At 48.9% G+C, this 571,955-nt stretch overlaps 8 protein-coding genes and 6 long non-coding RNA genes across 60 annotated transcripts; 8 read left to right on the top strand and 6 right to left on the bottom strand.

The window, feature by feature from the left end:
* Positions 1-133,587: 133,587 nt before the first annotated feature.
* Positions 133,588-150,363, bottom strand: LOC140619534 (uncharacterized). 8 transcript variants are annotated; one of them, XR_012019414.1, is made up of 7 exons: positions 150,205-150,363; positions 145,271-145,446; positions 144,366-144,445; positions 142,837-143,629; positions 142,337-142,491; positions 141,992-142,139; positions 133,588-141,628 (listed from the first exon to the last, which is right to left on the bottom strand). It is a non-coding gene; the product is annotated as an uncharacterized lncRNA (long non-coding RNA). The 8 variants fall into 8 exon arrangements; XR_012019416.1 differs by having other exon boundaries at positions 142,919-143,629; XR_012019410.1 differs by adding an exon at positions 149,443-149,567 and having other exon boundaries at positions 142,337-143,629; positions 150,205-150,362.
* Positions 150,364-168,612: 18,249 nt separating this feature from the next.
* On the bottom strand, positions 168,613-196,703 carry CRYBA4 (crystallin beta A4). 2 transcript variants are annotated; one of them, XM_072803059.1, is made up of 8 exons: positions 196,364-196,703; positions 175,468-175,588; positions 175,217-175,333; positions 174,554-174,604; positions 173,790-173,908; positions 171,909-172,050; positions 170,543-170,685; positions 168,613-168,958 (listed from the first exon to the last, which is right to left on the bottom strand). In XM_072803059.1, exons 4-8 carry the CDS (start codon positions 174,590-174,592, stop codon positions 168,811-168,813), a joined length of 591 nt encoding a protein of 196 aa, XP_072659160.1. In that variant the 5' UTR covers positions 174,593-174,604; positions 175,217-175,333; positions 175,468-175,588; positions 196,364-196,703; the 3' UTR covers positions 168,613-168,810. The 2 variants fall into 2 exon arrangements, with proteins under 2 accessions (XP_072659160.1, XP_072659159.1); XM_072803058.1 differs by lacking the exon at positions 175,217-175,333.
* Positions 179,301-190,138, top strand: CRYBB1 (crystallin beta B1). 2 transcript variants are annotated; one of them, XM_072803056.1, is made up of 6 exons: positions 179,301-179,507; positions 180,811-180,997; positions 182,611-182,729; positions 186,839-186,971; positions 187,768-187,910; positions 189,860-190,138. In XM_072803056.1, exons 2-6 carry the CDS (start codon positions 180,830-180,832, stop codon positions 190,041-190,043), a joined length of 747 nt encoding a protein of 248 aa, XP_072659157.1. In that variant the 5' UTR covers positions 179,301-179,507; positions 180,811-180,829; the 3' UTR covers positions 190,044-190,138. The 2 variants fall into 2 exon arrangements, with proteins under 2 accessions (XP_072659157.1, XP_072659158.1); XM_072803057.1 differs by having other exon boundaries at positions 180,799-180,997.
* Positions 196,704-196,788: 85 nt separating the features above from the next.
* TPST2 (tyrosylprotein sulfotransferase 2) lies at positions 196,789-248,815 on the top strand. Of its 7 annotated transcripts, XM_072803050.1 has the most exons (8): positions 196,801-196,866; positions 219,831-219,930; positions 231,288-231,359; positions 235,639-236,544; positions 239,304-239,520; positions 243,544-243,594; positions 246,624-246,672; positions 248,326-248,815. In XM_072803050.1, exons 4-7 carry the CDS (start codon positions 235,703-235,705, stop codon positions 246,663-246,665), a joined length of 1,152 nt encoding a protein of 383 aa, XP_072659151.1. In that variant the 5' UTR covers positions 196,801-196,866; positions 219,831-219,930; positions 231,288-231,359; positions 235,639-235,702; the 3' UTR covers positions 246,666-246,672; positions 248,326-248,815. The 7 variants fall into 7 exon arrangements, with proteins under 7 accessions (XP_072659150.1, XP_072659151.1, XP_072659152.1 ...); XM_072803049.1 differs by lacking the exon at positions 219,831-219,930 and having other exon boundaries at positions 196,789-196,866; XM_072803051.1 differs by lacking the exons at positions 196,801-196,866; positions 219,831-219,930 and adding an exon at positions 197,545-197,823.
* Positions 248,816-254,425: 5,610 nt separating this feature from the next.
* LOC140619530 (uncharacterized) lies at positions 254,426-256,102 on the bottom strand. The gene is made up of 2 exons (XR_012019408.1): positions 255,852-256,102; positions 254,426-255,373 (listed from the first exon to the last, which is right to left on the bottom strand). It is a non-coding gene; the product is annotated as an uncharacterized lncRNA (long non-coding RNA).
* Positions 256,103-256,136: 34 nt separating this feature from the next.
* TFIP11 (tuftelin interacting protein 11) lies at positions 256,137-270,651 on the top strand. Its single transcript, XM_072803025.1, has 13 exons — positions 256,137-256,220; positions 257,907-258,124; positions 259,890-260,043; positions 260,346-260,502; positions 262,237-262,364; positions 263,926-264,078; positions 265,844-266,371; positions 266,475-266,581; positions 267,099-267,267; positions 267,604-267,847; positions 268,292-268,434; positions 268,909-269,074; positions 270,218-270,651. Exons 2-13 carry the CDS (start codon positions 257,916-257,918, stop codon positions 270,571-270,573), a joined length of 2,514 nt encoding a protein of 837 aa, XP_072659126.1. The 5' UTR covers positions 256,137-256,220; positions 257,907-257,915; the 3' UTR covers positions 270,574-270,651.
* SRRD (SRR1 domain containing) lies at positions 256,985-288,845 on the bottom strand. 4 transcript variants are annotated; one of them, XR_012019406.1, is made up of 8 exons: positions 288,652-288,845; positions 276,206-276,246; positions 274,392-274,651; positions 274,194-274,292; positions 272,197-272,351; positions 271,500-271,545; positions 258,697-258,986; positions 256,985-257,341 (listed from the first exon to the last, which is right to left on the bottom strand). XR_012019406.1 is itself a non-coding variant. In XM_072803047.1 (7 exons), the coding sequence occupies exons 1-7, from the start codon at positions 288,828-288,830 to the stop codon at positions 263,168-263,170; spliced, it is 798 nt and encodes a 265-aa protein (XP_072659148.1). In that variant the 5' UTR covers positions 288,831-288,845; the 3' UTR covers positions 260,368-263,167. The 4 variants fall into 4 exon arrangements, 2 of the variants coding, with proteins under 2 accessions (XP_072659148.1, XP_072659147.1); XR_012019407.1 differs by having other exon boundaries at positions 258,697-258,936; XM_072803047.1 differs by lacking the exons at positions 256,985-257,341; positions 258,697-258,986 and adding an exon at positions 260,368-263,185.
* Positions 288,843-316,511, top strand: HPS4 (HPS4 biogenesis of lysosomal organelles complex 3 subunit 2). Of its 18 annotated transcripts, none has more exons than XM_072803031.1 (16): positions 288,843-288,958; positions 290,464-290,993; positions 293,425-293,515; positions 295,709-295,852; positions 297,275-297,313; positions 300,072-300,179; positions 300,606-300,722; positions 302,273-302,367; positions 303,756-303,828; positions 304,976-305,012; positions 305,944-306,040; positions 306,665-307,586; positions 308,519-308,620; positions 312,175-312,307; positions 312,782-312,890; positions 315,306-316,511. In XM_072803031.1, the coding sequence occupies exons 2-16, from the start codon at positions 290,953-290,955 to the stop codon at positions 315,409-315,411; spliced, it is 2,214 nt and encodes a 737-aa protein (XP_072659132.1). In that variant the 5' UTR covers positions 288,843-288,958; positions 290,464-290,952; the 3' UTR covers positions 315,412-316,511. The 18 variants fall into 18 exon arrangements, with proteins under 18 accessions (XP_072659132.1, XP_072659136.1, XP_072659144.1 ...); XM_072803035.1 differs by lacking the exon at positions 315,306-316,511 and adding an exon at positions 313,463-315,256; XM_072803038.1 differs by having other exon boundaries at positions 288,844-288,958; positions 306,908-307,586; positions 315,263-316,511.
* Positions 316,512-324,251: 7,740 nt separating this feature from the next.
* On the bottom strand, positions 324,252-337,781 carry ASPHD2 (aspartate beta-hydroxylase domain containing 2). Of its 5 annotated transcripts, none has more exons than XM_072803020.1 (5): positions 337,710-337,757; positions 335,293-335,375; positions 331,839-332,926; positions 326,716-326,829; positions 324,252-326,119 (listed from the first exon to the last, which is right to left on the bottom strand). In XM_072803020.1, exons 3-5 carry the CDS (start codon positions 332,722-332,724, stop codon positions 326,010-326,012), a joined length of 1,110 nt encoding a protein of 369 aa, XP_072659121.1. In that variant the 5' UTR covers positions 332,725-332,926; positions 335,293-335,375; positions 337,710-337,757; the 3' UTR covers positions 324,252-326,009. The 5 variants fall into 5 exon arrangements, with proteins under 5 accessions (XP_072659121.1, XP_072659120.1, XP_072659122.1 ...); XM_072803019.1 differs by lacking the exon at positions 337,710-337,757 and adding an exon at positions 336,627-336,681; XM_072803021.1 differs by lacking the exon at positions 337,710-337,757 and adding an exon at positions 334,438-334,473.
* On the top strand, positions 324,755-326,530 carry LOC140619526 (uncharacterized). The gene is made up of 2 exons (XR_012019405.1): positions 324,755-325,237; positions 325,668-326,530. It is a non-coding gene; the product is annotated as an uncharacterized lncRNA (long non-coding RNA).
* Positions 337,782-368,847: 31,066 nt separating the features above from the next.
* Positions 368,848-557,701, bottom strand: SEZ6L (seizure related 6 homolog like). Of its 8 annotated transcripts, none has more exons than XM_072803010.1 (17): positions 557,576-557,701; positions 440,644-441,357; positions 439,260-439,405; positions 436,633-436,825; positions 434,494-434,679; positions 429,910-430,075; positions 427,775-427,941; positions 427,175-427,369; positions 425,557-425,695; positions 400,466-400,662; positions 394,222-394,416; positions 390,910-391,101; positions 383,924-384,118; positions 378,626-378,658; positions 376,650-376,764; positions 374,097-374,199; positions 368,848-372,162 (listed from the first exon to the last, which is right to left on the bottom strand). In XM_072803010.1, exons 1-17 carry the CDS (start codon positions 557,667-557,669, stop codon positions 372,133-372,135), a joined length of 3,060 nt encoding a protein of 1,019 aa, XP_072659111.1. In that variant the 5' UTR covers positions 557,670-557,701; the 3' UTR covers positions 368,848-372,132. The 8 variants fall into 8 exon arrangements, with proteins under 8 accessions (XP_072659111.1, XP_072659112.1, XP_072659113.1 ...); XM_072803011.1 differs by having other exon boundaries at positions 376,650-376,761; XM_072803012.1 differs by having other exon boundaries at positions 376,650-376,758.
* On the top strand, positions 457,450-459,209 carry LOC140618996 (uncharacterized). The gene is made up of 2 exons (XR_012018969.1): positions 457,450-457,642; positions 458,816-459,209. It is a non-coding gene; the product is annotated as an uncharacterized lncRNA (long non-coding RNA).
* Positions 490,480-497,429, top strand: LOC140618995 (uncharacterized). The gene is made up of 3 exons (XR_012018968.1): positions 490,480-490,881; positions 493,972-494,390; positions 497,152-497,429. It is a non-coding gene; the product is annotated as an uncharacterized lncRNA (long non-coding RNA).
* Positions 511,164-516,948, top strand: LOC140618994 (uncharacterized). Its single transcript, XR_012018967.1, has 4 exons — positions 511,164-511,252; positions 515,934-516,014; positions 516,214-516,360; positions 516,757-516,948. It is a non-coding gene; the product is annotated as an uncharacterized lncRNA (long non-coding RNA).
* Positions 557,702-571,955: the final 14,254 nt, after the last annotated feature.

Here is a 571,955-nt window from a genome sequence, read left to right as displayed (position 1 = left end):
GCTAGGCCATCCCCTCCCCTTACTCCACCCCCCCCCAAATTAGATCATGACCCCCCCATTGCAGGCCCAGGCCCCCCCAGCCCGCATCACAGCACTTTTTACCAATTTGCCGTCTCATGTGGACTTGTCTGTTGCCTCCACTGGACCATCAGTTAGTTCCCAAAGGACAGGACTGTGTTGGGTCACGGCTGCATCCCTGCTGCCCTGAACCAGGCCTGGCAACACAGGACGTACAGATAAAGAATGAACCCCAACATAACTGGAGCAGTATTGGGAATCCCAAAAGTTTGGAGGAGATTAGGCCTCACAAGGCCCCTCTGAGCACCGAACAGCAGGGTGCCTCTGCTCCCCACTTTTCCAGAACTTCTGTCCCCCAACTACATGTATCATCAGTAGTGATCATCGCAGCATCCAGCACAGGGATTGTATTTCTAGCTGGGCGTCTCTGGACATGAGACCTGTCACCTTGCTCCTGAACCTCTGCGAAAACCTCCTCCTGGCCTCCCAGAGTCTGCCCTGGTCCTCCCTCCCTGCACGGCAGCCAGAGCCATCCTTGAGAAGGCAGACGAGACCACATCTCTCCTCTGGCCAGCAGCCCTTCAGAGACAGCTTCCCATCCCATTCAAAGGGGAGGGGAGAGAGGGGAGGGGAGGGGAGGGAGGGGAGATGTCTTGGGCAGAGTGAGAAGCCAGGCAGAGACCCAGGCCGCCAGGGGCCCCGGGAGTTGGCCACATCAGGTGGAAATGGCCAGATCCCTGCCATCATCAGTCAATGGACGTGGACAGTGAGGATGGGCAGGGCGGCTCTCTGCAGCTGAGCCATCCAAGACAGGGATGACCACTGGGAGCCGCAGCCAATGACAGCATCTTCAGTCACTGTGGCCACAAGACCATCCCCTGAAGAAAGTACTCACAAAGTCCCCACCCAACCTGCCCCTCATCACCTCTCTGAGCTCTGTTCTCCTCCCCCAGGCTGGCCACCCAGACCTCTGCACATTCCTACCTCAGGGCCTTTGCTCTTGCTGGTGCCTCCAAGCCAGAGTGCGATTCCCCTGGCCGTTTCCATAATTTGTTCCCTCACCTTTGAGGACTCTGTTCAAATGTCCTCAAATCAGAGCATCCTCCCTTGACCCCCCTCGACTACATAGCAGCTCCCCACCTCTCCTGGACCCCCTTCCCCTTCTCCACCGCTGCCATCCACATATTGTATAATCTTCATTTGTTATTCTCTGTGTCCCTTCATAACCCGTCCGATGCAGTGCACCTACCCAGCACCAAGCCCAGATCTCCTGAGTTGTAGGAACTCCGCAAACATCCACGGACTGAATCAATAAGCCTGCAGTGCTTCACTCACAGTGGAAGAGCTCCTGGCTTTGACGGCTGCCCCGTTTCTCAGCCCTGGGCAGGGCACCAGGCTTAAGCACCCTAGCGTGCTCATGATGTCTCTCTGCAGCTATTGTTTTTTTTTTTTTTAAGATTTTATTTATTTATCCATGAAAGACACAGAGAGAGAGAGAGAGAGAGAGAGAGAGAGAGGCAGAAACACAACAGAGGAAGAAGCAAGCCCCCTGCAGGGAGCCCAATGCAGGACTCGATCCCAGGACCCCAGGATCACACCCTGAGGCAAAGGCAGATGCTCAACCGCTGAGCCACCTGAGCACCCCTCTCTGCAGCCATTATTTGAATTCTTGTTAGCCCCATTTTACAGAGGAGGCCACAGAGGCTGAGAAAAATAGTGAAGTGTCTCGTTCAAGGTCACACACCAGGGACCAGCCAAGCCAGTGCAAACAGTGGGGATGTCAGACTGCACAGCTTCTTTTGACATGGGGCAGGTGTGGGGGTGTTTGCAGCTGCTCCTCAGCTCAGGGGTCCAGCCGCCCCTTGGCTATTCCTCTTATTCCACGGTCAAGTCTGCAATTACTCTCTGACGATAATGGTGTTTATTAACTTCCCACTGAGCTCATTACTGAGCAGCCACCTCATCACCTGCCACCTGCACTCGGGGCTGGGGGTGATCGTTCCCAGGCCACAAAGAGCCCCAGTATCCGCCCCAAAGGCAGTCACAGAATCAGCCGCCAGCTTTGCCCAGAAGTTCAAGTGCAAGGGCAAGAAGCTGGCCCTTCCTCTGCCCCCACTCCTCGCCACTGCTTTGGAGCCGTAAGTCAAGCAAGAATCCATCTCAGTCACTCAAATCTCTCTGTCCCATCAGCCATCACTGCTCCACTCCCACATATATCTTGACACTGTGACAAACTCACTGCCACGTGGAACTCATCCTCAGCACAGCCGAAGAGCGCCCTTTGGGGACTTTCTGTGAAGATGCGTCAGACAGACCTGCGCCCTGCCATCGACTCGCTCCGTGCCCTTGGGGAAGCAGGCCAGCCTCTCTGAGCCTCAGTTTTCCCCATCTCTGTAATGGGCATAACTATTCCCTCTACGAATGTTCGCCGCGGGATTTAAACGAAATAACAGACGTGTTGTGCCCAGGACAGCGTCTGGGAAGAGCTCAACCATTCAGGGCTGACTTCTCCCTTCCACACTCCAGGCAGAGTGTCCAGGGACCGCGATCCTTTCAGGGGCTCTTGTAAATGTTTTCATTTCTTCCGAAATTAAAAGCAAAGTTTAAATATAATCCAGGCTGAATTATATTCCTCTTTATACCAACACAGTTGTCAAATACCATTTTTTTTATTTTTATTTTTTTTATCAAATACCATTTTTAAATTATTTTTTAAAGGAGGAAGGTGCCCACAGAGGAATAAGTGCCCCGGGCCCGGGAATGTCGTAATACAGCCCTGCTTGTTCCTTTCTGTTGGGGAGCCCAGGGCAAGGCCCCGAAATGGGCTGGAACCTGGAGGGCCGCTCTCGTCGGCTTGGCCTGCAGCTCTGATCGTCTGCTGCATCTCAAGCCTTGGGAGGCACACAGTCAGTCTACAACCGAGCCCCCTTCTCGTAGAACCCATTGGTCTATTCTTGCCATGAGTCTCCGAATGCCTATTCTGAACCCGGGACGGTCTGGGTTCAAATACCAGCGTGGGCACCTGCCAGTTCCGAGAACTTGGGAACGTTACCCTACCTCTGCGTGCCATCGATAAAATGGGAGACACGAGGTCATCCCAGTTCAGACAATTAATCCAGATAAAGTTTTTATAAGACGGCACAGCACATAATAAGGACTCCATCGTGTTCACCCGAGTCAGCGCCACGGACACGATCCCTGCCCCGAGAGAGCCCGCGATACACAATTCATTAACAAGCGCGTTAATGAATGCACTGGCCTTGGTGGTCATTAGTGTCGTGAAGGGAATGAAAAGAGGCGAGCTGGGCAAGAACTGGGAGAGTCGTCTCAGTCGGAGCAGCCCAGGAAGACTCCGCCTAAGGAGGTGCCGTTTTAGCAGAGACCTGCAGGAGCCCTGGGAGGGAAGGAGGCAGCTCATCCTAAGGCCTCGGGAGGGGGCTCCAGGGACCCCGGCGCGGTGGAGCTGGCCAGAGACCCGGCCCTGCCCTAGCCTGCACAGAGGCCAAGTCATCCTATGGCCTATGGCACTTAAAACTCGGGGCGCCTCCTGGAGGCAGGTGTGGGAATGCCCCCCATTTTACAGATGAGGCCCCTGAGCCCCAGAGACCGTGGAAAACATCCAGGGTAGGGAGGACTTGTATCCCGGCTCCCACACCGGCTCCAGCGCGCTGTGTGGGCTCAGTGAAGTCACCAGCCTCTCGGACTGACCTGGTTCTGAGAATGAGGATGATGATCTTTCCCTCCAAACAGACATCGGGGGGAGGAAGAAACAAAGGTTATTTTCCACCGTTGGGTATTATCCACCCAAAAGTAGTCCCCCCACCCTCACCCCAGTGTTGGGAATTTCCCCTTGAAAACCTGCTGCCAATCTAACAACCAGGAAATTTCTGTTTTCTTATAGGTGGAAGCATCCTCCCCCAGGCCATCTCCAAAAGCCAATAGTATTCTCTAGATACTCCAGAACTGGCCATGCAATTGGGACCATCTGTGATTCAAGCCTAAGGCAACCTCTTTTGGCTCCATGGGAGAAGCTGGAACCAGCTGGAAAGGCCTCCTCTCCCTCCCCATCTGCCACTGGCTGCCCACTGCCCTCTGGCCTTCCAACCCCCAGCCGCCCATCCAAGCCACTCCTGCCAGCCATCCTCTCCAAAGGGAATGCCCACGTTCTCTCTCTTTCCCATTCCCTTTGCCCACCAGGGGGGATCTTGTCAAAACCACCCTCATGTCACATCATGCTTGAGACTCTATCGTGCTTCCCACCACTTCTGAGACATAGACCAATTCCTGGCCATGGCTTCAAAGTCGTGCATGATCTGGGATCTGCCAAGCTCTCTTCCTCCCAACCTCCCTTCTGTCCTGCTCTTGGACTCCCTGTGACCCTGCTGCCACAGTGCCTTTGCACTGGTTCCTTCTGCCTGGAATATTCTTGTCACTCATTGGGTCCCTAATGAAATGTCACCTCCTCAGAGAGGTCTTCCTTGACTTCCCCAATTACAGAGAACCTTTGTCTTTCTCTAGCCCACTTCTTACTTTGTTTTTCTTCATAACTCTCATCACTACATAACACTATGGTCTTCTTGCTTACTGTCTGCCCCCTCAGTAGCCAGCGGGCACAGGGAGATGGGCTCCAGTGCATTAAGACTTGCTCTGGTCTCCAAGCCAGGGATGTAGCTTCAGGGGGTGGGGGTGGCGTCTATCTTTTTCTATCCAAATGGATTGCTATGGATAATGATTCTCTGAGACCATAGATTATACTCCTATGGAATTTGCTTAAGAAGTTGAGCTCAGATTTACCAGGGCAAGTCTCTTATTTTATTGGTGGGAAAACTGAGACTCAGAGAGGTTGAGTGATTTGCACAAGGTCACTCAGGGATTCTAGAACCAGGACAAGTCCCTTGTGACCATAGCCACATATGCTCATTTCCAGAGCTGAATGGGAGGGCACATCTACTTATGATATTGGCACAGCTTGATTGCTGAGTCCAAACCTCCCCACTGTAGTGGGCTAAATACTACCCCGCCAAGAAGCTCATATCCTGATCCCCAGAACCTATGAATATATCATCTTTGGTGGCAAAAGGGACTCTGTGGATGTGATTAAATTGGAGATCTTGGGGTGCCTGGGTGGCTCAGTGGGTTGAGCATCTGCCTTTGGCTCAAGGCCTGATCCCAGGGTCCTGGGATCGAGTCCTGCATCAGGATCCTCACCGGGAGCCGGCTTCTCCCTCTGCCTATGTCTCTGCCTCTCTCTGCGTGTCTCTCATAAATAAATTAATAAAATCTCTAAAAAAATAAATAAATAAATAAATTGGAGCTTTTGCATTGGGAAGATTATCCTGGATTATCCAAGTGGAACCAATATAATCATAAGGGTCCTTGTAACAGGGATGCAGAAGGGCCAAGTGGAGGGCCAGATAGGAGGGAGGATATGTGGTCAGGGAGACAGAAAGAGAGAGATAGAGAGATAAAGACTGAATGATGTTATGTTATTGGCTTTGAAAATGAGGAAGGGATCATGAGCCCAGGGATACAGGTGGCCTCTGGAAGCTGAAAAAAAACAAGGAAACTCGTTGTTCCCTGGAGCCACTGGAAAGAATGCAACCCTGCTGACCCCTGGATTTTAGGACTTTTGATTTGCATGTGAAATGGCCCAAAGAAGCTGGGTCAGTCAGGGTCCCAGCTTGGAAGAGGTGGTACCATCCAGGTGAGTTCATTCGAGGAGAGTTTAGGTATAAAGGGACTCACTCAAAAGGGGAGTGGGAAGTCCCAGGGCTTCTGCTAGTCCTGGGACTGAATGGGAGGAGAGAGAGGTTGCTACGACGACGTGGGAGAAGAGAAGGTGGTGTTCAAGCATCCCCTGCCCCCATGAGCTTCCATTGAAGGCCATGGCCAGGTCAGCAAAGCCAGGTGATGGACCTTCAAACCTCCCTCTCCTCTTCCCCTCCGACCTCCCACCAGGATCTTCACTGGCTGAACCCAGCCAAGCACACAGGGCAGAGGAACCTGCTGACACGTCTGTGCAGGTCAGGGCAGGATGGTGAAGGATGAAGACCCATACAGAGGTTCAAACGAGATATATTCTTGCATAGACCTTTCCCCCTCCACCTCTAGGCTGATACCAGCCTCTGGCTCCCCTTTGCCCACAAGTGAAGGTCCAAACTCCCAGGATGCCCCAGCCACTCTCTCCCTACACCTGTACCCAAGCTCTGCTCCAGTACTCACCCCTTCTTACCCTCAAGCCCTAAGCCGCTTCTCAGGTTCCCCAAAAGCATCAGGCCACTTCACATCTCTGCCTTTGCCAGGGCTGTTCCTGCCACCTGGAATGCCCTCTCCACACCCACAACCTGGGCAAAAGCCACAGGATGAGGGGACAGTGCAAAGCCTAGAAACCTGGAGTCTGGTTCTGCGTCTGCCACTTCCTAGCTGACAGGACCTGGGGAAAGCCAGTTCATCCGGCTGAGTCTCATTGTTCCACCTGTAAAATGGGAAGAATGAAAAAAGTCTACATCGTGAAGTGGCAATGAGGTCCAAGCAAAATACTGCTTGTAAACGGGCTCACTCGAATCATGCCATAGGCAATTTTTAAGAGGCAAATGGTTCAGTGCCATTCCTGACCACCTGTTCTTCTCACCACCGGGACCCGACATTTCTTTGGGGCTCACAGAGCCTTGTGGGGACAGCTCTAGGAGCCCCTGGACTGCTTCACTGTTCATCTCCTTTGAGGCATTGTGAGCTCCAAGAGAGAAGGGCCTGAGAGCGTTCATACCCGTGTCTTCAGCATCCTGGGCATGGTATACCCTCGGCAAATACGGGATGAATGAATGAATGAATGGATGGATGAATTAATTAATTAATTAACCCACCAACTGAAGTCAAAACCATCCAAAATAGACAAGTCTGCCTGCCTCGCTGCCAGAATAAAGGTTGAACCATCTTCACTACCATCTGAACGACTAACTAGGGCCCAGGTGACCTCTCCAGGAAGCTCCGGCCAAGGTCACGGCCAGGCAGAGGGGCCAGGAAGGGAGGCAGGGGGGCTGGGAGAGGGGAGACAGGCTCGAGCTCATTGGAAATGCAGAGAGAATCCCAGCAGGGCCGCCTTCTCTGGCAGGGAGCGCGCAGGAAAAGACAAGAAAAATGAAGCCGCCACAACCTCATTTTCTGAGGCCTGCAAGTCAGCCAGGAAATAGCTATTACTCCGTCCCACTGTCGGTATTAAGTTATTTCCTTCACTAAATACGGGAATGTTCATGAATATCTATTGAGTCCCAGGTACAGACACCTCCTGGCTCTGAGGCTCAGTCACTGTGCCTTTACATTCCTGCAACAACACCCCTCAATCTTGCTCTGAAGTGAAAGACAATAGTATTTTAAATTGGTTAATAAATCTCGGGATTGATGCTCCTCGAAGGCCCGGGAACTTCGTCTCTATTACTCGAATAAAAGGGATCACATTTTAACCACTGCCGGGCTAGGAATTTGGGAGAGTGACCCAAGCCAGCTGCTCCTGGGGAGAGGGGGAGACGGAGGTTTCAGGACCCAGGGTCAGATGGAGCCCCTTTTGACAGCCATGAAATACTCATTTTCTGGCCAATTTGGGCCAGTTGGACATCTTGAGCCACTTTGGTTTTGATGGCTTTGTGTTCAGCCAGTTCCCCTGGACTCAAATAAAAGGGATGCACGAGCAAAGCTCCAGGGAGAAGGTGGGTGTCTGGCATCCTTTTAAAAAGCACCCAAGTGAAGATAAGGATGGGGAAGAAGAGGCCGCGTCAATCATGCTGTTTGGAAAATAATTCCAAGTGCTGATTTTTTTCACACCACCTTCCTCGTGAGTGGGGGTGACCTTGGGTATCCCCCTTGGGGTGAAAAAAAGCTTTTAAAAGCCCAGCTTATGGGGAATGGGAAAAGGGATGAAAATGCCTCCCATTTGTAGAGGTTCTTGCCACTGCTTTGTGTCCTTTCCCTAATCCATCCCCGAATCCACCCTGCGAGGTGGAGTGTCCAGATGTTGTCTGTTTGTCTGGCAAGCAAATCCACAGGTCAGAATCATCCCTGTCTACCCAGCTCCAGAGAAACCGCGGAAGGCTGGCTGTCATCCAACTTCCCCAATCTACAGATGTAAAAACTGAGGCTCCCGGAGCAGACAACTGGCTTGCTCAACATCTCACAGCGAGCTGGCCGGTCAATGACTCGGCCACCACAATGCGTGCCCCTCTACGTCCAGGCACTGAGCCAGGTGCTAGGGACATGGGTGGAGACAAAAAGCAGGGGACGGCCACTCTGCCAAAGCTCACCATGTCTGAGTGGAGGAGGCAGAGAGCACCCAAATGGCTAAAGAGACAAGCAGGACAACCTCAGTGATGCTCCATCCCTGAGAAGATGAAGCAGGGCAATGGGGTCAGCGAGGCTGGCAGAGGTGGGCTCTGGGGTGAGGCTGCCGTCCTCAGAGGAAAGCAAGGGAGTTGAAGCCTATCTCAGAACCAGTGAGGTCTTGGGGAACAGGAATTACACCTGACTTGAGAGCCCAGCGGCCAGCGTGAGCCCTGGCTCGCAGGTGATGCTCAATGTTTCAAGATAGATGAGTGGAGCGTTGTTGTCATCACTAATAATGTTCTCATCATGCCCTGCGCTTCTTTATCAGAGCTTCCCTGGAGCCCCATCGGGGCTTGCTGATTATCTCGAGTCAATAACCTACTCATTCCAGTTAATGTGAAGCCCAGGCTGGGGGACGTGATGCCCTAACCAGGTCACATAGATCCCAGGCCTGTGTCCTGGTTCCCTGTGGCCTGGTCCCTCTGTAGAACTTGCACCCGTGCCACAGCCCTCTGAGAGCCAGGTGGGAGGTCTGGCCTATGGGGTCACAACCCTTCACCAGCCTTGCCTTGCATCACTTCTGCCCTCACCTGCCACCAGCCACCATGACGGAGGCCACCCCTGCAGGTCATCCCTGGCATTCATGCCTTTGCACACATTGTTTCCTCCTCCCAGAGTGACTTCTCATCATGCTGGCGACCTGTTCAGCACCTCCTTCCCCCCGTGAGCTACCACTCAAATGTCAAAACTCAGATACAAGAGTGACCTCCTCCAGGAAGCCTTCCCTGATCTCCAGGGAGTGTTCAGTGCCTCCTCATTGCAGCACTTACACGAGTCATAACCGGCTGTTTCTATGTCCATTTCTTGCCCTCAGAATGGAACAAGGGGAACGTCTCCTATTCGCTTCTTACCGCAGCACCCAGCGGCGGACCCAACATAGAGGCACCAGAAATAATTGTAAGTAAAACTATTTCTGTTCATCTATCCTGACAGACTGCAAAAAGGCCCCAATTCTCTGCTCTCCCTGAATCCATAGCCCTTGCGATGTGACTTGGAAGTTCTTCTCATCCAAGGATGGAGGCCTCTCCTCACCTCTAGCACCTGGACCAGCCATGTGATTTGCTTTGGCCAATAGAATATGGCAGAAGTGACATTATGCCAGTTCTGAGCTTGGGTCCCAAGAAGCCCTGTAGCTGCACTTTCTCCTTAGGACCCTGCCAGCCAGCAGGCAAGCAAGTCAAGGTGAGCCTGATGGAAGGCACTAGACATGTGGCCCGGTGGCCTCCACCACCCCAGGCAGCTGCCAATCGACCTCAGAACACGAGTGTGAGGTCATCTTCTAGCAACAAGCCTCCAACCAACTCACCAGTTTGCAGGAGCGAGCCTGGCGGGGATCAGCCAAGCCCAGATCAACAGACCTATCCAGGTAACCTGTGAGAAAAAAGACAAACACTAAAAAACTTAATTGGTATATGCTTCTGAGACTATGTTGCTGTTTATCACACAGCATAAATGTGGCAGTAGATAACAGATTTTCCTCCCATCCTGGCAGGAGGGCAGCAAAACCACCAATTTCCTCTGGAAATTGGCTCCCAACCACAGGATTCAGGATATCAGGGGCTCTTCAAGATGGGTCAAAGGGCAAATCCTACAGCTGTCTCCAATGGAGCAGGTGGAAAGTGACCGCCAGCTGACCGTGTGACCTGTCGTCACAGGTGGAATGGAAGAGCCAAGCCCCAAGGCACTTCCAGAAAAATCTGAGTCTGGCAAAGGCCTTGGCCAGAATGCTGAACTCCGTCTGGGGAATAAAGGCAGACACATCACTCTTTTGGACAAGCAATTTTTTTTTTGCATAATTGACAATTCTTGGCATATTCTCCCCTTCTCCGCACACGGCTTTCCTTTCATGTCACTCAGGCACGTACCAGACACTCCGAGGTGACTTCCCTTGAAACGAGAATGCCAAAAAGACCTCTGGCTCCCTACCCTTAAATATTCCACTCGTTATAAATTCCCTGAGGAGGCTTCTCAGCTCCAAATATCAGGGGAACAGAAAGGGAGAGAAAGGAAAAAAAAAAAAAAAACACTTCTCAGAACAGTTCTTTGTACTTGAGATTCTTTGGTTTGTATTAAAATATTCTCATCTCCCCGTAATTTATGAGCACTCCTGGCACTAAGAGGGTTCGCTTTGTCCCTGATCCTCCATTCTAGAAATAAAACTAACAGTGTCAGAGCGGACGTCTCTGGGAGGGAGGAAGTACCGGGCCAGAAACTTCCAGAGTGTTTGATTCGAGCAATCTGAGAAAGGCTCAGCAAACGCATTCTCTGAGCCCTCTTGTCAGGGAGGAGACCCAGCAGCAGGCACCTCCCCATCCATGATCTCACTTGATTTTCAGAAGAGTCCTTACCAAGTTATCATGCCCCTTTCTCAGAGGAAGAAAGTGAGACTTCTGAGGCTGAAGTGGTTTCTCAAGAGCCAGAGCTGGTCAAATAAGGAACTAAAATTTAAACTGAGATGTGGCTGACACCCTACTGCTCTTACCAGCCAACCATACCAACTGGAGAAGAAGTAATCAGGGAAGCCTGCGTGGAAGAGGCAGGATTTAAACTAAGTCTCGGAGCTGCTGGCATCCCAGCTATCTGTGCTTACCAGGCGCACAGTAGTGATGTTTCCTACCTCATACACTCAGTTCTCTATAAGAAAGGGGCACGATCTCTAATTCAGCCAGCATCAATTTTTTTTTTTTGAAATACGTGGGTCTGATATCTCCTCCCTTACATAAAAATCTCTGCTGCCCCCATCCCATGCTAAGTATGCAAAATTGAGTCATGTGAGCATGGTCCTTTTTTTTTTTTAAGATGTATTTATTTTTTTTAGAGAGAGAGAGCAGAGGAGAGGGGCAGAGGGAAAAAGAGAGAGAGAGAGAGAATCTCAAGCAGATTCCCCACTGAGTGCAGAGCTCGATGTGGAGCCTGATGTGGGACTTGATCCCACGACCCTGAGTTCATGACCTGAGCCAAAATCAAGAGTCAGACGCTTTACTGACTGAGCCACTCAGGCACCCCCTGAGCATGGTTCTTGATAATTTGCCCCAAATTGCCTTTTCAGCAGCCCACCTCATTCCCACCAGCACCACAACCACCCCCTAAGCACAGAGAGATACCTCCAAAGATACCCCATGTGCCAGTCAAACACTTCACCTCTGGATACCTACTTCCTCCTCTACGTCTCTCATGGTATTCCCACTTCTTACAATGCCCTACTCACCCCTCAGAGCCCAAGTCAAATGCCCACTTGTCTGGGAAGCTTTTGCTTTACCCTTTCACTGCTGCAGCTCTTTGTACATGTCTCTTGTAAGAACCAGCACAGTACTAAGTGGCCCATGGTGTGACGTCGGTCCCCCATACAGACAGTGAGTTTGCAGATTTCCCTGAACCCCACAGCTTTAGCATGAGGCCTGGCCTTTCCTCCAGTGGTCAGTAAATCCAGATGCTGTAAGTGAAGGAGTGGACGAACATAGGCCTTCAGGAGATGCCTGTTGGGTGAAGTCAAGCCCCCGTCTCTCTCTCTCTCTCTCTCTCCGCCTCTCTCTCTCTCTCTCACACACACACACACACACACACACACACACACACACACACACTAAAGAAGTCTGGCCCAGGACCTTACATGTAGTCCGTGCTCAGCACATTTGATGGGTGCACAGGACATCACTCTTCTCATGTACAACTGATTATTTGGAGATTAAAACAAACAGACAACAAAAATGAGGCCTGGCACATGGTCAGACCCCTCCGCAGCTTCACTGGAAGAAAAAAGACTCGTGGCTTCTTTGAGTGCCTGGCTCTGCCTCTTCCTCACTCCGAGACCCAGATAAATCTTTTTCTGCCAGGGGCCCTATCTCACCTAATATCCTCCCTGAGAACCGGAATCAGGGCTTTCCAGATCCCAAGCCTGAGCTGACACTGGGGAGAGAAAGATGGCAAGGTAGTAAAACGGCAGCCTGGAAATCAAGCCCCAGAATGCATGTCTTTCCTCCCAAATGTCCAGGTCTGGGGAGTCCTGTAGAAATAAGGTGCGTGGACTTGGGAGGCCTCAGTTCTGCCCTCACACTGTCGTTCCTTCCCTGGGGACTACAGCTGAGCTTCTTGGCCTGTGTGGGCCTCCACTTTCTCATCCACAAAATGGGAAGGAGGAGAAACCCGCTGCTCCCCGGCAGCCTTCCTGCACTCTCTGCCCCATGTCTGGTTTGGTCCCTTGACAAGAACAGGGCAGACTCCAGGAGACTGAGCGAGGCCCGCAGAGGGGAAGTAACTTGCTCAACGCCATATAGCCAAGAAGGGCAAAAGCAGGTGTATGTGCCCGGTCATGTGACTTCAGGACACATGGATTTCTAAAGTGCTTCCAGAACACTGAGTGGACTCTTGACTCTGCCTTTACAAGGCCACTGGCCCTGGGGGACCCCAGAGAAGCCGGTGCAAGGAGCCAGTGCAGGCCCACAGGCTTCTGACAGGCCCAGCTGGGAAACCCGGCCGCTCTTCTATGACCTGGAGCTGCCCGGGAGGGAGAGCATAAAGGCTAACCAGGGTCAGGAGAGGAAGCGAGTCCCTGCCCAGGCTCTGTGGTCAAGATTCCAGGCATGGAGTCAGGCCCTGGGTTTATATCTAGCTGTGACTTGTACAAGCTGTGTGACTTAGGGCAATGACCTCCCCTCTCTGAGCTCGGTTTCCTATCTGCACAAGGGAGGCAAGCAGCCCAGGGCCTGGCCCATAAGAAGCAATAGTGCTATTCTAATATTCCATCTTAGCTAAAGGCACAGGTTTAATGTACGCTATGGGGGTGGGGAGGAAGGGGAAGTGAGTGACAGAGAATATGAAAATTGCTCATCTGCTCCAATGTCCAACCCTCTGTCCCTCTCCCTGTGGCTGTGCCATCCCAGACAGTAGCCACGAGTTACATGTGGCCCGTAAGCACTGGAAACATGATTTGTCTGAATTAAGCTGCGCTGTTAAGTGTGAGTGTAAAATGCCCTCAGAATAAAAACAAAGGTTAAAAATCTAGTAGAAATCATTCATATTGATTACCTATTGCAGTGATAATTTTGATAGGTTAAATAAAATACGTTATTAAAAATAACTTCAAGGGGGGCCTGGGTGGCTCAGTCAGTTAAGCGTCTGCCTTCTGCTCAGGTCACGATCCCAGGGTCCTGGCATCGGGCTCCCTGCTCAGCCGGGAGCTGGCTTTTCCCTCTCCCCACTGCTTGTGCTCTCTCTCTCTCTCTCTCTCAAACAAAGAAATAAAATCTAAATAAATAAATAAAATTCATTCACCCGTTCCTTTTTACTTTCTTTAGTGAGGCTGCGAGGAAATCTAAAATCACGTCCGTGGCTCATACTTGCAGCTCACATTTCGTCTCTACTGGGCAGCACGGCTCTGGATAACAACAACAAACTGTCTACCTTTTGAAACTCAATTCTGAGATAAAGCTCCGTCCTGGCTGTGTGAACGTGGGCAAGCTGCTGGCCATCTCTGAGCCTCAGTGTTCCCGTCTGGAAAATGAGGCCCATCCTTTGAGGAGATCTGGTGAGCGCCAAGTCATTATATTTGCAGCGTCCCTTGCGTACTTAAGACATATGAGCCTCCTTTCTCTTCTCGTGACCGGGCTTGCTGGCAGATCCCAGGGATGGTGCTTGCCCCTGCAGGGAGCAGGTGAAGGATTTCCTTGACCAAGCCTCAAAGGATCAGATCTCTATCTCAGGCAAGATCTCAGACCCATCCCCAAAAATGGTGACCACTTCACTGGCTGGCTCCTCGAGTGGGTTAAGACTTTCCCAATGTGGTCAATGGCAAAATAGGACCAAAGATTCTTTCCACCGCTGTACACACACCTCACCTGGACCCACAGTATCCAAGGATCCCCTGGTCCCTTGTCCGGCATCCACCCCTTGTTCACAAAGCAGGGGAAATAAAGAGGCAGACAAGGGAGGCAAGACCTGGCCCGGCCCTCCCTGGCTGTGAGCTGCAGGTTGGCAAGCCCTGCTGGGATAACGGCCCCTTCCCTGCCCTGGTCCAGGCTGGAGGGGCCAGCGAGCAGCCAGGTGTGGACTCCAGGCAGAATGGGAAGGCATCTGCTTGCTTTGTATCCCTGAGAGCTGAGGACACCTGCTGTCCACCCTGCCAGGGAGGGGAGGCGGCTGAGCCTTCTCAGGCAGGGTGGAAATTTGCTTCCTTGATTAAGAAGCACAAGGGTCTTGATACCCCAAGGATATACCTGCCACGGAGTGGGGAAGCTGGGACGGACACCTGGTCGCTCTTTATCTCAGGTTCTCACCTAAAACAGCCCCACCTGCTGCCCGCTCATTCACACCGAGCTGCGGGCTGGGAGCCCGGACACTGGGTTCTGGGCCTAGCCCGCCCTCCGCCCTCCTCGATGGGTGCCCTGTGTGATCTTAAAAACCACTCCACTCCACGTCAGGCAGCATGCAGGATTTTGAACGAGGCAGGCACTAACACTTTCGGGCATAACTTTCTGCAAGTGGCCGCCTATCCCTCTCCAAGACTCGGTGTCCCGATTTGAGAGACGGGGATGTTAATATTATCTGCCTTAACAATGTGGTTGAAATTTAAACAGTGTATTTTTTTATAAAGTGCTTAGCACAGTGTCTGGCGCTCAGCAAATATTCATGAAATGGTTATTATCAGTGGTGTGCTGGTAAACCAGCTCTGGGGGTGGCAGGGAGGAGGGGCGCTGATTTATCGCGCTGGCCAATTTCCATGGTGCAAATGTTTCCATCGTGACTGATTTCAAGCCAGTGGTTTAACAACTGGCTTACAAAACTCCTGAATATTTAACAATCAGCGCTAGTGAACCGGTGTGTGCCGGCTTCAGCTCCGCGGGGCCATCTCTTATTGTTCTTAGGATTATTTTTACTATTCAACCAAGCAGCTTTGTTTGTGGGTTTTCCTTTAATAAATCTACATAAGGCTTCACTTTCAACACCGGGTTCTGCAAGGCTAAAAATAGTTTGCAAGCCATCGAAGCAGATGATCTAGTAAAGTCCCCTCCGGCTTGAAATAACATCCCAGGGATTCTGTGTGGGAGTCCCCCCGACCTCAGGTGCAGAGCCCTGCCCCACACCTTTTTCCCTCATAGCCCCGCCCAGGGCAAGTCAAAATGCTCACCAAAAGAGCAGCACAAAAGGACCTAGAAACAAGGCCATGCCCTGCTATTCTAGCTGTGTCTCCTCAGACAAGTGGCTCGACCTCTCTGAGCCTCATCTGGCGCACAGAGCCACTGCGAGAGGTTATTAATGGGATAATGTGTGTGGATCATATGTGAAGTGCGCATCAATAAAATCTAACTATTATTAAGAAGAGGACTAATAATTTAACCACCAGGTCTGGGCCCCTGCCCCCTATGGAGGGTCTCCTGCAATTGTGTGCCTCAGGGCTGAACCATTGGATCTGAGCATCCCCACCTGCCCTCTTTCCCATCGCCTCACTTCCACCCCCACCCTGGGACCCATTTATTTATTTCCTTCTGAATCCTCAAAGTCCATCAAACTGTGGAGTGGTTGGATGGATTTTTTAATTAATTAATGCAGAATCAATGGCGAAGTGATTGTTTTGGCCCTGGCTGGATGGGGAGCCATCCGGACTAGAGGAAATGAATGGATGACTCTGGGCATTGGATGGGGAGGTGGGGAGGGTACTTCACTGAGTGGTGATTACCCTGGAGGCTCAGCACCTGCCCTTCTGCCCAGAGAGATAAGACAGAGAAGTGAAAGGTATTTAACATGCCCACTCCAGAGCCCAGGAGATCCAGGCTCGTGCACGGACACCCCCACGAAGCAGCCGTGTGACCTTGGACAAGTCACCACACCTCCCTGAGCTTCCACGGCCTCTCAGGGTTGCTGCGAAGATTCAGTTCTCACACATGACCTGGAGGGACCTTACAAGAGTCGTGCTGAGTGACATAAGCCAGACACACCAGAGAAGAAATAGCGTTTGATTCCATTTATATGAAGCACCTGCAATGCGCAAATTCACGCACATAGGAAGTAGTCTAGAGATTCCAGGAACTGGGGAGGAGGGAATGGGGAGATACTCCTTGGTGATTACAGAGTCTGTCTCGAATGACGGAGAAGTTTGGGAAATAGAAAGTGGTGACTGTTGTGCAACACGATGAATGTACTTCATGTCCTGTGCTGCACACCTGCATGTGCTTGAAATGGCATATTTTATGCAACATCTATTTTAGCACAGTTTAAAAAAAAAAAAGAAGAAGAAGAAAGGGGCGCCTGGGTGGCTTACTAGGTTAAGCTTCCAACTCTTGATTTCGGCTCAGGTCATGATCTCAGGGTCATGGGATCAAGCCCTGTGTGCAGCTCCATGCTCCACACCAAGACTGCTTGTCCTTGTCCCTCCCACCCCCCGCACCCCCTCAAAATAAATAAATAAATAAATAAATAAATAAATAAATAAATAAATAAATAAAATCTTTTTAAAAAGAAGAAGAAAAATAAGGTATGCTGTGCGCTTGACATTCCCTGGCTTCCAAAAAGTGCTCACTACATAAGCATTTTCATTGTGACTACTATTATATTTATTATATTATTAATTGTATATTATATTCATATTACTATTATTAAGTCACTGGGGTGAAGTGATATATTCACATAGACTACAAAATATGACCAATAATTCTTTCCATCCCTATACATATGCACACCTTTCCAAAGGGACTTGGCAGCTTCCTCAAGAGATGGGGTCTGCTTCCCCTCCCTTGACTCTGGGCTTAGCCATGTAACTTGCTTTGGCCCAAGCATTACCTTCCCATGGCTGCTCCAAGCTTCTAAATTACTACACACTTAGAGGCTTAAAACCACACATTTTAGGGGTGCCTGGGTGGCTCAGTCAGTTTAGCATCTGCCTTCAGCTCAGGTCATGATCCTAGGGTCCTGGGATGAAGCCCCACATCAAGCTCCCTGCTCAGCGGGGAGTCTGCTTGTCCCTCTCCCTTTGCTCCTACCCCCACTCATGCACTCTCTTTCTCTCTCTCCCTCTCTCTCTCTCTCAAGTAAATAAATAAAATCTTTTAAAAATTTTTGGAAAACCACATTTTATTCCCTTACATTTCTTAGAGGTCAAAAGTCCGAGGGAAGTCTTAAGGGCAGACATCAAGGGGTTGGCAAGGCTAGTTCCCACTGGAGGTCCTAAAAGAGAGAAACCATGTCTTGGCCTTTTTCGGATTCCAGTGGCTGCCTGGATTTCTTGGCATGTGGCCTCTCCTTCCATCTTCAAAGGCTATTATTATTCTATCCTTGCTTCCAATATCAGACAACCTTTTTTTCTGTAGTACTCCTCTGCTTCCTTCTTATAAAGACCCTTGTGATGATGTCACGCCCACCCTGGGATGTAGGATGATCTCTGCATCTCAAGATCTTTAACTTAATCACATCTGCAAAGTCCCTTTTGCCATAGAAGGCAACATGTTCATAAAATCCAGGAATTAGGACCTGGGCATCTGAGGAGGGAATGGGGGAGTAATTCAATCTACAACCACCAATGAGACGTTACCAAATGTGACCTTGGGAGAAGCTGGTGAAGAGCTTGTGCCATAGGGCAACTGTGCTTGAAGCCCTTCCACCACCAAACATGCAAGCTCTCACCAGCCTCTGGAAAATGATAGACTCGGGGTTCCAACACCCCTGTCACCACAGCCAGCAGCCAGACAACCCATAATGGTGGAGCCTCCCTGCTGCCCCACAGCCAACAGCCAACTCTTGAGTGAGCCCAGCCAGGACCAGTGGAAGAACCTCCCAGTTGCATCCAGTTCAAATTGCCAACTCACAGGATCCTGAGTTAAATAAGCCATTCTTGGTGTAAGCCACTGAGTTTCATACAGTTTGTTACACAGCAAAAATCTCTCTGAACCACCATTCAACCACTGAGAAAGTGAGAGGAGAGAACATTTATTGAACATGTATTGTGTGAGGGCACATTTCTCATGGGATCTCACGAATTCTTCGAGTTAGGCATTCATCGTACCTACCTTACAGACGAGGAAACTGAAGCTCAGACAGGGGAAGCAATTGGCTTGAGACCTCTTGGCTCAAAGTTTGGGCAATCAGGTGTCAGCCTCAGGCCTGCCTGAGCCCAAAGCCATCAGTCTTCCAACAGCCCACCCCTGCCAATGATGCCAAGTCAACACGTTCATCGGTACGGTTGGCTTGTTCTTCCCCACTCACCCTTCCAACAACCACTACCAGCCACCCCGCTTTTCGGTGGTTATTTACGGAGGCAGGAAAGCAAAGCAGGCAAGCATTCATACACGGGTACATCAGAGTCAAATTCCAGCTCTGCTTCTTCCTCGATGTGTGACCTGGAACAAATCAACTCACCTCTCTGAGCCTCAGCGTCCTTGTCAGTAACTTGGAGAACCCAATAGTGTCTACCGCTATTTGCCAGTGAAACGAGGAGAGTCAAGGAAAGCACTCAGCACAGAGACTAGCATACAGTACTTGCCCGGTAAATGCTAGCTACAATAATTCTTTTTTTTTTTTTCAGATTTTATTTATTTATTCATGAAAGACACAGAGAGAGAGACGCAGAAACACAGAGGGATAAGCAGGCTCCATGCAGGGAGCCCGATGTGGAACTCGATCCCAGGACCCCAGGATCACGACCTAAGCCAAAGGCAGATGCCCAACCACTGAGCAACCCGGGCATTCCTACAACAATTCTTGAGAGCCGGCACTGAAGGGGTCCCTGGGTGGACCGAGAAGATGCCAGGCTCCACCCAGCAGGGGCAGGATCTCCTACCATCTGAATTCCATAGCGCTAACCATTTCAGGACCTGCTTCCTTCACCTTCCCAACCAAGAGGAGAGACATCACTAAGCAAAAAGAAGAGCCAATCCTTCCCCCAGGACACCAGGGCCTCCCGCTCTGCCCCAAACCCACTCTCTGACCCCTCTTCCCTCATGGGACCCTCAATCTCCCCATCTCTATCGTGAGGGGATGAACATCCGGACTGTTTCTTCCCCTCCTGTCATGCTCCAGCTTAGGATGCTCAGCGCTTTACCCTCCTCCCAGCTTCCCGCTGCTCTGACATCAGAACGGGCTTCTCAGCACACGCATTGGGTGCCAAGGTGGTTTTGATAATCCGAGGAATCCTGTGATTTCTTGATGATGTCCACCTACCCCCTTCCTCAGCCGGTGTTAAATTTGCATTGGGGGCTGGATTCAAAAAGAGAAGGAAAAAAAAAAGAAAAAGAAAAAGAAAGAGGGCTGTCTTTGAAGTGAATGACATGAATTATTTCGACCTAACTTACTAATTAAGACCTCATTAGCAGCCCAAATTTGTGATAGATCAGCAGAGGACTTGGCACAATGGTTTAATTTAATGATTTCTTGCATTACTTTGTTAATCATCTTTAGTCTGATTTAATTTATGCCAATGTGACTGTCCTAATTTCTAATTAAGGCATTGATGGCGGGGACGGCCGCCATAGCATAAGAATTTCAATCAAGGCTGATACAAAAGCAGATATTCGTTTTTAAGGCCTGTGAGGTGGCAATTTGCTAAGCCGGCTGCTTATTGTTTTATTCTCCCCGAAAGGTTGGGGAGGGTCTGGTCTTTGCCTGGGGCAGATGGTTTCTCACTAATCACAGACCTTTACAATCATCGATTTTTTTAAAGGCTGTGAAAAAGACCTTGGAGATTAACTAGACCAGCCTGCTCATTTCACACATGAGGCAACAGGGGCCAGAGAGGGTGAGGGGCTCACTCAAGGTCACACAGCACCGGAGGAGACCCCAGCCTCTCCTCCGTGGCCACCCACCAGGAGGCCCCAGGCGGCAGGTGGCAGTTTCTGCAGGAGCTGCGATTGCCTGGGATTTGGGTCAGTGAAGTGAAATTGGCATAATAATTCCCATAACTCCCAGTCCTTGCGCAATAGGCTCTGAGTCAGAAATTCCGCGTACCTTGTTCTCAAATCCACAAACCAACCCTACACGTGGGTATTAGAACTCCTGACCTCCCGTTTTATAGCAGAGGAAACAGACTCGGAGAGGTAGAAAGCCTGTCCGTGCCTGTCCAGGTTCCCAGAGCAAAGAACTGGGACTCGAACCCAGGTTTGTCTGTCTCCTGAGCCTGTGCACTTGCCTATCGCTGCTCTGGCTGCCTCTCCAGGTCACCACTGGGGATTCACAGAATTTGTATTTTGATTATAGCTAATGTGTTTTTAGGGCTTACTAGGTGCCGGGTGCTCTGCTGAGCCCTTCGTGTGAGAATCCCATTTGGTTCTCCTGACATCCTGTGAGGTAGCATCACTCTTACGTCCAAGTCTCTGCAGAGAAGCCAAGGAAGAGTCCGTGTGAACTACCCAAAGTTGCGCAGCAAGAACTAAAAAACCATTCCCGGGCAGCCCGGGTGGCTCAGCGGTTTAGTGCCGCCGCCTTCGGTCCAGGGCATGATCCTGGAGACCCGGGATCAAGTCCCATGTCGGGCTCCCTGCATGGAGCCTGCTTCTCCCTCTGCCTGTGTCTCTGCCTCTCTCTCTCTCTATGTCTCTCATGAATAAATACATCTTTAAAAAAATAAAAAATCATTCCCTCCTGCCTCTTCCTAACACCAAAACTTCTTACGCCTCACCTCTCTCCTGAATATTGAGCCCAGTTGAGCTGGAATGTCTGGACGTTGCTACCCAGGGCACTTGAATACACCTTGCGGCTTCCTTCACAGTGACAAAAGCAACCTCATCAGAAGAGCCCAGTGCCAAGAACCAGGATCCCCATGTTTGCAACCTAATTCTGCGTTGCAAATCCTGTCTCCTCGCTCAGCCTCAGTTTCCCCATCTACAACATGAGGGGACAGGAAAAGTGGTCCTCCAACATAGCTGCACATTGGAATCACCAAGGGTTAGCGAAATAAAACCCTCAAGGCTGTGTCCCATCCAGACCTGAAGAATCTGAATCTCCAGGTCCAGGCTCCAGGACACTTGACGGTGACCAACACCCTTGGTGGTGAAGATCCAGCCTTCTTTGGGGAAACCACAGGACTCGATGATTCACATTGCCCACCCCCCAACCCCTGAGGTGACGAAAAATACACTCTTGACGTTGCTGTTCAAACTATTCCTTCCCATGTTCCTCCCTCGCACTACCCGGCGCTCAGATCAGACACTGGAAGTGTCCTTGGTTCCTCTCCCTGTCTCGGTATCTAATCCATCAGGGTATCCTGTCAGCTCGACCTCCACAGACATCCTAAAGCTTCGACTTCTCTCCTCCCTGCTCTCATGACCCTAAGGACTGCGCCCGCCTCCAGCCAGAGTCCCCAGGGCCAGCCGGGCCCCCTCCAGTCCATTTGCCGCAGCCACCACTCCCAGCACCCCAGCTTCCTGGGCAAAATACAAATCTGGCCATCCGAGTCTAACCAACCCAGGGTATTCCTCACTCCTAGAATTGGACCCCACACTCCTCTTCTTGGACTGTGAGGCTCTTTGTGAGCTGGGGCTCCCCACCTCTCTGCCACCTGCCTCCTAGCGCGCCCAGCTCCTGCCTCACCAACCTGCACTCTGCCCTTAGAACAAGCCAAGTTCACTCTAACCTCCAGCCTTGGCACCTGCTGTTTCCTTCTGCCAGGAAGTCGGTGCCCCCAGCTATTTAACCTGCTTAGCTCCTTCCTGTCCGGGTCCCCGACTTTCCAATCTAAAGGAGCCCTGCCCTGGGCACTCCCCCACCCCTGACAGCCTGCATTATTCCCTTCCGTAGCCTGGATCAGCACCTGGAAATTATCTCATTTTTCTTTCGTCCGCTGTCTCCTCCTGTGATGTGATATAACAAGAAATATATATTTGGTCTTTGTTCCCAGCTCCTGGCACATTGCTCCTAAAACCTTTGGAATTTCATGAGTGACCAGGTGATGGGAGCGTCTTTTGTTATTCATAAGTCCCTTTCAACCCTACCTGAGTTTATATTAATGACGTGAGTTTTGGAAAGCCCCAGAGTAGAGGGGCTGGTTGCCAGGGGAACCAATCAGGTATTAGAGGGCTGGAACTTTCAATCCCACCCCCCAACCTCTGGGGAGGGGAGAGGGGCTGGAGACTGAGTTCAATCACCAATGGTCAATGATTTAATCAATCAAGTTGGTGTCATGAAGCCTTCCATGAAAACCCTCAACAGTGGGGTTGGGAGAGCTTCCAAGTTGCTGAACACACCGCCAGCTAGGTGCTAGGAGGGTGGCTCACCCAGACAAAGCATGGAAGTTCTGTACTCCTCCACGTGGCTGTTCCTGATGTGGCCTTTATTAACCAACAGATAATAGTAAGTAAAGTGCTTTCCTGAGTTCTGTGAGCTGTTCTATCAAACTATCAAACATGGGGTGGGGGGGCGGTTCACAGGAATCCTGATTAATAGCCTGTCCGTCAGAAGAGCAGTTGGCTTGTGATGGGTGTCTGACGTGGGGCAGAGTCTTGTAGGACTGGGCCCTTCACCAGTGGGGTCTGTATTAACTCTCCGTAGTTTGTGTCAGAGCTGAATGATAGGACTCCTGGTTGTTGTCCAGAAAAAGAACTGGTTGGTGTGGGGAAAAACCCAGACATGCGGTATCAGAGGTGTTTTGAGTGATAGGAAAAAAACAAAAACACTGTTTTTTCCTTTTATCAGTATGTGCAGTACGGCAGAGAAAGAGGATTGTTTTGTTTTATTATGTTTTTTTCATTTTACCCCCACCAGAATGTCGCCTCCATGGAAGCAGGGTCCCTATATTTCTGGGGCATCCCAGCATCCCCATGGTGCAGTGCAGGACACACAGCGTGCACCCCAGAAGGACTCATTGCATGAACAAATGAAGGAAAGATGACATCATGCTCCTGGAAATGCACTGATCCAAACTCCAGTCCTTGGGGATGTCCTAGAAGCGAAACCCTGAAGGAAGGACATCCTGGGGACCTTGGGTGCACAGGACAGCCTCATCCAGGATGAGAACTGACCCCAGCCTTCAAGTGACTCCTTTTCCCAGAGATCCAGACACCCCTATGCCCTTGAGCACAATCCTGGAGAATTAAAAAGTTTGAAAGAAAGTGCATCTGCTAATGTGCAACATTTATGTTAGTCAATATAGATTTATTTAATGCAGTAAATGACATAATTGGACTTTTATTTCCATAATATATTTTTCCAAGATAACTAATATTTTGAGTACCCATGGCCTACTGATGTCTCCTGAACGAACATATTTCCTGTATTATTACTCTTGTATAAAACTGACATTTAAACAGTTTAATAAATGAGCAGTTGTTTGACTTGTATCAGTTTCAATACATTCCGGGATATTAATAAAATATATTTCATAAGCCAGCTCAATAGACCATGCCGTAAAAATTCAATGATTTATTAGCGATACACTTGCTATTAGTTGGGACAGATACTCAAAATGCCATTAGGGTTAAAATAATAATCAATCAAACTAATTAGACCCTATTTTTCATATGCAAATATAATTAAGCATACATTTCTCCATAACTTTAAAGAGAATTATTGAAGCTCAGTCTTGTATGAAGAGCCCCTCACTTGAGTTAATGAAATGACAGTGTCTCAAGTTGGATATGCAAACAAAATTGATGAACCGTTCTGAGCTTTGAGGATCAGAAGGAGGTGGGACAAGAGGGAAAGGGCTAGGAAAGAACCACCCTGTACACCCCAGTCTATTCTTCCCATCAATGCGGATCCGGGGAAAGTTTCAAGATGAGGATGACAGAGGTATATGGCGCCATGGGCAAGAACATGAACTCTGAACTCACACTGCTGTGTTCAAATCTTAGCTTCATTAACAGAGTAGACCTTGGGCAAGTTAAGCCTCAGTTTAACCTGAGGCTTAGTTTTTCCTCAGTGCCTCAGTTTTTCCATCTGTAAAATGGACATGGTGATGGTAAGAGTAGTAATATATACCTTGAGGTTTGCTGGAAGGAATGAGTATGCACCTAGCCTATAACAGTGCTCAGTAAACACTAGCTGTTTTTATCTGAGAAGCTGTTCATTTGCCCTGCAGCTCTGACTGCAAGACCTCTCAGCCACTTGCTGGCTGGGTGACCCTGGGAAAGTCTACTCTCCCCTCTCTGAATATTCAGGGAGTTGGTTGATTCAGAAGGTCAGAGTTAACAGCTCAGAAGATTGAAGAATGGTCACTCTTCCCCATTCTTTCTGTCTCTGGGTCCAATTCACAAAACCTAGTTGCTCCCAAGGAATGGGGTCAGAATGGTGGAGGAAACCAGAACCAAGTCAGAGCAGAAAGACAGGGCATCCAGGGAAGGTCTCTTCAAAGAAACCCATACTGGAAAGCAAGAGAAGACTCTAGACTGCTTCTGGCTCTAGCCAGATGCTTAGGGTATTCATTAAGGCCAGGATCAACACACACTTTCCATAAAGGGCCAGAGAGTAATTATTTTAGATTTTGTAAGCCATACAGTCTCTGTTCCAACTACTCAGCTCTGCTGCTATAGTGTGAGAGCAGCCAGAGACAGTGTTCCAACAAAACTTACCTTGTAGACACAGGCAATAGGAAGGTTTGTGCTCATGGGTTAAGACAACGTCAGCTGATGTAACAAACAAGCCCAAACATGTGCCATGGTGGGCGTCTATTTCTAGCTCTTGCAAAGTTCAGTGAAGATATTTGCAATCAGGCAACTCTCCAAGGTGACTTCCTTCTGAGACATAGTAAAGACCCATGTTCTTGCCATATCATGGCTCCCTGCACCCTCAATGAGGAACCTCTGCTCACGTGGTCTGAGATCCATCAGCAGAAGGGAAAGAGCATGAAGGGTCAAACCTGGAAAGGTTGGGGGATTGGGTCTGGGTGTGAAGTACATCACTTCACTCACATTTGACTGGAACTTGGTCTCATGGTCACGCCAACTGCAAGGGAGCCTGGGAGCTGGGTGGCTGGAAAGAAAAGTGCAAACAGATTTGGGGATGAGCCAGCAATGTCCACCACAGGGGAGAAGAATCTTGACTTGTCAGGATATACCAAGATGCATTCACCTTCCCCGTTCTGTTTTTTCTTTTTTTAAGATTTTATTTGTTTATTCATGAGAGAGAAAGATTGGCAGAAACATAGGCAGAGGGAGAAGCAGGCTCTCCATAGGAGCCCAATGTGGGACTCGTCCCGGACCCCAGGATCAGGCCCTGAGCCAAAGGCAGACGCTCAACTGCTGAGCCACCCAGGCGTTCCCTATTCTGTCTTTTCACGTAAGATGAGCTATTCTGATAAAATGCATAAGTATTCTCTTGGAGGCACTTCCTACAAAACCTCCAGGATTATCGCCCATCCCCTTTCCCCCACATTCCCTCCCCATCTTTACCCCTAAGACTTCCCCCCCTTCATCTGTCTCTCCTCCTAGGCAGGCTCTCTCCTTCTTGAGGACAGGGTCAAGTCTGTGGCTCACTACTGTGTCTGTCTTCACATTGGCCACGTGGGAGATGCTTGATAAAAATTAATTAATGCAGGAATAGATGAATCTAAGATGAGTGATAATGATCGAGTGCATGTAAAGTTGGGCTTAAGAAAATAATTAAAAGGAGCAAAGAAATGGATGTGGCATAGCCTTGGGACAGAGTCCAAGAAAAATCCAGGCAAAAAAAGAAAATCTGGAAAGTTTAAGAGAGCCCAGAGCTAAACGTAGCCCCCAGCTGTGGCCACTCAGCCCTAAAGAATATGAAAAAGTATCCGTGTGCGTGCGTGTGTGTGCACGTGCAGGTGTGTCGGGCTATGCCAATCTCTTTGTCTGAGACAAGAGCTCATGAGTCAGTCTCTGACTAGGTCTGGTTTTCCAGCCTTCTCTTTCCTCCTCAGGTTAGAGCACGCAGGGGGCTCTAGAGAGGAGAAAGGTAATTATGCCCAATGGGTGGAGAGCAAACTCAGCATTTTTCGCAAAACGGCTGTGGGCCCGCCAAGGGACATCTGTGGCCAGAAGCCTGGCTTCAGCCACAAAATGTGTTTTCAGCCTTAGTAAGAAAGAGGGGTGAGGTGGTTGGGGCTTCTGCAGCAACAGCCTTTTTTAAAAAATCATTTCAAAATTAAATTAAATGCTATTAAATTAGCAAAAGTGCCAGGGGAGCCTGGGAAGTGAGTCGCTCAGATAAATGGCCCAGGCTGGGCATCTTAAAATCATAGAGATGTCAGATGCCGGGGCTGGAAGGGGCTCCAGAGCCTCCCCCCCTCCCCCTGTTCCTGGCTCTTAACTGTCCCTGAATCCAGATGACCCAGGGAGTCTTCCCAAAAGCACAGAACATGGCACAGCTCTCACAGAGGATAGGGCTCTGCAGGCATGGAGTAGGACTCTATCTCTTAGCAAAGCTCCAGGAGGTGATTCACACACACACACACACACACACACACACACCCCTCCAGTTACAAAGCACGGATTACCATAGCACCTTCATTTTACAGCAGTGACTTGCCAGGTTCTCCCAGCAAGTTATGGAACAGCACAGGTGGGGATCAGAGGCTTCTCAGTCCCAGCACGGTGTCCCTTCCCAAGGAAGGAATTCGAGAGGATTCCACAGACAGAGAGGGGATGTCTCCGGCAGAAGGGGCTTTCCCATCCTCTGACCTCCGCTGATGCATTCAGAGGGTGTCCACTCTGCAGTCCCTCTGGTCTGGGAGCTACACGGGGCACTGAGGACCCAGTGGTGGCTGAGTCCCAGCCGGTAATAAGCTTGATGATCTCAGCTACTGATAAATGCTGATGGGAATGAAGCAGGTAGATGAGACAGTGACAAGAGGGAGGTCACTTTAGCGAAGGCATTGGTGATGGCCGCTTTGAGGCGGTGACATTTGACTGAAGATGAGAACAATGAATAAGTAAATCCAAGGATGAGGAACAAGGAGCATCACGGGAATGTCTAAGGCAGAGGGGGCGGGTCAGTCACCTTGGACTAGGGGGTCCCCGGGGAGACCTCCCTGAGAAAGCAGAGAAACCTCTCTGAGCTAAGAACGAAAGGATAGGCCAGAGTCTGTCAGGGAAAGAAGGGACAGGGAGAGGTTCCATTCACGCATTCAGCGTCTCAGCAAATCCCTAAACTGAACAAGGAATTACACACAGTTGGGTTTCTCAATCTCACTGCTATGGACATCTGGGGCCAGGCCATTCTTTGTGGTGGGGGCCATCCTGTGCCCTCGTAGGTGAGGGGCACCCCGGGTCTCGTCCACCAGATGCCCGTAGCACCTCCCGATTTCATCAACCAAAAATGCCTCCAGACATTGCCACATGTTCACTGCCCCCAGCAGGGGTTAGAGCCACCGTGCTAAAGGGTAATGAGAAAAAGAACAGTAATATAATATAATATATTATAATATAATGCAATATAATAATACAATATATATTCTTAAGGGGTGGTAGGGCTTTAAGATGGACCTACCGAATCCAAACCCTAAAATACCACCATCTCAGGAGCCTGAGTGGCACATTTCTGCAAGCCCAGTAGATACATCCAAGCCCCTCCCTTTCACAGACTCATCTGTGGATACTTAACACCTAGATGGAGAGACCAGCTGAGGTCTGGGAGGCAGGGCGGTGGGGGAAGCTGAGGAGCACGTGGAAGGTCACCCTCTTTCCTCCCACTGGAGTTTAAAATCTCCTCTCCCAGGGCACTTGGGTGGCTCAATCCGTTAAGTGTCTGCCTTACGCTCAGATCATGACCCCGGGGTCCTGAGATCGAGTCCTGCAACCGACTCTCTGCTCAGTGGGGAGTCTGCTTCTCCCTCTGCTCATGCTCTCTCTCTCCCCTAAATAAATAAAAACATGAATAAATAAAAAATGAACTCTCCTCTCCCGGCTGGGTCTGCCCACACGGTTCAGGAAAGGGTTAACCAGAGATGTTTATTTATGAACTTGGCCTATTACTGTAGCATAATTTGAATACAGTGCCTATGAGGTTTTTTATTGCCTGCTATAATTTCATTTTTAAAGCTTTCCCTATGCCATACTTTAAAAATGATATCTCAAACAAGAAATAAATTCTGTTTTGCAGCTGTGTTAACTATATTTACCCATGGGACACACTATTTTGTCCTTGACACAAACCCCCAGGGATTTCGCTGAGAATTGCTTTGGCAGCCTTCTCTCGCTCTCTCCCCACGCAGGGAGAGCGCGGCTGCTATTCCCTGTGACACCCCACAGAGCCCCAACTGCAGCCCAGAGAGGCCTGAGTCTCGGGGTGCAGAGAAGGAGCTGAGAAGCCTCGGCCCCTTCTCAGCCGTCCATGGGGACATAGCAGCACCCTGGGGCCCTTCCAAGCCTCCGGACTATAAAATTAGGGCATTAAACAGAACACTGTCACCCCCGCATGCCCGCTCCCTCCTCACCCCTCCTTGGCAACAGCTGGAACCCTGCAGAATCTCTCCCCCTTCCTCTCCTTCTCTCCTGGAGTCTGTGATAGAGTTTACATAATTTCTCCGTCTGCAGAATGATGGCTCAGGATCCTAAGTCGGCTGGCTTCCATAATTTTCAGCTTTTTTTTTCCCTCAGAGTGAAAAAAATATTGCAAGGCCCAACTGACAGTAACAATAGCTTACATTTATTGAGCGCTTATTCTTTGCCAGATACAGCACTGAGACCGGATATAAGTGCATTTGATACACATAGCATCCCTCAGAGCAAATGTGACTCCCCCATTTCGCAGATCAGCAAACTGAGGCTCAGAGAGTCAGAGGGAGTGTCCACCTAGGTTAGCCCAGAGGGGTCAGGAGTAGAGGCCATGAGAGAGCCCAGCCTCCGTGCAAGGTGTCCCCTGCTAGCTCATGACATGAGCTCCTGTCCCCAGCACGTCTAGAAGCAATGTCATAATTGAAGAGGGAAAGGTGTGAGCCAGGGCAGGCAGCTGGCTGCAGACACCCCAGTGCAGAAAGGCATCTGTTCACCAGATGAGGAGTTGGGGGTGCCGGGAGGAGGACAAGAAGAGAGAGAGGCCAGAGGTTGTCAATCCTTACACAACACACAGCAACAATACTTCTCAGCACCTCGGCATTGCAAAAACATAAGAACTGCAGTTTGGGTGGCAGGCAGCCCAGAGTTCAAATACCGGTTCTTGGTTCTGCAAAACCTCTTCTGGCTCGGTGACCCAGGCTAGAGACATCACTTCTCCACCCACCCCCTGCATCCCCCTCCTTAAAATGGGGATGGCGCCACCTTAGTTCATAGCATCTATTATTCATTACAATTTACTGAACACCTATGATTTTGGCAGACATAGAGTCTGGTTCCAGAAAGACCAAGAGAGGAAGAGAGAGAAAGGAAGCAGACAAAGCAGAGGAAAGGTCAGGTCCAAGGCATGTTGACATGGAGGTAAAAAGCCCAATCCTGAGTTCGCCATTCATTGAGCGCTTGTTAGTTTTGAGAGGCTGGACAACTTACCTATACTCTGAGTCTCGGCTTCCTCATCTGTAAGTGGGGATGTGAATGCTGACAACCAAAGATCGTCTTGGATTAGAGTGAACTGGTGCAAAGCACTCGGCACATAGCAGGTGTTTAATACATGGTACCTGCTAGTGTGATTGAAGGTGGCTTGGAGCATCGGGTGCTTGAGAACACGGTCTTTGAAACATTTCAAGGTTAGCTCCACCATTAGTGACTTCCTGTCTCTGAATCTCAGTTTCCCCATCAGGGAAAGGGAAATAATAGTTCCCATTTCACAGGAAGGTGAGGCAAAAGCGTGCACCTTGATCTCGCATGCCTCTGCCACTGCCAGGAGAATGACATGCATGGGCCAGTGCTGGTGCCCAGGGGAGGTGAGAGCTGTGCAGACAGAGACCCCATAACAGCCATCCCCAGGGAGCTGTGGGAGTAAATGACTGTTGCTTCAAGCCACCAGGTTTGGGGCCGGTTTGTTACGTTGCATCACTGTGTCCATAGCTAACTAATACAGTAGACGTCAACCCCTCCAAGTCATGCCTATAAATTCACAGATATGGCTACTATTTTTTGAGCACAACTGTGTGCCAGGCACTGTATTATGCGCCTGGCATGTTTTCCTTAGTGGATCTCTGCAACAAGCAAAGGAGGGAGGCTTATTATTACCACCATTTTACAGATGGAAGAACTGAAGCTCAGAGAGGGGTAGTCACTGGCCCAAGAGCACACAGCCAGGAAAAACGTCAACTTTGAATAAGAAACCCAGGCCCAGCAACTCTGGAGCCGTCCCCTTGAACTGCTGGGCCGTGGGGACCTCCAGGCTGTCAGGGTTCAAGCCCAGTGCCCAGCACTTGTAAGACATAAAGGGCTGGTCTCTGTGCTTCAGGAAGGCACAAGGGGCAGACAGCCCAGCGGGGTCTGACCAGCCAGGACCCTGAATGCAGGCAGACGCTTGCCGGCTCCGTGCCCCCTACCAGAACCTCCCCCCAACAGCAGCCGTTCCAGCTGAACACCTCCCTTGCAGCCCTCTGGCACCAACCCTATAAATATTAAACTGGCGGTAATTAGGGGAAATCAGTCCATCACCGCACTCCGGAGCCCTGCCACATCTCCCCACCAGGCCCGGGCTGCCTTTGACTAGGAAGCTTTGTTTCTTTTAATTTGGGGACCTCATACAAGGCATGTGTCAGGCACCCAGACATCAGGCTCATCCCCGCATGAGCAGAGGCCCCGCTGGTGGAGCCCCACCCCCTGGGGGCTCCACGGGGGGGCGGGGGGGGGCACCGCAGGGCTCCTGTCAAGACCCGAGACCCCCGGGGGACCCACATCGTTTTTGTGGATCGTGTGGCATCAGGCACTGGTGTCACGGCGTTGCAGGGCTGATGACACGTAATGCACGGTGACAATGTGTCACATCAGAAAACACTGCTCCACGTGCACTCAGGTGGGACCACAAGCCCCAGGGGTTCTGAAAAAACCAAAGATAGGGAATCTCCCGCAAAGAGGGCTGGGAGGACAAGAGGGTACTAAGCTCGCTCATCCCCCTCTCTTGGGCAGCCAAAGTTCCCACCAAGCCTCATGAAGTCAGGGCGAGTGGGGGGATATGACAATGGCCAAGAGTCTTCCAACCCACAGACATTCATGAAGCATCCTGGCTTCTGTGGGCCGTGTGGCTCTCCAGGTGCCTTTCCATGGGCTTCACCTCTCCCAGAACTGATCTTGTCCAATCCTGGCAGCATTTTTGCTGGAAGACGTTAACAGTGGCCCCTTATGCAGATTGGGAAACTGAGGCAGGAAGGTGTAGCAGCTGCAGGCGTCAGCTTTGAAGTCACAGAGAACAGATCTAAATCCTGGCTCTGACAACACCTGGCTGTGTGACCTCAGGAAACTTACTTGATCTCTCTGCACCTCAGATTCCTCATCTGTAAAATGGGTCTTTTTTTTTTAATTTTATTTATTTGTTCATGAGAGACACAGAGAGAGGCAGAGACACAAGCAGAGGGAGAAGCAGGTTCCCCCTGGGGAACCCGATATGGGACTCAATCCCAGGACCCCGGGATCACGCCCTGAGCTGAAGGCCAACACTCAACCACCGAGCCACCTAGGCGTCCCTAAAATAGGTCTTAAAAAAAAATTACCTGCCCCTTGGAGGGTTTAACGGGATCAGGCACGAGGAGTGCATCACACAGAAATGGACAGGTCGCAAGCACGGAGCAATCATTGCTGTTGTGATTAAATTTACAGAAAACCACACAACTCAGGAGGGCTGGAAGTGAACTCGAAGCCAGGTCGGTTTCATTTGCCACCTGTGACACTGCCCCTGCCTTTCTCCCCACCCCAGCACCCCACCCACACCCACACCCAGCCAATCCCCAGTACAGTTCTCTCTCCCCACATCCAACTCATCACCCGTCCCATTGGCCCCACGGGACAGTCATGGGCTCCGTATCCCCAGGCCAGGGTACTGTTGGCACATAGGCAGCCAACAGGGAAGATGGACTCAGTCCCATTTTGCAGCCCGGGAAGCTGAGGCCCAGGGAGGTGAAGGCACTGTCCTACAGCCCGCGGCACAGCAAGAGGCAGACCCACAACTAGAACCCAGGTCTCGTAATTTCAGCAGAAACTCCTTTGGCCTAATGCCTTACGAACCCACACAGCCATTGAGCTTATTAATTTGATCCCCTGAGTCCTCGCTGTAACACTAAGACAAGGGTAAAGTCCACCTTCTGCATGGGGAAACTGAGGCTTGGGCTGGAGACCTGCCCGGTCTGAGATCTCAGAGCTGGACAAGGATTGGAAGCTGGAAGGAGAGAGGTGGGGGGAGGCAGCCCCTGCCAGGGTGCAGTCTGACAGGGCACCTGGGTGTCCCCCATTCAAGCTGCCCCACCGAAAGGTGACAGTGTCCTGAAAGCCACGAGCCTGCTGCACCCAGCCTGCGGCCTGGAGGTGTGCACCCATGGCGGCTGCACAGACCCAGCTCGTCCTTGTACCCGCGGAGGCAGGAAACCAAACCTCAGACCCAACAGAGCCCACACGAGTGGCAGGTATTAATTGGTGCAATTAAGGCAGGCCTCTCCCAAGGCCATAGAAACTGCAGCATCAATAATTAGACTCAGATTGGAATTCCTTTGGCTCTGCGTGTAAACAGGACACTCTTTCTGCAGCTGCGGTAAATGATTTGTTCAAGGGGGGGAAACATTTACTGTAATTTGAAAGGAGCAATTGACTGTATTATTAGTGGATGTGAGTGCCCAACTGGTGACAGACTCCACACTGTTCTGTCTTCTGCCCAGACTCCAGGACGGAAACCTCTGGAGATGGGGTCCCTCCAGTCACTGGGGTGGCCTGGCTTTGGAGTCAGAAGAGCCCAGACCTGGGCTCCGGTTCTAACTCCTCTACTTCTGTGCTGTGTGACCTCAGACAAGAAACACAACATCTCTGAGGCTGCCTTTCCTGGTCTGTAAAGTAGGGACGATACCAGTACATGACCCATAGGGCTGCAGGGAAGATCAGATGTGCCAGGCACACAGAAAGTGCTCGATAAAATGAGCTGCTGTCATTGTCACTAGGAATAATCATAATCATTGTCACTGTTGAAGCATCCCTGGGGCCCCAGAGGAGCTCACAGTTCACCACCCATCTGCAGAAGGAATACACCAGAACAAAACAAACAGAAAACGATAATCCACCTAACAGATCGTGCCTTTGATTGAGCACCAACTGTTTACAGGGTCTTGAGTCAGAAAAAAGGATCCTGCTGTCAGGGTGCTGAGTCTTTGGTGAGGGCAGACACAGAAGCAGATCATGGCCAACCCCACCTCACCTCAAAGGCACTTCACAGTTTACAAAGCACGCCTACTCTTTAGTCCCCAGATCTCCGACAATGCTAGAAAGGTAAAACAATGGTGCCCACTTTATTGATGTGAAATCTGAGATGTGAGGTCACTTGCCCAGAATCACACAGCTAGAAAGAGGCAGAACCAGGGTTTGAACTCAGATCCACCTGCCCTGTTGGCCATTACAACCTCCTGGCAAATTCCCTCCATGGGGGGAGGGTGTGGAGACGGATCAGGATAATCCACCTTCTGGAAAGGAGCCTGCTGCGGGGCCTCACAAGCAGGTGCAAGGTTGGCTGACCCCATGTCTGAGGCCCCTCCAAATACAGAGATGACCCTGCCATCCATCGTCCTCCTTCCGGCCCGGCCCCCCAGCAGCTCCCCCGGGACTGTCATATGCCTCATGGGCATCCACTCTGCATGCTCTTGCTAGGGGGCCTCACCCCTCCTGGGGCCCCCACATCAGGTCCTGCAGGCAGCCCTCTGAGACAGAGAGCTGACCTCGGAGGTCAGACAGCTGGATCTCAATCCTTCATCCACCTCGGACCAGCTGCGCAGCTTGGCCTGAGTCATGGAATGAAGCCTCAGTTGCCCTGTCTGTTAAATGGGGATAAGGGGAGCTCCAGGAGGGCGGGGAGCATGCTCATATCCGTCACTGCATTCCTGGCACATAGGAGATGCTCGCTCAAGTACATATGTGAGGAAGGGAAAATGGGAGGAGGGACGGAGGAGCAGAGGGAGGAGGGCCACAGGGAGTGGGGAGTGAATCTTTCCCATCCTTCAACACCCGACTCCACAGCCAGCCTCTGTGCGAAGCCTCCAGTGTCTTTCCCGAGTAGGATGGGCCATGAAACAGATGTTTCAACTGAGCCTGTGGTCTCCTTATCAAGAGCACCCACTCACCCAGTGGAGAAGCCACGGCTCTCCGGGCCCGTCCTCCACATATGTGGGTGGGGCTGGGGGCCACAGTCCCTCCCTCACCGTGGTCCCCGTGAAATGACGCTGGCTGGCCTCTAACCCTTGAGTATGTGCTCTGGTTTACGTTATCACCATGCCCACCGGCTTGTTCACCTCCTGAAACTCAGTATGGATTTAAAATCGTGCCCTCTGGGGGCACCTGGGTAGCTCAGCGGTTAAGCATCTGCCTTTGGCTCAGGGCATGATCCTGGGGTCCCAGGATCAAGTCCCGCATGGGGCTCCTCACAGGGAGCCTGCTTCTCCCTCTGCCTGTGTCTCTGCCTCTCTCTGTGTGTCTCTAATGAATAAATACAATCTTTAAAAATAATCGTGGGCTCTGAACCCCTGCTCCTCCCATTCTAGCTGGACCTCAGTGTATGCATCTGTAAAATGGGTGTGATGACAGTTCCAACCTCACAGGGTGGTTGTATGGTGAATGTTGATACTCAGCACAGGGTGATGCAGAGCCTGGATTTTCTTTCCTGCTCCTCTCCACCACACACACTCCAGGTGGCCCTACTAGGCACTGGGCCCCCTGTTAAGCTCTGGGGATACAGCAATGGGTAGAACTGGACAGGCCTTGCTTTCCTGGAACTGACACCCCATCACCTTTTCCCAGACATTTCTCTCCCCCAGCGAGCACAAGGGAGGTGGAAGAGGAAGATTTCCCCTAAGAGTTTAAAATCCAGAAACTGGGGCCCTCCTTAGGGAAAGCTGGTCAAAGGGTCAACTTTCACCTCAAGGGAAACAGGCAGGAGGTGATCCACTTCCTGTCACAGACACGTATGGTCCCTGCTGTCCCACCAGGATTCCAACATTGGGAGACAAGGGGCTGGATGGCTATGGGGTCCCCTCTAGTCAGAGGTAGTGTGCAGAGGGGACAGGATGCTGTGAGCAGTCCCTCTGCCCTCCTGCCCCAGCTGGGTGCTCAGGAGACACCGTGCAGCATCCGACCTTGCTCCCCGCAAGCACACAAGCTCTGTTCACCTGCGGGTCTGCAGGCTGGGGTGGGATTCAGTCCAGGGCCCAGAACCCAGGCCTAGGCCACCTCCCAGGGAGACAGCACAGGAACCGAGTGCTCCCTGAGTGCTGGGAAAGCCAGCCATGGACTTCAGAGGAGGGAGGAGGGAGAGATAGAGGAAAAAATGGGGAGGAGGGAAGGGAGGAAGAGGTAGGAAGGATAGGGGGGAGGAATGGGGAAGGAGGGAGAAGGATGAGGATGGAGGAGGAGGGAGGGGATGAGGAGAGGATGTGGGATGAGGAGAGAGGGGAGGGGGAAGATGGAGAAAAAGGAGGAGGGAGGGGATGAGGGGAGGATAGGGGAGGAGGAGGGAGAGGAAGGCAGGAAGAAGGAGGAGATGGGGAGGGAGGAGGGAGGCGGGAGGGGGACGAGCAGCAGCAGGGAGGATATTTTAGTGCCCCATGAAAACCTGAATAAATAGTGTCTAACCTTTCCTGCTCCCACCGCCTTATCTCAATATCCCATTTAATAGCGCTTTGAGGCCTCACTAAAAGAATACGAGGGCTGTTATATCCGCTCTAAGTCACTGTTACAACAGGCCTGGCTGTCGGCTGCGGCAACACCGGGCTCGGGGATCCTGGCTTCCCCGTTCCCCACGGGCAGGTGCCGGTCCTGTTCCCCTGGAGATGCCCCGTGCCCCTCACCTGAGACCCACCAGGGCATGGGGGCGATGCCAGGCAGTGCCCCCCCCCACCAAGAAACCTGCATTATTGTCCCAGGGCTGTCCTAGCCACGTCCCACCACTGGGCAGCTTAACCCATAGAAATGTATCACCCGAGAAATTCTGGAGGACACAAGTCCAGGGCCGAGGGGTCGGGAGGTTGGTTCCTTCCAAGGGCTGTGTGTGAAGGATCTGTCCCAGGCCTCCTTCCCTGGCTTGTAGTTGGCTGCCTTCCCTCTGTGTCATCACATCCCCTCCCCTCCGTGCGTGTAAAGGTAGGATGATCACAGAGAGGTGACATGCGCTAACCGCCCACAGGTTCCCCACTCCACACCTGTTGCCTGCCCCGCCCCCCGCATCCCTTCTCCCGGGCGCCTCCACGCAGCATCCTGAAGCACCTGCTGCCCTTTCCCCACCGTGACGAGCCAGGACCAAGGCTCCAAGAGGCGAGGAGACCCACCCAAGATCACACAGCCGGCAAGCAGGGATTCACAAGCAGGCCTGCACGCCCTTCCCGTGTCAAGATGTGCTCAGGATGTCTGGGCATGACTGCCCGCCTGCTCAGTCACTTTCCAGCCAGCTGACCTCGGGCGAGTCCCTGGTGCCATCTGAACCTCAGTTTCCTCAAGCTAGATGAAGCCTGGCACATGAGAAGAACCTGCGACACATGAGGTTTTGCTCCAGGACAAAATGCCTTCAGATGGTGGAACTTAGCACCCGACTAGGAGTATTGGAGACAGACAGACAAATACATAGACTGCACGTGTGCACCAGTGTACGGAGACATGTGTGTGTCCCTCGGACACCAGGGTGGGCATGGCTGCAAATAGCTGTGCGCACATAGGGGCACACGTGTGTGTTCAGCCTGTGTGCATTCCTCGACCCAGGAGCATCTGCATTGGAAGAACTACCCATCCCATGTGTGTGTGTGTGTGTGTGTGTGTGTGTGTGTGTGTGTTTCTTTACTCACATGCTTCCCAGCCTGGCTGTGTCTGGGTGAACAGACAGGAGCGCACGTCTATGTTAGCGCCTCTGTACAGCTGCGTTCCTGTATGCGTGGGCACCTGTCGTGTGCCTGTGTGTGCAGAGAAGTGGAAACAGGTCTGGATGTGCGTGTGTGTGTGTGCGTGTGCACGTGTGTGGTGTCTGCCCACCTGCATGTGTGCGTCTGTGCATGTGAGTGTGGCCCTGTGTTTTTGCGTCCCCGTGTATACCTCGGCCTGGCTGTGCACACTCTGTACCCATGACCGTGTCTACCTGGGGCCTGAGGTATGCGTGTGGCTGCAAACATGTGCCTCTGCGAGCCCCACACAGAGTGCGTGTGGCCACTGCGCACCGGGGCCGGCACTGGGGTAAATGAGGCCTTTTCCGCCCCCGGCTGCACCCAGGGCCTGCAGGCGGCTGCACTAATAAGGCTGCTTTCCCTGAGGCAGTGGCTGCCGGGAGCAGGGCGGGGAGTCGGAGCCTTGGGGCCGGGCTCCGAGGCCCCTCACCAAGGCTGCTTCGTCAGCAGGACGGTGGCCCACCGTGACCCGGTGCCCTCCGGCAGCTCCGGGCTGGCAGAGCCCCAGAGTGACCCCTGGGGAGCCCTGCCTCCCTGCAGGCTCCGTCTCCCCATCGTCACTGCCTCCACAGTCCTGAAGGGCCCTGAGAGTGACTGGGGCCCAACAGCCTACACCAGCCCCCTGTCATCCGGGCTCTCTGTGGCCTTGCACACGGCCTGTCCAAGGCTCAGGCTCCCTATCTGTAAAATGGGGCAAAAAGTCCACCTGAAGGCCCAGGCTCAGGCTCTTCTAGATGGACCCCCTCCCTCAAAGCTCCTGATAAGGCAGCTAGGTGTGGACGGGGCAGGGAGGAGAGGATCTCATCTCTCGGGGACATCTTAATGGTGACCCAAAAGTGCTCCATAAATGCTAATCACAGCCCTGAGCGCGACTAACGATCATTCTCATAATAGCAATGCTAATGGCAGCGTGGGTTTACAGCTGACAAGGGCTAGCCAGGAGCCGTGGTGGCCGCTGCTAGTAGCGCTGTTGACTCTCTGCCACCTTGCTCGGGACCCACAGCTGCCCTGCCACCCCTCCCCACTCCAAGGAGCTGCAGGCCAGGAGCCTTGCGCCCCACCTCCTCACCAGGGCTTAATTAGGTCTCTTAAAAGGCAGTGTCGGCTCACAGCCCGCGGGGAGCTTGGGGCAGAGGAAGCTGTAAAGGAGGGGAGGACACGGCTGCAGACAGAGACCTGGGCCCGGCTGGGGGTCTCCCCTGCCTTTGGGACACCCCATCCTATCCCCTGCCAGGGCCTCTCTACAGCAGAGCCAGGGTCAGAGCGAGCCTCACACACATGCAGGTACATGCTTTGCTCTTCAAGCTCATTCCTTAGCCCTGAGCAAAAGCGCCACCAAGCTTCATCAATCCGGATAGTGCTGGGATTAATTCCTTGGAGTCAGGCACACCTGCGTTCCATCCTGGCTCTGCCCCTTCCCCGTTGCGCGACCTTGAGCTACTGACTTTCTCTGTCTGAGGGTCTGGTGGCTCATCTTGAAAACAGGGTTGCTGGGATCCCTGGGTGGCACAGTGGTTTGGCGCCTGCCTTTGGCCCAGGGCGTGATCCTGGAGACCCGGGATCGAGTCCCACGTCGGGCTCCCGGTGCATGGAGCCTGCTTCTCCTTCTGCCTGTGTCTCTGCCTCTCTCTCTCTCTGTGACTATCATTAAAAAAAAAAAAAAGAAAGAAAGAAAACAGGGTTGCTAGTCGTGCCCATCCCATCACGGGCGGCCGTGAGGGGTGAGTAGTAAGAGGGAAGCAAAGGGCTTAACACGGTGCCTGGCCCACAGTCAATTCGCCTTTTGTGTCGCCCACATCATCATCAGATCAGTCAAGATGGGGCAGGTTATGCTACATAACAAGTAACCCCCAAATCTTCACAGGTGCATCTCACACAGGTGCCACCTGTGTCTCACGCCGACACGAGGAGGGTGGCTCTCATGAGTCACTCAGGGACTCGGGTGGATGGGGCCCAGTCTTCATCTTAAATGTTACCTGTGGCCGTACTAGAGAGAAAGAGAAATCCTGAGAGTCTCCAACCAGCCATTAACTGCCCCAGCCCAGAAAGGAACGTGCTCTCGACTCTCGGGCCAGAACTCATCATCACATGGCTCCTGCCACCCACAAGGGAACCAGGAAGACAAAAATGTAAGACAATGTGTAATAACAAGGACCCCACTTAGAATCCTAAAACCTTACAGAGGGAACGACCCTTGGGATCATCTAGTGTTTCAGATTGAGAGCTTCGGACCTGGAGAAGGAAAGAGACTTATCCAAGGTCACACAGCAAATCGACTTCAGCACGGGGGACTCCAACTCAGGTTCCCCTGGCCTCCTAGCCAGGCTGTTCTTGTTCACCTCACAGCATCCCCTCAATCCCAACAAATCAACCCAATTCTGACCAACGAGAAATCTCCTGGGAGGTAAGGGGAAGAAGGGTCTGTCTCTCTTTTAAAGGGGTCTCAGGAGTGGAAGTTTCTCTGCTGGTTTAGGACGCTGTTGCATGAGGAAGAACCACAGCAGCCATTTTGTGACCATGAGGAAGTACAACAGAAGCCCGCACTCAGGAAAGCAGAGTGAACGTATGGAAACATGGAACAGGGATCCCTGGGTGGCTCAGCGGTTTGGCACCACCTTCAGCCCAGGGTGTGATCCTGGATTCCCGGGATCGAGTCCCACGTCGGGCTCCCTGCATGGAGCCTGCTTCTCCCTCTGCCTGTGTCTCTGCCTCTCTCTCTCTCTCTCTCTCTCTCTCTGTCTCTCAGGAATAAATAAATAAAATCTTTTTTTTTTTAATTTTTAAAAAGAAAACATGGAACATATGGAAAGAATTTGGGTCTTTGGTGATGTCACTGAGCCCATGAATTAACCTGCCTTTGGGCTTCTTGTTACACAAGATGACACATTGCCCCATTTTTAAAATCATTTTGCTTTGGGGTCCTCAGATGCTGGCTGCCTAGGGCAGCCTCACAGACGGAGCCTCACATTTCTACCCCATCCCACTCCACTCTCTCCTCCTACCTGAAGTAAACCCCGCTATTTCAGGCTTCAGCTTAAGCATCCTTCACTCTCCCCATCCTTCCTAGGGCAAGACCCCCTCACGCCCTTTCAAAAAACACCTCTCTTTCCCTCAAAGCATTTTATCCTCGTTTGTAATGAGTCACTCATTGATGTGATTCCTCTACTAGAATACAAGCCCCATGAAGGCAAAGGATACACTGTTCAGACCCATTTTAATGATGGGTGCTTAGCACGGCGCTGTCCATAGCTGGCATTCAGTGTTCACTGAATGAATGAAGTGATTCCTGTGTGCCTACTCATTCAGCCTTTCTTTTATTCCAAAACATTCACCAAGTAAGCTTCAGGAAGCCAACAATCTTTATTTTGTTCACTGCTTGGCCCCAAAAGCCAGGGATGGTGTCTACCACTGGGATAAACACTCAAATATTTGTTGAGTGAATTTGCTAAGTGAGTTAAGCCCCTCTATGGGCAAGGAATCAGGCTGAGGCTTACATGTGCATCTGAAGAAAGAAAGCCAGTGGATGCTACGGCGTTTTATTTTAGTTTACTCTTTTATTTGAGAAAGAGAGAGAGCATGAGATGGTGGAGGGGCAGAGGGAGAGGAAGAAGCAGATTCCTCCCTGAGCAGGGAGCCTGATGTGGGGCTCGACCCCGGGACTCCAGGATCATGACCTGAACCGAAGGCAGATGCTTAACTAACTGGGCCACCCAGGTGCCCCCAACATTTAGATTGGTAAAATGTGGCATCAAATCAACACTGTTTTTCCACATCCTAGCCTGGTGATAACATGGCCAGCGCTCTGCTGGAAGAAGACAAACTGAAAGCAATAGTCAGCGTCACCCCTGGACTCCTGGGCTGTGAGCCCCTTGAGGGCAGGGCCATTTCTACTGAAGTGTCTTGCCTGAGTAGCTGAGCCCCGAGCCCTGCGGGGACCTGAGCTCTCAGCACACCTCACACCAGATGGCTCTCCTGGGCCCTGCATCTATCATGGCAGTTGATCTTGGGGAACACAGAAGCGACGCTTGAGAGATGGATGTCGTTGGCAAATGGGCTGTGATGATCATGCGTCTCCATTTTCCCCTTAATATACATGATGAATAAACTTAATTACACGGAAAATTGCTGCCATTGAAGAATGTGGCGCGTGTGGCTTTCTTGTGTTGCTAGCGTTTCCTCGCTCAGCTGACGGTCCAAGGTTTCTAAGGTGGGGAGGCAGAGTCCCTATCACTGACCCCAGGATCATTCTGCATGAGGAGAAAGTCATGCTCGAGCTGGGGGCAGCGTGTCAGCTCTGAGAAGGCTTGGGGTATAAATTTCATCCAACCACCCATTTCACAGATGGGGATAATAGAGTCCCAGAGGGATGGATGCCATGACTTCAGTAAGGGCCAGGGAATAAGCATGGTCTCTTCTTTCCCCAACTTCTGTATGTCCCCAAGTTCCATATGTCGCTCTGATCCGAAAGAGGCACAAGTCAAATCCCTGTTGGTTTCGGTTTCATCAAAAGCAGGTGTTTGGGAAACCACCTCATGCCAAGAGCCTGTTCCATAATGGTCAAAATTCCAAGCACTGTGCCAGACGAGAACCAGTGCTCAGCAAAACCTAGCAGTCACTTGGGTTGTTTTTGTTGGTAGTGACAAATTTAAGGCATTTAATAAAATCAGTTTTAAGCTTCTAATGACAAATTTTAAGCATTTAATAAAAGCCACTCACCCAGAATGGAAGAAAAGAGGAATAATCAGGACTCGAGAGGCAGGAAATCGAAGTGCTGGTACAGCCTGCTACTAACTAGCTCTGTGCCATTTAGCAAAGCCACACCCACCAGGGCCTCAGTTTCCCGTCCTGTAAAATGAACATATGAATCTCTTTGGTTAACCATCGGTGGGTAGTTGGGGGCTCAGGTAAGCTAATGAATGTCCGGGCTGCACACACGTGGAAGAGATAGTATGACGGTTTTAACGGGAGACTGTCGCACGGTATCACTGCACAGCCGGTCATCGACAGAGCATAAGCTTGGGCCAGTGTCCTGTGGTCCTCCAGCCCCTGCTGAGATGAAGTCAAGCCTTCCTGAAGCCAGGGAGCTGGGGTGGGACAGGGCGCAGGGAATCAGCTGAGGTCTGTGGACAGCATTCATCATTATTCAGGAGACACTGACGCTGGGGCTGGTGTCAGATGCCCAGGGAGGGGTACAAAGAAAAGGAAGACACGGGCTCCGCCCTCAAGGAGTACACAGCCTAGTAGGACAGACACACGTCTTTCCATGACTATGACAACTAAAAAGTAGCCAAAAGTAGCTGCAGAACAGGAGACGTAATCAAGGTGGATGCGTGGTTTTGGGAGGCGCGTGGTTTTGAATGAATGAGTCACGTGCACACACGCCGTGAGTCTAACAGGCTGGAAAGAGGCAAATAGAAGAGATGAGGTCTCTGCTTTCACTGACCCTAAAATCAATGAAATGAGTCTTGTCCAGGCCAACAGAAAGGGCAACAGAAAGGGCACTTGGAGCAGAGGCAACAGCACAGGCAAAGGTACGGGCGCATGAAGCAATTTGGCATCACTGGAGCACAAACCACTAGACAGCAGAGGAGGCGGGATGGGAAACCTCTCTTATTTTGCAGTTTGCAGAGAAGCAGAAATGTCTGATTTCCCACCCGGCACCACCTAACACACCTTCCCTCAAACGTGCAACGAGCAACAGGTGAATGGATAAATCAATGCGATCTGGCATCCTACGGGTTGCCACTCAGCCATCAAAAAGGGAGGAGGTAGGGCAGCCCGGGTGGCTCAGCAGTTTAGCGCCACCTGCAGCCCAGGTGTGATCCTGGAGTCCCGGGATCGAGTCCCACGTCGGGCTCCTTGCATGGAGCCTGCTTCTCCCTCTCCCTGTGTCTCTGCCTCTCTCTCTCTCTCTCTCTCTCTCTCTCATGAATAAATAAATAAAATCTTTTTTTAAAAAAGGGGAGGAGGTACTGACACATATCACAATGGGGAAGAACCTTGAGGACTTGATGCCGAGTGACATAAGCCAAGCTCAGAAGGACAAACAGCATAGGCTCTGCTTGGAGGGGGTGCCTAGTGTAGGCAAATTCCTACAGATGGAAAGTAGAACAGAAGGTACCAGGGGCAGTGTGGGGAGTTAGCGTGTGATGGGGACAGAGTTTCTGTCTGGGAGGAAGAGGACAAAGTTCTGGAGACGGATGGCGGTGACGGTTGCACAACACGGTTGAACGTACTTAATTGCCACCCGACTGGACACTTAGAAATGGTGAAGATGGCAATTGCTGTGGCAGGCGTATTTCACCACAATAAGGAAATCTTGGGAAGAAGTGCACCGTGCCACTCGGAGCCACGTGTGTATCTTTTAAATACTGAGGAGCTCATCCGCTCATCCCTTCGAACCACATACGAGACAGAGTTCCAAGCACTGGGGATATGGAGGCAAAAAAGACAAAGACCCCTGCTGGCCCAGAGGTGACAGGAATGCAGGAACCAGACAGTAAATAAGCCAATGCATTAATAAAACAAGATAATTATAGATGATGATGAGCTAGGAAGGATATCAACCGGGCGATGTGCTGGGGAGACAGGCGGGGGGAAGCTTCTTACTTTAGAGAGCTCGGTCTAGACTGGGCTCCCTGCGGAGTTAGCAGGTCCCCTGAGGCCTGCAGGCATCCGCCAAGCAACGGGCTGGGAGGACCGCAAGTCCTTATATGTAATAGACACGGCTGTGTGTAATCTACTTGTAGCCTTGACTCCCCCTCTCCTGCCTACCCGGACCTTTCTGATCCCAGCCCCGCTCCAGGAGGGTGCAGGGTCCTGGCAATGGATACCGACATTGCTACGACTTCAGGGGCCTTACATAAGCATTTTCAGAGCCTCCCCCATCAGAAAGTGCTTCTACGTGTCTAACCTTCCTCTCTCCTGCTGCATGCACCTCTATCGGGCCTTTCGGGAGACAGAGACTCTTCTTAGGAAATGGCCCTCACGCTGACCCTCCCAGAGCACCACGTCCATCCCCTACAATCTCCAGCAGTGTCACCTGAGACCCGCAGTGGGAGAAAAGAGCCCAGTTGCCAAGCAGTTGGTGGTGGAGAGATGCGCCGGCAAGCTCAGAGCTATACAAGCTCGTTAGCAGTCATATAATTAAGTCCCAAGCTGGGGCTGGTCCATTAGCGCCTTTAGATCATCCAAAGGCAGTGGTTTCCTTAATGAAAGGTTCTCTATTACAAAATTGGGTTCCATCCATCTCCATTATGGGGGGCAGTTTACCTGCTAATATACACACCACGCACACTCCCCGGCAGGGGGTGGCGGCCGCAAGAAGGTGTAGAATGGCTTTCCAGGCACCGGGATGCTGATGAACTGCCCGTCCCCGCTGCTGAGGCAGACAGAGCATCCAATCCTCCTGGGGCCAGCTGTCTGCCCGTGTCTAGGGGATAAGAGAGAACTCAGACTTCATGGGATGGAGCAAATTCAGGCCATAACAGGGGGCAGGTTCCCCCCGGGGCAGCTTGCAGAATGACTTCCAGTGGAGCTACCAAGAGAGGGGATTTCTATCCCTGCCTGCTCAGAAGTGCTGGGTGGGCCTGGGCCCCAGCTTTTCCAATCAAGCAAGGAGTCGTCTGTAGTTTCCTGTCATTCACCTGACACCTTCAGCAGCTCCTGTTGGTTCCACCTTTGAGACACTCCCAGGATCTGGTCACCCTTCTAGTCACCTCCACTCTGCAGACTGCATAGACTGGGAGGGCCTAGGGGGTGTAAACAGACTCACCCCAGGAAAAACCTGGCCAGCGCATGGTTTCCCCATCATTTTTACAACAAAACCGCCAGTCCTGGGAGGTGCTCCGAGATGGGCAGAGAAAATGGTCTCATTCTCATAGGTCTGGGAAACTTGGACCAATTCCTTTTGCCTGCAGCAAAGTCACCTGTTGGAATCCTCACTTTTGTGATACATTTGATCGTGGACCTCAGCTAAGGCAATTTTAGCAAGAAGTTCTTCTTCTTTTCAGCCCTAAGTCAAGAAAGTCCCTTGTTTGTCTGCTCATGCCCCCCGGGCAAGCTAGGGGAGAGTGGTAGGGAGACCAGCATCCCCTGGGAAATTGCCACGGGCGTGACACAAGGCTATGTATGATTTGTCTCAGTGGGTCCTCACAATGATCCTATGAAGTATGTACTAGGATGACCCCATTGTGCTGATGAGAAAAGTCAGGTTAAAAAGATTCACTGATGTCCATGTGACTAGGAAAGCCACCTTCCCTGGCTCCAAGTTTGAGTCCTCGGGCTCCATCCCTACCACCTGGGGACCTGAGTGTGCTTCACAGACCCTTCTCCCTCCCAGCACCTCCCTTTTGCCCAAATAGTCTCTCTGCATCCCCCCACCACAGCCTAACTCTGGGAACCAAGGGGTTAACCCCTCCCTCCTGTTTGCCCAGATTCAAGTTCATTACGCTGACTAATTGCTTCAAAGTCAGTGATTCCACCATGGCTAATGGAAAACGTATCTGCAAGTAATAGATTAATTGGCCACTTGTGATCAGCCCTCAACTAGAGGATCACCCGGCTGCAGGACCCACCCAGCCAGTCCTGGGGCCACGAAGGGAACCAGAGGCTAGTCTCTAAAGGGCTCGAGGGGGGGGTATTGGGAGTTTTACTGACCATCACCCTGAGAAAAGCCAGCCAGCCAGCCAGTTCTGTCCCTAAGGAGACACATTCTGCATCCTTTTCGAATCATTAAAATGCAAGTGTGCTAACTTGAAAAGAATGGAAATCTTATCAGCATAATGAGCCACCAAATATCAGAACAGCAGCACACGAGCTTCCCCCTACCCCAGAATGAGAAGGGGGGGGGGGGGCTTTTCTCAGAAGGTTTAAAGTCATTAATTATACAGTAACAGCTACCAGTTTGCGCACTAGCTATGAGCCGCCCGCTGCATTTACCATTACTCATTTCATTCCAGTAAAGGCCCAGGAGGCAGGTACTATCATTATCCTAGTTTACAGAAGGGAAACAGAGCTCAGAGAGTGGCAGCAGCCTACCGCAGGTCACACAGCAAGACAGTAGAAGTGGCCTTGAGACCTCGGGTCTGTGTGACTCCAAAACCAGATCTTTTACTCTCTGCTGCAGGGATCAGCAAAACGATTGGCCATGCATGGGCTGGATCCGGCCCATGACTTGTGTTTGTAAATAAAGTTTTATTGGAACACAGCCAATGCCTATTCATTTACATATCATCTTTATATTGCAACAGCTGAGTCAGTAGTTAAGATCCCATAGCCCACAGCCCGGGTGGCTCAGTGGTTGAGGTCTGCCTTTGTCTCAGGGTGTGACCCTGGAGTCCCAGGATCAAGTCCTGCATCAGGCTCCCTGCATGGAGCCTGCTTCTCCCTCTGCCTGTGTCTCTGCCGTGCTCTCTCTCTCTGTCTCTCTGTCTCTCTGTCTCTCTCTGTCTCTCTGTCTCTCATTAATAAATAAAATCTTTAAAAAAAAAAAAAAAAAGATCACATAGACCACCAAACCTGAAATGTCTATCATCTGCCTCTTTGCAGGAAAAGTCTGCAGACCACTGCCAGACCAAGACCCACCCCAGCACAAAACTTGTACCCCTAATGAAAGGAGGGAGAGGTGACAATGGGAAAAAAGGCTATTGGTGATTCCAAGGGTGAACCCGTCTCCCAGATACACTGTTTCCCCAGACTGTAAGGAAGATGCCTGTGAGCCCAGGAACAGAGAGGGGAGTGCTGTGGAGAGGTGCTTAGCAGGCACATAGTAGGTACTCAACAGATGCACTGTAGTTGAATAAAGAACACCCTGGAGGTCTCAGAGGTGGAGCTCTGCAGAGTGCCCGCCTTTGCCTGGCTGCCCCGCAGGTGCAGGTTGGGGTTGGCAGTCTCCAGAGTTTTACTGGCTGAATGAGTCGCGGGAGGCTGTAAAAACACGAGGGCTCTTTCCTTTAAGCCTCCCCTGTAAGTCACCCCGAAGCATTTCCCTGATCGATTGGCTCTTCTCTTCCTTGTAGGAGCCCTCCCCAGGGAACTGTTTGCAGAAAGGAATAGGCCAGTTTGCATTTAGTCACCTTTATCTGACCCAGGAGATAAATCTCTCTTCGTTTTGGTTTTTCCGCAGGGGTGGGGGTGGGGGCTCCTGGGAGGCCCGTGCAGCAGCGCAGCATCTCACAGATGCTGGAGACCTCGCTGATGCAGATGCTGATTATTCCAAATGGAAGCTGATCTGAGGGCGGGAGCGAGCTGACATTCCCTGGGAAAAGCAGGTTTCTCTGAGAAAAGAGGGTCAGTAAAAGCAGGACTGCAAAGGTGCATTTGAGTGGCTTCAAAGCCTCAGACCTCTGTCTTGGGACTCCAGGACACCCGAGCAGCCCCACGAGCAGGCCACTCATGGAAGGACCGTGGGCAGGGGAAAAGGAGGTCAGCTCTGGGGAGAGGGGCCTCAAGCTGGAGAGAGGAGGGGTACATGCACAGCGTACCCTAGAGGCCACATGTTTGTGCACAAGCCCTGAGTTCAAACCCTAGCTCCTTTCCAACCAGGCAGCTGCTTCATTTCCAAGCCTGGGTTTCTTTCTTTGCAAAATGGACATGATACTGGTCTCCTGGATGCTGACCTCATAAAATGGCCTTGAGGATTAAATGAACCTCTGCATTTAAAGGACTTGACACGTGGCAAACTCTCATAAAGATCACTCCTCCTGGGGATCCCTGGTGGCTCAGCACTTTAGCGCCCGCCTTTGGCCCAGGGTGTGATCCTGGAGTCCCAGGATCGAGTCCCACGTCGGGCTCCCGGCATGGAGCCTGCTTCTCCCTCTCCCTGTGTCTCTGTCTCTGTCTCTCTCTCTCTCATTCTGTGTCTCTCATGAATAAATAAATAAAATCTTTAAAGATAAAAAAATTAAAAAAAGAAAAGATCACTCCTCCTACCTACCCCTAATGGTGGTAGTATTGTTATTGTCACTGTTGTTACCTGGCTGAGGCAGAAAAGCAGAGGCTGTTACTCATGCACCCACCACAGTGGACCGTCTCCCACCAACACACATGGGTGGTGTAGCCCACCAGTCCCCAGCTTCTGCATCCTCTAGAGAAAAGTGTCCTGCTGACAGTCAGGTGTGCACAGAATAAACCATTGGCTTCCCAAAGACCTAGATTTGGTGCGTAGAGATCCTAAACCCCTTTATTAATAGATTTCCTCCCCTCCTCACAAGGTTTGTCTGGGCTCAGGGCAGACCCTTTCAGGTGCTGTCAAGTAGGTCGTTTTGAGAAGGGTTAAACCCTCTCTCTGCCCTTCCCCATGGGGGACATCAGGCAGGTGGCAATGCCTGACCTACAGAAGCCATCACTAGGAGATGGGAAGGGTACCACACACAGCCTTGGTGAGGAGGCACGTTTTGGGGCGGGCTGGAATCCTGGTACCCCTTACGCCGCACCAAAGTGTAGCAGTTAAGAACCGACCCAGCCGGGATCCCTGGGTGGCGCAGCAGTTTGGCGCCTGCCTTTGGCCCAGGGCGCGATCCTGGAGACCCGAGATCGAATCCCACGTCGGGCTCCCGGTGCATGGAGCCTGCTTCTCCCTCTGCCTGTGTCTCTGCCTCTCTCTCCCTCTCTCTCTGTGACTATCATAAATAAATAAAAAATTAAAAAAAAAAAAAAAGAACCGACCCAGCCTCACACAGACCACCTTCCCAGTCCCAGATGTGTCACTTCCTAGCCTGCCTGGTGGTTGAATCTCAGGAGGACGGGGGTACTAGTCACACCAGCCTCGTGAGATTGTCACAAGGTTAACAGAGATAATACACGACAAAGCCCTTACATCCAGCCCAGAATGCTGTCCTCACTCCATAAAGGGTCATCGCTGCTATCATCAACAAAGAGCCCCTGACTGCAAGTTGGATTCCAGGACTTTTCTTCTTGACTAACCAATGACCCTGGGCAAGTCCCTGCCCCCTCTGGGCCTCAGTTTACCCCTCCTGTTCTGCAAAGTCTCCCTCCCTGCTGGGAGCCCGCCGTGCCGTGGCATGCGCCCTCTTCAGCCCGTGTCAACACCGAGTCTGAGCACCTTTGCTCCAGAATCTCTGCAAATTCTCTGAATAGCTTACCTGCTCATTCATTATGTCTTTTTTTGCCCCAGGAGCAGAAACTAGGGTTTGTCACATTGGGGTTCACCCTATGTCCTCCACTTCTTTGAAATACACACACACACACACACACACACACACACACACACACACCACCCCTCAGCAGAATAGTCCTCTCCTGCCACCTTCATCCTCCCGCCCCCATCCCATGTTCATCCCGAAGTCCTTGTTAGAATATCCCCCCCGGGACCAGCAGGTGGGAAATGTCATTTTGGAACTATTACTAGAGCTTTAAGGTGCTTAGAGACCATCAACACCAATTGCGACTCCCGTCCAGCAAGGGGGGCGGCCTGGGGCTGATGCTCGTGTCTCGGGCAAGGGGACCGGTGTCAGCCACCCCACGCTGGGGGACACGGCCCACCCCGGGGTCAGGCACGGGGGGCTGTCTGGGGGCCAGGGACCCCCACCACTCCGTTGTCCTCAGATTTCCCTGCCACGGCTGATTTGAATAATTCAGCAATGCCGGGTCTCCTGGGCACTATTGTCTTCAGTGAAGGCAAATCAGTCGCCCGCTCGGCCTGTTAAGAGGGCCCCTGCCTGCTGCCTTTTTCTGTAAATCAGGATTAATGAGATGGTGAGGGGAAGCGCCGAGCCCTGGGCAGAGACGCTGGCAGCCAGCTCTGCGGGAGCAGCGGGCCTCAGAAGCGGCTCCCGCCTCCATGTCCTCGGGCAGTCTTCTGTGGCAGTCATCAACCTGTCGATAACTAGCTATCACCCAGCCTGCCAGACCCCTCCTCCGCCTGGCCCCTCGCCGGCCCCCATGGCTCCAGGGGAAAGAGACAGCAAGAGAGAGAAGCTGTCTGCAAGCCACGTGGCCCCCACCCCTTGCCGCCCGGCAGGCCAGGGCGGTGCCAGGGGCTGGGCAGGCTCCCCGCGGGCTGCACCCAAAAACGCGGTGCGAGGGAGATTCTCCTGGCCCCGGGCTGGCAGGCAGCTCATCGGGCTCTGAAGCAGCAAGTGCCCGCTGCCTGGCTCTTTGACAGCTGTCACTCACACAGGGCACGGGGGACAAAGTCCTTGTGCCTCTCACTGGTGGTGCCTTCCTCTCCCTCCTCCTGCCTTGTAGTGGCTAAACAGGTGGGCTCTGCTTACCCCACTTACGTGCTGTGTGACCTTGAGCAAGTCAGGTAGCCTCTCTGAGCCTCAACTGCCTCGTGTGGGAAGCAAAGATAAAACCATGCACCCGCCCCACAGGTTGCCAAGAGGACTCCAAGGTGCATAGGCTTGTAAGTCCTTAACCCCAGCCAACGTCCAGCCCACAATTGTGTGATCATATTGTATCCGTATCTTTATGATTGTTGACTCCAGAATCGCACTACTCAGAGAGTGGTCCGCAGCCCACGCCAGGTAGTAAACTGCTGGTCACCTGTGCACAGTCAGGTACACATAGAGAGAGTATTTAGAAACCTTTGTAGTAGTTGACAGATAGCAATTTTATATCTGTTGAATGTAATGATAAAAACACAGGGGCTTGGATTTTGTACGCAGCTTAGTTTCTCTTTTTTTTTAAGATTTTATTTGTTTATTCATGAGAGACACAGAGAGAGAGGCAGAGACATGGGCAGAGGGAGAAGCAGGCTCCCTGAGGGCAGCCTGATATGGGACTCGATCCCAGGACCCTGGGATCATGACAAGCCAAAGGCAGACGCTCAACCACTGAGCTACCCAGATTATCCTGAATTTTAATTTCTTATTTAATTTTTCAAAAATTCATTTTTAAAAGTTTTTTGCAAAATGTCATTCTGCAATGAAATGGGATTTAAGAAAAACATATCAGTCGTTCAGTGCATGTAGGTTGGAAAGCAATGTTCCAAATGAATGCTAACGTCACCTTAAACTTTAAATCCCCTGGAGATCTTGTTAAAATGTGGATGCTGAATCTGGAGGCCCGGATGGGACCTGAGAGTCTGCATTTTCAGCAAGGGCTCAGTGGATGCCAGTGATGCTGGTCCAGGCACCACACTGGTGAGGGGAGAGTATGGAGCACCCCAGGGGGTGCCTCACCCCTTCCTTGACCCAATTTCATTCCCTGTAGCACCCCCGTACCCAGAGACACTGCCTCCTACTCTTCCCATGGTTCAGTACTCACCGAGGCCTCCAGACACAGTCATACAGAGGCTAACGCCGACATGCCACCACTGAACCAGAGGCCTTAGCAGTCCCAACCTCAGCAGCATCCAACAGTTAGCACGTGTTGAGCAGGTACTGTGTGCCAGGCTGTGTTTGAGGTGATATGATGCCCTGTTGCTCTTCTGTCCACAAGTCTTGGAGATAATGCATGTCAATCCTGAACATGGTCCCAGGCAGTCAGCACTCAGGCAGTGGTTGCTATTTTAGTGATTGTCTTTCTTCCCTATAGCAACTTCTTAAGATAGGGGTGTATCTGCAAGCCGTAGCTGCCTAACAAACCATCCCAAACCCTAGTGGCTTAAACCAATATGAGTGAGTCCGTTATTGCCCACAAGTTTATGAGTCCACTGGCTCTTCTGCTTTTCCAGGTCTGTCCTGGCAGATAGGGGCTGGCTCCCTTAGGCATCTCTGGTTACCTGGGTACCAGGTGTTGTAGAATGGCCTCCGTGGGGACAGCCCACATCTGCTCCATGTGGCATCTCATTCACCAACCGGCGCCTGGACCAGCATCATCAGCATCCACTGAGCCCATGTTGAAAATGCAGGCTCTCAGGTCCCATTGGGGCCTCCCCGCCCTTCTCCTTGTGGGGATCAGAGAACAGAGTGAACAAAGCCTCTTGAGACCTAGGCTTAGGACTGGCGTACCATCACTCCCCACACACATTCTGTTGACCAGACTGAGCCAAATGGACAGCCCAGAATGAAGAGTTGTGGGGAAAACTCTACCTTGAGATGGGTGGAGATGTGACATCACACTGCAAAGGACACAAATAAAAACTCAGGGGAATATTGCAGGCCATTTATAGGCTTATCATTATCCCTCTTTCTAGATGAGGAAACTGAGGGTCAGAGAGGTTCTGAGACTTGCCCAAGGTCAGACAGCAGCTATAAAGGGACAGAGCTGTCCTCTACTTGACTCTGGAAACTGTGCTCTTAACCTCTCTTCCAGATTCTGCTCTGTGTGCAAAAAGGGGAAGAAATACATTTTGGTAACTCAATTCACCAAAGAAAGAGGATTTTCAAATATTTTGACATCTCCAGTGGAAGTTTTTGCCTGCCCTGGCTCCTGGGCCACCCCCTGCCCTGCAATCACAGGCCTGTTTTCCATCACCTGCTCTCCCCTTTCCTCCTGGGCCTTGAGGCTTCAGGCAATTTATCTTTCCCTCTTTTTTTAATGGCCTCTTTAACACAAGGGTTTTCTAACGAGACAAATTGAAGGGCTTGGGTGTCAAGCAGAACTCACGCATGCTCACAGGAAGGGAGGCAGTGAGGAGCAAAAGGGGGCCCCCAAGGAGGCACACACACACACACACAGGCTGAGTGGTCTCCAAGTCTCAGAAGTGGAGAAATTCTATCTCTTCATCACCTTATCTGCCTATTTAGGGAAAAAGGCATCCCTGTCCCAAAAATTAAGTGTCATTTGTCCTGGTTTCCCCAGACTCCCAGAGTCCTGAAAGACCCATGGAAGTCCTTTAGAATGGGTTGCTGGAATACAGGTAAATTTGGAAACTCAGGTAGTCTAGAAATAGAAGTGTACTTTTGTGCAATTGAGTATAATTTTTTATTCAAGCCTGTGTTGCGCCAGGTGGCAGGAATGCAAGCACAGGGACACCTGGGTGGCTCAGTGGTTGAACGTCTGCCTTCAGCTCAGGGGGTGATCCTGGAGTCCTGGGATCGAGTCCCACATTGAGCTTCCTGTATGGAGCCTGCTTCTCCCTCTGCCTGTGTCTCTGCCTCTCTCTCTCTCTCTCTGTCTGTCTCTCATTAACAAATAAATAAAATCTTAAAAAGAAAAAAATACAAGCATAGTCCATTTAGGGTCCTCTGCCTCCTTTCTCTGCAATTGTGTCTAAATTCCAGAGAAATTTTGGTATGCCAACTTGAATGCATCAGTTATGAACTGCAGCATAACAGATTATCTCCCCAAATGCAGTGGCTTAAAATGATAATAGACATTTATTATGGTATGTGGCTTCTGTAGGTTGTTGGCGACTTGTGAGCTAGGTGGTCAGGCTCTCATGAGGGTACAGTCAGATATAAGTTGAGGCTGCAGGCTCATCTGAAGGCTTGACTGGGCTGGAACCTCCATTTCCAAGAAGCCTTGCTCATGTGGCTTACGTGTTAGCACTGGCTTTTAAGAGGGGGCCTCCCATCTTTCTATATGGGCTGCTCCACAGCACTGCTCAGGTTCCTCCCAATATGGCTTTCCTCAAAGCCAGAGATCCAAGAGAATGGGGCGGAAGCTACAAAGTCCTTCATGACCTCACCTGAGAAGTCACCTCTCCTGCACAATATTGATCACACAGACAGTCCTAACTTAATGAGGAAGGAGACTGCATGAGGTCATACTCACTGGGGACCACCTTGGAGATCGGTCACCTCTGGGGTGTCAGGAATGGGGATCATCTGGTTATTGGCATTTAGTTACTGCACCAGCTTCTGCAGAGATGTCTTTGCTCATGTGTGGCCCCGTAGTATCTTACGACACCGTAGTTCACTCCTGATCTCAAGCCCTCTCTGTCCTTTCTCAGGATATGTGTATGTTCCCTTTACTGCTCACCTAACTCTGTTCTATAGCCCAGAGAGTCATTCCCAGTTTTAGATACAGGATGGCTTCCCTTTTACATCCTTCCAAATCCTTTGTCATATGCCCAGTCCTTGGCTGGCTTTTAAAATTCAAAAGCCAAGAATTCAGCTCCTTCCTTATCTGTGTTCTGCTGTGTCATCCTTTCCCAGAGGCAATGAATGTTGCATGGCCTGGCTGCTGCCCGAATGACAAGACTGGCCACAGTACATAAATAAATGCACAGAATTTTAAAAAGAAGAGAGAGAGAGAAAGAGATTGAGAGAGAAACTTCAGTTAATATTTCAAAATATTTTCCTGCCATGCTGTAAAGCATGGTGTTAATGGAAGTTGTCTGTGGCATCTCTGTCAATTCTCACTGATGACCCTGGAAGAAATATCTGATACTTCCCCATTTTGTAGATGAAGAAACAAAGGGTCAGAGAGGTTGGATGCCTTGCTGACCCGTATCTAAGGTCTGGTGGCATATGTGAGACTCCCCAAATCAACGTTCTTGAGACAGCCGCACCACTTTCCCATACCCTCTGTTCCCTGTGTCCTCTGTGTCCCTGTGTTCCTTCTTTCTCCTCTGAAATCTGCTTAATTCAAGATTTTTCCCCAGCCACTGAAAACATTTCGTACTAGGGCACAGTTTCCTTTCCCAGGCATCTTGATAAGAGAAAAGGGTCCTCTTAAGCTAAAACGCAGGTCTTTGAATGATGGGATCTTAGGCACAAGTGAGAGAACTGAAGGGTCGCTGGACCAATCAAATGCTCCTTCTGAAACTATACACCAGGTGGTCTTATGCTTCACCCACAAGTGAGTTTGACCTTTTGGATGAAGAGGATCAAATCAGGAGGGTGAGAAAAGCAGATGAACTTACAGACAGAGCAGCAGGAGAAAAAAAATCCAAGTGATCCAATCCATCCTCTTGCAACAAAGAACCTCTCCAAGGAGTGTCAGCTTCTGAATTGGATACCAACTCTAGAAGGTTATTAAGTTTGAACTCCTAATGAAGAACAGATGGGAAATGGAAGAAAATCAAAGATCAAAATATGCTTTCCATATTTCATGCCTAAATGAAAAAATTGTCAGGAGCCATTGAATGTCTTTTGCAAGGTGTCACATCTACGGTGTGGGGTTTCCGAGTCAGCAAAGGGTGTTTCTTCTTCATGGATCCAGGTGTGGCTGTCATGGACAGACCAGGCCGTGGTGTATATGCTGTCACTTGAGGGTAAAGGTAGTCACCTCACCAATTCCCCTTAGAGTCTGAAGGTCTGCCACATGAACAATAAAGAGTACAGATGTCAGATAAATGCAAACCTAGGTTTAAATCCTGAATTTGCTATTATTTGTGTGATTTTAGGCAAATTATTCAACCTCTGTGGGCCTCAGTTTCCTTATCTATAAGAATCTCTAATTATTTCAATAAATTAATGTAGGGTAGGGGATCCCTGGGTGGCTCAGAGGTTTAGCACCTGCCTTCAGCCCAGGGCATGATCCTGGAGTCCCAGGATCGAGTCCCACGTCGGGCTCCCTGCATGGGGTCTGCTTCTCCCTCTGCCTGTGTTTCTGCTTCTCTCTCCCTCTCTCTGTGTCTCTCATGAATAAATAAATAAATAAATAAATAAATAAATAAATAAATAAATAAATAAAATCTTTTTAAAAATTAATGTAGGGTAATGGCCTTATGGTTGTTAACTAAAAACAAAGCAAAACAAAAAACACCAAGGTAGTTGTTGCAGAAATGATACTATGCGTTCACCCAAGCTGTTCCATATTCATCCTTCTAGGACACAAAGGAAACTACCCTTCCCAGCCCCCCTTCCATGTAGGTGGGATCATGTGACTGGTTCTGCGCATGGAGGTGATGACCATCCCTCCAGAGCTGAGACAGTTCAGGAAGGGACCTCACATTGAAATGCAGAAGCAGAGATGTAAGGAGCCTGGATCTTTGAGTCACCACATGGAACACAGTTGCCCAGACCCACAATAAACTTTACAGGGGTGAACAATAAACTTTATTAGGTCTGGGTTTTTCATTACATCAGACCAGCTTCTCCTGACTAACTCATCAGTCATTATTATTGTGTTCTGTCTGGAAGGCCCCCATCCAAATTTAAATAAAGTTGTTAACCGACTAAATGACCCACATGGAATATGTGGATTGCTTTGTCTAAATCCCAGGTAGGGATCAGGGGATGCTGCAGCAGGTTGATTTAGATGGGAAAGAGGACAGAAATGGTTTATCACAGAGAGCCACAGCATCTGTCCAAACCCAGTGGTGTCAGAGCATCCTTTTCCTCTCCTATCAAACAGGTTGATGGTTGTTTCATTTCCATCATTGCCTCCCTCCCTTTCCATCCTTCATGCACCCAGCTCTTAATCACCTGACATCATCTCACTTCCCTGGCCACACACTGGTCCCTCAGACCTGATGGCAGGTGTGGATGCCTGGATTTTGACCTGGGACATGAGACAGCATCTTGGTCAGCATCTCCCATATCATACACCTGCCCTGAATGCCCCACCTCAGGATGGACCAGCGTCTCACAAGAGGGGTTTGGACACTGACTCAAAAAGCTCCATTCTTGGAATAATTGAGCCAGAAAGTCCACATCCCAGGATCATCATGTCTAAAACCTAAGAAATGCAAAGTCAAATCACTATAGAAGTTGAAGATGAGTGCTAAAGAATCAAAGAATATTAAAACCATTGAATTAAAAAAAAGAAAAAAAACCCACTACAGAACTATAGATCCCAGCAGAGCCTAAGCAGAAATTTGGTATGTTGGGTCTGCTCTACCCTCAGGCAGCGATTTGCATGAGTGGTATGGCCTGGAGGAGGAGCAAGGTCTGTGCTTGGGATCCAGAAAGATGGAAGACAGGCAAGGTCTGCCTCTTCTGGTTCCTATCACCCCAGCAGAGGGTCTCTGCAGTCCTCTTCATGAAGACACATTTACTGTTTGACAAAGAGTCTCTACTTAACAAAGCTCTAGTTGGGCTTCTCTGAGCCCACTTCTCAACTAGACTTTGACTTTCATCCTCATTCTTACTAGGCCCAGTTAGAATCCTGCTAAGTCAATTTAGAGAGGCTCCTCCATCCTTGATATCAGATCACCCTAGCCTGCCTCCAGCAAGAATTCTGTTAGTCGAGGCACCTGGTTGGATCAGTCAGTTAGGCATCCGACTTTTGATTTTGGCTCAGGTCATGATCTTGGGGTTGTGAGATCGAGCCCATGTCAGGCTCCATACTAAGCATGGAGTCTGCTTGAGATTCTTTCTCTCCTCTCTTGGTCCCTCCCATCCCCCCTGCTTGCTCTCATTCTCTCTCTCTCTCTCTCTCTCTCTCAAAAAATAAATAAAAGGAATCCTGTTAGGTCAATAGCAAGAATCCCCCCCCCCTACTCTTTTTGTCTTCTTTTTAATAATTGTTCTCCTCCCATCACGAACCCTTACCTGCTCCTTGGCTGAGAAATCCCAATGTTGTATTCCTGTTGTATTCAGAGGTCGCCTCTCTCCCCTATCCTCATAGTCCTGAATAAAGTCTTCCTTATGGTTTTAACAAGTGTCAGAATTTTTTTTCTTTAGCTGTGATCCCTGTGATACAGTGAGTCAAACTTTGTACATGCAACAGGTTTTCTCAAATAAAACCCAAAAAGTAAAATGGGCAGAGTGGCTCAGCTTGAAAGTGGGAAGTGAGCTTGAAGTCCTTCTGTACACCTCATATTGAGCTCCATCCTTGGTAGACCTCACATTCCTTGGAGTCCCAGCATAGCTGGGAAAACATTGGGGAGCTGGAATGACCACTGGACAGTGAGCCAGGAGCTGGCGTCCCAGCTCCCACATTGCTCCCTTCCATGTGCTCCCCTGAGTCACAGGGACTGGAAGCCTGGAGACTGGCTTCCTTGCCAACAGAGTTCCAGTTCAGGATCCCCCCACCCCCCATGAGAAGTGTTCACATGAGATTGGGAAGCAGGAGAGGAGAAAGTATGCTTGCTCCACCAACAGTGAGCAAATGCATGGACTTTGGCAGAAGGGATACATGCGGTATTTTTTCCAGCATCTTCTGGGCATCCTCTGAAAAATCACCCACTTTGGTGCTGCAGGCAGCTGAGACCATCAGTAATGCCCTGTGATGGCCGTACACTCTGCTTTGCCAAACACCGCAGCAGCTCCCTGACCTCCTAACCAGCTCCTAAGAATCAAGTACCCTGTATTAAAACTCTTTCTGCTTGAAATACCTAGAAGGGCTTCTGATTTCCTGATTCGCTAAAACAGAGCGGGAGAGGGAAGGAGAGAGGAAGGGAAGGAAGAAGGAAGGAGATGGAGGGGTGGGAGGCAGGAAGGAGGGAGGGAGGGAAGAAGGGGGAGGGGAGGAGGAGAGGGGGAGGGAAGAAGGAAGAATTATCCCCCACTTAATTTTTAATAAAATACTAGATAGACATGAAGAGAGAGAGACTATGAGAATGGGGTCATCTTTCCTTCCCCCTTTTAAAAAAACTCCCACTTTCCGCAGAGAGGCAAACCTTTCAGCCCATGGCCTCCCATTTCCAATCTTTAAAATGGGTGCATAGCAACTGCCCTCCTTACTCTGCTAAAGACCCTTGACTGTGACCTTCAACCATGACCTTGCCACTTTCAAGCTATGGAGCTGTGGACAAGGCAGTTCACTTCACTGGGCCTCTGTCTTTTCACCTGTTAGATGGACATCATGCGCCTTCCCCCTTGAGGACACAAAGTAGGCACGGGGGAGGCGAGAGGTGTCTGCAGCCTACAGCAGGCCATGCAGTTGTGAGCAAAGCCCCTCCCAGGATTCTGGATGCTTTTCCTCTGAGGAGTCACACTAATTCCTAAGGACCCCCAAGCTCGGTTCTCCCCCTACCCTCCTAATACCCCTTCAAAGGTAGCCATCATCTCCTACATGCTGGAAATTCAAACGGGGCTCCAGATTCAGCATCGTCACCCCTTAGTAGACAACTGGCTCTCCACTCTGAGCCTCAGTTGTCCTCATCTGTAAAATGGGGCTCAATCATCTCTCTTCTGCCGAACTGCCACAGTGTGGTTGCCGGCACATAGTAGATGCTCACATAATTTCTTCTTATCTCCCTGGGGCAGCATGGGAAGCAGGGCCCCTCAGATCTTGCCCAAGGGTACATAAAACTTAGTGAGGCACCTCAGGGTTGACGCCAGAGCTTACACGGCCTGGGCCCAGGCTCTCTGACCACTGAAGGTACTGCCCTGTGTTCTTACTGGGTGTCGCTGGGAGACACCTGCCCTGTAATTCCTTGGGCTAGAAGCAAATATTAAAATTGCTGAAAGCTTGCTTGCCACAGTGCCGATTTGTAATATTGATGAATCAGGAGCCAGGCCCGGTGCTGGCTGTGGGTACAAGTGCCCAGAATATTCATGAGCTCTGTGTCCATTCCCTGATGGCATAACTTCCCCTCTACAGTGAGAAAATTCTATCACATGGCACTTGTTTCACTATGATTTGGGGATGCTGCCCACACATCACAGCCCAGAGAGGCGCTCCTCCTCCCTAGACCTAGACTCTGGGCCCCAGGTGAGCTGTCGTCAGTGCACAGGGACACCATCAGACAATTAAAGAACCCGCACTGCCTCCCAGCATCTTCACTCTCCACCTGGAGCTCCAGTCAGTCGAGCAGCTCCTCACTGAAGCCAATTGAACAAAGCAACATTTTGCTAACCCCCACCCCCGAGACTTGACCTGGACATTTGGGGAACCAGGGACATTTTTCTTGATAAATATCTTCTCCCCAGAGCAAGACAGTGCGTCTGTCCTGCGCCCCTGGAAAAGCTCATCTATCGGATGATCTGAGTTGCCGTGTGCTCTTCTGGTTAAACATTTATACGGCAGCTTTTGTGGATAAATAGATCCATACATGTGTCTGCATGATTAGGATTAAATATTAAGAAGATGCAAGGCAAGGATCTGGTCGGCCTGGATGAAATGAAACCCAGAGTACAAATGTCGAATCTGAGTGGGGCTGAAGGACCAGTAATTAAGAGCATTAAGGTTGACCCATGGCCAGTGGGGCCCCGGGCTGCCCCTGCAGAAAGCAGCCCTAATGACACTGCCCAGACTTGATCATCTTTTCTCTTATGCCACCCTTTTTGTTTCTTTCCGCCTTCTTTCTCCCTTCTTTCTCCCCTTTCGCAGGCAAAGCTGACTCGGACAGCCTTCTCTTCCAGTCTCCGCAGCACCACTCCAGATCCGACTGCATTTTAAAATTTTATTTGATGAGGTTTTACAAGCCGACGTGCTCGACATGGGTGCAAGTTGTGGAATATGTCAGGGGCCTGGCAGAGACTTGAAATGAAATGATTCTAATTACGCGTGATAATTTTGGCATTCCAACATAAAACAATGTTACACCCCCCCCCAAATCCCATTACAATGGTTAAAAGACAAATCATGTATCAAGTCCCTTTCTTTATTACTTTATTAGACAATTTACAAGGCAACATTTTGAACGCTGGGATCGGGCGATGGCCCAAGGCTATCCAACTGTAAGCTGCAGTAAGAAAAGGGAGTTCATCTCTTGTCATTAGTCAGAAAGTCAAATGCAATCATGAGGACTCCAATTGGTTTGTCAAATTAGCCACTGTTTCCAATCATTAGTGTGGTGGAGCCTTACCCATGTGGAAGGGGGCCCCAGCTCTGGAAAGGAGCATTGAGCTGCCACCCAAGACGTCCCAGACTGCCTCCTCTGAGCAGCATCCAGATATCCCAGATCTCTCTCCCAGAGGAGGGATTCCATCTTTCAGTTCCATGCCCATTGGCCTTGGTCACAAGACTTGTTCTGGCCAATGACATGAGAGCAGAAGTGATCCTGCCACTTGGCACTTCTCTGAACCTTTTTTTTCCCTCTGTCCCCAGACCTGCCATGTGCAGCAGAGAGGTGGCTCCAGTGACCTGAGTCACAGGCAAAAACCATTTGAAGCAGAAGCCACAGCCAATGTGGGAAGCGATGCACATGATGATAATGTAAATGACAGACACATAACATGAGTGAAAAACTAACCTTTCTCTTTTTTTTAAGATTTTATTTATTTATTTGAGAGAGAGAGAGAGAGAGAGAGAATGAATGGGGGGAGGGGCAAAGGGAGAAGCAGGCTCTCCGCTGAGTGGAGAGCCTTACACAGGGCTGGATGCCAGGACCCCGAGATTATGACATTTAAGCCACTGAGCCACCCAGGCACCCCTAACTTTTCTTTTCTTAAAGGGTGACCAAATGTCCTGGTTCCCCAAAGCTTGAGGGTGTTCTGGTTTTAAAATGGGGAGAGTCCCAAGTGAACGACCTCAATTTATCTGGGACTGAGGGATTTCCCGGGATGTGGACTTTGAGTGCTGAAATCAAGAAACACCCAGGTGTGTGAGCACATGGCCAGCGGGCAGCCACCCAAGACCTAAGGGGAGAGCCTGGGGACACACCACGTTGGCACTTTGATCTGGGGCTCCCAGAGTCTGTTATTTATTTTTTTTTAATTTTTTTATTTATTTATGATAGGCACACAGTGAGAGAGAGAGAGGCAGAGACACAGGCAGAGGGAGAAGCAGGCTCCATGCACCGGGAGCCCGACGTGGGATTCGATCCCGGGTCTCCAGGATCGCGCCCTGGGCCAAAGGCAGGCGCCAAACCGCTGCGTCACCCAGGGATCCCCGAGTCTGTTATTTAAACCCCTCGGTCTAAGACACTAATCAGAAGACCCTGTCTTTACAAATGAGGAGACCAAAGTTCAGATCGCCCATGAGCCCGATCGAGGCAGCCTGGTGTGAGGGCAGAACAGAAGCTTTGAAGCCAAATGAGCCAGGGTTTGCATCCTGGCTGTGATGGGCAATTTCACGTGCCAGCACGACCGGGCGAAGGGATGCCCAGAGAGCTGCTCACTAATACGCTGGCCCTGCTGATTACTGGCAGTGCTCCCTTGGGCAAGGATCACAGGTCCATCCTCAGCAAGCGACTCCGAGACAGAATTGAATGTGCAGGATGTTCAGTAGGAAGGGCTCTTGGGACCAAAACCCATGCAAGAGAGAAAAAAACAGCAATGGAAACAGGTAGAGGCGGAGCCGTGATGAAGCGTCAACCAAGTTCTCAGCAGACCCCACAGGGGGCTCTGGAGCTCGGGTGGCCCTTCAGAGCCGTCCCAAGTCGGGACAACGTCCTTATCCTCCTGCATCTATCAAGCATCGGATGCCTGATGTTCCCAGAAGGGGGTGACCTTGGTTGTGGCAACCCCCAAAGAAGGCAGCACCCCTGGTAGTAAAGAAATAAATCCTCCCTTTGTGAAAGCGGATCTGGGCCGTGCATCACGGCATCCCATAGGGCAAGTTATGTAAGCAGTCGGAACCTCAGTGCTCAACGGCAAAATGGGGCATGAGTACACACAGATCGCGGATACGTGTAAATAATCTGTTGATACTTAATGATGGGCCCGGCCCTGAGGTTAAGAGCTTTCTTGATACGCCCTTCAGCTCACAGGGCTGCTTGAGGACTGGCTGAGTTAAAACACGGAGACGCTTAGAATAGCGCCTGGTACACAATATGCCATATATTGTCATGATTACTATCCATATTAAATAGCCCACACTTGCACGCTGCGGCATCTCTTTATTGGCCTCCGTGCTTACTTTCCCACCTATTTCCCTCATGACAACCAGAAGGATCTCTCCAGAAAGGCCAGGACTGCCAGGTTACACATCTGCTCTAAACCCTTCCATAGATCCCTATGGCCTCCTCCATAAAACCCAAGCTCCCTCCCATGACTTCCAAGGCTTTTTGCTAACCTCTCCCTGTCTGCTCCCCATACTTCCCCAGCCCCATGGCCATGCATTGAAGGGCTTTCTATAAAAACCCTTTTACTTCTGAGCCTTGGCACAGGCCCCTCCTCCCGCCTAGACTACCCACTTGCTCCTCTCTCCTATTTGGTAAATTCCAACTTCTTCCTCAAGACTCAGCTCCCATATCACCTCCTTCAGGAAACCCTCCCTGCCCCCCTCAGGCAGGTCAGACACTCCCCGCTAAGCCCCCACTCCCCCCTAGACTTGTTCCAGTCATGCTACCACAATTCTGATTATCCATGCATGAGACTGGCCACCCGTTAACACTGAGTCCCGTTAAAATAATTAATTAATTAATTTAAAAAAAAAACACACTGAGTCCCGTGAGCCTGAGGCAACAGGAGTGTATTTGGATTCTGAAATAACTTTTCTTTTTTTCAATCTCTGAGTTCCCACCTGGTTCTGGGGAGAGGAGGGGGCTGGCACATAGTAGGTGGTCAGTAAACACTCTCTAGATGAATAAATATTCAGCTCAGCCCTTTATAGGATAAGCGTGGGAACGAAGCATCGCTTTTCTGTGTCTCAATGGAACCTACCTAGAAATTCAATTTGAAACCCCAGAAAATTGGCTGCAAATTTACTAACCCCTAGAGATGTAGATGAGCGAAACCAGGCAAATGGCTTCTATTGTCATCGGTAACGGCTGTTGTATTTTGAATAAGCATTTTCATAACTGCACACCAGGCCGTGTGCTCCACAGACTTGGAAGCAAGAAGATCTACCTTCCAGGGCGCCTGGGTGGTTCATTCGATGAAGCATTTGCTTTCGGCTCAGGTCATAATCTCGGGGTCCTGGGATCAAGTCCCACATCGGGCTGCTGGCTCAGCAGGGAGTCTGCTTCTCTCTTTCTCTCTCCTCCCCATCACTCATTCTCTCTCTCTCTCTCTCTCTCTCTCTCTCTCTCAAACAAAATCTTTTAGAAGACAGAGGAGGAGGAGGAGATCTGCCTCCCAGTGCCACTCCTGTGTGACCCTGGCAGTCACTACCCTGTTCTGGACTCAGATCCTTTCCCTGTGCACACAGAGGTGAGCTGAGCTCCAGAACCCAGACTTTCCCGCTCCAGACAAAACAAACAAGCATCGTTTCTACAGCGCTGGGGTTCGCCCATCAGAGACTCCCGTTTGCTCCTGAGAATGTCTTAGTGGCTCAATTCACAACCCTGGCACCTGACACTCCGCACTATTACCATCAGCCCCAAACACTAGGCTCAGCCCCCGTGTTTCCCGGCAGGCCCAGAGACATATCTCACCTCCTCCCAGGCTCCATCCTTCTAGATATTATTTCTCTTTCCATCCCCACCTACCCCTCTCTCCCTCACTGGCTGGGCACCTCATGCCACGTATACCGTTGGTGCTCAAAAACCACTGCACAATGTATATTTTATATTTCATTACTGGCCAGTTACAGACTGAACTGTGTGCCTCCCCCCTCAAGAAATATGTGGAAATCCCAACCCTTGGTACCTATAAATGGGATCCTATTTGAAAACAGGGCCTGTGTGGATGATCAAGTTAAAATGAGGTCACTAGGGTGGCCCTAATGCAGTATGACCGTGTCCTTATCGACGGGGAAGCCATCTACAAGCCAAGGAACACCCAAGGCTGCCAGAAGGCCAGAGAGAGCAATGGGTCCGGCCTCACTGTGCAGAGGACACCAACCCACCCGGCCATCACAGAGGGGACGAAGGAGCACTGGATCAGGCCTGGGCCTGGCTCTGCACGAACCAGCTGTATGTCCTTAGATAAGTCCCCCGCTCTCTGAGCTTCAGTGTCCCTGCTATGGATCCAACGTTTGCATGTTTATGTCCTCCAAGAACATACATGCTGAAGCCCTAATCCCCAACGTGATGGTATCTGGAGATGGGGCCTCTGGGAGGTGATGAGGTCAGGAGGGGGGAGCCCCCACGAATGGGATGGGCATCCTTCCAAGAAGAGGTCATTAGAGAGACGTGCCTTCTCTCCACCATGTGAGAACACAGCAAGAAGACGGCCGACCGTACGCCACGGAGGGAGCCCTCACGTAACCATGTCCACAGGCAGCTTGATCTCGGACTTCCCAGACCCTGGGACCATGAGAAACAATCGTGTGCGGGGTCAGCTGACTGGCTAAGACCATCGGCCTCTGCAAGATGGGCCGGTGCGCTCCGGAAGGCAGCCCTCCCTGCTGGCTCTGGACGGAGCAGCTGTGCTGCACACAAGACCCTGGGTGGGACTGCAGAGGAGAAAGGAAGACAAGCACTCGTCTGCTCCTCAGTGGCCCCCCGGACCCACTTTGTACCAGGCACTGCGCCCGGGCCGGGGGGAGGATGCCCGCCCGCCAAGACAGATGACGTCCCTGTGGGGGGCACTCGCAGAGGGGCATCCTGCCTTGCCGGAGGGGTGGCAGGGGCGAGCTCACGTCCCTGGGAGAGGCTGGCTCTGTGACTAACCAAAGGGAGGCACCCCGGTGTGTAGTGACGGTTCTAGGGTCGGAAGTCCGAGGCCAAGTAGAATGTAGGCCATTTCCTGGTAGTATGGCCTCAGTTTCCTTAGCTGGAGAATGGGTTCACCGCTCCTCCTCCTTCATGGAGTCGGTGAGCATCACACGGGGTTAACACACGAGTGGGTCCTCGGATCGGGGCCCAGCACACAGGAGGTGGTGGTAAGGCTGCCCAGCCTGCCGGGTCCTCCATGCCCAAGGAAACAGACCAAGGCCCCCGGCCATGGGCGAGCGACTGCTGGGCTGCCTCCTGTCCCCTTGCCAACTTTTGTGCCGCTCCTTCATTGACCGATATGGAAACTGAGGCAGGAGGACAGAACAACTTGCCCAAGCTTATTGAGTTGGGAGCAGAAATGGAGCAGGATTCTGTGACTCCTCCCCCCCTCCCCCACCTCCCCCTGCCCCGGACTGCTCCATTCCTCTCCCCCTCCTTTCTCTCCCCTCTCCACCTCCCCCCAACCTTCCCTCTTCCCCTGCCTCCTCCCCCTCTCCACTTCCTCTCCCCTCCACCTCCTCCCTCCCCACTTCCTGTGCCCCCTCCACCCCCTCTCCCCCTCCACTTCCTGTGCCCCCTCCACCCCCCTCCCTCCCCACTTCCTGTGCCCCCTCCCCCTCCTCTCCCCCTCCACTTCCTGTGCCCCCTCCACCTCCTCTCCCTCCCCACTTCCTGTGCCCCCTCCACCCCCTCTCCCTCCCCACTTCCTGTGCCCCCTCCCCCTCCTCTCCCCCTCCACTTCCTGTGCCCCCTCCACCTCCTCTCCCTCCCCACTTCCTGTGCCCCCTCCACCCCCTCTCCCCCTCCACTTCCTGTGCCCCCTCCACCCCCCTCCCTCCCCACTTCCTGTGCCCCCTCCCCCTCCTCTCCCCCTCCACTTCCTGTGCCCCCTCCACCTCCTCTCCCTCCCCACTTCCTGTGCCCCCTCCACCCCCTCTCCCCCTCCACTTCCTGTGCCCCCTCCACCCCCCTCCCTCCCCACTTCCTGTGCCCCCTCCCCCTCCTCTCCCCCTCCACTTCCTGTGCCCCCCCACCTCCTCTCCCTCCCCACTTCCTGTGCCCCCTCCACCCCCTCTCCCCCTCCACTTCCTGTGCCCCCTCCACCCCCCTCCCTCCCCACTTCCTGTGCCCCCTCCCCCTCCTCTCCCCCTCCACTTCCTGTGCCCCCTCCACCCCCTCTCCCTCCCCACTTCCTGTGCCCCCTCCACCTCCTCTCCCCCTCCACTTCCTGTGCCCCCTCCACCCCCTCTCCCCCTCCACTTCCTGTGTCCCCTCCACCCCCTCTCCCCCTCCACTTCCTCTCCCCTCCACCCCCTCTCCCTCCCCACTTCCTGTGCCCCCTCCACTTCCTCTTCACCTCCTCTTCCTCTCCCTCAAGAGCAGTGGTTTACTGACCTCTGGGCCTGGCACCTGCTCATCCTGGACATTCCCACCCCCAACTCCCCACCACAGCCCCACCAGGGAGATACCGGGACAGGCCCCCTTTACAGAGGAAGAGGCTGCGGCTCTGGGAGGTGGCCCACCTGCAGCCACACCGCTGGGCACGGGCAGTCCTTAACCCCTGGGCTGCTCCCCGAGAGGGCTGGGTCTCACAGACATCCGCACACCTTCGGCCAGAACGGCAGAGCCTCGGCATCCCCAGGCTCTTACCAGGGGCAAGGCACTGCTCCCCTTGTTGTGTGAACCATGTGAACCTTGTGAAAACACCACAAAGCAGGAATTTATTACCTCATTTGACAGAGAGGGGAACTGAGGCTCCACGGGGCCAAGGCCGTCCACCTGGCAAGGAAGGTGTGGAGTCCCATCTGACCTCAGCCCGACACGCTGGCCCCACCGTGGCCCCGTGGCCAGCATCTCCGCAGGAAGCCACAGGTGCCACAACATGCAACACAGTCCTGAGCGCTGGTGTCCTCACACCCGGGGCAGCTACAGCCTAGGGAGGTGGCCGGTGGGCCGAGCTTAACAATTCCCCTCTCATCTCTGAGTAGACAGCACTGACTCATCCTGCCAGCAGGTGCTCACTGCGTGCCTGCTGGGAGCCCAGCCCTGGAGATCACAGGGAGAAGCAAGAGCCTGAAAAGGAAATTTCCAGAAGGAAGCAGGGGTACCAAGGAGAAATGGATGATGCTCTGGCAGTGGGCTGTACCCGGGTCTGCCTGTCTGTCCGTCTGGAGGGGTGGACGTGGCCCAGCTCCCCCAGGACCCAGGCCCCGCAGCCCGGCTTTGGGACGAGGCCCAGCAGGCCAACCAGCCAGAGAGATTGTTCCGGCCACTGTGTGGGGCCAGCAGAGCCATGACCCCGGGTCTTCTCATCTCCGGCGGCTCTGCTTTCTATAATTGCCCTGCCACCTGCGGCCTCTGGGCTGGAATCCATTCTCTCCCCATCCATCCGCCTGCCACAGACAGCACCCAGGGCTTCCCACAGCCTTGGAAACACCAACTCCGGCCCATACACAGGAGGGTCCAGGAGGCAGGGACCCGGCCAGACCAACCCCCACCCCCCCCACCCCCGCCGTCCTCCCAGTGTGAAACTCCAGCCTGTTTCTGTTGCAAAATTCTCATCTGAATTCTTGCTAATCACAGTGATCATCTCAATTACCAAGCCCTCGCTGAGGGCCGTGTCCATACAGGCACCTCCATGGTTGGCTCTCATCTCACCTGAGCTCTCTTTTTATCCTCAAGCAACCATCCAGGCAGGAAGAAGTATCCCCATTGCACAGATAAAGAGACTGAGGTTCAGTCTGGGCTGGATCCAGGTAATCTCTGGATCCAGCCCAGAGGCCGCAGGTGGCAGGTCTGTGTGGCTCCCAAACCTCTCATTCTAATGGGGAACAGGGGCAGTGGCCTGTGGGCAGGGGCCCTCCAGAGATCCTCATCCCATGAAGAGAAAGGCCACTGTCAGGTGCATATTCCAGGGTGATGCCTGAAAATTCTCAGGCCCAGAGACTAGGAGCCCCTCTTCACATTGCTTTTCCAGACAGAGCTGGGAGGCCTCCAAAAAGTGGCTTCACTTCTCTGAGCCTCAGCTGCCTCATTGGTAATATGGGGGTGATGACACCTCTCTTTCAGATGCCTCTCCCCACCTGGGGTCTTCCCTCCCCTCTGAACTCCCTCACCCAACCCATGGCAGACAGAATGGCCAAGGGATCCAGGGCAGGCCCAGAGGGCACAATGTCAAATCAGAGCCACCACCTTCCTCTGCCTGACCATCTAATGGCTTCTGATCTGCTACCTTCATCGTTTTCAGCAGGACAAAGGGAAACCATGCTTTATGTTCAGACTCCAGAAAAAAAGTTCATTTAAACCAAGGCTCAGGGACTCCCAGGCATGTGTCCTGATCCTTGGCATCCAGGTGCTGTGTGTCTGGGTGGCAACAGCCCTGTGTTATGCTGGGGGCATGGGAAGCTGGAGAGTCTTCTTGGAGAAGCCACAGGCCACTGTCATCACAGCTATGCTTATCAAACATTTTCCTTCATTTTATATCACAACAACTTCGTGGGCAGGTGTGATCATCTCCCTTTTTTTTTTTTTTTGTAAAGATTGTATTTATTTATTCATGAGAGACACAGAGAGAGAGAGAGGCAGAGACACAGGCAGAGGGAGGAGAAGGCTCCACGCAGGGGGCCCAATGTGGGACTCGATCTCGGGTCTCCAGGATCACGCCCAGGGCTGAAGGGGGCGCTAAACCGCTGAGCCACCCCAGCTGCCCTGTGATCATCTCCCTTGATCCGATGAGTAACTTGACCCTCAGAGGCATTGAATGACCCACCCAAGTCACTAAGGAAAGAAAGCAAGAGCCTGGCCAGGAACCCAAATTATTTTGATTCCAGGATTGTTGTTCTCCTGCCACAGCTCCATACCTCCCCCTGCGGAGATGACCACCAAACGCCGCCTTGCTTCTCCCACAATTCCCAGAGGAGGTCCAGTGCTCCTCCGATCAGTGCAGCCCACGGAGCTCCAACTTCAGACTCACATGGAGCGGGGTTTGAGTCTTCCTTTTTTTAAGATTTTATTTATTCATTGTAGGGAGAGAGAGCGAGCACACGTGCACAAGAGCAGGGAGGCACAGAGGAAGAAGGAGAAAGAATCTGAAGCGGACTCCTTGCTGAGCACTGACCCCGATGCGGGGCTCAATCCCACAACCCTGAGATCACGACCAGAGCCGAAATCAACAGTTGGTCACTTAACCAAATGAGCCACCCAGGTGCCGCCCCTGAGTTATGAGTTTTAACTCTGAAAACACAAGCAACAAAAGGAAAAATGACATTGTACCGCCACCGAAATTAAAAACTTTTGTGCAGCAAACAGCACCACAAAAGAAGTGAAAAGATCACTCACAATATGTGAGAAAATACCTGCAAATCATATATCAGAAAAGGCATTTGTAGGCAGAATTTATAAGAACTCAGTAATAGACAACCAGTGTTTTGATAAATGGGCAAAGGATCTGAATAGACACACTCCCCCCCACACACACAGCCCCCCCTGCCAGAAAAGCTATACAAAGGGCCAAGAAACACATGGAAAGATGCTTGACATCATTAGCCTTCAGGGAAATGCAAATCAAACCACAGTGAGATACCACTTGACTCAAATCAAAAAGTGAGGTAGTAGCAAGTGTTGGCTAGAACGGGGAAAATCAAAATTCTCATCCCTGCTGACAGGGATTGTACAAAGGTGCAGCTGCTTTGCAAAGGATTTAGCAGTTCCTAGAGGACTGGACATTATGCTACCGTATGTCTCAGCAATTTCACTCCTAGGTGGGTACCCAAGGGACTTGAGAACACGCTGCCACGCACAAACTCCACCACTGTTCACAGCGGCGTTATTCGCAGCAGTCAAACCGTGGAAACCACCCGAATGGCCATCAGCAGGTGAGCAGATGAACAAAATGTGGTACATCCATACGAGGGAACGCTACTCAGCCACAAAAAGGAATGAAGTACTGATCCGTGCTGCGGTAGAGACAAACCTTGAAGACATGTGCTCAATGAAATAAGCAGGTCCCAGAGGTCACAGCTGCATGGGTCCATTCACGTGAAATGCCGGGCATCGGCAAATCTGTAGAAAGTAGATGCATGATTCCCACGGGCTTGGGGGGGTGGGGGGGAGAGGAACTGAGGGTGCCTGCTGACAGGGGTATCTTCAGGGTGATTGGAATGTTCTAAAATCGGACTCTGGTGATGGCTACACAAGGTTGTGACTATACTAAAAAACACTGAAATGTGCATTTCAAATGCACGTGGATGTGATGGCATTACATCTCCATAAAGCTGTAGGGAAGGAAAAACCATCTCTGGCAAACCCCAGAGCCTGGGACCTTGGAACAAGGACTTTCCCTCTCCTGGTCTCAGATTGGTCTCCTGCAAAATGGGCTAATACACCGCACCGCACCGGCTCCAGCCGCTCCCGCAGCGGGTGCGCCTCCCCGCACCAGGCTCGTCCGCGCAGCTCGCAGCTCGGGCCCCCCGGGTCGCCGGGGGCAGGTGCGGGCCCACCAGGCCCAGGCCGGCCTGGACAGGGGAGGATGCTCATCGCCCGTGACATAATTTAGATGGATGGCGCGGGCCATCCGTCAGGCTGGGGGCGGGCGGCCCGGGAAGAGGCCGTGGGGGAGCCCATTACGGTACACGTGTTAACAGCGCTTCCTTTGTACGGCGGCGGCGCGGGCGCGGGAAGGGCCGCTCCCCGCATTGTCTGCGCGCCGCGGCCGCGCCGTGATGAATGGGCCGCCCCCGCCGCCGCCCGGGTACCGCGGGCCGACGGCGACACCGCGTGGCCAGGCGCGGAACTGCGGGCCCCGAGCTCGAGCTCCCGGAGCCTGGCACTCGCTAGGCCCTCGGGAAATCCAGATGTGATTGCCCGACCCTTAGCCTGGGGGGACAGTGAGCACAACCAAGTTCAAACACTCACCGGGCAAGGTCGCCAAATTAAATGCGGGCTCTTCCGTCAAATCTGGATTTCAGAGAAACTTTTTTAAAGATGAGTATATGGAGAATAGCTCATGAGATACACTTTTTTTTAAAACAATCATTCATTGCTTATCTGAAATGCACATGTTTTGTTTTGGGATTTTGTAAACCATCGAACTGGGTGACTTTGAAAACAGCGCTTCATCTCTCTGTGCTGAAAATATGCAAAGCAACGGTCTATCCCTACACCTGTATAACAAGAGCAGCAGGATCCTTGTGCAGATTAAATGAGATGATAGGTGTAAAAGAATTTAAAGAGAATCAAGGTCACAGCCAATGGGACTTAAAGTCCTCATGTTCATACTCTATCTGCAGAGTTGAGAGAAGAAACGGTCAAATGTAATAGAGGAGCTCAACAGCCTCTAGGCTGGATGCCAGTCAGCGAGGCGACTGCTCCCCCGTGCCTTTGCATGCACTGTGCCCCCCCCCACCCCCGCCTAGAGCACCCGACCTTCCCTGGCTAACTCCTGTCTGTCCTCTGGGGCTGAGCCTGCAGAAAGCTCTCCGCGGCTCCCTCCTCCCCCATTCATAATCCCCCTGACCAGCTTCCCTGGAGCTCTCATTGTCCACTCCCTCTCAGCCTCCTGCCTCTAGCCTGTCCTCCACCTAAGGGGAGAAGCAGCATCTTATTCCTAGCACATAGTAGGTTCTCAAAGCATATTTGTTGAATGGGTGACCACACACACAGTAGCTCAAGGCTCGGAGATTACTATCTGACACCTTGTGACATGGCAAGAACCAAAATGTAAGTGCTTGAGGGTGGGATGAGGTCTGCTCCCTTGCTGTATCCCCAGCATCCAGTAGGCACCTAACAAGGTTTGTCGAATTAAACCGAATTGCTAACATTATTGAGCACTGTGTGTGTAGCCCTGCACCAAACATTTTTCTCAACTATCTTTCTCAGCCGCTTGCTCCTCACAAGCCAGGGAAGGAGATGCTATTATTGTGCCCATTCTACAGATGAGAAAGCTGAGGCAGAGAGAAGCAGAGTAGCCCGCCTTGCCCAAGATGACACACCTGTATGCAGAACAACCTCACCTAAAGAAGGGCCGCTGGCTCCAGTGCCCACCCTCCACCGTGGCTCCACTCAGGGCCTTCCACATGGGATAGACATCAACCAGCTCCGACGGACTTCTCCAGTGAGCAACCACAGCAGCCTTCTTCGCTCTGAATTCCAGTTCCCTCCATTTCTAAGGTGGAGCAAGTGAAATTATAAACCACACAGGGGGGTGGTACAGAAGAGAAGCCGTCCGTGGGAAATGCACTCGGAAGGCGATCGATGCACTCAAGCTCAATTACTGGTGGTCTCCCTGGTGGTCAGCAGAGCCCCGGGGAAGGCAGCAGAGAGCAGGCTCTGAGCGTTGCCTGGGTGCCCAGCTTCTGGGGCAAAAGAGCATTTTGAAGCTGCTCATTCCTCCTGGAGACCGAAATCGTTAGAGAGATTTCTATTGAGATTGTCTCCAGCAATCGGGACATCTGGTGACTCAGTCGGTTGAGCATCCAACTCTCAATTTTGACTCAGGTCATGATCTCAGGGTTGTGAGATCGAGCCCTGTGTCCAGCTCTGCGCTCACAGGGGGGTCAGCTGCAGATTCTCTCTCTCTCCCTCTGCCTCTCCCCCTCCCCCTACTGAAGTGCTCTCGCTCTCTTAAAAAAAAAAAATTTTCTCCAGAAATTGGTGCCCCTGGCAGACTATAGGGCAGGGAAGTGACTCTAAAGTGCCTGGAGCCCCAGTCCACCGGTGAAGGCTGGAGGACAGGAGACAGGTGTAAGCAAGGGAATTCTTCTGCACCCCAACCAAGCCTTCTTCCCAACTGACCATTGGGTCCCGGGCCCAGGTCGAGGCGGTGAGGTGGAATGAGGGGTTGCTGTGGGGGCTCTGAGGCATAGGAGGATGACGTCTTGTATGAATCAGGATTCTCTCTGCCCCAGCCCGCCCTGCCACCAGCCAAGTTCTGCCAATTTGCTCTTCCCACCAAAAGTTTCACCTCTTTCCAGCCTCATTCACTTATTAAATAAATTTCTAGTGGGTGTCTGCTCTGTGCTGGCACCGGCCATTCTTGGCACTGAGAAAAAATGATGAGCAAACAGATGTGAACAAATGAAGGCTCTTCCCCTTGTGGAGCTCACAGTCTGAGGCAGGGAAGAGGCGACAGATTAGCAAAGCAGAGCAGGGCGATGGGGAAAGCCGAGGGGGCTGGGAGCACTCAGAGGAGGCACCTGGCCTACCTGGGGGATCGAGGAAGGCCTCCTGGAGGAGGTGACAATTAAGCTGAGATGGAAAGAGTGTGTGGGATGAGCCATACAGGGGAGAGAAGCGGAATGCTCCAGAGAGAAGGAATCATGAGACTAAGGTACCAGAGGGAGACTGCACGTCTGTGGGGGATGAAGTGAGCATGTGCCAGCACAGGCAGTGATGCAGCTGCTGAGGTGAGCAGGGCCAGACCATGCGTGACCTTGAAGCCATGGCTTTGGCAGGTGCAATGCGGGTGCATGGGGGCAGGGGTACACCTTGAGCTGGGGCTGGGGCCAGGAACACAGACCGCAGAGCCACCTCTACCCCGCCTTTCCCTCCAGGGCACTTCAGGCTCTCGCCCACTCCGAGCCTCAGTTTCCCCAGCCAGTGATGACCCCATAACTCAGCAGTAATGAATCTCTCACCTGCCCCGCTCCCGATGGCAAGAATCTGGCAGGGCCATGGTAACCATGGTTACCAGGCGCACCCACTTGGCTCCAGACATGTGACATAGAAATGCCCACCTTGGGATGTTTGGGTGGCTCAGTGGTTGAGCATCTGCCTTCAGCTCAGGTCACGATCCCGGGGTCCTGGAATCATGTCCCTCACTGGGATCCCTGCATGGAGCCTGCTTCTCCCTCTGCCTGTGTCTCTGCCTCTCTCTCTCTCTCTGTGTCTCTCATGAATAAATAAATAAAATCTTTTTTGAAAAAGAAAGAAGGAAAGAAAGAAAGAAGGAAAGAAAGAAAGACCCACCTTTATTTTAGGGTAGTCACTTGGCTAGCCAGTGAGAAGCAACCAGATGAAAACAGCCCCCAGGTCGTTAACATTTAGTGGGGTTCCAGCACTGTTCTGCAGGGATTATAATCCCCATTTTCTAGGAGAGAACACTGAGGCTCAGAGAGAGAGAGAAGCTTGCACAAGGTCAACCGCAAGTTAGAAAAAGGGCAAGAGCTCCAACTCGGTCCCCTGGATGTTTTGAGACCAGCGGGAAGACTTTCTAGAGAGAAGAGGAGGAGATGCAGGATGTCCCACCCAGACCAGCCTCCATCCTGCAGTGGCAAGACTCCCCCCTTCACTCTACCCAGAAGGCAGAAGCCAGTCATTCTCCCTTGGAAGGGGGAGCTCCCCCTCCAGCTCCCACCTGCCCCCAGCAGCTGCCCCCTCCCCCAGTCTCCCCTCTTCCCCCTCTCCCCTCCCACTCTCCAGCACAAAGAGTTGCCAAGGTAACCGCACTGCCAACGACTTCCCTCTTTGTCTGGGGCCCAGGGAGGAAATTCATAAGCCAAGTCTCTGCTCACTGACCCCTAACAACCTCCACAGGGCAGGGCAGCCCTGGATCATCCCTTCAAGGCCTCCTCTCCCCACCCCACCCCCATTTCAACAAATTATAGCTTAATGGCAACTCATGGTCACCAACTCGAGGTTTCAAGGTACCAGAGGCTGGGAGTGGAGGAGAGATATTGGGGAGACCATGTTGGGAAAACACGCTGTTGGCAACACTGCAGGAGGGGACACTAGGCAAAAACACACTAGGTGCTCGACACTGAGTGTGCAAGGTGGATGATACAAATATTAATCCCTACTGTGCGCTTGACACCGCAAAGTACCGCAAGTAGCACTGGGATGACTGTGAATTAGCACCCACTGAGTGCTTAGTCCTTTGCTAGACACAGACCAGGCACAGGCGACAGCTCCTGCTATGTGCTTCCCTCTGGGCAAAGATGATGGAGAGGCGGTGAGCAATGAGGTAGGCTGAGAAGTCCTCGTGGAGAGGCAGGCTTTTTAGCCAAGCTCTGAACATCCAATATGGACACACCACAAATGGAGACATTGGACAGCGAGAAATTGATATTACTCTCTGAACAATTGCCAAGTACCAGGCAGGTTGGGCAGGTCCTGTGCTTCAAGCAGAAAAAAACAAGATTTAAAACCAGACCCACCTGGGACGCCTGGGTGGCTCAGTGGTTGGGCGTCTGCCTTCAGCTCAGGGCATGATCCCAGTGGGGGGATGGAGTCCCATATTGGGCTCCCTGCAAGGAGCCTGCTTCTCCCTATGCCTGTGTCTCTGCCTCTCTCTGTGTGTCTCTCATGAATAAATAAATAAAATCCTTTAAAAAAATAAAATAAGTAAAATGATAAATAGATAAAACCAGGCCCATCTAATTCCCTTGCTCCCTTTCCCCTGCTACGGTGCGTGATGACCTTCCAGGTGGTACTTCTCTGGATGAGGGAGACAGGAGCAGAGCTCCCATCAGCCAAGGTGCATCTGGAGCCTGAACAAGAAATCCACCTTTGTCATTCTGATCTGTCATTCAGATTTGATCCACCCTAACTAAGATGTAAGGGTAGTGTGTTATTACAGCGAATCCCAACCCATTCTGACTGTTACACCAGTAGCTTGAACCAAAATCCTGGGTCTGACTCTCATTGGCTAGATTAGGTCATCGGTGCACCAACCACTGAAGGCAGAGGGCAGGAGTGCCCGATTGGCTGGGGCCGGTCATGCAGGCCCCCCTCTGTGAGGAAGGGGCAGTGGGCCCCCTTCAGCCTGGTGGACTGGGCAGAGGACACCCTGAGAAAAACAGGACCAGAAAAGGGAACAGATGCTAAAGAGGCAAAACCAACAGGTGTCCACTTCAGGGGTCTTGTGGTAGAATCCGACAGGAGGTTCTGACACTGAACGTGGGACAAGTCCCCAGGCTCCTTTGGAGGCGAAGTCCAGAAATTTGCCTAGAAGATGCTACTGAGGTCTGCTGGATGAGATGCTTCTTCCCAGGTCTCAGGAAGTCCTTTGGTTGCTGCGGCAGTGGCCAGCTTTCCCCAGGGAGGGCATGGGGTGCTAAGCCGAGATAGGGAAGCAGGGGTGGTACAGGAGGACGGAGGGGCCGGGCCTGCTTCCAGCAGCGCTATCAGGCTAGTTTGGACAATGCCATGCACCGCTCTTCCTAAAGCCCCTGTTTGCTCACCCTGTCTCTCCTTATGTGGCTCCCGACCAATTAAAATCGACATTTTCCACGTACCTCCTGGGGACCGGGCACTGTACCAGGTGCTCCACAGACATCACTGCATCCAGACAAGCCTCACGAGCAGGTATTAGAGTGCTACCCCGTGATTAAAACAAGCAAATGGACGCTGGGGGACACATGGCCTGTCCAGCCAAGGTCATGCAATTCAAAACAGAGCTCCCAGTCTTTATCCATCCATTCGACACATTTTTAAAAAATAAATAAATTTTTTTAAAAAACTATAAGAAATAATCAGGCAATACAAACAGGTAAGAAATAAAAGAAGAAATTCTCATCTTCTTGTCACACCCTTTCCAGATCATCTACGAAGGATGTACCATTAACTCTTGGTTAACATCCATCTGGATGTCTTTCTACACTCAGGGAATATGTTTGCGTGTTTATCATGTGCCCAGATTGTGAAAGGACATTACAGATGATTTTTCAGAAAGATGGGTTCTCAGGGTGTATAAAACGCAATTGATCTAGGTTTTGTTTTTTTTGTTTTTTTTTTTAATCATCTTAATTAGTCAGGGTATAGGGATGGGAGACTGACAAGACGTTAAAAACCCAAGTTAGATTAGGCCTCACCCCACTCCAAATTTCCCAGTGACCCCCACCTCACCCAGAGGAAAGCCAAAGTCCCAATTGTCCAGAGGGCCTACCTAATCTGGCCCTTGGTTATCTCTCCAACCTCAGCCTTGCCATCCTGGCATCATCCCCGTTGCTCCCTTCCAGCCATACCTCATTATTTCTTAAACACCCCCAGACACACTGCCTCAGGACCTTTGCAACCACTGCCTGGAATATCTCTCCCAGATATCCAAAGGGCTCACCTGCTTTAGGTCTTTCCTCAAATGTCCCTTTAATTAAACTTGACTCCTCTCACCCAAACCACTCCACATCCCCTTTCTTTATCCTCATAGCATCTAGCTATGAGGATAAAGACATACTATACTATGTATAGTATGTACTATACATACTATAAAAATCTTTTTTTAAGATATTTTTTATTTTCAAGTAATCTCTACATCCAATATGGGGCTCAAACTCACAACCCTAAGATCAGGAATCACATGCTCACCGACTGAGCCAGCCAAGCACCCAAAAATCTTGTCTTGTCTTCACCCACTCACTTACTAGAAGGCAGCTTCAGTGCAGTCGGGAAGGTATGTCTGTTTTGTCCTCAGCCGAATCCCCAGGGCCTTCGAACATTGCCTGGCATACGGTGGGTGCTTAATAAAAAATTTGTCAGCTGGGTACATTAATGAGAGAAGGTAACATGGCTCAGATATGCCTGAATTTTTTTAGAACATTGGAGCCTTTTTTTTTTTTTTGGAGGTAGGGCTCAGCTGTGAAGTCTAAAAGGATGAGTGTGCAAGGAGGGGTAGAGGGCTACAGGGGGCCTTCCCCCAAAGCCATTTTCTGCCATTCTGACTCAGCCAAGGGTTAGGGGGTTGAGACCCCAAATCCAAAGGACCTCAAGTCAGAAATCCTCAATGCTGCCTCCAGTGGCCTCTTGTTCTCTCCATGTACCAGGAACAGGGTTTTTAGAAACTCAGAAACCAAGAGCAGGAGGCCTGGGGAGCCAGCTCGATGGGGCAGCTCAGGCTCATGCTGCTGCTTGCCACCGCAGGTTGTAACTCCCCAGGTGTGATTTATGCCTCGGGCTGAACTTTATTTTCTACTTTTTGGATTCTGCTCTGGAATTTTTTTCTCCTTGGCCTTTTCCTGGGTCAATGCAGTCCTGATATTTGATTTACTGTTAACAGTATTGACTGCATAGGATTGAGCCAAGAAATGGAAGAAATTGCTTTTTCTTTCTTTCTATCTCCCCGTTGACAACTCAGTCTTAGCGCCGGGTTGGCCAAGCTTGGCGAATGTGCAAGGCGGCAAAGGGAGCGAGTTTGTACGCCTTTGCAGCTGGAAGGCTACCCTGGGAAGGAAATGAGCAAGGGATTGTCAACTACAGGGGACCCCACGCCAGCCTCCCATTCAGGTTGTCCTCCTAAACAAGATGAGAGCTTGAGAAAGAGGTGATGGGAGCATGCGCTTCGGAGTCCATCTGCCTTTAATTGAAGCTGTGTGGTTATGGGCTAGTCACTTAACCTCTCTGAGCCTGTTTCCACATTCAAAGGATGGAAGTAGGAACATCCTGCTCATAGGTGGACCGTGAAGCAACGGTGCTTGGGAAACCCTTTGAATCAAACCTACATCCTCATAAGAGCGCGATCTATTATACCTAGCACCATTGTCACCACCATCGTAACCATGACTCTGTTCCTATGCAATCTCTGTTCTGTCCAAATACAGAAACAACCATTCACTCCACTCCTTTGAAAGGATCTGGGAAGCCTGGAGAGTTTTCTTTTGATGAAACCTATTTGTTGCGGTAAAATATACACAACATGAAATTAACCGTTTTAATCCTTTTTAGGTGTACAGTTCAACGGCACTGCACTCATCCACATTGTTGTGTTACCACCACCACCCTCCACAGAGTGCAGAACTTTTACAGCTTTATACCCATTGGATACTACCTCCCCATTTCCTCCTCCTACCAGTCCCTGGAAACTACCTTTCAATTCTGTGTGGGTTGGGCTTTCGCTTTAGGCAACTCCTATGAGTAGAATTGTATAGTATTTGTCCCCATGTGACTGGCTCATTCCTTTTAACATAACACCCTCAAGGCTCATCCATTTTGTAGCAGGTGCCAGAATGACCTTCTTCTTAAGGATGAATGACACTCTACTGTATGGATCGATCACCTTTTGTTTATCCATTCATCTGCGGGTGGACACTTGGGTGTCTTCCACTTTTTGGCTATTATGAATAATGCCACCCTGAACATGGATGTAGCCTAGAGATTTTTGAGATGTTATTATAACAGCCCCCTCCTCTCCCAAACGAGAGTCTGATTGCAATTAATTCCTTAGGGCTCACCGCAAAGCACTCTCACCATCACTCTCCTGGACCACACATGGAGTCAGGCCCAGGATATACCACAGGGAGAAAGATAGACACTGCCCTGCCCTCACGGATCCCACAGTCTGGTCGAGAACAAATATGAATCAACACATAGTTAAGTAAACACATCGTTATAAACTGTGATAAGAGAGGAAGGGGAGGCTTGGAAAGAGAAGATGGGGAAGGTCCTGCTTTACCTGAACCACGAGGATGCTCTTAGAAGGAACCTCCAGGATATGCTCATTCCATGTAAAAGATGAACAAAGATCATCCGAACAATGGCAGGGGATTTCTGTGAGCAGGGAGTACGTGGATACTGTGATTTGTGGCAGGGTGCTGGGTACAGCTCATACCAGCTCATAAGAGCCAATGGTTACATTTTCAGGAATCTCGTGAGCTAGTTGTGAAATGCAGCCATTGTTAAAAGCCAAATTATATATAAACTTGCAATCAAATAAATTAAAAATCATTCAAAACTCACCACTTCCTAATTAATTGATCACATTTCATTATTATCCTATGCTCTCAGAGTTATTTACATCCATTGCGCCCCTATGGTAGCAACACATGCAATGGTATCTGTGCGTCTTCCCAACTCCACCATCAAAGACGTCATGTCGATGACTTGGAGTCAGCCGCAACGGAAATATTAACCACAGATATTGGCAAATGCTCTAAACCAGGGCTTGATTTATTACTGTTTTGTTGATTGTCCAGATTTAAGAGAGTGATGTACAAAATATTAATAAAGTTAAACTTAAAGGTCTGGTGTGCCCATCGCCATTCTTTCGTGAATCGCACAATTGAGGAAGCATTCTTCCAATATTTGAAAACTGGAAGAAGTTGCTCGCTTCACTGGTGAACAAGTGAAGTTCCAACATATGCTTATGTTGTTTTGTTTTGCCTCCCTCGTCAATGTAAACAAAAACATCCACCAAGATTCATGTCAGAACTACACATGGTAAATGTTAAACATATACCAGCGCAGAACTGAGTCATCGCAGTGACTTCCAAATTAAAAATCAAGAACTGTGGTTATAATACATTTTTTTTCTTTACTGTTTTTGAACCTGGAAAAAGCACTTAAGGAAAGGTGGCTTATCAGGTCTAATTAGTGAGCCTTTCAGGTGGCCTGTGAAGACACCTGAACAGAGCATCTGAAATCAGAGCTAGTCCAGTAAATCCCAATAGCATGACACCAACCAACTGATTGATAAAAGGTGGAATAAATGATTCCAGCTCTGCTGCTCACTTCCTGCTTAAGCTCAGGCAATTTTCTGAGCCCCAGATTTCTCGTCTATAAAATGGGGACAAGATGCCTTCTTTGACTACATCCCAGAGAGGTACAGGAATCAGAGACAGCACGAATGAGATGGGATTCATTTGGATGTAAGTAGCAGATGCTCAACATAAATGTAAACTACCTTAATGGGAAAAGGGGAGAGTCATTGTTTCTCAACATTCATTGGGATACTGGGGGTATCCCAGATTCAAAGGAAAATCTCATTTCTCCCTTTCTCTTCCTTTCACGATGGTGGCTATACTCTTTCTCCAGAAGCACCTTTCATGTGTAACTGATACCTGCCCTGCAAACCTCAGGGGAGAAGCCGCTCCCTCCTACCAAGCCCATCTAGCAATCCAAGGGGAGAGTTCTGACTGGCCCTGCTTGAGTCATGTGCTCGCCTCCTGCACCAGTCACTGTCACCAGAGAGACTGGATGCTGCGTGTGGTCTCACCTGCATCATGGGACCACTTCTGTGGCCAACGCAAGCAGAATCTGTTTCCAGAGAGCAGTTGGAAGTTCAGCAACACACTCTAGGACGTGAATGTGGGCTGGAAAGATAACAGCAACAAGCGTGAAGGATTGAGAATGATCAGCCTCAGAATGGAGGAGGAGGCTGTCTGTATCTTACACACGGACTGAACATTTAACAAACGCTCTTTTCACAGTGCAGAATTGATCCCATAGCTCCGGGCTGGAAACCCTGCAAGACATCGTGGTCTGGGTCCTGCTCACATCTCTGGGCTCATTCTGGATCCTCTCATCTCACGGTGCCACCACCCCCACTGGGCTGCTCTGTGTCACACCGTCTCTCCCTTTCCTTTCTCAAGAGCTTTCACACACGTTTCCTCTGCCCAGAATATTCTTCCCCTAACTCTTTAGCCCCAACAAATCTTTCTAATCTACTTCCCCCATGAGCACCGTAGACAATAGGCACATACCTGTCTTGCTCACGCTACATCCCCACAGCTGAGCGCCACACAAGGCACAAAGTAGATAGTCAACAAATACTTCTAAAATGAACAAATAAATTAGGGGTTATTATTTCAAGAGTAAAGAAATCACAACTTCCTGTCTTTACACACAGATTCTTCGTTTTCTCCTTCTGGCAAAATCACACTGTGGGTCCGGATATATAACAATAAATAAGAAAGTATCCATGCCTTCAAGAAGATCCTGGTTTGATGGGAGAAGATAGTGGAGAGTCACAGAGTTGGCACAGAGAGAACATGGGGGAGTGGGGGGCAAGAGAGCAGAGGACCAATTTGGGAAGAAAGCAAACACTCTCTGCAGAAGGAGAAGCCCAAGATCAGAAGTGAGAGCTAAGGGACACCTGGGTGGCTCAGCAGTTGAGTGTCTGCCTTCGGCTCAAGGCATGATCCCAGGGTCCTGGGATGAAGTCTTGCATTGGGCTCCCTGTAGGAAGCCTGCTTCTCCCTCTGCCTGTGTCTCTGCCTCTCTCTGTGTGTCTCTCATGAATAAATAAATAAAATCTTAAAAAAAAAAAAAAGAAGTGAAAGCTAAATAGAAATTAGATGGGTGACAATAGGCAACTCTAGGACGTTGGTACTGAGATGGGGATATGAGGTAATTCCAGGCAGAGGGAACAGTAATGCAAAGACTTGCAAGCTAAGTGGAGAGAAGTGATGTGTAGTCAGAGACAGGCAGACAGACAGAGAACATCAGCCTGAATATTATGGGGGAATATGTGTGAGGATCCAGGAGGTCGACTCCAGAGAGGCAAATCCAGAATGGTTTTTAAGCCATTATAAGGAGACAGTATTTGAGCCAAATAGGGCCACAAGACCTGCCTGAAGTATATAAAGCAGGAGCATGACATGGTGACATTGTGTATTCGAAAGAAATTTTCCGCTAGCCCATCACCTTGGGGACACAAGCTAAGAATTAATATCAATTTAAAGGTTTCAATTTAGACAGATTAATGGCTCTATGGGAAGGGCGGCTGGGCAAGTCTGACAATTTCCCACCTTTTGAAGTCATATTACAATCTCTGGCTTTTAGAATTCTTATACCCGAGGCTCCAAGAAGCACAGACTCCTAGAAATGGGGAAACCCTGCCTCATAGGCCCAGGAAAAGGTGGGCACAGCACCTCAGTTTTGTAGAGACCAGAAGAACTCTAGCATCACAGCATCACAGAGGCTTGGAATCACAGAATTAGAAAGCAAGAACATCACCCCTGGCCAGCACAGGAGGACTCGGTGGGGTCAGGCAACCCCAGCCCTTATGAAGTGACCCAAATCCTCTTGGGGAGGTAGCCATGGTCTCCCTAAACCTCCCTCATACAGGGCCTAGAGGGGCATCTTGTCTGCCTCCCAGGACTGCTCCCTAGAGGACCCCCACCCTATACCCCAGTGAGCTGCACTCCAGCACCTTCCAGCCCCAGACCCCACTCCTTCCTGCAGGAAACATGAGTATTTTCTTAGCTAGCACCAGTCCTTAAGGATAAATGCTGTTGTGTGTGTGTGTGTGTGTGTGTGTGTGTGTGTGTGTTATCGCCACCTCCAAGGGTGCTGGAGTTCAACTCAATTTTCTCAGATTAAATAAAATTTCAAAGTGTCAGGTCCCCAGCAAACGACAAGTTGGAAGGTGGTTGATTTTCCTAACCCGATCGCCAGTCCAATTACAATTTTTAATCTATATGTAGATAATGGTGAACAAAACCCCATAGAAATGTCAAGAGTGAGGAGGTTATTAGCTTAGTTTTAATTACTGTCGATCATTCTTAGCAACTGGAGGGCCCCAGCAAATTAGGGGAAGGCATTCCTCCAGAAGAGTTCAGCTGGGCCCCTGGGCGGCTGTTCCACGAAGCCAGCCCCACAAGGAAACTGTCGCGGCGCCCGGCCAATGCCACGAGTTCCTGCCCAGACAGGCCCGTGGAGTAGGACTTAGGCAGAATCAGGCCGCAGCAACTGATGCGATGTGACCACAGACCTTCCTCCTAGAGCATTCCTCAAGGCTGTGGGCCTCGCTGGCTCTCCCAGCCTCTTTGTGTCAAAAACCTTCCTGGGGGTTATTCTTTTGTCTTGATGACAAAAGTGATGCATGCTCCTTTAGGACGATGTTTGGGAAATTGGAAAAGATGAACCATGGAAGGTAGAAAAAAAACCTATGCCAGTCTCACTACCTAAAAAGAAATTGTTAATAGATGGGGTTATTTCCAGCCTTGTGAGTGTGTCTATGTGTGTATGTGTGTGTATATAAATTTATATATACACGTATATACACACATAGATATAAAATAAAACTTATAACACATATTCCTTTATATAAAATATGTAAGAAAATATATACATATTTAACATTAAATTTATATAATATTTACCTTTTTACAGTATTTATATTATAAAAATAATATAATTAATAACACATAATGTAATGTCACCATTATATACAGAAACACACAAATTGGAACTAACTGCATGTGGATTTGTACATCCTGCTTTCCTTTTAACTTAACATAATATCACAGACAGTTACTCATATGACGAACGCTATTTGCAAGCATCATTTTACTGGCTGCTGAATATTCTATACAGGATGCATACATTTCACTAATTGAAATGTATTAGTGACACATTTTTTTGCACCTCCTCTCTTTTTTTGCACATACAAGGCCAGTGCATATTTTAATAGAGAGATGACAATATTTTATCTTTAATATTGTACTCTGGGTTTTTTTCACTTAATGGTAAGTGGATTTCTGTGTTATCATAATCTCTGTGACTGTTATTTTTTAATATTTTATTTATTTATTTGAGAAAGCACACAAGAGAGAGAGAGAGAGAGAGCATAAGCAGGGGGAGGGGCAGAGAGAGAAGCAGGCCCCCCCCTCTGAGCAGGGAGGCAGACATGGGGTTCTATCCCAGGACCCCAGGATCATGACCTAAGCCAAAGGCAGATGCTTAACCGACTGAGCCACCCAGATGCCCTGTGACTATCATGTTCATAGACCATTCAACCTCCAGCAAATATTTTTGAGAATGTAACCCATGCCAACCGCTGTGCTAAATGGCAGAGGTATAAATATCAGAATCCATTAAACATTAGAATCATCTAGGATTCTTGATCGTATAAACCTTTCATTAACCTGAATATACATACTTATATAATACTTATAAATCTTTCATTAAATCCAGTATACATCCTAATCAAATTAGCAATTCTGTTATTGAAGATTTGGGTGGATTAATGTTTTTCATATTTGTACAGAGCACTACCTTGGATATTTTTGCACATAAACTATGATCTCTCTTCAGAAGTATTTTCTTTTTATAAATTCCCTAGAATGCAATGAATGAGTCAAAAGGTATTCATATTTTTAAGGTTCTTAATGAGAAATCTGGTCTCTACTTAAATGAAGTTTTAGGCATGAAACTGATCCGTGACCTAAAGCAGATACCAAAAAAAGAGAGGCACACAAAATTAGAGCCCCAATGGGGCTCTATTCTAATTAATTAGAAACAGTGCTATTTTTAATATCTCAAAGGCTGTCAGAAGGATGTAATGAAGAATAATAGTAACTCATTCATGGATAGAGATGCATAGTTTTTTTTTCTTTTTTTTCTTTTTTTTAATTTTTATTTATTTATGATAGGCACACAGTGAGAGAGAGAGAGAGGCAGAGACACAGGCAGAGGGAGAAGCAGGCTCCATGCACCGGGAGCCCGACGTGGGATTCGATCCCGGGTTTCCAGGATCGCGCCCCGGGCCAAAGGCAGGCGCTAAACCGCTGCGCCACCCAGGGATCCCAGATGCATAGTTTTTAAAACCACTCACATTCATCATTTTATTTGCAAAAAAAATTTTTGAAACAGTAAGATTGTATTTCCCAAAGAGTAGGATAAGCACTGCTAGTCGTTGGCAAAATGACTTCAGGTAGTAGAGACATGAACCTACCTTTAACTTTTTTTTTTTTTTTTTTTTTTTTTTTTTTTTTTTTTTATGATAGTCACAGAGAGAGAGAGAGAGAGAGAGAGAGGCAGAGACACAGGCAGAGGGAGAAGCAGGCTCCATGCACCGGGAGCCCGACGTGGGATTCGATCCCGGGTCTCCAGGATCGCGCCCTGGGCCAAAGGCAGGCGCCAAACCGCTGCGCCACCCAGGGATCCCTACCTTTAACTTTTCATCGTTGTATGTTTCTGTTTTTGTGTGTTAGGAAAAAATGCGAGTAGAATATCAAGCCCACACTCTCCTGAGATCAGTTTAGAACAGAGCAAGGAAGGAATAAGAGAGGTGTGTTAAAATTCAATTTGAAGAAAGATATTAAGCACAGAAGCATACAGGCAGCTTGAATCCCACAATCACTGGGTGTTTGAGAGAAGCCACAGGAGACACTGCATAGATCAATGTGACACAGGATGGTGGTGACAAGAGACTGTTATAAAGCCTAAGCTGATGAGCACCAAAAAGCTCAAGATCTCAGGGAACTTGTATTTATTAAGTATCCACATGTGGCAAGGCTCTGATGGCCAAACTTTGGACTCTTCTTCACTCGGGAGATTTAAACATGACATTTCAGACCATCTCAGTGGCACATTAAACTCATTCGGGGAGCCTTTTAAAAGCACCAGTAGCTGGGTCTCTTCGTTAGAGGTTCTGCATCCCTACCTCTGAGGGACACCTGGCCATCAGTATTTTTAAAGCCTCCCCAGTGGACCTAACATGCAGCCAGAGTTGAAGGCTCCCGGTCAAGATTGCCTTCCTTCTGGATCCACAAATAGGGTCTGGAGTCCACACCCCCAGTGATCTCACCCCCCTTTAGCATTCTAAAACTTCCTTGGCCCTCTGCTCACAAGATAATGAGGCTAATGGCCAATCAAGTCCTAATGAGGATTGATTCATTTATTAAGCTGCAATTATGTTACCAGGTGCTTCCCACTCGCCAAGCCCGGGAGACTCAAGGGCAAGCAAGATATGGACTAGAGAAGGCAGGGGATATGGGGATAGCCGAGAAAAGGCAGAGCAGTTGCATCTTCGGGAGTTCAGGGTGAACCTGGGTTCCAAGCACCAGGGGGATTTCAGTACCAGATCAAATAAATACTCAGCATTTGATGAGTCCAGGCAAACTCAAGTCCGGATCATGTGCATGTGTGGGGATCCCATCAGAGCATGAATGCCAAGGTTCTGGGCAGACGATATGCAGCATGTTGGGTGGGATGGAAAGAAAGGGGCTGTCTGTTAGAAAAAAAAAAAAAACAGAACCAGAAGCAAGGTGCACAAAAGAATGGAGCCACACACTCAGTTACAGCCTATCAGCATCCTTCCTGTGATTCTAGGTTTCTGGGGGAGGGGGGGGTACTCTCCCCACATTGGTATGCAAATCAGGGAGATTGGCATGAGCATTCATTCCTCCAGGGTGGTAGTCAGGGTTGGGAAGGCCATCAGGGTTGAGAAGGTTGGGATGGTCCATCACCCACTTCTCTTCTTCTGCAGGAAGTCCCTGTAATATATACCTCCAAACAATATCCAAATGGGCATCAAAGTTCTGCTTATCAATAACTGCACAATCACCTGGCCCTCCTCTCCCTGGCCTCAGTGAAAAACCAAAGGATGTGGCAGGGAGGTGGCACCAGGCACCCTATTAACCAATGTGGTCTCTCTCCCCAAAATCGGGGCCTGTAGCTTATTCATCTGGAAATATACAGAACTTGGCATCCTAGAGGCATGTTGTAAATATTTCTAGGCAGGAGGAATGGTAATGGGATGGATAAGGATGTCATCAAGTGGAAGAGAATGGAAAGAAAGGAGTAGAGTGGAAAGAATCATGTGAACTAATAAAATGGAATGCAGTGGAGTGGAGTGGAATGGTATATTACAAAATGGGATAGGGTGTAATATGATGGGATGGGATGGAAAGAATTGAATAGAATGGGAAAACCTGAGCACCTGGGTGGCTCAGTGGTTGAGCGTCCGCCTTTGGCTCAGGTCATGATCCTGGGGTCCTGGGATCAAGTCCCATATCAGGCTCCCTGTAGGGAGCCTGTTTCTCCCTCTGCCTATGTCTCTGCCTCCCTCTCTGTGTCTCTCATGAATAAATAAATAATACCTTTTTAAAAAAAAAAAGAATGGAAAGAACCAGAATGAAATAGACTAAAGTGGAATGAAATGAAATTGGATGGGATGGGATGAGTTAGGGTGGATGGGATGGGATAGAGTGGATGGAATGGGTTAGGATACAATGGAATGGGGTGGGAGATGGAATGAGATGGGAGAAGGGATGGGATGGGATGGGATACAATAGGATTGGCGGATGGAATGCTTTAGGGTGGATGGGATAGGTTAAGATGGGATAGGATCAGGTGGGATTGGTTGGGATGGGGTGGATGGGATGGATTAGAGTGGATGGGATGGATTGGGATGGGGTGGGATGGAATGGGATGGAATGAGGTGGGGTGGATTGGATAGGTTAGGATAAGATGGAGCAGGATGAGATGGGGTAGGGTAGGTGGGGTAGATTGGAATGGAATGGACTAAAGTAGAGTTAAATGGAATAGAATAAAATAAGAGATGGGATGGGATGGGATGGGATGGGACAGAGGGGAGAGATTGGAATGGGGTAGAATGGAAAAAGTTAAGTGGAATAAAATGGAATGGGATACAATGGAATGGCATAGAGTAGAACTGGACAGTCCTGGATGAAATAGGATAAATGGGATAGAATGAAAAGGACTGGACAGAACAGACTAGAGGGAGATGACCAGGTACTTATACAGGACCAATAGGCAGAGGGTAGGGAGTTAGGAGGTCCAGACCTGTGGCCACTCACATGGAACCTTGAACAAGTCTCTTTCTTTCTCTGAGCTCAACTTACTCGTATGTAAATTATACGTTGGGACTAAATTATATCTAAGGCTTCACCAGCTCTGAAACAAAGTTTTTACAACAATCATATATAGTCATAATTCAAAAAATATTTGCTGAGTGCCCAGTCTCTGGCAGGGTCTGTGCTAGGTACTCACAGCCTAGTCAGGGAGCCAGACCACTCTATCCCAGAAGTTTTTATACACAAGTATAATACAGGGTGATGAGTGTGTTGGCTCCAAGTGCCCAGTCATCCCAGGCAGTGAATTTGAGGTCCCTTGGAATGGACAGAGGGCCAGCACCTCTGCTGGCCTAAGGCCAAGTGGATGAACAGCTCAAGTTGACATGCAGGCTATGCCCCCAACCACACCCTGAAAGCTGAAAGAGACACCTGGTGGGCCTCAGGACCAGGCACACAACAGACATTTTGGCTAATAAAGAACAATAATCTGTAAATGCCAAGGCATGCAGGAGCCAGTCCCTCTTGGTTATTTAAGTTCCGAACTTAAGAGTCCCAAAACAGCCCTTCATTCATTTATTCATCCACTCATTCAACACTAGGTATAGATGCTAAGCACCATGCAAGCTCCCAGGAATTCAACTATGAGCGAAACATATACAACTTCTGCCCTTACAAGCTCACAATACAGTAGGAAAAATAGGGCACTAGTGATGCCAGAGATGACCTTATAATTATGACTGTGTAAAGTCCTGGAGATAGAAAATAGGACATCTCTGAGGCTCATCCTGACTAGTCTCCACATCAAACTCAACGCCCCAGCCACGCTGGACTACCTTTGGTTTCCTAAATGAGCTCACTGTCTCTTACCTCAGGACCTTTACACATGCTGTTCCCATTCCCTGGAAGTCTCTCTCCGCCTTATTTGCCCCTTTTTGGCTACAGGTGACAACTTACAGGTCACGGCCAGCAGGAGGCCAGCCCTAATGCCCTCAGTGTGGGCCAGGTACTCCCCTCCTATTCTCCCATACACCCCATATTGAGCCTCAAGACAGCATTTACCACACTGCATAGTGATTGCCTTTTGCATTTCTAGCTGCTGCATTAGGCTGGGGATTTCACTAGGTTTTTATTGAATTAATGAGTCAAATACTTATCATTTGTTCAGTTCATCCTGCTTAAAAGAAGCTGGGGTCCTCCAACCCTCCATTGTGCTGCCATTCCTCCTTGGTCAGAACAATGAAAATTGGAGAAACTCAAATCAGCTTTTCAATCATATCTGCGGAGCTCCAAGTTCCCTCTGATCCACTTCCCTTATGGACATTGGAAGCCCAGAGACCACTGGATGAGAGAAAGCCAGGAGGGGTACAGGAGTCCTGAGTTCCGTCTTCTGCTCTCATCTCCACCATAGGCTACCATCTTGGGAAACTCCAGTGGGTTTGGCCATGACAGGCACCCAGTTGATAGGCCTATGGCTCAAATGAGGTCATCACAATGGGGTCATATCCAGGTCCTCTGCAGTAGATAGAAATGGTCCCTCAAAGGTGCCCACATCCTAACCCCCAGAACCTGTGAATACATTATATGGTGAGAGGGACCTTGCAGGTATGATTCAATCAAGGGATGATACCTTGATCATTCCCTTTCCATTTAGGGATGGGAAGCTTATCCTGGTTTAGCAGAGTGGCCCCAATGTTAAAGCAATAGGGAAGTGGGAAAGAAAAGTCAAAGTCCTTCCAAAGAGAAATGGAAGGATGGAAGCAAAGATCGAAGAGGAAAGAGAGTGGAAGATGCTACGCTGTTGGCTTTGAAAGTGGAGGAAAGTGCCATGGGCTATGGAATGCAAACTACCTCTAGAAGCTTGGAAAAGGCAAGAAACCCATTCACTTCTCAGGCTCCAGAAGGAATGCAGCCCCTCTAAGAAGTTGATCATAGCCTCGTAAAGACCCATTTTGGACTTCTGGGCCCCAGAATGAAAAGATAATAAAATTTATGTTGCTCTAAGCCAATAGGTTTGTGGTCATCTGTTGCAGCAGTAATGGGAAGCTAATACAGCCTCCTACCATTCAGCCTAGATCTCCTGAATACTGGGATTAAGGTGGGGTAAGTTTCACAGTGGTTCCAGAACCCTCTAGAGGGGATTCACACTTAGAACTGTTCTGAAACAATCTCAAGGATCTGACTGGTTCAATTTCATTCATTTATTGATTCTCCCTTACCTAGATTATCTATCACATAAAGAATAAAGAATTTATCGGACGACACCTTCTTTCCACTTTCACTCATCCTTCTCACACCCCAGCTGCTGTCCTCCAATCATTAGCAGAAAAGGAAAGAAGCTACATGAACGCTCTGGCTCGTGTTGAATGACAGAACCCTGTAGCTGGTTGCAGTGCTGTATCTCCTATCTTTTTCCAAAATGGCCATCTAGACCCAACCCTCCAATGACAGGAGCTTTGAGTCATGCACGCCACCAAGAGATGAGTTATTCTCACTCTTTCCTGCCCACCCCTACCCCTAGCACTCCAAACGTGCTGTCCTCACAGGACAAATGGATGGATTTGTGTGTGGATGGATCACCTAATTAATCGATTCATAGGTCAGATAGATTACCTTCCACTCCTGTCTGTGAGCCAGTCCAGACATTCCAGAACTCTACAGCTCGGGCATCATGCCCCAGAGGAAAACAAAACCTCCCAGGCCCTGAACCATCAGCCACTTTTCAAAGAAAGTCAAGACTCTGTCACATTTTTTTTCTTCCCTCCCAAAATTAAAATGTGCCTCCAGTATAACTTGTTATCAAAAATAGAAGCATTTTATCTATCTTTATTGCAGAACAGAGATTACATGGAGACATTCAATTTGGAGTCAATTTAAATTTCAATTGTCTGTGAAATCTAAATCAATAGGGTATAGTTCAATGACGCTTTAATAAAACAGGACATAACAGAGAAATCATTAGGAATTACATATGATAAGAGATTGGAGGAAAGCCTCCGTAATGGCAGAAGGGACATTAGAAAATCACCCCCAAGCATTCGCAAGTAAACCAACTGCCTCCTTCCCCCATGAGGCGCCTGAGAAAGCTGAATTGTGCTGTGAGCCCTGGGAATCCATCTCTGTCAGCCCAGTGATTGGGGGACAATTTACAGTGAGTGACAAAGGCAGGGGGTTTGTCTCGCTTGGAATGTGCTGATCATGTTTCTCCATCCGGACGCCTTGAACATGTGTTACACCCTCTCCAATTCCCAACCTTTCTCTCTTCTCTCCTCACCACTGGCCTCCTTTCCCCTGAGACTTTGCCCTCCAGGGGACCTCCAGGATGGTCCCACTCTGGGACAAGATGCTCAGAGGCAGGGAGGAGGGGCGGCAGCTGGATGCAGTGGATTAATGCCCAGGCTTTGGAGAAAGACAAACGAAGAATGAATCCCAGCAGCTGCCTGTGTCTTGGGCAAGTTGCTTCAATTCCCTGAGCCTCTGCTACTTTATTTTTGAAACAGAAATATGGAATACCCACCCCATAAGTGGGTGCTTTGTCCTTTCAGTAAATATTTGTTGAGGGCACAGCAGAGCCGGGACGAAGGTGAGGCCAGTAAGGCATTTACTTTGAATGCAAAATTTCAGGGGGCATCAAAATACTCAAGATAAATAACATTTTGATGTAATATTTTTAAAAATCAAAATTAATGCAAAAAATCCATAATGAACAAGCTATTAAAATTATATGTAAAGATTGGATCCATAAACAGTGCTAAGTCATATTGGGGCTGAAAAAAAAAAAAAAAAAAAAACAGCCAACAACACTAATCCTATCTTTACTTAAAATTTTGATACTTTCTCTTGAATTCTATGTATTAATTTGAAGTTTTCAAATATTGAATTAAATATTATTTATCTCGATTACTGGGGTTTTGTGCATCCTCCTGAATTTTGCACCCCAGAGAGTGCCTCACCTGCCCCTCCCTAGTCCCAGCCCTGCAGAGCAGTGTGCAAAGTATGTTAAGTTCTGAGGAAAACGGCAGAAAGCAGACAGACCCGCACATCACCTTCACAGAGCCCCTGGTTTAGCCAACAAGGCAGGCAGAGGCAACTAAACCATAAATCAAATAATTTTAAATTACTACAAGTCTAATGGGAGGAACATGGTGCTGTACGGGAATCACCTGTTCAGAGAACAGTCACTTGACACCACCTCCAAATCTCTAAGCTTGGGATCCCTGGGTGGCGCAGCGGTTTGGCGCCTGCCTTTGGCCCAGGGCGCGATCCTGGAGACCCGGGATCGAATCCCACGTCGGGCTCCCAGTGCATGGAGTCTGCTTCTCCCTCTGCCTGTGTCTCTGCCTCTCTCTCTCTCTCTGTGACTATCATAAATAAATAAAAATTTAAAAAAAATATTTAAAAAAAAAAAAAACAAATCTCTAAGCTTGAAAGCCTTATTCTTCTCACCCATCGAATCCTGTTGTACATTAAAGGGTTAATGCAGAAGGTTCAGGGTGTTCAAGCCTGAGTATTCCAAAGGAAGAACTTGATTGGCTCTTAGGAAGTGACCTCTAAATCCCTGGGATGTCCTCACTAATGGCAGTGACTTTGTGTACCAGGGACCCTGGGCCACGCCAGGCCAGATAGTCTACATTAACAATGTGATTTATGGTGGGGCCCTTGGACCACACTGTATCGCTTGACCTCTGGAGAAGCTGAAGACAGAGTAAGTAAGATCAGTGCCTGGGTGCCCCATGCCTGTATGATTGACCCCCAATAAAAGTGCTGGACATCAAGGCTCAGGTGACTGTCCCTGGTTGGCAATACTCTGTACACGTCAATATACATCATTGCTGGGTGATGAAGCACAGTCCATGCAACTCCAATGGGAGAGGAAAACTAGAAGTTTACTCCTTGTCTCTCCTGGACTGTGCCTTTTCCCCTTGCTGATTTTAATCTGCACCCTTCTGCTGTAATAAACTATAACCATGAGTCTACAAACTCTTCTGAGTTCTGTGGGTCCTTCTAGTAGAAGGCTTGCAGGGACTGTATGCAATCCTCTCATTGAACTTGAGGGTGGTCTTAGAGACTGTGGACACAACTCATCACAGTTCATGATTCTGTATTGGTGTGTGTGGTCATGTGACCACATACCACATATTCACCAGCCAACCAAACACACTAGCCACTGGCCACATGTGGAAACTTGGGGTTAAGGTAATTTAAATGAAATAGAAGTTCAGTTCACCAGTGGCAGCAACCACATTCTGGATACAACAGTTGCATTCAGCCTCTGGCTACCACAGTGAACAATCCCATCATTCCAGAAAGTTCTGGTGGGGAACACTGGACTAGTCAGTAAGGCTTCAGGAAGTCAGGGACCCCATGCAACTTGTTCAAGTTTGTGTTTCCGGGACCTAAGACACATGGTAGGTACTCAATAATTATTAATAGAAACAAACAAAAATATATTTTAAAAGAGCTGAAAAGAAAAAAGAGCTGAGATTGGAAAGAGCTCTGGTCCCTGCCCTATCGTAGTGCTGTGTGCCCTTGAGCAAGCTCCTGGGCTTCTCTGAGCTTCAATTTCTCCAGGTGCAAAGACATGCATGCACTCTATAAGCTCAAAGGTCACTTCAGGCTCTGGCGTTCTAGGGCTGAGATGACAATGGAAGGCCAAGTGGTCTGGGAACCCTCTCCTTCCATTGTGTGCTGGATGTAACCCAGGATGACATGAGCCAATGGTCAGAGTAAATAAACAGACACAATCAGGGACTGGAAGCAATCACTGGGTTTGCCTCCACCAAGGAGCCCTTCAGACTATAAGTTCCATGAAGGTATAGACTGTCATCTGCCTGTCAATGGCTGGATTCAAATCCTTCATTAATAAGCCAAGGGCATCAGCTTGGCCCTCAGTTGGTGATGTCCTGTTATGCTGCTGTTGCACTCCCCAGTGCCCACTCCCTGCCTCCAAATCCCCCATCCCATGTTCCCTGATCCTGAACGCTATAGGCCCCTGTCTTGGGTGCTTCTTCCTTGGTATAAAACATACACTTTTCATTATATCATTTGTAGGTTCTCAGAAGGGCTTTGTCTGCAAAGAGAAGAGGCTCGAGTCTGCATACTTCAGCTCCCCCTTGAGATTTTGGGGGGTCAATCTTCCTTTTCTCATCTGTAAAAAGATATAAGGTTATTTTCTAGATGCCCCTTTTCTGAGTATCTATTCAAGGCTCTTTAAAACTTCTGATGATTCCCTCGCTTCTGCCCCTTCACTGCACCCTGGCAACTGTGTTCCAGGCTCATTAGTAACTCCCTGTGCTCACTATCATTTGCCAACCTTCAGACCTCACTCCCAATAGAGATTTTTCTCCTTTCTCCCAAATTTCAGGATTCCATGCAAAGGTCAGCTCCTCCAAACAAACTTTCTTGAAGGCCACCAACTTCATCCACAGGTAAGACTGACCCTTCTCTCCTCTTCGACCCAGCTGTTCATCACGCACACACACCTCATATTCTGTGGCATCTGGGACACTGAGTTGCACATGCTTATTTACCTTTGATCTCTCCATTCTAGACCATGAACATCTTCAGAGCAGAGACTTGGGTGCTCAGTCTGAGAGGCAGAGAGATTAAATCAGAAACCCTTAGTAATTGGAGCCACAAAACTTTGGGCTGAATTCTGACCCTATTACACACAAATTATGATCTTCAGAGAGTCATTTGCTATCTCTGTGTTAGATCACATTGTTAACCCAACTCTTCACTGTCCCCTCTATTCATGCCCTTCACTATGTGACTTTGCAGTTCATCCCTTCAAGGGGCAGAGTATATTTCCCTTACCCTTGACTTTCAGTTCAGCCATATGAATTGCTCGAGTTGACTTTTTGAAAGAAGAGAAAGTAGCAGTATGTTGGTTCCAAAAGATGCCCTGCATGCTCCAGTCTGTTCTCCTGCACTTCTGTCTTGAGAAGAACACCCCCAACTGGTCTCTGGTCCCAGAAGGTACTGAGCCACCCCAGCAGAGCTGCCCCAGAAGAACTCAGTCTCAATAAACCAGCCCCAAGCCAACTTGAAAACATGTGAGCAATGACAGATGATGGCTGCTGTGAGCTACTGGACTTAGGCAGTTTGTTACTCACTGATAGTTGACTAATATACTTTCTTAGACTTCGTGTCTTCATCTGAGGGATGATAGCTGTCTTGAGTGGCTCTCATGGGATTAGATGACATAATATGGATAAAGTATACAACTCAATTCCTGGCTCATGATAATTGCTCAAAAATAGCAGCAATTGGGTCCTCAAAACGTTAAACATAAATATACCACATGCCCCAGCAATTTCACTCCATGTTATATTCCCAAAAGAACTGAAAACAGGGACTCAGACATACTCATACACAAATATTCTTAGCAGCCTTACACAAGAGCCAAAATGGAAACAACTCAAGTGTCCAGCAGCAGAGAAATGGATAAACAAAATGTGGTATATCCATACAATGGAATATCATTCAGTTTGGACACATACTGCAATGTAGATGAACCTTGGAGACATTGGATTCAGTGAAATGAGCCAGACACAAAAGGACAGATGCTACACAGTTGCACCCCTAGGAAATATTTCAAACAGGCAAATTCATGGAGTCTGTGCTTTGTCTTATCAGGCACCAGGAGGGAGGGAGGGATAGGAAATTATCACTTCATGGGTACAGAATTTCTGTCTAGGGTCATGAAAAAATTCCAGAAATAGATAGTTGCGGCGGTTGCACATTGTGAATATAATTGAAGCCACTAAATTATGTGCTTAAAAAATGGTTCAAATGGTCAAGTTTGTTATACATGTTTTATCATTACCCAAAAAATGGCCATTATTGTCTCCATATTCTCAGCAAGGATACACAGCATGTGATAAGTACAAATCTTGAATGTTACTAGATCAAGTGGATCAATTATTCGGTGGATTGCCATGTAACTAACCAAAAGAATTAATAAATGAATCAGTTAATGGTGCCCAAGCAAATAGACCATCTCAGCTCTTCACCGTGGTCACCTGTTTAGAAAACATGTCATGTCAGGGACATGGGACACCGGGGTCTCCCAGAATGAACTATATTGGGAGCCATAAAGTATAAAAATCACACCAAGTGGAAGAGGCAACGTAGGTGAGCCACACAGGCTTACAGTCCCAGAAGGGCACAAAGCCAGTCTCTGGCAATTGGGTACAGGGGCAGCGACCCAGCAATGGAAAGACACACACGACTGCTGTGATGAGCCCTGGCTAGTGCGTATCAGAATGGGCTGCAGATATAGTGGGGTTACTGGGAGCCTGAACACATCTGCTTGGGGCACCTGAGGATCTCAGAGCTGGGGGTTGAGAGTGGGAGGGGCTGGTGAAAATGCAGCTGCTAGAACCGGGAATAATGACAATGAATATTTGGCTACTTTCCAGAAGATTTGCTCACTTGATCCTCACAACTGCCCTGGGGGGAAGGTGTGTGCTATTATTTCCATCAGGTGAGGAACTTAAGGCTCAGACAGGTGATGTGACAGACTGAAGGTCACAGCATACAAGGGCAAGGGGCAGGGAGCCAACTCCCAGGTATTGGCTCTTCTGGCTGGAATGGGAATGGAGACCTGTCCTAGGGAAATGCAGAACTCCCCCCTCTGGGAAATCAGTTTGGGGTTTGAATGGGGGCTTGGGCTAGTTCTCCGACTTAGGGAAACTCATCTGAATCTGAGCCTCTCTTTCCTGGTCTGTAGCATGGGAATGAATGAGGTGTCCCGAGCACCAGAAGCTGTGCATGTGAGTGTTTATTTAGCTTGGTGTCTGTCACATACCGGAGCTCAGTGCACAACCTGAGCAGCCTGTTCTCCCTCTTCTCTGTTCCTTTCTCCACCCACTCACCCTTCCTCCTCATCCTCTCTTCTTTCTCCCTTCTCTTTCTGGCTTCTTTCTCCTTTCTTATTTTTCTCGAGTCTCCTTGGAGCAGTAGTCTTCCCTATCACCCTACACATCCCCAGTTAACACCGTCTCCCATCTTGCCCCCGACTCCCCGTTCAGGGGAGCTGTGGGCTGGCGGGCAGGGCTGTCTGCCTTCCACAGCTGTAGCCTCTGGCTCTGCAGGCTCCGCACCCTTGTTCACACTGCCCTCTACACTGCACTTCCTTACTTTAGATTTGCTTTGGATAATAATTCTCCCCGCCTTGGCAAGGCTGCAAATTACCACCATCAGACTCCAAGGGAGATTAACCGTTCTCAACAGTTGGTTTCTCGCATAGATTGGAAGGGCCCTGGGAGATGGATGGAGCCAGATGGGCTCTTCAGGAGAGGTGAGTGTGGGCTCTGGGGCCCGGCCACCCAGAATGGGTTCCGTCTGTGCCCCCGCATCTGTGTGGCCTTGAGCAAACAGCATCACTTCTCTGAGCCTCAACCTGCGGTCTGCTCAATGGGATAATACCAGCACCTTGTTCAGAGGATCGTTGTGAGGGCAGGTGAGAGAATTAGCGTGGAGTCTGCACTGGAGAGCTTCACACCTCTTAGCAAGTATTAGAATGGAGGTGGGGGCGGGGGTCCTCTCAGAGTCCACCACCCAAACCTGAGCCCCCCTCACACTCCCTCCCCAAGCCTTATGTATCCCTCAGAAGTCCCACATTTGGAAGAGCAGAGGGACAGTGCTAAGCAATTCTCTAGCCATGCAAATGTCTCTGGACCCAGATGTTTGAGCTTATCTGGGCCATCCATTCATTCCCATCCTCCCTCCCCAAACCACCACCTGCTCATCTCTCCAGCCAGGTGCTACTGGAGTCCACTTATGGGGTACGCTATGAAGCTCCAAGCACAGCAGAGCCAACCCTCAGGGAAATGGAGAGACTGGCGTCCCTCTGAGCCATCCTTTTCCCAATTTAATTGACCCTCGCCACTTCCTTCGTTAGGGACTCTGATCCTCCTTCTCAAGTGATCAGGAACATGGGGAGACCGCCTCTCCCCCAGGTGGAAATAACCCCAGAAGGAAAGGTCCCCTCAAAAGCCTAAAGGTCTTTGTCACTCAGTGCCCAACCTGTTTAGCTTTCTGAAATTTCCCAAGCAGAAGAGACCCCCTGCCCACGACCCATCCTCCTCTCCCCCCAACCAAGAAACCAAGAGGGCCAGGAGTTCCCAGCAGTGAGCATTTATTTAGCACTCACCATGTGCCATGTGCTGAGCTAGCTGACTTAGAAGCATCATCTCACCCAAACCTCACACAACCTGGGAGGCAGGGCTGCTGCTAATCCCACAGCACTGGGGGAAACTGAGGCCCAGCGTAGTGGAGCCACTCTCACTTGTGGAGAAAGCCCAGAATCACACATCTGTGTGTAAAAGAACCTTCACCAAGCCCAGGCCTGCCTGATTTCAAAACAGGTAATGATCTCCCCATTGCTGGAGGTATGTAAGAGTTTGGGTAACCAAACAGCAAGAATTCAGGAAAGGTAGGGGCAGCAGGGGGACTCCAAGACCCATGCCCCACGAATAGGTCCCTCTGCAATTGGGCTTCTCCACCCCAGACCTCAGCACTACTGACATTCTGCACCAGCTCACTCTTTGTGGTTGGGGCTGTCCTGTGCATTGCAGGATGTTGACAGTAGTAAACCCCTAGTCATGGCAGCCAAAAATATCTCCAGACATTGCCACATATCCCCTGGGAGATGGGGGGCGTGGGGGAGGGGGGGCAAAAAATCTCCCTCATTTGAGAACCACTGCTCTGCAAGAATTTTTGGAAAAGTCAACAGACATCCATGAAGACTGGAACTGAGAATGAAGGGCAAAGTTTTATACCCCCGTCGTGCCTTCTTGGGAGACAATCAGGCACTGCGGCGGCTCTTATATCATGGCAAAAATGCCGTATATCTGCTCCCACTGTCAGCATCCCAGAGGGGCAGGAGGGATATCTCTGCATGTTTAGAAAATACAGAGGGAGAGAGAGAGAGAAAGAAAGGAGGGAGGAAGGGGGGGGTGGGAGGAGGAAGAAGGGGGAGGGCGGGAGTGAGAGAGCAAGCCCGTGACCCAAAAATACAACAACCAAATCGAGGCATGATCTGACCTAGATGCGACAAAATGCCGTGAGTACCAGACCGACTGCACCCAGCTCGGAGCTGCTACAACAGGACCTGAGCTTCCATGTAGTGTAGCGGGGGTTTAAAGCGGAACAATCTGTACACAACAGACGGGGAAGGACCCTTAGGGAGCCGAGGTCCGCTAGCTAATCCTGGGGTGTGAGTGCCTTGCAGGGTAAGCCTGTGTGCTGGGCTCTTTCCCGCCAGCCCAGACCCCCTCCCCACCTCTCCCCTGCGCCCCCACTCTGTGCCCCAGAGGCTGATGCATAGACTGCAATGGGCCTCGACCTCGGCCTTCTGAGTGGATGCTGTCCATGGGAGGTCTGGAAGGAAATGGGGGATGGGGAGGGGGAGAGGGAGGTCGGGATTCTTATTTCCCCTGTTCTCACCTGCCAGAGCCTCTGATAACTGGCTGCTTCCCATCACTGTGGGTCTGAGCTCCTGGCCAGAGCCTGTGTGACCCTTAACACACTCTCAAATCTTCTGGTCTACGGGTGAGGATGGTACCCTCTGTTACTCGACCCCAGGCACTGCTCCATCGCCTGTGGTTTCCCCACACCCTGCCCACACCGCCACAAATACTTCCCTTATTAAACTTTCCTTGAATTATCCCAATTTATATGTGCCATGTATTTCCTGCGGGGGCCGTGACTAATGACCCATGTGATCCTTTGTTCAACCAAAATCATATGCAAAAGCCAGGTAGATAAAACAGATCAAAGCACAGCTCCCACATCCATTCAAAATGTATTTGTCCAGAGTCCATTCTCTCTCCCAGATGTCGTGCTCTGGGGGCTGAAGAGCCACAGGGGAGGGAGAGAAATGTGGTGCTTGCCTGATGGAGTGTACAGTCCTGCAAGTGGCAGAGGTGGGGCAGCGGCCTGAGGTCCTTGGCCCCCCAACGCTGATTTCCTGGGACCTTAATGACCACAGCTCTTTACTTTGCCATCCAGTTCTCGACGTCCCACATCCATTTTTCAGATGGGAAAACTGAGGCCAGGGAGGAAGAGGGACTTGCCCACTATATAAGAGCCAACCTCTGGAAGTCGATTCTACGATCAGAATCCTGCCTTCTTCCTTCCAGCAAGAGCTAGTATTTAAGGAGTCATTACTGTGCGCTGGGCCCTCGGCCACATACATCCATCATTTATTCCCCTAACAGCTGTCTGAGATGGGAACGGTTATTATCCTTAGTTTATAAATAAGGCTTGGAGAGACGAAGTGTCTTGTCCAAAGTGACACCGCACACAAGAGCCAGCGCTGGGACCCCAACCCGAGAAGTGTAGCACCGAATCCCCGGCGCCTCTCCCAGTCTCCCCCTGCTTCGGGGAAGGGAGAGGGACTGTGAAGAATATCACCCTTCAGAGAAGCGTCTGAGTGCGTGGTTTCTCATCATCTTGTGACCATAAGGACAATCCTTTGTGGCCAAATCAGAGCAGGGAGAGGGGTGGATGAGGGGCAGGGGTCTCCTGGATCCTCTGCGTTTTGGCCCCATTGCAGAACCTTCTTGGCTGAAAGGAAAACAATGCAGGATCCAGGATCAGTCCCGTTCTTGCAGAGGGTTAAGGATTAATGCGAGAGTCTCTAAAAGCTCCCAACTCACCCCAGCTTAAAACATCTCTTTCAAGGTCTCAACACCCTACCATGGTGCCCGAAATTCCACCATGCCATCGAATTTTTACCAAGCATGACACGCACTCCTCCAAGGAGCACAGAGAATGCATATAAATTACCTGGTTACAGTGACACATTAAAGGAAAGGAAGAAAATTCACATTTTTAAAGTATCTACCTTGTGCTTCCCATTAAGAGAGGACTCAGTAGGGTGCCTGGGTAGCTCAGTGGTTGAGCGTCTGCCTTATGGCTCAGATCATGATCCTGGGGTCCTGGGATCAAGTCCCACATCTGGCTCCCTGCATGGAGCCTGCTTCTCCTTCTGCCTGTGTCTCTGCCTCTCTCTCTCTCTCTCTCTCTCTCTCTCTGTCTCTCATTAATAGATAAAATCTTTAAAAAAAAAAAAAGAGGACTCAATATCATAGATCATATCACTTTTTCTCCCAACAGGCGATGAGGTGGGCATCACTAGTCTCATGTTGACTAGGAACCAAGGCTCAGAGAGGGTAAGTGACTTGCTCAAGGCCACACAGCTGATGTGTCCCACAGCCAGGTTACATCTCTGCCCAAATATTTAACCTGTCTCTGCTCCATCACATCTGCTATCACCTAAGCTTGGGGAATCCTACTTTAAGGCTAAGGGGGGAAATCCAAAGATGTAGAAACAGAAAGTGGAGACATTTGAGGGATAGTCCCAATCTTAGTGGGGAAGGGGCCACCCTGATATCCCTGAGTCTGACTCTCCATGTTGTGTGACCTTACTTGAGCTGGACCTCAGTTTCTTCTCAAGTACACAAAGAAGGAGCTGCCCCAACACACACACACACACACACACACCCTTGGATTCCTTCTAGCTCTGAAATTCTGCTTGCTGCCGATTGGCTGGTGAAACTCACAATTGGTTTCTCCAGCCCCACCTCGGCCATTCAGCTTGATCTAACTGAATCTTGTTAACAAGGACACTTTGAGAGGAAAAAAGAAGGCATATGTAATGGGTGCAGAAGGAAGAGGCTCCCACTGCCCATCTCCCCTGTGTCCCACAACAGGGCACCAGGATGGTGAGTCTTTCCCCTCAGGATGAAGACGTAGGGGAAGAGGCAAGAAATGGATGACCCCTCTCAGACTATGATGTGGACCAGCTGCTCCTGAGCTCCACTCCCTGTGACTTGTTTCAGCCCTTCATCAGTGCTAAGCTGGGTCCCAGAGAAAAGGCTCAGGGGCCTCATGTGGTGTCCACGAGATCCCTGGCCAGCTTGCCTGAGGCTGTTAGAAACAGAGGCTTATCTCTCTGAACTTATCAGCTCTCCCTAAGACCCCTTTGATGGCCTAATTATTCTTGGCTCACTGCTCTATGTTATGTAAGGGGACCGGTTGGTATTTCTGAGGAATTAAAACATTCCTCCACCCGGGTCTTGCTGGCAAGTACAATGTTAACACTCGTGCTACACTTTTAACCAAAAGATCCTCACTATCCAAACCCAAACACAGTGTAAGTTGGATGTCCTCTTTGTTCAAAGTGTCGTCAAGCAGTGGTTTGATGACAGGCGCTTTGTGAAAGAATCACAGAAAGACTTTTTTTTTAATCAACCTCCACTACAGTATGAATCTACGAAATCGAAAAAGGGATAAATCAGTCAGAGAAACTGAACAAAGGAAAAAGACATTTGATCTGACCTTCAAACCATAGGTAGGATTGGGTAGATGGGTGAAAGGGGGGAGGGCAGGCCCAGAGGGGGAACTGCAGGAGCAAAGGTGGGGAAATAGGACCAAGTTGGAAACATGATGGGATCCAGGAAGAGGAGCCAGGCCCAGGGAGAAAGGAAATGGCCTGGGGAAGCTAAGGGAAATACATTTTAATAGCATTAGTAGAGTGGGGCCAGATTATTAAAACCCTTGAAAAGTGGGCAGGTGGGGTTTCTATGTGATATAGTAGGCAGTGGGGAGCCTTAGAAGGTGTTTGGGCAGAAGAGTAATACAAGATACGGGCAAGCCTCGTTATTCACGGATTTTTGTATTTGCGAATTCCCCTACTCACTAAAATTCATTTAGAACCCCAGAATGAATATGCGTAGCTGTCGGAGGACATGTGCAGAGTAGAAAAAAAAATTTTGAGCCACCCGTCGCGAGTGTTCCCAGCTGAGGCCAAGCAGGTGATGCTCTGCCTCCTGTTTCAGCCCTCATGCTGTAAACCAGCATCATTTTTGTGGTCCATACAGCGTCTTTTTTTTTTTTTTTTTTTTGCATTTTTATGCTTTTCACTGGTGGTTTGGCTGGTTTTGTTTTTTGCTTGCTTGATTGACTTTGCTGTTTAAAATGGCCTGCAAGTGTAGTACTGAAGTGCTGTCTAGCGTTCCTAAGTGCACGGAGGCTGTGATGTACGTTATGGAGAAAATATGCGTGCTAAAATAAGCTTCATTCAGGCGTGAGTTACAGTGCTGTTGGCCGTGAGTTTGGTGTTAATGAATCAACAATATATATTAACTCAGGTACCTTTAAACAGAAGCACACATAAAACGAGGTTGTGTATTGATCAGGTGACAAAAACGTTGTGACCAGAGGCTCTCAGGAACCTTGCCTTGTAGTCCCCCTAGGAGCAACGGTTCGATATTCGCTAATTCGGTTTTAAGACTATTTTATAGAACATGACTGTCAGGAATACCGAAGAGTCAACTATACCAGTATTTTGGAACTGCATAGAGGCCACAGCTCATCTAGAGAAACTACCTCTTAAGGGCAGGTGCACTAGAGCCAGTGTCTGGGCTTGAGTCCCAGCTCTGCCACTTACTAGCTGTGTGGCCTTGGGTAAATTGCTTAGCCTCTCTGTGCCCCACTTTCTTATCTGTGAAACAGAGACCATACTTGTACCTTTGTCACCGAGTGGCTAGGAGAATTTGAATGTGTTCATATCCGTAACAGATTTAGAGGGCTACCTGGCACGTAATGAGCATCTTGAAATGTTTTGTGGGTTTTTTTTTTAATAATAAATTTATTTTTTATTGGTGTTCAATTTGCCAACATACAGAATAACACCCAGTGTGTTTTGTGTTTGTTACATAAATAAATGAAGAAGGGGACAAAAAGAAAGAAAGAGAAACCATCTCAGTTGATGAGTGAGGAAATTGAGTCAGAGGGGAGGAAACTGAGTCAGAGACTATTTTATTTCTATAAAATAGTCTCAACTGATATGGTGTGACTCATCCACATCACACCTGAGTTATTGGCGGAGCTCAGCTCTTTCCAAGGATAATATGGGATGAGGCTGGCACCAGGGAACCTGTTGTGAGCCTGTTGCAATGTCTCAACTGCTGAATGACAGACACCAGGTGGTGGTGGCCACAGCAGGCACCGGAGCCAACCGACAGTGTGACCGAGGGAACCCCCGCCTCCACCACCACCCAGGACCACCTCCCCAACCCCATGGGAGCCAGCGCCAGCATCCCTCCACCCGCAGAGCCCCCATGCGTCACTTCGAGCCACAGCCTGTTGGATTCCAGAGTGTTCTAAAGACGCACCTCCCTGTCTCCCATTTAAGAATTACTAGGGGTGCAGTGGGAGAACAAGAAATACTACCACGCCCAGGCAGAAACCTAATGAGAAACCGAACATGGCCAGACAGAAGCTTAACAAGAAATACTGGCCCGGGCTCCCGGGAAGAAGAGTGGGCTCAGGAGCGGGCGGCCTGCCATGTGCCCCCAAGTATCGATCGCAGGGAGGCTGCCGACCTGGGAAGTAGATAAACGCGAAGATATACGACAGGAGGGGCCCCGGACTGATGAAAGGGGAAGGAAAGGCGGCTTAAATCAAGGGGCAAGCACTGCGAGAGAGAGGAGATAACAGGATTTGTGTCTACGGTGAACAAGGGGAACCGGCTGGGGTGCTGGAAGACCAGGCCGGGGAGCACTGGGGAGGAAGGGGAGGAGGGACCAGAGGGAGAGGGTCTGGGCTCCTGGCCAACCACTGATGCTTTGAGGAAGGGTTGGGGGGACATGAGCAGGGGCAGTGCCCCCATGGCCTGATCTCTCCTGGTCCCTCTGGTAGGGGCCCCAACTGCTTCCACCTTCTGCCCTTTCCTCCCCGGGGCAGCACGGAGGGCTCTGAGGAGTTTGCATGTCCACCTTCCACCCGCCGACAGGACAGAATTCAAAGCCCACATGCCCGGGCAGCGGTGAGTGCCCACGGGGAGCTCCCTCTGTGCCGACGTCTGCGCAAAGAGCAGCCTGTGTCCTGTCCTGTTGCAACCAACAATGTTCATGCTAGGACCAAGGCACTGGGGTCGCCCCGTCCTACAGATGAGGGAAGGGAGGTTCAGAAGGACCAAAGAACTGCCCATTGCTGTGGAATGACACTGGGACTTGAACTCAGAGCCCACTTTCTGGACTACGATTCTGTTGCCCCTTCAAATTTAGACCCACAGGGAGAGCATGCGCCTGCATCACATTGCCCAGCCCACCTGGGATTCCTGTGTCCCTGAGGCAGACAGTTCCAGGCACGCCGCTGTGTCCTGTCTCAAGAACAAGCCAGGGACTTGCCTCCTGTTCTGCCTCGGGGTCTGCTCCGAAGCTGCAGAAACAGCTCAGGGCTCCAGAAGGTGCAGCTGGGGAAGTGGGTGGAGTTCACACGCCCAGGTAACCCTCACTGGAGAGAACAGGAATTGGGAAATGAATGTCACCACCCCCATCCCTCAGAGGGGCAAATTTTTTTTAATACATTTTTTTTATTGGAGTTCGATTTGCCAACATATAGTATAACACCCAGTGCTCATCCCGCCAAGTGCCCCCCTCAGTGCCCATCACCCAGTCAAATCTCACTCACTCGCTCCTCGGAGGGTATCTTACAGGATGGAGACTGTTGCCCAAGAGCAACAGCCCACCAACTCCAAATACCCTTTTTGTTGGCTCTGCCTCCTTCCCCGTCTCCCTGCCCCCTCCCTCCTGCTTCCAGCACCTCCTCCCCTCTCAAGCTCAGCACCCAAGCCTGGTCTCTCGCTCTGCTTTGGGGGAACAGAGACTGAGGCAGGACTCCATCTACCTTCAATACAAGAAGATATAAGAAACAGAAAGAGCTAAGCAAAGACAAAGTCAGGGGGATGTTATGAGGAAGGAGATGTCTCCCATTCTCCCCAGTTTTATTCCTCGGTCTAAAAAAAAAAAATCAAACTTTGGCCAACACCTTTTCCCCAAATAGCAATATTTAGAACATACCCATGCTAAAAAAAATTATGTGTTTATTTGAAAATCAAATTTAACTAGGCATCCTGTGTTTTTATTTGCTAAGTCTGACCATCCTACCTAGAAAACATCCTTTGCAAACCGCTTTGCCTGTGGCTGTCCCTTAGATGCACCAGGACTGTAGAACTCAGCCGCTGCTAAGACTTCTCTAAAGGGGAAGACAGGGTGCACCTGGGTGGCTCAGTGGTTGAGCGTCTGCCTTTGGCTCGGGTCATGATCCCGGGGTCCTGAGATCAAGTCCGCATCAGGTTCCCCACAGGGAGCCTGCTTCTCCCTCTGCCTATGTCTCTGCCTCTCTTTCTCTGAGTCTTTCATGAATAAGTAAATAAAATCTTTAAATAAATAAATAAATGGGGAGACAGGGATGTGGATGGTGTCTGCACCCCTAGATGGCTTAGCCACCCTGAAACAGAATGAGAATGGGACAAACAGTACCCTTGGCTGTGATAGCTTGCCTATTCCTTGTCAGGTCACTTGATCCTTTTCAAAAACACTTCCACTTCTGTGATTGCAACATCTCTTGGGGATAGGGGACGGAAAGGTTGTCTCCCAGAAACAGGAGCACAAAAGTGTCAACATTGTTCTTGGTGGTGAGGGATCCTTTTCGCTGGTCTGTGCTGGCTTGGCCATGGGGCAGCTGAAGATGGGAGTCTGGGAAGTGTTACATGTGTGTGAAGTTACCTTCTTTGCCAAACACTGGGGTTTGCTGAGAATTGGTGAACCTTCCCCACCCACACAGGAACTCAATGAACATCTGATGGCAGGGAGCATTTTCATGGGACCACCCATCCAACAACTGTTTCCTCAGCACCTACTATGTGCTGGGCACTGGGCTGGCTGCTGGGGCTGCAGTCACATATAGCCTCTCCCTGAAGGAGCACCATTTAATGGAAAAAGAAAAAAACAGAAAAGCTAATAAGCAACCAGATAAATAGGTAAAATAATTACAGACCATAACCAGTTCTTTAAAAAAAAAATTGTGTTATATGATCCGTATTTCCCTATTACTAAATAAAACCCCTTTTTTCATCCCCTTCCCCATTTTTGCCAGTAAAATTTAGCTCTAGGAAGCCAGCTTTTTTGTTAGAATGCCAAATAATGAGATTCAGAGCCCAGCATTGACAAGGCCAGTCTTCACAATTAACAGAGAAAGTCCTAGAAGGAGACGATGGGGAAAGCTCTCCTCTGCAGTGACCAAGACACAGGTATCTCCCTGTATTAGAAAACACCGTTCAAAGAACCAGAATTGAGAAGATGTGAAATCGAGAACATTCTTACGAGCACGCAGGCTGGTTTTCAAGTGCAATATGGAGGCTCACATAAAGATTTGTAACTGTTAACAATTTGTTCTGGAAGTACACTTTGAACAAAAGGGTCTTAGAAAAATTCCTACGGCTTTAGACATGCTTCCCACACCATGTGAAAAAACATCCTAAAGGGTGGCGGTATTCTGATTGATTATCTTATCTCATAATGAGTGGCCCTTGGAATGATGTTGCAGAGGTCAGCTCTGTGTTCCAAACAGAACAAGTGTACGACTGCACCATCAAACTAGGGGTGGGTTGTTGGCATGTTTCTCCCCCAAGATCAATGGAGAGAAAGGCCTATGACTCTGATAGATTCATTATTTCTAACAAAAAAACTAGGAGTCTAGTTTTATAAAGAAATGATTTTGACTTTATGATTAGAGAAGAATTAGAGAAGATTAGAAGAGGTGGCAAAAAGGTTGCACTGAATATCTTGAGACCCGATGCTAAGAAGTGCAGCCTTAAGAGAGGGAAGAAGAGTGATTCAGGCAGAGGGGACAGCAGGTGCAAAAGTCCTGAGGCAGGAATGCATTTAGTGTATTTGAAAAACCCAACAAAATCAGTGGAACTGGAACATACAGAGCAAGTAGATAGAGAGATCCTACACCCAAGAGTTTTGGAGGTTTGTATTTTAGTCTTCTGATGATGGAAGCCAATGAATAGCTTCAAATGGGGTGAGCTTTCAAAAAGCAGGCAGAGATAGACCTATGTGGCTGAAAGATCTCTTTTTTTTTTAATTTTTACTTATTTATGATAGTCACAGAGAGAGAGAGAGAGAGAGGCAGAGACACAGGCAGAGGGAGAAACAGGCTCCATGCACCGGGAGCCCGATGTGGGATTCGATCCCGGGTCTCCAGGATCGCGCCCTGGGCCAAAGGCAGGCGCCAAACCGCTGCGCCACCCAGGAATCCCGTGGCTGAAAGATTTCGATGCAAGATCAGTCACTATTGGCACTGACTTCTTGTCCTCCAGTTCACTGGATGCAAAACTGCAAGGCTTTGACCCCAGCAGTATATTGAAGCTCGGCACAGACCAATTTGCTTTTTTTTTTTTTTTCCAATTTGCTTTTAAACTCCTCACCTGCACTCTGCAAATTGCCTGATATCCCTGGTCCAACAGAAGAAGAGCTAAAAGAATTTTTAAAGCCCCCCCCAAAAAAAAAAAAATTTTACCTGCTCACACCTGAAAGAGTTCAGAGGTAGATTTCTTCTTGGTCTGAACCCAACAGTCATGCTGTGTGCTACCAGTGCAGAGTGGAAAGCAGGAGAAAGACGTTTAGAGCTGACTCTCCACAGGAGGGGGTGTCGCAGTTCATTGAAACTGTTAAAGAACCTCCCATATTTGGCAACTATAACATGGCTCTGGTAATGCCTGCAACTCTGGGAGCCTGTATTCCCCCATTCTTCAAATTTCAGCTTGCCCTTACACTGCGCTGAATGAGGTATTTGAAAAAGGCCAACAAAGCCAAATGTCAGCAGGGATGTGGAGCAACTGGAGTGTTCACATGTCATGGGTGGGAGTACAAAGTAGTAGAGCCACTGTGGAAGCTGTTTTAGCCATTTCTCTAAAGAAAGTTAAGCATATGCTTGGCATATGACCAGTTCATCCTGCTCCAAGGACTTTACCTAAAAGAAATGAAAACACAGATCCTCAAAAACCATTGTGTGAGAATGCCCATGGCAGCTTTATTTGTGATGGGCAAAACCCAGAAATACCTCAGACTGTCCACCAACAGGAGAATGGATAAACAAACTATGGTATAGTCATATGGTACAGCAATAAAAAAGAATGAGCTATTGACACATGCTACAGCATGGCTAAATCTCAAAAGCATTCTGCTGAGTGAGAGAAGCCAGACGCAAAAGGGTACTTACTGTATGATTTCATTTACGAGCTCTAGAATAGAGAAAACTAACCTACAGTGATAGAAATCAGATCAGTGGTTGCTTCTGGGGATAGGAACATTGCCTGGGAAGGGGGCATAAGGGAATTTGCTGGGGTGGTGGACATGTTCTCTTGTCTATAGGGGTGTAGGTTACATAACTACATACCTTTAACAGATTGACGTAAATGTATACTTGAAGACTGAGCATTTCCCTTTTTTTAAGATTTTATTTATTTATTTGAGGGAGAGAGAGAGAGAGAGAGCACACCAGGGGAAGTGCAGAGGAAGCAGACTCCCCACTGAGCAGGAAGCCCAGGACCCAGGGGTCATGACCTCAACCAAAGGCAGACACTTAAAGCAGGAGCCAGCCATCTGCACCAAGTCTTAGCATTTCAATGAATATAAAGTATATCTTCTTCTTTTAAAATGCAAAAATAAGTAAAAGTTGTAAATAAATAAATGAAATTACCCCAAGCAGCCTTCTCTACCTCCTCCAGATTAGATTAGCAGCTTATTTTCCCGTGAAAGCAGACCTAGAAAGGGACCCAGAGATGAATATTTACATGCAAGCGGCTTATTGTAAGAAAGAAAAAGTGAGACTAGGAACAGAAGGCAGCCAGTAAAGGATATGCCATCAAGCAGTTACCATGGTGGGCAACAGGGCTCAGTCCTGCAGGCCAAAGGACAACTGGGTGTCACTGGCATTCTAAGGGAGGAAGCTGGGTATATAAATACTGGGTATTTATACTCCAGTTCCTGTTAGTCATTTGTTGGGACATAATTCACCAGTCCTTCCTGCTGACCAGAGGAAGGGCAGCGAGGATCCAGTGGCCAGAGAGCACCCCCACTAGGGAAAGAAATGCAGAAGTTTGCAAGTAAGGCTGGCGTACATTGAAACCACGTGGGCTGAGGAAATAGAGGCAGGGTCCCCACAGCATTTGCTCCTCCGGCCTCCTGCACATTTCTTTACCACATAGTAGTAGAAAAAGCAGTTAAAAGATCAGCTTAGGGAACAAGGCAGCTCAAATTCCAGCTCTGGCACTTTCTACATAACAGCTTGGGCAAATGGTCCTTCTGTAAAACTGGGGTCATGCATTGTAAAGGGGATTCAATGAGATAATCCCTGTTCTGAACTTACTACAGTGCCTGGCCCGTAACTGGAATTCCAGCAGACACTAATGACAAGTACTATTGTTAGTACTCCCTTCTATTTGCAAAAATTTTTTTAAAAAAAAGAAAAGAAGTCAAAATTAAAAGTTTTCAAGAAAAAAGTCAAAATTAAAATTTTCCCATCAGGATTTTTCTCTCTTCAATTATTTTTAATCTTAATTTCACTTTAATTATTTTTATTTGTTTTTATTTAATTATTTTTCATTTTAATTCAATACTAGTTAGTTTTAAATTTTAGTTGTTGAAAGAAAACATTTACCTAGTTTAAAATCCAAAAAGTAATGAAAGATAAACTATGAAAAGCATCCCTCCTTTGACTCCAGCCACCTGGCAGCCCTCCTCAGAACTAACCAAGTTTTGATGTTGATGCATGTTTGCATATTTTCCCAAAAATATGTCATACAGTATTCTAACAACCTTTGGCTTATCCTGTTTTCCTGTGGCTGAATGCAGCACATGATGCTGTTTGATTTGGCATCAATAATATATGCAGTTATTTTTTTAACTTTAAAAAAAATTTTTTTAAGTGGGCTCCATGCTGAGTGTGGAGCCCAACATGGGGCTTGAACTCATGACCCTGAGATCATGACCTGAGCCACGATCAAGAGTCGGACATTCAACCAACTGAGCCACCCAGGTGCCCCTTCATTTTTTATTTTGAATTGATTTTAAATTTACAGAAAAGTTGCAAAGGTAACAGGGTTCTGGTATATCCTTCATCCACTGCCCTCCAATGGTAATATCTTAGATGACCAGTCTGTTGATCAAAACTAAGAACCTGACAATGATACTGTTCTATCAACTATGAACTAAGCTACAGATTTTATTTGGATTTCAGTTGTTTCAATAATGTAGACCCAACCCAGGATAGCATGTCTCCTTGGTCCCCAGTCTGTGACTATCTGCCATCTCCTCTTTGCACAATCTTGACATTTCTGAAGGCTACTATGTGATTACATTAAGTTTAACGAACTCATATGTCTTGGTGTCCCTGAAGGGCATCGGGACACCCTAATGCTCCACATTCAGAATTGCTAATGCAGAGAAGGTGTATTGAGCACTTTGTTGCTAGCACCACCATAGTAAGGTTGGAAATCCAGATCTCCATCACTGCTGTGTGACCTTGGGCAAGTCCCATTCCCTTTCTGGGCTTCAGACTCCCAATTCAGTGAAGCCATGAAACCATATCAGCTTCTCTGAAATTGTATAATCAAAGCAGTCTAATGAACCTATATACCTTAAGACCTCTAAAAGATCTTAATATATATTAGCATATTAAAGGCTCTGAAGGGGCACCTGAGTGGTGCAATAGGTTAAGCTTGGGACTCTTGGTTTCGGCTTGGGTCTTGATCTCATGGGTCATGGGGTAGAGCCCCTTGTCAGGGCACTCAGGGTGGAGTCTGCCTGGGTATCCCTCTCCCTCTCCCTCTGCTCCTCCTACCCTCTGTTCTCTCTCTCTCTCTCTCTCTCTCTCTCTCTCTCTCTCTCTCTCTTTCTCTCTCCCCCTCTCTCCCCCCCCTCTCTCTCAAATAAATAAATCTTTAAAAGAGTTTAACCGAGCATTTCTCAGATGTATGTGACTACAGAGAAGCTATTGTTACCTTCTACCTATTTACCTACAGAGAAGACACTTTGAGAAAAATGGACTTAGTTATATATATGCCTGTGAATGGAGCTTCAATTTGATGAGGATGCAGGAGGAGCACACTCCCAGAGGAGGCTGGTCTTGAAGCCTGGGCTGAGGAGAAACTCTGGAAAGAAGGACATAAAGGGGAAGGTTGAGTGAAGACTTGGAGGCAGACTTCCTCTCAGCTAGCTTCCCAGCTCTTCTGAGCCAGCCCAGACCCTGGGCATTGAAGGATCCACATACAGATGTATGTGGCAACCTCCTGTGAAGGAAACATGGCAATATCCATCAAAATTGGAAATGCACATGCCACTGAACTCAGTGACGATGTGTCCAGATGCATCCATACCTGAACACAGAGGTGTTCGTGCAGGGAAATCACTGCCTCGTTGCTTGATATTAAAAATAGGAAAAGTTTAAGTGCATGTGTATGCAAGTGTGTGTACACACATATAATAGGCAGCCCGTCTCAAGAAGGGTAGTATGCCACTAACAGCAGTGGTTGCTTTCACATGGAGGAAGTGAGTACTCTGGACTCAGAAGAGGGAGAAACTCACTTTTCACTGGTTACTCCTCTGCACCTTCTGAGTTTTGCAGAGGGTATGCAAAACCTATATTTGCATTATTTACTTAATGAATTAAAATGATAATTTGTAAAGGAATAAAACACTTTTCCCATTTAGTGGAAATAACTATGTATACACATTACCTATACAGTGGAATTCTACACTATATGCATTTATTGAGAGAGAGAGAAGGAAGAGAAGAAGAAAGAAAGAAAGAAAGAAAGAAAGAAAGAAAGAAAGAAAGAAAGAAAGAAAGAAAGGAGGAAGTTATCTGTGTACTAATACGGAAATAACTCCAAGATATAGTGTTAAAAGTGAAAAAAGGCAAGATGTAAAAATGTATATATAGTGGGGGGGGGTAGTAAAAAAAGAGGTAGAAACTATTGGGACTTCATCAAGGTAAGCTTCTGCACAACAAAGGAAACAATCCACAAAATTAAAAGGCAGCCTATGGAATAGGAGAAGATATTTGCAAATGACATATTGGATAAAGGGTTAGTATCCAAAATCTATAAAGAACTTATCAAACTCAACACCCAAAAAATCCAAATAATCCAGTTAAGAAATGGGCAGAAGACATGAACAGACACTTTTCCAAAGAAGACATCCAGATGGCTAATAGACACATGAAAAGATACTCAACATCACTCAGCATCAGGGAAATACAAATCAAAACCATGATGAGACACCGCCTCACACCTGTCAGAATGGCTAAAATTAACAACTCAGGAAACGACTAATGTTGGTGAGGATGTGGAGAAAGGGGAATCTTCTTGTACTGTTGGTGGGAATGCAAACTGGTACAGCCACTCTGGAAAACAGTGCGGAGGTTCCTCAAGAAGTTAAAAATAGAACCCTCTGATCCAGCAATTGCACTACTGGGTATTTACCCAAAGGAGACAAAAATACAGATTCAAAGGGGCACATGCACTGCAGTGTGTGTAGCAGCATTATTGACAATAGCCAAACCATGGAAAGAGCGCAAATGTCCATTGACTGATGAGTGGATAAAAAAGAAGTGGTGGATTTATGCAACGGAATATTACTCAGCCATCAAAAAGAATGAAATCTTACCATTTGTAACAACATGGATAGAGATAGAGGAGATTGTGCTAATCGAAATAAGTCAGTCAGAGAAAGACAAATACCATATGATTTCACTCCTATGTGGAATTTAAGAAAGAAAACAGATGAACATATGGGGAAAAGAAAGAAAAGAGAGAGAGAAACAAACCATAAGAGATTCTTGACAACAGAGAACTGTGGGTTGATGGAGGGAGGGCGTGAGGGATGGGCTACATGAGTGATGGGGATTAAGGAGGGCACCTGTGACGAGCTCTGAGCATGCTATGTAAGTGACGAATCACTGAATTCTACTCCAGAAACCAATATTGTACTGTATATTAACTAAGTAAAATTTAAATTTTGAAAAAAGGGAGGTAGAATAAGAATACAGATATAGTTGCGTGTATATATATATATATATATTTTTTTTTAACCTGAAAGGATAAAAAAAAAAAACTAAGATTCATAGTTACTTGTTGGGGAGAGAGGTGGCTTAGGAGTAGGAGGGAGGGCAGCCCCGGTGGCGTAGCGGTTTGGCGCCGCCTGCAGCCTGGGGTATGATCCTGGGGACCTGGGATCGAGTCCCACATCGGTCTCCCTGCATGGAGCCTGCTTCTCCCTCTGCCTCTCTCTCTGTCTCTATGAATAAATAAATAAATAAAATCTTTAAAAATAAAAAAAAAGGAGTAGGAGGGAAATTTTTCACCATACCCTTGCAAATATAGTCAGATACATTATACATAAATTTATTGAATATATTTTGTTATATATATTTTAACAATGAATACATTGTCTTCAAAATTAAATACACTTTTTTTTTAATTTTTATTTATTTATGATAGTCATACAGAGAGAGAGAGAGAGAGGCAGAGACACAGGCAGAGGGAGAAGCAGGCTCCATGCACCGGGAGCCCGATGTGGGATTCGATCCCGGGTCTCCAGGATCGCGCCCTGGGCCAAAGGCAGGCGCTAAACCGCTGCGCCACCCAGGGATCCCCAAAATTAAGTAAATTAATATGAACACAGGTGATCTATATGCGCTGACATATAACAATTTTCCATATATATTGTTACATAAAAAAGAGGCAAGTTTGTAGAACAGCATGCACAGTAAAACTTGTATATGTATGTATGTGTGTAGTTATATCTGTGCGTGTTTGTGTATATATATGTATGTGTGTATATGTGTGTGTATATATATATATGTATGTATTATGTGTGTGTGAAAGTACACACTATCTCTCTGGAAGATTCCAGAAGAAACTGCTGACATTAGCTTCCCCTGTGAGGGGACTAGAAGACTGACACACAGTGATCATCCATCTGGGAAATCATTTGAACGTTTAGCATGTGCATAAAACATTTTAAAAATGTTTTGAAGGCATCCATGAAAGGGTGGTCACCAAAGCAAGATTTTCTAAGCACAAAATTAGAAATAACGTAAGCATCCTCCTTTGGGGCTGGTCTGTATAGATTTCAGCCCACCCATTCTTCAGATGTTAAAATACTTGAAAACCTACATGTGCATTTCTTTACACTGACCTAAAGAGGTGCCCACAACATATTGTTACGTGAAGAAAAGTTCCAGAACCAAAATACAGTGTAATCCAATTTGAGTGGGAAAAAAAATCTGTGTCCTTAAGGGCCCACATGCATACATGTTGTATTATGCAAACACACGTGTGGAGAATTCAAATCCTGACTCTCACTTATTAGCTGTGTAACACTGGGCAAGCTCCTTAAAAATCATCAGGCCTCGGTCTTCTCACCCATAAAATGGGTGCAACTATTCTATCAGCCTGAAGTAGCTCATTTGATTCTAGCAATTTAGAGCATCGTGCCTGTCCCACAGTAAACACTTTGTAATTAATAATTATAGCTATCACACACATGTTTTTTTTAAGATTTTATTTATTTATTCATGAGAGACACAGAGAGAGAGAGAGGCACAGACACAGGCAGAGGGAGAAGCAGGCTCCATCCAGGGATCCCAACATGGAACTCGAACCCGGGTCTCCAGGATCAGGCCCTGGGCTGAAGGTGGCACTAAACCGCTGAGCCACCCAGGCTGCCCGTACACACATATGTTTTAAAGGCATCACAGAGACAGGGGGCTCGTGGTGTTCACCCCACACTCTACAATGATTACCCTTTAACATGGGATTCAATTTAGGCAGGAACAACCATCGGTTTCTATTGTATACAGTTCTGTATTGTTCAAAGATTATTTACAACAGGCATGTATTACGTTATAATTAAGAGCTAAGAAACAATAAAAACAAATTAGTCGAGGTGGGGGGGAGGAAACTCCACTTGAGCCATGTTGGGGGAGAAAGGAGCTGTTCACAGCATGAGTATGCCTCAGACCCTACACCCATAAAGCAAGGAGACAGAGTCCAAGCAGCCACGCTGCACGTTTCGCAGCTAAATCTGTCCACCTTTCTCCCGCCTGTGAGACACAGGTGCCCAGACTCAGAAATTACATCTGGGATGTCCAAATTTGTGGCTGCGCTCCCCACTCACTCAGAGTAAGGGGAAATTCAGCCCAATGTCACTGTTTATCAAGACCCTCAGACAGAGGAGGGTCAGAGAAGGAATGGGACAGGAGACCGAGGCCCTGGCCTCTGGTACTGACCCAGAACTGGGCTCCCCCACCAAGGTCTGAACACTGATTTCCGTGGAAGAATGCAGTATTTCTTCACACGCATTTGCAAAGGGCTTTGGTCAGCAGACGGCTTCAAAACCATTGGCTGGGAGATTCCTTGTGGCAGCCCCCAGTGAAGACCCCCAGTTGACAGACCAAGAAATGGGCTTCAAAAGGAAAAGATTCACCAAGCCCACAGCTGAATAGCAGAGGAGCCTGCATTCAAACACAGGTCCATCCACCCCGAAGCCCATGCTGCTGACACCGCACAGAAGCAAGATGGGACCCAACACATCACAGAAGCCCATTCATTTATTTGGCAAAAATGGAATGAGTTATTTTGCACCTGCTACATGCCAGACCTGACTCCAAGAACACAAAGAGTCATATGCTATTTGACATTGATTTATTTAACACCTACCCTACTCCAAGAACTATGCTAGGCCTTGGGGCTACAGTGGAGCACAAATAAGAATGGTCCCTGCTCTCAGGAAGCTCTACAAGGGGAGACAATTGCTTGTCCAATAAGGAAAGCAAGGAAGGAGTTGGTGCTACGAAGGAGAAATCCACAAAGCTGATTATTGGAATCTGACCTAATCTGGGGGGATCCAAGTAGGCTTCCCTGAAGAAGAAAAGCTTATCTGCTGAAATCTGAAGGATGAGTAGGAGTGATTAAGGTGAGAAGGGAAAGAAAAAGTCACCCAGACAGCTAGAACAGGGTTGCAAAGGCCCCGAGGTAGGAAGCCCAAAGGATCCAAAAGTCCTGTGTCTGGAACACAGAGAGCAAGGAGTCATACCATGTGAGAGGACACTGTATTGAGTGACAATACAAACCCATCCATCCAGGGAGTTGAGGCCAGAGTCAAGGTTTGGTCTTTAACCCAAAGCAATAGGAAGTATTCAAAGAGTCGCAAACAGGAATTGACATGATCTGTTTGTATCCTGAAGGCGCCACCAATCCAGTGACCATGAGAGACATACAAACAGGCAGTCAGAACCACAGGCACCAGTGGCAAGGTACACTCAGGTATCTGGGCATTTGCCTAATGCAAACTGAGGATTTGAGGTGCTTCCTGGAGGAGGCGATGTCCTGAATGGAACTTTTTTTTTTTTAAACCCATCACAGAGTCCTAGATCTGAAAGGTTCAAACCAGCTCCATCCAAGAGGGATGCGGTCTTCAGAGATGAGGCCAATTGACTCCGGGTGACTTTGGCAAAGCCACACAGCCTCATAATGGCAGACCAAACACCAAAAGCCATGTGGAGGAGGGCTCTCTGACTCCTCATACAGCGTTCCCTATCTCCTCTGCTTGGATCAACTTTGTAATTTTCCCCTAAGCTCCACTGAGAGGCATGAGGGAAAAGAGGCCCAATGCAGACAAGAATGCCAGGCCAACCCCAGGGTCTCTGAGTCTCTAACCAGCCTGGGGAAGGAGGTTAGACAGGAGCTGGGCACCTACATTCTTCCCCCAGAGAAGCTCCTTCTTCCAGCTGGGGAACCTCCCACAAAGCCAGCAAGGCATTTAGGGAAAAGTCCCCCAGGAAGCCTTCAGAGTGATTGTTAAGGAGGCTGGCACCAGTGAGAGAAAGGATTATTGGCTCTGCTCTTTGGAGCGAAGCTGGTGGAGACAAGTCAGTGAGGAGGCTGCTCAAGAGAAGGGACGTTCCCAGCCCCTCTCCAACTAAGCAGAGGATGCTCCTGATGCCTGAGGATGCAGGCAGAGCCCTACAGGGAGCGGCAATAATAGATCAATAAAAATAAATCAATATGAAGAAGTCTTACAACTCGACAACTAAAAGACAAATGACCCAATTTTTTTTAATAGGCAAAGGACCTGAACAGAGATTTCTCCAAAAAGTTATGCAAATGACCAATGAGCACGTGAAAAGATGATCGGCGTCATCAGTCATCAGAGAAATGCAACTCAAAACCCCAGTGAGATACCACTTCACATCCATACGGTAGCCAGGATCAAAAACATAGACAATAGGGATCCCTGGGTGGCTCAGCGGTTTAGCGCCTGCCTTTGGCCCAGGGCGCGATCCTGGAGTCCTGGGATCGAGTCCCGTTTCGGGCTCCCTGCATGGAGCCTGCTTCTCCCTCCTCCTGTGTCTCTGCCCCTCTCTCTCTCTATGTCTATCATAAATAAATAAATAAATATTTTAAAAAATATGGACAATAACAAGTGTTGGCAAAGATGTGAGAAATGGGAGTTGTCGCACACGGCTGGAAGGGACGTGAAATGGTGCAGTCACTGTGGAACTGCACAGAAATTTGTGGATTTCTCCTTTGTAGCACCAACTCCTTCCTTGCTTTCCTTATTGGACAAGCAATTGTCTCCCCTTGTAGAGCTTCCTGAGAGCAGGGACCATGCTTATTTGTGTTCCACTGTAGTCCCATGCTGTGGACTGCACAGCATCCTGGCACTCCTCGATGGCGTCAACCTAGAGTTCCCATGTGCCCGAGCAATTCGTCTTGTGTGTGGACATATACACCCAGAAGAATGACAAACAGGTGTTCAAACAGTTATTTGCAACCAATGTTCATAGCAGCATTATTTGCAATGGCTGAAAGATGGAAATAATCCAAACACCCATTCATGGATAAGTTAAATGTGGTATGTCCATATAATGGAGTATTACTCGGCCATGAAAAAGAATGGAGTATGGATGTGTGCTCCAATGTGGATGAACTCCAGAACATTCCGCTGGATGAAAGAAGCCAGGACACACTACATGATTTCATTGATGTGAAATACCCAGATTAGACAAATTTATGAAGACAGCTGATTAGCGAGCTGCCTAGGGGCTGTGGGGAGGAGGGAATATGGAGTGACTGCCAATGCGTACCAGGCTTCCTTTTGGGCTAATGAAAATGTCCTGAAACTAGGCGGTGGTGGTAGTTCATATTTGCTCACAACACTGCGAGTATGAGCTAAACACCACAGAATGGTATCCTGTAAATTGGTTGCAACAGGGACGTCTGGGTGGCTCAGCAGTTGAGCATCTGCCTTTGGTTCAGGGCGTGATCCTGGGGTCCAGGATCAAGTCCTGCATCTGGCTCCCTGCAGGGAGCCTGCTTCTCCCCCTGCCTGTGTCTCTGCTTCTCTCTATGTCTCTCTTGAATAAATAAATAAAATCTTTTTAAAAAATAAAAATAAACTGGTTATAATGAAAATTGTATGTAATGTGTATTTCTATCATTTTTTAACCTGGGGAAATAAACAAGTAAGTAAATTGGACCGTGGCATACCGTTGCTCAAATCCTTCCAGGGGTTCCTTGTGACTCTCAGAATAAAATCCAAAAGATCTGTTCTGACCCACAAAGTCCACAAGACTTTTCCCCTCCCCACTACTCCCTCAGCTCCTGCTCTCATCCCCTACTCTTGGTTCCTTGCTGTTCTGTAAGACACACCAAGTAGGCTCCCGCCTCAGGGCCTTTGCTCTTGCTGTGTCCCTCTACCTGGCAAGTCAGATCTCCACTTGGCTGGCTCCATCTACCTCACACAATCAGTGGCAGACAGACACTAAGGTGTCCCCCTACTAGCCCCACATCCCAGTACTCACCCCCTTGTGTAAGGAACTCTCCTTGCCTATGGTCAGGACACATGACCTGCTTCTAACCAAGACAATAGTGAGGGTGACAGTAACATTGTTGTGACACTGCAATGCTCATCTTGCTAGGGGACCCTCTTTGCTGGCTTTGATGAAACCATCTGCCATGTTGGAGAGGCCCATATGGCAAAAAAAAAAATGAAGGTGGCCCTCAGTTAACAACCAGCTAAGGCACCAAGGGCAGCTTCTAAACAACAGCTGGCAAAAAATCAAAACAAAACAAGTAAAAAAACCCTGAGGCCCCTAGACCTACAGCCCACATTGAATTCTGCCTATAACATGTGAGCTTAGAAGTAGATCCTTCCCCAGCTGAGCCTCAGATGAGACTACAGCCCAGCCAATATCTTGAATCTCAATTCTGACATCACTAGATATGTGACCCCAAAATGTCACTTGTGGTGATACCTTCTGTGTGTCCCTCTCAATCCCCTCTTCGTCTTCCTCTATCCTATGCTTTGCCCTGAGAAGTTGACATCTATTAATTACATGAAGAGTTGACTCCCTTGGTCTCCAGCTTCTTGTTGAGATCAGCCAATGGAGAGCTACAACAGGGTACGAGGTATCTGGTCCCTAGTTTCCTCCTTGCTACATTTGCCATAAACTAGCTGTGTCCTTCAACCAAAGGTCCCAGTTTAAGTGAGATGTCCTCTCCACACAGCCTTCACTGCCTCACAGCTCCAGTGACCATCCCCTTTCCTCATTTGACTCACGATCAGCAATGGTGATCAAGTCAACAGTGATTCTAGTCCAGAGAGCTGCATTATGCCTGGCAGTCCCTGACTTCCTGTGTTTGGGGGACAGAAACACTAAGAGGGCCTTCAAGATCCCCATTTCCTAGTAAATACACCCTGTAAAATCCCCTCCCCTTGAGCATGGGGCTGAACTTGTGACAAGGATGAGATGCCACTCTGTGATTCAGTTACTCATCAGCTGACTTTGAGTTCATCAAAAGGAAGAGTACCGTGGGTGGGCCTGACCTAATCAGGCAATCCTTAAGAGACGTTAAGAGAGATTTTGAAGTGTGAGAGAACATCTCCCACTGGCCTCGAAGGAGCAAACATCCATGTGGTGAGCTGCCTATGGAGGGGAATACGTGTCAAGGACCTGAGGGTGGTTGCTAGCTGCTGAGGGCACTCCTTGGAGAGCAGTCAGCATAAGAACAGGGCCTTTAGTCCCACAGCCACAAGGAACTGAGTTCTGCCAACAACCTGAATGAAATTGAAGAAGAAGTCTGAGCCCCAGGTGAGATCACAGCCTCAGCAAGATGTTAATTTTGACCTTTCTGAGATCTTGAGCAGAAAACCCAACAACACAGTACCTGGACTACTGACTTACAGAACTGTAAGCTCCAGATGGGAGCTGTATAAAGTCCCTGGGCCGGGGCCATTTGTTACCCAGCAATAGAAAATGGATACACTGACTCTCCTCTGCAAATGTTGCCTTGATTAGGCTCCTCTCAAAGTAGACTAATTTGAATGCCATCCCTTTCCTGTGGGGCCCTGAAAGGTACAGTATTTAACTTCTTGTGCTTCAGTTTCTTCTGCTGTCATAGCAGATAATGGTAACAAAGGTCTTGCAAGGATGCAGTGAGGTGGTGCATTTCAAGGGCCTTGCACATGCTAAGTGTTCACTCCGTGGAGGGAGACACCTGATCCAACTTGACCCAAGCCTTCTTTCCACCATACCCAGCAGAATCTTCCAGGTCTCGGGACTCCTGCTCTGTCACTGCACCACTCAAAAGTCAAAGCTCCCAGTGAATGCGGGTGGTCCAGTCTCTTCCTAACTTCCAGATGCCCAAGTGCCTTTGGGATGAATATGCCACCCTTCATGCTCTAATTGTTTTGACTGAAGATTAGTGGGATCTTAGTGCTCCTGGGGTGTAAAGAACCATTGTGAATGGTTTATGCATGCTGAATTTAACCCAATTTCCAACACAAGGGCTCTCTCCGCAGAGAAGTCCATTTAAATAGCCTTAGCACTGCTCTCTTCGATCCCCTGGTGGCTGAAAGCAGAGGAAGTGGAGAGATGAGAACCTTCTCATCTCTCAGGAGGGCTCATACCTGGGAACCAAGTTTGTTAACAGCAAATCGCAGAGCAGCAGAAGAGCAGCTCAGCGAAGGAAGGGGACTGCTAGCATCCAACATCCACAACTGTCAACCAAAGGTGGTTCTTGGGCTTCCCAGCTATGACCAGATATAAGATGAATATCAGGAGATTCAAATCTGGAAAGACTAAGGGACAATCAACATCTCTAAGTTTTAAATCTTTCCTCCCCCAATATCAACTTTGCCATCATTGGATAGGTGGTATGTCCCCTGTTCAGAAATAATTTTGAGACACATTCAATTAATCAGGCTCTGTTTGGATGATATCGCAATTAAGACAGACACTATCCCTGCTCTCAGAGAGAAAAAGACGCAGTGGATTCAGTAAAATGGTAGGACAGGCATGAAAGCATCATTGGATTTAAGAGTATGGAATTATTAAGGGAAAAATGTTGGTAGACTGTCTCTGAGCATCGGACCTTATAAAAATAGGTGGTGTGGTTAAAAAAGAGAGAGAGAGAGAGAGAGAGAAGTATCTGTGTTCAGTTTACTTTGGCAAGCTGGGTTTAATACAACTGCATGAGTGTCTTGTTTGCAGGACTTTTTTAGTGCTTTTAATGTGACAATGCACTTGTGAATCTCTAAATCTGGCTGATTGTCCAAAGGCTCTGGGAAACATCTCAAAAGGAAAATGCACCACAGACTAATGACTTATGGAATCAGAATCCCTAAAAGTGAGACTCGGGAAACTGCAATGACAAAAAGCCTCCAGGTTGATTTTTGGGGCTTAGCTAAAAAGACTTGGACACTGAAATTTGGGACCATCACAGACTGAACATTTGTCCCCCCTGTCCAAAATTCATATGTCGAAATCTAATCCCACTGTGACCATATTTGGAGACCGGGGCTTTGGGGTATAATTAGGTCACAAGAATGGAGCTTTTGTGAAGGGAATTGGTGCCTATATAAGAAGACGCTAGAGAGTTGACTAGCTCTTTCCACCATGTGGACATATGAAGAGAAGCTGGCACCCTGCATCCCGGAATTCATCAGAATCCCACCACACTAGCACCTGGATCTCAGACTCTGCAGGATTTCAAGGGGCTGACCTCCAGTCTGTTGGTTGATTTCCTGCCGGGGCCCACATTGGCTAAATCACTATTATCACAAGTTCTTCAACATTTCTGAACCCCAGGCTCCTCCTCTGCAAACGAATAGAATGAAATCTAGCTCCCAGGATGGGAAAGATTAAGCACATGGGTTTCCAAAGAACCTAGCACTTAGTAGATCTTCAATAAATGTGAGTTGTTTCTTCCTCCTTGCTCCCTTCTTCCCTCACTAAGGAGTCAGGAGGAAGGAGGAAGAAGACAGTTCTACCGCCAGCCTCAGGGTACCAGTGGGCACTTCTTGGGCCCTGAATGTATTGGGACACTTGCAGTCAAGGCTAACAGACTCACTCAAGTTAACTCAAGCAAGGAAGGTTGGGAGAAAGAATTGTTATTATGCAAATGGAGATTCAAGAGAATCCAATGTGGAATGCAGCCAGGTCTCAGGAAAGAGCTGGCAAGAGGGACTGAGGTGTACTGGGAAACCTAACATATCCCTGCTTCTGCCCTCATCCCTTCTCTCTCTCAGCATTGCTTTTGTTTGCAACTACTTCCCAGGACAGAAAATAGTAGTCAACAGACACCCGGAATACCCAAGCTGGGCTAGTAGGATCTCTTTCCTTAAATGTAACTCCAAAAAACAAAAAAAGGGATTCCTTGACCTGCTTGGGTGGGGCCTGACCTCTGGTCCAATCAACAGTATTCCAGGGCAGGGTCATGAGGTTTCCATCGGCTCAGCTTGGGTTGGACCTGACCTTTGGTCCAATCAACAGCATCCAGGGGCAGGACCATGAGGTTTCCATTGGCTCAGCTTGGGTTGGGCCTGACTCCTGGTCCATGAACAGCATCCAAGGGCAGCGCCATGAGGTTTCCCTTGGTTCAGCTTGGTAGGCTGATCCCAACCCTTAATCAAATCAACAGCATCCAAAAGTAGGGCCATATTGCAGAAACATAGCTATATTCATTCCTGCTATAAAAATGTGGAGAGACAGACCTAGTCTCCAAAGAAGGGAAGCCAGGGATGCCAGGTAGTAAGTGCCTTGCTGGGATGGATGACACATACTAACTACCTGGCCTCAAGGGGTTCCCATTGTCAAGAGGGAGACAGACCCAGAGACCGCTACATTCCATTCCTACCTAGAAAAGGCCAGTCCAGTAGTAGGACTCAGAGAGGTCCACACAACCAGCGTTGGGTGGGAGAATTCCCAGAAGCTGCACTGACCGCCACCCCAAAGCCATTCTAGGATGTGACGAGCTAATTAATCACAATTATTATTTATGGCAGTGCCAATCCACCTGCTCGTGTCACAAGACATTAGTTATTGCCAGGAATGATGAATCCCAGGATGTAGAACATGCTAAAAATATTAATCTACAAGTGAAAATGATTTTAATTGGATTTCGCCCTTGGGGTCGTGTCAGGGGCCTGCTTTCAATCAGACTTGTCCAGTCAGCAAAGCGGACCCCAGCATTTCAAATTGAAACTGTGATTGGCTGGCAGAGGTTAATAGAAATGTTGGGGAATAAATAGGTTATTGATTGATCATAACAATCAGCTGGCTCCCGGTTTACCTTGCTGACCTCGCCCACCCAATTTTACGGCAAACTCGGTTAGCATCTAATTATAGATCACTTTTACAATACTGTGTATTAATGAGCAGATTATACAGCCGGGGTTGGGGGAATTCTTGGTGGTGAAGTTTACCCGTGGCAGAAAATGTGGGGAGATCTCACCCCCATCTTGGGAATTATTGAGGGAAGGGAAGGTCCTAGGAGACATAAAGTTACCCCCCATACACACACACACACACACACACACACACACAAATCCATTCTTGCTAAAACCTCATTCCCTCAATCGACACACAGTTCCTGGGCATGAGTTTTGTGCAGAGAACAAGGGCCCCAGACTCTAGACACAGCCCCTCTGCATAGCAGCTCACCCTGCGATGCGGTTGTTCTAGAACATCTGTAAACAGAACAGTCACTTTGCAGGAGGCTTGTTAAAAAGACAGACTTTGGGTCCAGCCCTCTGAGATTCTGATGTGGAGGGGTCTGCACTGGTAATGAGCACCCCCCCACACACCCCAGGAATTCTGATGCAGTTGGGGGACCTCCTTTGGAGACACACCGGCCTGATTAAATAGAAAGATCCAGAGGATCCCTGGGTGGCTCAGCGGTTTAGCACCTGCCTTGGGCCCAGGATGTGATCCTGGAGACCCGGGATCAAGTCCCATGTCAGGCTCCCTGCATGGAGCCTGCTTCTCCCTCTGCCTGTGTCTCTGCCTCTCTCTCTCTCTATCATAAATAAATAAATAAATAAATAAATAAATAAATAAATAAATAAATCTAAGAAAGAAAGAAGAAAGAAAGAAAGAAAGAAAGAAAGAAAGAAAGAAAGAAAGAAAGAAAGAAAGAAAGAAAGAAGAAAGAAAGAAAGAAAGAAAGAAAGAAAGAAAGAAAGAAAGAAAGAAAGAAAGAAAGAAAGAAAGAAAGAAAGATCCACGCAAGGAAACAAAAGTCAGAGCCCTGAGTGCTTGGCTGCGAGCTGGTCCCGAGTCCAGCGGGACCCCGGAAAGGCAAGGTCCTCTGGAAGTCATCCCAGAGCAAGCGGTGCTGGCATGGAGTAGGGATCCCCCAGGTGAGCCTGAAGAACACTTTGTCTCCATAAAGGGTCTCTTTAAATGGGCACCAATGGTGTACACAGCGCTCCCCGCCACGGCAACAATGGGCATTGTCTTTGCCCTTCAAGAGACAAACAACCTGGTTGGGAAAACCAATGCATAAATCACTTGAATTGCTTCCCCAATTCTAAATGGCATTGCACAATGCACAAACCCTCTACTGACCGTCTTCTTGTTGAACCAACCTGGCGACTCTCTGATGCTGGCCTGGATGGAAAACTGAGGCTCGGTGGGGGGTGAAGTGACCTGCCAGAGGTCCCGCGGCCGGTCCTTCCAGAGGATACAAGTCCCATGTACAGGGACTGTGGCGCTGCGGCCACCTTTGTCAGGGAAGCTGCCCCTCCCAAGAGGACGACGGGGTGGGGCAGAGGCAGGGACAGGCTAGGATCAAAGGGTGTGACAGTGACAAATGGCTCAATCAGAGCTTTTAAGACAGTGCTGGGAAGACCTCACTCAGGCAGCTAAGCTGGGTTTCCAGAAGAAAGTGAGTCTATTAAGAGAGACCCTTGCCTGGGAGGTGGGGAGGGAGTGCCTTTTCGAGGAAACCGGTCAGAGGCCACTGAACATCAGGGGCACAGGGCAGCTGAGCCGGAGGAGAGGAAGGAGGGGTCTCCACCCAGCTGTGCCCATGCAGATTGTCTCCTGGACCCCCTCCTGGCCTCCTGCCGGGCTCCCCATCTTGCCCCCAACCATCCTGATGTCCCCTCAGCCTCCTGGGTCCCTGCCTCCTCTCTGCTTCCCCCCTCCAACACACCAGCCTCTCCCACCTCAAGGCTTTTGCCTTTGCCGCTCCCCCTGCCGGACACTCCCTTCCTCCTAATGTCACGTGGCTGAGTCTTTCCCAGAAGCTCGACTACCACCTCTGGATCTTGCTGCCCCCAGACCATACTGTCCCTCTGCCGTCCTCTCCTTCCTTCCTAGCAGTGCACAGGAAACAGCTAGCATGCTCACTTCCCTGTTTAACGTCTGTCCCCACCCATGACCCCTCCTAGGGGGGTGTTAGGCACAGACGGGATGTGATGGGGGTTGTGCTTACCCTGGGCTTTGAAGAGCAAAGAGGATGGGCAAGGAAGAGACCAGTGAAGGTCACCAGCTGAGACCCAGCCCTCAAGGTACATAACCTCATGCCTATGGTTCACCTGCTTTGTGCATCATTTATGTATCTAGAGCCCCATTCTGCAGAAGAAACTGGGAGGCCAGAGAGGCAGCTGCCATAGCTGTCCAAGACAGAAGTGCTGGTGCCTTGGCAGGGGCAGGGAGGAAAGTGGGCAAAATCAACAGATATTTAGGAGGGAACATGACAGGAGTCGGACAAGGGTGGTAGCAAGAAAGTAAGGGAAGGAAGGATGCCTCCAGATTTCTCCTTTGGACAACCAGTCAGCATCACTGAGAGGGGAGACGCTGGCCTGGCTGGGGACTGGGCTTGGGGCGGGGGATGAGGGACAGAGGGACGGGGGATGGGGGGCAGACATCCTGAGTTCAGTTGAGAAGAGAAGCAGAGATGTTTCTTAAAAGGAACTGTATCAGTTGCCTGTTGCTGCCTAAGGAAACTCTCCAAGCCCTAGTGGCTTTTTTTTTTTTTAAGATTTTTATTTATTCATGAGAGACACACGGAGGGGGGGCGGGCAGGGGGCAGAGTCACGCACAGAGGGAGAAGAAGTCTTCCTGTGGAAAGCCTGACACGAGACCTGATCCCAGGACCCGGGGATCACGACCTGAGCCGAAGGCAGATGCTCAACCACTGAGCCACCCAGGTGCCCCAAGACCAAGTAGCTTAAAACGAATCATTCTTTTGCTCCCAAACCTCCAATTTCGGCGGGGCTCGGCAGGGCAGCCCAACTGTAGCTGAAGGACCCACTGTCAAGTGGTGGCTCACTGGGGCCCAGCTGTCGGGGCTGCAGATGGCCCCGGTTCATCCCCGGGCTCCGGGGCAGCATGGGGGCTGGCTCCCAACAGTGAGCACATTATCAGAAAAGCATGTGGGGTAGGAGATAACGTGGCAGGCACTGTTTCTGTAAAACCACCTCCTCCGGGAGTGACAATAATAACGCATGGCTCCTGAGCACTCACTCTGCACCAGGAACGTTGCACACCTGGAGCCACCTCATGAATATCCCAAGAAGGAGGCCCCATTCTTTTCCACATGGGGACAAAGAAGCTCGGATAGACCAAGTGACTTGTCCAAGGTGACACAGTATCTGGGTCGAGATTTGAGTCTAGATCTTTCCCACCTCCAGATGGCTCAGAGCAGAGCTCAGCCTGATTTTTCTCTACACCTCATGCCCCACATGAGGAGAAGCTGGAACCCTGAGGTGCTGGTGCTGGTGACAGACTGACGTCAAAGGCCATGCAAGCCCAGCAGGGGCTCCAGCACTCCCAGCCTGAGAACCTGGGAAAGCTTCGAGGAGGCTGAGGCCTGACCCCAATGCCAAAAGGTGATGTCTGGTATGAGTTCCCCGGTGGCCCTGAGATGGCTGGGAAAATACCCCCACTGCCCTAGGTTTCCAAGGCCTTCCCCATCCTGGTCCCGGCTGGAGGCTCCAGTGCATTCCTCACATTCCATGGCTTTTCTCTGGGAGGAGGCCTCCTTCCCACAGGAGAGGCCCCTTGTGCTGGGATTGGGAAGCCAGCTGCATTTCAGCTGAACAGCACCGGCTCCCCAGAGGGGCCTCTGGGGCTTTGGCCTTGTTGTGGGCACTTTGTGCAGGAGACTCTGTTGATCTGCTGTGGGCCCAGTGAGAAAGGCGTACAGGGAGCTGCCCGCCGTGCCTGAGCTCCTGGGCGCCCACATTCAGGCAAGCTCGGGAGCTGGGGAGACAGGGAAGCCCAAGACCCTGCGAGGCTGCCTGCCAGCTTGCTCAGTGACCTGGTGCTCCTGCACCTGATCCGCAGGCTGCTCTACCTTCCTCCTGGATCTGTTGGCAAGGCGCACCTGCCCGGGACAGGACAAACCACAGGGGAGGCGCTGGGGCCCATTGCATGCTGACATTTTGCATCCACCCTCTTATTGAATCACTACAACCTCTCTGAGAGGGAGACAGTGTTGTCCCCATTTTAGATGAAGAAACTGAGGCCCAGAGAGGAAGCCCCAAGTCACATGGCCAGTGAAGGATGGATCTGGCTCCTCCTGAGTCAGCCTGGGTACCGCCCACCTGCAAGGCTCAACTGCCTCATGGTTGAGCCTTGACCCCCCGACTCGGTGCCAGGCTCAGTGCCGGGTGCCCAGGGCACAGCCACGGGGCAGGCAGGCATCATCTCCACTCCTGTGGAGCTCACAGACCAGGCGAGGCCGCACATGAGCACATTGATGTGAAATCACAAGCTGTGCTCAGCTGTCCGAGGACGGAGGCCTCACAAGGAGAGAAGCTGGTGCAAAGGGAGTGAGTGGGCCGGAGAGGATGGAGTCAGCATTTCGGTTATACTTGCAGCAGCTCCCCCCTCCTCCAACCGCGGGACTCTGGGCACGTCTCTTCACCTCTCTGGACCTGTGTCCTTTCTGGGGATAGTGAAACCAACCTCTCAAATGCTGTGAGCATTTCATGAATCAACACGGATGAACCATTAGCATTTAGAACCTGGCCTACAGAAAACAGCTGCTGCCATCTCGTCCACCTGGGTGGGCTGAGGCAAGGGTTTGGGAGGTAGAGTGTGGAGCAATGCTCTTCCTGCAGGCAGAGCCCACCACTGGCTCTTGGAACATTCTAGACCTCAGGGGGACAGCGTCAGGGGATGCTGCACTATCCGAGTGATCAGGATAAAGTGGAGAAGCAGGGTGAAATGAAGCCAAAGTCACAGTTTGCCCATTTTTCAGAAAACAGGTTTCAAGAGGGGAAGTCATTTGGTTTGAAATCAGCAGAGCTCTTTCCATGCTGCCGTCTTCAGCTGCATTCTCTCCAGCCTCTTCCCTGCCCCTACCTCTTCCCATGCCAGGCCCTATCCCCTACATGAAGTTCTGGGATCCAAAGGGTAACATCCTGCACCCACCCCCCAAGAGCATCCCCAAACGCACCAGAGTAACCAGGTTTCAAGAACAGAGAGTAGGAGGCGGTCTTGGTGCAACACCACCATCTGCTGCCCATACCTCAGAACTGCAGCTCTGGCTGGGCCACTTTGGGCACTTCTACTGGGCTCCATCTGAGACCCTGCCTTCTGGGTACGTGCAGAAAATCCAGACCCGAGACAGGCAGTAAACAAGGCATCAGACAAGTAAGCAAGGTCATTTCAGATGGGCATGCATTTTAAGAAAGAAAATCAAGAAATAAAGAGGTCTTGTGATAGAGCAGTGGTTCTCAAGTATGATCAGATCTGGGGACCCAGTGACACATTAATTTCTTTTTCATCTCCTTCCCTCACAAGGGTATGATAGAGTTTTCCAGAGGCGATATGACATGTGATGTCACAACAGATTGAATGCAGAAGCAGATACTAGAATCCAAAAGAGATTTACAAAAAAAAAAAAAAGTGAAATTTATTTTGTTTTGAAAATAAAGGGTTTTTTTTAAAAAAAGATTTTATTTATTCATGAGAAACACACAGAGAGAGGCAGAGACACAGGCAGAGGGAGAAGCAGGCTCCCTGCGGGGAGCCCAATGATGGACTATATTCTAGGTTCCTGGGATCATGACCTGAGCCAAAGGTAGATGCTCAACCACTGAGCCACCCAGGTCTCCCGAAAATAGTTATTTTTATAAAGAATGTGTTAGGGGCACCTGGGTGGCTCAGTGGGTTGAGACTGGCTCTTGATCTTAGCTCAGGTCTTGATTTCAGGGTTTTAAGTTCAAGCCCCGCATCAGGCTCCACATTGGGCACAGAGCCTACTTAGAAGAAGGATGGGTTATTTACATTAGCATGCAGTGAGCTTACTGTTATTTTTTCAATGAATGGATAAACAAACAAGTTTTTTTAAAAACACTTTTTCAATTTTTATTTATTTATTTGAGAAAGAAAGAGAGAGAACACAACAAGCTGGGGAAGAGGCTGAGGGAGAGGGAGAAGCAGGCTCCCCGCTGAGCAGGGAGTCCAAAGCAGGGCTCCATCCCAGGACCCTGAGATCATGACCCGAGCCAAAGGCAGACGCTTAACTGACTGAGCCACCCAGGCGCCTCTAAAAGATTTTAAAGTCATCTCTACATCCAATATGGGACTCAAATTCATAACCCTGAGGTCGAGTCGCATGCTCTACTGACGGAGCCTGCCAGGCACCCCTAAACAATTCTTTTTAAAACACCTCAGTTTCCGTTTCTAACATGGTAGACTTTTTTACATTGATTCTTCTTTCTGTTACTCCTCGCTGCGAGAGCTGGGCACAGTTTGTGATTTCATATCTATGTGCTCATGTGCTGCCTCCCCTGGCCTCCTGTGAGCTCCACAAGGGTGGGGATGATGCCTGCCTGCCTCATGGCTGTACCCTGGGCACCCGGGATCGTGCTTGGCACTGAGTCATGGCATCAAGAACATATTTTGGAATGAATCAAACAGGGAGCCAGTTGAGCCTTTCGAGTAGGCAGTGCCCACCCTGACTCAGGAGCAACCATTTACTGTATGGTAAGAGTATAAAAGGGTCCCCGAGAGCAGAATGTTTGAGAACTGAAGTGGTAGTGTGAGTACGGACGGAGTAGTCAGGGGGAGATTCCTCAGGAGGGGGTGGGGGGTGACATTCTGCTGAGACCCGAGGGCCACAGAGAAGTCGACCGTATGAAAAGCAGACAGACATATGTGCCAGGTGAAGGGAACAGTCAATGCAGAGTGTCCTCGGGAGAACACAGTAGGTTGTTAGAGGGACAGATAGGCTGGTGGCCTGGCTTCGCAGAGTCTAGGACAGTGCCCAGTATGTAGGGAGGACCCAGTGGATGGTTCCTGGAGGGAAGAGAGGAGGAAGAAGAAAAGAGAAAGAGCTGGGAAGACACCAGTGAGTGGCTGGAAGCTTCCAAAAGGGGTAGGAGGAGTTGTCTTCTGGTTAGACATCTTCTAATCCTTCGAGGACAGCAGGGCCTGATAGGTCCCCTCAGTGGATTTGTTTCTTTATAGAAGACACTGAAGCCCAGAGAGAGAAAGCAACTCCTCAAGATCACCCAGACAGGACAGCCGTGGAATTAAAACTGGAAGCCAGGACTAGAGGCACAGGGACCATGTCCTTTTGGGTCACACGAGGGGCAGGAGGTGTTGAGAACTCTGTGTAGGGGGTGTGGGGTTGGCGGGGGTGTGTGTGTGCAAGTTCAGCAACTGAACCCCTTCGGCCTCCCCCTCATTTCAGGCTCCCCCCACCCCCAGCCCCGTGTCCAGAGCCTCTGCAAGACAACTGAGCTCTACCCCTCCTCCATCCCTCACAGAACAGGAGCGGCTTGCCTCTCCTGGGTCTCCAGTTCTGCCAACCCTGGGAGTCCCGGATTCTTCTTAACACACCCTGAGCATTACCGTGCAGGCCAGCCTTTACCTCCTGGCTCAGGCTGTAACCTCTTCTGGGCCGCCCACTCCGCCCTGCCCACCATCCATATCCCCGTCTCCACTAGAACTGGTCTGATGAATCTCGGAGGAGCCATTCTGAAATACTCTGCACTGCCATGGCTATTTTATCCCAACTGATTGATTTTCCCCATCCTTCAGGGCTTCCCTCATGTGTCACCTTTTCCAGGAAGCCTCCCCATACTGCCCATCCTTATCTCACCTCCCCTGACCTCTTCTGTGACAGTTCCCCTGGTGTCTGTCCCAGCACCTGGCGCTAACTTAGATGTCAGGGGAACACTTATGAGGCACTGGGCTCCGTCTCAGGTCTGTGAGAACACTCCCTTGGGGCGTCCTATCGGGAGAGTGCTGTCCCCTATTCTAAAGCGCAGGTGGAGGCTCAGAGAAGGTGAGTCACCTCCAAGGTCTCACAGCAGGTACACACAATGCTGGGATTCAGAAGGAGGTTTGTCGTGAATCTCAATCCTAGGACCAACTCCTAGGATTAAAGATACCCCGATGGACTGGACCCAGCTGCCTAGAAGACTGTTTTGATACAGATCCTGAAGGTGTGGCCAGATTCCCAAAGAGAGATAGGTGATCAACTACCAATGTCTGCCACGGTAGCTGCAGTGGAGAACAATATGTGTGCCACATATTTGCCAGCCCTTTACCCATACGCTAAACTCCTTCCTTTTTCTGTCTCCAAGGAACTCTTTGCCTTCCCAATGAAATATAAGCACCTCAGCAATAAGAACCCAGATTTTCTAGGAAGCACTGTCCTGAGGAAAAATTAAGGCTATTCTTTAAAATATGGTCAGTGGTGATGGTAGCACAACAATGTGAATGTATTTAATGTCACTAAACTATAACACTCAAAAATGGTTACAATGAAAATTTTATGGTGTATTTTCCTACAATGGAAAACAAAGAGAAATGCCCCCACGTATCAACTTGTAAGGTCAGAGTCTTGAGGAAAGTTTGAGAACCCACTTTAGCCCCTGAAGAATGCAATTGGCTCCCCCTCCTCCCCAGAACTATATGGACATCCCTCCTGCCTCTTAAGCAACAGCCATCCTTCAGGTGTAAGTCAGTTTTTAATATCAAAATGGTATTTACAGGGAAGCTACATTCATCAGTAAAAGTGAAAGAGCCAAGTTCACGCTCCATGGCCGGATCCATGTAAAAATCTGGTCTTTAACCTGTAGCCAAGTATCTATCCCCACATTCAGCATCCCCACGCAGGAAGCGTCTTCTCCAGTTAAAGTAAAACTATGGGTCCCTGGACACACTCCCAAGAAGGGCCTTTGGAATCCTTTGTTGGGATGGGACAAGTCCCCTACCCCAGGCATCCCCTGAGCTCAGTATGCCACCAATTCCCCAGCTCATGAGGTCCTTCTAATGGGCTTCATGTTCAGTAGACCTAACACCAGAGTGAACGTCAAAAGCCTGGGTCCGGGGGGGGGGGGGGGGGGGGGGGAGGGTGGTGGCGGGGGGTAAACAGACTGCACCTACTTGGGATTGGCTTCCTTTGGTATGAAGTCAAGGACACACATGTGTGCACACAAGCACTCACGTGCACATTCGCATGCAGAATCCTGGACTCTCACCAGCACCATCTCTCTAAGGGGGGCTAGTCCCTATCCTTCTGCCTCCAGAAAGGTTGTCACCCACCATGACCCCAGGATCAGCCTCTCAGAAGGTTACTTCACACACACATGTCCCCCTTGCAACCACACAGGACAAGTGGAATTCTCCTGTAGACTTTCAGCCCATGAGCACATCCCCTCAGAACCTCTCCAGGAGCTACATACCACCAGGGGCTGGGGTGACACATGTTCAGGGTTGCTCCTTCTCGGAGGCATCCCTGTCACCCCAGCTTAGCCCCTGCCGGACTTCCCAGTCACTGCAGCACTAGCTCCAGCTGGTCCAAAGGTTAAGGGACCCTGTTTATCTCACAGTGGATCTAAGGGTCCCCGAGCTATAAGTTCTTATTATCTAAAATTGACCAGAACTCATTATAAGCTTCAAATTCCATCTGGGCTGAAATAGCCAAACTGTCAGTCTGAAACTCAAATCCAACGCCCCCCTCCTCAGGTTACATCTGTAGCTCCCCACTACCCTCAGACAAACCTCAAAGTCCCTGGCAATGTGGCCTGGTGCTTGTCCATTTCCCATCTGTCTCCTGCTACATTCCCTGTGAACCTTCCAGAACCTCTTCAACCCTCTGATGCCCAGAACCTGGTGTCTGCCGTTCCTACTACCCAGAACTCATCCCTGCCACACCCGACCAGGGCTCAGCATAGGTGTCTCCCTCTTTAGAAAGCCTGCCCTGACTGCCCACACTCCACTCTACCCCGCACCCACCTGATACACCAGCCTGAAATACCCTGAAGAGTACTCCCCTGGCAGGGGAGCACCGCGCCTTGCGTGGACTAGGTGCGTAGCATCCTTGCCCACCTCCTGGGTGCTTCCCCAGCCCTGGCACAGCATCCATCTCACTGCATTACACGTTAACTTCTCTACCTCCCCCACTGAGCTAAGCGAGCACCTGATGGAAGGGCCCGTAAGTGGGTCCCAGCACCCAGAGCTGGTCCTCAGCAACACCAGATCTTTGTAGTTGAATAAAGAGAATTTCCAGGAATGCCAAGTGCCTGAGCTTCCCGCTTCGAGTGAAATGGGTGAGGCGGCCACTGGAGAGCGGCAGAGAGCTCCCTCACCCCTCAGCTGAGCTCCATCCACTGGTACCACTGGGTCACACCCAGGCGGCTCCCCTACCAGCCCCACTAGATTTGCTCCACGCCCGTGGCTGCCAGAGCTCTTGGCCCCAGACCAGCGCTCACCGACCCACCCAAGCAACCTGCCTGCAAGTCTCCAGGCCAGCCTCTGACCCTGTCCCGGAGCGGATCCAATCCTCCAAGCCCTGCCACCAACCACTCTCTCCCACAGGACTACCAGACTGGGCCAGCAAAACGGTCCCTCTTGCCATCCCCATCTCGACCTGACGGTACCTTTTATGCCCACCCAGGATCCCCTGGCCCCAGGGCTCCCCTTGTCTGCTCCCAGAGGAGCCCCCCACCCCACCTAGGCCTGAAGCAATCCAAACTCCCTTCCGGCCACGGTGCAGCTGCACTGCATGAAAGAAAGACGAGGAAGCTGAGCTAATTTGCACTACGATGTAAACGGGGGATGGCATCTGAACCCTTGTGGACATTCAGATCCAAAGCTCTCCGTCCTGGGCCTTCCCCAAATCAAGGACTCTAGGCCCTGGGCTGGTGACCAAGGACGCCATGCATGAATCATCCCCTGTAAACACCCAGTCCACAAGGGGTGCATCCACCCGTTCGCTGGGTCTAGGTCGGAGCTAGGAGGTTAAGAGAACCAAAGCCCAAATGCAGGCTGCTGGAGGCTGACGGGCTGAGGCCAGAGGCCAAAGCCCGGGCCCGGGGTCTCCGCTTCCGACCCCACCTGCCGCGGGAACGTCTCTGCCGGGCGCGCGGCCACAGCCCAGCCCCGGCCCCGCCTCGGGAGCCCCTGCATCCTGCCTGCCTAGACAGCTCTACCGGAGCCGACGCCCGGGCAGCAGCACCGCGGCGCCCTGCGCCCGGCGCCTCCGCTGGGTTAGCCCCATCCCAGCCATGCCGGCATCCAAGCTGCTAAAGGGGCGGTAACGAGGAGCGTTAGACCTGCTGTTAGTCAGGGAGAAATCCACAAGCCGTTAGTGTCCGCTGCGAGGAACAGACCGAGAGGGCAGGGGTTAGTCGAGGCGAAGCTGCACGGAGCCGGGCGGGAGCCTGGAGCCTGGGGCCCCAGGCGGGCAGCCCCCGAGGCAGCCGCGGGAGAGCAAGTTAGTGCAGAGGAGCCGCAGGGAGCCCACACACAGACCCGGGGGCCTCCTGGAGGTGAGGCGTGACGTCACCCCCAGGTGTGGCCCCGGCTGGCTCAGCGACTGGCGGGCTCTGGGGAAGGCAAGCTGGGGCCGGCCTCCGTCCCTGCCCCGCCCGGCTGCCGGGTGCGGACCTGGGGCGCGAGGAGCGGCCCGCGTCCGCCGCGGCGGGGGAGCGCGGCTCCAGGGGACCGGGGCGCCCTGCGCGCTCACCTGCGGCCCGTCCCTCCCGCCCGCTCCCTGACTTCCGGGGCAAGACACGCCCCTCAGGCCGACTTCCGGTGCTGCGCGCCCCACTCGGCGAATCCCCGGGCGGGAGGCCCCCTTCCCACGCAGGGAGGCCCCGCCCACCGACTTCCGGCGGGGGCCACGCCTCCTTGGCTGGCTTCCGGGGCGTGTCCTGTGCGGGGCGGTGCCTGCTGCACCTGCCGCTTTCAGGTGCGGTGAATTGCACCCTCGTCTCCCTCCAAATTAGGGCACCCAGGCGCCTTCTCTCTCTGCCCCGTGGCTGGGAGCCCAGTGCTCCCCGCCCTAGCCCCGCCGGCCTCCACCCTCACCCCCCACCCCCCACCCTAACCAGGGGCCACCAGACTTGCGCCAGAGGAGATGCTCGTGCTCTGGGGGGGGCCGGCCTCCTCCCCCCGCACCGCCGCCGCCTCCTCTGGGCCCCTGGTGTGGTCAGTAGGGCCGTCCCCCGCCTCAGACCCAGCCCTGGGCTCTGAACCCACAGCCAATCGGGGCAGCAAAGTGGGGGGGAGGGGGAGGGCCCCTGTGTGCAGGACCAGCCCCAGGAACTCTGCTTGCCAGGAGGGATGCCCAGAGCTCGGCAGGGCTGGGGTTAGTGGGAAGAGAAAACGAGGTTAGTAGGGGCGGGGTTAGTAAGTGAGAGCACAGCACCAGCGGACGGGGGCACCTCAGCGGACACACACAGAAGTCACTAGGAGAAAAGGAAGAACACACGCAGGTCCGTTAGTTGGTTAAGGGAGGGTCGGGGTGCGGTTGAGGCAGCCCCGGGTTAGACAGGTTAGTAATCGAACAAAAGAGCTGCCTACGGAAAAGAAAGCTGGGGACGAGGAAGAATGTGGGGGAGACACAGGGTTCAAAGCGAGTGTCTGGCCCCAGGCAGAAGGGTCTGTGTGCAGAACACCCCGAGGGACCAGGGCCCAGGCAGGGGACACGACCAATCGCGTTTTCTGGGCTCCCCACCCCCGCTCCCACCCAGATATCTACAGGTTCTTTTTAAGGATCTGTCCTGTGTCAAGAACTGTACATTCAGGGGAAGCCTCGCTGCAGCCTGTGAGGTGAAGGTCACAGTCGCGTTCTGCGGCTCAGGAAACGGGTTCAGAGAGGTTGGGTGACCTGCTCAGAATCGCTCAGCAGGAGGCGGCAGGGCTGGCGACAGTCCTAGTTGCGTGCCCTGTCCTGGAACGTGGGTCTGCACAGAGATCCCAGGCCACGGGCAGGGCCTTCTGGAGCGTTGTCGTCTGCCCCCACGTCCCAGCCCCTTGAAAGGCCCATGAGCTGCAAGGTTAGTAGGGTCTGGCTGCAGGGGGTTAGTAGGGCATGCTCGGGCCTGGTTAGTGGGTTAGTTGGTTGGCAGAAGGCCAGGCACCTCGTCACACGCCACAGCGTCCCGGCCGAGCCCTGGGTTAGTAGGTTAATCACACCATGCAACACTGCCCCGGGCCCCTCAGCTCAGCCCCAGAGGCCTCCCGCCCCGCCAGCCAGGGAGCCGGGCCTGACCAGGGCAGGGGCTCCGCCTCCACGCTTCTCAACCACCCCCCCAATCGAGCCTGAGTCCCGAGGACCTCGCCCCAGGCCATTTTGTTTCCCAATTTCTCGGCTCTGGGCCTGAGGGGCCCTCCCGCCGAAACAGTTTGGTTAACCTGAAAATAGATCCTGCTGGTCCTGGCCGGAAACCCCTGCCTGGTTCTGGTCAGCCCCCTCCCAGAAGGCTGGATCCTGTCACACTCAGGCACACTGGCGTGTGCACGCACACACAACACACACACACAGCAGCGTCTTCCCAAAAAAGGTGTGATGCCCCAAGGGCATCAAGTCCAGAGGTACCATGTCCAGCGGACATCTCCTCCACCAGGTGCCAGGCTTCTGGCTACTCCAACCGCAGGCCTGCTCTCCTACCCTCCCCCCCCAAAAAAAACTGCATAGAGCTCACCTGACTCCTAGAACCAAGTTCCAACACCCAGCCCCTCCTGGTCTGCTGCCTTTCCAGTCGGTGCTACAAAGCCCCTGAGAGTGCCCGGCTGGGTCATCTCCTATCCATGCTGTGCAGTTTCCCCACAGAAGCCCCACCCGATTGCCCCCTCAGTTCTAAATGATGCTCCATAAGAAAAGGGCTCTGTTGCCATAAAAGGGGAGAACGCTGAATCCTGGCTGTCCTTGAGTACTCACAATTCCCCTTGGCACTTTAAAGGCTCTGATAAGTCCTGCATTTCAGGAACTGGTTGAATTTGAACTCCACCAATACCACCTCCCCTTTTTGTTTAAGAGCAATGACATCTCCTAGGACTTACTTTGGGCAAATCTTCCAGGGCCCTGGAGGCTATCAGCTAAGCCACATCCTTCTCGTCCTTCAAGGCCCTGGCTGGTTCAGGCTTGCTGGAAAGCCTACCCAGGTCATTCTGGAATCTAACTCCCACCCCACTAAGCACTCAGAACCTGTGCCTCGGTGGACTGTTCTCTGCCGCATTCTCCAATTCTCCAGTTCCAATTGCTCAGCCGTGCAATCCTGAAGGTTTCAATCACAGCCAGAGCTTCACCTATAGCCCTACTGCAAGCGACCGGCACAGGAAAGAGCCACAGTAGGTGCTCACTCCTGATGAGAGGGTGGCCCAGGAGGCCTTTGGAGCTACTCATGGGGCAATAAAGTACGGCCACCTCCCCAAGCTGATGCGAGATGGATATTAAGAAAACAGGCAGGGGAAGGACTAGCCTCTGGATCAGAAGATGCCGAGTTGGCAGTTCCAGAGCACAGAAAATAGATAAGCCCTAAATCTAACCTTCCAGTGGGATGGGAGTGTTAAGTGAGCAACCTGCTAGGGGCCCAGCACTGTGCAGGCATGTGCCCTCACTGACTCCTCCCCGTGCCCCACCCCGGAAGGGAGCACATGGCTCCTGTTCCAGAGTTGACATCAGACTCACAGAGAAGATGTGACCTGCCCAAGGCTGCACAGCGGGGGACACACCCCCGGGCTCCAAGGCCCAGGCTCTTCCCAGGACATCCTTCTCCTGGGGCTCCTCCTCACTGCCCTGGTCCAGCCAGCTCCCTGAATCCATCCCTGAGGCTCCAGGACCGGACCATCCTAGCACAGTGCCTCCCACACTCAACCCTACTTCCCACACCTCTGCTCTGCCCTCCCCATGGCTGTGGGGCTGCCGAGGGGGAAGATGGCTCCAGCTTTCCATGCTTGTGGTGACCATCTGTATGGACTGGGTTGTGTGCCCCCCACACACACACACAGATTCATAAGTTGCCACCATCACCCCCAACAAGACCATATTTGGGGATGGGACATTTACGGAGGAAATTAAGGTTCAAAGAGGCCATAAGAGTGGGACCCTAATCCAACAGGACTGGCATCCTTAGAAAAAGAGGAAGAGACACCAGATCTGCCCCTCCTCCTCACCAACCACCCCCCCGCCCCAAGCCCCACACATGAGCACAGAGAAAAAGCTGTCTGAGGACACAGCCAAGAAGGTGGCCATCTGCAAGCTGTGGAGAGAGGCCTCGGGAGAAACCAACCCCCGCTCACACCTTGATCTTGGACTCCCAGCCACCAGAACTATGAGAAAACACATTTCTGCTGTTTAAGCACACCACCACCACCACCCACCCGGGGCTGTAGTAAATGTTAGGGCAGCTCGAACCAATGCAGGCTCTCTTTCCCCCCCCCCAGGAAAGGAATGCCCAGTTTTTAAACTTGCCTATGTTAGACCATGGGCTGCTCTTGGACAAGCGCTGGACCACCCCCACCCCGCGCCCCGGAGCGGCTGGACTGGGTAGAGAATGGAGCCGTGCGCAGGGAAGTGAACCTGCAGCCGTGTAAGGAGGAGGCTGCCTATGCCTGGGGCCCACCCTGCCTGCCTTGCCCCCCAAGGACAGAATCCAGGATCAGTGCAACACGGAGCTGGGGTCTGTGATCTGACTGGGGTGACCGACCCCTTGAGCCTGGGGAGGACAAGGCTGGATCTGTCTCCCTCTTGTGAGCTCCCCCAGCCTGGGCCACCTGGTCTCTGGCAAACCCTGCCCTTTCAGGATAGCGTACCTTCTGCCCCTCCAGGTGGGCCCCAGAACTCGGCCACACTTGGGGAAGGGTCCTCCCGGACCCCAACTGCCTCTTCCCTCTGACCTTCAGGCACAGGAGGCACAGAGGCACAGGAAAGCCTCATGCAAAAAGCACCCACAAAAATGAGAATCACTCAAGAGCAGACGACGCAAGGCAGACTCTGAGCCGACGGAGGCCACGAAGCTGTGTCTCCCTCCTTCCCACTGGTAGCTCCCCCCTGACTCCCATCCCTGAGTTCCTGCCCCGTCCTGTAGGGTCCTTAGGGACCCCACCTTCATAAGGGTGGGGCTGGCGGGGCCGTGGCCCAGGTGAACACGGACTGGCCACAAGCAGGGCTGCAAAGGGGGACCAAGTCGGCACCAAGTCAAGAAATGGCCTCCAGGTGCAGACGGTAAGGTCCAACAGGCGGGGTCCAGGTGGACACGGAGGGGCAGGGGGCTCCCAGCCTCCCTCACACCCACCCCCAAGCTCTCCTCCAGAGCCAGGGCATGTCCTCAGCCGAGCGCCAACCGGGAGGGTCCTTTATCCACGGGAGGCTCCGTCTTAGCAGTTGGGAAAGATGAGGTCTTCCCAGAGTTCCAGGAAACCACCAAAGGCTGCTCCCTATGTCACCGTGGCCAGAGTCCCGAGTCACCCGGGCTCCAAAGAGATGACCAGGCCAGGCTGAGCCTCCTGGGGGGGAGTGCAGCGAGTTAGGACGAGGACACGGCCTCCATCCCCCAACCTAACCCCACCCCTGAGGCGGGGGACACCTTCAGAGACCCTCAGGCTCTCTAGACAAGGTGTGGGTAAGGGCTTTAGACACTAATGATTTTTAAAAGAAACTCAGGAACAGAGTTTCCCACCCTGGCAGGACTACAAGAGCAATAATAGGAGCCTGGTGCATGGGCAGACAAGGGGCAAGGGTTCAGGTGGGCAAAAAGAGGCTCCAGTGGCCCCAGGAGGCTTGGATTCCCTTTACAACATCCCTACCAAGGGCACTTCGGCACCACCTTCCCCCAGTACACACATATACACACACACACACATGCACACCTCCCAGGACGGGGAGCTCACTCCCTTGCTGAGACGGTGATAAATCATGTTCTCGTGTGAAGATCTGCAAGGGTGGAACAGTGTCTCTGGTGTTCACCTCTGGATCCCCAGGATCTAGCTCAGAGAAGGTGCTTGGTCCACGTTCGTGCTGAGGGAAGGAACGTACTGAAAGGTCTGCCATAACCCACCCACAGTGGTCTTGATTCAGTCCCCACACACCCCCCATAAGACTGCACAGAGCAAGCCTTCCAGCCACCTGGCTGGGCCTTCCTGGTGGGGGAACGATCATGCCCCCATAAAACTAAGCCCAGTGCAACTTCCTTCCCCACGCTTCCCCAGGCTTACCTGGCAGCTCCTAGCCAACAGGTGGGCAGCCCCGGCCCAGCTCCCAGCCACTTTCCCAGGTAGATCCCATCCTAGAAGACAAAAGAGCCAACCACGCCGCAGGAGAAAACTGCACCCAGGCCCCCTCCCCAGGTGGGGGGCATGGCCAGAAGTCTCTGATAACAAGAAGAAGGCCCCCCTGGAGCCAGAGAGGCTGGGCCCAGGCACACTGCCCACCACCTCCCTTCCTCCCACCCCCGAATGTCCTTGGGTTGAGGGGGGTGCCCTCACCAACCTCTCTGTTCCCCAATAACAGCAGAAGGGGGCCCAGGACAAAGTAAAACAAATTCAGCTTGGCAATAGCTGAGTGGAAGCAGTGAACGGAGTCAGGAATTCAGAGTTCTGATCCAGCTCAGCCATCATCCTGTGTGGCCCTGGGAAGTCTGTCCCTCTCTCTCTTTCTCTCTCTGCGCCCTGGGATCCTTCCCACCCTGCATTCACCCAGAGTGCACAGTACTAACCCACAGTTCGAGGCAGCGGAGAGGAGGAAATAGGGGGGCCCTTCGGCTCAGCCTCAGATACTCTTCTGCCCCCATTACACACCTGCTAATCCCGACCCAGAATCATCTCTCGATTTTGCCTGTGGTGACAGCTAAGCTATCTTCATCAACCGGCAGACCTGTGCCAGGAGAGTCAGGGGGCCCCTCGGTGGGTGTTCAGAGTTTGCAATGGGCACCTGAGCCTCAAGGCACGGGTCCGGACCTGGAGGAAAGAATGTGGCCCTAGAGTCACAGTGCCAGTGTCCCCACTCAACCGCCAGGTAAAGAGGAGCCCTGGCCAAGTTTCACGAATATGACGACAGAGGGCCAGAACTGAGAAGCGCTGCCAGGAGTCGCCAGTCCCCTCCTGCCTCCTTCTGACACCACATCTACGGGTTCTTGAGGTGAGGTCACTTGACTCACGTCCACAGAAGTTCCCGATGGTGGGAGCTTACAAAATTCTAGCCTCCATGCCAAAAGCAGGGGTGGGAAGATGACCCTCTCTGGGGCCCCATGAAACAGGGACAAGGTCTTTGTTTGTGACACAGAGGGGTAGAAAAGCTGATCCCCACTCCCCCACCTCCACCTCCACCCCCACGTGGGATTCTGAGGTTCTACACTTTCCTGCACAGACCGAAAGAGGGCAGGCAGATAGGCTGCGGGCAGGTAAGTTGGAATACTTATCTGCAAGGCTGCTTCCCCAGGGCGGTCACGAATGTTCAGGAAGATTCGGAAATCCCCTCCTCTCTCCTCTGTCCCAGGACCTTGCTCTACTCTGTAAATAGATCCTGGGCTGCTCAGAGGAGCCTTGCTTGACACAAAGGCCCTTCCCCCAACCCTGCGGACCCCAATATCAATAAGGCAATGAAGGTTTCGAGGGAAACGCCAACCCCTGGGTGAAGCAGTGTACCCCTGTCTAGGAGGGTAGCAAGGAAGGCATGGGCGTTAAGGGCAGGTGAACAGATGAGAGTATTGCCTCCTTGAGACCACATATCCAACGTGCAACTCAATGTTCATTATTCTTCAAGGGTTACCTAGTGCCTGGCACACGGTGAGCATTCCCAAAATTGTTTTCACCAGCTGAGAAAATCTTTGTGCCATACTTGGTGATGTCCCAGAAGTAGGATATGCCTCCTGGAGTGGGAGGTGTATTTACCCCCAGTAACACAGATCAAATTAAAACCCCATGCGCATGGATGGATACACAAACGGTCGTACGTTTATATAATGAAAGCTACTCCTCAGTAAAAAGGAATGGTAGGGGCGGCTGGGTGGCTCTGTGGTTGAGGGTCTGCCTTTGGCTCAGAGTGTGATCCCCGGGGTTTCAGGGTCAAGTCCTGCATCGGGCTCCCTGCGGGGAGCCTGATCCTCCCTCTGCCTGTGTCTCTGCCTTTCTGTGTGTGTGTGTGTGTGTGTGTGTGTGTGTGTGTCTCATGAATAAATAAATAAAATCTTCAAAAAAAAAAAAAAAAAAGGACAAGTGACCGTTCCATGCTACGACTTGGACAAACCTCGAAGATGAAAGAAGCCAGGCACATGAGACTGCGTGCTGTTTGACTCCATATATGTGAAATGTCCAGAAAAGACAAACCTGCAGAGACGGAAAGTAGACTAGTGGTCATCTGGAATCAAGGGTGGGATGGTGGAGATTAGCAGTGAGTAGGTATGGGGGCGCATTTACCGAGGCAGTGGAAATATCCTAAAATGGATTTATGGCAACGGGTGCTGTACCTTGGTACATTTCCTAAAAGTCATCAAACTGTGCACTTGAAATGGATGTTATAACATTTACACCATGCCTTCCATAAAGTTAGACCCAAAAAAGGACAGAACCACTGATCCATGCCATAACAAGTATGAACCTCAAGACATTATCCTGAGCAAAAGAAGCCCAACACAAAAGATTCCATATTAATAGAACTTTAGAAAACACAAGTCTAGTTTCTAGGCAGAGGAAGCAGATCAGTGGTTCCCTGGGGCTGGAGCTGGGGCCGGCGGGGGGCGGGGCGGGGGCGGGGCGGGGGGACTGGCAGTGAAGGAACACAGGGGGATATTTTAGGGAGCTGAAAATGTTCTAGATGTGGATTGTGGTGATGGTTATGCAGGTGTCCACATTTAGCAAAACACAAAACATGTGATTGAAATGTATGCTTTGAATGGGTACACTTTATTATAGGTAAATTATAACTTGTTATTTTTCAAAACTCCTTTAGACGTAGAGGATAAGAATGGAGAAGAGCTGGATCAAAGGCCAGACAGAAACTTCCCTGTGGCCCCAGGGCCCTGGCATCTCAGCCCCCACCACCCCACACAGACCCCCCCCACCCCCCCCACCCGCAAGCCAAGGTCAGAGGCCCCAGCAGGGAGGCTCTGCTTGAGGGATTAGAGCCCAGAAGATTCTAGAGATCCCTCCTACCTCTGAGAGTCAGGAGGTTTCCACACCAATGGATTTCATAGCATGGGGCTGGTCTCTGTTATCCCAAGGGTGCACAGAAGGGTCACCTTGGTTACTCCTTCGACGCTGGTAGGGTTGTGATGGTCACGTAGACATGTCTGGAATCCCATGGGTGGGCTGGGAGATGCATCCAGCTGCTACGGAGAGAAATAGAAATAAAGAAGAGGAGGGGAATAAATATGTACCCACTAGTACACTAGAGAGTAGATGCCAGGGTCAGGCCAAAACTGATTCCTTCAGATGCAGATCAGAAGAAAAAAACAGGAGGGGCAACTGGCTCAGGTCACTATCTCAGGGTCCTGGGATCCAGCCAGGTGTTCCTATAAATAAAATATTTTAAAAATACAAAAGAAGGGACACCTGGGTGGCTCAGTGGTTGAGCGCCTGCCGTCGGCTCAGGGTTTGATCTCTGGGTCCCAGGATCGAGTCCCGCATCAGGCTCCCTGCATGGAGTCTGCTTCTCCCTCTGCCGGTGTCTCTGCCTCTCTCTCTGTGTCTCTCATGAATAAATAAATAAATAAATTTTTTTTAAAAATAAAAATTAAAAAAGATACAAAAGAAGAAGGAAACCAGGAAAGAGATCTTGCTGGGGCTGGTGCCAGCCAAAACATCCCCCAGCATTGGACAGGACACGGACGGGCCTAACAGCACGGGGTCCATCCTACTGGGCCATGCTGAATGATCCCACTACTGCTCTGAGCCTGTCCCCTTATCCAGGAAATGGGATTATAATGACACCCACGTCCCAAAGCTGCTCTGAGGATCACATGGGATAATAAATACTACCTATTAGCTCATATTCTATTATTTTCTTACACTGTTAATACTACCATCACACCCACGGCTCATTAACACCATTGTGGGATATTCATCCCCCCCCCCCAAACTCTGTGCCGTTCCTGGTAACGGAGGAACAGCTGCCAGGGAAATATGCATTCAGTTGCATTTTAGGGTCCCTCTGGGTTCTTGGGTTTTTTTCCCTGACTCTGGAATAAAATAGCTACTCAGAGAGCTGGCATACGGGAGATGTTGGCCTAAATTGCTTTGGATGAGTGAGTGCTGAGAAATAAGGGGAGCCTCCCGGGAATAAGAGGCGCAGGAGCCCAGCTGAGGGAAACAGACCCATCTGCAGAGCTGCGGAAAACCCTGTTTCCGGACAAATTCAAACACGGCAGGCACAAAAGAGGAGCTTCGAAATGCAAGTCGCCCTCAAACAAGGGAAGGGAGTCCCTGAGCTGCAGGGGGAGGGAAGAGACTAAAAGGAGAATGAAGGGAAACCAACATGTATTGAGGACAGATACTACCTGGGGGCACTTTCAACTACCTGACAAAAGAATAAACTGGGTTTTCTTGTCCCCATTTTACAGATGAACAAACAGGTTCAAAGTGTCTCACTCCAACATCACCCATCGAGAAAGTGGTGCGACTGGATTCTAAGGCTTATTGAACCCCAAAGGGGTGGAAGACTTGTGTTCAAATTGTGGTTGAGGTTAAATGGGAGAAGCCTCCAGGAAGGGATGTGTACACTGAAAACAGAGTGGCCAGGAGCCTTAGTACCACCACCATTGGGGAAACTGGCCCATGATTGCTAAACCATATCGGGTCATTTGATTCCAGTTGCTTCCACAGTCTCGAGGCAACGGATCAAACTGACATTTAGGAGAGGAGGTGGTGTGGTGCTGTAGTCACAAACACACGTCTCAGGGCCAGACGAGACCCAGGGTGAAGTCCTGACTCTCCTTCCAACTGGCTGTGTGATCCTGAGCTAAGCACTCCACCTCTCTGAGCCTGTCTCAGTTGTAATGCCCAATTCCCAGCCTCTTCACGGGGTCTCCACGAGGCAGCACCCAGCAAGAAGCCTGGCAAACGGTCACTAAGCTGTAGAGGCGTTGTGTTTTACTCCATACCCTTGAGTACACAATTGGTTCAGTCTCTCCCTCCCTTCCATGGCTCATCCAGCTTCCACAGGGGCCCACCTAGACCACAAGGCGGGGAGGGGACCCCCGCCTCATCTGATCCGATCAGCCTGGTGAGGGACACAGAGACAGATGTCACTCTCAACCAGCCTTTGCCTCTGCCCCAGTGTATCTCTGGCTATTGTTCCACAAAGAGCTCCAGCTGACAGATGAGCCAAGCCTCAGAGACTAGAGGGAAGGACCCCCTTGGAACAAAGGATAGCCTATAAGTTATTCACCAGCCCACTGAACTTGCACAATGGACCCAGTGCCCCAGAAACACCCCCCTGCTCAAACAGCCTAAGGGTCACCCAGAAGAGGAACCGACAGCCTCAATGCAAATAAAAGCAAATAACTCGAGATCAATAAAAGACTTAGGGGCCATGTAAGTGAACTCAGCCAGTACACAGTGGGCACACTCAGCAGTAATATCTTTATCAGGCACCTACTAGCTGCAGGCACTTCATACGTACTGCTTCTTAGCCTCATGACAGCCTTCTAAGGCAGGGAGTATGATTCCCATTCTACAGATGAGGCGACTGAGGCTCAGAGGAGGGAAATTACCTCCTTACTGAAGCTGAGCTTAAGAGGTGACCTGGGTGGAAACACGGATCAGATCCAGAGAAGGGAGTTAGAAATGAAAATATTAAAAAAAAAAGAAGAAGAAGAAAGAAAGAGAGAAAGAAAGATGAGAAAGATAAGATAAAAAGATGAAGAAAGAAAGAAAGAAAGAAAGAAAGAAAGAAAGAAGAAGAAAGAAAGAAAGAAAGAAAGAAAGAAAGAAAGAAAGAAAGAAAGAAAGAAAGAAAGAAAGAAAGAAAGAAAGAAAGAAAGAAAGAAAAATGAAAACAACTGGCAGGTCCAACCAAAGGGCACATGAGTATAGAGTACATCTGTCCTCTCCAACCTTTTACAATTATCCTCCATTGTATTAAACTGATACGTTCATTCTTAAAAATCACCCCAAATGATAAAATTCTCATTTTTAATGCAAGCGTAGAGAATGGGTCTCCTAAAGCTGGCACAAGGGGTTTGATTCCTTACGGGGGGGGGGGGGGGGGGGGGGCTCTGAAGACCAGCTCTCTCCTCCGTGAAGAGTTGGAGAGACAGAAAAAGCAGTAAGAGAGATGCAGGGTAGATCTAGAGCCCTTCTCAAATGGCGAGGGTCACCAAATGATCAAATGCAGGCGCGGAGGGGCGCCGGCGCTGCTACCCATAAATTCTTTCAACGTGAATTTAATCAGAGCCAGTGTGGGAGGGATTCAGTGCCACCCAAAGCCAGGCACTGGCCAAAGGGTCCCAGGGGATACCATTTTGCGCGGACTGCGACACGGTTCTGCGCTGGGGCGGGGGAGAGGCTGGGGTACCCTTCCCTCGACCAGCGGAAGGTCTGACCACCTGCTTGATGACGGGGAGGAGGGGGCTGAGTAAACACCCAGATGCCCAGCCCCACCCAGTCCTGCTGACTCATCCCCTGGCCACGTGGCACGGACATCTGCATATTTGAAGCAACGCCCCTAAAGTCTGAGAACCACTGTCCTCAGGTCTCCCTGTCAAGTGGAATTACTCATCCCCGCCTCCCCCCGCCCCCCACAGCCCCCAACAAACCCAGGCGATCGCTTAGCCCCCAGGTGCTCCCAGAGGGGGATGCGCTTCGGGAAAGTAAAGCACTGCGCCCAGAACCAGCGTTCTGCTCGGGGTGGGCGCTCGGTCTGGGGTTGGCACCGGCAAAAACAAAGCCTTTTCCCGCACGTTCCGTCGCCTTTCTCTCCCGACCCCTCTCCCCGCACCAGTCTCCCTCCCCTCCCCCTCCCCCCTTCCCCCAGCAGCAGGTGGGGGCGGATCTCCCGCGGCGGCACTGCAGTGGGGTGTGCGCGCCAGCAATCCCCGCGCGCGCTGGTCTGGAGCCTGGGGTGGACAGGAGGGATTCCGGGTCCCCCAGGCCTCCCCCTGCAGAGTCCCAGAAGCAATTTCTCTGGCCCGGGACCCTCCGCTGGGGGCACAGGAGATCTGATAACCCCCTCTTCATTTCCAGCCTCTCTAGAGAGCGTCCTGGGGAGGAGGAGAGGGGGCAAGGGTTCTGAGGGCTCCCCAGACCTGTTTGGGGATATACACCGGGCTTTAGAATTGTACATATCTGGATACAGAATCACTGGCGTTGTGACCTTGGACACGTACCTAACCGTCTCCGGATCTCAGCGTCCTCATCTCTAAAACGGGGTTCTTAGCTCCTCGTGGGACTGTGGTGGTAATGCGTGCAAAGCACTAAACACGTTGCTGGCGTAAAGTAAGCTCTCTGCAAACTGATGGGTTATTTTTATCATCATCATTGCCATCATTCTTCTCAAGGAAGGTGGTTTTCCTGCCCTCCCCATCCGCGGGACCCACCCAGCGCGCCGCACGTCTAGAATCTGGGTCCCACCGACGGAGCCCGAGCAGGCCCTGGGCGGTGGGCTCGGTAGGAGAGAAGCGGGGCTCAAGCACCCACCCCCACCCCGGTTCCCAGGCCACCCGGGCTCCGTCCCGGGCTGGGCCACTTAGCGGCCGACCTGATGGGCCGGCGAGGTCCAGGGTCCCCTCCTCCGGTCCGGCAGCGGGGCGTGGGGAGGGTCTTTGTTCGCCCTCGGATCCCGACTGAGGACAACTCGCCCCCCGCACCCCGCACCCCGCACCCCCCTCCCCTCTCCCTCCCAGCGCAGCCTCCCCCGCGGCCCCAAGCCCCACCCAGGCCCGAGTCTTGGCCGCGCTGGACGAGTGCCGGCGGCAGGAGCTCTCCGTCCTGCAAAGGAGGGCCACTCCGGGCAGCCCTTGCCATCCCCTGAACGCTGCCGGGGACCCCGGGACCCACCCTCGACCCGACCTCGGGGAGCGAGGCTGTCGGCCGCGCGCGGGCGCCGGGCGCTCGGGGAGGGGGGGGCGCGAGCGCCCTCGGCGGCTCACCTCGGGTCCGCGGTCCTGCGGCGCCAGTGCAGAGGGCTCTTTGTGCCCGGGCTCACGGCGCAGAACTGGGGGAGCCCCTGCAAGCGCCTCCCACCGCAAACTCCTCCCCGCACTCGTCCGCAGCCTCCCTCCCTCCGGCCCCCCGAGCGCAGCCGGCGTCGTCTTTGTAAGCTGCTGCAGCGCCCATGAAATTTTAATGCGGGAGCGGCTGGCGGGCGGAGGCGCCCCACCCCCGGCCGCGCCTCGGCGCCCCTCGCCCCCGCCCCCCCCCCACTCCCCCGGGGTCCGGGCCGCCCGCCGCGGGAGGCAGGGAGGGTGGGGGGAGCGCGCCGCCGCCCCCGCGGCACAAAGGGGCGAGCCCGCCTCCAGCATCCCCGCCCGCGGCGCTGCCATGGCAACGCTGGCCGGGCTGGACTCGGCCCGGAGCCCAAGCCCGGAGCCCTAGGAGCCCGGAGCCCTAGGAGCCCGGAGCCCTAGGAGCCCGGAGCCCTAGCCCCGAGCCCCGCGCAATCAGCGGACCCGGGACGCGGGCCCCGGAGCACCAGGCGCCTCACCCGCGGGGGCCCTCGGTGTGCTTCTCGGTGAATCCTGCCAGGTGGACACGCGCTTACGGTGGAGGGAAGATTCGAACCCCTGCCCGCGCCTTCACGCCCGCGTGCGTGCCACGACACCCCTCGGCCTGACCACTTTTATAGGTTTGGTCCTTTGTTTTTTGAACAGCCCTCTGCTTAGTACCCACCCTTCGGTAGAGCAGTAATGCCAGAAAGTGGTCCTAGACCAGGAGCATCAACATCACTTGGGAACTTGCTAGAAATGCCAATTTCAGGTCTCAACGCCAGCACTACGGGGTGGAAAACTCTGGGGTGGGGCCCAGAGATCTGCATTTTATTAACAAGCGCTCCAGGGGATTCTGATGCACATTCAAGCTTGGGCACCAATGCTAGACGGTTCCGGGGGCCTCTATAACCAGCCTGTCCTGGGTTTTAATTTCAGCTTTGTCCACGCCCCTTAGCGGATGACCTTGGACACACCATTACTGAGACTCGGTTTCCTAGTCCATAAAGTAAAGATAATGATGGAATCCGCCTCATAGGGTTATGTGGGTTAAATGTGGAAATGCGGGCAGAGGGCAGCTTAGCACAGTGCCTGGCACTTAAAGGCTCAAAACATAATTTTTATTATTATAATGCTATAATTTTTTATAATATAAAAAATTATTTATATTTTTATTATTATAATGCCATTTAATTTTTACACTTCTCTGTTTGTCATTTATCATTTTCATTGCTCAGATAAGGACATTAAGACTCAGAGAGGCTGTGAGAGCTGCCCACAGCCACAGTAGGGGACCCAGGCAGGATTTGAACTGACCACTTGAGGTTCCACATTTGCAGGCTGTCTTCCACATTGTCCATCTCCTCCTCGGATGCTACCCTCCACCCCTGCTTTGGTCTCCAGGAAATCCAAATCCCGCTCGACAAACCTATAGCATTTTGCCAATGTACCCAGCCCAAGGACATTGCGGGAACCCTGAAGATCCCAGAGGAGGTCCCAGATACTGCCCCGGCACTGGCAGAGCTAGCAATCCTTGCAGAGAAGTAAGACTCATGTGGAACAGCTAGAGAAAAGGCAAGATGGGGTGTGGTCACAGCATTGCCCAGAGGACGCAGCCAAAATATTGCAGTTATCAGGTCTACTACTTTCCCCTGGATCCCCAGACCACAAACAAAAGGAAGACTTTTTTTTTTTTAAGGAAGATTTTTTTAAAGTATTCCCAAGTCACTCGTTTTGTAATCTGTTCTCAAATTCTCCTGAGTATCAGCCTATCATTTCCAATATCCATTTGGATTAAAAAAAAAAAAATCAAGTCACTTGTCTGTTTCCAGATCTTCAACACTTCTCTTTTTCCCTGGGGCTTCTTAAAGATGAACAATAATGAGGGATGCCTGGGTGGCTCAGCAGTTGAGCCTCTGCCTTCAGCTCAGGGCATGATCCTGGAGTCCCGGGATCAAGTCCCACATCGGGCTCCCTGCATTGGAGCCTGCTTCTCCCTCTGCCTATGTCTCTCATAAATAAATAAAATCTTAAAAAAAAAAAAAAAAAAGATGAACAACAATGAGCCTGTGGTCCTATTTCCAAGTATGTTTCATTCTAGGGATATCTTTTCAAGGAGAGCATTGAGAGAAGGGGTGCGGGTAGGGAGGGTGGCAGGCAAAAGAAATGATCATGAGAAGCTACTGGGGGCTCACTGTGAGGGGACCGTCTAACTCAGGTGGACTCAGGGTGAGCCATGAACTGAATAACACAAGGAGGGGTCAGAACCCATGTCCAGCAGACACCAAAGACAGCCTGAACCCGCCTGGCTGTCCTCTGCCCCAGTCCTATAACACAGCACATTTCCTTATCATGGGGAGCCCAAACTAGCTGTCCTGGGGGCTCCGCTGATCCTATGCCCTCTTTCTGTCTACCTGTTGAGTGCCTTTGTGGTGAGCAAAAATCCTCCCTTTTCCTGGGGTGGGTTGGAAACCCACAGAGCCTTCTTCATCCTGCAGTCTCAGGGCACTGGTACCACCTCCTTTGGGATTCACATCCAGTTTGATAGCTAGAGCTGGCACCCTTCTTGCCTCCCCATCAATGTAACTCTGCCTCTCACCTTATCCTGTGGGGAGGCCCGGGACCTTGCCGAGCACACCCCAAGATGGTAAATGTCATCCTCACCCCGTCTTGCCAGGAACTCCAGTCTTCCAGGTGACATTTACAGAGCTAACTCGGGCCCCAAGAACCCACAAGCCGATAAGAACACCAGATGGAACCCCAAAGAGAAGTGTCAATGTTCTCTCTTCTGCCTCTCTTGAAAATGGCCTGAGCCTCGTATGATGGAGTGTTGGTTGCCATGGCAATGGGAGGAGGCACCATCATACATCTCAGAGGATCCACTTGGGAATCAACTTTGCTCCTTTAAACTGGACCAGGTAGCTCACCCATTCCCACAAGGATGCACAAGCAAGATTCTTTGGCTCATGACAGTGCCACTCAGCCCAAGCATTCCAGGGAATTCTGATAATGGTAACATGTCCAGAAGCGGGGGTAGAGACAGGGTTCTCTTTATCCCTAAAGCAGCTCCTGGAGAAACCAGGTGCCCCAGAGGCCAGGGTCCCAGCTGCGAGTCCCATCGGTACACTGGGTACCGCTGAGCACTCATGTCCCCCACCATACCTGTTGGGGACTTTTTAGTTGAAGTTCACATAGTATAAAACTAACCACTTTGTTTTCTTGTCTTGTAAATATTTTTTTTAAAGGAGTAGCTTCTTTTTTTTTTAAGATTTTATTTATTCATGAGAGACACAGAGAGAGAGAGGCAGAGACACAGAGTGAGAAACAGGCTCCCTGCAGGGAGCCCGATGTGGGACTAGATTCCGGGTCTCCAGGGTCACACCCTGGGCCAAAGGCAGGCGCTAAACCGCTGAGCCACCCAGGGATCCCAATTTTTTTTTCATCGTGATAAGTGTATGCTTTAATCCCATCCCCTATTTCCCCCATCCCCTCACCACCCCTCTCTGGTAACCAACAGTTTGTCTTCCGTAGTTAAGAGTCTGTTTCTTGGCTTCTCTCTCTCTCTCTCTTTTTCCTTTGCTTGTTTTGTTTCTTAAATTCCACATATCAGTGAGATCATATGATATTTGTCTTTCTCTGACTTATTTCACTCAGCCTAATACACTCTAGCTCTCTCCCTGTTGTTGCAAATGGCAGGATCTCATTCTTTTGATGGCCGAGTAATATTCCTGTTTATGTACCACATCTTCTTTATCTGTTCGTCAGTCAGTGGACAAGGGCTGTTTCCATAGTTGCGCTATTGTAAATAATGCCGGTATTAACACAGGAGTGCAGGTATCCCTTTGAATTTGAGTTTTTCTGTTTGGGGGGTAAATACCCAGGAATGCAATTCCTGGATCACAGGGTAGCTAGTCCTATTTTTAACTTTTTGAGGAGTCTCCATGTTGTTTTCCACAGTGGCTGCACCAGTTCGCATCCCCACCAACAGTGCACGAGGATCCTCCTTTCCTCCACATCCTCGCCAACATCTGCTGTGTCCTGTGTTTCTGGTTTTAGCCATTCTGACAGGTGTGAGGTGATACCTCATTATGGTTTTGATTTGCACTTCCCTGGTGATGAGGGAATGGTGTTGAGCACCACTTCATGTTTCTGTCGGCCACCTGGGTGTCTTCTTTGGAGAAATGTCTGTTCATGCCTTTTGCCCATTTTAATTGGATTACCTGTTTTTTGGGTATTGAGCTGCATCAGTTCTTCATGCATTTTGAAGACTAATCTGTTATTGGACATGTCATGTGTAAGTATCTTCTCCCATTCATCAAGCTGCCTTTTAGTTGTGTTAATCAAGGCACAGAAGCTGAGAAGAATATTCACAGTGTGTGCCCACCACCTCTGTCTAGTTCCCAGACACAATCGTCACCCTAATATACCCCACAACCATTGACCAGTTACTCCCCATCGTCCCCTCCCCACAGCTGCTGGCAACCACTAATCTGCCTTCTTTTTATGGATTTACCTCTTTTTAAAAATTTTTTATTTATTTATTCATGACAGAGAGAAAGAGAGAGGCAGAGACACAGGCAGAGGGAGAAGCAGGCTCCATGCAGGGAGCCCGACATGGAACTCGATCCAGGGTCCCCAAGATCACACCCTAGGCTGAAGGTGGCGCTAACCCGCTGGGCCACCGGGGCTGCCCTGGATTTACCTCTTTTGCTTACTTTCTATAAATGGGATCATACAACATTTGTCATTTGGGTTCCAGCTTCTTTCCACTCAGTAGAATGCTTTTGTGGTTTATCCACGCTGTAGTAGGTGCCACTCAGTATTCCATTCCTTTCTACCCCTGAATACCATTCCAGCATATGAATATAGCACACTTTGCTTACCCATTTGTCCGGATTTGCGTGGTTTCCATCTTTTGATGGTTGTGAGTCATGCCACCATGAACATGAGTGAACAAGGATTTGTTAGAGTCTCTCTTTCCAGTTTTTTGGGAAATATGACTCTCTGTGCCTCATTCCTTTTTATACTGTCCCAATGCATGCAGTCAGGGGGTTCTAGAGTTAGTGACAATGTGAGTTTCTTTACCTTATTACCCAAACTAATCACACAGACCCCAGCAGCAGCAGCACTATCACCACCTTTCTGCTTGGCCACACCTGCCGCGCCCCCTAAGGAAGGGCTGCAGGGAAAAGATTTAGTCTGCCCTCAACCTCTGTTATTGACCAAGACTGTGTGCATCCATCACAGCCTCAGGGGAGCTCTTCTCTGACAGCTGTTCCCTGAGCAAGCAGCTCTCTGTCCCACCCAGATAAAAAATTTTGTTCTGAGTCCTCAAAGCAGCCATCCTCATCCAGGGTGAGGGTGGGGCTCCCTGAATGCAGGGGGAAGCACCTTATCGCAGAGGAGAGCTGCGTTTGACATGTCCTAGAAAGAATGTGCCTTTCAACAATCCCCCACAGCCATGGCATTCTCCTGGCCCCTGGAATCACCTTTAAATGCAATGAACTTGACCCCTTGTCCACTTTCTTGACACTGTTCCAAGTGCTTTATCTACATTCCAGCCTAACACCCTCTGAGGGAGTGTGGATATCATCTGATAAGGAAAGTGAGGCTCAGAGAGAGGAAGTGATTTACCCAAGGTCAGCCAGCTAGAAAGTGGCAGAGCTAAGATTCACACCCAGTCACTGTCTGATTCTAGAACCCTCACTCAGAATCTTGAAAAACCCATCTGCATTTATGCTCATCCCATCTTCTCCCTGGGAAGGACGTGCCTTCCCCACAGTCAGCTGAAGAACAATGACACCCGCCCCCCCCCCGCCCCAGTCACCTTGCGGAGGTCACTCTGGGGGGTCCGTTCACCTGCCCTGGCATGCACAGCAGCAGTTAATCCCTGCCTTAGTTGCAGAGGGACGTCGCTGGTTCAGGATCAGTTCCACAGAAGACTAGAGTTCAGTGTTCCTCAGGATCTTACCTCTGTCCTGCCTCCAGTGGCTCCCTTCACGTGTCCCCACTGGATAAGGCGTGGACAGGTGTATTAGCCTGGACTTTCCCAGACCCTGACACAGGGGTTCAAGCGCAAGTGGTTAATTTGGGAGATGATCCGAGGAAGCATTAGTTAGAGATAGTGAAGAGAAGAAAGCCAGAAGAGGTGCGTTAAGGCATGTCTTAGTCTGTTGTGGCTGCCATAACAAAATACCACAGACTAGGTGGTTTACAAACTAGATTTCGTGATCTCACCATTTTGAAGGCTGAAAGTCCACGGTCAAGGTGCCTTCGGGATTGCTTTCTCCTGAGGCCTCTTTCCATGGTTGTCTTCCTGCTACATCCTCATATGGTCTTTCCTCTATACATGGGAATCCCATCTCTTCTTCTTATAAGGACCTCAGTCCTGTTGGATTAAGACCCCACTCTTATGACCACATTTAATCTTAATGACCCCTATAAACGCTCCATCTCCAAATAGAGTCACCTTGGGGATTAGAGCTTCAACATATGAATTTGGGGTGGGGGGCCACAATTCAGTCCATAATAAGGAGCTGGGTGTTGTGGGCAACTAGGACCCCATCTTACCGAGGTCCTCTGGGAGCCTGTGTCCAAGTGGGACACACCTGAGTCATCCCATGTGAGGTCAAGGACGCCAGGGTAGTTAATCACCAGCTCTTCTTACCTGTTGTGATTAAAGGATGCTCCTTGTGCTTCAACCCCTCACCACCTCCAGGCTGCCATCAGCAGGGAGTCTCAGGGGCCACCAGGTGTCAGTCAAGGGGACATCTGTCACAGGGGACAGTGGATCATTCATTGCCCCATCACCCACTCACTGCACAATCTCACCCAGCAGAGCCCATGCCAGGCCTAACAAACCTCCCTGGTTTGAGAAGGTTCCACCCACTACGTGCCAACCGGGCCTGGCCTGGGACAGAGACAAGCTACTTTGCAAGTAGAAGTCACTATGACCAATGCTGTAAGGGAGGAAGACTGAGCAGCTAATGGGAGTAAATATGAGTGACCCAACTAGCCTTGGAGATCAAGAAAAGGCTGAGCAAATGCCAGATGCTGTACCTGGTATTGAGAGCTGAAAAATCACAAGAATAGGAACATCACAAGAATAACTCTATCATCTGTATTCTTTTCAGGATCTTTTCAGTTTCAACTCGTTCGAGCAGAAACGAGTCCAGAGCTACACTGGTTTCAGGCACAGCTGTATCTAGGTGTCCGAACAACACCAGCAAGCATCCCTGTTTCCCCAGCTGTCTGCAGAAGTATGAAAGAGCCCACTAGGGACTGTCAGACCCCGCGCCAACTCACTCTTTGTCTTGCTGCCTTTCTCTGCCTTCCTGTCAGCAAAGACAAGGACATCCAACGGGCAGACCTGAGTTTGAATCTCACTCCCGCCTCTTACTCCCCACGTGACTCTGGGCAAGGGACTTTGCCCCTCTGGGCCTCAGTACATTCTGTAAAATGGAATAACCTCTTTGGAAGGCTTTTAGGAGACTTCAGTGACCAGAGTGGGGAAAACACATAGCCCACTCATGGCTTCAGTAAATTCTGGCTCTCTCTATCTCTCTCTGTTGGACGGGCCACTAGAGATTCACAAAGGCCTGGAGCTTCGTACTCTGGGGAAGTCATTGGAAGGGGGCCTTAGGGGAAGTCATTGGAAGGGGGCCCTAGGAAGTCCACAAACCCCACTACTCTCTTCCCCATGTACGAAGATGCTGTTGAATTGACTAAACACAGGCCAGTGTCGACCCCGCCCCACGTTCATGGTTGCTTCCTTTATCATCCTCACAACCTGAAAGTGTACCCTTGAATTTGTAGAGTCCATGACCTGTTTTCCTTTAAGAAAGAGTCTGATGGGACTGGCAAAGTTGGGGTCCCCTGGTCTCCCCCAGCCTCCTCATACACAGGACCCAGAGCAAGGCCCAGAAACAAGGAGGCCTTGCCCAAGGTCAAGGGAGACTTCCCTGCTTCTGCACCCCTTGTTCTGCGTGGGCCTGCCTCTGCCTCTGCCCAGGGGCCTCTCCTTTGTCTCCAGCATGTGTCTGCTCTATGGGCCTGCCTGTGTGCACTGTGTCCTGCGTCCCCAATGCTCCTTTGTCTTGGCTTTTGTGTCCAGACAACAGAGAAGGGGGGCAGAGTGTGTGTTGCTGTCATCCATCCCATCTCGTTATCCATCTGCAAACAGACCCCCTCCAGACGCCCCGCACCTGCTTCCCAGCCCTCCCAGCCGCCCCAGCAGGTGCTGCAGCCAGCCAGCCACTCACTGCTGCTGCCAGAAAAAGGCACAGACCTCATCCAGCCGCCAGCACCGCAGCCTCCCTATCCTCCCCGCCCTCCCCGCCCTCCCACCTCCTCTCTTCCCCTTTATGGGCAGATGCTGGCAGCCAGACAAGCCCCGCGGAAGACTTTACAAGGACCCCCAACACTTGAGGGGAGCCATGCCCCCTCACCCCCAGATCCAAGGCGCCCTCAGTCCTGTCAGCATATCCTCATGAATAATCCACCAAGTCATCCTCACTGCACCCCATGTCACTGCGATCTCTGCCTCCACCATCCCCTCCTGGGATGTCCAGCTTCCGTTGCAGCCCACCCCCCCAATCTGACCCCCTCACCCCAGCCAGGAGACTCTGGAACTGCAAAGCTGACTTCAAGGCTCCCCCACACAGCCGGTGATGCCCCACAGGTCTCAGGAAGCAAAGCAAGATCCCCACCTTGGCCTGGCCCCTGTCTACTCTCTGCATTTGTCCCTCACCAGGCTCCTGCTCCGGCCTCACACCTCCCAGCCCAGCCCTGCCTGGCGGCCTCATCATCTCTGGGAAGCCTCCTCTGACCGCTGGGTGGAAGTCGAGCCCATTAGTTACACACACTCCCTGGCTCACCCATGTCCCTCTCCTTTAGGGCTGATTTCAGTTTGGGATTGCACAGATCTGTTTGCTTGTCGGTGGGACCCATGCACATTCCACAGCCAATCTATGAGATGCCCCGTGGGAGAAAACCGCTCTGTTTTGCCACCGTGGCATCACCGGGGCTTGGCAGAGGGTCCAACACATAGGAGGCCCGCTGTGTATGTTTGTCCAAAGAATAACTAAACCGCAGCTTAAAACACTGCAGTTCTGGATAACCATCTCGTAGATAGGAAAACAGAGACGGGGCAAGAAAAGTGACTTACCCAAGGGCTCTATTCCAGGGTAGCCAAGCTGATGGTGTAATCATGGCGCCCTCAGTCCTGTCAGCCCACACCTGTCATGGTGTCCCCATGGTCCCCAGCTCCTTCTGTCTTCCAAAGTTTACCTTCTCCTTCATAAGCCAATCAGACACTTCAAGCTGACATGCTCGCAGAAATGCACCCCCCTTTCAGGCACTTGGTAACCTCCTGTGAGCGATGATTGTGTCTGTGCCTTCTTGCTCCAAACACCTGCACCTGTTGCCCTGAGCACCTCCCCCTGTTTCCTTCGCATCCCTGTGGTCCTCATCCCACCCCACTCATTGCCCGTAGCAGAAGCCACACAAAAGTCTTGGGGAAGACACTAAGGAAGCTCGGAGCAAATAACATGGAGCATTTGCCATGTTCTTGGTTCTGGCCTAACGCTATAAAAGCAATAGTTATGGGGAGCCTGGGTGGCTCAGTCGGTTAAGTGTCCACTGGTTTCGGCTCAGGTCATGAGATGGAGCCCTGCGTCTGGCTCCTCACTCAGTGGGGAGTCTGCTTGAGATTCTCCCTCTTCTCCTCTCCCCTTGCTCCTCCCCCTACTCTCTCTTATATAAATACATAGGTAGAAACTCTAAAAAAAAAAATTAAAAATAAAATAAAAGCAATAGTGATAATAGCCCGATGGTGCCACGAATTGATGTCATTGCCATTTTACAGACAAGGAAGACTGAGGCTGAAGAAACACAGCTAGAGGGTGTCTGAACCAAGATGCAGTCCCAACAATCCACATTAGATCCTGGCCTCACGTAAAGCCGCCTCCCCACCCTGCTCCCAGTACAGCTCCCCGGGTTCTCATGGTCGCCCTGCCCTGACCAGCAGCCCCCATACGATCCTCCCTGCCTCCCATGGCTCCTGTCTATTCCAGACTTTCCCACCCCCACGTGGCCATGCCGCAGCCAGTCTGCAGAACAGTACATTCTTTATTTATGAGATGCATCTGGGTTCTCTGCAAATCAGCTGGGAATGCCACGGCGCCTGCAGGCAGGAGGTGGGAGATTCTGGAGGCCAAACGTCCTCCAGCAGGCAGCCAGGGGCTGAACCCCAGACACCAGGCTCCAGCTGGGGCACCCAATTGGCCTGCTGATCACAGAGTGGGACTGGGGACAAAGTGATCTCTACTTGGGATCCCTTATGCATCCTGGCTTGCTGTAGGCAAGAGCAGAGGGCCCTGGGGGGTGGAGGGGTGGAAATAGGGTAGGCACCTATAGTAACTGAGTGCGCGTCTCCTCAAACCCAAGCAAAACCCTTCAAGGCAGGGATACTTGTGCGCACTTTACAGGGGAGGGAACTGAAGCTTGCAAAAAGTAAGCAAGTTCTTTCTGAATGTATAACTTTGCTTTGTCCCCTTCTCCCCCAAAAAAGAGGGAGTTAAAGTGGTTTATAATAAAGCTCAGCATGACCAGAAAACTGAATATGAAATAAGATAGAAAAGTGAGTCTCGGAGAAAGGAACATGGAACCAGGAATTGAGTTCCTCTTCCAAATGCCTGTCACACGGTCTTATCTAGTTGCTAATAATCCGGAGGACTGTACATTGGTTCTGAGCACCCTGGCCGCCTAGGCAAAAAGAGAATGTGATTCGTTTTGTGGGTGTCCAAGGTCTACAAGGAGAAAAATAACGTGGCAGAGAGACATGGCCGTGGCTGATACTGAAAGCAGAGAAGGAATATCAGGACCCCTAATCTAATATGGGCTCCATTTTGCAGAAAGTGCCCCGCGCGCCTGTGTGTAACCCACTGCCCCCCGCAGAGCAGCCCCCTTCGGACAGCGACTGGGAGGGTGTGCTTCTCACCAGCCACCACCAGGTGGCAGTGCGGCGCAGGTCTCAGGAGGAGGGTCCCGGGATGGGAGTCCCAGGTGTGCTCCCCAGCAGCCTGGGGGCGGAAGGGCCTGAGACCCCAGCCCCATGGGGCCGAGATTTTTGGTTGAATCTCAGCGAAGAAGTCAGTGTCAGGCTTCTCCACAGGGGGACAGAAGGAAGGACCCTGGACATTGAGTCAGGCGTCCCGGGTTGGAATTCCAGCCCTGCTTGCAGTTCCCTGCTCAAACTTGTGCATGTCAACGTGCCTCTCCAGGCCTCAGTCTTCTCATCTGAGCAAAGGGGTGAATCATGCCTGCTGTGGGGGGAGCGGAGCATGAGACAGGGATCAAGACATTTGATCGGATCCCAGAGGCCAGAACATGATCCTCGCCTGGTCACTGAAGCCTTACAATAGCCGGTGGGTGAGGGGCCAGGAGCTTCTGAGCTATAGGGGAGGGGGGAAAAAAAGGAACCACCTTCCCGGAAAGAAAACCCAAGTCCCTAGCTTGCACCAAGCAGGGGATGTGGTGAGGTCCTCTTCCTTTCGGCCCCTGGGTTTGGAGAAGTAAAGGAGTTTGGGGCCTTTTCAAGTGTAAATGACAGAAACCCATCCTAGAATAACTTGGGCCAAAAAGAAAAAGAAAAGGCAGGCAGAGAGTGTTATTTAGTCCCTGTGATAAAAGACACAGGGGACGTCTGTGTCATAGGCCCGTGAGACTCACTCTGGCCATTTCTGACACCTGCTTTCCCCTCCATTGCTTCTGTTCTTAGACTGGCTTTGGTGGCAAGTTCCAACTTCGCATCTCAGATCTTAGCAAGCCCAGCACCAAGGGAACTTCTTCCAGACGGTTCCAACCAAAGTTCTAGAGCTGACTCTCCTGGCTCAAATTGGGTCATGTGCCCATCCTTGGCCCATCACGGTGACCATTTTTGACCAGGCGAGGGTCATGTTCTGGCCTCTGGGATCCGAGCCCCATTCAGTGCAGAAAGGAGGGGGAATGATTTTTCTCTCTCTTTTTTAGAGATTTTATTTATTTATTCATGAGAGATACAGAGAGAGGCAGAGACATAGGCAGAGGGAGAAGCAGTCTCCCTAAGGGGAGCCCGATGCAGGACTTGATCCCAGGACCCCAGGACCACAACCTGAGCTGAAGGCAGACGCTTAACCACTAAGCCACCCAGGCGCCCAGGGAATGATTTTTCTAAACTAGAAGCTCCTCCCAGAAACTGTTGAAGGTCCCCGGAGGGTAGAAAGAGCAGACTGCAGCCTCTGGGAGGCCACTGTGGGGACCCAAGGGCCTGCCACCCCTAGCTTTGCCGTCAGAAGATTCAGGAGCTTGCAATAGGGAAAAGAAGGGCCCCTCACCTGGTTGATATTTCCCCTCCACTAATCCTGTAATGAAGGCACAGTAAACAGAGGCCCCAGGAAGTAGGAACAGGCAGGCGGTGCAAGGCTCCTCCCTGGGCCAGGTGGGGGAGGCGGGGCTGGCAGTCAGGGCAGTCAGGGCCACCCCAGCGCATGGAGCTCTGCCCGGATGGATGTGTGAGGGCCTGGCTCTGTGCCCAGCAAGCTCGGTAGATGCTTTTCTTTCTCCTCTCCACAAAGACCATGGCAGGGGCTGGGTCACTGTCATGGCACTGCTTTCGTCCTTGTTGGGGATGAATAGGTGTGCAGGGGAAAGCATGTCCCTCTGACCCCTCCCCTCCCTGCTTCCCTCCTTCAAGGCCTCCTCCCTCAAACACACCCAACAGGAGTGAGATCTTCCACTTCTCACCTTCTTCCATTCTAGGTGGCTTCTTTCCTTTCTGGTTGACAGTTTCCAGCGATGTGTTGTCACCCCATCACTCCCAGGGGAGTGGCTCGGTGAGACGGTAGAGAAAGGGGAGTGTGGACAAGAGAAGGAACTGGACAGAGAGGGCACTGAGTGAAGGATCAAAGAGCCTCACCTGCCAAGAGCCCTCTCCCAACCACCCTGAAGGTCACCTTGGCTGATAAACTTGGGATCCAAGACTCAGACGCAGGCGTGCATGACTCCAAATGTGTTGTCCCCCGCTGTGCCATGCCAGCTCCAGGAGTGGTAACGTGGAAAGTGCTTGCTGTGTGGTCTTGGACCAGTGCCCTCTACTCTCTGGGCCCAGAGGACGTGGGTTTGGGATCCACAGTTCTGGACACTGTGGTCAGTCCTGCTGCCTGGGTGCAGTGTTCTTGATGATGAGCGTTCTGTGCCTACCATCGCTGCTGGCCAAATCGCATCAATAATTCAAGTTCCCTCGCCTTTATTACCTAGGAGAATTGGTCTCCTGGCAAGACATAGAAAATAATTTCATGCTCTTTCCTCCCCTCCCAAGATCACCCCTGACAAATTGTCTCATTTATTGCCTGTCACTCCAGCTGCCATCTCACATCTGGGGTACTAGTTTTTATGGTTACCAGTCTCACTCTTGGCTTTGACTCCGGCTGGTTCTTAACAGGACCGCCATCAAATTTTAATGAGCCTCCCCCATTCATTCACTCAGCAAATATTGCCTGCTTTGTCCCCCAGGAATTCAAGACTCTTCTCTGATAGACCAGAGGCTCCCCGGTTATTCACACTAAAGTGTGAGGGACTACTTCTGAAGTAGTAAGAGAGGACAGGAACCTAGCAACTTGCCATTTATAAATGCTTTTTGTGCCCAGGATCTCTTTCATTCTCCCTCTAAACCTTACACCATCCACAGTGAGCTCAATCCTCTTACAGTCTGGATGGCTTCAGGCAAGTTGCTTAACCTCCCTGAGCCTAGGGCCCTCAAGATTCTGATGGGTTTTATTTTATTTATTTATTTATTTATTTAGAGATTAAATAAATTTAAGATTTTATTTATTTATTCATGAGAGACAGAGAGAGAGGCAGAGACACAGGCAGAGGGAGAAGCAGGCTCCATGCAGGAAGCCCGACATGGGACTCGATCTCCGGTCTCCAGGATCCCACCCTGGGCCAAAGGTGGCGCTAAACCACTGAGCCACCTGGGCTGCCCATGGCAGACCCATCTTGCATAAGGAAGGAGTGACCTGAGAACACAAGAGGAAAATGTTAAGTTAGCCACGATAGCCAATTACAACCTAGTATGAATTAGTTTGCATGTTTGTGTCCTGCCGTTCAACGGGGCTTTAGGAAACTGACTATGGAAGAAGTGGGTGCTGCTGTGGGTGTAGGAGCCTGTCCAGGAAGTGGTCTCATGGTCAGTCCTAGGGAACAGGCATTAAGAAGATATAGAAGTGAGGAAATTTTACGGAGAGGACAATGAAATCAATCTCGGTGGATTCTGAGGTTTTGTTAGTACCAGGAACCAGCTCTCAGGAATGGTTGGTGGAAATTGTTGGCATTATTCTATGCCTCTGTCCTTGTGCTTTGGTACCCCCCATCTCTGCCCCCAGCTCCCTTACCTGGGGTAGTATGCCTTCCTCATGATAATGATGATAATGATAATATTAATGGTGCATGTGATGTTGGTTCCTTCTTCATGTCATATAATTTAAACTTCATAGTAATTTCTTGACATCATTATTGTTCTTTAAAACCCATCCATTATACATTCCCCCTGGAAGCAAAAGTGCCCCCAGGAGGTAAAAATTGGTTCTTGGGGAGGGGAAAAAAAAAAAACTTAATTCTTTTTATGTATAAAGCACAGATTCGGGCAGCCCCAGTGACTCAGTGGTTTAGCGCTGCCTTTGGCTCTGGAGACGCGGGATGGAGTCCCAGGTCGGGCTCCCTGCATGGAGCCTGCTTCTCCCTCTGCCTGTGTCTCTGCCTCTCTCTCTCTCTCTGTGTCTCTATGAATAAATAAATAAAATCTTAAAAAAAAGATTTTATTTATTTATTCATGAGCGACCAGAGAGAGGCAGGTGAGGAGGGTTTGGTGGAAAATATCCAAAAGAACAGCAAGAACCAAAAACAAAACAAAACCCTTAGCTTTGCGGGGGAATAAACCTGGTATTGTGGACTGACATGCTTCCCCCCAAAATTCATATGTTGAAGTTCCAACCCCTCAGAAGTAACCAAATTGGGAGAAAAGGTCTTCACAGAGGTCCTTAAATTAGGCCATTGGGGTGTAGCCCTAACCCAGTAGGACTGGGTGCTTACAAGCAAAGGAAGGGCCCCCAGGGGTGCACACACAGAGGAGTGGGTCGCATGGAGACAGAGAGGTGGAAGCCACCTGCAAGCCAAGGAGAGAAGCCTCACCAGAAATGAAGTCTGATGGCACCTGGAACTTGGACTTTAGTCCCCGGGACTGTAAGAAATCTGTATCTGTCGCTTAAGCTCCCCTAGTCTGTGTGGTGTTTTGTTTTGGCAAAGAGCAAGCCAATGCACTCGCCATGTTCGGTGAAGACTCCCCAGAGGGACATGAGGTCAGGGAGGCCACGGGAGAGGAAGGTGATGGCCAGTCTCTCAGAGAGAACTACTAAAGTGTTGCTGTGTTCCGATCTGTTTTGTTTTGTTCTTAGGAGTGGGGTGGGAAGTGTGAGAGGGTTTGAGCAAGGGGGTGACAAGATCTGCCTTCCATTTTCTTTTTTTTTTTTTAATTTTTATTTATTTATGATAGTCACAGAGAGAGAGAGAGAGAGAGAGAGAGAGAGGCAGAGACACAGGCAGAGGGAGAAGCAGGCTCCATGCACCGGGAGCCCGACGTGGGATTCGATCCTGGGTCTCTGGGATCGCGCCCTGGGCCAAAGGCAGGCGCCAAACCGCTGCGCCAGAGATCCCTGCCTTCCCTTTTCAACAGGACTAACCACCTGGCTGCCAGGGCAGAGAACAGGTAGCTTGTGGGCAAAGGTGGGAGCAGAGGCACCACAAGGAGGAGAGGACAGAGTGGCTTGGACCAGTGGGGGTGGTAATTAGCGATTGGATTCTGGTACCTCCTGAAAGTTCAGCCTGTAGGATTTGCCGGTGGATGGGATTACAGAGTGAGAGAGAAAGAGAAATGTTATGGATTATTCCTCAGGTTTGGCCTGAACAGCTGGAAAAGTGTAGCTTCCGTGTTGATGGGTTCTGTTTGAGATGTGCATTAGACAGACACCCACAGGGAGGTGTAAGGGAGACAGTTGGACACTCAGGGATCAAGTTCAGAGAAGACGTGGTCATAGAGATAAGCACCAAGGACCGTCTGCCTCCCCCATCCCTCTCTTCTCATCTGCCCCCACCCCAGCCACACAGTCCTGGATGTTTCCCCCAGTATCACAGGATATTGGGACCCACCGTAGACTTGCCCTACTTCCCCATCCAGTCTGGTGAGAGAAAGTACTTAAAGTGTCTTGTTTACTACTTCCCAGGGCGGGCCGGTGCACAGAGGGTCCCAGGAAAACGATCGTCTGAATGCATGGGATGCTAACCAATGAGAGGTTAAGAATTACTCAAGAGCAAATGTTCCAGATACATCCCTCCCCTTCCTGAGCCAGATAATGTTATCTTTTCCAGCAGCCTGCTCAGACCCCACCCTGTCCGGTCTCTGTCCCACTTACTTACAGCAGAGGAAGACAGTCTGGAAAAAGGGCCAGAAGCCTTATGAAGTTAAGGCAATCTACATAATAAAGAACCCTGGGGGTGGGGAGAGCGCGTGAGCTAGGCCGGATCTCCCCATTCCGGCTGCAAGTGGATTGGGAATTCATTTATTTGTTTTAAAGACCTCCTTTAGAGGGTAGAAGATGTTAAATGAGACTCCACGGTAGTGTGTGAGAACCAAGCGGGTAAAGACAAAAGGAATGTGAGAAATTTTGCTAGGGGAGAGAACTGCTTCCTTTTGCACATGGCTTTTAAAAACACAAATTAGGAACAATTTTGCAGGAAGACAGCAATCGGCAATAGAAGTGCACCTAGGAGTGCCTGGCTAGCTCAGTCGGTAGAGGTAGAGCATGTGACTCTTGATCTCAGGGTCATGAGTTCAAGCCCATGTTGGGTGTAAGTGCACCTAATAATAGAGTATCAACATTCTGGAAGAAAGAAAAAAAAATCAAGAAGCAAAAATGCTTAAAACTAAAAGGAGAAACGGATAAACCCAGGTTATATAGTAGAAGATACTAAGAACCCTCTCTCAGTGATTGGTTAAAAATTTAAGTTTAGGAGCACCTGGGGGGCTCAGTCGGTTAAGCATCTGCCTTCGGCTCAGGTCATGATCCAGGGGTCCTGGGATCAAGTTCCGCTCCTCCCTCTCCTTCCTGCTATCCCTCACTATCTGTGTGTGTGTGTCTCTCTTAAATAAATAATAAAATCTTTTTTAAAAATTGAGGCTCAAAAAAAATCAGCAGAGAGCACCTGGGTGGCTCAGTGGTTGAGTGTCTACCTTCGGCTCAGGTCATGATCCTTGGGTCTGGGATTGAGTCCTGCATGGGGCTCCCCGTGGGGAGCCTGCTTCTCCCTCTACCTATGTCTCTGCCTCTCTCTATGTGTTTCTCATGAATAAATAAATAAAATATTTTTTAAAAAGTCAGCAAAAATGTAGAAAAATCTAACCCACACTTGCCAAAAACACTAGCCAACCTCAACTTGGCCTAAGTGACATTGACAGAACACCACAACCGACAACTTCAAAATTTAAACAGTTTTCAGGGCAGCCCCAGTGGTGCAGCGGTTTGGCGCCACCTGCAGCCTGGGGTGTGATCCTGGAGACCCGGGATCGAGTCCCACATCGGGCTCCCTGCATGGAGCCTGCTTCTCCCTCTGCCTGTGTCTCTGCCTCTCTCTCTGTGTCTATGAATAAATAAATAAAATCTTTAATAAATAAATAAACAGTTTTCAAGTGGGCAACCAAGTCTATCAAAAATAGCCCATCTGCTGAGCTATAAATTAAGTCTGGACTCCAGAGTATTGAAATCTTACATTGTTCCAATTTTAGTATAGGTGCTGCCGAAAGCGAGCGTGAGTATTGAAATCCGACAGAATGTGTTCTCTGTCCACAACGGACTAAGAACAAATCAATGACAATAAAATATCTCAAAAATCCCAAAAGATAACATACCATTAAAGAACCCATGGGCCAAAGAAGAATTCACAGGGGAAAACTGGGAAATATCAGACTGAACAATTCAAATGTGGGGGAAGCAGCTAAAGCTGTGCTCACAGGGAAATTAATAGCTCTACAATGACTCTCCGGTCATTTAGAAGTGCAGCGTCTAAAATGAATGACCCAAGGGTCTACCCTCCCAAACTAGAAAAATTAAGAATAAAGGAAACCCAGAGTACACAGAAGCAAGGAAATGGTGATGGTAGGAGTACAATGGAGTGAACTGGACACAGACAAATGAGCGAGCAAATCAATAAAGTGGAAAAACCGAGGTTGCTTGAGCGGATGAATAAAATTGAAAAAACACAAACTAGCGCTAGATCTTCTTTTTTTTATTACTTTTTTTTTGTTTCGTGCTGACTGTGCATGAACTGGCTCACATGGGTGCTGGGCTCACAGGGGCCACAGGGGGAGGCAGAGGAGGGTGCACAGAAGAACCGCCACAGGTCCTCTGTCCAGACAAGCACACATCTGCTCCTCGTTGCCGCCGCCACCGCCGGGCCCCCTGCTCACTGCTGGATCCTGCGGACGCTCTGCACCTGGAAGGTCTGGGCGTGAGAGCCCCACTCTCGGAAATGCTTGTAGTCGCCTGAGTGGTGATCACACTCCAGCACGTACTGAAAGCCTCGGTAGCCAGGGAACTGGGAGCAAACCCAGCTGGGGAACAGAAGAGGCAGACCGTTACCCTAAAGAGGCATCAGCGAGGGGACCAAATGGGGGGGTGGGGGGCAAAGGCTCCCATGCTGCATACACATTCCAGCCATCCCAGGCTTCCTTCACTGCCTGGAATGTGCTCTGCTCTCCCCACCACTGGGCCTTTGATCATGCTGTTCCCTCTGCCAAGAACACCATTCCAGCCATTCTTAGCCTGGCGCCTAGCCAAGTTATAATTATCAGTCAGGTTTCAGCTTGTTTTGAGGGCTGGTTCTCCAATTCAGGCCACTGTCCCTTTCTGGTCCTCTGTAGTTCTCATATAATTAGACAAGTATCAGATTACTTGTAAAATGTCCGTCTCCTCCACCAGCAGGTAAGCTCCTGGTGTAGGGCTGTGTGTGTCTGGTTCATTGGGATCTCTTGTGCATAGTGCAATGCCCGGCACAGAAGAGGGGCTAATAATAGTTAAAGAAGGAAGGGACGAGGGAAAGAAGGATGGGAGGGAGGAAGGATGGAAGGAGGGAGTGTGGAATTTTATTCCTTCCCCTCTTCCCTTAGCCAGAAGCCCTTCCAAGGCAAAGGCTATTGTTCTTTCCACTCATTGACCCCCTACATTGCTCAGGATTGGACAAGAATTGGTGTCTCACTTTCTGAGCTTCCATTACCCCTTCTATAAGGGGGAAGTGGATTCAGGAATCACAAGAGGCCCATCCTACTTTGGAACAACTAGATTTTCTGATGGTTAAAAAAAGGAAAACTGTTAAACAAACAAAAAAAAACCCTGCCACCTTCACCTTCACCCCTACCAGGAGCCTAAGGGTACTCCAAGAAGGTGGTTGTAATGTCCTCCCTAAATGAAGACCTCACATCTTGGCCTTCACCTGCCAGCCCCTGGGGAAAGAGTGAGAAGGGTCAGTCATTCCAGGGTTTGAAGCTGGATTCAGTCACCTAGCAGCTGGTAGACTTGGAGCAGGATGTTTGAGCCACACCTATTTCTTAAGGGCTGGACATCCATTCTCCCCACTTCTGGGGAGAGACCCCCTGCCACCCCTCCAAGTCCTGGCAATGAGCATGTGACCAACCCTAGCCAATCAGACCACCCCCTTCTTGCTCATGATGATTGGTTCAGAGTTGAGTACATGACCCAAGTTGGGCCAATGAGAGCCTTTCCTGGAACCTTTGGTGGAATCAGTGAAAAAAGACGCTCTCTTTCCCTGGGGCTGGCTGGGGTAAGAATGAAGCTGCCGTGTGGCCTTTGCTTGGGAAGAGCTTGCCTGAGAATTTAGCCACAATGAGGCAAGACAGAACCCTGCCGTAGCACCTGGATCCAGCTGTGCCTGAAGCTAATGACAAGGGTCAATCAGTATCCTTTGGGCATAATATCAGTTTGGTATGGAAGTCTGCCACTTGAGATCCCACATATTCTTACCTTATACCTTTCTGTGCCTCAGTGTCCTCCTCTGGAATGTGGGCACCAGCGCCCCAAAGTCCCCAGCACACAGTTTTCACGGAACATATCCCCCCCACACACACCTCACCCCCAACAGCCTCTCCTTCTCTTCCAGGCAGAGCCTCAGATTCACTTACGCCCCCGAGTGGACGTGGAAGGAGCCCACTTCATTGCCATCCCAGCCCATGGCCTGGAGGGAGGGGTAGTCGTCACTCAGCTCGCCTTTCTTGCCCAGAAAGTTCTCTTGCTCGAAGATGGTCAGCCTCGAGTCACGGTGGTTCTGTAGGAAGAAGAAACGGTCGGACCACCAGAAGCCCAGCCGAGAACCCAGGAGCCTCTGCTGACACCCCTGCCCCTGTCCCCACAAATCAGCCTTCCTTACAAAATCTTTTGGAAGGGTAATGAGGTTACAGAAACCTTACAAAAGGTATATACCATTTGCCCATCCAGAAATGTATACAAAGAAAATAACCATGGGGACCCCTGGGTGGCTCAGCCATGGAGCGTCTGTCTCTGGCTCAGGGCGGGTCCCAGAGTCCCGCATCGGGCTCCCTGCAGGGAGCCTGCTTCTCCCTCTGCCTGTATCCCTGCCTCTCTCTCTCTCTCTCTCTCATGATAAATAAATAAAATCTTAAAAAAAAAAAAAAACAATTGGTATAGATTGAATCTGTTGATAACAAACAAGACCAAAGGAAGTCTCCGGCACTGTTAAGACTGGGCTTCTGTCTCAGACATGTGAGTATGACTTCTTCCTCTAACATATCAGGTTTCTTTCTGAACTTTGGATGATAAATATATGTGCCTTGTGTGATTTGTAAAGTAATGAAAGTTGTGAGCAGCCCAGGTGGCTCAGCGGTTTAGTGCCGCCTTCAGTCCAGGGCCTGATCCCGGATTGAGTCCCACATCGGGCTCCCTGCATGGAGCCTGCTTCTCCCTCTGCCTGTGTCTCTGCCTCTCTCTCTCTGTGTCTCTATGAATGAATAAATAAAATGTCTAAAAAATAAAAAAATAAAAAATAAAATAATGAAAGTTGCTTTTGAAGAAAAAAAACTCACATCTTTTCAAGCCTCAGCTCTTCCATCTGTTAGATGGAGATAATAATGCCCACCTCCACCCATACTCCATAGACAGTAGCTGGAGTATAAAATCAGGAACACTGATAATGAATCAGGGAGAAGAAATAGAACCTTCCTCCCCACCTTGTCTTGCCACCCCTGGCACCCAGCTTCTCCAGGATCCCCATGTCATGAAAAGAAGGACGTGAAACACACAGGGGCTCATATCATAACCGAAGCCATGAAGGTCACAATGTGTGCGGTGATCTCGTCCAGAGCCTTCCCCATGACATGGCCCCATTTCAAGATGAAGAGACCAAGGCTCAGAGAGGGGACGTCACATGGCTTGAAGAAGTGACATGAGGATTTGAACTCTGGGACGATCGGTTCCCAAATCCCACTGGAGCGGCTCAGGCCTTCCTGGGACAAGGTGGTGGCAAGGACTCACAGCACAAGCCACCGGTCGGAAGGAGGTGAGCCTGTCGGCGGGGTAGGCTGTGTTTCCACTCCAGGCGTCCCAGGACGGGTACTCGCCCCGCTCCAGCACGTACTGCTGCCCTTGGAAGCCAGCATGCTCAAAGCCTACCCACCTGCGGACAGGGGGTAGAGAGTGCAAGGGGTAAGAGACCCACGTTCCGAGTCCCAGATCAATGGTTATCACTTAGGAGTTACCACTGAGGAGACATTTAACCAATGTCTAGGGGCATTTTTAGTTGTCACACTGGGAGGAGGGAGGAGAGGTTGTTTGCAACTGGCACTTAGCAAGTAGAGGCTACAGATGCTGCTGAACATCCTGAAAGCGCAGGACAGGCCCCCATCACAGAATCATCCAGCATCAAACCCACCATGCCGAGCTGGAGAAACCCAGCCCAGACCGTGTGTAGTTCACCGCCTTGCTGTAGGCCCCGTGGGTAGGGGAACTGCTTCGGGCAGGTGCCTGGCCATCTTGCACGAGGTCCTCTAGGTCACACAGACAAGGCTTGATGGCAGGCTGACCTAAGCCTCAGCGGGATTCCTCGTGATCCTCCAGGAATGTGGGAGGACAGGCAATCTGGTGAGGAGCAGCCACAGGACCCTCTCACCTACCTCCCTTCCTTGAGGGAGGCTGCCATGAGACAGTAACTCATCCCCTCCCTGATTCCCTGGAGATATGGGACCTCCCCCACCCCACACCCTGGGGGAGGGCGTCCAGCAGGAGCCACAGCTGAAGCACGGAGAGCTCCTCAACAGCAGGGGGCTCACCACTCCTGCTGTCAGCTGGCACCTCTTGGTGTCCTCCTGTGGGACAAGCGACTCTGTGGGACAAGCGACACTACCACCATGATGGCCTTGCCTTTGCTACGTAGCAGACTGTCCTATATGAGTAATAAAGCTGAGCATATTTTCTCCTTCCAGGAAGGATCTGTCAATTTGCTGGACATATCCCTGGACAGGTCACTGCTCCCCTCTGATCCCCAGTTCCCCGCCCACACAAAGCTGAAGCTAAAACAGATTCTCCCCCGGGGTGTGAGGTGCATAAGTACCACCCAAGATGACCTTAGTGGCACTCACAGGCACAGTATAAAGTGACTCCAGATCACGTGGAAAGAACATTGTTCTTCTTTCAAGCTACTTCCCAAACTTCTAAAAATTTCTATCCCATGCAGTAGCCACTGGCCACCTGTAGCTAATTAAATTTAAACTCACATAAAATAAAACTAAAGTAAAAATTCAGTTCTTTAGATGCACCGGCTACATTTCTAGTCCTCAAAGGCCACATGTGACCAGGGATCCAAATCAGATAGTGCAGAGGAACAACATTTTCACCATTGCAGAAAGTTCTACAGAGAGGTGCTGATCTAGAAGTCTCGGTGTGATGTTAGTGTGTCATTACAGTTTCACATTTCGTTAATCTCTCTCTCTTTCTTTTTTTCTTTTAACACAGCTTATCTCATCCCAGAGCCTCCAGCAACAACATTCAACTGAAGATAAATAGCATTATTTTTTACTATATCTATTTTTTTATCTTCTATTTTTGCTTTCAAAGAGGGGCCTTTCAGACCCAACAATAGATTTTAAAGGTCTGCCCCCTACAAACCCGCCTCATCCAGCAGGCAGGATCTGTGTGAATGATGCTTTCTACATTTGGGCAGTGCACAACCTGCTTAACCTTACACTACTGTCTCGCACACTCCGTAGCACTTCAGACCCAAGGAAGGTCACACTGGTACAGTTAGAGCCTGAAAAGTTAGGGCCTAGAACACCTCTTTCTAGATCCCTCCCTGTCCCCCAGCCCCACCCCAACTCAAATTCTCGCCCCCCCCCCCCCCACCGCGCCCCCCAGACTCACGCTCCACTCAGCACTTTCAAAGATCGCACAGTCTCAAAGCCAAGCTCCAGCACACTGGGGCACTCTGCAGTAAACTCATGCCTCCGGCCCTGGAAACCCTCCTCATCCCAAACCACAATCTGTGACAGAAACAAAAGGTGGAGACCAGCATTAGAGTCCTGTGGGGGATGAGGGATTAGGACCTCACCCCAGGACTAAGGGTGGGGCAGGGCAGGTACAGTAAGGACTGCAAACTCGGATGCCCCCAGGGGCCAGGTAGGTAAGGATGGGGGAGGGCTGGAAATGCAAAGCACAGATTCCACAAATGGGTGATTTCTGCTCAGCGCCACCTATTTTTGCCACCTGGGAATGCCAGCCAGATTTTCCGATTTCTCAAGACAATTGCTATATATGGACGTTTCTGTGGACCCTCCAGGTTTTTAAAAGCTGATGATAAATTCAGGGAAACAAATTATTTTTAACACAGAGGGGGCCAAAGAAACCACACCCATACACTGTGTGCAATCAGCAGTTTGCCATCTCTGCCAGAGTGTAGATGGTTAAATCTGGGGACCAGGAGACCCAAGTTCAAATCGATACCTTGGGCAAGTCCCTTCCTCTTTCTGAGCCTCGAATGCATCCTCGGCAAAACGGGCCCTCATCACATGCCCCCCAGAGTGAGGTGGGGCTTCAATGGAGGAGGATTGAGGGGGTCCCCTGGAAGTGGGTTGGACCTCTACACCCGCCCCCTCACTCCTCAGACACCACCCCATGCCTCTTCCTACCTTCCAGTGTCCTGCGGACTTGGTGCACTGCAGGGTCATGTTGCCAGCTCCCTACATGAGAGAAGAACGTGATAGCCTTCCACCCTGATCCTCTGCTCTCCTTCTGGATGATAAAGTCTAGTTTGGACAATATCGGGATCCAGATGGGATCCAGATAGGACCAGGCTAGGAGAAAGTGTAGCTTTGGTCCATTCTTCTTCTTCTCCATCTGTGACCTTCGCCCAGTGACTAATGTCGTCTCCCTTACTCTCAGCCTATACACCATCTCAAAACTTACCCATTCTGGGTCCCATTGCCTCTGAGCCCCACTCTGTCTTAATTTATCTGCTCACTATGGGAAAAGTTCTGTGACTGCCAGTGGGCTGGATCACCCTAGCAGGTGCCAGGGTGCTAAGTTTAAGAGAGCCTCCCCAAGACAGCACCAGACACAACGAAGTGACTCTAATGGTGGCATTTGAGGCAACAGGACTATAGGAATAATCTTGTTCTTAAATGGGGGTGACAGGTATTGGTCTTGACGTTGGGGACCTGACCTTGGTAAGGGTGAGGATGACATTCAGGATGGCACAGTGACATCCTCAGGACTGGAGACCTGGTCTCCCCACCTCCCACGATGCTCGCTCAGAGCATGGAACCCACCCCTTCTCCAAGCCTGGGACTTACCAAGACGGACCCAGAGAATATGCCAGAACATGCTGGGACCAGCCGAGGTCAGGCTCTTATAGGCAGGGAGGGGAGAGGGCCCCCGGGAGACAAAGCTCCGACTCAGCATACAAGCAGCTGAAACAAAAGCCAGTCCTGGCTGAAGTCCCAATGGAGAGGTGTCAGCAGCGTTGGCTTCAGCGGGAAGGGAAAGGGTCAGGTGGCCTCACTCAGGGATCAGCCATGAAGAAGAAAAGAAGGGGAATTTCTACCTTAATCAGCTCTGGGGTACTTCCAATTGGAGCAGGAGAATGAGCACTGGACAAGGAATCCAAAAACTTCACCCTTCCTAGCTGTGTGACTTGGAGCAGGTCTTTTCTCCCCAATTTTTGCCTATAAAACAGGACAAGAATAAACTACATCACGGAGTTGTTGTGAGGTTATGTAACATGCCTGGCACAGAGAAAACATTCCACAAATGCCTATACATTTCCTCCTTCCACAGGCCTTCCTCTTCTAGCAGGGACAATCAAGGTAGGCTTCATATTGGAGGTGCCATTTAAACCAGCCTCCAAAGGGCAAGGAGGAGTTGTACAGAGTGAGATACAAGGGATGCTTTTCCTAAGCAAAATTGCAGAGGTGGGAACTTTTGGGGCATATGTATGAGAAACAGCTGGTAGGCCAATGGGGCTGGAGTTTGGGGACCCTGAAAGAGGGAGCCAGGCAAGAAAGGTGGGCTGAGCCAGGGTCTCCAGGACCCACAGAGTTCAAAAAGGAGTCCAGATGGCTCTGTCGGCAGAATAAAGGAGCTGGTGGGTGTGAACAAGCTGTGCAAACAGTCGCACATCTGTCAGATATCCAGGGTTTGTACAACTCACTTTGAGTAGCCTCTCCCTATGCTCCTCCCCCCCGGGTTGACCCAAGAGGGGCCTCTCACGACATAGCAAAGAGTCTGGCTGGAAACAAGACCACGCTGGGTGGAAGCCAGCCTTGCCTCTTGACATCTGGGTGACCTGGAAGATGTCTGATCTCAGCTCTTGGCCTGTAACATCACAACATGGGCTCCCTCCTGGGCTGGTTACACGCACGACTGTGATGAAGGGCTACCATGAAGATAAAAGGCTGGGAGTGCAACCTCTGGGGCCAGGCGGCCTGGGTCTGCATCCCACTTTGCTGGCTGGGAACCTCGAGCGTATTACTTAATCTCTCTGAGCCTCAGTTTCCTCGTGTATAAAATGGATATAAAAATAAATAAATAAATAGGGCTTAGCCAAAGAGATTAGGGTATTGTGAGGGTAAACGTGAATTACACACGAAAAGCACTTTCTGTTCCGAACAGCTCCTGAAACGCAGAAAGCATTATGTGCCTCTTCATTGTCATCATCATTGCTAATAATAAAAATGATTACCCTTAGGATATCTGCGACTCCATGGTTCTTGCAGTGTTATTCACAATAGCCAAAATATGGGGCAAACCTCGTGTCCATAATGAATGGAGGCATATATATATATATATTAGCCATGAGAAAAAAGAAAATTCCGCCATTTGCAGTAACACAGGTGGACCTCGGGAGCAATTATGCTAAGTTAACCATGTCATACAGAGAAGGACAAGTACCCTATATGGCTGATATATGAGATCTATGAAAGACGAACTCAGAAACAGAGAGTAAAATGAGGTTCCAGGGGCTGGGGGGTGGGGGAAATGGGGAGATGTTGCTCACAGGGGATAAACTCCCAGTTATCAGATTAGGAAGTTTGGGGATCTAGCACACAGCATGGCCATTATACCTAATAACACTACATCATATATTTGAATGTTGCTAAGACAGTAGATCTTCAGTGTTCTCAACCACAAAAAAGAAACAGCAATTGTGTGACCCAATGGAGGTGGAAGCTAATAGGACGGTAGTAATTGTTTTGCAATTTATTATTGTATCAAATCAATGCCTTGTATACCTTATACTTACACAACGGTATGTGCTCATAAAGCTGAAAAAAATACTATTAAATAATTCTTCATATGAAAGCAGGAGTGCGTTGTTTTCAAGAGCTTGGGTTCAGGAGTTAAAAAGATGTGACTCCCGATTCCATTTTGGGGATGAGGCACAAGGCTGAGAGCAGAGAAAGGGACTAGTCTTGGTTTCCTCATCTGCAAGTGGAACTCATCCCAGAGATACCCCCTCATAGTGAGGATTACAGGACCCAAGTCAGTAAAATGCTCAGGGTGTAGCCACCCAGCATGGGGGGCCAGCCCCCACCTCTGCCCCCACCCCTTGGCAAGTGGCCAATAGCCATGGGGGACATGGAACTGCCCCAGACAGCCTGGCCTTGAAGCCCAGACCTGTGGGTGCCCCCCCACCTAGCCACAGGCATCTTGGCCCAGTTTCCAGTGGCTGCCCCATCCTGTGGTTCCCGCCCCCCTTCCCGGGCCTTGGCCCAGGATGAAAGGCTGAGGGGGAGGCTGGGAAGTGAGGGGAGGCTGGCTAGGGGTGGAGAAGCAGACAGACAGCAGAGCTGGCCCCAGGCCATGGTGATCTCAAGGTGGGAGCTGGGCTCTGTGGGGGGCCGGGTCCCTGGACCCCCCGCAGAAGAGGCAGGAACCGGTGCTGCCACCACCACTTGGGGGCCGGGGAGCCAGACTGCAGACCTGGCCCTGCAGGCCCCCCCAGCTCACTGTGAGCTCACACTGTGTGACCGTGTAGGAGTCACTTATTCCCACCGGGCCTCAGTTTCTCCCACTTGTGAAAGAAGGGAATTGGATGGTAAGCCTCCTGGTGTGTGTTCCACTGCTCTGAGTTTTGATTGCTCTATTTGGCTTCTATCTCTGTCTTTTCCTCTTCACTGCCCGTCTCCCCCATGGCTCCTCTGCATTTCTGTCTTCCTCTCTTTCTCTGTGATTCTCCACTTTTCCCAGCCAGTCACCCTACTTCTCTTCCCCCATCCTGCTTCCCCTACCACCCCCTGCACCCCAGGTTCCATTGTGAGCCACTGGCATAACCATTTAGTCCCCCTCAAACTGAATGAAGGTTCACTCTGTGCCAGACCCTGTGTTGGGGTCAAACAGAGCACACACACACACACACACACACACACACACACACAGGCACACACAAAATAAATAAATAATAAAAAATAAATAAAAAATAAATAAAAAGCAGAGCACAAGAAGTGGTAGGGCTCTGGGCTTCCCCCAAGGAAGTCATGTTCCTGGCCACCAGCTCTGTCCCCAGGGTCAGATTATGGAGAAGAGGTTCTACAGGCAGGTCAGGGAAGGGGAGGAGATGAATCTGGGTCCAGTGTGGGTAGAGGAAGAAGACTCAGGCTTGGAACATTCAACTCACCTGAGCACAGTGCCCTCCCCTCACTCCCACTTACTATCCTGATTTCTATTCTGGAGGCAGAAAGTCAGGCCAGAGCCAAAGTCAGAGAGCCTGAGAATGAAGCATACAGGCCCCCCAGCCAGCCTGTTGGGGGGCGGTTCCTGGCTCTGACCTCTCTGTCAGAGAGCTTGCTTGGCTCATCTGTGAAATGGGTACTCAAAGTATGAAATAGGGGCACCTGGGTGGCTCAGCAGTTGAGTGTGTGCCTTTGGCTCAGGTCATGATCCCGGAGTCCTGGCATTGAGCCCCACATCGGCTCCCCAGAGGGAGCCTGCTTCTCCCTCTGCCTGTGTCTCTGCCTCTCTCTGTGTGTCTCATGAATAAATAGATAAAATCTTTAAAAAAAAAAAGAAAATAGTACCAAATAAGGTGGATTGTCCTGGGGCTTGACCAAGACGGCGTGGGGAGTGCATCTAGCGCTGTGGTAGGTACGCAGCAAACACTCCGCAGGTAGGGCTGTTGACATCATACCCACATCGGCCTTTACAAAGGCTTTCCCCATCTGCTGTGCTCCTTATCACCCAAGTATCCCCCCCCCCCCCCCGGGGTTCTCCTTTCCTCTGTCCCAGGACCTGTGGCCAGCAGGGACCCCGTGGGCCCGGCACAGCTGGGGTTCTAGAGAAAGGCCTCCGGCTAGGGGCCAGGCCTGGGATGAGGTGAAGTGGCAACTGGCCAGGCTTTCTGCTGCGCGAGCTGGGCTCACAATGGAAAGTGCTGTCCTCCACAGTAACCAGGGCAAGATCAGGGCCCCGGGGGCCGCCCCCTGCCCAGAGCCTGCTGAGCCAGCTCCCGCTTTGTGCCACAGACCATGGGCCCTGGTGTCTGCCAGACTATAAAATGGGGGGTCGGCCCCCAGTCACCCACTGCACCGGCCCACCCGCCCGCCTGACCGCCTGCCTGTCCTTCAGCAGGAAGTAGCAGGTCCCCAGGTAAGAGGGGACTCCGCAGCTGCTGAGAGCCCCAGGGAAGGCAGAGAGGGGGGAGCCAGAGAGACCCATAACCAAAGAGAGAGAAAGGCAGAGGGAGAAAGAGGAGATAAAAATAAACAGAGAGGGAGGAGAAACAGACAGACAGAGAGACAGAGAGAGAAGAGCAACATCCCCAGGAAGGAAGAAGCCCAACTGCCAGCTCAGGAGAATGTTGCTTCACAGAGTGACATGGGGGTTGGGGGGGGGGGGGTTGGTAAGCAAGAGCCTGCAAGCCCCAGATGTGGCCCAGATGTCTGGCCTGCCCAGAGAGGGCAGTCCTTGGGGGGCGGGGGGAGGGAGCTGCTTGCCCTGACTGGCTCCTTTTTTACAGAAAGTGTTCAGGAATCAGCTGGACCAGAGGGTTTTAATCTGTACTGTCAGGTGGTCCTCAAATCCCCGGAAATTGCCTCCAAAATGAAAGGGAGCCCGGGACAGGGCGTTCCCCAAACACTCAAAGGCACCTGTGCCCCCGAAGCAATGAGGAACCGGAGGCATTGACCGGAGCCCGATCCGGCCAGTGCCCGTGCAGTCCCTATTTCAGAGCCCCCCACACTCACGGAATCCATCCTCTCGGCTCCCCTTCATGCCCCAGTCCCAGGCCTGTGTCTGCACCCACACGCCTGTTCCCAGACAACGCCCCAGGCCGCAGCTCAACTGAGGAAGGAGTCAGGAACCAGAATTCAAACATTGGCTGAACAGGTGTCAGTGGAGAATCTCCTACGGGAGACGCTGCTGGGCCAAGCGCTGGGGACCACGAGTCAGCAGAGCGATGATAACCCTGTGGCTGGATCCTCTGCCTAAGTTGAAACTGAGTCCTAACTCTTAGCAGTGGCCAGTGGCGGTGTGCTCCTGGGCCGGTCACCTCCCCTCTCTGAGCTCCGAGGGGATACGATGGCACGCACTGCATATGGGATCAGCGTTCATTCATGGGCGTAACAGGCCTGGGGTACCCTGAGTCCCAAATGGGACAGGGTGCTGTTAATGCGGCGGGGCCAATTGCTATCACACCGGCGGAGAAGCCCAGAGAGCGGAGAGCGGTGTGCAGAGCTTCTCGTTGCAGAGGAAGGACACAGCAGGGGAATAGGGGGTGGAAGGGAGGGCATGACAGGTGGAAGGACATCAGAGATGCATGATCTCCAGAATTTCCAGAGAGAAAGAGAGAGCAAGAGAGCAATGAGTTCAAGGAAGGCTGGCGAGATGTGAGACTGGGGGACAGCTTGCGGGTGCCATCCCTGAGTGACCTAGGCCAAAGGTTTCTTTCCAGAGGTTTGCAGGTGGGGACCATGTCTCAGGCTGTGAAGGCCTCAGCTACGGCTGCAGTGAACCCGGGGCCTGATGGGAAGGGAAAGGGCACCCCGGCCGCAGGACCTGCCCCCGGCCCCGGCCCTGCCCTGGCCCCAGCCACGGTGCCAACGACCAAAGCCGGGGACCTGCCTCCCGGCAGCTACAAGGTAAGCACCCTGAGGTGCGGGGGCTGGGCTCCACCCCTGCACATCCTCTCAGCTCCTCCCCTCTCTCCTCCCTTGCCCTTCCCTTCCTCCTCCTCCTCCCTTTACCAGAAATCACCAGCCCCCAGGAGGTACTCTAGGAGCAGCAGGTGGCCTCAGACCTTTTTGAAAATTCTTCAAAGCAGTGAGGACTGAAAGAGCTTCTCCAGCCCTCTTGGCTTGGGGTTGGTTTGGTCTCAAACCGGTACGCGGAACTGGGGTCATTTCACATTGCCAGGTTCACGGCATGCGCTCACACGCTCCTCCTCGCTTGGTCGGCTTTTGTCATGCAGTTGCTTCATTAATCGTTCCTTTTTATTTAACTTTTAATAATGCAGCAATGCCTGCAAACTCTGCCCCACCTCAATTAAGAACCAGAACCCAGTAAAATCCTCTCCCTCTAAAGTATCCCTCATGAGCCCATCAACCTTCTCCCCTACTCAAGGCACCTGACAATGTCACCCCTGCCCACCATCGGCCTGCATGCATTTTTACCCCTTATTCCTTTAAAAGAAATTCCTTTCTTTATGTTTTATGTGTTTTTAACTCATTGGAAAACGCTCTGGGCAATTATTCTGGGTTTATATCTTTTCTTGTCACCCACTCTGAGATCCCTAAGAGTCATCAGCACTGCTGTGTGTTGCTGTGGGTCCCTCATTTTGGCAGCTGTCTGATATTTCAGAGTGGGGACCGTCACTCCTGAGGACCATCAGGGCAGCTGCTAGCTTTGCTCTGGTGCACACTGTGGCCAGGATGGGCCTTCTCTTCATCTCTTGGGGTCCACATACCAGAGTTTCTCTTGGGAGGACAAGCATAGGAGTGAAAGGGCTGGGTCAAGAGTATGGGAACCTCCTCCTGGTATAGCTGGGGAAACAGGCCTGGAGAAGGAAGACATTTGCAAATGAAAAACCAAACTGCTGGAGGCTCAGTGAGGTGAGGGATTAGCCCAAGTCCAATGCAGAGGCTCCTACGTGGAGGCAGGTGGATGGGCAAGCATTTTCTGAGCATCAGCTCTGTGGCAGGTACTGAGGCTGAGGTACAGAATTAGATCAACCCCACACCCCGCCCTGGGGAAACCCTTGGTCCTTGGAGGCTGAATCAAGGGAGAGAAGGGGGCACTTGAAAGCAAAGCAGCAGTGACTGTATTGCTTGTGCCAATAATGGGCTGAGAACAGTGCAGGAGCACTCGACCAAGCCCACATGGGGCAGAACATCAGGGAAGACTTCCTGGAGGAGGTGACATCTGAGCCTAGAGCAGGACAGGGAACATGAACTCCAGGATGAGGTTGTATGGTGGGGAAAGCATTCCAGGCAGAAGGAACAGCACAGAGGAAAGAAAGAAATCCATAGGAGCCTAATGATTGTGCAGATACTAAATTCAGAAGTAGAAGGAAGGGGGGACAGGATTGTTCCACAGAATTTGGCTCATGGCCCACTCTCATATGATCTGTGCAGGCCTGCTTTTATTTATATAGGTATTTAATGAGGTTTTGGCCTGGAGCATCTCCAGATGGGAGGTATACTGCCCCCCTCATTCTGCACCCCTTTCCCCCTGGGATGGGGGTTCTCTCCTGCAGCTGGTGGTCTTCGAGCAGGAGAACTTCCAGGGCCGTCGTGTGGAATTCTCTGGGGAGTGCTTGAACCTGGGAGACCGTGGCTTTGACCGAGTGCGCAGCCTCATTGTCACCTCGGGACCGTGAGTGTGGGACGAGGGAGGACATTCCTAGCACTGTGATAAAATAATAATAAGGAAACATAATAGCTGCATTTACGGGGCACCTGCTCTATGCCTGCCAGCATGCTAGCAGAGACACACATATTTCTTTTTTTTTTTATTTATTTTTTATTGGTGTTCAATTTACTAACATACAGAATAACCCCCAGTGCCCGTCACCCATTCACTCCCACCCCCCGCCCTCCTCCCCTTCCACCACCCCTAGTTCGTTTCCCAGAGTTAGCAGTCTTTACGTTCTGTCTCCCTTTCTGATATTTCCCACACATTTCTTCTCCCTTCCCTTATATTCCCTTTCACTATTATTTATATTCCCCAAATGAATGAGACCATATAATGTTTGTCCTTCTCCGACTGACTTACTTCACTCAGCATAATACCCTCCAGGTCCATCCACGTTGAAGCAAATGGTGGGTATTTGTCATTTCTAATAGCTGAGTAATATTCCATTGTATACATAAACCACATCTTCTTTATCCATTCATCTTTCGTTGGACACCGAGGCTCCTTCCACAGTTTGGCTATCGGACACACATATTTCTAGTCCTTATTTCAAACTTGGGAGGAAGGTATTATTCCCCTTCCCATTTTGCAGATAAAGAAACTGAGGTTCAGAGAGGTGATTTGATCAGCATAAGGTCACACTCACAGAAAGTCATAATTCTGGGGGGAGAAATGCTTTTTCTCTTGACCAGAGGGCCGAGTGTCCACTAGCTACCCGCTCTCCTGGGTATCAAGCAACCCTATAAGACATTCATAGTGGCCATACCAGCTCCAACCCCTGTGGGCTGAGGTCAGGGCGCAGGACAAGACCCACAAGGCCCCTTTGCCTTTTGTCTCACCAGCCCCAAATCCCCCAAGGCGTATGGTCAGCTTGTATGCCCAGCATCATGAGACTCACTTTCCCAACTCTGAAATGGGGAGAGTCATGGTCCCCACTCCCCTTCACTGGACTATGCTGAGGCCTGAAGGAGATGATGCGGCGTGGGCCTGGCACTGTGTGAGTGCCCCAACATAGCAGGTGACAGTGACCATTGCTTACCCTCTCCACTGCCCCATGAGTTCAGCCAAGTCACCCTGATCCTGGGTAGGTGGTGGGGAGGAGTGCACTTCTACCTCCTGCTCCCACCCCCACCCCTGGTGTGGTCAACACAGCCTCAGCCCCACCCTCAGCCCCAAAGCCCAGCTGGGAACAGAAGCTGCGGATGTGGCCAATTTGGGTTTTCAGGCTTTTTTTGGTGACAGTGACTCAAACCCAGAGTATTTCTCCTCCAACAAAGATGCAGCTGGTCTTTGGTGTGTGGTGTGTGCTCTGGGGCTGCGCCCAATGGGGAGAGAAAGGGGCTGTGGTCCAGGGCCCTGGGTCTGTGTCAGGCCCCATAGGGCTATAGGAGAGACCGTGGTGGAAAAAGGATGGAGAGGATGAAGTGGGCAGGGGAAAGAGAGGAGCAGGGTGCCCTTGGTACAGGGGTGGGGAGAGAGGCAGGGCATGCCTACCTGAAACTTAGGAACCTTCACCCTGAAACCTGATACCTGACACCATCCCGGGACCATAGCTGGTGACTTAAGCCCTCTGAGCCTCAGTTTCCATATCTGTAACTTAATATCCCTGCCCTCTTTCTCTACTTGCACATAAGGCTCCAGTGAGGAGATGAGAAAAGATATTGAAATAAATACTTACAGTTCCTCAGTCTTATAATAGATCCTCACTGGGTGTTATAATTCCCAGAGCTATGACAGGGGAAGTTTGGGGGAAGATAGACAGGGTGGCCAAACCACTTCAATATCTATCCTTCCATAAGCTCAGACCCCCAGCAGCTTTCCTCCCTTTCCAACCATAAAAGATAGTATTCATTGCATTTTCTCTGCGCTGGATTTGCTCTGCACATTCCTTTTTAGACCCTCATAATCTCCTGACAAGGTAGATGCAATCTTTCCTCTCTTCTCCTGAGGCTTAACGAGCTTGAGTGGCTTGTCTGAAGTCAAGCAGCAAATAAATGATGAACTGAGATTAGAATTTAGGTCTATTTACAGAGTCAATGCTCTTAACTCCTACAAGAACCATCTTCCAAGGCTCCCTTCCCATCCATCCATCCATCCATCCATCCATCCATCCATCCATCCATCCATCCACCCACCCACCCATCCATCCACCAAGTCATCTGCCCTTTTACCCATCTACCTACCTATCCACCCACCTATCCATCCATTCATCTCCCTATCCACTCATCCAACTATCCATCCATCCATCCATCCATCCATCCATCCATCCATCCTTATCTACTCCAGATCAATCAGGGCTGAAGCAGATTCCCCTCTATTCTAGGAGCACAACTATCACTCCAGAGTGGGTTGGCTCATTCCTCAGACAAAGACTTGAGGCTCCTAGGACTCATTGTGCCTCCATCCATGGTGGTAGCTCATCCTCCACCTGCCACACACACCACCACCCCCATCTCCTTCTAGGTTGAGAAAGATCCCAGAGAGACAATACTAACGTCAATGTCCCTCTTGTTTCCTGAGAACTCCTGAACACATATAGAGCAAAGGCTAAGGGGTCCCTTACTCTTAAACTTCTCATCAATCTCCCCCAGAAGCAGGGGTCTCTTTAACACAAGTTCACTTCCCATCCTTAACCAGGCTGCCCTGGGAAAGCCAGGAAAAGCCCCATTGGACTTCAAACTTGCAATCAGTTCTCCTGGAGGACTGAACGGCTTCAAATGCAGTCACATTTCATTCTCAGAGGTATCTGAGAGGTAGGTGTTACTCCCAGTCCCCTCCCACTGCCTCCATAGCAATTACCGAGTGAGTTCCATATTCCAGGCCAGTCCTTATCAAACCTGATTCAAGCACCTGTATCAACTGTCCCCTTAGTACATCCAGGACTATTATTTATTTAACATATTTCATTTTAAATGACCCTTTCGAACCCAGATATATTTTCAAGAACCTTTACATCACTGGCACAAAGAGAAGGCAACATCACTTGCTATAAGTAATAAGTAAGATTGCCATGCTGCCTCCTGAGCAGAGGCAGAATATCCTAATCTTAAAGGAACAAATACAGAAATCCACTGGAACACCTTGAAAGGTTTTCTTTCTTTTTTTTTTTTTTCTTTATCTATGATAGTCATACAGAGAGAGAGAGAGAGAGAGAGAGAGAGAGAGAGGCAGAGACACAGGCAGAGGGAGAAGCAGGCTCCATGCACTGGGAGCCCGACGTGGGATTCGATCCCGGGTCTCCAGGATCGCGCCCTGGGCCAAAGGCAGGCGCCAAACCGCTGCGCCACCCAGGGATCCCCCTTGAAAGGTTTTCAAAAATACCTGGCAACAAATTGGGACACTAATTCCATAACTTTGTTGAAACATTGCAAAAAGATGACTTCTGCATCCTAACCCTTGAATGACCCAAATTGGTGCCAAGTGGAGGATTCACATCACCTCTCAGAACAAAATCAGTTCATTCTATTGTCTTAGTTTGTATATTTTCTGTGACTTGAAATAAACTTTGAACACACACACACACACACACACAAAATGGTATCCATAAAAAAAATGAACACAACGAACACAAAATAGCGCTATCCCACCGTTGCCTGCTCCAGGCTCTGGGCGGGCAGCTGTTGTTGCCTTGTTACAGAAAAGAGAGACTAGTGAGTGTTAAAGGTCCGTTAGCATCCAACGGAGACATTGTCCTAGCTGTCCTCAGGGCTAAAATAAAATGTCTTCTTATGTCTATTTTACTGCAGGTTCTTTCAGTACTTAGACCATGTGCATCCCACAACTGGGGAAACATTTCGCTCACATAATGATACACACTGTCTCATACAATCCTCCACCACCTGCCAGAAAACAGGCATTTTTAGATGAAGAAACCAAACCTCAGAGAGGTAAAGCCACTTGCCCCTGGTCACACAGCCAGTAAGTTAACATAGCCTAGGATCAAACTCACTGGCCTCAGGGCTACCTTGCAAGGGTGTGTGTTGGGGGGCTTCTGCTAACGGTTTCTCTCCTTCTGGCCTTTGCTTCTCCCGGTCCTGCCTTGTCATTCTACCCATCGCTGTCACATCCAGCTGGGTCGCCTTTGAGCAGTCCAACTTCCGAGGGGAGATGTTCGTCCTGGAGAAAGGCGAGTACCCGCGCTGGGACACGTGGTCGAGCAGCTACCGCAGTGACAGGCTCATGTCCTTCCGGCCTATCAAGATGGTGAGTGGCTCCTGAGCTGGTGCTGGGGGACTGATGGGGAGGGCAGGAGCAAGTGTCAGGTGTGATGGCAGGCAAGGGAATGCGGGCGGGGGGGCAAGCAAGGAGGAGGAATGGCAGGCAGGGAGGCGTGACGACCAAGGGCACTGGGCGCTGGTGCTCATTGATTCGTGAGATGTCCCTGGGACCCAGCCCCTGCTAGGAGCCCTGGACAGATGAGAGACGTGAAGCCTGGTTTCTGCCTCCCCTGCTGCTTTAGAGACTCATTATCCCAGTTGTCAGAGCTAGACACTTCGGTGTCTTCCTTGCTTCTGTTTGTGGATCATTTCTAATTCCTGACTGCAGGTTAGACCCTCCTGAGAGGTTTCACAAATCCCAGTGCTCATCCCAAACATCAAACAGGCAGGTTCAAGCGTGTGTGGGAGCTGAGAAGAGGCATGTTGTAGAAAGGTACCTTGTGAGGATAAGACAATATATGTTGCTCAACCATCTTGAGCCCTCTGAGCCTCTTGTTATGTTATGGCATCTTGGGCCATAACAATAACAGTCAAAAATTAATGTTTTGGTGGCACTTGTCATATGCCAGGTGTTGTGCTAAGAATGCTGTATGGACAACATCTTAAAATCAAGGCTGTTATCCCCCTTTCACAGGCTGGACGGTGGCAATCCCGGGCAATTCCCACGGTGGCCTGAGCACCCCCAGCTCTCTCTCTCTCTCCGCAGCCAGGGGCCCCCCTCTCAGTTACTTCTCTTTGCCCGTTCATACTTCACATGCCTGAGCCAGTCTCTCCCTCCCCAGGACTCCCAGGAGCACAAGATCTGCCTGTTTGAGGGTGCCAACTTCAAGGGCAAGACCATGGAGATCCAGGAGGACGATGTGCCCAGTCTTTGGGTCTACGGCTTCTGTGACCGTGTTGGCAGCGTGAGGGTCTCCAGCGGAACGTAAGTCACCCCTCCAGCCCGGCCCTGGGCTTCTGTTTCTTCTTCAAGCACAGACAGACTCAAAGGCTGTCCTCCCTATAGGATATAGCATCGGGTGCAGGGGGAAAGGCTGCAGAGTCCCTCCTGAATTCTCCTAGGGCTGGTCCCTGGGACTCCACCCACAGAGCTTTCTTCCTCTGGAGAGGGGATTCGTACTTTGATGAATATACATGTTGATGTAAACAAACTTGGCAATTGGTTCTAAAAAGATGGAAGATGGAGAGAGTAAACCCTTCTAGACCTAGTTTGGGATTGGAGAAATAAGTGAGAGAGGCAGAGCTGATGCAGGTAGATGAATCTAGATGCGTCTAAGAAAAGAGCATGTTCGGGGACATCCAGAGCCTCCAGGGGAAATGAGCAGAATGACTTCAGAGAGGCGAGCCTGGGTAGTGCAGGGGCCTTGACCTGTCACTGAGGTGTTGTGAAAGCCGGGTGAGCCCCGAGCCCATCTGCACATTTTAGCATTCCCATCTACACAATGGGCACTCCAGGTTCCTTGATCTAAAAGGGCCCCTTATCCAAACTCTTCAGATTTGAAGCTTTTGAAACAGAGCCCTGGGACCTCATTTCTGTGAGACCATAGAGGACTGGATGCCCTGAGGAGATCACTGTATCCATGTATCCATCCCACTGCCTCTGAACTACCGTGCCCGACACTCCTGGTCTCCTCTAGGCAAATATAGAGCTTCTGTCTCTCAACTGGACTCTTTCTGACTTCCTACAACAGCATCAGGGTTCTGGATTTTTGCTTGGCTCTTCCTCTTCCCTGAAACCTGCATCCCTGCAAGCCACCTGAAATTTCTAAGCATCGCCTGTGAGCCGGGCACTGTGCTAGAACCCTGGGGTCCCCCTATCATTGCCAGCATGCGACTTCCTTAGTCTTGTCTTTTTTTTTTTTTTTTTAAGGAGGCAGGGATGAATAAGGCTCAGTTCTTGCCTTCAGGGGGGCTCACTCAGCCCAGCAGCAAGGCCCATGTATACCCATGAGATGATGTCCAACATCACAGGTCAGAGGAGGAAGGGAGGTTTCTGGGAACTGGCTGTGCATGCGGGAGTGGAAGGCAGGTCAGTGGTTTAATCTGAGGAGTCTAGAACTTAAAGCAGACTCTGCAAGATGGGCAGGAGGTGTGGGAGAGGCCTGGACAGACCCTCCCAGCACAGGGAAAATGGCAGAAGTCAGAAATGATTCATTGATGATAACCATGTACCAAGCACTGTGCTAATTCATTCTCAGTGAATAGCTTACGGGATCTTTGTAACAAACCTATGAGGTAGGTGCATTAGCATCATTGCCAAGACAACAAGCTGAAGTCCTGGTAAGTCATCAACTTGGATTCTCATAGCCAGTAAGCGGCAGAGCTACGATCTGAACCCAGGTGTTGCTGGCACCAGAATGTGCGTTCCCAATCACTACACGTAAATTCACTTACATACAAAGGAAACCATTATTTGAAAAGAGGCTCCTCCTTCTTCTCTGCCTCATTGCTGACCAGTCCCCACAGCTTGTCTTCATCCCTTTGATCTTGTTCCGTGAGCCCCAAGCCACCACCGTCAGTGGGATGTGCTTCGGTTTCACTACCAGGCACATACATCATATACTCAGCAAGCACTTCTGGAACATTTTCCCATTTGGCCTGGACCAAACCAGTCGTAGTGACCACTCGCACTTTCTAGAAGGAGAAACCAAGGTTTTCTAGAGAGACGGAGTCACTGGCTAAAGCCGGTAGGAAGCCCCAGGAAGGGACAAAGCCAGGGCAGAGGAGCTGCACCTGCTTCCTGTGATCCAAGCCCATGAGGGATAAAGAGCAGATGGCAGGGATGGGTGGAGAACTGGCTGGTCCGGCCTGGGGTCCGGGTGCCAGGCAGTGAGGCTGGCTGTCTCCACCCTGACCTTCTTGCTTCCTTCCCAGCTGGGTCGGCTATCAATATCCCGGCTACCGTGGGTACCAATATCTCCTGGAGCCAGGTGACTTCCGGCATTGGAACGAGTGGGGGGCCTTCCAGCCGCAGATGCAGGCAGTACGTCGCCTGCGTGACAGGCAGTGGCACCGTGAGGGCTGCTTCCCGGTCCTGGCTGCTGAGCCTCCCAAGTGAATCCATACCTTGCTCTTCTTCTCACTCATTACACCCCTCCCTCAGACTCAGTTTCCCTGTCTTTCCTGTGCAAATAAAAGTTCCTAAAGCCAAAATGTCTCCTGGATCTGTGTATAGATGTGAGCTTTGGGGTCCCCCATCATTGCCACCATGTGACTTCCTCAGTCTTGTCTTTTTTTTTTTTCTTAAGATTCATTTATTTATTTGAGAGAGAGAGAGAGTGTGTGAGCGTGCGTGTCCACAAAAACATGTGACCAAGGGGGAAGGGTAGAAGGAGAAGGTGGGAATCCCAAGCAGACTCCCCACTGAGTGTGGAGCCAGACACAGCACTCAACCCCAGGACCCTGGGATCATGACCTGAGCTTAAATCAAGAATCAGAAACTCCACCCACTGAGCCTCCCAGGCACCTCATCCTTAGTCTTAATAATTATGTATACTGGTAACAAAAACAGCAAGCACGGCAAAGTTCTTTACACACAATCACTTAGTGTATCTTTTGGACTACTTTAGGAAGCTGACATTATAATCATTCCCATTTAACAGGTGAGGAAATGGAGACTCGGAGAGGGGAGAAGTGACTTGCCCAAGGTCACACAGCCCATCAAAATTTGAACCCAGGCATGCAGGCTGGCTGCTGAGCCTGCATGCGCTCTTAAACAAATCTTTGTTTTCAAACTCTACTCCTTTGTGCTCGCTCATGATTTTTTACCTTCTTGGCTTAACACCTGTTTTGTTATTTACTTAATATATATATTTTAAATAGGCCTTCTATTTTGTGCTCGGAGGCATTCGTTTGTCAGTAAAGCTTCATAACACTACGGGAAGTGGAAAACCAGTGTCATATGCCATAGATAGAAACCAATTGTGTAAATACAATTTTAGGAAGGCCAAGTATCGAATAGACACCACCACCTGCCGAAGACTCTAAGGCTATAACCTGTGTGCTCTTTGATAAAATGGGTGATTAGCAAGTGTTGGAGAGAGATATGAAAGACATGCTTGCTCCAAACATATTTTTCTCTCTGATATAATCAAAGAAGATTGAAAAGAGCATTATTCTCTTGTATCTGATGCAGTGTTATTTAATCCTGGGTCCAGGTTCCACTAAGAATCATGTCTCCTACTACAAGTGGTACATGCTCTGCTCTTCGGAAACCTGCACCGGGTGATATCGACTCCCATATCTACAGTTATTATTGATTGATGTTATTAACCTTTAATCTGCGTAGGAAGCCTCGGAGAGGTATTGTCATGGAGGAAGGGAGGCGTTGAGGGATGGGATAGGAGTTTGCTTGGTGGGGAAAATAGGAAAGTTAACATTCTAGACAGAAGAAACAGCAGGGACGTTACTACCCCACATGGCACCTTTGTACAGAGGATCAAAAGATGCTTCGTCCTCAAGACATTTGACTACCATTTGCCAGAATTTATTGGTATAAATCTGTGATGGCTGCAGTTTGAATGCGATACCCTTGTGCTATGCCCAACTTTCACAGCTGTACCTGGCAGGCCTGGAGCACCACGGGAAAGGCACAGAGGTTGAGAGAACCGTGGTGGAGACAAGCAAAGCTCATTGACATGAGAGCATTAGCTTGGTGGTTGTGTGGGCAGAAGCAGGGGATGGGAAGAAGTTGCAGAACGTGGCAGGAGATGAAGCTGGAAAGAAATGTGGGGCCTCATGACACCCCACTCTGTGGTTTTGCTGACCGTAAAAGTTGAGGCACCACCTGACTCAGAGGGTCTTGCACTCTGGGGCATGCAGTCTCCCTCTCCCTCTCGTTCTCCACACCTCCACCCTTCAAAACAACCAGTGTCTTGCGTTTGAAGACAGGTTGTCCTGTCTTGGACTAGAAGACAGGATTCCCAGGCAGGAATCTGTGGTTGTGGGTGTTTGTCCTGCCTTACTGTTAGAAGCTGCGAAGTGTTGGGCAAATTGCTTCAGTTCCCTGGGACTTCTTCCTCCTGTCTCCACAGGGGCAGCTCGAAAGTCCAACTAGCCCCAAGATTCTATCTGACCTTGGGATTCCATGGTTCCCTACTTCCAAGATGCTCCAAGATTCTGCAAGTCATCTCTGAGCTTCCATGATTCTTTGACTCCCAAGTCAAGCTACATAGACTCCCATCCTCAATTCCCAAGGTTGGTGGGTGCAGCTCTAAAATTCTACTACAGTGGAGTCAAGCTTTCCAGTCACATGGGCCATACAAAGTCAACTCTGAGGCTTCAGTGACCAAAAGACACATGATTTGATGAGAAAGAGAAAGGAAAAGAGAAACATTCTCTATTCAGATATAGCACAACTGCTCTCTGATCACCGAGAATTTGTATTTCGTACTTCTTGAAAGAACTATTTTGGTCATAGCAGGTGTTTTGTTTTGTTTTCAGTGTATCCATCTTATGAGTCCTATAAAAGGCACAATTAACAGAAATCCATTGGTTCAATTTGTGGTAAAACTTGCGTGCATTCATGATCTAGATTTTCCAAATTGCTTTAACTCAAAGAAAGGTGTCATTGCCCTCATTTTCTCATGTTTTTTTTTTTTTTTCTTTCTTGAAAACAATGTGAATGTTAGTGCAAAAACATGAGATAGACATTTGGCAAAACCAACCAATAAAGACTAGGAAGGAAATAACAAAGTGATTATTTTATATTTGATTTATCATTATCTCCTTACATTCATTTACCTTTTTTAAAAAAAAGATTTTATTTATTTATTTGAGAAAGAGAGCAAGCATGAACAAAGGCGGTAAAGAGGAAGATAGGGGCTGAGGGAGAGGAAGAAGCAGATTCCTCGCTGTGTGGGGAGCCCGATGGGGGAGGGGCTCAATCCCAGTACCCTGGGATCATGACCTGAGCCTAAGGCAGGCACTTAACCGACTGAACCACCCAGGCGCCCTATTTAGCTTTTGTTAACAAATTTATGAATAAACACAACATGTATTAAAAATCAGAGCAAATACAAAGTACAAGCAAGTCAAAGACCGGTACATGTAAAAAGACTGGGAGGGAGTGTGACATAAGAGTTAGGGACCTGTTTCCTCTGCTGTGGGTCCTACTTCCAACAAGATGTGAGCTTCTCACCACCAGGAACAGAATTTCAGAGCTTAAAGATAAGCCCTATTTTCTGCCTTGAGACTGAAACTTAGAGTTTTACTTTCTCAGGTTGCTCAACAGCAGAAATGTTGATGGGCACAGTGCTGGAGGCGACCAGTGGAGCCGGACTTGGCCATGTGGGTATCATGTCCACAGCTTTCTTGGAGTTTCTCAGGGCTTGTTTTGACTCTGCAGGAGCTTTGCCCTAAATGCTGGCTTCCAAACGCAGTGCCAGCTGGGATGTCATCATGTTTCAACATTAGATCCCAGCTCATGAATCTCTGAGTCAGAGGCCTTTGGGAAGACAAAGCACCTTGGTTATGGAGTGTTCTCTCCCATCCAGGGCAACAGGAGGTAAACTACCATCTTTTGAGCAACAGGGCATGGATACAAAGTCAGCAATGTGGGCAGTCCCAGTGGCCCAGAGGTTAGCGCCACCTTCAGCCCAGGGTGTGATCCTGGAGACCTGGGATTGAGTCCCACGTCAGGCTCCCTGCATGGAGCCTGCTTCTCCCTCTGCCTGTCTCTGCCTCTCAGTCTCTCTCTCTGAATAAAATAAATAAATTAAAAAGAAAAGAAAACTATTTGTGAACATTGAAATCTGAATTTCGGGACGCCTGGGTGGCTCAGCGGTTTGGTGCCTGCCTTCGGCCCAGGGCGTGATCCTGGAGTCCTGAGATCGAGTCCCGCATCGGGCTCCCTGCATGGAGCCTGGTTCTCCCTCTGCCTGTGTCTCTGCCTCCCTCTCTCTCTGTGTCTGTCGTGAATAAATACATAAAATCTTAAAAAAAAAAAAAAGTCAGCAATGTGTGCGGCGTGGGGGAGGGTGGGGAGTGAGTAGAAGGACTACCCAGAGGTGTGATCCCTTGTAGTCAGCACCAGATGCTGACAGACACATAGCAACCAATTTTTGGCAAAGGGACATTGTGTCAGGCAGGGTGTCCTGAGGAGCTTCTGGAGAAGTGAGCATCTCTTTAGAGCCTCGTTACCATGACAGCCAGGCACCTGGATCAGATACCTAATATCAGAGTGCTTTGTGAAGCTTGGGTACCAGGGCAGGAGTGGTATACATCCTTCCAGTGGAAGAAAAGTACCTGTCCTCTATCTTAGGTTCCTCCCTGCCCACTGCAGAGGCTTCCTTCCTGTCCACTCCTTCTACCACCATGCTGAGTCTACATCTCAGCTCTGACATTTACAAGCTGTTGCCTGTGGTCAAGACAAATTACCCGATGGAGCCTCTGTTTCCTCATCTGTAAAATGGGAGTGATGAGGTTGTTGGGAGGAGTAAAGGATCAATTTGTCACAAATATAAGGAGCCTAAAGCGCAGTCAGTCCCTGAATCATCATGAGCATCATCATCTCCAACGTCAGAGCTGGAAAGAGTTTTAGAATCGACGTGTTTTGTGCCACATTTATTCTTCCTGCTTCTGACAAGTATTGGCTGAGGGCCTCCTGAGTGCTGGGGAAACAGGTTGGGGGAGAAGACAGAAGAGGCCCCTACCCGGTTGTTCAGAAACTGGTGGGGCAGACAGGCCGGGATCTTTCATTTGCTTGCAAAAGTCACATCAAATTCCTGGGTGGTGTGGTCTGGTGTCCATCTCATCAGGATCTCCTGGGGGCAGGTAGGCTTCCTCAAGGAGGAGACAGCCAGCTCGAGACCTGGAGGGGTTTGCTGAGTTAGAGGGCTGATAGGGGAAGGTCCAACCTAGAAACCAGATCTTCTGGCCCCCTTTAGCCCTGCAACTGAGATCTGCTAATTCTGTCTTCCAGACATCTCTGGAACGTGAACACTCCCTCCATGCCACTGGCCCTGCCTGGGGTTGGCTGCCTCCTCCAGAGGACTTCAACAGCCTCCAAATCATCTTTCCTGCCTGTCCTGCTCCACAGAGTAGCCAGTGGGTCTTTGCAGAAAGCAAAGCTAACCACGTCCTTCCCCAGCGGAACACCTTCCGTGTCTCTCCATGCTGTAAGATGAAGTCCTGACTCCTTTGCACAGTTGTTGAAGCCCTGTAGCATCCAGACCCTGCAGACCCCTCTGACCTCCTATCTCTCCCTTGCCCCGCATCCCATCCACTGCACTGCACACCAGTCTGCATCTGAAAAGTGCCTCCTGCTGGACCTCTCACCTGCTGATCCCTGTGATTCACACAGGCTTCCATGCTTCAGGCCTTAGTGTAAACACTCCTGGCCCTCCCTCCCTGGTCCCAGTTAATCCCCTGTTTTCTCTTCCCCATAAGAGGTGCCTGCTTTATCGTGCATGCTTGTTGAAGGGTCTGGTTGGATGCAGGGGTCTTGTCCTCCTGTCACCTGCTGAATCCCGGTGCCTGGCACAAGGCATTCAGGAGATGCTGTTGCTAGCTAGAATGCGACAAAACAAATGATCCCCATTCAGATCTCTTCTCTTGATCTCCATCTCTCCACCCACAAAGGGGCCTTATAAGGCACCCAGCAGAGTTACTATGCAGTTAGTCATACAAAACCTCTAATATGTGTTTTTCAGTAATAGCCGGCTTCATGGAGACGGGGGATTTCACAGTGTCAGTCCCAACACGTTCTACATGGGGAGGCATTCTTTACTGGATCCATGAATGAATTAGTGAAGAGCTATGAATGAACGCATGGCTAGCCATGGGCAAATTACTAAATATCTTGTACACCTTGGTTTTCTTATCTGTGAGGTGGGGATGACAATAGACCTATCACACAGGCTTTTAGTAGTTTAAATACGTAAATATAGAAATGTTTAGATAAACGTTTCCTACTTAGTGTGTGTGTGCGCGTGTGTCTGCTGTTATGGTTGCAATTATTACGGAAATGTATAAAAACATACAAACAAACATAGAAGCCTGGGTGGCTCAGTGGTTGAGCCTCTGCCTTTGGCTGAGGTCGTGATCCCCGGGTCCTGAGATCGAGTCCCGCGTCGGGCTCCCTGCAGGGAGCCTGCTTCTCCCTCTGCCTGTGTCTCTGCCTCTCTCTCGGTCTCTCACGAATAAATAAATAAAATCTTTAAAAAAAATAAAAACAAAGAACAAAGGTTCCCAATGAAAAGTAAGCCCGCATCCCTTTCATCCCCTTCCTTCAATGCATATGCACATAATGGCTGTATTACACACCCATTTCACAGACAGAGAAACGGAGGCACAGAGAGGTTAAACACCTTGAGGCCTGTCAGCCTGGAGCTTTGTCACTCCTGTATGTGGAGGTTTCTCAACCTCAGCACAACCGACCTTGAGGCGGGGCGGGGGCTGCGTCATGGCACGACGTTCAGGAGCCTCTGTGGCCCGTTCCCTGGAGACACAGTCGGACAGCCTCGTGCCCCAGATGTGTCTCCAGGTGCTGCAGAATGTGCTGGGGCCGGGGCCGGGCGGGGCCGGGCGGGGCCGGGCGGGGCCGAAGCGCCCCTTTCTGGAGAAGCCCCGCTGTCTGCGCGCGCGGCCCTCCCCCGACCCCGCGGGGCACACGCGGCAGCCCGAGGCCCGAGGCCCAGCGTCTCGTCTCCACGCCGCGTCCCGGCGGCCGCGGCACTTCGCTGCTCACAGGCGGGCGGAGCGGCTCCCGCACACACGGCCCCGCCGACCAGGACTTCCGGGGCGGTGCGCGGCGGGGGCGGGGCCGCGGCGGGGGCAGGGCGGGGCCGCGGCGCCGTGACGTCAGGGGGCGTGTCCGCGCGCGGGCCCTCCCCCTCCCCGGCCGGGGCGGCTGGCCAGCCCGGAGTCGCTGGGCGCGCACGGTAGGTGGCCGTGGGGGGCGCGCGGGGCGCGGGGCGCGGGGCGCGGCGCCGGCGGGGCGGCCGTGGAGGGCCGGCGGGCGCCGAGGAGCCCCCAGCCCGGGCCCGCGGCGGCTGGAGGCGGCGGGAAGGCGGCGCGCGCGGCCGGTCCGCGGGGTGCGGGGTGCGGCAGAGCCCCGGCGCCCCGACCGCGCTCCCCGCCGGGGGCCCGCGCGGCGGCGCTCAGCGTCCGTGGGGGGCGGGGCGGCCGCTTGCCGGGGTCCCCGCCCCCCTCCCGGCCTGCGGGGACCCCCGGGCGGGCGCCGGGACGCGCGGGGTCGCGCGCAACTTAACTTGCCGAGCCGTGCACTGGCGAGGCGCGCCCGGAGCGGAGGCGTCGGGGGGCGCGCACCGCCGGGGCCTGGGGTCACCCGCGACGAGAGGTGCTCGTCCCGCGGACCCGCCGCCCCGCTGCCCCCGCCGCTGGGTGGGCGCAGCCGGGACCGGGAGCGGCAGCCGGGGAAGGGGGCCTGGGTCGCCGGGGCGGCGTGGCCGGACCTGGGGGGCAGAGGGCAGAGCGCAGGTCAGGCTCTCGCACCCAACCGCCCGTCACGCCCTGGGAGGGAAGGGTGGGCACCGTCCAGGGGACTGCGGTTGTTACAAGGCACTGTGCCCATCACTTGCTCACTTCCCCTTTTGCAGATGGGGAAACTGAGGCTAAGAAAGGTCATGCGCCCACGGGCCTGGTAGGCCCCACAGGTGGGATGTGGCTGAGCTGAAACCCTCCCTCCCAGGCCTCCTGACTGCGTGTACGGGTGTTGGTGAGGCGAGTTGGCAAACTCCTACTCATCCTTCAGAAGCCTCAGGCAGCGCCCGGCCTGGAAGCCTCCTCTGGTCCTCTGCAGGCATTGTTGGGCGCTTCCTGTTCTGAAACCCACAGGGGCAGCTGGCGCGTTCCCTCGCTTACCAGCCTCCTTGCAGGTCTGTCTCCCGTCCTGGGCTGTGGACCCTTCTCCTTGTACCCCATCGCCTATCCTTTATTCAGCTGGGTGGCCTGATGACAAGGCCAGGCCTCTGGAGTTGGGCAAATCTCCGGGTGACTCGCTCTGGTTCAGTAGTGATGTAGTCTGTGCCAGTCGTTCCTCCTTATCCTGCCTCAGTTTCCATGATTGTGAAATTGGGTGTGTTGAGTCATTCGTGAACCAGTTTACCCTACTGAATCCCTGTTGTAGTATTCTATTATTTACCCAATGGATGTGTTTTTATCACCTCATTTTTTAGAACTTCATGTAATCTCTTTATAGCAGCCTCACTGAGATAGAATTCATATATCCTACAATTGACCCTTAAAAAAAAAAAAGCATTCAGTTCAGTGTTGTTGTTTTTTTTTTTTTTTAGATTTTTTTAGGATATGCAGAGATGTTGCAACCACCATCACTAACCTAATTCTAAAACATTTCATCACCCAAAAAGAAACCCTGGGCCCATCAGCAATCACTCCTCAATCCCTCCATCTCCAACCCCTGGCAACCACTAATCTACTTTCCATCTCTATGGATTTGCCTGTGCTGGACGTTTCCTGTAAATGGAGTCAGCACAATGTGGCCTTTTGCGACTGGTGCTGTTCACTTAGAACAATTCGGAGGCCGATCCATGTGGTGGTTTATAGCAGTTCTTCATTAAACCTTTTTTTTTTAAGTATTTCATTACTTTTCTTTAACAGTTTTTTTCTTAAGATTTATTTATTTATTGGAGAAAGAGAGAGAGTGAGAGCATGAGGAGGGGGGACAGAGGGAGGAGGAGTGGGGAAGCAGACTCCCTGCTGAGTATAGAGCCTGAGCCTCAGGGCTGGATCTCATGACCCTGAGATCAGTACCTGAGCCGAAACCAAGAGTCAGACGCTTAACCCACTGAAGCACCCAGGTGCCACAGTATTTCGTTACTTTTTTTTTTTTAAGTTTTTTTTAGGTTAATTCCAGTATAGTTAACATACAATGTCATATTAGTTTTATTAGTTGTATTTCATTACCTTTTAATGGTTGAATAATATTCCCTTGCAGGGATATAACTCTATTCATCCAGTTCTCAGCTGGTGGACATTATTTCTACTTTTTTTGGCTGTTGTAACACTGCTGTGAACATTCGTGTACAAGTCTGTGTGTGTGCATATGTTTTCAGTTCTCCCGGGTATATCCCTGGGAGTGGAGTTGCTGGATCGGATGGTAATTCTATGTTTAACCTTTTGAAGAAGTGCCAGTTTTCCCAAGCAGCTGCCCCGTTTTACAATCCCACCAGCCATGGATAAGGGTACCGATCATTTTAAGTAAATATAGTCTCCGGAGCAGTCATAATCTTTGAAATAACTGGCTTCGATGTGCTTGTTAAAAAGTATTTTTCCAATATGCATTGGATTAAATGCCTCATTAGCAGAATAAGGAGTGTCCTTCAGGTCACCCAGGAACATCTCTGGGACCATCAAGAAATCAGAAATCAAGCCCATGGAGCGCTTCGCCCAGGTGTGTGTGCGCTTCCGTCGTTTCTGTAACAGGGACATCCTTGCTGAGGGCCTTCAACCAGACCCTGTGCAGGACAGGGGGCAGTGAGGAGCCCAGGGGCTTGCAGTGCCCACCTCAGGACCTGGTGGTGCTGATTAGGAACCTGTGCAGAGGGGATAGGAAGAGTGAGAACCGCCCAGACCTTCCCACCCCACACCAGCTGGGTGGCCCTTCACAGTGAGGACCTGCGGAAGCCAGTCTCTCAGCTTCGAAAGGGAGTCTGGTCCTGCCCACCATCCCCCCCCCCCACCCCCCGGGCCACCCATGCTCACTCTGAAGGTGACCTCCTCCCCCGGTGGCCAAATCTCCGGGTGACTCACTCTGGTTTAGTAGTGATGTAGTCTGTGCCAGTCATTCCTCCTTATCTGGCCTCAGTTTCCATGACTGTGAAATTGGGTTTCACAGGTGGGCCACCTGCGCAACCTCAGTGAGTCACTGCTTCTTTCAACAAGTGCCACCCCCTCCTCATCTCTGCCCCCAGACTAGAGACCTGCAGTCTGGAGTTATAGGTGCCTCAGTGGTGCCCCTCAGGATGACACACAGACATCCCCTCCCTCCTCTTGGCATCGCCCCCAAGTCTGGGACCCCTCACCTCTTTGCCTCTGTGAGGTGGAGCCGCCCAGAAAGCACCCAGGTCAGAGCATGGCATTTTCATGAAAGAACCAAGTTTCTTAAAAGTCACCAGTTCTTCCTGATGTTCTTAACCCTGTCATCTGCTAGTTCTGGAACGGAAGGCAGCATTCCTCTGTGCGTTCTGGGTTTGCATTGAGCAGCCTCGTCCTACCTGGGCGGCTGCTATTCCAAAGGGCCATTGAGACAGGCCTCTGGCATCTGTAGCCAGCCCCTCCCGCTTTTGTTCATCTGTAACTACTTTCCTTTCCTGGTCCTTTTAAAATCAAGCATTCCTGTGTAGCCTGGGGAAATGGCAACAGGGTTCAAGAGGCTCAGCCAGGGTCTCTGGGCCTCCGTGTGTCCTGCTGGGGAGTGGGCGTGGACTGAGTCAGAACTTGGATGCGGTGCCACCTTGGGATTGGGAGAGCTGTCAAAAATGTGTTATCGGCATGACTTTGTGAATTGTTCCGTAGTAAGAGAGGCAGAGCAGAAGTGGCTGGTGTTAGTGATTTGAAAGTCCAGGTATATACCTGCTTGGCTGGCTCTGATTTGCCTTGTGGCACTGCAGAAACTTGTCTGTAACAGCCGCTCCCGGCCTCCCCACCTGCCACCTGTTCCTGCCATCTGCAGTCCCCCTTCTCTGCTCTCGGCAGCCACACATTCACCCTGTCTGGAGCTACTCGAGAGAAGGTTCCAAGATGCTTGCCCTTCCCATGGCCCTTCTCTGGTCTCCTCCACTCTGGGCTGTGGCACGAGGTGGATTCATGGGAATGATTCATTGAGACCAGCTCATGAGGTGGGCCAGACCCCAGAAATTGCAGGGCAGGGCTGCTGAGGACAGTGCCCACATGCCCTGGGGAGCCTCTGTGCCTGCCACGGGGGGAGGAACTTTGTGTTATCCTGCGTGCTCAGATGGTGGAGGCAAACGCAGGCCAGCCAGATTGTCTGCCAAGTGCATTCTTGCACCAACCAGACTTTTGACCAGTCTGCTGTGGCCAGAAAGCCAGCTGGTGGCCAGAAAGTGGGCCTGGTGGTAGCATGCATACTCCAGGGCTTAGGCCTGCCTTAGAATCTAGTTGTTCCCCTCAGTGGCTGTGTGGTTGTATTCTTTGGCTGCTTTCCCAATGCATCCGTTTTCTAGTCTGCAGAATAGAGGTACAGATAGGACCTACCTCCTGGATTGGACCAGAGGGGATGGGGACGGGGGTGGGGATGGGGTAAAGTGCTCACCTTGATACAAGGCAAAATGTGACAGCTCAGGGTCAGACAGGCTGTTGGGATCTTGAGCATGTCCCTTTGGGAGCCTCGGCGTCCCCATCTGTCAAAAGGCCATGATTACAACTGATATCAACAGAGCTCACCAGGCATGGGGCAGTGTTCTAGGCGCTTTATTTACCTTGACTCATTTGATCTGCTCAGTGGCCATATGAATTGGACAAGCCGAGGCACAGAGAGGTGAAGTAATTTAGCACAAGGTCACCCCGCCAGGAAGTAGGAGAGGCAGGATTTGAATCCAGAGTCTACACTCTTAATTACCATCTTATCCCTTCTTCATACCCTACCTTTTTTTTTTTCCTTTTTTTGATTTTATTTATTTTTTGAGTGAGAAGAGAGCACATGCAGGGGGGAGAGGGAGAAGCAGACTCCCAGGCCAGCAGGGAGCCCAAGGTGGGACTCGATCCCAGGACCCTGGGATCATGACCTGAGCCAAAGGCAGACACTTAACCCACTGAGCCACTCAGGTGTCTCTTGATACCTTATCTTAATGCCCAGCACATAAGAAACACTCAGAAGGTGTCAGTTATTATTACTATATTACAGTGTTATATATTATTACAAATTATCATGTATTATTAATGCATGTTTATCCCATTCCCTGTCCATTTGTCCACACTCCATCCTGGATGACAGAACAAGCAGGGCTCTTGGCTTCTTACCCCACAACCCTGATCCCTCTACTCCCTCCCATTCCCCCACACTCCCGAGCAGATGGGGCTGGGTAGGAGCTTGGAGGCAGCTGAGTCCTATTTGGGCTTCTGAATCATGGTGTGACACTGGGCAAGGTGCTTTCCCTCTCTGAGACTCAGTTTCCTCACCTGTGAAATGGACAGGTTGGACTTGTAACAAGCTGCCAATTGATGCCTTTGACCCAGATGATGGTTTTTGTTCAGTTTCCATTGGGTTTTACTTTATTTTTTTAAGATTTTATTTATTTATTCATGAGAGACACACACAGAGAGAGAGGCAGAGACATAGGCAGAGGGAGAAGCAGGCTCCTCGCAGGGAGCCTGATGTGGGACTCGATCCCAGGACCTGGGATCCTGCCCTGAACTGAAGGCAGATGCTTTAACCACTGAGCCACCCAGGAGTCCCTGGGTTTTATTTTAAATGGAACCGACGTTCAATTGTTTTTTAGAGAATAATCCAATTTCCCACTTCTTTTGGGAACTCAGGAGCTTGGGCCAAACTGGAGTGGCCTGAAGCTCCCCCTCAAATGCCCTGGGCTCTCCTGGTCATCATAGTCTTCACCATTCCCCACCATCGCATGAGTGACCTGTCTGCCCCAAGGGCTTGCTGGCCCGGTACAGGTCTTCACTGCTCTGAGGCCACCACAGGCCTGCCTGGGTGTACTTGAACAAGTAGTTCCATTGCTTTAAAAATAAAATGTTTTAACCACTGGTTTCCATGTTCTTCAAGAGTCCTTCCAGTTCTGCTTTTCTAGGACATTGGAGGTTGTCTGAGGCCTCCTGATACCTCTTCTGCCACTAGGAGCCTCAAGGCTTTTAACACATCAGGAGCTTGCCCCCATTTCACACTCCCTGCATGGAAGGCTCTGTCTCTGGACCCCAGGGTCCCACCTTATTTGGTTCCGGTCCCCACACAACCCACAGTGAGATATTCAGGGCGAGCTGAGACCCCTCTGCTGTGAGTACTGACGAGTATGTCTGTGTCCCAGCACATCTACATCACCTGCATGGCTCTGGGGACGCTTTCTCTGTCCTCACAAGGGATCAGGGGAGGCATTGGTTATTGACCACTCCATTTCCTGGAAACTGAGGCTCAGAGACTGTCGAGTCACTTTCCCTGAAGTCACACAGGTCTGATGTGACAGCATTGGAATTTGAACCCAGATCTGCCCAACTCCAGAGGCTGCCTGTGGGGTCATCCCTCCATCCCATCACGGCACAGATATCCGCTGAGTGACGCCCTCCGCTAGCCTCTATAGGTGCCACTGTGTCCATGGCACCTGGCCCCGCACCTAGGTCAGCGGAGGCACTCGGTAAAGGCTTGTGGGATAGAGGCATGTGGCAGTTTTCAGCTAGATGCTGGGGTGCGGGATTTAAGAAGCCACCAGGTCCCCATTTTTCCTGGAGTGTTTACCCTCTGGTGGAGGAATCAGACAAGAAAAAAGTCAACCACGTCTCTGACCCAAGATGTCTACCTAGAATGTTGGCAAACGACAGCCCCCAGGGCCCTTTCCAGCCCGCTGCTTGTTTTTATAAATAAAGTTTTTTTGGAATACAGCCACACATTTATTTCCATTTTGTCGGTGGCTTCTTCTGAACCAGGAGGGCAGAGTTCAGAGACAGAGACCGTGTGGTCCACAAAATTGAAAGTATTTACCGCCAGGCCCTTTACAGAAAATCTGGCAACCCCTGATCTAATCATCTCTTGGGTCCCTTTAAGTTATAATCTTTGGTAAGGTGATAGTAAAATAATGATTGCCGTTCAGATTTGAGTGCCTGCTGGATACTTAGCTCTTTACGTGTGTTTTTCTGAGCTCAACTGTTATCATAAGTGACACTCTTTTGTCTTCCTGTTATAGGTGAGAACGTGGAGGCTCTTAGAGTCTGTGGGTCAGGGCGTAGGTGAGGCCCATTGGAGCGAGGGCGTCGCCTTCTTACAGGGTCTTTTGCCAGAAACTTTCCCACACAGCTCAGAGAAGGTTTTGATTTCCACTGTCCGTGAGCATTAGGCTGCCTTCACTTCTTGATTGTCTGTTTCTGCATTCACTTCACAAATAGGGGGCCATGGGTAGCCTGGGTGGCTCAGAGGTTGTGCACCTGCCTTCAGCCCAGGACGTGATCCTGGAGACCCGGGATCGAGTCCTATGTCGGGCTCCCTGCATTTATTCTTTGTGTCTCTCATGAATAAATAAATAAAATCTTAAAAAAAAACCCACAAAAACCAAATAGGGGGCCTTGCTAGGTCCTGTGAAGATATGGGGAAAGATCCAACTCTGCATTCCAGTGGAGGAGACAGCAAACCAGAGAGGCCACACAGGGTGTTGAGTGTTTTGGGGGATGCTGATACATGGATGGGAGGCAGTCAGGGAAGGCTGCCTGGAGGGGGTGGAGACTGGTACAAACTGTGCCAGTAGGAATTAGCTGGGTAGAAGAGGACAGGAAGGGTGTCCAAGGGGGAGGGAGCCACAGATGCAAAAGTTTGGAGGTGTGTGACTAGGCCTGGTAGGTCTGCTAGTGTTCATGGCCCAGACTTCCAGATATTGGTACGTGCAGGGGTGGAGTGAGGTGTTAAGATTAGAGGTCAGCAGAAGTTGAGTCACAGCACAGTGTCCAGTGCCATCCTGGAGGGACTGGATTTCCCCCTGCAGAATGAGAGGCTTCCTCTTCAAATCCCCGTCTACCCTTTGCTGACTCCCAGGAGAGTCACTGCTTGGTGCTGAGCACTTCTCTCTGGGCTCCTGTTGTTTAACACAGAGCACACTCCTGCTGGCTCCTCCTCCCCACCCCACCCCACCCCGGGCTCCCTGGTCCACCCCCACCCCCAGCCAGGAGGCGGAAAGATCCCTGCCTTTGCATTTATTTTTGTAGTTTATTTTTGATGAGGGCATGTTTTTTATCTCAGCTGGTGGGTTCTAGTTTCCTTTGAAAATGTTCTAGCAATGTTCATTGAACAAATATATGAAACAGGTGAGAGTAATCAGGAAGGTGGTCCTCAGTAGGCGGGAATTTGGGCAGCCCCATGACGGGGTGGGGGGCTCAGAGGGGGCCAGGCTAGCAGGTGACCTTGCCCTTAAGGTCAGCTCCCTGAACAAGGGGTGGGAAAGGACTCCTTTAGTTACAGGGTAGGAGGCAGGTCACAGGAGCCGAGGTCCCAGTTCCAGGCTCTTCTGCTCCCCCATCTCGCTCCTGCTCCCCACATCTGGCAGGGTCTATTTTTGTCTCTCCCTGTCTCCTTCCCGTCTCTATCTCCCTCTGTTCAGGTCTCCCCCTGACTCTGACTCTGTCTTCCCCCATCTCTATGCCTCTCTATCTCAGGCCAGCTGGCTCTCTCCATTTGTTCCTCTGTCTGCCCCCTCCCCCCACGGGCACTACTTCCCCTCCACAACCCCCCCCCCCCAGCCCTTCCTTTATCTCATTAGAAACGCTCTGTCCCACTTCCTTTGACTGTGAGTGACATCCTGCCCCCCAGAACCTTCAGAACCGAACCTTCACAGAGCCCAGGGACTGCGCGACCACCCTCCTGAAGGCCTGGGAGATGGTGGTGGGCGCCTTCTGGCCTGGCCCAGGGAGGTTGGGAGCCCAGCGGAGGCAACACAGCACTGCAGGGGTTCGGAGTCCACCCCCTAGGGCAGCCCCGCCCCGGGGCCCCCGGTGCAGAGGTGGGCGGGGCTGGGGGGTGGGGGCCAGGAGGGCAGGCCCCAGGGGCGGGGGAGGCAGAGGAACAGGAAGCCTGGGTTGGCAGCGGGGGAGTGGAGTGCAGCTTTGGGTCTAACTTGGTTTGGAAGCTCACCTGGGCGGAGGTGCTGGTTACCCTGCCTCTGGGGATCCCCCTGAATCCGCACAGGGCAGGTGCGGGACCCTGTGGGGTCGTTCGCCTCTCCTTCTCTTTCAGTGGCGCTGAGCTCCCTGGGGAGGCCCCAGCCTGTTCACAGCTCCGCAGTACACACAGTAGGCCAGCCGTGCACATTTGCTGGCAAATTTGGGGGGAGAATAGTGATATTAGAAAATGAGACCAGCCTTTTCCTCTCACAGAGGGGGACACTGAGGCCCCATAGGTGATTTGCTCAGGTCATGAAAACAGGCTTGGAGTACAGCACAGATCTGGGTTCCCCAGGATGGATGCAGTGCAGGGGGAGCCTTTAGCTGGTAGGTTCTCTGGTGGCCCTCTGTGGGTGTCAGGCGAGAACCCCCTCCTGGGAGGTAGGGCACTGGGGTTTAAGGCTGGCTTACCCTCCCCCCACCTGCTGGGGGAGTCCTGGTAAGTTCCTCCCCCCATCCTTGGCAGGGGGCGGGTCTCTCCTTACCCTCCCAGTGATGAAACACAAGGCCCTGAGAATAGCAGAGGGGGTCAACGGGGTCAGAGGTCACTGACCTCACTGTGCTTCCTCTCAGGCAGGGGCTATGGCTGCCTTGGCCTTGGGCGCCTCGGGCCTCTGGTTAGATGTTGCTTGGATCATGAGGATCTCCTTCTTTCACAAGGTCTTCTGCAACTTAGCTGGGAAAACCCAAAAGGAGAAGATGTGGCTCCCCTTCTCAAAAGCATTCACTAGCTCCCTATTGCCTATAAAGGAGTGGGGGGAGCCCCTTCTTATGGCACTCAAGGCCCCAAGGTCTGCCCCCCCCTTCCTCCCTCTACTCTTAAGCAGGTATGTAGCAGGGCAGCACCTTTAGGCAAGCAGCATCCCCTGGAAAAGGAGCCTGAGAATTTGCATTTCTAATGGGTTCCCAGGCACTGCCCCCGCTGCTAGTCTGGGAACCCATTTTGGGAACTCCTGTAGTGGGGGTTAAGCGTGCTCTAAAGACCAGACCATGTCGGAGCGACACCCTGCCCTGCCACGTGACTTCTGTGAGCTCTCGGGCAAGAACTTGAACTGCTCTGTGCCTCAGTTTCCTTGTCTATAAAATGGGATAATAATAGCACCGTTGTCATAGATGAGTTGTGAGGATCAATTGAACTAGTACATGTAGATGCCCAGGAAAGCATCTGGGCACGAAGTAAGCAGCACGTGCATGTTTGCTATTATTACTATTCCTGCTATTGTTATTTTTATGACCATTAACCTTGAGCCGCACCGTGACCCTGACACTGTTGTGGTTACAGTGAATCCTTTTGCTCTTCGTGATTCTCAGCCCGCTTGTCCACCTCGGGCCTCTCTGCTCACAAGCTCCTCCCTCCCCCGACACCTCACCGCCCTCTGCACCTGCGCCCTCTGCACCTGCTCCCGTGCTGCGCATCCTTCTCGGATTCCCGTCTGACCCTCCCCACCCCCTGCCCCGTGCTAGCCAGAACCCACAGCCTTTCCTCGGACCTCCTTGGTCACGTGACTTATTTATTCCCCTGATCGGGCTCTCCTTTCATTCTGCTCATTATCCAGTTGCTCCAGCATCAGTTTCTTGTGCTGGTGCACGAGCTCCTTCGGACCTGAGTTCTTGGGGCTGCCGGTGGGTGGCAGGTTCCTAGTGGAGCTGGGGTCATGGCAGGGAGTGATGGGCACAGCCAGATGCGTGGTCGGGAGCCCACCTTCCGGAGGACGAGGACGCCCAGGCATGTGCTCCTTCGTTGAAAGGTGATTACTGACTTTATTGTCTCTTTGTCCAGCTCTGCTCTTTGGGGTCCTTCTCCACTTGGGACAGGGGACTGAGGGCCCAGGTGAATGGAGTAGTGAGGATTCCAGGGCGCTGCGTCTCCCTCCAGCCATTTGGTTCCCAGATCCCTAAGTATCTAGAACTTGCCAGTTCCTGAGCAAACAGGTGCACAAATATGTATCTTTTGTGTGTGGTATCACTGGAACCTCAGAGTGATGCGAGGCACCTTTGAGAGGAGCCCTGATATGGTGGAAAGATGGGGTCATTTGAGTCGGACACATGGGAATTAGAATGCCAGCTGGCTGGTGCTGGAGCTGTGGAACCTCAAGCCAGCCACCTCCCCTCTCTGGGCTTCAAGTTCCTCATCTGTAAAGTGGACATCATAGTAGTGACCATCTCGGGTTGCCAGGAAGATGGCAGAGAAGGTTTTCTGGTGCCTGATGCATAGAAGGTCTCAGTAATTCATAGCAGGAAGGATTATGTTGTTCACCCATTTCACAGATGAGGAAAAGGAAACAGGCTCAGAGAAGTTCAGGGACTCTCCCCACACCTGGCCCTGTTCCTTGTGATGTCTAGGCAAGTCTGCAGATGGAAATACTTTCTAGCAAGGTCCCTGGCTTCCTAGGGGTCCAAACCATTGTTCTGTAGGAAGAGGCTGCTCATTCACTCACTCTGGAGCAGCGCCCCCAGACGTCAGTGAGCCGTGAGGAGATGCCCCTTCTTTCTCAGGGCTTTTGATATTCGAAGTGTTCTGAACAGCTCTTGAGGACTTTGAAACCCTTGCTCTTATGCCTGCTTCATGAACAGGTGAGGGAGGAAACTGTCCGAGTCCCAGGCTTTGTTTGTCTGAGATGGAGACGACGGGGTGGGGGGTGGGGGGTAGAAGGGTGGCAGGTGCCTCTGTTAACAAGATGCCCAGGTAGGTGCGGCCCTGGAATCAAGCCTGCGAATTGTGCTCTTAACCCCCTGCCCATAATCCTACATCTGTCCAGACCCACATGCCCACAGTATCACTGGGGGATGAAAGCCAAGTGCCGTAGGGATGAACCATAAAAAAAGGTGTAGGCCTTCTTATCTGGGGACATTACCTCCGGCAAATATTTATTGCTTGCTTGCTTTGTTCTTGGGCAGGCATTTCCACTGTTTGGCCATCGGCCATTGCAAAACCACCACAACAAAGAAGTGGAAGGTAATGCAATAAAAAAGCCATAAACTGCAACTGGGGGCAGGGCAAGGGGGAAGTTAGCCAAAGGCATTCTAAGTGAAATATATGGGAACAACCTGACTGTTTTGTAAGCAAAATACATGGGAACAACCTGACTTTTATAAGAGCTGGCTTCCCACGTGGAAAACTCATTTCTACACCCGTGGGGCAGAAGTGTGAGTGGTTAGCTGGCTCCAGCCATCACCCTGAGTCCTGTCTGCACATTAAAAGAAGAAAAATCATTCTAGGGCCTGGGAGAAGACCGCTGAGTGGTAAGCATGCAGAGGTCAAAAGAGCCTATTGTGTGTCTATATTTTGGGGTCAGGTAAATGGAAAATCTGGAGGTGTATCGCCTTCTGGTACAGCTGGATCCAGGTACCCCGGTGTATGTGGACATGTCTCTTAGATGGGCTTTCTTCTGTGGTAGCCTCATTCTCAGGTACGCTCTCCCCAATAGCACTTTCCCTTAACGTTAGCAGTCTCGGCTACAAGAGAGCCATTTCTCTAGTGGTTCTTGCAAATGCTGGGATTGACTCCTCTTCGCCCACCCAGGGTCTCCTGCCTATCTGTGAACGTCTGTACCCTTTTACTGGCCAGCCCTCCATTGCTGATCCTGGCATGGGATCAGCCCTACACTGCTCACAAGGACTGATCCCAGAAGATCAGAGAATGCGTGCTTGGCAGGCAGTTTGACAGATATCCACACCAGTGGTGGAGCAGAAATAAAAGGGAGCAGCAGGATTTCTGTCTTGGAGAAAGAAGTGGAGACAGGCACTGCCATTCATTGAGCATTTACTCTGCTCTGGTATGATATTGAGGCCTTTATGTGTACTTAGTTGCTGTTCACCTTTTACAAGTAAGAAAATGAGGTTCAGAGAGGCTAAGTGACTTACCTAAGGTCACAAAGCTAATAGGGGAAAATTCAGACTAAGGTCCATCTTCCTGCAAAACCTGTTTTTTCACTGCTCCCTGATACCTGAGGACACTTAGCTGTCAACAGAGTGAGCTCTAAAAATAAAATACGAATGCCTGTGGGCATCCCAGTCTCTGTATTAAGGGTGGGAATACAAAAGGGAAAAAAATTTAAAAGACTGCAGGGCCCCTCAGCCCATGAGCTCTCCACAGTCAGGTAGGTTTGGGAGGTGAAAGGGCAAATAGCAATTACTATAGAGGATGGTGAAGAGTAGGCATATGGTTCTCTGAGACATAGGGGTATTTAATCTAATCTGGGTGCTCATGGGAGGTTTCCTGGAAAAGGAGCTGCTTGAGCTGAGGTGATAACAAACAAGCCAAGATAAAATTGGGGAAAGGGCATATAGGTACCTACTAGATAGGACTCTTGATTGACAAACACAGAAATCCAGCTCCCGTGAAATTAAGCAAAAAAGTACATTTATTGGCTCATGTCACTAAAAAGTTGAGGGGTAGGAATGGCTTCAGGCATGGCTGGATCCAGGAGCCCAACTAATATCAGGGAGTCATGTCTCCCATCTTCTCAGGTTGGTTGGGTTCCCATGTCTCCCATAGCTCCATCTTCTTGGGTTGGCTTCTCAGGCAGGCTCCACTGGTGGTGACCAGAGATGTCCCTGTACCTCCAACCACATACCCTTTTCCATAGTTTCCCTAGAAGTGCTGCTAAAGTCTCTAGCTAATTTTCAATAATCTAGATGGAGTTATGTATCCTTCCTCGAACGAACACTGTAATTGTTTGGGCCTGGGGCACGTGTCCACACCTAGGGTCTGAGGTAGACTGGGAAAGTGGTTAGGAAAATCAGGAGTATGTGGCATCTGTCAGGTTGATAGATATTCCATTGGTCTGGAGCATGGGGGGCTGATCATGAGGTCCCCACAAGCCATGTGAAGAGTTGCATCCTGGGGCACCTGGATGGCTTAGTTGGTTAAGACTTCAACTCTTTTTTTTTTTTTTAAGATTTTCATGAGACACAGAGGCAGAGACACAGGCAGAGGGAGAAGCAGGCTCCCTGCAAGGAGCCCGATGTGGGACTCGATCCCAGATCCTGGGATTATGCCCTGGGCTAAAGGGAGACACTCAACTGCTGAGCCACCCAGGCGTCCCAAGACTTGAACTCTAATTTTGACTCAGGTCGTGAGATTGAGCCCTGCGTCTGGCTCCATGATGGGTGTAGAGCCTGCCTAAGATATTCTCTCTCTCTCTCCTTCTCCCTCTGCCCATCCCCCTGCTTAAAGAAAATTGCATCTTAAGAATAGTGGGGAGCCTTGACATGCCCACTGTTGGAAAGCTGCAGGGTTGAGGCAGGAGGAGCAGATGGGAGGGGAGGTATTCACATTGTCCTTGAGGGGTGCCAAGTGCTTTCTCATTGCAGTTTTGATTTGTGTTTCCCTGATGGTCAGCAATGTTGAACGTCTTTCCATATGCTTGTGGGCCATCTGTAGATCTTTGCAGACATGTCAGAGTTCTTTGCCCATTTTTGAATCAGGTGGTTTGGTGGTTTGTCATTAAGTTTTAGAAAGTCCTTAACACATTCTGGTTAGTAATCCTTTGTGAGATAGGGGATTTGTAAATATTTTCTCCTGTTCTGTGGGTTGTCTTTTTTACTGTGTGGATAGTGTCTTTTGATGCACAAAATATTTTTAATTATCCCGACGTTAATTTGTCTATTTTTTTTAAAGATTTTATTCATTTATTCATGAGAGAGAGAGAGAGAGAGGGGCAGGGACACAGGCAGAGGGAGAAGCAGGCTCCATGCAGGGAGCCCGACATGGGACTCGATCCTGGGTCTCCAGGATCACGCCCTGGGCTGAAGGCAGGCGCCAAACCACTGAGCCACCCAGGGATCCCCCTGTCTATTTCTTTTGTTACCTGTGCCAAGAAATGGTTGCGTGGCTGTACCTTAAAGGTGAAGTTGGCAGGATCTGCTGCTGGATTGGATTGGGGTGGGGGAGAGAGAGGGGAGTCTTGCTTTTGGCTGCCTTCAAGCCTTATCGCCTGAGTGTAGTGCGCTGCCACCAAGTAAGGGTGGGAGGTATTTGAGGGGGAAAACCAGGAGATCAGCTTTGGTTGCGTTAATTTTGAGGTACCAGCTTAACGCCCAAGTGGAGGTGGTGAGGAGACAGCTCTTGCCCCAGTCTGGTGTTGAGGGAATTTGGGGCTGGAGGTGTTCATCCAGGGGGAACAGAGGAGGCATGGTGGCAGAGACGAGGAGCAGAGGAGTCACCTGTGCCAGAATGTTCAAGTGTGGCCCAGTGTCGGGAAGGAAAAAGCCTGAAGCGTGCTCTGGGGAGGGATGGAGAGAGAGGAAGACAAGCAGACATCACCCCCTTGGCCCCTCATCAAAAGCTACCCTAGCCTGGCTGCTCCCTTATTGAGTGTGGGTTTGGGGGTAGTTGTGCCAGGATCTGGGCTGTGGGTGGCACGACCGGAGGCCTCAGCTCTATTGACCTTTCTGTTCCTGACGCCCAGGCCTGGCCCTGGGAGAGTGCCTGCCAGCGGGTGTTGATGAGGGGAATGAATGGAGTCCTGTGTGTTCTCCAAAGCTGACAGGAAGGTGCGTGGGTGGGAGGGCCGTGCCCCCCCCCCCCCCCCCCAGCACCACTACTCAGCATCGGACCACTTGGTGAATTTTCCAAAGGTGTGATGGCACCAGCTCAAGAAAAAAAAAAGCACATGCCTGCACCCCCTCCAGCAAGGTGCCTGGTACTCCTTGCATTCAGGCCTTCCCAACCACCATCCTTAAATCTCCTAATAGAGATTAATTTTGCCCGTCTTGTGCTTTATAGTTGGATAAAGTACTTTATGTACGTAAAAACGCAGATGCTCTCTTTCGGATTGGCTTTTTTTTTCTTTCTTTTTTGCTCAGCATAAATCTGTGAGATTCATCCAGATTGTTGTGTGAAGTTCTGGCTTGTTCTTTTGCCTGGCTGTTAGGTGTGTATGTATTTATTTACCTGTATTTACATATTCATTAATGGGCCTTTGAGTAGTTTCTAATGAGGCGGGGGTTGCAAATAGTGCTGCTGGGAACATTTCATTTGGCATGTGAACTTCGGTGAAGAGTTAGCTACATTTCTTTATTTCTTTCCCCTTTCTTTTCTTTCTTTCTTCCTTTTTTTTTTTTTTTGAGATTTATTTATTTGAGGGAGAAAGCGTGAGGGAGGGGCAGCAGGAGAGGGAGAGAGAGAACCCCAAGCAGGGATGAGTGCTGAGCCCAATGCATGGCCTGAGATCATGATCTGAACTGAAATCAAAAGTCGGATGCTTACCTGTGGAGCCACCCAGGTGCCCCAGTTAGATGCATTTCTGCTGGATGTCTACTTACAGTAGAATTGCTCAGTTACAGAAAAGGTGCGTGTTCAGCTTTTGTCTCTATTACGCCAATTTCTCAAAGGGAGTTGCCAGGTTCCCCTGTCACCTGAATGTGAAAGTTCTGGTTGTATCACATCCTTGCTAACACCTGGTATTATCTTTTCTTTTTTTTTTTTTTTAAAGCTATTCACATGTATAGTGGTCTTATATTAGACTTTTAATTTGCATTTTTTTCCCTGGTGGATGGTAGTGAGTGTTCTTTCATATGCTTATTGACCATTTAGATGATCTCTCCTATGAAGTGTATCTCTTCAGATTTGCCCATTTTGTTATTGGGTTGCCTGTCCTATTCTTACTAATTTAAGAGAGCTCTTTATATATTGTTTACACATACCTTATGTAATTTACGTATTGCAAATGTCTTCCATTTGTAAATTCTTTTGATCAGTAAGAGGAAGAACCAGGCATTTCGAGCCTCAAAGTCATTGATTTGAAGCCAGGGCAAGCCCTTTACCTGTGTAAGCCTCAGTTTCCCCTCTCTAAACCCTGCAGAGTTTTTACATTTAGCCCAGTGCTTGCTGCGTAAATGGAGCTGTACCTTTTTTAACACCTTTGCTGGGATGAAAGAACTCTGAACTAAAATAGGCAAAACTCACCCTGTGGGGGTTTCTCAACCTAAGTCATCCCTGTTTCTCAGGTCAGTTCCGCAAATATCTATTAAGCAACCACTACATATCATCCGCCAGGTTAGGCATTGAAAGTACAGCAATGAACAAGACCCAGTTCCTACTCTTAGAGGATTGCTCGGTGCGGGGGGGGGGGGGGGGGGGGGGGGGGGGGCGAGTGCAGGGGACTTTGGGAGCCCAGGGGAAGAACTGACTGTGCTAGAGCATCATGGAAGGCTTCCTGGAGGAGGCAAGCCTCATGGGGTTGAGCACAGTTGAGGGTACCTCCTGTGTTTAGGCACATGCTTGGGTGCCTTCTGTGTGCCAGGCCCTGGTTCTCAACCAGAGGGGATTGTGCCCCCAGGGAACACTGGGGATGCCTGGAGGTATTTTTGGTTGTGGCAGCTTGCTAGGTGAGGGGATGCTACTGTCAGCTAGTAAGTAGAGGCCATGGATGCTGCCCAAATGTCAGTAGCACTGAGGTGGTGAAGCCTTGAGATGGACAGTTGTAATACTGTTTGATGTCACAGTAGGAGGGATGAGCAGAGGGACTGGGAATGTCACCCCACCCAGAGGATGTCAGAGAAGCTGTCATAGGAGGGAAGAACCTGGAGCTGACTTTTGAAGGGCTGAGTAAAAACTGGCAGGAAGCAGGGGGTGCTAAGGGAGGGCACTGGTGAATTGTGGAGATGGAGATAGGAACTCAACGTGCTTGGGGGTTTCACCCCCAAGGGCAGGCCTGGAAATGAGATGGAAGAGGGCCGTGAGGACCAGTCACTGTGTGTCATGGGCAGCCACCCTCCCCCCAAGGAACTGAAAGCCACATGTGGCTGTTGAGCCCTTGCTACGTGGCTAGCACAGCCGAGGAGCTGAATTTTTTATTTCAATGTAATTTAAACGTAGATCTCAAAACAGACACTTGATTCCGTTCTTGGGAGACTTTTATGCATGTGTGGAACTATTTCGGGATGCGAATGTATTTTTTCAACAGTAAATTTTATGAACTCTAAATACAGATCTGATGCGCCTACCGAGAAGTCAGATATACTCCCCAGATTTCAGAGACCTAGCCCTAAGGTGGAAAGGAGGGGGCAGTGTCTCATTAATCTTAATTTTTGTATTGATTTTGAATGTTACTTATATTTTATGTTGACTTTACTTGAATTTTTTTATTGATTAACAGTAATATTTTGGATAGGTGGGGCTAATTGAAATCTAGAAAGAGATTTAATTTCACCTTTTTCTTTTTCATGTGGCTTTTGTTTTGTTTTGTTTTTTTTATTTAGCTGTGGCTTCTGGAAAATTGAATTCCACTTGTGGCTCCCCCTGGACATCATCTGGATGTCACTGTTATGAAGCCTGGGGAAGAGCTAGAATGTTAGGCTGAGGCTGAGGACTCCTAGAAGGGCTTAGGGAGGGGAGCGACATGGTAAGGTTTCCATGGTAGATACACCCTCTGGCCGCAGTGCTGAGAGAAGATTCCAGAGGATGGGATGCATCTGGCCACAGGGCGACTTGAGCTGCAGCCACAGAGAGAAGCCCTGGTAGACAGGTAGTCGATGTGCAGGTGATCAGACTGGGCCCAGAGGGAGGAGGAGCCTTTGGGAAGGGGGCGGCACATCCCTGGACTGACAGGTCCTTCAAAGAGGCCTCCCAGGTCAGAGACTGCAGGTGTGATGTTGGCCGCCTCACGTGGGCCTGCTTCTGCTGGTCTCTACTCCAGGCACCTGCTAAACCGACCTGCCACCTTGACTGTACCCTGCATCCCACTCAGGTTTGACATCCTACCTCCTGCTTCCCTGCCCTGCTCTCCACTGCTCAGCAGCTGTGTGACCTTGAGTAGTGGCTCTCTCCTTCTCTGGAGGCTGCCAGCTTTGCATGGCCTCACCCATGTCGCACCTAGGGCATAGGAGAGATCTGTGATGCCCACGGATGATAGGTCTTCCTGGGCTGGGTCTTTTGGGGGAGAACAATGTGGATCCCTAGGGGAGGGTGGGCATGGCCCTTGCCCGTTGGCTGGGTGGCTTCCCATTTCCCATCTCTGGATTATGTCTCCACTGCACGGCTTTGGAAACTGAGGCTCAGAGAGATGATGGGGCTTGCCTAAGGGCACACAACTCAACAGAGGCAGAATCCAGATGGGGAATGCAGACCTTATCAGTGCAAGGCCTCTGCTCCCCTGACCGTGTCTCAGTGTGCCATCAAGGGGCAGGGCGCTGAGCTCCGTTTCCTCATCTGCGTGGTGGGGTGGAGAGCAGTGCTGACCATGGCTGGTGGTCATTGAGTGAAGTAGCATGGTGCCAGCTCCAGAGGGGAGACAGGCCTCCAGATAGCGCCACTGTTTGTTGGCTGATGCGAATGTTCCGCTTGTTGCAGCAACTCTGCAGCGAGTGGGGTGAGCCCACTTTGGGGGAAGAAACCTGGGGCCAAAGCCGGGGCCCCAGCCAGCACCATGGCTCCGGGGTCCTGTCCCTCCCCCATCCTCCAGGTCACCGCACTACCCTGGCATTGCCTCTCGTGCTTGATGAGGGTGCCCTGTCCCCCAGCCTGGTCCTCTGTCCCGGATGACTGGACATGAATGGGCACAGGGCAGCCTTCCTGGTGGCGCTCACAGGTGCCCAGCCCACGGAGCCTGCTCCCTCCCTTGGGAGCTTTCCTTCCTTTGCTAGGTGAGCTGTCTGCCTTCCTGCCTTGAGCCACGTTCTGATGGCCAGAGTGGGTGGGCAGGAAGCTGGCCTAGAACATGCTCTGGGCATGGCCAAATTCTAAAAGCCAGGCCATTGACCCTGGGTTCTGGTTGTCTGGACACCTTGTTCAGCCTCATATCTGGAAAAGGGGAGCAGCTATCACCCCTTATGTCAGCGGCGCCTGACATACAAAGTTGGTACAGAGAGGAACTTGTAGACCATCAGCTGGGGGGATGTTCTGGGGGTGCTTTGGCAGTTTCTGCTGAGAGCTAAAGATGCTGGTCCCCCCAGCCAGCCCACCCCTTTTACACAGCTCCCTAGATCTGTGCTTCTCAAGTTTTAATGTGCATGGGGATCCCTGGGGTCTGTTAAAATGCAGATTGGATGGGGAACCTCCAGGAGGGACCAGCAGCTTCCAGGGAACCCCGCGCTGTGGCAAAGATGAAAACAGCCTAAATGTCGCTCAGGGAGGCTTTGGCCCTGAACCGTGCAGGGGGGCATGCTCTGGTGCAATTCAGAGGAGGGAGGACAGGACCATCCCATGTACATCCCATCCATACAGGGGTCCTGTCTTCTGTGAGGATGAGCATGCTCTGAGTGCAGGGGGCAAAGGGAGGGGTGTCTTTGCCTGAGTCATTAGCTGATGAGACCCGTGCTAGACTGCCTCTGGCTGGGCTACAGGCCACACAGCAGGTGCTCAGGCAATGTTTACTGGGTGGCAGAATAAATGTGCTGGCATGAACATACCTCCCTGACTTGGTGTGGGGTGGACCACCCAAGTTTCAGAAGGATACCTGGGATCCAGGGCTTCTTAGGCTCAGCATCACTGACACTTGGGGCCAGGTGATTGTTTGCAGTGAGGGCTGACCTCCTGGACTCTAGGATCCTTGGCAACACCCTCCCCCCCCCTCCTCGTGAGACGACCCCTACTCTTGACAACGAAAACTGCCTCCAGAGATTGCTCCCCTCGGGGACAGAATTGGTCCCTGGTGGGATATGATAGCATGTGGATGGGAGGATGGGTGTTCACGAGGTGCGGAGAGAGGCCCAGTGTGATGTCCATTTAGATACGCGTTCCACTGGGATTTCATAGAAAGAAGGGCAGGTGGCCCATCCCCGGACTGATCAGCAGTGGTTACCTCTTAGAAAAAAGGGGACAAGGAGAGCATTGGAGATTTTGCTCCAAAGAGACTTAAGCTTTCTCTGTTTTTTTTTTTGTTTTGTTTTGTTTTGTTTTTGTTTTTCAAATATGGAGATTATACCTGTGACTTGACTGCTTAAGTAAATTTTAGAACTAGGAAAGATACAGGGACTTCTTCTGGAGTGGTGAGGGTTTAATGAATGTTTGCACCTGAAGCCCAGCACAGTGTGTGGCACACATGGAAGGATACCACCATTGCTTTATGTCGTTGCATGCATCCCCTTCCCAAGCATATGGAAACTGTAAGACCCTGTCTGCATATGGGCAGATTATCTCAGGGACCGGGAGGGACTTTCTCAAGGTCACATAGGAAAGTAGAAGGGAACAAGTCTTCATGGTTCTGAAGTAGGGGCTGTTTCTCCTCTGTTGCCCTGGGGCCCCTGCCAGGTGTTTGGACCTCCTGGTCATCGCACCTGTGGACTGAGGCCACCGGGGCTGCTTCAAGTCCCCCAGCTTGTTGATCACCTGACGGTCACCAGCCCAGCTGGAGCCCAGGAAGCAAGCAGAGCTGGCAGGGGTGTGGCTGGTGGGGGTTGTGCTGTTTTTGCCCAGTAGCCTTAGGAGGATCGCCTAGGACGCGGAGCCTGTGACAGAGGACCTTGACAGAGAAGGCTCCTGTAGATGAGTACTGGCTGCCAGCCCCATACAGCTTCAGAGTCATAGGCACCTCTCTTGCTCAAATACTTGCCATGGCTCCCTACTACCCAAGTCTGAATTTCCTTCCCGTGCCTGCTGGGTTAGCATTGCACACCCTTCGAAGGATTCTCCATGACATAACTAGATCCCAGATACTAATAATAATGATAACTATAATAATGGGACCCAGAGTACCAGTGGTTTCCAGGAACAGTACAAAGTGCTTTCCGTGCCTTGTATTTAATCCATACAGAAACCATCTGGCACTGCTGCAAGTCTGATTCTCATTTTACATATGAGGAAACCGATGCCCACAGTAATTGAGTATGTTGCCCAAGGTCACGTAACTCCTGGCCCTGCTGGGATCTTCAGCCTGACTTCAGAGCCAGACTTTTATTTTTTATTTTCTTTTAATTTTTATTTATTATAGTCACAGAGAGAGAGAGAGAGAGAGAGAGAGGCAGAGACACAGGCAGAGGGAGAAGCAGGCTCCATGCACCGGGAGCCCGACGTGGGATTCGATCCCGGGTCTCCAGGATCGCGCCCTGGGCCAAAGGCAGGCGCCAAACCCCTGCACCACCCAGGCATCCCCAGAGCCAGACTTTTAATCAGGAGGCCAGCCTACCTAATCTTGTTAGGAGAATGAGCCAGCACAATGCCAGTAGAGAGGAGTCCAGATCTGGGTGCATGGAAAGCTGGGCCCAGGCCTGGCCTGCTCCATGACCTTGACCAGAGTCTCTTCTCTGGGCTTGCCCTGGTCTTTCTCAAAGGCTGGCTCTGTATTCCAGGCCTGAAGGTCTCAAAGTTATGCAGCAAGCCTAGAAATCACCCCGATTTCATTTTTCCCTTTTCTTTTCTATCACGCCGTTGATACATATCCACTGTTGGAGAGTTAGAAAATTCAGGGGGAGGAAAAGGGGAAATAAATGAAGTTCCAGTTAGCATTTTAGGGTGTACCTTTCTGGAGTATTTTCCCAGCATAAATATTTACCAGCATGGGATCAGCTAGCCTCTGTCACCTAACTTATCTCGGATGTCTTGCAGAGTAAGATTTAATTTATTTGAGAGAGAGAGAGAAGGGGGGGAAGAGCGGGGGAAGAGCAGAGGAAGAGGGACAAGCAGACTCTGAGCGCAGAGCCCGATGCAGGGTTTGATCCCATGACCCTGACTGAGATCATGACCCCAGCTGAAATCAACTGACTGAGTCCCTGTAGGCGCCTCCAGGGTAATGAATTTTTATAAGGTCACATCCAGGTCTGTTGTGGTTGTACTGTGGAATGTTTAATGAGAATATCTAACTAGAGATGGTAATTTAATTGCCGGCATTTACTGGAATCCTCCTCCTGCTGGGTCCTGCCCTAAGCATTTGCCTCAGTAGTCATCCCGGCAACTCTCCAAGGCAGGCAGCTCAGCCCATTTTACAGATGAAGACACTGAGGCTGTTGACGTTAACTGGCCCCCACGTCTCACGGCCCATCCTTGGCAGAGCCAAACGTGGACTCGGTCCTTTTCGGGCTGTCTACTCATGCCCCTAACCACTGTTGGGCCACCCTGCCCCTCACCTCATCTCCCGTGTTCTCTTTGAGGCAGACAAGTTAGCTGGGTGCTGGCCAAGGAAGGAAGGAAGACCAATTAGGAGAAGCCACGGTGGTCTGCAGTGGCCCGATCTGCAGCCCTGGCCAGAGAAAGGGTGAGTGTTCCTGCTCAGCACAGCCCTCCTCCTGGGCCAGACTGGCACTTGCCTGTGGAAATTTGCCAGAGCCATATGGGGTGAAACCCAGACCAGCTCAGCCAGATAGATTTCCCAGGACTTGAGAGTGTGGGTGGCCTGAGCCTCTCCCTGGGGTCCGTGGCTTCCAGTCCTTAAAGAGTGTCTGGGATGCCCAGTGCCTGGCTGCCTGGCGTGGCCATCCTGAGCAGTGGGGCCCTTGCAGGAACCTGGAAAGCTGTTTCCATCTCAAGGTTCAGGGAGGTTAAGAGCCTCGCCCAAGGCTGCCTTCACAGCTCTGGTCCTCGAGAGCCGGGAGCATGGGGGCATCCAGGACTGCGTGCACTCAGGGCCCCGCGCGAGTCCGGGGATTTGTAAAACACTTTGGATGTATTATCTTATTCCCTCTCTGCAGCCCCAGGATGCAGGTGCTGCCTGTTCTCATTCTGTAGATAAGAAAGACTGACCTCTTGTTTTTTTTGTTTTTTTTTGTTTTTTTTTTAAGATTTTATTTATTTTAGAGAGAGAGCACTGGAGCAGGAGCAGTGGGGAGGGGGAGCAGAAGCAGAGGGAGAAGCAGACTCTTCGCCGCCAAGCAGGGAGCCCAGCCCAGCGCTCAGTCTCCCAGGACTCTGAGATCATGACCTGAGCCAAAGGTGTCCTTTTTAAAATGCTAAACCTGAACTCCTTTTTCAAGTGAAATCTTACAGGGAGCACCACCTGAAATGTTGAACAAAGAAGGTTCTAGCCATTGAAATTGGATCAAGGAAGGGAGACTCGGAGGTCAGCCACCACCTTCTCTCTCTGGAGGTCATTGGTGGGGAAACTGAGTCCGGGAGAGGGAAGAGGCATGTCCTGGTTGCATGGCGCTTTGGCAGAGTGTGTAGGACTGGAAGCTCCTTCCTGTCCTGGGGTCAGGGAATGTCGCTCTTTGCTCTGCCTTCCAGGCTGGCAGACCCTGAAGGCCACAGACTTGTGTCTAAACTTTACATGTGGCCATGGGGTTTGGATAAAGTCAGCCTGGGGTGTGCCCACCATCTCTCAGGACAGCCAGGGGGCAGGCTGGGGGTTTCTGAGGTGAGCTTTTGTACCACAGGGAGCTGCTCTTTTGTGTTGCTCTTTTGTGTCTTCCTCCCTTAAACCCAGAGTGACCCAGAGTGGGGTCTTTGAATGAAGGAGCCTGGCATATAAAAAGGCAGATGAAGCCAGCTCTATTTCTAAGACCCAGTGTTTGGGAGTCAGACCTTAATGTAAATCCTGGCCAACACCTGCCAGCCTCGTGGTGGTGGACAAGGTACTTAACTCCCCTGAGACTTTGATTCCTTGTCTGTAAAATGGGATGTTGTACTGCCTCGCAGGTTGAGTGGGAGCATCAAATAGTTCCATGCTCACAAGGCCCTCAGGTCGATGCCAGCTGAGTGAGCCTGCATTTGCTGCTTTCATCAAGTGACAGTTCACCAAGGACTTGTCTCCTCTCTGCAGCCCTGTGAGGAAGTCTTCCACACCCCATTCAACAGATAAGGACGCTGAGGTTCAGAGATGGTGGATGTCTTGCCCAGAGCTTCACAGCCAGAGAACAGCAGAAATGACCCCAACTCCTGTCCCCTGTCTGTCCCCTGGGCATGCTGTCTGCCTTGACGGGTGTGCCAGGACTAAGTAAAACTGAGCTCAGTGTGTCGGGAGGTGACACATGGTCACCTGGAGCTCAATAAATCTCAAGGCAATAGAATATCTCAAGGCAAGTCAAGCAGAGTGGTACCAGAAGGAGCAGGGCTTTGTGGGGAACCTCTTCCTAGTGCTCTGCATAGATTTCTTGGAGACTCTCCCAGCAGCCCCTGCCATCTGGGCCAATTTCTGAGGGCCCCATGCTCCCTGGCTCTTGGGTACAGGTGTGAACAGAGCCATGCATTGATTTATGGTTCATAGAAACAAACTCAGGGGCCGCCTGGATGGCTCAGTCAGTTGAGTGTCTGAATCTTGATTTCAGCTCAGGTCGTGATCCTGGGATCAAGTTCGGCATCAGGCTCCCTGCTCTGTCTCTCTCTTGCAAATAAATAAAATCCTTAAAAGATAATGCTGTGATGTAAATTGAAAACAAATCAAAACTAATGGGTAAGCCTTGAAAACATGGCAAATGAAAGAAGCTAGCCACTAAAGACCACATGTTGTGCTAGTCTCTTTACAGTTGACCTTGAATAACACAGGTTTGAACTGCATAGGTCCACTTTATACATAGATTTTTTTTTAATATAATGTAAATACAGGACGGTACTGCAAACGTATTTTTTTCTTCTTTATGATTTTCTTAATGGCATTTTCTTTAATCTAGGTTTTTTTTTTTTTTTTTTTGTAAGAATACAGCATATAAGTGCCCCTGTGCTGTTGATGTTATCAGTAAGGCTTGTGGTCAACAGTAGGCTTTCAGTTAAGTTTTGAAGGAGTCAAAGGTTGCCCGCAGATTTTCAACTGCATGGTAGGCCGGCATCCCTAACCCCCGTCAATGGTTGACTGTATATGAAATGTACAGAAGAGGTCAATCCATAGAGTCAGAAAGTAGATTAGTGGTTGCCAGGGAAGGGGAGATAAGGGATCAGGGTGACAGCTAAAGGTTGGGGTTTCTCTTCAGGGTGATGAAAACATTCTCAGATTGATTGTGGTGATGGTTGCATAACTCCGGGCATTTACTAAAAACCATTGTATTGTACACTTGAAAGTAGATGAGTTATAGGGATGCCTGGGTGGCTCAGTCAGTTAAGCGTCTGGTTTCGGCTCAGGTCATGATCTTGGGGTCCTGGGATCGAGCCCTGCATCAGGCTCCCGGCTCAGTGGGGAGTCTGCTTCTCCCTCTGCCTCTGCTCCTCCCTGCCCTCGTGCATGCTCACATGCATGCTCTCTTTCTCTCTCTCAAATAAATAAATAAAATCTTTTAAAAAGAATAGATGAATTAAATCTCAAGAAGGCAGTTACCCTCCCAAATCTAAATCAAAGCAAAACTTTCCATGCTGAACAGTGTGTCAGAACTAAATAAAGACAAGATCAGTGTTACTGACATTTCCCTTCTGCCCCAGGCTGCAGTATGGCTTGACACAGCACCACTATTTGCCCAGGCTATTAAAACATTTTTTTGTGTGTCCTAGTTTGCGCAGCATTGTGTCAAAGTGAATGCTCAGCATTCATCTTAAAACATTGCGTTGAACTTGCTGATCTTGAGTTCTGGGGAGGGGCACCCGCTTGAGGTTTATACTCAAGGGTAGTGCCTCACTTGCCCCTCATCCGCCCCCTGCCTGATCCCAGCCCTACCAGGTAAACCTCTTGCTCTCTTCTAGCAGCATCCGCCCATTTGACAGATAATGCCAGCAAGGCCCACCCTAAGAAAGGCTGGGAGTTGTTTGTTCAACCTGAGGAGTGGGGGTCTCTGTCCATGTCACTTTCTGCTGTGGCCCAGTGCATTTGGGCTCCTTGGCCACCTTCTATCCTCTGTGCCCTGTCCTGTCTCCTCTCCCTTGGGGCAGCTCCAAGGATTCCCCAGTGGCTCTTACCCGGCCACCTCCCCTAGTCCTCTGCTCCTCACTTTCTCACAGCAAAGCCTCTACCTCCATGAATCCTCATGGCAACCTTGCTCATAAGAATTGTTGGACCCATTTTACAGATTAGGAAGCTGAGGCGCAGAGGCAGGTGCACACCCAGGCTAGCTGCCTGACCCCTGGAGCTCTGCATCGTTGGTGACTGATCCACACAACTTGTTCTGCTTCCCCACAGGGCCACATGTTTGGTTCTGGGGAACAAGGTCACAACGACTCCGGTCTCACTGTCCTCCACTCTCTTCAAACTTGAGTTCATATCCAAGGTCAAGTGCTGGCGTGTGTGGCCAGCATGGGTAGAGGTCGCTTTTCTTACTGAGAGTCCTGTGGCCTCCTACTTTTATTTTTTATGTAAAATCAAAACACCTAGGCCACACCCTGGACCATGCCCTCAGGCTTTTCCTCATAAAGAACCCTGTTGCTCTTACTGTCTGATGGTGGAGGTGGCAAGAGGAAACAGGGAGGAATGGACCCAGGCCCCTCCCCAGTAGGAGTGTCGCCCTCTGGCTCCTGAAGGCACAGTCTTTGGATGGCCTCCAAGGGGCCAGGGAGTTCTGATGAGAATTTAACTCTAATGTAGCATCTTTTTTTTTTTTTTAAGATTTTTAAAAATTTTTTTGAAGATTTATTTATTTATTCATGATAGACAGAGAGAGAGAGAGAGAGAGGCAGACACAGGAGGAGGGAGAAGCAGGCTCCATGCCGGGAGCCCCACGTGGGACTCGATCCCAGGACTCCGGGATCAGGCCCTGGGCCAAAGGCAGGCACTAAACTGCTGAGCCAGCCAGGGATCCCCAGATTTTTATTTATTTGACAGAGAAAGAGTACAAGCAGGGGGAGGGGAGAGGGAGAGGCAGGCTCCCTGCCAGACAGGGAGCCCTATGTGGGGGCTCGATTCCAGGACCCTGGGATCATGACCTGAGCCAAAGGCAGACGTTTCACCGACTGATCCACCTAGTGCCTCTAATTTAACATCTTGGTTGACTGTAATTTAACATTTCTTCCAGGTGACTATGTAGGTGATAGATCCAGGCAGGAGGGCCTTGGTCACCAATAGAAACCACATATATTTTTATATTGCTTGCCAGTAGCTACAGATACCTCTTCTCATTACTGCATGCACATTATATTTGTTATAGGGCCTGCCTCTAGATCTTATTTATTGTTTTTTTTTTTTTATTTATTGTTTTAATAAACGAGCACATAGTTTACTTTATCAGAGCATTTTTTGGTAATTCTGCCCTTAGCCAGATTTCACTATAATTGGTGTCCTTTTGATCCTCTGTATTTTATTCTATTTAAAAATAACCCTTGGGGTGCCTGGGGGGCTCAGTTGGTTAAGTGTCCAGCTCTTGATTTCGGTCCAGGTCATGATCCCAGGGTTGTGAGATCGAGCCCCACATCGGGATCCGTGCTGGGCATGGAGCCTGCTTAAGATTCTCTCTCTCCCTCTGCCCTTCCCCTACTCCCTCTAGCTGCTTGTGCATTCTCTCTTTCTCTCAATAAGACAAAACAAAAACACTTCTCAGAAGGGGTCTGTGAAACAGAAGGGTCATAGGACCCACTAGATGTGGGTCTGTGTCCTGAGGTCACCCTGCACCACTGTGTGGGCGCCTCAAACACTGGATCCAGTGCCCTAAGCAGCATTTCCTCGAGTGGTGGGGCAGGGGCAGTGGCAGTAGCATCTGGTAAAAGCAGATCCCTGGGTCTCCACAATCACATAACTTTGGAATCAGAATGTTTGGGTGGGGTGCCCTGGGGCCTGCTGCTCGGGGTTTTGCAAAACAAGTTAAAGGGGAGAAATCACAGTGGTAGAGGCATAGAGCCTGCTCCGAATGCTGTCGGGTCATTTGTTTAATCTCCATAGCAGCATCCCCATTTCACAGATGAGAAAACCGAGGCATAGAGAAGTTAGGAACTATGTCTTGCCACCCCTCCAGCCCCTACAGGGACTGCATTGCTAATAATCGCAGAACTAGGACTCGTACTCCAGTGCTCATTTCCCCACCTCTAGCGGCTTCTTGGCAGAGGAATGGAGACAGGGTCCCCTGTGGGCCTGCATGCATGTGTACGTGTGTGTGCAGGAAGCCCCAGCCCCGCAAGGTCACCCTGGCCCTCTCCTGTTTGCATTGTTTTCCAGGCAGGGGCCTCGTGTGTTCCCAAGCAGGAAGCCTGGAGCAGGGGCCATGCCAGGAGCTGGGGGCAGGGGACAGGGGCTGCGAGGGGGGGCGAGGCCGGGAGCCAGGGGTCAGGCGTCCCTGTTGGTTGCTGCCTTGAGTGGCCACATGACAGATAGCTTCCCCATCTGTGTACTGGGTGGGGTAGGGTTTCGGGGAAGTGATTCAGAGCTTGGGTTCTGATGTCCGACGGACCTGGGTTCCAGTTCAGGCTCAGTTACCATCTGTATGACCTTGAGCCAGGCACCTTGTCTCTCTGAGCCTCCTCTACCTGCTCCGTACAATGAGGCTAATAATAGCGTCTACCCCCAGGGTGGTTCAGAGGCATGATGTCCGTAAAAGACCAGGCACACGCGAATTTCTCTCTCTAAGTCTTTACTTGGCGACAGACCAGATGCTAGATGATTCTGTGCGCGTGCTTGTGCTCCTGCTGCCTTTTTTTTTTAATGAGCTATTTGTTTTCCTGAGTTGAACATTTTTCTCTCACCCACCAAAGGCTGGCCACCTGAGGCCTCCCACTGGCCCTTCTGGGATGGAGCCCAGAACCAAAACAGACACCAGCTCCCACTGGGTCTAAGTGCATTTGCATTTCCTGGGCTTGTGCAAGTCCCGCTGGGGGCATGTGCTGCACATACTGTGTTTTCAGCACAGGGACCAGGGGGTTGGCAAACCATAGCCTGTGGGACAAACCTAGCTCACCACCTGATTTTATAGAATGAAACCCAGCCACGCAGCTTCCTTGGTGTGTTGTGTAGAGCGGCTTTCATGGAGCTGCCGTGTCAGAGACTGTGTGACCCACATTGGCCAAGATTGCCGGCTTTCTGGCACTAGACAGGAGATTTGGTGATCCCACTTTTCTAGGCCACTTGTTTCTTTGTGTATACACATGCTGTGAGGACAGTGCTCACAAGATTAAATGCTAACATTTTTTCATGTTGACTTTGTGCCAGGCTTTGGTAGAAGTTACATAGCTCCTCAGGACTCTGGGTGTTATTCCCATTTGTCAGGTGGGAACACTGAGGCTCAGGGAGCCACACCAGAGTGACCCAGGACGCTCAGCCTCTTAGCGGGGGACCTGGGATGTGACCACGGGCCTCATTACTCCCGAAACCTGACGTGCCCAACAGGGGGCTGAACTGGGCCTCTTGGCCCAGAGTTCAAAGACTCTGCTTTGGTCATTTTTTGGTGCAAAATACGAAGATTTGGGTCTTCTTCCTGGTTCCCGTGCTTCTCAGCTGTGTGGCCTTGGGCAGGTGATCCCACCTTTCTGAGCCCCAGTAAATAGTGAAAGAGGGGGGTGGGGGGTGGTCACGAGGACAGAATTTAGTGATCTGTGTAAAACCCTTAGCTTTATACCTGGTATACACTAAGTGCTCAATAAGTAAGAGCTCGGGGCACCTGGGTGGCTCAGTCCATGACGTATCTACCTTCAGCTCAGGTCATGGTCCCAGGGTCCTGGGATTGAGCCCCGCACTGGGCTCCCTGCTCAGCGGAGCATCTGCAGCTTCCTCTCCCTCTGCCCCTTCCCACTGCTCATGCTCCCGCGTGCTCTCTCTCTGTCTCAAGTAAATAAAATCTTAAAAAAATAAGTAAGAGCTAATACTTTTAAAGCAGTGTGCCAGCCCACCTTCTCTTCTTCCCCTTTTAAGCACCAAGAATGCTTTTATGCTCAAGAATTACTCTTTTACCTCTTCCTCTTGCCTTGGGTTCCCTCCAGAGTGGGTAGGAGGTCTCTGCTCCTCAAGAGCCCGGCCCTCCCGAGCACCTGTCTCCTGTCTCCCCAGCTCTGCGTGGGAGGGTTAGAGGTTGGGGTGGGTGGTACCCATGACGATGGAATGTTTGGGAGCTGGCTCCCAGGGGGAGAGTTTGCAGGGCTGATGCTGAGCCTGGGCACAGGGGCACCAGGCACCCCTCCAAGGCCACTCTGTAAGTGCAGCCACTTGCCTCCTTAGCTGGTATCATGTGCTCAAGCCCATACTCCCCAGCCCAGGGAACCCCTGAGCTTAGAGAAATCATGCTGAGTTAAAAAGCTCACATGAGTTTGAACCCAAATCGGTGTGGTCTCTCTAAATGTCACCTCCTTCTGTGACACCTTATGGCATGTCTCCCCGTCCCACTGTGGGCATTTCCTTCCAGGCATTTATCCCAGGCATCATTATCCCACACACTGTTTTCCTTGCTTCCCGCCAGGGTGCCAGCTCCGTGAGGGTAGGGCTGTCTGTCTGCGGCCCTTGATGTGTCCCAGCGTCCTGATCAGTGCCTGGCACACAGTAGGTGTAAACATGCGTGAATGAATGTGGGTCTAAAGGGATCTTGAGTACTGAACAGCCCTCCCCCCTTCCCTGGCCCTCCCTTCCAGTGGTCATGCAGGGAAACCCATGGGTCAGTGCACAGAGAGAGCAGAGCCTCTCCTGGCCTCCCTTGCCACCCCCATTTTATGAACCACATGACATGATGCCCAGGACGGCATCTTGGGGACACAGCCAGCTTTGGAAACTGACTTTTCTTTTTGCCTAGATGGGTGGCTTCTGCAAACCACCTCAACTCTCCCTGTTTCAATCTCCTTGCCCATCAATGGGGATAAAAGGCCCCACCTTAAGAAGTTCTGCCCAGCATGAAATGAGAAAAGGAAATCGCCGTTTGACAGGTGCTGGTCCAGCATTTTCTAACTTACCAACACCTCCCAGCACCCTTAGTAGGCGAGTTCCTTGTTGGCCCTGACCACATGACAAGGGCCCTATCAGGTACTGCTGGCATCCTTATTTTACAGATGCAGGAACTGGGGTTCAGAGAGTCTAAGGGATTTGCCTGAGGTCACACAGCCAGAAGCTGGTGGAGCCGGATCAGAGGCCCAGCGTCTTGTTCCCCCCCCACCCCCACCCCGCGCCACTCTGCGTGGAAGAGAATTGAAAGAATGCTAGTCTCTCTGTTATTTTATTATAGAGAAAGACAAGATAACAACCCTCTGAAAGTGTCTTGAGGGGAAAAAATGTCACACTAAACACCACTCCTGCTGGCCTTTCGAGTCAACATATTTCCTTCTTGTCTTTTTTTCTTTTTGTGGTTTGTGTTTGCTGTTTGGCTTGGCTGGTGTGGCCGTTTTGCTTTGGGGCCTAATTATGCATACCCTGCTCCCACAAGGGCCTCTGAGATCCATAAACTGGAGAAAGTAGAGGTGAGGAGGGCCCTCCTCACCCCACCCTGCCTCGGGGCTCTTGTGAGGATGAAATAAGTTGGAGCATGGAATGCCCTGCTCTGGTACACAGTGATGATTAATCAGTGCTGCCATTCCTCCTACAGAAGAAGCAGGGGGCTCAGTGACCCCCACACCCATGCATCTCATTTGTCTTCCAAGTCAGCGCTGTCCAGTAGAACTTCCGGCCAGTGACGGGGAACGTTCTAGAGCAGGGCTTGTTCTAGAAAGGTCCAAATAGTAACTATTTCAGGTTTGGTAGGATGGCAGGTTTTTGTTGCTGCTTCTCACCTTTCTCCTGGCGCCTTCTTCTGCGCCTCCTCTCACTCTTCTCTTTCCCTTAAAAAAAGGTAAAAGCTCAAGGACTGAAGGCTGGATTTGGCCAGAGGGGTGCAGTTCGCTGACCCCCATCCCAGGGTCCATGCTGCGCTGTCCAGCACAGTAGCCGCTGGCCGCCATCTGGCGACCAGACACTTGAACTATGGCCTGTGCCCACAAGGAGCTGAATTTAAAATGTTCTTTCACGTTACTTATTTTAAATGTAAATGCTTGACAAGTGGTTAGTGCCCGCCCTGGGCACTGGCTGCGCAGCTCTAGACGGTGAGAAGCTGTGTGCCGGCCCCCACCCCGTGGGCCTGTCGCTGGCAGGCCTCTCTGAACACCATGGCATTTCAAGGGCCACCCCAGGGCAGCTGGGCCCCCAGCCATCTCACCTCTGGAAGAGCTTCGAGTGTCCCTAAGTGTATTTGTTCCAAGAGGCAGACCTCTGGCATTGGCTGTTCAGGCCCTAGGAGTGCCAGGCCTTCATACTCAGAGGCCTGGAGGCGGCGGACAGTGGGGGGGGGGGTGCTGCTTGTTGCTATGGTTACACCTGGGACACCCCCCCTCCCCCCGCCATCTGTGTGTAAGAGAACTCAGAAGACTGCTTCCCCACTTTTTCAAGGATAGGCACAAACTATAGAGGTGAGGAGTGAGTGAAGAGGAAGGCAGAGAGAACAAAAATGCAGTGAAGGCCTACACCCATTTCATCTCCAACATAGCACAAATAAAATAACTGGAGATTTCTGAAATGCTTGCTGTAAACGGGCCATTGTAAGCTTTCAACAAACAAACAACAACCCATTTTATAGAAGAGGAAAACTAAGGCCCAGAGGAACAATGATTTATTGTTGGACTCAGGGAGTCCAACTGCAGGGATGAGTTCTTAACCACCCCCACCTCTGGGAAGGGACTGAGAGCCCCAGACTCAGCACGTGAGTGTGTGACCTGATTTCCCTCATGAGCCTCAGTCATCCCATCTGTAACATGGGGGAAGGTGAGAACCAGACTAGAACTCTTCTCCACCCTGAACAGTAAAGACACAGCAGTGGGATGTACACCAGGAGCCCCCTTGGTTCCACATTAGTCCTGGCTTCCTGCCGGACCCCATTGTACTCATGGCCCTGTTCCTTTAGTGCAAAGGTTAAGAGCTGGGTATCTGGGGCGCCTGGGTGGCTCAGTCGGCTGAGTGTCTGCCTTTGGCTCAGGTCATGATTCTGGGGTCCTGGGATGGAGCCCTGTGTCAGGTTCCCTGCTCAGTGAGGAGCTTCTCCCTCTATCCCTCCCCGTGCTCATGCTCTCTGTCTGAGATAAATAAAATAATAAAATCTTAAAAAAAAAAAAAAAAAAAAAAAAAGAAGAAGAAGAAGAAAGAGCTGGGCATCTGAGTCTCACAGATCTGGATGTGGATCCTGGTTCTTATAGTTCCCTGGGTCGATTGCTCTTCCTCTTGAGGTCTTTTTCTCTTCTCTAAAATTGAGATCATTACACTCTCATAGGGGGACTAGATGATACCAAACCCTCACAGAGTGGGCATTTGGTCAGTATTAGGTGGCAGCTGCAGGACATTGTCCCACTCTGCAGGTGCCGTATTTATCCTAGGTACATGGTATGCTTTTGAAGTTGGGCAGTGCGCAGCCTGTTCAACCGTATCCAGCAGTTCCAGATAGTGATTAGTGATATAGTGGTGGTGGTGGTGGTGGTTACTTATCTTTCAAGACTTTTCTTGAAGTCTAAGGTCCTTGGGCCGAGAAGGGAGAACCCCGGTTGGTAGAGACCCAGGGGCTCCCTAAGGCGGCAGTGCCTTAGCTCAGATTCTCAGCTCACACCTCTCTTCCTGAGCAGTGAGCCAGTTCATTCCCTGTAGGGCCAGGTGAGCTCAGCCCCCAGCCATTGCATCTTGGGCCCAGAGGCCCTCCTGTTGCACTCCAACTCGTCCCCCAGAATACTTCCCTCCCAAATCATTGCCAAATGCCCCTGCGGAGCTTGACAGCCTCCTCTGCTCCTCTGAGGCAGCTCGGCCCTCCCATAGCCCCCACCTCTCACGCAGCATCTCCTTTGCCTCTGCAGGGGTCACCCAGCGCACAGTCTTGGCGAGCAGCCACAAGGGCTGGAACCCAGAGATGAGAGTGCCCAGGGGAGGTAAGTGCGTCCAGAAGGCCCCCCAGAGTCTGGGCTCCTCCACAGGCTGCCCTAGAAAGAGCCGCTGTGCTCCCTCGGCCTCTGTTACTGGGCAGCCGGACTCCCCTGGCTGTTAGAAATGCATCTGGGCAAAGCTGGATCCCAGCAGTGCAGGGGCAGGCCTCTGCTGCTGTCTGTCTCTTAGAGAGATGATTATCCTGGTGGTAGAAGACCGAATCCCGCAGCAGGCTGGTGCCCAGCTTCACTGAGCGGATTCAAGGTGTGGCCAGAATCCAGACCCTCTGTGCCCCGTCTGCTAGGGTTTCGGTGTGCTTGCTCAGCACGTCCCACAAAATTTCCCTGAACCACATAATAGCTCCCTGAGAAAGAGTTATTATTATGCTCCCTCCCCTTTTTTGAGGGGAAAAGAGAGGCTTGTGGGGGTGAAGTCCCTTGTCCGAGTCCCCGGCTGCCAGTGGAGGCAAGATTTGAACCCAGGGCTGTAAGATGCCGAGTCTGAGACTCTCACCCACCATCCTTACTGCCAGGACACTGGGACAGCTCCCTTGACAGAGTCCAGCAGGGTAGTGGGGATAGAAGCCTGGCTCGAGTCCCCAGGCTGGGCACTCTCGCCCCTTCAGAGTGGGGTCCCTGGCTGTGGATGGCCAGGATGCTGCCTTTGGCTTTGTGGGCCCCCAGCTATTTCTCTTTGCTAGGTTACCCTACTTTTTCTTCTCAAAGTGTTACCCAGGTCTTTGCTGTCTTTGCTGTCTTTTGCTCCGGGCTGACCTGTCTGCTTTGAGCTGTTTTCTTCTGGTGGCAGAAACAGATGGGCCTTTTGCCGCATGTCCTGTCTGAAGACAGTGAACAATTCGGCCTCAGCCTGGTCATATCCAGGCCTGTCGCTCGGGCTGTGTGACCCTGAGCCAGTGGCTTCTTCTCTCTGAGCTGCTGGGAGTGATGCTTCTCTACCCCACGGGTGGTAGAGATGGTCCCATTATATGATGCATGGTAAAAGTTTAAGCCAAGCAAGTGCTTCATGAATGTAAAAACACAAAAATCGGGTGCTTTGTTTTAAAATGTATTATAGCCACGGGTGCCTGGGTGGCTCAGTCAGTTCAGGGTATGACTTGATCTCAGCTCAGGTCTTGATCTCAGGATCGTGAGTTCAAGCTCTGTGTTGGAGGGCAGTCCCAGTAGCGCGTTGGAGCCTACTTTAATAATAATAATAATAGTAATAGTAATAGTAATAGTAATAATAGTTGGAGCTTACTTAAAATAATAATAATAACAACAACAACAATAATAATAATAAAGTGTTGCAGCCAAATGAAATGTCAGTATTAAGCACAGTTGGTATGTGGATAACATTTTCCTTATTCTGCCTATCCATTCTTGGGGGCTTTCCCCTCTGAGATTTAGCATCCAAGTCACTTCCAACCCTAAACATAAGCTAGAGGGCACACACACATGCACGCGCACACACAGTGGCGGGCTCACTATTACTGTGCTTTCTGAAACTCCTTTCCCAAATTACCCCTTTTCTTCCGTTTCTGCACCCCACCATTGTCTTCTCTTCCCCCAAAGCTCCATCCTCTCACTCCCTGCCAAGTGTCAGGAGGAAAGGGTAGTTGCTCTAATTCAAACAGTAGTGATTGTCCCCCAGGAGCACCAACACTGAAATAATAAACAGAATTCTAGTCCAGAGTCTGAGAGGAGGATTTCAGTGAGCACTTGAACAAGTTGACAGGCCCCTGGAGGGATTTCTGGGTGGCTTTATGTCCCATCCAGTCTGCCTTGGCCCTTGGAGCTGCCCTGGATGCCCTGGATTTAGATTTACCCATCCCAGAGCCTGAATTCAGGGCACCAGTGAGCCCCCACCATGGTCAGCAGCATAGGATAGATGGGGTTTTCTGGGGAGAGGGTCCCCAGCTATTTTCCAGTGCTCACAGAGACTAGGGACCCCAGGATGAGATTGATCTTTGCTGTGTCAGCTGCTTCTAGAACCCTCAGAGCAGTGTTTGAGGTCCGTGTACCCCACCCCTCTTTGCAGCCAGGAAGCTGTGGTTTACATGGCGGAAGTGACTGTCCCAGAGCCACACGGCCAGGAAATGCTGGGGCCTCTCAGCCGTTTGGATGACAGGGCTGAGATTGTGCTTTGCCTTGGCTCTCCTGTCGATTTGCCACTTGCTACAGCCCGAGGGGCCCCGGGCAGCCCGGGCCCGTGTGGGTGGATTGGTCCAGCTGCAAACCTGGTCCTTTGGTGCTTTCAGCTGAACCTCATGCCCGTAGAGAAACACTCGGTTCCTGCTTCCTTCCTGCAAACCCTGCCCCACGCACCGTGCCGCCTGCAGCTTCCCAGCCATGTTGCCTTCTTTCCTGGCTGTGCCTTCTCACTGGCTGTTCCCTTTGCCAGGAACACCCCTCTCTTTTCCCCACCTGGCTGTTTGAAAACCACCTGTCCCCCACCCCCCACTATTCAGACTCAGCAGGAGGCCGCCTCCTGCAGGAAGCCTTCCCTCACCTGTCACCCCCTCCCAGGTGTGGGTCCACAGTGTGAGTAGACTTGGGGGTGGAGGCTCTGTCTCTGGGCTCCATAGCCCAACTCCCAGCATGCAGGAGGCACCCACTGAATGTGGAAATCAATGAATAACCCATGGTCATGGTAGAGGCCACTGATAATATCCTTGCAAATGCTCCCTGCATGCCCGATGGGATCCTGAGTTCTCAGGGGAGTCGTGGAATGCTCATGCCAGCCCTTTGAGGCTGCTACTCTTAGACCTGTTTTACAGATGGGGCTCAGAGAGGTAAAGTGTGTTGGCCAAGCTCGCACAGCCACAAAGGAAGGGGCAGAACCAGGATTTGAACCCAGGCCTGCGTGACTGCTCAAATGCCACAGACCTCAAGACCTCACTCTGATTCTGGAAAGATGTGGAAAGGCAAAGGGGGCTCAGAAGTGCAGTGGCGGGGAGGCAGGGAAGGGCTGCGGTGGGCAGTAGGGGTTGGCTTGTGTGTCCGTCTGGCATCTGAGTCTGCACTTCCTGTATTGGCTTCTTGTTGCAAAATGGAGAGGCCTTGAGGATAAGCCAGGGAGGAGGGCAGGCCTGTCACTCGAGGTGGCTGGAGAAGGGGGCCGCTGGGCTGGGAGGGCCCTGCTTTCTGAAACAAGCCCCTGCTTGAAGAATTGCCACTGAGGTCTGATCATTGTCCCTGGGAGGCGTGAGGAGCATAGGCTCAGGCTCACGGTTTCTGTGCTCGGTCACCCCGTGTCCCCATTCCCACGTCACCCTCACAGTCCCGGCGTCCCTGAGTTTCCCGAGGACCGGGATACCAGCCAGAGCCTCCTCCTTGACCTCCCTGCCTCCATTCTCCCCGCTGTGGGCCCTCTCTCCCCAGCAGCTGCCCTGAGAGCAGGTCCAGCTCTCTCCCCTGGCCCCTGAGGCCCCCCAGTCTTTCCCTTTCCTTCCCTTCTGCTCCACTGCCTCCTGAGGTTCTCAAACACCCCACACCCTCTCCCATCTGGGGAGCTTGGCATTCTCTGTTTCCTCTGCCTGGCACACCCCTCCCACACAGCTTCACACCGCCAGCTCCTTCTCATCATCGGGGACTCTGGCTTGGATGCCACCTCCCCTGAGAGGCCCTCCGGGACCTCCCTCCTCCTTCCCCTACCTGATGCCTCGCCCAGTGTAAGCGGTTTCTACGCTGTGGCTAGAGCTTGTGTACTGTCGCTTCCCCCACTAAGCCCTCCGCTTCTTGAGTTCAAAGGCCCTGCTGTCTAATCCGCTCTCCTGCCCCCAGCACTGAGCACGGTGCCCGGTACCTTGTTACACTTAATGCCCATTTACCGAATGAAGACTGAGTGAGTGGGTAGTGATTCCGGAAGCAGCCCAGGACAGGACGGGACGCTCCCCGCTGTCTCCCGTGTGACAGTGTGGTCCTTCAGAGCAGGCGCCAGGGCTGGCTGGCCTGGGCGGGAATCTCAGACTCCGGCTCAGCTGCTCCCCCGCTGGGCAGCCCTTTGCTCCCCTTGCTACTGCCCTCCCTGCCCCGTCAACCAAGGCACGCCCCCCAGATACTTACGGTGCCCCTGCTAGGTGCCAGGCTCTGTGCCAGGCTCTGGAGGGACAGCCATAAGGGAACACGCAAAAACCGTGCCCCCGGGCGGCAGGTGCTGCGGGATTCGGCCGCTGCCGTGCGCATTGTTGACCGTGGAAACGTTGTGATGGTCCATGGCAGAGGAAGCCTGCGGGGGGAGGGCCCCAGCTGCCCGCCTGCCTGACCCCGGCCCCTCTCTCCCCAGATGCGAGCCCCGCCGGGCCCCCGCTGACCGGTCGCTGAGGCAGGCCCGCGCCCCCGGGCCCAGCATGCGCCTGTCGGCGCGGAGGGCGCTGCTGGCCGCCGGCTGCACCCTGGCCCTGCTGCTGGCCGTCCAGGTGGGCCAGCAGGTGCTGGAGTGCCGCGCGGCGCTGGGGGGCCCGCGCAGCCCCCGGCGGGCCATGCGGCCGGAGCAGGAGGACCTGGTGGTGGTGGGCGCCGACCGCGTGGAGTACCGCTACGGCAAGGCCATGCCGCTCATCTTCGTGGGCGGTGTGCCCCGCAGTGGCACCACGCTCATGCGCGCCATGCTGGACGCCCACCCCGAGGTGCGCTGCGGCGAGGAGACGCGGATCATCCCCCGCGTGCTGGCCATGCGCCAGGCCTGGTCCAAGTCCGGCCGCGAGAAGCTGCGGCTGGACGAGGCGGGCGTGACGGACGAGGTGCTGGACGCCGCCATGCAGGCCTTCATCCTGGAGGTGATCGCCAAGCACGGCGAGCCGGCGCGCGTGCTGTGCAACAAGGACCCCTTCACGCTCAAGTCCTCCGTCTACCTGTCGCGCCTGTTCCCCAACTCCAAGTTCCTGCTGATGGTGCGGGACGGCCGGGCGTCCGTGCACTCCATGATCACGCGCAAGGTCACCATCGCCGGCTTTGACCTCAGCAGCTACCGCGACTGCCTCACCAAGTGGAACAAGGCCATCGAGGTGATGTACGCCCAGTGCATGGAGGTGGGCAAGGACAAGTGCCTGCCCGTGTACTATGAGCAGCTGGTGCTGCACCCCAGGCGCTCCCTCAAGCTCATCCTGGACTTCCTGGGCATCTCCTGGAGCGACGCCGTCCTGCATCACGAGGACCTCATCGGCAAGCCCGGGGGCGTGTCCCTGTCTAAGTGAGTGGAGCCCCCTCCCTGCGCCCGGCCCCCTGGCCCCGCTCCGAGCTGTAGGTGGGAGAGTACCGCTGTCTCTCTGAGCTGTGTGGCCTCTCTGAGCCTCAGCCTCCTTTGTGGTCACGGAGGAGTTCAGGGAAGACAGTGGTAAAGAGCAGAGCCTTGAACTGTGCCTCCCTCCTCGTAGTTCTGTGGCACTGACCACGTCACTGTACTTCTTTGAGCCTCAGCGTCATTATCCACAAAAGTGGAGCCATCGACTCTTCCATTTTCTGAGAGAATCAGCAGACTTTGAAGGTGCTTTGTCGTAAGCCGTAGTGGGTAAGGGTTAGCTTAAGGATGCTGATCTGAAACCAGGTCACCTGGGTTCCCATCCCAGCTCCACCCTTCCAGGCTGTGTGACCTTGAGCAAGTGACTCAACCTCTGTGTGCCCCATTTCCTTACCTGTAACACAGGGGTATAGTCTATCAGGCTTCTAGCTACCTGTGAGCATCAAATAGGTTAGTACGTGTTCGGTGCTATTCTTATTATCGTGTTAGCATTAACATTGATTTTATTGGCACACACATTATCCTCACCCTCATTACCATGTAGGGAGTCCCTGAGGTGTGGTAAGCGCTCAAGCCCCCAACACACATTAGTCCTTTAATCCCCACAGCAGTCTCAGGGCCAAAAGAACTGCTCTTACCCCATTTTACAGATGAAGAAACTGAATCTCAGAGAAAAGTTGCCTGAGGCCACAAAGCTGGCCACGTGTGGTGCCTGAATTTGAACTGAGGTCCGCTGGGGACTCCGGAGCATGTGCTCTCAAGCTCTCCACATCTGGAACCCCCTCTCTTCCCCTCCTTCACTCTCTTACTCTCCACCTTCCTCCTCTGGGGAGGCCGAACCTCTCCTGAGATCCAGGGTATGTGGTCAGGATCGGGGTGTGCTGCCTCTCTGCCTCATTCCTGAGCAGGCCCTAGCAGGCCTTTCTGGGACCACACCTCCTCCTCCTTGCCTTCTTGGCTGTGCCCTGGCAGGCCCTTTCAAACCCCTAACAGAGCAGGAGACATAGGGGTACCTCTGTGCTCCCTCTGGGCAACGAGGTACCCATGTGCCAGGTACCCCAGGCAGCTAGTGCTGGAGCTGGGATTTTGTGAATTAACGTGACAAAAAAAAAAAATCAGGAAGTGGGGATGATGTCCCTGTGAAAGGAAAAACCTGCTACAATCCCACTGTTTAGACTTTGGCATCGGACCTGCTGGTCCTTTGTCAGGGGCTGTTGAGAAAGCCAGAGTCCTACTGAACATGAACATGTTTCCCTGTAGCCTTTGTGCACTTTGTGTCTGGGACCACTCGCCCGCGGCCCCCTGCCTGCCACCGCGATGTCATTTTGGACAGCTGTGTAATATTCCCCTTCATAGGGCACAGCATTCTATTTGACATACCCTGTTAGTATTTCCACCTTTATTTACTTCCATCAGGCATTCCTCCCGTTCATGTCCTGGGGAACCTCTGTGTCATTACTGCCTTGCGGTGTCCTGGAGATCCGATAGCGTGGTAAAGGCCATGCGCGTATTTGAGATCTTTGACACAGTGGACCGAATTGGTCTGCAGACTCCAAACCATCCCACCTTCTTCATTCCCATTCCCACCCTCCTGGTCCTGTCCTCTTTTTGCTATGTCTTTCTTGTTTCTGTTCTTCTACCCAGTTTATCTCTTAGTTGGGCTGGAAGTGGCTAGAAATAGGCCCTGGATCCCGGGAGTTCCCTGCCCTCCATTGGACAAGGCCCTTGACCTGTGATCAGTAGGGTCCTCGGGATTCAGATGGCTGGGTGAGCCTGCCACAGAGGAGAAGAGGAGAGTGGAGGAGCATATCCAACACAATGGTGGTTTTATTGTTGCAGCCGAGGGCAAAAGCAACCAAAATGGCCATCTTTAGGGGGATAGGAATGATAAGCCGTGGAGGACCGCTGTGCAGCTGGAGAACAGAATGAGGAATCGGGTGCAAAACAAAGTCATAAACCAAAACATGCAGCGTATGATTTCTGTTTTAAAAACTGCAAACGAAAGCATAGGTTTTTTGTGTGCATGAGAGAGAGAGAGGAGAGAGAGAGAAAGCTAACACTTACTGAAACCTCACAGTAAACTATATACTCTTCTTGGATGAACTCATTTACTCCCCAGAACAACCCTGTGAGGTGGGCTCTATCATTATTCCCATTTGTAGATAAGGAATGATAGGGGAGGCTCATAGAGGTGAAGGAACTTTCCCAAGGCCACACAGCTGGTGTCAGTCCAGCTGGCGTTTGAAGCCAAGAGCTCTGACTCCTGAGTCTGCCCTTAGCCACTCTCCTGTATGAAGCACAGAAAGAGATTGAGAGAGAGGGTGGGCCCCCAGATACTAAGACAAGGTCCCCATAGGGAGCTGATGGACCGGGAGTGGTGGCTGCTTTTAGCCTTACCATTAGTGTTTCATATTTTTTCTCAAGAACAAAATACCCATCTTAGCCACAAAAATAAAATGTTATTTTTAAAAAGTCATGACGTCATGGAAGCAGAATTTTAACCGTGCACTGCCTAATACTGTCTTCCAGTTTTTTGGCACCCACTCTTAAGACCCCCCTCCTCCATTGTATGGAAGACGTATGAGGAGGCCAGGTGACTTGCCTACAGCCTCACAGTCGGGGTGGGGGGGGTCACAGCTGCCCCAGGGACAGGTACCCCCAGCCTGTCCAGCTGCCCGGGTGCTATCTGGGTCTCTCTGTGCCCTGCACAGCCTGTTCTTTCTCCCCAGGATCGAGCGATCCACTGACCAGGTCATCAAGCCTGTGAACCTGGAAGCACTCTCCAAGTGGACCGGCCACATTCCTGGGGACGTGGTACGGGACATGGCCCAGATCGCCCCCATGCTGGCTCGGCTCGGCTATGACCCCTATGCAAACCCGCCCAACTACGGCAACCCTGACCCCATCGTCATCAACAACACGCATCGGGTGAGTGCATGTGCATTCGCAGAGATGTGTGCTCAGCCTGCAGCGGGGTTGTTTGGCCTGTGTTAGGACATGGGGAATTGTAGCATCGCCTATATTTTCATTTTCACTTGGGCCACAGGGAAGCTCAAATCTACCTGGTAGTCTGTCTCTCATACTAGAGCATCTAACAGCAGCTCCATTTGTGTACTGATTGCATCCTATTTCTCTGTTTTTTTTTTTTTTTTTTTAAGATTTTATTTATTCATGAGAGACACAGAAAGGGAGCAGAGACATAGGCAGAGGGAGAAGCAGGCTGAGCCCTATGCAGGACTCGATCCCAGGACCCTGGGATCACGACCTGAGCCAAGGGCAGACGCTCAACCACTGAGCCACCCAGCTGCCCCACCCCCATAAATTTTAATGTTGATTTCTCAGACCAATGTAAGCTTGGGGCAGTTTAAATAACTTCTTAGCTCTCCTTAGTTCAAGCAGTCGAGGAAAATGACTTTGATGAGATGGGTTTTTTTTGGTTTTTTGGGGGTTTTTTTTGGTGTTTTTGAAGCGTTAAAAGTCAGCTACTCCTGTGTAAAGGAACAGTAAGCAGGTTCATGGGCTTATTTACATGTTGCTGTCACAGCATCTAGTCTCCTTTGGGTGTGGTGTTCTGACTTCCTTAGAGGCACTAAGTGAACAAAAGTGTGAGAGCTTGGGGCCCTGGCCTGAGACGAGCCCCGCCAGCCCTTATACCATTAAGACCCAAAGTCTTGGGATCCCTGGGTGGCTCAGCGGTTTAGCGCCTGCCTTCGGCCCAGGGCGTGATCTCGGAGTCCCGGGATTGAGTCCCACGTCGGGCTCCCTGCATGGAGCCTGTTTCTCCCTCTGCCTGTGTCTCTGCCTCTCTCTCTCTCTCTCTTTGTCTCTCATGCATAAATAAATAAAATCTTTAAAAAAAAAGAAAAAGACCCAAAGTCTTGTTTCCAGCTACTCTCAGCATTTCCAAACACATGCTGATTTTAGAAAGTAAACCCTTCTTTTTTTTTTTCTTTTAAGATTGTATTTACTTGAAAGAGAGAGAGAAAGAGAGATAGACAGACAGCATGAACACGGGGCCTGACATGGGCCTTGATCCCAGGACTTTGAGATTGTGACCCGAGCTGAGGACAGACACTGACCCAACTGAGCCTCCCAGGCGCTCCAGAAAGTAAACAGTGTTTGTGTTGAAGAGCCAAGGAAGGAAGTCATAACTTCTGTCACTTCCCCTTTAATTCTTCAATGACTCAAGGAGAAAGACCCAATTTGGTGCTCACAAGGCTTTAATAAGCATCTCACACACGGGCAGGCTTCCTTAACCCTGAGCTCTGAGGGCTCTGCCCTTGTGATTGAAGAGGGTCTCGGAGCTCCTCCTGCCCCTTGACATCTGTGGATTTTGCAAACACTATTTGTGGAAATCCTCAGATCCACTGTAGATGCATAGAGTTGACAGTGTGAATGTTCGCAACCTCGATGTGGTCTATTTTTTCATTATTCAGTTGTTTTAAGTCTTTATTATTTATTATGCTTATTTTTTTTAAAGATTTTATTTATTTATTCATGAGAGACACAGAAAGAGAGGGTGAGACACAGGCAGAGGGAGAAGCAGGCTCCATGCAGGGAGCCCAATGCAGAACTCAATCCCAGGATCCCGAGATCACTCCCTGAGCCAAAGGCAGATGCTCAACCGCTGAGCCACCCAGGTGCCCCTATTATGTTTCTTTTTTAATAGAGTATTCTTTAGGCTGTACTTATGTGTTTCATATACTTTTCTCTACATATACTCTTTCATATAATATTTTTATATATATTAAATATATCTTCATATAATAAAAAATCAATTAACTGGATTAAGAAGAAGAAACAGCAGCTGGGAGTGATCTTGACTCCGGCCTCCAGGAACTTCTCACAGACAGTGGCTGGGCCAGGGTGAGGACCGCAGTGACAACGGGCTCTCTTTACCCTGTGTTCTTAGCCAAGGGCCCAGCGGCAATTACTCTGAAGTCTCTTTAAAAGGCTGAGGCCCAAGGCACCTGCATGGCTCAGTCAGTTCAATGTCCGACTCCTGATTTCAGCTCAGATCATGATCTCAGAGTGGTGAGATTAAGCCCCATGTCAGGTTCCGTGCTCAGCGGGGAGCCTGTTTGATGATTCTCTCTCTCTCTGTCTGTCTCTCTCTGTCTCTCTCTCCCTTAGCTCTTCCCACTGGCTCTCACACACACTCTCTCTCTAAAAAAAAATAAATAAATAAGTAGTAAAAAAAAAATAATAAATACAAATAAATAAATAAAAGGCAGAGGCCCCTGGCTTATCCCAGGATGCAGGTCAGAAGCTCCCAGAGTAAGATCTGACCTTGTATATTGCATACAAATTAAAACATTTTGGTGAGCGAGATCACTGCTCTAAACTTCTGGTTTTCATTTGTTTATTTATTTATTTTTTAAATTTTTATTTATTTATGATAGTTACACAGAGAGAGAGAGAGGCAGAGACATAGGCAGAGGGAGGAGCAGGCTCCATGCACCGGGAGCCCGACGTGGGACTCGATCCTGGGTCTCCAGGATCGCGCCCTGGGCCAAAGGCAGGCGCCAAACCAGGGATCCCTTCATTTGTTTAAAATGGAAGATGTCCCTGTTTTTTTCCCAGGGGGTGCCAGACTTTATTGTAGTTTTGTTTAGCTTTTATGGTAGTTTTGCTGTTACCACAGTGATATGTTCTCTCATTGAAAGCCGTGTGTGTGTGTGTGTGTGTGTGTGTGTGTGTGTGTGTGTGTGTTTCTCTGTAGACTCTGTATGTTCCTGTAACAGATCCTGGGGTGCAGGACACACAGGCACTGAAAGGACCCCAGAGCTAATGAACTTGTCTGTACCTGTGCTGTCCATTACAGCTACTAGCCACCAACCTCCCGTGGCCACTGGATGTGACTAGTGAAATCTGACTGGTCCAACTTGAGAGGCATTGTTAAGTGTAAAATATGCACCGGATTTTGAAGTTCTGGTATCAAAAACAGTATGTCAAGTTTCTCATTACTCATTTTCATATTAATTATAGGTTGAAGTATGAATATATTAGATATATCAGATTAAATAAAAGATATAACTGGAATTATTTCACTTGATGTACTTTATCCTTTTTCAAAAATGTGACTGTTAGACAATTGAAAATTACATAGTTGGTTCACATTATATTCTATTGGACGGTGCTGGTCTATATGGTGGCTTCTATGTGAAGAGATAGTGGAAAAGCCTGGGATTTTCTTTGCCCCAGCTGTGTCCTCTGCCTGGCATGCTTTTCCTTTAGAGCTCAGCTTAGCTGGTTTTCCTTGGCATTGAAGGGTCGCTGAGAGGTCCTTTGTGACCCCCCTGCTCAAAAGAAGCCCCTTAGTCACTCCTGATCACTTCCCTTTGTTTCACTTTCTATATAGTACTTGCCATGGTTTGATATATTCTTGTTTATTTGTGTTTATTACTTGTGGATCCTCTGGCTCCCCCTCTAGAAAGGACGCTCCAGGTGAAAAGGAATTTTAATAGTCTGATTAATATTGTGCCTCCAGAGCTTAGATAATGCCTAAAATAAGATGAGCTTGATAAAAGTGTGTTGGATGGAGGGATCGGTGGATGGATGGGAGGATGGATGGATGAATAGGTGGATGTGTGTATGGATGGATGGATGGGTGGGTAGATGGGTAGATGGGTGGATGGATAGGATAGTGGATGGGTGGGTAGATGGGTAGGTGGTTGGGTGGATGGATGAGTAGATGAATGGGTGGGTGGATGGATGCGGAGTGGATGGATGAAGAGGTGGGTAGGTGGATGGGTGGATGGATGAGTGGGTGGATAGGTAGATGGGTGGGCAGGTGGGTGGATGGGAGGGAGGGTGAATGTATAGATGGGTGAATGGGTAGGTGGATAAATAGGTGAGTGGTAAATGGGTGGATGGGAAGGTGGAGGTGACAGGATGAATTTTATTTTTTGATCATTTCCATGAGAGTGATACTTCGTTCCTCTTTCCTAGGTCTTGAAAGGCGACTATAAAACACCAGCCAATCTGAAAGGATATTTTCAGGTTAGAAACCCCAAGGGGAATTCTGAAATCTGTTTATTGGGCTGCCCCATTACCTTGCAGATGCCCTTGGACACTTCACTTCTCTAATCTGGCTGGTCATTTCCTGGTCTGAAAATTGAGAGGAGGGGGGTGTCAGACCAGGGACCAAACAGCAGCCCTTCTGCCCAAGCCTCTTCCTAATCATTGTCTCTCGGCTTGAGAGCAGTTGGAGGGATTGGGGGGGGACTTTTTGTCAAGCTATCTGCCTTTAGCCTTAAATCCAGTTTTATTTAAAGTGGCAGTCCCCAAACACGACCCAGCCCAGAATTTTTAGTCAGCCAAAAAATAAGAACCATAAGGGTCATGTGGTATGGATATCCCCAAGGGTGTAGACCTACAAACACCCCTGCCACCCCACACCCACCTCCCTGGCTGTGCCCCCCACCCCACATCCTGGGTATATCCACAGGGTGCAGGGATCATGTCAAGGACTGCCCCCTTCCACTGACATGACTGCTCCCCTTTAAATGAGGTGTCCTTAGTTTGTGTATGTGTGTTTTCTTTAATTTGGGAGAGAAAGGGTGGATCACCCTATGCCAGTCTCCAGCATAATGATCAAATTGATGAGTGCTCATTGTCCGGGGTCCATGGCTTTTGCACACAACTTAGTTCTTTGGCGAGGGCTCCACGCTCTTTTTCTGGGAGTCAGAGACCCATCCCATCCTCTTGCTGCTGTGAAAAAAATGTCCTCAGGATTAGTCAGCACTAATTATTGCCTGCTTTAACCAAAAAGATGATGTAACAGGAGCAAGAAACAGAAGTGGAGGTGAGGGGAAATAGTTACTATCCGGAATGCCTTTCATTTTTGAACAGTTATCCTTTTTTTTGCCCGCCTAAATATGCACTTTGCATTCCTTGCAATTCTATCATATGAGCTGCTTGGTTTTACATTCTTAATGTTTTCCCATCTTTTGGGTTTCACTCTTGCCATTTGGGATGGTGACATAGTATCCTCTGGAATGCATTATGTGCCACCAATGAACTGTTGCCCTAAGATCGTGTCCAGTTTTTGCAGTATCCCGAATGATGGCATGTACACGTCATCCTGTTTTTGCCTCTCTTCTGTGGGGTGGGGGCAGGAGGCTCTACTAACCATTCCCTTAGAATGCATTGTTACAGTGGCGGAAGGGTCCAGTTCTTTTTAAGAGTCTTGACCCCAGAAGGCTAACTTTATTTACCGAAGAGTTGGACCCAGTTTATACTCTCTTGCAGTGTAGGACATATTCGAGTGGTTTGGCTGGCCTGGGACTATTTCTTGTTCTGTTAGGGGCAAAAATGCTAAGGAATGGCGTATGTACTGTCATTGCAAACACTGCCACGCTCAGGAGAGGTGCCCTGCAAACTGCCTCCGATTCCTGCTTTCTGCCCTCATCTCCCTCCCTGTCCTCCACGGGGCGCATGACTTCATCCAGAGTATTGCAAAAATTGGAAAGTGGTCCTGTGGCCACAGTTACGTGCATGATGGCAAGTGCATTCCACAGGGCGCTCTGTAGCCATCTAGAGTGATCATCCTGAAACGTAAAAGATGGAAAAATATTAAGCGAGCAGAACACAGCAGCTCACACATTTGAATTGCAGCAAATGCAAAAAAAAAAAAAAGAATACTCGTTTGCTAGGCATCAAACCTCCTACCTACCCCATCTGCCTTGTTCCAGGTCTTTGCTATTCCCTCTACCAGGAATGCTTTTCCAGCCAGACCTTTGTGTGCCTTGCCTTATTTACATCTTTTAGAGCTTGGCTTATGGGGTGCTTTCCAACACCAACAACCAGTTTCTGAATCTCCAGACACCAACTGTGTTTCAGCTCGCACAGTGACGCCAGAATTAGTGTCAGACCCTGCAGGTTAAGGGCCCAGGTCCTAGGACAACTCCCTGCCCCCCACCCCCCACGTCAGATGCCAGTACCAGCGGGGTTCCCAGGCTACCCACATTTCTGCCCAGCTAACATTTGGGGGTTCCCATGACCCCCTTCCTCATGATGTTCTAGATCAACTCACAGGACTCAGGATATTCCTGTCTGAGTGGTGGTGTTTTTTTGTTGTTGTTAAAGATTTTATTTATTTATTCATGAGAGACACACACAAAGAGGCAGAGACATTGGCAGAGGGAGAAGCAGGCTCCCTGTAGGAAGCCCAATGTGGAACTCCATCCCAGGACTCCAGGATCATGTCCTGAGCCAAAGGCAGACGCTCAGCTACTGAGCCACCCAGGTGCCCCTAGATGAGTGGTTTATTATAAAGGATATGACCCAGGAGTAGCCATGGAAGAGGTACACGGGGCAAGGTATGGAGTAAGGGGTGTGGAGCTTTCAGGCCCTCTTCGGGCATGCCACCCTCCTACACTTCCATGTGCCCACCAATCTAGAAGCTTCTTGAAGCCATCTTTTGGGGGTTTCCGTGAAGCAGTCATGAAGTAGATACGACTGAATGACATTATCGGTTATTCACTTACTCTCCAGCTCCTCTCCCCTCTCCAGTCATGCCTTGGTCTTTCTAGCCACCAGCGCCCATCCTGAAGCCAGACAGCTGTCATCTCATTAGCATACTAGAGATGCTTATTAGCGCTCCTGAGATTCTAGAGTTTTAGGAGCCGTGTGCAGGAACCCAGGACAAAGCGCCTATGTTTGTTTTTTATTACACTACAGCTTAAATGTCATCCCCTTACAGTGGCCTCCTTTCCTGACCACCTTCTCCAAAGTAGCTCCAGAGTCCCTCCTGACAGCCCACTGTATTGCCCGGAGGTGGGACGGGATGTTATCTCGCATATGTGTTTGTAAAGGTTTTCCTCGCTGGCATAGACGCCGCAGAATAGGACCAGGCAGGTGCGTGTTCACAGCATCCTCAGCACCTGGCGTGTAGCAGGTGTGCAGTAAATACCCCAGGAGCGAGTATGTGCCTGCTCCCAGGATGCTGAGGCTCAGCCTCAGGGCAGTGAGATCCTGGCACCCCAGCCTAGCCGTGACCCCTTCCTCTCTGTGTTGTCTTCCTCCAGGTGAACCAGAACAGCACCTCCTCCCACTTAGGAAGCTCATGATTTCCAGGTACGCCTGCACTCTCCGATTCTCTCTCCCCACTGCTGCCTCCCGCTCACTGCTTCTGAGCCCAGGAGCCACTCCCCTGAGCAAGCTTGCCCTCCCAGAGCCTCCTTGGGGAGGAGTGTCCACCAAGGTGGGCTGACCCAGCCCCAAGGGGTTTCCATGGCGACAAGCTGGGGGAGCTATTTATAGAATCACCACTTAGTCTCCTAGCTCTGGATCAGGTGGGGGCAGGGATCTTTGCAGAACCAAACAGAAAAAGGTTTGTCTGACTTTGAGGACCAATGTGATGGGGGGAGGGGTGGGATTCTAGAGCATGTTTGCACAGAATGCTGTCTGTTTATCCTGCTTCTATAAACAGCATCGAGTTGGCTCAAAGCAATTAATGTTCTAAGAAAAGCTCCAAGCAGGTCTCTCTAAGAGTAACCCCCAGGGCTTTGGACCCAGTGCTTCTCCAGGGTTACTGGTGTAACCCTGGGATCCCTGGCAAGGCCACGGACACGGGCAGAAAACTAGAACCCAGAGAGTGCTGTGATTTGCCCAAGACCACACAGCCACCAGATGGCCAAATTCCTCCTCCCAAGGCCATCTTCTTCCAGAGTTCACTCACGATTTGAAGTGCCTGCCTGTCTCTTCACTTTGCAAAGGGGGAATGGGGACACATTTTGACCTTGAACGTCAAAAGATTTAGGAACCCACTTCAGACTGGTCCTCTCCCAGCCTCCACTTGTGATGTCTGGAGAATGGGGATTCGCCTGTGTCGGCCTGCAAAGGCCACTGGGGGATGAAGTGAGCTGGCCCAGGTGGGTGCGTGGGAATCCAGGAAGCCTCGTGCCCTCGCTGTGCCTGTGGGCCCTGGAGTGAAGGCTCCAGGAAGTTCATTTCCTGTCACTCCGGTAACCCACAGAGAGGCCACAGTCAGCCTGCCTGGGTGTTCTCCCTCTTGCTCCAGCCTGTGAAGAAGCCTCCCGCCTGGACTGTATTTATAGTTTTAGTCTCCTGATCTTATTTTTAAATAATCAGCGTATTTTCTATTTCTTTCTTTTCTTTTTATTATCTACTTTGTCCCAGCTTCTAAGGCTGGAGGCACTCAGGCCCTGTCCTTATCAGGGATCCCATCCCAGGTAGTGCCGAGATCCCAGAGTTCTGGTGCATTCCAGAGGAGAGAAGCCTCCTATGGAAAGGCTCCTGGCTCCAATGTTTCTCCCTGACACCTTCCCCTTATTCTCCTTCTGCAGATTCTTTAGTAGAATTTCAAAGCTTCCTGCTGACAAAAGCCAGATACAGTTCTTTCTGTACTGTTTAAATGAGATACCGTATACAGGGTGCTTTTGCTCATCCCTGGTAAACAGTTGGCCTTAAAGCAAGTGCTCATCCTCCCCTGGCCTCCAAAAATCCATTGGCATTTATGACGTAATCACCACCACTTTGTCTTCCTAAGTAAAAAGAATCTATCTTTGAGGTCAGGCGGATGCAGGTTGGAATTCGGGCGAGAACCCCAGGAACGCTTCTAAATTTAAACTCTCTGGCCATCTGGGGTGCGCTGACACCTCTCCTGCTTCTGTGAATCAGCATGAGGACCATAGGCTCCTGGATCACACAGACGAATATGAAAGGTCGGTCTGCCTCTGGCCCTAATGCGCTTGTCTCCCTGTTCAGATCTCTGCAGATTGTTGCTGAGAGAAGACACTTTGCATTCGAGTGGAAATCGGACCTCTAATCCAAGCATATTGCTTGCTATTCACCGCCAAAACAGGACTGCTAATGAGGAATGTATTTGCATCTGTTTGCAAAAGCTGAATCACTGACAGCTTACCTGGAGACTCCCTCCCTACCTTTGGGCACTCCTAGGGGTGGAGAACCAAGAGTGTGGCAGTAGTCCAGCTTTTGAAATTTAGGTATTTTTTAATCTTTCCCCTCAAGAACTTTTTTTTAAAGAAATGGATTTGCCATTTTTCTTAATTTGCAGGACTGCCTTGGTGGCTTTGTTTGCGGGGACAAGACCCACACCTGTGCCTCTCCTATTGACCCTTTTAAATTCAAAGGATCTATTTAAGAATTTAATATATGAGATTTTCTTTGATTCTTCCTCGGTTCTACTCAGATTCAGAGGGAAAAAAATTATTTGAATAAAGTGAACAGGGACTTATTTGTCTGTGCCTTGCTTTACAGAATGAGCAGATTTTTTTTTCCCCTCCGTCCTGGATTTTGTCAGGTGGTTTGACGACAAGCAAGCAAGGTTCCCATCTTGGGTGCTCAGCAGGGTACTCTGAGCTGTGTCGCATCCCCTGAGGCTACCCTTGGGATTGGTGGTTTGCTAGAGGGACTCCCAGATAACCTGCTGGGCTCACGGTCGCATGGTTGGTCATGGTTGATCACAGCGAAAAGATACAGATTAAAATCTGCAAAGAAAAAAGGTGCAGAGGGCAGGGGCAGGGAAATCAGGAGTGAGTTTCCAGGCATTCTCACCTGGTGGAGGCTACGGGCACATTTAATTCTGACAAGGCATATCAAGTATTGCCACTGGGAAAGCTCGCCTGAGCCTTGGTGTGCAGCCTTTTTATTGGGCAACAGTCATAGGCACGGGGCACCCGTATGACTAACCTTAATTATGGAGTCTCTGGTTTCTGCAGAGGTCAAGGGATACAACACGATTCCAGGGCCCCCCTCCCTCGTAAGTCACATTGTTAGCATAGACAATAGGCCTGGTGTGGCCCAGGGCCCCTGGTATGCAAAGACACTTACTAGACAGGGTATCCCAAGGGCTTAGAGATCATCTCCTAAGAGCTGGTTGAAGGCCAGTGTTTTCTTTGGCACATACAGGATGTGAGCACTCCTGGCCTGCTAAGTTTGCTGCACAGGCCCCCAGATGCAGAGGGACCAGCTGGGCCCAGAGCAGTTTCACATCTTTAAGGGTTAAGGTGTTTTATACACACTCCTTGGCTCACGGGCTTTGGGAACGCAGTGACTCCCAGTGGTTTGGAGCATAGATTTTTTGGAGTCAGGCCAACTTACTGCCTGTGTGGCTTGGGCCTTCATTTCTTCATTTGTAAGATGGGGAAGTTAAAACTTCATGGGTGTATTGGGAGGGGCCAATGGTTGATAGAGGCAGTGGGGCCTGGTGTGTGATGAGCCCACAGTGTGAGGCAGCTCTTGTCTCTCCTGATCTTGGACTGAAGTGAAATGGGGAGTTCATGGAGCCCCAGACACTGGAGGCTCATGATCACCACTTACCGGGGAGCAAAACACATCCAGCCTTATCCAGTGTTCCATTCATCTGTTGCTCTAAAACCAGCTGGCCCCACACTTGGTGACTTACAGCAGTGTACTATTAAATATCTCCGTTGGGGAAGTCAGCTAGAGTGAGCTGGTTGGTTCTCACAGTCAGATGGTGGTTGGGACTCCTGTCGCCCGGACTCTTCTTTATTCCCATGTCTGGTGCCTGGGCCCAGGTGGTTGGAGCGTCCAGAAGCTTCTATGGGCTTCTGTATCACATGGCCTGTCCACGTGGCTAGCCTGGGCTTCCTGACAACATGGCGGTCTTAGGGCGGCCGGACGTCTTATATGGTGACCAGCTTCTCCCAGAGCAAGTGTTACCAGAGGCCAGAAGGAGCAGAACAGCCAGTCAGTTAAGGGATATGCGTGGCCCAGTATCACTTCCACTCAGTTTGTCATGGTCCTAGCCCCCCTGCCCCCCCCCGCCCCCCCCCCCCCCCCCCCCGCATTCAAAGGAATAGAGAAATTCCTCTTCTTGATGGCGGAGTGGCAGGGTCACATCGCGGAAGTGCATGTGGGTGACAGATGCAGTTGTGGCCATCTTTGGAAAACACAGCTGGCCACGGTCCTCATCAAAACCAGCTTATCAGCCTCCCCTGCAGGGTCTTCAAATAATGTATGAACTTATCAGATTATGAGATTCTTTCTGGGAAATTGTGATGTTCCCTTCAATAGGCTGCAGACTGAAGACATATCTTTACTGTTTAAATCACAGTGATTCCAGACACGCAGAGGGCTGTGTCATCAAGAAATCCAGGCTTTTTGGTTTCCCCAGCCTCTGCCTTGGGAGCAGGGAGGGTTCTTCCCACTGATGGAACTACCCTAGGCCCTCTCAAGCCCCAAATCTGGGCCAAGACCCAGGAAGACATCTCTTACCCCTGTCCTCGTTCTCTTCTAAAGGAACGCTTCTCAGGACAATTAACAAAGAATCCCATTCCCTTGGGTGAAAGCCCTCACTCCACCCACCAGGGCTGGCTCCTGACCAAGCACCCACGTCCGTCCGTCCGTCCGCAAGTGTGGATGATTCTGATCTGACCTCGTTTCCATGGAAACAGCTGGTGTTTTCAAGGGGCCGATGCCTTTTTATTTTGAAATAATGATAGACTCCTATGAAGTTGCAAAGGTACTACACAGGGTCTTGCGGATCCTTCATGCAGCTTCCCCCAACACGGACATGTACCAACTGCAGTGTAACATCAAAACAGGAAATTGACAGGGACACGCTACTGTTAACTAGCCTACAGACCACAGGCCCTGTTCCATGTTCACCGTTTTGTGCATAGGGGTGTGTGTGTGTGTGTGTTCAGAATTCTGTCCCCTTCAGTGGCAGACCCTTCCATGTGCTCCCCCCACACGCACATGCACACACAATCACATGCAAAAGCTTAATCTAAGAAACCTAGAAATGGTGCTTCTGATGAGAATGCCGTCCCCATCCCAAGCTCCGGTACTTCCCTTTGAAGCACTTATCATGGTCAAGGTTTTGCATTGATTTGCCTGGTGCTGGGTTTCAGGTTGGTCTTACTGGACTGTACACTGAGTCGAGAACAGTTACTCTTCCTTTGTCCCCACCCCTGCCCCCCACCCCAGCCAGGCATAGCCCATCGTGGGCGGGGAAAGCCAACTGCCAAGCTGCCCGGGTGATGCTGTGCCTTTCCACTGAATGGGGATAGGGTTTCGGATTAATATAGGACTCATGGTTAAATTTGAGTTTCAGGTGAAACAATAATTTTTAAGTTTTTTATATTTCATGGGACATCCACTAAAAACTTGTTACGTGAGCGACACCTGAGTGGCTTAGCAGTTGAATGTCTGTCTGGCTTTGGCTCAGGAAGCCACATCAAGCTCCCTGCATGGATCCTGCTTCTCCCTCTGCCTGTGTCTCTGCCTCTCTTTGTGGGTGTCTTTCATGAATAAATAAGTAAAATCTTAAAAAATAAAAACTTGTTATGTGAAATTCACATTGTAACCGGGAATCCTGTATTTTTTGCTTGCTAAACCTGGCAACCCTCAATAGGGCTGAACATGAACATAGTCACTGATAGGCTATTAGGGAAATGGCAGTGTGTGACTTCCAGTGATGTGGCCTCAACCCTGTTTCTCTCTTGCTCTTTTTTTTTTTTTTTTTTTTTTTTTAGAGAGAGAGAGGGTGTGAGCGGGGTAGGGGCAAAGCGAGGGGAGAGAGAGAGAGAGAGAGAGAGAGGAGAATCTTAAACAGACTTCCTGCTGGGAAAGGAGCTCGACATGGGCCTCCATCTCAGGACCCTGAGACCATGACCTGAGCTGAAACCAAGAGTCAGATGCTTAACCAACTGAGCCACCCCGGCTCCCCTGCCTTGTCTCTTAGTCACTCATTGTGGGGGAATCCAGTCATATGTCATGAGGACACTCAGTAGCCGTAGGTAGAGGTTCACATGGCAGGTTCCCGATGCCTCCTACCAACAAACAGCCGACACCAGCCCACCAGCCATGTGAGTGAATCACTTTGGAATCAGATCAGCCAGCCTGGGTCAAGCCTGCAGGTATGTGCAGTTCCAGTTGACATCTTGACTGCAACCCCAGGAGAGATCCCGAGTCGATACCAGCACCTGAGTCGGCAGCCAAGCTACTCTTGAATTCCTGCCCATGGAAATTGTGTGAGATAATTCTCACTGTTGCCCCAGGCTTCGAAGTTTGAAGGTCCTTGTTACTGTGCAATAGGTAATACCTAGGAGCTCCTGAGATATTTGTGAATGAGTGAATGAGCCAGTGAATGAATGAGTGAGGAAGGCTGTGGTTCCTCCCCTTCCCTGCCTGCTTGTGAGGGTGCTCGCCCCGCAGATGACACCCAGGTCTGCGGATCCTGCCAGCTTCGCTATCAGAATAGTCTTCACAAACTCATGAAAGATAAGTAAGGTATCGACCATCTGTATGGAACATTTCAAGGGAAACCAGATTTGCGAATCTCAGCTCATCTGGATTTCCAACTCTTCCCAGTTCAGGACACGCTCTATATTTTTGTGACAAAATTTGAACTAAGAATAAGCCTTGTGCAACTGTGTAATGTCACCGTCCTAGAAAAGGTACTTGTGCTAGACTTTAAATATATCAGCCTTGAAATGCCACTTGCAGATTGTTTCTATGGTACCAACCTATTTAAAGTTGTAACTAAGGAAAGGATTTTGTCCCCCCCAAATCTTTCAAAGGTGATATGGAAACAGTGCCGTACGGATGGCATAGGCCGTGTGAGGGGGTGATAGGACCGTGGACTCAGGTAGCAGAAACTATGGGGAGGTTTATGGAATCCAAGAGCTGGTGTATGCAGAAGGTTTGGCTTCGGGACCCCAAACAGACAGGCATCACAATGTACATCTTAGCTCAGGTAAGTTGGCAGAAACGGTGGGGGTGCCCCCGGCATGGTGCAGCAGAGAAGGCACCCGCCTGGAAGTCTAAGGTCCTGCATTCAGGCCTGGCTCTGTCCTTAAACTCGCTGTGTAGCCTGTGAACGCCCCTCGTGGTTCAGTCTTCTCCACTGCTTCATCTGGCGAGTGTCGGGGCCCTGTCGGGCTCCTGCTGAGGAGCCCTGTTGCCTGGCAACCCCTTCTTGGTTATCTCCATGTCTGAGCACCACATTAGGAATCTAGACACGGGCCTGGTGTCCCCAAGGCCCAAAGCCAGCGCTTCTCTGGGCAGTGGTAGGAGATCATGATGTGCGGGTATGAAATCAGGAATCTAAACCTCTGGTTGCCTCTCCCCTTGCTTTTCTGGAGACTGGGCATTTGAACCCAGAAATCCTGAGAAACCAGTGAACTTTGAGCCCCTTTTACGCAGTCGGGCCCATCCGTGTAGGGGTGTGAGGTTGGGTCTTTCAAATGAAAACAGCCTTAAGCATTTACCAAGGTCTTACTGGTCTTGCTATGACCAGCAGCTTTAATATATGTATTAGCTGCCTGTCTTGTCTTGTGGCCTGAAAACACTCCTTTTAGAGCACTAGTGTCATTATCCCCATTTTGCAGTTGGGGAAACTGAGGTGCAGTGAGGTGAAGCTACCTTCCCCCATCCCACATCAAGGAAGGAGCAAAGTGATTCGGATCTCTGAGGTCTTACTCTAGTAACTTCATTAAAAAAAAAAAAAAAAATTCTAGGGGCTCCAGGGTGGCTCAGTCAGTTAAGCATCTAATGTAGGCTCAGGTCATGATCTCAGGGTCCTGGGATTGAGCCATGTGTCAGGCTTTATGCTCAGGGGAGAGTCTGCTTCTTCTCCCTTTGCCCTCTCCCCTTCCCCCTGCATTCATGCTCACTCATTCAAATAAATAAATAAATCTTAAAACAAAAATATCTAGGTACAAAGAGAACCTTTTTTCCCCCCTTAATAACTTGAGACTAAGTTGCCTACTTGATGCCCTATCACTCCCCTAAATACTTTAATATTTCCAGCAAAGACATTTTCCAGCGTAACCACAGGACGGCCATCAGAATCAGAAAATGAACACGGACACATCACTACCATGGAACTTCAGACCGCATTTAAATTTTGCCAGTTATCCCCATAACTTCGTTTACAGCAAAAAGGTCCAATTCAGAATCAGGTGTTGCGTTTACCGGTCATGTCTCCTTCGCCTTCTTCAGTCTGGAGCACTTCCAGGGTCTGTCTTTGACTTACATGCCTTGGGCACTCTTGAAGATCACAGGCCAGCTGTTTGGCAGAACATGTCTTTATTTGGGCTTGTCTCCAGTATCCTAGTGATTCTGTCCCAGGTATGCATCTTTGACAGGAATATCACGGGGGTGGTGCTACGACCTTCTCAGGACATCCTATCGCACAGTACATGAGGTCCACTTGCCCCGTTGTTGGGGATGCACAGCCTGATCCTGCGCTCAGAGCCTGTACTCCTAGTGACCCCTAGTGACCCCACCGTCCCCAGAGGCCCCTTCTCCAGAAGCCACGTGGAGGGTCCATCTGGTGAAGCAGATCCACTAGCATCAGCCCCTCGTGATCTGAGTAACTGCTGCTCCATGAAGTCAGCTGTAGAGCTGGAGAGAGAGCTACAGAGAAGCCAAGCGAGCTTCTATCTTTGGCTCTGGCCTATCACCAGATGCCTATACATTTCCAGGCCCAGACTCAACACGGTCTATCTGGTCTCCTTGTTTTTCCTCCCTCTGCTCCCTGGTGGAGCTTCTCCTCTGTTAGACTCTCTTCCCCTCCTGCCCTCTCTTCTATGAAACCTCACTTTCTAACATCTTTCCTGACTACACACTGTGTGTCGGCCTCGGTGACACACGTCAGTGGGGACGCAGAGACCACGGGAGTCACAGCGCGTGTTTCGAGAAGCTGGCAGTCGCTTGCCTTCCTGTGGGTTCTGGTTTCATTCACAACGGCGGGAAGTTGGATCCAGATCTTTGACTAAGAGCCGGGTGCGCTCCGTGTATTCTTAACAACTGCCGCTTGCACCTTTTCATCATAGGAAGGAGAGAGAAAGAACGTGAGCGAAGACTAGGGGCTGACACGCCTAGGCAGCCCTGTGCTTGCACATTTCATCTCCCCGGATCCTCAACCATTTTGCAGAAGAGGAAAGCGAGGCTTCCAGAGGCGCAGGGACTAGGGGGGCCCCGGGCCCGGGTGCTTGCGGGGTGCAGAGGCAGCCGCCACTCCCCGGGCGGCCCGAAGCCCTTGAGCCTCGGCCCGCGGGGCTCCGCACGGTCCTATCAATCGGTGAAGGAATGAAGGTCTCGACCACGGGCTGGGGGGCGGTTCCCGGAGGGAGCGCGTGGGGCCCTGGTCCGCCCGTCCCTGCGCTCTCAAGCTCCGCGCCCACCGCGGTGCTCGGCCAGGGGCCCCGACGGCACCCGAGACCTTGCTCCCGCCGGCAGCCTGGCCCCGCGCCCCGCGCCCCCCGCCCCGCGCCCCGCGGCCGCCCGCTGGCCCTCACCGCTGCCCCGTGCGCCAGTCCTCTAGCCCCTTTTACGCAGTCGAGTCTCAGACTGGCGGCGGGGTCCCCGCGGGCCGGGCGCGGCACGGAGGTCGGGGAGGTCGGGGAGGTCGGGGAGGAGGTCGGGGAGGTCGGGGAGGTCCGGCAGCGCGCCCGCCGCCATCCGAGGCCCTGGAAGCCCCGCCTCCTCCCTCGCACTCGGCCCCGCCCCGTTGGAGCCCGGGACGCGCTCGCCCGTCGCGGCCGTGACGAAGAGCGCCCCGCGCCCGCCCCCGCCCCCTCGCACGTCATTTCCGGCGCGCCGCCGCGGGCACATCCGGGCTCCTGGCCTCCGGCCGGTAGCTGCGCTTGGACCCGGGACCTGCGGAGGTGAGCGGGGCGGGGGTGCGGGCAGCGGTGGGGCGTCCCCGCCGGCGGGCGTGAGTGCGGGGGACGCAGCCCCTCCGCGCAGCCTGCTCCAAGCCTGCTTTCGAGCGCCGTCGGCGCGGAACCGGGGCCCGGTGCTGCCCCTGGCTCGTCCGCCCCGCGCGGGCTCTTCGGGGGCCCGGGGAGGCCGAGGCGCTGCGGAGCCCCGAGTGCTCGGGGGCGCTTCCCTTCTGTGCGCCCCGCCAGCGTGGCGGGGGTGCAGTGAGCCGGGGAGCCTGGGGACTAGCGCCCGGACGCGCCGGCCCCCGCGAAGGCTGCTTGCCGCCCGCGGCTGTGGTGACGCCGCGACGCCGCCGCCGACCCGCCGGAGCTGGGGTTTCAGCAGTCCTCCCCGAGGTCCCCTCCCCAACCTACTGATAGTGGCGGTGAGGAACCTGATCTGGGGCTACCGTAACAGCCCTTGCTCCCGGAGCGTTTTTACTCTGAGCTTAGTATTTTAAATTTTTTAAGAAATACTTATTTGAGAGAGAACGTGAAGCGGGGTGGGGAGGGGCCGAGCTGGAGCGGAAGAAGCAGAGTCCCCGCCGAGCAAGGACCCCGAGGTCTTGACCTGAGCTTAAGGCAGATGCTTATCCAGCTGGCCCACCCAAGCACCCCTGAGCTAAGCGTCTTTTAGGCACCACCTCGTTTAATCTGGCTCACAGGCATTCCCAGAGGGTGGGGGTAGAGTCAGCTGAATCTCATCACTCAGCTACCAGGAGCTGAAATCTCTGTTAAGGTAGGGTTTATGCCTTCAGAAGAAGTTCATGTTTTGGGAGGAAAACTTTTAAGTCTTAGGGTCTCACCAAGTAATATACTTCAGGAAGCGTGTTCTAAAAACCATCACTCCCGGTGGTGAACCGCCAAGGGTCCAGATATAGTAACTCTTTCCTCATATTTAGTTGTTGTTGATCCTTCGTTTTGACTCCAGAGTAACTACATTTTTTTGTGAGATTGTAAAAGTACCATTGAAGTTACAACTAATTTAAGAAGAATGGGAGAAGGCCAGTTAGAAGCCTCAAATCTTCCAGCAAACATCTGGCGTTCTGAGGTGACAGTGTCCGTGACAGGCGAGCCACCCAGTGCTGTAGAAGAAGAAAAAGAAACAGCTGAAGAACCGGAAAAAGAAGTCCTCCCAGACATCGTAGAGCCACTCTCCATTCTAGATGTGCTGAGGATCTCTGCGGTTCTGGAAGATACTGCAGACCAGCTCTCTATTCTAAACTATATCATGCCAGTTCAGTATGAAAGAAAACAAAGTGTCATCATGGTATTAAAAAAAAAGGGGGGGGGGGGTTCCAGGAAGATGCCCACCCCGTTTCTGAGGCAGTAATAAGTAGAATAACATACCGAGTTATTTTTTTGTGGGTTATTTAGGTGTGAGTGTGTGTAAAGTTTTATGACCTTGACCAGGACAGGGAATCGCATATTGTTGGGACCAGTCTTTTGTCCCACCTGTTTAAATAGTGTTTGTTTTCTGAAATATGTTTTTAATGTCTGCCTTATTGAACTGTTAACAATGATTTTTAATCATTGGGACTTTGAGTGTGAGGAAGTTTGAAGGGAGTGAGGAGCAGGGACGGAAGCCTACTGCTGCTCTCCCCTCAGGACTTACCACAAACCACGTGCCTTTTTTATTCCTTTCTTTAGTGACCTGTCATGTCACTGTCCCACTTGTACCGGGATGGGGAAGGCCACATGGATGATGATGACGATGAGCGGGAGAACTTTGAGATCACCGACTGGGATCTCCAGAATGAATTTAACCCCAACCGGCAGCGCCACTGGCAGACCAAGGAAGAGGCCACCTATGGAGTGTGGGCAGAGAGAGATTCAGATGAAGAGAGGCCCAGCTTTGGAGGCAAACGGTACTGGCCAGCATGAGACTGCTTCCTCCTCGCTTTAGGGAAGATGGGGGGTGGTGGGAAGATAGCCCACTAAATATACCTTTCTCCTGGCCTTACCAAGTCCTGTAGCTACGATATAAGCTAGGGAGGCCCAGCTTCCTCTTTGGCCGGAGTGCTGCTCTTTTGCTGATTTAACCATCACTTCATGTTTAACGAGCAGTTATATGTACCATGTCGTATACTGCAGCCCCATTCCTTTCCTTCTGGGAGCCCAGACGCTAGAGCATGGAGACACATTAATTGACAGCTCATACGATGGAAGTTTATAACTGATTTAGGACCTGAGAGAGAGAGAGTTTGGCCTATTCTGGGAGGTGAGGGAAGATTTCTCTAGAGAAGTGACTTTTGAGTTTCTATTACAGCAGAAGGTAATGAGGGTGGTAGGAGAGGCACGGGTATGCAGAGGCTCCTGAGGGGAGGCGGTGGGTGTCCACAGGGGTACAGAAAGCTTTGCAGGCTGCGGTGAGGGAGGGAGAGGGGGCATAGTTTGAGAAGAGGTCTGTGGTAGAGCGGATGATGTGGGCTGCACTTACCTTTGGAGAAGACCTGTCAGTGTGCAGAGTTGACAGGGAGCTGCAGGGGAAGAGGAAACTCCATGAGGCAGGAGAGGAGGATTCAGGCCAGTAGTCGTCCTCCCCAGTGTGAGAGGTCATGTGTGCAGTGGCCACAGCTCACTTGACCAGAGCGTGTAGCGAGTTTGGCTTTGTCTCTGTGTTTCGTCTGTGGTTTGTAGGCTCTAGCCCATTGACACTGTGCGTTTTTCACAAAGGAGGCTGGGGAGAAAGTATGGAGGTCAGATCAAGTCCTCATCTGGCAAGGAAACCTAAAAGTGGGTGATAAATAGATCAGAGGTCAGGAATTAACATTCTCTATAACCATAAGATAGTACCTTGTTCTGCACTCTACGTGCTTGGTATCCTTCACCTTGTGAGAAAAGTAGCATCATTATCATTCCTTTTTTCAGATTAAAAAACTGAGGCCAAAAGCACATAACCAGGCTGTAAGAAACTGGGCCTGACTCCTGAGTCTGGGTCTCTACGGCCTAAGTTACATTGCATTGTTTAGGAAAAAATGCTACTGCCATGGGGATGGTTAGTGACAAGTTGGTCATTTTATAAAGGTAACCAGGAAATAGGACATTGTAAGGACTGTTCTTGTGACAGTTGTCAACATTGATACTCTCTATCTCAGAGTTAATTTCTTAGGTATTTTACTTTAGTTTTCATACGCAAATAAAGGTAATGAAGGTGAAACTTTTCTAAGAGTTTGACCAATAAAATTGTTAATATACTTTGCATTCATACAGTTTCTTTTATTGTGTTTGATGATGTTTATCTATCCGAAGTTCTTTCTTGCTTGATTTCTGTACTTGAAACACGGGGTCCAAAACAAATGATTTTAAAGTTAATTTTAAAACATGTAAAAGAGTTGCGTTATCACATCATAGTTTGCATGGTGTCCTTTCACTTTTGTTGAGACAAAATCAATACAGTGTGTAAGATCATATATTGCTGTTTTAATCAACCTTGCACTGACAGGTAACAATGTTACCGTGATCACAGGAAGTCAGATCTGAGGCGCTTTTGGTCTAAGTGAATAGGTTACTCTTGTAAAATGGATCCCTGGAGTTCCCCTCTCGGGGGATCTCAAGCCGGCAGAGTGTCCACAAGGGATCGCTGCAGAAGGCTTCCTTAAGGCCCCCTGGGGGCTGTGTGTTTGCCCACAGGGCCCGCGACTACTCTGCACCAGTCAACTTCATCAGCGCCGGTCTCAAGAAAGGGGCAGCAGAGGAGGCTGAGCTGGAAGATTCGGAAGATGAAGAGAAGCCTGTTAAACAGGATGACTTTCCTAAGGACTTCGGACCCAAGAAGTTAAAGACGGTAGCATCTTTGGCTCAGGCTTGTGACCTTTGAAATGTCTGTGGGAGGTCGTGGCAGTTCAGGCATCTCCTACAGGAAGAGGGGGGCGCTTGGTAGAAGCTGGTTATGTGGGTTTCTCCTCGTGGTAGTGGGTCCCTTCGGGGGGGCCATGCAACCTCTTTGCTGACACGTCGTGCAGCTCTGCTTTTGGTTCGTATGACCCTTTTCATGATGCTCTGCCAGGTCTTTTTCCCATCATCCAAGTTTGCTTTCTTAGGTTTTTCTTTTTCCATCAACTAAGCTTTGGGTTTTTTTCTGCTCAGGGTGGCAATTTTAAACCCAGCCAGAAAGGCTTTGCAGGAGGAACCAAGTCTTTCATGGATTTTGGCAGCTGGGAAAGACACACAAAAGGCATTGGACAGAAGCTTCTTCAGAAGATGGGCTACGTCCCTGGAAGGGGCCTGGGGAAGAACGCACAAGGTAGGGCACCAGCACCCTGCAGCCGAGCAGGAGGTTGGCAAGGCAGAGGAAGGAGGAACGGTCTGGGGAGTGGTTTGCTTTTTCTCTTTTTTGGAGGATGTGAACTCTGCAGCCTGGTTTGCCAGCACCAGACGGTTGTTCTCAGCTACCTGCTTTGTCACACTCAAAACACTTCCTCTGCAGAAAAAAAAGGCTTAGGCTTTTTTAGGAAAAGGCTCAAACAGGCTACAAACAAACAGGCTGCTTTCTTTGGCCTGTCCAGTGTTTCTTAAGAAATGAGCTTGTTGGGGATCCCTTGGGTGGCTCAGTGGTTTAGCGCCTGCCTTTGGCCCAGGGCGTGATCCTGGAGTCCCGGGATCGAGTCCCACGTCCGGCTTCCTGCATGGAGCCTGCTTCTCCCTCTGCCTTTGTCTCTGCCTCTTTCTCTGTCTCTCATGAGTAAATAATATCTTAAAAAAAAAAAAAAAAAAAAAAAGGAAAGAAAGAAATGAACTTGTTGCCAGTATTTTAAATAATTTTACATAAAGTTTTTGATTTGCCTGGCAGCAGTTGGTTTTAGCTGCCGAGGACGGTGCTCACGGCCTCTGGAAAGCAGCTTCCAGCATTCCCTGTTGGCTTTTGTCCTGGCACGCTTCACTTTACGGCAGTTTTCCTGGGCCCTGGAGGCAGAGGAGTCTAACCTTCCCTGCTCACAGTTATTTGTCCTTCAGGAGTAACAATGAAATGCTGTGTGTAGCCTGTTCAGCAGTAGAGACTGTAAACCTGGCTGAGCAGATCCCGCACTGGGGCCTCTGTTGGTGCTCAGCGGCCCAGCCTCCTGTCCCAGGCACTGTCCACACAGCTCTACTCACAAATCCCTGTTTCCTTGATACCAAAGCTACACAGACCATGCACTTGGGTTCTTCCTGCAGGACCTTGCTTTCTCTCTCCTTGATCTGTTTCCTGTGAGCAGTCACCAAGTGGATGTAAACAGTAGTAGTGTCAATAATCCAGATTCCACTCCCTGAGTATTTGCTCAGGTTACACCTGGGGTATGTGTTGAACATATCAGTTGTAGGGAAAGTCCAAGAACCTCTGTGGAGTCTGGAGGTGGTGACCTGGAATGAGCACGAGTGGACCGTCCTAATTCAAGATTGCCAAAGTACTAGCTGTAGGGGTGGGTAGGCAGTCTTTGTTGAAATGCTAATGTCTTGTCTCTAAACTCTTGGAACAAAAGTTATTTCCAAGGTTTACACTCACTACGAAGCAAGTGAAGTCTGGGAGACAGGAGCTACCAAGTGATACGAGGTCTCATACTGAATTGCCACTTTACCTCCCTTTATTCTGTGAGAGTCTGTAAATCACTTGTCTTTTTTTGTTTTTTGTTTTTTTAAAGATTTTATTTATTCATGAGAGACACAGGGCGAAGGAGAGGCAGAGACACACAGGCAGAGGGAGAAGCAGGCTCCATGCAGGGAGCCCAATGTGGGACTCCAAGAAGAATCCAAGTGTAAATGAAAACCTGTACTTAGACTATAAATAACCTAATGTCAGCAACCTGTCGTGTGGCCCATAAATGCTCAGAACTTTCACATCACATGGAAGCTGAAGTGTTGCAGGGGCAGAGGAGAGCTTGCCTTCCTGGGTTGTCACTCTGTGTCAGGACTAAGGAAGGGCAGTTCCACTGTGTGGCTTGTCCAAATGCAGGAATCGCTGTGACCTGAAGTTGTTTTCTCTTCTGCTGAACTTTATCAGGTATCATTAACCCGATCGAAGCGAAGCAGAGAAAGGGGAAAGGTGCCGTGGGAGCTTATGGCTCAGAACGCACCACTCAGTCCCTACAAGACTTCCCCGTGGTCGACTCAGAAGAAGAAGCAGAAGAGGTAACTGGGAATCAGGAGTCAGGGTGGCTGGGGCCTGAGCCACTTCAGACCGTGGCTGCTTAGTTCGTGTATCTGTTTGTCCGTCTGCCAGCCTTCAGGTGTTCATTGTACACCTCTGTGTCAGCCACTATGCTGGAGCGGGGCTGCCCTGTGAGGAAGGGTTGGGAGCCCGGGCCCCAAGCCAGGCAGTTGACAAGCAGCTGCAGGGTGGTAGTGAGCGCAGGGAGCGCTGAGACGTGCCAGCGAAGGAAGTAAGGGGGCAGTGGTAGTGAGGTACATAAATCAATAGAATGGCCAGGGAAGGCCCCTCGGGCCGGGAACCATCGGGGGATTTGTGGCAGAAGGCAGGAGGCATGGGGCAGTCTTGAGGCCAGAGGATGCTAAGTATGAAGCTTCGAGCCCAGAGAAGCTGTAGAGGATTCTGTGGCGGGACGGCTTCCATCTCTGTGTGGCAGGAGCCAACAGTGAGCTGAGTGTTGCTCTGCTCAGTGGCAGAAGGGGCCGCGCCCTCCTGACCACCATACTTTTTTCTCGTTTGCATTTATGAGGGAAAGCAGGAGGCTGCAGAGACACATATTGTCACTGTTCTTGTCACCAAGACTGTCCTTTTGCTGATGGCAGCAGAACTCTGATAGTGTGGGGGTGACTGCTGTGAGTCCAGCTCTGGGACCGCAGGTACCAGGCACACAGAAGTGAGTAGGTGAGCCAGGTGGGAGGCAGCGAGGAGTGGTGGGGCCTGAGGCCAACAGGTGGTTTCTCTTCAGCTCCAGGTGATTGTTGCTATAAATGTGGGCTTAGTGGTGCTAGATCTTTGGATTTTCCTGAAGTAGAAGTCCAGATTTTTTTTAGAGGGGGGAAAAAAAAGGAAACCAAGTCTTAAACCAGTGTGAGGAAAGCAGAAGGACAAGTGCACAACCCACTTCTGTGGGCCATAGCCTACCACTCTCAGCCTGAGTTTCCTTCTCTACTATAGATCTTCCTACGGAAACATTTTACAAACCCTGATTACAAAAGGTATCTTTGCCTTAAGACTTGGGTCTGCTTATCTGCCTTCATTTTAAAGTAGTACCAAGGTTTTGTGTACTTAAAATCTTTTATCATTTTCTAAGTTTTACATGAGGTGAATTTATTATTTATTTATTCATGAGAGGCAGAGACACAGGCAGAGGGAGAAGCAGGCTCCATGCAGGGAGCCCAACGTGGGACTCGATCCCAGGTCTCCAGGATCAGGCCCTGGGCGAAAGGTGGCCCTAAACCACTGAGCCACCCGGGCTGCCCCATGAGGTGAATTTAAAACTAGCATTGTGCTAGCCCATAGTAGCTACTCAGTAAGTGTGTCCTTCCAGTCTGGAGCACCTTCTTCCCCAACCTCCTCATGTCTAAGAGGGGCTAGGTGTCAGAGAGTCTCTAGAGACGGTTTTAGCATCACGCAGGCACACTGCTCTCACAGAACCTCGTGTGAATCTAAGACCACACCTCGCGAATGTGCATGGTCTCCGTGGCCCCACCTGCTGTAAAAAGTGGACTTTCTTGTTTGACCAATTACCTCCTTCTGCTTTAGGAGTTTCAGAAGGAGCTGAGCCAGTGGAGGAAAGACCCCAGTGGAAGCAAGAAGAAGCCCAAATACTCTTACAAGACAGTGGAAGAATTGAAGGCCAAGGGCAGGATCAGCAAGAAGCTTGCTGCCCCCCAGAAGGAGCTTTCTCAGGTCAAGGTATGGTCCTGATCCGGGACGGGCCCTGAGAAACATGTAATGCCACACGCAAGTCAGGTCAGTTACTGAACATTCTGTTGGGTCTTCCGTCTAGGCTCTTTTCTCACTGGGCAGTAGCATCCCCCTGTTCACTGCAGTCACATGTCCAGGGAGAGCTCTCGCATTCTTAGGGCTGGGCACTCTCCATGGCACCCCGGTGGTACACGAGATAGTGGCCCCTTCCTGAAGCGCAGGCAGTGAACTTTATAACATTTCTGTGATTAAAAACTCAGTATGAACATGGCTTTTAGTGAGTGTGTAATTCTAGAGAATGAAGTATCAGGTTATTTGGTCCTACTTGTGTTGCTAGACCTCAACTGTTTCTGGTTTGGTTTGTTTCTAGTAGTTTGTACATGAAGCTTTGTCTTTGTGTCAGATATTTTCTAAGGATAGATTCTTGGAAGTAGAATCACCAGGTTAAAAATAGGCTTTTTAAGGCTCTTGAGTCCTGGAAAGGGTGCACTCACTCGGTGACTAGGAGTGCAGGGGAGTGTTTTCACTTTTATTCATTTGGGGCATACCACCATGGAGTGTTTTCAGTTTTATTCATTTTTATTTTTATTTTTTTCAAATAAATTTTTTTTAAAGTATTTATTTATTCATGAGAGACACAGAGAAAGAGGCAGAGACACAGGCAGAGGGAGAAGCAGGCTCCGTGCAGGGAGCCCGACGTGGGACTTGATCCCGGGTCTCCAGGATCACATCCTGGGCTGAAGGCGGTGCTAAACCGCCGAGCCACCAGGGCTGCCCGTGTTTTCAGTTTTAAAAATTGATTAATTTTTCCACCGCTGTTAGGTGCATTTAGTCCTCAGTTTTCCATTACTCCCCCTGAGTAGCCAGAGGACAAGGGTGACAGTTGTCTGTTGGAGTTTGGCACAGGACAGACTGTGTGTGTCACTGCAGGGTTTTCAGCAGTCAGGATGTTGTGCATCCCGTGCCCAGCAGGGAGGAGGGGTTAGACATCCAGCTGTGCAGGCCATAGCCAGAGGTTGGGAATCCATTGATCCAGACAGGGCCTGGGAAGTCTGTGTTGATTTTTCTCTAGCTGATTCTAACGTACGTGTTTCTTGGGTGACACTTCCAGGGCTGATAGAGAGTTGTGTCTCAGCATATTCAGTATACTTTATATTCCATTTTCCTCCGCCTTCTAGAAATGCTCCTTTCCTAGGTCTAATAACTGTTTTCTCATGGTTCATTTCATTTCTAAATGGAAAAACAACTGTTCATTATTATAGAGCAGTGTGTGGTCCTGTTTGGGGAGTCAGGAAACAGAGGCAAAAATATGCTTTTCGTCCCTTTCCATAGGTTACCAGCTTTGACACCTAAATGCACATCCTTCTAGATCTCCTTTGCCTAAATATGCCTTTTTTAATACCAAAATGTGATGGTTTGAAGACATACACTGCTTTATTACTGGCTTCCACCAGTGCAGCCTCTACTCTGCCACAGAATGATTTTCTCCTCAGTTTAGTAGTCTGTACTCCAGTTTCACGGGTTTTCCTAGAAAGCTTTGTCCATCTCTATCTCCAGGGAGCAGTCTGGAACTGCTGACTGTCCACCCTCCTGTCAGTGCAGTGGGGCCCCCCTGCAGTAACCCCCCACCCCCTGGCTCTGACACAGCGTCACTTGTGTGCGCCGGCACTCTGTCCTCCTTCGGTCCAAGGCGTGCTGTCACAGGGCAGCGATGGCACACACTGACTCGGGCTCCCCCGCCACTTTCTCCCAGGTCATCGACATGACTGGCCGGGAGCAGAAGGTCTACTACAGCTACAGCCAGATCAGCCACAAGCACAATGTCCCTGATGATGGGCTGCCACTGCCATCCCAGCAGCCGCCGCAGCCTGGCAAAGAGGCCAAGGCGCCGGGCTTCGCCCTGCCTGAGCTGGAGCACAACCTGCAGCTGCTCATTGACCTCACAGAGCAGGAGATCATCCAGAGTGACCGGCAGCTGCAGTATGAACGGGACATGGTGGTCAACCTGTCGCACGAGCTGGAGAAGATGTCAGAGGTCCTGGAGCATGAGGAGCGGGTCATTGCCAACCTCAGCAAGGTCCTGGAGATGGTGGAGGAATGTGAGCGGCGCCTGCAGCCCTCCTGCAGCAACCCCCTCACCCTGGACGAGTGTGCCCGCATCTTTGAGACCCTGCAAGACAAGTACTACGAGGAGTACAGGATGTCTGACCGCGTGGACCTGGCTGTGGCCATTGTCTACCCACTCATGAAGGAGTACTTCAAGGAGTGGGACCCGCTGAAGGTGAGTGGCTAGTGAGAGGAGCCGCTGTGCTCCTGCCCTGCAGGTGGGACAGGGTGGTGGGTGCTGGCCCGCGGTGCCGCATCACGGCCAGGTCTCTCCCCAGGACTGCGCTTACGGCACCCAGGTCATCTCCAGGTGGAAGACCCTCCTAGAGAACGACCAGCTCTTATCCCACGGCGGGCAGGACCTCTCGGCAGACGCCTTTCACAGGTACTCAGCCTGGGGCTCAGGAGAGAGATGCCGGGGAAGGCAGGGGCTGGCCTTCCCACCCTGCGCCTGTCATGTGTCGGCCAGTGTTGTGCACATGCCAGGCTTGCCCTGGGAGTAAGGCTGACAGTGTCGGGCTTCAGAGAGTGGAAGAGGCAGGTGGAGGGTAAGGAAGCGGACGGACGAGGCCAGGGATGGAGGAGAGAGGGGATGCACACCTGTTTGGTGTGTCATCTCAAGCTGTGCAGAGAGCTCCCAAAGGAAAGCAAGGCATCCCTCGGGACGGGAGCCCACAGCAACCCTGCCAGGCAGTGAGACCCATGCCCTGAGGTCAAGCAGGTGGCTGGGCAAGCAGGGACGAGTTAGGTGCAGCTCTGGGCACTGGGGACTGGCCTGGTGGTTTGCTGTGCTTGCATTTCCGTGCCTTTTTTTTTTCTCGTTCTGGAGAGTGGGTGGCAGTGTACTGTCTGCTTTGAAACCTGTCTGTGCAGTTAGCCTGCCCTCTGCCTTTCTCCCACAGGCTGATATGGGAAGTCTGGATGCCTTTTGTTCGAAATATCGTCACCCAGTGGCAGCCAAGGAACTGTGACCCGATGGTGGACTTTTTGGATAGTTGGGTGCACATTATTCCTGTGTGGATCTTAGATAACATTCTGGACCAGCTCATCTTCCCTAAACTGCAGAAAGAGGTAGGGCCCCCAGGTCATGGGAACAGCTGGCAGCAGTAACGAGGGGCATTTCTCTGCTCCCCCAGTGCTGTCAGAAGGCGTGGAATGAGAATCGGCTGACATGGTTACCGTCCTGTGGGTAATTCCAGCCCTTTTGTTGGCATTTCCCCCAGTTTCCCTACTTAAATGGGGAAGTTATTTTCTTGGTTTCTTCGTTTCGGAGATTCCATGCAGCTGCTGTGGGGATACTAGTTTGGTTGTGCAGAGGCCCGTGGGCCTTGGCCAGGAGAGTGCTAGGCATCCATGCTGTCGACTGCACAGTGCATCTGGAACTGGTTTGTCCCACGCCTCCTGCAGGTGGAAAACTGGAACCCACTGACAGACACCGTGCCCATCCACTCCTGGGTCCACCCGTGGCTGCCCCTTATGCAAGCACGCCTGGAACCACTCTATTCCCCCATCCGCAGCAAGCTTTCCAGTGCCCTGCAGAAGTGGCACCCCAGCGACTCCTCTGCCAAGCTCATCCTCCAGCCTTGGAAAGATGTCTTCACCCCTGGCTCCTGGGAAGCATTCATGGTCAAGAACATAGTGCCCAAACTAGGTAAGGGAATAGAGAAGAGGGTATTGCCCTGGTTTCTGTGGCCATCGGTGAGGATCCATGCTTCTTAAAACATGGCCCTGGGGCTCCATGAAAAAGCTGAACACAGGATATTTCTCAATCCAAGAAGTGCCATATTGCTTAGAGGTGGAATATAAACATACCCAGGGTCCCTATGGCATCAACAGCCTCAGACTCCGCCAGCTTCTTGGTTCCTGGTCTGGTTTGGGTTTCTGGTAACATGCTAGGCATTAATGTTCTGAAATTTCTGTGCTATTTGTTTTTAAATATGTATTAGTTATTTCTGGATTATAGAAAGTGGTTTTTAAGAATTGCCATGTCAAGAGTTTAAAATTAACAGATATAAGGTTTAGTCCTGCGTCATCTGATGAGGATTTTGCTATGTGCTTCTGTGCCTTTGCTTTAGAAACCAGGCTTCTTTTGCAGGGATGTGTCTTGGGGAGTTAGTCATTAATCCCCACCAGCAGCACATGGATGCTTTTTACTGGGTCATCGACTGGGAAGGAATGATCTCCGTGTCCAGCCTTGTGGGGCTGCTTGAGAAACACTTCTTCCCCAAGTGGCTTCAGGTATACCCTGCTGTGTTTTTGGAGGGGGTTGGTGGGATGGAGGCAGGGAGGATTCGCTTGCTTTTCTGCCAAGGTCTGCCTGTAGGAGCTTGATCCTTGGACAGCTATCAGGTGACAGTGCTATCACACAGAACAAAAATAAGCAGTAGTCACAGCAACCACCATTTATTGAATAGATGCCACATGCCAGATGCTAAGCACTTGATGTGCGTTCCCTCCGCTTCTGACACCAAATCTTTGTGGGTAGGGGCTGGCATAGCCTTGAGAGGTTCAGGGAGTTTACATTCATGGATGCGTAGCTGTTAAGATGACTTCAGATCCCACACTCTACTAAGTGCCAGACTGTTCAGCTCCTAGAGACTGCTGGTGTCACCAGCTTGAAGGACCCAGGTCAAAACCAATGGCCCCTTGGAAGTTTTGCTCCCATTTGCCACCATTGTGGGTGCAAGTTTCTGATTTCTTTCTTTTTGGCAGGTACTTTGCTCTTGGCTTAGTAACAGCCCAAATTATGAGGAGATCACCAAGTGGTACCTGGGTTGGAAGTCCATGTTCTCAGACCAAGTGCTGGCACACCCATCTGTCAAGGACAAATTTAACGAAGCACTTGATATCATGAACAGGGCAGTGTCCTCCAATGTTGGTGAGTGGGGATTCCACTTTGGATGTCCTGGCCCTGAGTGCCACATTTCTGAACATGTAACTGACACAGAAGCAGCAGTTTTCAGGTGCCTGTGGGCTGTCTGCTCCAACACGGACTCTTGCCCACCAGACCTGGTTATGTAATTAGCACCCCCTGCCCCGCTCTCCCAGCACTGGGAGGGGCATGGGGCCCTGACCCGAGTCTGACTGCAGCTGGATTCACTGTGGGGGAGCCTGCCTCTAGGGCCACTTTCCAGGTTTGCTGGCACGGCTGTGAATACCTCAGTGTGATAATGGAACAGCTTGCCACATGGAGTCGGGACACAGCCTGACACCTAGCAGTTGCCTGACCTTGCCTGGCCTATTGTGTTACTTGTGAAACAGTCATAATGCCTACTTTAGGTTTTCTTAAAAAACTAGGGTGGTGGAGTTAAGTGAGCCACAGTCTGTGCACATTAAGTAGGCAGGTGACGGTCCTCTTAATACCCAGCCCCTGACTGGGAAAGTCACTGCCTAGGTCTGAGTATTCACATCTCAACACAGAGGCCTGCCCTGCTTCAGAGAAGCTCCACAAGGCCAAGAGCTTGTTCAAATAGAATGGCAGCTGGGATTGTAATTTCTATAATCCTTTGAGCCTGTTACATGGAGAGAGTGAGTTCAGAGATTATATACTCTGTTGAATGAGCCAGATACATTTCTATGCTCTGTTCTCATCCAGGCCCCACCGTGGGCCACCCCCAGCTTCATACTCTCTAGAAACTCCCTCAACCACCCTGGCCCCAGGCAACCTCCTAGAGCTGTTCCCATCTGTGCCCCTCACCGTCTGTCTGAGCTCCCTAAATCCATTCTAAATTCTCCCAGGTCTTGGCCCTGTACATAGAGCTAAGATAGGCCGTACGTTGTCAACGTTTCCACCCCGGAAGGCTAAATTTCTTGCAGTGATTCCTGTTAGTAATCTGATTACTACAGATTAGCCAGAAACATTTTTATAGGATAGCAGGCAGTTGAGTAAACTTCTTGAGGGTGCTTGCCATCTGTCGTAGCATTTTGTGTCAGGCCCAGCAGCCCTTCGCTGAGTCACAAATGAGTCTCCATTTCTGTGCAGTTGGATCCCCTCTCTTCACTCCCCTCCTCCGTCTTCCAGGTGCCTACATGCAGCCCGGAGCACGGGAGAACATAGCCTACCTCACCCACACAGAGAGGAGGAAAGACTTCCAGTATGAGGCCATGCAGGAGCGACGGGAGGCTGAGAACATGGCCCAGAGGGGCATTGGTGTGGCCGCCAGCTCTGTGCCCATGAACTTTAAGGATCTCATTGAGACCAAGGCCGAGGAGCACAACATCGTTTTCATGCCGGTCATCGGGAAGCGACATGAAGGGAAGCAGCTTTACACCTTTGGCCGCATCGTCATCTACATCGACCGGGGAGTCGTGTTTGTCCAGGGCGAGAAGACCTGGGTGCCCACCTCCCTGCAAAGCCTGATTGACATGGCCAAGTAGAGAGGGCAGGCTGCAGCAGGCTGGACACTTGGACTGCAGAGGGGATGTAGTTGTAAATAAATGGTATTTTAAACCGCCTCTGTAAGAGTAGTTAACTCTCCATCCAGGAGATATTCCCTGTCAGGTTGCCAAGAGAATGCCCTAGAGCCACACCGGTCTTTATACTAAGCCCTTTCATAGCACGGCCTCCTGAGGAGGGAACCAAACTGAGTATTTCCTGTGCTCTGTGCGTGTCCTCCATGGCACTTTCCCGTCATTTCTGATGGCAGCAGCTCTGCCTCAGCAGAGCTGAGGTGCCCAGCACCAAACACGTCACAGGAGGTTCAAGTCAGCAGCTCAATGATCCCTCGTCTTGTTCCTCCTGATGATTTCAAGGTCTTCACAGTCCTGATAGTCTGGTTCTTCCTGAAATGCCCAAGTGTCTGTGGGGAGTTGTTGTAGCTTCTGTACAGGGAACCAGTGGATGGAGGTATCATTAAATACATCGGTGTACTGGGAAGTCTCAGGCAGCTCAAGCTCCTCCAGTCCCTTTAAAATCTGAGCAGAAAAATTCAAATGTAATAACCCTGACAGTCACAGCAAACTCCACACTTCTGGGTGCAGTTTGTCATCCCTATAGTACTTTAAAAAAAAAAAAAAAAAAAAACCAAAAACATAAGGACTCAGATATTTTGATGTAAGTGCTTCTGTGTGATGAACTGGAAGCTCCAAGGGCAGTGAGTATGTGGGACTGATACTGAGAATGAAAAACAGGTTTTCGCTTTCTGGAACAGAGCTGTCTAAACTCTCTGAGTACAATAACTTCACTCTGCCCTCAACAAGCCCCTGGTGAGCTTCCTCCCACCTGTGTAAAGGCAGATTCTTCACATTAACAGAAATGGTCTGGTTTTACCCACTTTTCCATCCCAGCCCCTTCATTTAGATACCTTTGCGATGTAGGTATAATTTTTCTGCAAAATCCTTCCCAGCAATCTAGAAATTAAAAAAATTAAAAATCCAGCGTGATTAGGAGGTATGGGAGTGGTTTTATCCAACTCAATACATAAAGGCAAAGTGGTTTAAAGATAGTAAACGGTTTAAAGAGGGGGAACGTGGAGTAGGTTCGATAATGCTTAGAAAATGTGAATGCCCCCTAAGCACCTGTTTCGCCAAGGGAGAAGGGAGGCACATGGGCAGACACCTAGGCATGCACAGCAGAAAGTGCAAAAGGTTTCCCCCACTTTTTTTTTTTTAAGATTTAAAAAAAAAAAATTGTTCATGATAGACATAGAGAGAGAGGCAGAGACACAGGCAGAGGGAGAATCAGGCTCCACGTAGGGAGCCCGACATGGGACTCGATTCCGGGTCTCCAGGACCGCGCCCTGGGCCAAAGGCAGGCACTAAACCGCTGCACCATCCAGGGATCCCCTTTTCCCCCACTTCTAAAAAACACTTGTCCATCTTAAGGGAAGGGAGGAGTTCTTGGCCAGAAAGACCTCCTTAACTCACTCTGCAGCCTGATCTGGGGGTCAATGTCCCTGGTCTAACCCTGTCTACTTTCCTGGGGACAAGCATCTCCTGTGTCGGGGTCTGTCAGGAAGGGCTCCCCTGCAGGCCTGAGGGCCTCTACGTTCTCAGGCTCACCTTTCCTCAAGTCCTCGGAAGCTGTTCCCGATGAGGAGCATCTGAGAAAGGGCATCCAGCGACCAGTTGCTCCAGAGCAGGTTGTTGTACAGGGCCGTCCCGCAGTGGGGCATGTAGAAGATGGTGGGTTCGCCGTCCACACTCCGTTTTCCTTCCTGCGGGCACCACACACATGGTGTAAACGCTTCGCTCTTCCCAGGAGGTGAGGGAGGGGAGGGCAGATCTGAAGAAGCCCAGCGCTCTCACCACCGAATAAGGAACAGTGTACCAAGGTGAGGAGGCAGGTGCTGGTCACCCTGACTGTGAGCATGTCACAACAGACGCACCACAGACGTACACGAAATTGTACATGCATTATATCAGCACATCATAATGGGGCATAGCTGACATTTCCCGGCTTGTAGGCCCACGTCATCTGGAAATCACGAGGTCCAGAAGGAACCTGCGTTTACTGAACAGATGTGTGTCCCATGAACACAGAAAGCCCTGGATCAGGAGAGTGGCTTCTTGGGTCCGTGACAGCAAGGGCAGGATGGGTGGCAATGATTACTGCCCTTGTGAACTGTGCCTGGCAAGCCTCTAGGCCTCCTGTGTCCCCTTCTGCAGATGCCTGCCAGACCAAATGTCTTCCGGGGGACACAAGTGCTCGCCCTCCCCAGGGCCATGGCTCCACAGCCAGACCTGTCGCAGGGAAGCAGGCCCTCCCTTGGCTGCCTAGTCCTGCCTTCCCTGGGCCTCTCCGCTCCACACCCTCCTCCCTTCTGTCCATCACAGACAGACAGTGGCTCCCCCACGGCCACTCTGCACAGGCTTGCCTGCAACCCCACCTGGGTCCATCCAGCCAACTCCTGGGGGTACCTGCAATCCCAGCACTGACCCAGGAAACCTTCCTCCAGCCCCTCAAATGGCATGGGGTGCTTTCCCCTTCTGCTCTTCTCACCACTGGCTTGTTTACAGGCCATACGCCTTGAAGGGACCATGGGCTCCCTGGAGACAGGGACTGCATCTATCTTGGCCTCTCCCAAAGTCCCTGCGAGCACAGAATAGGCACTCAGGAAAAAATGATGAGAACGCAGTGGCAGGGCTTCAGGGCCCCGGCAACACTGAAGGATTCTCTTCTCTCAGCAGGGCCTGATTTTCAGTCTTTTTTTTTTTTTTTTTTTAAGATTTTATTTATTTATTTGACAGAAAGAGTGAGCACATACGTGGGGGGAGCAGCAGGTAGAGGGAGAGGAGGAAGTAGCCTCCCTGCTGAGCAGGGAGCCTGACATGGGGGCTCCATCCCAGAATCCTGGGATCATGACCTGAACTGAAGGCAGATGCTTAACTGACTGAGCCACCCAGGCGCCCCAGGGTTTCATAATAAGCAATGAGATGGTAGTTTTGGACAGAGGGATCAAGTGATTATTCTGTAATCCCTCAAGCAATGCAAAGCTGCTTGCTGAGGTGTGTGCCTACACTGGCTTCAGACCCTGCTTGTGAGATGATGTCCCTCCTCCAGGTCTCACTAATGGTACCTCTGGGTAGAGGATCTACCCATGGCTCACTGCCAGAGGCTATGGGTGTGATTGGGCTACACCACAAAGAGAGATGTTGTGTCCCTTCTAGGACTTCCCCTAGGACAGGGTAAATCCCAACCAGAAAGCCCTCATTTGAGGCACCGAGACTGTGTACTCCTTTATTTATTAACACCCACATAAGTAGCAACTTAGGAAATTACCAGAGGCTCCTGGACATGGAATTCTCACTAGGATTTTGCAAATATAACAGGTTTCAGTCCATGCCATTTGTGCCATTTACTTTTTTTGTGATGGGCACAATGTAGGAGAGGATGTGTATCACTGAGGGGTCCCATATGACAGGCTCCGGGAAGGCAAGTGAGTAGTGGGAGGGAGCGACAGCGACTGCAGAGTAAGTGCATCCATGGGGCACAGCCTGGGGTCCCACTGGGTCAGCAGTGTCACTGCCCCCATGTTCCCCTTCTCTGAGCCACTCACCTCATTCTCACTGAGAACTGTCAAACCAAGGCTATTCAGAACCCCAATTTCTAGTTGGCTGAACAGAGGATCGTACACCCAGCAGTGCCTTCTGGGAATCTGCAGAAGGGAAGAATGAGTTCTATCAACCCAAAGATCTCGTGCATACCGTGTGCAAGACCAAGGGAGGGAGTGACTGAAAAGAATCCGAAAATTTACCCGGCACTTTTCCAGGAAGAGGAGCAAAAATGTTAGCTGGTATCTAGCTATGACACAGGTGGCAAAGTTCCCAATGCCATAACATACACACTTCCAACGGCAGGTTCCTGGGACCAGGGTCTCTCCTGGGATGGCACCAGGGGTCACAGCTGACTCATCTGGAGAGGAGTTAAGATGCAGGTTTCCAAGGGCTTCCAAAAGAGTCCCATCAGGGGCTTTCAGTTGTTCCAGATGTTTTGTAAGACAGCTGTCGATGGTTTCTGAAAGAGCAGGCCCCCAAACACAATCAGAGGCTGTGCTTGACCCCATGAACCAAATCCCCCACAGATGTCCACAGACCCAGGGAGAAAAGGAGTAAGTCAGGAAAACTCAGCTCTTCCGGAAGAAGGCTGCAGGCCTCAGTCCCAAACATGCCTGGGACATGCGGCCACGACGAGCACCACTGGCTGTCGGGTCCCTTCCACGCACCCTGGCCTGCAACCTCAGAGATTGTTCCAGCAAAAAAAATTGGCTTTATTTATGTGTACAGTTTCCAACTGAAACTCTAATTTAGTAGGAGGTACCTGGTAAACGTGGGCTATGCTCTGAAGTACCTACTTTTTTGATTATAACAAAGAATGGAAGAACAGAAGTTCTCAAAATCACACTATAAAAGACTGGGAATAGGAATATTTACTGTTACAAGTTCAAAGAAAAACAAAGGTAGGCTGCAGCTTTTGGAGTCTAATGAAAAATACTGTTTAAATCTTTTCACACGGTAGTGAGTTCTCTTGTCTCTCCTTTTCTTACACTGGCACTGAATTTATTTGAACAGATCTGTATACAGTACAAAAAACAAAAGGCCATGGTCCCATAGTAAGATGCTGATTTTCAACTTACTAGCAAAGATGTTTAAATAAGACCCCAGCTCGGAAAGGCTGGATGAAGAACTGGCTCTTTCAGTCCTTGCTGGTGAAAGTATTGGCTTGAAAGCTTTTTGGAAAAAACTTGACAGCAGATATCAAGTTGGTCACTGCCTGTCACTAAATAATTCCATTTCTGGGAATATGTCCTGAGAGGATCATCCTAAATTTGGTAAAAGCTTTACAGATACAGGTGCTCATTGAACAGTTAAGTGTAAGAACTAAAAAACCAAAGTAAACAAACTAAATGTCCCTCAATAAAAATTTTAACTGCTGTACATCCACTACCCGTATTAACATTTCTGTTGCCATAGACTCTGTTTAGGAAGAGGTTACAAGCGCATGAGGAGAAACAAGCCTATGTGGTAATATTGAGGGAAAAAAATGTATGAAGAATAAATTTCAACAGCTATGGTGGCGATGGACATCGACTGCCTCCTGTGCCCAGGCAAGCACTGTCCTAAGCACTTAACCAAACAGCCTCATTTAATCTTCAAAACTATACCACAATATGCACATTGTCACCATTCTTTCACAGACACAGAAACTAAAGGTCAGGGCTAGTTAAATGCAAGACATGGTTGTGAGAAGGAAGTCAGAATTATCATTTTTTTAAGATTTTATTTATTTATTCATGAGAGACACACACAGAGAGAGAAGCAGAGACAACAGGCAGAGGGAGAAGCAGGCTCCTTGTGGGGAGCCCAAAGTGGGACTCGATCCCGGGACCCCAGGATCACGTCCTGAGCCAAAGGCAGGCACTCAACTGCTGAGTCAACCCAGGAAGTCAGAATTAGAACCCAGTTCTGTGAAGAAAAGAATCACCAAATATGGACTGGACTCCTTTCTTTGCCCACATTCAGGCCCTCCTCCCACACTCTCCACCCTCAGTCTTGGCCATCTGGTACCCACCTAGTGCCAGACTCCAGAAATCAGACAGAAGCAGGTCCTCCCTGTTAAGAGAAAAAGGCATGGTCATTTCCCAAACTTTTCTGGGTTGCCCTCCTGCCCAGTGACCTTCCTCCTGACCATGAGCTGGATGCAAGGAGGGGGACAGAGCACCCTCACACACAGCACCCACCCTGGAGTGCAGGAGGAGGGGAGGAGGGTTGCTGGAGGACATCCTGATTCCCAGGGACCTCTGGGTCTGTTCTGTATCCTGGTCCACACCATGACCTGGCACAGAGGCCGAGCTCCATAAATAGTTCCTAGATGCACAGATTTAGCCTCTCTGAGCTTTAGTTTCCTCACCTCCAGAATGGGGAAAGAATCATAGTTATCATGCAGGGTTACAGAAGGGATCAAATGGGTCAACACGCAGCACTGGGCTTCACACAGAGTGGGTACTCAATAAGCAGTCTTTGTTATTACAAATAATTCCAAGGTGCAAGTAAAAGGAGATAGGGACACCAGTGTCTGGGCTTTCCTAATTCAAGTCAACTGGCTTATGCAAACCCAGAGCAGAACACAGTCAACAGTGGTTTAAAACAAACTCCCAGGGCAGCCCTGGTGGCTCAGCGATTTAGCGCCGCCTTCAGCCCAGGGCCTGATCCTGGAGACCCAGGATCGAGTCCCACATCGGACTCCCTGCATGGAGCCTGCTTCTCTCTCTGCCTGTGTCTCTGCCTTTCTCTTTCTCTCTCTCTATGTCTCTCATGCATAAATAAAAGTCTTTAAAAAAAAAAAAAGAAAGGTCGAACTTTAAAACTATTAAAAAATAAATAAAACAAACTCCCAGAAAACAACAACAAAAAAAACAAACTAAAAACCACAAACTCAGTGAATTGTCCAATCAAAAGACATACAATAGGTGAAAATACATACCCATCCATGTGCCACCCACAAAAGTCTCACTTCTGAAGTAAGGACAGCATAGACCAAAGTGAGGGATAGAAAAGATGGGATTTGTGTTCTGCACAAATGGAAGCCAAAGAGAGCTGCGAGAGCTATGCTTAGACAAAACAGAATTTAATGGGAACACATACCAACATTTATGGGACACAGCAAAAGTGGTTCTAAGAGGGAAGTTTACAGCAACGCAGGCCTGCCTCAAGAAGCAAGAGAAATCCCAAACACACACCCTAACGTTACACCTATGACCTAGGAAAAAGAACAAACAAAACCCAAAGTCAGTAGTAGGAGGGAAATATCAAAGATCAGAACAGAAATAAATGAAAGAGGGACTAAAAAAAAGAGAAAAGATCAGGGTGGCCTGGGTAGCGCAGTTCGTTAAGCATCCTACTCTTGATTTTGGCTTGGGGCATGATCTCAGGGTCTGGAGATCGAGCTGTGCATCGTCGGGCTCTGCGCTCAGCAGGGAGTCTGCTGGAGATTCTCTCTCCCTCTGCCCCTCCGCCTGTGTGTGTACTCTCTCTCAAATAAATAAATAAATCTAAAATAAAAGAATAACAAAATTGACAAACCTCTAACTACACACACCAAGAAAAAAAAAGAGGGGACTTAAATCAGAAATAACAGAGGATATTACAACGACACCACAAAAAAAACAAAGGCTCAAAGGGACTACTGTGAACAGTACACAGCAACAATTTGGACAGCCTCAAAGAATCAGCAATTTATTTATTTTTGTTTCAAGTTTTTATTTAAATTCTAGTCAGTTAACGTACACAATTAAGGGGCACCTGGGTGGTTTAGCGGTTGAGCGTCTGCCTTTGGCTCAGGTCATGATCCCAGGGTCCTGGGATGGAGCCCCGCATCGGGCTCCCTGCTCAGCGGAGAGTACTCTTCTCCCTCTGCTCCTGCGCCTGCTGTCACCATCTCTCTCTCTCAAATAAATAAAATCTTAAAACACACACACACACACACACACACACACACACACAGTGTTAATATTAGCCTCAGGAGTGGAAATTAGTGGTTCAATACTTAACAAAGAACCCAGTGCTCATCATATCAGCAATTTAAAACCCCCCAAAAAGACAAGTTCCAGGACCAGACAGCTTTAATGGTGAATTCTACCATTCAGGGAAGAATTCATACCATCTTTCCAAAAACAGAAGAGAAAGCTTCCAAACTCATTTGCTGACACTAGCATTACCCTGATGCCAAAACCAAACAAGGACACCCCGAGAAAAGAAAATTATAGGCCAATATCCCTAATGAACAGAGATGCAAAAATGCTCAACAAAATACTAGCAAACCAAATTCACCGATATGCTGAAAGGATCATACCCTATGATCAAGTGGGATTTATTTCAGGGATGTAAGGATAGTTCACATGTGCACATCAATCAAAGTGATACATATTAACAAAATGAAGAATAAAAATGTGATCAGGGCAGCCCAGGTGGCCCAGCGGTTTAGCACCGCCTTCAGCCCAGGGCCTGATCCTGGAGACCCGGGATCGAGTCCAGCGTCCGGCTCCCTGCATGGAGATTGCTTCTCCCTCTGCTTGTGTCTCTGCCTCTCTCTCTCTCTCTCTTTCACGAGTAAATAAATAAAATCTTTTTTTTTAAAGTGATCATCTCAAAAGATGCAGAAAGCATCTGACAAAACTTAATATCCATTTATGATAAAAATTCTCAACAAAGTGGGTATAGCAGGAACACCCCTCAACATATTAAAAATAAAGACCACATATGACAAGCCCACAGATAACATCACATCCAATGGTGAAGAGTTTCAACTATTATTATCTCCTTTAAGATCTTCTAAGACCAGGAACTTGCCTGATCTTGCCTTGGCACTTTTATTCAACATACTATTGGAAATCCTAGCCAGAGCAATTATGAAAGAAAAATAAATAAAAAGCATCTGAATTAGAAAAAAAGAAGTAAAACTGTCATTATTTGCAGGTGACATAGTACATCAGGAAAACCTTAAAGACTCCACTGAAAAACTGTTCAAACTAATAAATGAATTCAGTAAAGGTGAGGGATACAACACCAATACACAAAATTTTTTTGTGTTTCTATACACTAATAATGAACTATCAGGGAAAAAAAGTTAGGAAGATGATCCCATTTGAAATTGCATCAAAAAGAATAAAATACCTAGGAATAAACTTCACCAAGGAGGTAAAAGCCTATATACTGAAAACTACAAGACATTAAGGAAAGAAATTGAAGACAACACAAGTAAATGGAAAGACATTCCATATTCATGGATTAGAAGAATTAAAAGTGTTAAAATGTCTATACTTTCCTAAACCACCTACAGATTAAATCCAATTCCTATCAAAATTCTAATTGCATTTTTCACAGAAATAGAACGAAGAATCCAAAAATTTGTCTGCAGCCACAAAAGACTGAATAGTCAGAGCAATCTTGAGAAAGAAGAACAAAGCTAAAGGCAACACACTGCCTGATTTCAGAATCTATTACAAAGCTATATATAGTAATCAAAACAATATAATAGTGGCATTAAAACAGACACACAGATCAATAGAGCAGAAGAGACAGCCCAGAAATAAATCCACACATATATGGTCCAATACCTTATGGCAAAGGAGCCAAGAATATAAAGATGGAAAGAGGGCAGCCCGGTGGCTCAGCAGTTTAGCGCCACCTTCAGCCCAAGGCGTGATTCTAGGGACTCGGGATTGAGTCCCACATAGGGCTCCCTGCATGGAGCCTGCTTAGTCCTCTGCCTCCCCACCCCGCCCCTGGTCTCTCGTGAATAAATAAATAAAATCTTAAAAAAAATAAAGGTGGGAAGAACAGTCTCTTTAATAAATAGCATTGGGAAAACCAGACAGTCACATGCAAAAGAATGAAAGTGCACCACTATCTTACACTGTACACAAAAATTAACTCAAAATGGATTAAAGACTTGAATGTAAGACCGGAAACTATAAAACTCTTAACAGAAAACATAGGGTGAGACGCCTGGGTGGCTCAGTGGTTGAGCATCTGTCTTCGGCTCAGGTTGTGATCCTTGGGTCCTGGGATTGAGTCCTGCACCGGGCTCCCTGAAGGGAGCCTGTTTCTCCCTCTGCCTATGTCTCCGCCTCTCTCTGTGTCTCTCATAAATAGAAAACATAGGGGAAAGCTACTTGATACAGGTCATGGTAATGATTTTTTTCTTTAACCTGATACCAAAAGTAAAGAAAAAAACCAAAGCAAAATGTGTGGGACTGCATCAAACTAAAAAGCTTCTGCCTAGCAAAGGAAACTATCAACAAAATACAAAGGCAACCTACTGTAGGGGAAAAATTTGTAGATTATGTATCTGATAAGGGGTTAATATCTAAAATATAAAGCACTCATGAAAAGCAATAGCAAAAACAAAACAAAACAAAATAACCCCACGAGCAATCTAATTAAAAAATGGGCAGCTCTGAGTAGATATTTTTCTAAAGAAGACATATAGATGGTCAACAGGTACAGAAAAAAGTGCTCAACATCATTAATCATCAGGGAAATACAATTCAAAACCACAATGTAAGGGACGCCTGGGTGGCTCCGCAGTTGGGCGTCTGCCTTTGACTCAGGGTGTCATCCTGCATCTGGGGATCAAGTCCCGCATTGGGCTCCCTGTGGGGAGCCTGCTTCTGTCTCTGCCTCTGTCTCTGCCTCTCTCTGTGTGTCTCTCATAAATAATTAAGTAATAAAAAAATATTTAAAAACAAAAACCGCAATGAGACATCACCTCACAGTTAGAATGGCCATTATCAAAAAGACAAGAAATAACAAGTGTTGGTGAAGATGTAGAGAAAAGGAAAATCCTTGTGTAGTTAGTGGGAATGTAAACTGGTAGAGACACTATGGAAAAAATTATGGAAGTTCCTCAAAAAAATAAAATAAAAATAGAACTACCATACGATTTAGCAATTCCCCTTCTGAGTATTTATCTGAAGAAAATGAAAACACTAACTCAAAAAAGTATATGCATGCATATGTTCACTGCAGGATTATTTACAATAATGAAAATACAGAAACAACCTAAGTGCCCATCAGTGGATAAATGGATACAGAAATTGTGGTATATACGCACAATGGAATACTACTCAGCCACAATAAAGAATGAAATCTTTCCATTTGCAACATCGATGGACCTTGAAGGCATTATGCTAAGTAGGCCAGAAACAGAAAGACAAATATTATAAATCACTTATATATGGAATCTTAAAACAAAACACTGAGCTCATAGATACAGAGAACAGATGGGTGGTTGCCAGAGGTAGGGAGTTGGAGGTGGGAGAAATGGATGAAGGGGTCAAAAGGAAAAAGAAAACAAGTCCAATTATAGCATCTTTTTAAAAAAAAATTAAGTAAACTGTACTCCCCAGTGTGGCTCGAACTCACAATCCTAAGATCAAGAGTCTCATGGTCCAGTGACTAAGCCAGCTGGGTGCCCCAAATTAAAGCATCTTCTGATGCTCAGTGTTTCACGAAAGGCTAAAGTAATTTAATCTATGATATTTTAAGAGCTATGTATATATTTGGTAAGCTTTAAAAAAAGAAAGAACACAGACTTCAGAGTCATACACTCAAGTCTGTATCTAGTTCTGACATTTACTATGACATTGAACAAGTTACTTAACCTCTTTTGTGCCTGTGCTTCCCCAACTCTGAGGATAATATGAATATTTACTCTCAGAATAGCTTTTTAAATTTTTTAAAATAGTTTTTAGAATTAAATGAGATGGAGGTTACTTAAAATAGTATCTGTAACAGTAAGCCCTCAATAAATACTATTTAAAAAAATCTTATTTTGGGGGTGCCTAGTTGGCTCAGTCAGTTAAGCAGCAGACTCTTGATTTCAGCTCAGGTCATGATCTTAAGATCCTGGAATAGAGCCCAGAGTCCAGCTCCACACTTAGTGGGGAGTCTGCTTGAGGACTTTCTTTTTTTTTTTTTTAAATTTTATTTATTTATGATAGTCACACAGAGAGAGAGAGAGGCAGAGACATAGGCAGAGGGAGAAGCAGGCTCCATGCACCGGGAGCCCGACGTGGGATTCGATCCCAGGTCTCTAGGATCGCGCCCTGGGCCAAAGGCAGGCGCCAAACCGCTGCGCCACCCAGGGATCCCTGCTTGAGGACTTTCTCTCTGCCTCTGCCTCTCTCCTCTCTAGCAAGTGTGTGAGCACGCTCTCTCTAAAATAAATAATTATGTCTTTAAAAAAATCTTATCCTAAAAAATAAAATAAAATAAAATAAATAAAATAAAAATAAATAAATTAAAAAATCTAATTCTGAACATTTGGCTGCTGCATAATCATGAGCATTATAACTTTTCATATTTGGGCAGTATTCCATAGTTTACAAAGCACTTTTATATACACTCTCTTATTTGAGACATAATATGGTCCTGGGAGAATAATTTATTGTTTCTATTTTATAGAGAAAAAAACAAACTTAGAGAAAGGGTGTGCTTTGTTCAAGGTTGCACAGCTAACAAACAATCTTCTGATTCTCAGCCCAATGGAGGAGAAAAAAAAAATCCAAACACTATTAACAAAAGCAAAAAGAGGACATCACAGAATGATAAAGGAATCAATGCAATAAGAGGATACAATATTTGTAAATATTTACCCACCCAATATAGGAGCAACTAAATATGCCCAGTAAATAGGAATATACCTAAAAGGAAAAATCGGCAGCAACACAATAATAGTAAGGGATTTTAATACCTTACTTACATCAACGGATAGACCATCCATACAGACGATCAGTAAGAAAACATCAGCTTCAGGAAACAAGTTAGACCACATGGACTTAACAGATATATAAAGAATCCTCCACCCAAAAGGAGACACGGAACACATTCCTCTCAAGTGCACATGGAACATTCTCCAGGAGATATCAGATGTTAGGCTACAAGACAAGTAAATAAATTTAAGAAGACTAGAATTTTCTAAAGTGATGACTGAAATCCTATCAAGCAGCTTTTCTGACCACAGTGGTATGGAACTAGAAATCAATTACTAGAAGAATATGGGAAATTCACACACATAGAGATTAAACAACATGCTACTGAACAACCAGTGAAACGAGAAACCAAAAAAATACTTTGAGACAAATGAAAATGTAATAGCAAAATTTATGGAATGCAGCAAAAGTAGTTCTAAAATTGGGGCACCTGGCTGCCTCAGTTGGTGGGGCATGCAACTCTTGTTGATCTCATAGTTTTGAGCTGGAGCCCCATGCTGGGCAGAGGGTTTACTTTTAAAAAAGAAAAAAAGAAAAAAAAGTCGTTCTAAGAGGGAAGTTTATTGTGACGCAGGCCGACCTCAAGAAACAAGAAAAGTCTCAAATAAGAAAGCCAACTTTACACCTCAAGGAAAGAGAAAAAGAACAAATGAAGCCCGAAGTTAGTAGGAAGAAGTAAGTAACAGATCAGAATAGAAATAAAGGAAATACAGACTAAAATGTCAATAGAAGGATCAACAAAAGGGATAACTGGGTCTTTGAAAAGAACAAAGCTGACAAATGCTCAGCTAGACTCAAGGTTAAAAAAAAAGAACGAGGACTCAGAAATGAAAGAGATGTTCCCACTGATATTATAGACATACAAAGGATCGTAAGAGACTACTATGAACAACACCCCAACAAGTTGGACAATCTAGAAGGATAAATTCTCAGAAACATGCAACCCTCCAAGACTGAATCATGAAGAAACCAATTCTGAACAATTCTTCTTCTTAATTACCAGTAAGGACATTAAATGAATAATCAAAAACCTCTCAACCAGCAGAATCCAGGACCAGATGGCTTCACTGGTGAATTCTACCAAATATTCAAAGAATAATGAATACCAATTCTTCTCAAAATTTCCCATAACTAACTAACTAACTAACTAACTGGAGGAAGGAATGCTTCCCAACTCATTTTATGGGGACAGCACTGCCCTTATCAAAGCCAGCCAAGATCCATAAGAAAAGAAAATTACAGACCAATATCTGTGATGAACACATATACAAAAATCCTCAACAAAATGTCAGCAAACCAAATTCAACAATACAGTAAGAGAATCATACGCTATGATCAAGTAAGGTTTATTTCAAGGATACAAGGGTGGTTCAACATTCAAAAATCAACCAAAGTAATATACCACCTTAGCAAATGAAGGATAAAAATAGCATGATCATCTCAACAGATGCAAAAAAGCATTTGACAAAATTCAGTACCCATTTTGCAGGGCGCCTGGGTGGCTGTCAGTTAAGCATCTGCCTTCAGCTAAGGTCATGATCCCAGGATCCTGGGATCGAGCTCTGCTGAGCAGGGAGCCTGCTTCTCTCTCTCTTTCTGCTGCTTCCCCTGCTTGTGCTCATACATTCATGTTCTCTTTCTCTAATAAACAAAATCTTAAAAAAAAAAAAACACACCCATTTTGATAATAGCTCACAACAAAGCAGGTATACACAGAATGTAACTCCAGATAATAAAAGCCATATATAACAAGCCATGTCATATTCAATGATGAAAGTTGAGTTTTTCCTCTAAGATGAGGAACAAGGCAAGGATGCCCACTCTTGTCATTTTCTGCAACATACAGTTGGCCCTTGAATGGCACAGGGAGAGGTAGTGCCAAATCTCTGTGCAGTTGAAAATCTGAGTATAACTTCTGACTCCCCCAAAACTTAACTATTAATAGCTTAGTTGACTGGAAGTCCTATCAATAACATAAATAATTGATCAACACATATTTTGTATGTTATATACTACATACTGTATTCATAAACAAAAATACTAAGAAAATCCTGATGGAGGGCAGCCTGGGTGGCTCAGCGGTTTAGCGCTGCCTTCAGCCCAGGGCATGACCCTGGAGACCCAGGATCGAGTCCCACATTGGGCTCCCTGCATGGAACCTGCTTCTCCCTCTGCCTGTGTGCCTCTCTCTCTCTGTCTCTCATGAATAAATAAAATCTTAAAAAAAAAAAAAAAAAGACACACAGATCAACATAGCAGAAGAGACAGCCCAGAAGTAAACCCACACATATACAGTCCAGTACCTTATGGCAAAGGAGCCAAGAATATACAAGGGGGAAGGAACAGTCTCCTTAATAAATGGTGTTGGGAAAACCAGACAGTTATATGCAAAGAATGAAACTGCACCACTATCTTATACCTTACACAAAAATTAACTGAAAATGGATTAAAGACTTGAATGTAAGACTTGAAACCATAAAACTCTTCACAGAAGACATAGGGGAAAAGCTGCTTGACATAGATCCTGCCAGTGATTTTTTTGGATCAGACTCCAAAAGCAAAGGCAACAAAAGCAAAAATAAATAAGTGAAACTAGGGGATCCCTGGGTGGCTCAGCGGTTTAGCACCTGCCTTTGGCCCAGGGCATGATCCTGGAGACCCGGGATCGAGTCCCACATCGGGCTCCCTGTATGGAGCCTGCTTCTCCCTCCGCCTGTGTCTCTGCCTCTCTCTCTCTCTCTCTCTCTATCATGAATAAATAAATAAAATATTAAAAAAAATAAGTGAAACTACATCAAACTAAAAAGCTTCTATCCAGCAAAGAAAATCACCAAGAAAATAAATAGGCAACCTACTGCCTGGGAGATAAGATTTAAAAATCCTATGATAAAAGGTCAATATCCAATATATATAAAGAACTCATACAACTCAATTAAAAAAAAAAACAAAACAAAACCCAAACAATGTGATTAGAAAGTGAAAAGATTAACCAAATGGCATTTATCCAGAGAAGACATACAGAGAGCCAATAGGAACATTAAAAGATGCTTAAAATCATTAATCATCAGGGAAATGCCAATCAAAACAACGAGATATCACTTCACACTTGTTAGAAGGGCTAGTATGAAGAAGATGAGAAATAATAAACATTTGCAAGGATGTGGAAACAAGGGAACCCTGGTGCACTGTTGGTGAGAATGTAAGTAGGTGCAATACTGTGGGTTCCTCAAAAAGTTAATAGAACTATCATACAATCCAGCAATTTCTCTTCTGGCTATTCATCCAAAGAAAACAAAGGCACCTATTTGAAAAGATATATGAACCCTCATGTCCACTGCAGCATTATTTACAATAGCTAAAATATGAAGACAACCTAGGTGTCCATGGAGGGATGAATCAGAAGATGTGGTGTATCTATATAAAATGAAATACTATTCAGCCCTAATAAAGAATGAAATCTTTTCATTTGCAAAAATGTGGATGGATTCTGAGGGCATGAGGCTAAATGAAATAAGTCAAAGACAAATATGGCATGATATCACTTGAAAAAAATGTTAAAGATTATTTCAAAGAGAGAGAGGGGGGATCCCTGGGTGGCTCAGCAGTTGAATGTCTGCCTTCTGCCCAGGGCATGATCCTGGAGTCCCGGGATTGAGTCCCGCGTCGGGCTCCCTGCATGGAGCCTGCGTCTCCCTCTGCCTGTGTCTTTGCCTCTCTCTCTCTGTCTTTCATGAATAAATAAACAAAATCTTTTAAAAAAAGAGAGAGAGAGAAAGAGCAGTGGGGAGGGACAGAGGAAGAAAGAGAAACAGTATCCCTGCAGATCAGGGAGCTCCACACGGGGCTCAATCCCAGGATTCTGAGACCATGACTTGAGCTGAAGGCAGATGCTTAAAGGTGTGTCTAAAACACCAGAAAAACTGAGCTCAAAGATACAGCGAACAGATTGGTAGCTGATGAGCGTGGGGGGAGGAGTGTGAAATGGGTGACAAGAGTCAAAGGCTACCAACTTACAAATGTAAGTCATGGGGATGTAACTTATAGCACGGTGACTACAGTTAGTAACACTACTGCAAACTTAAAAGTTGCTAAGAGACTTCCCATCTCAAAAGTTCCCACCATAACAAAAAGTTTTTTTTTGGAAAACAAAAGAAAACGGGATTTAAATAGAGAAGCAACACACTATTGTTCAGGGTACTCAGAAAGTACACAGAACTTCAAAAATCTGCACAGGAAGTGGCCCTCACGTGCTTCACAGAGGACACAGGAGCGCTCTGATGTACTAGGAGTGCTTTGAAAACTGGTGAGTGGGGCAGCCCGGGTGGCTCAGCGGTTTAGCGCCGCCTTCGGCCCATGGCCTGATCCTGGGGACCCGGGATCCAGTCCCACGTCCGGCTCCCTGCAGGGAGCCTGCTTCTCCCTCTGTGTCTCTGACTCTCTCTCTCTGTCTCATGAACAAATAAATAAAAAAATCTTAAAAAAAGAAAACTGGTGAGTGCCTGCACAGAACAGCAGACACTGGATCACAGTGGTGCAGGAAGAAGCAGGGAGGTCCAGCAGATCCTGAGGAAGTTGAGGGGGAATAACAGTGCAGGGTGTATGGAAAGTGCCTGATGAGGTTTCCAAATCCCTGGGCCTGCTCCATCTCATCTCTTAAGTGTCTTCTGAGATCCTCCAAAAAGTTGCTGCTGCTGGTTACTCAGGCTCCCAGTCAGCTAGGCAGCCAACTTCTTTTATTCGGTGGTAACCTCCTAGTCATCTATGTCTCTTGACCCTAAGTCTAGGGGAGAGGAGCACACAAAATTGGCCTGATTTCTCTCAGGTGGGATGGTCCTTCAGCTGTTGATCAGAATCACTAACAAAAACTGTTAATGTTGGGCAGCCCGGGTGGCTCAGCGGTTAATCACCCGCCTTCCGCCCAGGGTCTGATCCTGGGGACCCCGGATCGAGTCCCACGTCGGCTCCCAGGGAGCCTGCTTCTCCCTCTGCCTGTGTCTCTCATTAATGAATAAATAAAATCTTTAAAAGAAAAAGCTGTTAACTGCAAGTGAATCAAGACAACAGTAGTAACAAAAACAGGTGACATTTATTTCTCTGTGCTAGGCAGTGCTCTAAGCCCTAGGGTGCAGAGCAAAGCATGGAGGTGTGAGGGTCTGGGGTAAGCCCCAACAACGGAGAGCTTTGAAGCCCCGAGGACAAGGCCTGGAAATCTGGCCCCAAGCCTGAGCCCTATCAGGTTCCTAGCTGTCTGGGACACTCAAACTGAAGGCACGTGGCGGGCACACAGGAGCTCCTCAAGTGACTGGCGGTGATGATCGCGGCGCTGGCGATCACGTTGGTGTGGCTGCCCTGGCGCCAGCATTACCGATAACCAATACTGCGACAGGATCAATACCAAGCGCCGGTCCTGCGCTTACGCCGCGCCAGGCACCGTGGTTCACATGCACTCTCGGAGGTGGGCTACATCTACTATTGCACTGAATCCGTAAAACAGGCCTCTATAGGGGCTATTTGCGGATCTCGGATGAGAAACCCGAGGCACGGGGATTCCCGACCGTGCCCGGGGTCACGCCGCTGGCTGCGCAAGAAGAGGACTGACCACCTTTACTATGATCCGGCCTGAAAGGAGCTCCATACTCCCGTTAAACCCGAGCGACAACCCTAAGGGCTTGCCGTTATGCCCACTTTACAGACGGCGAGACTGAGGCTCGGTCCCCAGGCCCCCCCGCCCCCCCGCACTCACGCGGCCTCCTGGAGGCGACGAAGCACGACTGCGCGGTCCGCCTCGGTCTGGGTCTCCCGGCCCAGCGCCGCCGCCTCCCTCCCCCGCGGACGCCGCGCGGCCGAGCGCCTTCTCTTCCGCGGGGCTGCCGCCCGCCAGGACCCCGGCGCCTCCTCCTCCGCCGCCGCCGCCGCCGCCATGGCCTCCTGACGTCACCGGCGCGACGCCCGACGTCATCGCCGCGCGCCCGCGCCCGGGGATTTCAGGGGGCGGCAGGCGGGGGCGGCGCGGGATCCCGGGGCGACTCCGGGGCGACTCCGGCGCGCGCGTAGGTACCGGGCGGGGCCGCTGGCGCCCACCCTGCGGGGCCCGAGCCGCGGGCTGTCGGGCGGGCCCGGCGGGGGCGGGGCGCGGCCGCCGAGGGGCGGGACCCGGCCGACCGCGCCGCTGGGCCCCGCCGGCCCCGCCGCCCGCACCTCTGCTCGCAGGCCCCCGGCCCCGGAGCCCGTGCCCTGGGCCAGCTCCCGGGGCCGCCGTTAGCGCCGCTCTCCCTGGCCGGCTGCTCGCCGAGGCCGCTCCCTGCACCCACCACCTTCCTGCCGCAGGCCCTGCGGCCGCGGCCGGCTGTTGCTGCGCCTTCCCGGGCCGCCGGAGCCTTCTCTGGCCGCGTTCCGGCGCCTGCCCGCCCGCCCCGGCATCACCAGGCTCCTCGGGGCCGTTCAGAGGCAAGAGCGGGGAGCCTGGCAGCGTAGGGCCCAGTCGTCTGGGAAGGAGGGCGAGGGGGTCGCAGGCTGCTGCCCTCGATTCCGCCGGCCCCCGGCCCGTCCGCAGGGAGACCCTCCGCTGGGGGCCTCAAGCCTTGGAAACGTGGACATTTTACAAGCCCCAGAGAGTCGGGGGAGTCCGCCCTGGGTACTTCTCTCCAGGCAAAGAGCCTTAAAGAGCTGTTGTCGCCCCTGGAGGGTGACAGGTGGGCCTCGAGCATTTGAAACCCTGGGTCTGGGACCTCAAGCTTGCACAGAGCCACGGCAGTTCCCAAGGGACAAGGGCTGCTCTTGTGGAAGAGCTCAGCCCTGTTTAGTCCTCGTGCAGTGTCACCCAGGCCAGCGGGCCGCCTTCCTGGGGAGGCAGGTTGTACCTTGTGAGCTGCCTGCGTCCCTGCAGGGAGCAAGCCAGAAACCAGTAATTCTTTTTTTTAAAGATTTTTTACTTATGTATTCATGAGACACACAGAGAGAGAGGCAGAGACACAGGCAGAGGGAGAAGCAGGCTCCACGCAGGGAGCCCCACGCGGGACTCGATCCCGGGTCTCCAGGAGCACGCCCTGGGCTGAAGGCAGGTGCTGAACCGCTGAGCCACCCGGGCTGCCCTGAAACCAGTCATTTTTGAACAGTGCAAGAGAGAAGTAATAAACCAGCGCCCCTTCTGACTGTGAAATTCCATGATACTCAGTCTTCTGTTCTTTTGCAGTTTGAAAGCCACTCGATAAGCTTGTTTTGAAAACTTGCCCAGCTCTGGAATGCATGTTCAGCCCACTTTGGAGCTGTCAAGGTGACAGTTCCTTATTTTGAGTTCCATTATTACTGCAGCAACGGCCTTATTTGTATAGTTGTGGTTGGCACCCAGAGTTTTTTCACACCGGCTACTTAATTTTATGTTCTGTGAGGCATAGCTGTTGAGAGAAACTGAGGAACTTACTCTCAAGTCCTGCTGCAGCCTTTTTTTTTTTTTTTTTTTTTGGTTCTCTTTGAAGGATACCACTTGCCTGACCCTGATGGGTCACATGCTCTCTCATGGGTTTCTGAAATAATCTATTCCTTGTGTTTATTTTAGGACCAAGGCACTGGTGTTTGAACGGGAAGCTTCACAACATTTACAAGAATCTTCAGAGCAGCTTTGAACCAGACAAACTAGAAATCTCTTCAGAACACCGCCTCCGGCATGCTTCTCCCCTGTTGGGCTTTCCTGGCTGGGAGGTTTTTGGAGAGGTCGTTCTGCAGGGAGCCAGAATGCTGATCCTCCTGAAACCAGCTTAGTGGATTTTACTTTTATGGGAGAATTCTCTTGCTTTATTATATACTCTCTGCCAGACTTCTAAGAGGTGTGGAAGCATTCATGGCACTGACGAGCCTGTGGGGAAGCAAGTAGCACTTTCATGCTGAATGATCACCAAGCAGGTGGCAGTTTCGTGGAAAACATTTCAACCTTTCACGTCTGGATTTCCTGGATCGGGGACACAGAGGAACGGTGGCCGCTGGGGCGCAAGGACTGCTACCAGACACAAAACTCCAAATAAATAGAATGAGGGCGACAGGCAAGTAAATGGCCACCACTACTTCAACAGAGCCGACGTCAGCCTCCTGGTGAGTAGCAAGGCCTGTGTGGCTTACTTCCTGCCAGGCTTCTGGACCCATGTTTTGGATTAACTGCAAATCCCCAGCCAGGCTGTCTTGATTTCATTAAGGGGAGGGGCGGGGGAAAAAGGCACTTTTGTTCTCGGAGCAGGCAAATCAAGCATGTGAGCCATTTCTCTCATGAGCTGCCAGATTGTCACCGTGCAGTGTTTGAGTAACTTGAGCATTGCTGGTAGACCGCAGAAAAAATGGCCATGGCCGGGTCACACAGCCGGCTTTGATGACAGTAGCCTTTGTAGCCTTTGTTGGTAAGAGATGAGAAATGGCTGCAGTGTGGAGCTTCACCACTAGAAGAGGTTTGGCCAGTCCACCTCTTGAAGGGTATTACACAACGTCTGCCTGAAACTCCATTCCCTTCTCAACTCCAAATGGGTTAAGCCTCTCTTCTCATTTGCTTCAGCAAACATTCCTTGGGAAATGAAAGCAAAAGGCATGTTTTTTTGTTTTGTTTTGTTTTGTTTTTAAAGATTTTACTTACTTATTCATGAGAAACACAGAGAAAGAGGCAGAGACACAGGCAGAGGGAGAAGCAGGCTCCATGCAGGGAGCCCAATGCGGGACTCGATCCTGGGACTCCAGGATTACGCCCTGGGCCAAAGGCAGATGCTCAACAGCTGAGCCACCAAAGTGTCCCCTGGTTTTCTATTGTGTGCCTGAGTGAGGGTGCTTTCACTCAGAGAACATAGGAGAGGGTAAGTGGGGCCTGGCAGTGAGGTTTCTGATTGGAGTTTGACACATTTTTGAGGGCTTTGATCTTGACTTGCCCTGCAGCCAGCTGCACACGTGGTCCTGGAACTCAGAAAAGCAGACTGCACTAGAAATAGGGATCCCTGGGTGGCGCAGTGGTTTAGCGCCTGCCTTTGGCCCAGGGCGCGATCCTGGAGACCCGGAATCGAATCCCACGTCAGGCTCCCGGTGCATGGAGCCTGCTTCTCCCTCTGCCTGTGTCTCTGCCTCTCTCTCTCTCTCTGTGACTATCATAAATAAATAAAAATTTAAAAAAAAAAAAAAAAAAAAAAAAAAAAAAAAAAGAAACAGAGTTCCCACTTGTCATCAGGAAGAGAAGGTGGGAGCCAGAGAGAGTGGCAGGGGGAGGGTGTAGATCCAGGAAGAAGCACACGTGACAGAGCGGTCACAGCTCCTCCTCCTTATACTCTAGCCTGATGAGTGTGCTTTCAGAGAGGTAAAACCCGGGTCCAGCTCCAGGGAGAGAGAGAAAGAGGCAGAGACACAGGCAGAGGGAGAAGCAGGCTGCACTCAGGGAGCCCAACGTGGGATTCGATCCCGGGTCTCCAGGATGGCGCCCTGGGCCAAAGGCAGACGCCAAACTGCTGCGCCACCCAGGGATCCCCCTGCTTTGTAGTTTTAAACAGGTTAATTGTGGTTACATGGCAGAGTCGACTGTGAGAGTCCTTAGCAAAGAATGGAGGATTATGGAAATTGAGAAGAGAGATTTATCTCGGAGGAGGAAATCAGAAATTTAATGAGGGGTTATATCAGAGTTGTACTTACATACTGTTAGGGTTTTGCCAGGCAGAGAGGGGTTCAGGGCTCTGCTGTGAACTCTCTTGAGCCCCATTTTCCCATTATAGACTCTATCCTGCATTAAAACTGTATGTTTATTGTCTCCCTGCTATCGCCTTGGCCCCAAGGCCGGTAGAGGGAGAGCACACTGTCGGGCCTCATTTACTGTTCATTGAACAAATGCATGAATTTATGGTCCAAGGGAATTGGGAATGTCCAAGGAATATTTCCAGAGGGAATGTCCAAGGAATATTTCCAGAGATCATTGTGTCCCCCAGTTGTGAGGTGCGCAGCTAAGACATCCCTAACTAATTTTATTATCCAAGCCTGAAAAGACAGTATATATGGTTGTATAGTTAAGGGTCCGTGTCTCAAACAAGAGATGCCACTGGGTGCTCTGTCTCTCCTCTGGCTACTCGTTGGTCTTTCTGGCCAGTCTGACAGCTGGATAGAGGCATATTTTTAGTTTGACTGGACAGCACTCATGAAATGGTTTTTATTATCTATTTGTAGCTACTGGGTTCTTTCTCCTCTGAGGCCACCAGAAGACTTCTCAAATACTAAGTAAGGAGACCTTCTCACTCTGGAAAAGAGGAAGCTGTGGTTTTTTGTTTGTTTGTTTGTTTTTTAAAGATATTTATTTATTCATGAGAGACACAGAGAGAGGCAGAGACAGAAGCAGGCTCCATGCAGGCAGCCCGATGTGGGACTCCATCCCAGGACTCCAGGATCACGCCCTGAGCCGAAGGCAGACACTCAACTGCTGAGCCACCCAGGCGTCCTGAGGAAGCTGTGTTTTAAAATGCCTTGATCACTGGATGAAAGGAAACATGGCTCTATTCTGTTCTCTTGCCAGGTGGAATTACTTTTTCCTTTATGATAGTTCAAAGGTAAAGGAAGAAGGGGATCCAACGAGAGCTGGCATTTGTTATTTCTATCCTCCTCAGGTAAGCCCCACAGCGTGTTACTGTTCGGTGGGGATCCTACTGCCTCAGAGTGGTGGCTTTTCAAAAGTATAGCATTGACATTGGGACAGTTATCTTTGCATAACCCAGGCATTTGACATTTCTGCTCTCTTATTCTTAGTTGTATTATTTTTGTTGTTCTGGTCTTGAAATTGCCAGACAGCTCTACACTCCATCCTCTCTAGCTCTCTGTGAACATCCTAATTTTCTGTCTGCTTCCCCTTGCTCCCAAGTTTTGATCGGCTCATTTAAAACACTTTTCTTTAAAAAAAGATTTATTGGGGGAATATTATTCAGCCATTAGAAATGACAAATACCCACCATTTGCTTCAACGTGGATGGAGCTGGAGGGTATTATGCTGAGTGAAATAAGTCAATCGGAGAAGGACAGACATTATATGGTCTCATTCATTTGGGGAATATAAAAGGTAACGAAGGGGAATAAAGGGGAAAGGAGAAAAAATGAGTGGGAAATATCAGAAAGGGAGACAGAACATGAGAGACTCCCAACTCTGGGAAACAAAGTAGGGGTGGTAGAAAGGGAGGTGGGCGGGGGGTGGAGGTGACTGGGTGACGGGCACTGAGGGGGGCACTTGATGGGATGAGCACTGGATGTTATTCTATATGTTGGCAAATTGAACACCAATAAAAAATAAATTAAAAAAAAAAAGATTTATTGGGGATTCTTGGGTGGCTCAGTGGTTTGGCGCCTGCCTTCAGCCCAGGACATGATCCTGGAGACCCGGGATCAAGTCCCACATCAGGCTCCCTGCATGGAGTCTGCTTCTCCTTCTGCCTATGTCTCTGTTTCTCTCTCTCTCTCTTTCTCTCTCTCTCTCTCTCTGTGTCTCTCATGAATAAATAAATAAAATCTTTAAAAAAAAAAGATTTATTTTAGAGAGAGAAAGTATGTGCATGGATAATTTCGGGGAGGGGCAAAGAGAGAATCTCAAACAGACTCTCCACTGAGTTTAGAATCCTACTTGAGGCTCTGTCCGCAATCCTGAGATGATGACCTGAGCCAAAACCAAGAGTCAGATGCTCAACTGACTTAGCCACCCAGGTGCCCCTAAAACACTTTTATTCAAACTATACAAAAGCAGAGAGGAGAGTATCATGAACCCTCACGAACCAGTTAACTAGTGACAATAATTCCTTAGTGTCATGTGATACTATCTGTATTCAAAATTTGCCTTTCTGTCTTAGAGGCTACTTAATCAGACCTTGCTCCTTCCTTCCATCCCCCCCCCTTCCTTCCCCACCACCCACCTTCCTAGTCAAGATCCAAACAAGGTCCACATATTCCATTTGATTCTTTTGTGTTTTAAGTCTCTTTTGTTGTGTAACACTCCTCACCCACCAACTCATTACCACCTAACCTCCCCCTTGCCCCCTCACCCTGGCTATGCCACTGAATTACTAAAGAAGCCTATTCTACTATTTGCACAGTAGAATGTCAGAAGGTCCCACACTCTGGATTGGCTGGATCACTTCCTCGTGGCAGTGTCATTTCAAGTCTTCCTTCCCCTGTACTCCTTTACAAGAGTAGTAAGATCTGGAGCTCTGATTAGGTTTAAGTTTGGTTCTTTTAAGCAAGACTTCTTCCTGATGGGTGTGTAGATTTTCTGTTGCATGACACAATGTCTGGCTGCCCCACAGTTGAGTCAATGCTGAGACCAATTAGGAGGTCTGTGTATTCACTCATATGATCACACTCCCACTTGGGTAGTTGGGATTTATCTGAGCTGCTCTGGCCACTCTTCAGGGAATCTGAACAGGGACCAAGGGCTCCTGGTGCAGCCCACATCAGGCCTCTAGTCCTAGGAACAAAAACATAGTTCTGCCCAGGCATCATGTGCACTCAGCTGTGAATGTTTTGTGGCAGTTCTGTCCTCCCAGGTAGGGGACCACACACTAGGCCTGACAAGGGCCTAGGAGTGAATACTGATGCCTTGTAAGCCATGGAAGGTCTACATCACACATTCTCCTTTGTCATTGGTATTACCACCCTTAAATAGGAAAATCATGCTTAGCTCCCAGGCCATCTGAAAGCAGGTAACAGCCCAGATCTGGCCTGCCAGCCGTAGTCTACTACAGCTTCAGCCCTGCTCTAAGGAATGCCATTCGAGTTCAACAGTTTCAGCTTCCCCTCTGGTCTTTACTGCTTCCCCACAGACCCTTTTGGACCAGCAGGACTTGCTCTGTGGACAGATTGCTGGCGTTGTGCGCTGTATCTCTGACCTCTCTGCCTCTGCCCCTGCCCTCATTCGTCTGCGGAAACTGAAGTTCGCCATCAAGGTTGATGGAGAGTACCTTTGGGTGAGTTTACTAGGGAGAACCTAGGGTTGCCTCCACCATGAGCCATCTGTCTTGCTGACGAGTGCTGTGTCGCCAAGGAGCTTTGGAGTCTAGGATCCCCTCCACACCCATAGGGGCTACGTGCATTATCATCACACTGCCTGTCTGTAGGTGCCACTGTAACTGAATGTTCTCCAAAACCTTTCTTTCTTTCTTCCTTTCTTTTTTTTAAGATTGTATTTATTTATTTGAGAGAGAGAGTGTGTGTGACAGAGAGAGAGCATGAGCAGGGAGCCCGATGCGGGGCTCGATCCCAGGACCCTGGCTGGGATCATGACCTGAGCCGAAGGCAAGCGCTTAATCAACTGAGCTATCCAGGTACCCTCAAGAACATTTCTAACCTGTCCTGCATTGCATGTGGCTGCTTTCTCATTGCCTTTGAGGAACTTCAGCCAGCCTGCAGAAACTCTCCTTGCTCTGTGATGTAGATCAGGTTTTCATTCTCCGTCTTTTCTCCTCTGTACTCCCCACGTTTACAGGGCAGTTGGCCCAGAAATTCGGAAACATTGATATATAGATGTTGGATTTCAAAGAACCATTAAAAAATGATAAAACCATTTCTTTACAGCTGATGGTACCATACACACTAGGGTATTTTTTTTTAAAGATTTTATTTATTTATTCATGAGCGACAGAGAGAGAGAGAGAGGTAGAGACACAGGCAGAGGGAGAAGCAGGCTCCACACAGGGAGCCCAACATGGGACTCGATCCTGGGTCTCCAGGATCACACCCTGGGCTGAGGGCAGCACTAAACCACTAAGCCACTGTAGCTGCCCCACACTAGGGTCTTATTGTCCTATGCCTACACTCACTTAAAACTGATTTCCGAGGTGAAAGGATGTTTGAGTATGAGGTGGTATATTCAGCTTTGCATGTATGCCTGCCAGCATCGTATTATGACACTTTTCTCACATGGCAAACCGTTGAAGGAATTTTACAGTGAACACTCATCTTCTTCACAACACTTCCAGATTCTACAGGTACCATTTTATCATATACATTATTTACCACAGTAGTCTTAGCACATCTGTCCATCTATCCCCTCATCTTTTGGCAATCCAGGTTTTATTTGAACACTTGCCAAAATTGCACACACTAATATACTCCTCCTGCCACCCCAGTACCTCATTGTGCATAACATTAAGTAGAGTTCAGTAGTGCTTTGTGATTTTTGCAGAGGCATGGGAGGGGGTAAAGTTACATACACTGAAACACATAAAAATCTTGAGTGCACCCTGAACAAGTTTGGACAAATGACTCTCTGACACAAATCCCATCAAGACGCAGAATGTTAGCATCACTCCGGGCAGCTCCCTGACGTCCAGTTAATTCTCACCCCAAGCCCCAAGCAACCGTTGTTTTCTCATTTTTTCCCTCCACAGGTAAGTTTCGCCTGTTCTAGAAGTCACAGGAGTGAAATAGTATGTATCATATTCCTCTCTGTGGGCTGCTTTTGTATACTGTGAGCCTGTTGGGCATGGATCAGCAGTTCATTCCTTTTTACTGTTCAACAGCTTTGTCTGAATGTCCATTGTCTGGATAGGTCTACTTAACTTTCCTTTTTCTAGAACTGTGAGCCATGTCTAGTGAAGGGCAATTAAGAATAAGGCCCCTAGGAACATTCCTATCTGAGTCTTCTTGTGGTTATGACTTCATTTCTCGTGGGTAAATATCTAGGTCACAGGGTAGATGTATGTTGAATTTCTAAGAAACTGCCAGACTTTTTCCCAAAGCAGTTGCACCATTTTACACTCATACTAACCATGTGTGTGTGAGAATTGGTTATTCCGTGTCCTTGTCAATGCATGCTGTCAGTCTGTTCAATTTGAGCCATTCTGCTGGGTGTGTAGTAATATCTTATTGTGGTTTGCATTTACATTTCCTTAGTGACTAATGATACTATGGGCACTGATATATCTCCCTTTGAGAAGTGTCTGTCCAAAGCTTTTTTGCCTATTTTTTAAATTGGGTTTTCTTTCTTTACGGAGTCTGAGTTCTTTATATATATCAGCTGTTTGTTAGATACATACTTTAAAGGCATTTTCTCCCAGTTTGTGGTGTGCCCGTCAGTTTTCTTAATGATGTCTTTTGAAGAGAAGAACATTTTAATTTTTTTAAGTTTATTCATTTAAGTAATCTCTACACCCATCGTGGGGCTCAAACTCACAACCTGGAGATCAGGAGTCACAGGCACCCCCAGAATGTTTTAATTTTAATGAAGTCTAACTTAGCAATTTTATCCTTTGTGGTTATTGCCTTCTGTATCCTGTCTGAAACCATTCCCTACCCTGTTGGAGAAGACATTCTCCAATTTTTTTGGTCAGCTTTATAGTTTCCACTTTTAAACTTAAGTCTAGGGGGGATCCCTGGGTGGCTCAGCGGTTTAGCACCTGCCTTTGGCCCAGGGTGCGATCCTGGAGACCAGGGATCGAGTCCCGCCTTGGGTTCCCGGCATGGAGTCTGCTTCTCCCTCTGCCTGTGTCTCTGCCTCTCTCTGTGTGTCTCTCTGTCTATCATGAATAAATAAATCAATCAATCAATCTTAAAAAAAAAAAACTTAAGTCTGGGGATGCCTGGGTGGCTCAGTAGTTGAGCATCTGCCTTCGGCTCAGGGCGTGATCCCAGGATCCGGGATCGAGTCCCACGTCGGGATCCCTGCAAGGAGTCTGCTTCTCCCTCTGACTATAGCTCTGCCTCTTTCTCTGTGTGTCTCATGAATGAATAAATAAATCTTAAAAAAATAATAAAAATAAACTTAGGTCTGTAACCCACCTTGGATTAATATTTGTGCATGATGTGACATAGAGGTCAAAGGTCACCTTTTCCCCTATGGATATCCAGTGGCTCCGGTGCCATGGTTGAAAAAAATCTTCTGCTTGGATTCCTTTGGCTCTTCTCTTGATGATCAGGTGACTGCTGTAGTGGGGGGTTTGTTTCCGGGCTCTATTCTTTTGCATTGATCTATTGGAGAATCTCATAGAAGTACTGCACTGTCTTGAAATCAGATAGTCTAAGCTGGAGGACAAAAATCTTTATGCTTTTCCAAGACAGCTTTGGCTAATTTAGGTCCTTTGTGTTTCTCTCATGGAATCAGCATGTCAGTTTCTTTTTTTTTTTTTTTTTTTTTTTTTTTTTAGCGTGTCAGTTTCTGAAGAAAAGCTGGCAGGTTTATGATTAGAGTTGCATTCAATCTATAGATCAATCAGGGAAGAAGTAAGCACTCACCGTATGGTTAACCCTTGGATGACATCAGTGAACAAAACAAGGATCCTGGCCTTGGTGGAGCTTACATTCAGAGGGAATTTATTTGTTTTCCATCAGGGTTGGTTTATTTCTTTAAGTTTCTGGTGATTTCCTTAGGAAAGTTTCCTAGAGGTTGAATCACTGAATCAAAGAATACAAAATTTTTCCAGGCTCTTTTTTTTTTTTTTTTAATTTTTTTATTTATGTATGATAGTCAGAGAGAGAGAGAGAGGCAGAGACACAGGCAGAGGGAGAAGCAGGCTCCATGCACCGGGAGCCCGACGTGGGATTCGATCCCGGGTCTCCAGGATCACGCCCTGGGCCAAAGGCAGGCGCCAAACCGCTGCGCCACCCAGGGATCCCAAGGCTCTTTAAACATATAGCCAGATTACTTTTTGGCCAAGCACAGGTTTCTCTTCTGTGGAGCTAAGCCCCACAACAGCACTCTGGAGCTTTAGAACAGGGTGATGATTCAGTCAGTTCCCTTCCCGAAACACTTGATCCAGCTGGGGAGATGAAGTTGGAGTCGGAGTCCTGTCCAGCGTTTGTAATGAACCCCACATAAAATATCCAGTGCCCAGATAACAGTCCTGAAGATGTAAGGGGTCAGAAAAGAGGTCAGTACTGATTAAGGTGATCAGAATAGGCACCAGGAAGGTGCTAGAATCTGCAGCAGGCTCCGAGAGGATGGACAAGCCCTGAACAAATGGACAGGGGAAAGGAGGCCATGCCAGGTGGGACAGCATAAATAGATAGAAAAAAAGTACTTGTTCTGTTGGGGACCAGCTGCACTGGAGTAGATGGTGAAGGCCAGGGGCTGACCTATCAGTTTGGATGGGCTATGGATTCTAGCTCTATAGAGCCCTGGGTGCCAGACCTCCAGGCTTGGACTCAAAGCAAAGAAAAATGCCTGTCTTCTGGTTTCCATCTTCCCAGGTACTAGGGTGTGATGTGGGGCTCCCTGACCATAGCTGCGAGCAATTTCTGGATCAGCTTGTTGGAGTCTTTAATTTTTACAATGGGCCCGTTGCTCTGGCTTATAAGGTATGAAGATTGTGGTAAGCGGTCTTCTGCGACCCCCTTCAGCAAACCCAGTATCGCCAGAACATAGCATTACTTTGGGGCTGTTAGTCTTCGTGTAAATACATCATGTCCACTAACAAGGTCAAGGGGCCTGGGAACTCCTCTCAGATGCCTTTGTGCCTCAGTGGGGGAGGTCATGTCCACCGTGCATGTCTGTCCCCATGTCCTCCACCCTGGACAGATGGTTGGAAAGAGCAGGGTGCCACCCACGGGTGCTGGGTCTGTGGTAGGTGAGTCCTTGGGGCAGGAGGTGGGGTCTCATGTGCATAGGAGGTTTACGGCAGGCCCTGCCTCTGGCCAGTTTCCTGTGTGAGGAATGATTTTTGTAGTAGTAGGGAGCCTTCCCAAAGGGTATGTCTCGCTAACCTCAGATGGTTCCCGTTTTAGAACCGTTCTCAGGAAGACCTGCGTGCCGAGTGGGACGCCTTCATTGACCAGATTCTGAGGAACACCAGTGATCTGCACAAGATATTCAGTTCCCTCTGGAACCTGGACCGAACTAAAGTAATCCCTTCATCCCCTTACCCATTTCATGTAAAGGGATAGAGCTCCTGGACGTTTCTCTTTTTCTCCTTAAATGGCCTGTACATCTGGAGAAGGAACTAGAGTGTCATTCCCCAGTCAGGATAGTTATGAAGACCTGCCCTCTGTTTCCATGCTGCCATTGGCCAGCTGTATGAGCATGGACAGACCAAGTCTCCTCAGAGAACCCTTCCCTTACCCACAGACTGCTGTCCCAGTGCCCGCTGCTCCCAGAACCGTTTTGACAACACAAGAAGACAGTGCCTAAAATGGCACAGAGTAAATACTCAGTAAAGGGTGGTGTTATTTTGCTAGTGCCCCAGAAGTGTGGAATTCTGGCATCTGAAGGTCCCCGTCTCTCTTGATATGGATGTTACACGATTGACTTGTATTCTCAACACCAAAAATGCCCAGTGGTAACATTTTAAAAACAAAGTTTCTCTCTCTGGGAGGGAGAACTTGGGAGCATTTTGTCCCAGAGCCCATTCCATTGGCCACTGGCATTCAGGGATGTACAGGCTGCTTATAGGGCTAGCCTGACCACCTGAACTGCCTGTTACTCCGTGGCCTTGACCTTGGTGAACATCACAGTTGCGTTGTGAAGGGCCAAAGGGAGACGTGAGGCCTTGCCCCCTAAAGAGCTGACCACCTGCACCCCAAGCACCTGAAGAGATGTCTGGGTCACGTCTCACCGTAGTAGTTAAGAGGGTCCTTTCAAAATGGATGTGGTGTTGTGACTCTGCCTTCACAGAGCATGACTCCGGCTAGAAATGGGGACAGGTTTTTCTGGCTCCTGTTGGAAGAAATTTTTAAATTTGGCCCCTTTCAGAATGGCTGGTTGGCTGGGACTGGGCATTGTCTCGAGGATGTGAAAGAGCAGCATCATCTCCAAAGCTTGCTCTGTTGGTGTGGCGCTTGCAGGTTCTAGCTGCCAGCAGGAAAAAGGAAGAGGCTTTTAGTTACTGCTGGTGACTCTTGACCAGGTGCAGATCCTTTTCTGGTATTTTTAGGGACTACCAGGCAACTGACTCCTTACAAGGACTGTGGGCTGAGGATTATTTCCCTGAGCAAGAGACCAGGATGCTTTCATTTTATGTTACAGGGCAGAATTATGGGGTCTGGCAGGACACAAAGCCAGCTCTTTGGCAGTGGGGCTTGTGCTCCAGAGGGAAGGGAGAGGATTGGGGTATGTGGCTTTACCTTTCTCCTCTCTGCTGCCTCCTGGTCTCAGCATTGAGTCAGGGTCTCCTGAGGGGAGACCTGCCTTGCCCCTGTGAGTGGCCACATGCCATATTGGCTGTACCTTTCCACTTCTGCAGAAGCTGCCCTGTTCCAAGAATTGCATTTTGCATCATCCGCAGTTCTGAGTATAGAGGTAGAATGTAGACCCCAGACGTGACATAGATGTTACCATGTGGCACCTTCTCCTTTTCCCTGGTTTTGGCCTATGACCTGTTCATCTGTTCTATAAAGCCCCCTCCTCTTCCCACCTTTGCCCGCTCATCTGTGGGTGTGCTTCTTGCCCTGCCCAGGTGGAGCCACTATTGTTGCTGAAGGCAGCCCTCATTCTGCAGACCTGCCAGCGCTCGCCTCACATTCTAGCTGGCTGCATCCTCTATAAGGGACTGTGAGTAATACCAGACCCTTTCCTGCACCCAATCCCCCTGCCACAGAACTGACCATCCCAGCCACCTCCGGTTCGTGAGTGGAGAGCTCTATCTCTGGCCAGTTCCAAGAGAGCTGTTTTGGCAAATATCAGATAGTTTAGATTTGACTTAGGGTACATCCATGTCTTACAGTGAAGCTGGGAAATTGGAAATTGTGTCCAGAAAAGAGCTTGGAATATAAGGCAGTTTTAGAGAAATCCACGTAAGTCTCAGCATGGGGCATGCCTTATAGCTAGCAGTCTACAAAATCCTAATGCAGAATGCCCCAGGTTGTCAGCAGCCAGCACTGGAGGTAGAGGGGTGTGGAAGCTTGCTGTGGCCCTCCTGCTGCCTGGGGCCCCAGGGCTCTTGCTACGGCCAGCCCTGCATAGCTGCAAAGCAGCCTTACCTGCTTCTGTTCCAGCTCCTGCCTGCCTCCTGACTGCATCTGTCCTTTGGCTGGTCTCTGAGATCTCAGCATACCTCTTTATGTAGTTGGATGGCATTGGAGGGAGCCCGAGGGATCATTTGTGGTCTGAGGCTCTCCTCGTCATGGAGGGCTGCTGCTTGTATCCAGAGCTTTTTGAATACTGGATGAATATGTGAGCAGAGAAGCTCTGTGGGCCTGATGGGCTGGGTTTCCAGTCCTGGTCTCACCTTCCTGGCCCTGTGACCTTGGGCAGGTCCTTGCTGAGTTTTCTCTACTGGAAAAGAACCAAATGAAAGGGCAAACGTAGAAGGACCTAGCACAGGCCCTACTTCCCAGTGGCTATCAGCACAGAACGGACCCTGGTGCCTTTCTTTCTTTCTTTCTTTTTTTTTTTTTTTGGTGCCTTTCTTTTTTATTCACAATCGTGCCACAATTGACTTAACTACTCTCTGTTCGATGGACATTTGGGTGGTTTACCCATTGCTATAATGATTTTGCCTTTTTTTTTTTTTTTTTTTTTTTTTTTTTATGATAGTCACAGAGAGAGAGAGAGAGAGAGAGGCAGAGACACAGGCAGAGGGAGAAGCAGGCTCCATGCACCGGGAGCCCGATGTGGGATTCGATCCCGGGTCTCCAGGATCGCGCCTGGGCCAAAGGCAGGCGCCAAACCGCTGCGCCACCCAGGGATCCCTGATTTTGCCTTTTTTGTCTATAATCAGTACTCTCTAGCGTGCATCTTGGTACAAGGCCGGTCAGAATGTTGGGACATTTTGAAGTTCGGTAGGAATGGCCAGAGTGCCCTCCATAAAGGGTTTTGCCAGTTGAAACTCCCGCCATCTATGTCCCCAGGATCCTTGCCAGTTAGGGTGTTAGCAATCTTTCCATTTCAGAGTCCTGTGATGTATTTTGTCTCACGGTGTTCTTATTCCTGTGACCTAGGATTGTTAGCACCCAGCTCCCACCCTCCCTCACGGCCAAGGTCCTAATTCATCCAGCTGTACCTCGGGACCAGGTATTGTAAAGCCCACCCACCTGACTGGGGTGCTTTGTCCAGAGCAGAAAAAATAAAGAATTTTTAAGCAAAAAAAAACCAAAACCAAACAACAACAACAAAAGCTATGTAATGTGATCTCAAACTATTATTTAAAAAAATGCATAAACTTAAAGGAAAATATGTGTAAGATTAACACTATTAGCTTGTGGTGAGGAAATTTTATGGATTTTTGTGGGGAGGGGGAAGTTTTTGTCTCGAATAAAATTATATAACTTAAAACATGAGTTTTTTACAAAGCCACTAAAAGAAGAATGCCACATCATTTCTTTTTTCCTTTTTTTAGATTTTATTTATTTATTTGAGATAGAGAGTGCGCGCACATGCATAAGTAGAGAGAGGGATTAGAGGAAGAGGGAGAAGCGGACTCCCCCCTGAGCAGGGAGCCTGATGCAGGGCTTACCCCAGAACCCTTAGGTGATGATGACCTGAACCAAAGGCAGACACTTAACCCACGGAGCCACCCAGGCATCCCTGACCACATCATTTCATAGGAGTGAAAGCCATGCTGGCTAGAAGAGTTTTTGTATTTTGTTTTGTTTTGTTTTGGTGCATTATTTTGGAACCTTTGGTGGAAATGTCTGGAAAGCTCTTTCGAGAAAATTCCTAATTTTAGAGAAAATTAGGTTTGTCACTTCGATTGTGAGTCAGAATAAACCAGAGAGATCTAGTGTAGCCTTTGGTTTAGGTCAGATGCTTTATCATGAGGGTCACTGGACGTTCACATATTTGTTGTGCTGGAATGTGTGTGCCAGGGCTGTGGCAGGTGCTGGTATATTGTGACAGATGAGTTCTCCAAAGGCGTAAAAGGTAACAGGAATCCTCATTTTCATTCCCAGACGAGGGAAACAAATCAGAGCGTGAAGCCTAATGTGTGTTTGGGGAGAGCTGCTGCCTGTGTAGGGCGCAGGTTCTCGCCTGACCCTGGCCACGGTGGTGAGCAAGCAGCTTGGGGGAGTTTCTGTTCCATCTGCTTTGTTGCTGGCATGTGGTCAGGGCCAGAATTCTGGGCCTGGCTAAGTTTTATGAACAGATGGCACAGCACAGTCCTGATGATTTGGTCAGGAGGAGAAACCCGACACCAACTTCTGTGTGTATTTATTCGCAGAGAAGACCTGCAGGAGGGGGTGCCCTGCAGGAAAATGGTAAGTGGCAAGGTGCATCACTATATCTTGAGAATGCAGTCTTTTTTATGCTGCCTGTCCCCTACACAAGTCAGAGGAAGGCCAAGCAGTCCCACGAGTTCTTTCATCTGCTTGTAGATTAAGAGAATAGACTAGAGCTTTCAGAATGAAGTTACCCACCAGAATCCTGATCATAGGCTCATGGTTTTAGACGTACCTTTTAAAGCCTTGTTTTCAGATGCTTCCTAACTCATTGTTACCAGACTGCTCAAACTAGGTCCAGGGGATTCTGGTTAGGAGGGGCTGAGATAAATGACAGCGGCCAGAAAGACCTTCTGCAAGATGTGGAGGCATCTCTAAGAGGGTTATTTTGTGTGTGTGTGTGTGTTTTTTTTTTTTTTTTTAAGATTTTATTTATTCATGAGAGACACAGAAAGAGAGAGAGGCAGAGACACAGGCAGAGGGAGAAGCAGGCTCCATATAGGGAGCCTGATGTGGGACTTGATCCCGGGTGTTCAGGATCATGCCCTGAGCTGAAGGCAGGCACCAAACCGCTGAGCCACCCAGGCGTCCTGGGTTATTTTGTTTTATTTTGAAGCCTAAGTTAGGGCAGATCCCTGTTGTCAGTTGGAAGTGGTTTCTTTTCTTTTCTTTTTCCAGCTTTTATCTTTTTTTTTTTTTTTTTTTTTTTTTTTTAAGTGCTGCTCGATTTTCTTCCCCCAAAAGTCACCTTTCTCTGCAGGGAGGAGTAAAGTTGCTCATGAGGGCTCCTTCCTTGCTGGGCACAGAAACTGTAGCTGCGGTTTTGTGTCTTTTGTTCTGGACTGAGGAGCGTGTCAGAGCGCAGCTGTCTGAGCCAGCGTGTGATTCAGATGCATCACCCTGAGAACAGTTCCCCTCTGTCTTCCCTGGCCCAGGGCAGAGCCCTGTCCATGTTGCTTTGTGATTCTAGGAGCGGCACTACCCCCAAATGTCCGGATCATGCCTGTGTTCCTGACCGAAGAAGAGGCCATCAGCCTCCATGAATTCCCAAGGGAGCAGGCAGCTAGGTAAGGAGCCACAGGAGTGTCTTCTTACACGATGCTGAAGGGACTCCCTCATGTGGTCTATCCAGACAAGCCCCTGGACATCCCAGCCTCCCATATTCCATTGTCTGCACACATTGTGGTGGAAGGGGCATCTGGGACTTGAGCATGTAGATAACAGGTGGCTGGCATGGTGAGATGGGTATAGGCTTCAAGTCCCCCGCCTGTTGCTTATCGGCTGTGTGACCTTGGGCAAGTCCATTCCCTGCCTGAGCCTTAGGGTTTTCATCTGTAAAAGGGACCCAATGATAACTTACTTCGTGGGCTCCGTGTCAAAATTGGAAATAGTGTATGTATTAGCATCTAGTAGAGGGCTTAACTCCGAGCAGACTTGCAGGTGGGGGTGGCTCTCATGCAGGCCCTGCCATCTTCAGCAGGGGACCTGGTAGCACTTGAGGGCCAGACGTTGCCTTACTTTTACTCCTGTGGTTAGACCACTAAGGACTCTTAGGCTCTGTGGCCTCGGGCACCCATTTGTCACCAGTGGCCCTGCTTTTTAGGGAAGCAGTTCTTTAGTGTCCTCCAGGGACGGGCACTTGCCCTGCACTTGGCCCGGCACCCCTTCCTCACATCTGCCTTGTTTGTCAGCCCTGCTGCACCACCCACCAGACTCCAGGAGTGCTCAGCCCAGCAGCCTCCACACACTTGGAGCACAGCTGCCCCAACAGAAAATGCCATTGGACACATGGAGCCCATGGCTTGGATGTTGGCAACCACTCCTGAGTTTGCGTGTCCTGACGTAGCATGGCCAGATGGCAAGGGGGAGAACGGGCACTTGTCTGGTTGTGATCTGGAGAACATTATGCCTGCAAAACCGCACCATCCTTCCAGGGACGAGGGTCCTGGTCTTGGCAGCTCCCTAGCAAAGGAACCTCGTCTGCCCTGGGAGGAAGAGGAACCAGACCTGTCTGCAATCCACATTCCAGAAGCTCAGGAAACAGAAACATCCTCAGGTGATTTTGCCCTCTTGAGTATGGGCACCCCAGATGGTGATAGTCCTGGCTTTGAGGAATCTGTCAGGGACTCTGGTGACCGGGAACCTGAGCCACCTGACCCGCTGCCTGTGGGCATAGCCACCAGCAGCCTCCTCTCTCTGTCTACTCCTGAGATGCTCATCCAGAATGGAGCTGTGGAACAGCATGACAACCTTCCAGGAGATAGCAGCCAAGATGCCTCTCCCAGGAAAGACCACCTCCCCAGAAGGACAAACAGGCCTCGGTCATGGCCTTGCTTAGACTGGAGGCAGAGAGGCACCATGCTTTCCGTGGGGAAACAGGGCGTGGAGCAGTGTATTGGGGTTCATGACAGCTCCTCAGCACCCGGAGGCTCAGACCTGGCAGGGTCTCAGGACGATGGTACTTCTGCAGACAGAAGTGACCCTGGGTCAACGCCAGCATCCCGTGTGGGCCTTGTGCCAATGAACCTCTACACCCACAGTGTTAATGGTCTGGTGCTGTCCCTGCTGGCCGAGGAGCTGCTGCTGGGCGACGATGCAGCCATTGAGGAGGTGGTGAGTGTATGCACACCTGCCTCCTGGGAGCGGGGACAGGCAGGGAGGGGGTTCCCCTTGCAGCAGTGTGCAGGGCTGCCTGACCTCATGGGTCATCCCCACCTGCTTTACACAGTAGGGATGACGGAATAGCACCTACGCCCTGGGTTTGGTGGGGGTTGGTGAATCCAGTGCAGAGCACGGTGCTGCAGGCAGAGACTTCTGAGTCCAGTTCTGTGGTTCTTCCCCTGCTTCTTCCATCTTCCCAAAGTGAAGTCTGGGATACTTCGGTTTTCCCTTCAGCAGTGTCAGGTTGCTCACAGGCCCAGCCTTAAGGTGCAGAGCAGCATCACACAGGTGAAGACAGGCAACACAGCAAGGGTTGTGCTGCCGCTGCCACCACTACCACCACCGATGGCCTCACTTCCTAGCCTGGGCAGCTGTAGGCTGTGTCGGTTGGAGTCAGTACTCTGCCTCTATCACAACCCAGGTGGGGAGTATTCTGAAAGGCCACAGTTTTCCTCCCGTGAACCTTGGTGATATGAAGCTCCTTCCTAGTGGGCCTAGGACATTTGAAATGCTAACGGGCTCCAGAAAGTTCCTCTTCAAGCACATAGAGCAGTGAGCTGACCTTCTCAGAGCCTAGGCCCACGCTGGAGCTCCAGTTGCTATAGTAACAGCCTCGCCTGGTTGGCAGGGAAGTGGTAGTAGGAAGAACAGCAGGTTGAAATAGCTGCTGGGCAAATGGTGTCCTGGGGCTTGCTTTGTTTCTGTTCTTAAATCTGTATTATTCTAAGGCGATCTTATTAGCTTGCAGGGCTCCTGACCCTTGGGAAGCGAGCCAGTCACCTTGGGGCACTGAAGAGGAGGGCAGGCAGCTTTCCCAGCGTGGAGCCTTGAGGCCAGAGGCTGCTCCTCTGCTGGCTTGCCTGGCTTATCTCCCTTTTCCACAGACCGCGCGGCACCCCATGGTGGTTCAGTTGCTTCCTGCACCCTCCTTCACCGCTGCTGCAAGGGACTTACCCACCCCCTTCCGCTACCAACACAACATGGGGGTACGGTGCTATGTGTGTCGTCTCTCCCTGACGATGCCTTGGTATTCGTGGCCTCCTCTGCTTTGTGCCAAGCAGCAGACAGGTTATTTTGAAGACCCAGGATTTGGAAGCAATGAAGTGGATAGATCTTTAGCTACCCCCCACCCTGCCCCCAAAAAAGAAAATGAAAAAATAGCATAGGCTGCTCCTGAGGAAGGAAATAAAATGTATTCTGCATTCAGTGGCTGCTAAAGCCTTGCTGTCTGCTATTTCTGCCATTTCATCTCCCCGTTCCTACCCCCACCCCACCCCAACCCTACCCCACCCCCGTTTGTTTGCTCCCCCACTGAGCTGACCTGGGAGTGATCAGACTCGGTTTCTCACACCCCGGCTCAACCCTATCGGGACAGCGGCCTCTGGCCTCCGTGGGCTGTCATGCAAAGGAGGGTTTGGTGTGAGGTGGGCCCCAGGAGAAAGAGCAGTGCCACGAAACCTCTAAAAAGAGTGAGAAGTAACTGACTTTGATCAGTTTGCTGATTTGAGAGTGGGCTTTATCTGTCAGGCCCGAAGTCTGTCTGTTTTATAATGGGGAGAGATCTTTTTTTTTTTTTTTTTAAGGATTTTATTTATTTAATCATGAGAGACAGAGAGAGAGAAAGAGAGGCAGAGGCATAGGTGAGGGAGAAGCAGGCTCCATGTGGGACTCCATCCCTGGACTCCATGATCACGCCCTGAGCCAAAGGCAGATGCTCAACCACTGAGCCACCCAGGTGTTCCTAGGGAGAGATCTTTTATCGCCTTTTTGTCCTGGACCTGCATACAAAATACTTGATCAGATTTCCCTCCAGACCCTCTGCTGCTGTCAAGAAAAGCAAGTCCCCTGCAGAATAGTAAACCACAGTTCAGATATAACTGTGAGCACACCCCTTTGAAAGTGCTCCTTGATCATATTACACACCACCAAGGGACCCCCATGTCATTTGCCATCTTGTCTTTCAGTGGGTGAACTGCCACCTCTTCATGCTTGTTGAGGGTTGGGGTGGGGCGCTGGGGGGATGGTTGTGGGGGTCAGGGGGTGGAGGGGTGGGGAGCAGCCAGGAGAGGTTGCCAGGGGTTCAGAGAAAACATATGCTCACACCAGGGGGCAGCATAGAGCCAGTGATAATTTGCTGCTCAAAACCCAAGATAATCTCAACTGACCTTCAAAGACCGGGATCAGATCAATGATTGATTGGCACAGTAGGACTTTGAGCTGTCAGTGTACAGTATACGAGGCCTGAGGTTAGTGCCAGGGAATTAGTGTAAAGCACTTCATGAACGTGCACCCCTCACCCATGAAACTAGTGCTTTGGGTGAAGGTGTGTTACTGCATCATTTCTTCTGCACCTCATGGCCCACACTGACATTCAAGCCACTTGCTTTACTACTGACTAGAAACTGGAGGATCCAGGAATTAGGCCCATGATTAGAAATCATGTCTCCTAGGGCTGTTGTGAGGATCATGTGGGTGCTAGTGTTATGTCAGGGGTTGGCAAACTTTTAAGGGAAAGGAACATCTAGCACCTATTTTCAGCTTTGTACAATTACTCAGCTCTGCTGTGGTAGTACAATAACAACCGTAGATAATACGTAAATAAACGTAGTGGCTGTGTTCCAGTGATGCTTTACTTATGGATGCAGAAATTGGAACTTCGTATAATTTCCATATGTTACCATATGATTCTTTTGATTTTTTTTTTCCCCAACCATATAAAACTATGAAAACCGTTCTTAGCTCTCAGGCTATATGAAAACAGGCAACTCGCTGGATTTGGCCTACAGGCCATTGGTTCAGTAACCCCTCATATAGTTGAAATCATTAGTTACCAGTAAAAACTTGTCTCCGTATTATCTGGCATAATGTCTTGTGGTTGTGTGTATTTATGCTTAAGTGACTTTATCTTGAGTAGAAGTTAGGCAGAAGATTCCAGAAGCAGAGTTTGGTGCCTATAGGGGAAACTTGGGTTTTTGCCTGCCTCACTCTCTGTCCCCATCATCCCTTCCTTTGGGCACCAGCTCAAGATGGGAGGGATGCCTGTTAACGAGTTCCTAAGGCCCAGAAAACTTTCAGTGAGGTTGTGGTTTGATTTCTTGGTGAAGGATTGTACGGGCATGTGCACCCGGGCATCTGTTCAGATAGGAGGCTCATTAGCATCAGTGAAGTTTCGTGTTGGTTCCGTCATACTGGTGGTCTGACCTGGAGATACTGTGCTTGTCTTCTCCAGGCATAGGTCCATTGACTCTTTGTGTATACCTCAATTTAAACCAAGTAACCCATAGGGGAATGTGCTTGGCATTGGATATGCTCCTTCATCTGTTCGTTGTGTAGATGTTTTATGAGCACCTACTAAGGGCCTGGCACCCACTTGGCACTGGGGATGTAAAGATGAACACGTGTAGTGAAAGCATGTGTGCAGATCTCTTGCTTCTGAGACACCTAGACAGAACTAAGGTCAGCTCAGTTCGCTACCAGAAATAACACTTCAGCTTCAGGACACAGACCTCAGAAGCCCGCTGTTTGCATCTCTGTTCTTTTCATGTGCACTTATTTTTTTTACAGGTTTGTTGGATAATAATCCACAGACAAGTCCTGAGTGCTTATTAAAAACTTCCTCTTATTTGATGATAATTTTCATTTTCTTGACTCTTGATAGAAAGGTTTTCCCCCAGGTCCCATTTTTATTCTCTAAAACAAAGCATCATACAAAAAAGGTATAGTCCAGTGTCCTCAGCTGTGCCTGCACATGACTCGTCCTGGGGGGGGTGGTCTGAATATACAGGTGCTTGGGCCTCCCCTCCCAGACAGCTTTGCTCAACTGGATTCCTCTGCTGAACCACAGAGCACAGAAATCCATCTGACCCATGCTTCTCAGTCCCTCCAAGAATGGTGCAAGGCCAGTACCATTCTAGATGCACCAGAGAGATGAACTCATTCCAGACAGTGGGGGACTTCTGAGCACAGGCCCAGGTGAGAGGCCCTGCCAGTGCTGTGAAAATGTGCAGCCTGGGTGGGAGAGTCATGGTCAGAGGATGTACCAGGGTGCCAGCAGTGGCTGTGCCTGCATGGTGAGATTATGGGCCACTTTTCGTCACTTTCTTCCTTCTCAACTTTTCTGTTCGCCTCTATCTTCTGATCTTTCTACATTTTAGGAAAGCATTGGAACCTAAAGGCAAGAGGGGTGTCTGGGTGGCTCAGTTGGTTAAGCGTCCAATTTCAGCGCAGGTCATGATGTCAGAGTGGTGAGATTGAGCCCCATGTTGGGCTCTGCACTGGGTATAGAGCCTGCTTGAGATTCTCTCTCCCTCTGTCCCCCAAGCCCCCAACCCCATGTTCATGCTTTCTCTCAAACAAGTAAATCTTTAAAAAAAAAAAAAAGCATAAGAGCAGGAGTTAGTACTTCTCTAAAAACAGGTAAAAACACCAGTCAGAATCCTTTTTGCTTCATCAAGTGAACACATGGATATCCTTAGGGTCATTATTACCTAAGTGTCCTGTCTGCTGAAGTTAACTCTGCCCCCCGACCCTCCCTTTGCAGTACCACAGTAGCCTGGCATCCCTGAATGGGCTGGAGGTCCACCTGAAGGAGACGCTGCCCAAGGATGCAGCTGCCATTCCCAGCAGGACGTACAACTTCACGCATTATGACCGCATCCAGAATGTGCTGACCGGTAAGGAGAGGAGCGTGGGGCCTAGGCGCCTCCTAAACATGCGTTGCGGGGAGGACTCAGGGCCAGCGCCCCCAGGGTTGGTGCTGTGCCCAGAGTTGTGGACTGCAGTTAGGATGCTGCTTTCACGCTGGGAGCCAGCTCCCACTGAGTTTAGAATTCGTCTGGCAAACACTTCCTTACTCATTTGTCTTTTTTTGGTTGTTTCTCCAACATTTTGAGAGAAGCACACACATGTTCAAATATCTGTGATCAGGTCTGCCTCGAAATTTTGCTATCCATGGGCAGAAACCTGGTGTTGCTAATTCTCAGGGACAGTGTGGTCTGTTGCCTCGTGGCAGCTGGAGGGGCCCAGCACCATGGGCGCCCACATTCATGGCCCCGAGCCACACAGCTCCCAGTTTATAGTGCTGGGGTGGGGGTGAGGGAGCGGGGGAGGAGTCCACCACCCACAACTTCTGTGTCCTCTTCTGGAAGCAAACCTGCCACAGGTGGCCACCCCCCAGGACCGCCGCTTCCTCCAGGCCGTCAGCCTCATGCACACAGACTTTGCCCGGCTGCCTGCTCTGTATGAGATGACAGTCAGGTGAGTGTTCCCCAGGGTTACTCCTGAAGTCCTGTCCCAGGGGCCCGGGCCACAGCCGTATTCATACTCCAGTGATTGTCCTTAGGGCCTCCTTTTATCCACTCCCCTGCCTGCCCACCACCACCTCCTCCCATGGGACAAAGGGCCTCTGACCCTGGCCAGAGGTGATGCCCGAGTGCTGCTGTTGTCCACTCACTTGGGTCATGTGATCACAGAAACAGATTGGCATGAAACCATGAGGTAAAATATGTGCCTCCCCTCGCCCATCACACACCCAAAAGATTCCCACAGTAATAGTCTGGTGTCTCTAACTCCAGGTTTTGTTGTTGTGGGGTTTTCTTTTTTGGTTAGAAAATAGAGATTGCTAGTATTTTAGTCACTTTAATCATTTTTCTTCTAGAAAACAGGATCACACTAATATATTGTTTTACAAGTTCCTTTTTTCACTTTACTGTATATCCTAAGCATCTCTACATCAGTAGGCACAGATCTATAAATTAGTATTGTACTTTGTAGTATTTAACCAACTGAATTCTACTTTTTCTCCCTACATGCTTCTCTTTCGAAACCAGTAGGAGAAAATAAGGCAAGTTAGAGGGTCAGGAGGGGAGGGTGTGCTGTGCTGCTTAGTCCTTGGAATGATTTGGACAAGTGCATTTCTTTGTCCTCATTGTACAAACAAGGATATTGAGGCACAAACAGGATAAGCAACTCGTCCCAGCATCACATTCTGAGTAAGTGGCAGAGTGAGGATTTGAACCCGACTCTCTCTGACTCTGAAGTGCACATTCTTTTCTGCACATTTCCATCTCAGGGGCAGTGGTCAGAGTGGTTGAGAGGGAGGGGTGTGGGTTTGGCCAATGCCCTGCACACTGGAGTTTCAGGCATCTCTGCCGCCCAGGACCATCTCCAGCTAGTATTCCAGTATATCTTTCCATAAAAAATGTGCCTTCTCTGGCTTTAAGTCAGAGCTGCTCCAGGCCAACGACCTAGATGAATACGTAGTTACTGGTTTGGGAACCACTTGTGTTGGGTGTGTGGGGATCTGTCCTGAGAGGGATAGAAATAAGTGAAATGTCAGCCTGTGATCCATCAACCAACTAATGGCCCTGCAGTATTGTTTTTTTTTTTTTTTTAAGATTTTATTTATTTGAAAAAGAGAGCACAAGTAGTGGGAGCTGCAGAGAGGAGAGGGAGAGGGAGAAGGTGACTCCCCGCTGAGCAAGGAGCTTTTGTGTGCTCAATTCCAGGACCCTGAGATGATGACCTGAGCTAAAGACAGATCCTCACCCGACTAAGCCTCCCAGGCATCCCTCCCTTTGTTATTTCACTTTCCTTGGGGCGGAGAGGGTTTTAGAGTTGGGATACATGGCTTATTTTAAAAGTTATAGAAATGACGGCCACCATTTCTTAACCCCTCACCATGTGCTAAACAATTTATATGTATTTTGCTCATTTGGACTCTTAAAAAATCTCAGGGATGGGATTCACTATTATCCTATCCATTTTACAGATGTGGAATTTATAGCTGAGACTGAGAAAGGATGAGTAATTTAGCCAGGGGCACGCAGCTAGGAAGCCACAGGGTAGGGATCAGCACCAGGCCGTGATGCTCTCTCTCCGTGGCTGTGATGACTTGCTTATGACTCATCCTGCTGGTCCGGTGAGTGGCACAAAACACCTAGGCCAGAAGGGCTCTTCTGGCCCCTTGAGCTCCTGGAAGGAGAAGCTAGAGGAGGATGGCATTCTCCTCCCTCCTCACCTGGAAGCAGAGATCCCAATGAGGGGGCCCTAGTGGTCCCTAACTCTAAATTTGGGGAAATAGACTGAGGCAGGCAGGATCAAGAAACCAGATGGTTGCCTGGCCCCAGAGTCACTTCTTCCCTAGTGGACCCTCATCCCTCCCTCTGCTTCTGTGACAGGTTTCCTATTAGAAACCTGCTCCCTGCCCTCACTCCTTCCACTCATCCAGCTGCCCTCCACAGACGGTCCGTGCTCATCAGCCTGGAAGCATCACCCAGCCCTGTGCCGCCAGGGCCTCGTCTATCAGATAGGGTCGCACCTCTGCTGCATAAGGCTGGTGAATAAGCCAGGCTGCTTGAGAGTGTTTGCATAGTTGGGGTTCCACCAGCAAAATGTGCACCCATTAGACAGTCGCAGCTCCAGTGAGTCGAAAGGAAAGAGAAATGGTTATAGGCACTAAGGCCTGGAACTCAAGTGCAGACATTGAACCCCAAGCCATGGCAGCCGCACCCTACGGCTGTTAGTGTTGCTGGGCTACTGCCATGCACCTGTTGAGGTCTCTGTGGTCAGAGGCCTGCACAGGCAGCATGGGACGGAACAGTCATTCCCCCCCCCACCCCCCCTGCCAGGAACGCCTCCACAGCGGTGTACGCCTGTTCCAATCCTGCCCAGGAGACCTACTTCCAGCAGCTGGCAGCAGCCGCACGCAGCTCCGGCTTCCCCAGTCCTCAGGACGGCGCCTTCAGCCTCCCGGGCAGAGCCAAGCAGAAGCTGCTGAAGCACGGGGTCAATTTGCTGTGACCTGGGCCGCAGTGGGAACCTCATGACCCCGGGTGAGCACTAGCAGATCAAGTACCAGCAAAGGAAGCTCTGCCTTTTTAAACAGAAAAGAGTCCCTCTGTTTTCCTTTTCTTGGTATATTCCCGTTTTTAGGAACTGTGATGATATGTGTCTGTTACCTCCTTTTGTAGACTGAGTTTTGAGTGGGGAGTTCTTCAGGTCAGCAGACCTAGAGCACGAGATGAAGAGTTTTGTTACATTGGCCACATTGGCTTTGGCTTTGTGGCTCCTTGTACCAAAGATGGGGCAGGGCCAGGTCGTGTGCCTGTCACACTGTGTCCGAGGCACCTGGTATTTCTCACTGCTATTCCATCGAGGCCTTAACTAGTACCATGAACATTCTGGTGAGTGTTTTCTCCAGAACCCTGTTGTACGGAGTCCAGCGGACAGTATGGGGCAGGGCTGTGCAGGAGGGTTGGAAGTTGTCAGCAAGCAGTCTGGGACTTCCACACCTCAGGTGGGTGTTCCTCAGAGTGGTCTTCCCAGGAGGTCTGGACTCTGGATGCAGGGAGGCAGGCAGTGATGTCGAAAACACCTTATTTGCATTCTTCTGGAATTATATTTAAACCCAGGAGCCTGTTCTTTGGAACCCCCACAGTGGGGGCAGATCTTGATAATGTGGAAGGGAGCCTAGGGTTTTGAGGTAACTCTCAAGACCAGGGAAATAGGTGATGGCACACCAGCCTGTGCTCCTTTGCTGCAAGGTGGGCCAGGTGCTGGCCCCTCATGAGTGAGTGTCCTCAACGAGGAGTTTCCAGAATGTCTGGGACAAAAGCTGCTGCCCAGGGGTGGCTTTGTGAAGGGGTCCGGCTGTCATCTGTGTTCCTGCCCATGTTATAGGCAGATGGTTTATGATAATGTGATGCAGATCACAGCATGAAATATTCACCAGAGCCTTAACTGTTTACTGGAGGTACCCGAGATCCCATTTGAAAACTGCAATGTTAATAATTTCATATCGGTGAACAAGTATCTAATGTTGGTGACTTTTTCTTGAAATGAGTTGTCAAAGGCTAAAAATAAAACAGTCGAAAATGCTATTGAGTCATGAGTAATGCTGACCTCTCCAGTGACAAGGTTAGGGGAAGGGTTAAGATATTTTATAAGTGTGTGTGTGTGTGTGTGCACGCGCGCGCGCATGCGCGTGCGCTTGGCATGGATACATTTCTCTTTGCCGTGGCCTGAGCTGGTGCGGGCAGGTGAGGAGAGGCGCACTTCAGAACGGCCTGTCTGCAAGGATGATGGGTTGCAGCCACCGATCCAGCTTCAGTGTGGCTGGCCCAGCGCACCAGGCCCAGTTACCCTTCCTCCCTGGGGTCCCTCCTGCTTACTGGCTGGCCTGAGAGGGCCATCTTCCCAGATGGAGGAGGATCATACTTCAAGCTAGGGTAGATGTGTACTGTCTCCTGCTCTGCTAAATTCTTCAAGGAAAAAGTCTACAAGTCTCCATGCTAACCTGTCAAGGAGTGTTCCCACGACTGACCATCACAGAACATGGTCCTCTTCTCGTATGGGGTGATTTTCCAGCAGCCAAACTTTTCCTTTTGCTCACTGGGCCTCCAGAATTCTGAAGTCCTCAGATTTGAGCTCAGTGACATTGACACCTGTCTGTCACATGATGAAACGGCGACAGAATTTGGAGCCCAGAACCCATTTTCATCTGCCTACTCATAGCTTAAACTAAGAACTCTTCCCAATCAGATCTGTTTCATGAGAAAATCAATCACTTGCCTGTCACTGGGCCCTTTCCCAGATGTCATGCCATCTGCAAACCTTAATGTTACTGGGTCTGCTTTCAGAAACCTCTCTCCCCATCTACTTTCTCAGAGCTGCCCTTGAGCCTAAAAACACTCAACACAAAATGCCTTTGTTTCTGAGAACTTGTGCTCTAGGCAGCCACATGCTTCCCCTTTAGACCTTACCCCAAAGTTAAGTCTTAACTGTTATCAGAAAGCATGAGATCAACCCGCCAGGATGTGAAGACCCATACACAGTGGTCATTTCAAAATATGTCCACAAATTCTTTGCTGCAAGTGAGAGACCTATCTCCTCCCTTGAGCATGGGCTATATACTTAGTGATTTGTTTCTAACAAATAGAACATGGTCAAAACAACAGTATGACTTCTGGGAGCAGGTTATACAACACATGGTGGCTTCCATCTCTCTCTTGGTTCGCCTCATTTGGGGGAAGCTGACATTAAGGCAGCCCGTGGAGAAGCCCTTGTGGTGAGAGAGCTTTCTTGCTCCAGCCCCAATCAAGCCTTCAGATGAGTGCAGCCTAATGAGAAATTGAATGAGAACCATCAAGCTAAGTTGCTTCTGAATTCCCAGTCTTCCAAAGTGTGTGACACAATAAATGTATGTGGCTCTAAGCCACTGTCTGGGGGTCATCTGTTACACAGTGATAGCTAACTCAGACCCTTGTATGCCAATAGCCCACCAAACTAGGTTCCTTACAGCTTTGGCACAGGGGGCCAAGTGCTAGACACAGCTGCGGGCTCAGGTCTCTGCTACCCCTTTCCCCATGTGGGAGAGTTGGGCTGGATGACAGGAAGATGCTAAGAGCACTCCCTCAGCTTTCCTCCTACAGCTTCCAGAGCTTGACACATTAATGGTCAGCTGGGTCCCCACTTCCTCAGTCCAGCCTCCCAGGGACCCTGCCCCCTCCTCAGTCCAGCCTCCCAGGGACCTCCATGCTGGCCACCCTTCTCTGAAAGTGGGCATCCACCCACATGGCCCCAAGCTCCCAGCCTTCCTGCCCCAACCTTGGCCCACTTCTCTGGGAGGCTCGTGGTGGAGGTGCGTGGGCACCCATGAAGCTTTCTCCTACAGGTTGAGGAAACTCATTAGGGAGCCGAAGGATGGGCAGCACCATGGGGGAAACTGGGAAGGTCCTTCAAGATGATCGATCATTCCTCAGTCCTAGGATGCAGGTCTTAGAAATAGGAGGGGGAGGACGCAGGAGGAAAGGGGGAAGGGTCAGCCCCCTCACCTTTCTACTGTCCCAGGGCTGGGGAGCAGCCTGGAGAGTGGCCTCCATGGTGTGCATTTACAGTGTTCCTGAAGCCTCGAACAGCTCACCTCACTGTCACCCCTGCCCAGCACCCTGGGCTCTCAGCTGTGGCTGCTTCGGCACATTGCCCTCCGGCTCCACCTTGCCCTCAGCCAGTGTCCCCCCAGCACCAGACCAGAGAAGACAGCTTCGTTTTTTTTTTTTGTTTTTTTTTTTTGTTTTTTTAATTTTTATTTATTTATGATAGTCACAAAGAGAGAGAGAGAGAGAGAGAGAGAGGCAGAGACACAGGCAGAGGGAGAAGCAGGCTCCATGCACCGGGAGCCCGACGTGGTATTCGATCCCGGGTCTCCAGGATCGCGCCCTGGGCCAAAGGCAGGCGCCAAACCGCTGCGCCACCCAGGGATCCCGAGAAGACAGCTTCGTAGAGTCATTTGTGCTGTGAGTCTTCTGCTATCCACCAAGACGGGGACGGGGACTTTGCAAGTCCTATTCCTTGTGTATGGAAAAGGATTCCCCCCCCCCCGTCCCCGCCCTCCCTCCCGAGTTGCTGGAGTCTGCAAACAGGTGCAGACATACCCCTTCCCTTTGCTCTTCTGGGCCCATTGACTTTCTGCAGTGGAGCTCAGCATGGTGACCTCAGTGGCAGCCTTGACTGTGACAGTGCCCAGAGGCTGCTGGAGGGGCAGTGCTCAAACCCTTGTCTTCCTGCTCAGTACTGCAGTTCTGGTGGTTATGAGGACATCACATCATGACAGTCCCGGGCCCATGCCCTCAAAATTAGCTTCTAGACTCGAGGTTCCCGAGAGTGAGGGCCCCTCTGCTAGAGTGGGCCCTGTGCCCCCATAGTGGTGCTCCCCCAGGGAGGTGGCATTTGCAGACAGAACCTACCCTGACTCGGTTTACAGGTGACACCAGAGTGCCCCCATGGTGCTGGACAGCAGCCTTCTTTATGTGAGCAGGGAACACAGGATGATGAGGAAGTGAAAGGGTCTGTTCCGGGCCAGTCCGTGCTGGCTGCCCAGCGTCTACTATTTTGTGAACATTAAGGATCAAGTTCCCATGGTGTGATTGATATTGACAATCAGATTCCTGCCGGGAAAGGACCTCTGGTCCCTCGAGGGGCCACTAAGCCTAATCAAACTGCCTCCCCGCTGGAGGGAAGCATTCAGGCTCGCTGGCTCTTGTCACCTTGACAGCAGTAGCACATGGGACCTGGCTGCCGTCACCCACTCCAGTGTCTCTCTCGAGTGTCAACCCCACAGTGGTCCTTTCCAGAGCTGCTCTCGTGCCCTTCACACCCCCACCGATACTGCTTTCCTAACACTCCACCCCACCGGCGTGAGCAGGGGCCACACGCTTTACACTGCGTGAATGGTGGCCCCCCAAAGGTACCGCCTCCTCATCCTCTGAACCTGTGTTAAAGGTAAAGGTTCCGTTGGTGTGATTAAGAATCTGGAGATGGGGCAGCCTGGGTGGCTCAGCAGTTTGGCACCTGCCTTTGGCCCATGGCATGATCCTTGGGACCCAGGATCGAGTCCCGCATTGGGCTCCCTGCGCGGAGCCTGCTTCTCTCTCTGCCTCTCTGTCTCTCGTGAATAAATAAATAAAATCTTAAAAAAAAAAAAAAAAAGAATCTGGAGATGCAGAGAATACTCTGGATTATCCCAGTGCCATCACAGGAGTGCTGATCAGAGAGGCAAAGGAAGCCGATTCTCATTGAAAGGAGGGGGCATGGAGGCGGAGGCTGGAGTGACAGGGCCACAAGCCAGGGCCACCAGATGCCTCAAGAGGCGAGGGATGGATTCAGCCCAAGAGCCTCGGAGGCAGTGCCACTCCGTTGACGCACTGATAACAGGTCCAGTGAAAGTGATCTTGGACGCGGGCCTCCGAAGTGTGAGAGAATACAGTTGTGTTGTTTTGAGACGTGTTTGTCCTGGCAATTTCCAGCTCTCCAGCTTTGGACGGTGCAGTGCCGCCACCAAGAAGCCCTGCCTGGTTGCAGAGGTGCTGGGAATTTATCCTGGGGCAGAGGGGGAGCTGAGCTCTGAAGCAGGGGTGTGACTCGATGGGACTCTCAGGAGAAAGGGCACTGGCTCCTGAATGGATGAGAAGCAGGGCAACAGGAGGGGGAGGTCCCTGTCCCCCCACCCTCCCCACCCCAGCCGCCCAGCGCAGTCCTGGGCCCTCGTGAGGAGACTGGGGCGGGAGGGTGCCCGCTCAACACTTGTCAGCTAGGCCGAGGAGAAAAAAGATACTCTGGATCTTTTCTCAATGCGTCTGTTGAATTTGGGAAGCTTAAGGTAAAGGTTCTCAGGGCTTTGAGATTTTTAAAAAAGGACATTTCCTCTCCGTTTATTTTCCATGTCTGAATCTGAAATCAGCTGTATTTCTCCTGGGGGAAATCCACAGTGCTTGTGAATCGTGCGGGAGCCCAGAGGCCGCTCCCCTGACTGCCCGTGTGCACGCTTCTCCCACGCTCCAGGGGCAGGGCTGGGAGCCGGGCCTGCTACACCCCAGGAGGCCCCCTGGGCGGGGCAGGGGGTGGGGACAAGCACCCCCCACCTGCCATGCGCTGGTGGAAAGGCCCCCTGGATGTCTTTCCTCCAGGCGGTCCAAAGGGGCTCCTGTGCCGATGGAAGCACAAGGGCTTTGGTGTCAGGGCCCCGGGGGGCTCAGATCACACCTCTGACTCACTGCTGTGGAAATGGGGCCTCGTGACTTTATTTCTTGGAACCTCAGTGTTGTCTTTGAAGTGGAGGGGAAAAGGTAATTCTGTAAATGGTGTGGCATATCATGGGGAGCCCCCAGAAAGTGGGGTTGAATGTCCTGAGAGAACAGATGGCCCTGTGCGAGCCATGGAGATGAGGCCTGAAAGTATGCCTGGGGTTCCACAGGCTGCCAGACCACGCGTTTGGTGCCTGGCTTCTAGTTCCAGCTCATCCTCCAGCTGGCCACACGACCTTGGTCATGGCCACTGCCGCCCTCAGCCGCCGCTTTCTGGGTCAATGCATGCAACTGTCTCTGCTTACCCCAGTGGGCCCCAAGTACCCGTGGGGCAATAATACATGCAAAGGAATCTTCTAGAGTGCACGTGCTCTCTGCCCCCAAGGAAGAAAGCTCTCTCACCTTGGATCCAGGGTGGCTGACGCATCAGATGTGGAGAAATGAGGGGAAGGGTAGGTGATCTGAAGTTAGGACCGATGGGTGTGCCTGGGAAGGAGGCAGAAAGTAAATCAATCTCTGTGTGTGTTGCCTCCTGCCACCTAATGCTACAATCTGCTTGAGTGTTTCCACTGCCATCTGTCAGCAGCCCGAAAATATATGGCCTTATTCTGTCCTGTTCCCTGTGTTTACATCTGGTTAAGCAAGATTTAGCTGGGAGGTAAATCTTAGGGGGAGGTTGCTGGCAGCAGGGCCCCATGGTCCTCACAAACAGCATTTTGTACTGAGCCTTTGCTTCTCTTGTTTACATTTAAAAACTGTATGGGGGACGCCTGGGTGGCTCAGTGGTTTAGCACCTGCCTTTGGCCCAGGGTGTGATCCTGGAGTCCCAGGATCGAGTCCCACGTCAGACTCCCTGCATGGAGCCTTCTCCCTCTGCCTCTCTCTCTCTGTCTCTCTCATGAATAAATAAATAAAATATAAAAATCTAAAATAAAAAAAATTAAAACGATGTATGGAGCACTTCCTATTCACCCAGAACTTGACATCCTATGATCTTATTCAAACCTCACTTTAAGCCTATGAAAGTGGCATGAAGCCCATTTTACAGATGAACCCCAGAGTGGGTCGGGACTTTCCGGTGGCAAGGGATAGCAACCACAACTCCAGTTCGGTTTCAGAATAAAAAGGGAGTGTATTGGCTCACGGGTATGGTAAGTCCGGTGGTAGGGCTGGCTCCAGGCAAAGCTACATTCAGGACTCAGGTGATCTCCACACGGTGGAACCTGCTTTTCTCTGTGGGTTTCACTCTCAGATTTTCTTTACACTAGATCCTGAGCTCTACTCCATGAAAAGTGGCCTTTCTTTCTCAATGATCTTAGGGAAAGAATCAGATCATGTCCCCAGCCCTGACCCAATCGTGGAGGGCCAGGAGTATGGAATAGGCTCTGATTGGTCAGGTCTGGATGGTGAGCCCAGTCTTGCAGCTGGGGCTGGTCAGATCCTAGAAACCCCAAAACTAAGAATGCTACATCTTGCAGGAGGCTCAACAGGGTACCATTAGAGGAGTGTTACAAATAGCAGCCATCCTCTAGAAAGCCGGGTTAGGTCGCCTGCCCAGTGTCACACAGGGGCACAGCCTAGACTTAACCTGGAGCTGGCTGGTTTCAAAGGCTTTGTCATTCTTGCGTGGGCAGTGACCCTTGGCCCCAGCTACACATTAGAATCAGGGCAGGAAATATGTTAAAACAAGTACTGAGACCCGGGCCCCACCCTGGAACAAAGAAATGGGACGCTTTGTGGGGGATTGGGGTGCAGGCATCAAAATTTCTCAAACTCCCCAGGTGATTGTATTGTGCAAAGTCAAGAACTGGCAGATTAGGATCACCTTTCCGCTCCCCCGCTATCTGCTGTAGGCCATTCAGTGTGCCACGTGTGGTCACTGTACACAGAGCCCAGACCATCTGGGTGAGCGTGGGGCGATAATGAGCAGGTGCCTGGGAGCCCTGGTATGTGACCTGTGCAGTCTGGGCTTGAAGGCGGTGCAGGCTGTCTGGGTGGAAGCAGGGCTTCTCATCTGAAGCTGGGCGGGCATGCTGGCTCCCCTTTCTCACCTTGAGCATCCTTAGCTGTAGCGTGTAAATTATTTTAGCAATTGCCTAGTTGGCAATGCACACTTGAGGAGAGCGAGAAACATCTCAGCCCGGGGCAAGTGGTGCTCCTTCCACTTGCTGAGGGAGCCCGGCCAGGGCTGCGGCTGGAAGTACCCTTGCTGGGAAAACACCAAGCAGCTGGGTTGCTCCTGGGGCCCCAGGCCACCAGCGTCACCTACCTCTCTTTAAAAGGAAAAAATTGGGCAGCCCGGGTGGCTCAGCGGTTTAGTGCTGCCTTCAGCCCAGGGCCTGATCTTGGAGACCTGGGATCGAGTCCTACATCCGGCTCCCTGCATGGAGCCTGCTTCTCCCTCTGCTTCTCCCTCTGCCTGTGTCTCTGCCTCTCTCTCTCTCTCTCTGTCTCTCATGAATAAATAAATATTAAAAAAAATAAAAGGAAAAAATTCAAAATGTAGCTTCTGAGAGATCTGCTTCTTCCCCCGTAGTTAGGCAGTGGAAAGGAGCCCCTGGCTCCCCTGGCAACCTCCACCACTGATCAAAAGTGTCTATCTGCCTCTTCCTTACCTGCCCTGCTCCTCACCTGCTCACAAACACCATGGCAGAAAGGGGGCTGTCACAGCTGCTGTGTGCGCCAGGCACCACCTCTGCAGTGGAGCAAACTGAGGCTCCCGGAGGCTCCGTGACTTGCTCAAGATTGGGTGGGAGCAAGCTCCTGGCACAGAGTCCCGAGTCCCCCCTTTCCCTAAAGCCACGATTCCTGTTCTCTGCCCAGCGTATCACTTAGAGTCCCTCACGTTCCAGGGCTCTGCTCCCGTCAGCCCACACGCGTTACTGGAGAACTGCGTTTTGCTTCACTTACCATATACACCAGAGCCTATGGGGCCCCACTTGTCTCTGCGACACAATCTAAAAGCCAAGAGCCTCCGACTCCTAGCATCTCCTGCCAAGTTCCCTCTTTTCCCCAACACACCACTTTAGCAGGTCACTCTGGTTTTCAGCAAGGTCCTTTATTTATCTCCTGTTCCCCAAGCACGGCACATGAGCTCAGGTAGCCGCGTACCTGTGTGGGCTGCGGGCTTTGTAAACGGAGAGCAGTCAGTATGTATAGAAATCATGCACCTCGGTGATTCCGGAACAAGATACTTAATGAGTAAAAAGATTTCAGGTGTGTTTGAAATTGCTGCCCTGTCCTGCATTCTGATCACGGAAAAAAACATCTGTGTAGAAATTTTACTCAAATGGAGACAGGTTTTTCTTTGCTCACTTGCCAGTAACTGCCTAGTGCATTGTGGATCATGGTCACTTCCGATAGCTGTTCCTCCCAGAAGCTTCTGGTTTCCATTCGGACAAATATGAGACCTGTGTATGTGACAAGCTGTATATCCCACACCACTCCATGGCTTTATAAACTGGACACTGCCTGTGACACATTATTCAAAAAAAGGCAACTTTAAGACAGCTGGAAGGCTATTCTTGCACACCTCAGCTCACAGGCGAGTGTTTCTAGAATCAGTGCCTCTAACTGGCCGTGTCCTTCACAGGAGACCAAAAGGCCAGCACTGCCACGCAGGTCTTTTGGGTTTGTAGGTCTTCACAAAGGCCTCTCTCACACCCACTGGCTTAGGTCACTGTCATCCGGCATGCAACCCTATGCAATGACAAAGACACACGGGGCGGACACCTCCACTATCTCTGAGTCCAGCACTCGAACATTTATGTACAGACAGATAAATGGAAAATCATAGGCAACAGAACTCCAAAGCAAAACAGACACTTTTTTGGTCAGATCTACGATTCCAGTTTTGCCAGAGGAAGGTGTTTCTGGAATGTCACCGGATGAGCGCGGTCTCACCACACCACAGTTCCTAGCAGCCAACCTGCTGGTCTCAACGTTCATCACCGTGGACTCAAAACAGCTGCACGGAGAATTTTCCGGGCCCGGTTTGGCAGTAGGGCTTCTGTAGGCAGTGAGGTAAGTGGATCACACATTCTGCAGCTGATCCGTGGGAGCCCTGACTTGGCTCTCGAGGACACCAGACTCAGCTTGGAAGGAGAGCAGTGTTTACAGAGAAGGCTCCAGTCCCACCAGCCAAATGCTCCCCACCATCAGGGACCTGATGGGGTTCGGAGTGAGGTGAGCGATGGTGACAAGTCTGCTCAGGCCCAGCCGTGTGCACTGCCCCTGACGCCGGCTGGGTGTGGGGATTGCAGACTCTCCCCCTGCCATGGGGGAGGTGGGTGGGCTGGCGGGTCCCCTGTGTGACCATGACAGCAACAGAGGCCAAGGGCTCTAGCTCTCTGGTTTGCAGTTTTTTGTTTTGTTTCATTTGTTGTTCTTTATGATGACCACAAGGAGTTTTACATGATTACATTCAGACAACCATTTGGTTACTCTATTTCAGAGCACTGAAAAAACCAGGTAGCAAGACAGCGCAGACGACAGGGACCAAGCCTCTGGTCACAGAGCAAAGGAATGCGCTATTAGGCAGAAAGGAATCGCAGAAGCAAATGACTGGAAGGAACAACAACAACAAAAATCTAAGGAGATACAAGCTGAAAATTTCCCATTTACAACAACCAAAGGAAGGAGGGACCCAACGTGATCTCAAAACCCCAGATAAGAACTTTCTGTTGAGGCAGGTTTCTGAGCATGGAATCACGGCACGGGTGGGGGCTGGACTGTACCCCAGGTTGTCCAGGCTGACCCGTGGCCAAGGTCGCCGACTCCAGCACGGGAAACGTTCTCATCGTCCCGGAGCAAAGATGAAATCCAGGGCCTGGCGTTCGGCTGCTGCCACATTGGGATGCCACAAATCCACCATGAAAACCACCCGTGGGCCATCCTCTGCGGAACCTGGGGGTGGGGGAGGCACAAGAGGGATGAGGTTTGAACCTTCCCAGAACCAGGACCCACGTAGCACTGTACCCCACACAGTTAGCTTCTGGGTAGGGACCCATCCTGACCCCTGGCAGGGATGGGAAAGTCTCCTCCTCTCTGAACAAGAATGTTATCCTGGCTTCATAAGATTCTGGGTGGGGCAAATGAAAGGAGGCACTGGGAGGCTGGAGGGGGAGGCAGGGAGGGCGGGAGGAGTGAGTGGTAGGTGGAGCACGGAGGAGTTTTTAGGGCAATGAAGCTATTCTGTATGATCCTGTCAGGGTGGATCCATGTCATTATACCTTTGTCACACCTACAGGACATACAGCAGCAAGAGTGAACCCTAATGGAGACTACAGAGCTTAAGCAATAATAATAATGTGTCCATACTGGCTCATCGGTTGTAACAAATGTAGCACACTAAAGCAAGATGGTAAACAAAAGGGGAAATTGTGTGTGTGGAGGGGCGGGGGGAACGGGGGAGTATATACTTTCTGCTCGATTTTTCTGGAAACTTAAAACCATGCTAAACACATACAGTCTGTAACAAACAAACAAAAAGCAGCACTCACCTTCATGGAATGCAGTGTGCAGGAAAGAGTCATCAAAGAGGAGGCAGCGTCCTTCTGCCCAACACTGGGGCTCTCCCCCTACCACCAGCTCGCAGCCACCTGGAGTTTTGAGACCTTTGGGGGGAAAGCGGAGAAAAGAGAATGAAGGCAGGTGGCGTGGGGGATGGCCTGTGCTGGTGGGAGGTCTCTACTTCCGAAGCAGCCGACCTTCCACCTCACCCCTTGGAGCCCTGTTTGGGGTGGAGGCGGGGTACTCTGACAGGGCAAACACAGGCTACATGGCACCCCGACCATACTGAGCTCCCTGGAAAAATACATTCCTCCCTTGGTTTAATCTGCTCTGGGTCATGGGCTGCGCAGTGAGGCTGGCACTGAACTTTTCAAGACTCCTGAAGCTCATCTGTAAGTTCCCCCCCTTAACTGAGGAAGGTCCATAACTCACGTGGCCCAATAACTGTGTTCATTACAGCCCGATCTCTAGGGCTGTTTTGGTTGAGATGAAACAGTGCCCTCATCTTTGGGTTCCAGGCTTTAGATCCATCTTGGGGTCTGAGGATGGGCATGTGGTTAGTCTAAGCTCCTCCGGCCTCCCTCTGGGAAGCTGGGAGGTCACCCCTGAGGCAGTGCCGGAGCTCCAGGAAGTGGGCCCACACCTTCACAAGGAGCCATATGCTCACAACTGTAGGCAGCGGCTGCCAAGTCGGGGTGCCTAACCCCCAAAAGAGGACCTGGCTGAAATGCTGCTGTACATACAGTTTCACGTCCCTGTCTCCCACCTGATGATCTGGGGAAACACTGGGTCCCTGTCACCGCCTGGACGTCTATAAACAAAGGCACCACCACAGACATGAAACAGATACACGAGGGGCTGGGTGGGCCCCGCGACTCTCAGGAAGGATGGATTGGGAGGAAGCAGGGCCCTGGCAGAGGGGGGTGGGATCATGGTGTTCTTGTCTGTCTCCGGTGACTAATGGCACAACCATGACATGGGACTAGTTGGCGCTGCCCCTTCCAAATGACTACTAAGGACAAACATGAAACAGGGTTCTAACAGAGCATTTTAATGCACCTCTTGAACCAGAAACGGACAGCTCCTGGAAGTATGTGTGGGGTAGGAATTCACACTGAGGCCACTGGAGGAGTGGCGAGGATGAGGACTTGGGGTCAGATGACTGACTCTTATCCTTAAGTGCCCCAGGACCTTGGGCAAATCACTTAACCTCTCTGAGCCACAGTTTCGACGTCTATAAAGGGGGAACATTAGCACACTTGCCTTCGGGGCTCTATGTGACCACTGTCCTTGCCACCAAGACCGTACAGACTGCCTTGAGCGCAGGTTTGGGCTGAATTAGCACTTTTCAGACATCACATCACCCATTCTCCAGATGGGAGCAACTGCGATTCAGAGAAGTGACCTGCCTGAAGTTTGCTCCTCAGTCCTGGTGGGGACATGAGATCTGAATCCAAATCCGTCTGGTTCTGAGGAACAGGCTCTTCTTAAACCACTGGACAGTATGTCAGTAGCAATGGTATGAAAGCGACTGTCCATTCTTACAGTTAATGTTTCCACTATCAGTAGGACACCTCATTGCATCAGGCGAGAAGGGCCTCTCGGACTCCAGAACCATCATCTCTCATCTCCTGCTACCATAACAACTGCTGAGGGTGGGGTGGGGGTTAGGGCTGCGATGGACCCAGAGAGCCCTCACTGACTGGTTCAGGAGGACAAGGCTGTTAGGTCTCGGTGGCTCTCTGCAAGGACACTCCACCCCAGGGCTTCAGAAGAAGCTCTCCTTTCTCTGGGCCGCTAAATGATTCACCACTGTGCACGACGGTACAATAGAAAAATGGTCTGGTTTGCTGGCTTGACAGCCCCCTGTCCCCTTTCCTCTGCCTTCCCCTTTCACCGTGGCTTCCAGCGGCCCATCATTCCTGCTTACTGCCCGCAAACCCCCTCAGTTGGCAGAAATGATCAATTCTCTACCAGAGCGTTCAGAGATCGGCCCCACGTCCTCTGGCTGAGGGCTTGCTGTTTGCCCCCACCAACCACTCAGCGAGGCAGGTCAAGGGCGCAGAAAGGGCTCTGTGTGCCAGCGGCCCCCACTTCCAGATGCCGGAGGCTGGCACTCAGGTGGTCACGGCACATCCAAGCTGCTCCGCCAGGCCCACCCTGCCAGACGGCCGAGAAACCCAACAACAGACACGTGAAAGGCAATGAGAGTCTAATTGTGCTTCTTTAGCAAGAATCTGCTGAATGTGCTCGCGCATTTTCATCTACCCTTTCCTGGGGGTTGGCCCTGTGGAAGGACATCCGCCTCCCCAGGAAATCTGCCTCATGAGCCTTGGAGGTTGCTTGCTGGAGGTCTGTGGCAGAGCGGTTTGGACATCCCAGCACAGCTGGAGCTCGGAGCTGTCCCATGGCTCTATGCGGGGTCCAGACCCAGTGACCCCCCCTCCCCGCCCCAAGAGGCAGCTCAGCACAGTCCTTGGCGCGTGCCGGGACTGGGTGAATGCCCAGCGGTCACTGGGGTTTCAGGTGTCTGCAGGGTCAGCCCGACTAGTCACAACACCTATGGATGGCCTGGTTCCGGAACTGCAGGGGCCTCCTCCACTCCAGCCAGGTGAGCTGGCAGGGGGCGTGGCCACCGGACCAGACTCCCTCCCTCTCTGGCAACACTCAAGGTCAAACACACCTTTGTTTCATTCCCAGGTGGGTATGAACATGCGCATGCCAGCAGAAAGAAGGGAACGCTGAGCAAACCAACCCAGGGAGCTTGCCCCGGCCGTGGGGAAGCAGCCACAGTCCAGTGGGACTCCTTCCAAGAGAACATGACACGGCCCAGTTTTTCTGGTGGCAGCAACTAGCTGGGCTGAGAAGCGAATGACAGGTCATCCTGAGGGCCCGTGTGGGCATGGTTTACACTCACACGTGCGCCAAACAGCAGCACCACAGGCCTTCACACGCAGGGCAAATCCTAGGTGTTCTGGCCACCCGCCCTTGCTACTCATCTCCTATTCCTGGAATTCTACATCAGTCTGCAAACGCTCTTCCCTGTGAGTTACTCTGAAGCTTTTTAAAAACATACAAAGAAAACCTTTGAAAAAGGCACAGCACTGCTCCTTATTGCCCACAGCCTCAATCCCTCAAGCCTGGCATGGGGCCCCCCTGCCCCACTGCAGCTCGCCCAACCTGTCTGACCTCAGCCCTGACCCTGGATGCCACAGCCAGCCATGTCTGCCGCTTGGCTTGGGTTGGGGAAGGCTCCTTTGCTCCACCCTGGCAGCCCTGGCAGCCCCAGCAGCCCCCCTGGCAGCCTCCCATGCTCGGATCTGAGCCCCCCTGTGCAGGGACTTCACTGAGATCGCTCAGATAGCCACCTCAGCTTCTCGATTAATCAGAGTGCCCTTTACCTGACTGCCTTCTACCTGCCCACACTTCCCATGGGCTACTTTTAATCCTCCAGAGAGCCCCGAGGCACGTACCATTACCTCTGTTCTAGGGGCTCAGGGTTTCGAGGTCCCAGCCAAGAGCACTCGGCAGATGGGGCCCATCGAGCTGAGTCCAGGTGCTCTTGCTTCCGAAGCCCAGTCGTTTCCCACTGTGTCCTGAGGACCCACGTCTTAGGGATCCTTTCCTAGACTGTCCGCACGGGTTTCATAACACAAACCACTAGCTACCACCGCTGTCCATGCCAAGTAGTCACAGGAGATCCCACTTTATTTAACCCTGTCAGCGATTCTGAGGTAAGTGCTACCTCCCCATTTTACAGATGAGGAAACTGAGGCACAGAGCGACTCAGTTACTTGCCCAGAGTCCCAGGGCTGACCATGAAGCCAGGCCACCTCCTCTGGCGCCTCTGTCCTCTCCTGTCTCTGCTCTTGAAATACTCATTGTGTTAAGTGCTCGAATCTAGTTGTTTTTCAAACTGGCGAAGCCCTCTGTCCAAGTCACGTTTTGCTCAGAATCCCCACATGGGGTGGGGGAAGCAGAAGGTTTCTGGGGAAGCAGGGCTGGAGCGTCTGAGGTGTCTGGCTCAGGTCCCCCCCAGGCTGCCCTGATGCTCCTTTACAGAACACTTAGGAACTCCTGGCTCCAGCTTAGAGCGGGGCTCCTCTGTGTGTGCTTTTTCTTCCTCTGTTCCAAAGCCAAGGCAGCCAGCACTGCAAACTTCCTGAAGCTGGACCTTGCCCGGGCTCTGGGCACACCGCCCTAGTCGGGGATGCTAACTGGTGGTGCCACTGCCCCAGTAACCAACCCATTATCATGACTCACCAGGAACAGGGAATTCTGGGGAACTACCAGCCATATGTACTGAGTTGCAGTTAAGCCTACCTAAAGGGTGAGTACTCCACGTCATGCTCCCTGTGAATAAACGCCTCACGATACACATTCTCTAATTAGACCCTCAAAGTAACACTCCAGGGAATTAGCTTTTTACCTCTCCTTTGTAAGTGAGGGCATGGAGGTCCAGGGAAGTGAAAGTGATCTGTCCAAAGTAACACAGCTAGCAGGTGGAGGGGCCAGGATGCAAACACGCCCGAGTGGACCCCAACCCGGTTCTCAAAACAACTGCTGCACACGTTAACGATCTCCCTAGAATCTGAGTAAGATCAGCATTAACATCAAGCACGACTTCACCCTTGATTCAGAAGGCACTAGCATCTTTCACAGCTGCCCGGATGTCGTTATGAACGTCAGTGATCGTTATTATAGCCTTGGCTCTGGAGCTACGCTGTCCAATACAGTAGCCGCTAGCCACGGGTCCCTTTTTAAATTTAGATTAAGTTAGGAATTCTGTTCCTCCCCGGCACCAGCCACGTTTCGGGCACTCAGTGGCCACGTGCTGCTAGCGGCTACTATACTTGGACAGGACGGATGGAGACCACTTCCGTCACCGCAGAAAGTTCCTCTGGACAGACCACCTGTCAGATAATACTGATCACAAGTTCCTTTTTTGACTCGATTTCTGCTGTCACCATCGTTTACACGCAATTCGTCAATCTTTGACGGGAGCACAGTGGAGAATGTGAACCGGCACGACTCTGGCTACTGTGCTCTTATGCCACCTGGGGGGCCGCGCATGGAAAGGCGTGTGCCACGAGACCCCAACCCCGCCACATACCTAAATGGCATCGGATGCGGATGTTGGTGGGCCCGTAGTGCTCCGTTATCACAGTCCCAGGGCTCAGTACGGAGATGCATGCGTTCCCAAAAACATTGTTCCCAATACAGGTCCGAAGGCTTCCAAGCAAGCGGTACGTCCGTGGGCACTTCCTGCAGTTCCTGGGAACGCAAACCCCCTGATTGACCAAGTAAAAGGTGACCCACTCCCCACTGGGGGTGCTGTTCATTTTCCATCCTTGCGGGAGGCTGCAGTTTGAGAACGCTTTGTAGAGGGTCTCAAACTCGCACAGGATGGTCTGGAAGTTCCGTTCCAGCAGTTCCACGTCATGCTTCTGGGCATCTCGGGAGAAGTAGGGCGTGGTGGGGAGGTCAGGCAGGAAGAAGACCTCGGGCTTCTGGATGGAGGGCCGGCTGTTGAGGTAGCGGCCCTGCTCGCGGATGCCCTTGTGGATGCGGCCCATGCCGGACCAGGAGTACCGCTTGGCGTACTCCTGCAGGTTGTGGTAGAGCTTCTGGTTGAGGCCCTCGTTGTGGGCACAGCGCACGCACTCGGGGGACTGGCAGTATACGAACCCGTTCTGCAGCCCGTTGGCGTCTGCACCCTGCATCAGGGCGTTGACGGACGCGTAGGGCCGGGGCTGCTCCCGGCCCACGTGGTAGCAGTACCACACGAACAGGACCAGCAGGCAGGCCACGGTGACCACAGCGGTGGTGTCACAGTCCCGCACCGACTGGATGCCCGTGGCGATGCAGTCCCTCAGGCCGTCCAGCGACCAGCTCCAGGCCACCAGCCACTCAAGCGACATCTTGAGGGAGTTGCTGTTGGGGGTGCGAAGCAAGGGCAGACAGTCACTCCTTGGGGGTCCCAAGAGCACCCACACCATGTAGCTCAACGTGGGGGGGAAGGGGAGGCTGGGGCAGGGGGAGGCATGGCTGCCGCTGTTCCTCGGATCCCGCCGAGGGTGGCATTGACCAACGTCTGGCCCACCACTCTGCTCCCAGCAGAAGTCACCGCAGGTAGGGTGGGAGGAGCCTCTGTCACGCCAGCAAGGGGGGGGGTCGGTCACCGTGAAATGATTTTCAAACCTGAGATGAAAACAGAAAAGGAAACTAGCATAAATTTTTCTACCTGGAAAAAAGTCCTCAACTGAAATGTAAAACCCCAGATCATTGTTGAAGGTCCTCGTTAAGGCAGGGGACACACATCTCAAGCTTGTGTGTTCTCTACTCATTTTAGCACAGCCCCCATTTCCCAAAGGGCCAGTGATGTGCACTCTGCATCCAGTACTGACAATTACACAAGCCCCACCTGTTCTGTGTCATCCTTAGGGGATGTTAACAGCCCCACTTTACGGGTGGGGAAACCGAGACCCCAAGAGGTTATATACTTCAGCCCAAGTTCACACAGCCAGGGCAGGGACACACACCCCTGCTGACTGCAGGGTGATGTCTATTCATAGGAGGCGTTTCATAATACCTGTTCTCCTTAACTCTCTGGATCTTTACAGAGAGATCTGGATTCCAAAGCATCTTAAAAATGGCAAAGGAGGGGCATGTGGCTGGCTTAGTCGGGAGAGCATGCAACTCTTGGTCTGGGGGTCACGAGTTCGAGCCCCATGTTGTGCACAGAGATTACTTAAAATGAATTAGTAATTCCTAAAAATAGCAAAGGAGCCTTAAAACTGCACGTTCCCCATTTTACTTTCTCTTTTCATGGTGCTTCCTCATTCTTAATCTCTCTTGCCCTTCTGACACAAGGGTTTAGCTCAAGCTGGAAGGGGAAGTGGTCTCTTGGGGGTCACATCTCCATGGCAGACACCGGGTGTTTCTGTCTACCTGCCTGGGAGACTACTCACTGGTCTCGCCCACAGGTTACGAGAGGAAGTGATGGGGGAGAATGGAAATAGAAGCCCTCATAGGTCCAGTCACTGAAACAGACAGGAGCACTTTGCCAGGTACCCCTGCCAATGGTAAGAGCCAGTGTCTGGCACCCTCGTTACCCTAAAAGCCTGATCAGAGCCCAGAAGTCATGTTGCCCGTGTCTATAAAGCCCCAGCCGTGTTTCCCAGCTGAGACCCTTCGTCCAGCCTGTGTGTTCTAATCTGAGCACAGCCAGGTCTACGATCTCCTACAAGCCTAATACATTCCCTCAGCGTGAGGGGCCGCAGAGTTCAGAAAAAAAATGGTTTTGTGTGCTACCTTCCCTCTTGGGAATAGAAATCAACTGAAACAAGGGAAGCCTGTCCCTTCTCCTTTCTCTGGGGACTAAATTTGGCTGGAAAATTCTTGTGAGGTGGCAGAGAGGCCAAGAACCCAAACTGGAGGTGGGTTGAACCCTGGATGAGTCACTTCCCCTCCCTCTCAGTCTCCTCGTCTCTAAGAAGGGGTCCTGCCCATCTCCCTGGATGCAGGGCCAATGACGACCAATGTAAAACATCTAGGATGTCACAGTGAGCCTTTAAGATGTGCTGATGAGTGCTCAGACGTGTGGCACCCCATGTGGATCAGCCTGCGAAGTAAAGGCGGGGCATCGGGGAAAGCCATCTCAGGACCAGGGACCCTACGGACAAATTCTGGACACTCTCATTGCCACGCACCTGAAGTGATTTTTGTTTGTCCCCAGACTTGCAGAGCTGAAAATGAAAGAGAAACCTTAGGTGCTCATTAACTGCCTGCTTGCATCTTCCCAGCTTAGGTTGAATTAAGCATCGCTTGCCTCTAATGTTTAGCAAGTCAAATACACATACGCTAAATATTCCCGGCCGTTTTTATGTTTCTAGGAAAAATGCAAGAGTGGGGAGGCTCGCAGCTCAATTCTTTTCTCGCACGTTCTCAATTTCTTCACAGATCTGGGCCCCCCTGGCTGGAAACAGACCCCAGGGCGCCCCTGGTTCTCTCCTAGCCATACCATAACAGGCACCTGATCCCTCTACAGGGAAAAGGAAAGAAAATCTGGGATGATTTTTTCCCATGTTTTGTTTGCCAGCCTGTCTCCCGAATAGAACAGAACCCCGGGATTCCTGAAATTCAGCGTGAAGCTGTCATCTGTGTGATAAACAAGCACTTTTACTAAAAGGGTTTCCCCCTCCCTGAGCTCAACCTCTAATTGGAACTTTTAAACTCAGCCTCTCAGGAGGAGAGGTTTTTCTTAAATGAGCATCGAGATGGTGATAATTGAACAAACACCTGTTAAGTGTCAGTTCCCATCAGCCCTGCTAATCGCTCAACTAGAGCACAGTGAAAACCCGGAAGGCGGGGTGGATGACGAGGGGATCTCTCCACTGGACACCCCTGCGGCTCACCCTCGTCCCGGGGGAGGAAGCCTCATTCTGGACAATGCTAGCCAAGAGCGCTCTCTAGGCTGAGCAGCAAGAGATCCTGATGCCCTGAACCCAGCTTCAGACCCTGTTCTCATCAACAGCACTGAGAGCTGAAGTTAGGGCTTTTCTTACCTGCCAGTTACTTTTAGCCAAAAGACACTGGGAGGCCCCTGAGCCCAGAGGTGGATTTAAAGGTTCATGGCTGAAATGTGATGCTAAAAAACGAAACAAAACAAAAACAAAAAACCCTTACATTTACAGGGTGATCGACAGCTTATTAAGTACTGTTTCAAACATTTGACCCTCCCAGCACCCAGTGACAGCCACCAACGCTCCAGTGGGAAGGGCATGGATTCTCCCTCTCCCCAGTTCCTGCCTCAGGGACTACAGTACCGTCCAGTTTCCTTCACACATCTGATCATTTGCATGTTTCATGTGTGTCCTCGTTAGGGACAGGGACCTGTCACTGCAGTTCTGCTCTTTAATAACTCCTATGGTAAAGGTCGGTCAGCTCTGGGGAATAGGGTCCAAATTCATGTCCAATGGGTTGAGCAAGTCCAATGAAATATAACTTCTGATGCGATGGAACATCTGGGGGACAGACTCTGCTCTAACCTGGCTAATGCTGTTCACCTTACAATCCAGGAGGCTGCCCAGTGCTAAGGAGCTTCCGGTCACTTTCAGGGTGTGGCCAGGGCGCCCTAGAAGCCCCCCCCCCCCCACCAGGAGCAGGGCAGACAGAGCAGGGCAAGGTGTGTGATGCAGGTCACCTTCTCCACCCAGGACCCACCGAACTGCCCTGGGGCCATGCCTCCCCCGTGGGCAACTGGAGACCTCTCCTCCTCACTTTCTGGGCCAGCTTTTTCAGCATCCACCCACTCTGGAGAGTGGGGGAAGTGGGGGGCGGCGGATGGGTTAACACAGATGGTGACCACCAGGAGGTCAGGGGAGGAGGGGGAGGGGGCCACGGAGGGTGAGTGTTGGCAGGAAAAGTGGGCAGGAGGCTAAAGATCTCGGGGAAGGTGGCTTATAGTGACGGCTCACGGGACAGGGGACGAGGGCCGCCGCGGCAAACGCGGGAAGTGGGGGACACTGAGGCCCGGGGGAGGGGGCAGCAGGCGAGGACAGGCGGCGGGGAGGGGCAGGGGCGCCGCGATGGGCCGGGGCTGCGAGGAGGGTGCTCCCGGCCCGCCGCCAGCTCGGAGCGAGCGCCCCGCCGCGGCGCCCCTCGCCGGGCCGGGATGCGGATCCCCGAGCATCCCCGAGCATCCCCGAGCATCCCGAGCATCCCGAGCATCCCGAGCATCCCAGCGGCCGCGCCGCCGCGGGGCGCGGGGCGTGGGGCGTGGGGCCCGCGGGCCTGCGGCCGTCCGGCCCCCGCCTCCTCCCTCCCTCTCCCGGGGTGCGGGGGGCGCCGGCCGCGCAGTCCCCCACCGCGCCCCGCAGCCCCCGGGGACGCCGCTTACCTGCGCGCGGGCGGCGGGGGCGGACCGCGGGGCCGGGACGACGCCGCCGCCCGAGGGCGCGGACGCGCAGACGCCCCCCGCCCGCGCCGCGGGGCCACCGCCGGGCCCACGCCGCGGGAGCCGGAGCCGGAGCCGGAGCCGAGCGGAGCCGAGCCGAGCCGGTGCCCCCGCCGGTGCCGACGCCGCGCTGCGCTCCGCGGGGCCGCGCGGACCACAACTCCCACAATGCCGCGCGCGGCCGGGCCGGCGCGGGGAGGGGGCGCGGGCGACGGGCGAGGCGGGGCCGGGGGCGGCGCGGGGGCGGGGCCGGGGGCGGCGCGGGGGCGGGGCCGGGCGGGCGGGGGCGGGGCCTGGACCCTGCGCGGAGGGCGCGGGCGGGGGCGCGGGCGGGGGCGCGGGCGGGGGCGCGGGCGGGGGCGCAGGGGCGGGCGCTCATTCATTCGCTCGGCGGCCCGCCCGGAGCCCCCTGCCCCGCTGCCCCGGCCGCGTCCGCGCCGCGCCCCCCCACTTCCTCCTTCCCTGCTCCTCCACCCTCCCTCCCGCCCTCTCCTTTCCCCCCTCGCTTCCTCTGGCCCCGACACCCTTCTTCCCTTTATTTATTGAGCCGCCGCCGGCTCAGGAGGCCGTTCGGGCACTGGGAACCAAACCGTAAATCGCACAGCATCCCTAGCGTCACGGAGACCCCCCTTCAAGACCAGCGAGCGTGGGCGGCCTCCCGTGCCCACGAGGCCCCCGCCCGGGGAGCCGCAGCCCGGGTCACCGCAGGGCACTCGCACCAGCACCCGGCGCGCCGAGTAGTAGACGAGAAGGTGCTGGGCGGGGCGCGGGCGGGGGGCGGGTGGAGGCCCCCAGGGAGGCCTCGCTGAGGAAGTGATGCTGAAGCCCAGAGAAGCTAGCAGTGGCCGCGGGACGTGGTGAGGGCTCCGGGGTTCAGTGCATGGGTGGGTTCTGGGAACTCAGGAGCAGGATGGCTGACCCACCGTCCGTCTCATCTGTTCTGTCCCGGCATCTACTTTGTCCTGTCCCAGCACCCACGTCAACCATGTCTCAGGGTCTACCTCCCACACCTGTCCTAGAACCCACCTGGTCTCTGATCTAAGGACTCCCCTCCACCATGTCCCAGGATCCACCTCATCCTTGTCCCAGAACCCAGCTGGCCCCTGACCTAACAACTCACCCTACCACGCACGTTCCAGAATCCTCCTTGTCCTTGCACCAGAACCCACCTCTGCTGTGGCTCAGAATCCACATCTGCTGTGGTCCTGAACCCACCCCACCATGTTTTAGAATCCACTTCATCCCTGTCATCCTCTCCCTTGTCCTTACTCCAAAGGAGGAAGAACTGTTTTCCCCCTCTCTTATTCTACTAAAATAAATGAAATGCATACATTGGGAAGCCATAAAATGCGTCCAGATTTGTTCAAAGTGTGGGTAATCAACACAGTCATCCGATTTAGAAACATTAAACAAGATGTCTCTTTTCACTGCCAGCCTCGCAGTGGTTGAACCCAGGGAGGGCGGAGAAGGTAGGAGGGCATTTGGTCCATCTCACATTCAGGAAGTTGCTCAAACTCAGACTTCTCCAAGGGTGCTTATACATTCAGTCAGAGCATCACCCTGATGGAGTTGAAAAGGAAAACATTCTTCATATAGTTGTAAATGTGTGTTCCATTCCTGGATCACACCATCTGTAGTGCATTATGAATTAATATTGTCCATAAATCCTGTAATTATCTTTGACCGGCACAATTATACTGCTCTGTATTTGTTAAGAGTATTTATTTGTTCCCAATGGCAGTATGAGCGTTTACACATTTTGCTGACCCTGCTGGCCATTTCTGCCCGTGGGAGACAACTGGGATGGGAGGTGAGGTCTCCCAGAAAAAGGGTATCAGGCCTTCTTCCAGAGGGGGCTTTCGGACGAGAGCTCCAGATAAATTGTCATTGCGCTAATGGAGGAGACAAGACAAGGGCCAAGTGAGTCTAAATTGCCTGCCTCCTGCTTGGCTGCCACCCGCGCCCTCCTCCTCTCCCGACTGTCTCCTCAGGGCAGTCCTTCCCGACCCACTCTGAGGCTGTACAACCTATCATTATGCATCTCATACACCATGGAGCCCACCCAACTCCCTCCCGCTGCAGATGGAGTCACTGGGGGTCCAGAGAGAAAACATGCCTTGCTCAATCAAGGTCACAGCAAGTCAGTAAGGGAATGTGTAGACCTTCAAGAAAATGCTTGCTTGGCGTGTTAAAGAAACTAGCATAGTCTCTGTAGAAAGAAATTGAGTAGTATTTGTTAAAACAACAACAAATGTGTATACCCTAAGAAAAATCAATTTAACTACTCTGGAGAAATTCTAGAATGGGTAAAGGAATAGTGATGTTTTTATATAATCCTGTACAACTATTTAAAAGGAGGAGCCAGATGTGTATGCAACAATATAAAGCTCCTAGGGGCCCCTGGCTGGCTCAGTCTGAAGCACATGTGACTCTTGGTCTCAGGGTTGTGAGTTTGAGCCCCACATTAAATGTAGATATTACTTAAAAAAATTAAATCTTAGGGTGCCTGGATGGCTCAGTCAGTTAAGCGTCTGCCTTCTGCTCGGGTAATGATCCCAGGGTGCTAGGATGGAGCCCTGCATCAGGCTTCCTGCTCCGTGGGGGGCCTCCTTCTCCATCTCCTGCTCCCCCTGCTTGTGCTCTCTGTCTCTCACTGTCAAATAAACAAGCAAATAAATAACTAAAAATCTTTTTAAAAATTAAATATATATATATATATCCTAAACAAATAATAGAGCAAAAAATCAGAATCATGCTTGTACTATCATTTTATCTACATAATACATACACACAACACAAAATGTTACTCTATAGTTTCTGTGGATATATACATATATGTATATAAAAGCAGGAGAAAAGCATTAGAAGAATACACTAGTATGTTCTCCTTTTTAAAATTTAAAGCATTACAATGTTGGCAAATGCAAAGAATATCCCTCAGAGGAAGCACACAAAATTCATGAGTTGTAACTTCAGATGCCATTAAGAAGGAAAAAGAAATTAGGCACAGCGGACAAAAGAAACTCTGGCATTTTCTGGAATGTTGTAATTTGATTCAGTATTTTCAAAAGGATTTAAACGCTCCTGGAACAAAATGCAAAAAGGATAAATCAGTTACTAGGAGTACCTCTCTCCCTTATCCCTCAACCACCCAGTTCCCTTTCCTTGAGACAATCAATTTAACCAATTTCTCAGGCATCCTTCCAGGAAAATGTTGTGCATTTGCAAACACTATACAGAAATACTTTAACTTTTGAAAAGGAAATATGAGTATATTATTAGTGATATTAAAAATGAATTTTTAAGGGCCACCTGGGTGGCTCAGTTGGTTAAGCATCTGCCTTTGGCTCAGGTCATGATCTCAGGCTCCTGGATTGAGCCCCACGAGTCCCACATCAGGCTCCTTGCTCAGTGGGGAGCCTGCTTCTCCCTCTCACTCTGTCTGCTACACCCCCTGCTTGTGCTCTCTCTCTCTCTGACAAATAAATAAATAAAATCTTTAAAAAATGGATTTTCAGAATAAATTTCAAAATTACATTAAAAAGTACTTTTCAAGAATGAAGAATTGCTCAATATGAGAAAAATCTTTTGATAGAATTCATCATATTAACAAATTAAAGTAAAAGCACTACAAAACATCCCAATAGATGCAGAAAGGCCATTTGACAAAATTCAACATCCATTCATCATTAAAGACTCCGAACAAAGTAGGAAGTGAAGGGAACTCTGTCAATCTGATAAAGAGTATTTATGAAAAATTTACAACCAATATTATACTTTCTGATTAGAGATTGAATGCTTTCCCTCAATGATTGGAACCGAGGCAAGGATGTTCTCTCTTGCCACTCCTATCCAACATCGTATTGGATTTTCTACCAATGCAATAAGGCAAGAAAAAGAAATAGGAGGCATTTGAAAGAGTATTAGAAAAAAATTCTTCATAGTATCAACAGAGCTGTAAAGAACTCAGGAATGAATTTAACAGGAAAAATGAACAAAAGTGAAATAGAAATATTGAGAGGCAGAGAATAAATTGTAAATGATGACAATGTATGCAAAATCCATGGATAGGAAGAGACAACATCGTAAAGATGTCAGATTCCCCTAATAATCTATAAAATTTAAACAGGTTTTTATGAAAATATCAGTATGTTTAGTGAAACAAGATAAATTGGCCATAAAATTTATATAGAAAGGCAAAAGGCCAAGAAAGCTAAGACAAAATGAAACTACCTAATAAAAACCGAGTAAAAGGTATAAGCAGGTAATGCACACAAGAGGAAACATAACAGCCAACATACAGGGAAATGTGTGCCCTATCCCACACTGATCATGAGGGGAATACAAAGTAAAACCATAGAGACACCATTCTGCATTCATCGTTCTGGCAGATGCAAATGCAATTCATCAATAAAAAGCCAATTGATGCCAAATGTTGGTGAGCCTGTGCGGTACTAGGTGCTCTTGCGCACTGCTGGTAAAGTGTAAGTCTTCACAACTCTGGCCATCTTTAATAAAGCGGAAGGTATGCACATACACCCAATCCTGCCATTCCACTTCCTGGTATTTGCTCTAGGGCACTGGTTTTCAAACTAGGGGTCTCACTGATGGTTCTAAAAGAGATGAAATCATGACTACAATTTAAGACAATGAAACAGAATAAATTACAATAGAAATTACAAGAGTATTTTTTTAAAGTTTATTACTATGTTTTTCCCCCCAGTGAACTCTATGCCCAATGTGGGGCTTGAACTCACGTCCCTGATATCAAAAGTCCCATACTCCATCAACTAAGCCAGCTAGGTGCCCCTATGAGAATATTTCTGACAGTATCTTACACTTCATGTTTGCATGTGTGTTTTGCTCCAGGCCCCACTGTAAAATGCATTTCTTTTTTTTTTTTAAATCTTTTTTTTTTAATTTTTATTTATTTATGATAGTCACAGAGAGAGAGAGAGAGAGAGGGGCAGAGACATAGGCAGAGGGAGAAGCAGGCTCCATGCACCGGGAGCCTGATGTGGGATTCGATCCCGGGTCTCCAGGATCGCGCCCTGGGCCAAAGGCAGGCGCCAAACCGCTGCACCACCCAGGGATCCTGTAAAATGCATTTCTGATGTTGGTGGTAGTCAGGTAAGTTAGAAAGCTTTTGTCCTAGAGAAGTTTTCAGAGTGGGACAAGAATATACCTTGCAACATGTGAGAAATTGGAATCAACAAACATTCAAGAGGAAAATGCACACAAAAATTCAAGAAAAGCAATATGAGACAGCACTTAGAGCATGAGCCAGAGTGCAATGTATTAACACGCATAAATCTCCAAAATATAATATTGAGCTGGAAAAACAAACTGCAGATTGGCACGTGAAGCATAATATTGATATAAAGTGTGAACTCATGCAAACAATAGATCATATATTATATATACATATAATGTAGAACTATATCCTATATTCATGCATAAGTAAATATATACATTTGGGGAAATACATAAATTAATGTGTATTAATAAATGTATTAATATTAAAATCTTGTGTGATGATCATTAATACAAATTCAGGATAGCAATTATTTGGGGGGAGGGAGAGGTGAGGAGACGGGAGTGGAATTAGGAAGGAGCACATTATAGTGTTTATTCCTTTATAAAAACCAAAGGCATAAAACAAAATATTAAGATTTGGTAAAGATGAGTAGTGGGTACATAAATGTGTGTCCTCTTATTCTCTATGAATGTTTGCTATGTGACACAATTATAAATCATAAAGAGGCAATTTTTAAAAAGATTTATTTATTTATTAAAGAGAGAGAGAAAGAGAGAGCAAGGGGAGGAGCAGAGGGAGAGGGTAGAAGCACAATCCACTCTGAGTGCAGAGCCCAACATGGGGCTTGATTTCACGACCCTGAGATCGTGACCTAAGCCGAAATCAAGAGTTGGGTGCTTGACTGACTGAGCCATTTAGGTACCCAAAAGGCAAAGTTGAGGAGGTAAGATGAACTTTGGTTTTGAAAGTTTGGGTTGTGGGTTTCCAACATGACTTGAGCTTTGTGAAGACATTCAAGAACAGCTGTTTCAACTGTGCTCCAACTCTGAGGCTCCCAGTAGCCTCTGTAGGGGCAACAGAAGAAAGGGGGGCAGAAGAGAGTGGGGTTATCAGCACATGCTCAGCAGTTCTCTTTGTTGCCTTCTAAGCAGCTTGCTCTTTATTAGTTTTATATATTGACCTTCTGTATTGGTGCAATGAGAAGTCCTAAGACTAAAACAAGTTTGTAAGCCCCTGCCTTAGGCTGCCCCAGATAAAAGCTGGGAGTCTTTGCTCTGAGAAATATCAGGATAAGCCTGAGTCAGAAAATTCTAAGGAAAAGTTTATAGATTTAAATAGGTTTATCACATTAAATGATGCACTTTTGTTGGCTAGCATATACAATGACCAATTCTATCTGTCCAGAAAGCAGAGCCACACTGCATTTTGTTACATGCTGAATATATTCTTAGAACAAGTCTAAATCACCTTGAGCTGATCCAATAAAGGGCTGTTAACATCTATTTAGCCTTGGAACAGACGGTGAACTTCCTGCTTATCGTGCAAATAGGTAGATTCAGACGTGAGCCTGCTGCTTGTGAGGCCTGGGGAGAGCTTGCTTCATATAGTGGAGTAAGTGAATTAATTAAAACTTCTTCACCAAACGTCACCTTGTTTCTGCCCCTGCCTTCCACTGGGTCACCTTGGACTTGATCGGGCTCATTATCTTTCTCTGGAGTCCTCTAGTCATTCTATGCTCTCTGGAAGCTTTGAAATAGCTTTGGCTAGGCATGGAAGGTAGGTGTGAGAACTGAGAATTCTCTGTGATGAGAAAACAGATATGAGAAGCATGTCCAGGTTCATAAAATCTATGAGAATCAGCCCTCTACAAATCCTGGAATAGAGTTCAACCACTTGGGCAGCCTGAGTGGCTCAGTGGTTTAGCACCGCCTTCAGCCCAGGGCGTGATCCTGGAGACCTGGGATCGAGTCCCATGTTGGGCTCCCTGCATGGAACCTGCTTCTCCCTCTGCCTGTCTCTCCTCTCTCTCTCTCTCTCTCTCTCTCTCTCTCTCTCTCTCTCTCTCTTTCTCTCTCTCTCTCTCCCTCTGTGTGTGTCTCATGAATAAATAAATAAAATCTTAAAAAAAAAACAAAGAATTCAACCACTAAAGGAATTAGATCATGTCATTGACAACATGCTTCATGTCCTGCCTCCAAGAGCCTTCCCTGGTGGTAAAAGACTATGATCATATAGATTTCTAATTTTTCCACCAGTTGGGGTTATTAAAATTATTGATCAACCAGTACACCATGGCAACAATCATTAGAATGGAGGTGGACTAGGGGTGCCTGGGTGACTCAGTCGGTTAAGCATCCAGCTCTCGGTTTCAGCTCAGGTCATGATTTCAAGGTCCTGGGACTCAGCTCTATGTCAGGCTCCATGCTCAATGTGGAGACTGCTTGTCCCTCTCCCTGTGCCCCCCCTCTAAAAAAACAAAACAACAACAACAACAAAACCCCAAGAATGGATGTGGACTACCAAATAGGTATGTCCATATCAATGAATACTGATCCACATCAGACCAAGTGGTATAGAAATTTAATCTTCATGAAATTTCATGGAGGCTATATTTTAGCCTAGAGCAGACATATCTTGAAGCTCCGAGGTAGAATGGAGAAACCTCCTCCAAACCCATTTTCTGCATTCCCAATAGACAGAAGTTGCACTGCTTGCGACTAACTACTTCTAAACTCTGAGAAGTCAACTGGGAAGACTATTTATTGAACACATAATTGTTGAACATTTACTATGTGCTATGCACATTGAGTCTATGGTAGTGAGTGAGTACTGCCAGCTTATGCATTAAATCCAGCACAAAGATGTGTTCAATGTAGCCTTCTCAGGGCTTTTTAAATTGCCAACATTTAAAAATTAGAAGAAGAAAAAAAAAATTAGAAGACACCAGGGCTCCAGGGTGGCTCAGTCAGTTAGGCTCTGCCTTTGGCTCAGGTCATGATCCCAGGGTCCTGGGATGGAGCCCCTCTTTGGGCTCTCTGCTCAGCGGGGAGTTTGCTTCTCCCTCTCCCTCTGCCCCTCCTCCTGCTCCTGCACTCCATGCTGTCTCTCAAATAAATAATCTTTTTTAAAAAAATAGAAGACACCACGTAAAATTCTGGTTTCCCAGCTTCTCTTGAAAAATGGCAATGTCTGATCACCACAGGCTAGATTTCTGCAAAACAGCAAATTGGCTGGCAGGTGGTTTGCTGTAGTCCCCACCCACTCCCTATTGTTCCCCAACCCCAGGGACAATCGTCACTTGCAACCATCATTGCCTCTGCACTGTGTGCATGTCTAAGAAACTAAGGAAACATTTCTCTGCTTCTGTGTCTCTGTCAAAAGTGGGAATACAAAAGCCAGACCAAGAGGGCTGAATGATTTTTATTAGCCTTGGCCACTTGCCTTGTTTATGTTACCTGACATGTTCCATAGGCACTCCCAGAACCCAGTGATGCCAAAAAAAAAAAAATAATAATAATGGTAAAAAATAAAAATGTGTCTGCCTCAGGGAACTTACAGGAGTGAGATTAAACTTGACAACTATGAGAATCCTCCGCTGCCCCTCCTCCCCCCACCCCGAGACCTGGTAGCAAGTGGAAAGAAGGAAGGAACAGCAAGTGCAAAGCAGGTGAACAAGCTTGGCACAGTTGGGAAAAATGGTTAGAAGCCCATGTGGCTGGGGCAGAGGAGAGGGAGCGTGGGGGCGGGGGATGAGTTTGGAGAGCAGGTTCAGGCCTCTTCAGCCATGGGGAGGAGTTTTGTGCTAAGTGCTGGACATGGGCAGAGGCCCGTAAACAAGGCTCTGCTGTTGATGATCGTGCTGGCTGGGGTAGGAGGGGGTGGCAGCCAGCACCAGCAGGGGAGAAGACAGGCAGGCATAGCTGGCTTTTACCTGAATGATTAGTATCACTCAGGTGCCCAGAGGCAGCGAGTGGGTCATTTGAGAAGGTTTTAATAAAAGGGTTGGGCCAAGTTTAAGAGGTGTGCAGTGTCCAAGGCTAGTAACGGGAGGTCCTGTTACCTGCCTAGGCCTGAAGGGACAGGGGAGAGAGGGGCTACCAGAATCTGGAGGTAGAGGTATTGTTTAGAGAGGTCTGTTCTCTTCCCATAAGGGAAGCAGTCGGCCTAGGGGACCCCACAAAGAAGCTGGGAACCTCACTCTCCTCCTGCTCTTCTATCTCCTGCCGGGGCTTCCCCTGGACCCTACCTAACTGGATGCCAAAGGAGAGGGGGCCCATTGATGGGGACCACACAGGTCAGCTTCCCTAAAGGCAGGCACATGGAGGAGAAAGCCAGAGAGTGGATGTCGAGAGGCAAAAGGAAGATAACTCCAGGACACGGAAAGAGAAAATTGCACCCCTACTTGGACTAGTGACTACACTGAAGTGTAGTGTCTAGTGACAATATCATCCTACTCTTCTGCCTTCAGGGCAGGATAACCTCCTGGTTTCAGGAAGCCCAGAGATCAAAGCAAGGAAACAACTTCAGGATCTGGTTTTGAAGATAAGCCATTCAGATGTGGATCAGAACTGCCAAGATGGAGCAAGAGGCACCTTCGATTGGTCGGGAGTCCCTCGAGAGGTGTCCCTGATCTGCTATTACTGGAATTTGCAACTCCTGTAAAAAGCTGCCGGGGGCATGACTCACCAAGTTGATGTCCAAACCACTGCCTCCATAGCTCACCATCCTGTCCCTTGAATCTCCTCCCTCTTTCTGCAGCTGCAACCCGAGAGGCATTTGCTCCCTCCAGGGAGGGGCCCTGGGTCCTTGCTGGGCCAGCTGCCTCTGCACACTGCAAGTAGCCAGAATTTCCTGGATTCCAGGGAGAAAGAAGTATGCCTGGAAGAGACCAGACAGCCTAAGCCTCCTCATGATCGGTCACATTCCTAGAGGGAGAAGGTGAGTGCCACCGAGCAGCACCTGAAGTCACGTGGATCACTGTTATAAGCTCTGGCATAATAAATGAATTTAGGACAGCTCCACGGTGCTAAGTCTTTTTGGCATTTCTCATTAATTAGTTTGGTTCTCCTGCATCTGGGAAATTGCAACAGCCTGAATCAGATGCATTAGGGGTTAGTGTAGTTTTGTTTTTCCTTTTTCTTTTTGCAAGCTTCATTTTTACTGTATTTTTGTCTGCATTTTCCCCCTGGTAATACCTGTCTAAGGTGGTAATTTTTTTTTAAAGATTTTATTTATTTATTCATGATAGTCACAGAGAGAGAGAGAGGCTCAGAGACACAGGCAGAGGGAGAAGCAGGCTCCGCGCACCGGGAGCCCGACGTGGGATTCGATCCCGGGTCTCCAGGATCGTGCCCTGGGCCAAAGGCAGGCGCCAAACCGCTGCGCCACCCAGGGATCCCTAAGGTGGTAATTTACCAGCCCTGCCAGATTCTATCTAGCTGATCTGGCAGTGGCGTGGGAGGGTGGCCAGGTCATGATGTGGTTGTTATAAACTCAACTTGCTGGTTGACACATACACCCTACCTAGAATTGAAAGGCTGTGTACTCAAAATTCCTCTGAGTCTATAGCTGGCAGAGTCATCATGATTTTTGTTAAACCTGAGATGTACTGGTCAGAATTTTTTTTCTTTACAAACTCTCATTTCACTTGGAAGAAAACAAGGAACTTTAGACTCAGATCTAGCTTTGAATCCCAGCTCCATCCATCACTGACTCGGTGGTCCTAAGCATGGGTTACCCTCTGAGCCTCTGTTGGCCATCTGTTCAAATGGGCTTACTACCTACCTCACAAGGGTAGGATTAAATGGGATCTCATAGGCAAATCACTAAAATGATGTCTGGTTTAGAGGTGATTGCAAATATTCATCTCCTCCCGTCCCCAGCCTCCTCTGCATCAAAGAGTATACATTTTAACCTTTTCATCCAAGCCGCCAATATGAGGATCTTGCTTAACCACAAGAGGAGTTAGCATGATGGTGAAGTTCAGTGCTGTTCACAGAGTTCATCATTCCTGTAGCTCCCTTCCTCCAGCCATCAGGGAGCCTTTGCAGGTTGTATCATGCAAGTGGGATGTTGGAAGTGCCATCTTGATTTAGGAAGTCGAAAATCCAGAGCCAAAAACTGGAAGGAAGTGCGGCATGTGGGTCGGTGGAGGGTCACAGAATACGAGGGTGTGGGGAGTCTTGGGGGGCCAGGAAAGGGTGTGAAAATTTGTGAAAAACTGCTGAGAATGGCTGAGAAGCAACCCTAATGAGGCTGGGCATGGAGTGTTAGAGAGGTCTGCCTGGCACACGGGAGGCCCTAGGTAAGTGTCAGTGAAGGAATGAATTTGGAGGAGGAGGGAGGAGGTCTGGGAGATGGGCAGAGCAGTGGGGAGTCTCAGGGAACTTGGAAGGATTGGGTTTCTGTTCAGATGTCACTTATCAGAGAGGTCCCCGTTGACCATGGACGTGCAACGGCACTCCATCGGTCCTCTTGAGAGCCTACCTTCCCTGTGGTGCTTGTCACTAGATTGCGCATTTGTTGTATATTTATCTGTTTATTGTTGGTCTCCTCCACTAGGATATAAACTCCAGAAGGGCAGGGGCTTTGTCTCCTTTGTCATCCTCTACGACTCCGGTGCCTAGAACAGAGCTTGGCATGCAGCAAGCCTCAGTAGGTATATTTGAATACATAATTGAGTACAAGAGAGTGATGGCAGGGATTGTTGGGGATGGAAGGGCTCAGGAGAAAGACCTGCAGTGGTTCTCAACTTTAGGACGACTCAGTATCACCAGGGAGTATGTCAAATTGCGGAGTCTCTGGCCCTGGTCCTGACCAGAATCAGAGGTTCGGGGTGGAATCTGGTAGGGGGCGTGGTCTGCCTTTATCAGGAGCTTGAGTGGTCCTGGTGCAGAAGCTTTGAGCTCCACATTTGAGAAACTGGCCTTGCCTTATAGAAACTGATGGATCCCTCAATCATTCTCTCTGCTGGAATGGATGTCTTCTCTTCACTTATGTCAGAATCACTTTGTAATATCCAAGCATCCGATTTATCATCTCTTCCCATCTTTACATACCACCTTGGTGAAGCCCTCTGAGAATAACTTGATGATAGGAGAGAACTATCTCCCCAAACTGCTCCATTCCAAGATGGCGTTCCTGGGCTCCCTGAATACTTTTTGCTGGTTTGCACACTATGCAAATGCTGAATTTTTACCTGTAGGCTTTATAATCTCTAGTCTCTTCATTCTAAATGATCCTGTGTGCTCAGAGTGCTCACTTTAGAGAGTAACCTTGAGAGATGGGCTTTGCAACTTGGACTTTCCATCTTCTCTTAATGCCAGCTGTCCAAGAGATGCTCCATGAATGCTCTTAACTTACTGACCAATTCACAGCCACAGAGGGGCACTGAATCCATGTTTGAAATGTGACCATGGTGATGATTGCAATAATAATAACAGCTTGTTGGATATACAGCCCCCAAGTTTCCTCCTTTCTAAAAGCCTGGTGGGTTGATGTAAGGAAAGAAGAATTTTCCTATTGTTACGTAACTTCCCCTTTCTCTTCCCTCTTCTTTGGCTGGTTTTCCTGCCCCACAAATATATTCATTGAGTCTCAAGAAGTATATGCCTTCAGTATAAATGTTGAGGTGGACTTTTCAGGGAAAGCAAAAGGGCAGGGGGCTGACACGCCTCTGCTGACTCACTTTACATTTAAAGCATCAATTGGCCAGACAGATAGCTCTTGTCCTCTGAATTTGTGGAAATGTTATTTTACTCCTACGCTCATCCTTGATGAGAGAACAGGGGTGAAAAATGGAAATTAGAACCACTACACCTGGCTGTTGGGTGTTGCTGGTGGTGATGCGTGTGTGTGTGTGTGTGTGTGTGTGTGTGTGTGTTGCAGGAAAAAATCTTATCTTCATGAAAAGGCTTTTGACACCCCTTCAGTTCTTCTTTCCAGCCCCAAACCAAAAACTCTTCCTGCCTTTCCAGTTTCTGTTGCAGTTTCCTTCATTCTCCCAGAGCCCCTGTTCTGATTACTAGAAGCCAACTTTGATTCCTTTCCACTCCTAAGTATTTACACCATCCAGTAGACCCTACCCTCCCTGCCTGTCCCACAACATCTCTTTTCTGCTATTTTTGCTGCCATAGGGGTTCCGAGCCATGCCATTCCCCTAGTCTGCATCTCCCCACACCCATTCATGCTACACACCATCCACAGTTTAAACTTCTAAAGCTACTCCCTGGTTTCAAAGGTTCCCAAGTTACTCACAGAAAAGAGATGTAGACTCATCAGCTTGGTTGTCAAGACCTTCCAAAAGAGAGCCTCAACCTACCTGGCTAAATGTTTCCTCTATACATTGGCATTTTCCTGCCTCTAGATATTCCGTTGGGCTGTATCCGTGTCCAGGAAGGCCTTCCTTTGGTGTCTTATGTCCGTAGAAATCTTGTTTACTATTTTAGTTCTCATAAAGTAACCATAAATGAGGACTTTGGTTTAGCAAATCCTTACTGAGTGCTCCAGGCATAGTGTTAGGTATGGAGAATTACAGAAATGAGTCCACCATCTAGTAGAGGAGAGTCATGGGGGTTTCAGCAAACTGACAGGCTTCAACAATGCAGATTTCTGTATAAGGACAGAGAAGGGGGATCTGGCCGTTTGTGGGGCAGGGATGGTGGGGAGCTTAAAGAAGTTGAGAATGTCAGGGGACCATGGAGAGGCACAGCCAGTTGCTCCATCACATGGGATATCTCTGGATGGGCTGCAGAGGAATATTGTGCCTTAGGCCAGTTCACCGAAGAGAGGAAGAGAGAGGTTCTTGATGATCATTGACCCAAGTTTACCCTATGGGGCAAATCTGCACACTCACCTGGCCCTTTTGGGAAGCTGCCGGAGAGGCCAGATCCCAGGCGCTGTGACACGGATCTTTGTCCAAGTCTAGATGTGATGGGAGGAGCAGAGTCCCCAGGAGTCTGGTGCAGCCATGGACCTGAGTGGTAGAGCTACCATAGATCCTGCAAGTTGGATACAGATTGTGCCTGACCCCAGTCTCACTCCAAAAGAGTCAAGGAAGCCAGCGCTGGGGTGGTGGAGGCTTTGGCTGTGGTAGTGGTGACTGGGATTTCCAAGAGGTAGAGCATCAATTGTAACTGATACAACCCACCCCCTTGAACTTTTTAGCTATGCTTATGCCTTCTTATGATGTCTGGCTTCCATACAATGCTATCTGACCTCAATTTTTGAAAAACAAGGCTAATATTTGTAGGGTGGATTTGAAGAGGACAAATTCAGGAGCAGAGAGGTTAGCTAGTGGGCTACTGCAGTAGTCTTAGCAAGAGATGATAAACATCTCAACTAGAACAGTGGTAGTAGCAATGGAGAGGAGAAAAAACCTCAATAAGTATTTGGAAGATGAACTGAACAAGATTTTGGTGATTTTTTTTTTAAAAAGATGTCATTTAGTCATGAGAGACACACAGAGAGACGTAGAGACATAAGCAGAGGGAGAAGCAGGCTTCTCGCAGGAAGCCTGATGCTGGACTCGATTCCCAGACTCTGGGACCACGCCCTGAACTGAAGGCAGATGCTCAGCCACTGAGCCACCCAGACATACCAAGATTTTGATGATTGATGAATCTGGGGATGCTATTCACTGAATTATGTTCCCCCAAAATGCATGTAGAAGCCTTAATCCCTTATATGATGGTGTTTGGAGGTGGATCCTTCGGGAGGCAGTTAGAGTTACAGGAGGTCACAGGGCAGGACTCTCGCTAGGGGACGAGTGCTGTTCTATAAAGAGACACCAGAAAGCTTGCTGTCTCTCTTTCTCTCTGCCATGTGAGAACAGAACAAGAAAGCATCCATCTGCAAGTCAGGAAGAGGGCTCTCACTAAGACCCAGCCATGCTGACACCCTGATCTCAGAGTTCGAGACTCCAGAACCAATTAAAAACTCATTCCTGCTGTTTAAGCCACCCATCTGTGGTATTTGGTTCTGGGAGTTTCAGCTGCCATATCCAGGGGGATTGAGAAAGAAAGAAGAGTCAAGGTTGCTTCTGGGTTTCTACCTTGAGTGGGAAGGAAAAGTGGTGATTCCAACATGTAAAGTGGAGAAGTCAGAAGTTATCCCACTAATGATTTGAATCAGGAGTAAAACCTGAGAGGATAGGGGGCCACCTGGCTGGCTCAGTCCCGAGAGCGTGTAACTCCTGCTTTCAGGGTTGTGAGTTTGAGCCTCATGTTGGGTGCAGAGATTACTTAAGAAATAAAATCTTAAACAAAACAAAACAAGACAAAACACCAAGAGGATAACTCCATACCCCTTCTAACGGGCCTTCCTATTCTAACAGTCAGAATAGGAAGATGTGGCTGCCAAGTTTTTTATATCATAATAGAGAAATTTTTAAATTCCAGTTTGTCCATTATTTTTTGAACTTCTTTTTTTAATATGTTGAGTGTCTTCTCCGGGAGTTTAAAAGAAAATTTCATCTTATGGAATGCCAATCTCACAGCTGTTAAAGGAAGACATTATCTTTCGTTTCGCATTACTGCCTCACAGAGCGGATTGAAAAAATAGATATATAATCATGCGAGTTGAGGAGCTCTTTTTTAGCCCTGAGAGTAGGAGGTAGATTGGCATGCAAGAGATTCTGGGTTCACTTAGCAAGTGTATTAAGAGTCCTTTTGCTGTATTGTCCTGTCAAGATTTAAACTCTGTGAGCAGGAAGTAGGCTTGTGGCCATAACAAAATCGTGCCTGAAGTCAGGAGCCTGTGGAGCAGGGGATACGCTTCCCCCAATATCTCCCTTGAGCTTATTTTTAAAAGGACAGATTCTAGACAGGGTGTTGGGATCTGCAAATGGTGTCAAGCTGTTCTTATAATCATGCATCTCCCTTTGTCTTCCTTGCAAAGTTGTGCTATTGTTTCTCTTTCACATCAGGTCTTAGAGAAAGATACTGTAGGGATAGCTTTGGACATCTTGACTTGAAATATCCAGCGGCTTTCTGTAACTGTTTCTTCGTTTCCGTGGAAACCAGCAGTGTTTTGCAGAGGCGGTGACAGGTTCGGTACACACCAGCTACCATGGGGAGCCCATGTCAGTCTACCGGTGGAAGTCAAGTGCAAAATTTACCCCACCTTCTGAGGCTCTTTCTGACCTGCTCGCCTTGACCCTCCAGAGAAAGAGAAGCAGAATGAGGAAGATGAAGCCATTTTTTTCCCCAGCATTCCGGGCCTGCATCGTCTTCCTGTCTACATCACCAAGTTTTTCTTTGGCTCTCTGTCAAGCCACCAGCAGAGCAGATGCGGTGGCTGCTGTGTGTGAACGTGTGATCACAGCGCTAGGACGAGCTGGCTCTGGCAAGGGGAGGTTACGTGCCCATTGGCTGGTGTTTCCTTCCTTGTGGAATTCATTCCCCGGAGCCCTGGCTCATCTTGCTAGGGAATTTCAGGTTGGGTTAGTTTTTTAAGAATTCAGGAGGTTCACATCTTAGTGTGTGGGGGCGAGAGCTGGGCATACATTCCTCACAAACCCTGAGATTCAGCTAGATTTGGGGGAGATGTTCTCAGCAGGTGTGTGACCCACCTGCCAAAGTCTGATTACAGGTGGACTGGGGATGGGGCATTGCCAGAGAAAAGTGATGTAGATCTTCCTCTGCAGCTTCCTAATGAGTTGGTGTGGCACAGGTTAAAAAAAGAAATTCTCCATAGAAGATTCACCCAACAACATTGCTATTCCCACAGATGTAAATGGAGACTTGTATTTATTTGGTCTGGATTTTACCAGCCATTTGGCCACAGAAGAAAGACCTTTGTCTTGTCACAAACTCTTGCCTTAGAATCTGCAGGAGATGTCACATGTCCTGTGGCTCTTACCATTTCTCCGCACCTGTATTCCTTGCCCTGAGGGATTTCTCAGGACAGCCCCATCTGTTGGCACAGGTGACAGTTCAGCAGTGTCAGGGAATTAACACCCTCTGAGAGCAGCCCTAACCCGATGACTGATGGGAGGTGAGGAGCAATTATATCTCTGCTCTCTCCCTGCTCGGAACGCAGAGACTAAGATGTGCGTCTACACTGGCTCTCAGGGTTCCCAGGTGAAAAGAATGCCATTAAGCAAGTTATGCCCTTGCTTACTGCACCTTTTATCGACTGCCTCTTTTTCCCTGCCTCATTTCCCTGTGGATATTTCCTGCGTGGGCTTTTTATATGTTTATTTTTCATCTTATTTTCCCACCATTTTTATTGGGGTGAAATTCACATATTAACATAAAATTAACCATTTTACTTTATTTTTTCAATTGTTTTTCTAAGTAGGTTCCATGCCCAGAGTGGAGCCCAACATGGGGCTTGAACTCACAACCTTGAGAATCAAGACCTGAGCTGAGAATGAGTCCAATGCTTAACTGACTGAGCCCCCCAAGCACCCCTAAAACTATTTTGAGGTGAGCAATTCAGTGGCATTTAATACCTTCACCATGTTGTGTAACCCTGTCTCTATCTAAATCCAAATCATTCTCATCAGCCCTAAAGAAAAGTCCACATTCATTAAGCAGTTACTCTTCCTCCCTGTCCCTTAGCTCCTGGAAACCACCAGTCTGCTTCCTGTCTCCATGGATTTGCCTATTGTGGATATTTCCATAAAGAGAATAACATAATATGGTACCTTTTGTGTCTGGCTTCTTTCACTCAGGATAATGTTTTCTAGGTTTATTCATGTTTTAGCATGTGTTAGGACTTCATTCCCTTTCATGGCTGAGTAATATTCCACTGTGTGGCTATAACACAATTTATTTATCCATTTATCTATTGATAGACATTTGGGTTGTTTCCACCTTTTGGCTATTGTAAATAGCGCTACTATGAACATGCGCATACAAGTATCTGTTTAAGCTCCCATTTTCAATTCATTTGGGTATATACCTAGAAGTGGAATTGCAACACCCTATGATGATTCACTATTTAACTTTTTGAAGAATCACCTGATTGTTTCTGCATGGGTTATATGAAGGAAGGTTCCAATTTCTCCACATCCTTGCCAACACTTACTATTTTGTTTTTTTACTTAATTAATTTTATTTTTAAAAAATATTTTATTTATTTATTCATGAGAGACACATAGAGAGAGGAAGAGACACAGGCAGAGGGAGAAGCAGGCTCCATGTAGGGAGCCTGATGTGGGCCTCTATCCTGGATCTCCAGGATCACACCCTGGGCCAACGGCAGGCGCTCAACTGCTGAGCCACCGAAGCATCCCTATTTTCTGGGTTTTTAAAATTATGTTTATCCTCATGGGAGTAAAGTAGTAGCTCATTAAGTAACTTTTTCGTGTGCTTATTCCCACCAGTTTTGTTTTAATCTTGAAAAATTTCAAATACACCAGAAAAAAAAAATGTAAGAAAGGGAAAAAGAACAGAGGACACCTGCATGCCCTCCGTTTAGATTCAGCATCTTTGATTCGTCTGAGTAGCTCCTGGTGGTGTCGTTGAACTTGTTCCTCTGTCTCGGGAATATTTTCTGTAAACTGGAAGCTCTATCTAGAGGCCTGACTAGGGTGTGGTTAAACGTGTCAAATTAGCGTCTCTAATAATAACAGCAGAGTAGGGTGTGGGCGCTCACCAGGGGCCCGTGGCTTCACGCACGTCTTCTCACCCAATCTCAGAATGATCCTGCGTGGAGGAGGCAGCAATTGTTTCTGCCCGCCCGGAATCCACAGCCCTCTCTTCTGGTGGCAACATTTTGATTTTGCTCTCAGAAACCACCCGGCCCTCCGATGGACCGACCACCTGCTTAGACGATGCTGCCCGCCGCCACTCACACCTGCAGATGCACCTGACCAGGGTTGCAGTGATTGGCCAGGGCGAGGCTCGTGACCCAGGTTGGGCCAATGCGAGCCAGCCCCTGCGCCGCGGTAGTTAGGGAGGGGCGGGCTGCGTCCCTGATGGCAGGACCCCCTGGGCTGTCAAGGACGCTAAGCGAAGTGTCGCCAAGGCATTGCCAAAGGGCACGGTCGGTGAGTTACACCGTGCCTTCCGAGCTGCTCAAATGGGAAAAGAAAAAATGCCTTAGATTGCTGGCCATCTTGCCCTCCCTGGAGAAGAGCCTGGCTGAGGAGCTGGCCAGGTTCCGGAGGAGAGCTGCTGACTCCGTACGCGGTGGCGTCTTCTCTCGTGGCCCAGAAACACTCGCTGGGAGGCCGCTGGCTGGAGATCTGGAGGCTTCTGAAACAGACCCGCCTCCCCCACGTCTTGCTGAAAGGTGCTCTACGCTCACATACCCATCTTTCCTGACAACCAGGGTCTCGTGGTTCCCTGACTTTGCAGGGATTGCATAGCCTCCATCTCGCAGAAAGAGGACAGCAGGAGAAGCACCTACGCAGTTCCCGGAGGCCAGTCTGTGATGGGTGATACATTTCCTTGGGGACTAAGGTGGTGGTCAGGGTCCTGGGAGGGAGGTCCCGGGAACCACCATCCCCCAAAGACCTCCAGGTTCAGGAATCTATCTGAAGGGTGACCACGTAGCTGTGTGACACTGCACCATTTACCCAGCCTCTCTGGGCTTCAGCTTCCTAATCTATGCTGGTTTGTTCCTTTCCAGGGTTGCTGGGAGGATTCAGCGAGATCATCCCGGCAGAGGTCACCAGAACCCCAGGCACAGTGCGAGTGCTCTAGGCTTGTTAGCTTCTTGATTATTCAGCCCTAACTTCCCTGGCCAACCTTGAACGGGGGATGTCTGGCTCCCCTGCTGTGTTCTTAACACCTCCCCAGGATCTTTTCACAACCTTGTCCCGCTTCCCTTCTCCCTCACTCTTGTCACTCTCTGACACTCACAGCTAAATCGTGACAAAAGAGGGATTTGTGGCAAATGGCTCAGCAGGATTAGGAAACCACTGCTGGGCACATCTGCTGCATATGTTGACAGACTCCATCAAACAAAATTGTCACCAGCCCTGCTCTGCTCAGGTGGTTGCAGTGGGGATGGGAGAGGGGGAAGCAGTGGGAGGACCTCCAAGGCCTGCCCACACCCCCAGGGCTGCCTGTCTTTTTAAAAACACGAAGCTTAGGAATGAAGCTTTGGTTGCAGGTGCTGCTTTTCCCTGAGATTGTACTTCTGCTCTTTTTGTTGGGATCTCAAAGGTCAAAAGATTTTTTTTCTTTTTTTTTAGACAGAGGTGGACGCAGAAAAATCCAGCCACAGGAATGTGTGGGGCGGGTTTCAAGGCAGCCCACAACGTGAGCTGCCTGACAACTGGGTGCCTGGGAGAGGGAGCTGGTGCGGGGGTGCTCTGGCGGGGGCGGGATGCAGAGACTGAGAGAGACACAGAGACATAGACAGAGACAGAGGGGAACAGGCATGGAAACAGGGAGGAGAGGCAGTAAGAAAGGAGACTGAGAAACACAGGAAAAGGTGGGGAGAGAAATACAAAGACAAAGAGAGACAGAATCAGGAGAGAGGAGACAGAGAAAAGGAAGACAAAGAAAGAATAAAAAACAGAACAGTGGGGTGCCTAGGTGGCTCAGTGGTTGAGTTTCTGCCTTTGGCTTAGGTTGTGATCCTGGGGTCCTGGGATCAAGTCCCGCAGGGAGCCTGCTTCACCCTCTACCTGTGTCTCTGCCTCTCTCTGTATCTCTCGTGAATGAATAAATAAAATCTTTATAAACAAACAAAAACAAAACAGAACAGTAATGAATGTAAAGAAATGAAAGGTGATGAGAAGAGAGGCACCCAGAGGACTGTGCCTATCTGGATGCCAAGCACAGAGTAGGGATTAAAATATTTGTTTAAAGAAAAAAAAAAAGAACTGAGAACATGGAAGGAAAGGGGGGGGGTAGAACTTGAGAAGAGGCAGACAGCAGGGAGAAAAAGGCAAAAGGAAGAGAGAAAAGAGGCAGGGAGGAGGAAGGAGGGGTCTGATTCAGCCAGCGAGGCCTCTCCTGCATCACCCTGTGGCAGGCCGAAGGCCAAGTCAGCCATAATTCCATGGCTCTGCAAGCCCAGGGCCCTAGTGTAGTGTCCAGGCTGAGTTAGAGGTTTATGGATCTGGTTCTGGGCAGCTTTCTTCCCACCAGGTTCTGCTCCAAAGTAGACCCCTCTCCCAGGCCCTCCACACTGTTTCATAGGACATGACTTCGGAAAGACCGTGGGAGATACCTACAGCCAGAACTGGGTACATAATTTGCAGGACAAAATGAAAATATAGGAGCTTTTGTTAAAAACTACTTAAAATGTCAGGATGGTGACAGGAGAGTATTAAACCAAATATGAGACTTTTCCAAGCACCAGTCACCTACTCCCCCACCTCCGCCCCGCCCCAAATTAGAGGCTGTACAGTGAGCCAGACAGGCAGGACCCTGGGTCGTCTGAGACGGTGAGAGGCAGTGGCCCTATACTGGGCTTCTCTGTTGATTTCATTCATTCATTCATTCATTCAACCAGACAGAGTAGTTATTATCAGCCCCATTTTATGGATGAAGAAGCTGAGGCTACTGGCCACAGTCCCAGGGCTATTAAAGTGGTAGAACCAGGTCTGCTTGCCTAGAACCCTTGCTCTTTACCATCAGGCCACTCCTATAGCTATCTCTCTTTAAATGGGACAGGAGAGGGAACCCCGGGTGGCGCAGCGGTTTAGCGCCTGCCTTTGGCCCAGGGCGCGATCCTGGAGACCTGGGATTGAATCCCACATCGGGTTCCCGGTGCATGGAGCCTGCTTCTCCCTCTGCCTATGTCTCTGCCTCTCTCTCTCTCTCTGTGACTATCATAAATAAATAAAAATTTAAAAAAATGGGACAGGAGACAGAAAGTGAGGCTCTGTAGGTTGGGAAGGAACATTTGCTCTAGGACTCCTTCTAGTGAACAGGAAGATCAGTTGAATTGAAACAGTAAGAAGGCCACTGCCCATAAACACTGGAGTTTTTGCACAGTGAGGGGATGAGAAGAATGAGCAGGAAACAAGAAATCATGCTCCCCAAAGCAAGCCTGCCTCTGCCATAGGGACACGGGCAAACATTTAGCAGCTGATCAGCAATTAGAGCATCAGGTGCAAGGAGTTACAGGGTCTTGTAAATTTGGGTTGTTTTTTGGAAGTAGGTGGCTAACACACCACATCGGGTCATTAGAAGCAGATCTTCAGTCAAGACCCACTCAAAATGGGAGGTTGTACCTGGAAGCACCAGGAGAACGGGGAAGGCAGACTCAGAAGGGAAGGAAGCCCATACGAAATGTGTTGTTGATGGGACTGTGGACATCTGAGGGTCCAGCCCAGTGGGAACTCTGGCGATAGACTGGAACATACCTCAGAGTTGTCCTTCCCAAGGGAAGTGAGAGTTGGGAGAAATTCTGCACCTGTGGGGCACCTGGATGGCTCATTGATTGAGCATCAACCTTTGGCTCAGGTCGTGATCCCAGGGGGCCTGGGATCGAGTCCCGCATTGGGCTTCCTGCATGGAGCCTGCTTCTCCCTCTGCCTGTGTCTCTGCCTCTCTCTCTCTGTGTCTCTCATGAACAAACAAACAAACAAACAAATAAATAAATAAATAAAATCTTTAAAAAAAAAGAAATTTTGCAGCTTTGATCCCCAACTCCCTCATTGGCTGAAGGCTGCTTTCAGGAATATCTCGGTGACACTTCCAGACATGCTGTACCTCTCTGACATAGAGTATTGAATTCTTACCTGTGGTTCTTGAACCCTTAAGGGTGGCAGAGTTACTGCTAGATATAGAATTGTCTGTACGTTACATAAATATTGCACTTTTCAGATGTATGTAGATGTTTTGTGACTGAATTCTTAATAGCTCTGTGTGTGTGTGTGTTTTTGTGTGTGTGTGTGGTGGGACACGTGGTCACAGACACACAATGTATGTATGTATGTATGTATTTATTTATTTATGATAGAGAGGGGCAGAGACATCGGCAGAGGGAGAAGCAGGCTCCTCCCAGGGAGACCGATGTGGGACTTGATCCCGGGACTCCAGGATCACACCCTGGGCCGAAGGCAGGCCCTAAAATGCTGAGCCACCCAGGCGTCCCTCAAGACTTTATTTTTAAGGAATCTTTACACTTAACATGGTGCTGCAACTTGCAACCCCCAAGATCAAGAGTTACATGCTCTATGGGCTGAACCATGCAGGCACCCCTTACAGATTTGTCCCAGGTGGCAGCGAGGTGGATGGCGCAGGTCCAGGCACACCTCCTAGCAGCCTGGCAACTCCTGTGGAGCGGGCCAGTTTCCTGCTGGCCCAGCTTGGTTCATGTGACCATCTCTAGCTAATTACGGAATCTGTTTGGCCAGACTGTGGTCAACGGCTCCCAGCACCTGAAAGTAGTGTCTTCCATCAAGGCACACAGAGTGAGAGAAATCTCTTGCTGGTTTCCCAAAAGAAAATAGGGGAGCCATTACCAAGAGAAGGGAGCCTGGATTTTTATTCCAACCAGCATGAGGAGTGTGCCTGACATTAAAAAGGGTCCCTCCTTTTGGAAAATGATGGGGTCTAGGCCAAAAGGTACCAGAATCTTCCTAAAGAGACAGACAATTGTTTGGCTATGATATCCGAATAAAAGTCCAGCTCTTTCATCATTGTTTGGTGAAAAACTTTTATTTTTAGTTATTTAAGTAGACTCCACGCCCAACGTGGGGCTCGAACTCACAACCCTGAGGTCAAGCGTTGCATGCCCCATGGGCTGAGCCAGCTGGGCGCCCCTGGTGAAATCATCTTAATTATATAAACCTCTCAGAGACTTCTCCAGTAGAAAGTAGTTGAAAGTCAGGAAGGAGGGACCGTAGGAGGGAGAGGGGTGGAACTGGGGAGGCAGACTGAAGCTTTAAATATCCATTGTAAAGATGTGCAGGTAGAAGAAGTCTCCCTCTGGGTGGGGTCCTGGAGTACCCCTGGTTAGCACTTGGCTGCTAGAAAAGAGGAAGAAAAGAGGAATTCTAGAGCCAGCGGTAAAGCCTTTCGAAATAAAGCAGCACAACAGCTCCCTACTGATTGTCCTATATTCCTTTTAGCTTCTTGTCACAACAGACTGCTGCGGTAAACAACCTTGTACTAAGGTCCTTACCCCGGTGTCTTGTATTTCTCTGGGATAAATGGAATAAATTTTGATGGGCTATTCAGCTTTAGAAAAAAAAATGAGTGGGAGCTTTGTGTAATGACCCGGCGAGATGTCTGGAATAGATATGTCCTCTCTCCTTCTCTCTCTAGATAGAGATACAGGTATAAATAGAGATAGAGCTATATGGAGATAGATATACATAGATACAGAGATAGAGATATAAATACAGGGATGGAGGTGGAAATGCAGATAGATATATCAAGTAGGGGAGGGGGAGGCAAGGTGCATAATGATTTCTTTTGAGGAAAACAGGATCTCTCCTGTGTGTTTTTATGAGTGGAGGGGATGGTGTGGAAGGCTACCCACCAAACAGTGAACAGTAATGTTTCAAAAGTGTGGACCTCAGAGGGCTTGGGCGAAGTTAGGGACTAGCTTACTAGTTGAATTGGTGTTTGAATTGTTACCACCTGCATGGAACGTTTTATACACCCATCTATTTCACATGCAATAAAGCAAAAAAAGGGGGCATCTGGGGGCTTGGTGGGTTGAGGGTCTGCCTTCGGCTCAGGTCCTAATCCTGGGGTCCTGGGATCCAGTGCCCGAAGGTCTGCCCCTCCCCCTGCTCATGCTCTCTCTTTCTCTCTAACAAATAAAATCTTTAAAAGAAGCAAAAACGTTACAAGGGAAATAAATATGCTGCATCTGAGAACAACCTGGAAGTCTCCACTCTACGCTTCCCGTTACCCCTGTCTTCTAAAAAGGGTGAGGACCAAGGAAGGTTGGAAGACAGGGAAATGAAAAGGTACACATTGCTTTTTATAGAAGGAGGTATTGTCAGTAGATAAAACGCCGTTAAATTTGAATTTTGCATAAAGGAGGAACACATTTTAGCATAAGGAATGTGAGACCTCTGGGACAGTGATGAGTACAGAGGATTTTAAAGAAGTTTCCCTAGGTGCCGTGCTTGGTAACATACCTCCCACTCAGTCCCCGTGAGACAACATTAGTACAAATTAGATGCTTTTAAAGTCTTCTGTGGATAGGGTGGCTCAGTGGTTGAGCGTTTGCCTTTGGCTCAGGGTGTGATTCTGGAGTCCTGGGATCGAGTCCTGCATTGGGCTCCCTACATGGAGCCTGCCCCCCTCTCTCTCATGAATAAATAAATAAAATCTTAAAAAAATCTTCTGTGGACATGGCATGATGCCCCCTCCAGTTGAGGGAGATGCTCAGGTTCAAGGCAACCCCACTTTTCTGCCAGCAATACACTTGGCCTGGGCTTTTGTCGTAGCCAATGATGAAAAAACAATGATGTTGGGTCTCTTTTTCTGGCCTGGAGGAAGGGCAGCCCACTCGTTTTCAAAATCGAATTCTGTGGTATCAGAAACAATCCATTTCATCAGATGATTTTGTCCAAAGACCATAAACCCAGTGAGCGAGGGAAGCGTGTTACCTTTAGGATGCCAGAAGCCTGCAGATGCACCATGCCGAGGCTGCCATCTGGTGGCGTACGGGGACCCAGCGCTCCAGGCACCCTGACCACACCGGGCCTTCCCTGTTGGTTGATGGTCATTCCTTCAACAGATGCTTGAGTGCCTGCCCACTATGTGCCAGCAACAGTGCCGCCAGCAGGAGGAATGGCATGCTTTCAGAATGGTCACTTTTCATTTTGGTGCAAATACCAACTTCTACTACTGGCAGTGCAAGGAAACAAAATAGATCTTTGAAACATGTAAGCCATGAAATTCATGTTGAAACCAGTTTCTCTACCCTCTGCTGTCTTTTAGTGCAAAGAATTAGTAAATCTTGGGTGGAATCATAACCTGGAGAGAGAGGAGGGGGGTGGGGAGAGAGAGATTGAGAGAGAGGAGGAGGAGGAGGAAGGGCGAGAAACTTGGAATGGGAGGTAGATAAAGGCGCAAAATCTGAAAAGTTGGTAGGACTTCCCAGAGAGTGGCATTCATGCCTTATCTTTATTTTTAGGTTCCACTTTGATGAACTGTTTACTCTGTCTGTTCTGTTGCAGAACACCGAGAGCCATCACTTACATTTCACAATTTACGGAGCTGGTTTCATGAATTATGTTTTATGCTTGTGTTGGGTGGGATGATGTTGGCAGCATGCATCGGAGGACCAGGGGTTCCTGTCCCCACCCCTCATTCTTACTGTGTTGCTTTTGTTCTCACGCTGGACACTTCCATTGCAAAATGGCCATGAGAGTCATGAGGCATCAGAACTGGGTTCGAGGTGTGGGGAAGGGGGGCTGGTGCTGTAGCAGCTGGCTCTGTCCCCTTTTATCAGGAAAGCAGTTCCTGGGGGGCCTGAGTGGCTCAGTCGGTTAAGCGTCTGCCTTAGCTCAGGTCATAGTCCTGGGGTCCTGGGATCGAGCCCCACGTGGTGCTCCCTGCTCAGCGGGGAGTCTGCATCTCCCTCTCCCTCTGCAGCTCCCCCTGCTCATGCTCTCTCTCTCTCTCAAATAAATAAATAGAATCTTAAAAAAAAAAAAAAGGAAAGCAGCTCCTTAGAGCATTTCCTACCACACACACACACACACACACACACACACCCCAAGCAACTTCTGCCAAGGCTTATTGATCAAATGGGGCTAGAAGATCAACCCTAGAAAGCAAGGGAGGATGGGAAGATGGGTAACAGAATGGCCCTAATTGAAACTGGCCATGACCCATTGTTTGAGGACGGATTCATTGTTGCTCTGAGCAATATTGGGGTTCTGTTAGCAAATAGCAGGGAAGCAGGTGTTGGATGGGTACTTGTCAGTGTCTGCCCCAACATCCTATCACATGTAGGAAAGACAGTAACGTCTGCTCCTTCTTTTATGTAGAGATGTAGAGGCCTCATTACAGATTGAGCCAAAATTCACACGCAGAGGCTCAGCTCTTAACCACCACTGAACCCAGACAAACATCTGCTGGCATAAAAGCCAAACAAACCAGAGTCCCGTGGATGCCCTGAGCAAAGGGCCTGCATTGGTTCTGGGTGCCCTGGGAGGAGGCAGTGTTATGGGGCTGGCCTTCCGTCCTTCCTACCCTGGACCTCCAGCAGGAGCCACACCTCCTGCACCCCATTTCCTTGGGTACCAGCTGTGTGGACTTGGGCAAGGGATGGCCTCTCAGATGCCACATCTGTGAAAGCAGAACAGTAATAGTATCCTTACTTGCAGCCATGAATGAAATACTACAGCACATCAGGTAACTGGAAAATTCTTAAACTAATCTCAAATGAAAGTATATTTAACATGTAGAAAACAAAGCAAAAAACCCCCTAGCAAGTGGCCAGTGAACGCCAGCTACTATGATTACTATTATTTCCATATTATCCAGGCAGGGGTTTGGTCAGTTCTTTCTGGCGCTGGCTCCTGGCCCAGGGTTGTCCCTCCTGCTGTTGGTCTGAAGCATTTCTGTCAGTGAGGGTGGCCTCTGGTCTCAGGGGTGTTCTGTGTCTCCACTATTGTCCTCTATTTGTAGGGCAGCGAGGTCCCGAAACAGAATCTTGGTTCTGAAGTCACCCTAGATGCTCTCTGACCTTTCCCTCTTGTCTTCCTTCTCTGCCCCATCTGTCCTTCCTTGGGATCTCCATTCCAGAATGGATTGGGTGACAAGCCCATGAGTGACAGCCCCACCCTAGTCCTTCCAGCCACCCCACACCCACTACAGAAGCTTCTCCCCAGGGGGACCGTTCAGAAGCCCACCCCTCTGTTTTATAATAGAAATGACTGGACAGGGCAGCCCTGATGGCTCAGCGGTTTAGCGCCGCATAATCCTGGAGACCCAGGATCGAGTTCCATATCGGCTCCCTGCATGGACCCTGCTTTTCCCTCTGCCTATGTCTCTGCCTCTCTCTCTCTCTGTGTCTCTCATGAATAAATAAATAAAATCTTAAAAAAAAAGAAATTATCAGACAGCTTAGGGAAGGAGACTCTGGCAACCACCAGGATGCTTCCCCAGGCCTCACCTTCTCCATTTGCTGTGAGTTGTCCCCCGGAGAAATGGCCCCAATTTTGAGAATTAACCAGAATTTTGGATTGGATTCCCCAGGTGGCCACCAGAGGGAGCACTAAACACAGAAGTCCAGATGTGTCTCCCTCCTTCTTGCCTTGGAGATCTGCCCCAACCTGGCTCTCCAGCCACACCGCCATCCATCAAAGGTGCCAAGCTCCCATCATCCTCTGTCCACGTGCTCCCGACCCAAAACTTTTCCCAACATTTCTTTTTTTTTGGCTTTTATCTAGAGCTCTTTTATTTTTATTCCTTAATTTATTTTTATTTATTTATAATATTTTATTTAAATTCAATCTCCAAAAAAAAAAAAAAATAAATTCAATCTCCAACATTCCTTTACCCCTCTTGTCATCCTTTATTTTTTAAAAATGTTTTATTTATGTATGTATGTATGTATGTATGTATTTATTTATGGTGGTGTGGGGCAGGAGGGGAGAGAGAGGAAGAGGGAAAGGATCCCAAGCAGATTCCTTGATGAGCAGGGAGCCCACTGCAGGCCTCAATCCCATGATCCCGAGATCATGATCTGAGCCAAAACCAAGAGTCGATTGGTTGTCGATTGCTCAACCGACAGAGCCACCCAGGTGCTCCTCTATTTAATCCTTTAGATCCCAGTTTAAAATTATCCCCTTGCCTGCTCACCCCAATAATGACTCCACCTGGCATATCCCTGCACTATTCTTGGCGTGTATCATGTATCACCGCTTATGTTCATATATTTGTGCAGTTTGTTGATTTGGGTCTGTCTTCCCAATAGATTAGAAGATCCAAGCAGGCAAGGACCACGTCATCGTCTCCCCTGGCCCAGGACTGGCCACAGCAAACATGAAACAGGAGCTCATCTACAATCGCAAGCATACCCCTACTAGCAAACACTTGCAGGGTGCTGCTCTGAGTCCTTCATGTATATTAACTCATTGGATTCTCCAACAGCAGCCCTGTTGTCCTCATTTCATGGATGGGGGAGCAGAAGCAGTAGGGGGTTAAGTCCTTTGTTCAAGGTTACACAGTTAACCAGCATCAGAGATGAGCTATGAACCCAGACTCTTTGACTCCAGAATTGGCATCACACCACACTGCCTCTCATGGTATGCACGCTTTTTCTCCCTCTCATCATTTATGGCATATATATGTGTATATATATATATATATAGTGAATTTCTAGCTATTCTCTCAATGATCCTATAATTGTTAATACGGTTTTTCCCGCAAACAGGAAAGGCCTGCCAAGTTTCAGGTAGTCTACAGCTCATGCAAAATGGTTGACTGGTTAATCAAATCAAAATGTGACACTTGTACTGTAAAAATACAATGAAATAGGAGCAAATTATTCATCAGATTCCAGTGTATGAGTTTTCTCTACTTGTTAAATACTATCCTATAAATTATGATTCTCTTGAGCTTCAATTTGAATAAACTCACTGCCAGGGAGGCCTCAGCAATTAAAACTGAACTGTTGATATGGTGACTTGAGAAGAATGACAGGAACATCTCTAGCTGGTTTGGATCTTTAGAAGGAGGTTCTTTTGAAGGCCACGTGGGATTGCACGCATTTCAATTCATCCTACAGTGACTATGTTCTTGGGTACAGAGGGATTGCCCCCAACTCTCCTGCCCTGCTCCCTGGCTTTGGCCTGACTTGTGAGTTCCATGAATGTCCTATGGGATGGAGCTGGGGAGTGGGTGCCAAATGGCTTTGTGGCTGGAACTTGGGATTCTCATGTGTCACCCATGCCACATGCAGTCATAGGAAAAAATTCCTTTTTTTAAAATTGGCTGTTTGTCTCCTCTTTCCTGCTATGGTGGCTTTCCTCATGTTTCTCTTGTGCTCTCAGAGATTAAAACTCAGGCATGACACTCTCTTCTGTCCCAAGAAGGGCTTACCTCCTTCTGGAATTTCATTAATTTGAGTATTTTTGTATCCCATATTTCTGATGTGTTTAAAATAAGCTATACTTATTTTAGCTTAGTCAAACTAAAAACTAAACTAAAAAACTAAAAACTAAAAAACTAGTCAAACTTGTTCTCACTGTTAGGGTGGAAGCAATGTTCCTTTGCACCTTTTCACTTTTGTTTTTTATTTTTAACTTCCATTTTATTTATTTATTTATTTATTTTTATTTATTTTAAAATTTATTTTAGAAAGGATGGGGGAGGGAGGAGCGGAGGGAGACAGAGAATCCCAAGCAGGCTCCATGCCCAGGGGGGAGCCCAATGCTGGGCTCCATCTCAAAACCCTGAGACCAGGACCTGAGCTGGAGTCAAGAGTCTGACCTTCAACCGACTGAGCCACCCAGGTGCCTCATGCACCTTTACATTGTAACTGGAAGATAAACATTCCAATAGCTGATTTTTGAAAGACTAAGTGGGATTCTGACCCACTTGCGGAAGTTTATCAACACCAGGCTCTAGAGGGAGATTACAATATGTTTTCAGTGATCTCTCACAACCAATAGTTACAAAACATAGTTGACTTTTCTACTCTTTTTTGGGTACTAAGTATTTTGTGACATCTTGGGTCAGAGGAGAGACAGTTGATGGATAGAACCATATTCTTTCCCTTACTCCTCACCTCTTGATCCTCTGCCCAGTCACTGGAGAGCAAGTTGAACTGGAAGAATTTGGAGACAGCAATTTTCAGCCACATTTTGGTCAGATTGCCTTCTTTTGGCTCTGTTAGTCTATTCGCCACCAGAATCTTTCTACTTTGGAAAAAAGAAATGTGGAAGCAGCTTTGGAAGTGAGTAGTGGGTAGAAGTTGGAGGAGTTTCGAGTTCCATGCTAGAGAAAGCCTACATTGCCTCCAATAAAATGTGAGTAAAAATACGTATGGTCGATGTCATTCTCATGAGCTCTCAGGCAGAAATGAGGAGCATGTTCTTGGAAACGGAAATAAAGGTGATCTTTCTGTTAAAGTGGCATAGAACTTGGCTGAGCTATGTTCTAGTATTTTATAGGAAGGTAGAAGTTGGGAGCAATGAGATTGATGGTTAGCTGTGGAGATGTCAAGCCCTGCTCCTGTTGGAGGAGTGGCTTGATTCCTCCTGATGTCTTACAGTCAAAATGCAGAAGGAGAAGGAAGGATAGAAGAAGGATTGCTATGCAAACGGGAGTGGGATTTTGAAGATTTGGCAAATTCTCTGTCTATCCATGTTGCAAAGAATGAGAAAGCTTGATCTGAAGAGAACAGTGAAGGGCTGAACAACCAGGCTGATGAAGACTTCACAGGGAAGACTCATGAATTATCCAGCCATCTCTGCAGAAGCCAGGAATACAGATGGGATGAGACCAAACGGGACAGGGAAAATGGGATAGAGTGAAGGAAGGGCTGTGGCAGTTCTTGGATCCTACAGGATCCGCCCACACAGCTACTCAGCCATGGAAGTGCTATTCTTCAAGGAGAAGGAAGAAGGACCCTGGAGCTGATTCAGAGGTCATCACGGCGATCACTCCCACCGCTGGTCCAGGCGCAAGGCTGAATTATCCCTTTTTGGAATGGGGACATCCATCTTGTGCTTGTCCCATCATTGTATGGAAGGACATACTTTATTTAGTCCCATAGCTTCACAGCTAGAGGGGAATTTGCATTGGGGTGACCCATACCTGATTTCCATGATATTTATTCTTTTTTCAAATTTTATTTATTTATTTGAGAAAGAGAGAGAGAGAGAGAGAGAGAGAGAGAGAGAGAGAGAGAGAGAGAGGAGGGGCAGAGGGAGAAGGCTCTCCACAGGCTAGGAGGAGAGCTCTCGCCAGGAGCTAAATGACCAGCACCCTGGTCTTGGACTTCCAACCTCCCACACTATGAGAAATAACCTTCTGTTGTTTAAACCTCACATCTATGGCACTTTGTCGTGGCAGCCCATGATACAGTGTGTCTGATGATGGCAGCTGTCCTGTCTTGTTCCAAACATTGCTCTGATGTTCCCGGAACCACTCCGAAGTTGGCAGCCTGTCTTGTCAATCAAAGTGTCAGCAGGTGCACCCCAACCTAGTCCCCAGACACCAGAAACACCCCTCTCCCCTTGATGCCATCCCAGGAATATCTTTGCAACAAAAACCCCATAGATTTGCCTCTTTTTCATTTGTTTTATTAGCATCAATATATACAAAGTGGAAAATGACTTAACTCCATTATTCTAGCTTAGAAAGTTTGTTTTGCTTTTTATTCTGTTTGGGGATAAAATGAAAATGAAAATGTCCCAGAAGAAAGCCTACCTTTGCGGATGCTAGACAACTCCATAATATCTGACCTGGAATGACGCTCCCCTCCATGACTTCGCAAGGGCATAGGAAAGTCATACCCTTTGGATTTACCCCAAAGAAAGGTCATTTTTAGCCCAAGGCTCATGCTCAGCCTAAATCTACCCCTGTATTTGCCAAGTCACTTCTACTTATACAACCGTCATAATCTTGTAGCCACTTTGCTTCCTGCCAGGCAGTTTCACAGTTTCCAAAGCTATCGGCCTGAGGTTCCGTAGGCTTTCCAGGGAGCTGGCTTCAAAAGATCATATTTAAAGCATGTCTATGGAACTAAGTAAGGATGGTCCTCAAGTTGCGACCAGAATACTTATGTTGGCTAAATAATTCTACTCCTCCCTACCCCCTCCAAAAAAGCAAAAAGATGAGCTCCAAGCTGAAGAGGATCGAGAGTGTGCATTTTTAAAGCACAGAGCGGTAGCTGACAGATACAGCTTATATGAATTAGCATGTAATACACACCATCACATGCATTCTTTGAAGCTCGAAATCTCTGTAAACGTATTTCCCCACTGTTTTAAAAACAAAGAGTGGCTTGTAGGAAGGTTCAGTTGGGTTCTCGAGTTGCTCAAGATTGTATCCTGTTCAAAAATATTTAATCCCAATGGGTTTTAACATTGATCTTATAAAAACAGACACGTATGAGCTGAAATGAGATGCCCGGTATGTTTTTTGGCACTATTATCATGTTTTTACCTTTACATATTACAAATACACATTCAGATATCCTAAAAAGAAAAACAGACACCAATCTGTCTTTTCAATCACACTGTACATTGCCAAGCTCACACGATCCATCTTTAGGCGAAAATAAACTTTTAAAACATGTTATAGGTGCTGTACTACTAAGACAAAACAAAGACATTGGAATCTTAAAAAAAAACAAAACAAAAAACAAAAAACAAAAAAGAAAAAAAACAAAACCAAACAAACCCCAAAACAAAATGCCTTTTCTATCCCTCGAACAGCCAATAAGGATTCTTGGGCTGTGGCCTGGCCACTTTTAGGGAATAGGGTTAGAATAAAGATTTCATATTTTGTCAGTTTTGACGAAAGGCAAATGTTTAGTCTGCACGTAACCATAGCATGTTCTAAAATTAAACATCATTAATTAGAGTTCTTCATTCCACATGACTCGGGGTTAGGGTTAGAATAAGCATCAAATAGAAATAAAAGCAAAGACTGGATTCTGCTTTGAAAAAAAAAGTTATATTATTTGCATTGTTGGACCTTCTCTAAACATGACTTTGCTTACTAATGGTCTGGAACGATTCTCTTCTGGGTTCTTTTTGGTTTTGTTTTGTTTTGCATAAAATGGGGTGGGTTTTGGGTGGCTGGAAAGCAGCCTTCAATTATCTCTTGCTGTGCATCAGGAATGCGTGCCATAAGGATCATATAAACAGGATTCTTTTCTGGCAGAAGGAAAGTATTGGGGCTCAGATCCCTCAAGACTGAAGTCTGAACTTCTGGCCAGGGGGAGGCTCTATGTGTGTCAAAGCCAACTGCCCTACCCTGCTCCAGAGCTGCCTAGACAAGCTACCAAAATATGGACTCCCAGACATTCTCTCCATGGCATGGCTGCCAGAGAGGTCTTTTCTTGTTTGAAAATCAGCCAATGTCAAATAATTCTAGAGAGCCTGGGAGAGTGCCAAAGTGGGATGCAGAAGCACTAACCCTGCCTTCTCTGAGTCACCGGCCATCACTAGGGAGGTGACGGACCCAGGGAGGCAAATTTACTTTATGTGTGCTATTCCTTCCATGTATCCTCAACTCCTGCCTTTTCTTTCTACCTGTATTTAGAGAAGAATGTTCCTGAGAGCCACACACTCACCAGTCCCTCTGGGCTGGAGTGAAAGGACCCTGATAAAATCTGAGGATGCACATGGGATTAAGGAGGTTTATGACTTCCCTTCTGCCCTGAAACTCCTCCTTCTGTTCTCCCTGGGGTTCGAATTGTATGATGAGGACTGTGTAGTGGCTTTAAACCTACCTGTTCCCCACTCCTCTGCCCTTCCATGGTCAGCATGCACGCCAATGTGCAACATCTGGACAGAACTTCAGAGGACAGAAAAGCAGTTTCTTCTCATAGGACCCTCCCTTCTGAAATGCTTGATCGCAAAAATATTCTGACACCTTTTAGTGAAATGGTGCACGTGAGTCTCCCTTATTTTGAGGGCTCAGGTGTTTCAGTGCTCCAGGAAGACAAACCGAGCTCATCTCTGGATTTCAGGGCATGGCACCTCCCCCCCCGCCCAACACCAACCCTTGTAACTACGCAGGTGAAGCTCCCCGTGAGGATCTACTGTCACAGCTTGAGGGTGGCCTTGCTGAACAGAGCGATCAATTCTGGCCCTTGTAGCATCAATTACCTTCCCTTTCATTGTTGATGGCGTGTCAAAGGAAAGAACATTTTATTAACTTGATCCCCTGACTCGGTGTTTTCCCTCACCCTGCACTTCATCTGAGTTCTCCAACCTCTCATCTACACTGAAACATTTTGTGAGTCTGCCAGCATCCAGCGAGGCCAGGGTGGCAGATGAGCAAGCTCCTGGAGGGAGGGAGGGTATGGGGCAAGACCTGCCACAAGCTGAGAGCATTGGAAGAGCAAACCCGGGATTGGTTTTGGAGCAGACCTGTTCAAACTGAAGTCCGACCCAAGTCACTCCATCAAGAAATACCCTTTCCAACCTAATCTTGGGGCTTGGATTTGTCCTAAAAGCACCATGGGCATGGATCCCAAATGCGTGCAATTTGGTGCAGCCATAGCATGGCACGGCTGATGGAGAAACCCAGTTGCTCTTGTTTTTTTTTTTCCCTTTGCTGCCATGTTGGTCATTTTGCAGGTCTTCCACCTGCCCTCAGAAATGAGACGGTCACACGGATTTGGCCACAGCTGCAACACCTCCAACCACACCTATTTTTGATTTTAAATATAATAAATACAGCGAAGAAAACAGCGAATCTTCAATAAAGAGTCTAAAGAAAAGACGGACAACATTCTGGGGTTTCAATCAAATGCCATGTGGTCTCTGGATGAATTTCTCGAGGAGGTTGTAGTTGAGTTCCTATCTGTGAGTTCCCCTCTCAAGCGTAGCTCTCTTTAAATGGAAACTTCATACTCCCTGGTTTCCTGCAAGAGACAGAAGCACAGATGGAGTCAGCCCTTGGGTGGTGGAGCCACAGGCAGAGCGTGGCTTGATAGCCGGTAGTCCCTGTGAGGAGGTGAAGAATGTGGAGAGCAGAGCAGAGTCACCTGGCCAACAACGTGCCAATCCCAGATGTGTGAGTGAGAACGGCCGAGCCAGGGCCATCCCCCAGCTGCAGCTGGCTGAAAACACCACCCCACAGACTTTTGAGCAAATTGCCCCTTGTTGCTATGAGTGACTGAGTTTCAGAATTATTTGTTACTCAGCTTTATCATAGTGCTGGGTAACTGACACATTATACTAATAAGTAGTAATAAGATCTAGTTTCTTAAAACAGGGGGTCATAGGGGAAGGGAGGGAAAAAGAAAATAAGACAAAATCAGAGAGAGAGAGACGAATCATAAGAGACTCTTAGGAAACAAACAGGGGTGCTGGAGGGGAGTTAAGGGGGGATGGGTAACTGGGTGATGGGTATTAAGGAGAGCACTTGATGTACTGAGCACTGGGTACTATATGCAACTGATGAATTACTGAACTCTACATCTGAAACTAATGATACACTGTATGTTAACTAATTGAATTTAAATAAAAGAAGTTAAAAAAGAGATGTAGTTTCTGAAGTGCTCTTTTTTTTTTTTTTTTAATCAGCTTCACCTTCTTTTCAGATTTGGAAACACAGTATACAGAATATAAAATAACATACGATGTCTTCTTAGCGGTGCCATATCTAAAATGACCACGACATGTGGGTGGCAACCACTTCATTTTCTCCAATATTCATCAAGGGTGAATAATATTCTCCAGGCCTCCAAGTTAGAGGAACAGGGAGATATAAGAAGGCAGAGGCTTGGCCCCAGAAGAGGTCATTGTCACATGCTTTAGTGGAGGTCTACTGTTGCTGCTGGGTCAGCACAAGTAAGTAAGCGTATCAATGGTGGATGGGAATGTGGAGGGAAGACTCGAAGGTAGCGCCCCCCTCCCCCGCCCGCTCTCACCTCCTGGTGATTACCTTCTTGCATGATCCCCTTTCCAAAAGTGTGGGGAGGATCCCAAATGTGCTAGGATGTCTTGGCCATGTGTCTTAGTGCCCTGACCAAATTTTTCATGGTCCTTAAACTGATGATTTGTTATAACCATCCCACTGGCATATTTGTTTGAGGTTCAAGGGAGGCGGGTAATAGAATGACTAACGGCATCAGTTTGAATTTGTATCCTGGCTCCAGGCTGTGCTTTAGGCTGCACAGCCTTGGCTGAATCATTTTTTTCGTCTCTCTGACCCTCAGTATCGTCATCAGTCAATCAGCAGTAACTGCAGAACGTATGACGGAGTTGCAGGGATTCAGGGAACTTCTGGGTTTAAGATGCCCAGCTCGTGGTACATTTTCTTGTTATCATTACTCAGCTCTGTCTCCTTTGGAAGACTATAAGCTCATTAATGGCTGGACCAGTCTGTCTGGTTCACGACTGCGTCTCTGGGTAGCTCAACACGAAGTCTGCACCTGAGTGTGTTGGAATGTTACGTGCTGCCGTTCAATACAGAGTGGAGTTCAGTCATCTGGGGGATGCCACCCACTGCCACCAGCCTCTTGGGGGGGGGTGTGGGTTCTGGCCCATATCGGCTGTCTCTCCTTGGGTCTTTCTTTGGTGCAGCCCCTTCTTTCTGTGATCGTTCTGCCCAGAGTGATTGGTCATCCAGGCTTGTCATGGGCAAGCAGAGAGACCTGGGTTCCTCCAGCGGTTACCCCCCCAGCGGTCACGGTGGGGATGGGACAGGACCACTGGCCATGCCTTTCTGCCAGGGGCATTGTGAGCAAGAGGAAAGGAAACTTTCAGTTTTGATGTCAGTGCATTCAGAGCAGACAGAGAGGGAGGCACTGGATGGGCGGGTGGGGGGCATGGAGAAAAGAGACCAACTCACCCCTGTCTCATAAATGGGGTTGTCAAACTCGGTTTCCACGGTGATCTGGCTGTAGGGGTGTGAGTACATCAGAGGCAGGCGGAGGCTGGAGTAATAGCGACATCTGGAGAAGGGAGAGCAAAGGAGAGAGGAGTCACTAGTCCCAGAGCGGGAGACATCATGCAACACCTAAGAGGAACAGCTGGTCGGGGTCCCTTACACAAATGCCAAGGAGCGGTGTGGGAACAGCCTCTCATGGTGAGGATCCACATTGATAAGCTCTGAAATCATGACTGCCCTCAACTTTTAAAAAACTTTTTATTTATTTATCCATGAGAGACACACAGAGAGAGGCAGAGATGCAGGCAGAGGGAGAAGCAGGCTCCCTGAGGGGAGCCCAATGTGGGACTCGATCCCGTGACCCCAGGATCTCCCTGGGCTGCAGGCAGATGCTCAACCACTGAGCCACCCAGGCGTCCCTGCCCTCAACTTCTAACCCAGTCACTGACAACTAAGGCCTCAGTACCTCCCTTACTGGGGAGGAGTGGAGCCCAGCTGGTTTTCACCTGGAAGGTGATTCGAGCCCCTCTTTCATGTAGGGTGACAACGGCAATAATGAGCATTTACTGAGCACCTACTATGTACTGTGTTGCCTCAGAGAAACCTTCTCTGACAACCTATTTAAAAAGTGGTTCTTCTATTACCATACCCTATCTCTCTCCTTCGTTATGCTCTTCAGTGTGTTATATATAATTTGTATATTTCTGGGGCTCCCAGGTGCCTCAGTGGTTGGGCATCTGTCTTTGGCTCAGGTCATGATCCTGTGGTCTTGGGATTGAGTCCTGTATCAGGCTCCCCGCAGAGAGCCTGCTTCTCCCTCTGCCTGTGTCTCTGCCTCTCTCTGTGTGTCTCTCATGAATAAATAAATAAGATCTTTAAAAAAATGTGTATTTCTCCTGTCCCCCTACAATCTTGTGGGCTCCACAAAAAATGGAAAAAATGATATTGGGCAGATGCCTGCCTCAGGACCTTTGCACATACCGTTTATCTGCCTAGAATCCTCCTCTTCCAGGTATTTGCATAAGTTACTTGTTATTGGTTTTAAGTCCTTCCTCAGCTGTCATTTCCAGTGAGGAGTCCTCTTTGAAAGTTGATCACTACCTCTACCCCAGTTCCCTTTTGCTCTCTTCACAGCTTTCTTTTCCCCCTGCATTTACCACCTCCTAATGTACACAGTTAATCCTTGAACAGCACGGGTCTACTTATATTCAGGTGCAGGTTCACTTATATGTGGATATATACTACACTCCTGCAGGTGTATTTTCTCTTCCTCTTGATTTCCTTTTTCTTTTTAAAAAAAGATTTTATTTCTATATTAGAGAGAGAGAGAGAGCACAAGTCGAGGAGGGAGAGGCAGAGAGAGAGGGAGAAGCAGACTTCCCACTGAGCAGGGAGCCTGATGTGGGACTCAATCCCAGGACCCCAGGATCATGACTTGAGCTGAAGGCAGACAATTAACCAACTGAGCTACTCAGGCGCTCCCCCCCTTATGATTTTCTTAATAACAATCACTTTTCTTTAGCTTACTTCATTGTAAGAATATGGTATTGGGGTGCCTAGGTGGCTCAATCAGTTGAGTGTCTGACTCTTAATTTCGGCTCAGGTCATGATCTCAGGGTGTGGGGAGTCCGTGCTGGGCATGGGGCCTGCTGGGAATTCTCTCTCTCTCCCTCTGCCCCCATCCCCCCATGCTCACACTCTCTCTTGCTCTCAAAAAAAATATGGTATATAATACATGTAACACAAAAAATATATGTTAACTGACTGTTGATGTTATCGGTAAGCCTTTTGTCAATGGTAGGCTCTTGGTAGTGAAGTTTTCAGGGAGTCAAAAGTTAAATATGCAGATTTTCAACTCACTTGGTGTCTGTGCCCCTAACTCTTGTGTTGTTCAGGGATCAACTGTTACTTTTTGAATGTACTTTACTTGTCTATCTTCTTCCCATTAGAACCTGGGCCCCACATACCAATGATCTCCTTCTGCTTTGTTCACAGTGATGTTCCTAGAAACGTCCCCCCCAAAAAAACCTTCCCAGCACATAGTAGGTGTTCAATAATTGTGAATTTGAATGAATTAGTGAATATCCTAGCCATGGCTTACTATTTTCCTTCCTTACTGCTGGCAAGTTCCAGGATCCTCAACAGGCAGGACAATGTCCGGTATGTGTTAGATGGTCCACACTTTTGTGGAGTAAGTGAATGAATGAATGAATGAGTGAATGGAATCAATGTCAGTGTGTGCCTGGCAATGCAAAATGCTGTCTGTCCCACTAAACCACAGCTCCTTGAGCTCAGGGGTAGGGCCTGCTTATCTGCTGCTGCATCCTCAGCCCTCCTGCCTCGGAGGGGTGGGCGGTGCTCAGTAGGAGTATTTCTCCCAGAGCTGAGTTGAATCACATCATCTACAGGCACACCAATGCCACCAGCCCCAAGCTACAGATGGAGAGCCTGTCTCCCAGTGCACTGGCCATTGAGTGGATGGCAGCCCCCCACCCCTGCCCGGAAGCCCCCTACCTGGTGATATAAATGTAGGCTCCTCCCAGCAGTAAGGAGATGATGAGGACTGGGATGAAGATAGCCAGTGCCATATTTCCTCCTTCCAGCGATGTCTCTGCTGCCGCTTCTGCTACTGAACACAGAAGCCAGTGAAGCCCTCAGAGTCTCATGCCCTCAGGCCGCCTAGGTACCTGGCTCCCAGGTGAGCACCTGCCTTTCCAGTTCTGCACTCATCAAAGAGCTGGTTGGCATCAAAAGCCTTAGCTGTTGGGCAACCATCCCCAGAGGGGAGAAGAGGCAGAGAGTAGAGCAAATGGGACGGTTCTTTGCAGCGAAGCCCAGATCCATCCTTGGGTGGGGTGGTCATGGGCTACCAAGAATTACTCTTTGAACTCCTGGTGATACCATGCCCATTTGAGGGGGGTGTGGCTGCAGTTGAAATCTGGTTAAAATCCAATTCAAGGAGAGACTTGGAGAAAATGTCATATGTACTAACTGGAGAAGGCACATTTGTTCGATATTCCATGGGTAAGAGGGAGCTTGTTGCACCCAGACTGGCAGGTGCCTCCCAGAGCAGCTCTATCAGACCCTCCAGGAGAGGATGCTGCACCCCCCAATGACACCCCAACTCTGAAGACCCAGTTTTGATTCTCAGAGGCTATGGTCGCACCATCTTGGCTTCGCCCAGATCCTCCCACTGCCTCCCATTGGTTTGTGGAAATTGTAAGAACTATAATAGCTGTTGGGGGGTTCTGGAGGCATCTTCCCGGCGCAGCTTGAAGGGAGACCCTGCATCTCCTCCAGACATTCCTACTCAGGTTTTCTCTGCCATTTCTCCATGGCCACGGCCAGCAGAGCTCGGCTGTACGCCAATCTATAATCCATTAACTGCCACTCTATGGAGTCTGAAAAAATCGATGCTAACCCATGGCAAATGCATGAGCACAAAACATTACGCTGGCACTCATAATCTCTGAGCAACCTAGGCCTTTGAGACATTCTCATGGTTCATTGGTCTCCAAAAGGCAGCAAAGGGATGGCCTGAATAGACGCTAATGCCACGAAATGCCCCCTCTTTTCCCTGCAGAGTCGCTAATACACGCTCCTCCTCTGCGCTTACACTTGAGCCCTGGCTCTGCCTGTTGGTATTAAAATGTCATCGGTTGCAAAGGAGAGCAGCTAATGACACGTAATTCGCATAGCCCCACATTCAGAGTGAATGATTTATTGTCAGAAAGCTAAGTGACTCCAAAAATAATAATAAAAACTGCTTCATTGGTTATAACTTTTTAAAAATAAAAATGAAACAAAAATACATAAATATTTCATGACACCACAGCCTGGGCGAGTGGTTTGGTACCAAAGTGAATGGAGGTTATACAGAATGCGGAGTGTTTTATGTAGGGAAGGGGTGGCAAGGAAAAGGAAACACAAAATAAAAACCGAAACAAAATCCTGGCCAGCTTTTACTGTCTGTTCCCCATAAATAATTATCACCTGGGAGTTCCTAATAGGAGGAGAACAGAAAGCAAGGAGGATACAGGGACAGGTATTTGGGGAAAGAGAAAGACCAAGGAAGAAATGGACCACAGAGCATCCCCCCCGGCAGAACTCTCCCCCGTGAAGCCAGGGGGGTGCTCGGCATGGAAGGTGAGGCATCGCTAGACTTACTTTCTCCAAACAACACCACGTGGGTGAAAATTGGTGTAGTGGGGTTGTGCCTTTCTCAGGCATGTGCACCCTCAGATTTTTTTTTTTTTACCCCAAGAACAGAACGGCTGGAAAATCTCTTTCAGGTCATAGTTAGGACCCTAGGTTACAAATTCAGTGGTTTGTTCCTTTTAAAATGTTTTATTTTGAAATTATCTTCGGTAGTGAGAAGACGGAATTTCTGCTTATTTTTTTAGCACCTGGAGAAGGACATGCAAGGACCTGCCCTTGTTTTCTGCTATTAGCTTGATTTATTGGATTTTTTTTTTCATTACGGAACTCACCTTCTAATGCGTGTTCAAAGCTGTCTTGATTAACTGAAAGGGAAATTGGAAGCATTGGTTAATGTCGAGTGAATCCACTCTGCATGAAATGGAGCCAAAAAATTAGGAGCAAAAGCCTGTGCTACGTTTTGCTGAAGTTAGTGCTCGGCTTTGATTTATCTTGGGTTCCTGGAATTAGTGGGAGTGCCTGGACATATTCCTTTCCTAGGTTCCTGAGAGATCATGACATAGATAGGAAAGAAACAAGGACAGCAATAGTCACTGTGATTAATTACTGAACACTCACCATATGTCAGATACTGTGCCAAGAGCTTTATGTATGTATTTGCTCATTTACTCCCACAACAATCTCACTAGGTAGATACTATCATCATCCCCATTTTACAGACAAACAAACAGGGGTTCAGAGAAGTGAAGCAACTTCTCTGACCTCACACAACTTCTGAGGGACGAAGGCAGCTCTAAACCCAGACTGCTCGACTTTCTCCAGACTCTGCTCTTAATTACGTAGTTCTGCTCGTTTTCATTGTTCTCTATGTAGGACAAAAGTTGATGAACAGTGAGGCTCACGATAAAGCCCCAAATTCAAAATCCAGCCAGAGCTGAAACTGTTTTCCTGCTTTGGAACATGTGTTTATATGAACCTTTCTGGTTTCACTTCTATTCTGTATTTAATTTGACTATTATTTGTATTCCCTGTATAACAATTTCCATTCCTGCCACAGACTAGAACTCTCTGGAAGTCATTCACTTCCTCATATTCCCTATAAAACGTCTCTGGAAGTTCAAGATGATGGGACTGGCATTTCCAGGCTTTGGCACCAAAGACAACATGGTAGCTGAGCACAAAAATATACCCACACGGATGGGTTTCAAAGATGCAAAACCTCAGATGCTTAGACAGACTGCATTATAAGGGGGTGGCAGGGGACAGCCACCAAAGGCCCAGCTGTATTCATGTCCTAATACTAAGACTTCCTAATTTGTGCCTCGGTCAACGTCATTCTTTGACATTGGTCATCAACATGTGATGCCAAAAGAATGAGTTGAAAAGCTAGGTTTCTAACTAACTAAACCACAGATTATCTCTGGAGCTAGGGCATCAGGAAAATGGAGAGATTGAGACAGATACTTCCCACCTAGATATGAGCGGGACTTTGGTTGCGTGTCTGGGAGTGTGTGAACTCCTGCTAAATCTTGGAGCCAGAAGAGAGCCTTGAAACTTGTGTCCCTTGGAGTGTGGTCAGTAGCGCCCTGGTGCACATGCTAAAATGCAGCCTCCCGGGCCCTGTCTTTTATTTCACACAAAGAGAAACCAAGATCAGGGAGGGAAGGTAGCTCGTCCACGGTCATGCAGGTGGTCCACAGCCCGGCAGGCTGAAGCCTGGGGTCGCTGAGTCCCAGTCAGGTGTCCTTACATTGGAGCTTGGTCACTTTGCCAACTCCAGACCACAAAGCCATGCACCCTATTTTTTTTTTTGGAAGAGTAAGTGATTTGTCATTTCCTTACAAAGTGATGGGGTCTCAGGACTAGCAGTGGAAGGAAGAGGAAGATGAAAGCATCCCCCAAGATCCCTTCCTGCCAGAAACTCTATCATGCCTGAGGAAGAAAGTGAGGGGCAGAGAGCCACTCACTTGCTGGAGCTTCAAGGGCTCTCCTATCTTAGAACATAGAAGTTTCAGGGATGCGATACTGAGCATCTTTGATCCTTGTCTCATGTGTATTTTCGGATGGCAGTTCGGATGGCATCGGATTGGCAACATCAAAAAAAATTGATAACATCTAGCACTGGCAAGGATGTGGGGGTTAAAGGACATTATCACACATTATTGGGGCAGTTGGAGCATGAATCCCTACAGTTGTGGAAAAGAATCTGGCGAAGTCCACACGAACTCAGCATCCACAGATCTTTGTCCACACCATCAATCCCACTTGGAGGAATCAGTCCTATCTGATGAGAAACGTCAGCACCCAAAGATTCACGGGCAAGGAGATTTCTGGGAGGAACTGAGACAAAACAAGCAAGAAATCGGAAAAGAGCCAGTAGATCCATCCACAGAGGAAGGACCGGATGCATGAGGCTGTGGAATGCCGGGCGGCAATTAATAAGATAAGGCTGAGCTCCATTTTTTTCTTCTTTCCAACTTGACAGATGGGTTGTGATAAATGGGGAAAAGCGAAACACAGAATATGTCTGGTATGAGGCGTTTGTACTTGGCAGCAAACAAACACATCCCACCCCCTCTTTGCAGCCTTGTCTACTCGTGGCAGTCCACTCACGGTGATCAGTACCGGCTTCCCGGGAGGAATGGAAATGATGGAGAATGGAAGGAAAAAGCCCCCAGTGCCTCCTTGGCAACTCTGGGTCCCTCTACTTTTGCATGAGACACCTTTCGCAGCTAATCCAAAAAGGAATAGAAACAATCAGGGAGCAGATCGTGCATAGAAGTAAAAAATGGCCCTTCCATGGTATCCTTACTTAGATTTCTTTTTTTTTTAATTTTATTTATCCATGAGAGACACAGAGAGAGGCAGAGACACAGGCAGAGGGAGCAGCAGGCTCCCTGCAGGGAGCCCAATGTGGGACTCGATCCCAGGACTCCAGGATCATGCCCTGGGTCAAAGGCAGATACTCAACCACTGAGCCACCCAGGTGTCCCCTTACTTAGATTTCTTAAAAACAAACCCTACCAATTTCCCTCCATGCAGAACACTTACCCACAACATCAGATCAACTTCTATTAACATCCATGTAGCAGTTAGAATGCTTACAGGGAATCTTTCCCCGGGGAAAACATCCCAATGTTTGAACCCTACAAAGCAGATTTCCTGTGCTATCAAAAAAAAAAATTCAAACACAGGGCTGGACTTTGTCAAAAACTATGGCAACGAAGAGGAAGATGGCAGTTGTCTTAAATCTCAGTTGGCAATTTCTTATTTTTCTCTGCATTTCAACAGGATCCCTTGTCCTCTTATTAAGAACTACTTCTATATGGTCTTTGACCTCACAGGACGGGTCACTGCTTGATTGGAGGTGAGAATACACAGCACTTCTATGCCAGTGTTTCCCGCACTTGCCTGATGCTAAGACTCACTGCTGGTGCCAGTGACATCGGTCCCCTGGCACCTGCCCTAGACCTCGTGAACAGCATCTGCCCTCCAGGGGTCCAGACACCTGTTTGTATTTATACCCTACATTTGGAAACCACTGCCGTAAGTGGTTCTCAAATTTAAAGTGCATTTGAGCAACCCAGGGCTTGTTAAACTGCTGATTTCAGGGTTCTACTCCTGAATCAGTGCTCCTAATTTTATAGATCTGGGGTAGTAGATTCAAGAATGTGTTTCAAATAAACAGTCTGGGTGATTCTAATTCTGAAGTGACTGGCAGGTTGGAGGCTACCAGCCTAAACAGCTCTGCAGTCTACCCTGCAGGCAGCCCGCTGGGGAAGAGGCAGGGAATTTACAATCAGGAGATGTGGGTTCAAATCCTAGATTTGTCGTGTAACAGCTGTGTGGCTCTGGGAAAGTCACTTAACTTCTCTGAGCCTCTCCTTTTGTAACTGTAAAATGGGTAAGATGCCTTATCTATCTTAAAGTGTGGTCCTGAAGTTTAAGTGAGACAATTCAGGGAAAAAATACATTTAAAAAACGGAGGTAAATTTCACATAATATAAAATTAACCATTTGGTGGCATTTAGTACATTCACGATGTTGGAAAAAATACATTTAAAAAACGGAGGTAAATTTCACATAATATAAAATTAACCATTTGGTGGCATTTAGTACGTTCACGATGTGGTGGCATTTAGCCATCACTTCTATCTAGTTCCAGAACATTTTCATCACCCCTAAGAGGAAACCTTGTACCAACAAAGTAGTTACTTGTTTTTCCCCTGGCCCTATGATAGCCACCAATCTGCTTCTTGTCTCTATGGGTTTACTGGTTTGGGATATCTCATATAAATGGAATCATAGGATATGTGATCTGGCTTCTTTCCCATAGCGTTATGTTTTTTTTTTTTTAAGATGTAAAAAATTTGTTAATGAGACACACACAGAGAGAGAGAGAGAGAGAGAGAGAGGCAGAGACATAGGCAGAGGGAGAAGCAGGCTTCATGCAGGGACCCCTACGCGGGACTCGATCCCGGGACAGATCATGCTCTGGGCCGAAGGCAGGCACTTGACCGCTGAGCCACCCAGGCGTCCCAGCGTTATGTTTTCAAGGTCCATTCAGGCTGTGGCAGGTGTCCACACTCTGTTCCTTTTCAGAGCTGAATAATATTCCCGTGTGGTTACGCTACATTTTATTTATCCATCCCCCAGTTGTTGGACATTTGGATAGTTCCCACCTTTTGTGAGCAACGCTGCTATGAATATTCATGCACAAGTGCTGGTGTGAATACTTGTTTGCAATTATTTTGCGCATCTACCTAGGAGTAGAAGTGCTGGTCGGAGAGCATTTGTAAGGCTTAATGCTGATGTTCATGATAAAGCATTTGGGGAATCCATTGAAGTTATGGGTTCCCAGGTAGAAATGTAAAACTCCATGATGCCTCTGTCCCTGCTGGGGAGAGAATTCAGAGCTTTCTGACTCTTTCTCAAAGGGGATTAATGCCATAAAAGGTTCGATGCCTAAAGCATCAACTGCATTTAGGATATTGTTATTAATCGCACACTTCAAAGACCCAGATAAATGGATCCAAATCTCACTGGGTATGTCAAAACTTAATTTCAATGATGAGTGTCTCACTGATTCTAAAATACATTTTCCCTCTTTACCATCTCCCAGATGGGAGGGGGAAGAGGTCTTGCAACCGATGGCGTGTTAACCCGCTGTCAGCAGGTGGCGCTCACACTGCCTGTGTGCGAGCCATCCTCCAGCGCCCCATCTTCAGTGTCTGGAGAGGCTGTGAGCAGCTGGAGAGGCCACCCCAGAGGCAACAGGGGAGCAGTCGTAACCCTTGGGAACCAGGTAGTTGTGAAAACGGGGTGCAGGAGGGGCGGGATGTTTAAGCCATGTAGCTGTACCAGGAGTCAAAAGCAGAATGGCTCTCCATGACAAAACTCTAAGCTTGAAACACAGCTTTTAGTAAGTAAAAATAAAAATACTAAGCCAGGAGAAGGCATTGTGCCATTGCTTAATTGGCAGCAGTTTTTTTTTTTTTTTTTTGGTCTTTCTTAGCGGTGCAGAAAATAATGGCAGTATCTTAGATTTAATGAGAATAGTAACAAGAAGCCAGGCCTGACATCCATCTCTTGGTCCCTCCACCCCCAGGGTCACGGACAGGTTTCTTTACCTTTACAAACGGGCAGTGGCCCGTTCCAGTGGGATGGCTGTCCCAGGATGCATCGGATGGTCACTTCGCCCATGAGCTCAAAGCCTTCGTAGCACATGAAGGTGAGGGACTCTCCTGGCAGGTAGAGCCGCTTGTACAGGATCTGGTACCCGTTTTCAGGTAAGCCGGGGTTGTCGCATGCCAGGGACTCCTCCGCTGAAATGCAAGCCCAGAACAGCTCTGATGAGATCATGCAAATCTTGGGGGACTCCCACTCCCAGCCTGTCTGATCTGGCTTTGGCCAGCCTCGCCAGTACCATCTGTGTTCCCCTCACCTCCAGCGGTTTCCCATTCCTCAGACTCACCTCCCTGTCTCCCACCTATGGGTGCACATTACACATGGGTACAGTTGAATGTCCTGGGCTATGGAATCTGGGTTCAAATCTAGGTTATACTACATACTCGCTGTGTGGCCTCCAGCAAGGGCCACAACCTCTCTGAGCCTTGATTTTCCTCATCACTAAAATGGGAATAATAGTAGTATCTTTGTCCTGGGGCTTTGGAAGATGAAATTAGATCCTGAGTGTAAAGTGTTTAGCATGTTCTTGGCAGGTCATGGCAGTGTTGTTAAATTATGAAATGTTCCTCTTGCTCCTCAACTTACACCTTACCTGCCCACCTGGCCTGGACAAGTCTGGTCTTTCAATACTCAGTCCTTATTCCTCCACCTCCAAGGAGTTTTCCCAGGTGCCCTCCATCCCTCATAGAGTCACTCATCTTCCTAGTTCTTCCTTCACCCCAGCACTAACCACGCTGTATTGTATTGAGTTATTTAATATCTGTTTTCCTCATGGGAGATGAATCTGTTAGGGTGTGCTTGAAGCCCAGGGTCTGCTCTGCAGTAGGACTATCATACACGATCCTAAATTATACAGTAGGAGCATCATAAAAGACATCTGGCAGCTTAAGACATACTGGAGAGTTGAGCCCATTTCCGGTTTAGCCTATTCCAGGCTCTGGACCCCATCTTTCCCGCCTGTTACATAACTGGATTGGACCAAGACCCCATCCTTAGCTGAAATGTGGCTGGGCGATGACATTCCCACTCCAAGGAGGTACCCAGACTTTGAAATAAGATCATCTAAGGCAGGTTCTCTCAACCTAGACGCTCCTGGCTTTTTGGGCCGGGTAATTCCTTGTGGTGGAGTCATCCGGTGCCTTGTAAGATGTTGAACCACATCCCTGGCCTCTATCCACTCGATGCCAGTGGCACCTGTCAGCTCTTGTGGGACAACCGAACATGCCTCCAGGAATTGCCATTGGCAAGTGTCTCCTGGGGAGCAGAGTCACCCCTGGCTGAGAACCACGGATCTCAGCTTTTAAACAATTCTGGTTGTAATCCTTGTGAAGTCATCCTGTTCTTCCTCGGGAATACAACTGAGTTGGACTGGAGGTCTTAGTAACAATCGCAAATCTACCCTCATTTCCATTTTCTTTTTTTTTAAAAATATTTTATTTATTTATCTATGAGAGACACAGAGAGATGCAGAGAGAGAGGCAGAGACACAGGCAGAGGGAGAAGCAGGCTCCATGCAGGGAGCCTGACGTGGGACTCGATCCCAGGTCTCCAGGATCACGCCCCGGGCCGAAGGCAGCACCAAACCTCTAGGCCACCGGGGCTGCCCCTCATTTCCATTTTCCTCCCCAGGTCTCCCCTCTCCTTAACTATAGGGGGAAAATATTTTTGGAGCACATTTGAACAAAGTGTCAACATCAGGTTCCCCAGTTTATTGCTGTGAATGGTTTGTAAGATGCCCCATAAGTAGTGAAGCCTGAAACCGTGTGGTCATTAGCAACCAGTGTTATTTGAGCACTTACTGTATGCCACACACATGGTTATGAGCTTCTGTATTTATGGTCGCCACGGTCATCTTTTTTGATGAGGACGCTGGTTTGTCCCAAGTCACCCAGCTGGCAAGTGGCAGAGCTGAGATGCAAATACGGACCCCCTGGGTTTGAAGTCCGGTGCAGTTAATGTCTGTGGTAGTGGAGGCGGGGGCGGGGGGCCAAATCCCCTGGGCTGTGATGAATTCCTCTGAGCTATTGCTTTCTCAGAGACAGGAATTTCTAAATGAGGATGGGGCACCATGGGAGCCAAGGTGAGGCCGCTGGGGACGACACATCAGGCCACAGTCTGGCCATGTGGGCTCTGCCCCTGTCAGGAAATCTCCTATTAGTGGTGTTCTGAGGGCAGGGCTGCGATGAACCAGGGCCTCCTGGGGAATCCCTAAGGACCTCCCTGGGGAGTCACCCTTAAACCCTTCCTGAATTTGTAGGCTTTTCATCACTTTTGGTGGTGCAGTTTATGTCTCCTGGATGGGAGCCTCAGGAGTCAGGTACTACTTTTGTCACCATCAAAGAAGAGAAGTTGCAACAAATACCCCATTAGTACTGCCAACAATATCAATGACAGTAATAGTAGCAAGTACTGTGGTTTCTTGAGCCTGCTGGGCCTGAGGGCTGCAAAAACCCATTGGATACAATCCTGGCAAGGGAGTTATGTATTCAGTTCTATGAACAGATAGGGATCACTTCAATAAGCTGCCACAAGTGTTGTGATCGATGCAACTATAGGAGCCGTGGGAGCTTACAGGAAGAGAAACATGACCTAGCCTAGACAGTCAGGGAGGCCTTCCTAGAGGAGGTGACGCTGGGGATTCATTGTTATTTGCTTCACAGACCTGCCTTTCCTCCTCCCATCTCCAACAGACCCCAGGCTCCATGAGAATGTGGATTATGTCTGCTAATACACTGCTGTATTTTTAGGGCTTTGCACCACAGTTTCCAAACCATGTACCGAGGCACCCCGGGGTGCCACCATAAACAGCAGCCCGGTGAGATTTTTCAAAAATTTGAGGAGACAAAGGAACATCTCTCAGACCCATGTGAATGGTTCTCACATTAGACAGAACTACATTCCTTTTGATGATGCCCCAGCTTTGCAAAGCTGGGTTTTCTGCTAAAAAGAAAGAGCTCTGATAAAATCAATTGGAACAGAATGAAGGTGGCAGAGTCCAGTCTGATGCTGAAATCTGAGAAATTTGGCAGAGAGGCCAAGAGGCACCCACACCCCTGTAGCTGCGATTCTAGTTACTTAAGAATGCAATGAAAATCATGGGGTGTCTGGGGAGCTCACTTGGTTGAGTCATCCAACTCTTGATTTCAGCTCAGGTCATGGTCTCAGGGTTGTGGGATCGAGCCCCACATCGGGGTCCCCGCTCAGTGTAAAGTCTGCTTGAGATTCTCTCCCTTTGCTCCTCCCCCTGCTCTCTCTCCTCTCTCTTTCTCTAAAATAAATACAATCTTTAAAACATGCAATAAAAAATAAAATCTTATAGTATGTGCACTACTTTTTCAGATGGCTACTAAGTCGTCAGGATATAGTTCCTTGTTAAGTTGTTTGGATATAACTACTTAACGAATGGGACTGTTACGTATTTTGGCCTAGGATATTTACCAAATAAATTCCTGAGATGCCAAGGGTACTGTGAGTTGAGAAAGTTTGGGCATGCCTGTGCCTGCATTTGGAAGCATTTTTTGAATAATTGAATGAGTTACTTCCAAATGCCCTGCTTGGTAGGAAGTATCATTTCTTTTTCACAGCTGAGGGCTTTGAAGCCCAGAGAGGGCAAGCTACTCACCCAAGGTCACCCCGCAGAGCTGGGGGTGTATGTCTGGCTGTGAATTCCAGACACTTCCTTCTATCTATGCTTGACCTGTCAGTTCTTGAAGGAGTGAAAAGACATGGTTGTGAGTCCCAGCTGGACCAAACTCTGGCCTTGAGGAAGACACTGGGAACAGAAGTTGGAGACATCCAGAGCTTTTACAGCTGGCTCTGTCTGCTTCATGAGCTTGTGGGTGGAAGATCTTTGTCAGGAGTAAAGCACTGGAGCTTTGCTCAGAAGCTGGGACTGCAGAGGGTGAGGTAGGAAAACACTGCTGTTGGGCTTAGTCTGGCTTCCGTCGGAATCCTGGGTTCTCCCCTTCCCTGCTGTGTAGCCTCAGGAAAGCTGCTCACCCTCTCTGGGCTTCCTTTGCCTGCTTTTATGTGGACACAGGTGCCACCCATACAATTTCAAGAGTGTTAAATGCACTAATGCTGGGGAAGGACTTGGGATGCTGACAGTGGGGCTGTAACCCTTGTTCAGCAGAGGAAACACTGGAAAGTTGTGGATGCCTAACAAACTCATCCTTAAAAACACCCTCAGAACCCGAATACAACCTGTCTCTCTCTCTGACACCCCCCCCACCCCACTCCTGCTGTCAGAACTGACCATCCTCTTGCCTCCCATCTCCTGCCAGTCTCGCTTGCCTGTAATGAGGCTGGAAGCACATGCCGGGTTCCTCTTTGGGCTTCTGGGAGGATCGCATGTCTCCTGACACCCAGCCTGGCTCGTGACTCATTAGCGCGGGTGTCAGGGAAGCCGTCACAACTGAGATTCCAGGGTACGGCAGCCCCGGAGGGAGGGAGGCTTGTGTCTCTGAAGCCCAGCAACCAGCACAGCCCAGAGGGTCTTTGGAGGCTGTGCCTCATTAGCGAAGTGACTTTTCTTTCTTTTTTTTCTTTCTTTTAAATGATATCTCCACCTTTCAGTACTTTTCAATAAGCTTTTATTTTTAGCTTCTCATCTCTGGGTCTCTGCAGCTTGACTGGCTTAGGCAGCTTCTGATCGCCCTTACCGTCACCAGCAGGGAATGGGAACCGCACTGGTGTTCTGGGCTGACTTAGCAGAGTGTACCTGACCGGGAGGCTTTGAACAACAGAAATGCACTGTCTCACAGCTCTGGAGCCTAGAAGTCCCAGGTCAGGGTGGCTTTCAAGGGCCACACTCCCTCCGAATTCTGGGAAGGAAGGATCTGTCCTTGTTTCCTTCCTTCTAGCTTCCAATGGTGGTAGCTGGCAATTCTTGGTGTTCCTGGACTTGCAAGCACAGACCCAGGTATGCCCCCGGGTCTCTGTGTTCAAATTTCCCTCTTATGACGACACTGGTCACTGCGTTGGTGCCCATCCTAACCCTGTAGGACCTTACCTTAATTTGATTACTGCAAAGCCCCTAGTTCCAGAAAAGGTCCCAGTTATAGTACTGAGTTTGGGACTTCAATATCTTTTGGGAGACACAATCCTCCCCATAATCCACTGTGAACTCAGACCAAAGGTCTGGGGACTGGGAGGGGATATGCTTGTGGTGAGGGGTTAGGGCCATAGGCTGCAATTTCATTGGGACAACCCTATAGGGGCTTGTCCCCTGCCACCTACAGTGAAATATGTCTGGGCAAGGCTGGTGGCCCTGGACTCCAAGACTGGAATCCCAGCTCTGCTCATGGAAAAGTGTTGTGACCTTAATCACATGTCCCTGTGAGTCTCAGCTGCTTTTATACACACTCCTATACATGCACACACACATATTCACACCTATACATTCACACACACATATAATGTGTTTAGCAGTGTGTTTTAGACATTCAATAAACAATAACTACTGTTATCTATTTTCCCCTCTGAGCTTTGGTTTTCTTTTTTTTTTTTTAAGATTTTATTTATTTATTCATGATAGTCACAGAGAGAGAGAGAGAGAGAGGCAGAGACACAGGCAGAGGGAGAAGCAGGCTCCATGCACTGGGAGCCTGATGTGGGATTCGATACCAAGTCTCCAGGATCGCGCCCTGGGCCAAAGGCAGGCGCCAAACCGCTGCGCCACCCAGGGATCCCTGAGCTTTGGTTTTCTTAGTACATTTGCACGCACACACATAGATACATACACGCCACCCACACATGCACAATACATTCACGAAAGCATATAATGTGCTTACTATGATGTCTTACACAATCATTAACTAATAATCACTATTAGCTGTAAAAGGGAGCAGATGTGTCTTATGTCTGAATTACCCATCAACTGTACAGTATTTTACCTCCGAGATGCCCTTAGCTCTGAAATTCTAGGATCCTGCTAAAGAGGTGGATGGGGACCCAGGGTGTGAGGTCCAAGATTCCTTGTTCCATGTGAATGCAGAATAAAAATGTCCCCCTTTTCCATGCAGAAGACTTTAATTTTAGTTTTGATGTAGCCCTACTGGCAGCTCGAGCTGGCTATAGCCTTCATGGCGCTGCTCAAAACACACTCAGACAAAATATTAGCGCAGCTGACAGTTTCTCGAATCCACATACTGCGTGAGGCTTTGCTCCTTCTGTGTTACCTCCTGTTTTCTCTAAGCAATGGTTCTGATCCCTCGCTGCACATTGGAACCCCTGGGTGGGGGCTTTGACAAACCTCACTGCTCGTGCTCCGCCCCAGACCAGGAGCACCAGAATCTCTGGAGTCTTAAAACTTCCCTGGTGATTTCATGAGCAATCAGTCAGGCTGAGCCCCCTGGACTACGGCTCTCTGCCCTCTCTCCTTGGCAAGAAGAGTAATTCCTCCCTTGTCAGAATGACTTTGGAAGCCTTTCTTTGATTCTTTATGATTAAGAAATCCCTAAAATCTTTTCTTAATCAAATATTTGCTTTAGGGGCTTCACATAGATAAAACTAAAGTTTAAATCGGTTTAAATACACCGATTTCATGTCCAGTGGATGGCTTGATTTTCTGCAGAGTCAGACAGGTCCACTATTAACACCAATGATTTCACTATCTGAACCTTAGTATCTTCTTCTTGCAATGGAGACAGCAGTGCCTTGCTCACAAGGCCACTCGATGCAGGCGGGAGGGACGTTCGGTAAAGGACTTAGCACAGTGCCCAATAAATTTACTGTAAATTCCCAATAAATGTTCTAGTATGCATGCCTTCGATCTGCCACCCATGGTCCTGGGGGTAGTAATAGCAGTAAGTGCTCTTAAAGAGTGGAATGTCTCCACCCAGCAGCCCAGCCCTCCACCATGAAGAAGAAGTGAGCCTCTGTTGGCATCAACTCAACAGATGGCATCAAGTCAACAGATAGGACTCACAAACACAGTGGGGCAGGCGTGACGTCCAGATGGGTGTGCCAGTCTCGCGGCTGTAGCAGGTCAGAAGAGAGCTGCCTTCCAGCACAAAGCCAGGGTTGCATGTGTATTGGATGGTGGTGCCCACCAGCAGCACGGGATCCGAAATTAAGCGGGTCGAGTGGTCCACTTCTCCAGGGTCGGTGCAGTACATAACTGCGGACAAAATCAGATTGAGAGGGTGTTAGGGCTCTTGATGATCACAGGTTTGCTGAGAACTATAGAATGATCTGGCCAAGTTTCCTAACTTTGTTCTTTTCCTGTTTGGAAAAGAACTGCATCTGAGCTCTTCAAAAGGGCCAGGATGAAAGAGAGCTGAGTTTAACTCCACGTATAGGAAGTAGCCCAAAGAAATGTTTGCATCAGGACTCCAAGACCTATGTACGAGGTTGTACATTGCACCATTATTTGCAATGGTAAAAAAAAAAAGACAAGGAAAAAAGAAACAATGCAGATTGTTTAACAGGGGAAGAGTTCAATGCAGAACAGCTGTTGCATGAAATCCTGAGCAACCATTAAAGAGAGCAAAGTGAGGTGACCTTCACTGCTTTTATGGTGCCTGTATATATAAAACAAGCATCCTTGTTTTCTTTTTAATTTTTTAAAGATTTATTTATTTATTTATGATAGACATAGAGAGAGAGAGAGGCAGAGACACAGGAGAAGGGAGAAGCAGGCTCCATGCTGGGAGCCCGACGCGGGACTCGATCCCGGGACTCCAGGATTGCGCCCTGGGCCAAAGGCAGGCGCTAAACCGCTGAGCCACCCAGGGATCCCCAGCATCCCTGTTTTACATTACTTTTCAATTAAAAAAAATCAATATACAGAAAAGGAAAATAAGAAGTCACTTAAAAAAAGAATGAAGCACACCACGTGTATGATATGAAAAGCTATCTGGATGTCTGAGTTGAGAAAACAGCAGTGGTGAAATATCTGCATCTATAGGGGTTTCTGCATGAATATCCCTGAGTCTATATATGCCTACCATGCATGCGCACACATCTCTGTGCATATGTGTAACACACAATGCAGTTGGAACAACACAGAATAAACTTTTAGGAGAGGCATCATTTCTTTTCTTGTTTTTTGTATCTTTTTTTTTTTTATTGGAGTTTGATTTGCCAACATATGGCATAACACCCAGTGCATCCCGTTAAGTGAGAGGCATCATTTCTAGAGAGGAAGATCATGAGGTATTTTCACTTTGTACTTCCTAAGCTTCCTCCTGCTTGAGTTCTGGAAGTAAGCACCTGTGATTTGCATAATGTGAAGTTACGGTTACATACATCTTTTGATGTTGCGAGTGTAGTTGAACCAACGAATGAATGAATGAAAGGCATTGACTGCACTAGGGACTTCTAGGGGGGAGACCCCACTGTTCTCAGGACGTTCTGCTGTTCTTATCTCACTAGAAGAGAAGCCACCGAGGCAGGATGGTGGGTCTCTGTCTTACATGCAGAGCGACAGGCAACCAGCCTGGGAACATAAATGCTGATACCTAGAAGGGTCCCAATGCAAATTCATTTGCTCTAATTTGGGCCTTTTCTTGGCAAAATTTGAGGCAGTTGAGAGTTTCCCAGAGAGAGCTAGTTTATGTCCTCTCCAAGCCTTCAGAACTCACTAACACAATGTACATCATCAACATCATTATTATTTATACATATATTTTTAAGTAGGCTCCATGGGACCCATCATGGGGCTTGACCATATGACCCTGAGATCAAGACCTGGCTGAGATCAAGAGATGGACACTTAACCAACTGAGTTACCCAGGCACCCCTAAAAAAGTCAATATTATTATTAAGAATTTAAAAAAATAATTACTATTAAAAAATCATGACTTAAAAAAATTTAAAAATCATTATTATTCAACAATTCTCAAAAATCATTATTCAAAATATTCTAAAAATTGTTATTATTCAAATATTTAAAAATCATTATTCAAGAATTTAAAAACATTATTCAAATAACTTAAAGAATCATTATTCAAAAGTTTAAGAATCATACTAAGATGTGTATTTAAAACATTTTTAAAAGTAATGATGGGGTGGGTGGCTGGGTGGCTCAATCAGCTAAGTTTCCAAGTCTTGGTTTCAACTTGGGTCTTGATCTTGGGGTTGTGAAATCAAGCCCGAGTCCAGTTCTGTTCTCAGGGTGCTGAGTCTGTGTTCAGTCTGCTTGTCCCTTTTCCTCTTTTCCTCCTCCTGCTCTCTCTCTCAAATAAATAAATACAATCTTTGAAAAAAAAAGTAATGATGACGTAGGTCATGTTAATTTGTCTGTGATGGGTCTCACCACCCATGGTGCTTCTCACTGTTGGCTTTTATTTTCCCATCATGATCACATACACACACACACACACACACACACACACACACACACACCTCACATACTGTTGTAGAACAAACAGATGTCTATGTAGCCCATTTAGTGGATTTTTAGCAAGTTCCTTCATGTTTCCCTCAGTTATAATTAATTTTCCTTGCCATTGGAATATTTATGACAGGGATTGTGTGCAACCCCCCCATGCCCTCCCAATACCCTCTTTCTCTGCTGACACTTAATATTTCTTATGCAACTGGTCACTCAAGGCAGGCTGAGCAAGTCTACCCAAGTACTCCCAAGAGTACTCCCAGCAAGACAACTGCCGAACGGAGGCTCATGTAAGAGGAGGTAGGAAGCAAATGGTTAGTGGGAAGAAGCCAGCCTCAAATTTAGCTCCTCCCCCATTCCCACTAAAATTTAGTGTAGAAACCAGAATCACCTCCTTTTTCTCCTGCTTTTCAAGACACCAGGCCAGCTATCACCAGCCTTGCATGGCCTGCACTCCTGAGGGCAGCACGCAGAAGGAGCCACAATGCTGGATGGTGCTGTTCGAATGAAGTCAGCTACCTGTAGGGGTTTTGAACTGGGACTCCAAGGTCCAACTTAGATTGGTCTTGCGTGGCTACTACAGGTATTTTAACGATGAGTCTGAATGATGTTTTTTACGCAGGTTACACAATCCCCGTTTGCCGCAGTCTATACCACTCCCTACTGTCTCTCCCTCAGCCTATTTCACTCATTTACATCCACCAGGGTTCTGAAGGCCCCCGAGTCTGACTTCCTTGCCCTAGAACTCCAAGAGGACTTTTGTGGGCAGCACCAGTGAGCTGATGGAGTAGGAGGGAGGCCAGATCCTACATGAAGTGATATCACTGCATCTACATGGAAAACACTCCATGGGAGAGATTTACCACCCACTGACTTAGAGGAAGAAAACAAGATGACTCTTACTTTTCTCACAAAATGGGGGGTCGCTGCTCCAGCTGAGGTCCCACTGGCAGGTGAGGGTGTCACTCCCCACAATATCATAGCCGGGGTCACACTGGTAGGTGATTCTGGCTCCTCTCACGAGCTCCGTATGAGAAGTGGTTTTCCAGCCATTCTGGATCTCTGGCAAGTCTGAGCAGGAGTCATTCCTTGACACCTCTTTAAAACAAAAACATAGTCTTTAGATGAGAAGGTGGACCTTTATGTATGGTTCCTTTTACAAATGTCAGAAGAAAGAGAAAACAGAAGAAAAAGCCTCCAGAAATAGGTAACACACTTTAAAATCCCTTTATCACCGAGAACTCTGCTACAGAGAGATTTTATGATGAGATCTTCCTGTGGCCCACTGGACTTACCAAGCATTCTTTTGGTTTAACAGAGTCAGTTTAGGATTTAGAGTGAGACAGGACGCCTGTGTAGCTCAGCAGTTGAGTGTCTGCCTTTGGCTCAGGGTGTGATCCCAGAGTTCTGGGATGGAGTCCCGCATCGGGCTTCCTGCATGGAGCCCGCTTCTCCCTTTGCCTGTGTCTCTGCCTCTCTGTGTGTGTCTCTCATGAATAAATGAATGAATAAATAAAATCTTTACGATTTAGAGTTAGACAGAAGCCTAGCCCTGCCACTTACCAGCAATATGATTTGGGGGACAACCCCTTCTGTTTCTCTCTGCCCACTCCACCCTGTTATTCTCACCTCCTGGAGTTTATATTCTCCAGTACTCCTTGCAACACCCAATAGGGCTCATGTGTACAACCAACAGGCTACTGAAGAGGTGATGATGTGTGGCTCCTGAAACTAGATGTTGAGGGGCTCTCCCCTTGCTCTCTGGAGAGAGCAACTGCCACACTGTGAGGATGCTCAGGTAGTCCTCTGGAGAGATCCATGTGGAGAGAATCTAAGGCCTCTTGCCAATGACTGGCATTGACTTGTTAGTCCACTAGTGAGCCATTTTGGAAATTGAGCCTCCAGCCCCAGTCAAGCCCTCAAATGAATACAACCTTGGCTGACATCATCACTACAGACTCATCATGGGAAATCCCAAGTCAGAACCATCTGGCTTAAACTCCTGATTTCCAGATCCACAGAAAGTGTAAGATCATAAATGAAAACTGCAGGGCACCTGGGTGGTTTAGTTGGTTAAGTGTCTGCCTTTGGCTCAGGTCATGATCTCCAAGTCCTGAGATCATGTTCTCTTTCTCTCTCAAAAAAGTAAAATCTTTAAAAAAATGTCATTGCTCGTGATGAGATGAGTGTTGGGTGTTATACTATATGTTGGCAAATTGAATTTAAATAAAATTTAAAAAGATAAAAAATATGCATTGCTAATTTGAAGGTCATATTTGTTACACAGCAATGGTAGCTAACACACTCAGCCTCATCCTAAGACTGTCTGTAGATTTATGGGTTTGATGGATTTGTAATATATGTTTTTGTAATACAGATTAAGATAAACACTCAACTATTGAAATAAAAATAATTATTGGTGCATTGTTGAAATCATGCTGCATATCTTCAGCGAGCATTAACCATACTCCAAAATAAGCTCTATATGCAGCTCATTATTATGGAGTCTTCCCCTGGAATAAGCCTGCCTTCCTTCTACAAATCCTCATTACTGAGGTAGCAATGCAAAGCCCACTATTACTGTGCTTGCTTCCAAGTGCCCACTGCACAGATTTTGAGAAAAGAGATAATTATGTCGTATAATTAATCTGCAGTTCTTATGTGCTTCTGGGGAACGCAAAGCACCTTCACTGTCTGCAGGAAAGTCATTCTGAGAAACAAGCAATGGCTTTTCCTGGAATTTCATCATGATTTTATTTGGGGAATGGAGATCTCAGGGGTGTCTGCAAGAAGAAGGGGAGAGAGAAATGTCTTCTGGAATTGCTTCGTGGGGAACAGGAGCCTCTATTTTTAGGCCTTTGAAAAATCAGCCAAGCCCTGGATTTAGGACACAGCTGCAAATGCTCAAACTGTGGTTGAAAGGGGAGAAATAGGGGTAGATACTGGGTATGTGGTCTGCCTTGTGCCAAATGCTTCAAAAGACTGAGAAAGGTTTGCTTGTCTGACTTCAATCTGAGCCAGCATGGGAACACACTCCCATGGGACCTCTCATTTCCTTTGTGGAATTCATCACATTTGGGATTATCAAGTAGGGGATACTGTGACTCAAATCTTGGCCACACAGTTACTAATTCAATGGACTTGCCTAAGTCACTTAGTTTTCCTGTTCTTTAGCTCCTAGACTCCATCCCCAGAGACACTGATTCAGAAATCTGCAGGTTTAACCAGCATCCCAGTTGGAGATTCTGGCATCTTCCACCCTTATGGGCCTTTAACTTTGTAAAGAATGAGAAAACTGGCCTAGGAGTTGGAGGACTTCCCTTCTGGTCTTTGTTTGAGAAGCTGTGTGACTCCAGTCATGTTGATAAACATCTCTGAGCCTCATTGTCCTCAATCATACAGTTGAGACAAGAATCATGACCCTGTCTATAACTTATAACTTAGGGCAATGTGAAAACTAATTGATGTGCACAACATGACACTTAGATGAGTTTTATATAGATTCACTGATTTGTTCGAGCACTTATTATATGCCAGGTACTAGGAACACAGGGATCTGAAGTCATGGTCTCAGTCTCATGGTCTAGATGAGCAACGTGGTCCAACTTTTAGGCAAAAGAGATACCTGAATGCACTAAGTACATGCCACCATTTGGCAGTTAATGTTCAAGATCAGCATCCGGTCTAACTTTTGGGCAAAAGAAATACTCAAATGCACTGAGTACATGCCACATTTACCAGTCTTATGCTCATGATAGACATCACTAATCAATCATAGCAATCTCTTTCTTTGAACCAAACTGAAATCTCCCAATCCTTCTCAACACAGACTCCCAGGAACCACTGCCATTTGACCAGAGTTAACCTACAGTATGGAACTTATTTATTATCCAAGGATTGGAAGAATAAGCACACAAGTGATCAATATCTCTTTGAGAAACACCACATCCTCATCTCTGCTTTTTTAATCCCTTGCCTCCATGCACTTGGCCACAGACACTGGCAAAGCACAGGAAGCAGTAAGAGAATGGTTCTTTGCTTCTACCTAGGCAAAGCAGAATTATGGGAGGTCAGAACCATGTAAGCCCAGAGTGTTCTTATGGAAGGTTCTACCAGCAGTCCTAGCAGATTAGCCGTGGCCACACTGAGAGCTGAGTGCCAGCCTTGAGATCAATCTCAGAGCTTCATAAATCTCTAGATAATCACAAAACCCCCTGACCCTTCCATGTGATCTCTCTGCTGAATAAGAATTGCATCTATGTCTAGTTAAATCTAGACCTGGCATAGCAACTACCTCTCCCAAGCCGTAGGAGACATCACTAGTCAGTCATGTAACTCTTCCCCCACTGACTTCACATGTGGACTCCTCAGAATTCTTTTTAACATGCTCTTCAACATGGATAGTCACAAGCAATTGACTGGTATCAGAATTAAATACAGAAGCCCACCTGCCTTCCCTGTGATATTGAGTGTGTGTTTCTTTGACAGAAATAAGAACAGGACTATTCTCTTTGTGTGTCACCCACATTAGCCAGACTGTGTATCCCCTAAACCCCATACTCGCCTCTCCCACAGCAGCAGCAGCAGCATGTGATTCTGATACCATTAATGGTACCACCTCCCTCACTTTCACCAACCAGAGAAACAGAGGCAGGGAGAGCGATCTATTCATCCCTGGGTCCTGATGCCTAGTGCAGGACCTTGCACATGTGACCAAACTGTCTGGAAAGTGGAGCTGATGCATTTGAAGATGAAAGAAAATAATATATGGAAAAATACCTGCCAATTTCAAATGGACACACAAAATCTAAAGTTTCAGCTTCAAGAAATATGAGCACTTCCTCTTCAAGATGGTGCCACATTGAACATTGGCCAGACTTCCAGGTTAATCGTGAGTAGCCCTGGATAGGGTGAGATTTCTGCTACCAAGCTGAATGTGGTTTTGGAAGACTGACTCAGGCACCAGAGGAGACAAATGAGTAAACCTATGACCTCATCTTCCAACTGGGAGGTGGGGGGTGGGGCCTGGAGGAGAGAAGTCTAAGGAGAGAGACTGAAGCCAAGTCACCAGAAACTCTCCCTCCAAAGGCATCTGACTCTGGATGGCATCTTGCCTGGGCAGCCAGCACAAGCTGTCCCCCTGTGCCCAGGGCCCCACCCAGTAAAGAGTGGGGAACCCATGGAAAGTAACAACAATAATACTCTGAAAACACTTAGCAGCAAAATTGAGGGAGAAAGGGCCCCTGAGAAACATAAAAAAGATCAACGCTTGTGTCTGCCTCTCTGAGAAATGTACACAGAGCGGGCAGGGATGAGAAACATCTACCAGCTGGAAACAAACAAATAAAAAGGCAAGGGACTTATTTTCACATGCATGGTCAGGGAAAGGGTTTGTATTTTAGAGGCAAGAGATGAGACACAGAGAACACTTTATATTAGAGATGGATGGGCAAATATTCAAGCCAGGAAGAAGAAGGAACCACAGACACAAAATCTGGATTAAGCCAGAGGGTCTTTGATGGTAGGCGTGGTGGGGGGACACTTGGCAGAATGAAACCTCCTTTTTCCCCCCTTTTCATGAGCTGTCCACTCCATTCTTGGGTGACCCAAACAAGTTCTCTGATTGCTGGACAAATCTTGCCCATTGAAATCCTCAGGATGCAGCCACCCACAATCTTGGATGCCAAAAGAGGTGAGGTCTTAAGTACCCCTGTGTGTCTTCCAAGTTCTTGGCTGTTGCCAAGAATATCAGGTGTGGAGAAATGCTAAGGTCCAGGAGCCAGGAAGCCTGGGTGTGAGCCTCAGATCTGCCCCCAAGGAGCAAGTCCTTTATCCTTGGTGGTCCAGGGCTTCTTCTGCTATGATGTGACAGGGTTTAAGCAGACACTCTGTCCATTCAAACTCTTTCTGGGCTGGGATTAGTGGGATTTCATGGTGTTCCAGTCTCCTGACTGCTGGCAGCTTGGGTGCTGGCCATGAAAGGATGAGCAGAAGTGCTTGGATTTGAGAGTATTGTAGAAGTAGAGTTGAAAGAATGGGTTGGTTATGGGGCAGGCAAAGAGGAAGCAGTCAGAAACTGGGAGAGCTCTAGTTTCATCTCCTGGGATGGGCAGAGGGACAGAAGCAGCAGCAGAAGCAGTTGGGTGGTGGTGGATTGGGAGTAGGGACAGAGGGAGTTCTGTTCGGGCCATATTAAATCTGAGATGCCAGTTAGACATGCAAGAGGAGAGTTCGCACAGACTTGAGTAGACAGCTCATGGGAGAGGTCAAAGTTGGAGGTACATACTGGGGGCCGATGAAACACAGAGAGGCATTGCTTACAGCCAAAGGACTGGATGACAGTGCCTGGGAGTGAGTTAGACAGACACGGGACAGGACTCAGGGTAGAGCTTGGGACCTGCCACTGTTCAGAGCAGGGTGACAGAGCCAGCAACGAAGAAGGGGGAGTCACAGGTGGGGAAGGAAGAGGGAAGACTGTGGGTGCTTCCACAGAGGTGTTGGATGGCCAAGTGTGAACCGAGCTTGGAGCTTCACAGCAGATTTTTTTGGTTTTGTTTCTGTTTTAATGTGAGGGTGAGAGAAATGGTTTGGAAGCTACGTCAAAAAGTGAGGAAGATGCCTCTTGCCTTTCTAGGTCCTACAGTACAGGAGGTGGGAGAGAAAGCATGGTCTCCATTGGATGGGGCTGCAGGGGAAGAAGAGCCCTTAGGGAGAGTCCAGCTTCAGTTCACGCAAGATGGCAGAGACAGTGTTTTGAGAAGTTGCAAGCACAGGAGAGTGTGCTGATGATATAAAATCCCAGCTGACTACAAGGGGAACAGCAGGAATCAGGAAGTCACGAGGTAGCATCTACTAAATCCTGATATTGACCCTCTGGAGTAGCTATCAGTTTTTCCATTTTACAGATGACCAAAAGGGTGCTCAGAGAGGTTAAGTGACTTGGCCAAGATCATAGAGCCATTGATGGCAGTACTGAAGTACTAAAACTCAAACCCTGGTCTTCTGACCAGACAGCCCAAATGCTTAATAGCTACACATATTTACTGTGCCATTAAAAGACCATGTAGCACAGAACCCTCAAAGAGATGTATCTAGAAGAAGCCATCTAAATAGACACATCTACAAATGGATGGGTGGAGACACTTACCTATGTAGTTCATGATAAATCCTTGGCCCTTCCCAAAGATGAGGCCAGCAGGGTCTGAGTGGAACTGGATGGTCAGGTCCGGCGTGGATGAGTACAGCTTCTGGGGGCCACTGTTCCCCAGGTATTGCCCCAAGATGTGAGGCATGACCTCGTCACCATCATAGATAGTCAGGATGTCACTGTTGCTCAGGTTGAGGCTGGGGGCAGGGCAGAGAGAAAAGGAGGAGTCTTGTGAAACTCAGTTATGGGCATTAAACAAGCCTTTGATTCTTTTTTTTTTTTTTTTCAGACAACACACATTTGTGAGGCACACTAGATGGCAGGCACCAGGCTAGGAACTAGGGGTGAGGTAGGCGGAGACCACAGATGTGACCAGGACACGCTGATCCTGCCTGCAAACACGCACAGCCCCTGGGTTTGGGGAGGGACTGGGGTTTTGAAGACTCATGCAGGAGATGGTCTTCCCTGCAAGGAGCTTCTTGCATGATTGAATGCTGAATTGTAAGTAGAACTGCCTTCACTGCCAGTGGAGCAGAGTGCCGGGCACTGGGCTACATGCTGGGGGTGTAGCATGGGTCTTCCATTCTTCTCTGCTGTGGAACAAGCTGACTGCATCCTAAGTAGAACCTGCATCTTCATGTCAGGTGAAATGAGCCTTCCCCTCATTATGTGGCAAAGTCTTCAGAATCAAACCCGGTATCTATTACGTTTAGGCGATGGGGCGGAGGGCGGGATGGAGGCATCTTACTCCCGAAATACACTCAAACCTGCTATCAATATTCATAACGTGAAAGGATGACACATTTCCAAAGACAAATGCAAGCAAACACCCTGACACTAAATATCAGGACTGCAATGGACAGTTAATAATCCAGAAAGCACTTCAGTGTGCCACAGAAACATGTGTTATGGGAGGCGTGCTGGATAAAAACGGATTTCTCATTGAAAGAGTGCCAGCTAATTCAGTGTTGGGTGCAGGCACATATGAACTCATGCCTCTTTCCCTCCATTCTCCTTCTCCACTTCCTTCTTATGTCTTTCTCCTTCTCTTGTGTCCCTCTTCCTAATATTTTTGAACACCTCAGATATGCCAAGCTTGTGTCAGGGGATACAAGAACCACAAAGCAGTGGTAGATTTAGACTAAGAAACCAGGAATTGTGGTAGCAGTTAACGATCAAGGTGAGTGCAGAGAGAGGTGACTGGGGGCATCCTGGAGGCCTCCTTGGAGGAGATGGTGCTTGCTTCCTCAAGAAAGATTAGAGGGCTCTAAGGTTGATAAGCAGGGCTGGTGAGAAGGCAAAGCACAAGTGAAGGAGATAGGGAATGAGATCATGGGTCCTGGAGGAACTTGCCTGGTGGTCAGTGTTTTCCTGCTGTGGGTACAGGCATGGAAGTCTAGAGAGCTTGTAGGAGCCAAGTTTATGTGTTTGGATGTCATCTTGCTTGGAGTGGGAGCAGACAAGACACTGCCTGAGGAGAGGCATTCCAGGAAATGGCCCTAATCAAAGTTTCTAGAACTGATGCAGAGTGAGGATAGCCCCCTACCTTGTCCCCCACCCCACAGCTTCACCCAGTGCCCCAGGGCGGTGTTCTCCTTCCCCGGTGTGGGAGGACAGGGAGAAGGGGGTAGAAACAACCTAAACTGCTGCTTCTAGTAGTAAGAACAAAGCAACTGAAACACAAGGAACATTGTGTAAGGGTGGCTTCCAGAGGCCAGGCGATGTATTTTATTCCAAGTGATGTCCTCTCCAGCACCTCTCACATTGCTCATGTAAAGTTGTCCTGAGAGCTGACTTAGGGAGATTCTAACTGCCCCCCATAACCTCCACCAGCTTCCTTTGCACCACCTCCAAAACACTTTCTCCTAATAAAAGGCGTCCCCTGGCTTTGCATGTGTGGCTTCAGGACAGAGCCCCTAGAGATATACCCTCTGCCCATTTCCAGCTAAGGCTACGGCTTCTAAACCCTACTGTATTGAAATCCTGGAGTTGCCACCTTCTCTTGCACACCATAGGTGCTAGATAAATGCTAGGGTATGAAAGAGCCTGCCAGAGAGTCTATTTGACAGCAGAAATGGTGCAGTTGATGTCGGCTCTTGACCCGTGATAGGGAAGAGCCTCTTAACTCTAAGAACCATGAAAACATCAATCGTTCACGAAAGGGCTGGATTAGACTGGTGTGAAACATGGTAGATCGCCAATATTTATTCCTTAAGCTGACTTCACAGCTGATCTGCTGGTTAACGGTGAGTTCCAGAGAGTCTACAACTTGGCTTTACACTATCACTCATTTCAATGATCTAAATGCAGCAGAAGCATTTTCAAGGGGGCAAGTAGCTTTCATTTGAAAACCCTAGCATCACTCTTTGTCCTTTGTAAAGTAGAAAGCAGCAGTGCACCGGAAAGAGCACACTGCCTTGGAAATCAGCAAGCTTTGGTTTGATTCTTGGCTCTGATGCTGGCATGGAGGGCTCCGGTTTTTCTGAAGTTCCTTGTCTGTGAATTTCCAGTCTATGTCATGGGCTTTCCGAGTGAGGTAAGGCATGCTGAAAATCTAGGATCAAATGCCAGATTCACTCACAGCACCTCAGCAAGTATGGTTAAGTCGTCTGAACATTATATCATGTTGCTGTGTCATCATGAACATCACTACCACCACCATCATCCTCACCATCGTCACCATCCTCACCATCATCATGTTTGCCATGATCATGCTCTCTTCAGGCTGCTGTTGACACAATGACATCAGATGACTTCCATCAGCGGTTCTCAACTAGGGGTGATTTTGTCCTTAGGAGACAGTTAGCAATGTCTAGAGACATGGTTGTCCCAACTGGGGTGCCACTGGGGAGTGGATGACAAGGATACTGTGAAACATCCTACACCGTACAAGTACCCTCCTACAATAAAGAATTATCTTGTCGAAAATGTCAATTGTGCTAAGGTTGAGAAACACTGACTTATGTGAATGTCTTTTGTAAACAGTGTGCAACAGACTATTCATTGCAACTTCTATTGTCCTGGGATTTCAGCAGAGGTCCCTCAAGCTAGGAATAAGCAAATAGGTTCTGAGCATGCCTACTTTTTAAAAGGGCTTTTGACTGAAATTGGGTCCTCTGGAAGCAGAGCTGAGCAAAGTTGAGTGTCTCTCGTGGTCTGGTTGATCTGGGAGGCCACCCCAGGCAGCTCTGGTATGGAAGCTAGATAGGAGGAAAGAAAAGAGCCGATGCATAGTCATAGAGGGGAGAGTCCCACTGTGGGCATTGGGCTTAGTCCTTCGGGAACTGTGAACAATGGTGTAGAACATACCATGAGGGAGAAGGAACTGGGATTTTATCCTCCATCCCCATCCCTCATTGGCTGAGGGCTGCTTTTAGGGGTGTCAAACCACAGCACTTCTGACCTTCTTAAAAGAGACTTGCAGTAGGAAGCCATGGTGAGCATCCAGTGGCAGGTGCAGCAGGGCTCAGAGAGGGCACCAGTGGCTCCTGCCACCACCATCTATGATCTCTTCCGATCTGAGCCCCATCTCTCCTACCTCTAGCTTATAGAGGGGAAAGGATTTCTTGGGGCCACTGCAGAGGCTTACGGGAAGAGCCACCTCCGAGAGAGCGTCACTTAAGAAGAAGAAGGGGGAGGGAAGAAAATGTATCACCTCCCCTTCAGCCAATTGAGAGAGGGCTTCACGGACACTCTTGGTGGCTTGGCAGGTGTCTTTGGGGTTTGAGGAACAGTGACTGCATTTGATGCTCACCAAGAGAAGAGTGATAACAAAAGTCAGATGGGAGGTGCCTGCCTGCCTTGAGGCAGAGCCAAGAGAGGAGAGGCATTGGGAGTGTGAGCTGCCCATCATTGATGAGAGTGAGCAGGAGACTCACGTTTCCTGGGGCCAGAGGTGGACACTGAAGATAGGAGCCACAGCGGGTCTCAGCATTCCCCATCCTGAGAGGGTGATGGGATCCAGCAGAAGGGAAAGCCGAGAGCAGCCAGACTTAGGGGGCTCTGTCCTCATCAAATTCTCCATAATAGAAAACCCCTGGCACTCTGCATCTTCCATAACAGGACAGTACTGTCTGGCCAGGCTTTCTCGTGAGAAGGAAGCAGCCCACTGGGCTCTCCCTAACCCCAGAATTCTCCCAGCCTGAGGAGCCCCACGGAGGGCACAGGAAATTTGGAAAAGAGCGAGATTCAGGACTCCATGATAAGAAGACCAGAAGGCCTATAAGAATGAAGCTTTCACCCCAGGAAGTGCCAACCACCCCCTCCCCGAAACAAACACAAAAGTAGACCATGAATGAATGAGCAGTGGAAGAATAAGGTTATTCTCTGCCATATCCTCCTGGATCCACTTTTTAAAAAAATTTATCTATTCATGAGAGACACACAGAGAGAGGCAGAGACATAGGCAGAGGGAGAAGCAGACTCCCTGCAGGGAGGCTGATACGGGACTCGATCTCAGGACCCTGGGATCAAGCCCCAAGCCAAAGGCAGGTGCTCAACCACTGAGCCACCCAGACGTCCCTGGATCCACCTTTTTGATAGTCGGGTTTTCACCAATATATGCAAATACTGGTAATTTATCCCCTACCCACCTCGGAGAACAAGCTGGCATTTTGCTCACCTGTCCTTCTGCATTTGATACACTGAGGCCATCCAGGGGCCCTGCCTCCGGACCATCCTCAGCAACCAAGGTGCAAATGCAGACTTAGTGTTGAACCAAACTTGCATCCCGGGAATAAATCCCACTTGGTCATGGTGAGTAATCTTAATGTACTCTTGGATCCTATTGACTAGTATCTTGTTGAGAATTTTTGCATCTGTGTTCATCAGGGATATTGGTCTAAATTCTCCTTTTTGGTGGGGTCTTTGTCTGGTTTTGGAATTAAGGTGATGCTGGCCTCATAAAACGAGTTTGGAAGTATTCTGTCCCTTTCTATCCTCCAGGATGCAAGGTTGTTTCAACACTCGTATAACAATCAATGTGATAGATCATATCAACAAGAGAAAAAACAAGAACCACACGATCCTCTCAATAGATGCAGAGAAAGTATTTGACAAAATACAGCATGCATTCCTGATCAAAACTCTTCAGAGTGTAGGGATAGAGGGAACATTCCTCAGCATCTTAAAAGCCATCTACGAAAAGCCCACAGCAAATATCATTCTCAATGGGAAAACACTGGGAGCCTTTCCCCTAAGACCAGGAACACGACAGGGATGTCCACTCTCACCACTGCTATTCAACATAGTACTAGAAGTCCTAGCCTCAGCAATCAGACAACAAAAAGACAGTAAAGGCATTCAAATTGGCAAAGAAGAAGTTAAACTCTCCCTCTTCGCAGATGACACGATACCGTACATAGAAAACCCAAAAGCCTCCACCCCAAGATTGCTAGAACTCATACAGCAATTCGGCAGTATGGCGGGATACAAAATCAATGCCCAGAAGTCAGTGGCATTTCTATACACTAACAATGAGACCGAAGAAAGAGAAATTAAGGAGTCAGTCCCATTTACAATTGCACCCAAAGGCATAAGATACCTAGGAATAAACCTAACCAAAGAGGGAAAAGATCTATACCCTAAACACTACAGAACACTCCTGAAAGAAATTGAGGAAGGCACAAAGAGATGGAAAAATATTCCGTGCTCGTGGGTTGGAAGAATTGATATTGTGAAAATTTCCATGCTACCCAGGACAATTTACACATTTAATGTAACCCCTAACAAAATACCATGGACTTTCTTCAGAGAGTTGGAACAAAGAATCTTAAGATTTGTGTAGAATCAGAAAAGACCCTGAATAGGGGAATATTGAAAAAGAAAACCAGAGCCAGGGTATCACAATGCCGGATTTCAAGTTGTACTACAAAGCTGTGGTCATCAAGACAGTGTGGTACTGGCACAAAAACAGACCCATGGATCAATGCAACAGAATAGAGAATCCAGAAGTGGACCCTCAACTCTATGGTCAACTAATATTCGACAAAGCAGGAAAGACTATCCCTGGAAAAAAGACAGTCTCTTCAATAAATGGTGCTGGGAAAATTGGACATCCACATGCAGAAGAATGAAACTAGACCATTCTCTTGCACCATACACAAAGATAAACTCAAAATGGATGAAAGATCTAAATGTGAGACAAGATTCCATTAAAATTCTAGAGGAGAACACAGGCAACACCCTTTTTGAACTTGGCCACAGCAACTTCTTGCAAGATACATCCCTAAAGGCAAGGGAAACAAAAGCAAAAATGAACTATTGGGACTTCATCAAGATAAAAAAAGAAACAGTCCACAAAACTAAAAGACAACCTACAGAATGGAGAGGATATTTGCAAATGACCTCTCAGATAAAGGACTAGTTTCCAAGATCTATAAAGAAGTTATTAAACTCAAGAGCAAAGAAACAAACAATCCAATCATGAAATGGGCAAAAGACATGAACAGAAATCTCACAGAAGAAGACAGAGACATGGCCAACAAGCACATGAGAACACGCCCCGCATCGCTGGCCATCAGGGAACTACCAATCCAAACCACAATGAGATACCACCTCACACCAGTGAGAATGGGGAAAATTAACAAGACAGGAAACAACAAAGGTTGGAGAAGATGCGGACAAAGGGGAACCCTCTTGCACTGTAGGTGGGAATGTGAACTGGTGCAGCCATTCTAGAAAACTGTGTGGAGGTTTCTCCAAGAGTTAAAAATAGACCTGCCCTACGACCCAGCAATTGCACTGCTGGGGATTTACCCCAAAGATACAGATGCAGTGAAACACCGGGACACCTGCACCCCAATGTTTACAGCAGCAATGTCCACAATAGCCAAACTGAAAGGAGCCTCGGTGTCCATCGAAAGATGAATGGATAAAGAAGATGTGGTCTATGTATATAATGGAATATTACTCAGCCATTAGAAATGACAAATACCCACCATTTGCTTTGATGGACAAAAGCAAAGTGGGAGAGTGTTATGCTGAGTGAAATAAGTCAATCAGAGAAGGACAAACATTATATGGTCTCATTCATTTGGGGAATATGACAAATCGTGAAAGTGATTAAAAAGGAAAGGAGAGAAAATGGGTGGGAAATATCAGAGAAGGTGACAAAACATGAGAAACTCCTAACTCCTAACTCCTAATGTTCAAAAATGAACAAGGGGTAGTAGAAGGGGAGGTGGGCGGGGGGATGGGGTGACTGGGTGATGGGCACTGAGGGAGGCCCTTGACGGGATGAGCACTGGGTGTTATATTGTATGTTGGCAAATCGAACTCCAATAAAAGAATATACGTTAAAAATAACCTATTAAAAAAAGAAAAAAGAAAGAAAACGCAGACTTAGCGGCTGAGAGACTGGCCCCAGGGAAGAGCAAGGGCTTCCCACTAAGGTCCCAGGTGAGATGTGGTCCAGAGACCCTCCAGGGAGGCGCAGAGAAATCAGGATGTCAGTGTGACTCCGGAAGGATCGGGAGGTGGAGAGGTGCCGGCAGCCGGATGGGTTGGATGGGACTGGAAGTGGGTATCACAGGTCCCACTCCGGGAGGACGCCCCAGGGCCAGACCCTCTCTGCTGCCAGCAAGGCTTTCCTGGAGCTCCTGCCGGGAGATCTCCGCTTCTGGGTCTCCTCCCCCGTCCCCTCGGCCACTGCCTGGAGTTCTTCTCCATCTCCTTTCAGCTGGGCTGTGGGACAGCCAGCACCTCCTTGCCTGGCCCCAGTCTCTCCCCTCGGCAACCAGATGAGTCCTTCCCAAACAGAAATCTGCCCCCTTCACAGAACAGATGGATGGAGAAGCAAAATGGGGTGTATCCCTGACAATGGACTGTCATTCAGCAAGTGGAATGCAGCAAGGACGCTCACTACACCGTGGATGCACCTTGCACTTCCTGCCAAATGGAAGAATCCTGTCGCAAAAGGCCACCCGGTGCATGTCTCCACTGCGAGGAAATACCCAGAGTAGGTAAAGCCAGAGAGGCAGAGAGCAGCTCGGTGGTTGCCAAGGGCTGGGAGGAAGGGTCTGGGAGGAACGGAGTCCTCTGGCTTAACAGGTGTGGGGTTTGTTTTGGGGAGGATGAAAGTGCTTTAAAACCAGATGGAGGTGTTGATCCCACAACAGTGTGAATGTACTAAATGCCACTGAACTGTAGAAGTTAAAATGGTTAAGGTCACGTTATGCAAATTTTACTTCAATGACTAATACGGGGCACCTCCTCTCAGGGTAGAAGGCAAACTTGGATCCTAGCTTCCAAGGCTCCCTGGACCTATTTTCTGCACCCCCTTACCTCCTCACAGCTTCATCTCTTACTGTCTCTTTCAAACCCAGTGTTTTACACGCCAACCACAATCAGTTACTCATCAATCTCTCCGAGGACTAATGGAAGCCCTTGTAAGGCTTGTAGCCCTTGTGGGCTGTAGCTCTGACCTCATCTCTGCCTGGAGCCTTGGCCCTAAATAGACTTACTTGCATCAACCTTGGGAGGGGAAGTCCTCTCGTCCTGGCTGCTTTCAGCACTTGCTCCCACAGATCAGTTGGAAAACTTAAATGACTGGAGCTGCCCCAAATGATTTCTGCCCCACCCACTTCCTTGCCCCTGATTGCCTACATCCTCCATTTTTCTTCGATATGCTGTCTCTCTCTCTGTCAAACAAATAAATAAAAATCTTTAAAAAAATCAAGAATCAAGCTTGGCACCATGACACCCCTACATTGCCTGATAAGCCACTCCGGTGTCAGCCCATGGCCTTGGCCGGCTGGGTTGCAGCTCCCTCTCGATCTCCACCATGATTCTGCTCCAGGCATATCCTCCTGCTCCTTCCAGGGCCAGATATCTGAGAAAAAATCTCCCAAGACCCCCAGGGAGCTTTTGAATGACAACAACGCTGCCCAGTGAGGCTTAAGCACTCAAACAACAACTTCACACACTAAGACTTAGGATCATCCCCAAGTTTATAGACTGGGAAACTGAGACCCAACTGGGAGAAACCACTTGCCCAACATCACAAAAGAATCAGACCCAAGGTCTGTTGGATGCCAAAGTCTGAGATGTGAACCACTATTTTACACGATGTCCCATGAAAGCCATGTGTACCTGTCTCCAAGAAGTGTGCCTAAGGGTGCCTGGTGGCTCGGTTGGTGGAGTGTGAGACTCTTCATTTCGGCTCAGGTCATGATCTCAGGGTCATGAGATTGAGCCCCATGTCTGGCTCCATGCTCAGTGGGGAGTCTGCCTGAGATTCTCTGTCTCCTTCTCCCTCTGTCCCTCCCTTCTAAATTAAAAAAAATTCTTGAAAAAAGTGTGACTAGCTTCAGTCTGGTATCAGAAAGTGTGAAAAACATTACAAAAAAAATCTGCAGGATGAGGAAGCCCCATCTCACTGCCCCTGGCATGTTGCAACGCCTTATGTTCTTATGACAGCATCACTAAAGTCCATTTGATTACACCCATCATTTCAACTTTTGTTTTCCTATCAAGATAATATTTCTTCTCTCTACAGACTCCCTGTGTTAAAGGATTGTCTCCTAAACATTTTACACTTCCTGATAGCAATTAAATCTGCTTCATTTTGTTGTCATTATTGATGGTGTATAATAGAGTATGTAATAAAACCAGCATTAAACTGGTGACTTAGTCTCGGAGGCTTTATTTTGTTAGATAGAAAGTTTCTTTGTTTTTCTTTTAAAGATTTTATTTATTTGTTTGACAGGGAGGGAGGAGGGAGAGAGCATGAGCTGGGGTAGCGGGAGGCAGAGGGAGAGGGAGAAGCAGGCTCTCCACTGAGCAGAGAGCCCAACATGGGGCTTGGTCCCAGGTCCCTGGGATTATAACTTGAGCCCAAGGTGGACGCTTTACTGACTGAGCCACCCAGGTGCCCTGAAAGTTTCTGTTATGTTTTTGGACATACTTAAAAAGAGTCTGGGTATCTGGCTGGCTCAGTTGATGGAGTTTGTGACTCTTGATCTTGGGTTTGTGAGTTCAAGCCCCATGCTTAAAAGCATTACTTAAAAGCAAAATCTTGAGAAAAAAAGAAAAGTGTCTGAGAAGGATGCATAAGACACTCTAGTTTCCGTGGTTGCCTCTGGGGCGGGGAACAGGAGGGGGGCTGTTTGCCGCGGAAAGGAGGGGAAACAATTTTCATGGTAGATTCTTCTGTACTTTTGGGTTTTGAATCATGTGTGTATTACCTCTTCAAAAAGGATAAAACAGCTTGAGGGATCCCCATTATTGCTTTCACTAGGGTCTAGAGAGCCAAAGAGGTGAGGATAGAATACAAATTTGATTCAGACTCAGATTAGCAAATCCTTCTCTGGTGAAGTAATTCTCTTGGTCGGCAGAGGGCAGTGTATGCCTAAGCATGGTGTAGACTGTGGGTCCTGGGCAGCAGGTGCCCCCTTACCTCGGCCAATCAGGGGCTGGGATGTGGGGGGAACGTGGTAGGTGAGCTTTGTAAGTGTTGAGCTGCAGTTAATATTCCACAGAGGTTGTAGAAAGAAATGATGAGCAAGCCACCTTGCTTTTCTTTATTCCTTTTTAAACAAATGGCTGACCCTTGCTTAGAAATCTTGCCTTTAAAAGGCTTTCCAGGGGGATCCCTGGGTGGCGCAGCGGTTTAGCGCCTGCCTTTGGCCCAGGGCGCGATCCTGGAGACCCAGGATCAAATCCCACATCGGGCTCCCGGTGCATGGAGCCTGCTTCTCCCTCTGCCCCCCACCCTCTCTCTCTCTCTTTAAAAAAAAAAAAAAAAAAAAAAAGGCTTTCCAGGGGCGTTCACGAGATAATTTTAGCTAGACCAAGGTATTTGAAAATGTCTAATGGTATGTTTTTATTTAAATGTGAATTAGAAAAAAATATATAAATATATATGGTCTGCACATCAAACTTCTAATTTCATGGACATTATTTTGCTTAGAGTAAGCCAAGTGAAAAAACAAGCCAATTTATATGCAGTTTAAGGGGGAAAAATCAGAAGTGGCTGGTAATAGAATGGGGCTGTGGAAAAAGCAAAATTAAGCCCACAGAATAAAGTCCAGTTTCTCAGCCTTCCTGGACTTCCGGGTGTGTGTGTGTGTGTGTGGTGGGGGGTACACTGTCGGGCTTCCAGCCCACGTCTACTGTCTCAAACGTCTTTGCAAACCAGATCCTTTGAAGCTTCTAGACCTGCCTTATCCTGTGCTGGTCCCTTCATCTGGAATAAAGACAGAGCTCATCTCTCTGCTTGAAAACATTTTAAGATCCCTCAGGGTTCCTCTGTTGGAGGGGGGGATGTTTGAAAAATATTACCTCATCCGCATTTACAGCCATATGATAACTAGCCATGTTTTCCATAAGGCTCCTTGCATGCCTTCACACACCATTTCTACCCTGGGACGAACCCTGTAAGCACTACTATCCTCACCCATGTCCCAGAGAAACAAACCAAGGCACCCAGTGGTGGGTGAAGGAGCATCCTGGCGCTCAATCAGCTGGTCCTGGAGGATAGTCAGAATCCAAACTACATGGTGGGAAGGCAGAGGCTCAGTCAGTGGGGCGCGTGGGTGGCTCAGCGGTTGAGTGTCTGCTTCTGGCCCAGGGCATGATTCTGGAGACCGAGGATCAAGTCCCACACTGTGCTCTCCGCAGAGAGCCTGCTTCTCCCTCTCCCTCTGCCTCTGCCTCTCTCTCTGTGTCTCTCATGAATAGATAAATACAATCTTAAAAATAAAAAGAAGAACCTCTGTCGGCTCCCACACCAATTGCCCATACTCCCTGAAACCACACGCTGTTCTCCCCCAAATCCCTGGAGCCCAGCACAGGGCTCGGCACAGGCAAGAGAAATGTCATTTACACGGTTGAATTATGGTGAACTTTTTCCATTTTCCAGACTGGGCACACTAAGGCTCAGAGAGCTTAAATGACTTTAAGAAAGCCCTGTGATGCAATTAAGGCTGGACCTCCATGGGACAGTAGAGACGGTGGTTAAATAAACCATAGACTTAAATAAGGAGAGGGGAGGGGGAAGAGAACTGAAGTCCATAAATGCAGTGTTAGGTGCATTAAAACTTTTCTAAAAAGATCTTGCAGAGTTCCTTTGTGTCCATTTCTCATTGGATCCCCTCAACCACATAGTGATGTTGTGAATCCCACTTTACAGAGGAGTAAACAGAGTCCAGAGAGGCCCAGATCCTGAGGCCTCTGTGCTCCATCACAATGCCACAATCAGCACCAGACACCCCTTGGTGCCGTGGAATTGCTGAGGATCCCTGCGGCCCCGTGCTCATTTGGTTTCAATTAAATTTGATAAAATGGCAGACAGGACAAGAAACCATGTCAGCTCCAGGGAGGACATAGAAGACCGATCTTTCTGGCTCCCTAAAAGGACACCTGAATGCATAAAAAATGAACAGTTTTCTTACTGCTTTTTTTTGTGCTTCCCTTCTTCTCTTCCCTCCTCCCCTCTCCCCGAGACATTCACCAGGCACCTTGTTGAGGTCAGCCTCAGGACTCAGCCTCTGCTGGTGGACTGAGTCCTGGCTGCATGTGAGTCTCTCTGCAGAGATTTCAACCTGCCCATGATGCTGAGGCTGCATCCCAGACCAACCAGACCCTCAGCATCTTGGGTCCCCCCAAGATGGGCCACGGGGGTTAGCATCCCTCAAAACCCCCCAAGAAGCTGCACCAGCGGCCAGGACCCAAAGGCACTGCCGTGCTGTGATTTCAGTGTGGAGGAGGCTCAGGCACTGTGCTCCACCGCTTTCCCTCCTTTCTCTGGTTTCTTCACCTCCCCCCATCTCCGCCAATCTCCCTCTCATCCCTGGAGAGAAACAGAAGGGTGAGACTCCCGTGCTGGACATGCCTTTCCTCTGGGACCACCCACGGGTGGAGCTCCTTCTCATTTCCACATTGCTGGACAGGGCAGTCTCTGAACATGGCACGCAAAGGTTTGTCAAAGTCAATGACAAGACATTTCCCACCCAGCATCATGGACCAGGAGAACACCCAGCAGCTCCTAGCTGGTTTGCCTAGGAAAAACTCAGTCCTCAACCATCCCAGTGATTTTGCTCCATCTTGAGGGGCTGTGCTAAGAGAATGGGCTCTGGTTCCAATCCTCAAGCTGACGATTTCTAGCTGGGTGACTCTGAGAAAGTGGTTTAACCTCTCTGAGCCTCAGTGTCTTCACCTGGAAAATGGGGATAATATTATGGAGAGTTTTTTTTTTTTTTTTGGAGAGTTGTTAAAGGAAGTAATTAGGGCCAGGAACAATAAACATTTGTTTATTGTGTGTATGATGGTGGGTGTGTGTCTGCGGCGTGCGTATGGTGTGTGGTGTGTGTGTGCGGTGTGTGTATGATGGTGGTGTGTGCATGCGGTGTGTGTATGGTGTGGTGTGTATATGGTGTGTGTATACAGTGTGCGTATGATGTGTGGTGTGTGCAGGCAATGTGTGTATGATGGCAGTGTGTGTCTGCGGTGTGTGTATAGTGTAGTGTGTGTCTGTGGTATGTGTATGGTGTAGTGTGTGTATGTGATGTGTGTATGGCATAGTGTGTGTATGCAGTGTGTGTATGGTGTGGTGTGTGTATGATGGTGGTGTGTGTATGGCATGGTGTTTGTGCAGTGTGTACGTTACGACACGTGTGTGATGTGTGGTGTGTGCCTGTGGGAGTGGCGTACGCACACACACACACACACACACACGCAGGAGGTGGTGGGCCCGGGGCTCTGCATTGCTGGAGGAAGATGTTACAGAGCTGTCCCCGCAGGAGCTGACAGCTGCTGGCCGTGTCCCTGTCACTCCGCAGCCGCATCCTGACACACACATTGAAGGCAGCCCTTGTAAAGCCTGGTACTCCTCGGCGGATCTGCCTCCACCCTCCCCGCACACCCGGCGCCGGCTGGGGCGCGTGGGCTGTGCGCAGGAAGCATCCTCCAGGAAAGAGCCACCAGTTGGGAACCTCGAGGGCTCACCCCAGCTCTCCAGGGAGGCGCCTGGCAGGTGTCGGGGCGCCGGTCTCCCCGCCGCCCTCCACGGCCTTCAGGACCAGGGACAGGGCCTGCGGCCAGGGCGCACTGCCTAAAGCACAGCACTGACCGGGCCGCTGACCCCCAGAACTCTCAAAGGAGGCTGGCTGCGTCAGGATAACGTCCTTCCACCCCGAGAGGCAGGCTGAGAGCTGGTGCCGGCCACGGGCTCAGCCTCAGACAGCCAGGCCCCAACCCTGACCCCGCCCCCCCACTCCGTCGAGGGCCCCTCAGAGCATCTGTGCTTTGTCTGTGACATGGGGGCCACATCGTGTGGACTCCTTGGTTGCTCTGGGAATTAGCTGCGTAGACTGTGCACGTGGAGAGTCTGGCTGGCGGGAAGGGCCAGATCTGTGGGAGTTATCTCCGGGCCTGGAGTAATCTAACTTGATAGCAGCCACACGGTGGACCCTCGATAAACACCGCTGAATAGTAAGTGCGTGAGGCCACCACATGTCAGAGACTCATAAAACGAGCAGCCGCGTCTCCGCAGGATGTTGGATCTAATTGCATCCGAATGCCCTGAGCTCATAGGTGTGCTCCGGCAAGGCCACCGTCCCAGCTCAAGACGGCGGGTTGGGGGGCTGGGGGTCCCTCCCACGGCTGCTCTTGCCATCGCTGGGGCTGGGAAGAGTGTGCAGGGGCTGAGGGGGGCAGGAAACGGGCATGTGATGGGGGAGGACCTCCCCTGGAGCCTGTGGTTTCCTGTTACCACCGACCACGACAGTCCCTTGCACGCCGCAGGAGGGGGTGTAATCAGTCAGGTGGACGCCAGTCAAGAGGGTTTCCGATGAACCCTCTTGATTTCTCATTGTCACACCAAATGCCAAGCTCACAGGCAATCAACCCTTGTGAGTGCATGCGTGTGTGTGTGTGTGTGTGTGTGTAGTTGCACAAAGGAGCTCAGTGTGTGTACACACCACAGGAAAGAATTCATCATCATCAACATAGCTGCCAATTAAATTACAATGTGTGTAATGTACCAAGTCTTTGGTCCCCTTGGACTCTAAGAAGTAGGTACCATTGGCATCCTCATTTTAAAGATAGGAAACTGAGATTCAGAGAAGTGGAGTGACGTATCTAAGGTCACACAGCCAATAAAGTGGAAGAGTGGGACCCGAACCCAAGACTTCCTGCCATGAGCAAAGGCCTTTTTTCCTCTCCTGCATGTTGGAGGCATCATGTAGAGAGCAAAACATTTCTCGAGGCTTCTAAGTTCCGGGTCCCAGGTGCTAAGTACAAATCTCATCTCTGTCACTTCCTAGAGGTGAGATCATAGGCAAGTTCTTCAGGTCTCTGAGCCTCAGATTCCTTTGGTAAAATGGGGACGGTGAGGGCCACCTCTTAGAGCCATCGTCCATAGTGATGTCATTAGGAGCTTTGGACAGGAACCAGGAAACCTGAGTTCTAACCCCCACTCTTCCCTGGCAAGAGTGTCTCTCTCAGTTCCCTTATCTGTAAAAGGAAATAGTCAAGGGGCGCCTGGGCGCCTTGAGTGCAAACATGATTTCAAAGCTCTGTCCATCTCTGTGATGGCTTCAAAGCTCCTGCCAGCAAGAGGTGGAGTCTGTTTCACCACCCTTTGAATGTGGGCTGGCCCTTGGTCTGTGACTTGCCATGGGAGACAGTGGGTGTTGGCTGCTGTGCCAATTTCTCGTCTCGACTCAAGAGGCCTTGAATGCTGCTTCTCATCGTCTTGGAACCCTGGCTAGTCACCATGGGAAGAAGCCTGAGCTAGCTTTTGGGGCAGATGAGCCAACCTGGGCTAGGCCGGCCAGGACCCTCTGATGGGCAACCCACCCCAAACACATTAGAAAGGCCACAATCTGCAGAGCCACCCACCCAACCCATTGCTGCCCAGAGATGCATGCATGACCCAGCTGAGACCAGAAGAACTGCCTGGATGACCCGCAGACTCGTAAGAAATGTGACAAGCTTGCTGTTTTATGATGCTGAATTTGGGGTCATTTGTTATGCAGCAATAGCTGACTGATACAGCAACCTTGGGACAGTCTCTTCCCATCTCCAGGCCTCAGTTTCCTTCTCTGCAACAGGATGGGATTTGGGCTCTAGGAACTTTGTTGTCCGTGGATTCCTTACAACTTTTGGCTCTTGGGAAATCCCATCTCCCTCCACTAATAGATTGGAAGGTTTTTATTTCTTCTGGGGCCATTTCTTCCATGATTTCTGATGGACATCTGTGCTCCTGGGGTCAACGCAGCCCTCTATTGTTGACCGTCTCTCTTGCCTGGATCTCAGTCAAGCTGAATTCTTGCAGCCCAAAGCAGCAAACATCCCTGTTTCAAGAACTGTAGTGCCTCTGGACAAGGCACTTAATTTTTAGGGCTTGGAATTAACTTAGCACGGCACAGGTTGGCAGTAGCTGAAGAGAAATATTCCATGGCTATCAATCATGTGGTTACTGGGCTTTGTTATTAGGTCCTTTTATTTCCTGGTTAGAGAACTGTGTTGGAGCCCATAAACAGGGAGAGGTTTGGGGCAGAGTCAGAGAAGGCAAGCTGGAGCCCGGATGAAACTTTTTTCTTCCAGAGATATACGTATGTTTACAATAGGTCCCAGGAAACTGGGGGCAGAAGGGGTGCACCTCTCTGAGCCTTGGTTTCTTCTGTAAGGTGTAGCTAGGGTTTCTCCCCTGCGCAGCACCTCACCCCTATTATTGTGTGGTTGTAGCACTGGCTTTGACCCAGGAGACCTGAGTTTGAGTCCTAACTCAGCCCCTTCCCAGCTGTGTCCTCAAGCAAGAGTGTCTCTCTCAGTTCCCTTATCTGTAAAAGGTGATAGTCAAGGGGCACCTGGGTGGCGGCTCTAGTTGGTTAAGTATCATTTGCCTTTGGCTCAGGTCATGAGCCCAGGGTCCTGGAATTGAGCCCCGCATCTAGCTCCCTGCTCAGCGGGGAGTCTGCTTCTCCTTCTGTCCCTCCCCCAGCTTGTGCGCATGCTCTCTCTCTCTCAAATAAATAAATAAAATCTTAAAAAAAAAAAGATAGCCACTGTGACATCACATAGGCGTCTTGGTAAGAGTGAAATGATTTGCTATGGGTAAAGCACTCAGAGACTAGCAAATAGCAAGTGCTCGATGCGTGTAAGACTTTTTTAGGATGGTGTCATCATCAATGAAATAGTGCGTGCCAAGTATTTAGCATAAAATGTGGTACATAGTAGAGGGTGAAAGTAGTGTCCACCGTGGTTATTTGCTTATTTTATGTCAGAAACTTTACTAAGAACTTCACGTGTTATTTAACTAACTCCCTCACCACCCCTCTCTCTTTCACTCTCTCATTCAACAGATATTTATTGAGCACCTGCTGTGTGCCAGTCACTGGGGATGAAGTGAACAAAGCTTCCCGTTGTGAGGTGGGAATGGCCACCTGCAATCACCTACAGAGGCCACAGAGCTAGTGGGGGTAGCAGAGCCAGGATTTATATGTAGCTCTTTTTACTTTAGAAGCTTTTATGACTCTCTGTCATGTGGCATTGTGACCAACCCCCGTGCTGGGCGTCTGCAGCCATGCTTGGGTTGTTTTCCTGGTCCCTGCTCTGACTTACTGTGTGATGCTAGGCAAGTGACTTCCCCTCTCTGGGCCCCTCCCAGCTTTTCCATTCTATGATGTCCTCACCAATTATCCCTTGATTCTTTTATTTTCCTTTCTATGCTTTAACTTGAGAGAGAGAGAGAGACAGAGACACACAGAGAGAGAGACAGAGAACGGGGGAAGAGAGAGAGAAATTTCAGAAACTGTTAAGGTTTTAAAAGGCTCATGCTCAGTTGTGTTTTAGGTAAGCTGATGGAGCTAGGAGGTACTTGATGATTCAGGGAATAGGCATTTGGGGTCTGAAGGAGGTTTAGCCTGAGGGGTCCCGACTCAATTTAAGATCATGCGCCCTCCCTTCCCACCTCTACCGCCAATAATGCAAGGCAGACAGTTCTAATTAGTGCTTCAATTCAGGGCATCCATTTGGTGTCTAACAGTCCCTGCTTTCATAGCTCGAGTGCCCTGCTCCCAGAGGCCCCTCCTGGAAGCCCTTCCCCCATTCCAGCTTGGCCAATGGACACTCTTCAAGCTTCTGCTTGGATGTCACCCTCTCTGTGACAGTTCCATGACCTGCAGAGCTAATGCAGCGTCCCGCTACCTCCCCTACGCTCACCCCTCTAGCCACAGCACTTAGCCTGCATTTTGTCGGGTTGTCTATTTATGGCACTACTTCCCTTCCTGAACTTTGAGTTTCTGGAGGTCCGGGAGCCTCCCTGGTGCATCACGGAGACATATGGCTGATCCCCCAAAAGACTGTACAAGTCCACAAAAGCAGAGGCTATGGTGTGTGTGCAAAGGCTGGCTCAGTCCTTTGTTAGCTGTGCGACCTGAGAAAGCCACTTAACAAGCTCTCTGTCATCTGCAAATCCAGGGTGCAGTGGCCACAATATCTTATAAGGATTCATAGTCTCTGTTGATGAAGTGCCAGTGATGTGCTGGACCCCACACCACGCGCTTTGCATACATTCTCTCTAATGTAGGTAACTCCCCCTCCATAATGATCTCTACCCCTGTAGCTCTAATTTATGCAGTTGTGATCTCTGAATAATAATGTGTCACAGTGTGCATCATGTCTCCATGGACATGAAGCACACAGCTCGGGTTCCGGCACACAGTAGGTCCTTCATTGATGCTAACCCAGCAGAGTCAAGAGGCGGGTGCCCACGGCTTCAACAGACCTGCCCGGCTGATGAGGGGGAGAAAAGTCCCCTCTCGCCTGCCACCCGTGGTTTACGTCCTCGTGACGCAGCAGACAGTGCGCAGCACCTACTACGGGCCACCCACCCGGCTCAGTCAACAGTGCAGACTCCTTCCCCCTCACCAAGGCGATAAGTAACAATCACAAGCGCTTAGGCGGTGTGAGGGGCCCTGAGGACAGAATTATTTTTACTATCAAACCCAAATTGGTTTACTAAAACTGTCAGCGGAAACCAAGCAAGATAAATTAAACCCAGCAGCTCTCGGGCCTCACGTAACCCTGGCTGGTAAGATGCTATTTTCACTCCCTCTGTGGGAGGAAAGGGGGTGCCAGGTCCAGCTGCCACTCTGCCAGGCGTGTGCCAGAGTTTGCCGGGGAGAGCCCGAGGCTGCTGACCCAAGGACTCGGCTCCCCTCTGCAAAGCTTTAATCCCTATTAAGAGCTTAAAACCTTTCCTCTGTGGCCCAGTTTGGGTGAGTGCAGACTTCTAACTTGGCCTTGAGGCACCAGCCTGGTTCCCCTGCTGCCTGCTTGTCCCTCCTCCTCCTAGATGCCGCCTCTCCTGCATCCCTTCCTCTGCTCCTTTCAAATGCTGGTGGGGATCCCAGACCCTGGAGGCATGGCAAGCCGGGTCTGCATCCGCTCTGCCAGTTCCCGGCCCAGTGACCGCAGCCACTCTTGGCCTCCACGTCCTCATCTTGCTCATCTGTAAAATGGAGCTGCTAGTAGAACTCAGCACGCATGCTCACTTTCAAGGCACCTGTGAACGCCTGGGTGCACTAAGTGTTCGGCATCTATTCGATATTATGGACCAACAAGAAGAGAGTCGTGCTCTACTGCTTCTGGACCTTAGCACACGCCGTTCTTTTTGGCTCGAGCACTGTACCTGCCCCTCCCCATCCCTTCCCACCTTGTGTCTGTCCTTCAGGTTTCAGTATGGACCAGGGTTTTTCTGCTTCAGCCCTACTGACATCTTGGGTCAGCTACTTGGTTGTGGTGGGGGCTGAACCATGCACATCGGGGTGCGGAGCAGCACCCTTGGCCTCCTTCCACTGGATGCCAGTGGCTCCCTCTCCACGCCCCCTCCTGCACCAACTCTACAGCCAGAACCGCCCTCCAGACACGGCTGTTTGCTGAGAGAGAACTTGCTTTCCCTGGAAAGCTTTCCTCTGCATCGTCTACCAGGCTCACCCTTCTTGCTCCGGGCCTCCAGGGCCCCTGTTTGTGCTCCTGCCTGCACCATGTCCCTCAGCACAGGGCCACACTGTTCTTGCTTACTGCCAGGGCCCAGCGGGCGCCTCATTCACAGCGGGCGCTCCATAAATGCATGTAAAATCACACAGAATTTGCTCAATGAGAAAAATGACAGTGCCTCCACGATGACCGACTTGATTTTGATGTCACTTCAAGGACTACGGTCCTGGGATGATGCTGCCTGGATGCCTCACGGAGGGAGCAGAAGCTGCTCTGTGGAGGACAGTACCCTACCCTCCCCCGCTACCAGGACCTCATCTCGGGCCCCACTGTCACCTTCACCTCCGCCTGCATCTGATGATCCAGAAGACAGTACGGCCTCCCTGCACCTCACCCCTTACTTGGCCCCCAAAGTCTACCAGTGGATTTGGCTGGTCATCACTGGGTTGGGGTCCTCCCAAGACCCACTCTAGATTCTGCTTCTAAGTCTATGATGGCAAATCCTTTGATACTATAATTTATGACACCTTCTCTTGGGGGATCTTCCCACCACTATTATTTTACTTGATAGCTTTTGACTAAACTTTTTTTCTTAACATTGCCGCTCATGTAATAAATGTAGACTTATTGATAAAAGAAGGCCACATCTTAATGGTCTTTCCATATTTTTCTGAACTTTTTTCCCTTCCTTGTGCATAAGAGCAGTTGGACATGAATTTGGGTTCACGTTCTGGCTTTGAAACCTCATGGCTGTATGACCATGAGAAGTTGTCTTAATTTTATTCACTCTTACTTACTGAGCACCTACTATGGGCCAGGCATTGATTTACATACTGTGGTTATAGCAGGGCATCAAACAGGAAACAAATCCTTCCATTCTCATGGATGTGACGTTGTAGGTGGAGGGGGTGACATGCTTCAACAAATATGGTAATGTGTGGTATGTTGAGTGGTGCTAAGTGCTACAGGGAAACGTGAAGCAAGGTAAGGGTATCAGGTATGGCAGAGATGTTGGGGTGCCTGGCTGGCTCAGTCCATGGGACATGTGACTCCTGATCTTGGGGTTGTGAATTTGGGTGTCAAGATTGCTTAAAAATAAAATCTTAAAAAAAAAAAAGAAAGAATGACAGAGATGCTGATTTAGATCAGGGTGTCGAGTGACATCTCATAAGGGGTGATTTGTGAGCAGAGGCCTACAAGAAGCTAGGGAGTGAGTGGGGCAGGATATTCAGGGCACAGCATCCTGGGGTTGGGGGAGGGGAGAAGAGACAGCTAGTGCAAAGGCCCTGGGGTATGTCTGGGGAACAACAAGGAAGCTAGTGTGGCCAAATGGAGGGAATAAGGAGTGGAAAGAAATGAAACAGGAGATATAACCAGGGCTAGATCACATGGGGCCTTTTGCAAGAACTCCAGCTTTTACTCTAGATAAAATGTAGAGCGACTGTAGACTTTGAAGCAGAGCATGATGTGACCTGCCTTACTTAGGTTTTAACAGGATCCCTTAGGGTGGTAGGTTACAAATAGCCCCAAAGGGGACAAAAGCAGGAGCGGGGAGACCAGTCAGGATGCCTGTGGGATAATTCTGGGGTGAGACATGGACCACAGTGGCAGTAGTGGGGGTGTCACACATGCTTGGACTCTGGGCGTATTCTGATTCTTGAATTCTAGAATCAACAGGATGTACTGAGGACTCGAGTACAGGGTGTGTGAGAAATCCAAATAGCAGTGAGTGTGCTGGAGCTGGCAGCTTGCACTGGCTCATGTGAGTCAATTGTTAAACATCCGGGCATCCGGCAAGCCCTCTGGCATTGTGTTAGTAGCTCGGAAAGGGCCATGGTGGGAGTATTTACACCACGGAAATTGGCGAATGCCATAAATCAGGATGTTTCTCCCTACCCCACTGCCAAGAAAGCCAATTGTTGGACGTGCACCCATGTCCTCCTGCCCTAGAACAATTCCAAGTCCTTTTGGCCTGAGCAGCCGGTAGGACGGCTCCTTACCAAGATGGGCAGATGGGATGAAACGGGTTTGGAGAAGGAATCAGGAGTTTAACTTTGGATACCCTTCATTTGGGAGGCCCTTTTAGGCACGCAACTGAAGAATTCAGAAGGCAGGGAATAGGAGTTGAATAGAGTAGTTGTAGCACCCCCACAGGACAACTCTGGGGAGGAGATAATTCACGTCTGTAAAGCACCCCACAAATAGGAAGCACTCAATGATGAAAATTGCTCTCTTCATCACGGCGATGAGAAAGAACTTTAATCACTATCTAGACCAAGGCTTACAAACTGGAGGCTCCTCAAGTCTGGATCCAGCCAGCAGATCTATTTTTTGGGACGGGGAGAGGCATTATTTAAAAAAAAAAAACCCACCAAAAAACACCTTTAAATGATTTCTGGAAGGGAGAGAGGGCCTCTCCCCTCTCTATCACTTCAAATATTTGGGCCCCAAATCCATTCTGTTACTTACCTGGCCCTCCGTGAGTTTGAGTCTGCATTCTCTTGGCTCAAGGCAGCCCATCACTTTGCAGAAAGGGGACCATGAAGCCCAGGGAGGCTTGCTGCCGGGTCCCGGGCTGCTCAGGAGTCCCTGGCAGGGCACGGAGGAGGGGAGCCGGGGCTCCTCTCTCCTGGCCAACACTCAGATCTGGGGTTGCCAGGATGGTCAGAAGGGAGAAAGTCTGTCCCCTTGGGAGGCGTCCCTTCCTGCCACGGGTGCCAGGGGTGGCCCAGCTTTGAGGAACCTAACTGCTCAGGTTCCTGGATCAGCTGTCCCATTGCACGCTTCACAGTGGACATGAAACTCTATCCACCATCAAGCTGAAGGTTCACTGAGTATTTGAAGCCTAGAGAGAGTGAGAACAAGGGCTCCCAGCTTCCTGTGTCCCTATCCAGGCCTGTGACACCACGGTGAGATGTGGGCCGGTCTTGGGGGAGCAGAACCACCCATCCAGGGGGCGGGTGTTGGGAGAAGCCTGCTGAGCCCAGCAGAAGGGGGTGGCATGGACAAGACAAGCCAGGATACCAGGAGTTGGTTCTCCTTCTGGCTGAAGATTGAGGTGGCTTGCTACTAACTGCTGGTGCAGGGATGCTCATAAACCAGGACCGCGCATTCATATTTACCCTGACGGCAGTAGGGAGCCACAGAAGGTTTCTCACGGCAAACAGCTTTAGAAGGGACTTTCCTATTTGAGGCTTCAGCTAAGAAGACACCATGTCTCCCTGGAACCCTTTCCCTCCATAACTCCTACCTAATCCTCACGCTCCAGCCACGACAAACTTCTTTCAAGTCACTAAGTGGGCCACCTTCTCTCTCATTTCCAGGCTTTGCACATTCTGTTCTCACCGTCTGAGACACTCCTCCTTTTCCCCTCATGGTTGCCTAGGTTCTCTTTCATGCCAGCTCAGAAGTCACTTCCTCCTGGAAGCCCTCCTTGATTTCACTCGGGCTTCTCAGCGGCCTGTCCACCCTATCCCCGCTCTCACCACATCGCATATCATTTCACGTCTGCCTCATCCCCTAGACAGTGAGGGCAGAGGCTGTTCTGTTTTCTCACAACTGTACCTTCAGCACCTTGCTTAGCACTTGCACACAGTAGGTGCATATGTGCCCCCACTTCCTCCCCTCACAGAGCTAATCGGGACCATCCAACCTGCTCTGTATCAACATAAACTTCACTGCCCAAGGGGCAACTGTCTAAGCCTTTCCAGCGCCTACAACCAGGCTTGGCTCACAGTAGACAGCTCAGAAACTATCATCCTTCATACCAGACTCTAGAAGTCAGGGAGGTGAGAATAGGAGAAAGGGGGGAACTCCCGCTGAGGAGTGAGCAAGGGAGGGAACGGGCAAGGGATGCTTCCAGGCTGTTCCAGTAGCCACGAAACACTGAGGTTCCAAGACCCTGGTAGCCAGTGAGAAGCACCACAGCCAGAGAGAAGCCCAGAGGCAAAGAGCTGGGGAGAGGTAGAGACAGAGTTCTGACTCAGGTTGGCCCAGCCCCAGGTCCACAAGGGGCAATTGTGCAAGGTCTGTACATCTTTGATTCTCCTGGAGCGGAAGGTCCTGGAGCAGCCTCCGAGGACACGTCTCTGGCCTCTGAGGGACAGCTTCAAAATTTTATTGTAATTTTGCAGATAAATCTTCCCTTTTGCAAAGCTCCTCTGCAGAGCAAGGCAGCCGGGCCTCGCTCCCCAGCCGACTGGGTTTCTGCTTCAGGCTTGAGGGGAGCGCTGCCGCCCCACCCGGGGCCCTGGCTGCCTCCAGAGAAGCTCTTCAGAACTTGGCATTCCCTCCCTGCCCTCCACTGTCCAAGACACGGTGTCTGGGTCTGCCCGGAAGCCCTTTCTTCTGCTTCTCTAGACACTACCATCTGTCTCTGTCTGCTTCTCCCCCTCCCTGGAGAGTTCAGCAGGGGGAAAGTTCTGGATGGAGCATCTCCTAGGCACCCCCACTGAGTACAGCAGACGGCCACAGGGCCAGGCAACTCCGTCCGTTCTTCATGTAGCACTGGTCTCCTGAGTGCCTACTATGTGTCAGGCTCTGTGTTAGATCTGGGGACAGAGGTACATCAGAGCAAGCCCTGACTACAAGGACTTCTGGGTCTGGTTGAGAGAGACAGATAAGAAAACAAACAGCTGCAGTACAGACAGTACGTGTGATACCTTCCCCCTCCTCCTGGCCACATCAGCTGTTCGGTCCTTCGCAAACACCGTGCTTGCTCTTGCCACAGGGCCTTTACACATTCTGTTCCTTTCAGATATATCCACTCCAACTCATTCGTTAGTTCTGAACTTCAGCATCGGATCCTCAGGGAAGGCTTTTCTGACCTTCCCCTTTGTATCAAACCCCCATTATAGGATCTCATAGCACCATTCACTTATCCTTACACTGTTCACCAAGGTTACAGTATGTCACTGTGGATGCATTTCTACCTTTAATGCCTGCTTCCTCCGCAGACCAAATTGCCTGGAGGCAAGGGGACTGTGTCTTTGTGTGCATGATGTTTCTCCCACTGCTGGGACTCCAGCTCTTTGCACAGCCCCTGACACATAGTGGATGCTTCATTTACCCTGGCTGAAAGAACAAAGCAGGAGCAATCGCTTCCCCAATGGGGCTGGACTGGAGGTCCACCCGTCATGAACACTCACAACTGGATATCTAAGAAGATCCGTTTCTCCTCCCCTACGTGAATCTTCCAGATACAGTCTTCACCTTCCACGTACGGCTCTGGCCAGTTTGGGGACAGCACCACCCCAGCCACGGCAGAGAGCTCCCCACCACACATGGCTGTAGAAGACAGAGACAGACAGAGGCGGGCACGGGTTATTCATGAGGAAGCCAGTGCAGCGTGGCGGGTAAGAGCGTGGGCTATGACGTAGGACAGGCACGGCTCGCTGTGTACTGGGAACAGGTGCCTGCCCCTCAGGCGGTCCGTGCCTATGTGTGTGGGATGATCACATTAGGGCTGGCCGCCTGCCTCCTTTAGCTGAGGGCTGGCGAAGGGGGGGGGGGGGGCTAAGGGCGCTACAGTTCTCTCAGGATCAAGGACAGAGCTCAATGTTCTGGGTGATTCTGCAGCAGCCCCATGCTGGGGCAGGGTGGAGTAGTGGCTAATAGATGCTACGCTGCATTGAGGTGGACCTGAGTTCTAGTCTTGCCTCTGCCCCAACAGACTCGGCGGCGGCAAGGCATGCAATCTTGGGAGTCTCAGTTTCCTCCCTCTGTGAAGCTGCAGTAACAGCGCCATTGACTCCGTTGGGGTTTTCTGGAGCTTAATTGAGCTCATGGGTGTCAAATGTAGCCTAGCACCTGGCACAAGGTAAGGTGAACATTACTGCCAAGGAGCCCAGCTCTGACCTGGAAGTAGGGATGTGGCTGTGCCTGGTGCCTGGCTCTTTAAATTCCACCCTGTTTACTGTTTTGGAAAGTTCTCAGTGTGGCAGAGGCCAAAGCACCAATGAATTCCGCTCTGTTAAACCAGCACATTTAATACAGGGATCAATCCCTCACCAGGACGAAGCTGTGATTTCACGCCAACCGCCATCCAGGTGGTGGCTGCCAGGAGCCAGGGATCTCTCCATCACACCACATGCTCCACACGCATCCAGGCTCGATGTGGCACTGAGTATGCGGAAAGAGGCAAGGCAGGGCAGGGCCCCGGGGAGCTCATGGAGATGAGGGCTCCACCCAGCCAATGCTGTCCCGAGGGGCTCAGACCAGAGGTCTCTGAGAACAGAGACCCGAGTTCCATTTCCACCTCTGCCAGTTACCCTCAGTCTGTTCTTAGGATCACTTCACAGCTTCAGGTCCCTCACCTGTACATGGGGTCAGTACTACGTACTTCGCAGGGTCATAGTGAGGATTAAATAAGATAAGGCACATGCAGCCCTTGGCAACTATTATTGACATCATCACTATTATTAATTAAACTTAGGACTGCCATGTGCGGTTGGCTGGGTTGCACGATGCACAAAAGTACATAGCAAGGGGGTACAGAGGAGCTGAAATCCATGCAGAGATCTTTTCACTAAGTTATGTACTAAGGGGTCTGTGCTTGGAGGAAGGGGCATCTTTAAAAATTTATCAATTTTGTAATTTGGACATGCAGCAAATCTGACCCAAAGGATAGTGAGCCCTGGAAAGGGTTCTAATGCTAAAATTGGTGTGTAAATTTGTGACATACTCTAAACCGGGCCCTTGGCCTTTTCATCTGAGGGGGTGGAGGTCCCTGAGGTGCCATGCGAGAAGGGCAATGGGGCCACTCACCTCTGCACAGGGGCTCTGTGTCATTCCAGTATGGGTCCCGCACATTGATGCACTCGATAATGGCTGGACCCTGCTCCAGAGAGTGGCCGGGATCACAGGTAAACTCCACTATGGTTCCAATGTTATAGGTTGGGTCGGATGTGGTGAAATTCCCATTCTGAATGTAGGGCTCATAACAGTGGCCTTTCTCAAAGGCTAGGTTGGGGATACAAAATAGGGACAGCAGCTCAGATGAGGCAGGGGCTCCTGACAGTCCTCAATGTCAGAGGATGGGTCCCCTCTTGCTATTTAGGGAAGCCCCAAGGAAAATGGGCCCCAGACCCCAGGTTCTAATTCCAGCTGACATGCTGAGGGCACTTGGACCATTCACATCGCTTTTTGGGAACTCATTATTTTCATCTCGAGAATGGGAATACAAACCTCTGCCCTCCCAACCCTGCAGAGTCTGCCTTTGGAAGTCAAAGGGTCAGTCTGGCCTCTGGATCTCCCTCACCCTTAGCAGGTCAAATTTCTAGTCCCCAGGACCCAGCTCAGCTCCGTCATGCTTTCTCTGTGCCCACACCATCACCCAGGATGGGGGAGGCCCCTGGGGATCCTCACCCTCGAACCGGATGTTGAAGGCTGAGGTTGCTCGCGCCTGGTCGGAAGTGAACTCAATGCGGATGCTGTTGCCCTCGCTCAGCAGACCCTCAAAGGGGACACTCTCGGTTTGGAGGGAGTCATAGAGAAGAGCAGACTTATTGATCAGGCCACTGTAGACCATCATCCTGGCGGGTAAGGGTGGGGGGAAGGATAGGAGGATCACTGACACACAGCAACAGCAGGAGGCGTGTGCCATGAACACCGCCTCTGGAGCCTTACTCCCAGATGCAGATCCCGACTTTGCCCGTGACTTGCCCAGACAAGCCTTATGCAACTTGTTTCCTTTTCTTGTAGAATGCTTGTCCTAGACTCACGGATGGGTTCTGAAGTCGTAGGAAAAATGATGTGTGTGATGTAATGAACCAGACTAATTAATGGATACTAATTATTATTAGTAACTGGGAAGACGAGATTAACGGGCTGAAAGAGTAGTAGTCAGACAACCTGAGTCCCAACTCTGTAACCTTCTGAGCTGTGTGACTTTGGGCAAGGACACTTCACACCACTGTGCCTCTGTTTCTTCATCTATAAAAAGGATGAAATTATACCCACCTACATCAGAGTGTGAGAACTAGATAGAGGCCATGTGCATAACATGCAAAGGATGGAGGAGGTATACGAGTCAAATTTATTAAGCATTTGGCCCCTAAAAGGCTCTGTCTTTCAGTCTGATATTGTAAGAGCACAGTGTGTGGAGTCAGGAGTCCTGATTTTCTCTTCCCAATTCTCTTCCCAAGTCTCAGCACACCTTGGGCCTCAGTTTCTACAGCTATGAAAGGAGGGATCATCATTTTTACTGTTTACATTTTACATCATTTTAAATTTTAGGTATTCATTTTTACTGTTATTAAAACCATTTGATACCTGACTCCTTGCTAGTCTTGGTATTTTTAAAGAAAGTATGCAAAAACGGGGAAAGAAGCGGTATATAGATTAGATACATTTCTTTTATGGAGTCATAAACAGGCATTTTTAATCCTCTGAGGGTTTTTTTTTTTTTTTTTTTACTGGGACTCATAAAAAGGGTTTATCTTATGCTGCCCAGATGAATTTCTAATATTACCAAAATATATAAATGTTGAAGCCATGGTTTGTTCATTTTTCCATGTGTCCACTGTGGCTAGGATGAGGACAGGGCTGCCTTCCCACACAAAGTCTCTGAGAATCAGTTAGTTCAACCAGCTCAAAGTGTGGCAGACAGTGCTGGGGAGTTAGTGTGTCCAGGAGCATCCCATCCAATGATAGATGGGTGGTGGTGGTGGATAAGTACCCCAGATCCCACCCCCTCCAAAAGGACCGCTCTGAGTCATACTCAATACAGTTTCCCAGAGGCCTCCGGTGGACAGAACCCCAGCTGCTCCCCACAGTCACCTGCTCACTAACGCACACCGTGTTGATTCCTTTCCCTTTCCAACCCAATGTCCCATGCCTCTACCTGTGCTTCCTAGGATTTGCTCCCAAATGAGTGACTTTCCCTAACATCCTTGTCCCCATGTCTGTTTTTAAGAGAATACACCCTAAGGCAGCAGGTCTAGTTTTCTAGAACATTCGAGAATATTCTAGCATAAAGCCACAGAATATGAAAACTTTAAGGGATTCTATGTGTATTACTTAGAGTCTACAGACATGCTCTTGCTTAGGTATTGCCTTGCAACGTCTCCCTAGTTCCTTCATGGGTACAAGTCTAGTGTTTCCACTTCAATTTCCTATTGAACAGGAAATCAAGTCTTGCTACTTCTCTCTGGTTCTCCATGGAGCTTAGTACATGACTGGGCACAGAGCAGGTGCTCAGCAAATACTCCCTCCTTGTTAACTGCAAAAAGGGGCATGCAGGAGAAACAATGAGGTGGTGCAACACGGGGATCTGGATTCCCCTATCCTACCGTGTGACCTGGGGTGAGTCCCTTTCCCTCTCTATGTCTGAGTTTCCTTACCTGTAAAAGGAGGAGATTGGAGCTGATGGTGTCTAATACCTTGCCAACTTCCTCAGCCCTTCCTTTCTTGACCTCAATGAGCCATTTCCAGACTCCAGGTCCCCAGCCACACACTCTGGGAAGGAAGGAGGCTGCTGGGGTAAGTCCTCAGGGGCTTACCTGTCCTTGTCATGCAGTGACAGCCTCTCAAAATGTAAGTGCAGCTTCTGGCTCTCCGGAGCTTCGATTGTCCACACACAGAACTGGCTCCCATTGGCGTTTCCTGGGTAACTTGGGGAGAGGACCCGGCCGATGGTGGCGTTGTGCACAGCCCCTCCACAAGGGGCTGGGGGTGGAAATGGGGGGGTTATCATGAGAGGAGACACAGAGAAAGAGATTCCCACCCCAACCCCTTGGTGGGGGGCAATAGGATGGGAAGAGGGAGACATGATAAAGGCCTCTTGTCTTGGACGAGGTTCATTCTATTTTATCGGAAACCTCATTCCCTGGCTGGAACCACCCACCTGTGTGTTCCATGATAGAGAACAACCATGATTTAAGGATTCTTTCATCGTGCTGGCTGTGCCCTGATTCTTCACTATAAGATGGTAATCAAAGACATAAATAGTCCTCAAAAGTAGAAATACACTTTTAGTATTTAGTAAGCACTAAAAATGCAGACTCACTAATAATAAATGAAAAGCGAATCTAGATTGTATTCTATTTTCATCCACCTGACCAGTCAAGGCAAAAAGCAGCCATAACTTGCCAGATGGGGAAGGTGGTGGGAAATGGGTGCTCTCAGTCATAACTGGTTAGAATGCAAATTGCTATGACCTTTCAGGAGAGCAATTTGGAGAAATATCTAGAAAATATGTTCCCAAACTCTGACCTAGTCATTAAAGTTCTGGGAATTTACACTAAAAAGAAGATTTGGAGATTTTCACCAAGATTTATGAATGAGGGTGTTCACCACGGACGTGCTTCTAAGAGCAAAAAAAAGAGAAGCAACATGTTTGTCCACTCACAGCTGTTCGGTGAAATAAATGCACTTCGTTCATCTGCTATTAAAAATCACGTTCTTGAAGATTACTTGCCACTATAGAAAAGTGCTCCCTATATTTTAAGTGGGGAAAATAAACCAAGTCACAAAATGGTCCTGCCATACCTATTTCAATGAGTTATTTGCAAAAAATCTATTGAGACCATAAATATAAAAGTGATTTGCTTCTATCTTTACACTTTTGAATTTCTTTTTTTTTTAATTTTTTTATTTATTTATTTATGATAGTCACATAGAGAGAGAGAGAGAGAGAGAGAGGCAGAGACACAGGCAGAGGGAGAAGCAGGCTCCATGCACCGGGAGCCTGACGTGGGATTCGATCCGGGGTTTCCAGGATCGCGCCCTGGGCCAAAGGCAGGCGCCAAACCGCTGCGCCACCCAGGGATCCCTTTTTTTTTTTTTTAAATTTTTTTTTAAAATTTATTTATGATAGTCACATAGAGAGAGAGAGAGAGAGGCAGAGACACAGGCAGAGGGAGAAGCACACTTTTGAATTTCTTGAAAAAATTTTTTTACCAGAGCATTTATTACTTCTATCATAAAAAATCTAATAAAGAGATATTAAGAAAATGATTTGTGAACTGAAAGGAGATAGACAAATGTGAGGAATTATTTTTAGGAGATACTTGGATCTCATTAAATGTTTGTTGAATGACTACATAACTAATAAAGACTTGCTAGGGGTGAAAAAGATAGCTAGCTCTCTGCTGTGCTCCGGATTCTGCTGATTTACAGCAAAGATGTTGCCAAGAAGCCCCCTCCCCATCCCCCAACACCCATACTTCTTTCAGAACCATGAACAGAGGTCTGTGTGTGTGTGTGTGTGTGTGTGTGTCTGTGTGCCTTTCTCTATCTCTCTCCCAACCCCCTTCTTGTCCTAAAGAGGAGGTTTAAATCCGCCTGTACCACTCACCTGCTACTGACTAGAACAAGTCACAGAAACTCTGTGAACCTCGAGTTCACTATAAAAGGGTGATAATGATTCCACGCAGCTTACAGGGCTGTGGTGAGAAATCAATGAAATGACGCATATTGGGAACTTGGCACCCTCCTTGGCACAGTACAAGTGCTCAAAACATAGCCAGCATTGTTGTCCTATGGCTCCAGAGCTGAGGAGACCGAGGACACCGTCCCTGGTGGGGGGCACTGGCCACCTGTCCTCTCCAAGCTGCTGCTCATCTGCTGCCTCTCTGCTCCCCTTCCTCGCCTTATTAAGCCAAGTGATGGCTCTGTTTGGCTTCAATTTGCCAGCCGTGGCTCCCCATCCATCTTTCTTAGCACAAATTGAGGCTTAATTCCTCTCTGATTTCACACATAGATAAAAATTAACGTGAAAGAGGCACAGAGACCAACTGCCCTATGGTTTGGATTTTTCCCTTTTGTTAAAAGCAAAGAAGAAAAATTCTGAAGGGCCTTAGGGGAACAATACTGCAACAATCAAATCTCAGAATGTGTCATCAGGCCTCATTTGCTTTTGGATTCCATTGACTGAATGCCTGGAGGAAGGAATAATTTATTATTATTCCCAGTATTCTCCTTGTATGTGGCTTGTGCCCTGGCACATAGTAGGTGCTCAGTTATTACAAGCACTCTATGCTGTCCTGACCACCATCAGAACTTCTGAGAATCTAATAGGGTTTTGCTCTCTTGATAGCTAAGTATGGTTAAGGTTATGCCTAGCAGTACAGGGACCGTGGGGTATAACCTAGAGCTTCTCAATCTATAACATGTACATAAATCACACAGGGGCATATTAAAATGTAGATTCTGATTCACTTGGTCATGTAGGGGGCCCAGGATTATGCATTTGAATAATCTCACTGGTCTGTAGACCATGCTTTGAGAAAAACGGCTCAGGAGAGAAGAGCTCTGGACTTGTTTCAATTTGTTGGGTGACTTTGGGCAAGTGGCTTCAACTCGATAAGCCTTTGTTCCTTATCTGTAAAATGGAGGTAATGGTTCTCATCAAGTAGGATTGCTGTGAAGGGGGGCCCTGGGTGGCTCTGCGGTGAGTGTCTGCCTTTGGCTCAGATTGTGATCCCAGAATCCTGGGATCGAGTCCTGCATTGAGGTCCCTGCATGGAGTCTGCTTCTCTCTCTGCTTGTGTCTCTGCCCCTGTCTCTGTGTCTCTCATGAGTAAAAAAAAAAAAAAAAAAAAAAAAAAAAAGGATTGCTGTGAACACCTATGGCAGCCCTGGCAGTGTCCCAGGATTTGTTAACTGGGTTCAAAATGTGGCAGCAGGCTCACCAAAAGCACAGAAGAGTGTGAAGCACTCTTCACAAAAAAGAAAAATAGATAAATTACACTTTGTCAAAATGAAAAGCTTTTCTGCATTGGAGGACACTATCAAGAAGTAAAGAAACATGGGTTGCCTGGGTGGCTCAGTTGGTTGAGCGCTCGACTCTTGGTTTTGGGTTTAGGTCATGATCTCAGGGTCTCAGGGTCCTGGGATGGAGCCCTGAGTCAGGTTCTGTGCTCACTGTGGAGCCTGCTTGAGACATTCTCTCCCTCTGCCTCTCCCCCTGCTCATGCACATGCGTGCTCTCTCTCTAAAATAAATTAATTAATTTAAAAAAATTAAGTGTAAAAACAACCCACTGATTGGGGTAAGATATTTGCAAATCATATCTCTGATAAGGATCTAATATCCAGAATATATAAAGAACTCTTACAAGTCAACAATAAAAAGACAAATAACAAATTAAAGAAAAAAAAGCAGGCAAAGCACTTGAATAGATGCTTCTCTTAGAAGATCTACAAATGGCCAAGAAGCACAGGAAAGCTGCTCAGCGCCATTAGCCATCAGAGAAATGCAAATCAAAACCACAACGAGAAAGCGTCTCACCCACCACCACGGCTAGAATCATAGAAAGAAAATGTGCAAAATAATAAGTGCTGGTGAGGATGTGGAGAAATTGGAACTGTCCTACATGGCAGGTAGGAAAGCCAAATGGTGCAGCCTCTAGGGAAAACAGTTTGACGGTTCCTTAAAAAGCTAAACAGAGAATTACCCTATGACCCAGTGATTCCACTCCTGAGTATGGACCCAGGAGAAATGAAAACATACGTCCCCACAAAAACTGGTACAAAAGTGTTCACAGCAGCATTATTCTTAATTGCCAAAAAGGGGGAAAAACTCTAGCGTCCACCAATGAATAAACGGATAAAATGGGGGCACAGCTGCACAATGGCATATTGCTCAGTCATAAAAAGGAACAAAATACTGACCCAATGCTATGACATGAATGAATTTTGGATACACATGATCCTGAGTGAAAGAAGCCAGTTACAAAAGACCATGTATCGTTTGATCCCATTTACACGAAATGTCCAGAATAGGCAAATCTGTCTATACAGGAAGCATGTTGGTGGCTGCCAAGGGTTGTGGGGGAGGGGAAAATGGGGAGTGAGTGCAAGTGGGTGCAAGGTTTCCTTTTGGGGGTGATGAAGATGTTCTGAAACTACAGAGTGGTGATGGTTGCATGACACTGCAGATGTGCTAAATGTCACTAATGTTAATTTTAGGTTATGTGTATTTTTTCACAGACTAAAGATTTCAATGACAGTTGTCATCCGTCTTGGGGGCGATCTTCTCCCCTGGGCTGAGTGCCTATCCCTAAGGTCAGTCTAATGACCTGGGGTTGGTCTCTCTCCTGTGAGTGGACTATCCGTGTCTGATCCGGTGAGGTTGGAGTGTACCTGAACAGATGGGCTCCTGGCTGCTCCAGTGGGGCTTGGAGGCATTAATGCAAGTCAGCGTCTTGGCACCCTGGAGCTCATAACCCAGGTGGCAGTGGAAGTGGGCCACCCCACCCGAGTGCAGGTCCATCACTGTGACATCCCCATAGTCGGGCCGGCGGGGAAAATTGCAGCTCAGCATGAAGGCTGGAAGAAACGTAAAGGCGGACAGTCATCCCTCAGGAGCGGGGAGAGGAAGAACGTGACCCACATCCCGGGAGCCAATTTGTGCTGAGGAGAAAAGATGAGGCCCCTGGGGACTCCAGAGTGCTGGAGGTGGTATTTTTGTGACTCTCGTTGATCATATGATGCTGAGACTGTCAGATTGGCACTTTTTCTGGGCTCCAAGGTCCCCATCCTGCCTAACCAGAGACCACAGGTTTGGGGTGAAAAAAACGAGTTCCCCATACCTCATGTGAGCCTCTCTCCACGTGGACACAGAATGGCCTTCTCCTTGGGCACAGGAGGGGCAGGATGACCCAGGTAGATTTAATCCTACCAGTTTGAACATCTCCAGTTTGTTAAAAATGCACACTCTTGGACTGGAGCTAGGACAAGCAGCTCTTCAGGAAATGCCAAAGGATAGGACAGCTTGAAAATAATGTCCTGGTGCATACAGGCTTGGCCTTTGGAGGAGACCAATGTGGGTTTATGTTCTTCCTCTATCACTTCGAAACTATGTGACCTCGAGAAAGGGACACAGTGCCCTGAACTTGGCTCTCCTCATCTTTCCAGTGGAGTCGACAATTGTCTCTACCTCACCGATGGCAGTAAGGATTAAATAGGAAATGCCAAGGAAGAGCCTCCTTAGCCCAATATCTAGTTGGGAGCGGCAGAATGCTCTAGGTGGCCATGCTGAGCTCCTCAATTTTCCCAAGAAGATGGGAAATCCATACTAGCTGGACCTTTGGACTGCATGGTCTGACCACCCCCACTGCATAAGGTATCAGTAATCCCAGAATGCATGGGAGGATTACATCCAACCCAAGGGCCCGACAAGCTGTTTTTTTAACCCCCATTCTGTAAGGGGCAAAGACAGTAGCGAGTGGTCTTGGTATTGGAAGGTGGTAATGAAACAGGTCCTCTCAGACACTCATCCGCCTGTTTCAGAGACATCCAAGGGGGAAAGTTGCAAGTGAACTGGTTTCCCAGATGTTCGGCCAGTTGGATGCCAACGTGCATGGTGCCAAATATCCAGATGTGTGAGGGTGGACTCCACTTTCTATGCAGATATCTGGCAGGTGCACAAGGGGTGCACCTGGCTCAGGGAAGTAAGCTGAGGTCCTGGGAAGGACTAGGGAGGTGGGGAGGTTGGATGTGAGGGGGAGAGAGAGAAAGCCAGCCAGAAGGAAGGGAGTAGGGAGGGAGGGAAAGAAGAGAGGGAAAAGAAGAAGTCAAAGAGACAAGAAAAGAGGGAGGGACAGAGAAGGAGGAGGAAGGAAGTGAGAGCAAAGAGCAATAAAGCAAGAGAGGAGTCTCAGAAACAGACAAAAAGGAAAGCAAGAAACATTGCAGAAGAAATGGGAGAGAGCAGGACCCCTGGGTGGGGGGGCTGAGGCTCTTTACCAGAAGTCCATGGACTCCCCCGGGATTCATTTATGGAATTCAGGAGCCATGGACCCGAATGGGAAAACGTGGCTTGCTGGTTTCCATTTACCTTTAACGGAACTGTGCTATTTCCTTCAATCACATATGTAGGCAACAGAACGTGACATCGTCACCAAGAGAATCACAGATATTTTCATATCATAGTAGATATCTTGACATATTTCTTATGTTCTTCAGTACTTTTAAATTACAGCAATTATCAGAACTGCTGGGGGGGAGATTATTATTTAATGCACTAATAAAAAGAGCACACAGGTTATGGTATCACAGATTAAAACAATATTTTGACAACTGTAATTCAATCTGCCTGGTTTCCTTTTTAATTGTCTAGGTTTTGTTTTGTGCTTTTAAACACATTATTCTGAGAAGGGATCCAGAGGTTTTACCAAACTGTCGGAGGGCTCCCTGACACAAAGTTTGAGAATGCTTGGCTCCAGGGGGAAACTGAGGCAGACAGCTTATTAGACCTCATTAGCCTTTGTGCGAGCTTACCCTGGTAGTGCAGCTGGAAGGTCCCGAGGGCATCGTCCTGGAAGGTCCGGAAGTAGACAGAGATGGTGTTGGTGGGACTTCGGATAACCTGTCCCTCTACTAGGAGAGTCTGGTTGGCCAGAACAGTCAGGGTGGGACCGTCCACCCCGCGGATGGAGAGCAGCTCGCCGTCAGACAGGTTCACGCTCTTCACCTGGGGATGGGGGTGGGCAGACAGAGAGAAACTCTGAGTTGTGTTTGAGACCGGGCCCTTCCAGGCCGTGCGGCTCCCAGGGCAGCACCCCTAGCGGACCCCGGTATTGCCAGCACAGCAGTCCTCAGCCAGCCCCTGGTCAAGGGGACAGATGGGCTCCCTTGGAAACCTCTGCAGCCCTGGAAACATCTAGGCTCCCCTCATCTCCCCAAAGGCTGAGGGACCAGAGCGAACCCAAGCTGCAAGACAGACGTAGGTACTGCAAAAATCTGTAAGTGTCCATGGAGGAGTCCTGTGAGAGAGCCTCCTGTACCCTGACAGCTGAGGTACACTCTCCTAGAGATGGGGGAGGGGAGGAAGGGCTTGATCAGTTTGTGCCTGAGGCCCAAACTCCAAGAGGACAGAACGAGGCATCCCACCAGAATGTAAGCTCCATGAAGGTAGGCATTTTTCCTCCATTCATCCTGTGTCCCCAGTGCCCAGAATAGTGTTTGGCACATAGCAGGTGCTCAATAAATATTTATGTAGGTTGAAATCATTCTTCCTCTTTCTGTAAGAACTGGCAAGGGGAAGTGGGGGACTCATTTCCAGGGCATTCTCAGGGCCACTCTCATGCTATAAAACAGTAGCTCTAATTGCAGAACTTCCACAAGGAACTGTGTACTTGATTTTCCAAGCCCATTTTCTAGGTTTGGAGGAGAAAGAGGGGGAGCACTTTAGTTGTGCATAAAGATATGCAAATGAAATAGGGCTGAGTGGGGCCCTTTGTCAGTTCCCAGTGGCCTGTTTGGGTTTTCATGCCTCTTCTAGTGGCCTCGCCCATGAGCACTTCCTCTTTGGGATCATATACTCTTTGATGAACTCCTACTCATTCACCAAAGCCCCAAAGAAATTGCTCTTCTCCATGAGACCTTCCCTGACTACCAAGGAGCTTGCCCATCTCTCCAACGTGATGCTACAACATCCCCTATAAACACCCACTAGAGACCTTTTCACATGGCATCCTAATGTCTTCCAAGTGTGTCTGTCTCAATCATAAGGGGAGGTACTGCATCACTTTGCACACCACCATATCCTCCAGTGTAAACAGCCGTGACTGGTACCAGCAGGTGCTCAGTGAAGGAGTTCCATGCCCGGTAAAGAGCTTCATATGGTGTTAGACACAGGGTGGAAGGAAACGGTGCAGCGAGTGCTGGCTTCAGATGAACTACAACTTTCCTCCAGTTTATTTTCATTCCACGAATGCTAACGAAATACCTACTATGTGCCCCACACTGTGCTGAGCTCTGGGGGCTGCAAAGACCACAGGTTCTGCTGCCAAGGGGCTTACATTTTATGGGAAAAAACTTCCCTAAAGTTCTGGTTAGGTCACAACCAACCCAGCTCAAAAACTTTTGATGGCTCTTTATTGTCCATTAGAAAAAGGTACATATCCAGACCTCTAACCCTGGCCTGGAAGGACCTGCCACCACGTGGTGCCACCTTTCTTTTCCAACTATACTCCCCCGCCTCTCCTGGGGGGCAGTAAACTGGACTGCTCCCCACTCCCAGGCACCCACCCTCCTTGTTCTATTTTTTAAAAATGGGGGTGGGGGAGTCAGTTGAGGAAGGAACTAGGTTGAGGGTAATTGGTAACATAACTGAGCTACGCTCTGGCTGGCTGTTCTCTGTGCACTGTCATATTTATACCACCCTGAAAATGTGTAAAGTCGTAGCATTATCATCTCTATTTTACTGATGGGGAGACTGAGGCTCAGGGAGGTAAAATCCTTTCTTCAGAGGCACACAGGTTTCACTGGTAGAGCTGGGACTTAAACCCGGATGTCTGAGCTCTATGCCACTCTTGTTTTTCCATTCGTAGTTTACAGGCAAAGGTCTATGAATTATATGAGCTGGTGGGGCTTGCGCACGTGAGTACGTGCATGTGTGTGTGTGTGTACGTGTGTGTGTGTGTGTGTGGTGCTCGGTATAAGAGGGCTTTCCGGGATCCCTGGGTGGTGCAGCGGTTTAGCGCCTGCCTCTGGCTCGGGGCGCGATCCTGGAGGCCCGGGATCGAATCCCATGTCGGGCTCCTGGTGCATGGAGCCTGCTTCTCCCTCTGCCTGTGTCTCTGCCTCTCTCTCTCCCTCTCTCTGTGACTATCATAAATAAATAAAAATTAAAAATAAAAAAAAAATAAGAGGGCTTTCCTTCTGAGTATAATGCCCCATGCTTTATTAGCAGATCCTCTTCTTCCATGTACGCCAAGCTATTTCAGCTGTGCCCTGAGTTGGGAACTCCTATGCATTCAACAAAGCCCAGCTCCAGTTGCCCTGCTTAGGTCAAAGAAGGCACCAATTTGGTTAGGATGATAGCAGTAAGCCTGAGTCATACAACCCTTCAGAGACTTCCTGCTGGAAGAGGCAGGCACTGTAGAGCACCCTTCTGCAGTTACCTGGAGCTCCACACCGTAGCCAGTGTAGACTGTCACGTTGTACGTACACTCCAGGAAGCTGTTGAGGGGCAGTGGTGGGTAGTCGCTGGAGTCGATGTACCCTTCAGGATCGGAGAAGCTCACGCTGCAGGGAGCTGGAGGAAGCGCTTTAATTAGGACACAGAGGACAGCTCCGATGTCATGTCTCAGATGGGCTGCAGGGTGGCACCAGGCCCCTGAGACCCCTGTATTCTCATGTCCCCGGCCCTCCCATTGCTGGTAACAATGGTTTTTCAGTTCCAGAACCAACCTGATAGTCAAAACTGCAATAGCTGACCCAGAATGATTACTTACTGCATACCGCTAGGCACCATTCTAACCCATGCATGGGGCCGACCCCCATCATCCTTGGGGGGCCGGAAATTTCACCCCCATTTTAGAGATACTTAAACCAAAACTCGGAGGGAGCCAGTGTCTGGGCGAAGCTCACACAGAGGGAGCAGGATTCAAACCCAGAGCTTACACTTTTTAGAGAGAGACCACGATGCTTTGGTCCAGAATACACCTATGATCAACAGCTGGTGTCTGTCTTCTCTGAAGGCAGGAAAGAAGACAGAATTAAGACTAGAACACAGAAGTGCATTTTATCAAGTCTGAAGGAGTCCATGTAATGGTCAAAGTAAAAGCACTTTGAGGGGTGCCTGCTGGCGCCGTGGTTGGGCGTCAGACTCTTGGTTTTGGTTTGGGGGTGGTGGTCTGGGGTCTTAAGATCAGCCCAGCCACAGGCTCCCTGCTCAGTGGGGAGTCTGCTTGACATTCTCTCTCCCCAGACGCCTGGGTGGCTTAGTGGTTGAGGGTCTGTCTTCTGCTCAGGTCATGATCCCGGGATCCTGGGATCAAGTCCTGCCTCGGGCTCCCCATGGGGAGCCTGCTTCTCCCTCTTCCTATATCTCTGTCTCTCTCTGTATGTCTCTCATGAATAAATAAGTAAAATCTTAAAAAAAAAAAGATTTCCTCTCTCCCATTCCCTCTGCCCCTCCTCACATGTGTGCACTCTCTCTTTCTCCCTCTTGAAAAATAAATAAACCTTTAAAAACAGCACTTTGAAAAAGCTAGGGCTTTTGGGCAGGTTAAAGGATTCTATTCCAAGTTGAAAAGGGTTTGAATCCCACTCGTTAGATGTGCAGCCTTGGGCAAATTGCTTGATTTCTCTGAGTCTCAGTTGTTTCATCTTTAAAATGGGGATATTAATTCCAAGCCACAGGTCAAGCTCACAGTCAGTGCTTAATAGGTGGTAAGTGATGGTGGGGCCTGGACCTGCCTGGCCCCCCTCCTGCCATTCCTTGCACATAATGGGTGCCCCATGGTTGCAGCAGGAGGACTGGGGGGTCTGGGGGCTGCATACCTGGGGCCTGCTCAGTCGTGATGACCGTGGTGGTGATGATGGTGGATGTCGTGGTCTCCTGGCTCTCCTCTGAGGCCGAGCCGGTCAGTTCATTCTCGCCTTTGTCCATCAAGGTCATGGGACTGGCATCCTCGGGGGAAGCGTCGGTGGCATCATCAGGCATGGCAGGCTCCCCGGGGTCCGGTCTCTGGGGGAGCGTGTGGGCCACATAGGGCTGCGAGGTGAAGGGGGAGATCTGCAGGGGTGCGGGCGTTGTGGGGACTGCACCTGCCTTCCGGTCCAGCCAGAGGGGCTCCTCGGAGGCGGCGGGCTCGGGGTCCCCCGGGGGGCGAGGCTTCTCGGTGGCAGAGGAGAGGAGCCCCAGGCCTGAGGACGCAGGCAGGGACACCGCCCTCTGGACGGCTGCTGTGGCCGTGGCTTTGGGCCGCAGCTGTTTCCTGGCTGAGTTCACCTGCTTGAGTGAGGGCAGCTTCTTCCCGGAGGGGAGGGCACGCTTGGTGGTGGCCTCCTCGGGCAGCAGCGTGGACAGGGCAGCCGAGGGGGCTGCCCCGTCCAGCCTCGGCTCTCGAGGATCTTCCCCCGACTGTGCCGGATTCGGAGGGGCCGTGGTCAATCTCTCTTCCAGGCTCTCTTTGCTCAGACTGCTGCTCCCCAGTGCTCCTGAGGGCAGAAGGGAAGCACCCGAAGGGCCAGCATCTCCTTCCCGGGGCACATCTGGGGAAGAGGGAAAAAGACACCTGTTAGCTTGGGGCCAGGGGTGGGGGGTTAGGTCCTCCACTTCCTGACTCAGGGGCCTAAGAAGGCACCCAAAGCTTGCCAAGAGGTCAGGACAGATATGGGGGCTGCCTTCTTGTCTCTCTCCTGACCCTCTCTCCCTCTGGTTCTCTCTCTCCTGCTCCCTTCCTGTCTTCTTTTTGCTGACCATGGAGCCTCATGGTTGATCCTGCCAAGGCCCCAGCTAAGCATTACGGTCACAGAAATCAAGTCCACAAGAGTCTCGAGTGCCAGTTGTATATGTACCGGAAGGCATAATAGGAAAGGAGAAATAATCATATTTAGTGCATTAGATGCTTAGAAAGAGAGAAGCTTTGCATGCTAACAGGGCAGAGACAATAGGCCTCTAACCCAGTCTGTGTGGCAGGACCACCATGCACAGTTGGGCAGGCTGTTCATTGCACAAGCATGTCCCACAAAGGCTGGGGGAGGGGGTTGTAACAAGCCCACACTCTTTTCTCCAAGCTGTGTGCCCTGGCTCAGGGCTATATTGTCCTAGGGTTGGGACAGGGGGCACTTTTTTTTTTTATTATTAAATAATTAAAAATTGACCTTGTGGGTGACATAGAAAGATTTGAAGATTCAGAATCATGAGATAGGTTCAGGGCAGAGGGATTCAGGAAGAGCATGGAGGCCAGGCTGAGGGGAGCACAAAGGAGGAATACGAGGGGGAGCAGGTGGAGGGTGATTAGAGAGAAAGCTGGTGCGGTAGAGAGGTCGCAGGGCCAAGCCTTGGTGGGCACTGTATACCCTGCTAACTGTGATTTATTTTTGTCTTGAATGTAAACCCACCTAGTAATTTTATTTCATTATTATTTTTTAAGATTCTATTTATTTATTCATGAGAGACACACAGAGAGAGGCAGAGACATAGGCAGAGGGAGAAGCAGGCTCCCTTCAGGGAGCCCGATGTGGGACTTGATCCCAGGACCCCGGGATTATGACCTGAGCCGAAGGCAGATGCTCAACCACTGAGCCACCCAGGTGCCCCTCACCTCGTAATTTTAAACAATGGCTGGCCCCAGGAGCTGTTTGGCAGACTCATGTCTGAAATCAATTGCATTCACTTGACTTCTGTCAATTTCAAGCTGGCAAGTGGCTTTGACCTCCTCGAGCCTCAGTTTCCCTAGCTGTCAAATGGGGCTATGGCTCCCGTTGCGCAGGATCGTCATTGCTCAGTAGGTGTGTGTAAAGTATGCCTGCAGACGGGTACCTCCGGGTGCCTCACGTACGGTGAGCGCCCAGCACATGCCAGCTGCTGTCTCTGTCTTTGCGGCTGTCATTGCATTCGCACCCTTCAGTGGGAAACCGGAGCGGTCCGAGCATCCCCGATGATGATCTCCAGATAGAGAGGAATTACATCCTGGGATAGAAGCCCTGGGACTGATAGCTGTCCTTGTCGATTTTCTGCAGACAGACACTCACTCAGCCACAGTCTCCGGGCTCTTCAGTCCTGTCATTTAAATTTATTTCCACCGCCGTTGGAAAGGCTCATTTACTTTCACGGAGTCGGCGGCAGTGGCTTAATCTATATAGACTGCAACAGTTTGCAACTGGCATCGACAAATGTTCCTGTTGTGTCACATTGATTACCAGCCGGCGTGCGTTCCAGGCTCGGGGTTGTGCCAGGGCAGGAAGGGGCCTGGGGAGGACGGGGCATGTGTACATGTCCCGAAGGCAGATCAAGGTCATTCAGGGGCCAAGCAGGTTTCCTGGCCCAAGGTGGGAAGCATCAAGGCTTCAGAGTTAGACTCGGATTCGAATCCTGCCTTCGACATTCTCCAGCTACATGAGCCTGGGCAAATCCATTGAGCTTCTTCTGTGTAACAGAGGTACCCCGTCGACCTCACAGGATCAGATCAGACGTGGGTCTGCTTGATAGCTGTGCTTTTTGTGTTCACTGTCGCTTTTATTAAATGATTGATGCCGACCATCTCTGTAGACTGTGCAGTGCGAAAAAAGTGAAGGAGCAGAAAGAGAAGGGGACACCTGGCTCCCGACGCCTGCGGTGGTTCGATGTGCAGAGCTTGGATCACCAGGGGTTGGGGGACCCAGATGGTGCTCCTGCCTTGGCCACTACCCTCTAGCATAACTGTGTGGGTTTCATCTTCTCTCCATCTTTTCTGTCTGTGTCAAATGGGCAGCCACACTGGGTCACACTAGTCAGGTCTTGCAGCTCAGACTCTTGGTCTGCAGAGTGATCAGGTAATTGGCAATTATTCTTCGAGCCTTTTGTTAATCTGGCTAGAGAGGGCAGAGTGAGTGCTTCGATCCTGATGCTGGCTTGGGAGTTTTGTTGGGTCCCCTGGCTATATTAGTTTCTGCCAGTTCTTTGGCAAAAATGTCCCCTTGATCACGAGTGAGGGAGGTAAGGGAGGAGGAGTGAGGACAAATGGAAGAAAGCACGTCAGTGTGCCTCTGGCCATAATAATAGCAGTATTTATGACATTTCAGTTGGGATTGCTTTGTTGAGTGCTGCATATATGCCGGGCATGTGTTAAATGCTTTTTACCCACGACCTCATTTTATTTTTTTCTTGGCTTTTTAAGGGAAAAATTATTCCTATTTTACAGATGAGCAAAGTGAGGCTATGAGATGCTAAGTTAACCTTCCAAGGTCACACAGCAGAGCTGGGTTTCCAACCTCGGTTTTCCTGATGCCAAAGACCATGCTGGCAGCCCTGTTAAGACTGGGGGTATTGTTATCACTGAGCCTCTCCTCCTCAGCTTGAAGCAGTGTCCTCCTCCAAAGACTACCCTTCAACCCTCAGTTTTTTGCTTTGCTGCTGGGTGGGCTATTGTGTTCTTCAAATTCACCCACACGATGCCCTTCACCCCTCCATGAGTTCCTTGTTAAAATATGCATTTATAAGTCTCCCCTGCCAGACCCAAGACATCTAGATCTCCAGGGGTGGAGCTTGAAAGTGGAGCCAAAAGCCCCTCTGGTGACTCTTATCCTCAGAGTTATCAGAAAAGCTCAGTCTGGGGGCACCTAGGTGGCTCAGTGGTTGAGCATCTGCCTTCGGCTTGGGTCATGATTCTTGGGTCCCGGGATTGAGTCCTGCATCAGGCTCCTCACAGGGAGCCTGCTTCTCCCTCTACCTGTGTCTCTGCCTCTCTCTCTACATCTCTCATGAATAAATAAATAAAATTTAAAAAAAGAAAAAAAAGCTCGGTCTGGAACCTGTGACCTCGCCTGTGCCGGACTTTCTACACCTTCCTTGTTAGTTTTGCCTTCAAAGTGTTATAAGTTGGAGGCAGCAGGACCCCAGGTGTAGGTTAGGGCCACAGGTGATGACTCTTTCCAAGGCCTGTGATCTCCTCTGGCCACCCCATCACATCTAGGTCCAAACAAGCCCACGGGAGAAGGAGGGTCCATAATCAGCTTCCTCCCACAGACTCTGCCCTCAGCTCTGGGGTCCCCATGGTAAAACTGATGCTAACCATGGCAGCAATTAGGCCTTTTAGGAAATAAATCTGGCTGGGCTGAGTCAGCTCCTTCTCACCGAAAACCTAACTGCTAAGGGGATTTGGTATCCACTAGGTAAATTTCTCTCCCCGCCCCAAGGCGGCCTCCTCCTCCGGGCTCCCACGGTGGGATCTGGATGGTTGGCTCCAAACTCAAGGCCATGTTCAACACAGATGAGTGTCCGGCTGTGGTCTGCAATGTATGCAGCCTGAAGGTCTCCTTCTCAGGCAGGATGTTCCAGGGGAGCGGAACGCAAAACCAGGTCCCAGCAGGACCTAGTCAAAGTTGGATCCCAGGGCCTTCGAGATCCACAGACTTACTCACTCTCTCCACCAGGCTGGTGTTTCCCGGGGCCCCAGTGACCACTAGATTAAACTAACTGTTCTTTCTCAGACCGCTTACAAATTTCACTCATCCCAGTCACATCTGGCTGATTCTTCCTCTATCGTGTGCATTCAATGTCCCAATCCAGTGCTGCCCTTCAATTAACAGGCAACGGCTTTGGGCGCCGACTTTCTCTGTTGGTTGATACTCAGGATGAGAGAGTCAACTCTCTAGGGTTCGGTCCCTGCACTCTAGGAAGACAGACACACCTGATAACCGAATACGGATATTGAACAGAAGCGACAGAGCTTTCAGCAAATACAGAAGAGGCTGATCTCCCCATCTCCAGATGGAGTGAAGCACACTGAAGACCCCTGAGCATTTGTTCTGCCATCAAAGAAGAGGAGGGAGGGAGGCCTGGTGACTCAGTGGTTGAGCGTCTGCCTTTGGCTCAGGTCATGATCCCAGGGTCCTGGGATCGAGTCCCACATCCATCTCCCAGTAGGGAGCTTGCTTCTCCCTCTGCCTGTGTCTCTGCTTCTCCTTCTGTGTCTCTCATGAATAAATAAATAAGATCTTAAGAAAAAAAAGATAGGGAGGGAGCACCTCTCTCTTTCTCCCTCTCTAACTTTGATGAGAGAGACGGCGAGATTAGAATGAGAAGTATCCCCATTAAAGTCGAAAATGCACAATGCGCTCTGGAGCTGAGGGTTTGTGTCACAGATGCCCGGCAGCAGCAGAGTGGCGACAGCCTCTCACAGCGCGCGGCACAGGCACAGAGTGATGGGGCGGGAAGCGCAGGAAACCACAGCTGGGGAATGCGTCTGCTATAATATGCAGTGAAAAGAGCAAGATGTAAAATTCTATGGTGTGTATGAAAACGACTGGAACAACCAACTAAAACAAATTGTAAGGCAGGGCTGGTTTTTTTGTTTGTTTGTTTGGTTTTATTTTAAACTATACCAGACTTCACTTTTTAAAAAAATTTTTTAAATTAAATAAAAAAATTAAGTATAACTGACATACATTCTTCTCTTTGTTTCAGGTGTATCACATCTTTTTTTTTTTTGTATCACATCTTAATAATTCTATGCCTTCCTCAGTGCTCAGTGTGATAAATGTAGTCACTGTAATTTGTTACTATATATATTTATTTTACATATATACTATATACATACTATGTACTATATGCTATATATACATGCCAATATATATGTATGTGTGTATATATATAAATATATATATTTTTTAAACAGAGAGAGTGCAGGGGGAAGGGGCAGAGGCAGAGGGAGAGAGAGAACCTTCAGCAGCTTCCACACCCAGCTTGAGGCCCAACGTAGGACTTGATCCCTCGACCCTGAGATCATGACCTGAGCCAAAATCAAGAGTCAGACTTCACCATCCAGGCTCCGTTACAATATGACTGTAGGAATGGCACAAATTGGTGGCTCTGGTTACCTCTCTAGGTGGCATGGGTTTTCTTCCTTCTACTTTTTGGTATTTTCCAAAATGTGTCTAATAAATATTTAGTACTATTGTAAGTGAAAGAAAAATTTATGAAAAGAGCTGGGTTTAACGCTGTCCTTAGCACCTAGTGGTGGAGAGGCCGAGGGGAAGCAGACACACATTTGCTATCACAGAAGTACTCCATTCACTGAGTCATGGAGCTCTTTTGGGTCTCCAGGCAGGGATGATGATAATTCTTCCCTCATTGGACTGCTTACAGTGAGGACTTTGAGGAAGCAGGGCTGGCTGGTGCATCAGTTGATGTATTTTTGGTAAAGAGTACTATAAAAACGTTGGTAACTAGTCTAATCATCATTAATAATATCTGATTCAGTTGGTTTCTTGCACCTTCACATTCCTCAAGAAGAAATTGCCCAACAGGGACAAAATCAATAATTAAATATCACATCTTAAAGATTCAAAGGCTCCTAGAATTCATGGTTATAAACTGATCAGACTGGGGACTTGAGGTACAGAGGGGAAATAGGTTGCTAAGGGTCACCTGGTGTGTTATAAGCAGTAAGAAGACAAGGCTAATTGGGGCTTGAAAAAAAAACCACACCAGAGCACATCAAACACAATAAAAAAAACAAAACCAGGAACATCTGGACTGCCCCAAAGAATGTTGGTTATCCTATGCCATCTGTGTCTTTCTTTGTTGGGGGAAGAAGGGGTTGCCCTGTGAATGGTAGGATATTAAACAGCATCCCTGGCTTCTATTCACTTGGTACCAGTAGCAACCGCCACCCCCGCCCCTACTTGTGACAATCAAAAATGATTCCAGACATTGTCAAATGTCCCACCAGTGAGGGCAAAATTGCCTCTGATCAAGGACCACTGGCACTGCCCACAGAACTGAGAGGACCTTCCCTCTCATTCCTGGAACTCATTGGCTTTGTTTGACTCGTATTGTTGACTTTTAGGGTAGAGAAGATCTTAGCCTAATTCTCCTCTTCCAACTTAAGTTGAATTGAGTGAGGGCTGGGTTTCCTTCTCCTACTCACATTGATCATTCATTCATACATTCAGTGAGCACCTCGTATGTGCCTACACTGGGCCAGGCAACAGGCGCTGTCACTGAAAGGTCCACCTGGGGAACAAACATTTGGAACCGCTGAACACAACTCATTCCTTACAGCCGGGGAGGACCCAGCTCTCGTGGGTTACTCAGTCCTGCAGGAACAAGGATGCTCTGGTAGATTCATGGTGCTGATCTCACCTGGACTTCGAGCAGATTTTCTGGGGCAGAGAGGGCAGAGGTGGGTGGTGGGTGGGCTTGGGGGTAGTGGGGTTTCGTCTACTGCCTTAACGGCAGCCCTGTAACTGCGTGCCAGCATGCACAATACTGATACTCAGATGGTGATTTACACTCCAAAAACCGTATTGCCAGTTGTCATCTCATTCCCCCATGTAAACCATTCCGTCAGATTGGTATTTTCTTTTTCCCATTTTATAGATTAAAAATCAAAAATCAAAAAAAAATAAAAATAAAAAATCAAGGTTCTGAGAGAGGAAGTGACTTGTCTCAGATTGAGGAGCAAACTGGGGTAGTAAGATATTTTCTGACATTGCTTCCTGGGCTCATTCCTCTTTCCCACACCCTAGAATATTTTTTCCCTCTAAATTAATTTTAAAATTAATTTAAAGAATAGGGGTGTCTGGGTGGCTCAGTCAGTCACGCATCTGCCTTTGGCTCAGGTCATGATCTCAAGGTCCTGGGATTGAGTCTTGCATTAGTGGGGAGCCTGATTTTCCTTCTCCCTTTGCTGCTCCCTCTGCTTGTGCTCTCTCACTCTCTTTCAAATAAATGATCAAAATCTTTAAAAGAAAAAAAAATCTTTAAAATAAGTGCCAGAATACTTGAAAGGTATGAAATCAAAAGTGTAAGCACTGCCCCTCCCTCACCCAGTCTGCCAATCCCGCCTTCTAAAGGGAATCAGTGTTAGTAGCATTTTGATTAATCTCCCAGTAAAATGTACTGATGTAAAAATAATAAGATTTTTTTTTTTAACCTTAAAAGGTGTGGGGCAGGCTGGGTGGCTAAGCGGTTTAGCACCGCCTTTCAGTCCAGGACCTTATCCTGGAGACCCGGGATCGAGTCCCACATTGCGATCCCTGCATGGAGTCTGCTTCTCCCTCTGCCTGTGTCTCTGCCTCTCTCTCTCTCTCTCTCTCTGTGTGTGTCTCTCATGAATAAATAAATAAAATCTTTTTAAAAAATATCTTTAAAAAAGGTGTGTTAGCACAGAGGGGTGTGGGGCTGAAATCAGAATTGCTTGTGTTCCAGACTCAGCCCGCTGCTCACTGCCCATGAGATCCTGGGCAGTCACTTCTCTGGACCTCACCATTCTCGTCTACAAGGTGGGATCACACCAGTCTTACCTCTTAGTGGCGTTAGAGAGTAAAATGAAATCACGGTATAAAGCACAGGACTCAGAGAGCAGCCTGACAGCCCTCATGAGCTCTGCTGTCACTTTCTATCTGAACATTCTCAGAGTTATTACATTGTGTATATTGCTCTGTCACTTACTGAGAAATGCATTTTGAAATATTTCAGTCACTCAAAGAGAGTTAAAGACTAAGGCAACAAATATCCATGTGTATACATCGTTAGCTTAAGAATCAGAATTCAACCTGTATGGCAAGGCCCCGGTTTGCCTTCCTACCATATGCTCCTTCTTCTTCGCCACCCCCTGGGAGTAACTACTGTCCTGAACGTGGCCTTCAGCATGATCATTATTATTATCACATTACTACTATTTGCTGTGTGCATCTATTTATCACACATCAACTTCTCTGAACACTGTGTGGCATGTTTTAAAGCTTAAATAAATCCTTCAGGGACACCTGGGAGGCTCAGTGGTTGGGTGTCTGCCTTCGGCTCAGGTCCTGAGTTTCACATCGGGCTCCCCGCAGGGAGCCTGCTTCTCCCTCTGTCTATGTCTCTGGCTCTCTCTCTCTGTGTCTCTCATGAATAAATAAACAAAATCTTAAAAAAATTCTTCAACACCCTGCTCTTTTTTCCCCTTTTTTCTTGCTCAGCCCTTGTTTTTTTTTTTTTTTAAGATTTTATTTATTTATTCATGAGAGACACACAGAGAGAGGCAGAGACACAGGCAGAAGGAGAAGCAGGTTCCCTGTGGGGAGCCTGATGTGGGACTCAATTCTGGGGGATCATGACCAGAGCCCAAGGCAGATGTTCAACCACTGAGCCACCCAGGTGCCCCTTGTTCAACACTTTGTGAGGAGCATCCACATTGATAAGTGCAGTTTTGATTGACTTATTTTCACCACTGCATAATATTCCATTGCATTAGCATCCCACCACCAATCTTTCACTTAAAATCCATCATGATTATCTTTTCATGTCACTACCTACATGGTCTTTTCCTTTTTAAAAAAAATGGCTACATTAAAATATAAACATGTATTATTATTATTATTATTATTATTATTATTTTTAATTTATTTTTTATTGGTGTTCAATTTACTAACATACAGAATAATCCCCAGGGCCCGTCACCCATTCACTCCCACCCCCCGCCCTCCTCCCCTTCTACCACCCCTAGTTCGTTTCCCAGAGTTAGCAGTCTTTACGTTCTGTCTCCCTTTCTGATATTTCCCACACATTTCTTCTCCCTTCCCTTATATTCCCTTTCACTATTATTTATATTCCCCAAATGAATGAGAACATATAATGTTTGTCCTTCTCCGACTGACTTACTTCACTCAGCATAATACCCTCCAGTTCCATCCACGTTGAAGCAAATGGTGGGTATTTGTCATTTCTAATAGCTGAGTAATATTCCATTGTATACATAAGCCACATCTTCTTTTTTTTAATTTTTTATTTATTTATGATAGTCACAGAGAGAGAGAGAGAGAGAGAGAGAGAGGCAGAGACATAGGCAGAGGGAGAAGCAGGCTCCATACACTGGGAGCCCGACGTGGGATTCGATCCCAGGTCTCCAGGATCGCGCCCTGGGCCAAAAGCAGGCACCAAACCGCTGCGCCACCCAGGGATCCCAAGCCACATCTTCTTTATCCATTCATCTTTCGTTGGACACCGAGGCTCCTTCCACAGTTTGGCTATCGTGGCCATTGCTGCTATAAACATCGGGGTGCAGGTGTCCCGGCGTTTCATTGCATCTGTATCTTTGGGGTAAATCCCCAGCAGTGCAATTGCTGGGTCGTAGGGCAGGTCTATTTTTAACTCTTTGAGGAACCTCCACACAGTTTTCCAGAGTGGCTGCACCAGTTCACATTCCCACCAACAGTGTAAGAGGGTTCCCTTTTCTCCGCATCCTCTCCAACATTTGTTGTTTCCTGCCTTGTTAATTTTCCCCATTCTCACTGGTGTGAGGTGGTATCTCATTGTGGTTTTGATTTGTATTTCCCTGATGGCAAGTGATGCAGAGCATTTTCTCATGTGCGTGTTGGCCATGTCTATGTCTTCCTCTGTGAGATTTCTCTTCATGTTTTTTGCCCATTTCATGATTGGATTGTTTGTTTCTTTGGTGTTGAGTTTAAGAAGTTCTTTATAGATCTTGGAAACTAGCCCTTTATCTGATATGTCATTTGCAAATATCTTCTCCCATTCTGTAGGTTGTCTTTGAGTTTTGTTGACTGTATCCTCTGCTGTGCAAAAGCTTCTTATCTTGATGAAGTCACAATAGTTCATTTTTGCTTTTGTTTCTTTTGCCTTCGTGGATGTATCTTCAAAGAAGTTACTGTGGCCGAGTTCAAAAAGGGTGTTGCCTGTCCAATTTTCCCAGCACCATTTATTGAAGAGACTGTCTTTCTTCCAATGGATAGTCTTTCCTCCTTTATCGAATATTAGTTGACCATAAAGTTCAGGGTCCACTTCTGGGTTCTCTATTCTGTTCCACTGATCTATGTGTCTGTTTTTGTGCCAGTACCACACTGTCTTGATGACCACAGCTTTGTAGTACAACCTGAAATCTGGCATTGTGATGCCCCCAGATATGGTTTTCTTTTTTAAAATTCCCCTGGCTATTCGGGGTCTTTTCTGATTCCACACAAATCTTAAAATAATTTGTTCTAACTCTCTGAAGAAAGTCCATGGTATTTTGATAGGGATTGCATTAAACGTGTATATTGCCCTGGGTAACATTGACATTTTCACAATATTAATTCTGCCAATCCATGAGCATGGAATATTTTTCCATCTCTTTGTGTCTTCCTCAATTTATTTCAGAAGTGTTCTATAGTTTTGAGGGTATAGATCCTTTACATCTTTGGTTAGGTTTATTTCTAGGTATCTTATGCTTTTGGGTGCAATTGTAAATGGGATTGACTCCTTAATTTCTCTTTCTTCAGTCTCATTGTTAGTGTATAGAAATGCCACTGACTTCTGGGCATTGATTTTGTATCCTGCCATGCTACCGAATTGCTGTATGAGTTCTAGCAATCTTGGGGTGGAGACTTTTGGGTTTTCTATGTAGAGTATCATGTCATCTGTGAAGAGGGAGAGTTTGACTTCTTCTTTGCCAATCTGAATGCCTTTAATGTCTTTTTGTTGTCTGATTGCTGAGGCTAGGACTTCCAATACTATGTTGAATAGCAGTGGTGAGAGTGGACATCCCTGTCTTGTTCCTGATCTTAGGGGAAAGGCTCCCAGTGCTTCCCCATTGAGAATGATATTTGCTGTGGGCTTTTCATAGATGGCTTTTAAGATGTCGAGGAATGTTCCCTCTATCCCTACACTCTGAAGAGTTTTGATCAGAAATGGATGCTGTATTTTGTCAAATGCTTTCTCGGCATCTAATGAGAGGATCATATGGTTCTTGGTTTTTCTCTTGCTGATATGATGAATCACATTGATTGTTTTACGGGTGTTGAACCAGCCTTGTGTCCCAGGGATAAATCCTACTTGGTCATGGTGAATAATTTTCTTAATGTATTGTTGGATCCTATTGGCCAGTATCTTGTTGAGAATTTTTGCATCCATGTTCATCAGGGATATTGGTCTGTAATTCTCCTTTTTGGTGGGGTCTTTGTCTGGTTTTGGAATTAAGGTGATGCTGGCCTCATAGAACGAATTTGGAAGTACTCCATCTCTTTCTATCTTTCCAAACAGCTTTCGTAGAATAGGTATGGTTTCTTCTTTAAACGTTTGATAAAATTCCCCTGGGAAGCCATCATTATTATTTTTTAAGCCCCAACATGTGGCTTAAATTCCCTACCCTGAGTCAAGAGTTGTGTGCTCCACTGACTGAGCCAGCCAGGTGCCCCTCAACGTATATGTTATTGAGCCAGGCTCCTATAAATTAATATTTAGGTTGTTGCCTTTCTCCTCCCAAATAACACTGCAATAAATATAATACTGCAACAAATGCATCTCTTTGGTGAACATGTCCACCTAATTCTTTAAGAGAGTGTCCTAGAAGTTGCATTGATCATCCAGATGGTTTATGTATTGAAATTTATTTATTTATTTTTTTACATTAAAAAATTTAAATTCAATTTGCTAGCATATGTATTTAAATTTTTAAAAAGATTTTTTAATTTATCTATTCATGAGAGAGAGAGAGAGAGAGGCAGAGACACAGGCAGAGGGAGAAGCAGGCTCCATGCAGGGAGCCCGATGTGGGACTCGATCCTGGGTCTCCAGGATCATGCCCTGCACTGAAGGCAGCGCTAAACTGCTGAGCCACCCGGGGCCGCCCTGTATTTAAAATTTTGATTGACACTGAAAAAGTACCTTCCAGAAGAACCTGAACCTATGTAGCCTGCTGCCAACTCCACCCAAGAGTGCTGTTGCTCTCCAGCCTTGTCAAGATCTCACTGATATTTCGGTGACCTTCAGCTAGAAGGCCTGAGCTGGAATGTGGGGCCTCTGGACCCAGGCACGGTGTCCTTCTAAAGTGTCCCCTGCCCCGGTGGTTTGAGGTACTCTCTGGCCTTCTCCAGTTGCTCCTAAAGCTGTGCCCAAAGTCTGCCTGGACCTTTCTTTTCCCTCTCACCACATCTTTACTCAAGAGCATCCAGCAAGCCCACTTTAGGATGCTTCACTGGTCCACCTTACAACAGCCGGAGTTTAGGGAACAGATCAAGCCAGTGATTGGTGGCCAATGAAGGCTAGGAAGAATGTGTGGTCGCAGAGGGTTCAGAGCAAAAAGGGAATCCATCTGAACTGCAACAGATTTGTAGGTCAATGGGCTGCATGGTCGGAGGGCCACCTATGGTCGTGACACCCACTGCAATGGTACAAAGCGTTCATAATACAAAGTAGCGTTGGAGGTAACAAAAGTCTGGAGATGAGGTACCTGTCCATCTACTGGTGGCAGGTTACATGATCGCAGAAGCCCGCACTGGGATACACACAGGGTTCAAAGGAATGAGATGAAGTCATTGGCGAATAACATGGAGAATAATCTGGCGAGAATGTTCAAAATTACAAATACATCTCTCCTTTGACTCCACAAGCCCGCTTTGGGGAATTTATTCCGCAGAGGGATGTTTGCCCACATTCAAAATGATGTCGTGCAGGGTTAAGCAATGCTGTGCTGTTTGTAGTAGCAAAAGACTCGAAGGCTTATTTTACTCGGCATAATACCCTCCAGGTCCATCCACGCCAATCGGAAAAAGACAAATGTTATATGGTCTCTTTCATTTGGGGAATATAAAAACTAGTGAAAGGAAATAAAGGGAATGGAGAAAATGAGTGGAAATATCAGTGAGGGTGACAAAACATGAGAAACACCTAACTCTGGGAAATGAACAAGGGGTAATGGGAGGGGAGGTGGGCGGGAGGTTGGGGTGACTGGGTGATGGGCACTGAGGGGGGAACTTGGCGGGATGAGCACTGGGTGTTATGCTATATGTTGGCAAACTGAACTCCAATTAAAAAAAAAAAAGACTCGAAGGCAAATCAAATATCCACCAGCAGGGGTTAAATTCATCAGGGAACATCCAGACAGAGTGCTATGCAGGGGTAAGAAAAGAGTGCGGAAGCTCTCTGTGGTCCGAAGAGGAGAGGTGGCCAGTTTCTGTTGTATTAAAAAGCAATGTGTGTAGAGTTTGCTGCCTGTTGTGTAAAAACGGTGAGAGAAAATAAGGCTTTATGCGTCTGCCTTTCCTACTGTGTGCGTAAAGAAACTTTGAGAGGAGGCCCAGGAATCAAATTATGCTGGTTATAGGGGACGTGGGGTGTTGGAAATAGGATGAGGTCTAAGGGTGGGAAGGAGAATTTTCATTATATATCTTTTCACAGATCCATACCTATGCATATATGTGTGTAGGTACATATACATATATAGGTGTATGCATGTGTGTCTACACAAATAAAATATTACCTGTTCAAAAACCATGTAACTGAAAAATAACAAAAAGAATGGCAGAGCTGTGTGCCAACACAATTCAGTATCAAGTGGGAAAAAAATCTAGGGAGAATAGCGGATACAGTCGGTCTCGTGTGAGTGGGAGGGATGGATTTGAACAAGGTAATGGGACTGCCTTTTCAGAGCAGGACTGGGGCTTGGGACTGCAGGGACAATCACATTTTATTGCACGTCATTTTACACAGTGTGATTAATTTGCAAAGTGTATGCTATTTTTATTGCAATAATAATTAGCAATAATAGTTAATAATAATGATGAACTCCCTGACGTTTGTCACACCAGGTTCAGAGGAGGCAGAGAATAAGCTCCGGCTTTTCTCAGGGTTTCTAACTGCTCTTGAACTTCCACAGGAGTCTCTCCAGACTTCTTTACTTGTCTACTGCTGCCTGGGAACCCCAAGTCAAAGTCACTTGGGGAGGACAGAGTATAGATGTCCAGCTGTGGTCTGCAGCCCAGATTCACCAGTAATTAAGCTGATCCCATTTGGCTCTTTGTGTCTATTTGCCAGTTGGTTAAAATCAGAGGAGAAAATTGAGGAGGTGAGTGACCATGCCTCCTCCCCTCCTCCTCCTGCTGACTAATTAAAGTCCAGAGTCTCAGGAGAACTGTTTTTTCCTTTTTTAAAGGTTTTATTTATTTATTTGACACAGAGAAAGAGAGAGAGAGCACAAGTAAGGGGAGCAGCAGAGGGAGAGGGAGAAGCAGATTTTCCGCTGAGCAGGGAGCCTGATGCGGGGCTCGATCCCACGATTCAGGATCATGACCCGAGCTGAGGTCAGACCCTTAACTGACTGAGCCACTAGGAGCCTCTCAGGAGAACCTTCTAATGGGTCTCACTGTCTTGTTTATTTTACTCAGGTTAAGCACAGGTAAGCTGGACCTAGCACATTTGCCCCTCTAGGGTGTACTGCTTTTGCAGTTAGATCAGATGGTCCCTGGTGGTTCTCCACCTTTGATAAAACAGATTGGAATCATCCTATATAGGTAGGCCATCAGCCACAGCAGATTTCCTGTCACATCTCCAAAACTCAGTCCTCAATCAGGATTTGTACTAGATGAGCCCTTGGAAAGGAGCAAATTACCAGATTTTTAAAAAACATGTTGTTTATTTATTTATTTGAGACAGAGAGAGAGAGAGGGAGAGAGAGAGAGTGAGCAAGCAGAGGGAGTGACAGAGGGAGAGGGGGAGGCAGAGAATCACAAGCAGACTCTGTGCTGAGCGAGGCGTCCGACTTGGGGCTTGATCTCAGGACCCTGAGATCATGACCTGAGCAGAAACCAAGAATCAGACTCTTAACTGACTGAGCAACCCAGGCACCCCCTAAATGATCAGATTTTGTGTTTTAAGTTGTTAGAAAATCATTTGGGGTGGATGGGTAGTACTTTTAAGGCATAAAAATCAGATCATGAAATCTCCAAAATCCATCAATAGCTTCCCACCATGCTGAGAATAATATTAAAACTCCCTTCAATGAGCTACAAAGCCTTTTGGATTCTGGCCTTGGAACCCTTTCTCCAAAATCACCTGTTACCATTCCTTCCCCTCAAACTATAGTATGACCACACATACTTTTTTTTTTTTTTTTCCTATTCCTTAACCTTCCAAATTCATCCTGTTTCTCAGGGCCTTTGCATGTGCTGTTCCCACTGCCTCAAATTTTCTTGTGTGTTATCTTTGTTTGGCTGGCTGCCTCTGGTCATTCAGGTCTCAGATCATCTTCTTCAAGACACCTCCGTCTCATCACTCTCTGTCTCACTTTCCTCAGAGTGCTTACCACAAACAGAACTACTGATGATGTGTTTCCTTATTCCTTGTCTGTCTCCACGAAATGGTCCACACTTAGGCAGCAGTAACAAAGTTGGGACAGGTAAAGCATCCTTTTTTTTTTTTTTTGGCAAAGCATCCTTAATCTTTGGTTTCCTATAGTGCCCATTTGGCAGCCAATGAATATTGAGAGGAGGGACAAGAGAAAGGATGCCTTGGGTGCATTTAGCAAGTGCTTAGGAGCTAATGAAATTTCCTTCAAATCCAGAAATTCCAGAATTCTGGAGGTGGCTTGTATGGGTGGTGGGGAGCAAGGTGCAGACATTACTATCAGAAGACCAAGTGCTCAGGCTCTATCCTGGTGAAGGCTACTATGGTCCAGTCCTCAGCCTTCTTATGGATCAGCTGTCTTTAGCTCCTTCCTTGTTACCCAATTTTCTCCTCAAGATGAACATGGAAAGATGTCTATTCTGTCCTCCTTCCATCTGGATGTGAGTTAACTGGCAGAGAAATGGGTGGCCGAAAAGAGGGAGGAGGCTGGCGTCATTGACTGACCATTTGTGACTCAACCCTTCCATTATGAGGGCATAGGAAAAGCCCGAGACTCCCAGCAGATGGTGGCAGGAAGGGAAACTGAGTCCCCAAAGCAAAACCCTACTGGATTCTCCCCTAGGCAGCTCCCCCTCTGTGGGAAAGGAGGCAGGAGAATCCCCTCAATATGGGATCAACCTAACCAAGATCTAGCAACTGTCTTCATCAGGCTCAGACATCCATCACTCTGAAAAAAAGTCACCAAAGGTGATTATTTATGGGGGCACTGTGTTGTCAGGAAATGTCCAAGGCTGGCCAGATCCCACCAGCAATCAGGCACCAGGGTTGAGTGGGGGACTTGGATGAGCTCAGTTTTTCATTTTTACAATGCACCAAAGAACCTCAGTCCGAGCACCATGAGAGAAGTAAAGATGGCAAGTTGTATCTTAAAATGACATTTTTAGATAACCTTTATTCCCAAAGCTGTGGTTATTAAAACCTTGGTATTCTCCTGGACTTTCGTTTGCAACTGCAGCCCATTCGATCCGTAGCACCCATGGGGATCTTTCTAAACCACCCCCTATCCAGGGCCCAGTGGGTCCTCCTTGCATTTATTCTTCTTCCCTTGATTCATAACACTACGAAAGAGGTCAGCCACAGTGTTAATCACACTATCATACTTGGCTGGCTTCTTTCTTATCTTCTCTGCTAGAAGTAAGTTTCTTGAGGAGAGTGGTCGCTTCTGCCTTGCTCATCACTGCCTGCCTAGGACCTATCCCATGGCCATGGATCTGATACCCACTAGGCCCCTCACAAATATCTCTCTAATGAACCATGGATATGCCTGCAGTATTGGTTGAGAGCAGACTCTGTTAGAGAAGTTCACCTCTTTTTTTAAAAATAGATTTTATTTATATATTTGAGAGGGAGAGAGAGAGCAAGCACAAGCAGGGGGAGCAGCAGGGAGAGAGGGGGAGGGAGAAGCAGTCTCCCCACTGAGCAAGGATCCTGATGCAGAGCTCAATCTCAAGACCCTAGGATCATGACCTGAGCCGAAGGCAGACGCTTCACCAACTGAACCATCCAGGTGCCCCAAGAAGTCCACCTCTTTAAGAGGGACTGTAGATTAGTAGACTACATTACTGGCTATCATAAAACTGAATCTATGCTAAACTTAATCCTCGATAAATATACTTGGCTTATGATATGTCTGGAGAGATGTTCTAGGTGAATGTACACACCTAGGTGTTCTAATTGCAAAACACGATTCCATCACGGTGCAAGCAGAGAGCCTGAGGACAGCCCATCCCTATAAATCCCATAGTTTGCTCCAACAACGGGGGGTGGGGGGGGAACAGAAGCCCACATGGTGAGTTTACTTGTTGCTGTCTTTTTTTTTCTGGCTCTGCCCACGATGCCACGGTCGTATGGATGGAGGAGATGTCGGAGCAATGTGTGCATCACTCAGGAGGGCCCACCAAACTGCACCGACAGCTGACACACCAAGTCTGCTGCCCAAACCTGGGGACTGCAAGGGACTTGCAGGGGTGTTAAAAGGGCCAGCTTATATAGGAAAGAACACTCTTTCAGTGTCTCGGCTACGAGACTAATTATCTATAATTGTCCTCTGTGAGCTGGCTTCTTCCCCATGAATGGGCCTCCTTTGTAACTCGTGTTGGGTTCAGAAAGCCTTGAAAATTCTTTTATGTCCAGTTGCCTCTCATCAGAGCAGTGGCTGGGCGGTACGTCCCTCTTCTCTGTGAATGAGCCCGGATAGCAGTTGGCACAGGGGTGCCATCCTGCCTTTGTACCTTTAACAATCCGATTAACTGTGGCTGACGGCAGTGCCAACTGATTAGCATTTAAACACTTGTCTCCCTTCCCACCTCCGTCCCCCACCCACCAAACTCCATTCATGTCTCATGGTGCGACTTTCTGATTTCTCACTGATGGTAGTCGGGAGGGGGAGAGATATGTGGCGTGATTTACTTGCAATTTCTTTGCGTACCAGAAAATCAGTGAGTCACTGGGACGAGGGCTGGGAGACAGAGGCACGAGCCCACTCAGATAGGAACCCCATGGTGGGAAATCTATCTAGAGTCAATTACCTATCTACTCGCATAGACACATATAATACTGGGGGATGAATCCAGATGGTCCTCAAGTGAGTTTAAAAGACATCATGAGTAAGTTTACAACGTCTTTTCACCTGTTTGCTCAGATTCCCAGACAAGAATAAAGAGCAGAGCAGACTGGCATCCTGGGATGCTTATGGGGACATGCTTGGAGGTGGAGAAGGTGGGAAGACTGGTACACCTGGTCTTGGGAACTGGTGTTGACATCAAATTGCTATGTGGCCTTGAGCAAATTCCATCTCTCAAAGCCTTGGTTTCTGGCTTTGTAAAATGAGGGCAGTGATCTTTGCCTGGTCAACCTTAAAGAGACAAAAACTGGGGAGTGGAGGGGAGGAGTTGTGTGTATGACCAAGTTCTGAGATGCTTAAAGCACTTTTGCAACCTTGAGGCTCACTTGGTTTCTTTTAAGAGGTGAGGGTGGTCCTCTCTTCAGACAGAACCTGGACAACAGTGGCTTTATTTGCTGGAGCCAAATAAAACATGCTCGTGGCTTCACCTGCATCATTGAAAATTTTCTTTTCCTGAGAAGTGTCTATTTTTATCTTCATTGTAAGGATGGGGAAGTGCTGGTGAGTGGCAAAGCCAGGATTTGAACTAGGGCTGTCTGACCTCCAAACCCATGTCCCAGTGAGGCGGGAAACAGGCTGTATGTTTAGTCTGGCTGGCCCCCGAATCCTAGCCTGGAGTGAATGCTGAGTGCTGCCCAGGAACAAACTAGCACAGGATCTGCTTCAGCTGTGAGATCCCCAGAGATAAAGGAGGACCCCCAACCATGCCCCATGGGTAACAGAGAGCCAGATGCTCCTCCTGAGGACTGGATTGTAGAGAAAAATAAGAGAATAACTTTATCAAAGGCAGATCCCAAAGGTAAGGGAGCTGGCTTAACATACCTGTTTTAGAGATGGGTATGGCCCGAGGTTCAAAGGGGAAGGGTCTGATCAGGAAGGTCAGGATTCTTCAGTGACTCTCTCTATGCACTTTGGTCAAAGTGTGTTTTCATCTCTGAGCCTCAGTTTTATCTGCTGCATAGTAGAATAATTTCTTGAAACAAAAGCTTCAGTGGAATGACAATCTCTACTTGTGCAGTAAAGGATTCACTCAGCAGTTTGGGATTGTCCACACCCTGCACATTTTAAAGAAAGGTTTGGTGCTTGCCCCCATGCCTGGGAGGGAACCTCAAAACCCTTGGAATAATCCTGCCTGATAGGAGGGTCTTTATTTACGTGGAGGCATTGGGCCCCTCCTGATACTCTATGCTAACAGCATGATTTATGGGTGGCAACCTTGGGCTTGGCATCAGTTTGACCTCTAGGGGACCTGGAGATTAACGTTAGCCACATGGGTGGTCAGTCATGCCTGTGTGATCAACCCCCAGTGGGCACCCTGGACACCAAAGCTCGGGTGAGCTCTCTTGGTTGACCATACTCTGTGGATGATACACAGTACCTCATGCTGAAAGTCCGGGCTGTCCGCCGGGAGAGGACACAGGGATGTCCACTGGGAGAGGACAACTGAGGATGTATGCCTGGCCTCTCCCAGACTCTGCTCTCTAGGCTTCTTCTCTTTGCTGATTTTAGTTTGGATCCTTTCACTGTAATAGACCAGACCTCTGGGTTTGACGGCTTTTCTGAGTTCTGTGAGTCCTTCCAGCAAATTATTGAACCTGGTGGTGGTCTTAGGGAGCACCGAACCCCCCAATCAACCACAAATGGGGCCATATGGATTGAATTGGGATGGAGGAAGGGGTCTGAGAGCTGCCCTCTGAGGCATCTCCTTTCCTGAGCCACCTTTGACGAGGATGATGATGGTGGTAGTGGTGATGTTGGGGACTGATGGTGGCTAAGTGCCTGCTGCAAGCCAGCTCCTGTACTAAACGCTTTTACATTTACTCCTCTCAACAGCCCTGGGAGTGGGTCATATTATTATCCACATTTTACAGATGAGAACACTCAGACCCCCAAAAATTTGGTCTCTTGCTCAAAGTAACACAACTAGTGGCTGGTGGAGTTGGCAGTGGAACATAATGTGTAAATCACAGGACAAGATGGGCAAGATATCCCTTCCAGATCTGATGTCCCATGGACATGTGATTCTAAGGGATTATTTATCTTTTGGGGCCATGGCTGAGAATTCTAGGGTTTGGGGGAAGAAATGGTTTCTGCTTATCCCCACTTCTTCGCCACTCTCTCAGGTGATTTCCTCCATGCCAGGTGTACACCTGCTACCTTCTGGGCCAGCTTCAAGGGGGGACTTGGGTGCCAAATAGGAGAAACTGTTCCATTCTATTCCACTCATCCCATCCTATCCTATCCCATATCACCCATCCCATCTACCCCACCCCATCCCATCTCATCCCATCATGTATTGGGCACGTGCTGTGTTGGGAGACTACAAGGATGCACAACACATCGTCTCTACCCTCAGCCTCTACAGGTCAAGATTCTCACCAGGCAGATGAGTTCAGTGCATCCCGGGGAGCAGCTTGGCACCACTGAATGACAAGCCTCAGGCCCCTCCATTCTTTAACTCCTGGTCCTTGATGTCTGCCTCTTGGAGTTCAGCCAGCCTCTGCCCAGAGCCTAACGAGCTCTTATAGCCAACAAGAACAATGCCTCGGGTGTGTGTGGGCCTGAGGCCGAGGAAGTGCACAGAGCATCCCTTCACTCCCTGGCCCGCCTGGTGGGCAGGTGGTGGGTGTGGGGCTTGGGGGAAGTGCCGGAGGGGGCGGATTTGGCGGTCCTCAGAGTGGCCATTATCAGTCCCCTGGCCCAGCAGAGACTACACAGAGCGCCTCAGTGTCCCAGCGCCCACCTGGCCCCCTTTGCAGGCACCCTGCCTGCACACATTGGCACTGGGCCATCTCCCTGGAGTGGGGGGAAGGATGTCCTTTGATTCATCAGCAGCCAATGCTGCCAAGGTTGGCTCTGCACACGTGGGGCTTGAGATGCAGAGAAAGAGACGCAGAGAGATGAAGAAGGAAAGACAGCCATCTCCCTTACAAGCCAGAACCTCGGCTTCACTCACAATGTCACTAGTAAGTTTTACATAATGACAACAACAGCTACCCTTTCGAAGCCTACGATGTGCTAAGTGGTTCCATGCACCGGCTCATTTAAGCCTCAGAATTACTCCAGGATACAGGGACTGTTTTCCCATTTTGCAGTTGAGAAAAACAGAGGCTCAGAGGAGGAAATCCATTCACCCAGGAACAGACTGGAAGACAGTGGTGGAACTGGGATTCAAACCCCCACCTGTCTGATATACAAGGCCCTTATCATCCCGCTTTACTGCATCCTACATATCATTCAGCACATTCTAAATACGTGATTTTTTTTAAAGATTTTATTTATTTATTTAGTTATTTTCTGTGGGGAAAGGACAGAGAGAGGAGAGAGAGAGAGAACCTTTAAGCAGACTCCTCGCTGAGTGCGGAGCCCGACGCGGGGCTCAATCTCACGACCCTGAGATGGTGACCTGAGCCAAAACCAAGAGTTGGACGTTCAACCAACTGTACCACTCAGGCGCCCCAATATGTGATCTTAATTTTCTCAATAGCAATTCATTGATTCATCCATGCTGTCCTACAGTCATTCAACAAATACTCCCTGAGAACCCGTGAGGGGCCAGGCACTGTGCTAAGCAACGTAGAAGCAGATATAAAATACATTGGCAACACCAGTCCCTGTTCTCAGAGTGGGTGGCAATGGAAGTGGGGGAAGAACTCCAGAGCCCCTACCTTTATCTCCCAGGCACCTGTGCCTGTCTGAGCCTGTGGGATTGGGGCAAGCGGTGCCCTGAGACTTGTCCTTTACCTCTCTGCTTGGGGAGGCTGAGATTTATACTTGGCATAAGAGAACCAGATGCAGTCTGGCCAAGTGATAAGAGAACTCAGGCTTCTTGTGTGCAACCTCCAAAGTGGGGGAATGTCACGGAGACCATACTTAGAGCCTCTTGGTCCCAAACACACCTTTTAATAATATCTCATAAGCTTTTATTGGAGTATAATACACAGATGGAAAGGTCCACTCAATCGTAAGTGTACAGCTTGATGAACGTTCACAAACTGGACACAGTCATATAATAAGCAACCAGATCAGTCAGCAAAACACTGCCAGCACATCCTCTCCATCTTCTGGTCACACACCCCTCAAGGAGATCTTTATATTGCTTTCTATCGTTTGAGGATTCCTTTTGGCTGCTTATGAATTCACTGGATAATTACGCAGCATGTTCTCTTTTGCATCTGGCTTCTTTCTCGCTCTTTATATTTGTGAGATTTATCTGTGCTGATCCATGCAGTGATGGCTCATTCCCTTTTTTATTGCTGCAAAGTATTCTATGTTACGACTATACCACAATTTTCCCGTTCTACTGATTATGGCCATTTGACCTGCTTCCAGTTTGGGGCTATTGTGAATAGTACAACTGCAAACACTTTATTACATGGATTATTTTTATATTTATTTATTTTTTGGTGCACACGTATACCTACTTCTGTTGGGTATATTCCCAATAGAGTGCCGGCTACACAGCATGGCATGTTCATCTTTAGTAGACACTGCCAGAGTTTGAGTACAAATCTTCCAATTTTGATGATAAATCTGTCCAGCTGCTTTCCTACAATGCAGTAGCTAGCAGACTGGCAGAGACCTAATGTTGTTTATATAAATACTAATAATAATGACTATTTTTACTGCTGTTCTGTTGTTCCTACCCTCCAAGGACTTGGGAATAAAGACACGTGCTAAGCACCAAATGAAGGGTTTGTACAAAAACCTGAACCAAGCGAATATCCAAAGAGGGCAATCAGACAATATTCCAATATCAATTTCCATTTTCCAAGGGTCGACCGGTCACGTTTCATCCTCATTTTGGTATCCGGATCATCAGTGGACACTTCATTACATCCTTGGATGGGGATCAGTCTCCTTTAACTAAGCATGAAATGAATCCAGGGGGCTGGGCTGTAATTCGAAGTCGCTTGCCCATGGAAAGGGGCAGGAAGGTGGGTAGGGGTAGAGAGTCCACATGGAGAGGAGCTGCAAGCGTTCAGGAGACCCCAGTGAGGCCCTTTCCCATGAGAGCCACCCAAGTTTTATAAGCAGCAGGCAATGCATGCCCAATGCGCCATCTTGAGCCCCACTTGGGTAAAGAAGAGTTGAAGGAATGATCCCAAGAAGACATTGGGTCCAGAATTTAAATCTCCATGAAGTCTGATGCCACACTTTCACTCTGCAGGGCACTGGAGACATCCACAGCTTCCATTCTGCAAACTGGCCCTCTTACATCTTTGCTACCATGTCTTTGCTATGTCTTCCATCACTGCTTCTAGTGCATCCCTCCCTGACCCTCAGATGTGCATCTGGCACACATATCGCGCCAGGTATTGGGGTCAGCCCTCCACTGTGCATCATCTGATTTCATCCCTCTGTGTCAAGTGCCATGTTTGTGTCCATTTTATGGATAAATAAACTGAGATTCAAAAAAATGAAGTGATTATTCCAAAGCTTTTGAAAGCAGGTTTAGCCTATGCTGAGGTCTGCCTGACTCTGGGGCAAGTGTCTTTAACCACATCTTGTGTTCTTGGCCCTCTGACACCTTCCCCCAGGGCTCTTCCTCCTGAGAACATTCTTTTCCTTCTCGGATGGCTTCTCTTCCCTCTTTTCCTGGTCCTCTCCCTTCATGCTCTAGGCTTCTAACAGGGCAATGACAACTCATTGGCCACAGCTGAAACGACACTGGTGGGCGAGATAATACAATATTGATCTTCCCACGGCAGACTCTATTCCTTGTAGCAAGTGGAAGGGAGATTAATGCAGGGCCCTGGCGGATAGCAAACAGCATCTGTAAGGCAGCTTCTGTGACAGGCAGGATAACATGCTTTATTAGCCTTATGACAAGACAATGTTTTACCATAATTTTTGATCAGAGACTGGGCGATGTTAGCATCAAAATACATTTGGGAGGCAGTCACGCCGTGTAAGTAGTGGATGAAAAATACAGTCAGTGGCAGGGGCTGGTGGATCGGAGGTTGGGGTTAACCTCAGCTTTTCAAAGGGAAAAGGGACACAGGAAATGCAATGGATGTTCAGACCTCCAAGCTAGGATGCCAGGGTTCCAATGCTGGCCCTGCAATGACCTCTCCACGCTCTAGGTTTTTGCATGTATTTAGGTTCCTGATCTAGAAACCCTTGGCTATTGCCTTCCCCCAGACTAGTGTTTCTCAAAAGACTACTCACAGCAGAATCTTCTGGACTGATTTTTAAAATGAATTCCTGGGCTTCATCCCAGACTAAGGAGTCTGTGCTTTTACCAAGTACCCCTGGTGAGTTACGTGACCACTGATGTTTGAGAACCACTGCTTTTGGGAGCTCTGAGCATGGAGAAGATGACATCCCACAATGTCACCACCACCGTGTCATTATGCTAATAAAGCTGCACTGAACTGCATTATAGTTAATCATGTAATATTTTTACAGCACTTTTGCATGTACACAGCACAGTCACATCTATTGCTCTATTTGATCCTAGAACAAACTTATGGAAGAGAAATGAAAACTACTCTTCTTCCCATTTTAGAGAGGAGAATACTGAGGCAATCATGTCAAAGATCTCATTGCCAGCAAGGACAGTAGCTGGCATTGGTTCCTGAGCCTTCCGTCAAACACACCTGCTCTTTCAGATTCTCCCTAGACCAGGGGTACATAACTGGGGGGGGGGTTTGCCCCCCAGGGGACATTCAGCAATGCCTGGAAACATTTTTGGCGGTCAAGCCTGGGGTAGGGAAGGGGTGCTACTAGTATCTAGTGGATAGAGGCTAGGGATCCCACTCAGTACCCAAAATGCATAAGACTGCCTCCACCACAAAGACCCACCCAGCCTAAATGTCAGTACCGCCGAGGTGGAGAAACCCTGACCGATGTACCTGCCTCTATCCTACCTGGATTTTATTCTAAATTTACTGGGATGCTTCTAGAGAGTTGTTGGAACAAGGAGTTATATGACCAGATGAAGGTGCTGTATCCCTCTAGAGGTGAACTGTCAAGATGACAAAGGAAATGCTGGAAGACCCGTTTAGGAAGCTAATTTATTCGTGGCATGATCTTGGCCAGGCCACCCCTCCCTGCTGAGTCTCAGTTTCCTCTTAGGTAGGACGGGGGTGGAGGGATCCCACTAAACAGGATTCCTCCTATCACTTTAAAACTGTCTTATGATCTAATTCTGTCTAATTTTCTGTTAATGCTGGGTGACCTCCTTTGGAAGGCGAGACAAGATCTGAGAGGCTGGCCCTCTGAAAGTCATTGTGCATTTTGGCCGATCCATCTTCCCGCCTCATCAGCCAGATTTGCTCCATGTTAAAAAGGAACTCCCAAGGCAGAGAATGCTTTGGAAGGAAATTGGATTGGAATTTAATTGATGATCTGGGCGATATGCCACAGCTATTAAATTACCCTGAAAAGCCAACCCATTGTTCTATACAGAAGCAACATGGCTTTGTTTGGATAATGCCATGTGGGTGAATTCAGTTTCTTCCCCACTGGACCCACTGTGAGTAGAAGTGTCTCTTTGATGCCAGTGGGCCAGATGCATACCAGCCCTCATGATGGCCTTCACATACTTCATGGCTGGAAGTGTCTCAAATTCACCAGTGCCTCCAAATCTAATTGCACCTCTTACTCTTTCTGACCACCCTCCTTGCAGTCCTGGTGATACTCCCTTTAATCTGACCATTCCATGTCTTGCCTTAAAACCTCTCCATGGATCTCCATCATCTATGCTGGCAATCACCAAATTCACTATATTGGGGGCTATTGAGAGATGGGCCACAAAAAATAAATTTGGAGATATTTCCTCCTCTTGGACAATTACAATGCCTACCTTCCTAGTAAAGGCTCTGACACGTCCTACAGCAAAGAGACAATGTACCCAGCTGGGTTGAAACCACGTTTCCCAAATCATCTGCACATTATTCCCTTTCTGCTATTCTGTTCATCCACATCTCATTTATTTATGTCTTATGAAATAGGCTTCCACAGAATTCCAGTCTGGCAAACAGTGAGCTGTACATGGAAGTACAAAATCTTTGGCCTGGCATTCAAGGCTCTCCATGGAAAGGTTCTTGAAGCCATGATGGTTAGCCTCATGTCCTAGCTTCCAGCATTTGCTCTATAGCCATTTCAAACTCCTTGACATTCTCTAAGGCCCATATTTTAGAAGGGCAGGTGATAAAGCACAGTAGTTACAACCAAGCCTGGAGTCACTGAATCGCTGAATCATATTTGTGCCATTTCCTGGCAGTGTGAGCTTCAAGAGTTAGTCACCGTGACCTTAGCCTCTTTACCTGTGAAATGGGTATAAGAGCACCACCTCTAGGGTAGTTGTACGAATTCAATGAGCAGACATATGTAAAGAGCCTAGAATAGTCAACACTGAGTACCTGTTAGCTCTTGATTTAATTATATGGTTATAACTGTACACACAATTCCCTCTGTTGGAAATACTGGCTCTCTTCTTGGCCATCTGGCAACCTCTAGTCATTCTCAAATGTCTTGGCCCTGACCTTAGCCCTCTGTAGAGCCTTCTATACAACTCTTCAGAAGAGAAAGGCACCCTTTCCTCTCTTCTCCTTCAGCACCTTGCCCTCTTTCCTTTATTCATCCCCATTTAATTGAGCCCCTATCCTGTGCCTTCCACTCAAGGTATTGAGGACACAGTGGAAGCAGGATTGACTTGGTCTCTGACCTCTTGGAGCTGAAAGTCTAGAAAGAAAGACAGACATGAAATAAAGAATGGCACAGCTGCATGCAGCCAGGAGGAGAACTATGGGAGCACTTACTAGGACCCTGGTTTCTTGCTCTTGGTATGTTGCATTTTAGTGACTTACCTTTTTTTTTTTTTAAGATTTATGTATTTATTTGAGTGGGGGTGGGTAGGCAGAGGGAGAGGGAGAGAGAATCTCCAGCAGACTTTCTGCTGAGGGAGGAGCCTAATGTGGGGCTTGATCCCATGACTCTGAGATCCTGACCTAAGCCGAAATCAAGAGTCAAACACTTAACCAACTGAGCCACTCAGGTGCCCCAGTGACTTGTTTTTAGGCACATCTCTTCCACTGGAGAGGGAGTTCTTTCAGGAGCTGGAGTGAGTGCCTGGAGCATAGAAGTCACATCTGAAATGTTTACTGAATGGTGGGAGGGTCTGGGAGCAGTAAAGCTTGGGGATGGCCCTCATCCCCCTCTCCCCCTTGACCAAACATACCTGCCAGCTACTGGGGCGTCTACCATTTGGAACCAAACATAAACCAAATCCCTTAAGGAAGGGAAGACAGAATGACCTGGTTTATTCTATTTGAAGAACTCAGAGTTCCCAGCACCCTGGGTGCCTCTCAGAGCTCCATTTTTATTTCTTAAAGAAAAATAATAAAGCAGGTTAGTGCTAAAGAAGATGAATAGGAAAGAAGGCAGGCTAACTGGTGGTGTGCAGCTCTCAGAGGTGCTTTCCTTGTCAGTTCCAGTGAGGGGAGAGAGAAAAGACACGATTCTTCAAATAGCTCTTCTCTTTTTGGGGAATATGTAATCGTCTCAATTAAAACACAGACCAGAATATTTAATGGCACGGAAATTGATTTTGATGCTATTTAAATAATTTCCCCCTAGAGAAAACGGGTATTACTTGGCCTAATTTTGAGGGAAGCATTCATTTCCTTCCCAGCTCAGAACTTGCGTGCATGAGGTTCTGTTCCAAAGCAGATCTGAATTTGTGTCAGGTTCAGAGGACTTTTCCAGGGGACTGGAAGGGGAAGGAGCCTATACCAAGGCCACTTGGGTCAACTAGAGAGGTCACAGAGTGCAGGTTTAAAACTCCCCTAAGGATACCATCCTTAGCTCCTCTGTTAGGAGTTTCCATAGGAGTACTGTCCATGATGTCATTAAGAGCAGGGGCTAGGTGAAGGAGTGCTCAGTGATGTGTGGCCCTGTGTATTTTCCCCAACCCTAAAATACATTTGTGTAATACAAATGCTCCACATCCTGTAGGAAATGCACATGTTGGTTCTCTCTAAATTGCCTTTCTTGGGAAAGGACACTAGAAAGGAAATGAAACTGCATTTGCTACTCACTAGACCCTCTGCTAAGGTATTCCATTAAAATCCTACACCAAAAGCTCTTGACAAAGGAAAATCCATGGGTTGAAAGCAAAGGTTGCCAAACTATAGCCCACGAGCCCAATCTGGCCCGGTCCACCATCTGTTATTGTAAATAAAGTTTTATTGGTACACCATCATTTTCTCCTTTACATGCAGTCTATGGCTGCTTTTATGCTGCAATGGCAGTGTTCAATACTTGTCTCAGAGACTGAATGGCCAGCAAAGTCTAAAATATTTACCATTTGGCCCTTTACAGAAAAAGTTTTCTGACCTCTGGTTTGAAGTATGAATATATGAAATTATAGTTTTATTTTTTTAAAAAGATTTTATTTATTTATTCATGAGAGACACAGAGAGATCAGCAGAGACATAGGCAGAGGGGGAAATAGGCTTCCTGCGGGAAACCTGATGTGGGACTCAATCCCGGGACCCCAGGATCACGACCTGAACCAAAGGCAGATGCTCAACCACTGAGCCACCCAGGCGTCCCAATATTATCATTTTAGTAGTGAAAAGGGGGAAAAAAAGGTAAAACGTTAACAATTTCACATGGTTTCATCTAATGCCCCATTTTGGAGTTAAATCCCAGTGGTTGTACGGCTTATCTCATTCATCTTCTTCATTTGTATTCATTTAGTAAATGGAACTAAAGTTCAGAGAGGTTAAGTGACTTGCCCAAGGTCCCATAGGTGGAAGGTGGCAAGATCAGGGTACATACTCAGGAGCCTAACGCCAAGATATTTGCTCTTCCTGACCCCTGGGAGGAGCCCTGACAAATCCTGTGCCCTGTTGTCCACCTCTGTGCCCTCAAAGTCACCAAATATTAACACCTCCCCTGCAGCGCTTGCCCTAGCAAATGCAGAGTCTGCCAAGAATCCAGAATTGGAATGACCTTGAGTTTAGGTTGCTAACAGTAAATTTTGTGACTGGAATCTTTGATTTGAGAAATGGCCAAAGGTCATCAGAGCTGACCCTTGGTGGTGGGGTTAGAGGTATCTCAAGAGCAGTGGAGGGGGGGGTCTTAAAAACAGGAAGGAGATAACATAGCTAGATTTGCCAAGATCACTCTCCTTTGTGGCTGGAGCTTGGAGAGGGGCCGGAGTGAAAGCAAAAAGACCAATGCAGGTGAGAGATGGTGAGGCTTGGATAACAGTGGAGACAGAAAGATAAGATTCTGGATAGATCTGCTTGAGGTCTAGAGATCTTGGGCCTGGATTGGAAATGGAAGGGGGAGGGATTGAAAGAGAACAAAGGGCAAGGATGATGCCTGGACTTGTGCCTCAGCAACCAGGTGGATAGCAGGCTTTCCTGAGATAGGAAATGCTGAGCAAGGACTAGTTTTGGGAGGAAGATCAGATTTATCACGCAGGTCACTGCAGAAAGGGGAAATGGTTTATCTCGGTCGTTGGGAAGAATACGTGAAGTAACATTTGTTCAGAGCTGAGCATGTACCTGTGTTCCTTAAACATGTGGATTAAGGAGGCAGAAGGTCATCAACAAAGGCCTGTGGCAAGACGGGGAGAATGTGCCTTCTGGAGTCAGAGAGACACAATTTCAAATCCAGGGCCTGCCACTTCGTCACAACCTGACTTTGGATGCCTTATTTCACTTACCCAAGTCTTGGTTCCTTATCGGATGATGTGGAGACGTTGGAGGAATAGGCACCGTGCTAAGTGGTTGACAAGCACGTCTCCATGAACCCTCATACGCTAGTACTCCCAGCCTTGTGTTATACATAACAACAATGGGGCAGGGAGGAGAAGGCACCTGCCCCAGTTACACAGTAAGCAGATGGAGCTGGACTTGGAATCCAAGCTGGTGAGCTCTGCAGCAATTATGGTATCCTGGAAATGACAAGTTTCCTGGGTGGCTGTGAGAATGAGACCAAGGGGAGGGCTACTGTGGCATCTGGCACCAGTAGACCTCGGGGCAGCTGAGTGGTATCAAGATTCCTTGCCATAGGAGTTTAAAGGGAACCAGGGCTGGGTACTGTGGGAGGCTTCCTGGGGGAGGTGGTATTAGATTTGAAACTGAAAGGTACTCAGTCAAGCAGGGGAAGAAGACCATGAGAAGAAGGGTAGGTGGGTGTGGAAGCTCTGAAGTACAAGATTAGTCATTTTGTGGACTTAAGAGGAACCAAAGTTCTCGGTCTGGTGTTCAAACCATTCCATTTTCCTTTTGATTGCTTTGGGGTCCTAGTGATGCCTACTGGCCTCTCTTTAGGGACTGAACTTTCTCATGGTAAATAATTTGGGTTTCACATCTTGGCCTTTCAGCATCCCTCTATCAAACTGTTCACATGGTGGTCTTCCTTGTCTCTGCTGGCTACCCTTTCTCACTCAGATTTTGGGCTCTTTGCTTAAACATCACCTCTGTAGCATTCTGGACTAGGTCAGTCCCCATTACATGCTCCCTGAGCTCCTCATGCTCTAATTACTTGTTCAACATCTGTCTTTTCCCCTAGGAAAGATGCCTGAGAGTGGGAACCATAATCTGGTTTTACGAATCTAGTACCAGCAGCTCTGAGATGGGCATGTACTCAAGCGAAATAAATACTTGAAGAAACGAATGAATGAATTTGTATCCTGCATCCTGGCTCCTTTGCCTCATCTGGGTTAATGTCTTCCTTCCTTCCCCTACGTGTTTCTACAGCTTGTCATGAGCGTGTGCATGGCTGAGTGTTCTCTCTACCACACAGGGTTCCCTTCTCCCTCAGAAGGATTGTGGATCCCTTTTTAAAAAAATTTTATTTGTCCTCCATTCTAGCCCTGACTACCAGGTTACTATCCCTGGACTTTCTCTTTTCTCCTCCTACCACCCAGCTCCTTTCCCTGTGGAGACAAGAGAAAATCCAAAGGGTTTCACTAGTTTTTCAGGACCCTCCATCTCCAGTCTTATCTCCATCGGACTCTGGGATTATTAAGGCTCGCTCTGGCCCACCCCAGAAGGCTCACATGATTGAAGCCCTTGTTCTTCCTCAATCAATACCACCTTTTCCTTGAAGCCAGCCCCAATTACCCTAGTCCAAGCTGACTTCTCTGGAACACCTGGGCCCGTTCTGTCCGAACCACTTTTGGGGGGGGACATTTTATCCTTGTTTTATGTGTGGGTCCCACCATCTCTATTATAATTCTTTGAAAGGAGAGGCCTTATTTTGGTTAACTTTGTATTTCTGCAGCACCTGATGCCCTATGCTTAGCAGGCACATGCTACCCGCCTTCTATGTGTATGGTCTCTAACCACTTGATTCACGTATGTCTTCTGCATTCCATTGAAAATTTCATGCGGGCGGAGACCTGAGGCATCTCCATAGCTCTTGATTTGCCAGCCAAGAAGGAAAGCTAGTTTGAGCAGGGTCGTCTTGCTGCTGTGACCCCCCATGGGCTCCTCATCTTGACCTGCTCCTCAGATTGCCTTTCAAGGTAAAACTCTATTTTGAACATCATTACTGTAGAATAGGATTTTTGGCCCTAATTCTGTTCAAGATTGTCAAGGATAGAGGGAGACACCAACAATCATTATCTTGCCTCTCCTGGTGCCAGCTCATTTCATCCTCATATTCTAAACCTAACCTTAACCCAAAGCTCTTTTCTTTCTCGCGTTTGGAGCAAAAATACCACTTTCTTCTCACTTCAGCCACCGTGGTCCTAATCTCAAGCCAGAAATCTGGAAAGTGTTCTGTGTCTTCCCCCTCCATGTGTAGTCAATCACAAGTTTGCTTCCTTGACTTCACTGCTTTCTCCATCCCCACCAGCTCATGCCCACTGGCCCAAGGTGCCCACATCTCTTGTCCAGATGATTATGATCCTCCTTCCATGGCGGTTATTCTAAAATTCAAATATGGCTGGGGCGCCAGGGTGGTTCAGTCAGTTAAGTGTCTGCCTTTGGCTCAGGTCACGATCCCAGGGTCCTGGGATCAAGCCCCACATTGCATCAGGTTCCCTGCTTTTCCCTCTCCCTCTGCCTGCCACTTCCCCTGCTTGTGCTCTCTGCCTCTGTCAAATAAAGAAACAAAATATTTAAAAAATAAAATAAAATTTAAATATGGCCATACTACTCCTCTGCTTAAAATGCTTCAGACTCAACCTTCAGAATCTGGGCTGACTGCTTCAAACGTTGTGGACAAGCTCCTTCAGTTCAGTCCAGGCCTGCAAGTATGGCCTTGGCTCCCTCACTCTCCTTCCGACCCCAGAACCTTTAGAATCCAATCACCCAATTACACAGAATCACATATAATTTTCCCAATAGCTGTAGTATAGCCATAGCGGTTAGGAACACGGGTCCCACAGTCAGACTGCCTGGGTTTGGATTCAGTTCTGCAATCTACTAGCTGTATACAATGTTTATGTGCCTGAATTTCCTCATTTAAAAATAGAAAAAAAAGGGGGGATCCCTGGGTGGCTCAGCGGTTTAGTGCCTGCCTTCGGCCCACGGCGTGATCCCGGAGTCCCAGGATCGAGTCTCACATTGGGCTCCCTGCATGGAGCCAGCTTCTCCTTCTGCCTGTGTCTCTGTCTCTGTCTCTCTCTCTGTCTCTCATGAATAAATGAATAAAATCTTAAAAAAAAGAAAGAAATTAGATATACAGTAGTGCCTACTTCAGAAGGCTGTTGTCGTGTAAATGAGACAACTTGCACACAGGTCTTAACCCCATCCCATGCCTCTTTTCTTTCCATGAAACGTGCTGCACTATCTGCTCTGGTTCATGCTGGTGCTTTGCCCCCTTCTTCACCTGGTTAATTGCTAACTGCTTCTCTTCAGCTCCCAGTTCAGGTGGCATCTCTACCAGGAAGGCTTTTTGGGGTTCTTGGGCTGAGTCAATGACTCCCTGCTTCCTTTTTTTTTTTGACACCCTGATTCCTGCTCACTTTTCACACTGTCCTGTGGGACACACGCCATGTGAATTAGGACCTGGGGCTTCCCTCTCCCCATCCTCAGTGCCTGGCATCGGGGGACACCCTTGGGCAGCATCTGGATATGAATGGATATATAAGCATCTTCTCTCTTATGAGCCTGTGTGTATTTCAAGGTAAAGGTGATGCCTTCTCTCCCGGTCCCCCTCCTATTTAGCTCTCCACCCAGACTTGGGCAGAGTGGATGCTCACAAAAGACTTTTTAGCTTGGCTGAATTGGAAATGACAGACTCATTCCGGGAGTCCTCGCATGGCCATCGTGATGGGGGGGAGAGGGCGGCTGGCTGGCAGGAGCATGCTGATAAAGGCAGCCAGAGTTGGTATAAGCCATTTATTCTCCTGAAAGAACTAAAGCTAATCTTTCACGAGCAGTCTGGTCGGATTCTCGTTTCTAATACAGATGCTATCAGGGTCTTAGATGTGATAAACTCCCGGGGGCTTCTATAAGACTCTGAACGCTGCCTTGAGTTAAATGCCTGTTCTCTTCCCAGTTCCAGCAACTGTCTCCAGATCCGTGAGCTGCAGACAGCCGACTGCAGGGAAAAGCCAGTCTCCTCGAGGTCTGGAGTAAGCAGGCCAGGGGATGCTCTGTACTGTCTGTTCCCTCGCCCGGTGAATGCCCCTCTGCAGGCTTCAGGTGGAGCATAAACATTGCCTCCTCAGAAGGGCTTTCTCTAGCCAACTTAATTAAGAAAGTCTTTATCATTTTCCTGATGTCCCTGTTTATGGTGAGCTCCGTGAGGGCAGGATCCATCTGTATCCAGTCCACCTTTATATCTTTTGTGCCAATATAGTCCCTTGCACATAGGAGCTTCCCAATAAATATTTATGGGATGAATTACTGGATGGGAAGTAGGAGTGCTGTGAGACTCTGGGAAATCACTTGTTTTCTGGCTTGCTTCCTCTCCTGGAAAGTGAGAGAGCTGAACGGATTTTGGCGAGTTCCTTCTGGGTCCATTGTCTATGAATTTACAGGAATGAGACCAGGAAGAAAGAGTTTCATACTGGGTGCTGCTCACTAGGTGCATTCACTCAGGTCAGGGCTTCTCAATCTGGGCACTGTTGCCACTTCTTCCTGGTGGAGGCTGTCCCGTGCATTGGAGGATGCTGAGCAGCGTCTCAGGCCTCTACCTGCTAGATTCTGGTAACAACCCGACCCAGGTGGTGACAACCAAAAACATCTCTGGACTTTGCATATATCCCTTCCGCATCCTCATTGGGAACCCCTGGACTAAACGGTTGGGGCCTGGATAATCATGCTAAGGAGTCTGGACTCTGTCCTTCTTTGCATTTAACCAGAACCTTCCCTGTGGCATAGGAGCATGTTTCCCCTTGAAGGGCTCTCAGCCAGTGACAAACTCCTTCCACTGCAATGAGTCTCAGACTTGACTCAGCATCAGAGTCATCTGGGAGGATTTCTTAAGATACAGACTGCTAGGCCCCACCCAGGGTATCTGATTCAGCAATCTGGGAAGGAGCCAAGATTCCGCATTTCCAGCAAAATCCCAGCTGATGCTGTTGTTGCTGGTCGAGGGACCAGACTATGAGAACCAGTGCCTTGTGGCCGTGGCTCCCAGTCCTGGCAGTGCTCAGGCCATACCCCACTACATCAGCATCTCTGGGCTGGCACCCAACATGTGTGTTTCTAAAGTCCCCAGGGGATCCTAGTGTGCAGACAAGCCTGAGCCTTCAGTCTCATGGCACAGAGCCAGCCCTGAGCACCTCTTCCACATTTTCTACATTCTGTTCACTCAGAACTAGTCCTTTGACCATTTTGGCCATGGGGTAAATGCTGGAATGGAGAGACCTACTTTTCATTCATGTTTTGGCTTCTTCCTCCCTCAGGTGGCCTCTTATCCACTGGGTTTATTCACTTGTTGGCTAATGTCCTCATCCCCATATGCCTTAGTTCATTCTTTCATGTGTCCCTTCCACCCCTCAATACCCCACACGCTTATCTGCTTCCCACTCTTCATCTAGTGTCTCCAATGGTTCCCTTTGTCTCTACCTAGGTGCTTTTCCTCCTCCCCATTTTTATCTTGGCTCATTTATCTTCCTGTCTTGCTTTGTGCACTGGGAGGACAAGAGAAGGATAACTAAGACGGTAGGCGTTTGCACATGGAAATCTTGCTCTTTCTGGCTCCTCTGCTCCCCCTCATCCCCACTAATCCTCCTCCAGACCTCAGCTTTGCCTGGGTCTTTTCCTGGATCTCCCAGAGGAGCTCACAACCCTCTTGCATGCTCTTACAACCCACAGATCTCACAGACGTAATTTTACAATGTTTTTTAAATTGCAAGGTTTCTATTTGTCTGTCCCCCTGGACTGAGCGGGGATCCTATCTGTTTTGCTCTCTCTGGGTCCCTGTGTCCAGCATGGTCCTGCCCCTGCAGTGAATGAATACAGCAAGGGTCCTCCTGCCATGGGTCACCCTCTCCTAACTGGCTCTGGCTGGGTCCTTTGTGCTGGTGACTGGTGAACAGGGAAGTAACAGTCAATCCCAGGACTCTTTTCTCAGCAACCGTGAGCCCAGATGGGTTGTGTTTACCTAGAAAAGACAGAAGCAGCCCTAATCCCCACTATGTTGGCAAAAGTTATTCTTGAGGGTCAAACGTGGATTTCTCAGGCTGACCTCAAATGCTGCATCTCATCCCAGGCTTACAAAACCCACAGGAAGTCCTTCTCTTCCTTCTACTGGGGAATGGGAGGTTGGTGTTTCGCCATTTTCTTTGTTTGGGGTACCTCTTGGACTTTGAGATCTTAGACGGTCTGACATTTACTCATCAGAGGGGATTCTCATTTCTCTTCCGGCCACTAAATCCCCTGTAGGTGGGAAAGCTGCAGGAGATGAACACAGACTTCCCAAAGCATTAATCAGGCTCAGAGGGGAGCAAAGGGCAAGTGTGTAAATGCAGAAGACTGAGCCTTAGGTGAAGAGCGCCTTACATGCCTTCACATCCCTCAGTCAGGGGGAAACAGGCAGTAGAAGAAAATTCTTAAGTGCTTTTTAGAACTGATCTGCACAGTGCACCCCAGGCTGGCTTCATAGGAAGCCTCTCGACCAAGGGCAAGTTCACTGTGGGAACCAGAAGCGCTAGCTTTCTCACTGGAAATGAGCTGGGACTCCTGGGTAATAGACTTAAGGACAGGAGACAGCTCACAAATACATGGCTGGAGACACCTGCCCACTGACAAAGAGCCCTGTATGATGTCCTCCTGACCTGGTAGCTGCCTACTGTCTTATTGCTGGGCTCACATTCCAGACTTTCTGCAATATGGCCCCTACCTCTAACCCTTCTTCACAAAGCCCCTCACCTCCCCCCAAACCCCCCAGATAGTTCCGATGCTCAATTCTTCCTATCTACTACCAGCTGGGAGGGGGATTAATGGAGATGCCACTGTCTTTGGAGTGTTCATTGTGTGCTCAGCACCGTTAGGTGCTTCATCACATGTGTTGGTTTTATTGGACATATCTTTTCCTTCTCATCCTCCCTCCCTCTCTCCCTCCTTCTTTCTCCTCTTCCTTTTTTTTTTTTCAATTCCTAGCTATAGCCAATGAGCATCCTTATGCATTAACTTCTGCTATGATCAAATCCACTCCCAAGCACAAATTCCCTGGAATGAAATTCTCTGGTCAAAGGGCATGAAGATTTTTATAACTCTCGCTGAACAGAATTGCCATATTGCTTTCCTAAGGGGTCTTACCAATTACAAAACATCCGAGCTTACCAATGTTACAGTAACCTTGCCAGCATCCAGTGTTATTGGTTTAAGTGTTTTAAGCTAATTTAGTCAGTGTAATGTGGTCCCTCCAGGATACTTTCAGGTGCATTTACTTGACCTCCATGAAGGATGAACATTCCCCGTAAACTTTCCACCTAGTGGTTCATGTTGCTGGGTTTTTAATTTATCTACTCTGTCCATTTGTATTTTGCGGTCCAGATCTTTCAAATTATAACTTTGAATAAACATTTTCAAGTTTCCTTATCACGTATCCTAGCAGCCTCTTTATTATATAATTTTCTTGTAAAAATTTAATCCTGCAGAAAGATTATATATATCTCTCTGGGTACTATATGTAGATCTGCACTTTACACATACACAGGAATCCAAGAACCAATTTTTGTCCCCTTGGGGGCAATATTGCCTTCATTGAGAATGCATGCAATGAACCAAATTCAACTGCATGGTTCTACGAAGTCATAATGAACTAATGATTATGAACCAAATAATAATTCAGCTAAATAAATAACTTAAATTCAACAAATATTTCCTATCATGTACAAGCAATGAACCAGTCACTGTGGATTCAGAAATGGAGAAGTCAAGGACTCTACTGCCATTTTATATTTTAATTAATTAGTTAATTTGAGAGGGAGTAGGGAGAAGGGCGAGGCAGGGGGGGAGGGAGAGAATCTTAAGCAAGCTCCAGTGCCAGCATAGACCCCACAGGGGGCTCAATCTCACAACCCTGAAATCATGACCTGAGCTGTAATCAGGAGTTGGATGCTGGGTCCCCTGGGTGGCTCAGTGGTTGAACATCTGCCTTTGGCTCAGGTCGTGATCCTGGGGTCCTGGGATCGAGTCCCACATCGGGCTCCCTGTGGGGAGTCTGCTTCTCTCTTTGCCTATGTCTCTGTGTTTCTCATGAATAAATAAATAAAATCTTTTTTAAAAAAAAGAGTCAGATGCTTAACTGACTAAGCCATCCAGGCACCCTTCACTGCCATTTTTAAAAAAGATTTTATTTCTTTATTTGAGAGAGAGAAAGTAGGAGGCAGGGCAGAGGGAGAGAAAGAATCTCAAGCAGACTCCTCGCTGAGTGAGGAGCCTGGCATGGGGCTCGATCTCATGATCCTGATATCATGACCTGAGCTGAAATCAAGAGTCATGAGTTGGATACTTGACCGAGCACGCCACTCAGGCGTCATTTTTATGCAAATCCATGAAGAGGTTGGTTGGTTGAGAGAGGGCATTGCAAGGGGAAGGTGGGAGGGACAGCCTAGAAAGATCTGGGGACAGTAAAAACAAACAAACAAAAACTGGAAACAGACAACACCAATTGCATTGGTCACAACAGCAAGATAGATGAGAGGTCTGTGAGCAAATGTGTTTTGCCGGGGACTAGATACTGAACCATGTGTGACCCTGGAGATGTCCCCCCTGGTAGAGAAGGCTGGGCCCCTTGGTGGTCAAAGAGAGGCTGCGGTGTAGGAGGACCTGCTTCAAACCCTGGCTTATAATTTACTTGCTGTAAATTACAGCCAGCCATGTGATCCAGGCCAGCCATGTGAGCTTGGATTCCAAATCTGGGGAATGGGGGCAGATGAAAAGAACCACCCCTCTGCACAGGTGTGAGGATTAAATCCTCCCTATCCTCTCAGTACAGTGCTGGGGCATAGAGTTCGGGTTCCAAGACCATTTGCTGCTATTATTGATATCACTCTGTGAATTATGAGAACGTTGTCTATAGGCCATCAGATATCTGGGGTGTAGAATGGCTCTGCCACAAGATTTTTCAAGCATTTAAGGAAGAGCACAAGCTTCAGATGCAAAACCAAAAATTGGTGCATACCTCACTAAAATACTAGTTAAGCCCTTTCCAGGGTCCTTTTCTCATTTTTATTCTCCACCCAGTGCTTCTTAAACTCCAGTGTGTCCATGAGTCATCCGGGGATTTTGCTAAAATGCTGATTCTGATTCAGTAGGTCTGGGATGGGGTCCAAGATCCTGCATTTCTAACTAGTTCCCAAGGGCTGTTGCTGTCGCTGGTCTGCAGACCATCCCCAGAGTGATCTGCTCCAGTGGGCTTTGATGGGTGATCTCAGGACACTAAAGGCATCCAGGGAGAGAAACAGGGAGATGGACAGCACATCCCCAATTGCCACCATGGGCACAAGCGGCTGCAAGAACAGGGCACGGTCTGAATGTGCATTTGGAGACAGATGCCCATGATTGCTGTGGGCTACACGTCTCCCTGGCCCTGGGTTGAGGCTTTCCATGCCACCACCACCACTGAGCAGTGCCTGTAATGACAGCCCCTCTTCAGGAGGCACCGACTTCCTGCAGGCACTTTGCTGCCTTAGCAAGGATCTACCCAGGAGCCCTGAGATAAATCAGCAGTTGTCATAGCCTCACTTCACAGTGGGGGAAACGGAGTCTTGGGAAGACGACGGGTGTGGGCTCAAGGTCTAACAGGTAAAAGAGGCAGAGATGGGATTTGATTACAGAACTGACTCCAAGCCTCTCCCCACCCCCGCCCCCACCCCAAACTTACAAATCAGTGATGCCTGACTCCCAGTGACTGGTCCTGACTGCCAACAACTACCTGCCCACCCAGAAGATCTTCCCCAGCCCTGGGATAGCCTCTGGGGACACAGAGCTAAGGAAGAAGGGTAAGGCACTGATGGGGGCTTGCAGGCTACCTGGCGGGGGCAGCTCTGCACAGCCAGTTTCTGCCTCCGGGCTCTTTGCAAACATGCAGCACACTCCACCTCAAAACCAGATTCTTCTGCATGTGCTCATCAACGGAGTAAAACGGGGTTGTCATTTCCTGCAACATGAGCTGAGCCTTTGGTTTTCAACTCTGAAAATCCCAACCCTGGCTCCCACTATCCCATCTCCTTGGTAGAATCAGGAGGCAAGTTGCTTCTCTAGAAGAGACCTGAGATGCATGAGCCAGAGTCAGACCTGTCCCACATTGAGGTCCCTGATCAGGTGCCTGGTGGCTGTGTAATATCGGGTGAGTTGTTTTACCTCTCTGTGCTTTACTTTCTCAACTGTGAAAAAGAGAAAATGACAGCGACCTAAATACTAAGTGTCGTTCTCATTTATTAAATATGTGGATACAAGCCATTGTGCTTCCTCAGCTAATCCTCAGCTTGATTCTAGGAGGTGGGAATGTCACCAACCCCATTTTACAGAGGACGACATGGTGGCTTAGGGACGTAGCATAGTGACATCACCTGATATCACCAGAGCCTCCGTACAGCTATTGTAGCTTGGCTTTGTTCGTTTACTGCAATCCTATGAATGTGTAGGGAACCCTTTGTCCAGGCTGGTGTTCTGGGACGGAAGTGCAGACAGAGCTCTGGTCCTCTTGATCAAAGTCACTCACCTAGGCATGCTGCTCCGGAGGCCATATGTGTGCCTGGCCCTGTTCTGGGAGCTCTGTGTGAATCATCCCACTGAGCCCTCCTAATCATCGGTGAGATCTGTACTATATTGTCCCCATTTTACGGGGACCAAAGCCTAGACAGGGTGGTTTCCTATGGCTGCTGTAACAGATTACCATGCACTGAGTGGTTTAGAATAAGAAATTTATTCTCCTGCAGTTCTGGAGGCCAGAAATCCAAAATCAAGGCACCAGCAGGGTTATGCTCCTTCTGAAGCATAGACTCCAGGGGAGATCCTCCCTTGCCTCTGAGGCTTCTGATAGTGCCTGGCAAACCTTGGCATTCCTTGGCTTGCAGCTGTGAGGCTTTGGTCTCTGCTCCGTTGCCACAGGATGTTCCTCCTTGGGTGTGTCTTCTGGATCTTCCCATCCTTCCTATGGGGACTCGTCTTTAGGGCCCACCTCATCCACTATGACCTCATCTTAACCAATCACCTCTCCAAAGTCCCTATTTCCAGAAGAAGTCACAATCTGAGGTTCCAGGTACACATGAATTTGTAAAGCAGGCAGATTATTGCATTGACCCAGGAGAGGGAAGTGGTGGTTTGTTTGAGGAAGTTGCAGAGCTCAGACTTGAACACAGATTCTGTGCTCTTTGCTAGTTCACTAATAACATGGTGGGGGCCATTCTGCACTTGTCCACAAATGCCCCTCATACACATGTGTCTCGTGCACGCCGGGTCTATGTGAAAAGCATACAGCCAGGAAGTCATTTTACAGTGTGGCATGAGCCTCTGGGCCCTTCCTGCAGATATGACAGAGAGATCCTTGCCTTTCCACTCTAACCACATAACCCAGCACACTGTTGATGTTCACAAAGCCCTCCGGAGTCTGGGAAGCACCACGGCACATGGTGCTGTGCGAATGGCCTTGTAACAATTACAGGTGGTGCCCATTACCACCCCCATTTGTCTGACGGAAAAATTGAGACCCAGATGGTGTCATGAAGAAACGCATGGGAAAGTGGGTTGGAAGTTCCAAAGTGCTGTGCTAATGGAGGGGGTTATTAATAATCCTTTAAAAAAAATAACCTGAATTTTATTTTATTTTTATTTTTTATGATAGTCACACACACAGAGAGAGAGAGAGAGGCAGAGACATAGGCAGAGGGAGAAGCAGGCTCCATGCACCGGGAGCCCGACGTGGGATTCGATCCCGGGTTTCCAGGATCGCGTCCTGGGCCAAAGGCAGGCGCCAAACTGCTGTGCCACCCAGGGATCCCGGTTATTAATAATCCTAATTAAGAGCAGCAACAATAATGCTAACAGTCACTACCCATTACAGATTCAATTCCGTGCAATCAACATTTCCAGGCACGGTGCTAAGTACTCAACAAATATTATCTCATTTAATTCAATTAACGGCAACAACCCCGGGAGAAACGTTGTGGGATTAATTGGCTCTGTTGTGAGGGAGAGCATTACCAGATTTGAAACTTTGTTGGATGCTCTCACGTTCTGGAATATTTTTGTCTCCCTTTGGTGAGTAAAAGGGAAGGGAAAGACTGGAGCCAGAGTGAGGTGGGGGGAACTGGTCTTTCTTCAAGAGAGATGTAAAAGGTTCTGCTTCTACCTGAAACTTGTCCAGATTAATGACTGGCAGGTAGGTGCTGGGCCCGGAAGGCAACGTGACCCTCACCCCTCCCTCTTTCTTCCTTCCTGCAAATGGGAGTGTTTGCTGTGTGCCAAACACCCCAGTTGGGTTGTTGGGTTAGGTTTAGGGTTACAGCAGGGAGCTAAACCTGGCTCCAGTGAGCATGTGTGCTTTTCTACAGGAGGAGGACACCTGGATTAGAAGGATCTGATTTGCAAGAGAATTTTTGGGTCCTTTGGGCAGAAACAGGTGCAGAACACAGACCTGGTATGGCAACCGAGATAGGAGATTCTTTGGTCAATTATTAAGACTTAACCGGAAAAGGACAAACATTATACGGTCTCATTCATTTGGGGAATATAAAAATTAGTGAAAGGGAATAAAGGGAAAGGAGAGAAAATGAGTGAAAAGATCAGTGAGGGTGACAAAACATGAGAGACACCTAACTCTGGGGAATGAACGAGGGGTAGTGGAGGGAGAAGTGGGCGGGGGGTTGGGGTGACTGGATGATGGGCACTGAGGGGGGCACTTGGTGGGATGAGCACTGGGTGTTATGCTATATGTTGGCAAATTTAATTCCAGTAAAAAAAATTATTAAGACTTAGGGAAATGAACACTTAAGGGATGACTGTGCCCTAAGAAGTCTCGACACCCTCGAGCAATCCTGTCTTGATGTATGTGTAATATAGTATGTAATTTCCATGAATAATTTTCATCTAACTACGTCTTGAGCAGGGAAGGTAAAAGGGTAGCTCATCGTCAGCTTTGGTAAAAGTATTTCATGTCCTCGACTAAATGGAATATTTGTAGTACTCATTATCTTTGCCCTTTGGAGCAGGGATCAATGGTATTGGGGTTATAATAAGAATACTAATAACAGCAATAATGGGAATAATAATGCTAGCAGTAACAAAATAACAATAATCAGAGTAAAGAATTAGCAGCGCGTGGGAAAGGAGCCATGTCCCCATGTGGCCCATAAAGAAGGGAAGTGACTCTCCCAAGGTCACATGCCAGCCAGTGGCTGGTCTGGAAGGAGGACCTGGTGTCCTGGCAACCAGGCCAGCATTCTTTAATAATGTCAATGGAAAATAGCAACTGCTGGCATTCACCTGCCTCCCCGGGGCCTGCCCTTGTGTAGGGAGCTCAGCCAACAGTATTGCCAGTCATGGGGAGGACCCTGAAAGGAGGTACCAGCAGCCCATTCCTCAGTCAGCCTGAGCCCCCACCCAGGTGTAGGATGCCACCCAGAGGGGAAGGATGGCCTTGGGAGCATCCCTGCTTGGAGGAGGCAGGAGGATCCTGCAGGAAGCCAGGACGGGGTATTTCAAGGGCTGCCTGGGAACCCGCACCCTGGTTCCAGCAACACAGCTTTGCCTCTAGCTAGCCTCTTACTCCCCCTCTTCCGATCCTATAGCATCTCAGCCTTTCTAACGTTAGGCTTCAAGGTCTGTGGGAATGGTGCCTGGGGAATTTGCAGAGCTACCTTGTCTGCGGGCTAGCAAAGGTTGCCATGGAAACCCTTCATCCCTTCCCAGACCTGCAGCCTGTTCTCCCTCCCCTGACGCTCCATCCTCCATCCACCGCCACACTGGGGCAGGGCTGACCAGTCGGGGTGCAACCTGCATGTCTCCTTTGGGATGCAAAGCCGCCTCTTCAAATTCATTCCAATCATGCTGCCCAAAGGATCATCTCTCCTCTGGTTCAACCTGTTATTTCATTGCTGGAGACTGGCCATGGCTCCCCAGGGCTGGAAGGAGCAGGCCCCCACCGTGGTGGTATTTAAGTTTTTTCTCTTCTCCATAACAGAGCTGCACCCGAGCTCTAGAGCACTAGAATCCCACCAGTCCGTGGGCTCCAAGAGGGGCCAGGGCTGTCTTGTTCATCATTGCTTTCCTGGTGCCTGGCACAGCTCCTGGCTCACATTAGGCACACTCAGGAAGAAAAACCAACAAAAGAGGGAAGAATCGAAAGTGCCAACTTCTACAATCAGTGTACCCTCTGCTCCAGCTACTGAAGAGGCAAATTGAAGTTCAACCTCCTTCCTCAAGATTCCTCCTCCAAGACCTGGCAGGTCCACAGTGCAACTTGTTCTGCCAAAATCCCACCCATCCTTGGAAGGCTCAGCTCAGCCACCACCTCCTCCAGTATTTCCCAGATGTCCCCTTTAGAGTGTATTCTAGAGCTCACTTGGCAATCTGCCTATGCCTAGAGCAAGTTTTCCTCTCCTCTGCAAGTGCCTTGAATTTTGGGACTTGGCTTTCTGCATCCCTCAGCCCCCTGTGGCCAGAACTTAACACCAACAAAGTGCTCAGAAGTCAAGTTCATCTGCATCGAAGGTCACCATGATTCCTCATCAGGGCTCTTCACAAGGCAAGGCTCAGAGCTTCAACACACATGCACTTGTAATGGGCCATTCCGATGATTTTTCCTCTCTGCAGGGCTTGATGGGTTGATCGGACCAAGTCCTTTGATGAACTTCAGGGGCCTCCCCTCTTCTTGCAGTTGCTCTGTTTCCATATAATCTGTTCTCCATGCACCAGCCAGGGAGCCTTATAAAACCTAAACCACCACCATGACAGGGTCAAGCCTTTGTGCAAAACCTTCCAAGTGGCTTCTTCTCATCCCTCTTCTCATCCCCTAAAAGGACAGGATACCCTATCTGGCTGATTGGGGCAAGTGACTCCCCCTCTCTGAGCCCTGGTGACATCTATGAAGGCATCTGCAGCCCTCATTTCCCCCCAACCCCCACAAAGAAGTCAGTTTTCCGTGAGCCTCTTAGGTATGTATGATGGTTGTCATCAGTGTGCACCGAATCCCTTAACACACGATTAATCACGGCATCTCGCTTTTAATAACCTCAGGGATGCCAGGCTCAGCCTCCGTGCCTCCCGTGTCAAGACACATAGCATTCGAGCCTGTGACGTCGACAGAGAGTAATGCCAGTCTGTGGCAGGAGGCAGAGGGGTTCCTCCTCAAATAAGATGGGAGCCCGAAAGCCCAAAAAGCTATTTTAAGGGAGTTCTAGAAGTGTTTGTTTTTAAAATATCATGAAATGGTTATTACTAACCTTTTTTTTTTCCTCCTCCTGCCGTCTTTCCAAACAGGTGCAGTGAGATTAGTGGTAATTTAAAAAGCAGGATTGCCTCTGTGTCAATTTCTTGCTAATGAGCAAAACACGCCATGTAATTGCTATGTATTGAAGGAGGCAACAATGCATTTTCAGCGGCTGTTTAATATGCCAGGGCTCAGTTGAGCAGATGTTCTGAGACGCGCTTTCCAAGACACAGGAGTCAAGCCCAGAACAAGAAGGTGATGCTTTCCTTTTCCTCTCCTCCAGCCAGTGTAGGGCCCCTTGGAGGGCAAAGGCAGAGCCAGGTGCCCGTGACATCGTCTGTGCTAGGTTCCTGGAGGCAGAGCTGATGGGGGAGGGAGGCTGGAAACAGGCTGGGGTGGCAACGGGAGGGTGAAGAGTCCCCTTCTCTTTATCGTATGAGGCACCAACCTTTGGACCATAACAAGGTCTTATATTTTGCCTGGACGTTCAATGAGCCAGGGATATTCCCCGCTGGCTCTGTGATCCTCACATGTGACCTCAGCCTCTCTGAAGGTCAGCCTCAACATCTCTCAAATGCAGATAATACCCACATATCCCGTGGGGGATAAAATGAATGAACGAACAGGCCTGGATGCTTTCCTCTAAAGTGTCCACATGAGGGGTGCCTGGGAGGCTCAGTCGGTTAAGTGTCCAACTATTGATTTTTGCCTCAAATCATGATCTTGGGGTCCTGAGATCTAGTCCTGCATTAGGCTTCCCACTGAGTGGGGAGTCTGCCTGAGATTCTCTCCCTCTCTCTCTGCACCCCCCCTCAAGTAAATACATAAGATCTTTAAAAAAAAATAGAGTGTCTACACGACTGGCTCCCTTACAGGGGCATGTGACCACCTGCCCCAGATCTCTTTCCCCTCTCTGAATCTAGCAAAGTCATTTATGCCAGGGAATTGGTGACAAGGGCATCAAACATCACCAGCTCCATGGGACCTTCCCTGACCACCTCCAATTTCCATGAAGGCAAGAATTTGTGGTCTGGAATTTTCATTCACGGGTGAATTTCAAGTGTCTAGTGTCTAGGGCAGTGCCTGGAACATAGTAAGTGCTCAATGAATGTCGAATGAATGATGCATATGGGATACCTAACCCAGTGCCATGACACAGTAGCAGCACAGTAAGTGGCAGCATATAAATTATCATTTAATTTGCTCCAAGCAAAGTGTTTTCACATTGAGTAAAGTATCCATTGTCTGTCCTCCAGCGGAGGGCCAGATGCTTTAAATGCTTTACCATCTCAGTTCTCCCAACAATCAAGTAAGGCAGGTACTATTCTCATTCCCAGTGGATGGAGCTCCAGGAGACTAGGTGGGGAGTTGTCAAAGATTGGGAAAAAAAAAAAAAAAAGAAATACCTTGACATCGAAACAAATGGCTTTCTGCTTGGGTCTTCATGGAACAACCCAAGGTCACACCAGCGGGTTTGGGATGCATTTTTCCAGGGAGCACAGAAAGTGAAAAGAGAGGTTTGAGGAACCCAGTGGCTTAGAGTCAGAACATTTTGGTGGTTCCATGTGAGTAAGGCACTGGGGAGGGAAAATTGTCCTTTGGATTTGAAGAAGAGGCTGCTTGTGGGGCTGAAAGGATTTGGGGTCTGGGTATCTTGTTGAATCAGTTTCCTGGTGGTGGAGGGGGGGCAGCTCTAAGGCCCAAAGAAGGAACTGAAGCTTCAGAGTCCTGGGGGCTTGGGTTCAAGTCTGAACCTCTCTGCTCACGAGCCTGTTTCCTCCTACAAAATGAGGATCACGGCAGTCCCTCTCCAGGGACTTGATGGATACAATGATGATTTGTGAACAAGGTGCAAGAAACAAGGCTGCAGAAGCTGGCCTGACGGTGCTCAGAAAGACTCCGAATGGACTTGCTGGTCACCCAATCAGTGCACAGCGGTGGACCACCTACTGTGTGCAAGATGCTCAAGTGTGTGCTGGGGATGGGGGCCCTGGGGACTCTGGCTTGAGAAATCCTGGGGCACTTTCTGTAGTTCTCACCCAGCAAGTGTCTAGTCATTTTGAGAGACAGGGTTTCCTAGTGGTTAGCAACCCTGCCTGGGTTTGACTCTTGATTCCTTCCTGAATGCATGGGCTTCAGCCAAGCAACTAACCCCTCTCAGAGCTTCAGGCTGGCCATCTGCAAACCGAGGACAAAAATAGGACCTATCTCACTGAGCTACTGTTGAGAATTACATGAAATGATATGTGAGAAGCCCTGGCTCAATGTCAGTGCCCAACAAACAGTCGGTATTACTGTATTTGCTATTATTATTATTCTTGTTGTTTATGCACTGTCTTGAGCTTGCCTCTCATGCTGTTGCATCAGGAAGCAAGACCTGCGTTTTATTCTTCTTTGGCCTCTGCGGATTCTCAGGACCATGCCTGGCTTGGTGTAGGTGCTAATCCACAGTTTGAAGTAAATAGAGGGGTGATTGAATGAATGCCATCTTGTCATGGGGTCATCTTTATAAACACAGTTCTCCAACTTTTTGCTCCTTCCAGATGGAATTGGTGTTTCATTTTTTTAAAGATTTTTTTTTTTTTTAAGATTCTATTTATCCAGGCAGCCCCGGTGGCCCAGCAGTTTGGTGCCGCCTTCGGCCTGGGGTGTGATCCTGGAGACATCGGGCTCCCTGCATGGAGCCGGCTTCTCTCCCTCTCTTTCTGCCTCTCTCTCTGTCTGTCATGAATAAAAATAAAAGCTTAAAAAAAAGATTCTATTTATTCATTCATGAGAGACATACAGAGAGAGGCAGAGACATAGGCAGAGGGAGAAGCAGGCTCCCTGTCGGGGAGCCCGATGTGGGACTCCATCCCAGGAGCCAAAGGCAGACGCTCAACTGCTGAGCCACCCAGGTGCCCCTGTTGTTTTTTGTTTTTTTTTTTTTTAAGATTTATTTATTTATTTATGATAGACATAGAGAGAGAGAGGCAGAGACACAGGAGGAGGGAGAAGCAGGTTCCATGCCGGGAGCCCGACGTGGGACTCAATCCCGGTACTCCAGGATCGCGCCCTGGGCCAAAGGCAGGTGCTAAACCGCTGAGCCACCCAGGGATCCCCCTCCCTTTTTTTTTTTAGAGATTATTTATTTATTTATTTGAGACATAGTGAGAGAGAGAGAGAGAGAGAGAGAGAGAGAGAAAAGGGGGGAAGGAGGAGGAACGAGCAGAGGGAGAGGGAGAAGCAGATCCCCAATGGAGCACAGAGCCCCAAGCAGGGCTCAGTCCTAGGACTCTAAGATCATGACCTGAGCTAAAGGCAGACACTTAACCACATGAGCTACCCAGGTGCCCCTGGAATGGGTGTTTTTAGCATTTACAGTCCCTTCTATGTTTCTTCTCTTGAGTGTTTTGCCAGGTGGGAGTTCATGGTAGGCACTTATGATACACCAGCCTCAGTGCTTACTGGTCACTTTGGGCTACACTGTGTCAAGGATACAACCTCTACATCCACAGCATAGGGCCCAGAGCCACCCCCTGCCTCTCTGACCGGGGCCCTCTGGCCACTGCTATTGATAAAGGGGACAGAATCTGTTCAAGCCCCGCCTCTGTGCATCCACCACCATGAGGATGACAGAAGGACCCCAGCTCTCCTGCCTCCTCCCACTCACTTGGGCTCGGCAGCTCCTCCATCAAGAATAATCCCAGGCTGTAGGCCTGAGGGTGGAAAATGAATATTCTGGCTGCTTTTCAGTTTCCAGATTGATTGGGGACAAACGGGAACTCAGCCCCCTCAACCAATCATCCAAGGCAGTCAGCTGTAACTAGGTGTATACTTAAACAGCTGGCGTGTGAAATATTGCGCCCGCACTCTGCTGATTAAAAAAAAAAAATTCCAAATCGTTATTTCCCGCAGTCACCAGCTTAGAGGCCCAGGAGCGGGTGGGGTGGGGGCAGATGGGACTACCTCACTGGCCACAGCCGATTCATCATGAATAGCCCTCCCCCGAGACTGAACTCTGAAATGTGTTTTGTCTTCCACACTGCTGTGGAGAATTAATATATCATTCAGTTCCCTGGTTTTATGAATCAAATAATAAGAGTAACACTTAAGTAGTGTTTGCTTTGTGCCAAACACAAGTTAACTATTATCAGCTATTATGAACTAGCCTACAAGGACTGTACCGACGTGATAACCATTTTACAAGTGAGGACACAGAGGCAGAGAGAATCGAGAGGACCTGCCTGGGTTCACCCAACTGGTCAGTGGCTCCGGCTCCTGCTCTGATGTTTTTGGACTCTGTGCAAATATTATTAGGAGACTCCTACTGGTGACGCATTGTACCAGAGTCTGAGAGTAAGGGACAAAAGACCCGGTCCCTGGCCTATCAGGGGAAGCAGATATGGAGATGATGAAGTGGTGGCTAACATTACTTGGACTATCTCGGAGGTGGGCCAATGCTGAGAGCTTTTACAATGATGGCTGTGTTGTAGCCTCACAATAATCCTAAGAGGTAGGAACTTCCTTATTCTTGCTTGACACATGGGGAGACTAAGGCTCAGGGAAGGGAAGTCATACCATAAGTGGCTGAGCAGAGATTTGAACCCAGGCCTGGTGACTCAAGACCCTGCTACCTAGAGGGTCCCTGGGAGTACAGGTTAGGGATAACCTGGGCCATCCATGGCAGCTTCTGGGAGAGGGGTGAGAAGGTGAGCTGGGAACTGAGTGAGGGAGAAGAAGAAGGGGAAGAGAAGGGTCTTCACTGGGGCCTGGATGTGAGAAAGATTGATCTGTATGGGAATAAAGGTGATGGGGGACACTGGCATGTATGGGACTGGTGTGATGGGGGACTGGTGTGATGGGGGACAGGTGTGTATGGGGATAGATGTGATGGGGGATTGATGAGTATGGGGACAGGCATGATGAGGGACTGGTGTGTAAGGGGACAGGCATGATGGAGGATTGGCACCTATGGGGACAGGTGTGATGGGGGATTGGTGTGCACGGGTTTTTGCATGGTCAGAGGGGAGCGAAGGAGGAATAGGAAGGGAAGTGGTGAAGGGAGGTCTGGGAAGGTCGGTAGTGGCCATGCCAGGCTGAGCCTGAGGTGAAAGTTAGAATGTCATCCTACTGGCAGTACTGATGAATATTAAGGGGGAAAAGCCTGATCTATTAGCTAGTGGATTCAGCCTCAGTTTTGTTAAGCATAGAATCCCCATTAAGGTTTCTGAAACCCTTACCCTATCTCTCAGGTCCTCCCTGATACCTCCTTTCAAGGACCATTAGGATCTGGGAACCCCAGACTGGGAATGGGCAGTTTAGTTTATAACCACCTTTTCCAAGGGACCTTTTGACATAAATGCGACAACTGGAATTGGTCAAGCCCACGGGCTCCAAAGGTTTGACCACCTCCCACCCCTGTTCCTGTCCCCAATATTTAATAAATTCCCTTCCCAGACAGATCAACCAAATATGTAAATAAATCGTATTAAAAAATAAAAAATGTTTTGGAGAGCCGTGGGAGATGCCCGAGCCTCACCCAGGAGATCATACATCATTCAGGCAAGAGGAAATTTCAATAACACCACAGTTCTCAAGCAATTAGAGGGTCGGTCCCTCCGTTCAACTTTGGAGACTTAATGGGTTGGCAGTTCACAGGAGATGAGCCATACATTGTCCCCCCAACCCCAAGCCGCCACCCCATCTATCTTCAAACTCAATGAGACCCAATCAGGGGCTCAGTGACAGGTAGATCAAATGCTTTCCCACCTGTCAACCCGAGAATCCACTGGACAGGAAGGAGGCCTTTGTGGAGGATGGCCAGGATGAGATGGAGACTAAGCCATGGGTGGTGGTGGTCAGGCGCTGGCATGAAATCCAGCGTCTCCTCTGGGAAGGGGGTGTGGAGGACTGACCACGGCGGGATTGGGGCCAGGAGGCAGCTCTGAAGTTATGAGAACATGGCCCAAGCCAAGAACTCATGCCATTTGCGGGAACCTCTCTGTTACCTTGCAGCCAGAGAGCTTTCCTCTTGCTTACTCTGATCATGACCCTTCTTTCTCTGCTTCAAATCTTCCAATGGCTCCTACATGGCCTTTACGGATGAAGGCTTTCTATTCCACTCCGATGGCCATCCCGGAGATCTGCGCTCCAGCTGTGTAGAGCTGCGGTCCTCCCATCAAAGGGCCAGATTTGCTCATCCTCAAGGACTTTGCCCAAGCCATTTTGTTGGTTTAGAATGCCTTCTCCCATTTACCCCGGCTAATTTCTATTTATCTGTAATAGTCAGTACAGGTATTACCTCTTCCAGGAAGCCTTCCTGGAATCCATACACCTGTTCACTGCAACCCCCTTGCCCCGCCCACACTACCCCAGTGTCTGTACTCCGCAATCATAGCTCATTGGTTTGCCTCTTTTCCTCTCTGGCCTGGCAACTCTCTGAGGGCAGTGGGCATGGCTGTGTCTCACACATCCTTATGTTACTAATGCCTACCAAATTGCCCTGCCTGTGGTAAGTATTCCTTAAAGCTTGCTGAATGCATGAATGAAAAATGTAATGAATAAATGAATGAGTATATGGATAGTCTATGATGGTGGTTCTCAACCAAGTGTGATTTGCCTCACAAAATCACAGGGAACATTTGGCAAGGTCTGGAGACTTTTTGTTTGTTTGTCATGACTTGCAGGGAGGAAGAGGAGAAGTGCTCTCAGCACCTAGTGGTAGAGGGGTAAGGATGCTATTAAATATCTTACAACACACAGGATGTGCCCTCACTCCCACCCTCTTGCCCCAAAGAATGATCCAACCCAAAATGCCAACATTGCCAAGGCTGAGAAATTCTGCTCTGTGTGTCTGGTTTTGCATCTGCTGCTTTAGGCAAGAGTAGAGAAAGCAAAGACGTGATCCCTGCCCCTAGTGAGTTTATAATCTGGCAAAGCACATAAGGGCAACATCTAAGAAACCTTTGGGAAATCGAATAGGATGGGGACATTTATTGAACACCCCCAAGTATCAGGCACTGGTGGTACCTCTACCCAGTTGATCTCCTACTTATCCTTTAAAACCCAGTTTAAATATCACTTTCTCCACACAGCCGACCCTGATGCCCCAACCCAGACTCAGAATGCCCCTACTCTCTGCTGCTGCAGAGATCACACTGTCCTAGAATTCTTTGTGTATGTGACTGTCGCCTCTCCAGCCCGAGGACAACTAGAACTGGGCTCTAGTTGCTGTTATTTCTCCAGTGCTTGGAGGATGAGAGTGGTTTACTAAATGTTTGGGGAAATGAACAGCAGAAACAGGACTGTCACAGACATCAAGCCAACAGTGGGGTTTCCCCACGTTCTGGAGCCCGGGGGACGTCTGCATGAGGGCCGCTATTGCTGAGATGCCCAGGGACACTGATGAGCTCCCAACCCCAGTCACGAGCTGACACGGAGGAAGAGGGTTGTTCTGGGCTGTCAGTACTTTGTCATTGACTTTGCCAAACCAGAGAGCAAGACGTTCTCCCAATGAGCATGTCAACTAACGAGCTATAAATTAAAAGAGAAGGGGGAAAAAAAAGGTCTGCTAATTCCAACCCACTCTATTTTTTGCTCACAGCTGCTTGGGAGGGAATGCACTGTGCCTTTCAGATGGAACATTTCTTTGGCGAAGCTCCCTTCTCCTGCCTGCTCTGTTATTCCCCTCGTCCAGGGTCCCGCCTGATTGGAGCGAAGGGAGCCTGGGCTTTGGGGTCACACAGACCTGGGTGCAAATTCCGGCTTGGCCACTTCTCAACCACGTCTCTCTGAGCCCTGCTTTCTTCACCTGAAGAATCTCAGCTTCTGAGCAGTTCTGGGAAGCAACTAGGAACTCTGGGGTGAGAGGGTCCCCCCTGCCACCCTTCCGGAGGATTGGAGACCACTTGCAGGATGCTTGGTTCAAGAGGGACGCACGGGTTCTGGTCCTTGGAAGGGAGCCTCTGCATTCCCAGCTCTGACCTGTCCAGGATAAAGGGCACCCCAACATCACTTAGCCATGTAAGCCCCCCACCCCACACACAAGGAAACTGAGGCCCAGAGAGTGGAAGCCAGCTTAGCTGGGCTGCATGGGGTGCTGAGGCACTGGGCCCCCAGACCTCACTCACTGCTACATTTTCCCTGCATGGTAATAACAGCAGCATCTGCCATTTATTAAGTGCTTACCAGGCGCTGAATGATCCTAACACCCTATGAGGAACAAAAATACCCGTAAAAGGAAAATTTGCTTAAATTGAACCTCATTAAAATCAAGAACGTCTGCTCTTTGAGAGACAGTGTTAAGAAAAGGAAGACAAGCCACAGATGGGGAGAAACTATTTGCAAATCTCTGATCTGATAAAGAATCGTACCCTGAACGTAGAAATAATTCTCAAAACTCAATAGTCATGGGGTGCCTGGGTGGCTCAGTCGGTTAAGTGTCCATTTCTTGGTTTCGGTTCAGGGTCGTGAGATCGAGCCCCGAGTCAGGTTTCATGCTCAGCACAGAATCTGCTTAGGGTTCTTTCCCTCTCCCTCCCCCACTCCTCACGCTCTCTCTCTCTCTCTCATTCTTTAAAATAAATAAATCTTTAAGAAAGCCTCACAGACTCAGTAGTAGTAAGATAAGCAAACCCCCAAAGTGAGCAAAATATTTGAACAGGCATTGCAACATCGAGAAGTATATAAATGGCAAATAAGCCCAGGGCATGATGCTCACCACATTAGTCATTAGGGAAACGCAATTTGAAATCACAATGACATACCTATTAGAATGGCTCTTAAAATTAAGATGACAGGCAGCAGCAAGTGTCAGCAGGGATGGGGAGAGCCAAGAGCTCTCAGATGCATGTGGTAGGATGTAAAATGGCAGTCCCACTTTGGAAAGCAGAAGCTAAACCTACAGGGGCGCCGGGGTGGCTCAGTCAGCTCAGTCGGCTAAGCATCTGACTTCGGCTCAGTCATGATCTCAGGGTCCTGGGATCGAGTCCTGCATTAGGATTCCCAACAGGGAGCCTGCTTCTCCCTCTGCCTGTGTCTCTGCCTCTCTGTGTGTCTCTCATGAATAAATAAATACAACTTTAAAAAGAAAACTCTCTAATGGGAAAACAGATAAATGGTGTTTTACTCCTATTTATAGAAGAGTAAACTGAGGCTCAGAGAGGTTAGTTCATTTGCACAGGTCACCCAGCCAATAAGTGGTGGATCTGGGACTCAGTGTAGTAGAGGGTGATTTTTTTAATGATTTTTTTAAAAAGATTTTATTTATTTATTCACGAGAGACACATACAAAGAGAGAGGCAGAGACACAGGCAGAGAGAGAAGCAGGCCCCATGCAGGGAGCCTGATGGGACTCCAGGATCATGCTCTGGGCCGAAGGCAGGCGCTCAACCACTGAGCCACCCAGGGATCCTCTAAAGACTTTTTAGAAAAGTAATCTCTACCCTCAACATGGGGCTTGAACTCACAACCCTGAGAGCATGGGTCACACGCTCTACTGACTGAGCCAGCAGGTGCCCCTAGGAGGGGGTGATTGATAAGCCCCACCCCCCACTGCTAGGCCGCTCTACACTCAGCTCCCAGCGCTGCGCTGTCTTCCGGTAAGTCCTGCTTCCCATGTAACGTGTCTTGAGTTTGAACCTCGCTGGGGCCAGAGGAGGGGAGAGAGAAGAGGAGGGAGGCCCGAGGAGAACAGACTCTCCAGTCTCCCCACAGCTATTCCTGACCTCAGGCAACCTTGCGCGGAGCACCACCCACCCCAGCTGTCCCTCCTCCTTGAGGTTATGCCACGGCATGGCTTCTCTCACTTCTGGCGAACCAGCACCTGGGGGGCTCTGCTCTCCAGTGCCTGGACAGACCAGTGTCCAAATGGACCCCTTCCAGTTTCTCGTGGCATTGAGAATGCCAATGTCTCATGGGGGCGACTTGGCCCCTCTGCTCCTATCCCATCTCCTCCTCCCCGCTCCCCGGGGAGCACTCCCACTCTGGCCAACCTGTCTTTCTTCCCAAGCTGCAGAAGGGAACCAGCCTGATGCTCCAGGAAGGGCTTCCCTGCTCCTGCCCTTGGGTCCTGGCACTCCGGTCTCCCTAAGTGGTCAGTGGGGTCCCTAAGGTGTCAAATGGTGGACTCACAGCCTCTTCCCATTGCACGGAGAATGTGATCAAACTTCTACACTGGCCTGAGAGCCCGGTGTGGACTGGCTCCTCCCAGCTGCCCACCTTATGCCTCCTGCGTGCATGTCTGCATTCCCAAGCCTGGTCTTCCTTCCTGGAAACTTCTTCTCTCATATCCCTCCACCCTGCCCAGATGTCAGCTCAAATGTCGCCCTCGAAGAGGGGCCCCCAGCCACCTCTGTAAAGAAGCACATTTACCTCCGGGCCCCGACACTCACAATTACACTCCTTGTACAGCAGTGGACACAATTGGAAATCCCCTTGCTTAGCTCTGGGTTTACTTGTCATCCGTACCCCGTGTTTAGGTCAGAGACTTGTCCCTACTAAATGCTCAGTGAATACCTGTGGAATGAGGAACAGGTGTCTGATGTGGCACATTCACCCTGTGTTTGGAGAATCAGGGGCTGGGGGAAAGCTGTGTGACACTGGTCGGAGTGCTTCACTGCTCTGAGCCTCAGATTTCCCATATGTAAAATGGGCAGAGCATGGTAGTGCTGGGAGGCAAGGGGCCCTACACACCAAGTGCCACTAGTGCATGACAGTCCTCTTTATTATTATTATTATCATTATCATCATTATTATTATGACTCTTTCCACCTCCAATGTGAAGGATTCCATCTGGACTTGGGGACCAGGCCTGGCATCCACCTTCCATGGGCAAGGATGTGCTGGGGAGAAATGAGCCGACACATGACAGGATGAAGCAGCTCCCAGAAGAGGCCTTTGCTGAAGAAAGAGCAAAGCGCCCCTGACGAGACAAGGGGAGGTTTCAGACAATATCTAATTGGTATTCTCCAAGTGATGCAAAAGGACACTGCATCTCTAAAAAGGGAACAATTGGAGATTAGGGAAGATCGCTGTGAGAGAAAAGCTTGTTTAAATCTATTACTGAACAAAAATGGTCTGTGGGTTTTGAATGGAAAATTTGTGTTCCTGCTCCCATCTCAGTTTAACCCATGGCAGAGTGTGGCCGAGCACACGAGGGGTGCTGCGTGTGGGAGGAGGGGAGAGGGTCTCCCGGTGGACATTGGCACAGCCTTCTTGAACCCCCGTGTGGGGCGCTAACCCGCAGGGTTCCTCCCAGCCCCAGACCACTCTCAGACGCAGTCCTCCCCATTTTACAGAGGAGGAGACTGAGGCTCAGTAAGTAGCTCATACAAGAGCCACAGCCAAGGCAGGTAAGGCTGAGATTTGAATTCATGTCTTCCCTGTGCCCAGAGTCTGCTCTCCTGGCATACACACGTGTGTGTGTCTGAGACTTAATGACTTTTAGGGCAAGGAAGACCTCAGAACTCAGCTCCTATGACCACTTCCTTTTACAGACAGAGGAAGAATTTTCCTGGAGCCTTGCCCAATTGAATTTATGAGGATGTCGGGCATTCTGACCAAATGAGCACTCACACGGTGCCAGGCACTGTACTACGCCTTCACTTTTGTCTCCTCATCCACCCCACGAGGCGGGGAAAGGCACTGTGAGCCCATTTTATAGCTACGGAAATGGAGGCTCAGAGAGGCTAAGTCACTGCTCAGAGTGACAAAGCTGGAATTCAAAGCCAGGTCTGTCCCAATGCCTCGTGGAGTGCTTTTCAAGGGCCCCCCTCTGTACATATGTGTGTGCCCCCATATCACAGGACACCGCAGTGGCTCACCAGCATCTTCCAACTCCCCAGCCTCTGCTCAAGTGACAGCTAAGGCCCAACGCTGGGTTGAGATGCATTTTGACCAGTGGCCACTTGCGTAGCCCCAGGGGGCTGGGTGGGGGCTTCTGCATCGTAGGCCCAGGGGACAGGCACAGAATGGTTCCTGTTACCACTAAGGTGCTGAGTGGGATGCAGGCAGGGCGGGTGTTGGACAGCCTGGCTCCTGAGCCTCAACCCTGAGCCATCAGCCCCAAGGCAGCACCGAGGGGCAAGAGAATCAACTGGGGCATCATGTTTACTCCTAGGGCCGTTCTCCCGCGGAGTGGAAATCATGCCCTCTCATGCCAACCCCCGCTGGACAATGCCAGCTGGGCAGACAGAGGGGTCTCTTGTGGCAGAAGTGCTGTCCGGCTCTCCCAGGGTGCTGAGGATAAAAATAGCTCCCAGGCTGGCCTGTGGGCCACTGGCCTCTACTTCCCCTGGCTGGCCTCATCGACAACCATGCTCTCCATTGCTTGCTTCCCCTTCCTGCATTGACCTTTTTTTTTTTGCTTCCTAGAATACCTCAAACTGGTCCCCTCCTTAGGACCTTTGGGTTCTTGGCTCCCATCCCTTGGAACATTCTCTCTAGTTCTTGCCAGACTCCCTCCCTCCCTTTACTGAAGCCTCATCTGGCTACTCGGGTCACCGGTCACTGGTGGTCAGACTCCACTGCATTTCCCTGAAGGACCTTCTTCCAAGACTTTGTTCCAGCCACATTTTCTGTCCCCCCTAGCTGTGTGTTTCGGGTTTATCGTCTGGTTTATACCATTAGAACATAAGGGGTTTCTTGTATGACACAGAGATATCTTGCCTCTCTTGCTCAACCACACAATCCCAGCACTCAGCCCTGTCCTGGCACAGAGTCGGTGCTCATTAAATACTTGTTGAATGAATGAACGACCTGTCCCAGGGCACATGCGAGCTGGTACAATCAGGGTAGGTTGCATGGAGGAGAAACCCCTTTCTGATTCTCATACTTTTAAGATCAAGGAATGGCCTCTCCTCCCTCAGTGTTTTTCCCCACTGTAAGCAGGGGGTTGATGAGACTCTTCTCACGGCCCCACCAGCTCTGACTGTGGATTCTATGAAATGTGGGGTTCTTTATATCTCAGTCATCTGTGGCCCTGCAGCCTGTTGGCTGGAGCTGGAGACTTCCTGCTCTGGGGATGCCAATGCCAGGGCCATGTCTCAGCCTCGCTCTTAACACCACCCAAGTTTTTCCGGCCATCGGAGGCTTTGTGCAGGACTTGTCAGGGACTGCGCTCCCTGATGCTGTGCGCATTAAGAACAATTCCAGGGCAGAGAGATGGGGCTTAATCCAGCAAGAGTGTTTTGGCTTTTGTCTTCTTCCAGAACATATGCTGGGCCTGACTTGCCTTTCCTGGCATTTAGCATCACCTGGCACCTGGCTTTGTACACCCCCAGGCTGGCATCCACAAAAGGGCTTCCTAGCTCAGTGGTTCTCGGCTCTGGCTTCACATTGGAATCACTTGTGGGCCTTCCTGTTCTCCATCCCAGAGACCCTGTCTCACCTGATCAAGAGTGAGATGACCCAGGCCTTGGTGTTTTCTAAAAGTTCCCCCGAGTGATACAGAGGTGCAGCCGGGGTGAAGGACGCTGGTCACGTGAAGGGGGCAGCCGAGTCAGGATCACTGGGAGCATGTTTGTTAAATTACAGACCCACTGAATTCAAAACCCCTGCGGGCAGTGGGTGGAGTCCAACAACCTCCACCTTCTAAGAAACAGCCTGGGTGATTGTTATTATGCACATTAATTATTTCCATCGCTTTATGAAAAAGAGCTTTCTTGAGGTATAACTGACAAACAATACCCACATATTTAGGGTGCAGTTCAGTAAGTTTCGTCAAACAGACACTCATGAAGCCATCACTGCTGCTAAGCGAGTGGACCTCTCCATCACCCCCAAGGGCTTCCTTATAAGCAACTTGAACTTGAACTGGACTGACTTAGAATAAAAGCCTCAGCAGGTGAGCACAGTGATGAAGAGGATAGACTTCGGCTTCAGACAGAGTCAGGTCCCCGTTCTGGTGCTTCCACCAGCTGTGGCTGTGGCTTCACCTCTGTGAACCTCACTTACTTCCCTGTGATGGTCCCAAACTCACAGCATTCTTGAGTGGCGAAGGAGGAGTTTGGAAAGCACCGTGCTGGGCCCCCACCAGCGGCAGTGGTCATAAATATCAAATCCACAATCATCTCCACTGCCCTCATGGTGGGCCTGGGGAAGGCAGCAGGACTGGGAAGGAGAGAATTTGGGGAGGGGGAGGGTCTTGTCTTCCTGTCCTTTGGGTGCCCACTGCCCAGCACCACGCTGGCATCTACTTGACTTTCAATACAAATGAGTGGAGTGACACACCGTGGACTGGCCAGCACATACAGGACACTGGGTGCCCCCACGGACTCCACTCCCATCTTCCTTCGCCTTCTCTCCCGACCTCATGTCCCCCGCTCTGATTGGGTTCACATGCCTGCAGCCTGGCCCTCCATCTTTCCAGACTCATTCTTCAAAGCACTGCTATTTCCTTGGGGACATCTACATTATTTATTTTCTAGCTCATTCGTTTCTCTTCAGAAGTTCATTTGTTCATGCATTTGCTCAGTTAGTCCATTGTTCAGGCAGGCAAGAAGCTTCCTGTAATCACTTGGGCACCTCTGTTGGACGGCTCCTGTCTTAGCCTGGCACTGAGCTCCGTGGCGGGGCATGGATAAGTGCTCAGTAACTAAGCTAATGGAGAGGAAGCAAGGCTTTCTATCCCTGCACTGTTCCCATGGACAACTTCATCAGTGCGTGTGATTTTTTTCCCTGTTCGCCACTGCTGCTAAGTCTGGGGTCTGTGCTCCTCCTGTGGCTGTGAGCACATTTTTTGCTGAGAGGCTCTGCAAGTTCGCCATGCATTGGTGCAAATCTTTTCTCAGCAGCTGAGCTGCTAAATCCTGGAGGGCAGAGGCAGATCTTCACCCGTGAGAGCCTCTTGTAGGGCTTGGTACATGCGCTCAGAGTGGCAGCTGAAGGCGACAGAGCCAATCACTCATAATCATGATGCCAACAGCTACCTCTTACTAAGCTCCCAGTCAAGATCTGGCGCTCTCTATACCTTACCTCATTAGACCCTCAGAATAACCTGCTACTGTTGATGTTATTGGCCTGATTTTACATTTGAGGAAATTGGGGCTCAGAGAGGTTAAGTGGACACTCAGGGCTCATCAACAGAATAGGAGTCAGAGCCTGGGGACTCTAAAGACAGTGGTCTCTCCATCCACTCATTCAAAGGATGTTCACTGAACATATACCCTGTGCCAGGCAACATGCTGAAGATGTGTGTGGAGCAAAAATAGACACTGTCCATGTCCTTCTGAAACTTGCCTTGTGAGAATCTTATGGAAAAAGATACAAGTCCTATAGAATTGTACCAGTTAACTCAGCAGCTGCCAGTAACGTGAAACCCCAACCCAGTGGCCATAAGGTGTCAGTGGTAAGTGGACCGGGGATGACCCGGCCGTGCAACAGTGGCGATAAAGGTGTCAGCTCCTCCTCCTTCTGCTCTGCCATCTCTGTGTGGCGTGATTTTATCTCTTCATGGTTGAAAGAGGTCTACCACACTATTCTTCATGCCTTGGTATTCCAGGGAGGAACAAAGGGAAGAGGCACATCCATGTCAACCCTGCTGTCTTTTGACCATCTTTCCCAGAAAGTGTCCATAGCACCTTCTGCCTTCATCTTATTGGCCGGACAGTGTCACATGGCCATTCCAAGCTGCAAGGAAGGTGAGGAATGCAACCACAATAGAGGAAGCCTAGGGAGGACAGGGGTGGGCTGGGTGTTCAAAAACTCACCTGCAGGTCAGCCCAGGGAGACAGGCTTTAACCGAATCATCACAGAGAGCTGAAGGCACAGTTACTAGCTGGGTTAAGGAGTTTGAAAGAAAGGGATATGATTCTCTGGGTATATTTAGGTTTCTGGTCTCTGGTGCTTTGGAGGCTGTGGGCGAAGGACAGCTGCTTTGTAGAGCTGATGCTTGAGTTGGGATGGGAAGAATGGGTGATTTTGGTGGAAGTTGCAGGGAAGAAACTTTTGGGCAGATTAACAGCTTGTGCAGTGGTGAGAGGTGGGCAGGGACCCAATCATGCTGGGAACAGTGGATCATATTCATAATTTTGGTCTTTATTCTGAAATCCATGGGGAGCCAGCAGAAGGGTCTTCAAGCAGGGAGGTGGCGTTGGCAGATCCATGTGTTGAAAAGATGATTGCAGGGAGGCAGAGCTAGAAGCCAGGGGGCCGGCAAGGGGACAGTTGCAGTTGGCCACGTGAAGGCTGATGGTGGCTGAGACTAAGCTGATGGAACTGGGGATGGGGGAGGAGTGAGCTACTCCGAGAAATATTTAGGAGGCAAAATTAATACGACTTGGAGAGAATTGGATAAAGGGAGTGAGGGAAAGCAAGGAAGAATGGATGATTTCCAAGTGTTTGTCTTGCTCAAGCACACATATGGCAGCATGGTTCACCAAGCCAGCAGACGCGGTGGAGAGAGAGGACCAGGTCTGTCGCATGGTGGGAGTCAGGAGCTGAGGCGTGCTAGCCAAGTGAGGGTTTGCCACTGTGTGGATTAGAAGGCATTCTTTCTTTCCAAAGTCCTTCCTTCACCTTCCAGACAGCTACAGTCGGCTGTGTTTGCTCCTAAATGCATCCTGCTTAAGGTTTCCACCTGAGTCCTATTTAGTTATTTCCTGTCTACATGGCAAATGGCTATTTGGGATGGCAACAATTTACCTCAAGCATATCCCCAATCCCTCTTTTGCCATAGAAGACATGATGCATTACCCCACAAAGCTCAAAACATTGTCTTGTTGGTTCATGGAGCCATCTAATTCTTTAGCCCTGGATGCTGGGCCAGGGCCACTGTCTATTTTCCCTCCTATGTGCTCATCTTGTCCTTGAATAGACCCCCTACTCTCCTTCTCAAAATCAGCCAGCCCCACAGTCTAATGGCTTCTGACAGGTTGAGTGATCCTGCTGCTCAAAACCAGTAATGGAGGAGCAGGCATGGCTTGGTGGCAGTTGTGATTCTTAGTGTTATGTGGATGGCATCGATTAGGGGGAGGCAAGCCAATCTCTCTGACTGAGTCAGCTTCCTGACCAGTGACAGGCTTGTCCTGTGTTTGGCATGACAAGCTATCTGCCTGACAAAGTTCCTGCTAGGTGCACAAAGCTAATCAGAAAACTGAAATTGCTTGGGCCTGGGATAAATTGGAGCATACTCCTCTTTCTCAATGCTCTGAGTTGTGGGACGACTGGGACAAATCTTTTCAAGTGGCTTTAGGATCATACTGCCACAAATTCTTCAAACCATTGATTTGTCCATTTGCTCAGAGTAGCTTAATTATTTTTTGGAATTTGGGTTTTTAAATTTTTTTTCAGATTCCACAGTAAAATTTGTTTGTTGTAGAACTTTTGTAATAATAGCTAATGGCAGATCTAAAGCAGATTTCTTCACTTGAGCCCAGCTGATTTGCAAATGACTACAGACTCATGCCTTCTTGGTTCTAATTCCATGGGTTGAAAGTGATCTGTTATGCAGCATTATCATCATGGGAAGAGCTAACTGATACAAGTATTGACATCCATCTACTAGGGGATGACATCCTTGGGTGTCTCCATTTGCACTTACTCTGCACATCCAATCCACAGGCACATATTGCCAACTTGACCTTCTAAACATACCTTATATCGACACAATCTCCCCATCACACTGCCATCACCCTACGTCAAGCCTCTATACACTTTTTAAAAATATTTTATTTATTTATGACAGATAGAGAGAGAGAGAGAGAGGCAGAGACACAGGCAGAGGGAGAAGCAGGCTCCATGCACCGGGAGCCCGATGTGGGATTCGATCCTGGGTCTCCAGGATCACGCCCTGGGCCAAAGGCAGGCGCCAAACCACTGCGCCACCCAGGGATCCCCTCTATACACTTTTATCCAGATGACTGCAGTAACTGCCTTGGTCTGTTCTCTAGTGTGAGTGTTGGGCCATCATATTAAATCCCTCCCTTCTCTAAACTCAACAGAGACCTCCCATTTTGCTCAGAAGTAACCCAACCTCTTTGTCATGGCTTTAAAGGCACTAGATGATCTGTTTCTAACTGCCTCTCTGATTTTACCTATTTTTGTCCCTCTCTGCCACCACACCTGGTTACAGAGAACAGAGGCTGGGCCAGGACCAGCCATCCTGATTCGAAGTCCAATTCTCCTGCTCTATAGAGTGACCTTCCCCCCCGCATTGGGGGGGTCACCTCCTTGACTCCTCCCTAGTTACAGAACCGCTGATTTAGAAACACCTGATAGAGCTGGGATAAACTGAATTCTTCCTCATTTCCATTCCCTCCTTAGTTTCTGCCTCCAAAGCTTTCTTACAATTTACAGCCTCCTTAGATTAATTGTCAATGGCAGCCAGTGTTATTAGGGATTTTCCAGTTGGATTCAGGATGATGCATTAAATTCAGATCCTTTTTTTTCTTCCTTGAGACATTTTACTCAATGATAGCCCACTGAGTCTGCCATTGACCCCTCGACGCTTAATAAGAAGTCCACTTTAACAGTAATTAATTCCAATACTGAATATATTTTCATTAAAAGCAGAAATGGCAGGTCAGATTTAGTAAGTTATGAATTATCAGACCCCAACTGTACCAGCTTTGCTTTATAAATGCTGAATATTCCCCAGACTCTCAATTTCCCATTTTTCTCCCTATCCTGGGGCCTTAATTATGATGACAATGATGACAATATTAATAATTATTACTGTCAACATGTATTGAGTATTGTCTGCGTACCAGACACTACACTGAGCACTTTACTTGCATTATTTGAGTTAAAATTCAATCTTTTCAAGTAGGATCTATTATTATTCCCATGTTACAGGTGAACACATAAGAGTCCCCGAGAAAAGAAGGGATTTCCCCAAGGTCACATAGCTAATAACCAGCAGGGGCAGATTCAAACTCAGGCTGCCCATAAAAGCAGCATTTTTGATTCCTAAGTGATATTTTGTCCCACCTAAAGGGGAGGCAGAGGAACAGATACTCTGTGTCACGGGTTATACTCAAAAATAAATCTGGGAAACCCGATTCACTCTACAACATAATTAAAAACAGATTGTGTTTGATGCCAACGGAAGTTAATGGCTTATGTTGCAAAATCTTGGTTCGTGGAGCTTTCATTTCTAAGGCTGGATGCAGCACTGGAAATATCATGAACTTTGGAAGCTAAAGTTGAAATCTCACATTTTAGCAGTGCTTGATCTTGACAGGAGACATCATCATTCAGGTATAATCTCTTCTCTTTCTCCCTACTTACCCATTTCACACCACCCTGATGTACCCGTTTTGTGGATGGCAGTTGGAACATCCAAAGGAAGAGTCACATGGCTGTCAAGGCTGGGTGTGGGGCGGGGCAAGCTGCCAGAATCAGCACTTACGCTGCCTTCTAGTGGTGGAGATGGCTACAGATGACATCCCAACAAAAGTCCGTGCTTCGCCTCCCACAGATCAAAAATTTCTCAACCTCAGCACTATTGACATTTTAGGACAGACAATTCTTTGGGATGACAGGATGCCCTGTGCATTATGGGATGGTTAGCAGCATCCTTGGCCTCTACCTACTGGACGCCAGCGGTAGCTTCTAGTTGTGACAACCCAAAACGTCTCTAGATGTTGCCAGATGTTACCTGGGAGCACAGAATCATGCTCCGTTGAGAACCATTGCTATGGACAAAAATCTAGCAGCAACAACGTGCCATGGCCAGTGTTATTAGGGTTCCTTGCTGGGTTCTAGCACATAGTGTATTGTTTACATGAATGAAAAAGATACACTTCTCACATTAAGCCATTTTAAAATTATTTTCATCACATGTATGATGAAAGAGTTACCCCCAATTTCCCCCTCTAATAATAAGATTTGTTTTATATACCAGTAGGTATTGTTTCTCAGCAAATATGATTCCACCTTATTTCACTAAAATAATGGGCATGCTGATACCTAGCCCTTAGAATTGCTGGGGGGAGGGGTCCTATGTCAAGTGCCTGGTATACAGTAAGAGCTCCATAAAAGCTAACTGTCTTGTAGAGCCAGCAAGGACTCCTTCCAGAAGAGACAAATGGTACAATGGAGAAAAGCCAGAAGGGCAATGAGACTGGAGCCTTTGGTTTGTGTCCCAGGCCTGTCACTGCCCCTCTATGTGACCTTGCATATATCACTTACCCTCTCTGATCCTATGCCAAGTGTCTGGTACACAGCAAGGACTCTATAAATACCAGTTTCCTTCTTCCCCTTGTAGAGCCAGCAAAGACTCCTTCCAGAGGAAGGAGTAAGTGAGGAAGTTGGGTTAGAAGCTCTCAAACTGCCCCCGCCCCCCACCTGGCCAGCATTACACGGTAGGTTTGTTGCAAGGCAAGCTGCACATGGTAGTGGTTACCTAAGTGTGCACTAGAATCATCTAAGGAAGTGGTTAACATGCAGACTCCCAGGCCCTAAGCCTAAGAGTTTCTGATTTAATAAGTCTAAGCTGGATCCTAGGAATATTCATTTTTAACCGAGTCCTACCGGTTATGGAGGGAGTCCTGGGCTTAGGCTCTGGGAAGCACTATCCTCATGTACAGATAACCCAAGAGGATCAGTGGCCCTACAGGCTTGTTGAGAACAGACACCAACACGGATACTTCATCCTTTTCTGGTTTCTTCAATGAACCCAGAAAATTAAAAATTGAAAACAGATTTCTGAAAAGTTGGCCTGGGTAAGGTTGTTAACAAATAAAATTTTGCCGAACATACAGGTTTAGAAAGGAGGTTCTCTGGACTGGGGTCCAAGCAGGCATCTAACCAAGAAGCATTCTGGATACCTGGTCCTATGCCAGGCATGCGCGCGCGCGCGCGTGTGTGTGTGTGTGCACACATGCACGTGTGTGTGTTCTGGGGGAGGAGAAATGGTGGTTGTCTCTACAGCCTCACCATGCTGGGTGGTGGAACAGACATTCTCAGGTCAAACTACAACAATCATAATGGTAGCAACCACTCTGTGGGAATGCTTGCTATGCACTGGGCCCCTGCACGAAGCTCCTTGCACACTTTCTCATAGGGAGTCTAACTAACACCTCTATGAGGCAATGGAAGTGTCTCTGTTTCACACATGGGGCAGCAGAGCCTCCAGGAGTTGGAGTAACTTGTGCTTGTTTAGGAAGTGGAAGAGCCAAAATCCCTGCAGCCAGTCTTTCTACAGAGTTGTGATTTTACCACACTGCCCCATGCTGGTGAGTGCGATGGTCATTTTCAATCGGGGGAAGTGAGAGTTTGTAACCAAGATGCTAATTGGCAAGTAGACAATGGGAACTCTGAAAGGTTAGAAAGACATACCAGTCCCTGTGGGTTGGAACAGAGAGCAGAGGCAAGATTTAATCAGGCTTTGAAGGCTGTGGGGAGGGCAGGGGTAAGCTGTGGGAGTGAAAAAGGGATTTAAGTTGCATTTCATTCTTTATTTGTTCAACATTTATTGACTCTTCCAAAGGACGTTTGCCTGTTCCTCTCCAACATACTCCTTTCATTTTTCCTCTCTCCTTTCTTCTTTTATCTAACCAACCATCCATCCATCCACCCACCACCCACTCATCCATTCCTTCATCTATCCATCCATGCATCCAACCACCCATATATTCATCTGTCCGTTCAACCATCCACCCATTCATCCAGCCATCTATCTATCCATCCACCCACTGGTCCATCTGTCTGTCCATCCATCCATTCATTCATCCATCTCCATTCGCCCATCATCCATTAATTTATCCATCCATGTACCATCCACCCATCTACCCACTTACCCATCTATTCATCCAGTCATCCATCCATCCACTTATCTACCCATCTAACCAATCATCCATCCATCTACCATCCATCCATCCATCCATTCAGCCATCCATCCACCCACTCTATTCACCCATCCATCTTGCATTTATTGTATAAGCCAGACATTTCCTTTCCCTAACCCTCTTCTTTCCTCCTCCCTCTCTTCTTCTCTCTCTCTCCCTCTCTTCCCCCTTTCCTAATTCATCCATTCTTTTATTCAGCATGCATTCCCTGAGCACTTACCTGGTGCTAGACTCCATGCTAAGCCCTTGGGATATAAGGCCTCTGCCCTGGAAAAGCTCACAACCTAACGATAGGCAGAAGATTATGGCACTACATGGGAACTGCTATGACAGATCCTGCAGATGCTGAAAATGGTGGCATCATAGGATTGAATTCTAGACTGAAGAAGAAGCCTGTGTCATTTCTGTTCCCTGATATCACCTGGCAATAAGATCTGGTTCACCCAAGGCAGGTGGTAGAGTGGGAAGAGCCAGGAGGCCTGTGAGCTGATGCTGGGTGTGCTCTCAGGCCTTCAGTCTCCTCATCTGTACAGTGAGGACACAATAGCTGCTCTGTCAGCCTCAAAGGGATGTGGGAAGATTAAGGAGGATAGGGTCAGTGGCAAGTTCAACATTATTACTGTTTCCGACTTACTACTCTATGCAAGTTTTGGCTCCACTGGCAAGAGTTTATCAATCGCATTCACTGCTACAGCCTGAGAGCCTAAAACAGTGCCTGCTACATAGCAGGTACTCAGTAACTATTTGTTGGATGAATGACTAAATGTATGACAATTTCCTTTCTGGAGATATGGCATCTGTGGCCCAGAAAGGTGGAGCCACTTGCCCATGGTCCCACAGCAAGAAGGTGGTGCACCCAGCGTTCTAACTAGAGCTGTCAGACTCCAGTGTCCACGAGCTTTCCACTTCCAGTGAGGGTTAATTCCACTATCAAAGTTCACTGGTTATCACTCCCCCTGCCCCAGCTGCCTCCTCACCCACCTGATGCCCTGGTAGGCAGACACTGTTCTTTTTATTGTTATAATTGCTGTCACCGGGTACTGTGTGTCCCTCTTTGTTGCTGAAGCCAAGTGTGCCCTGCTCATATAGCCAGAAGCTTTCATGAGTCCTCCCTGGGCTTCCGCTTGGTTGTTTTTATTGCTTTTCCTCATGGCATGAGATTAAGAAAAATGTCTTTAGAAAGTAGCAAATTTACTGGCTTACGTAGGTTCCCTGGGCTCAGACGATAGATTCACATAAGGAAGGTTCTCAGCATCTGAGACAACAGTCCATATGGAAAATAAAGTAACAAGTCGTTTACTCGATGACAAGTTCTAATTTTCTTAATTCTTCCAAACAGTCCAGATATAGAACAGATTTTGTCAAAAAGGCACATAGGGCTCCATCGATCTTGTTTATGTTCCCATTGCGGGAGTATTCCCATCCCACCTGCTTTCCTACTGATGTTTGCTAGGAGCGAGGAACATGTATAATATTTTTTTCTGCATCTTCTATGGAAAGAAACTGGGAATATTCACAAGATTTGTTTCACTTAAATGTGAAAACCACCCTGTGAGGGAGGTGATGCCATCCTTACTCTGACATCTCAGGGGATAGAGATTGAGAGATGTCATGTGTTAATAGGTGTCAAAGTCAGGGCTCAACCCAGGACTTTCCAATATTACAGCATGCCGCCTCCCTCAAGGGTGGGGAGATTTCTGGCTGTGGCCAGGGGGAAGTCTTTGCAAGCAAACACCACTGCTCTTCGTGGGGACACTTCACCTCTCTTGCCTCAAATGCTGCTTCTGTGAAATGGGGAGATTACCAGCACTTCAGGGAGCTTTGGCTGGGATTAAATAGGGATAATGAAATATCATTTATAGGGGCACCTGGGTGGTTCAGTGGTTGTGCATCTGCGTCTGGCTTAGGGTGTGATGCCGGGTCCTGGGATTGAGTCCCACATTGGGCTCCCTGAGGGAGCCTTCTTCTCTCTCTGTCTATGTCTCTGCCTCTCTCTCTGTGTCTCTCATGAATTAAAAAAAAAAAAGAAAAGAAAGGAAAAGGAAGAAAAGAGAAGAGATGTCGTTTATAAAAAGCCTAGCACTGGCCTGAAACATAACATGCCCTCGGTAAATGGGAGACGTGATTTCTCCTTCTGTCTACCTGAAGTGTCTGCTTCCCTACTCAGCTGTACATTCATAAGAGGCAGGGAGCGTGTCTAATTTGCCTCTGTTCCCCAGCACCCAGGAGGCTGGCTGGACAGGGAATGGTCTCCAGGAAATGTTTGTAGAAGGAGCGAAGGACTGTGTTCATTTCTTGTCAGCACCAGCTTTAGAATGCCTTCCAAATTCAGATTCAATTCACCTCTTACAAGTTAAGCCAGGCACATTGCTTTCCATCACAGGAGGTGGCAAGGGGATTTTAGAAGCTTTTCCATGGCAGGACTAAGTGCAAATCCCTTAGGAATGGTGAATTCCCATTGAAGCACGAAGACTGCCTTGTATTTGCTAGGTCCACTTTGGGCCCCGGAAGCCCATTTTGGATGAGCCCTGGAGTCTTGTCATCCATTCTACAGATTAGGAGAGTGAGGCCCAGACCAGGAAAAAGACTGGCCCATGGCCACTCAAAGAATTACGTGAATGGGGATATAACTAACTATATAGTTAAATAATCACCTAATTAATGTGGGATGACAAATGGATGGTTACCCCAGAGGAAGAGAGAGGAAAGCTCTCTGTGGAAGTGACATTTAAACTGAGATCTACAGGAGAAGTAGAAGTTAGCAAGGTCAAAAGGCAGAAATGGGGTACACAAACAGGATGTTCAGGGAGGAGGGAAGAACAGGTGCAAAGGTCCTGTGGTGGGAGGAGTGGCAAGAAGGCCAGTGTGGCCCAAGCAAAGAGTGACCGAAGGCTGTCAGCAATGCAGATGGACTGGGCCATGCTTGTCTTGTAAGTCCCCAGGGCGAGTGTGGGTTTGGTATTAACGACAGGGGGTTGTGAGCAGTGGGCTGGCATAATCAGGTTGGATTTTGAAATATCACTGTGGTGTCTGGGAATGGAAGGAGGAGGAGGTTTCCAGTCCAAGATCTGCTACTTTCTAGCAGTGTGACCCTGGGTGAGTGTGGGTCATCATACCAGTTAATTGGGCTGTTGAGGAGAGTAAATGGGATAATAATTATTGAGTTACTATTATCATATTATCATCATTAGTTAGAAGAGTAATGGACTAAGAGTCAGGAGTACTGGATTCAAATCCCTGTTCTGCCCATTTACCTCTCTGGGCAGGCAGGCAATCTCAGTGGTTAAGAGCTCTGGCTCTGAATAAAAAAAAAAAAAAAAAAGGAAAAAGAGCTCTGGCTCTGACACCAGACACGTAGGGTGCAGGCCACACATGAGCACATGTGTGGCCTTGAGCAAATGGCTTTCCCTCTCTAAGCCAACTGTAATGGGGACTACCCCATGGGGTGTTGTATGAATTTTTAAAAAAAGACTTTATTTATTTATTCAAGAGAGACACAGAGACATAGGCAGAGGGAGAAGAGGTCTCCCTGCAGGGACCCTGATTAGGGACTCTATCCCAGGACCCCAGGATCATGACCTGAGTCACAGTTGTTATTAATACTATGGTCAAGTTGGTTTTATTTGCATGAAGGACAATGCCACTACCTGCTGGATCATGCCTGAGGACCATAAAGTAAACATCCACCACCTTGGGGATGGCTCAGCTGTAGCCTCAGTGGTAGAGCGATTTCCCTGGAAAAATCTTAAAGACAAAATTCTTTGGTGGAAAGACTGACATAGCCGAAGGAACTGGGTCCATTTCCAGTGTCTCCACCAACCCACTGACCCACCGATCATGCGTCCCTGGCAAGGCCCCAGCTCTCCCCAGGTCTTTGTCTCCTCCTCTCTGGGCATTGTTCCCAACCAGAGCTGTCCCTTTAACGGGCTGGACGATCAGAATGCTCTAGGTTGGGGTGGGGAGGAAGGAGGATGGGAATCACTCAAATCCAATTTCCGTGGCTTCACCAAGTGTTCCTGTCACTTGATAAGGAGCAGCTGGGACCTCGGCTTTGCCTCTGTCAGGGAGAAGTCGGGATGGTTCAGTGCCTCGCAAAGCTCGCTTATCGCATTAGACCGTTCACTCGGCTCCGCAGATAAGGCCCAGCTAATCAGACAAGATGCCCTCCACCTCTCCTCAGATCCCTGCTCACCGAATGGCCCTGCTTCCCAGAGGTGAACGCATTTGAAATGATCCCTGACAAGGCATTGGAATTGAAAATTTGATCCAAAGCCCAATAGAAGCTGCTGGCACACAACTTTCAGGCTGAGAAATAAAAGCCTGAGGGATTCTTTTTATTCATTCATTTACTTCTTTATGGTCTATGTATACAATGGAATATTACTCAGCCATTAGAAACGACAAATACCCACCATTTGCTTCGAGGTGGATGGAACTGGAGGGTATTATACTGAGTGAAATAAGTCAATCGGAGAAGGACAAACATTATATGGTCTCATTCATATGGGGTTTCTTTTTGGCTCCCCTTTTTCCTCCTCCCAGTCTCTCAAAGCCTTTCTCTCAAAGATTCTTTTGGATTGAGTCTCTTTTTCTCTTCCTTTCTTTCATCTCCTTTTATTAAGGGCCAGTACTCTTTTGAGAACACTAAGAACTGCCTATGCCATTTTGGTTTGCCATTCCAAGATGGCAGGTGGGGTTCATGAAGAGAGATCCCCCAGCAAGGGAAAAGAAAACCAGGGTGTCACCGTGAGAATGCAAAACTGTACCTTAGGCCAAAAGCAAACTGTACAATGACCTCATTTAACATTATAAGTTTTAAAAATAAATTTTAAAAAGTATGACAGATATTTACACATACATAATTCAGTTCTCCCTCCTAGCCAAGTACCTCCTGTGTAAAAATTGATAGAAGTTCAGTTCTGAGAAACATCTTTCTTGAACCACTTTACTCTCCTCCTTTAAAAAGTATGTATCACCTGATAACCATGTCTTTAGTTCAATAAACTCTTATTTAGCACCTAATTAATACATTAAGCACTACTTATACACTAGGCACTAGTTATATGCCAGTTTCACTGATTCTCATGCACAGGTTGATTTACATTTAGATACATTTTAAAGATTTTATTTTTAAGTAATCTCTATACCCAACATGGGTCAATCACACCACTCTACCAGCTGATCCCACTGGGTGCCCCTAGATTTGTTTCAACTCTCTGAAATGAGCTGCCTTTTCTTTTTTTTTTTAAATTTTTATTTATTTATGATAGTCACAGAGAGAGAGAGAGAGGCAGAGATGTAGGCAGAGGGAGAAGCAGGCTCCATGCACCGGGAGCCCGACGTGGGATTTGATCCCTGGTCTCCAGGATCGCGCCCTGGGCCAAAGGCAGGTGCCAAACCGCTGAGCCACCCAGGGATCCCGAGCTGCCTTTTCTGAACCCTGGGTGTACGGTATGGCAGTCTTATTGGTGGCATTTTTTTCTGGCCTTGCGGCCCATAAAATGTCAAGTATCTTATAGTCAATGCCATCTTAGAGTTGATGAACTGTTTTACAGTTGAGGAAACCAAGGCTCAGATAGGAAAGCCACAAAACCAGCAAGTGACAGTGCCAAGATTCAAGCCCACATCCTTCTACTGTATAATCACGGGCCCTCAGCCACTATTTGCATTATACCCCAACTCTGTATCCATTCCTGGGACACCGAGGTCAACACATCTGTCTAGATTGTTGGAACTAGTCCTGTCTAGATGGCTAGATCCAGAAAAACCCAACAAAATAAACTTGTAGGTGACCTACTTTAAAAAAAACCCTTCCTCGGGGCACCTGAGTGGCTCAGTCAGTTAAACCTCTGCCTTCGGCTCAGGTCATGGTCTCAGGGTCCTGGGATGGAGCCAGACATTGGGCTCCTTGCTCAGCAGGGAGCCTGCTTCTCCTTCTGCCTCTGTCATTCCCCCTAACTTGTGCTTGCTCTTTCTGTCTCTTAAATAAATAAATAAAACCTTAAAAAAAATCCAAACAAACACACCTCCTCCTCCAACTGAGATTCCAAAAGAGAAATGACTGGCCAAAGGGCACACAGCAAGAGAAAAGAAGAGAACCGGATCCAGGACCCAGGCTCATGACCTCCAGCCACATGATCTTGCTCATTGGTGTTAAAAGCTTGATTTTTAATGTCCCTCCCTGACATCCTGTCTGTCCTCCAAACCTGATTCTATGTTCTCCGTTTTCTCTCCTTTTTGGGTCACTGTCTAATGCATGCTGCCTATCCCTGTCTCTCCTTTCCCTCCAAATCTGGTCTGACTGGTTCCAAGTGTCTTTGCCGAGGCTTGCTGAAAACAAGGTACTGTTGCCTGTTCACATCTTTCCTCTGGGGGAGGTGGCTTCCTTCCAGAAGTTCCACCTGACCCCCAGCCAGCGAATTCCCACATAGAATACCTCACAGGATACTCCTGCTTTGCACAGCTCTTGCTCTCCAGAACTTTGTTTTTATCCCCCTCTTTTTTTCCACCAGGGAATTCATAACCTTGAATCCAAAGTTCTGCAGCCTGTCTGGGAATACAGATTTAGATGGGAATAGCTAAGAATAGCTAACATTTATTGGTTCTTTTTCATGTGCCAGGCCCTGTACTAAGCGCTTCACACACACCATCAGCATGTTTAATCCTCAGAACATCTCTGTGAGGCAGGCACTATCACTGCTTCTGTTTTTCAGATGAAGAAACCAGGCTCAGAGAGGTGAAGTGAACTTCCCAAGGATGCACAGCTTGGTTTTAAATAAAGCTTCCTCCAAAGCCTCTTTCTTAATTTAATCGAGCATTCTTTCAGTGCTCTAGTCGGTCATTGAGCCCCACAGTCATTACTGTCTCTTACGGTGTCAACGGTGGTAATATTGCAGTGAGCACAACTGGAACCACAACTGAAGCAAAATGTGAGTAGAGGCCATTATTCCATAGCCCCTGCACTGTCTCTGTGCCTTGCACAGTATGGGGCTGACTCCACAGGGCTATAAAACTTTTACATTTTTCTTTTCTTTAAAGATTTATTTATCTATTCATGAGAGACACAGAGAAAGAGAGAGAGAGAGAGAGAAAGAGGCAGAGACATAGGAGGAAGGAGAAGCAGGCTCCCTGCGGGGAACCCGATGCAGGACTCAATCCCACGACCCCAGGATCATGACCTGAGCCAAAGGCGGACACTCAACCACTGAGCCACCCAGGTGTCCCTACTTTTACACTTTTCTTAGGATAAAGACCAGGCCTCATGCTATGATCTAAAGGTTCCTGCATGGTCAGAAACCTTCCCATTCCCCCGTTTTATCTCAGCCCACTGACCTGCTTCTAATTCTGTGTGATACTCATGTGCCCTTGTGTCCCAGGGCTCTTGATCCTGCTATCCTTTTTCTCTGACATGCTCCAACTGCACCCCTTCACCCCGTCAATTTGGTTTGCCCCTCAGATTTTGTCATTTCACTGGGAAGTCCTTCCCAGCCATGACCTCCAGGCTGGGATCTCTGGTACACAAGAGCATGACCCCGTGCCCTTCTCTTGCTTCTGGCTGACTTCCTTTGTGAGTGCATGGATGCTGCCTGCTTTTGCTCACCATTTTCTGCCTGTCACAAAATAACTTTTGATAAATATTTGATGAATGCGATGGGAAGCTCAAAACGCCCCCTGGGCTTACCATCCACTTTTCCAGTTTCCATCAGATCCTGATAGAAAAACCTCTGGACCGAATCACTTATATGGTATTATTTATTTTTTATTTTTTATTTTTTAGCCTAAAGCTCTATAGAAGTATGGTTGCAGCTCCAGCCCATGTACAATGAAATTCATGTGGCCCATACCGTGGTATCGCCAGGTAGGCAGACCGGGTCTTCCTGCCTTCAGACTTTATCCTCTGGGCCCAGGATCTAGGATGGGAGGGGGTGGGGTTCCATCCTTGCCCACAGCCTTGTTTCCAGATGGCACTGTTCTTCAGTGAAATGGTTGAGTTTGGCCAATGCCACTTAGAGCCCAATCTCATTCCAACAGACTCCATCAACTAAATGTTTTAGCAGGGTTGCAAGTTGATGGTAGCAAAACGTCTTGAATGAAAAACAAATCTTGAACTAGTCCTTGCATTTGTGGGATGGAAATTTCCAAGACAACAGTCCAGATCTGGTTGGACTCTGTGGTTCTCTTCTACAAGAAATGGAGAAACCCAGGTAAGTCTATGGGGAGGCCAGGACCTGGGGACTAAGGCTTATGGGCAGGATTGGTGAGATCAATGCCAGAAATACGCAGAAACTGGAAATGAGTGAAGTGGACCAGGTGGGGCCATGGTGTGCCAGGGAACCCAGGTCAGACTAGGGAACCTGCTCTGCTACTCCACCTCCACCAACTGCTAAGGGTGTAGAAATGTGAGTCCTGCGTTGTCAACTTTTCTGATTTTTCCAGAGATGTCCAAACTTGAGACTTTCATGCAAAAATTATCCATGTTAAGTTTTGGAATAATTAACTTAAAAAATAATCCAGGCCAAGCCCCAAAATGCATATGGGCTTACAGACTCTCCCTTCTGATTAGGAATTGAGAAAAATTTCCAATGTCTTTTGTCCCCAAGAGTCCTTTGGAGTGGAATCAGAAAACCACTGTGAAAACAGGGGTGGAAAGAGAGGAACTGTGCACGAGGGTGCTTGGCTGATGTCTGAAGTGCACGCGCACCCACTCTCTCAGGCGAGGCACAAAAGCAACCGCCTCCAGGCAAGCTGACTAGACCATCATGGTGCATTGCTGACATTGGAATTACATTAAATTATCACCACATGAGTGCCTTCCGCTGTTGTTTGTGTTCCAAAATGTCCCAATGAATTCTAAAAGCAGCGCCATGTTCCCTTAGAAGAAGAAAAACCTAATGTTCTGTCCTTTATCGGAACCCACTCAGGAAAACGAGCTCTCTGAATGGGAGCCCTCCCTCCTTTTCTCCAGGGGACACAAGGAAACAGGGAGAAGTGATTAAAGCTTTGGATTAGTTCACAGGAATGTTTCTTTTCTTCTATTGTTGCTTTATCTTTACTCAAGCAGAAGTTGGCCTGATAGATCTCAGATGAGAACCAAAGGGGAAGATGTGGGGTGTGCACTGGGGTGCAGGGCAGGGGAAATTTAATGGTTGATATTTCCTGAGTGGCTGTCCAGGTGGTGAGACCATGTTACCCTCCACTTTGTCACCTTGGTTCATGGACAAATGGTATCTTTTGCTAACACAGGCATGTGGTAACCCGCAGCTTCCTAAGTTGTATATTACCACTGACCTTCCTTCCTCCTTCCTCCCTTCCTTCCTGATCCTCTTCCATCCACTTCTTTATTCTGTAAACATCTACTCAAGCATCCTTTACCCCACAGGCCCTGTGCAGCAGAATGGATAAGAGGTACCTAGCTGAGTCCCATCAGATGCACATTTAAGTTACATGCATTCACTGCACAAGCTCAGATAAGAGAAAAAAGAAAGTTAAATAATTTGGGGATTTGGCTTAACATTCTACCAGATGGTTATCTACTAAGCAATAGGCCACATGTATTTACTGCTTCTTCACTTAGTCTGGGTCTTCTCATATGCCTCAAAGTGGGTACATCTTCCTCCACTGAGGGAATGTAGATCATGGTGTAAGACAAGTGTGGTGGAGTCTTCTTGGTCTTCACTATAACTCATTTCCTTTTCCTCCTGGGCACAAAGCTAGACTACATATCCCAGCCTTGCTGGTGAGGTGCATGGACTCAGTTCTGCCCATGACTATGCTGCTTCCAGGCCCAGTACATGAAAATTCCCCATGTGATCCTCCATATTTGCTCTTTACCTATCTTCCACATGGATGCTGAGTGCCCATCAAAGAACCCTAAGCCCCAGAGCTCTCAGTAGGGTCTTCAGAGAGAAGGAATTTACATGCTTGATAGCCACAAGGAAGGTTGCCTGGTGAATGGGAATGTCTGTGATGGACATCTTAGGAATAAGATAGAAATTTTACTGCTCTAGATCATTGTGATTTGGGGCTTATTATAGCTGCTAGCATTACTTGTCCTAACTAATATATTAACTATTTTACCAAATGAAGAAATGACAATCTGTTGCAAGACTGGGTTAAAATCTGGCCCATACTGCACTGATAGAAGGTGTGTGGTTCTCTACAATGATTCTTTGCTATGTGATTTTTACCTTATGAGCTGATTTTAGTGTCTCAATGATGGATCTAAGATGCGACTTCTCTATATGGAGCATCCTCTGGGATAGTTCACAGACAAGGCAATTCAAAGTGAAGCAATAATTTGGTCAATTGAGGAAGTGAACACCTCAACTCCCATCCTCCCAACAAGCACGACCGATAATCATTTCAGTTACCTGGACCATTGCTGCACACGTAGGATGTTTATTTGGCCTTCACTGACAAAGTGATTATAGTAAAGAATGCCCAGGCATCCTTTCAGAAACCCACTCAGTCCTTCCCTGGATCAGGTTAGGATTCAGTTCACCCAAATTTCCAGCGTAGGTGGTTTTACTCATCTTTAAATAGAGACAAAAGTACCAATCTCAAAGATTGTGAGTTATAAATATCTCTCTTTCCCTCTCTCTCACATGCACACAAAACCTGTTACCATGCCTGATGCACAGTACTCTTCTTTAAATCTTGTAAAACCAGACTCAGATGCCAAGAATGTTTCTTCAGAGATCAAAAACTATAAACCCTTCAAGAATGTAATAATATGATGATGATGGATGGCTCTGGCTCTCCTATAGATAATAGCTCTTAACTCTGAGGGCACTGGAAGGTGAACAAAAATAGGCAGACTTTGTAAAACAGTCAAAACTTGGAAGAAGGTAATGGCATGGGATGAACTATTTGTTTTTGTGGTTTTTAGCTTTAGATCAGGCTGAAGTCAGTGCTGCTTAGGGAAGCCAAAATTCCAAGAGAAACTCATAGTCTTTCTGGCCTGAAGAACCAGAAGACAATGTTTGGGGCTATCATAGCTAAAAAATAAGGGAAAATCCCTGAAGGGAAAGAGATAGGAGTTTCAAATTATTAACTGCCAAAATATTTGTCTGATCTCTGAGTTACACACATATGATAGGAACTTCACACATATGACAATAAATAGTTCAGTAAAAGACAGAAGAATTGAACTGAGATTTGAATTTTTGTATAAAATATAGTTTAGTTTGAGTCCAACCAAATCAATTACCAACTAAAACAAAAACATCAATATTCTTCAGAGGAAGATAACAAAATCCAAAGTTTCCACAATGTAACAGCATCCAGGATATAGCCTCAAATACCTTGACATACAAAAAAAAATCAGGAAAATTTGACACAAGCTCAGAAAAAAAAAAAAGACAATCAACTTAGACTCAACACAAGATGACTTCAATGTTGAAGGTAAGGGACATGGATTTTAAGGCAGCTGCTGTAACTAAGTTCAATGAACTAAAAGAAAATATAGTCACAATAAATGAAAAGAAGTAGCAGTAAAGAAATAGGAACTATAAAAAATAGAAATTCTAGAATAGAAAACATATCTAAAATTAAAAATTCACTGAATGAGGCACCTGGCTGCCTCAGTCAGAGGAGCATGCGATTCTTGATCTTGTAGTCATGAGTTCTATCCCCATATTGGGTGTAGAGTTTACTTAAATAAAACTTAAAATTTCTTTAAAAAATTCACTGGGGGTGCCTGGGTGGCTTAGTCAGTAGAATGTCCAGTTCTTGATTTCAGCCCAGGTCATGATATCAGATGAAGCCCCACATTGGCTCCACACCCAGCAGGGAATCTGCTTGAGATTCTTTCCCTCCACCTGTTCCCCCTAAAACAAATAAGTAAATCTTTTAAAAAAGTTCACCAAGTGAGCTAAGCAAAATGGAGATGACAGAGGAAAGAGTTAAACTTGTAGACTAACAGAAATTATGCAATCTGAGTAAGAGGAAGGAAAAAGAGTTTAGTGATTCATGGGATATCAGAAAGTGTAATATACATGTAACTGGAGTCACAGAAGTGGAGAGGAAAGAGAATAAAGGTAGAAAATATATTGAAATATATGGCTAAAAATGTCTCAAATGAAGCACATACATTGACAGATTCAAGGAGCTCAGCAAACTCCAAATAGTATAAATATGAAGAGAATTATGTTAAGACACATCATAATCAATCTACTAAAAATCAAAGAGAAAGAGAATAATTTGAAAGTATCCAAAGAAAATAAACAGATTCTCTACAGGGTTATGATAATTTGGAATTTTGTGGATTTCTCATCATAAATTATGGAGGTCAGAAGTCAATGGACTAATATTATAAAAGTGCTAAAAGAGAAAAAAACTGTTAAAAATAGAATTCTATATCCAGCTAAAATATCCTTCAAGAATAAAGGTGAAATAAGGCCGTCTGGGTGGCTCAGTTGGTTAACTGTCCAGCTCTTAATTTCGGCTCAGGTCATGATCTCAGGGTGGTGAGATCAAGCCCTGTGTCAGGCTCTGTGCTGGGCCTGGAGTCTTTTTAAGATTCTCTCTCTCTCTCTCTCTCTCTCCATCCCTCTACTCCTCCTCTCAGTCTTTCTCAAAAAAAATAAATAGATAAAAATAAAGGTGAAATATACGTATTTTCAGATAAAAGTAAACTATGAAGATTCATTACCCTGTAGAACTAAAGGAAGTTCTTCAGGCTGAAGGGAATTGATATAAGATGAACTAAAGAAAAGGAAGAAACTTTTTTTCAGGAAGAAAATAAGAGTACTGGAAATAGCCAATATTTAAGTAAATATAAAAACTAACTTTATCTCTTAATTTTAAAAGGTATATATGATCATTTAAAACAAATATTATAAAACTGTCTTGTGAGATTATAGTGTATGTGATGCAATACACATGACAACTAGAGCATCAAAGATGGTGTTTGAAGGGGTCAGTGCAATGGCCAATAGCTGAAAGCCGGCTAAATTTTACATGATATGGTACAATGTTAATTCTAATGAAAAGTAAGGTTCTATGTCATAACCTCTAGAAAAGTAAAAACAAAAGCAATGACATACTGCTAAAATACCAAAAAATAAAATATAATTATAAAACAATTAAGGTAATTCAAAAGAATGCTAGAAAAGAGGAACAAGAGAATAAACAGAGCAAACAAAGAAAACTAAGATTTTCTTAGTTCTTGGAAGATTTAAATCCACTCATATTTACATATATATTAAATGTTAATATGATGATTACCATTTACTGAGGACCTATTACATGTTATGTTCCTTCCCTGCACATTTCATCTGATCTTAATAACAACTTTGTGAGATAAATATCAATTTCACTGTGATGAAGAAATTGAAGGGTTATGAAGATTAAGCATATTGCCTATGGTAATGAAGTTAATAATTGGTAGAACCAAGATTTTAGGTCTGACTACAAAGTTTAAAATAATTCTACAGCATTTTGCCCCAGGATGGTTACCAAGTTTTGAGGTGTCATAAAAAGAGGAATAGAGCACTGCATTGCCTCCGCTTCCCCATTATTCATAACAATTATAAGATGCAAATAATTTGTAAAAACAATAGGAAAAGGATGCCATAAGAGAAAATACCTGCTCCACCATCTATCTTCAGCAAGACTGACCCTAAATGCCAACTCCTCATACAACTAATATTGAAATTTATGCTTTTTGATGTAAACAAAATTTTAGATGCATTAAGAAGGGTTTTCAGGATTCAAAAAATGCTGGATTATTCCAGAGATTCTTCCTAGGATTAAATTGTCCCTGGAGCTTTCAAAATAAATTACTGTGGGTTCATAAGGCATAGAAGATTAGTTTTAAGTCCAATGCTTCAATGCCATTTTCAATTTTCTGTTTGCAAAGAGATGGCTTGGTTTCTCTGGGTTCTTCCACCTTTCTTTGATAGCTTAGCTTAAAATGAATTTTTCTAGTTTATGTGACAGGACCTCAAATGGATGCTGTTCTCTATTTCCTAGAATACTCTGATTATTCTCATTTACCCATGTAGACAATGCAATATACAGTATGGATGGCTGGACCATCTCAATGTCTTGACATAGACAATGGTCAGCCTGTCTTTTCTGGGTTTTTGAGTTTTTGCATGTTATTGGTGGCAGCTTACTGTTAGTCAAATAGCTATAGCTCTGCATCTCGATACATCTTATTGGTTGTGTAATTTTGGACAAGTGACTTTACCTGAGTTTTAGTTTCCTCATTTTCAAAATGAGAGATAACATGGTACCTACTATATAGGATTTTTGGAAAGTTAGGCATGATAATGCATGTAAAGGGCACAAATTATCTGGCATACAGAGACCAGTCAACTAAATGTTTTAAAAACTACATGCTATGCTGGACTCCAGAGAAAAGAGCTACAATCTCTGTCTTGGGGTAAGAATTGAGGGAAAATAAAGTGGTTCTGGAGATTTTCTCAGAGGAGGAACACTTTGGGTTGGGTTCTGAAGGGTGAAGAGTAGTTTTGTATGTGGGCAGAGCTATTCCAGATAATAGTAAGAGCATTTGCCAAGACTTATGTGGAAGAACATTGGTTGGAGTGGTGGTGGGAATAAAGCTGGAAATTAATCCTATGCCCAAGCTCTGAGGGGTCATATTTGTGTAAGGGAGGGTTAGAGAACTCATTCTATAGGAGAGATCACAGAAGAGAGTGACACATTACAGGCTTTTTTGGGGGGAAGACACTTCAGCAGGATGGCACAGGATGCATTACAGAAGCATAAACTGGAGGCCTGAGGAGTTTGAAAGTTCTGGGATAATAATCCCTGTGAATGCAGACAGTGGTCTGGAAAGGGTAGTGTCTGTGGGGGTGGAGAAGAGAGGCTGGAGCCTCAAATCATTCCAGAGAATACTAACCAGTCACTGACAAATGCTTGAAAATAAAGAAAGCTTGATTCATTCTCTTGAGGAGGACAAGATTCTGCTAAATTGATTTCTGAAAGGACTCTCCAGAGAATTAAAATTAATTCAAGAAGAAAGCTATTTGGTTAGAGCAATGGTTCTTAAACATCAGTGTGATTGGTTTAGAAGAGTTGTTAAAATTCCAGCCCACCCCACCCAGCCTCCACAGGTTCTGGTGCAGAGAGACTAGGGTGTGGAACCAGAAACCACATTTTTAATAGGTGCCCCCAGGTTATTCAGATGTAGATGATCCAGGACTCACACTTTGAGAAACAGTGGTTTTGGGAAAGAAGAATTACAGACAGGGTGTAGTTAGAAAGAGTGCGAGAGTGAATTGAGGCAGTGTTTCTGTGGGATAAGCAATCAGGGAGGACTTCAGGAAGAAAGCCAAGTGGGAGTTCAATCTTAAAAAGGGAGTAGAGGAGTAAGGGATACATCTCAGGGGAGAAATTCCCCACAAGTAACAACTGGTGCCTATTTACCAGCAACAAGAAGACCATTCTGGTGAATGGAAATCATTGAAGATGATCTTTAAGGACAAAGAGCAGCCAGACTCAAAAGGGCCCTGAATGCCAGATAAGCAGTGGTAGGTAGTGTTGAAGTGGGTAGCATGTGTGAAAGATAGCCATTAACACCCTTGAGTAGGAGAGGCACTGAAATCCACCAAATAAATGGAGTTACAACTCTCTTTAGACCTGATATTAAGATTGCTTTGCTAATTATATCAGTGAAAAGCATAATGAGGAGAGAAACAAGGGTGCAAGGGAATCAAGTCTGGTGATTCTCAGCTATCTCTTGGTTATAGGACACGGGTTTTTCCTCTTGGCAAGTCCAGTGGTTGTCATGTGTTTTACCGATTTGAAGTGGGGTCTTTCATCAGAAAGGGGGGTTTGGAGCTGGGCAGGGGCAGTGCACAGAACCACAGCACAGATTTCTGTGAAGCTTCTTGAGAAAACCATCAGAAGACCCAGAAAGTGGATCCAGAAGGTAGGGCCCTGGAAACCACAGCTTATTAGAGCGCATCTCTGCTCCTGTCTCTGGCATACTTGAGTCTCATTCTGCCTGAAGCCTTCTCATATACTGTTCCCTCTGACAGAACACTCTTTGCACGCTCTCTATCTACTAAATTGCTTCACATCTTTTACTCTCAGCAGAAACACAGTTCCCCAAGGAAGCCTTTCCCAACTCCCAGACTGAATCAGATGCCTGTTTTAGATGCCCTCAAAGCAATACACCCAAGTGGTTGATAACATAGTCTCTGGAGCCAGACTGCCTGGGTTTAGGTTATGTCACTTAGCAGCTGTGTGACCTTGGGTAAATTCCTTAACTTCTGAGAGCCTCAGTTTCCCCATATGTACAATGGGGATGGTATTAATAGCATCTACTTCATAACTTACTATGATGTGTTAATTTAGTTAGTTCATGTAAAATGCTTAGAATAGAATTTAGAGTCCTCTGGGGGTGCCTGGGTGGCTCAGTCAGTTAAGCAACTGCCTTTGGCTTAGGTCATGATCTCAGGATTGTGAGATTCAGTTCCACATCAGGTTCCTCAGTCAGTGGGGAGTCTACTTGAGATTCTCTCTCTCTGCCCCTCTCCTCACTGGTGTGCACATGCACATGCTTTCTCTCTCTCAAGTAAATAAATAAACAAACATCTTTAAATAATAAAAAAAAAGATTTTAGAGTCCTCTGTCTGGTTCTTTCTGGCTCCGTGTTCTTGTCACAGTGGTAGCTAATGATAATGTGTGTAATCATGTATATCACAGTTGACTCCACATGCAGATTAAAGGTGCCAAGAGGGACCATGTCTGTATTGTGTCCTGCTGTGAGTCCAGTGCATGTACATAGCAAGTACTCAATACATATGTGTTGAACAACTTTATCTAATCAAATCTTTATGCAGCAGATGGAAAAGCAATGAAAAATAGGGCTGAAAATATGTCCCCAAGGCCACAGAGGGTGTGAGTATATGAGGATTTGCAGAGTGGGTTCTAGAATTAAGATGTCTTAACATTTGGAATATTTGGGGAGGCACCTTGGAATTTTTTTCTCCATTCAAAGCCTGGCAGTAACACCCTTCTTGCCAAATAGAAAGAGAAGTTGAAATATCATTTTACGCTTTCTCTCTCTTCACTCCTATTCCTCTTCAGCTCTTGAGTCTACATCATGCAGGGAACTTCAAGATAGCTTAGTCTGGCCCTCATTTGAGGGCAGGGCAAGCAGGATGCCATGAGGGTCCTGGTCCTGAGCTCTTGAGCGAAACATACCTACGTTCTAATCCTGGCTAGCTGCGGGACCCTGGTCAAGTTCTCATACCTCTCTGAAACTCATTTTCCTATCATAGCATGGGGATCATAAAGTATCTATATCCTAGTGTTGCTGTAAGGTTTAAATGGTAAAGTGCTTCCTGGCATATAATATGTGTTTAGTAAGTGTTCCTGTGATTATTATATCCTTGTTTTACTTAGGGTAACTAGTCCCAGAGAGGGAAGAAATGTGATAGAGGACAAAAATAAGTGATTTGACTCATCCATGCAAGAGGCCGTACCAACACTTTCTATATGTCTACTGCTTGGCAAAGAGAAGAATGAGAAACAGCCCTCACCTCAAGGAGCTTGGGGACTGGTAGGAAGGATGGACATAAAAGTCATCAAACACAACATTCATCATTGCTGCTATTCACGAAAGGAAACATCTGAAGCTGAGAGGGCATAAGGTCTCACCTAACTGGATCTGGAAACTTCCTGGGAAGGCTTCTCAGAGATGGAAGGAAAGGCCACACAGCTGAAGATGCATGATGGAAAAGGGCATTCCAGGCAAAGATGCGCAGTAGGGAGATGAGAGAGAGCAAGTTGTGACGGCCAGCTTCATTTACTCCTTCAGCAGATGTCTGTGGGAGAATGCTTATGTACCCTTACAGTGTTGTAGATCCTAGAGGGATGATCAAGACACTGACACCTTGACTATTCATAAACCAATCAGTCACAAGGGCAGTGGCCCTAAGTTGCAGGCAGTTTCGATGCTAAGCTGCTTCTGACCAGGATACCTCTAGGAATTGCTCTGCTAGGGTGAACTGTGGTGATCCATCTGTCCTCTGCTATTTGGGATAGAAACACAAAAGTGGTACATAAAAGAAACTTTGCTACAAACTTGAGAATTACATAGTGCTGTACAAGTATTACAATTAAGGAAAATTATTGTATCTCAGGGTTCTTTTTTTATTATTTCTATTAAATGTTAATTAATGATGATTAATGATGTGTTGCATGCAGGCTTCATAACACAGTTACTGGAGAATATTCTAAATCATCCAGGGGCTGATCATTTGTCTAAAGGTCTGCTCTATTTTTGTGTGGCTGTGATTGAAGAGCAGATCTGCCCTTCCGCCCACACCATCATTAAACTCTCCCTCTCCTCCACCACTAACCTCATCAGAAAAAAGTAAGACGTAAAATTGATGAATTGTTTACTGGCAGAAGAATATCAGAGTTAACCCCTGTCACCTCCTTGTCCCTCTGGCTCAGGATTGTGTGTCTGACAGTGGCCTCGAGGGAGTTTTGGGGAGGAGGCTGGGCAGCTTTCTCATCCATCAATCTCAAAGGTTAGGAACATTCCTGAGACAGCCCATGCCTCCTTCACTGTCTATTAAAGAATGTGCCATTGTGAATTTATGGAAACCTATGAGGACCTCTGTGCCTGTTCAGCTGTACCATATTGGCTAAGGAAGTTGGGGGAGTGACCTTTCCATTCCCTTCATGGGATCACCTAGCAATAGATTCTGCTTGTACACGAATCAGAAATTTAACCATTTGTTTCAAGGGATATGTGTGGATATAGACACAGGTATGAGGGAGGATAGAAGATTGGGCTTCTCAGCTTATGAGGAAGAAAGAGGAGGAGGAGGAGGAGGAGAAAAAGAAGGAGGAGGAGGGAGAGGAGAAGAAGAAGGAGAGGGAGAAGAAGCAGAGGAAGGAGAAGGAAAAGAAAAAAAAACACTAAGAACCATTTGTTGAGCTCCTCCTCTGGGCCTTGCCTGTGGAAATGCCTTGGATGCATTATCTCACTTAACTGTTGTCAACAATCCTGTGGGGCAGACAGATACTGTTATCTTATCCCCATTTTTGAGATGAAGAAACAGACATTAAGGTAGCTGTCACAAATGCTGGTGGAATGGGCTTTAAATACAGGCAATCAGGGCCAAAGCCTGAGCGTTTATGCTCCATTGCCACCTCCAGAGACATTGTGCTGACTTGTATTAAGTGCCTACTGTGTGTCAGGCACTCTGCCAGGGGCTTGGGCTCATGGCTGAAGAAAACACACTCTCATCTCTGGAAGAGCTTCCAGGTCATCAGGGTGAAAAGACAGGCCTGTCAGGGAGTGAAACCCAGAGAAGGTATAAAAAAAGGCGCAAGGAGCCATGGGCCTCAAGGAGAGCTCTGCATCTATCTGCTGGGACCAGAGGAGGTTTGGCAGCATTTGGATTGGGCTCAGATTCTGGGTGGGATCTTGACTGGGGCAGGTAAGCTGGGCCGAGTGCAGCTTGAATAAAGGCTGGGACGTAGGGAGTGTGTTTGGGAGACGCTGAGCCGCCCAATTTGGTTCAAACAGAGAGACGTCGTAAACATGAGCTAAGATGTGTTCCTTAGGCAGCAGGATGGAAGCTGGGAAGGCTGTGCTTTGACAGGAGCACAGAATCTGTTTAATCACAGGACAGAGATGATCAGAGAGGTCCTTTAGAAAGACAAATCCAAAAAAACAAAAAAATAAAAAAAAATAATTAAAAAAAAAAAAAAAAAAAAAAAAGGAAAGACAAATCCAGCAACTGGCTGGAGGCTGGGGAGGCTGAGGGCACCCGGAAGTCCAGAGCCATGCTGGCTTTCAGAGTCATATGAATGGAGCCCAAAGGCTGTGCTGTACCCAAGACACCATACTGCCTTCCTCATCTCCCTCCACCCCTTCTAAAACAGAACATGGAAGTGATCCAGGCACAGTGAGATTCTGGCCAAGGAAGGTGACCCTGGGAAGGCAGTGGCCGATAGGGACAGCACAAGCCCTGACCACTGACCTATGATAGGGTGGAAGAAGAGGGAGGACCCTTCCCTCCCATTAGGCAGTGAGCCCTAGAAAGGTAGAGGCTGTGCGTCCAGCACCAACCACCATGCCTGGCTCATAGAGCTCAAAACACATTATTGAAAGGATGGATCAGATCCACATAAACACACACACACACACGCACACATACAAACACACACATATCCAAATTTTAATACTAGAATAAAGGAGTTTAAAGGAAATACATACTTTAGGAGGAGGAGGTTTGAGGCAGGGAGAAGGAAGGAGGGGGAGTCAGTAAGTTTTGGGGGCCTACCGTGTTCCAGTCTCAGGCTACCACTTCCTATAGGTGCTAGGGGTTATTTTTGCTAACCAATCTTGCTAAGTAACTTAACTGCAGAGACTCAGTTCCCCATCTGTAAAATGGGAAAAGTAACACCAGTCCCAAGCTCACAGGGCTGTTGTGGGATTTCAAGGAGTCCATCCACATTAAGGGCTGGGTTGGGACGTGGCTCGGGGTTAAGCATAGATGTCAAGTGGGAACATAGGGAAAGGGGCAGGTTCAACAGGCCATAAGAAATGTCCTAGAGATGCTAGCTCGCCTGCCTTCTCTTTGTTGGTTCAGTTAAGTCTAAAGACCCGTGGGCTGAAGCTACAATAGCTTCCAAACTTGGCATGCTAAAAGAGAGCTCCATCCATTTGCTGAGAGAACAAATTAGCAAAAGGGAATTCACCAAACTGCTAAAAAGCTGGACTGACAGTTTGGAATTAATCCTTGCCTCGGGCCCTTGGATGTACCTCTCTTTGCTTAAATTTTGCCGCATAAATATGTTTTGGAAACAACCAGAGGAAATGAGACTGCACATATGAAAGCATCAATTAAATTAACCTCTCCCCAAAAGCATCAGGTAGACGAATCAAACCAATGTAATTAAAGAGATTGCTTTTGCCTTTCCCTTAAGTTATCATTTTGTATAAAGTGGCTCCCAACGTCATCCAACTGTGGGTTTCCTCTCGGATGAATAGACACGAGTTAAATCCCTTCCCAGACATCCCCCTCCTTCCCAGGCTGTCTGTTCTAGAGAGAGCTGGCTTGAGATTAGCCCAGAAGGAGAACACTAGTTGGATGTCAGGGGCTATGCACTGTCTCCACTCAGCACCAGGCGCCAGGGAACTTGAGAGCTGGGAGCAGGTTCTGTGTCTTCAGTTTTTAAAAAAGATTTATTTATTTATGTATTTGAGAAAGAGAGAGAGACAGAGACAGAGAGAGAGCATGAGTGGGAGGGGCTGGGGGAGAGGAGAGAGAATCTCAACCAGACTCCCTGCTGAGTGCAGAGCCTGATGTAGGTAGGGCTCGATCCCACAACCCTGAGATCACTACCTGAGCCAAAACCAAGAATCAGACACCCAACCTTCTGGGCCACCTGGGTACCCCTGAGTCTTCATTTTTGTATCACAGTCATTGGTGCCAAAGGTTGGTTGGTGATTGGTTATGGGTTGATTTTCTCCATTGCTAATGTGCCAGTGAGTTGGGCCAACATTTTCTATTCTCGAAAAACCAATCTTCTCATTTTCCCAATGGTCAGACAAGCTTTATTTTAAGGCCTATCCAGAGCTGACAACCTCTAACGTGTCGTCCTTGGTAGTTTAGACTTGTGAAACATTCTAGTAACTTTCTGATCACCCCCTTGTCTCCCAACCTTCATGTAAATAACTCCCCTAGAACCTGGGAAGCTGAGATGGCAGATTGCCCCCAAGGGATTTTCTATTTTCTTTCCTTTCATAATAAAATCCCCATGTTTTGGCTGGAGACTTAGGACATACTACAATTCTCAACCTTTCTTGCAGTCGATTGTGGCCACGTGGCTGTGTTCTGGCCGATGGGAGATGATAGACATGACTCCCCAAGAATGCCCTCAGAAAGAAGCACCTGCCACTCTCTTTTATCCATTCTCATTGGCTGCAAGGTGGGTAAGATGCCTGGAGCTGGAACAGCCACCTTGGGTGATGTGAAGGAAGCCACATATTGAGAATGTCAGGGCAATGAGTTAGAAGCAGCCTGGGGTCCCCAGTGGTTCCATATCTGGCTTGTTAGCTTTGGACTATCCACTCTGGCAGAGAAACTGACTTCCACCTTGGTTAAGCCACAATTACATTTTGATATGTCTGTCTCAGTGATTGACTAATATTATGAATAACTAACAGAGCCTGCAAAGGTTAAGTCTTGCTTTACACCATAATAAGATTCTGAAAATGTGTGAGTAAATGGAATTATTATGCTTTAAATCACATCTTCAATGTGTCTGGGGAAGCTATCTGTTGGGATAGTTAAGAGTAGGATTTTGGAGCTAGAACTGAGGTCCCATTCTGCTAGTATCTGTGTGGCCTTGGACAAGTTACTTAGCTTCTCTGTGCCTTTTTCTTCATTTATAAAGTGGAGGTGATTGTATTCATCTCACAGGATTCTTGTGAAGATGAATTGAGATACTAAATGCAAAATCCTTAGTATGGTGCCTGGCATGTAGTAAAGAACTCCATAAATATTCTATGGAGTCATCTGGAAAGTTAAAAAATAAATGTTTCATAATCCACCAGCATGGATTCTGGCTCCACTGGTCTGGAGTAGAGTCTTGGCATCTCCTCATTTTAAAGTTTCCTCAGTTCCTTGAGTAGTTGAGAAGCATTGCATTCAAGGCATTGAGTGGGAAGTTTCCAGAAACCATTTCCTGATTTGCCCATCAGGCAAATCAGACAGTCTTATCATGCAAATTCAGTTACACCTTCATGATGAGTTGCTCTCACCTTGTGATCCCTTCTTGATTTTATTTCATTTTTTCCCTCCATCATTTCTGCATACATGCGCTCCTGCCATTAGCGTCCATGCCATGACCTTCCAGTGGAACCCTCTGAAGCTAAGTTACAGACTTAGCATAATTCATGGGCTTCCTGGAGCACTTTCATATATATGATCTCATTCGATCTTGGCCACAGCCTTGCAAAGCACTTAGGACTGGTTTTATTATTATCATCGTTATCACCTCCATTTTATAGATGAGAAAACTGAGGCTCAGAGTGAGTAAGTAATCTGGAGCCCAGACTTGAACTAAGTTCTGCTGGCTTCAAAGCTTGTGATTCACCTCTGAACCCCTCTGCTTCTCTAAAACTGCATTTTGATTCTTGAAAATGTCATTTATTCATTTATTTGACCCATAATTGTAGTCTTAAAGACCAAAGATATGGATAATTCCATGAACTAATGAAATCCCAGGTAGACCAGTAGCTTCTTCCTTTTAGCCAAATCCACCTCTAAGTTTGGTCAAATCTTCAGCGAGATCTGATGCCACCAACACCCTCAGGAGAATCCAGAGGCAGACTGGTCTGTGCCAGAGTTTCCCAGGAATTCCATGTGAGTAAAGAACCGCACAGATCACCTTTTGATCCCTCTCTCCAAATTCATTCCTTTTTGGATGAAGCCATTCTCTTTGGTCAGGGTGGCTTGAAAGATACCTCAAGTTTCTGCTCATGTTTCACTCACCCAAGTCAACTGCAGATCAGAAACATCAAGTGAAAAGCCCCTGTCCCCCTGGAAAGCCTGTGTTCCATTTGAAAAAAAAAAAAAGTGTTTCTCTTACATATTATATAACTCTGGGGAGGCAGTTGCTTAGCAACTGAGCCCAGTTGGCTGGGCTGGAAGTAGTTATTAACTCTTCCTGCAGTCAATTGACATTGTCAAGTCTTCCTGGAAGGCCACCAACCACCCCATTTCCATAACAGAAAGCTCATGACATTCATTTGTCCCTACATCAGGACACCTCCTGGTTCTCTCCTCACCAGAACTATAGTGCTGTCGTCCTGGGAAGGAGGACAGCATATGCAGCCATGTGCAGCTTGCCTAGTAAGACCAGCCTCAGGCTCTCTTCAACCTATAGAGAGAACCTATTGAGAATCCATTTGGCCATGTAAGTGATATGAAATGGGACCCTTTGGCAAGCCATAGAAGTTAAATGTACACATCACCGGGGCGGGGCGCCTGGCTGGTTTAGTCCGGTAGAGCATGCCACTCTTGATTTGGGTTCATGAGTTTGAGTTTCACATTGGGCATAGAGCTTACTTAAAAAAATGCATACATCGCCATGTTCACATACATACTTACAGTTTCAACAGGAGTGTATGGAGCACCTACTATGTGCCAGACCCAGCAGTAGGCACTGGCAACCAATAACAAACAAGAGAATCAAATGTCCCACCCTCACCAACCTTACATTCTAGTTGAAGAGATAGATGGTACTTCTATAGAAAGAAATAAACAAGATAATTCTGTTTGTCATAAGTGCTTTGAAGGGAATAAATGAGAGGATGTAATAGAAAGAGCTTGAGTCGATGTGTGGGAAGAAGTGTCTCTATACCTACAGCTATCTTTACGCACCCATCTAAATATATCAGTATAGAAGATGCATCCACATGCTAGGGACACTGTGTTGCTGCTGATGGATATATTCCATTCAATGTTAGTGTGACAAGAGCCCTAGAGCTAATCTCAATTCAGTCTCCAAAATCTTCCCCATCTCAGTAAATGGTACCACCTGATTCAGCCAGTTACTCAAGCAGTAATCCTGGAGACATCCTTAATTCTGTTTTCTCTCCTTTATTCATCAACACATCTATTGACTTTAATTTCAAAATAGACCTTGAACCTGTCCCTGGTTGACTAAAATAGCTTCCCAGCTGGTCTTCCCTGACGGTTCATTCTCCACCCAGTAGCCAAAGTGAGATTTAAAAAAAGAAACTCACTCTCTTCTTTGCTTAACATCTCTCAGTGGATTCCCTCCTGTTGTTCTCAGATTGCCTCCAAACACTTACTGCAAGGCCCTGTGTGTTTCACATCCTGGCTACTTCTCTCTTTTCATTTCTGACCATGCTTACTCTTACTTACCATGTCTCAGTCACTGTGGCTTGATTCTAACTCAAACAGGACAAGCTCATTTTTGCCTCAGGGCCTTTGCACACGCTGTTTCCTTTGCCCCTAGCCTGACAAACCCCTACTCATCTATCTTAGCTGAAAGGTCACTTTGTTAAAGAGGTTTTCTCTCACTGACCATCTGATTCCCTGATCCCAGCACCCTGGTTGATGCCTTCACAGAATTATTATCTCTACTTGTAATTATATATACATATGTAAATACATATATATAATACATAATACATGTATGCATATATTATACAATAACATATATAATAAATAATAATTACATACCTATGTATAAATACATATGAAATATGCTTTTAATTTGTCTTTCTCCTTTGAAAGGCTGAACTTCATGAGGACAGAGGACAGAGACCATACCATCTATTGCTCCCAACTGTATCTCCAGCATCCATTCAGGGGCATGGCATATATAGACAATATTCAGATTTTTTTTTTTTTTTACATAAAAGGTTAAATACAATATCATAAAATTGCTAGAATTTACTGAGTGTTTTCTACATCCCAAGCGCAAAACCAAACACTGGGTATATCACAATCCTGTTTAATCTTCACAATGACCCAATTAAGGTGGGTATGACTATTTCCATTTTAGAAATGAGTGAGCTTAGGTTCAGAGATAGATGCTGTAAGACCAAGGTCACAGCACTAAGTAGGGGCTGGGCTGAAACTGGAACTAGGCTTGCTCTGATTCTCAAAGCTGGGCTTTTCAATCACTGTATAATTCCAAATACTTGTGGACTTTTATAACACTTTTTCATCCCTCCCTGCTTTATCAATGAGGGATAGTTCTCTCATAGCAGAGGCGTATCAGAGATCGCTTGAGAGTTTGAGGTGGCACTTCGATGAGCTCAGTCTGGCTGGTCTTGCAAAGTCAGGCAAAGTCCAGTTATCTGAACAACCAGAGCAGAGCAGACAAAGGGTGAACCAAAATAACTCCCCACACTGAGTCATTCCTGATCGCGCCTGGGAGGCTTTGCAGGACATCTGAGGCTCTCTGCAGCATAGAACATCTCCCTCTTGCTTTATGCCCAGCACAAACCTTTATTAAAAAGAATGTGTCAGTGGAAATAGCTGGCCCTAAACAATTCTGGAACTTGGTTTGGATTAAAATAAAATAACACAAACAGCTACCATTTCTTGGGCACTCAGGATGGGCCAAGCATTTGATCAAGATCTTACATGCATTTGTCCCCACACAAAGTCACTCCAGGTGGGAACTATTCCTATCCCCATTTTACAGGCAAAGAGACAGAGATGCAGTCATTTGGTCAGGCTGCAAAACTTGTAAATGGTAGAGCTGGGATACAAATGAAGTAGGTAAAGATCCTGAGTACAACCTCTTAACAATTGTATCCTATTTCCTATTCCACCAGGAGCACCCTATCTTATAATGCCTTGGGACTTTTCTGAAAATCTATTGCATTGCCTGATGGTCGCTTCACATGCAGATTCTAAGTATCATTAGAATCATCTTGGCCAAGATGAAACAGTAGTTATGGATCACAGACAGTTGGTGCATAGTCCAATCCTGCCAATTAGTGAGTGCAAAGGCAAGGCTTTCTGAATCCAGGGCTGGAGGTAGAGATTCATAGGCATGTATGATCCATAGCTCCTTTGTTTCAGGATGCATTACATATAACAAAGATCTGCAAGATCATCATCTTAGACAATACCATTGGCTTCTGTAAAGGCCAAGAAGAATGACAGAATGAGCTAGCCTGCAAAATAGCACCATAGCCTCAAAAAGGCCTTGATTTCTGCCTCTGTGAAATAGGAATTTTGGCAGTATGAGCTAGTTGTTTCTAAGGTTGCTTTTAGCCCCAAAATTCTTGCCTCCAACCTCTCAGCTTGTTTTTTTCTGAGCCTGCAATGCCCTTCTGTCTCCTATCTTTACTTTGCTAAGTTTTATTCATCATTTGGGACTCAGATCAGGAATCACTTCCTCCAGGAAGCCTTCCTTAAGTCCTGGTGCAGGTCAAATGCATCCCTGGATTTCTTTGGCTTATTCCTATCACAGGACACCTCACTATTTGTCAAAATTGTCTTAAGCATCCAGATTCCCCATCAGCCTCTGAATCTCTTGGGGGGGGGGCAGGGAGTCTGTCCTAGATAATTCCTTTTCATCAACAACCAGCACAGCCCCTGGTACTTAAGAGACACCCAACATGGGTGCACATAGCACGATGATCTCCAGCATGGTAATTATTCCTGGAAGAATTTGACCCAAAGAGCTCCAGGGAATTGAACAAAATTGAATGCAGTGGAAAGTCTGAACATCACAGAGACTCAAGAAGCATATAAAACATAAAGAGAAAATTGCTTTTCAAAATTGTAACAAAGGGAAGAAAAGATTCGCATTGGCTGTTAATACAGGCTTTGTGGATGCGGTGGGATGGGGAGAGAATAATTAACTTTCTCTGCACACCTCCCAAATGTTCAATAATATCAAATAAAGAAAAAAAGTTGTAAGAAGAGTACCTTTTTTCTTTACCCATTTCCCACTCTTGCAGGAAAGCATGACACAATATGATAGAAGAAAATCATCAAGCTCTCAGCTTTGCCACGAACCGGGTTTGTGATCTTGGATAAGTTATCTCTCTTCTCTGAATCGTACATACTTCATCTTTAAGTAAGAGAGATGGACTAGGGTATTCACCAAGGGTTCTGGTTCATATGTATTCTTTAGGCATCAAGCCATACTGTTCTCACATGGATTTTTTGGTGATAAATTAGGGTTTTTTTCCCTTGGGGAATTCTCTCATTTTCCCCCCCATGTTCAAAGACACACAAACTGTTCACAATTCCCTGCTGTTGTAAGAGCAATTTGCCTTCATTATCCTAAACCTTTCAGCATTTCTTGAAACCTCTTTTTATAGGAAGAAAAAATGTTCCCGATGTGATCACAGGAGATAAATCTGCCATTTCACATTTCAAAAAGTAATCAAAATGCACCCTACTAGAGTAGGTACTCATTACAATTTATGACGAGTGCTTGAAATTGCCTTTATCTTTCTTCTCATCTGTCCAGAATTATTGTTTCTATTTAGGACAGGAATGCCTAAAGGTGTTGAGGGTGGACGTGAAGAAATCTCTGGTGTGATTCTGCTATTTCATGTTGTTTCCTTCAAGCATTGCATTAGCTTGGGTTGACCAAAATTCATTTACATGATTTCCCTTCTTTTATTTGACGAGGAGCCAAGACCTGCAGGAAAGGTGGTAAAGGACTCAGGAAATAGGACTATTTTACCCATTAGGGCCTGAGGCCGACAAGCTTTTTAAGAGCCCATGAAAATGTCTGAGAGCTAAAAACAATATATTAGCTCCAAAATAGAAAAAGAAAACTGTGCAAGCAGAATTAATAAAGGCTTAAATTAAATGGGCTCCATAACCTACCATCATGTCAACCTCAGTATTTCTGAAATTTAGTGTTCATAAAAGTTCCATTATGTTTGAAAAGAGTTGATGGGTTAGAATCTCATTTCACAAGAATTTCTGAGTATTCTTGATGATTTGTCAAGAAATTACAGATAAATGTAAATTGAGAGCGTTACCATAGTAACAAAATAATTCCAAAAGCTGACTTTCATATTTCCTTTAAAATGCATCAATAAAAATGCATTTAATTTGTATGATATGATGTGAGTTTGGGACTCCAAAATAAGGTTGCTTAGGGCAAACCAAAGTCTTAAAGTAGCCTTACATAGGATGAGCTGATGAATGGACAGGTTGATGGATAGATGAAAGAATGTGCATATATGTATAGACAGATGTATGGATGGACGGATGGATGGACAGATATGTATAAGGATAGATGAACAGGTGGATAGATGGATGGATGGATAAATGCATGGACTGATGGACAGGGATGGATAGGAGGGTGGAGGGTGGATAGATGGATAGATAGGTGACCAAGTGGATGGAGAGATGGATGGATGGATGGATGGATGGATGGATGGATAGGTGGATGGATGGAAAAAGAGATAGATAAAGTTACTGATTCAGTAGCAGTTCCTACCTCAGTGAGGTAGTGGATGTGCCCTGACTCCTCACTTTCAAGCTGTTATTAAAATCATTTAAATTTAGTCACAAAACCTTGAGCACAAGGACTGAAAGAGTCCCAAGAGACCCTCTAGGACAACATTGTTCATTTTATAGGTGAAAACACTGAAGGTCAGAGAAAGGAAGGAACTTAGCTGGTGGCACATTTTCTTTGCTCTCATCAAACAGGAGGTTGTTGCTTAAATGTTTGCCTTGTGGAGAGACCCGGCAGATGCCTGTTTCTCAGGCACAGTACATATTTATAGGAAAGAGTTTCACAACTGATGACAGCTTGCCACTAAACTAATAGGTCTCGGTCTTGTTTCCTGCACACTTCCCTTGCTATCTCCTAAAGAAGGCAGACAAGTGAATGGCAGTGCTGGGTCTGTGCTACAACTACTTTGTAGCCATAGCTGAGAACTGTATCTGCTTAATTCACACTCACGTTAACTTTTTAAAAATATTATTTATTTATTTGACATAGAGAGAGAGCAAGCACAAGCAGGGGGAGCTGTAGAGGGAGAGGGAGAAGGAGACTCCCTGCTGAGAAGGGAGCTGGATGCAGGGCTCAATCCCAGGACCCTGGAATCATGACCTGACCGAAGGCAGACGCTTAACCAACTGAGCCACTCAGGTGTCCTCACACTCACATTATCTTACTTTAGCACATCCTCAGTCCCTTCCTGAGTCATTAAACCATCAGTTGAGACATGGTAGAAAAAAAAAGAAGCCCTTTGTTCTTCCACATATTAGACTTCCCTGTGGCTTTTCTCTTGGTGATAGCATTAGGATTTTCCTTCAGGAAACCACCATACCTGACCTTAACCCATGTGTTAGGGGAGCCCAGAACCAGCCAGCCACTCAGTTCCTACATCATGCTAGCTCCAGTGATTGATTCAAAGATGAGCATATGTACAAGTCTGACTACACAATACATATATGAGCCCACTTAATCCTCTCTATGATCCTGTGAGATAGGTACTATTATTAAACCCTTTTAAAGATGAGAGAACAGAGGCACAGAAAAGTTAAATAACTTGCCGAAGATTGTATAGCTGACATGTGGCAGGGATGAGGTTTGAACCCACGTGGCCGTATTTAAAGTCAGCACGCTTAATGCTGCAATGTCCCACCTTTTAGTACTTGATGTATAGCGTGTCCTCCAGAAATACCAGTGGATGAGTTTTATCAGAGATGCTAAAAAATATAAACATATATTTATTTGCTCCCATTAAGTGCTTAATTGACAACTTCAACATGACTTAATCCCTGGGAGAACTGGATTTAGTGACCTCATGTAACTTTATTTTTTTTAAAGATATTATTTATTTATTTGAGGGAAAGGAGCTGAGGGAGAGAATCCCAAGCAGATTCCCCACTGAGTGTGGAGCCTAACACGAGGCTCAATCCCACGACCTCAACATCATGACCTGAGCAGAAAACAAGAGTTGGACGCAGAACTGACTGAGCCACCCAGATACTCTGACCTCATGTAACTTTATACATAGGGTGACTCACTTTTCTGGAAATTTATTTCATGGTCACTCTGGCTATGCAGAAGCTACCAAGAACTATGAGGAGGTAAAGAATGAAATCTTTCAAGGTCAAAAATGCTGCCAAAAGTCAGCTCTAAAGCTGGTGGGAGTTATTCATGAAAGAGTCGCACTCTGATCTTGCACAATGTTCTTACACAAATGTTATCTGTTTTCTCAGCTCAGAGTAATTTAGAAATGGCAACCTAGATAAAAGTCTGTGTAGCATTGAGGAAAGAGCTGTTAATTCAGGAGCTGGATTGACCTAGAAGAGTACCCCAGTCCTAAAACTGACAAATGAAGGGCTTTACCTCTCTCAGCCTCAGTTACCTTATCTGTAAAATGGTGGCAATAATACTATCTACCTCGTGCTATTTCTTTGAGAAGGAAATTAAACTATTGGTACAAAGTACCCAGCACTTAGTAGGTCCTTGCAAAGCTATACCCATTATGATCAATGAATGATAAGTTTTTCATCCCTCCTCAGGGTCAGTATCCTCGTTTATAAACTATGGATTATAACAAGAGTCCTCTTGGGGAATTTTACAAGGTTGTTGGACAGGGTAGTAAGGTAATGGAAATAAAAATGCTTTTTAAATGGCTAAATGCCACTTAAGTGCAAGGCAGTATTATAGTTATTACTACTACAGCAGTAAGAATTATACTATTGTTAATAGTTATTACTATTAGTCATCATTATAACCACTGCTATAAAGGAATATAATATTAGTCCTTAGGATACTGCAATATTTCACAATAATCTCCTAGGTGAAGAGTGACCACACTGAAAATGAACACCCAGAACTGTGGCCTTTCTATCAAACAGGAATTAATAGCAATAGCACCTCCTTTGTAACTGAAATGAATTAGACAAGCATCCTGCTGTACAAGGAGACACAGACACAAACCAACAACCGAGTATAAAGTGGCAAGTACCTCGCAGAGCAACTGCCAAGCACAAGGTAACAGCACAGTAAATTCCATATAGGAATTCCATAGGAAAACTATGAGGGGCACCTGGGTGGCTCTGTGGTTGAGCGTCTGCCTTTGGCTCAGGGTGCGATCCCAGGGTCCTGGGATTGAGTCCCACATTGGGCTCCCTGGAGGAAGCCTGCTTCTCCCTCTGCCTATGTCTCTGCCTCTCTCCTTGTGTCTCTTATGAATAAATAAAAAAAATCTTTTTTTTAAAAAAAGGAGTAACTATGAGAGAGGTAGATTAAAGATGGCTGCCAAGTCTCTACCACTCACATCCAGAGTGGGGTTATTTCCCCTCCCTTTGAATCTGAGCTGGCCTCGTGACTTGTTTTGACCGACAGAATGCAACACACAACTTTTAAAGATGTTCCTTAAGAGATCTTCAGCTTTTGCCCTTGCTCTTTTCTTCCCCTCTTAGAATCCCACTGCCATGTTGAAAGCAGCCCCAGCCACACGTGGAGGCCACATGAGAGGAAACTGAGATGCTCAGGTGGTAAGCAGCTCAAGCCGCTAGATGTGCAGCTGACCCTCTTGGCATTTCCAGCCCAGTCAAGCTGCCCTGTTACTGTGACTCTGTCCCACACCACATGGACCAGAAGAATCACCAAGCTGAGCCCAGTAGAACTGCAGAATCACATAATAAACAGAAGGTTGTTATTTGAAGCTACTATGTTTTGGGGATGGTTTGTCACGCAGCAATAGCTAACCGAAACAAAATGGATATGAGTGCTCCAGTGAGATGTTCCTAATCCCAGAGAGGGGCAGGGAAGGCTCCCTGGAAAGAGAGCGTGTGGGAATCATATGGGATTTGTGGGTTAAGCAGGTGTACGAGGGTCCTAGCTTTCACTCACAAGTCAACCCTCTTCTCTACTTGATGCTTCTGAGTCCAAAGCAGGTTAGTGATAAGAAAAAGAATTCTAAAATCTTCTCTCACCCGGATAATTGTTTCTCCTCTTTAGGGATCAGCCCCACTTCCCTGGCTCTAAATCAAAATGACAGGGCCTCCAAATTGGTTCAGGTGCTCATGCATTTGTAAAAATGTCTTTTGCTGGAAAAGGCCTGGTATGTCTAATTTCTGCCCCGAGCACATTTTTATAGTTAAGCTATATTATAAATGGCGTTTAATTTACCCAGCAATGTCAGGCCTACATTCAACTGAGAGCCAGTGATAATATATATGAGATCCTTTTGTACAGTCTGATCAGGGTTTGGGAGGAGGGGAGATGTGGATTTAATCATCTTTGTCCGAATTTATATTCTTTTCTTCCCCTCTCTGCTGCTTTTTCTATGTTCCAGCCACCATGGGAAGGACAGTGAGAGCCTTTCAAAGCACCAGGCCAGGTTCAAGGGGGCAAGTCTGTGGATGAGTCGAGGTTTTAAACACAGTCGAAAGGTCAAGGGTTGGGAGCCCTGTGGACTTCTGAGCAGGCTCAGAGCATTGGCCTCCCTTCCACTGTGGTTGGAGAGAGATGGTGCCAGTAGCGGTGGGCTGGCAGAAATGAACTCAATGAACTTTAGCTGGGAAGCTGGGGACAGGCGAACCTGTCTCATGATGAGGAGTGAGGGGGTGGGATTATTCTTTCAAATCCTGTCTGCAAAGGCCTCCTCACTAACCCTCTTCACTTCGTAGAAGCTTTATCAAACCAGAACAAGCCACTCCCCTGCTTACAATGAGCTTCTGAGGGCAAGAGAATAACCTCCCTGAACACCTCCCAGCAGCCCCCCTGCCCTACAGGATCTGGCCCACCCACCTCTTCACTTCATTTCGCCCTACTTCCTTCCCTGACCTTGATACTCTGGCCACAATAGCTTTCTGGTAGTTCTTCAAATGCCTGAAACCCTGGCTAGTCATCCAAGGAGAAGCCCGAAGGTTGCATCCTGAGTGCTAGCTAAGGCATCCCTGACTCAGCCTGTCTCCAACAGGTGCAGAAGTAGAAAAGAGGCCTGGTGGTAGCAATAATTCATGTCAGGGAGGCTGTCCCAGTGCCTGGCAAGTTCGGGCCTGGATCATGGGAAGTTGAATGTGATTGATCACACATAGGGTGCACTTATTTGGCTCATTAAAAGAGTTAACTAGGTTTCCAAAGGCAAGAGGAACCAGGAGACCAGGACTGTCTGGGAGAGAGAACACGGTGGGCTAGAAGTAGACTCCCACCACCATCCATACTACAGGGAGGCAGCATATTCTTTCCCAGTCACTCAGACACGGATGTGAATCCCAGCTCTGGGTCTTGCCAGCTGTGTGATCTTAAGCAAGTCACTCAATCTCTCCAAGCCTCAGTGGCTCCTGCTGTGAAATGGGGATCATCAGACTTTATGGAGCTGGACTGTTCTGTGGCTCACATGAGGGAATATGAGGAAGAGGCTTAGCATGTGACTGGCTTATAAATGGTAAGCATAATCATTATGAACAAAGGAATCATAAAGGGTCATGGCTTAGAGGTCGAATAATTCAGGCACAGTAACTGATGCCTCAGAAACCTCTGGAAGAGACAACATGTGGAGCTTCCTAGGCAGTAGGGAGGGGATAGCCAGAGTATCTGGTTTTTAAAAGCTCCCCATGGCCTTTCAAGTCACATTTTGGAAAATACTGATAAAGCCCTCCTCACTAAATTTAAAGATGGAGAAACTGAGCCCAGAGAGGGACAGAGATGGGCTCAAGGTCACACAGTACATCTTTGGCAGCTGTGTCAGTTCCAGATCACAGATCTCTGACTCTGGGTTGGGTGGTCTTTCTGCTGGTCCAGGCCAAGGGGTTGTATTAAGTCAGACTGGGATGCCTGGCCCTAGCTGGGGCCCCATGGGTAGTGTGAGGGACTGCCACTCAGCTCATGCTCTTGGAGGTCACAGAAGCTCTCAGAGTCCTTGGGTGTCTTTTTATCCTCTTCAAGTACACAGTGCCCCTGAGAATGTCTGATGTTCCCTGGAAACTCTCCATCTTGTGTACTATCACAGATTAACACACCAAACCCCTTCTCCCTCATTGCAAGGTGGACCATCATTTTACCCCATGATGTAAACATTGAATGATCAGCATGTAGGCAATGCAGCCCAGCAATGAACTATTAATGCATATTCACTGAATAAATGAATGAACAAACATGCTGAATTGGTGAATAAATGAAAGATCATAGAGAATGTAAGTTCATTGAGGGTTGGCGTTGTATAGTACACACATTAAATATTTGCTGTTTGTGGCTGAATCAGTGAATCAGGCCCCAAATTGCCCACAGACTAGTGGGAGAAACAGGGGTATAAGCAAAACTAAGACTAGGGAGCCAGTGAAGATAGCTTGACTTGGGGGAATTTGGGGTCTTGTTCCAATCACAGGAAAGAGGCCCAAGAAGGAGAAAGGCAAGTTACAGACTAAAATGAACTACATGGTGCCATTTTGTTAAGAATTCAAAGTGTATGTGCCCCAATTAGGGCCATTCTATAAAATAATGGGGTCTGTATTCTTCAAAAACACCAATGTCAGGAAACATGAAGGCCAAGGAATCATTCCATCATGGAGTCTCTCTGACCCTCAATTCCTTCATCTGAAAAATAGGACTAATCTTCTATATCGCTAGCCCCTCAAAATTGTTTGCAGCAACCTAATCCCATAACGGGTATCCTCCGCCACATGCAGAGAATAAATTACTATTTTTATTACTACTCAGAATAAAGCTATCCCAGGACCTGAAGGAATTAATTTGTTTTCGGCCAAAACTCATTAATTGATTGTCCAAGTTTATGCATTAAGGAAATAATGGGTATATTATTTATGCACATACACACGCTCTGCTATGTATTGGCAATTCTGCTCAAAATGTATTTTCCCACGTGTGCAAGAGAACAAAGAGCCAACATATTGTTGCCATAAGTGAAGTTAGTAACATTGCTCTCAGTAGGTTTTCCTGGAGTTCTGGCCTCTGTTCCTAAGAAGTCTGGGATAGTTAAAGAAGGTTCTCTTAAAGTGATATATCTACTTGGCCCATGAAAGAGCCTCACCTAAAATTTTTTTTGTTTTTTTTCTAGAGATGATTGGGTACAACCAAACCACTTCACAATATGTAGATACCAACCAGGACTAGTGACCCTGGGAATGCACCTTTCCCAGCCCTGGTCCCTCAGAGAGAGCTGCTTTCTGCCTAGAAGTCACGGGCCTACATGAGAGAGAGAGAGGAGAAGAGAGAGAAAAGAACTTGCAGATCTGAGTCATACCTGAATTGGCAGAATGATTGCATGTTAGGTTCTCCGAGGGCAAGGTTATGCCTTATTTACTTCTGCATCTCTAGTGCCTACCAAGTGCTTGCTAACGAGTGGAAGGTCTTGAAGGAAAAGAGAATAGATCTTGAATGAATGAAGGAATCCTAATATACCAGTGCTTAGCCATCTGAGCCCCAGCTTCCTTATCTATAATCAAATGGCTATAATAGTCACCCTCGAAGACTCTGCTAGTAATTAAGCAAGATTCTATAAATGAAGCCATGGCAGGGATTCTAGTGCATTATGGGAATTCGTTTTCTTCTCAGTCTTTCTAGGGATCTACTTTCTTTAGAAACAGGGAGACATAGTGGAGAGACAAGACAGATAAGACCCAGACATTGCCTTCTGGAGGCCCCTGATGGCAAGAGGACTTGCCAGGGAGGACCAGGCTATGCCCACTGGTTCTTTGTCTGGAGTTTTGTGGCTGATCTGAGATGAACCTTGGTCATTAAACACCAGCCAGTGAGTAATGGGTTCACCCATCCAGACCCTTCCCTTCTTTTTTTTTTTAAATTTTTTATTTATTTATGATAGTCACATACAGAGAGAGAGAGAGAGAGAGAGAGAGGCAGAGACACAGGCAGAGGGAGAAGCAGGCTCCATGTACCGGGAGCCCGACGTGGGATTCGATCCCGGGTCTCCAGGATCGTGCCCTGGGCCAAAGGCAGGCACCAAACCGCTGTGCCACCCAGGGATCCCCAGACCCTTCCCTTCTTAGAACCTCAATTTTATTAACCAAGATAACAAAATACCTTACATTGGGAAGCAGAGGCTAGATGTAGCTGCTCTAACAGCAACACTCCTATCTGAATTCCTACAGAACATCCTATCTCTAGGGTTTGTTCAGTTGCAAATTCTGTTCCAGCTAGGAATGACACACCAAGTCTCTCTTTCTCAAGACTCTGGGGAATAGTTGCTCACTCACTTACTCATAGTAGTATATATACTGAGTATCTAATTTCTTTTTAAAAAAATATTTATTTATTTATTTATTTATTTATTTATTTATTTATTCATGAGAGACACACAGAGAGAGGCTGAGACATAGGCAGAAGGAGAAGCAGGCTCCCTGTGGGGAACCTGATATGGGACTTGATCCCAGGACCCTGGGATCACAATCTGAGCCAAAGGCAAATGCTCAACCACTGAGTTACCAAGGTGCCCCTTCAATTTCTTTTTTTAAAAGAGATTTTATTTATTTATTTATTTATTTATTTATTTATTTATTTGAGAGAGAGAGAGAAGGCACGAGTGGAGAGACAGAGGAAGAGGGAGAAGCAGACTCTCTACTGAGCAGGAAGCCCCACGAAGGGCTTGGTCCCAAGACCCTAAGAGCCCAACCTGAGCCAAAGGCAGATGCTTAATGGACTGAGCCATGCAGGTACTCCCTGAGTATCCAATTTCTGTCGGGCAAAGTGCTAATCTATTGATGGAACATTCCCTATTTTTGTCTTATACCAACTAGATGAAAAAGGTACAGTTATTTTTCCTCCTATACTGTTTCCGTTAAGCACAAACAACTTGCTGAGGGTTATATGGCTCATTAAGTGACAAAGCTGGGATCCAGACTCAGGCTTCTGTGGTCCTAACTTCTGAGCTCTTGGCTACTGCCATATGCCCAGTGAGCACCTGCTGACTGCTCAATGCACCACATTCTGAGCTACATGCTGGTGACATAGGCACAAGGTGTTCTTAGTCTGGGAGGAGGACAACCATGTGTTAGCATGCATACTAATAATAAGCACTTCCCACACATTAATTAAGAAGGATTACACTTCAGGATTCATTCATTCCAGCCTCTGCATTTATTGATCTTCTGTTTTCTGGGAGATGGACTGCTGATTGAGAGGGAAATGTGATGCATCCCTTGCTTTGGAAGACCTCATTGTCTAGAAGAGGGGAGAAAGGTTTTCAAACTCTTGCATCTGTGGGGAAGTGTCTGATAGTGATGGTAATCCATTTGTGGATGCATCCCATGATTGACACCTGCTCTGCTTTACCACGAGTCCAGGTCCTGGGCTTGTAATAACTCCGGGAGGGTACACAGTGAGACCGCGTCCTTCTGATTCTTCTGTGACATCAGTCATAGGATGTGATATATGTTGAATACGTATATGATAATGATATTGATACCATCAATATTGTCTAATATTATATATGTTACTCTAAGTATTGAATGTCTACTAGGTACCAGCCACTATTCTATGTGTTTTACAGGGTCAACTCATGAGTTCTCACTACTTCCTGTGATGTGGGTCCATTGATCATTGTCATTTCGCAGCTGAAGAAACTGAGGCCCAGAAAGTTCAGCACTTTGCCTAAGCTTACACTTTTTTTTTTAAGATTTTATTTATTGGTTAATGAGAGACACAGAGAGAAAGGCAGAGACACAGGCAGAGGGAGAAGCAGGCTCCACGCAGGGAGCCCGAAGTGGGACTCAATCCCGGGACTCCAGGATCATTCCCTGGGCCGAAGGCAGGCGTTAAACCTCTGAGCCACCCAGGTGTCCCAAGCTTACACATTTGAATTAACAAGAGTGGTCTGAGGCTTTCTTTAGAAACAACAACAAAGTGTTGCTTTTAACCCGGACTGAAGTAAATGCATGCAAATGAGCCCCAGCACATCATTTTTTATTTATGCCATAAATTAGGTAAATTTCCCTTCCTGAAGCCCTGGAAAACTAGGACTGATTCCACATATTTTGCATTAATTTCCAAGGTGGTTGGCCCCAAATTAGCTTTACAACTTGGTAAACTTGCCTTCGAGGTGGTACAGAGGTAGAGGTCTGATCAGAAGTCTGCAGGTACGAGGAGTCAGAGGAGCTTTGTCCATTTCTTTTTGCTCATTGCTTTACAGTTTAATGGTGCACTTCCACATCCCAGGCTGCCAGGTATAGCTGTATAGATTGTGCACTGCTTACCTTCAAGGGCGGGGGACCATTCACCTACACTGCTAGAGAGGGGCAGGGAGTTGACATAGGAATTGCAATCTCACAATTCACTCTATGGGAGAGGCACAGGAAGCATTACATTCTCCTTTTGCAGATGGAAACTGGAGCTGAGTTGATCAAACCCCTTCCTCCAGCAACACACAACACAGAAACTCCAGGGTTGGGGTCCACATCCAGGCCTGTCTCCATTCTATGCCAGTGCTGAGTCCACCACTTTCAGAATGTATACTCTGAGTACATTCTTTTAAACACCTTCTCCCTCTGTTTCCATAATATTAAAGCTCTGAGGAAATCACAACATTACATAATAGCAGCATTACTAAAACCATGCAGAGAACCACATGTTTGAAAAAAAAAAAAAAAGCACATTTTGTTTTCCCACTAACCTCCACAATTGCTCCTAAGTGCATTGCTCGCATTCCAGGTGAACCTTTCTGTGAGGAAGGGAAGGGCTCCTGGGGCCCCATGTTGAAGCTTCTCTTTACTTTCCACCCTAGATTGATTTGCAGGAAATGGACCCCTTGAAATGCCCAAATACACCAGTTCATGAGGACATGCCCTCCCACAAACGCCCACCTCAAATGATCTTTCCCTAAGCTGGCCCAAATGAGGGGAAGATTGTGCGTTTTCTGCAATTTTTTAAAGATTATTTATTTTTTACTTAGAGTGCACCAGCGGGGGAAGGGGCAGAGGGAGAGAGAGAAAATTTCCAGCAGACTCCCTGCTGAGTATGGAACCTGAGGCAGGGCTTAATCCTACAACCCTGAGATCATGACCTAAGCTGAAATCAAGAGTCAGAAGCTCAATGGACTGAGCCACCCAGGCACTTTTCTGCAAATGTTTTTGTGTCCTGTGACTCCCAAACTGGGGTCATTCATAGCCAAAGAATTTCTTTCTTTCTTTCTTTCTTTCTTTCTTTCTTTCTTTCTTTCTTTCTTTCTTTCTTTCTTTCTTTCTTTCTTTCTTTCTTCTTTCTTTCTTTCTTTCTTTCTTTCTTTCTTTCTTTCTTTCTTTCTTTCTTTCTTTCTTTCTTTCTCCTTCTCTTTCCTTCCTTCCTTCCTTCCTTCCTTCCTTCCTTCCTTCCTTCCTTCCTTCCTTCCTTCCTTCCTCCCTCCTTTCTTTCCAACAAATGGCTGAGAATAGAGAAGTGGTAAGAGACAACTCCAGACCCCAAGGGCCTTATTGTCCAGTGAGGAAGGGAGACGAGGCAGCAGACACAATGATCTTCCCCAGCTCTTAGATAGTTTATCAATGAGGCTACAGCTGGATGAATATGGATCAAAAGAGTTCCAGAGCCACATCATGGCAATTGAAAGGGTTGAGAAAGCAACTACTGAGGTCAGCAAAGCAAGAATGTGAAATGTTACTAGTGGTGATTGCTCTACCCCAAGTAGAGACCTGACTAGCCCTGTGTTATGCCCCCCGGCATGCTGACCACACCAGACACAGATAATTGGATTAAACATGAACAGCCAACCTCTTGCCCAGCAGGACAAGCCATATTCCTCAGGAATCTGAGCTGGGAAACATGAAGAAGCTGAATGTTAGGGGCTATGTCTGGACTGCCATGACCTAGAGCAGTACTGTCCAATAGAACTTTCTACCGAGATGGGAATGTTCTCTGTGTTGTCCAACATGGTAGCCACTAGCCACACATGGTTACTGAGTACTTGAAATGTGCTAGTGGGACTGAGGAACTCTAACTCCATTTTAAATTAATTTTAATTAATTCACGTTTAAAAGTAAATAGCCACATGTGGCTGGCTAGTGGCTATGGTATTAGATGGTGAACATGTAGAGTTTGAGCCAAGAGAAGCCATGACAGCCCATGTTTAAGTAGAGATGATGAGGGAGCTCACTGGTGAGTGAGCAGAAGGAGGCAGACGAGAGAGAGAGAGAGAGAGAGAGAGAGAGATTGAAAGAGCCAGAAGTAACTGATGTAGGGAGAAGCAGATGCCATGGAAGAGAGAAATGGAGGGAAGAAGCCCATCCCTGGAGCATCCTTGGCCCAATATTTGGGGTACCTTCTTATTCTTGATCTATCCCGAATGGCGCTTTGCTCTATAAAGCCAAAAGAAATACTAGTTCCTCTCTTGGAAGCCAGACTGATCTGAGAATCGGAGAATCAGCTAAGATTCAACAAATCATTGCCATCATTGTATCACTCTTGCTATCCTAATCATCTGAGTTAAGTGACTTGTCTAAGATCACACAGGCTGGAGCCATTATCTGTCACTCCAGAGTCTGTGCTCTTTACTTGCTGGGCTCTTAGTCCTGAGTCAATGCTCCATTTTGGTATCCCAACTCACTAATTTATGACACTAAGCCTTGGCACATGCCTACCCTCAAACTGAGAATGGGTGAGACCAGACAAGGAAACCATCACCCACTGGCTCATACCCACCCCTCTGCCCTGTAGGACTTGTCCCAAGCTCCAGACTGTATCCACCCACCTTGCTCTGACTTCCAGCCTTCGGATAATCCCTGGCATCCAGCTACTGGCCCAAGGCTGAGCCTGACTCCATCATCCATGCCTCAAGCAACGCTTCCCTGGCTCTCTACACTGCACGCCCTCACTGGGTTTCTCAATGAGCCACTCTCTACAATCTATGGTGAGAGCAGAGAAGCACGGAGGGGGCACCTGGCCTGGGACCTGCACCTCCCTGAGCCTCCATGGTTGATTCTTGCTTGCTTGACTCAGGCCATCTGCTTGGATGGCACCATTCCCAGGTGTGAGCTGGTCTGCTAGTGTTTCAAAGATTCAGGTGCCAAGTCAGCACGGGAGGGAGCTCCAGCTTGACTTCAGTTTCTGCTAACGCTCTTTTTATGCAGTCACTCTGCCATGGATGGCCACACAATGTAAATATCCAATTTGGGTAATGGATACCATTGGTTCGATGGAGACAGATGTCTTAAGGCTTTCCATGGATCTCAGAACATACACTGAGAAGAGCAAGGATTCCACTGTTAGGAGAAGGATAAAGTCCCTTTAGAAAGGAAGTCAGAAAACAGGAGTCAGAGGTGCTAGTCCTGGCTCTGCCACTCACTTGCAATGAGACTTTGAGTGAATAAGTCCTTTCTTTGGGTTTCTTTCCTCAGTAAAATGAAATTATCAGGGAACGGATTGAGGCAGGCCGAGAGTCCATCCAAAACTGCGAAGATCTGATTAATATGACGGACTCCAGGAAGGGTACCTTGCTAAGTTTTTCTGCAGAGCATGTCAATACCAAGCCCCCCTTCAACACATCACCTCTGGGAAATGGACAGCTCATAGACTATGACCCCCACATGAGGCCCACTGATGGCTTGGAGCGACCAAGCTGCTCGTCCAGGGTCATGCAGCTAACAGAAAACAACTCTAAGCATGGGTTTTTAGTAACTTTGCTGGTTTCTGCAGCTGTAGCGGATCCAAGAGAAGGCAGATTCTATAACACCCAGTGTCGTGCCTAGAAAATTTCGATTTTAAAGTGAGCTAAGCCACAGGGTAAATAATTACAGTCACTATGCCCTTTGGAAAGAGACATGGCTCCAGCAGGGAAGTGCTGAGTGGCCCGCCCTGCGGCTGTGTGTTTACACAAAGGTTGCTGTTGTTTTTCACAAAGTGTCTCTCTCTCCCTCCTCATCTCATTCCTCTCTCTCATCTTTCGTTCTGTAGAATTCGTTGGTGATTTCACATTTATTAGCTCACTAATTTTCCTCCTAGCAATTCCTTGAGGGTAGGACAGTCTTGTTATTTCCAGCTTTCAGATACGGAACCAAGTCTCCGAGAGGCTGCCCAAGAGCACACAGACATATATGTGCTGCTGAATTGAGCATAAGAGCACACGGACATAAAAGAAAGAGGCATCAAATTCAGATCTTTGGACTGATGCTGCCTCCCCACAACTGATATGAAGATGAAAGGTAATTTAGCATAGTTTTACGAACATGGTGAGCCCTACACTGGGTTAGATACCAGCTAAGAGACATATGGATGAGTAAGCTTTGGTTGACAGTTTAGAGGGAGGCGTGTGAAGTGGTAACTCATGCATTACAAGTACATGAGTTACCTATATTGAGGGATAAAATGTGATGGGGGGGGCAGAGTATGATTTGTAAGTAGCGCAGAGCGGAGACAGCCAAAGGAAATTCTCACAGAAAAAGACAATTAATTACTGGGTTTTGAAGGGTGAATAGAAGTTCACCAGGTGACTATTGGTAGCAATAATGGTAACTTTTTATTGAGTGCTTGCTATGGGCTACACATATCTACCCACTCGGACTATTCATAACGATCTTGCAAGGGAGACAGGATCGGTCAGTCAGGCCAAAATGGTCCAGAGCACTAAGTGCATAGCTCAAGGTCAGGCTGCTCAAATCAGCCACCTGGACATTTAATCTTCAACTATACAAATTCCTAAAATGACTGTCCAGTTTGAAGGAACTGCGTGGCAAGAAGGATGTTGCACCCAGGAGCCATCAGGGGGAGTATTGAAGGTTGGGAAGAACTGTTTCTCCTCTTTGTGAGCTGACTTGAGACACCTGACATTTGCCACTAGAGGAGGAAATATTTCCTATCCCAGAGTCTAGTCAAACCGCCCTAATTTCTGGGCTTGTGTCTGCTCTTCATTTGGTCATTGTTATGTGGTACCTCATATCCTAGCATCTAGAACAAACCTGGGCTTTGGAATCAAATAGTCCTAGGTTTGAATTCTGGCCAAATCATGCATTGCTTATAACACCTTAGCAAGTGCCAATACCTTTCCAAGACTCAGTTTCCTCATTTGTAATATCTGCTTAGTGACATCACCTGATAAGGTTGGGTAAGGATCACATGAGTGAATACATAGGGTAAATACATGGACAGTTCTCTGGCACAGAGTCGACCCACACTAAATGGCATAAAGCAGTGCTATATTTTGCCATTCTTTCGTAACAAGCCCAAGAAGAAATGCATGGGAGTGCCTAGGGTCTTGAGTCTTCCATGCCGGCACCCATCTCCCTGAAGCTTGATTTTCTGGTATGCATAAAGCATCTTAACTCCCATGCCTCATCCCAGCCCTGTGAGGACAGCTTTGTGTATGTGGCTGTGGTTACTGTGATCCATTTTACAGATGAGAAAACTGAGGCTCATAGCTAGATGATTGAGCTTAGGTTCCTGACCTTAGGAGATTACAGAGACCAATTTTCTACACTTTTACATTCTTCGTTAATGGTTGGGTGGCCTGGGAATAGGTGAAATTAGAAACAGTCAGAATTTCAAAGCCAGCCAACAAACCAGCCACACTGCTCACTCTTTGTGGTCTTCGCTGGGAAGAATAATCCCTATGCTCTCTTTTTCTTGTTTTGTTTTGTTTTCTATTTTTCTTTCTTTTTCTCTCTTTCTTTCAGTGATATTAAGGGCTTGGGGAAAAATCCTTGTTGATTTGGGTCTCTGTCCTGCCAGGTTTTAGAGTTTGGTGAGCCAGGGTTTAGACCCACCCAGCCTGACCGCATACTAATGATAAAGTTGTGCACACATTTCATTGGGAAATACAGCAGGACCCACCTCGGAAGGTGCTGTGCCCAGCACTCAAGCTCCCATGCTCAGCGTCAGACTATCTGGATTCAAATCTTAGGTCATCTGCTTGACGACCTTGAGCTTTTTGAACTAACAGCCCCTCGAAGCCTTGGTTTCCTCATCCATAAAATAGAGAGAAATTGTAGAGATTAAATCAAATAACCTATGCAAGTGCCTAACGAGTATTCAGTAATAGTTAGATACGACAATTATGAACGAAATCACCCACACATACATTGTAACCTGTTTCAATTTATGACTCACTTATTCGACCAGTTTTCCGTGAGAGCTTACTATGTGCCAGGAACAGTGGTGGGCAGAGGGTACACATCCAGCATGCCTCTGACAAATATTTATCAGCTCCTGTCACATATCAGCAAAATCTGCACATGAGCTTGGGGAATGCAGAGAAGAGGCAACTGTGACGTGCGGCATTAAAAAAAAAATTGATTCCTGATTGCAACCACATCTCGGCTTTGTGACTCTCGACACACTGCTTGACCTCTCTGTGCCTCCACTTTTCCAATCTCTAATGTGGGGATGATAACCGCATCTATTGGGGCCATTGTGAGCATTCTCTGAACGAATCCAGACAAACCACTTACCACAGGGCTTGGAACAAAATCAACTCTCCATGAATGCTGTTTTCATTGTTGAGACACAGTCTCAGTCGTGTTGTAGTAAATTACATCAGGCAGGTCCACGAGAATCGAGAATCGGTCTGTTCTCTCCGGGACCCCCGCCCCCCTCTTCACCAACGCCAAAAGGCTGCTGCTAAAGAACCAGAGAATTATGCAAATATGCAAATCCAGTGAGGCAGCCTTTACCCAGCACTGTGGCTGCCTTTGGTACTCAGCAACTGGGACTGGCTGTCTTCAGAGAGGATTCCTTTGGTGTCATCACAACCTCTAGTGGACAACAGCGTACACGGCGCCTCACAGGCCTTTGTTCCAGCCTTCATCTGCCAGCTGCTGAGCCCAGGAAGTGCAGGGGAGAGTGGGGAGGATGGGCATGTCTGATGATTTCTTTCCCCTGTCAGGCTGGGTGCCCACCAGCCTGCCCCTCCCACTCACTCCTGTTTCCCTCTCTCTAATTCCACCCATGTGTGATGTGCTCCGAAAAGGAAGCCTGCTTCAGAATCTTCACTACCCCGCTGTAGAAACCCCTCCTCAGGCTGCTGGTCCCTGTCACATTCTTGCAGGGCCAGTCCCTAAGCTATCCACTCAGGGAAGGCTTCATCGACTCTCTGGAGAGAATGAACCACACCCACCTGTAAGAGCCCACAGCACTCTGATAGCCGCCTCCTGAAGCAAGGATCACAGGGCATGGATGCTAGTGATTTACTTCTGATCTCCCTTGCTAGGCTGCCACTCCTAGGGCAGGGACCTCATCATACGACTCCGTGTCTCCTGTGTCCCACGTGGGTGCCTGCACCCTACCTTGCTGCATGCATAGAAAGTGCTCAGTAAATGTTAAATGAATGAATGAGTAAATGTCTTCTCCAGAAGATTTTCTCCTTATATCTCCTTTCCAACCATTACACTGCCATCCTACATCTCTGGTACCATGGACTCTGCTTCCTTCCTTTTGGAAGGAAGGGCGCCTGCACCAGGCAAAGAAAAATTCTCACCTGCCACAGGTAACATATAGGTACCTGGGACTACACACTATCTCACCTCCACCCCTCCTACTTTGACCTAAATTGTCCAGATATTTATGCCAACATCTGCTTCACACCAACTTCAGGGATTCGCTCTCTTGGTGCTTAATAAGAGGGGCAACTTGCATTTTGGAAAGCAGGGAAGAAAACGGAGGAACATTATTTGAGCATCTACTTTGAGCCAGGTGCTTTACAAGGAAGTATTATGTAATCATTGCAAGCATCCTTCCAGACTGGGACCGCCTTGCCCCCCCCCCCCCCCATTACACAGATGGTAAAATGGATGCTCAGAGAAGAGAATTCTGCTGAAGGTCACACACTCATAACCAGTAGAGCTGGACCTGGACCCAGGTTTTCAAAGCCACAATATTTCTTTTCCAGAACCCTATAAATCTAATACCAGCACCCAGCTCAAACTCCCCAGAACAGCCTTGCCATGGCCTCTTTGGTGTTTTGCAGTTTGGCTCCATAAGGGAAACCACAGACTGGCATAAAAAAGGGCAGCTGGACTCTGTATTCTGAGGCTGCCTTTTGTGGAGCATTCTCCTGTCTTATCATCTTTTCCTTCCTCTTTTTCACTGCATGTCAAGTGTCATCAGTAACTTCTCTGAGAAATAGGAATCAGTTGTAGGAAGCAGAAAGGGGCGGGGGTAGAGGTGGAGGTGAGGCCGTCTTTAGAACTCCTCTCTGCTGACCTTTGGCTCTGCACACACCTGCTGGTTACAAAGGTCAGACTTCGGCCCCTCTGCCCTGTCACCAATTACAGCTTTGAGCGCCCCTAGTGGAGGTCTGCAGCACACCAGAGGACCAAACAGGGGGACCAGTAGATTGAGTCCTTTTGAATAGCTTTTTGAATTGCAGGAACGAATGTATTTGTGAGCAAAAAACACAAAACAAGCTACTCTGATCAGGAAATATCCCTTTGCCTTGGAAGAGGGAGGAAGGAACGTAACAGTATTTTCCTAATGACTAACCAATTCTTCTTGTGAACACAAGAAGAATTCCTCAAGTTTAGACAAGGTGGCCCCTGGCAGGAGCAGCCAAAACTCCTTGGAAAAGAACGGCAATCCATAATGAAAATAGTTGTTAAGTGAATTTAACAACAACGCACATTAGGGACTAGAGGAGGCAGCAAATTTGAGTCTTATTGAGCAATATTGAATTTGCTTTATTAATTCAAGAGAAAAAGAAAAGAAATGACACTCAGGCTCTGTAGTCATAGCACGTAGCTACAATTATTCCCCATGTGCATATCTTTGACAATAAGAAGCCTCTTCAAAAACAAGTTATACTTTATACTTATTCATGCCTTACAGCAAAATGGCCCAGAGAATCACGTGACCTGCATAAGAATGTAGCAACAAGTCCCTTTCAAGTATTTACAAATCCCCTCACTGCACAGGCAAACAGGACTAGCTTGCAACCCTGTATTCGATGTACAGCTCTCCTGACTTTAGTGGAAGTGGGGCTCCAGGTTAAAAATAGAATTTATTGTGAGAGGTCAATGGTTTCCAAATGCACCATCAGAATTGGCAGTGCTATTGGCTACTCCTTCCTTACCACTCAGAGTCTTGGAGTCAGAAGCACACGGTTATTAATGAGCCTTCTGAAGTAGTACATCAGTTGACTTTAATTTGGCAGTGACCTGAAGTTAATTAAAAATATATGCTGGCTAGCTGTTGTGTTGAACAGTTGGAAAAATAATATGAAATGTCTTAAAAATTAACACACACACATTTTGTGTTTGAGGCCAGTGAAGGAAGCAGGATATGAAATCCTTGTCTCAGATGACAATTCAATATGTGCCATTAAGACATTTTTTTTTCCCCTGGAGGGTGGTGTATTGGAGAGTGTGGTCCTCAAAGGTAGACTCACTTTAGAAAAGCCAGCAAGACACTCGGTAGCTTTGGGTTCTTTCGTGTTAGTCACAACACAGATTCAAAAGGGGGATGAGGGAGGGAGATGTGGACCCTGTTCAAGGCCACCAAACCATTGTTGGAAAGACAGCTAATTAAGAAAGGGCATGCTGTGGTGGAAACGATTTATTTAAACTAATTCTCTTCCCCCATCTTTCCCAGAGAAATTGTCCAGACCTGGTGTAAATTGTGAATATTATTGCTTCATAAAAGGGGGGTTCTTTAATTATATGCTTTGTTAAACAAAAGGTGATGAATTATTTCCTTCGCTCTGCACTCCGGGGCTCCACATTTAAGGAGAAGGGAGTGGGGCATAAAATGCCTGATTTATGCTGAGGAGGGCACTCCAGGCCGTGGGGAAGAGTCGCAGGGACGGGGACCCGGAGCTAGGGCCCACGGAGCCGAGAGCTGTCCGCGGCCTTTGGTGCTGAAAGCAGGTGCGCGCGCCAGGTGTCCAGAACTCCCCGGGGAGAAAGGGCAGCGCCTGCACCCCGGTCAAGACGGTCCAAACAAGAGACGAGGTTCCAGATGGGGAGGGTGTGCGCCCTCCGACTGTCTTCAGCCTGGGCAGACCCTGCAACTGCCTGCTTATTTCCCACGTGAGGAGCGCGTTTCTGAGAGCGGGAGTTGGACCTTTCCACAAGGGGAGGTCGGGTGGTCTACCGACGCTTCCCTCCACTTTGGGGTCTCCGAGTGAACTGATTAAGCCTTCAAAACTCTTGGGGTTAGCTCTGGGTGAGTGAAGCGCCCAACCCCCCAACACACAACTTTTCCTGGGGGACCTCAGCGGGGTGGAGAGGAGGGTGCGGCTCCCGGTCTGGGAAGGAGGAGCAACCATCCTCCGCAAGCACGTGGTGGGTGAAACTAGCACCCTCCACCTCCTCAATTCCTAATAGTGTTAGAGACATTAGATTGTCGAGAGTGGTGGTGGTGGCGGCGGCGTTGGTGGTGGTGGGGGAGAGTGTCCGCTCAGGTTGCCAACTGTGACCTGACCCCTCTCCCTCCCCCGCCAAGTTCGGAGAACCCTAAGGCCCCTCCACCGGCCTCCAGGCGAATGCCACACCCAAGTTCGGCATCCAGACCCTTGGTTGGGATCGGTCCAGGGACCCGGTCCCTCGGGGCAGCCTAAACCAAAACGAGGCAAGTGGTCCTAGAGTAGGAGGGCGCGGCACTATGAGGCCCCCACCCCCCACCCCCAAGACGCACAGTTGGAATCTAGTCCTCAGTTGCCGGGCGGGTCAGCTGGCCCCCTTCTCGTCCTCTCCCCGAGAGGGTGACAGTTATCTGGCACCCAGCCCCGGGTGCGGTTGCAGAGAGCTCCGGGCATCTGAGGTTTGGAGGCGACCCCACTCCAAGGAGATTCTCCGGGGCTGCAAAGGGGAGTCAGCCCGAGAGGGAGCCCGCCGCAGAAGCAGGGAAGCACCGGAGTCCTTCAGGCGCATCCCCGCCTCCACACTTCCACCAGCCCGGGCCGAGGGGACGCGGTTCCCCGCCCCGGGTTGGGGCGGCTGCCCCGCTCTCCCTCCGCGGCTGCTCCGCGACCCCCGCCGCCCGGACTCGCCGCAACTTTGCCCCCTCCCCCGCCCCGCCCCTCGGGGCGCTTACCTGCCGCCAGAGCTGCCGCGGGGCTCCCCAGGAGCAGGGCGAGGAGCAGCGAGGTCCCGCCGAGTCCCGCGGCGGGCGGCCGGGCCGCGGGCATGGTGGCTGCGGGGGGCGGCCGCGGGGGCCGGGGGCCGGGGCGGGGGGAGGCGGCGGGCGCGGCGCGGGCGCGGCGGGGGCGCGGGGCGGGGGCCGGGGCCGGGCAGCCGGAGCCCCCGGGCGGACGCGCGCTCACCCCGCGGTCGCTCTGGCCGAGCTGCGCCGGGCGCGGGCGGGCGAGTGAGGAGGAGCCGGCGAGCGGGCGGCGGGCGGGGAGCGCGCGGGAGGAGGGAGGGGGCTGGGGCCGAGCCTGTGCCGCGCGAGTGCGGCGAGGGAGGGGGGCGGGCGGCGGGGAGAGGGCCGCCGCACCCCGGGTCCAGCCTCCTCGCCCGCCCCGCGAAGTTTAACGCCGATTCCCCTGGCGTCCCGTGGGCCGCGCGTTTCCTCCCGGAGGATGCTCGCGGCAGCCCTGCGCGGCCGGGCGAGGCCGGAGAGCGCCCTGACCATTTTCCAGACGGCGACAGGGAGGCCTCCAAACCCAGCGCAGCCTTCGGCCTGCGAGCAGCCTAGAGCTTTCCATCGCTCGGCCTCCGGGAGGGATCCCGGCCCCAGTTCCCTCAGCTGCATGGCAGCCCTCCCAGGCCCCTCTGGGCCCCAACCAGCCCTCCGGGCGGCCAGCCTCCCGTGTTTCCAAAGTGAATCCCGTAACCTAGAAAGTCTCCAACTCTGGGGGATCTGGTGAGAGCTGTCAGTCTCCCTAGAACAATACAAATGGCCATGGAATTGTGCGTCCAATACGTGGGGCGGGGGTGGGGGTGGGGGTCCTATCCCTGTGAAGCTCAACCAGGACCTAGAAATTAAAATGTATCTGTGTTCTCAGCCGAGTTCCATCCTTCACATCCCCTTTGTCAACGGGGCGCCAGAGCTGGCCAAGGCTTCCTCTGAGCTCAGCCCCTTCTCGCTGCTGTATATGCGCCCTTCCCCCACCTGAGCTGGAGTTCAAGGCCCACCCTCCATGCTCTGCTCTTGCCTAGCCCTGATTTCCAGCATCTTGTCTTTCTCCACAAATGGAAGTGGTGGAGGACAGTAGATGGGGGAGACAGACAGATGCTTGGGGACAGGCACTGGCCAAGGGCTAGATGGGGGACAGGCTTGTAGGCACTCCCAGAGGCTCAGACCGACTGTGTGGGCTACCTTTGCAGACCTGCCAGCTTCCCAGGCCTCTCACCCCAATTTAGAAGCCCTCCCTCGCCCTCCCCCTACTCCACCTAGCCACACTATCTCCACACTGCAGCCTGAGCAGGCAGAGGGAGCAGATGGAGAGAAGGTTGCAGGCAGCAGCGGGAGGAATATGTCTCTAGCTGAGTGGTGGAGCTGGGAGTCCCTATAAAGAATGGGTGGGGGAGGTGAGCACAGGGTGGGGGAGGACTAGAGGGAGAGGGAGGACTCTGGCCTAGGGGATCAAAAGACCCCATCCCCACACAAAGCTTTCCCAATCACTCGCTCATTCAGTGCTTTTTACAAGGTACTCACTCCAGATCCAGATCTGCATCAGGTTTGGTGGAGAGTCCCCACTAAAACCAGATCCTTCACTGCAAGAAGTTTCCATTCTTGGCATTTACCGGTGGTTTTTATAAAGAGGGAGGCTGAGACTGGGGGTGCATAAAAGTTGGTTTCTCCCTTGGGGAAGAGGAGGCCTCCCATTGCTGTGCTGTATTAGGCTGAAAGCTCTGTAAGGAGTGGCCTTGCCTATCTCGGCCATCACCATACACTTAGGGTCTGCACAGTACTGGTGTGCAGGAAGCATACAGCAATACTTGTTGAATGGAAACATAAACAAGCAAAGAAACTGAGGAAAACAGAAAGGGAGAGAGTGAGTGAGAGAAAAACAAAGAGAGGCCAGCTCCATACTTGGAGGCAAGGAAACCGGCATTTATAAGCATCTCCTGTTTGCCAGGTGCTCTACCACACAGTGCATAGTTGCTCGTTTCAATTTCATAATAATCCTTCACAAGGAGACACGATTGACTCCATTTGCCAGATAAGCACCTGAGTTCTAGAGAAGGTTACAACCTAGCTGAGGTCACTTGGCCAGGAAGCGATGGAACAAGGTAGATTCAAGAGTGGGTCTGAGTCTAGAGCCAGAACCCATCCTCTCTCAGGAATTTGATGGCTGTCTCCATGATGTGATTGGGTAGATGTTCCCTGGTGCTTTGACATCCCCCTGGTTGCCAGAGCAGGCCACAATGACTAAAAAGTCCATCACCAGGTCACCTTTTTTGGTAAAGGCATTGGGCATCTAAAAGGTCATCACTTGCATGTGGGTATGTTATATGGAAGAAGTGCTACCGTTAAATTATTAACCCATTGAATAACACAGGAATTACTCATTCTGTTTGCCAGGTGATTTACACTGCTCTGCACAAAGTCCTGAGAGAATAAGACATAGGTCTTGCAATCTGAGATGATAATGGAAGGAAATCTTTCTTTTTTTAAAGACTTTCTCTTTGCCCTCCGCCCCCAACCCCCCCACCAAGAAGAAATACTATGATGGAAATAACATTCTGGATAATGAAAACTCTCCCCTGTTGCATTTTTGATACTCACATTACAGATGAAAAGCCTGAGGCTCAAGGGGATAGTGACTTGCTAAAAAATCGTACACTTGGTCTACCTTTTGTCCAGGCTTGTGCTCTGTTACCACAGGACACTTGTGGCTTCAATTCTGGTGTCAAGGTGAACTCCATGCTACCCATGACTGCCCAGGGGGAGAATCCTAGCTTCTGTGCAGAGATGTGTACCCACAACTGTGTTTACATGTTGCCACTTTAATAAGTCATCTCTTACACAGTGAAAATTGGTCAGGAGACAAAGGACTAGATCCTGTCCTCACCTCTTTCTTCTGGGTAAGAAGGGCAAGTTATTTACCCTCTGAGCCTTATTTTTCTCTTCTAAAGTGAAAAGATAAGAGTAACACTTACTGTGTGGGCTGATTGACACAAGTGGATAATAATATCCCTGTGACATGAGGGGATACAATAACACTTATTTCATAGGGCTAGAAAAAAGTTCCCATGAGCCAAAGAACTAAAGCATCGAGCCCAGTTTAGACTGTAAGGAAAACACTCAGCTTCATTCTCAAAAATTTGGTGTTGTGAGAGAGTAGTGGGTTAGGAGTCTTTGATTTTGATCCAAGCTCTGCTGACTTATCCTAGGTGAGTCATCAACCTCTCTGGGACTCTGTTTCCATATCTACCCATCTACCTATCCATCCATCCATCCATCCATCCATCCATCCATCCATTCACCCACGGCACTCCCTCATCCATCTGTCTACAAATACTGATTGAGCATCTACTATTTATTGAGTAGCTACTAGGTACTAGTTGCCAAACTCTAGGTACACTAGCCAAACTCTTACTAGATGCTATGGGTGCAGAAGTCTCCACCCTTTGCTCTCTGGAAACATGAGTGCCAAATCCTTTCTGGGATTGAAGTTCCATGCCAGGGGAGGCAGTATAGCACAGTGGTTAAAGCAGGCTTTGAAAGCTGACAGATCTGAATTTGAATTGTTTCTCTCCTGCTAATAGCTGTGTGATATTGAACAACTGACTTAACTTCTCTGAGACTGTTTCAATGAAAACCTGTGACTTAGATTAAATGAGATAATTATTAGAAAGCTCTTAGGATAGTACCTAAAACATACAGTAAACTCTCTATCCATCCGTCCAACCACTCATCCACCCATCCTATCAAAAATATGTTTTTGAACATCTACTATGTGCCAAGCACTGTTCTAGGCACCAAAGATGCATCAGTTTACAAGATGAAGCTACCCAGAGCTTACCTGGTATAGGTGAGAGATGGACAGTAAATCCTTTAATAACTAAGAATGTAAGAGAGCTCTAGATTCTATAAGGAAGAAGAATGGCATGATTTGAAAGTGAAGCAGGCAAGTTCTTTTTTGAGCAATGGGGGATGGCCTCCCAGATGAGAGGCATTTAAATCAGAGAAGTAATTGGTAAGGAGGAGGTACCAGATTAAAATCTGGGGAAGAACCTGCTCTACGCCGAGGGCACAGAAAGCACAGTGTCCGAGGTCGAAACAGGGTTGCTGCAATAAATGGTCGGCGTTGGCAGGATGCTTTTGTGATGCCATTTCTCTGTCCACACAGATCACGGGTCACCGGGGCTTGATTTTGAGATTGCCAGGAAGTGTATACTCAGTCTTGACTCTCTCCATTAAATATAATTTTGGGGGTCTCAATTTTTATCCACACTCCTGCTCTACCTAAACCCAGCACAACGGTTCACCTCCAGGAACACCGGCTGTTAGGGGGGTCTTTGCTGGGGATATATAACTTCTGTCTTGGAGTGAAAATGAAATGTAAAACAAAACAAAACAACAACAACAACAAAAAACCCTAAACCAAAAAAACATCTTGAAAGAGAGGGAGAGAGTTTGAAACCACAAAACAGCAATAGTGCAGCCCAGGAGACAAATCCATCCTGAGTCTTTGAAAGGCAGGCAGAGCATCCAACCAGCATCTCATCTGGTGTCCTCAACCCCATCTTCCTAACTTCCCACAAGCCCACACAGCCCTGTGCGGGGCGATGCGGCCATTACATCGCTCTGGCCAGATGCTAACAAGGGAATGATCAGCTGTGATGCAGCCACCCTCATCCAGTGTGTCCACACTACCTAGAAAGAAGCAATTATGTCTCTTGGGTTTCCTTGGAAATGCTTGATCTGTCTATACCACCTGCCCTGGCTCTTGAGAAAAATGCCTGTGCACAGCAGAGATTCGACAGGGAGACAATGCCTTTATTTCAAACTGAAAGTTTACAGAATACAAAGTGAGCCTGCAAAATGGATTTGCATTCTCTAGAGGCTTGTCTGGCCAGATGAGAAGGAAAACCAGTGTACTCTGGAAACGTGAAGGAGGCTAAAAGAGAGCGACAAACATATAGGATCTGATAAGACCCCACAGTCAAGTTCCTGCAAACCCAGCCGGGAGACTTCCCTGGGTTTATGCTTTTGGGCCTCAAAGGTGAGGGGAAAAAATCAATTAAAGATACTGTGTATATTTATATACTCTGTTGGCATTATAAACTGTAACACATACATTTTTCAGACCTTGAAGAACAGCCTAATTCTGCAAAGAGGCACATGCCTATGGACTCTTCTAAGACTTTCATGTTTGGTGACCTGAGGAGCATTTGGGTCCTTGGGAATCAGCAGGTTTATTTGGTGTCAGACATGCCTGAGTTTCCTCCTCAAGAGCTATCACCTTCAAACCTCAGTTTTCTTGTCTGTTTGAAGTGAGGGATATCCGTGATGACTTCCTAGGGTTTTTGTAATGATAAGAGAGAGGATGCAGGGTCACTGTTGAACTGAGTGCCATCCTGCAGTAGATGCTCAATAAAAGGGAGTACTTAGACTGTAGCACACAGACTATAAGGGAGAAACACAGCCCAAATGCCACAAACAATTCTTTCTAGTAGGATTTATTAAGTGTCTTTAGGTATGTCTAGAGCCAGCAGAAAGTCCAGCTGGGGTTAAGGATAAAGAAGAAGTAAAACTCCTAAGTCCTTCAGGGACTCAGCCAATCTAACCCATTTTCCATGTGACTCACCTCACTCAAAATGAGCCAAGGTGGCACCATTCTGTTTAACGGCAGACATGTCCTCTAGCCCTTTGCCTTCCTCACCAACGCTCTTCGATAGGCTGTACAGAAAAGGTCCCTGCCACCAGGCATCCTGCTCTTCTTCCCAGTGACCTACCCCAAACCCAGTGTTTGTCCCCAGGAAGTCAGAGGACGGTGGGAGAGGAGACTAATGTCTAAGCCCCTCTGAGCCTTTCCATTACCCCATGCTGTTCTCCAGAAAGAAGCACCACCCCGCTGCAGCAGGAACAGAGGCCAAGAAATTTCCTTTGGAGATCACGGGTGGGCTTGAGTTCAGGGGCCCAAGGAACAGTGGGTGGGAGCTGGAGAACCAGTAGGCCGCCCCACTAAACTTCTGTGTGATGTCTATATGTCCCTTGTCTTCTCTGATCCTTACTTCACCCACATGAAAAAGGAAAATAATTACCAAAAATGATCCCTCACACCTTCCCAGTCTTGAAATTCGTCCATTCTGCAGTGTTAAAAAACAAAAAAACAAACCAACAACCTTCAATCGAATAAATTTGAAGATTTAATTGGCTTTAGTAAGCATTTCTCGAATTGGGCAGCATCCCATCTGAGGAATAGAAAGGAGCTCAGAGGAGTCTTATATTTTTTTTTTTATTGGTGTTCAATTTACTAACATACAGAATAACCCCCAGTGCCCGTCACACAATCACTCCCACCCCCCGCCCTCCTCCCCTTCCAACACCCCTAGTTCGTTTCCCAGAGTTAGCAGTCTTTACGTTCTGTCTCCCTTTCTGATATTTCTCAAACATTATATGTTCTCATTCATTTGGGGAATATAAATAATAGTGAAAGGGAATATAAGGGAAGGGGGAAGAAATGTGTGAAATGTGTCAGAGGAGTCTTATAAAATAGGTTTTTATGGGAAAGAGGGTGTGGTGAGCAAGTCATTAGCGAAAGAAAAGAAAGGATTGTTCTGGCCAAGGACACTTTCCCTGAGGGGGAATCTCCAGGGGGTGTTATCCTACAGACCTCATTTTCCTGTGGGTGAGATAAGAGAGCCACAGTGACAGATTCCTTCCATGGACTGCCCAGAAAGTTCCTGACTACATTTCTAGGGGAGGTGCCACCTGCAGTTGGGTAAGGTATTAAGCCCAGTGACTTGGCCTAAGTGACTCCATCTTGGGCCTGTGATTTTATTTTTCTTAATGGTGGTTATCAGCTTCCACACCCGAGAGATGCTAGATTCTACGGCAGCTCTCCTGGTGAGAATCACAGCTGAGGTTTTAAAGTAGCTGCTTAGAGTTTATCATTTGATATCTCATTTAATGCATACAGCCAACCCAGGAGGTTGGGTTATAACCCAAACTCCTACCTAGCCTTCCAGGGCCCCCCAGATCCAGCCTCTCTTCCTCTCTGACTTCGCGTTCCTTCTAGAAGCCCCAGCTGCCAACATTCCTAATCCAGATGGGTCTCTCAGGCTTTGGCCCTGGCTGTCCCTCTGCCTGGGACGCTCTTCCTCCTGTTAGCCACAGCTGGCCCTTTCTCATCCTTCTGTGGCCAGCCAGAATGGCACCTCCTCAGGGACCACTTCCCCAGTTTTAAATTCTCCTTAGCAAGTATCACTACCTAAGATGATCTTTCTTATTTACTGATGTGTTTATAGATGTATGATCTTATGTTCTCCCACTAGACTCTAAACTCCATGAACGCAAGCATCTTTTTCAGCACAAAGCACATAGAGAGGTTTTCAATGAGTCTTATTGAATGAATGAATGAATCTCCACTTTGCAGATGAGTAACAGAGGCTCAGAGGGGTGAGGAAATTTGCCCAGCAGCCACCAGGCAGGAAATGCGGCGAACCAGACTCCAACCTAGGACGGTCTGACCTCCGGTTCAAGTTTATAACCATTTGACCACACCGCCTTTCGGATCCGGGAACAGGTGATGCTTCCCAGCAGCGAGACTCTAAACCAGCGGGAGTTCCCAGCTGGAGACATGATCTAAGTGCCAATGTCTGAATGTCTGCGAGCATTTTGAGTCATTTGGAGAAAAGGCAACGTTAGCGGCACCATTACGGCCTGCTGTTCTCCATCCCATCACTGCCATCCCCACCTATTAAAATAATGGTATGAAAAATAAACAGCCTTTATGGACAATTTTATACAATGTGTGCATTGTTTGTTTCTCTTACCGTTACCATGGCAGTGATGTTCTCCGGATAACTTCTGAGTTTCTACATGATGGAAGGGAATGAAATAAAGTTGCTTGGGAGAAAATTGCCAAACAAAGCCTCTTCCTTCTCTGGTTGCTGCATCCCCCCACCCCCCAGCGCTCAACTGCAGCTGCACCCTGAATTCTTACGCACAGAATAAAGGCTGCCTTGTAACCTACAGCCTGCCATGGCTCCCCAGTGCCTGCAACGTGAAGGTCAGGGGTCTCCACGGGGCTTTAAGGCACCTGCTACCTGGCTTCCGCTCCTGCCCTTTACCCTGTCACATATACCTGGCTGTAGGTAATCCCCTTCTTCATATCGTTCCTCCCCCTCCCCTTGATGTTTCACACCTCCACGCATTTGCTCATGCTTCTCCAGCTTATGTGAGCCACTCATCTTCCTTCCACATTTCTGCCAGGCCACTGCTTCTCATTTTTTCAAGCTAGAGTTTTGATGTGACACAACAATCCCCCTCCTTTCTCGCCCAGTCCCCAATGTGGTTGAGATTCCTTTTCCCCCTGCTTCCAGAGCCCTTTCAAGCCTGTCATTTCTCCATGGTACTGTCACCCAGACACCAAGCTACTCAAGGGCAGGCACGGTGCTGTCTGTACTCCGTGTCTAACACTGTACCGGGAATATGGTTGATGCTCTACAACTTCTTGTTGGCCCCAAATAGGAAAAAAAAAAAAAAAAATCAAATGATCTGAGAGGCTGCCTAAGGGCATGACATCGAAGTGTATCTTATGCTTTGGGAATAAGTGGAGGAGGCTTACATCAAAGCCCCAAAGCAATGCTTTCCAATGTTGGTTATACCTTGGAATCTCACCTGGAAGCTTTTAGGAATTCCTATGCCTAGGAGGAAATCCAAGTTCATTATATCAGACTCAGACTCACTGGGAGTGAGCCCGGGGAATATGTTTTTTTTTAAAGTTCCCCAGGTGACCGCAATGTGAAGGTGGGGCTGAGAGCCCCTGGCTCAAGGTTCCCACGCACAGCCCTAACCATACAACGTGTGGGACCAGGGTCTCCTGGGGGCTAAGGTCAAGGACCCAGAGCCAGGACTGAACCGGGATCAACTGGCTGCAATGTGCTCGGCAGGCAGCTAGGTATTTTCTGTGTATCACAACATAATCTGAAGCTCCACCTACAACATCAGAATCATGAGATTGAGATTCGGAGAGTGGTGGGATTGCCCCTGTTCACACGTCTGGGGCAGGATTTGAGTCCAGGTCCATCTCTACTGAGAGTCCGTGCCCTGAGAGCATTTGTCAGAGGTAGGTGAGACAGCAGTGAGAAATGGGAGATGTGAGAAGCACCCTGCCCAGTGGGACAAAAGCCACTGCACAGGAGTTCTGTCTGTGTTGGGCTTGGCTAGTGGCATTTCCTTCCCTCTCAGCGCCCTGTTACCTCCCCACACGCCCAGGTTCTTCCAGAGCAGAGGCTGGATGGTAGGTGCAACAGAATCAACCAGCAGCTGAGTGGTGGGGGTCTAGTGATTGCAAACCACCCATGAGGCCACAGCTTCAGTAGTTTCCAGAGCCTGAAGGAGAAAGGGCTTTGCCAGCAGCCCCAGGGGGATGGTTCAGGATGGGAGAGTGAGTGCTGGCTCTCCCCACACCATCAGCACTGACTTGGCATTCAAATATCTTTGAACTTGTTTTCCAGCTGATGCTTATTGTGTACTTTTAAGTGTCAGGTCTTGTCCCTACAACAGCCCTATAAACCAAGTCACCTGCAAAATGGAATCAGGGAATAAGAACAAGAGAACACAGGATTCTATTTTCCAGGTTTTGTGCAAATCTCAGAGAAGCCTTCCCTGACTAATGGGTTTAAAATTGCAACCCCTCTTTATCCTGCTCCCCTGCATGGCATGCTCCTGACCTCCTGTCCTGCTTCACTTCTTCCCATAGCACTCCCGAGCATCTGAGTACTCTCTGTTTTCATTTATGTGTCATTTACCTCTGCCTCTTCCAACTGGAATGTCAGGCTCAGGAGGGCAGGGATTTGGGTCTTTTTTGTTCGCTCTTGTATCACTAGCACCTAGATGTGCATTTTCCTAAAATCGATATGGTACCTTTGTTGAATGAAGGAGTTCACATTTTACTTCCCTTCTGGGTTATGTTTTCTTAGTATGTCAAACATAAAACGGGTCCCAAACTTAGAATAATAGGGCAGTGGGGTCCAGCCTGGTATGCAGCACATGATAGAGGCTTTGTTGATATTGGATAGAATTCATTACTATGTATTATTTAGGGCTCTTTGATGAAAAAGGGCTGATGCTGGCTAAATTCAGCCAGGAAAATGTGCAAAGGATTTGTTAGAAGGACAGGAGTATCTCACAGACTAAAGAAGAGCTGAAAAAGCAATTCTGAGGACAGGACCACAGGAGCTCTGAGGATCTAGGAAGCAGGGACCATCCCCCATCCCTTGAAGAGGCTGCACTTGGTATGAATCATTATGTAGGTTAGATCACATGGGCAAAGGAGGGGAAAGCCTTTTGGTTGACAAGTCCATCCTGTGACTGGTTCTCAAAGCAAAACTAAAATTCTGATACCAAAATAAAGATGGATGTGGACTCTGATTGGTAGAAAACAACAGATGCCCATGGTAGTTGACACATCAATTCCATTGGGCACCCCAGTATGCGTAGGGGGCTATGTGGCTGTGAGTGAGCCATGTGAGGACTGTGATGTTTTGGGTTTTCCACATTTCTCTTCCAGCCATCTGAGCCATCTGAACAATGAAAGATCAGAAGCACATTGCATTGAGGGGCATGAGCACCATGGCAAATCTCTGAACTCAGAAGTTCCAGTTCCTCTCCAGTCTACCCAAAATCCATTCTGGAAGAAAGTTCAACGGTTTGGGGATAACCAATAGCCAACAAGCCATTAGTATATTTGGAACAAGGGGCACAAACAAAAAGCAGACCTGACTGCAAAGAGCAATCACTGTAGCTATCAGCCTAGGTTGGGTTATGCTGCTGTGACAAAGAGCCTTCAAAACCTCAGCAGTTTCATGCAACAACCATTTCTTCTTCACTCATAAAAGTCCTGGCATATTCAGCTGCTCTCCAGGACAGCTGTCCTTCCTGCAGTGGCTTGATGATCTAGGCCACTTCCGTCTTGTAGTTTTGCTATCTCTGCATGTGATTTCTTGGTAAATAGAAGTGACATATTTATGCTCACAGGCTGTTGGTCAGAAGGAGTCACACAGCCTCACTCTAACTGCAAAGGAGACTCAGAAATGCAGGTGAACACATGGGATATGTGATAAGCTCTACTGTCTCCTTTACACATACAGATGGAAGAACATTTTTCAGCAATTAAGGTCATGACAATGGGACATGGCCTTGTAGGAGGCAGGGCAAAATATCCTCTGAGTGAAGGCTGGTGATTAGAAGCATGAATATCCTTCATTTTATATTCTATATATGCCTGTGATATATCACCATGAAAGCAGTCTCTCCAAGGGATGGGACTGGCTATTAGAGATGGAGAATTAATGTTGCTCAAATGGCTAGCTCCATACACATCCTTTATCCATCCCCAACATCCCCTTGAAAATTCTGTCCATTTTACTAATAAGGAAACAAACAGAAGAATATAATGACTTGTCTGAAGTTGCATATCTTATGAAAGGCACTGGTTGGAGGGCTACCAGAATCCAAAATCATGGTGCTTTCATTATACTAGGAAGCTCACCAGGGCCCTGGCAGGCATTGCAAGTCTTCTTTTCATTGGATGATAATGATGATGTTAATGGCAGTAAAGATGATGGTGATATTGATGATGGTGATGACAATAACGATGATAATAATGACAGTGATGTTGGCGACGATGATGGTGATAGTAATGATGGTGATGGTGGAGATGATGATGACAGTGATAATGGTGATGATAATAGGAACTCCTAATTATGAAGAATTACTTCATGTTGAAAAATGTGTAATCTCTCTAATCCTCCCATCACCCTATGAGATAGGCTCTACCATTAACCCCATTTCATAGATGAGGAAATTGAGGCTCAGAGATGCAAAACAAAATTTGTTCAAGATCGCACACCTAGTAATCAGTAGGATTAAGGCATGAGCTCAAGTTTGCCTAATTTCAAAGCCACCTCACCATACAGAAAAGAGAGCTCTTCAATGTAATTGGTGGTTTTGTTTGCATGCCTCCCATCACCAAGTTTGACTAATTGTTTTTTTAAACCAGTCACTTTTTGTTTAAGCATTTCATAGATGTCTTCACTACTTGCATCTTTTTTCTTTAAACAGTTCTTAAAAGGGAATAAGAACTGCATGGCCTGCTTCACCTAGGATCCAGAAAAAAAACCATGAATGCTCTCATTATGTTTCCCATAAACATATACATCTCCACCTCACTGTCCTTAACAAAAGACAGATGCTAATTAGAATTTTCAATAGCACTTAAAGGCTCAGTTTTAATTATACCAGATCTATCTGAATTTACTGTAGCCCTCTGATTAACAGGGGAGGAAAATCAATAAGCATACCAAAAAATTTGGATGTGTTATACAGCTAATTCCAATTTTATGTTATAATCATGTTTTAATGTGGATCCTAATTACCATAATTAAGCTGCCTGTGACAGCTTTGGCTGGGATAGAAGCTGTTACTATTCTAAGATGACTTGTTAAAGGCTTTCCCCAGATTTTGGGTGCATTTTGCCATTTGGTTAGTTTGGGGTGTTAGGAGGGAGGGAACAGTATGTGTGTGGGTGATAGTTCCTGGAACTCCAACTGCCCAGAAAAGCCTTGGTTCTAAGGTTTAAGTTGGGGCAGGTGCCATGTCTGTGTCATTCATCCAGTATTTATTGAGCACTTACTATGTGCCAAGGCCTGTGATGGGCCTTAAGAATACAGATGAGAGTTTCCATTCCACTGGGGTATGTTAGCCATCAAGTAACTATTGATGTAAAGGGGAAACACCAACTAATATGACAGCTATTATAGTTATATATACATGTAATATGAGGGAGAAATCTGGGAGGCTTCCCCAAAGAAGCAAATTCTTAGCTGAGATGTTAGAATCTCCAGAGTTAAGTAGGCAGGAGGTCGTTAATAAGAGATCATTCCCAACTAGGGAAACATTTGCAGAGAGCTGGAACTGAAAAGTGGCCCATGTGGAGTATGATGTAAAAGGGAGTGGCTGGTGTAGAGTGACATGGGACCCCAGGAGGGATGAGAGCACATGGGGTCTCATAGGCCCCTTCATGATGCTCACTTCTGACTCTAAGCCTCTGAGACTCTTCCCTTCTTCCCTCCCTTCCTTTCTTCCTTCTTTCCTCTTTTAATTCTACTTTCTTTCCTTTTCTCTCCCATCCATATGAAAAGCATTTATTCAACACTGACTATGTACAAGGACATAGACTTTTAGCTCTTGACTCCATTCAATGATTCCATTCATCCATTCACCTGTTCAAGATGCATTTCACACCAGAAATTCAAATGCTAGATTCGTAGAGGTCTACCTTGAAACGTATCTATTTATTGAATGCTATTCATTCAGTAACCCTTTGTAAAGGTTTACTATAGTTTTTTAAAAAAAGATTTTATTTATTTATTTGAGAAAGACAGTCCAAGTGGGGGGAGGGGTAGAAGGAGAAGGATAAGGACAAGCAGACTCCTCGCTGAGTGCAGAGCCAACATGGGGCTTGACATGAGGCTTGATCCCAGGACCCTGACATCATGACCTGAGCTAAAGTCAGATGCTTAACTCACTAAGCCACCCAGGTGCCCCAAGGCTTACTATGTTTTTTTAAGTGCATAGTATCCTATCTCTCTATTTTGGCCTATTAAATATTTGGTCATCACCTATTCAACAATCATCTTGAGCATGGTGTCCCTCAAAACCTGACTCTGAAGAAAGGATTTGGGTGCAAGTGGTTGATTTGGGAGATGATCTTGGGAAATATCATAATAGAGTGGAGAAATGAGAGGAGGAAGGGGAAGGGCTCTTCACCCACCCACACACTCACACACACAAAGTATATTATTGAGCAAATGACCACCATGGGCCATCGGGGCTCTATCTCACTGGGGACATCTGGAAGACTCACGTCTCAGAGCTATCTTACTGAAGGGTGAGGGAGCTGGGGTATTTATACAACCATTGTCAATCAGTTCTGTTTCCAGGATTGCTGGAGGTCATGAGCTAACTCCCTAGGACTTCTGGCCTGCTCTGCTTGCAGGTGGTGGGGAAAACATAGAGATGCAGATGCTAACAGTTGGAGGCCGGCACAATGAGGTGTTGAGGTCTGAAAGGATATGAGGAAGAGGAGATTACCAAGTGCATCTATTATATCAGCATTTAAGATGCCTACTATGTGCCAGGTATCTGATTTCATTTAGTGACACACTTTTGACACACAAGAATAGAATGTCCGCCACTCTCTGCCTTGTGCATAAGATCCCACCTCATACTCCTTATATTATTCTCTCCCTCATGGTTCTATTCATTTATCAGAGTTGTACTCAGCTCC

This window comes from Canis lupus, chromosome 27 (assembly GCF_048164855.1).
Source record: "Canis lupus baileyi chromosome 27, mCanLup2.hap1, whole genome shotgun sequence".
In the NCBI taxonomy this organism is placed as follows: Eukaryota; Metazoa; Chordata; class Mammalia; order Carnivora; family Canidae; genus Canis; species Canis lupus.
Note: the sequence above shows the minus strand (reverse complement) of the source record. Positions and strands in the feature narration are given on the sequence as shown.

Coding starts and splice junctions, on each gene's coding strand:
- CRYBA4 (XM_072803059.1), bottom strand. CDS start 174,592: ATGACCCTGCAGTGCACCAAGTCCGCAGGACACTGGAAG. Junction 170,686..171,908: donor TCCGACCGGTGGCTTGTGCT/GTGAGTCCTTGC, acceptor TTCTTCCTACAG/AACCACCGTGACTCGAGGCT. Junction 168,959..170,542: donor TTCCACGTCCACTCGGGGGC/GTAAGTGAATCT, acceptor TCTGTTCCCCAG/CTGGGTTTGCTCCCAGTTCC.
- CRYBB1 (XM_072803056.1), top strand. CDS start 180,830: ATGTCTCAGGCTGTGAAGGCCTCAGCTACGGCTGCAGTGAACCCGGGG. Junction 182,730..186,838: donor CTCATTGTCACCTCGGGACC/GTGAGTGTGGGA, acceptor TGTCACATCCAG/CTGGGTCGCCTTTGAGCAGT. Junction 186,972..187,767: donor CCTTCCGGCCTATCAAGATG/GTGAGTGGCTCC, acceptor CTCCCTCCCCAG/GACTCCCAGGAGCACAAGAT.
- TPST2 (XM_072803049.1), top strand. CDS start 235,703: ATGCGCCTGTCGGCGCGGAGGGCGCTGCTGGCCGCCGGCTGCACCCTG. Junction 236,545..239,303: donor GGGGGCGTGTCCCTGTCTAA/GTGAGTGGAGCC, acceptor TGCCCTGCACAG/CCTGTTCTTTCTCCCCAGGA. Junction 239,521..243,543: donor TCATCAACAACACGCATCGG/GTGAGTGCATGT, acceptor CCTCTTTCCTAG/GTCTTGAAAGGCGACTATAA.
- TFIP11 (XM_072803025.1), top strand. CDS start 257,916: ATGTCACTGTCCCACTTGTACCGGGATGGGGAAGGCCACATGGATGAT. Junction 260,503..262,236: donor CCTGGGGAAGAACGCACAAG/GTAGGGCACCAG, acceptor GAACTTTATCAG/GTATCATTAACCCGATCGAA. Junction 266,582..267,098: donor TCGGCAGACGCCTTTCACAG/GTACTCAGCCTG, acceptor TTTCTCCCACAG/GCTGATATGGGAAGTCTGGA.
- SRRD (XM_072803046.1), bottom strand. CDS start 288,830: ATGGCGGCGGCGGCGGCGGCGGAGGAGGAGGCGCCGGGGTCCTGGCGG. Junction 271,546..272,196: donor TTCCGAGGACTTGAGGAAAG/GTGAGCCTGAGA, acceptor TTTAATTTCTAG/ATTGCTGGGAAGGATTTTGC. Junction 271,111..271,499: donor ATTATACCTACATCGCAAAG/GTATCTAAATGA, acceptor TTTTCTGCTCAG/ATTTTAAAGGGACTGGAGGA.
- HPS4 (XM_072803026.1), top strand. CDS start 290,953: ATGGCCACCACTACTTCAACAGAGCCGACGTCAGCCTCCTG. Junction 306,041..306,664: donor CCAAGGGAGCAGGCAGCTAG/GTAAGGAGCCAC, acceptor CTTGTTTGTCAG/CCCTGCTGCACCACCCACCA. Junction 307,587..308,518: donor ATGCAGCCATTGAGGAGGTG/GTGAGTGTATGC, acceptor CCTTTTCCACAG/ACCGCGCGGCACCCCATGGT.
- ASPHD2 (XM_072803022.1), bottom strand. CDS start 332,724: ATGGTGTGGGTGCTCTTGGGACCCCCAAGGAGTGACTGTCTGCCCTTG. Junction 326,830..331,838: donor CCGCATCCGATGCCATTTAG/GTATGTGGCGGG, acceptor TTCCCCCCAAAG/GTCTCAAAACTCCAGGTGGC. Junction 326,120..326,715: donor GCACACTGCATTCCATGAAG/GTGAGTGCTGCT, acceptor CCCCACCCCCAG/GTTCCGCAGAGGATGGCCCA.
- SEZ6L (XM_072803010.1), bottom strand. CDS start 557,669: ATGCCCGCGGCCCGGCCGCCCGCCGCGGGACTCGGCGGGACCTCGCTG. Junction 436,826..439,259: donor GCTACGGTGTGGAGCTCCAG/GTAACTGCAGAA, acceptor CCCCATCCCCAG/GTGAAGAGCGTGAACCTGTC. Junction 427,370..427,774: donor CTTCAACATCCGGTTCGAGG/GTGAGGATCCCC, acceptor TCCCCAACCTAG/CCTTTGAGAAAGGCCACTGT.